At 38.6% G+C, this 562,010-nt stretch overlaps 5 protein-coding genes, 1 non-coding gene and 2 pseudogenes across 11 annotated transcripts; 3 read left to right on the top strand and 5 right to left on the bottom strand.

Moving 5' to 3' along the window:
• Positions 1-6,821: 6,821 nt before the first annotated feature.
• On the top strand, positions 6,822-60,712 carry CAPZA2 (capping actin protein of muscle Z-line subunit alpha 2). Its single transcript, XM_036863833.1, has 10 exons — positions 6,822-7,070; positions 32,131-32,194; positions 35,819-35,870; positions 44,181-44,244; positions 48,237-48,443; positions 49,916-49,995; positions 53,093-53,171; positions 55,254-55,325; positions 58,501-58,563; positions 59,285-60,712. The coding sequence occupies exons 1-10, from the start codon at positions 7,032-7,034 to the stop codon at positions 59,423-59,425; spliced, it is 861 nt and encodes a 286-aa protein (XP_036719728.1). The 5' UTR covers positions 6,822-7,031; the 3' UTR covers positions 59,426-60,712.
• On the bottom strand, positions 7,231-20,769 carry LOC118901116 (annotated as a pseudogene).
• A 27,513-nt stretch (positions 60,713-88,225) lies between the features above and the next one.
• ST7 (suppression of tumorigenicity 7) lies at positions 88,226-351,086 on the top strand. 6 transcript variants are annotated; one of them, XM_036863754.1, is made up of 16 exons: positions 88,229-89,444; positions 229,442-229,524; positions 239,220-239,379; positions 254,920-254,974; positions 255,600-255,715; positions 257,041-257,116; positions 259,240-259,308; positions 261,209-261,363; positions 263,572-263,669; positions 295,018-295,132; positions 313,198-313,270; positions 314,735-314,837; positions 330,450-330,600; positions 340,393-340,485; positions 342,977-343,116; positions 343,933-346,105. In XM_036863754.1, the coding sequence occupies exons 1-16, from the start codon at positions 89,294-89,296 to the stop codon at positions 344,050-344,052; spliced, it is 1,758 nt and encodes a 585-aa protein (XP_036719649.1). In that variant the 5' UTR covers positions 88,229-89,293; the 3' UTR covers positions 344,053-346,105. The 6 variants fall into 6 exon arrangements, with proteins under 6 accessions (XP_036719655.1, XP_036719649.1, XP_036719652.1 ...); XM_036863755.1 differs by lacking the exon at positions 343,933-346,105 and adding an exon at positions 350,738-351,086 and having other exon boundaries at positions 88,232-89,444; XM_036863759.1 differs by lacking the exon at positions 88,229-89,444 and adding an exon at positions 149,916-150,268 and having other exon boundaries at positions 343,933-346,108.
• On the top strand, positions 327,674-327,780 carry LOC118901404. The gene has a single exon (XR_005021377.1). It is a non-coding gene; the product is annotated as a U6 spliceosomal RNA (small nuclear RNA).
• A 44,539-nt stretch (positions 351,087-395,625) lies between the features above and the next one.
• WNT2 (Wnt family member 2) lies at positions 395,626-439,330 on the bottom strand. The gene is made up of 5 exons (XM_036862795.1): positions 438,948-439,330; positions 436,623-436,849; positions 431,056-431,333; positions 413,831-414,095; positions 395,626-397,620 (listed from the first exon to the last, which is right to left on the bottom strand). Exons 1-5 carry the CDS (start codon positions 439,028-439,030, stop codon positions 397,391-397,393), a joined length of 1,083 nt encoding a protein of 360 aa, XP_036718690.1. The 5' UTR covers positions 439,031-439,330; the 3' UTR covers positions 395,626-397,390.
• Positions 439,331-452,009: 12,679 nt separating this feature from the next.
• Positions 452,010-453,929, bottom strand: LOC118901326 (annotated as a pseudogene).
• A 73-nt stretch (positions 453,930-454,002) lies between these two features.
• LOC118900511 (ASNSD1 upstream open reading frame protein-like) lies at positions 454,003-454,238 on the bottom strand. The gene is made up of 2 exons (XM_036862916.1): positions 454,093-454,238; positions 454,003-454,048 (listed from the first exon to the last, which is right to left on the bottom strand). Exons 1-2 carry the CDS (start codon positions 454,236-454,238, stop codon positions 454,003-454,005), a joined length of 192 nt encoding a protein of 63 aa, XP_036718811.1.
• A 21,081-nt stretch (positions 454,239-475,319) lies between these two features.
• Positions 475,320-554,898, bottom strand: ASZ1 (ankyrin repeat, SAM and basic leucine zipper domain containing 1). The gene is made up of 13 exons (XM_036863690.1): positions 554,789-554,898; positions 554,310-554,409; positions 550,567-550,689; positions 548,433-548,544; positions 493,441-493,552; positions 492,764-492,898; positions 491,320-491,444; positions 489,814-489,889; positions 488,793-488,849; positions 486,532-486,641; positions 480,408-480,513; positions 479,465-479,578; positions 475,320-475,752 (listed from the first exon to the last, which is right to left on the bottom strand). The coding sequence occupies exons 1-13, from the start codon at positions 554,891-554,893 to the stop codon at positions 475,600-475,602; spliced, it is 1,428 nt and encodes a 475-aa protein (XP_036719585.1). The 5' UTR covers positions 554,894-554,898; the 3' UTR covers positions 475,320-475,599.
• Between the last annotated feature and the right edge of the window lie 7,112 nt (positions 554,899-562,010).

Raw genomic sequence — 562,010 nt, 5'->3', positions numbered from 1 at the left:
AAACATTTCTCATCCATGCCAATTATTTTGAACTCATCACATTGCATTGTAGACTATATTTTTATATACTGAAGTCTAGCATTTCACAACCAGAACGTAAGTTACTTTAGGACATGGATTATGTCCTGCAGTAGAAAATTCTCTCTTCTCCACCTCTCTGTTATGCACAGTGTCAGACCCAAGTCAGGTTAGTTCCTGGCTTTCTCTCCACATTTAAAGTCACCTGCAAAATTAGTTCTACTATATTCCCAGGGCTAATCTTACTGAGGCAAGAATCGATTAAAGTCTTTCCAAATCAATATTTTGGGGGTTCATATTCAAGGGTATCCCAAACCTAATGAGGTGCTCTAAGTTTGATAATTGGCCTCGCATCCCCAATCTGGAGCCCCAAAGTGCCCTCGTGTGTAACACCTTACTTCTATTCTGTTGCTGTTCTCCTGTTCCTAATCGGAAAGCTTTCCGTAATACCTCAGTCACTCCCAGGAAAGGGGGAAGAGGCAAGTAGAGATTGGCCTTCTCCCTCAGGGAGAATCTGGAATGTAAATTATACCTCAGAGTTGTTCTGACCTGAGGCTAGGGAGCTGGGTTTCTTACTCCATCATCTGACAGTCGTTGGTTAAGAACTGCTTCACGGCAGCCACAGTAGCACAAGAGCAGTCCTTCAAAGAATAATTGAAAGTTCTGTGAAGTGGAGGCAAAAAAGCACTAAAGCACAGAAATAGTCAGAGTGATCCGAGGGAATCTGGTCAGAGCACTTGCAGTGTCTGCTACAGCTCTATCCATCAGAAGCAGCTCACCGGAGAAAACTGCAGAAAATTGAATGCCCCAGCACACAGCCTTGGACAGTGGCTGGGGATCATCCAACACCTACCTGCAATGGACGCAGCTAAAGTCATAGGAAGAGGAAAATCAGGTGACATGAGCACTGAGCCGTACGTCCTGTGGGGGAGCATCAGAAAAGATGCCAGAGCTACAACACTGGGAGAGTCCTGATGAGATAGAGAGCAGCAGAGGTGGTAAAGGCCAATGTCAAAAGACAGAGGAACTCGGCAGTGTAAACATTTCTGAATGCACGTGAACCACTGTGGTACCCCCAAAGAACCAAGAGGAAGTAATTTGGGCAAATACTCCTACAGTTCTTTGGATTAGACCTGAGTCAGCATACAGTTTTATTGTAGGTTGGTGTGGCTTGGGGAAACACAAATGACAAGCTTCTTTTTCTGCTATACTGTTATTCTACTATTACTGAGTCCAAAAAAGGGTTAAAAGTATTACCAGACATAAAGGGTGAAACTATCAAAGATGTTGGACCCATCCTTTTACTTGCTACTAGCAAATCTGTTCATTGTGTTGGTTCATCTTTCCAGGTCAGTGGTCTGCCTTAATTTTTACTCATGCCGCATAACTTACATTTGTCATATAGGGAGATTTTTTTAAAGTGAGAAATTAGTCTAATATTCTTTATCCATGTTGTTTTTAAGACCATGCAAGAAATCATACTTATTAATTTGTTCCATAAATACTGTTTGAATTAGGTACCACATTAAGTGGATTAAAAAGATGAAAAAGAAACAGTCCTGTGTTGAAAAAGAAACAACATGCATGGGAATGATGAACACTAGATTCAGGTTAGTGGTTACCCATGGGAAGAAGAAGAAAGGGAATGGGATCTACAAGGGGTAAAACATGCTTTTTTTTTTCTAGTATATCTGACATAATAATAATTAAGTAAATGTAAATAAATAGAAGCTTTAGTATTTCTTTGCCTCACCCTAAAGGATCACCTTGGTCAGTCACCATGCTCTATACTTCATTTGGGACATTGTGTGAAGAGACTCAAGGCTTGAACTTACAGTAACAGAGAAATTAAAGAGCAGAAAATTAACTAGATATTTAAGTGGCGACTAAATAATGGAGTAGGAGGTATGATTTGGGGGTTGCTGGGGAAAAAGTTTGTTTTCCTGTTCTGGAGTCCCAGAGCCACATTTTAGGGCAATCTCTAGACCCCATATGGGTGTCTAGCTCAATTTTTTAGCTCCCATTTAGGGTTGTGAAATGAAAGAGTCTTTCAATCAATATGCTTTCCAACAACAATTTTTTTAAGCACTTATGTGCCAGACTCTGTATTTGTCAGACAGCTAATTAAGACAGGCTATGTTCTTAAGGAGTGGATTAGTATTATAATATGATGATTATAGCTAACATTTGTTGAAACCTTTGCTAATGCCTGTGCTGGGTGCTAAGCACTTTGCCTGTATCATCTCATTAAATCCTCACAACAGTCCTATGAGGGAGGGACCATTGTTACTCCCAAGGTATAGATGAAGAAACCGAAGCTTCCAAAGTAAGTTGCCCAGTTAACTAGAGCTGGAACCAAGATCAGAACCCAGGATTTACTGATTATAAAATCTGTACATCTTACCACTAGAGTACATGGCAAAAATCCATAGAAAACTTTCCATTGGAATCTCGAAGAAGAAATTATTAGCTTTAGCCAGAGGATTCAATGTGGGATTCATGGAAAAAAGAGATAACTGAACTGAATTTTAAAGGATATCCAGTGGCAAAGAACATTCCAGAAAGAGTTTCTGCAGAGGCCTGAGAGAATGTGATGCATAAGTAAATAGCTTTGTGTGCTTCAGAGACATTTGCATTTGAGGCAGTGGAAGAGGAGGATTTAGTGAGGTTGGTAGGAACAAAATTATGAAGGACAACATATTCAGGAAGGAGGGGGAATTTTAAAATTAGCTTCTTCAAATGGACTTGCGGACACGGGGAGGGGGAAGGGTAAGCTGGGACGAAGTGAGAGAGTGGCATGGACATATATACACTACCAAATGTAAAATAGATAGCTAGTGGGAAGCAGCCACACAACACAGGGAGATCAGCTGCGTGCTTTGTGACCACCTAGAGGGGTGGGATAGGGAGGGTGGGAGGGAGACACCAGAGGGAGGAGATATGGGGATATATGTATATGTATAGCTTTGTTTTAAAGCAGAAACTAACACACCATTGTAAAGCAATTATACTCCAATAAAGATGTTAAAAAAAAAAAGTTGCAATCTCAAAAAAAAAAAATTCCTTGGTATTTCTGGAATGATCCATGTCAGGCTTCTCCAAGGGTTCCACTTGTATAGACCTTTTCAAATCCAGCTGAGGAAATGGACTACAGGTAGGACACACCCAGCTACAAGTAACAAATAGTTCAGGCAATTATTTGACTTAGAAAGCAATTACTTTGAAAATATACATGTTTTTTAACACTTTTCTACTGCCATAAAGGACATTATTGAGACCAGTTGTGTTCATTGATCATGAAAGACTAACAACCAAATAACACTGTCTAACACTGGCAGTTTTTCTCAGAAGTGAGGTAAGCCATACTTTTAAACTATGGATATTAGTTTTAATATGGTGTTACACAAATCTATATCTGGTGCAACTATTTAGTAGTTCATCATTGATACTTAAAGGATGTTTATTCTATTATACATTATATGATTGTGATATATATTTAGATTATACATATTTATACATGAGTGTGTGTGTGTATATATATATATATATATATATTATATATATATATATTAAGTTAAGAACATGAGTTTAACCATCAGGAGACTTGGGTTCTAAAATAATATCAGGGACTTCCCTGACAGTCCAGTGGTTAAGACTTCGCCTTCCAATGCAGGGAGTGCGGGTTTGATTTCTGGTCGGGGGGCTAAGATCCCACATTCCTCTTGGCCAAAAAATCAAAACATAAAACAGAAGCAATATTGTAACAAATTCAATGAAGACTTTAAAAATGGTCCACATCAAAAACATCTTTAAAATAAAAAAAAATATATCAGCTAGATTGCAACTTTTATCAATTCATTTAATTTATCCAAAGCTCAACTTACCTGTAAAATGAGAGATTTGCACTAGATGGATTCTAGGATTGTGATCCTATGAAATTAGGTAAACTCTGACCTCGACAAGCTTAAAATTAGCTGAGGACATAGATCTCATCCACAGGAAAATAGATTAAGAAGCATACGAGTAATTTAAAAACAAACACTAAAAAGGGAAGAATTTTTTTTTTAATCAGTTTCTGGTGCAGTTAGTTGGGAAGGTCAAGATGACACCACTAACAAGTAGAAGACAGGTGAGTTTAAAAATTAAATGAGAGAAGGGTAGAAATTCTTAGTAGATAGAATTGTATAAGGGGAAAATATGTTTTTTTTTCCTTTTCTCTTCATCATAAAATAACTGATTATCAAGAATACCAGAGCATTTCTACCTGCAGCCATTATAATGGTCATTCCATATATGTACCTATTTTGTGTGATGGCTTGAAATCTTCCCAGAATTCCTAGATTATGTGAATTCTATAATTCCTTTTAATTGTATCAAGAGGTTGATATTGGGAGGTTTTTGAAAAGATTATCAGAAATTATACATAATTGCTGGTTGTGTCACTATGGGGAACCACATGTAAAGTATCACCAAGGTTACAATTATAAACATAGTCTGACTCAAATTATTACCAGACATTACCAGATTTGGGTGAGGTTTCTAAAGGAAGAGAGTAGCAATTAGTCAAGCAACGCATTTACTGAGTACCCACTGTGTACAAATTATTGATATTAAGTGTTGCTGAGTAAACAGAAACCAAAAAAAAAAAAAACAACAGAAGTACTGTTGATGAAGTAGGTGGTGGTGAATAAAATTGATGGGATGGGAGAGTAATCACCTTCATTAAGTTTTATTTGGTGGAGAGTGCCTAGGCTTCAGAGCGGATGAAAGAAAGATCTCAAAGTGGAAAGAACATGGGATACGGAATATGATGCTTGGGGTCGAATCCCAGTTTAGTCACTTAGGTACAATCTTGGACAAATATTTTGTCTCAGTTTTTTCTCCTCTAAAATGGGTATAATAATGCTGACACATACCTTCCTTCAGGAGGATGCAGTGAGAAATCAATGAAGAAATTGTTTTTAAACTGTAAAAAGTAAACATGTTATTTATTTACATCCAGTGAGGTCCTTGACCAAACTGTGTGGTTCATTCTTTGTCATGTCTTCTCTGCATGGTTTACCCTCAACAGGACACCTGCTTTTGCCTGCGTGTGTCAGCAAGCTTCCCCTTCCTTTCTCTCCCCAAATGGACTATGAGCTTTTTAGTAGCATGGCTTCTGTTTGCTTTCCATCCACAAGAAACAATGATTTGCACACCATGACCATTCAATAGATTACTCAATAACAAAGTTTTACATAGGAACAGTTATTTGAGCTCTTTAAGGTAGTCTCACATGTGTCATTTACATGCAGCTGTCAGATTCATCTTGCTAGACATATTTCTGATGATGTCATGTCGCTGTTCAAAACTTGCCAAGAGTGTCTCATTTTCTACTGAATAATGCCTTTTTTAAATATACTTTTTAAAATTGAAGTATAGTTGATTTATAATGTTGTGTTAGTTTCTGGTATACAGCAAAGTGATTCAGTTATACATATATATTCTTTTCCATTATGGTTTATTACAGGATATTGAATATAGTTTCCTGTGCTATACAGTAGGCCTCTCTTGTTGCGGAGCACAGGCTCCAGACGCGCAGGCTCAGTGGTTGTGGTTCACGGGCCTAGTCGCTCCGCGGCATGTGGGATCTTCCCAGACCAGGGCTCGAACCCGTGTCCCCTGCATTGCCAGGCAGATTCTCAACCACTGCGCCACCAGGGAAGCCCTGCACATTTTTTGATTGTTTTTTTTTTTGTTGTTGTTATTGAGTTGTTTGCGCTGTTTGTATATTTTGGAAATTAATCCCTTGTTGGTCACATCATTTGCAAATATTTTCTTCCAGTCTGTATTTAATATACTTTTTTACTGAGATATAATTGACATGTAACATTGTATTAGTTTTAGGTGTACAACAAAATGATTAAAATCTTAACTCCTATCTGAGCTCTAAGGTCTTGCTACTCAACCTGTGGTCTCCAGATGGGTAGCACTGGCACCACCTGGGAGCTTGTTAGAAATGTAGATTCTTCAGCCCCATCCCAGACCTGCTGAATCAGCAACTGCACTTAACAAGACTCCTAGCCAATTCATATATACAGCTTTGACTACATCTTCACTCTCTTGCTAAACTTGAAGATTCAGAAGTAGGGTTAGATTTAGCAAATAAAATTAGCAGACATCCAATAAAATTTGAAAACAATGAATAATTGGCATATCTCAAATGCCTCATGGGACATACTTATACTTAAAATATATGTTCATTGTTTATCTGAAATTCAACTTTTACTGGGCTTTTCTGTATTTAATCTGGCAACCCTATTCAGAAGGGTACGATCTATGTTTAACATAACTCTTTATTCCCCTGCAATAGTGCAGAGCCTTCCCCAACTTTTTAATATGTTCGTTTAAGGAACAATGAGTTTCTTCAGAACTGAGGTTTCTCTGGCTTTTGCTTAACATTGTATATCTCCAGAAGCGAACACAGTATCCCACACACAATAAAGGACCAGCAGTTATTTCTTTAATGAATATATCCAGAACATCTTCCAATTATGTACTGGGTTGTATGTGCATATTTTAATGAAAGCCGAATATTTTTCTCGTATTTTTTTTTTTTAAACCAGAATGTTTAAAAGCTATTTGTGCACTTTCTCATATTTTAGCTGGCGGAGTTCAGGATTTGATGGGAGTATAATCAAGGGCTCAGAATGTACTCGTCGCAGACTGGGTCCATACGGTCACTGGTGGGGAAAGAATCCTAGACCCAGGATACTGACAAGCCTGCCTCAGGCGGCAGTAGGCAACTCCTCCCCGTTCCCGGGCCTCCAAGGCACCCGCGCACGCGCACAGCCGCGCTCCGGCCCCGTGAGGTGAGCGGAGGGAGGCGGGGCTCCCGGGGCGCGTGCGCGGCGGCCGGGGCTGTGGGCCCCTCCCTTGTCGGGGTCGCGCGGCGCGGAGGACCGCACCGAAAGGGGGAAGTCAGGTGGCCGCTGCTGCCGCCGCCGCCGCCGCGGTTTGTCGCCAGAAGGAAAATGGCGGATCTGGAGGAGCAGTTGTCTGATGAGGAGAAGGTAAGGGCCGCGGGCGCGGCAGAGCCCATCGGTCCGGGAAGCCAGTAGAGCCCCACCGTATCAGCCCGGAGTCTGGCCGCCGGGGAAGGGCATTGGTCGGTGCCCCCGGCTGCCCTTCCTTCCCCTCTCCTCGCTGCGCCCGAGTGCCTGCCCCTGTCAGTCACCCGAGGCCCCGCGCGGGGGCAGGTCTCCGCCAGGCCTGCTCGCTCCGCTCCTTGTAGGGTGTGTGCTCCGAAAATAGGTAGCGGGAGCTGGGCGGCGGCGGCGGGCGGGGGCTGGGGGCGCGGAGGGCGGCGGCCGCAGGGGACCCTCTCCCCGCGCATGGGCCGCGGGGGCCCTGCGCCCGGGTCGGGGACTGCAGAGGGTTCTGGGTCCCGGCCTGGGAGCGGCCCAAGGACAGTACCCAGCCCGATGGCCTGGCCGGAGAGGGTGGCCGGGGTGAGGGCTAAGAGAGAAAAATTGCTTAGGAAGCAGACCTTCACTTCTCTCTTCTACTCTCTCCTCCCACAAGCAAACTGTTTTCTTTCCTGGGTCCTACTTTTTTTTCTTTAGCCGTGTAAGTCTCTCTCTTTTTTTTTTTTTTTTTTTTTTTTTCGGTTTTAGCTGTAGGCTTTGCAGTTCCCATGTTCCCCTGGAGGCAAAGAGTTGCTCATAAAAAGACACCCCCCTCCCCACGGTTGTTTGCTACTCTTGTTGGCAGTAGCCGCCCTGGGGGCCGACTTGGTAGCGCCCCATGGTCCTGCTAGGACTTCTTCCGAAGAGGGGAGATTGTGGAACTCCTTTTACTGTATCTTAGATGCTGTGACAGCATTGAAACCAGATGAACAACTTAAGTTCTCAGGCATTTGAAGTAAGAAATCTGATCATTGAACTGGATCTCTCTTATTCGCGGTTTCCTTTGGCTTCTGTGAGGCCCCATTCCCCAGAGTGTGTGTTGGGACACGGGGGTACCCTCCTGATTTTGAGTATTTCCTGCACAGGTCCTTGATGTTTCTCAAATTCAGAAGTAACTGACATAACTATGAATAAGATAGTTACAGTTTTCGAAGACTCCACTCTTAATTTAACAAGGCTCATTTTTTAGGTTCCAAAACAGTACAGCCATGTATGAAACACAAACGCATAACTGGTGTTTAAGAAATCCTCATGTAAGCCTACGGATATTTTCGGTTGGAACGCTCTGCTCCAAGTGTTTTTATATCCTGTGTTCTTGTACTGAAATGTCATGTTCTGTCTTCTTCCCGATGTGAATGTGCAGCAGTCAGCCTTATCTTCAGTTTCGGAAATCTTTTTTACCACTGTGCTCTTTGGTGAAAGTGATAATAAAACGACAAAATGGGGGGAGCAACAAGATTCTCCATAATCCACAGGCCTGGTAGGCAGATCCCTGTATACACAAAAGTTGCTGTGCAGTATTCACACGTGTAATATTGGTAAATAACCATAAATGGGTAACTGAAAATGTATGCAGGTGCTCACACACATTGACAATTAAGTAGTACTAAAAAGTTTTTTTAAAGGGATTGTCATGTTTTTTATTCTGCTGTTGGTAAGTGGTGATTAGTAGCTCAAGTGGCTAGAAATCTAGCTGAGGAGAGAGTACTCAGTGTGGGAGTTAATATAGGCCTGCCATGTGTTGTAAAGACCTAAAATAGCAAAGTTTTTTCAAAATGAGATGACAGGATTTCTTGTCATCCGGCACTCTGAGGGCACTAAGCTCCATAAAGGTGTGGGACTGGGTGGGAAGGGGTCTTATTCTCTGCTCGCCCAACACCATGTTTTAACAGTAAATCATGAAAACTCCAATTTGAAGGAATTTTGTGGTTTTGTTTTTATTTCGAGTTTTGTAAGACTATTCTGTGGATATTTTGCATATAAATTTCTGATTACATTTTTTAGTAATTTAAGAAAAATATTAACCAAACTGTGGCGTTAAATTCAAGTAACTGATAAAGTGAAATTCTAACAGTCTTGTTACTTTATTTAAATGTTCTTTTTAATCTCTTGGGAGGAGGACCTTGCATATAGAATCAGAAATAGGATTTAAAGGTGGTATTTTTTAAACTAATATTTAAATCATTTTACTTTTTCTGCCACCTTGTTTGTAATTTTCAAAAACAAGTTTTTAATACTTAATTTAAAGTTCTTGGAATTTCCATTACTGATTGTGGAAATAAGGAAGGGAAGCTGCTGTTAAGACTTATGTAGTACCATACTTTGTATATGCCTGGTTCAGTTAGACAATACATTTGTTAATTTGTTGTAAGTTTGAGCTAGGTTTGATTATTACCATTTCACAAATAAGTAAATTAAATTTTGAAAAGCTTTAAGTAATTCACAGAAGGACATCTGAGTAGGAAGTACAAAGGTGGTATTTAAGCCTGAGTTTGTCTGAATCCAAAGTTGATGCTCTTGTGACATTACACTTCCTTAACAGTTGATGGTAGAATCCTTTTCTGGATTTATCTCTTTGTTTTAAATTTGACAGCTTAATTTGGAAAAGGGAGAAACAATAGTTCTCTTTGTTTTTAATAGAAATTGTAAATGCCAAACACTAAATAGTGTTGGGTTTTAAATTTAATTTGTGTTTTGATCGTTTTAGAACAAAGTTTATTACTGTTTGACACATTTAAAAGTTTTATGCTGCTGGTGTAGTTTCATATATGTCCTGTGGTAGGAAGCATTTTAGAAATTAATCTAGAATAATATCTTTGCTTTTTTCAGTCTTATACAGTTGATTTTTGAGGATACTGGTATGAAATGTAATAACCTTTTCACCTTTGGCCACTGGGTTAGTAGGAAATAAAATTATCTGAAGAAGCACAATGAAGTTGTTTAAAGTTATTCATTTGTTGTGGTGTGTCCTACAGACCTTTTTACATAGTTATAGAAACTCTAGGCCAGAACAGTTCATGTTTTCCGCTCCTGGGTCAGCTGCACTGTACAGTAAAGCATTTTTTGTGATTGAAATAATATGAAATTGTGGTATAAGGCTCAAATAAGAACTATTCCCAAACTGCTCTCTAAGTGAGAAATCCTGGAAGTCACTCGAAGCTTTGGAAGACACCTTACCACCACCCCCCACCAACCTCTTCTACCTTCCCCCAGTGAGTAGAGTGATCCGCTCACATAGCTTCAGCTTTTGTATCTTTGCAGATGTCTCAAGTACCTAGCTCAGCCCTGCTTCTCCCCTTAGCACTGGTCACACATTTTTATCTGCTGGTCCTGTTCACAGAAGACAGTTAAGGAGATATGCTCAGAGGGAACCTGCCTGAAAGTAAATTCATAAACTCCCCTCCTCTCTGTCCCTACACAAAGCAGGGCAGATCCCCATCTCTTTCTGCTCATTTTTCTCTTTATGACCCTGTTCCCATTATTCGAGTCATCCAGGTTTTTAACTTCAGCTTTAACTTTTTTCCTCCTTGTGCTCTCTGTACCTTACAGTCAGTCTCCAAACCTTGTCACTTCCATCAAAATATGTCTTACAGAAATTATTTCTTACTTGAAAAGTTCATTTATATTAATATTTGATTTATAACCTCTCAATTGACCAGACCATTAACAATTTATGTTATGAACTACTGTTGTTTAGTAACAAACTTGTATTATATGAACAGAATGCAAATTGATTGTACCTGTTCTGTGGCTACACAGTTGAGGAAGAAATAAAGCTAAGGGAGGAGAAGTAGGGTTAGAAGAATGTCTCATATCTGTTTTATTTGCCACTGCTGGACTTTTATTATAAACTTTCTAGACAAATCACTCCATCTTCCTATCATTTTTCTACTCCCAAACTTTTAGTTGCTGGATCTTCCATTGCCTTTACAGGGAAGCCCAACTCTTGAAAATGGTGTTCATGTCCCTGTATTCCATTCTAACCTAAATAGTTCTGACATTTCCAATATATACTGTTATTTAATCATGCTGTGAATTCAGAGAGGCCTGCATGCTAGTCCATGCCTAGCACATGGAGTAAATTATTTAATCTCTCAGCAGCCTCAGTTTCCTCTAAAATGTGGGGATATAACAGAAATTATATTCCCCATTAAACTTCTATAAGTGCAAATGTTGCCTGGCATGTGGTAAACATAATAAATTTTAGTTATTTTTCTCTGCTCACGACTTACCTGCTTTGAGCATTGGTACTGCTCCCCGATCTGTCCCCTTTTTTGAAAGATGAAAAATTACTCTTCCTTCAAGATTTAGCTCAGATCACATGGCTAGTTTTCTCTCTCCTGAACAACTGTTTTCTCTCTCTCCTGAACACTGTAACACATCATTAGTATTAAATACAGTTTTGCATAGTAGTTATGTTTACCTGTCTTTTTTCCTGTATTCTGTTGGAATTCGTTAGTGCAGAAATGCCATCTTCAGCATCTGTCAGTGCAATGTATGTGATGAGTACAATGGTTCAGTGAGTGAATGAACAAAAGGAGTAATGAATTTACAAAATTAAGAAAAAAATAACAGTTTTATGAAAAGAAGTAGCACATAAAGGCAAGTTTTGGAGGGAAAATCTAGTATGCCTACATTTTTCACTTCTAAATAGTGTTATAGATTTTAAAGATTTAGGTAGTTAAATGACATTCCTGGTGCTCCTTGAGGTGCAGGTGTTGATACTGGCTACGGTTCAAGTCACTTACACATGCTAAATATTTATAAGCAGTTTGTATACTTCTCCCCCACACACAATCATAATGTGGCTTCAGAAGTTTTGTTTGTATGTATTGATAAAAACAATGTAAGCTGCCATTATATTCCATCATAATTAATGTAAAATCAGTAGTGTTCTTATTAACTACAAAATAAACTCAACCAGTAAGCGATTAATGTAGAAATTATTCATTCCTAATTTCATTCTGTAGGTGAATGAATTCTGTCATTGCACCAATAAAATGTAAAAATTCCTACAGCAAGCAGAAACTTGATAGCTGCTGTAGCATTAGTGGAGTTTTTTAGACTTTGCACACTAAAGCAAATTTGTAGTACATTTTCAGTGCATTGGGGAGTCATTTCTACATAAAATAAAGGTAGTTATATACATAGAAGAACATGGTATATATTGGGTTGGCCAAAAAGTTCGTTTGGGTCTTTATGTAAGATTTTACAGAAAAATCCGAGCGAACTTTTTGGCCAACCCAATAAAAACACTTAGAGAGTACAAAGTAGTTTTTAAGGTTGAAAGCATGATGGGAAAACTTGACCTGTGGTCCTGACCTAAAAAAGCTTAATTGCCTGAAACAGTAATTTATTGCAAGCGATTGATGCATATCAAAGAAAATAGGGGTTCCATAGAACCACTTATAGTTGTCAAAAAAGGAGAATTTCATAAATTTTATTCTGAAGGGTAGAACTACAGTCTTCATATTCTTTCTGAAGACATTTATTTACATGCTCTACTGTGAACCTATGGCTGAGAACTTTTCTTGCACATTTCAGGTCATAATGTTTCTACTGAAAATGAATAGAAATAATTTTTGAAAACTACCTCCACATTTATTCATTTACCAAATATATTTCATTGATTTCACTACTCATCATTTCCCATATTTTAAGATCTCTGAAATCAGGCTGCATTGTACAATCATGGCTGTGATACCGGTAGCATTTTTCCTTTTTTAGTGACCCATGAAATTATGCATCTTTCATTGATTGTGAATCAGGGTAAGCAAGGATATAATGCAATAACAAACAAACTAAAATCTCAACATGAGGGCATTGGTGGTGGGGGCTTTGCGTGGCATCTCCTCACTCGTTTTGTGTGTGTCTCGTGTGGGTCAGCAGCAGAAGGGCCCTGCTCCGCAAAGTCACATAGTTGTAGGCTCTTGGAGGATTTCAGTCTAAACGTAGGCTTTTTGGTATGATACATATGCACAATGGAGTATTATTGAGCCGTGAGAAAGGAGGATATCCTACCATTTGCAACAACATGGACCTTCAGCACCTTGTGCTGAGTGAGATAAGTTAGAGAAAGACAAGTACTGTACAATATCACTTATATGTGGAATCTAAAAAAGTCAAAGCTGTTTAAAAAAACAGTAAAATGGTGGTTACCAGGGAATGGAGGGTGGGAGGGATAAGATTAATGGTGTTTAAGGGTACAGACTTGTAATGAGTAGTAAATAAACCATAGCAATCTGATGCACAGTATAATGAATATAGACAGTACCATTGTACTACAATGATGTGATAAATATTGCTTTAGTCACGATCATACTACATTATATAAATGTATGAAAGTAACAGGCTGTACACCTTAAATTTACAAAATGTCGCATGTGAAATTTACCTCTCCCCGCCCCCCCCGAAAAAAAAAAGTCTTAGGCTTTTTATCACCGTCCCCACAGCAGTGGGAAAGAAATGCAATGAATACCATACTGGGTTTTAAAGCTCCCCCCTACCCACACACACACTAAGAGACTCACTGCACTTCTGCTCAGATTTCAATTAGCTTAAGCAAGTTATATCTATAAACCTCATTTCAGAGGGGGCAGGGAAGAAGAAGAGAAATGCAGTATTTGTGAATAGCAGTAATGATTCTATAGATTAAGTTTTAGACTCACTGAAGATTGGTGATTTGATTACCTGTTTGGTAGACACAGTGCAAGACTACAGATTCAAGGATGAATCAGACCTATATAACATATATACTATACAGTGTCAAAAAACAATAAGTTCATGGACATTCAGAAGATGGAAAAGTTACTTCTGCCTAGGAGGATGGTAGGTATCAGTTGAGGTAGAAACTCGTGTCAGAGAGCACAGCATAGGAAGAAAAAACAGAAAAGTGGGAATGAGCAGGAAGTATGAATTATATCTCAAGTACCTTGCGAGTAAGAGATGCAAAGATGAATTGTGCTGTTAAACAGCACAGGTTTTCTCAACCTCAGCACTATTGACATTTGGGCCAGATAACTCTTTGTTGTAGGGGTGTCCTGTGCATTTTAGGATGTTTGGGCATCCTTGGCCCACATGATGCCAGTAGCACTACAGTCACGACAGTCACAAATGTCTCCTGTAGTACAAAATCGCCCCTGGTTGAGAACCACGGGTCTAGACAGACTGGAGCTAGTGAGACCAGTTGGGAAACTGAGTTAAGTGTTAGGACCTGATTTAAAGTAGTTTCACAAGACATGGAGGAAAAAAATGATTGCTAACGTTTCAGAGTTGGAATCAACAAGACATGGTGAGTGAATGTAGAGAAAGGGAAGAATTAGAGGTAACTGAACATTAAAATCTGGTTGACTGGGAAGTGGAACCACCACTAACAGCTAAAAAACACAGGAGAGAAGATGCACAGCTCGGGGGAATAATGGTGAATTTTGTTTGGGTTCTACTAAGTTTGAGATGCTAGCAGAATGTCTATGTGAACATGCGTAGCAGATATGGAAATGTAGAAATGGAGCTTGGAAAGAGATCAGGCCCAGAGATTATATAGATTTGGAAATCCTCTCTTTGTGGGTTAAAGCCACGAGATTGGAATAGCATTTAGGAGAACAAGTTCAGACATAGGAGAGGAGAGGGCAGAGAGCATATACTTTTGGATACTTTCATTTAAGGCATAAGAGAAGGAGAGAAACTAGAAGGTGAGGAGTGACCTTTGAAGTAGAAGTGTATACCTAGCACAGAGTAGGTGCTCATCTCACAGAACCTGAAGAGAATTTCCAGAAGCAGCAGTGCAGTATTGCAGAGAGATTAAAAAGGAATATAGAATTGAGAAGAGCCTTTGGCTTTAAGAGAAAGGGATGAGAAACAAATTATATCTCCTATATGCCAATATTGACTGTATTAATTTCTCAGTTGTCAGAGCAACCTTGTTATTATCTCTATCTTGCATATGGTAAAACTGGTGTAGATGAGGATGACTATTTTAAGTGGTAGACTATAGAGATCATTGCTGGCCTTTAAGAGAGCAGTTTAATGGCCTCTCAGTCTTGTGTACATGGTAGTTCAGTAACCATACTCAAAGACCTCCCTCACCTCTTTTGTGTCCTTGCCTATCTCTGTTCCCTTAGCAGTTTGTACATACCTTTGTTATAACATTTACCAATTTTAATAGGTTTCCTGATGTTCTTATTTCCTGCGTTTTTCAGGGACAGGCCCTGTGTCTTATTCATCTTTGTAATTGCGGTAGAGTGTGTGGCATATATTATATCAGTGACTTCAACTCTGGCTGCACATTAGAATCAACTGGAGAGTTTATAAACAAACGTGGATGCACAGGCTTCGCTCATGGGTGAGGCCTGGAGCGTCTGTACTCTTTTCAAAAAAAGCTTCCCAGATGGTTTGAATGTGCCACCAGGATTGAGTTTCACTGTATTAGGTGCTCAATAAATGTTGACTAAAGGATAAGAAGTGGAGACAGTAAGTATAAATTACTCTTTTTTCCCCTGTATTAGTCTTTTAATTAATTTTTAAAGCTTTTTAAAATTGAAGTATAATTTACAATATTGTATTAGTTTTGGGTGTACTTTTTGGGTGTACCATGAAGTGATTTGATATTTTTATACATTACAAAATGGTCACCACGATAAGTCTAGTTACCATTTGTCACCACGCAAAGTTATTACAATATTATTGACTATATTCCCTGTGCTACACATTATATCCCCGTGACTCATTTATTTTACAGCTGGAAGTTTGTACATCTTAATCGCCTTCCCCTATTAAAGTATAAATCATTCTTGAAAAAAATTCGGCAGTGAAACACAAGAGAAAGAGTAGATACTACTTCATTTTTTCCTACTGTTTCATTTTAGGGATACTTTTTTTTTAGATAGAAAAACTTTAGGAGTGTTTGTGGGCTGAGGGGAATGATTCAGAGGACAGAAAAAAATTGAAAATATAAATAATAGTTTGTATAACTTTTTCAGTTAATGATAATGAATGCCTACTTTGGATTCATAGATTTCTTAATATTTTAAATAAATGGTAAAAACATATTTAAAGAAATAGATGTTGAATTCAGTGGATGACCTAGCTGTAGGTTAAGTGATACGGGCCCTGTTTTTAATTACTATTCAAAATGATAATTATAAAGGAAAAAAATTCTTAAGGAAAACATCAAAACAAATTACCTCTCTTACATATACTCAAATTAAAATAAATTAGTCTTTAACACAGACATGCAATTAATGATCACTTGATCATAAACTATTTAAATAACGATCAAGTTTTAAAAAGTATTTTTTCTATTTTTATTTTACTTTTAACTCTCAAAAAGGCATCGGCAATTTTTAGAGAGTTATGGGAAACAATGTCAAATAATTCTTGTAGTTGAAGTAGAAAAATTCGTAATAGCTCTTTTTTTTTTTTAAAGCAGAGATTGTTTTTTTTTTTTTTAATTAATTAATTAATTTATTTTTGTCTGTGTTGGGTCTTCGTTTCTGAGCGAGGGCTTTCTCTAGTTGTGGCAAGCGGGGGCCACTCTTCATCGCGGTGCGCGGGCCTCTCACTATCGTGGCCTCTCTTGTTGCGGCCTCTCTTGTTGCGGAGCACAGGCTCCAGACACGCAGGCTCAGTAGTTGTGGCTCACGGGCCTAGTTGCTCCGCGGCATGTGGGATCTTCCCAGACCAGGGCTCGAACCCGTGTCCCCTGCATTAGCAGGCAGATTCTCAACCACTGCGCCACCAGGGAAGCCCCGTAATAGCTCTTTTTAACTTGACTGCTGGTCTCTAAGACAGTGACCCTTTTTGGGATCACATTCCTTGAGAGTCAGGTGAAACCTATGATTCTTTTCTTCAGAGGACCAAATGCCTCAAATTTTGCATATACAATCCCTTACAGGGCAGTGGGTACAATATCTGGCAACCCATCAGAATCAGGTGGGGAGATTTTCAAAAATACAGATTTCTAGGTGTCAGTCCTCTGGAGATTGATTCAGTAGGTCTGGAATGGAACATGGGAATCTGTATTTTTTCAAAAGCTTTCCCAGCAAATCAACCAGGCATCCAGATTTGAGAAATCTCTACCCTAGTGTCTCCTGTCTTGATCATGGAGGAGATAACTGTGGGAAAATGTCCAACGTATGGAAATTAGAGGGGTTGTAGGCAGTGTTCTCAGATAAAATATAGGATGCCTGGTTAAATTGAATTTAAGATAAACAACAAATAATTTTTAGTATAAGTATTTCCAGTGCAGTATACTTTGGGGCTAATGTAGAGTGCAGGGCTGTTCGCCTCTAAATTTAATGGTTCCAGATAGCTATTTTTTGTGGTGTGCATGTGCTTTTGTGCACATGCACTGTCTGCTTTTTATACTTTTATCTCCTTTTTTTCAGTTGCTCAGAGCTTTTTAAAATTTTTGTCAGCTTGATATATTTATATCTGCTTTGGTGAAGACTCCATTTTTTGCTAAAGAATTAATGTTTTCTACAGACAGTCAAAATCTCCTGGATTTTACCTTAGTGTTTGTAAAAATTTTGCCAATTTACGGTGCCCAGCAAAAGCATCAGAAAAATCTGGAGAATTCATAGACACAGGTAGTTGAAGTAACATTAATTTTGCCAACAGCTTCTATAAATTGTGCCAATTGACTGACAACCTGTGGTAAATTCCCCCACCTTGTTGTACTTTCCTGTTCTAGCTGGTAATCATAAAGTTGAAGTAGCACTGCCAGATGCTCACATCTTCCAGTAACAGACATATCTTAAAGAGGCAATGTAGGCCAAGGGAATCTAGTCACTTCTATCTTTGGCATTTCACCCTGAAGCTTGAGTTTACTTGAGAGAGATGCTTTCTATACAGTAATGCAAAGACTGACAGAATGAAGGACTGCAAGGCAGAAAGCTACATATGGAGTTTATTTGCATTCAGCCCACCTTCCCTTTGTTCTCCTCCCCTGAGAAGTTTTTCAGTCTTACTCAGCAGTGTAGGTATAAGATAAGATTGTAAATTTTAAGAGTGTAGTCCTAAAATTATAGTCCAGGTAGCATAGGGTGATAAAAACACTTGATGTGTTCTATTCTTTCTGAGGGATCTATTCTTTCTGAGGAATCTATTTTTTCTGAGGGATCACCCAAGACCAAAAGCAGCAGTTCAGTATTCTGTTGATATTTGTCTGGATCATCAGTCTTTGCCATAATGTTACCAAGGATTTTGATCACAGCTTCTTATACCAAATGTGCTTATCTTCTATTTACATCTGTTGCAGCACTTAAAGAACCAAGGAATTGGGAACTTCTTTAGAAAAGTAAGGCATCATTGCTCCACGGGATTTAGCCACAGGTAGTCCTCCTTCTGGGTATTGTGACTAATCTCTTTCCATCACTGTGGTAGTTTGGCTTCTACACATGTTGTTCCAACATCATGTGCAAATGCCACATAATTCATCAGTATTACTTGGCTTTGCTCATCACCTGGTCTCTCAATCAAATTGAAAATTGTGTAGAGAAACTGATTTCTCTGTTGGCTCAGGCTGTAGGATGCGCTACACAATATGAGGGGCCTGCAGCACATGAGGAACAATTTGTGCAGGCAGCTTTCCAGCGTTAACACAGTACTTTTTTCACTGCAATTTGAGACACTTCTGATCCTAGGTGACTATCTGCTGACATTCACAAAAAGAAAGTAATGTGTGGTGGAAAGCAGGAGACAATTTCCTATACGATTATCAAAGTGAACTGTATTTTTACTCAGTGGAGAAGATAGCATTCCTGTCTTTCTTAGGGAAAGGATTTGGTAAATTCTCTCAAAGAATAGTGGAATCAACTTTATCTGATATTGAAAGGTGACTATCCTTACCTTTCCTTTGTCTGAACGATTTAATGATTTACAACTCAGTTCTGCCCATTTTCTACAGATGTTTGTGAGGATTCTGATCCAAAGAAGTCTGAGCAGTCACAAACTGCCATGATGGCACAGTGTTCATTTTAGAGGAGGTCCATTTCACTTTCAGGCCTTCTAATTTGCTCCATCAAAGACCCTTTCTAACTACTTAATAAACCAACTTTATCTTCTTATTTCTGAACTAGCAAGGAGTTCTCTGTAGGCCAAGGAATAGAGAAGAGTGGAGGAAGATTGCCTAAAATTGTGGAAGAGCCTGTAATTCATCTTCCACTCCACCGGCCACGTACACAAGATTTTTCCCAGTTAGTCACTTAGTAGACTTGCAGTAAGTCTGGAGGTTTTGAAATGTTTAATCTACATCATCCAGTAATGGAAAATCTTGATCTTTATTTTCATCTGAAAAGTTTATTGATGTAAGCTTGTAGTTGTTCTTAAATAAAAATTGATTTCCTAGGAATTTTAGAGCTTTTTTTCAAGAGATTTGATTTGTAATTTTTTTTGTTCCTATAAAAGAACTTTGTTTTCTGCAGCCTTTGTCAGATTGACTCAGCTCCTTCCCTTTTTTTAATGTTGTAAATATAACTGTCAAACTTTACCCTCCTCCCTTCAAATACATGGAGGATCGGAAACTAGATAAGCACACTTGTGAATTTATGTCTGAAATAAAAATAGGGAAGATATACGAAGAATCTCTCTCATGCCCTTCTAATGTTAGGACTATATATCAGCTTATTTGCTTGCTTAAAATATATTTTAAATAACTGAGTTCCTTGCTTCTTGGTCCCCAATTATATCTTAAATTTGAGCTTCACAGATAAGTGAGATCCTGTTTATTTGCCTCCTCTGCACTCTGTTGGTGAGGGAGGGGTTCCTGCTGTAGGGTTATGGGGATGGCTGAACACACAGCACCTGACATTGGAAAGATGAGGTGAATAGCAGTCTATTAATACAAATACTCAGCCCAGGAGATAGGGACACAGTGGAGGGAACAGAGTGAACAAGCCGAGGCCAAGGGAGGCAAGCTTTGTAGTATCAAGAAGGTAGAGTGAGCCCTGGTTCCAGCAGGAGGATGTGATTGGCTAGTTTGAATAATTCTGCAGCCTGGCAGGGAACTGAAGCCCCATACTCAGCGGTGAGCAGGAACTGTGCCTGTTCCCTGTAATAATGAGGGTTTTCTGGCTAGGGACCTTACCTGCAGGAGGAGTTTGAGGATGGGAACTTGCAGTTAGGCCATTCAAGGTCCTTCCGTTTTTCCCCAGATGTCAAGGCACACATAATACTGGGCTTTAATTTTAGGCCTTATACTACAGTTCTCAGTAGTAGTACTAATCTTTTATCAGAAGTGTATGCTAATGATTGCTGTATTGAATAATACATCAAGAAGTTTTTAATAGCATAATTTGACCTTTGAGTTTTCCTTTCTGTGTGACCTTTTCTTTGATAATTTGCAAAGTTTAAGATATTCTGCTGCTGTGTACAATTTAGTCACAGTAGATGAAAGGTGGCCAAAACATACATGCAGTGATATGGAGGCATGAAAGACAAGAGTTCTTGTCTGAAAGACTGAATGGAGTGGTGAGGCTCTAGTATTGTATAGTTGGGGTGAGAAAAAGAATGGGTTGGTTGTAGGAGCTATCAAGTAGCAGAAAGAGTAAAAAGGTAATAGCTGTTAATTGAGTGCTTACTCTGTGCCAAGCACTTTTCTAAATGTATTATCTCATTTACTGCAGGTGAGGAAACTGAATTTAATTTGCTTTTGGTCATATAAGTAGAAGTCAGTGGAACTGTAGTCTAAGTACATACAGTCTTATTTAGGGTTTATGCTGTTATGTTTTACAGCCTTTGAATACAGAAAGGCCTTATATGTCATGCTAAGGACTTTGGACTTACCTTGTTGGCAGTGGGCCACCATTAGATGATTTTAAGCAGGAAAAAAAATGATCAGAATTTTCATTGAAAAATATCAATCTGGTGGCAGAGTGGAAAATGACTTTCGGAGAAAGAAGAGATTAGAGGCAGGGCAGTTATTGTAACAATCCAGAAAGGGACTGGGTCCGAATGAAATGGAATCAAAGAAAAGGAGATTGGATTTGAGCAAGACAGACAGACACTTGATAATGTGGCTGACTGTGGGAGAAAGGGAGAAATGTGGAATGGTGTGTAGGTGGTGCCGATAATTGTATGAAGAACAGAGGGGGTAGGTTTGGGTGAGACAGTCAGGTATCTTTGAGGCATTTAATGGAGATTTCTAATAAATGAGTTACATTTAGAAAAATGGATCTTGATCTTGAGAGAGGTTGTGATAGGTATATAGATTTGAGAGCTATTGTTATGTGGTGATAATAGAAGCAGTGGAAGTAAATGAGATTACCCAGATATTTTGGTTGTTTCTTCTGAACCATCGTAGAAAGATTATGCTGTATTGGGAGGCGGCTCCGAAAAGCCTTGGACTTCTTCTGAAGAATTCATTCAAATCCCAATTCTGGATCTCTATTTTCTCTTTTCATGAATTAAAGGTAATGACAGCCATCTTGGAAAGTAACTGTAGATAATATTTTATTTTATCTAACAGACCACAGGGGTTTTAAAAGGTTAAGAAATGATGATATGTTTCATCTCCCTTAATTTACCTATGAGGAATGGAGATTTACAGAAGTTAAATCAAAACCTGGGTACAGATGGTTTGTCTTAGCTTAGATGAAAACCCAGATCTTAACTGCACATTGCCACCACAGAACTAGGAACTGGCTTTTTCTCCTGTTTTGCTACCACTGGTTTTTGAGGTAAGCAGAGTACAGAGGGAAGGGATGATTTCCAAGGGAGGAGAAAGGATGTTGGCACGTGGGAAGTGAATGCACTGCAGAAAACACAGAAATGCATGGGCGTAAGCCACCGCTGTACCACTGTAGGGCACAAAGAAGCATTTCACGTGTAATGTGAAAATGCCTGTATTCTAGAGCTAATCTTAGGAATACTGAACTATACTAATGCAGATATATTTATTCTCTACTATTGTTACTGCTCATAGTAATATTATATTCACCCAAGTTTACGTAGCTAATGAGCAGTAGAAATGAAAATCCAGCTCATTCAATCTGACTCCAGAGATCATACACTCTACTGCTTCCTTATATTAGCATAAGTTTTTATGGTTTTGAATGTACGTTATTTTAAAATTAACTGTCTACATACAGAATTACATTAGTGATAACTCTTAGAATGCTCATTTCATTAAAATACTATATTCCCTGACCATCCTAAACAAATGAGAGTTTATTCTTGCTTATAGATTGATTCAACAAAAACTACCTACCAAGTTTAGAGTATAGGGCTACCTACTGATATTATTGAGTATTCAGAAGTTCCTTGAGGAAGTTACATTTTTGCAGTTACTATCTGAATGCTGACTACTAAACTCATTAGACACTTTTCAGAATTATCTTTGGAATTTATTAAAAATTATGATGTGTTTTTCATGTCCCAGACTGAAAAAAAGTAATTCACATTTTAAAAATAGTACTGAAAATAGTTACTTTCCTTTTATTCTTTCTTTTATTTGTTTATTTATTTGGTTCAGTGGGACAAAGAAGTTCATTTTAACAAATAGCATTAGGATGGTTTATTTATCCTTATGATGATGTAATAAAAAATGGATCTCCATCCCACATCATATACAGAAATCAGTCCCAAGTGGATTAATGGCCTAAATGCAAAGAGCAAAACTTTGAGAAACTTTAGAAAAAAATATAAGAGAAAATCCCACAATTTAAGAGTAGAGAAGGAATTTTTTTTCCCCACTCTCTAAATACTTCACTGTGTTTAGGGCTGTCTCTTACATACCACAGTACAATTATCAAAATCAAGAAAATTTCACATTGATACAACATTATTGTCTCATCTACAGACCCTATTCAAATTTCACCAATTGCTGGTCCAGGATCTAATCCAGGATCGCATTGAATTTTGTTTGTAGTGTCTCTTTGGGTCTTTAATCTGGAACAGTTTCTCAGCATTGTTTGTCCTTCATGACCTTACCACTTTGGAAGAGTGCAAAATGGTTATTTTGTAGGCTGTACCTCAATTTCAGTTTATTTGATGTTTCCTCATGATTAGATCAGCCTATGAAGTTTTGTCAGGAGCATAACAAGTGATGTTGTGTCCTCAGTACATCCTACTAGGAGGCACAGTTTTTACTATTATGATAACTTAGGTCATTTGGTAAAGGTGGTGTGTGGCAGGTTTCCTCAATATAAAGTTACTGTTTATCCCTTCTTAATTATCATGTAGAAGGATTCATTCACATTGTGTAAATATGCTCTTAAGACTTTTACCCACTAATTTTAGCATCTCTTGATGATTTTTGCCTGCAACAATTACCATTGTTGGTCACCCCAGGTGATTTTCTAATTCAATCATTCCTTCTACATCTATTAATTGAAATTCTACTATAATGAAGAGCTTCCCCCCATTTGTTCATTCATTTCTTTATGTCAATATGGACTCATGGATTCTTACTTTACTCTGTGGGTTGCTATCATTATTTGTTGCTTGAATTGTAGCCCATAAGAAAAAGTACCAAAAAAAAGTTTAATAGTATTTTGTGTTATCTCAGAAAGTTGACGGGCCAGAAAGAAAGTCCTTTTTCTCAGAGGGTAGTGTTATACTAACATTTTGGATATTGTTTTGAATATACTGCTTGTCTCTGCATAAGTAACTTTACAGTATCTGCTTTTTTCCAAGAAGCACAACAGAGTGGAACATACTTTTTATGTTATGTTTATCTTTTTGTATATTTTATACCAAGTAATGTTTGGATCCTAGAAAAAGCAAAGAAAAAATATAGCTCTTTTAGCTTTTAGGTCTATATTAGTAGGTTAACTTTTTTTTAAAAATAAATTTATTTATTTTATTTATTTATTTTTGGCTGTGTTGGGTCTTCATTGCTGCTCACGGGCTTTCTCTAGTTGCAGTGAACGGGGGCTACTCTTCGTTGCGGCAGGCAGGTTTCTCATTGCAGTGGCTTCTCTTGTTGCAGAGCACGGGCTCTAGGCTCGCGGTCTTCAGTAGTTGTGGCACGTGGGCTCAGTAGTTGTGGCTCGCAGGCTCTAGAGCGTGGGCTCAGTAGTTGTGGCGCACAGGCTTAGTTGCTCCGCGGCATGTGGGATCTTCCCAGACCAGGGCTTGAACCTGTGTCCCCTGCATTGGCAGGCAGATTCTTAGCCACTGCGCCACCAGGGAAGTCCCAGTAGGTTAACTTTTTAAAACTGTTCTTCTTGATGTGATTGTTATGAGGTATGCCTGTAAACTGCCAGTCACTAACATAGGTAAGAGTTAATCTCCCATCTAGCCAAACCTTCCCAACAAAACCAAGGCATCCTCCCTCTCGCAATCTAGAATTACAGTTTAGAAATACAATAAAGGTAATAACTCTTTCCTGAATCCTGCTCCAATTTAGAAGGACTTGACTTCGAATAATATCATGTGGAGGAAGATGGTGGTTAATGCAGGAGATTTTGCTGTGGGCCTTAGGGATGTATCTAATAATTCACTGGGCTTATCCAGAAAAACGATAATATTCCCAGGGGCAAATTGAGTATAGCTCCATGTGTGTTAGAGAGACTTTGGAGGAAATTATGTTTTTGATTATTTTCAGAAATTCATTCTACTCTTGGGACCTCTTGTTAACTTGTGTGACCTTTTTTCTTTCTTGGATTTGGAAGTGGCTAGAATAAATAATTTTTTAAATTAGAAAAAAGTCTGCTAGGAAGGATGGATGTAGGTGAATGTTCAGTCTATAGCAGTGTTTAGAAAATACCCTGATGATTGAACAGTTTCTCAGGAAGACAATTAAGCCTTTACTGTGGTGGACACACTTTCATTTCTTCAGCACCTGAGAAATCCAAAAAACAGGTTCTTCTTATCTTGTGAAATTCACAAAGACCAGATTAAGATACTTCAGACATAGCTGGTGAAGTCCAAGTTGTGTTTTGGGTTCTCAGCCAGACAACTCCCATGACTTCTCAACCCTCTGTGGCACTTCTTTTGACCCACCATTCATTTTGGATATTGTGAGCAGTCTTAACTCTTTTTGGTTACTGTATGCGTTTTGTGCAATAGCAAGGGCAAACAAGTCTGTAAGATAAAACTATAGAGCATTTTTGCTTTCTAGGTGAAAACCCAAAATAGAACTGACTGAAAGTCTAAATGATATGTACCTTTTTTTGAAACAACTAAAAAATTTAAAGCTCAATAGTTAATCATATCACTAAGTATGCTATACTGTATATATATATGTATATGTGTATATATATATATATCATATCACTAAGTATGCTATACTGTATATATATATATATATATCATATCACTAAGTGCTATACTGTGTGTGTGTGTGTGTGTATATATATATATATATATATATATACTACTTGCTATCAGTACTTTAATTTTGTCAGTTTTATTGGTAGGGTGTAAGTCATTAGAAGTGTTAAAAACAATTTCCTCAAAATTCTACAAGTTTCCAGAAGAAATATTTGATAAATTCATCAGCAGGTTACCACAATTTTTATTTGTTGCCTGTGGTAGTGATTAAGACTTTGTTTTAAATGCTTTCTAACATTTACCCCAATAGAAGAGAGAGAGGAATAAGGGAACAAAGGAAATTAAGACATTTTATGGAAACATAATAGATGCCAATGTATGTTTAGCATGCACTGTCTTCCATTCCCAACTCCACCCTTGCCTTTTTAAAATCACTTATTTTTTATATTTTCATTTTTGATTTTAATAACACTTTTAAACAGTTTAGAAGAAAATAATTTTTTTTATAAATTTATTTATTTATTTTTTGGCTGTATTGGGTCTTTGTTGCTGCACGCGGGTTTCTCTAGTTGCGACGAGTGGGGGCTGCTCTTAGTTGCAGTGCGCAGGCTTCTCATTGCGGTGGCTTCTCATTGTGGAACATGGGCTCTAGGTACGCGGGCTTCAGTAGTTGTGGCACTCAGGCTCAGTAGTTGTGGCTTGTGGGCTCTAGAGCGCAGGCTCAGTAGTTGTGGCTCACGGGCTTAGTTGCTCCGTAGCATGTGGGATCTTCCCGGACCAGGGATTGAACCCATGTCCCCTGCATTGGCAGGCGGATTCTTAACCACTGCACCACCAGGGAAGCCCAGAAGAAAATAATTTTGAAAACACATGAAATATATATTTTTAATTAACATATTGTAAAATACCCCCTTCTCTTTTTTTTATGACTTTCAACACATGTATAGATGCATATAACCATTACCAAAATCAATATATAGAGTAATTCCATCACCCCCAAAAACTCTCTTATTTTCTTCCTTTCCCTCATTTCTCCCATTGTGTTCACACCCATCCCCACTCCTCCTCCCAGCCCCTGGCAGCCATTGTTCTGTTCTCCATTGCTATAAAATATTGTTTATTGGAGAATGTCATGTAAATGGAATCTTATATCATTGCCATGTAACCATCTGAGAATGGTTTCTTTCATTCAGCATAAACCTTTTGAGATTCATCCAAGTTGTTGCATGTATTCATAATTTGTCCCTTTTCATTGCTGAGTAGTATTCCATCGCATAAACACATTATTGTTTATCCATTCACCCATAGGTGGACATTTAGGTTGTGGATTGTTTCTAGTTTTGAGCAATTTTGAATAGATTTTTGTGGGAACATAGGGTAGATACCTGGAAGTGGGATTGTTGTGTCGTATGGTGTGTGTTTATAAGAAATTGCTAAACTGTTTTTGGTACCAATTGTACCATTTTGCATTGCCACATCAATGTATTAGAGCTTCAGTTGTTTCGCATTGGTATTACCAATCTTCTTTATTTTAGCCATTCTATTAGGTATATAGTGGTATTTTATGATTTTAGTATTGATTTCCTAAATGATTAATGATATTGCACATCCTTTTGTGCATGTATATATCTTCTGTATATCCTTTTTGCTGAAGTGTGTTCAAGTCTTTTGTTCACTGTTTTCTTACTGTTGAGTTTTGATAGTATATGTTCTAGATACAGATTCTTTATTGGGTATGTGATTTGCTGATATTTTCTCCAGTTTGTAGCTGTCTTTTCATTCTTTTAACAATGTCTGTAACAGAGCATAAGTTTTTAATTTCAATGAAGTCCAGTTTATCAGTTTTTTTAATGGGTCATGGTTTTAGTATCATGTCTGATAACTTTTGGCCTAACCCCAGGTCATGAAGGTTTTCTTCTGTTTCCTTTTAATTTTTTGTTAAGTTCTATATTTTACATTTAGAGCTATAATCCATTTTGAGGTAATTTTTTTGGTAAGGGGTAAGGTTTAGATTGCAGTTTATTTTTTGCTCATGGATATCTAATTGTTTGGATATCATTTGTTGAAAAGATATTCTTTGAACATTGCATTGCCTTTGTACCTTTGTCAAAAATCATTTGGCCATATGTATGCAGGGTATATTTTTTGACTCTCAGTTCTGTCCCATTCATTATCTATCCCTCTATCTTAATGACTGTAGCTTTTTTTGTTTTTTACTTTTTGTTTTATTATTTTCTTTTTCATTATGGTTTATTACAGGATATTGAATATAGTTCCCTGTGCTATACAGTAGGACCTTGTTGTTTATCTATTCTGTATGTAATAGTTTGCATCTGCTAATCCCAAACTCCCAATCCATCCCTTCCCCTCTCCGCCTCCTCCTTGGCAACCACAAGTCTGTTCTCTATGTCTGTGAGTCTGTTTCTGTTTCGTAGGTAAGTTCATTTGTGTGTCATAGTTTGGATTCCACTTTTAAGATCTATGGTTCACTTTTAATTTCACTTAGATATAAGTGATATCATATGGTATTTGTCTTTCTCTTTCTGACTTCCTTCACTGAGTATGATAATCTCTAGGTCCATCCGTGTTGCTGCAAATGGCATTATTTCATTCTTTTTTATGGTTGGGTAGTATTCCGTGTGTATGTGCACACGCACGTGTGTGTGTATATGTATATGTATATATGTAAACACACACACCACATCTTCTTTATCCATTCATCTGTTGATGGACATTTAGGTTTCTTCCATGTCTTGGCTATTGTAAATAGTGCTGCTGTGAACACTGGGGTGCATGTATCTTTTCAAATTATAGTTTTGTCCAGATATATGCCCAGGAGTGGGATTGCTGGATCATATGGCAACTTTATTTTTAGTTTTTTTGAGGAACTTCCATCCTGTTTTCCATAGTGGCTGCATCAATTTACAGTCTCACCGACAGTGTAGGAGGGTTCCCTTTTCTCCACACCTGCTCCAGCCTGTATTATTTGTAGATTTTTTTTTTTTAAGACTCTACTGAGTCAGTTTATTTATTTTTTTATTTTTTAATTTTTTTAAATTTATTTATGGCTGTGTTGGGTCTTCGTTTCTGTGCGAGGGCTTTCTCTAGTTGCGGCAAGCGGGGGCCACTCTTCATTGCGGTGCGCGGGCCTCTCATTATCGCGGCCTCCCTTGTTGTGGAGCACAGGCTCCAGACGCGCAGGCTCAGTAATTGTGGCTCACGGGCCTAGTTGCTCCGTGGCATGTGGGATCTTCCCAGACCAGGGCTTGAACCTGTGTCCCCTGCATTGGCAGGCAGATTCTCAACCACTGCGCCACCAGGGAAGCCCCTGTAGATTTTTCTAACGATGGCCATTCTGACTGATGTGAGGTGGTAACTCATTGTAATTTTGATTTGCATTTCTCTAATAATTAGCGATGTTGAGTATCTTTTCATGTGCGTATTCGCCATCTGTATGTCTTTTTTGGAGAAATGTCTATTTAGGTTTTCTGCCCATTTTTTGATTGGGTTGTTTGTATTTTTGTCATTGAGTTGTCTGAGCTGTTTGTATTATTTTGGAAATGAAGCCCTTACTGGTCACATCATTTGCAAATATTTTCTCCGAGTTCGTAGGTTGTCTTCTCATTTTGTTTATGGTTTCCTTTGCGTGCAAAAGCTTAAAAGTTTGATTAGGTCCCATTTGTTTATTTTTGCTTTTATTTCTTTTGTCTTGGGAGACTGACCTAAGAAAACATTGGTATGATTTATGTCAGAGAATGTTTTGCCTGTGTTCTCTTCCAGGAGTTTTATGGTGTCATGTCTTATATTTAAATCTTTAGGCCATTTTGAGTTTATATTTGTGTTTGATGTGAGAGAGTGTTGTAACTTCACTGATTTACATGTGGCTGTCCTGCTTTCCCAACACCACTTGCTGAAGAGACTGCCTTTTCTCCATTGTATATTCTTATCTCCTTTGTCAAAGATTGATTGACCATAGGTGTGTGGGTTTATTTCTGGGCTCTCTCTTCTATTCTATTATGATCCATATATGACTGTAGCTTTATATTAAGCCTTAAGGTTAGGTAGTGTGAATTCTCCAACTTTGTTCTTTTTCAAAATTATTTTGGCTATTCTAGTTCATTTGCCATTGCTACTTTGCATTTACTGCTAAGGGTGTGAAATAATATTCATTCTCTCTCATTTCCTAACCAAAATCTTTTTTTTAATACCATGGTGTATGTTCATGTGTGTGTTTATGGTTGTTCTGGGCATCAGAGTGATTTCTTGATCTTGCTTCCATTTGTGGGGAGGGAGTGTTAATCTTGATACATGGCCAAAATAGCCTGCATTCATTGCATTCTTCAAACATAGAAAAATAATAATATAGGAAACATCAATGTTAGAATCAGCTTGTTGATGTGTATCAAAAAAATCCTGCTTGGATTTTGATTGGGCCTTCATTGAATCTGTAGAATAGTTTGGGAAAAATTGTTATCTTTACAATAAGGAGCCTTCCAATCCATGAACATACATGTCTCTCCATTTATTTAGATTTTCTTTGATTTCTTTCATCAGTTTGTGTAGTTTCAGGATATTAGTCCTGTACATATTTTGTTAGATTTGTACCTAAGTTTTATAGGTTATTGGGTAGTTTTGTTTGTTTGTTTAAGATTCCTTGGGATTTTTCATTGTAAACAATCATGTTGTCCGCAAGTAGAAAGTTTTATTTTATTTATGAAACGACTTTCATTTGTTTTTCTTACCTTATTGCACTAAGATCTCAGTATGATGTTTAATAGGAGGGATGAGAACAGACATCGTTACCTGATGTTAGGGGGAGGCTTTCAGTCTTTGACCATTAAGGATGATGTTAGCTATAGGCTTTTTTGTAAATACCTTTTATCAAATTAAAGACATTGTCTTTTTAGTTTGCTAAGAGTTTTTTTTTATCATGATTGGTTGTTGAATGTTATTAAGTAATTTTTCTGCTTCTATTGAGGTGATTGTGGTTTTTCATCTTTAATCAGTTTATATTGTAAATTGCTTTTCAAATAGTGAAACAGCCCTACATTTCTAGGAAAAACTCCACTTGGTCATGATGTGTTATCCTTTCTATATATAGTTGGGTTCAATTTGCTAATATTTTATTGAAGGTTTTTGCTTCTGTGTTTATGAGAGGTTTTGGTCTGTGAGTTGTGTTTCTTGCAGTATTTTAGTCTTTGGTATAGGATAATTCTATTCCCTTAAAATAAGTTGGAAGTTGTTGTCTTCAATTCTGTTTTCTGGAATAATTTGTGCTTAGAATTGATAATATTTCTTCCTTAAATGCCTGTTATAAGAAACCTGAAGTTTTATTTGTTGGAATGCTTTTTAACAACAAACTCAATTTCTTTAGTAGATCTAGGACTATTCAGGTTACATATTTCTTTTTGAGTGAACTCTGGTTTTTTCTGTCTTGGGAAGAAGTTTATTTCCCTTAAGTTGCTGCTATTGACATTTTAAATACCAAAAAAGTTTATACTTTGGCTGTTTTGTTGGTGGCCACCCTGTCACATTCTGCCCTGTTAATCTTTTTGGTGGGAGCATTTACCCATTCTGCCAAAACTGTTTTAAATCTGAGGAGCAGCATAATATAGTAAATAAAGTGTATATTCAGTAATCAGACTGAAGAGTAAATGACATAATCCGTGTAAAGTGCTTGGTAAACACTAATTTAAATAATCCCATTTTTGTTATCATCTTCATCATTGTAATCTCTCCGTGGTATCCAACAACAGTCGTAGGTTTTGCTTCAGACTTTTTGGTGTTCCAGACTACAAAAGCTTTTCTTTTTGTTTTAAATTAACAGTTTTCTAACTGGCCTTGTCACATATGTGGCCTCTAGCTAGGAACATCTTCTTTTTAACTGTAAATACCTTTTTCATCTGTGTCTCTCCTCTGAAAACCATATGTGTACTTAGATGCATGCACACACACATATAACATATATGCACAAACATATATAATTATTTCCTTTTCCATTATTTTTAGTTTCATCATCAGAGCAGCGACAGTGCTAGTAAAGTGGACAATATGAAATAAAGCTTTTGTTTTTGCCATGTGTGGTCCCTTAATTCAGTGAATACTTGGATGTGTATTTCAAAAATCAACTGGAAAACTTGTTTATAGTGTTTTCTGGGCCTCATTTCCAGAATCCAATTCATTTGGTTGGATAGGGCTCATGAATGTGCATTTCTGACAAGATCACTGATCAGCTGAGTTGGAGGCTATTGTATAGTGGTTGGAAAACTATTATAAATACTCAGAACTTCTTCACTAAATTATAATATTGGGCATGTCATCTAACCTCTCATGTATATTCATTAGTGATTAATCTCTTTAATATAGCCTTTATTGTCTTAAAATATACCTGTCAGTATACCTGTTGATATTTTTGTCTCTCACTTATTTTTGAACTAAAATTTCCTAAGATACAGTCAGATCTCATGTTCAAAACATTTTGAATTTAGACCTTTCTTCCCCTCTTCCTTTCTACATTTTTTTAAACTAATTTGTGACTTTATAGACATGCACATTTGTGACTGTATAGACACACAAATATATTTTCTTCATAGTACCTAAATGCATCTTATTTCCTCACACATAGAAATTTTCTTGATGGATCATTTTTTTCCATTTTAGTTTAACAGAAAAATTTGCTTATAAGAAAATATTTATATGTAGGCAGCTTTGAATCCTTAAATGCATTAGTTATATGTATATTTTATCTACATTCAGTCTATGCATTGTGATTATATTAAATGATTAAAACAGTAATAAACTTAGGGTGTTTGAGTGAAAAAATGTCACTGTCTTTAAAATCTTCTTAAGCCATTTTCAGTAGAACTTTGAAATAGTATAATTTTGCATGGTTTTTGGTTGTTTTAGCAGAGGCCTATGCCGTGGAACATTTATATCTTTGTTTCTGTTTTAGGTGCGTATAGCAGCAAAATTCATCATTCATGCCCCTCCTGGAGAATTTAATGAGGTGTTTAATGGTGAGTGTTTAATTCATAACACTTAAGGCTTGATATATCAAGCACTCCTTTTTTAAAGAATAAATTACGTAACCAAAGTAACTAATTTAAGGGGAGTGGGTAGAAAAATCTGTACTTTGTGAATTACAGTGAAAATTTTTGTCAATATGGATTTTGTAAGGTCTAGAATATAATGTGTTTATGACATATGATAATTATGTTTGCAAATTTTAACCCTCTTAAAGAATAACATTAAATCATTTTAAAAGACAAGAAAATTTTAATTTTAATTATTTTTTGGAGTTGTGAAATGCATTTTTTATGTTTCTTTTAAAGAAAAGCCTACTCAATTAATAGGAACAGCCAAAAAAGAAGGGAGGAACATTGTTTCACTGTGCTTGTTTCCTGGGCTTAGAAGATGACATCACGTGTAAAAACAATTTGTTATTTAAATTATATCTCATAAATCAGTTCACAGTATACCTTTCTTTAAACCTCACACCTCACTGGCAAACAGTTTTATAATTATTCACCCATAGATGAGAAATTTAAATACAACATAGTCTCCTGGTTGCTGTAAAAACTGTAACAATAGCTCCTCTTTAACAGAATGAAGTGGTTGAAATAGTTGTGCAGAAAATGGCCTGTAGTGATTTTTATACAAAACTTTTTTAAAGCAGTTTTAAGAATAATCTACCACAAGTACTTTAAATGCGTAATTTCTACTTCATATATACTTGGCCTTCACCATGTCTTAAATTAAAACTAATTTATAAAGTGCTCTTCAGTTTCATTTTTTAAACATTCTACTCCAGAGTAAGCTATTTAAACCTGTTTTTTAAGAAGTTTAATCTCTCATTTTCATTCATAGTATAAGATATAATGGAATCTCACCTCAGAAAAGATTAGGTTTGAAAGTCAAAAAATGAGGCAAAAATTGTATAAAGTTAAAATACCCTAGAAAATCCCTTAAATCATCCACAAACAACATTAATATATGATTTAGTACATACAGTTACATATGGTAATTTTTATACATTTAAAAATTTAACCACTGAGCTACACTTAGAGGAAGAATGGCAGTGTATATTGTGAAAAATCTGGAAGTTAAAATATTCTTCCTTTCAAGATAACCATAAAATCTGAAGCAATGAATTGGGAAGTTGGGGAGAATTCAAAAGTATTTCTTCTTCTAATAGGGTTTAACTTCTGTTTTAATATTCAGCCTTTATAACCTAAATACAGGTTAATACGTTTGATGGTTGGGGCATTAAAGAAGATAGTCTTTTCTCCATAGGGTCAAAAGTTGGCTTTTAACTTAAATTGATAATGGGGAAACTATGCTACTGTCAGTAGCCCCCAAACTCCCGTACAATTTATAGAGCCAGGATAAATTATAATTCTAAGAAAAGATTTTCACTTACTATTCTTACCCTGAATTAAATGCCCTACAAATTTGTTAATCAGAAAGACCCTGAAAGAATGTATGAGTCCCAGAAATTGCTTTTCTAAGTCTCATTGGAAATTGATGTTGAGTTGATATTTTCTGTGTTGACGTACAGTAGGCATTTTGGATGAGGACTAGGGCATTTAGGATGAGCCGTTCAGTAGACCTGGGCTGGGACTGTGGAATGGAAATGGGAATATAAGATATTTATGTAAGTTTTAAATGAGGGAGTATTTTAGAGTGAGAAAGGAGTTAAGTATTTGAGGGGGAAATCTCATATGCATTTGGTTATTTTCATGCTATTTCTGTTGATAATATTAACATCAGAATGATTCCATGGAAGCCACAAATTTTAGAATTTCAGAGTCATAAAATCTTGTTAGATCAGTGGTTCCCAAATGCTATTTCCCAGATTGGCTATGTAAGAATCATTAAAACATAGATTTCTGGTCTTCATTCTCAGGAACTGATGTGTTATCTGGGCTGGAGCTCTGAAATGTATACCTTTTTTTTTTTTTTTTTTTTTTAAAGACTCCCACCCACCCATTGTTCTGATGTGTGGTCTGACTTGAAACCACATCCCTTCTTAAGAGTAGTTTTTATTTTATTCAAATTCTTCTCTATTTCCTTCACTGTATTCTTCATATGATAGTAGTTTGGACTTTTTTTCCAGAGTAAAGATAGCTGGATCATATGGATGTTGCTTTTAAATTATTTTCCCATTTAGGTATAACTGAAAAAAGATAACACTACCTAGCATGCAATACTGCTGTTAATGATTATGCTTTAAATATTGAAGGTACAGTAATCATATTTATCAAATCGAATTCCCAGTTTACTTTGTGAGATAAGAATACCTATAATTGTAAATGTCTGTGTTTTAATTTTTTAGGCAGAAGCTTCCATTGTTTAAAATCAGTTAATTTAGAAATCAAATTAGTATTATTTTAGTGGTTAGCCGGATACTGTTTTTTAAGTTGGGACTTACTGCTAAAAAGAGGTATGTGAATAGGCAATATTTTTTCTTTTGGAATGTCTTTATTATTTTTGTAAAAATGATACATAGTCATTCTAAAATTTCCAAAGAGCAAAAAAGAATCTAAGAATTACACAAAATTCTACCCTCTCTTCTCCACTGTTTGAATGAAATACTTCCAACATTTCTCAATTTAGACACATATATATAACATTGCATAAATATAATACTATACATGCTGGGTTTTCCCCTTCCTGTTTATTATATCGTGTATATATTTCCAAGTTGATAAATGCGTATCTACATTATTTCTATTGGATGCCCAATTTTACACTATTTATAAGAACAATTGTCTGTTTATGTTACATTTAACCAGTTTCTTAATAGAAGGTACTTAAGTTATTTTTGTTATTTTCATTTAATGAAAAAATTAGGATACTTTGTTATATGTACTTTATGATAGCAATTATGTAAAACAGCCAAGTGTATAGGGAAAATAATGAAAGAAAATACATCAAGACTAGAGTAGAATTTTGTTTGTTTGTTGGTGAAATTATGTGATTTTTTTTTCTAATTAAAATTGTAGTTTTAAAGTTGTGTTTTAATGATTAAAAGGCATGTGTCTACATAGTTGAGTCTGTGGTTAGGACAGAGTTAAGGATCAACAACCAAAGTGAGATTACTAAATCAAATAAAGTAGTTATCTGTATCTAACTCAACACATTCATCTGTTGTTGAACATGAGCTGTCTGAGAAACAAAATGCCTACATCTGTACTGCGTTCACAAGCTGTTTCTTGTTTAATCACTTTTTCCATAGAGCAAATTCATTTGAAACTCATGATAGTATTGTCAGACTAAGAGGCATAGTGCTCAGTCTTCGGCAGATCTTATCACACCATCTTTTTGGTGTAGCTTATCTCCACTTTAGTTCTTTGGAGACATGTTATAGTCTGCCTGCATTGACTATTAAGAGTATGAAATAACATATATTTTCATTTCATTCCATCTGCTATTTCCTTACCAAAATCTTTTCTTTTTTATTAATACCATGATATGTTTTTGTGGTTATTTTGGTCATCACAGTGACGTTTTGATCTCCCATACATGTTTTGGGGGGTGGGTAGGATACTAACACATGACTAAAATAACCTAAATTCATTCCATAGAAATTTCAAATATAGGAAAATAGTAATATAGAAAAAATAATGTTTGTTTTGCAGATGTTCGGTTACTGCTTAATAATGATAATCTTCTCAGGGAAGGAGCAGCCCAGTAAGTATTATGCATTATATTAACATAATTAAAGTGACATGGGAAAAAATATTTTAAAAGTGGTTTTTAGGTACTAATCCATGAAATAGATATTTGCACATCAAGTTCAAATATATATAATAATATGTATATACTAGGTTAGAAGAGAAATATTTTTGATCACAGAAGGATATAGAGACACAATTATAACATGAAATTCTCTATTCATTGTGTGTTTGGCAGTGGCTTATATACTCAATACTGTATTTTGACATTTGCAAAGTTGGATAAAATTATTTTAGAAACTTTGATTTGTGAAATTGTGATACTTTAAATTTTATGCAGTAGTTACATTTTACTTTCTGTTAAATGCTTGATCCTAATAGATTTTTGAGAAGGACCTACTGTATAGCACAAGGAACTATATTCAGTATCTTGTAATAAGCTATAATGGAAAAGAATCTGAAAAAGAATATATATATGTATATATAACTGAATCACTTTGCTGTACACTTGCAATATTGTAAATGCACTGTACTTCAGTAAAAAGAAATAGATTTTTGAGGGTTAGGAGCTTATTTTATTCATCCATAAATACCTAACATAGTATCTGACACATATTTACTTAATAAGTATTTACTAGATTTGTGAGTGATTCAAAGAACTAAGCAGTTCTAAATCCTAGTACATCATCTTTGGACCAGTGACCACAATCATGAGTTGCCACAGCTATCTTAAGATTTCAGAGAAATAATTGGTTCTCTTTCCCTCTCCCACCTCCCTAAATAAGGCCTGTGGACCCATATTTTAGGCTAATGGACTTCATTACTCATTTGAAAATGAGGAGATTAAACGTTCAGGTGCCTTACAAAGAGTGTTCAGTATCATCCAGTCACCTACTTTCATCTTAGTGTACTACCCAAAATGTGAAATCCTGACTAATGGGGGAAATTTGCTCTAATTCTATTTTTGTAATGTTTGTAAGGCTTTATCGAATAAATTTGTTCTTTAGAGTTAATCCTAATGAAGGTAGAGGTGCAACAGACTTCTAGACATACCTGATTTTGCTTCTGATTTAAATTCCTGTTATTTTTTTCCCATTTTTAAATTGAAGTATAGTTGATGTACAATATTATATATGTTATAGGTATACAACATAGTGATTCACAATTTTTTAAAGTTATATTCCATTAATAGTTACTGCAAAATACTGGCTATATTCCCTGTGTTGTACAATACATACTTGTAGCTTATTTATCTTATATTGTATATAATAGTTTGTGTTTCTTAATCCCATACCCTTATATTGCCCCTCCCCCCTTCCCTCTCCCCACTGGTAACCACTAGTTCTCTATATCTGTGAGTCTGTTTCTGTTTTATTATATTCACTAGTTTGTTGTATTCTTAGATTTCACGTATAAGTGATATCATACAGTATTTGTCTTTCTCTGACTTATTTCACTTAGCATAATGCCCTCCAAGTCCACCCATGTTGTTGTAAATGGCAAAATTTCATTCTTTTTTATGGCTGAGTAGTATTCCATTGTATATATTTACCACTTCTTCCTTATCCATTCGTCTGTTGATGGACACTTAGGTTGCTTCCATATTTTGGCAATTGTAAATAATGCTGCTACGAACATTGGGGTGCAAGTATCTTTTTGAAGTAGTGTTTTTATTTTCTTCCAATATATACCTAGGAGTGGAATTGCTGGATCATGTGCTAGTTTTATTTTTAGTTTTTTGAGAAACCTCCATACTATTTCCCACAGTGGCTGCACCAATGTACATTCCCACCAACAGTGTAGGAGGGTTCCCTTTTCTCCACGTCCTCTCCAGCATTTGTTATTTGTGTTCTTTTTTGATGATAGCCTTTCTGACAGGCGTGTGGTGATACCTCACTGTGGTTTTGATTTGCATTTCCCTAACGATTAGCAACGTTGAGCATTTTTTCATGTGCCTGTTGGCCATCTGTATGTCCTCTTTGGAAAAATGTCTATTCAGGTCTTCTGCCTGTTTTTCAATCAGGTGGTTTGTCTTTTTGCTGTTGAACTGTATGAACTATTTATTCTGGATATTAATTCCTTATCAGTCGTATCATTTGCAAATATTTTCTCCTGTTCATTTTGTCTTTTTGTTTTGTTGATGGTTTCCTGTTCTGTGCAAAAGCACTTAAGTTTAATTAGGTCCCTTTTATCTCCTTTGCTTTAGGAGATGGATCCAAAAAAATATTGCTGCGATTTATATCAAAGAGTGTTGTCTGTGTTTTCCTCTAGGAGTTTTATGGTTTCCAGTCTTACATTTAGGTCTTTTTTTTTTTTTTTTGAATTTTTGAATTTTATTTAATTTATTTTTTTATACAGCAGGTTCTTATTAGTCATCAGTTTTATACACATCAGTGTATACATGTCAATCCCAATCGCCTAATTCATCACACCACCACCCCCACCTCCCAGCTGCTTTCCCCCCTTGGTATCCATACGTTTGTTCTCTACATTTGTGTCTCAATTTCTGCCCTGTAAACCGGTTCATCTGTACCATTTTTCTAGGTTCCACATATATGCGTTAATATACGATATTTGTTTTTCTCTTTCTGACTTACTTCACTCTGTATGACAGTCTCTGGATCCATCCACGTCTCAACAAATGACCCAATTTTGTTCCTTTTTATGGCTGAGTAATATTCCATTGTATATATGTATCACATCTTCTTTATCCATTCGTCTGTCAATGGGCATTTAGGTTGCTTCCATGACCTAGCTATTGTAAATAGTGCTGCAGTGAACATTGGGGTGCATGTGTCTTTTTGAATTATGTTTTTCTCTGGGTATATGCCCAGTAGTGGGATTGCTGGGTCGTATGGTAGTTCTATTTTTAGTTTTTTAAGGAACCTCCATACTGTTCTCCATAGTGGCTGTATCAATTTACATTCCCACCAACAGTGCAAGAGGGTTCCCTTTTCTCCACACCCTCTCCAGCATTTGTTGTTTGTAGATTTTCTGATGATGCCCATTCTAACTGGTGTGAGGTGATACCTCATTGTAGTTTTGATTTGCATTTCTCTAATAATTAGTGATGTTGAGCAGCTTTTCATGTGCTTCTTGGCCATCTGTATGTCTTCTTTGGAGAAATGTCTATTTAGGTCTTCTGCCCATTTTTGGATTGTGTTGTTTGTTTTTTTTAATATTGAGCTGCATGAGCTGTTTATATATTTTGGAGATTAATCCTTTGTCCGTTGATTAGTTTGCAACTATTTTCTCCCATTGTGAGGGTTGTCTTTTCGTCTTGTTTATGGTTTCCTTTGCTGTGCAAAAGCTTTGAAGTTTCATTAGGTCCCATTTGTTTATTTTTGTTTTTATTTCCATTACTGTGGGTGGTGGATCAAAAAAGATCTTGCTGTGATTTATGTCGAAGAGTGTTCTTTCTGTGTTTTCCTCTAAGAGTTTTATAGTGTCCGGTCTTACATTTAGGTCTCTAATCCATTTTGAGTTTATTTTTGTGTGTGGTGTTTGGGAATGTTCTAATTTCATTCTTTTACATGTAGCTGTCCAGTTTTCCCAGCACCACTTATTGAAGAGACTGTCTTTTTTCCATTTTATATTCTTGCCTTCTTGGTCATAGATTAATTGACCATAAGTGTGTGGGTTTATTTCTGGAGTCTCTATTCTGTTCCATTGATCTATGTATCTGTTTTTGTGTCAGCACCATACTGTTTTGGTTACTGTAGCTTCGTAGTATAAGTCTGAAGTCTGGGAACATGATTGCTCTAGCTCCGTTCTTCTTTCTCAAGATTGTTTTGGCTATTACGGGTCTTTTATGACCTTTTATCTTTCAATAGAAATTTTTATTTATTATTTTTTATTGTGGGGGAAATATGCTTAATATGAAGTTTAACGTTTTAACCATTTTTAGGCACACAGTTCTTTGGCATTAAGTACATACACATTTTTGTGTAACCATCACCACCATCCATCTCCAGAACTTTTTATTTTCCCAGACTGAAACTCCATACCCTTTAAGCAATAATTTTCCATTCTCCCCTCCTCTTAGCCCCTGGGAACCATCATTCTATTTAATGTATGAAGTGGAGTCATACAATATTTGTCCTTTTGTGACTGGTTTATTCTACTTAGCAGAATGTCTTCAAAGTTCATTTATGTTGGAGCGTGTGTTAGAATTTCCTTCCTTTTTAACACTGAATGTGTGTGTGTTTACATACATATATATATATATACACCACATTTTGTTTATCCATTCACATGTCAGTGGACAGTCGGGTTGCTTCCACCCATTAAATTATTATATTAAAGTGCATAATAGAAATCAGTTTACTTGATATCTTTGACTTTAGTTATTAGTTTCTGGGTGAATGGCCTCTTATTCCTAAGTTCTTTAAACCTTTTAAAATTATTTACATACCCAAGTAAAATTAGTTTTCTTTATAATAGCATATAGCATGTTGACAAAAGTCTTACGGAAGTAAAGAAAACATACAACATTTATGAACTTGTAACAACAGTACTTTCAAAGTAACCTTTTCCTCTGAGTTCTCTGTGGTAAATAAATTTGTGCGTTGTTTCGTGTAGGTGCAAAAATTAGTGAATTTTTTTGAGTTAAGGAAATGAGAAACTTCCTTTGTTTTTTTTTTTTTTTTTTTTAACATCTTTATTGGAGTATAATTGCTTTACAATGGTGTGTTAGTTTCTGCTTTATAACAAAGTTCGTTTGTTTAAAGAAGAGTTTTTCCCCTGCAGAGTAAAGTTTAATGAAGGTCAGAAAAATAGTCATAATTATATAAATGGTATGAAACAGTTACACATTTGAATAAAAAATGATGAAAGCATTGAAATTTTATTTGTCCAAAGGAGTATTTATCTGATGATTGTTACATTTAAATAAATTGGAGTTCTTTTAAAAAAACTGGAATATGAGCTATATTTCTCTTTTATTATGAACCAAATTTCAGGGACAGTCTTGGTCCATGTTTCAAGAGGTATGTACATTAAATGCCTGATATTCTGATCTTTTAAGGAGATTAGTCTTTGAGGAAATCAGTACCTAATGATAAAACAAGATGTTTATAGTATGACCTCAAAAAACATCAAAACCTTCAGTAGAAACTTCAGGTTTTCTTGCATGTGGTTATAGTCTCAGTAAATGATTGCTAACTAGATAAACAAGAAGAGAAAGAAGTGATTCTTTTTGTTGACTTCAGTAGTAGTCTTTGTACAGAAGAGTTTCTCAAAACTCTTTGTTCAAATTCATTTTGCAATCTGAAGTTATCTGTGAAGTACAGAAATACACCTTAAATCATTGATTGACTTCAGAATTATATTACTCTGGTTCACAGTGTCCTGTCTGTGAAATAATTTTCAAACAAACATGCTGTTACCCCCATTGTTCACTTGACTTGGTTCTGAATTACTTTTGAAATACCTCCAAACCTGGTTTCATCCTCAAAAGATAATGTATCACCTGTCATTGAGCCTGTCCAGACCTATATAACATAAGCTTGGAAAGCATTGTAAAAACATTTAAAATGTGTCCTAGTGGCAGTTTCACCAAAGTAAGTGCATAGCCATAGTCCTACTGCTTCTTAGGTTGCATTTTTTGATACTAAATTTCTTTTATACAAGTACAGCTCCTTCTGTGTACTTCTTTTCCTCCTTTCTTCCACCTTTTTCCTGTTGCTTTAACTCTTTTAATTTTAAATTTATTTTTGAGAAATTCCTCTTCCTATCTTTTTGTAAGGGTGGGGGAAACATGGCTATTCTTAAAAGTGGTTCTAATGGGACATCTTTACTGAAGGGCATAAATTCAGTGTATTTCATAGTAAAATTAGGCATACTGAAGACTTGGTACTTCCAAGTCTAGAAAACTTTGAAATATCCAGAAATAGCCTTTTATTCAACAGACATGACGAATGCCAGACTTCACTGTGATGATGAGACAAATAAACCTCTTAGGGATTATCCAGTGGGGAGTCAGACATGTTGAATTTCTGGCCAACTGAAATAAAATATAGAGGCATATCAAAGACCTTTGGAGCCCAAAGGAAGAAATTTTAAATTTCTATTTAGAGATGGTTTTTGAGCTGAGTTTAAATGATGAGCGCAATTCGAATAGTAAATAAGAGAGATGATGTGGAAACACATGGTAAAAAGTATAAGGTGTGAATGACTAATGGTAAAGGGTATAAAAAAAAATCTAAATACAGGAACAGGTGACTTAGAAATGGGTGATTGGGCTACAGAACTCTACAAGGGCAGAGAAATTATTGTTTTCACTGTGTCTAATAGAGTGCTTAACACCTAAATATTTGCATGGGTGGAGGGGTAGGTAAATGGATGATGAGTGGGTAAATGGAGTAAGTTTTCTGAACTAGAAGGGACTTTGGAAGTCATCTAGTTCAAACCCCCCTTTTTTGTGGATATGGTAAGTCAGGCCCATACTAGCTAATATCAGGGTTCGAACAAAACCTAGATATTCTGTAGTCTGACTCCTAGGTTAGTGAGTACCTTTCCTGCCATACTGCATAATTGTCACCTGTTTAACTTGCTTTGAGCATTTAAGATACAGTTTTACCTATTTCATATTCATTGTCTCCTTTTCAGATTTCCTGTTCTTACCCCACTCCCAGATTATAGATGAATGGGGTTTGATATAAGCAGTAAAGGACCCAAGACCAAATTACTATCTAAATTTATTATTTAAATATGTCTTTTACTGGAAAGTGAACCCTCAATTCTAAGTGATTTAGAATACTTTTTAATCTCAAACATACTTTTGAGGTAAATTCATTTAAGGGATAGTAACTGCCTGGCTATGTTGGGGCTATTCCTATGAAAATTACAGTTTTAATGAATAAAGAAAATCTCCCTTTCCCTCCATACATTTCTATATTTACTCCCATCTTTTTTTGACATGCAGTGTCAGGAATTTGACAGCTAGGAATTTAATCCTACTTTGCTGTTTTTACATTTACTAGTCTCCTGTTAACTCATCAATAATGCTTTGCTCAACCTCCTCTCTTGAGGAGATTCAGTAGCTAACACCTAAAAATTCAGTGGACATTTTACCATCCAGAGTAATCTGAAAAGCTTCCAAGTAGATTAGATTTAGAGATGTACTCCTAAATTTTAAAATTCTCACTGTCTTTCCTAGTAAGTGGAAGAGATTTCCTAGGTTATAGACTTAATAAAATACAGTGTGATCTTTATTTTTTAGGTAATTTTTTTGTGCTATGAGAGTTTTTCCTACAAATGTATTATGTAATACATTATTCTTTACTCATATGAAAGAAAGTAGAGAGAGGCTTTATTCTTGAATCTATCTCATCACCATTTCCTAGTTCAGACTCTCAGCTGTTCTAACATGGACGTTTGCCTAATGATAGCCCAACTGCTTTTCCTGGCTCTAGTTGCTCCACCACCCAATTGTCATACACACTGCTGCCAAATTAATCTTCTTCAGAAGTAGTTCTTGGTTGTCTTTTCTCAAAAAGCTTCTGTAATTCTGCTTTGCCTCCCAAATGAAGTAATTTTTCCATCATGCAGGACCTTTCAGTTGAAGGCAGTAAATATAACTGAACACCTGCTATGTGCCAGGCATTGAGCTTGGTGCTTTCTGTGATGTTGGACTTAACCTATCTTCTCCTCTTGTATTTTGCTCATCTTGGTCCCTCTAATTGAATTACTCTTCTCATCCCTCCAATTTCTGCAAGACCAGAGAACCTACCCATTATTTCAAGGCCATTTCTCAGTATCACTTCCATTATGATATCACCCCTGATTCTCTTTTCTTCTTACCCTTGCCTCAACAGAATGTAATTTTTAAAAATATATATTCTCTGTGATGTTTATTGGTCATTCTCTTATGGTACTTTCTGCTTTGTGTTATGATTATGTTTATCATAGCTCCTATTCAACTGTAAGCCCTTTGATCTGTCTAATTACTCTTTGCATCTCTCACAGCACCTACTCTGTTTCCCGGTATGTTGTATACTAAATGTTAGTATATACTTGAATAGTTGGGTATGTGTCTTATAAGTGGCTAACCTTTACTTTCAGGGTTTTGAAGGAAAGGACTGATTATATTTACTGATTTAATTTTTTTGCTAAGCATTGAAAGCTGGGTGTCATTCACCGGGTTTTAAAAAGCCATACCTATATAATATTTATACCTAATATAAGATCAGTAGTAGAGAATTAACAGTTTTATTTAACTTGCCATGTGCAGTGCAGGAGACTTTTATTTGACAGTGAATTGTTTGTGATTTTTTTAAGAACATTAAATACATAATTTAAAATAATTGACCCTTTTCTTTTTTAGTGCATTTGCACAGTATAACTTGGACCAGTTTACTCCAGTAAAAATTGAAGGTTATGAAGATCAGGTATGTTTCACATAAACACAGGATCTGATATTCTTTATTTCATTTGTAATGGTTAGTGTATCCTGCAAGAATTGTGAAGTGGTATGTTTAAAGGTTAAAAAAAAAGCGTTCATTTTAATCATAGCCACTTAGGAGCAAAGTAATTGAAAATGTAGTTTCTTTTGTTGAGACCAATAATGCTATTAGCAGAAAGTCCCTTTTAGAAATATTCAAATGTAATTATTTTAAGATTTTAGAAGATAATTGCTTTAAATCTACTTTCTTGTTTTTTATAGGAAAAAAAATCAATCCTATATTAATCCAAAATCTAGAGTTTATATTAGTAAGATTTATGTCATAATTTAGTTGCTCTGGAATTCTACAGTTCTTCATGTGAGTAACTTAGCATTTAGTAATTATTAAATCTTTTCTTTCCAAAGTGCAAGTTGGAATTGCTAAGCAAAGAAAAGCCCCAAAAGTCACTAGCATTCTTATTTTTTATTTTTTGGTTTAAAGTTACTAGTAATTGAACAGTGATTGTGTTTCTATCATGCTTACATGAAGCACAATTTATATAAAACAATATGAAGAAGGAACTGGAGATAAAACATAAGAGAGAGTAGTAACAATTAGTTCTCAGTGGCAAACTATATTAAAGCTTGTGTTTGGCATTATTCATTATGTAATATGTAGTCTCGTAGTTATAGGGGAAAAAGAGAGACCAGACAGAAGATGACTTATAACTGAAGGGAAAAAGTAAACGTGGGTAGGTAGGTATATAGATAGATTTATGCATGTGTGTATACACACACATATATATAAAGGCATGTAGTGTTTCATTTCATGAAGCTCTTAAATTTATTTTTTTCCTTGGGAGATTTTGTGTTTTTGATTTTTTTTTTTAACTGTTATAAACAGTGCTGTACTGAACATCATTGTACCTCTGGGCACATGGACCATTGTTTTGTTAAGGTAAATCCCTAAAAGATTTGCTGGATCCAGGGATGCATCCTTTTAAAATGTTGGATAGCTCTCAAACTCATTTTATGAACCTACTGTAATTTTAATACTTAAACCTAATAAATATAAAAAAAAAAGCAAACTATACTAATCTCACATATGACTATAGATTTTAAAACTTTAAACAGATATTAACAAACAGAATCCAGAAATATATCAAAAGAATAATATGCCAAGACTAAATAGAATTTATTACAGGAATGCAAGAGTGGTACCATGTAAGGCAATATATTGCTCTTATTGCTTAATCAACAAATAAAGAGAAAAACCTTATGATACATCAATAGACAGTGAAAAGGGATTTGAAAAATCCAGCAGCTAATCCTCATTACAAAAACCCTAAGTAAAATAGGGATAGAAGAAAACCTCTTAAATATAATATACTGTTTAACAAAAACCAGTAGTAAATATCAAACTGTAAACACTAATATAATTTTAGTTAACATAGAAAATTAGCCAGGTATGTCAACTTATCACCATTATTATTTATCATAAATGGAAGTATAGCAAATAAGACAAGAGAATGAGAACTCTTAAAGCTTTGGAAAAGAACGGAAAACTCTTAGGTGACATGAGTTATATATTTAGAAATAGTGAGAAACTCCCATAAATTAACCTCCCAACCAAAAAAACCTATTAGACTTAACAGAATTTTGTGAGGTGGCTGAATTTAAGGTAAGTGTACAAAATGCATTAACTTTCCTCTATTGTGGCAAGTAGGGACTTTACCCTAGTAGTGGTTGGAGGGGGAGGAGTTTCATTTTAAATAGTGGTAATACTGAACATAAACCTTAACAAGAAATGCATAGGAATGTGAAGAAAATGGTGGTTATCTTGAAACACATAAAACAGGTTCTGAGCAAATGGAAAAGCACACTGAATTCCATTTTGAGGTAGAAAGTTAAATTATTTAAAAACTAAAATATGAATTTAATGCAGTTTGATTAGAATCCTGATAGTTTTTTAATTGGTCAAAATTTTCATAAACTTTATATGAAAAACATGCTTGAAGAAACACAAGAAAAATGTAAGAGTGGTGAGAGACAGTTGCATTGCTAGATAGCAGAAGGTGCTTTACAACCAATGTAAAGTCAAATCAGCATGGTATCGTGTAGACAAATAGATCAGTAGAGCAGCATATCAAGCCAGAATTTAGTCCCAAAATATATGAATATTTTTATACATGATAAGGTTATAATTTAAACAGACATATAATAAAGGGTATTGGTACCACTGGTTTCTATCAACTACATATGCCATATAGTTAAACCAGTCCTCTGTCTTACACAATATATAGAAATAAATTTCAGGTGGATTAAAAATTTGTAAAATGACTAGAATTTTAGTAGAAAAGAGTCTAAATGTATAATTAAGGGCAGGGGAAACCATCTTAAATAAGACTGGAAGCCCAGAAACTATAAAAGAAAAGATGGCCATTTTGCTGCATATCAATTATTTTAACTGTAGAATAAAACAGATACCTTAAATAAAGGACTCTTATAAATTAATAAGAAAAAAACCCACCCAGATGAAAAATATTAAAAAATATTTGCTCATAGAAGAGAAAATGGCCCACAAACTTGGAGATATTTAGACCTGTGAGCCAGAGAAATATAATTAAAGTAATGAGATATATTTTATACTCATCAGACTGAAAAAAGAACTGTATACCTATTGATGGTGATAATGTGAAGGGAAGCATCTCATATATTGTTTGCAGAAATGTAGATTGTCACAGCCATTTTTGGAAAGCAATCATTATGTATTAAAAATTAAAAATATACAAACCCTGTACCTACTGTCCTCACTGCTGAGAATCTGTCTAAGCGAAATAGAAGCATCCAGTGGAAATAGAAACATGAGTATGTTAGAATATGTGTACAATAATACTTTAACATTTTTCATGTGCCTATCCCTCCTCCCAAAAAGAGAACAGCCTGGAAATAAAGAGATGGTCCAACTGTAGTGGAATGGCAGAATAAATTGTTATACCCACATCGTGGGATAGTATGCAACCATTAAAAAGAATGATGAGAGGTTTACCAGTTGACTCTGAAGGATTCCTGTAAAGTGTTGATGTTGAAAAAAACCAGATGCAGAAAAATATGTGTGCATTTTCATTCCATTATTTTAGAACAGTGACCAAAAAAAAACCCTGGTTGTGTGTGTATGTATATAGAGATGTGTATGTATTTATCTGTGTAGGATAATATGACTGAAAAAAATTCAGAAGGGTACATCCTGTGTTTGTATAATTTACATCAAAGGGATGGGGGAGTCCTGACATAGGTATAGAGTCAAAGATTGGGAGAGTCGCATGGGAAGGAAAAAGAGCGAAATTTTTTTAAAAGAAAGCACAAAATGTCAAATTTTTGCGTGTATAATTTAAATGCACATAAATGAAGAAATTATATTTTTTAAAATTTGGAAGTCAGTTGAAAACAACTGTCAATGATTATCTTAATAAAAACAAGCAGCAGGCACTTAACAGTAGATGAGATTGTGGGCCCAGGAGTAATGTAGGACACACTGAAGAGGATTCTAAGTGGATTAAAAACATTCCCTTGTAACCGTTCTCAGTGAAGGTTATTACCAGTTCCTTAGTTTTGAGGAACTGGAGACTGTTAACAGAAATAGTAAACTGTCCATAGTTCTCAAAAAGAAAACAAAACATAACTCCTAAAAAAAAAAAAAAAAAAAAACCTAACTCCAGCAGGGTATTAGACGATGGATTTTTTTCCCCCACCGGGTAGCTGGATGTTATATTGGGAGAAAATCAGATCCACTGATCTGAGCTGAATGAGAGCAGCCTCATTGTCTTTATAGTCTACTCATTTGAAGTATTATACTTGTGCCATATAGTTAAACCAGTTGCTTGGAATAGAATTATTTTATAGTTTTAAGGAAAAAGTTCAAGTGAATGTATAATAATATATCAGTATTTAAATGCTATTTTAAATATTTTTTTTCCAAAATTCATTGCATCATTGAAGGTATTGATTACAGAACATGGTGACCTGGGAAATGGAAAGTTTTTGGATCCTAAAAACAGAATCTGTTTCAAATTTGATCACTTAAGAAAGGAAGCAACTGATCCAAGACCATATGAAGCAGAAAATGCAATTGAATCTTGGAGGACTTCAGTAGAAGCTGCTCTGCGAGCTTATGTAAAAGAACATTATCCGAATGGGGTCTGCACTGTAAGTCATCCAGCGTGCACTTCTTTCTTTTGTATTATGTAAATATGACGGTGGTTTTGTGATATCTTGAAATTTATAGTAACTTACAGAATGGACATTTTATAACTTAATATTCCTTTTTTTGAAGTAAATATTTCTAAGAATGTTTACTATTTTTTTCAAGAAACTTTAAATAGTAAATGTATTATGATAGTCAAAAATGGAAAAATGGTTGTACCTTGAATTAAATCCAAGTGGTAATTCTCATACATTGATTTGAGGAACATGATATGATGAGATTCTTTAATCTCATGTTCATGACTCATCTCCCTAAGTTTACATCAAACTTCTTTTCATTAAATTACAAGATCTTAGAACAAATAAAATTATTTGGAGGTGAGCTCTTGTCCTCCTGTGTTTTATAATCAAATTTCTTAAGGTTTTAAATGTGGTTCTTTCATAGGTTTAACCTATTTTTTATTTTCAGGATAAAATATGATAGAAAGTAGGAGTACTTTTTTTTCTTTCATAGATTGTACCTAGGTATGCTTTTTAGTCCCCCACATTTGTGTTTCTGTGATCTTCTCCATAGCCAGTGATCTTTTGAAATGCAAATCAGATCATGAAATCTCCTGCTTGAAATTCTTCAAAGATTTCCTGTTGCACTTAGGATAGAGCCCAGGCTTCTGAACATGGCTTTCAAGGCCCTGTGAACCTGGCCTCTGCCTACCTCTCCAGCCTAAGATGACCATACATCCTGGTTCATACCTGCTGTCCCAACATAATTATTAGTATTACCAATAGCCACCTCATTTCACTTTCAGAAGATTCCTGGTTAGGACAGAAATTCATATGGTCGCTTTAAGTATCTAGCTCTCAATAATTATTTGAGAAGTATAGCAACATAACCTAAAATACCTTACAGGTTCTTTGAATTATAACCGTGTTGATTAAGATTATTTTGGAAGAATACCTCAAGAATAAGGTGGTGAGGTTGAGTTAGAGAGTCCTTACTTGTTCCCAGGGGATCGAAAGACAAATTATTCATTGCTTTTTTAAAGCAGTTGGCAAGAGGTGAAATAATATCATCATACCATTGCAGGCATTCTCTTAGTGAACTTTCTTAGTTATAAGTAAATTAACTTTCTCACTTCTATCTCAATACTTTTTTATTTTAAATGTCTAGAGAAATGGCAACCCCTGAGATTGTGGGATGTTTATGAATATTTGAAGAGTACAGTTAGTTTTTTTTTCCAATAAATTGTACTTCATTAATGGTGAGCTATTTTATGATTCACTAAGAATCTGTGATTAGGTGTACATATTTAAGTATTTGTTTTTCTAGCTACTGTATTGGAATGATGACCTAACTTTGTATTCTTTTATATGTTCTTGCCAAAATGCTGTACAATTTTCAGTATTTTATAGATGTTTAAAGTTGGACATTCTGTGGCCCTAAATTCACTCTTGTGTTTATTTTCTTTATCAACAAGGTATATGGTAAAAAAATAGATGGACAGCAGACCATTATTGCATGCATAGAAAGCCATCAGTTTCAAGCAAAAAACTTTTGGTAAGTTAAAATTTTGTGTATTGGGGAATTTTGACACTGCTTATAGACTCTTTGTAGTTCTTGCTTTATTGCTTGGGCCTATACCTTGTTTGTGTATGATTGACTAAGAACAGTATAATATAAAACTTAAGCCTTTTTATATAAGAAAAATATCTGTTCCATAATCAACCTTATCTTTTAAAGGTAGCAGTAAATCTATTGACACTCAGTGAAAAGAAGGTGGCAGAGCGTGGGGTGTTTTTAGACTAGCAAGCAGCATTCTGAGGGAACGTGTGCCTGTGAGCAGACCAGTTGGCAGGCCCATATGCTCATTCTGAGAAGGGGTTGTTCCTGAATGAGACTTGCATGGGGGAGGAGGGCAGAGGTACTTATAAAGTGAAGAATGATCGTGTTTTGGTACGTGAACTTTGGTGACTCTGAAGTAGATGTTTTCATGTGGATTGCTTTGTGCTTGGTTGGCCAGTGTGAGGAAGTAATGACATTTTTGTCCAGTGAGGCAAATTACAGTCATGTCTTATAATTTTTGTACAAATCATTTGATTATCCCTTATAAAAGTCCAGCTCCCCGAAGCACTGATTTGCACTCGTAATCTTGGACTTTTAACAAGTTGTTGGGCCTTTTTATTCTTAGACAAGACTGTTTCTGAGATATCTCCTGTTATAAAATTCTGTGGCTCTCCAAGACTTTATAAGTTCAGAATTGAATGAAATCTTTACTTTTATCCTCCCTTTTTGATAATACATTCTGAGGCTGTCAGAGTAAGTATGGTCATAATATTTACCTTTTAAGTATATTAGTCTTTGACTTGTTAGCCGAGTTGGTTGGTGGTGCTGTTAAGGGTAGGGTAGCAGGTATCAGTAACCCCTGTGGACCAGTTTGGTCTATGGCCCAAGGTTGCTCCACTACTTAACCATCACAGAAATAAATGCAAGGTTACAGGAACTTTTGGAGGAGAGAGATCCATTATCACTGAAGGAAAGTAAATACTATTTGTAAACATAGGCCTTAATGACAAGCTGCAGTTTCCTAAAAATTCTGTTGTATTAACTTACTTGTATGGCCTTGATATAAATATAGTTTCTCTATTTTAGGCCTAAAAACTTGTAGCATTAATTTACCAGTATCCTAAGAAATCAGTCTTCACAAAATTGCTATTAATTTATGCTGTTTTTGCCAGGATATATATATAATAAAATCAGTTTTGTTGGGATTGAACTCGTTACTAAGTTTTAGTTTAAAATATATTGAGAGATGTTACAGTAAATTTACTAGTTTTCAGAAATACAGTTTGAGTGTTAGCATATATAAAATGAAAATGATGTCCTTGAATTTTCTAGTCTGTTTCACTTCACATAGCTGAATTTTTTTTTCTAAACTACCACTATGAACATTACATCATTGAAGCTAAAAATCACTTCCACTTTTTGGAAAAGATAATTTTTTATGACATTCCAAAGTGCTAGACATCACATATCACAATAACCTCAGTAAAATCTAAATATTTTGGTACAAAGAAATTACTTCAGTTCACCTCAAATGCAGATAGCATAAAAATCAGAAGATTCTGGTCTTGGTCATTTCTTAGATTTCACTAGGGACATTCTTTTCTTGGTCTCTACTGTTTCCCTAACATCTAGCAGTATTGAGGGCTTAATAAATGTTTGTTGAATAAATACACATTTGTAATTAAAGCATTAATAGAAGAGAAGGGAAGAATATAATTAAAAGCTAGGACATCTTGACTGTTTACTCCATTGATGAAAGAAAGGGTACTGTCTATGCAGTGCAGTTTACTATTACTATATAGTAATGCCTTTGGAAGGATCTTTTGAAATAGTTCTCAAATTGGTACGATTACTTGATTTGGAATTCCTTTTTTCTTTTAATTTTCACAATCAGTGGTGATATATGCATGTTGTCATTATAAATCAGAAATGTGTATGCTTAGAACTCACTAGTGCTTGATACTAATACCTAAATAAAAGGAATAACTTCTTTTGGAATCATGAAATAAAAATGAATAGATCTAAGTTCTTTTTCGAACCAAGCTTCAATGGATAATTTTGGCTAAGTCACTCAAAATCAAACCATGTTATAAAATTATGTTTTATTTTGTAGAACATACACATTGTTCTAATAATAGTACTTTTCAAATGGTAAGTGTTAACTTTAGGTATGAGAGTGCTATCATTCTGCAGGTTTTTGTGATTGGGCAGACTGCAATATTGAATATTGAAGGGAACACAGAAATAATTCTGTAGCAAAGCCAGTATAGTGATCCATTCGCTCTGTGACTGTTTTAGAAATATATACTGTTTAAAAAAAAACTGCCAGGTATAAGTTTACGTATCAGAATATGTCTTTAGTATGCAAAAGAGCAAATAGAGGTCAGAAGAAAAGAAGTTGCTATGAAAAGGCTGTCAGGAAAAAATTAGGATAAAATTCATTATCTAGGAGACAAAAATGAATAACATGCCTGTTGCTTGTTTGTAATGTCACAGTTTCTTACAATTAATCTGTATCAATTTTATACCAAAAATCATTTTGGGGTCTAGGAGGAGGATGTATGTGCCTTTTATGTGGAAACTTTGAACCTAAAATTGGAAAAGGGAAAAAAATCTGATGCTTATAACCCTTTAAAGCCCTTCTCTTTCCAGATATCAAAATCTCCTTAAGAATGTTGTATTACTATCCATTCTTTTAAAACTACGGGATTTTGTATCATTCACTGGATGGTAAACTTGTGAAAGCCCCTGGTAATCTGAACATTTATTCAGTTTTTTCTTAATTAAAGCATAAGTCAGAAAACTGATGTAGTTTTGAACTGTATTTTAAGCCTTAGCTTTAGAATTCTGAGGTTGCATCCATTATATAGGTCCTTTCTTATCAGCAGGATGAAGATTAAGTTAAATGTAGCTCATAACTGAACATATAACCTCTTGACTCTTCTGAATATTTCAGGGATTAAAAAAAAGAATGTCCAGCGTCCATCCCCCACACTCTCTTATACTGTAGAGTGAAATTTAAATCTGGAACTTAAAATTTATTCAAATTATTTTCCCTACCTTATTTACAGCTGCTGTTTTTATTTTTAAGGAATGGTCGTTGGAGGTCAGAGTGGAAGTTTACAATCACTCCTTCAACCACTCAGGTGGTTGGCATCTTGAAAATTCAGGTATGAAGTAAAAAGAATTTGCTGATCTCTAGATGATTCTGAGCAGAGAAGCAACTAATTCATATGTTTACATTTTCATAGTACTCAATAACTTTCTTTTCCAGGTCTTTGTTTTGAGGTAATGGGAAAAACAAGTAGTGCTGATTTCATCTTTTAAATAACCTTGCAGTTCATTCCCTAGTCATCAAAAATCTGCAAGGATAGCTGACAGATTCTAAAAACACAGCTAAAATTAGATGCTACCATTTGGTCTGCTCGTCATACAATTTATTCATCCAACCATCTTCTGAGTTTGAGTTGTGCTGTTCTGTCTTTTGAATTGGAGTGGAGTTGAGTGAGGTATAATATTAATATATGTGTGTGTATAGATGTATAAGTATATATATATGTTAACACATGTACATACTACATATATCCTAAGTATCTTCTGTACTCATATTTGGCTTCTTATGTGAAACCCACTAGAATTGACTCAGTGTAAGCTCAAATGTTTATATAGAAGAAATTTGATAACTAAGAGGATGTAAATATGAATATTACTAAATAAGTTAAAGAAAAATACTGACTAATTTCTTTCTATCTTGGTTCACTTATTTATTCAATACATTTGTTGCTTAACTATCATGAAAAGTATTATGCTAAGAGCCATAAAGGAATAAAGATGAATCAGATGCACTGCTCTATCATTTGACTCCAGTATACATTATTTCTAGTCTTTTATCCTATTACTTGTTATGTCTTGGTGTGACTGTCATTTAGGGGCTAGAAAATAGAGGTTGTGAGCATGGATTCTGAAACCAGACTGCCTGAGTTTGAATCCCAGCTCTGCCAGTTATTAGTTGTATGACATCAGGAAGTCATTTAAGCTCTTTCTGTTTCCTCATCAGCTAAAAAAAAGAAAACAGCAACAATGAAATAGCTCATACAGTTTTTTGAAGATGAGTTAATATGGGCAAAATGATTAGAACAGAGCCAGACATAAAGTGCTTGTTGAATGGTAGCCATTATTGTTGACATTATTTTTTCCTTCAGTTAGGCCTCTAGCTCTCACCTGGGTAATTTCTGAGATGTGCCCCTGTTGAGCCAGAGCTTGTTGAGAGCCAGGATTGTCTGGTTCTATCTTCAGCACTTGGCATGATGCCTGGTTTATAATGGTTACTTTATTTTGTTGATTTGTTGGACCCTTTGCCATCTCCTAATCCACTTTTTTACATTGCCATCAAGAAAGGTGATTTTTAAAAATTTAAATCTGGATATGTTACTTGCCACTTGAGACCATCTTAGTGGTACACTCACCTACTAGATAGTCCAAACATATTTGCATGGCATAGAAGGCCCAGGGTTGACTTGTCACCTACCTGTATATTCCGCCAGCCACAGCTCCTACTCCCCAAATGCACACACATTCCAGTCCTAAGTACCTGCAGGCCTTTCCTGAAGTATGCTCTTCTCTACTAAGCTCAGTTTCCTCATCTTCCCTAGTTTGTTATACTCATTTTACTAAACCCAAGTACAGTGTTACCTCTTTTCTGAAGTCCTTTGTTATGTCTCAGAGAGAGTCTGGAGTATTGCTAATGTACTTTGTACGTACCTCTTACTATGTTGTGTTGAAATATGAGGTCAGGGGCTGTATTTTTAAAAGGTTTATGTCTCTAGAACCTCCTGTAGTAGCAGTCTTATATAGTAATCACTCAGTTAATGTTTATTGAATAAATTCATGTCTTTGAATTTGAGGAATTAAATGGTTGGTGGAAATACACAAAACGAGTGGTGTTGGGAGAGAAGATTGTGAGTTTGATTTTGGAAATCTTGAGTTTAGATACCAGTAGAACATCTATGAGGTACAAATGTGCAGCAGTCCAGTCAATGGAGGGCTTGCCTGAGTAACTACAGGAACTGCTACCTAGTTCCTCGCTAGCCTGAGGGCAGGAAGAGGCTTGCTGGAGTTTAAGGTCAGGAGCTCAGCAGAGAAGACTAGGTTAGAGCTGAAATCGGCAGTCATCTGCATTGATGTGATTGTTGAAGCCATGAGGATCTTGATAACTCCTGTAATGTGGTTTCTGTAATTTCTTTTTCTAATAGGTTCATTATTACGAAGATGGTAATGTTCAGCTAGTGAGTCATAAAGATATACAAGATTCCCTAACAGTGTCTGTAAGTAATTAATTCCAAAATAAAATTTAAACAACCTAATACTTCTATACAACTAGAGCGGTTTTGGAATTAACATTTTAAGTAGTATTTCTGCTTCAGATTAAAGTGTTTCAGATAGATTAAAGATGGTAAGTAATTGGAAATTGGTACCTAACTTTTTTTTTAGCAGCTTTATTTAAAGAGATACAATTCACATACCATTCAGTTCACCCATTTAAAGTATAAATTACTTTTTTTTTTTAAGTATTATATTAATAGGGTTGTACAACAGTCACCACGATCTAATTTAGAACATCTTCATCCTCCATCCTTCATCCTGTATCCATTAGCAGTCATTCCCCATTCCCTCCCACCAGCCCTTCCCCCAAACCCCTCTCAGCCCTAGGCAACCATGAATCTACTTTCTGACTCTGGATTTTCCTCTTCTGGACATTTTATATAAATGGAATCCTACGATATGTGATTTTTTGCGACAGGCTTTTTTCACCTAGCATAATATTTTCAAGGTTCATCCATGTTAGAACATGTGTCGTACTTCATTCCTTTTTATAGCCAAATAATAATCCATATACCACATTATATATTTATCAGTTGATGGACATTTGTGTTGTTTTCTACTTTTTGCTGCTATGAACCTTTGTGTGTACTGTTTTTTGTGTAGACATTGTTTTAATTTCTCTTTGATGTATACATAATAGTGGCATTGCTGGGTTGTATGGTAGTTCTTAGTTTAACCTTTTGAAGAACTGCCGGACTGCTTCCAAAGTTGCTGCGCTATTTTTACATTCCCATCAGTTGTATATAAGGTTTCCAGTTTTTCCACATCCTCACCAAAACTTATGTCTGCCTTTTTATTATAGCCATCCTAGTTGGTATTAATTGTATCTTTTATTTATTTATTTATTTATTTATTTTTGGCTGCTTTTTTGGTTCTTCGTTGCTGTGCGTGGCTTTCTCTAGTTGCAGTGAGCGGGGGCTACTCTTCGTTGCAGTGTGCAGGCTTCTCATTGCGGTGGCTTCTCATTTCGGAGCTTGGGCTCTAGGCACGTGGGCTTCAGTAGTTGTGGCACGCAGGCTCAGTAGTTGTGGCTCGTGGGCTCTAGAGAGCAGGCTCAGTAGTTATGGTGTAAGGGCTTAGTTGCTCCACAGCATGTGGGATCTTCCTGGACCAGGGCTTGAACCCATGTCCCCTGCATTGGCAGGCGGATTCTTAACCACTGCGCCACCAGGGAAGCCCCTGTTAATTGCATCTTACTGTGATTTTTATTTATATTTTCCTGATGGATAATAATATTGAGCATCTTTTTGTGTATTTGTTGGCCATTTGAATAGCTTCTTTGGAAAAATGTCTTTTCAGATTCTTTGTGTATTTCTTAATTGGTTATTTATGTTTTTATTGTTGTTGTAATTGTTGCTTATGTATTCTGATACAAGTCCTATATCAGATATATGATTTACAAATATTTTCTCCCATTCTGTGTGTCTTTTCACTTTCTTGGTAGTATCATTTGCAAAACAGAAGATACCAGTTTTGATGTGGCCCAGTTTAGTTTTTCTTTTGCAACTTATGCTTTTGGAATATTAATAGAAACCATTGCCTAACCCAAGATCGTGAAGATTTACTCCAGTGTTTTCTTCTACGAATTTTATAGTTTTAGCTTTTAAATTTACATCTGTGCTCCTGTACTTAACTTTTAAACCCTATGGTATTTTTTTTCTCTATTTGGAGTATGATTTAATGAAGTTTTTCTGAAGTTCAGCTTTCAAATTCTGGAAATTTTGAACTTGGTTTTTTTTCCCTGCAGAGGTCTTTCACACATTCTCTTCATTGAACATGCAACTATTTCTTTGCAGAATTTTTTTGTCCCAAAGGTATTATAATATGTTAACAGTGACATTTCTGATAAACATTTATCAAATGTGTTGTATACCTAAAAGCATTAGTATATTATAAACATCAACTGCTAATATTCAAAATTAGCTAACTTACAAATATTTTTTAAAGTTTATTTTTAATTTAAGAAAACATTTGATTTAATATTAAGAAACATGTGTGAGTGTGTTAGGCCAGATGCTACCTGAAAAGAAATGAAAGCTATGGGATTTTTGGATTTTCTTTTTTTTAATTTTCTTTTTCTATTGGTTTTTTTCAAATTTTCATTAGCACTTAGGTGATTTCTGCTTTCTTGCTAAGTAGTATTCTTCTTGCAAAATTGCCAGGAAAGATAATTACTAATGTCTGGTTTTCCATGAGACATTGTACTCAATATAGTTTTATATCATGAGTATATATGTAATATTATTTGTGTAACAAGGTACTTAGTATTCTTTGAGGAGTTTGACATTGAGTAAAGAGTCTTCCTAAGAGAGATTTGTCTACAAAATTATAGACTGTGGAGTTGTGAGATCTCGTTGTAGTAATTAAACTTGACTAATATGCCAATTTGTGCTGAGTGTTTTAGGAATTACCTTTTCACTTTATCTTAGAGGATTTTCATTGTTGCTTTACTGTTTTTGGATAGAAAAAATGTACCCATTATATAAATACATGTGTAAATATATATAAATAATATATGTAAAGTAAGGTGTTCGATAATTTTACATCAACACTTGTTAACTTTTAGTGTTAGGAAAGAAGCAAAGAAATGCATTATATCGGAATAAAATTCCAATATAAAAAAATTTTTTTAAAATTTTTTCCAGAAAATATTTAAACACTAAAAAATGCACCTTAAACTTTAAAATATGCTTTTTCTAATTGGTAATATTTTTTAAATGTATCATTATGGTGGTAAATATTGTTCAGTAAATATTTAGCAATATAGTCATTAATTAGAAATCTGTGACTAACATCTTACCCGTAAAGATTTTTGAAATGCTTGTTAAGTGTTATAATTGAATTTTTCATCAGCATGTACTATTAAGATTTTGCTTTCCTTAACCAGTGAAACACTAAAGCCATGCTCATTCTGTAGACTTTTAAAACATTTTTGCCTAGTTCCCCTTGAATTTAGAATAATTCATCTTACAATATTTTCCCTTTGTCATAATTTCCATCTGTGTTATTTATTAACAAATCATTAAACATACATCTATTGACATACCTATTTAAAAGTAATAATGGTGTAGTTTTAAATTACTATTTTATTTACTTTTGATTTTGTTTTTCATTCAGAATGAGGTACAAACAGCAAAAGAATTTATAAAGATTGTAGAGGCTGCAGAAAATGAATACCAGGTATGATTTTCAAAAATATTGTATAATCTATATTTGCTTGTAAATAATGGCACTGAAGTTTTAATTTCAGTCATAAGCCTGAATTTTTTCATTGTTTCACTATAATAAGATAGTCTTTTTTGTGTGTTTTTTGTTTGTTTTAGTTCAAGGGCAAACTTGTCAAAATGTAGCTAAAACTCAGTTTTAGCCAACTGTAATTTCTGAGTATTGGTCAAAATAGGCCAAGATTTTAAATGGTTATTTTGTTTCTGATTGGAAATTCTACTTTAGGAGGTACTTCCCAAAGCATTTGGATTATATGTGATCTCCTTAGATCATATTTCATTTTGTACTCTTTTACATTCTTTACCTGCTTCTAAATTGCACTCTTGAATTTAAACATTTAATTTGTGTATTGGACAAGTTTCCACTCCTTGCAAACAGTAATTTGTGAAATTGTTCTGAGAGAAATAGTAAAATAGATCCAAAATGAGGACACACAGATAGTAAATCTAATTTATAATTTCATTTTATTAAATTTAATTATTCAAAATGATTATAAGCTTTTTCTTTTAGCTGCTTTTATAAATAGCTTTTAAAACCATATTGGGGTTTTTATTTGGCTTTTTAAAAACAGTGAAACAGGCTGCTTAAATAAAGATTTTTCCTAAAACATCTGTGTGTTTTATACATTGTTCCGTTCCTTTTATTTCTTTAAACTTTTAACTACTGTTTTTCATAGACTGCCATCAGTGAGAATTATCAGACAATGTCGGACACTACTTTCAAAGCCTTACGTCGACAGTTGCCAGTCACACGCACTAAGATTGATTGGAACAAGATCCTTAGCTACAAGATTGGCAAAGAGATGCAGAATGCATAAGATGAACATTGCATGACCGGATCATTTTAGTGTCTTTGCGTTTTAAAAAAAATCATTGCAAAAGTATTCAAAACTGTCAAGCTACCCAGTCAGATGGGCTGTTGCCATTTAAAATCACTGTAATTAATTAGTTTGGTTAGAGCACAGAGCTTAGCTAATCAACCATTATTTTTTATTTCTTTTGTTCAAAGAAGATTGAAAATCAGTTTAGTTTAAATGTCTTTTACTTTCTTTTATGCCTTTCTTTCTTACAATGAAGACATGATTCCTCTAGTTTAACGTCAAAAGTTTTTTGAAGTGTTTCAAAAATATTTTACTTACTGTAACCCTAAAATTATTGTCTTTTGGTTTATGAAGTGGGTAACTTTTGATATATGCCCAGTTCTTTTTAATGGGGTCAATAATGGACATTCTAGTTTAAGGTGGTTGATGGATTTAGCCATATATGCTGCTAAAGAAATTGTCTACCTTTTCCCCCTTACCTCTTTCATTTATGTAAGATTGAGATTAGAGGGAAAGCATTTTCTATATCAATTGTGTTTAAACCTTTCAAGAAGGTTATTTAGCTAGCTTAGTGTTTAACTAAACTTTTTTTAAACAAGGCCAAGGTCTAATGCTGTTTTGAGATTCTGAATTAAATGAAAATACTTATTTCAGAAATGCATTTAATGCTTTTTTCTTGTGACAGTTATGCAAATTAGCTTGGATTCCATATGTCCCTGAGTTATTTTTATCATAAAGCCACAAATGTATTATAACAAGGCAAATTGTAATATATATAATCCTGAACTCATGACCATGTCTCAGTTTATTTTTTTCTTGGATTGAAAAGTACTAAAATTCAATGTGACATTAAAATGAAATGAGAATATTTCATTTTATACTATTTATTTGAGTATAAAAATCACTTACCAGTGAATCATATATACTATTTTAAAATACTTTCTTTGGATATTTGTGATTCTTAACTGGTTGTAAATTAGAAAAGCTGGGAGTACATGTGGTGTGCAGTTAAGTCTAAATTTTTCCATCTTCCTATGCATCATAAGCATGTTTGTAATATTTTTAAAAATACATTTACTGATGCTACAGGAATTTCAAGCCTGTGGCGAATGTTAGTATTTACTATAGGGAGGGTGGATTTGTGGTTTCATTCAGTTGAGTATTGCTTATTATACTCCAGTGGAATCCTTTCCTCACATACTCCTGCGGATGTCTGGGCCTGGAAATGTTTTTTTTAAAAACACCACTTTTATTTTGTACAATAAAATATTTCATTAGCTTGAATTGTATAGATTTTAACAATTCTCTCAATGAAAGCATGTTGTTTAATTTCTTAATGGTTGGGCTTTGAAAGCATTGAGAATATAATATGAAATTATGACATTTTTGGTTAAATCGTTTTTTCTAGTTTTAAAATACAAGTTTTGTCATATTGAGATTCTGGAAGAAAATGAATTAGCAGTGTTAATTATTCTCTTTTTTAAAACACATTTTCAAAAGTCTGATAATGATTCTGAACTAAACACGAGGTGAATCTTTAATTGATTAGCTTAATCGTGTCAACTGGGCTATCATGGGATTATATCCCCTGAAGGTCAATTACTTTGGCTCTGTTTTATGACCTAGAATGCTGTCGTAAAAATATATGTAATTGTTTTTATTTTATTTTTTATTTTTTAATTTAATTTTTTTTTATACAGCAGGTTCTTATTAGTTATCTATTTTATACATATTAGTGTATATATGTCAGTCACAATCTCCCTATTCATCCCACCCCCCAACTTGGTGTCCATACGTTTGTTCTCTTATGTAATTGTTTTTAAGGTGATGTGCATTGAAAAGGTCATATTTATCAAAATAATTTAGAGTACAGTCTGAAATAATGGTTGTGCTATAGACTTAGTCTTTTATAGTCTAAGAATAGCATTTTATTAAAGTGGAAGAAGGTTAGAAACACAAAGTATCCTAAAACTCAGGGATGTCTTTTTAATAGGAGTCATAATGTCTACTGTGTTGAATAGGCCGAAGTATGGAGATAAAGGCAAAATTAGAACAAAATTAGGAGGCTGCTGCAGGAATCTGGTGGAGAGAGAAAGCTGGCTTGGCCTGAGGTGGCAGCTGTAGGCTGTAGAGGTAGTGATATCTGGATATATGTTAAAGATAAAAGCAAGTGTATTTGCCAGGATTGGTTGTGGAATGTGAGAGATGTCAAGGACATTTGGGGATTGAGAAATTGGGGAAGATTCAGGGTTGGTGAGGCCTGGGAACTTGGTTTTCAAGGGGGAAATATCATGTAGCAGTTAGATACTGGAGATAGGAGGTAGAGGAGTGCTCTGGACCAGAAGAATGGGAGAGCGAACAGACCTGGGAAACATACTTCTGATAACCAGGCAAAATGAAGGACTACTCAAAGTTAGTGATAATGAATCTAATGAGACCACTAAGTATGACTGAATGTTTTTCTTCGGCCATGTAACACTGCATGAGTGCGGGCACAGAGTAGGTGAATTGGATTTAACCAAGGTTGTGGTTTTACCAAGGGAGTCTGACTGCCCCCATGAAGAGGGGCAGGGTTGTAATGATAACCTGGAAACTTCAGCTAGGTAAGCGGGGAAGTGCGGACATGAAAGGAGAGGAGGGATAGTGAAAATGTGGCACCATCAATGGATTATAGGTATGTTTAGAAGGAATGGCCTGGAAATGTAGGAGGTAAGGGTTAGAGTGATATGCTTAAAATTGAGAATTTGAGGAGTTAACACTTATCTGTCACGACAAGTATGATCAAGGGGATGACTGGCTGAGTAAGAGAGGAGAGGAGTTCAGGAACCATGAAGCCCGGGCTTGCTGTGGATATTGCAGTCAAGAATTACGATAGAAGTAAATGTTCTGATGTAATACATTTGACAGATATTTATGAGGTTTTTCCTCATTTGGGATTTTTGGAAACTAAAATGGGGACAGAAGCATTAAAATGGTATCCTGGAAGTTCTGGTTCATTACAAATGTTCTGGGATGGACTTCCCTGGTGGTGCAGTGGTTAAGACTCCAAGCTTCCACTGCAGTGGGCATGGGTTCGATCCCTGGTCAGGGAATTAAGATCCTGCATGCTGCGCAGCACGGCCAAAAAAAAAAAAAAAGCACTTCCTTTAGGAAAAAAAAATGTTCTTGGAAAGTGATATTCTTAGGAAAATAATTCTCTAGCATTGGGGTGGCCCTTTTTGTGATTAAAATCATTTTTGACTTTTAATCACACCAGAAGCTTCGGGATAATGCAAGATCCTTTGAAAACATCTTCCATACTGATCATCCGTTTATGATTTGCCAACTAGTGGTTATAAAATATAAAGACATATTTTTCCAAACACGGGAGTTTGGTAATGCATGTGTGTTATTAAATTTCCTAAGAAGAGGGTGTATTTCTGTTCATTTCTCTGCGGAAGATTATTTAAAAGCAGAATCACAATGTACGTGCTATTCCTAAGTTGTAGTGTTTTGGGCCTGAAACTGAAAACTTTTTAACAGGGCTCTTTGTATAGGCATCTTCAAATTTGACTTTCTGCATATCATGCAAAAGCTTTATTGCAGGATTGGCTAGTAATGCTAGCTATTAGAGAATATGCAAAATATTCACCAATTAAAACAACCAGTTAAACTTTTAAGGCCTAATTGGTATTAGAAATTAATGTCAGGTCATTCAAGATTAATCACACTGTGTTCAGAGGACTGTTCTAGGCATTGTAGAGTCAGGAGAATATAAAACTGTTTCTTAAAGGAGTCTACAAGGTAGACATGGTACTATAGCAGTGTTTTCTAATTTTTTCACATCATTACCTGTATGGAAAAATGGTGGTAATTTTAAGACAATCTGGGAGAAACGGATGAGGCTCCTTGCCAGCTGTCCTAAGGGTTGAGGGATCAGAATCTTCACACACCTTGAGCCTATTTAGGAAGGTGTGTAAAATACTTTAAGGTTGTTTACAAGATGCACTTCAAGCCTAACTTACCAAAGGTAAGTTAAAGGTAAGACATCCTTTTAAAGGGATGTCAGGCCAAGGAAGTTTTCCTGGAAAGGACGAGTTTAAACTGTACTTCACACTATTTTTTTGTAAGTATGCATGTAACTCTGGTAGGCAGGAAATCCTCTTGTATTTCATCAAAGCATCAAAATACAGATAACAGCATATATCTGGTATGTCATAGGTCAAATAGTGTTATCCAGTTGAAAACGAAATCTGACTTTGTTTCTTTCTTTATACATTTCACAGTACAAAATGAAGTCAACACAAAGGGTAAAATTTTAAATGTGTTCTTATAAAACTGGAGTATGACTAATAAGATACTAAAGCATTTTTATCTCTAGTTTTGGTATAATCTAAGAAAATTGTACTAGTTAGTTTAATGTTAGTTGAAACATGTAGTGTTAAAAACTCGATTTTCATTTTTTTTTTTGTAGTGTGACTATCGGAGGACTAACATTTTTTGTCACAAACTGACTAGAGAGCAAACGTGTCACAGATGTCAAACCAGCCTTTCATTCTAATATCTTCACTACATGAACTTAAAACTATCTGATTAATAGAAGACTGTTAAGGAAACAAAGTTGGTTGGTATGTCTTAGAAGATGATGTCTTCGGGAAATTTGTAAAATGCCCAGCTCTTAAACCAAATAAATATCCAAGGAGTTCTCTTACTAAAAGATACCCCTTAAAGTCTTCTTGACTAAACAACAAAAATCACTGCCTTCCTCCTTGACTTCAAGTTTTGTGCTGCTAACTTGCTAACTTAGTAGAATCTGAACACTGATGCAGATCTCTTCCAGATTTCTACCTGAAATTGAGGCCTTGCCCCTTGTTTCCCAAAAGAATGCTAAAGAGATATACCAAGGAGCTACAGGTCTCTTAAGTATAGTAAACACCAAGACTTTAGTTCTTTTAGACTGCACAAGAAAATACAGATCAGTGTTCAGGACACTGAAAGTATCTCAAATGAGGAAAAGGCAAAATTTAAAGAAAAAATCCTGCTTACATGCACCGCTTTCCCCTTTGGGGCCCCTTTACAAAAGAGAAAGAGAAAGAAAAAGGAAATGACAGAGACTTGCATTGGCAAAATCTTACACCAGTCTAAATATCCAGTAACAAAGAATGAATACAGATACTATGGATTGTTAATGATATAGCATACAGCTTTTAAAAACTTATTAGCCAGAGCTTCATATACAACAGATTATAAATATTGAGAGAAAAAAAAGTTGCAAAAAGGTAAGTACAGTTTTGAGTGTAAGTTGAAAACCTCTGAAACTGCATATGTGTGTTTGTATTGTTTTATGTACAGCAAATGTATACAGTAAAAAGCTAAAGCAGGATAGTATATGTGTTGGGAGGAACATAGGGGAGTGGGGCTGGGGAACAGTATAGAGGGATTCAGTTGTGTCTGTAAGATTTGTTTCCTAAACTGGGTGGTAGGTATACAGGCGTTCATTATGGCATAATCTTTTTTTTTGTAATTTAAAATATTATACAACTTACATTGACACATTTGGGACTTTATGAAAGGACTCAGTTTGAAGGTAATAAAATGGCAAAGGTCATAACCATAGAATAAGTTGAATAAGAAGTTTACTAATACCTCTTTTAAAAGTCATTGGATCAGTATTGTTGTATAGTGAATTTTATCAAACTTTCCATATTCAGATTATTTCAATATTATAGAAATAGATGGACATCTATTTTATGAGCCTGGCATAACCTTAAATAAAAAAGAACCAAAAAAGAAAACTGTTGATGAAATTTCCCTGTTTCCCTGTAAAGTTAAAGGCAAAATTCCTTAATACAATAATAAAGCATACTACATTGTGACCAAGTAGGATTTGTCACTGGAATGCAATGTGTGTTCCTTGTTAGCAAATTTAGTAATGTAGCTCACTACAGTAACATATTAAAGGAGAGAACACACATAATCCTTTCAGTAAAACATTTTATAAAATTTTATACCCAGTCCTGATTTTGAAGGCAGCATCTCAAATCAGGGGGGTAAAGATGAATTAACTCTGTAAGTGGTGTTGGGACAGCAGGGTGGCTAGCTGGAAAAAGAGAGTTAAATTGGATCCATCCCCCCACAAGTTAACACCAAGTTAAAATTGGATCAAAGTTTTATTGGTGTAAACTGTCATGAAAGTTCTTGAATAAATCATGGTAACAATTTCTAAATAATTTCAGAATAATAGAGTATTAGAAGACTTTTCTAAGACAAAACCTTCAGAATCCATAAAATAAAAATGTATTGGACTTCATAAAAATTAAGATTTTTCTGTAAGCTTAAAATGCTCTAAGCAAAGTCAAAAGACAAACTACCCACAGGAAAAAACATATTTGCAACATATTTGGCAAATGGTTACTTTTCCTAATGTCTAATGAGTACCTACAACACAGTAATTAAGAGTCCAATAGAGTGTTGAAAAGCAGATGCTCTGAGTCTGAGTCCCTGACGTGGAGAGAGCCTTACCCGTCTTGGTCTGCCTAATTGGAATTTCGTTGAGAAAGGAACTTGTTTAAGCCACTGCTGTTTTCTGTTTGAGGTATTTTTTGTAATCACTTCTGCTTCTCATCCTACACAGAATTTGGTACCAGAAGTGGCAACCCAGCACATGGCATTGGCTAGAGGCAGAGTATATCAACAGGGCGTCTCCTGACATTTGAATACAGTACAATGTTCGTACTACACTCTGTGGTGCAGTTATCACCTCTGCTTACCGGCACCAAATGCCACTGACATCTCCCAATCCTGTGACAATCAAAAATAACTCCCTAGAGGAAGGGAGTATTGATCCACTGGCTAGGGGGACTCCATAGGGCACAGATATTGCAGGCTGGAAAGCTGGTGACCCTTGCTGGGCCATGACAAAACATAGAAATGCTTGTCTCTGAATACCTCGGGAAGTAGAATGGCATGGCTTTAATAACAGGCAAGATGACAAGGAAGATTCTGAATGGTGGCCTGTGCCCTGTGGCTGAAGATAGCTCCTCTACAAGCTGGGATGGAAGGCAGAAGGAAGATTAATACGACAGCTGTACTTAATCCCTCCTTCCACTTCTGAGATGCGTGTAGAGCCAAGCCCAGTTAAATTTCTTACAATATCAAATCTTGCAAGGATTGCCATCCACTAATTACCGATCCAAAAATGTTCCCAAGTCCACCGAACCTGATTGTCAGGATCATTCATTCTCTCACTGGTAATTTATGGATTGCAGGTCCAAAGTGATGACATCAACCAGACAAGGTTGAAGGCAGATAAAAGTAAGGGTATTGCCTTCCCACCCAAGCCCATTGTTTGAGAAGGTGTATTAGTTTTCTACTGCTGTATAATTGATTATCACAAAGTTAGCATCTAAAAATAGTGCAAGTTCATTATCTCGGTTTCCATGGGTCAGGAGTCCAGGTACATATTAGCTGGGTCCTCTGTTCAGGGTCCCACCTGGCTAAACTCAAGGTGATGTCCGGGGCAGCAATCTCATCTGAAACTTGGGGTCCTCTTCCAAGCTCATGTGGTTGGCACAATTCAGTTCCTTGTCAACTGAGTTCAGGAATGAAGTGATTATTATCCAAAGTGGAGTCCTTTTTAGAGAGACAGGGAAGCTTTAATAATTACATTGATAACAGGTGTAAATAGGTACCCTTCTAGCCAAGCTGCTGTGTGTGAGCTTTGGAAGCTATGCTGTGCAGCTCCAGTTGTAGTCAGGAAGGATGATGGAAAATGAAGAACTTCCCTGGGAAGAATGGACAAGGGGTTCTTCCCAAAGAGCAGAATCAGGGGCTGCCCCATGGACTAACCAAAGAACAAATTCTACGGCCAGCGTAGGGAGACCTTGAAATTCCCGCAGAGTGGTACTTGATGCGCAATGACAATATGTAATTTCCATTTTGTTACATTTTTAAATTGTGATTATTCTGTTCCTGCACCTCCATTTTGCAATGGGTGTATTGGAGCAGATAACATCTTTTATTGTTTGCTGGACAGTGAAAAAATAATATTTGTTCTTGGGAAGGAGAACTGTAGACCCAGATGTCTTGGACTTAGCTCACTGCAGTAACGGGATGGGTATTTGGGGTGTCTCCCTTGGGGAGGGGTGAATATACTACTCTGTGGTAAGCGTGTGTTTGCATAGGTCGAAGGGATAATATGTGGCAGAAATAGCTAGTTGCCCCCTAATAACCATTTTTAGTGGCTCAGCTGCTCTTGCAGGATAAAGACTACATTTCCCAGCTTTCCTAAGAGCTATGTGACTAAATTCTGGCTAAGTGGGTAAGCAAAAGTGTTACTTTTTGTAGGGTAACTTCAGGGAACTTCCTTAGGGGTCCGAACCTATGTGCTCCCTTCTTGTTTCCCTCTTTCTGTTGCCTGAAACTTTACTGCCGCCATTTTGGGCCATCAGGTCCAGGCACACATGGTGTATAAACCCTGTTCTGCTTGAAAGGGGAAAAAGCTTTGTGTTTTCTGAGCATATGTTTGGGACGTTTCTGAAATTTTCACGAGTGGTTAAGGTGGCAGTTCCCGAGGGAAACCAGCAGGTGTCACTGTTCTCATTTCAGACAAATGGCAGTTCCGAAGGATATTGAAAAAGGGAAATTATATCACCATGTGCTTTGTCTGACCACGTGGAGCACCGGGACTTGTCATGACTTGGCTGTTACTCAGTGGAAGGAAACTGCTTATTCTAGGAAAGAAACGTTTCAGTTTGCATCTGAGGAAAGGGCCCTTAGGATGTGGAAATGTTTAGCAATAAATTAGAATATTGCCCACTAATGCTTCAAGCCAGAGTACAGCCTTTCCTGTTTTTGAAGTCCAGGACTCCTTTGAAAATCTGAAGAAAACTATGATCCCTCTCTCAGAAAAGTGCATGTGTGTCTGCACACGCATACCTCTTTCTCTGTCTTTTGGCTCTCTCTCAACGTACACATACTTCATACCATACAGTTTAAGGGAGTTCATGGCCCCTATAATCTAGTGTTTCCTGATCTGAGTACTGTTCCAACATATTTTATAGAAAAAAAAAATGTGCAAAACTCCACTATTGGAGTTAAATTATTATTTTGGGGTGGGGAGGTTAAATTATTATTTTTTAATCATAATTCATTCCTTTAACAAAATTCCCTCCAACTCCTTCTAGTGCCAGACACTGTTTAGGTATTTGGCAATGCAGTAGTCAATTAAACAGTAAGTCCTTACTTGCTAGGGGAGAGACAGGCCCTAAGTAAGTAAATAAGAAAATGCCAGGTACTGATAAGTGTACAAAGAAAAAACGTATCTTTGTAAGTCCACTTCTTCTCCCAATGTCATCACCCTAACACAAACCACCTAGACTGTGGAAACAATCTTTCAGGTTTTTTGCTTCTACCCTTATTTCTCTTCAATCCATTTCCTATATGGCCACAGCGGAGTGGTCTTTTTATAATGCATATCTTGTCATTTCCCTTCCTCACTGAAACGTCTTCAGTCCCCCTGGTTAACAGGGCTCTTGCCTGCCTCGTCAGTTTCACATTGTCCCACTCTCTTCTTCCCCTCCTAGTCCCTCCCCACTGGCCTCCTTTCTGTTCCTGGAATGCATTCAGTGCTCTCTACCTCCGGGCCACTGTACATGCTATTCCCTCTCCCCTGGTTCTCCCCTCACCCCCACCTCCCCTGCTTCATCCTTCACGTGGCTTGCATTTTCTTTTCTTCAAGTCTCAGATCAAGTATCACCTCCTCAGAGAGGTCCTTCCCACATGACCTATCTAAAGTAGTCCTCCCTGCCCCCCCCAACTTATTTCCTAACCAAGGAGCTTATTCCATTCATATCACTTATAACAGTCTCTCATTATCTTGTTCATTTCTGTGATGGGATGATATTTGAAGTATTGATTACTTCACATTCCTTCACCCTTCCTTCCCCAAATCCCCCAAAGACACAAAGCTATAATTGCCTAAGGGAAAAGAGAGAGGAAACTGAAAATGAGGACAAATAAAGTCTTGAATTTTACATTCAAAGACTGATCTGAAGATTGTAAGACAATAGCAAATGTGTTGAATAAATATTAGCTGAGTCAGGTTTTCTTCCTGCTGTCAATGCCAAATAAGACCTGTAAACTGTGTGTGTAGGTAATGAGGGCACACCATAGGGGTAGAGACAGCTATAAATAAAACAAGAAAATTAAATGCTATGTGGAGGGTCCTGCACTCTGCGCCTTACTCTTTACAGTCAGTCGTGCTTTCAGCAGCAAGTCGCCTGACAGTGCTCAAAGCAGGGGTCCACACACATTTGGGCCTGTGGCCCAAATCCAGTCCATTGCTTGTTCTTATACAGCTGGAAAGCTAAGAGGAGTTTTTGCATTATTAAATGGTTGGGAAAAGTCAAAAGATAAATAACACATATATCAGATGCTTTAAAGTATGTCTTTCACTGCTCTAAATCTTTGCACTTGTAAGCTCATTTAATTGTTACAGCAGTCCTATGAAGCAGATATTATTAGTCATTTTGTAGGTGAGCAAACTGAAGCTTCTGAATGGGGTAAGTAAGTAAGATCATACAGCTAATGGTAGTTCAGCTGGGATTTAAACCAGGGAGTCTTAACCTAGAGCCTAACTTGCTTCTCCACATGAAAAAGTTTCCAACAAGATGAAGATAGTATATAGGTGGCAAAAGAGAAATGTGGACAACACATTCTGGTGAGTTCCAGGGAAGGAAGATCACAGAGTTTCAGAGAAGTAACGGAAGACTTTGTAGGCCAATGAGACTATGTTTCTATTAGGATGATAGGGAAGTGACTTTAACCCCAGTTAAGTGAATGTTATCTACCTCTTCTCAAAAGAATTCCATTCATCTCAGTAGTAGGCCTGTATTGTACTCAGTTATTATATATATTAATATATATTTTTTAATATTATATAAATTTTGTCAGTAAAAAAAATTGGAAATTTGTTTTCTTTATGTATAAGTACCTACAAAATGCCTTCTATTTTGCCTCTTGGCCCACAAATCTAAAATATTTACTATCTGATCCTTTACTGAAAAAGTTTGTATAACCCTGGCTTATACCTAAAAAACATTTATTGTTTATTTAAGAAGTCCAGATGTAGGTGATTCCAGGGGTAGTTCAGCCACTCAATGATGGCAACACGGAGTCAATCTTTTCTATTTTTTCTTTTTTTGCTCCACTGTTCATAGCATATAGCATTTTTGTTGTTATTGTCGTTGTTATTATTAGTTTGTTTGGTCTTCTCTTGGTCACAAAATGGCTGCTACAGCTCCAAGCTTTGCAGCTGTTAATGAGAAAGAGGCTTGGACTGTGCATTTAGAAATTAGAGTCACCTCAGCCAGTGTGGAGTAGATGCTGACAACAGAAGACAAGGATTAGACAGTTGCACAATACTGCCAAGGCCAGCACAGACCAAATAGAAGCTTGGAAATAGATACTATCTTCCCATTTAATGGTGAAGCCCATAATCCCAGGGCTTAGTTTTTTGGTTTTTTTTTTCACAGCTGTTTTTACAGTGCCTAATGCCCTGGATTTTCTGGAGTTGTCCCTATTTCTTTATTCAGTTAATATTTTTTGTTTTTGTTTTTAACATCTTTATTGAAGTATAATTGCTTCACAATGGTGTGTTAGTTTCTGCTTTATAACAAAGTGAATCAGCACACATATACACACGTTCCCATATCTCCTCCCTCCCGCATCTCCCTCCCGGGCTTAGATTCCCGCCCCCCCCCCCCACGCCCAGGGCTTAGATTTAACAGTAGTGAGAAATAAGGGAAAAAATCCTGAATGTGATCAAGTTAATCTGGATGTGACTAGAAATTAATCTGGATGTGATAGAAGTTAAGTTGCTAAAGATAATAAAGAAAATTTGTCATCTGTCTCCCCTAATAGAGTGTCAGCTGCCTGAAGGCAGATATCTCATCTTACCCATCTTCTTCACTACTGTGGCAGATACTCCTGGCTACCTACTCAAATGCTTCTTCCTTCCCCTTTCTTCCTTCTCCTGTCCCTCTCTACCCTCTTTTCTCTTCTTCCTTCCTTCTTTTCTTCTTTCCTTCCTACCTTCCTTCCTTCTTTTTTTCCCTCCCTTCCTTCTTTTTTTATTAACAGACCTCAAAGTATGTTGGGGGTGGCAATATGCCTTGTTAAAGTACACATTTGCCCAGCTTCCTTTGCAGTCAGGGGTGGCCAAGTGATGAGAGGTAAGCAGAAGAAGCTGGGTGGGCCTTCAGGAAATGTTCTTTAAAGGAAACGACTCTTCTGATTCTCTCTCTCTGACCTTTTGCCCTCTGCCCCTCTTCATCCCTAGAATGTGGACCTGTTTCCTGGAAATGCTGCTTCCATCTTGCAGTCATGGGAATAAAAGCTGCACCCTGTACTGGAAACACAGCAGACCTGCAGAAGGAACCTGGACTTTGATGACTTCCTGGAGCAACTTCATGAGCCCTAGACTCTGAACTTCATGTTATGTGAGAAACAGAACCCCCCCCTATTTGGTTAAACCTCTATTTTTAGATTATCTGTTACATCAACTGACGACAGTCTTAACGAGAACAAGCCTGAATCCCCAGCTCCTAAAATGGAGCCCACCATAGAGGGTTCTCAGTAATCATTTGTAGAATGAATGAATCAAATGCAGATGCAGCACTAAAACCTCATGCAGTCGATGGCTTTAAGGTAGCAACAGGATGCAGAAGCAGAGAACAACAGTGCTCTGGAGGCCCTTCACATCACTGTCTTTGTGAACAGCTCTCCTGAAGCCCAAATCAGCACAGTGTGGACGCTGCCCCAGGAATTATCCAACAGGGGGCACTGTCCACATCACCCCAAATGCACACACATCAGCTTTTCATGATTATCACGTAAATGAAAAACTTCATTTAAAAGTTCTTGCCAAAGTTCTTTAAAAACTCATAGATCTTGGACTGCCCTGGTGGCACAGTGGTTAAGAATCTGCCTGCCAATGCAGGGGACACGGGTTCGATCCTGGTCTGGGAAGATCCCACATGCCACGGATCAACTAAGCCCGTGCACCACAACTACTGAACCTGCGCTCTAGAACCCGTGAGCCACAACTACTGAGCCCACGTGCCACAACTACTGAAGCCCATGCGCCTAGAGCCCGTGCTCCGCAACAAAGAGAAACCACCGCAATGAGAAGCCCGTGCACAGCAACGAAGACCCAACACAGCCAAAAATTAAATTAATTAATTAAAAAAAAAACCCCTCATAGATCTCCAAGAATATCCCAGTCTGAGAGATAATGTCCAGAAGGGCATTGTGGCCCTGAGATTTTCAGTCACAAAGAGGAGGCCGCATAACCCATAAAAGGCCTCCTTTTAGCATATTTTATTGGTAGCCATAGGCATGATTTGCTGTCTTCTTTTTTTTTAACTGGATTTTTTTTTAATAAATTTATTATTTTTTTTTTTTGGCTGCATTGGGTCTTCATTGCTGCGCACGGGCTTTCTCTAGTTGCGGCGAGCAGGGGCTACTCTTGGTTGCGGTGCCCGGGCTTCTCATTGTGATGGCTTCTCTTGGTGTGGAGCACGGGCTCTAGGCGCGTGGGCTTCAGTAGTTGTGGCACACGGGCTTCAGTAGTTGTGGCATGCGGGCTCTAGAGCGCAGGCTCAGTAGTTGTGGTGCACGGGCTTAGTTGCTCCACAGCATGTGGGATCTTCCCAGACCAGGGCTCGAAACTGTGTCCCCTGCATTGGCAGGCGGATTCTTAACCACTGTGTCACCAGGGAAGCCCTTAACTGGATTTTTAAAAAATATTTGTTTTATTTATTTATTTGGTTGCGCTGGGTCTTAGTTGCAGCAGGAGGGCTCCTTAGTTGCGGCATGTGGGCTCCTTAGTTGCGGCTCGCCAGCTCCTTAGTTGTGGCATGCAAACTCTTAGTTGCGTCATGCATGTGGGATCTAGTTCCCTGACCAGGGATGGAACCCCGGTCCCCTGCACTGGGAGCGTGTAGTCTTAACCACTGGGCCACCAGGGAAGTCCCTGATTTGCTGTCTTCTAGTTGTGTAACTTCAAGAGACAGAAAAATAAGCATGCCCCTGTGTGCCTGCCCTTACTAAATGTTTAGCAACTTTCAAGTTAGAAGCCAGCACAGTTTATTTTATTTATTTTTTATTTTTTATTTTTTTTAGCTTTTCATTCTTAGTTTATTATGAAAGATAAAAAGCTGCAAGTATGTTAAACAATATTTGACGGGCTGGGACTTGAAGATTTTCCTCCAATGGATCACCAAATATTGATTTTCACATCATTTCACTTAGCAACATAAAGAGAACAAGGCATGTCTTCTAATTATCTCCACACATTCTGGTCCTAAAACCATGCATCCCATTCTTCTATTCAAGACATCTTGGGATAACACATGATTTCTTTCCAACAGAAATAACTGTTCAAAGAAATGTGTTTAAACTGATGTGTTCACTTAAATTAAAAAGTGGTTTCCAGCTGATAAAGGTGATTGTTCTAGCTGATTTGAGTGATTGTTCTCATGTAGGCAATTACAAGACCACAAAGAGAAGCCCATAAAGTCTGACTTCTAATCACAACCTGACTGAGGGCATGCTCAAATGTGACAGTCGTTGATGGAGGCAACCTAGAGAGAGAGCCTGCAAAAATAAACCTCAAAAGAAAATAACAATAGTGGTATTTAGAAACTCTCTCTCTCTCTCTCTCTCTCTCTCTCTCTCTCACACACACACACACACACACACATACACACACAAAGGCAAGGAGCAAGGGACACTGACCAGAACACGGAACATGGACTAGATCATGCATAGACCCCTAGCCTCTTAGTCTTATTTCTACATGTAGAGTTCCATGTTCTCTCTCTTTTTTTTTTTTTTAACATCTTTATTGGAGTATAACTGCTTTACAATGGTGTGTTAGTTTCTGCTTTATAACAAAGTGAATCAGCTATACATATACATACATCCCCATCTCTCTTCCCTCTTGCTTTTCCCTCCCACCCTCCCTATCCCACCCCTCTTGGTGGTCACAAAGCACTGAGCTGATCTCCCTGTGCTATGCGGCTGCTTCCCACTAGCTATCTATTTTACATTTGGTAGTGTATATATGTCCATGCCACTCTCTTACTTCGTCCCAGCTTACCCTTCCCACTCCCCGTGTCAAGTCCATTCTCTACATCTGTGTCTTTATTCCTGTCCTGCCCCTAGGTTCTTAAGAACCTTTTTTTTAGATTCCATATATATGTGTTAGCATATGGTATTTGTTTTTCTCTTTCTGACTTACTTCACTCTGTATGACAGACTCTATGTCCATCCACCTCACCAGAAATAACTCAGTTTCATTTCTTTTTATGGCTGAGTAATACTCCATTGTATATATGTGCCACATCTTTATCCATTCATCTGTTCATGGACACTTAGGTTGCTTCCATGTCATCTGTCGATGGACATTTAGGTTGCTTTCATGTCCTGGCTATTGTAAATAGAACTGCAATGAACATTGGGGTACATGACTCTTTTTGAATTATGGTTTTCTCAGGGTATATGCCCAGTAGTGGGATTGCTTGGTCATATGGTAGTTTTATTTTTAGTTTTTTAAGGAACCTCCATACTGTTCTCCATAGTGGCTGTATCAATTTACATTCCCACCAACAGTGCAAGAGCGTTCCCTTTTCTCCACACCCTCTCCAGCATTTACTGTTGGTAGATTTTTTGATGATGGCCATTCTGACTGGTGTGAGCTGATACCTCATTGTAGTTTTGATTTGCATTTCTCTAATGATTAGTGATGTTGGGCATCCTTTCATGTGTTTGTTGGTAATCTGTATATCTTCTTTGGAGAAATGTCTCTTTAGGTCTTCTACCCATTTTTAGATTGGGTTGTTTGTTTGTTTTTTTGGTATTGAGCTTCATGAGCTGCTTGTAAATTTTGGAGATTAATCCTTTGTCAGTTGCATCATTTGCAAATATTTTCTCCCATTCTGAGGGATGTCTTTTCGTCTTGTTTATGTTTTCCTTTGCCAGCACAGTTTAGTGTACAGGATAGAATTACACTCTTCTTTCAGTCATAGCTACCTGCCAATTAGCACAGCCTATTTATTCACTCATAAAGCCCTATTCATCTGCAGTAAAACATAAAGCTATTTTTGAGTTCTAAATATAGGCCTACGAGTGTGCAGTTTATTTTTATTAGGTACTCTTTAAAAGCAATTCTTTCCACCCCCTCAGGGCACCTATGAATATTTGTAAGAAACAGGCTGTACCAAAGTCACTCAGCAAGTTAAATCATTTACCTTATGGAGTTAAGTGAAAGAAAGTGATTAAGGTGTGTGGAAAGAGTCTATAATCGGATTATTGTTTACTGTCTCTCTTTCCTCCTACTCTCCTGCCCTAGGATGTAAGCTCCACAAGGGCAGAGATCTTTGTTTTGTTCACTAGTGTAGCCCATGCACCTAGAACACTGACTGACCAGCACTCAATGAATCCTTCATGATGAATGAACGAACAAACGGAACAGAAGGCAGCGTAATTTCATAGTGCTGAGACAGCAGTCTGTAAAGGATTGTTGTTTGAAATGTAAGAATAGAGTGTTTCATCCATAGAACTGAATACTTCCTATGATAAGTTATGAAATATATAGAATTATTCCTGGAAACATTTTCACAAAACTGTCCATTCTGTAGGGCTCACTTTCACCCATACTTATCCCTTTACTGAATTGCGTCTGTGTTTCTACCTGTATGCCCTTTCTACAAGTCCACATTCCACCCACACCTTAAGGCCTGATCCAAGGGCTATTCCCTCCAAAAAAGCCTGCAAACTCATCTCTCTCTTTTTTTTGAATCCTTATAATATTTGATTTGTACTTCTCTTAAAAGAGTCATCCTATGATAAATCCTATTATCGTTATTTTGGGAACATGTTAATGGACTGTGAGTGTATTTACCATCACACCTGAAACAACAACAACAAAAGGGACAAAACATAGGAAACAACAGTTTTCAAGATATAAGAACACAAGGCAGTAAAGGACAATGATACCCAAGGGTTGAAAAACAAGTGAAATGAACCCTGCAATGATCCCAGTCTACTTCAGAGAGTTTCCAGGCCGCAGCACATGGAGGGGAGACTGATGCAGAGCCTGACAGATACCCTGAACTGAGGTGACATTGCTGAGAGTCTGGGGAGACCGGGACAGCTAGAGCTCACAGGAAAGAGGGCTGGAGTGGAGGGAGCTACACAAAAAGAAAATTCTGGAGATCTGCAGAGGGGCCTCTGCAAATATTCAGCAGAGTACTGATCAGTGCATGTGTGACGAAACTACCCTGTGCTGGGGAGAGAAGCACCCTAAACTAAGCATTAGAGAAGCTAGTACCCAGTGCTGACATGGGGCTAGGAGACTGCCTGTTCCCCTCAGCCGAACTGGAAGACCTCATGATTCACAGAGCATTGGCTAGACTACTTACAAGAGTCTTTCCTCAGTACTGGGATACAATTAGCCCTCAATTAAGCACAGCTCTGGTTGCATGTAACGAATCTTAAAAGCAAGACCCAAAAGGGTAAGTTGTTTTCCAGTAGCTTAACTATATCCCAGAACAAACCTTAAGAACACAATAAAAGTAATTCAAAATGTCTGGCATCCAGTTTGAAAATTTACCAGGCATGCAAAGAAGCAGGAAATTGTGACCTATAATGAGGATTAAGATCAATCAGTATAACAGACCTGAAACTGACTCATATGTTAGAAGAGCAGACAAGGACTTCAAAACAATTGTTTTAACTGTACTCCATATGCTGAAAAGATTAATTAAAGACATGGAAGATTTGATAAAGAGCCAAATCAAATTTCTAGAGATGAAAACAATATTGTCTAGAATGAAAAACACACTGGAATATGGGCTCAGTGGACTTGAAGGCATAGCAAAAGAAAATATACAAAATGGGACTCAAGTGAAAAAGAAGTAACAGAGCCTCAGTGAGCTAAGGGATAACTTCAAGTGACCAAAGGAGAGAAAAGAGAGAGGACAATAGAAATAATATTTGAGGAAATAATGGCCAAACATATTCCAAATTTGATGAAAACTATAAACCTATAGATACAAAAATCTCAATGAACCACAAACCCAAGAAACATGAAGAAAATGACACCAAAGCACATCATAACCAAATTACTTAAAACCGGTGATAAAGAGAATATTTTAAAAGCAGCCAAAGACAATGTTAAGTATGGTAAAACAAAGATAAGAATGACATTAGATTTCTCATTAAAAACAATGCAGTGAGAAGTCAGTGGAGAAACATCTTTAAAATACAGAAAGAAAAATCTATCAACCTATAATTCTATACCCAGTACACACATCTTTCGAAAATGAAGGTGAAATAAGAATTTTTTCAGATATAAAAGTCAAAGGAATTCATCACAATTCAGCCTGCATTACAAGAAATGTTAAAGGGCTTTCTTCCGGCAGAAAGAAAATGATACCAGTTGAAAGTATAGATCTTTACAAAGGAATGAAGAGCACTGGAAGTAGAGGCTACATGGATCAATACACAAGGGTTCTGGGGTTTTGTGTTATTATTTAAATCTCTTTAAAAGATAATTGACTATTTAAACAAAAATAATAGCAATGTAGTGCGGGAGGTTTATAACAGATTTATAACATATATAAAGTAAAATATATGACGTCAGTAGCATGAATACAATGAATACTGAGAGAAGAAAAATATAACTATACTATTTTAAGATTCCTGTATTTTATAGCTATCTTTGTACCTGTAGTATCTTTCCTGTTAGACTTAGAGTATGATCCCTTTATGTTAGGATCCTAGTTATTTGTCTTCTAAGATTATGTGGTATAAAATAACCTAACATACAATGAATTGACCTTTGCAGGCAAGATTCCTTAATTCCTATTTGTCTTCTAGGCGAGTGATTGGGGGGGAGAAGAGCTGACTACATGAAAGATGGTGGCTTTTCATGTCTGAGGAGAATTGCTGAGAAAGCTGTTTTCAACAAGCATCTGCTCTGAGCCAGTGAATACACCTATTTGCTTGTCTGGGTCTGCTACTTGCTCTTAGCCTAAACTGCATTACCAATGGGCCTGGCAAACACAAAATCTAAAACTGTGGAAATAGGATAAACAGCAGAAAGAAGCCATTAAAGAAAAGAATTATCTAACTCATAAGGACCCATATATCCAGCTCCTCAAGAAGGAAAAAGAAACTAACACTTATCCACATTGAGAAGCTTCACATAGAGGAACTCACTTCATCCTGTGAGTGATGCATTGTTCCAATTTGACAGATGAAATAGTGGAGATTCAGAAAAGTAAAGTACCTTGTCCAAGATTACATAGAGGATAACCTTAGAGTTCTACCCCCTTAAACAATCCTTACACTTTTTAGATAAGATAAAAACCAAAGGCAATATTTTAAAGTGGGGTTTTCTAGGGATTTCCCTGGTGGTCCAGTGGCTAAGACTCCATGCTCCCAATGCAAGGGCCCTGGTTCGATCCCTGGTCAGGGAACTAGATCCCACATGCCACAACTAAGAGTTCACATGCTGCAACTAAAAGATCATGTGTGCCAAAACTAAGACCCAGCGCAGCCAAATAAATAAACAAATATTTTTTAAAAATAAAATAAAGTGGGGTTTTCTAAATTTCATTTAAAAGTCTATCGTGCATAATTACTTCAAATGGTTTATTTTTTCATTTATAAAGTAAAAATGAAAATAATTATAAGATGTTTAGAAATTCTCAAATTTTATACACACACACTCATTTTTTAAGCAACTTAAGTAAATAATATCACAAGGAGAGTTATCATATTCAAGAAAAGCAAAACATTTTTTTGTGTGTGTGTGTGTGTGGGAGGAGGGTGGCTTAGCCAGATAGAAGCCACTCTCCACGTTCATTTTTTTTTTCACACACACACACACACACACACACACTGTATTTTATTTTTACAAGAGATAAACTGACACCAAGCATTGTAAATGGATGACCACAACAAAAGCAACAATGATTGCAATTACCAAACACAAAACACACTCATACTATGTCATAATATTGACATTCAGTCCAGTAATCCTCCACTGTAACAGCTCCTTTACTTTGCAGTGAAAATTGATTTGTATATTTTTTGCCTCTGAGTCCTTGTGGGATTTTTTTTTTTATTCAAACAGAAAGTCACAAAAATTATAATCATCCTCATCAGTTCACTCAGTCCCATGTAATTTATTTTTCATCTTGATCTTTTGTTAGCACTTTTATGAACTCATCAGTTTTCCATTAGAGTTCTGAAAATGCTTATTCATTCAGCTCAGCAGTATAGTCAGTTACCAGAAACCTGTACTTGTCAGAGTCTTTTCTATGAATTCCTTGAAGATGAACCCCTTTTATAGGAACATATTTGCAAAAGCATCAGAGTACACCCAGAACAGTCTGTAAATGACAAAAGACTTAAAAATGACCACAGTTAAAGATTTGATGAAAGTTCATAATAATGCAATTGACAAGGAAATTTAGTTATGAGGTATACATTTTAAAGTAATAACTAGAATTATGACTTATAACATTATACCAGAACATATAAGATTTTTAGAAATTTCATGTAATGTCTGAAACATTTATATTAACGTATTTCCATACAAATAACCCAAAGAAAGTTTAGTTGTTTTTTTTTGTTTGTTTGTTTTTTATACTTCAGGTTCTTATTAGTCATCAATTTTATACACATCAGTGTATACATGTCAATCCCAATCGTGCAACTCAGCACACCACCATCCCCACCCCACCACGGTTTTCCCCCCTTGGTGTCCATACGTTTGTTCTCTACATCTGTGTCTCAACTTCTGCCCTGCAAACTGGTTCATCTGTACCATTTTTCTAGGTTCCACATACATGCGTTAATATACGATATTTGGCAAAACATTTTTTGAAGTCACAAGTTCTCTTAAAAGGAAAACTCAAAGGAAATATCAGGATTAACGGAATGAAAATAATTAAACAGTAAATAACATTGTATCATATTTCTCTCTTAATTTGATATGCTCTATCTATGATTGCTAAAGAGTTGAAGAGCTTTTTAAAGGACCAAAGTGAAAAAATCTAAATTGGCTTTTGGTTAGAATAACCTAATTTCTTTAGCAGCCATAAGGTTAAACCAAGGATAATAGCTCTTTTTTTCATATATTTTTTTATTGAAGTATAGTTGTTTTACAGTGTTGTGTTAATTTCTGCTGTACAGCGAAGTGATTCAGTTATACATATATATATATATTCTTTTTTAATATTCTTTTCCATTATGGCCTATCATAGGATATTGAATATAGTTCCCTGTGCTATTTGCTGTTTAAATAACTCTTTATTATAAACAGATTCCACATCTTCAGACTGTTGTTCACCATTCAAAAGGAGAGAACAGAAGTCTGCAGGGTGAATGTGATTTCTTTCATTAAATGGAGGTTGGATAGTATAGTGGGTTGAATGGTAGCTGCCCCCCCAAAAGATATGTAAACACTAAATCCTCAGAACCTGTGGGTATTAATTTATTTGGAAAAATAGTCTTTGCAGATGTAATTAAGGTAAGGATCTTGAAATGAGGAGATCATCGTGGATTAACTGAGTATGTCCTAAATCCAATGACACATATCCTTATAAGACAAAGGCAGAGGGGGATTTAACACAGACAAAGGAGAAGAAGGCCATGTGAAAATGGAGACAGAGATGGACTTATGCTGACACAAACCAAGGAGAGACACCAGAAGCCAGCAGAGGCAAGAAAGGATTCTCCCCTAGAGCCTTTGGAAGGAGCACAGCCCTACTGACGTCTTGATTTCAAGCTTCTGGTCACTAGAACTGTGAGAGGATAAATCCGTGTTGTTTTAACCCACAAAGTTTGTGGTCATTTGTTACAGCAGCCTTAGAAAATTAACGCAGATAGGGCACAGTTTAACCAGTAAAAACTTGTTTGTGTGGAAGGTTGCTCCTCAGAAGGAATTTTTATTGACTCTTTCCTAGCCAATGAATAGATGAAAACTCTTGAGATTAAAATGTGATTTCTAAGGGATGATGTGTCATTTTGATGATGCAGAGTTAAGTATTGCCTGCAGTGTACAGTGACTTAGGTTTGCAAATTTTGTAATTTTTCTAATCGACTGATAGAAAGTGACTCTTGTTCTCTGAGCATTTAATTATTTTCTATTACAGTTTATGAGAAATTTAGGATGGAAACTTGTTCCTCTTATCAAGTCCACAGTCAGATTTCCCCAGTTTTTCCCCACAATGTCTATTACATAACTTTGAGTAAATAAATGGAAAAGAAAATTTAGTTATGACAAAATTTAGGCAACTATCTATCTGACCAGTAGGACTCTTTATGCCACAGATATGATTTACCTGAATGACAGGGCAAAGCTCATTATGTGTGTTGCACAATCATTTTAAACCATGCTATAACTTAAAGTTATGGTTATTTAGGATTTTATACAGTCAGGCTGAGTGGAGTTTTTAAGAATTGCTTTTGAAGAGCAAGTGGGCAGCATGTGTCAAGGAACTTTAAATGTTCTTAACTTTGACCACCGAATCCACCTCTGCATATCTATCCCAATAAAATAACCCTAAATTTAAAAATAGAAAGTTATAAATGCAGTGATATTCATTATGGAATGACTTAAAATAGCAAAATATTAGTAAGATTAGTCATGGAATGGTTTAAAAATTCTATGTTGTATGGAATATCATGCAATCATTAAATAAAATATGATGCTTTTGAAGACTATATAATAATATGGAGAAATCTTTTAATAATAATATGTAAGAGTAGTCTGCAACAATAAAATTAGGGGATGATTAGAACAATGTAAAAAGTAGGCATGGAAAAACTGATTGAGGGAAATATACCAAAATGTTAACTAACAGAAGGTGTATAGGGTCATGGTTCTTCATTATTTTTGTCTAATTTTCTTTATTTTCTAAACGTTATTGTGATTGTTTTGGCTCAAGTTGTGAACTGACCATAGCCAATTTGGGCATGTGCACTGGGTTTTTTTTTTTTTTTTTTTTTTGGTTGATGTCAATTGCTATGAATAGTCATATGTAGCTATAGGTCTTCCCCCTCTCCTTTCCTTACAGCCTCAACATCATAGCTACCAGGTAGTATCTTAGGATGAAAGCTAGTCTCAGACCAAATTCTGACATACGCCCAAGCATTTATTAGAAACAAATATTAAAAGAATTTATATAACTTGTTCTGTAAGCTGGATAAAGTCCCCACTTTCTGAAATTTTAGGTGCTCTGCCACCCTTACATGAAAAAACTGCATGAAAGAAACAGGATTCAGTTAACCATATAGTTGGTATGAGGTAACCAGAAACCTTCCAGTTATCAACTAGTCCCAGAAGTGTTTAGGAATCATGCTCTTTGCACCACCCTCCCCCTATTGTTTCTTTTTGGAACCCTGGACAGTGTATCTTTAAAATATTTTAACCAATTTCATATCTTGACTGCCACTAATTTCATAAATAAAAACTCACTTTTAACACCCCTGCTCTGCCTAGCAGAGGAAAAGGTAAACCCTCTCTAGTAGATGATAACATCATCTGGAACAGCTTCTATAATTATTTTTATACACAGTGTTAAACATCATTAAAAAATTCTTAGACATATCAAAATAAAGCCAAGAGAGGAAGAAAAAAAAAACCAAATACACAATAACAATAGAGCCACAGGTGATCTAGATACTGAAGTTAATAGATGTGGACTTTAGAATAACTATGATTAATATATTCAAGAGAATAGAGAAAAAGATATGGATAAAAAGAATTTCTTACTCATTTAAAGAATTGGAATCTAAACAAAGAATAAAATAAAAATTCTAAAATCAAAGTGATTGCCATTATCTAACAGCATTACATTAAAAAAAAAAAATCCCTGCTGGATGTGAGCTGAGAGAGAAAAGATAAAACTTTGTGGAGTTAGGTAACAATCTCCCCCACTCCTGGTCTATATTTGCATCCAATGATTTATACATAAACTAAGGAGACTTCTGGAAACATATAGCCCCCATAGAGGTTCAGACATAAGCAGTATATACTGATGAACTGAAGCAATTGCGATGGGCGATAGGATGAGGCTTCAATAAGAGTGGAACTGCTGAGGGTGCTCAGATGAGGTAGCAGAATGAGATCTCTGTCCCAAATTATTTTAGTATTATCCGCAATAGGCAGCAATGTTGTTATGTGATTTAAGGCAACTTGGCAATAATGAAATAACAGTCAATATATAAGTTCTCTAAACCACTGATCCTTAGTGGGGTGTAGGCAGTCCAGGAGTACATATATAGTCTGTTGAGTTTTAGGGAGGGAATGCTAAAACTTATATTTATGTTCAACTCATCTTTGAAAAGGTTATATATTTATTTTCATTGTGTATGTACATAGTATGTTGATATGTGGAGCATACTAACTTGTAAATAGATATACATAGTTTGAGAGTGAGTTAAATATATATATTTTTCACTGTTGGCCAAAGTTTGGCCATTTCTCTAAACCTACATATTCATTTACTAACTTTCATGTTGCTTCTACTATATCATGATTCAAATCCCACTATAGCTGGTTAATATCTGAATTTGGAGTTTCATTTGCTAACCTCAGTTTTCTCCATCTATAATTTCTTGGAATTCAGGTGTTTTGTGCACTGGACTAAAATGACAACCGTATTTTGTAAAAAAGAGAATAGACAGTTTTCTCAAATTTAAATGTCTTTCCAGTACATTTTAATTAAATCTTTGCCTATTGCTGTTATTTATTTTCCAGTCCTAGTAAACAATAAAACAGATGAATAAAAAATTAGCAAAAAGAAACAGTTAAGGTATAGATTTTTTTTCAGCTTGTCTGCTAACTTTGTTTAATGGATACATGCTCTTAGCTATGACTTTTTTTATTGCAGATGTATAATATAGTCATATATTTATTTATTCTTACTTTGTATGCTGGAATTAAGCTTATCAGCATATTGTAAGGTTCCTTAAGGGCGCTAGACTCCCAAGATATGCTGATGCCTGAAAACATTGAGAAGCATCATTTTCTTTTATGGCTTTGATATCTGGTATCTTTTAATAGCACTTGGAAGAGTAACTTTTTCAGTTGACATAAATTTTGTTTACGTGTAAATAACTCGATAGGAGAGCATATTTTGAGAGTAGACAAGGGAAGGAAATAAAGGCGCTAGGCAGCTAAGGAAGAGAGAAGGCCTGCTAGGAGGTGTGGAAAATAAACGTCCTTCTACCTCTCAGTTTGCCTGGGGTAGGCCCTGCATCTTAGAATCTTATGACTTGAAAGAAAACTCAGAGGTCATTTAGCCCAGCTGTGACTGAGGGGGTTCCCAGGACACAGGACTTTCAGTTTTAAAACTAGGAAAGTCCCAGCAAACCTCATGCAACCTCCCACATTGTGCAAGGATCCCTTCTTACATGACAAACAAAAGCTGTTATTGTTCCCATTTTACAGATGAGGCTGGTGTCAGCCAAACATCTTTTAGAATACTCCCAGTGATCTCAGTGATGGGAAGCCAGCTAATGAGTCTGTTAGAGGCTTCCTCCTCAAATAGAAGTATTTCCCCATCATTTACATTCATTGGTTCCTTCTTACATGAAAATCACAAAGCGCTTACATTTTTTAAGTCTAGAAAACCAACTTGTCTGAGAGGTCAAAATTCAAATAACCCTAGCCCCTCACTCTTCAGCTCAATATACATAGTCATTTCAAATCAATTCAGCATTCAAGGCCTGTGTAAGTCTCCGGAGGGTATCTGATAAAAGAACAGGGGTCAATGAACAAATCTATAAAGAATACTTGATAAATGTGTCTAAACATGGTAGCCCAAGATAAGAGCCTCTGTTGGAATAAAAGTGTAATATGAAATGCATATGAGAAATAGAAGTGCAGATAATTAAATCTAGGCTATAGCAAGTTATTTCCTACAGTGTGTCCAATCAGTCAAACTTGACAAGTTAATTCAAATTGGTTTGATTATGTGGACATCTTCAGCTCAAAGGCTGAATGACAAACTCTGATCAAAGAGAAATAATTATACTGTAAAAATAGTATTATAAAGATAATTTTGAGGGGGAGGAAAAACTCAAGGGAAGCCACAGTTTCAATTATAATCCATATTCACTAACTGTCATTATTAACAAGGCGATAAATCCCATTACAGTTAAATGTGCATAAGGTGCTAAATTTAGCAGCCATGCAATAGCATTGCAACTCAGAATAAAAGGAAAACCTGGAATAATTTTTGCAAGACAAAGTAAAGAAGAGAGGTTAGAAGATGGAGTGGGCAAGTGCATTACTTCAGACTAGCCTGAAATGTGCTTTAAGATAAAAAAAATCTGATTTTTCTTTTTTCCTCTTTTTTAGATTAGGTTTCCACACAGGCCAAATACACCAGATGATTGTGAAATTTTCACTTTAATTTGCATGCCTCAGTATAGCTCCACATTAGAAATGAGAACAAGATGAAATGTAACTGATAAAGTGTAAGGGAATACCTCTTGGTTAAAGAATGGAATTAATTATCAGAAATTAAAGAATAAATGGTCTGTGTCAATAAAAACAAATTTAAGCTTATATCATGACTATCCGATTTTTCTTAATTCTACCAATAATTCTATAACATCAGTTTAACCCAATTTCTGGATTTTTTTCAATGCAACAGATTGTTTAACTGAGGAGTCTAAATTTGTCAGGTGCTTTGGAGGTCTGTGTGCATGAACTTGAAATTTGAAGCCAAAACCACAAAATAACATGACATGACATAGCCAGTAAATAGCATATTATTTTTGTATTTCTCTTGGAATTATTTTATATGATGGTTATTACTGGTTCTGGGTATTTTTGAAATCCTGTAATTTTTAGCAAAGAAATGTCTAGATGTGACTCTGGTTCCTGAAACTCTAGCCAGTCATGGACCAAAAACATGCAGTTTTAAAATAAAATAATAAAGTTGGGATAACTGATGCTATTTTACATATATAGAAAATTTCAGACAATGAATTTTTATTTTGATTAAAAGTGCTGTATTAAAAAAAACCCTCTTGGGTTTGAGTATCAAGAATAAAAAGAAAAGTATACTATTATCATTTCTACACTATTTAAAGTGCAACTGAAAAACCAGCCCATCTTACAGTATCTTCCCAAGAGTAAAGATACTGAGTAGCTTAGTGAAGAATAGAGTAATAAGTTTTTTTTAAATTGATTTATTTTATTTTTATTTATTTTTGGCTGTGTTGGGTCTTTGTTGCTGTGTGCGGGCTTTCTCTAGTTGCGGTGAGCAGGGGCTACTCTTCGTTGCAGTACACGGGCTTCTCATTGAGGTGGTTTCTCTTGTTGTGGAGCACGGGCTCTAGGCGCACGGGCTTCAGTAGTTGTGGCACGGCGGGCTCAGCAGTGTGGCTCACAGGCTCTAGAGCGCAGGCTCAGTAGTTGTGGCACATGGGCTCAGTAGTTGTGGCTTGCAGGCTCTAGAGAGCAGGCTCAGTAGTTGTGCTGCATGCGCTTAGTTCCTCTGAGGCATGTGGGATCTTCGACCAGGACCAGGGCTCGAACTGTTTCCCCTGCATTGGCAGGTGGATTGTTAACCACTGCGCCACCAGGGAAGTCCCACCTTGAAGTATTGATGCCCAGTTGAATGTGAGGAGGAAAGGAGGTGAGGGAGAGGGAGGAATCTGGGTGGCATGATCCTCAGATTCCTGAATTAGGGAGCTGGAAGGGTGATGATGCCCATTCCCTGATGGAACTCTAGAAGGAAGAGCAGTTGGGGGTGAGGAAGTAATGAGTTCACTTTTGGATATGATGACCTTGGGGTGACTGTGCACCAGCCCACTGAGAGATGGTCAAGTGGTGGTGGGACATATCTGGGATGTCACTATTTCATGAATGGTCCCACTCAACAGCCACCCTTCACTCTTTATCTTTACCCTGCCTATACTACCAGTCACAAAGGCCTGTCAGTTCTACTTCCTTAATATGTAATTTCCACCTACATAAATCTTGGTCATTTGGATTAGTGTGTGCAATGCCAAATAACTGTGAACACCTTAGCATTTCTACAAGGCCCTTCAAGATCAGACACTCTTCAGCTTTATCCCTCTCAACACTACTCCATGTAGAGCCTGCACTCCAGCCATATTGAAGCAGCTGAGGCTCTCACGAGATCTTGTTCTCACTCAATTCTGTATCCGAGCACAAAGACATGTCTCCAACCCCAACCCCCATCTCTGGCTGCACATCAGGGAGAGGCAATGATGAGTAAGACAGGGCTGACCCTACAGGATCTCCTAGTAGATAATCAAAAAACTGTGGCTCAACTGAGTCAGATTTATGTCCCTTCTTTGAGGTTCACTGACAGCAAAAAGTCAGGCCTCAGGCTATTCATTTAAATTAAGTAGGCAAACCTATTGTAGAGAATCTGGTGGGTTACTTACTCATCACATAAAATAGATGTTTCATGTACTCATGTTGTTTTATTCTACTGAGAATCCAGGCATCATTGTTACATAAAAAATTGTTTGGTAGTATGCTGCAATAAATATCTATAAAAAAGTATGTGTGTGTCAATTTCTCTTATCCTTGCCTGTCTCACCGCTCTAGTAGATCAAATATATGGAGAAACCAGTAGCTGAGAGTGAGATCGGAATTAGTGAAAATGTAAGAGTAGTTCTATTATGTATGCCATAATACATAAAATACATGTAAAAAGTTAAAGGAGCTTGTTTTATTATGCGGAAACGACAAGTAAGCAAAACAAAATTTATAATAAAATATTCTCTTTAATGCTCAGAATTCTAAAAATGTCTTGGCTGTAGATTGGGTTACCTGCCATTGCTTTATTACTATCCAATACATAGAAAGTGAAATTATTTATGGACAGAAACAGAGTTTAAATTTTCATTTGGTAAAGGCAATGTTTCATTCAGTACAGACAAAAAACGTTTATAATTTACTTCTTGTTTAAAGTAGCCAGTTCAGAGTAAGCCAAAATTATCCCGGAGAATTGTTTATATTAAAAACAGGCTGAGAGTTGTTTGAACTGTCATCACCTCCCAGATTGGAAGATAAACATTCTTCTTGTCAAGATGTCTTTGGAAACCCCCTGTGCGGCTTCAAGGAAGACAAAACAAAGGTAAATAGTGTGCAACCCAAATCTTGCTTAACAGAATGATTTATCTTCAGGCCTACTAACCAGTGACAGGAGCACATGTAATTTTTTTCTAGTTGCTCCGGGTTTATTCATCCCTCTGAACCTAAATTCTGAGAGAAAGGAGTAGAGCGTTGCGTTTAAGACCTCATACGCTGGCATCCATCGCACTGCAAATGAATTTTGGCTCGAGCTGAAGGTAAACTGCTCAGTCACTTTGTGCCTCAGTTTCCCTTATCTATATAATGGAGACAGTGGAAGGAATTAGGTGAGATTATACAGACCTTGGAACAGTGCCTGACATACAGGAAACCCTCAACATATGTCAAGAGTTTCCCTCAGCGCGCCACTTGGCTTGTCTTTCTAAATATTAGCATAATATAAATGGCATCAGAACGTGAGGGGCAAGGGCCACGTGATCCTTCCACGAAAGCCACTTGTGGGGGCCTTCAAAGAGTTAGCATTAAGGCTGGGAAAAAAAGGCAAGCGCGTCCGCGGCTCGCGCGCGATTTCCCGCCGCGCCCGCGTCCCGGGCGACGGGCGAGCTCCGGGGGCGCCGGGGCCGCGGCGGCGGCAGCGGCGGCGCGAGCGGCGCCTCCGGGCCGGTGAATCATCCCTGCAGACACCGAGAGCCGCGGCAGCAGAGAGCAGCGCCGGAAAAATGGCTGAAGCGGGCACGGGCTTTCTGGAGCAGCTCAAGTCCTGCATAGTTTGGTCTTGGACTTATCTCTGGACCGTATGGTTCTTCATCGTCCTCTTCCTGGTCTACATCCTGCGGGTGCCCTTGAAAATCAACGACAATTTGAGCACAGGTAAGGCCCGGGCAGCCGGGCCCGCGGCGCTCGCCCCTCCCCCGCCCCGGAAAGTTAGTGCAACTCGCCCGGGGCCGCGACCAGCGGGGGCGGCCGGGCGCGCGCTCGAGGACGTGCCGGGTCCCGCGCACCGGATGCCCGCGGCCACCCGCCAAGGACGCGGCGCCTCGGCTGGCGGGGTAGACGGGGCGTGCGAGGGCGGCTGGCGGCCTTCGCGGCTCCGCGGCCCGCCGACCCCGCGGAGGAGGAGCTGCGCCGGCAGGCGGGCCCGGCCAGCGGCTGCCGCTCCTGCGCCCGAGGTGCTCGTCGGGCGGCGACCGAGGAGACGGAGGTCGGGAGGGAGGGAGTCCCCGCGGACGCCCCCTTGGCTGTCTGCGCGTGAATCCCGAGGGCTCCTCAGATTTGTACCGTGTCCTTCCTCACACGCTGTCGGCTGCGGGTGCAGAGCGTCCGAAGTGTAGTCGGACGAGGCGTGCCTCCCGCTCCCGGCGCGACTCGGCCGGTCGCGGGCGCCCCCGTGAGGGTGCTGCTCAGGGGTGCTCAGCGGCGAAGCCCCCAGAAGGAGTCGACCCCGCACCTGGGGCCAGGACTGCCCGCCTGTGAGCCCCCTGAGTTGCGGGCGAAGAGGCGTCTCTGTCTTTTAGACGGGGAGAGGGTTTCTCGAAGGTACTATCAGGGCTATGGATGACGTGTCAGATTACCAGACGGAATGTCAAAGGGACAAAAGGAGGGACAGGAAATCTGGAATTTATGATGGTTTTAAATGGTCTTAGCCCTTCTCTCTCCCTTCTCCCCGTCTGCATAAGGCGTTGGTAACTAGTCATGTTCAGGATCTTAGATAAAGCTCCACATGCTAAGAAGTGAGCCCCGCCATGTCTCCTCTCCACGGTCGTAAGTGCAGAAGGTAATTAAACAGGATCTTAAACTTGCAGCCAGCCAACTGAATCATTAAAAAACAACCACAGAGAAAACTCACACCAACAGTGACACTCCGGAGACAAATCAAAAACGCAAAGTATATTTTGCAGGAAGGGTTACAGTTCTTGAAGTCTGGAAATAGTTGTGGGACTCGTTAGAAAGGTCTTTTCTTTTTTAAAATTTCACAGTAATTTGAGTAATCCTTACAGTCTTGAATGAATACATATGTATTCTACCTAATGTGTGATTTACATACTCCGGGAGTCAGGGGTCTGGAAATGCATTTTCCTCTGTGTTGTTAACTGCACTAAAACAATTTTTAGAATGTTTGAGATAATGTAGTCATTTTGTTAGGTACTTGTGCTTTTATTTATTTATTTATTTTTAATTTTTAAATTTATTTATTTTTGGCTGCATTGGGTCTTTGTTGCTGCGCATGGGCTTTCTCTAGTTGCTGCGAGCGGGGGCTACTCTTCTTTGTGGTGTGCGGACTTCTCATTGCGGTGGCTTCTCTTGTTGCAGAGCACGGGCTCTAGGTGCGCGGGCATCAGTAGTTGTGGCACGCAGGCTCAGTAGTTGTGGTGCGCAGGCTCAGTAGTTGTGGTGCGTGGGCTTAGTTACTCCGCGGCATGTGGGATCTTCCCGGATTAGGGCTCGAACCCATGTCCCCTGCATTGGCAGGCGGATTCTTAACCACTGCGCCACCAGGGGAGTCCCTACTTGTGCTTTTAAATACTAAACCTCATATACCTTGATTTCTTTAACTTGAACTCATGTTCATATTCACATTTGTTTCATAGTATCCCTTGGGATGGTACTCCTGGGGTACAGATAGGATTCTGCATCATCTTGCCATTTTTATAGGAGTTGCTCAGCCCTTGGATTCAGTCATCCTAGTGATGATAGCTTTCTGGCTTTTCCATCTGTTAGAGTGGTTGCTTATCAGAGTATTCTTCCTTGCTTTTGATTTCCTTGCCTTTGGCAAATATATCTCTAAGATACCTTCACCTTGCAGCATGTGGGGCCTTAGTTCCATGTGGGATCTTAGTTCCCCAACCAGGGATGGAAACCGGGCGCCCTGCATTGGAAGGCAGGGTCTTAACCACTGGACCACTGGCGAAGTCCCCAAAGTTTTGTTATTTTAAGAAGTTGCTTGAATATATGAGGCCATGGAGTCTTATATTTATTGGTAAGTGGGTTTGATTTTTTTCTCCCAAAAAATTCATTGTAAGGTTTAAAAAATGTGAACGTTTCTCATTTAATACACATTTAAAATTTTTATTTCAGAACACACATTTGTAATACTACATTTTCTTAAAGCAGGTTAAATAATCATCTACGTGTATATATGTGTGCATGTGCCCATAAGAGCCACATACCAATGCTTTATACAGAACAGGCAAGAAGCAAAATACCTATTGGGAATATGTGTAATTTTTAAAAATATTTATTTATTTATTTATTTGGCCTCCCCGGGTCTTAGTTGCAGGTCTTGGGATCTTCTTTGCCACATGCGGGATCTTTAGTTGTGGCATGCAGAATCTTTAGTTGCGGTGTGAGGGAATCTTTTAGTTGCAACTTTTGGGATTTGGTCCCTGACCAGGGATCGAACCCGGTCCCCCTGCATTGGGAGTGCGAAGTCTTGACCACTGCACCACCAGGGAAGTCCCAATATGTGTAATTTTTAAGGAAGAAACTTGTTAGGTCCTCTCCCAGCAACTTTAAATCTAGTATTTCTCACAAACACCTTTGTTAATTAGCATTAGGATCATTTCTCATTTGGGCTTCTAAGAGACAGAGAAAATATGAAGACGAGATACGAGATTCAGGCCGTCTGGGCTGAATCTCATCAGACACATGATAGAGGGAACCGGAGACTATTTATACCAGTGATGCTGGACTTCTGTTTTCAGTGTGGTTTTACGTACATTTTAGTCATAAAAGAAGGTAAAGGAGAAGCACACAGAGAGTACCTCTCTCTTTGCCACTTATGTGAGAAGGTAAGGGGAGAAGGGGACATTGGATCCTCCTGTCGTGGAACTTGTCCTTTCAGGGAGATCTAAATGGGTTCTAATGGGACTAATTTTGCTGTTCCTAAGCGCTATGGTGCTTGCCTCTTCCTGTGATGATGAAAGCACATGTCCCTGGAGAGGCTGCTGAATCTAGAGCTGCTTTTAGGAAGCCGTGGGTGGCTCAGGCCTCCTTCCTTAGGGAAGCTGACACTATTGACTGATTTGCAGATATTGAAAAATCCTTGCATCCCTGGGATAAATTCCACCTGATCATGGTGTATGATCCTTTTAATGTATTGTTGGATTTGGTTTGCTAGCATTTTTTTGAGGATTTTTGCGTCTATGTTCATCAGTGATATTGGCCTGTAATTTCCTTTTTTTGTGATATCTTTGTATGGTTTTTTTTTTTAAATTTTTGAACATTATTCTATTTATTTTTTTATACAGCAGGTTCTTATTAGTCATCCATTTTATACACCTCAGTGTATACATGTCAATCCCAATCTCCCAATTCATCACACCACCACCCCCACACCCCACTGCTTTCCCCCCTTGGTGTCCATATATCTGTTCTCTACATGTGTCTCCATTTCTGCCCTGCAAACCGGTTCATCTGCACCATTTTTCTACATTCTACATATATGCGTTAATATACGATATTTGTTTTTCTCTTTCTGACTTACTTCATTCTGTGTGACAGTCTCTAGATGCATCCACGTCTCTACAAATGACCCAATTTCGTTGCTTTTTATGGATAAGTAATATTCCATTGTATATATATATATACCACATCTTCTTTATCCATTCGTCTGTCGATGGGCACTTAGGTTGCTTCCATGACCTGGCTATTGTAAATAGTGCTGCAATGAACATTGGGGTGCATGTGTCTTTTTGAATTATGCTTTTCTCTGAGTATATGCCCAGTAGTGGGATTGCTGGGTCATATGGTAGTTCTATTTTTAGTTTTTTTAAGGAACCTCCATACTGTTCTCCATAGTGGCTGTATCAATTTACATTCCCACCAACAGTGCAAGAGGGTTCCCTTTTCTCCACACCCTCTCCAGCATTTGTTGTTTGTAGATTTTCTGATGATGCCCATTCTAACTGGTGTGAGCTGATACCTCATTGTAGTTTTGATTTGCATTTCTCTAATAATTAGTGATGTTGAACAGGTTTTCATGTGCTTCTTGGCCATCTGTATGTCTTCTTTGGAGAAATGTCTATTTAGGTCTTCTGCCCATTTTTGGATTGGGTTGTTTGTTTTTTTAACATTGAGCTGCATGAGCTGTTTATATATTTTGGAGATTAATCCTTTGTTCATTGATTTGTTTGCAACTATTTTCTCCCATTGTGAGGGTTGTCTTTTCGTCTTGTTTATGGTTTCCTTTGCTGTGCAAAAGCTTTGAAGTTTCATTAGGTCCCATTTGTTTATTTTTGTTTTTATTTCCATTACTCTAGGTGGTGGATCAAAAAAGATCTTGCTGTGATTTATGTCAAAGAGTGTTCTTCCTATGTGTTCCTCTAAGAGTTTTATAGTGTCTGGTCTTACATTTAGGTCTCTAATCCATTTTGAGTTTATTTTTGTGTATGGTGTTCGGGAGTCTTCTGATTTCATTCTTTTACATGTAGCTGTCTAGTTTTCCCAGCACCACTTACTGAAGAGATTGTCTTTTCTCCGTTATATATACTTGCCTCCTCTGTCATAGATTAGTTGACCATAGGTGCGTGGGTTTATCTCTGGGCTTTCTGTCTTGTTCCATTGATCTATATTTCTGTTTTTGGGCCACTACCATATTGTCTTGATTACTGTAGCTTTGTAGTATAGTCTAAAGTCAGGGAGTCTGATTCCTCCAGCTCCGTTTTTTCCCCTCAAGACTGCTTTGGCTATTTGGGGTCTTTTGTGTCTCCATACAAATTTTAAGATTTTTTGTTCTAGTTCTGTAAAAAATGCCATTGGTAATTTGATAGGGATTGCATTGAATCTGTAGATTGCTTTGGGTAGTATAGTCATTTTCACAATATTGATTCTTCCAATCCAAGAACATGGTATATTTCTCCATCTGTTCATATCATCTTTAATTTCTTTCATCAGTGTCTTATAGTTTTCTGCATACAGGTCTTTTGTCCCCCTAGGTAGGTTTATTCCTAGGTATTTTATTCTTTTTGTTGCAATGGTAAATGGGAGTGTTTCCTTAATTTCTTTTTCAGATTTTTCATCATTAGGAATGATGAGATAGGAATGCAAGAGATTTCTGTGCAGTAATTTTGTATCCTGCAACTTTACCAAATTCATTGATTAGCTCTTGTAGTTTTCTGGTGGCATCTTTAGGATTCTCTATATATAGTATCATGTCATCTGCAAACAGTGACAGTTTTACTTCTTCTTTTCCAATTTGTATTCCTTTTATTTCTTTTTCTTCTATGATTGCCGTGACAAGGACGTCCAAAACTATGTTGAATAATAGTGGTGAGAGTGGACATCCTTGTCTTGTTCCTGATCTTAGAGGAAATGCTTTCAGTTTTTCACCTTTGAGAATGATGTTTGCTGTGGGTTTGTCATATGTGGCCTTTAATATGTTGAGGTAGGTTCCCTCTATGCCCACTTTCTGGAGAGTTTTTATCATAAATGGGTGTTGAATTTTGTCGAAAGCTTTTTCTGCATCTATTAAGATGATCATACGGTGTTTATTCTTCAATTTGTTAATATGGTTTATCACATTGATTGATTTGCGTATATTGAAGAATCCTTGAATCCCTGGGATAAATCCTGCTTGATCATGTTGTATGATCCTTTTAATGTGTTGGTGGATTCTGTTTGCTAGTATTTTGTTGAGGATTTTTGCATCTATATTCATCACTGATATTGTTCTGTAATTTTCTTTTTTTTGTAGTATCTTTGTCTGGTTTTGGTATCAGGGTGATGGTGGCCTCATAGAATGAGTTTAGGAGTGTTCCTTCCTCTGCAGTTTTTTGGAAGAGTTTGAGAAGGATGGATGTTAGCTCTTCTCTAAATGTTTGATAGAATTCACCTGTGAAGCCATCTGGTCCTGGACTTTTGTTTGTTGGAAGATTTTTAATCACAGTTTCAATTTCCTTACTTGTGATTGGTCTGTTCATATTTTCTATTTCTTCCTGGTTCAGTCTTGGAAGGTTATACCTTTCTAAGAATTTGTCCATTTCTTCCAGGTTGTCCATTTTATTGGCATAGAGTTGCTTGTAGTAGTCTCTTAGGATGCTTTGTATTTCTGCAGTGTCTGTTGTAACTTCTCCTTTTTCATTTCTAATTGTATTGATTTGAGTCCTCTCCCTCTTTTTCTTGATGATTCTGGCTAATGGGTTATCAATTTTGTTTATCTTCTCAAAGAACCAGCTTTTAGTTTTATTGATCTTTGCTATTGTTTTCTTTGTTTCTATTTCATTTATTTCTGCTCTGATCTTTATGATTTCCTTCCTTCTGCTAACTTTGAGTTTTGTTTGTTCTTCTTTCTCTGGTTCCTTTAGGTTTAAGGTTAGATTGTTTATTTGAGATTTTTCTTGTTTCTTGAGGTAGGCTTGTATAGCTATAAACTTCCCTCTTAGAACTGCTTTTGGCGCATCCCATAGGTTTTGGATGGTCGTGTTTTCATTGTCATTTTTCTCTAGGTATTTTTTGATTTCCTCTTTGATTTCTTCAGTGATCTCTTGGTTATTTAGTAAAGTGTTGTTTAGCCTCCCTGTGTTTGTGATTTTTACATTTTTTTCCCTGTAATTGATTTCTAATCTCACAGCTTTGTGGTCAGAAAAGATGCTTGATATGATTTCAGTTTTCTTAAATTTACTAAGGCTTGATTTGTGACCCAAGATGTGATCTATCCTGGAGAATGTTCCATGTGCACTTGAGAAGAAAGTGTAATCTGCTGTTTTTGGATGGAATGTCCTATAAATATCAATTAAATCTGTCTGGTCTGTTGTGTCATTTAAAGCTTGTGTTTCCTTATTAATTTTGTGTTTGTATGATCTATCCATCGGTGTAAGTGAGATGTTAAAGTCCACCACTATTATTGTGTTACTGTCGATTTCCTCTTTTATAGCTGTTAGCAGTTACCTTATGTATTGAGGTGCTCCTATGTTGGGTGCATATATATTTATAATTGTTATATCTTTTTCTTGGATTGATCCCTTGATCATTATGTAGTGTCCTTCCTTGTCTTTTGTAACATTCTTTCTTTTAAAGTCTATTTTATCTGATATGAGTATTGCTACTCCAGCTTTCTTTTGATTTCCATTTGCATGGAATATCTTTTTCCATCCCCTCACTTTCAGTCTGTATGTGTCCCTAGGTCTAAAGTGGGTCTCTTGTAGACAGCATATATATGGGTCATGTTTTTGTATTCATTCAGTGAGCCTGTGTCTTTTGGTTGGAGCAGTTAATCCATTCACATTTAATTATTGAAATGTATGTACCTATGACCATTTTCTTAATTGTCTTGGGTTTGTTTTTGTAGGTCCTCTTCTTCTCTTGCGTCTCCCACTTAGAGAAGTTCCTTTAGCATTTGTTGTAGAGCTGGTTTGGTGGTGCTGATTTCTCTTAGCTTTTGCTTGTCTGTAAAGCTTTTGATTTCTCCATCAAATCTGAATGAGATCCTTGCTGGGTAGAGTAATCTTGGTTGTAGGTTCTTCCCTTTCATTACTTTAAGTATATCATGCCGCTCCCTTCTGGCTTGTAAAGTTTCTGCTGAGAAATCAGCTGTTAACCTTATGGGGGTTCCCTTGTATATTATTTCACTTTTCCCTTGCTGCTCTCAATAATTTTTCTTTGTCTTTAATTTTTGCAATTTGATTACTATGTGTCTCGGCGTGTTTCTCCTTGGGTTTATCCTATATGGGACTCTGCACTTCCTGGACTTGGGTGACTATTTCCTTTCCCATGTTAGGGAAGTTTTTGACTATAATCTCTTCAAATATTTTCTCTGGTCCTTTCTCTCTCTCGTCTTCTTCTGGGACCCCTATAATGCGAATGTTGTTGTGTTTAATGTTTTCGCAGAGGTCTAATAGGCTGTCTTCATTTCTTTTCATTCTTTTTTCTTTATTCTGTTCTGCAGCAGTGAATTCCACCATTCTTCCAGGTCACTTATCCGTTCTTCTGCCTCAGTTATTCTGCTATTGATTCCTTCTAGTGTACTTTTCATTTCAGTTATTGTATTGGTCATCTCTGTTTGTTTGTTCTTTAATTCTTCTAGATCTTTGTTAAACATTTCTTGCATCTTCTTGATCTTTGCCTCCATTCTTTTCTGAGGTCCTGGATCATCTTCACTATCATTATTCTGAATTCTTTTTCTGGAAGGTTGCCTATCTCCACTTCATTTAGTCGTTTTTCTGGGGTTTTATCTTGTTCTTTCATCTGGTACATAGCCCTCTGCCTTTTCATCTTGTCTGTCTTTCTGTGAATGTGGTTTTTGTTCCACAGGCTGCAGGATTGTAGTTCTTCTTGCTTCTGCTGTCTGCCCTCTGTTGGATGAGGCTATCTAAGAGGCTTGTGTAAGTTTCCTGATAGGAGGGACTGGTGGTGGGTAGAGCTGGCTGTTGCTATGGTGAACAGAGCTCAGTAAAACTTTAATCCGCTTGTCTGCTAATGGGTGGGGCTGGGTCCCCTCCCTGCTGGTTTTTTGGCCTGAGGCGACCCAACAGTGGAGCCTACCCAGGCTCTTTGGTGTGGCTAATGGCGGACTTTGGGAGGGCTCACACCAAGCAGTACTTCCCAGAACTTCTGCTGCCAGTGTCCTTGTCCTCACGGTGAGACGGAGCCACCCTCTGCCTCTGCAGGAGACCTTCCAACACTGGCAGGTAGGTCTGGTTCAGTCTCTTTGGGGTCACTGCTTCTTCCCCTGGGTCCCGATGCGCACACTACTTTGTGTGTGCCCTCCAAGAGTGGAGTCTCTGTTTCCCCCAGTCCTGTCTAAGTCCTGCAATCAAATCCCGCTAGCCTTCGAAGTCTGATTCTCTAGGAATTCCTCCTCCCGTTGCCGGACCCCCAGGTTCAGAAGCCTGACGTGGGGCTCAGAACCTTCACTCCAGTGCGTGGACTTCTGTGGTATAAGTGTTCTCCAGTTTGTGAGTCACCCAAGCAGCAGTTATGGGATTTGATTTTATTGTGATTGCACCCCTCCTACCATCTCATTGTGGCTTCTCCTTTGTCTTTGGATGTGGGTTATCTTTTTTGGTGAGTACCAGTGTCTTCCTGTCAATGATTGTTCAGTAGTTTGTTGTGATTCCCGTGTTCTCGCAGGAGGGAGTGAGAGCATGTCCTTCTACTCCGCCATCTTGAACCAATCTCCTTTGTATGGTTTTGGTGTCAGGGTGATGTTGGCTTCAAAGAATGAGTTTGGAAGTGTTTCTTCCTCTGCAATTTTTTGGAATAGTTTGAGGAGGGTAGGTGTTAACTGTTCTCTGAATGTTTGGTAGAATTCACCTGTGAAACCATCTTCTGTTTTGTTGGGAGCTTTTAAATTTAAATCTTATAATGAAAAATGAATTTAGGAAAGACGTAGGAGAAAACAAACATATTAGGAATAGCACACAGTGGTTAGTTTGATAATTGATTTTTGATGTTCTGCCCTTGAGTCAGATAGGAGAATGTTAAAATAGTTCTATGATTTACTGAAAATATAATGAACTTTTAAGAAGATTTTTAAAAACCCCAAATTATATTGTTACTTGTTAGTTTTCAAGTGAATTAATTATCCTAAAACAATGCTTTTCCAAAAGGGCAGAAAATTAATTGTAGATAGGAGCAGTCATGCATGATATTATTCAAGAAAAACAGTAGCGTAGATTAATCTTTAAAAAATAGCACCATTACTTGCTTTATATTGTGGTGTTGACAGCGCTTTCTCATCTACCCTGTGTTCTGAGGTTTTAGATGCTGAATTTAAAACACTTTGCACCTTTTCTTAAATATATACCTTTGCCATTTTTGCACCAAGCAGCGTAAGTGATTTTCCAGCTCTGTGTCTGTTTCCTGAAAAGCAAGTTTTCAAAGATCTTTAAATCCTATTTCATTCCTTTTGGAAAGCAAATATAATAGTCTGACCTAAGTTTAAGATTCTTTATGTTATAAAACTTTTTTTGGTGTTAATTAAGATGATAAATACAGATGCAAAACTTATATTACTGAATGGAGATATACATAACTTCAGGTGCAGCTCAGATTTGAGTATTTTCGTATTGGAAATAGTTGCTCTAAACTTAATGCTCTGGATTTCTTGTCCTGAGGGCCTTGTTGCAGTTTACTTATGTTTTTGACCCTGATGTGCCTGTTGTCTACAATCTTTTCCCCACCTGTAAATCCCACCTATCCTTCAAGGACCACCTTGCATGCTGCCTTCTGATTCTTTCAACCCAATGTGATATTTCCTCCAGTTTTCAGTGTATATTTTCTGAGAGGCATGTTGGCACTTTTTACCTTGCATGAATTATGGTTGTGTATGTTTAATATATGCTTCAGTGTTTGTGTATATGTGTCTCTCTTTCTGTATACATGTTTTACAGCTTCTACTAGACTCTAGTTCTTCATTTTCCACTGTACTTCCTTGAACATAATGGTTCCTTACCATTCATTGGATGAATCAATCTCCAAGTTGTGGTGTACCCAGTGAGGTGGGATTAGAATAATGGAATTGGTCAAACACATTACTGGGTATGGGCCTCATTTAAGTTTTCAGCTTTAGATCGAGGTCAGAAACTGTCACAAAAACTTAAGGAATTCCATGGTGAGTCATATGTATCTAATCCGTGGTGGTCCAGTTTATGAACACATAAAAAGACAATTTTATGATGGTCAGCTTTGAGATGAGGATCTATCCCAGCCATCTTACTTGCCCTTACTTATTTTTGGAGACATTTCTCTCAACCATAATGAAGCAATCTGAATGATACTTTTTTCCTTAGGCCCTCAGTTTCCGTACACGTTTAATGATAGCTTTATATTCCTTAAAATCCTTTCTAGCTCCAGAATTCTGCTTCAGTGCCTTGGGATAATTTTCATTGAGTGCAGAGTCTATAACCAAGCAAATACATGGACTTAATGAACATATATGTTTTTCCCAGGTTGGATTCTAATTCTTAGTAAATACAACTCCAAATTTTATGTGGCTTCCTTCAGTGGCTTTCCATTTCACTGAAAATAAAATCAAAATATGTTATCCTGGCTTACAAAGTCTGGTGACATGACCCCTACCTACCTCTCCTATCTGAACTTTGCCACATTCTTGAGGTGATTGTCCTTCAGACAATTGTGATTCTTTCTTATTCTTAAACATGCCTTGCTTGTTCTTACCTTGTGACCTTTGCACTAGCTGTGTCCTCCACCCGGAACATTTTCCTACTTGATTTTTATGCGATAGTGTTTTTACTATTCACATCTCTGCTTAAATTCACTTCTTTTGAGAGGCTTTCCCTGATGATCCAATCTACAGTGACCATTCAGTCATATAATACCACCAGATTTGAATTCTGTGTATATCACTTAGCACTGTTTGTAATAGTTCTTGTTTGTTTATTTATTTGCTGCATTCTCATGGTTTCCCCCCATGTGGTTGTAAACTCCATGAGAGTAGGGACCTCATTTGTTATGTTTTATCTGTCTTGTGGTTCCTCAGGATCTTGAACAGTGAGTGTTTGGGCCTAACATATGCTTAGCATGTATTTGTTGAATGGATGAAAAACCATGTCAGTTGGTTGTGGTGACTCAGAAGTAACACAGTCCTGTAGGAAATGATTTTGGAATATATCATGTAGTAATTTCTTATAAGATTTAGAACTGTGTTTACTGACTCTAAGTTATAAAGATTACCTTGAAATGTTTACTAAAGTTCCAAAATATTAATACATTTTGATCCATTTTTAGGGGTAGAATTTTAAAGAAGGCTATCCTTCTGGTCCGTACTGTGCAGCAAATTTAATACAAAAGGTGTTAAAAGTCAAAAATTGATTGCATTGGGAGCCAATTTGTGTAACATAACCTGGAACTTCAAACAAGGGAATTTGCAGAGTTAAGTGCCTCATATTATCTGTAAGGATGGAACTTGGGGTTCTACCAACACGGAAAAAGTTCTTGTCTGTCTGGAAGGATAGAGTAATAGAAGAAATACTTTGCTGGGACATTTTTAAGAACAATATTGTCAGGCATTATGAAACTTAACAGAAACATAATTTCAAGTGATTAGAAATACTTAAGCACAATTAATTTAGTTCATGTATTTGTATATTCCCTTCTATAACTATAGAAACCATTTCTAAGTTTATATGAGAAGCCAGAGTGAACATAGTGTTAGTGTTATAGAAATTTGCTTTATGGCCAATTTTACTGAAGTACTTCTTTCTCCATAAAGTACTGTATATATATTGAAAGAAAAAAATACCAGCTGTGATGAGATGAAAGGAGCATTGGATTTAGAAGATTTGAGTTCGAATTCCAGGTTGCCAATTGTTGGATAACTTGGACAAATTACTTTGTAAGACTCTTTCCTCATTTATATTATGAGGAGAGTAATCTCTATTTCATAGTTTTATTTTGAACTGTAAATGAGATAACCTTTAGCACTGAGCCTTGAGCACAGCACAAAAATATTAGCGATCGTATATCGTGTACCTGGTTATTCTAGTCCATTTCACTGACTCTGAACTGTGTTCATTCATTGGTGAATTCATTCATCCACTGGTTTGTTTATTCATTCATTTGGAGTGGCAGATGCCAGTAAAATTGAAGTTACATTATTCCTGTTAATTATTATTTGGACACACAGTCTCACGTCAGTTATATTTCTCCCAGTTTCTGCACTTGCTTTCTGTGCTGAACAATGAACATCCTCTAATTTACTGCCTTGTTCACTAGTGCTTCTAGGTATATTTTGTTCCCTATGATTAAGGATCATGCATGGTAGAAGTCACATCTTAAAAATAAGATCGAGTGAAAATCTGTTGGTTGGAACTAGGAAGGGATGCGGAACTAACGTTTACTGAGTTCTTAAATGAGCCAGGCTCTGTGCTGCCTGCTTTATCATTGGTTGTTAGGCTCCCTGGGCTTGTCTACGAGTCTGGTTATATCCCATATAAACAGCTATATAACTGATATTCTCTTTGTACATGTGGAATGAAAATTGTTCAAAGCAGAACAAGTATTGTTATAATACTAGTTGTCCTGTTAAAGAAAGCAACACAAATGAACTCATTAAAACATGTATTTTGATGGGAAAGCAACTTTATGAATGAGGATGAGAACTTGGTGGGAACTCTTGGAAGGGACTGTTTCTTGAGTATACTTGGAAGAGCTTGAGAGCAGGAATTATGACTTTTTCATCTTTGTATTTCCATCATATGGTCATTGCTGGTGATGATACATGAAAAGATGAATGCATGAATAACCTTGGGTGTTTTTAAGGCTTTCCAAGATCGATGGCACTGGTGGTCCTTTTCTTAGTTCACTTTACCACCTAAGGTTTTCTTTACCTCAGTTCAGAGGTGTATTGCTAATGCTCAGCACTCAAGGCTGGGCTTGTTATTTGGCTCACAAATGAAACTCAGAGAGATAGAAGGAATGTAAATTGGCGCAGCCACTGTGGGAAACAGTATGGATGTTTCTCAAAAAGTAAAAATAGAACTAACATATGACCCAGCAATTCCACTCCTGGGTATATATCAGAAAAGAACAAAAACACTAACTCAGAAAGATACATGTACCCCAATGTTCATAGCAGCATTATTTACAATTGCCAAGATATGGAAGCAATCTAAATGTCCATCATCAGATGAATGGATAAAGCAGTGGTATATATATATATACAATGGAATACTATTCAGCCATAAAAAAAAAGAAATTTTGCCATTTGCAGCAGCATGGGTGGACTTGGAGGGCATGATGCTAAGTAAAATAAGTCAGAGAAAGACAAATACTGTATGATATCACTTATATGTGGAATCTAAAAAATACAGCAAACTAGTGAATATAACAAAAAAGAAGCAGACTCATAGATATAGAGAACAAACTAGTGGTTACCAGTGGGAAGAGGGGAGGGGGAAGAGGGAAGGGGCAATATAAGGGTGGGAGAGTGGGAGGCACAAACTATTGAGTGTAAGGCTCAAGGATGTATTGTACAACAGGGGGGATATAGCCAATATGTTGTAATAACTGTAAATGGAAATTACCTTTAAAAATTGTATTAAAAATAAATAAATTAATTAAAAATATAAATTAAAAGAAAGAATATCTAAGAATTGCACTAAGCAGGATAATGAACTATTGGATTGTTTGTAGCCACACTACTGAATGTCTGTTTGTTGTAATCATGAAATAATATCTGCCAACATCCTTATTGTATTTGAGATGTCATTGTAAAGATATCTATAAAGCATTTTGAGTTTCCTGGTAGGGAGGGCATATGTAATGAAATTCGTTTTTTATGTTACAGTGGATCAGGGCAGCTTCTCATGTGTTATAGTTAGCAGTCATTCAAATATGGCGGGCTTTCCTGCACTACCTGCTGTGCTAAAATAAGAAACTGACAGGGCCATTCAGCTCTAGCAGTATGTCATACTAGCTGTGGCTGAGGCCAAAAGGGTCACTGTTTTAACTGTAGTTACTAAACCTCTCAGCAAAATAAGGCAACATTTATCTGTGGGAATATTTGTTTTCCCTCTGAATTTTAAGAAATTGAAGGTGTACTAGTAACAAGTATACTCTGTGGAGAACCCTAACTTTGTTCCATAAGTTGACTTCCAAATCTAATAAAGGATCTTGGTTAAGTGTCACTCTTTCTGAAATTTTGAGCAAGCCTGTAGAGAACTTTAAAGGAATCTCTTAGGTCAGTGAGCAAGGACTCTTTTTTTTTTTTTTTTTTTTTTTTTTTTTTAGTTAAGACGCTTAACAATTTAAAATAGCATGTGGGCTTCCCTGGTGGCACAGTGGTTGGGAATCCGCCTGCCAATGCAGGGGACACGGGTTCAAGCCCCGGTCTGGGAAGATCCCACATGCCGTGGAGCAACTAAGCCTGCGAACCACAACTACTGAGCCCGCGTGCCACAACTACTGAGGCCCACGCGCCTAGAGCCCAAGCTCCTCAACAAGAGAAGCCACTGCAATGAGAAGCCCGCGCACCACAACGAAGAGTAGGTCCTGCTCGCCACAACCAGAGAAAAGCGTGCACGCAGCCACGAAGACCCAATGCAGCCAAAACCAATAAATAAATAAAAATAAATAAATTTATAAAAAAAATTAAAAATTGTAAAAAATAAAATAGCACGAACAGTTGACATGCTCTGAGGCATAAAAGTCTTAAAAAAAGGAAGTGGCTTTTAAAAATAAGCAGTTTGAATCTGAATCTACATGTAATCTAGAATTAGAGGGGGTTTTGCTTTGTTTTATTTTGAAGTCAGTTGTAATACCATTCTAAAATGTTATTTTATTAGCAGTAGGTAATAGTAGAATGCTTACATTTCTTCCCTCTGTTAAGCTTTTCCAGTTTCTAGTCTCCTTCTCTTGGAAATGAGAGAATGAAATTTACTTCCCCACAAAATTGATCTTTTTCATTTATTTGATAGGTGCTGTTTATTGGGCATTACTAATAGAACTAACAAAATAATGCTCTTGGGGTGTTTTGCAATTTATTACACCCACTTGACTCAATTGGTGCCCTTTCCGTGACATATATGTAGATTCTGGTAGTGTCACGTAGTAAGAACTGGTGTGATCTGCTTTGTACTTTTCGCCTGGGCATTGCTGGAAGGGGAGGGAAATTGCTATCCTCTATCATTGACATCTTTTATTTAAAATAAAACAAATTTTGCTTATCTCAGTTCAGGCTCAGAGTACTTGACATTATGGTTTAGAGAGAAACATTTTTCTTAGCTTATTTGGCTCTTTTAGCAAGGACAGTGTTTTTAATTGTACCCTTACATTTGAGAGATAAGTCTGAGAGGCTAAATTACAGTTCTTAAATATTAGAAACTTGCTTCTCAATTGTTTTTTCTCCAAACTGGAAGTTGTATATGCATTATCATTCAGTAAAAGCCTGAATATAGCAAATCTAATCAATTGGAGAAGGTTATTAACTTAAGAATAAGTTTTTTTCTTTTACATTATTTGAATAATCAGTTTCTTCAAGGGAAAGTACAGAAATGATGACAACATAACATAAATTAAGTTTGAGCAAAGATATGCAGACATAAATTAGTTTTAGCTGTAAAAGTATTCCTAAAAATGTTTGGTTTTTACACAAACAGGGTTTTTTTTTTTTATTGCCTTGCCTCAGAAAATAATGTAACAGTTAATTTCTGGTAGATTTTAAAAACAGTTAAAAGAATTTTAATTCCTAAAAATGATCATTTTTAGTTCTAACCATGACAATATATGTGATGGAGAAGAGTAATTTAAATATTTAAAAAATATAAGACAAATAACGTGTTACTCTTCAGGGTGGTGAGGAACTAAATTCAAAGCTTGCATGAAAACTGACCAGCTGCTAAGAGAAAACAAAGATTTATTATTGCTCAATCCAAAGGGAAAACTTAAATGATATTAGTAAGTACAGTGATTGCAGGCTGGGAATAGCCGGGGAAATGGAGTTGTGTAACAGTTGTCACAGGCAAGGGCTTTTCTCTACCACCTCTTGAACATTATAACCATCTGTTGTCTCATGTCTAGCTCACTTTCTAGGAACAAACATGAGCTAGTAGTGAAATATAAAATCCTTTTTAATGTATATTATTCTGTTTGTAACACCTGCAAAAACAAAAGAAGATATGAAAATATTTAGATATTAAGACAGTATTTTATTAATGCATTATATGCCGTTGTTAGTCATTTATTATTTTGATAAAATGTGTTATATTTCATTAAAAATATGCTATTGATACATGAATGCTATTGATACTTGGCTTTACAGAAATCTCCTTTTAGCATTGACTGGTGGCAGCTAGACAATGTCAATCCTTTCAAATTGCTTTTCTTTTAAATAGTTTAGGCAAGGCAAAGTTCACATGTACTCCTAGGCAGGAAGCCCAACTGTATTTGTGAAATGACATTACGTTATTTCCACTTTGTATTTAGATGGAAACTGCTCTCTCCCAATCTTGGCACATTGCTTTCACCTCTTTTCTTAGAGGCACCAGAGAACAAGTAACTTGCTTGCAGCACAAGGTTGTGTGCCCATGTTTAACCTGTCCTAATTTTCTTACCTCAGGGTGCAGCAAATTATCCCAAATGGGGTGGTAAAATTCTCAAATCAATGAAAAATTAATGTATCATGTGTTACTGTTAGAGATAAGATGAGTGTTAGTAAATCAAACCACCCATGATGTGATAAAGTGTTGCAAATTATCAAGGGATTCACTTTGCTGCTTATGAGTTTGCATCATTCCTATTGCCTTTTTTTTGCCACTGTTACAAAGTAACTCAAATAAACCTGGATGTCTCAGGCTATACTGGCCTGGAAGTGTAAGACAGAGGATATATTAGAATGAATAAACAGTAACAATTCTGAGCCCACAGGGTGCAGCGGGGCTACTGTGCCCCTAATGACAGCTGTTAATGCCCACTCCTGTCCATGAGTGCTCCAGGGGGCGCTATTGTTACTTCTGGCTCCTGGTGCTCAGGACCGCTGTCCCTTCTTCCCCTCTCACTGGTACCCATTGTTGAGGACATTAAAGAGTGGCTTTGGTCAGGCAGACTGTGCATATCGTCATCCTGGGGGCAGGTCCCAGCTGGTCCAGTCAGTGTTATAGGAGGCCCATCAGTCTCAGCTAATTGTGTAAATTGTATCCAGCCTTGCCACTCCTGAATTACTGACCGCCCTAATGTATAATCATGCCCTTACCACATTTTAGCACAAGGTCAGTATGGGTTCAAGTCATGTACCAGTTCTGTGATCATAACACTATTTACCTTATTTATAACTGAAGATAATAGGATTGTTATGTGGATATAATGAAATAATGAGTAAAACCTTAGCATAGTGCCTCGCACAATCTAATGCTTAATATATTTTAGATGTTTAGTTGTAGCTGTTTTTGCTGCTACCACTGTAATATTGGCCTTGTTCTATAATTCTCAGTGCCTGACTCAATCAGCTTTTTCTCTTGAGTCAGTTTTTAGACTGGTAGTTTATTTTCCCTCCCCTCCCTCCCCCCCTTCCTTCCTTCCTCCCTCTCTCCCTCCCTTCCTTCCTTCCTCTCTCTCTTCCTCCCTCCCTCCCTCCCTCCCTCTCTTTCTTTCTTTCTTTCTTTCTTTCTTTCTTTCTTTCTTTCTTTCTTTCTTTCTCTCTCTCTCTCTCTGTCTCTCTTCCCTTCCTTCCTTCTTCTGTTCTCCTTCTTCATTGTTATTTACACATTTGTTTTCTATATATTTTCTGTTTCCCTTCAAATTTTAGGAGAAATTTATGACAGTAGTTATAGGAACTCTGTTCCTGGTCAGGATGAACAAGCTTTTTATGATGATTAAAAAAATTTTTTTGGGCTTCCCTGGTGGTGCAGTGGTTGAGAGTCTGCCTGCCAATGCAGGGCACACGGGTTCGAGCCCTGCTCTGGGAGGATCCCGCATGCTGCAGAGCAACTGGGCCCGTGAGCCACAACTAAAAAAAAAAAAAAAAAAAAAAATTTTTTTTTATACAGCAGGTTCTTATTAGTTACCTATTTTATACATATCAGTGTATACATGTCAATCCCAATCTCCCAATTCATCCCACCACCACCCCCACTTTCGCGCCTTGGTGTCCATACGTTTGTTCTCTACATCTGTGTCTCTATTTCTGCCCTGCAAACCGGTTATGATGATTTCTTACTTTTTTTCCTTAACTCTTTGTACTCTGTTGACCATTTTCATAATTTTCCTGGAACTGCTTAAACCTCATGGGTAATTTCAAAGCCAAATTCACTAATCTCTTTCCAGATCTTGTTCTTATTGATTTGTTGTAGAAAAGGACTTTTTATGTTGAACCTCTAGTCTCTTACCATCAAATAATAAATCCATTGAGTCATACTGTTAGCAAGTTCCACTACGTGGTGTGGGTGTGGAGGAAAAGAAAGATGACAAAGATGTGGTCCCTATCCTCAAGGTACTTAGTGCAGAGAGGGAAAGAGAAACAGGCACATTACCAGCTCTAATCCAAAGTGAAATGTGTGGAATACAAAGGAGCAAATGAATACAAAACAAGGGGATGAAAGAAAGCTTTAAATTCACGGTGGTAGTTTTTGAGTTTTCAGTTGCTCTCAGAACCCCTAGGCTAATGGAACTGTATTAACAAAGGAGTGTCATATTGCTTGGTGCCTTCAGAAAACTGCGTATGTGGCTGAAGAGAGAGTGAAAAAGGGAGCAAAGTGAGAATATGTTGGGGTTAAACTGGAGTTCATTGTGAAGGATTTTAAAAATTTGAAAAACATTCTAATTATGGCATATTTTACCCATAAAGAAAAGGACAAGAAATAATATAATGGGGTGACCCCCTACCTGTATTTAAACATTATTTATGTTAACATTTTACCATAAGTATTAATATTGTTTTTTATTTCTCTATTTTTAACATAAATATATAAACTATATTTTGTAGAATACTTTTAGATTTACAGAAGATTACTAAAATAGTACAGAGAGTTCCCATATACCTAACATCCAGTTTCCCCTATTACTAATATCTTACATTATTATGGTACATTTGTTTCAATTAAGGAACCAATATTGACACATCATTTTTTAAAAATTATTTTATTGAAGTATAGTTGATTTACAATGTTGTGTTAGTTTCTGGTTTACAGCCAATGATTCAGATATATATATATCTGAATATATATATGTAATAGTTTGCATTTGCTAATCCCAAACTCCCATTCCATCCCTCCCGCACCTCCCCTTCCCCATGGCAACCACAAATCTGTTCTCTATGGCTGTGAGTCTGTTTCTGTTTCATAGATAAATTCATTTGTGACACATCATTTTTAATTGAAGTCTATACTTCATTCAGATTTCCTTAGTTTTTGCCAAATGTCCTTTTACTATGTTCCAGGATTCCATCCAGTATACCACACTACATTGTTGTCATGTTTCCTTAGACTTCTTTTGGCTGTGACAGTGTTTCATATTTTTCTTGTTTTTGATGACCTTGATAGTTTTGAGGAGTATTGGTTAGGTGTTTTGTAGACTTTCCCTGAACTGGGATATGTCAGGAGTTTTTCTCATGATTTTTCTGGGATTATGGATTTGGGGAGGGAGGACCACAGAGGTAAAATACCATTTTCATTACATATCATGGGTACATACCATCAATTTGATTTGTCACTGTTGATGTTGACCTTGATCACCTGACTGAGGTGGTTTAGTGTTTGTCAAGTTCTACACTGTAAAGCTACTCCCCTCTCCCCTTCAAATACCGTACTCTTAAAATGGAAGTCACTTTGCGCAGCCCATGCTTCTGGAGTGAAGTTTTGCTTCCCTTTGTAAAAATAAACAGAGACCACCCAAAAAGAATAAGTAAAGGCTATTTATTCAGAGCTTGCTATAGCAAGGAAGAACTTCACCAAGAATTGTTCACCATTTTGGAAACTCAGGACTCCAATAGCAATACCATTTGTAGTATCTGAGTCACTAATATGACATACTTGTATCGGCCTGCATTGGTAGTTGTTGCATTCATGGTGATGCTATGTAAGGGTACAAGTGTCTGTCTACTTCATTAAATGTTTTACCAAAGTCATGAAAACATGTGCATTCTGAATACAATTGTATTATTTTAAACGGGGCCAGGACTAGGGTGAGGCATGTGAGGTGCCTGGGTGCAGAATTTAAGGAGCTGCTCGCTCTCAGTCCTGCAGGTGCAGCTTCAGCATTTGCATGACTTTGCCTTAAATTTTATACCCTAGGTGCCTTGCTCGCCTTAGCCCAGTCCTGCCCTTGATTACAAATTGTGTTCTGTTTACTTCTTCTTTATATTAGAGTTAGGATATTATATTAGTTATTTTTGAAATTTATGTGTGAGAGTAGGTAGATTATTAAGTTTGTTACAGGATAGAAAGAGGGTGTTTAAAATTAGTTTTTATAAAAGGTGTTAGATCTGATTGGACTGAGAACCACTGCTGCAGGGCACATATTTGGAAGTGTCCCTTCCTTAGCTATGTCAGCATCTTCAATTTTACTGGATATTGCCAGATTAATTTACATGTGATTGTATTAGTCAGAGATTGCTGCAGTAATGCTACATAAAACAAAACAAAACAAAACAAAACAAAACAAAACAAAACAAAACAAGAAAACACTTTAAAACTTAGTGGCTTAAAACAATAAGTGTTTATTTTTCCCTGTTGCAACTCAAATGTGCTTGGCTAGATTCCTGACTCCAGACACCGGGCTCCAGGCTCCAGGCTGCAGATTAGGTTAAGGTCGGATTCAGGTCTGCTCCATGTCTCTCATTCTCTTGGACAAATAGCTACCCAATCTTCTCATGCAACATGGCAAGAGCAAAAAGAAGGCAAGTGGAAATATGTAAAACCTCATGTGGGTCATATCTAGAACTGGCCTACTGTCTACTTCTCTGTCACTTCTGCCTACTTTCCATTGGTGAGAGCAAGTCATAAGCCCAACATCTGTGGGGTAGGGAAGTATACTCTGCTTATTCTGCAGAGCCATCTGGAAAAGTCTGGATCATAATTCCAATACAAGGAGGGTATGAAGAGTTATGACCAATGATTCAGTTTACTACAATGGTTGTACCATTATATACTCTACCAGTCATGTAAGCAAGCTTCTATTTCTCAGCATCTTCAAGATCTTGCTGTTACCAGACTTCAACATTTTTGCTAGTTTGATGCGTGCCAAATGACATATTGTTATTTTAATTTGCATTTCCAATTGTATATGTCTATTCAAAATATTTACTATATACTTGTTTTTAAAGATTAGTTTTTCTTCCACTATAAAGTCAGTTGATAAGAATAATAAAATCTTTTTGTGATGAAAACATAAGTTTGGAATATGAGATGATGGTTGTAATTAGTTACAAACTCTAGCAACCAATTTCTATTCTTTTGCTTACATGATGTCAAATATTCTGAAGAATATTAAAAATGTCTATAGTCTTTTTAAAATAAATTTATTTATTTATTTATTTATTTTTGGCTGTGTTGGGTCTTTGTTGCTGCACGCGGGTTTTCTCTAGTTGCTGTGAGCGGGGGCTACTCTTCATTGCCGTGCGTGGGCTTCTCATTGCAGTGGCTTCTCTTGTTGTGGAGCACAGGCTCTAGGCGCGCGGGCTTCAGTAGTTGTGGCTCGTGGGCTCTAGAGCACAGGCTCAGTAGTTGTGGCGCACGGACTTAGTTGCACCTCAGCATGTGTGATCTTCCCGGACCAGGGCTTGAACCCGTGTCCCCTGCACTGACAGGCGGATTCTTAACCACTGCACCACCAGGGAAGCCCTATACTCTGTTTTTGAAAGACCCTTTTAGTTCTGACATTATGATTCTGTGGACCTGGTGCATTTACAGTTTTCTTTCTACTTAGTAATCTAATTCTGTTGAATCCATTTAGTAAGTCAGGTATACGTTATGTATTCCAAACTACTCTTTTGAAAATGTGACTGGTTATTACAGAATATGCTGATGTTGTGAGTTTCAGTAAATGGATTTCTGGGGTGTTTCTCTGGGAAGAGTGCTTCCTCTTTACTGGCACTGCTCCATCTGGAGGCAGCGCTTACCGGTGGACTCCATCCAGGTGAGAGAGGCGTGGGGAGGAAGAAAGGCACCCACAGAGTTTCTGCCTTGTATTGGGTGGGCCAAAAAGTTCCTTTGGCTTTGCAGTAAAAAAAAAAGACACATTTTTCATTTTCACCAAGAAGTTTATTGGACAATGTATTCACCGTTTTGTTCCACTACTTTCTGCCATTTTTCAGGCAACTTCGTAATTCCATCTTCCCAAAACTATTTATCTTTTTGAGCAAAGAACTGGTCCAGGTGCCTTTTACAGTCTTTCAGGGAATTGAAATTTTCTCCATTAAGAGAATATTGTAAAGACCGAAATAAATGGATATCTGAAGGTGCAATGTCTGATGAATATGGTGGATGAATCAGAACTTCCCAACCAAGCTGTAACAGTTTTTGCCTGGTCATCAAAGAAACACGCAGTCTTGCACTATCCTGATGGAAGAGTGTGCGTTTTCTGTTGACTAATTCCGGATGCTTTTCGTCAAGTGCTGCTTTCAGTTGGTCTAATTGAGAGCAGTACTTGTTGGAATTAATCATTTGGTTTTCCGGAAGGAGCTCTGTATAATAGAGGACTCCCTTGCAGTCCCACCATATACACAACATCACCTTCTTTGGATGAAGACTGGCCTTTGGTGTGGTTGGTGGTGGTTCATTTCACTTGCCCCACGATCTCTTCCTTTCCACATTATTGTACAGTATCCACTTTTCATCGCCCGTCACAATTTGTTTTAAAAATGGAACATTTTCATTATGTTTAAGTAGAGAATTGCATGTGGAAATACGGTCAAGAAGGTTTTTTTCACTTAACTTATGTGGAACCCAAGCATCAAAGCGATTAACATAACCAAGCTGGTGCAACTGATTTTCAGCGCTTGATTTGGATACTTTGAGTATGTCAGCTATCTCCCACACGGTATAATGTTGATTGTTCTCAATTAATGTCTCGATTTGATCGCTGTCAACTTCAACTGGTCTACCCGACTATGGAGCACTGTCCAGTGAGAAATCTCCAACACGAAACTTCACAAACCACTTTTGACATGTTTGATCAGTCACAGCACCTTCTCCAAACGCTGCACAAAACTATTTTTGTGTTTCAGTTGAGTTTTTACCTTTCTTGAAATATTAAAGCATAATATGCCGAAAATGTTGCTTTTTTTTCTTCCATCTTCAATATTAAAATGACTACACAAAAATTCACCAATTTTGATGTCTTTTTTAAAAATGCACACTGATATGACAGCTGTCACTTACAATCTAACGAAATTGTTTCGAATGAAGTTAAAGACAACTAAGCGCTTCTAGAGCCATCTTACGGAAAAAAACAAATGAAACTTTTGGCCAACCCAATACATATAATCCCATTTATACCGGATCAGACAGGTTAGTCCTAGAATGGTGGTGTTTTTAGAGAAGCACAGGCCATTACTGACAACAATAACAAAAATGAGTGGAAAGGAATTTCATTCTATACTGTTATTTCTTAATGGAGATAGAATTCATAACCCCAGTGCATTTCTAGTGTCCGCTTTGTCTGCTGTTCCTCAGATATCACCCTGCCCTTTGTTCTCTCTCCTGTTCCCAGTCAGCCAGGACTTTTACTCTCCTTACTCTCTTCAGCCTCAGTGTATTATTGCAGAGATTGACTCTTCAATGGCCCTTTTCTCTCTTTCTACTGTCTCAGGTCCCCTCTTGTCTCTTAGGTCTAGTGCTTCTCTGCCCATTTTTTATTCTGCATCACAAAAAGTCTGGGGACAGTGGACTAGGAGAGTCTCTTTCTTGGATTGTGAGGCTGGTGGAGTGAAGGTCTGGGGAGAGTATTGATTTGGATTTTCTTTGGCAGGCTGTGGACAGAGTGAGGACATCTATGCACAGGCCACCATTAATGCCTTTTGTGCTGTCACACAAGGAAGGGAAGGCTGGTTTGGGGCTCTAGAGGTGTGCCCAGTTCTTCCTGTTGCCCCAGCAGCCCCATGGCCAGGAGCCATCCTTTAGAAAAAATATGGAAAGGAGGCAGGGCCTTCAAAGAGACAGCCATTGAGGCACTCCTGGTTTCTGTGGGACTGATAAGGCTTGGTATTGCCAAGGCAGGTCTGTTCTACAATAGTATGTGGAATATGATTCTTTTACAGGTGGGAGAAAAGCCGCCTCCTCATCAGGGATTGGTATATCCTTTCCTGCTGGAATAGCACTTTTTTTTTTGCAGCACTGCACAGCATGCAGGATCTTAGTTCCCCAACCAGGGACTGAACCCGCGCCCCCTGCAGTGGAAGCATGGAGTCCTAACCACTGGACTGCCAGGGAGCTCCCCAGAATAGCACATTCTTACATGACCTGATACTCAGATGTTCAGGTCTTTTCTGTGTGATTCTTTCACTTTTAAGTGTGATTTTTAGAACTCCCACGGCTTAGTTTTGGTGAATCCCTCCCCCGCATCCCCCACCCCTTAAATACCTTTGCACAGTTGTCTTCACTGCAGCTACATCAGGGCCAACATGCCTGCTTGGCTTGGTCCTAGAGTGGTGATTTTAATCTGGAGTGTAGCTGACTGGGGCACCAAATCCTGAATGGTAATGAGGTTTTAATCTTGAGGCTGCGGTTTCAGTAGATGGGCTGGCAATGCCAGGATTCTCTTTGACAGGCTAGTGGTTGGTGACTTGCTATATTCTTCAGCATCAACAAATTTTATTCTGTTAGGTAAGCAGGGAAAGGTTAGTTTTTGGTGCCAAGAGCTTAGCTGAGTCATTCCTTCACCCCTTCTGGCCATCCTCACATCTTTTGCTAAGACAGGTACACTTACTGGCTGTTGGCAGTCTTCAAAGAGAGAAACAGTAGGTCAGGAAGGCTGGGTCAGTGTACATGGAACAGCATGTCTCTTGCCAGTGAAGGGAAGGGCTGCTTCCTGATCTGTAGGTGTGAGGTTTTCTGATGCCTTCAGATCTGCTTTTTCTTGGAGGCCCAGCTATCACAAGGGTTAGTGAGGATGAATCCCAGTTCTGACGTCTTAGAATCCAGCATCTTGGAAAGCAACAGAGGAGACCAAAAAGAGAATGGACCTATTTACCGCCCAGAAAAGACTAGACTAGATTCTAGACTAGAACATTGTGTAAGGATTTTGAGTGGGGGAAATTAAATGCTTTGATGTATATTATGAATATAATTATTGCTGGCAGAGATAAGGGCACTATGTTAATGAAGGTCCCAGCAGGAAACATATCATATACTCAGATTGTTAATTGAGAAGAATTTAATAAACAAAGATGTGGGCAGGAAAATAAAAAAGGATATTTTATTGATAATAAAGGGTAGTGCACTACTTTGGAGCTAGCAGCAGCAGGGAGCCATTACCATCTGCAGGCCTGAAGAGACAAGGGGAAGCAGCAGTTACTGGAACCTGGAGAGAGAGCTCTGCAGAAGGCTGTGGCCTTCCGTAGAGAGCCAGGCCCAATTTGTGACTCTGAGGTGAAGCTGTACATTGGGAGCCGGGGAAGAATGTCCTTCCCCTATTCCCCGCCCACGCTCTGAATCCCTTGTTGGGGTCTCCCATTGGATGAACCAACCAGAGCCAGAGGGTAGAGTGAGGAAGGTGGGAAGTAAGCTGGAGGGGCAAATGGAAAATGCCTAGCATAAGGCACTTTTCTCTGCCTCCTTGAACCATTTTTTTAAAAGAGTTTCTTTTTCCTAACAAGAGGCATTTCTCAAGGTTCTGTTTTTCAATAATCTTCTTTCCTCATGCTGTACCTTTCAGTAATCTCATGTAGCTGAAACTCAAGTCTCTATTTCTTTTCTGCCCCCATCTCAGCTTCCAGGTTTGCATTTTCAGTGGCCTATTGGATATTTTCATTGAGATACAGATCGCTAGCTCTCTTCCTGCTCTTCCTCCCAGCAGAGCTCGATTTCTCTGAAGGATCTCACCACTTGCAAGGCTTGTGATAATCTTCATCTATTCTTTCCTTTACGTGTATTTAGTTGACAAATCCTGTGAAATTTTAGTGCCTCATGAATCGCTCTTCAATTCCTACTTCTATCTTTATTTCAGCCTTTATAATCTTATTACAATAATCTCCCAACTGATCTTCCTGCCTCTAATCTCTCCTAATCTATCCTCCGTACTGGGATTTTGCTTTCAAATCCTTTAATGTCTTCCTGTTGCCTAGTAAATAAAATGGAGACATCTAAATCTAATATTCTAGGCCTTCTTCCATTAGCCCCGGTGAACCTTTCTAGCTTTTTTTTTTTTTTTAAATTTATTTATTTATTTAATTTTTGGCTGTGTTGGGTCTTCGTTTCTGTGCGAGGGCTTTCTCTAGTTGCGGCGAGCGGGGGCCCCTCTTCATCGCGGTGCGCGGGCCTCTCACTATCGCGGCCTCTCTTGTTGCGGAGCACAGGCTCCAGACGCGCAGGCTCAGTAGTTGTGGTTCACGGGCCCAGTTGCTCCGCGGCATGTGGGATCTTCCCAGACCAGGGCTCGAACCCGTGTCCCCTGCATTGGCAGGCAGACTCTCAACCACTGCGCCACCAGGGAAGCCCCACCTTTCTAGCTTGATACTCAGTATTAACCTTCATATTATGCGCGCCACTCAAAATATACTTTACTTCATGTATTGCCATCATTTCCATTATGCTCATTTCTTAATCACTTTAAAAATTCCTCACTTTTTTTTTTATCATGGAGACCGTATGACACCTATAGTTTACTGATTCCAAATGGTTCCCCAAACCCCCAATTCTAAGTGCCCCACATTACCTATATATCCCATTGGCTCCTTAACCTCCTTGTCATGTGTTTCCTGAGGACCTTGACCTTTCCTTCCAGAGTCTTACTCCTACTTATGGTACATCCAGGCCTGTCAGCCCCTGAACTCTGGGGGCCCTCAGTCTTCTCCCCAACAGTGTATGTTCCTCTGGAAGCTGAGCCCTTTTATTTGATGCTGGTCACAAGGAACAACTGACAGTCAATACGGAGGCCCCTCTAGCACTTCTGATTCACTTTTTGTTGACTAAAATTTTTATTTTAAAATAATCTTAAATTTACAGAGAAGTCGAAAGTCAGTACAGTTTTTTTTTTCTTCCAGAACCACTAGAGAGGACATTGCTGATGTGATTTCCTACACTTTCCTTAGTATTTCCTACAAACAAGGGTGTTCTCCTACATAACCTCAGTAAAATCATCAAAATAAATGGATTCTGCTAATTAATCAGTTTAATTAATCAGAAATTCATACAGTACTACCATCTAGTTCTCAGGCACTACTCAAGTCTCACCAGTGGTTCCAATAATGTGCTTCATAGCAAAAGAATCATTTGCAGTCATGCATTACATTTAGTTGCTGTGTCTCTTTAGTCCTCTTTAGTCTGGAACAGTTCCTCAGTTTTTCCTTGACTTTCATGACCTGGATATTTTTGATGAATACATGCCAGTTGTTTGGTAGAATGCCCTTCAATTTGGGTTCGCCCAATGGTTCTTCATGATTAAGTGCAGGTTATGTATGTACCTTGGCCAGAATATCACAGTAGCAATGCCGTGTTTTCCTCATTGCATCCTGTCAGGTAGCTCATGATTTTTATTTGTCCCGTTAGTGGTGATGCTCATTTTGATCTTTGAATCCTTGCGTCTGCAAGGATTTGCTGCTGTAAAGTTATTTTTACTCCTTTTGTAGTTAGTATGTATTTTGTGGAGAAGAGCTTTGAAATTACATAAATTCTTCATCAGACTTCCAGTGTATTCATTTATTTCTTTATATCAGTGTGGACTCCTGGTTTCCTGTTTTATTCAGTGAGCTATAATTTGTTACTATCACGATTATTATTTTGATACTCAAACTGTCCCAGATTTGGCCTGTGTGAACCCCTTCAAGCTGGCTTCTGTATCCTTTTGACCTGTCCCTGTCATTCTTGGAGAACTTGATTACTTTCTAAGATGTTCCAGTCTCAGCTTGTGCTTTACCTGCTCCAGCCTTAGAATCAGCAGTTTCTCTAAGACTCCCTTTTTCCTTTTAGTGGAGACAAATATTTAGAAGCCAAGATCTGGGCACAAGGTGTGCTTATTGCTTATTGGCGTTTTGCTGCTCCCAGTCATCTCAGACGACAGAGCAAGGGAATATATGGATGGATAGATAGATAGATAGATAGATAGATAGATAGATACAGATAGACATAGGCACATTTACATGTGTATTTCTTTATATCTATTTATTCCCTATCTAGCTCTCTTGAAATCATGAATTCACATTGATACCTCAGATTCCATTCTAGTCCCTCCAGGGTTCATTCCAGTTTTCTTTCCATATCTGTTTCTTCACTGACAGTGAGAAACCTGGGTCCCACTATCCTTAATATACTTTCTGTTTGCTCAATATATCTGTATGTACCAGTATCTCTTAACGTTCCTTCTCACCTTACTCTGACTCTGACATACTTGGGTTATGAAACCACATGCTGAGCAGTCCTCAAAGGCCCTGCTCATCCTGTTTGGATTCTAACACCCAATACCTCTGCGTTCCTCCCCACTCCCCCCAGGGGGATGGCTTCCTCTCACCATTCAGCTCTGACATCACATTTGGGGCCATTCCCTATTCTTATGCCCTCCTGACTCTGCTTGGGCTCTGACACCCCAAGCAGAGGTGTTCCCATGCATGGATGAGCTCCTCACCCTGCTCTGGGCCTCTATGCTGCTGCCACCCCCACCACTGTGTTTGCCACCCCAGCATAGAGGCCCACTTTGCTTGGCCCTCCCTATGAGTTTAGCATGGAATTATTTAGGAGGAGAAAGAGAAGAGATGGACCAAACTCTATGATTGTTTACCCCCCTTCTTCTTACCTTTTAAAAAAAAAGATCCAAATAATCTGTTAATCAGTTACGACAGACCGAGAATTTCAATAGACCTGGCCTGTCCTCTTCCATTAAGCTATGCCATCATCTATTTGTTATATCCTTCAATTCTTAAAATGGAATTTATCTAAATCTGCAAAGATGTAAGGCCCTGGAGAATTGAACTGTGTTCCAAAGGGAATGTCTCCTGAAAAGAAGAAGTTTGAATTCAAGCCCCAGTTTGCACATATTCATGTATGTGAGAGAGAAAGAGGAGAGGAGAGGAGAAGGGAGGAAAGAGAGAGAGAAGAAAAATTTGAAAGTTGTGATCCATCATGTGTAAAGGTCTCTCTTGTGAAGGGGCCAATCTTTGTGCAATTAAAAAAAAAATTCTAAGAAGCCCCTCCTTTTTCCTCCAAACTAGGTTATGGATTAAGTAGCCTCTCCCAATGTGCGAGAAGGACCCACTTGTCTGTCATCTTCTCTTCTAGACTAGAAGTTTTTCAAGGGCAGGACTGTAGGCTCTGTGAGAGCAGGTCATGTCTGCTGGGACACCTTTGTGTCTCCAGCCCCAGCTCTGAGCTCTGCTGCATGGGAGACCCTCCGTTAATATTAGTTTGTAACACTGGTTTGTACTTAGGCCCGACACCAAAGCCCATGAACTTTCTACTACACTTCACTGTGTTCAGGACTAAGATGGGCTTTGTCCCTTTGCCGTCTGATTAGTCTCAAAGTCTGAGGGATTATCTGTCATCCAACAGCACATCTCTCTTTTCTATGTTGGAGTCAGTTTTATGTGGCCTAAACTAAGTGTTGAGTGGGTTTGTATACACTTCATCTGTTGTATTACTTTTTTTTTTCCCCCAAGAACCCAGTTATAGTTAGATGAGCAGTGGATGGGGAGGTGACTTCATCACTTCTGTTTATATGACTCAAGTTCCTTAATATCTGAGATTCGGCTTCCTCATTTGCACAGCGGAGACTTTAATAACTTCCTTACTGGGCTGCTGTGGGGATTAAATGAGATGTAGCATATGTAAATGTGCCCAACACATTGCAGTGTGGGTGCGCGATGCAGTTGCAGTGTGGGTGCCCGATGCAGCCGTCAGTTAACTTCCTTCCACTTCACGTTTGAGTGTTAAAACAGCTGAACCTGGACTGTCCTAATGACCATTTAGTCTTTTTAAAAAAAAATAATTAATTTATTTTTGGCTGCGTTGCTGCACGCGGGCTTTCTCTAGTTGCGGTGAGCGGGGGCTACTCTTCGTCGCGGTGCGCGGGCTTCTCATTGCGGTGGCTTCTCTTGTTGTGGAGCACAGGCTCAAGGCATGCAAGCTTCAGTAGTTGTGGCGCATGGGCTTAGTTGCTCCGCGGCATGTGGGATCTTTCCTCGACCAAGCATCGAACCCGTGTCCCCTGCATTGGCGGGCGGATTCTTAACCACTGCGCCACCAGGGAAGCCCTGACCATTTAGTCTTAATCATTACCTTAAAACTGGTATTACCCTTGATTTTTTAGCCACATGGTTATTAAACATTTTAACAGAATTGGGTCCTGAACGACAAATGTCCATGATTTAGATTTTGGTAGTAATTTCATTTAGATCTGCTGTCCATGATCTCTTTATCTGGAGTAATTCTTTTTGCCACTAGATGGTGCTTGTCCATGCATTTGTGAGGCTTTCCTATATAAAGTTACATTATTTGGGGGAAAACACATCTCGATACCTTGGAGAGTTGTATATGTGGTATTGATACTCATGTTCATCCTGTTGATTAGATATTTTTAGGTTAAACTAGAGGTTAGGGGCAGAAATTTTTGGGACTTAAAAGTTCTTTTAGATCATTCTGTTTATCCATATAATTCCCAAATTTAAACATAAGACATTTATTAAAAAAATAATGAGATGGGAGGAATTAGGTGAGTAAATATGGTATTCTTATTTTTGAGATGTACATAAAATTTGACCTAGGCTAATTCATGAACTAGTTAGAAATATCAAAATAATAAGCACTTTGTAAGCCCGTGTATAATTGTCTCTTGATTTTTCAATATGATCAGAAAGACTTAGCAGACAGTTCATCCTCAGATATGTTAGTAGCAGATAATTTAACATCATATTCAGCTCAGAGTGCATATCATTTGAAGTACGGTGATTGCTTTAAAACTGTGAAGCATTTTCTATATTGCTTTCTGATAAAATTCAACCAATACTTATCAAGGCTGCCTTACACGGGGATACAGAAATGAGGAGACCCATGGTCCTTTCCTTTCATGAAGTCATGAATAATTAATTGTGTTTGGCTGAGGTTAGCTGCTATAATAGAGATTGTGTGGGATCAGAGGAAGGGATTATCAGAATTTGTGGTACAGGACTTATTTAGATGAGCTGTAGGGGGAATCCTGTTAGGGATTTCCTACTCATTGTGTTTTCCATGAATAGCTGGACATAACCAGTTTGGGAACAAATACTTTGGTGAAAGATAATTTTAATTTTTAGAATTTCTCAGATAACATAGAGAACGGTTCTGGGCATGTGTGATTAGAGTCTGTTATAATTGAAAGTGGGATAACTTTACTTTTTCATCTTCACTATAAGTAGAAAGGAGTAGTGAGGACAGAGTTTGGTGGCAAATGGGGAGTTGTCGGTAGTAAAGCAGAGTCAGTGAGCTGAGAGCTGGTGGTTATACCCAGTATGGGGTTTTAGTTGCAGCAGAAACTGAGCCTGACCAATGTAAGGGAAAGTGAAAATGTTCAGAATCTAATGAAATGCTGAAGAACTAGATTTCAGAAAGGACAAAATACAGCACATCTCCAGGGATCTAGGTAGCAGGAACTAATGGATAGTTATCTCATATGCCACTGTCAGAATGAATGAATGTCAACTACATCAGTTTTTTAAAAAAACATTGCTAAATATCAGATTTCTTGGAGAGGGCATCCTTGTAACCCATCCCAGTAGGCATCAAATGAAATGGGGAAGGCTAGTTTGAGGGGAAGGAGGAGGAGGTTTGGGGAAAGACTAGTTTTGGATGTGTTAAGTTGGAGATATTCAGACATTCAAATGGAGATGTCAGGTAGGTAGGTGGATATTTGATTCTGGAGATAGGGAGAGAGAGATTTCGGACATAATTTATAGGTAGTATTTAAAGCCATGAGATTAGATAAGATTACCGAGAGAGTGAGTATAGAGAAGAGAAAAGTTCTAGACTGAGTTCTGTGGCTTTCCAATTTTAAGAGGTTGGGAAAAAGAGGAGGAACCGGCAAAGGTGATGGAGAAGGATGTTTAAGATCTTCTCTTGCAGATGGGCCCTTTACTGAGAATTCGTGTGCATATCTTCATCCTTCGAGCCCTTTCAAATAGTCCACATTCCCTAAGCTCCAACCTCCTAGCCCCCAATCCTTTATTATTACTCCTTTCAAGTCCTTGCTTATTCAGCAGGACATTAGCCACTGTGTCCAGAAATTTATATAGATTCTGAGCCTTGGCCTTCCCTCTTACAGAGTGAATAGATGTATTATTTGACATTCTGTCCACCTGAAGAATCTCTTTTCTTCCTTATCCTCAGAGGCACTCCAAAGAAGGGTTAGAAACTGTGACTGAGTGTGAGTGTGTCATATAGAGCCATCTAAATGGCTTGGTATTTTTCATCCGTAGGCCTCTTACTGGGTTCTGAGGAAGTCCCCATGAAGCCAGGATGTGGCTGAGGGATAGGAGGCCATGGGCAGGAGTGCCTCACTGGGAATGTGCATCCCCCTCAGCCCTTTGGGCTTGCTGTAGTGCCACTGGCCTGGCTGCTCAAGTCTGCAGCAAGAAAACTGCTCCGACTTGGATTTTCTATGCCTAGTCCCATAGTCTTGTTACTGAAAACTGGCCCTTGCTTTGGTTCTTGACTCTGCACCACCCCTTGAACTTCATACTTATTTTTCCTATAAGATTGCTCTTGGGGCTTCCCTGGTGGCGCAGTGGTTGAGAATCTGCCTGCTAATGCAGGGGACACGGGTTTGAGCCCTGGTCTGGGAAGATCCCACATGCTGCAGAGCAACTAGGCCCGTGAGCCACAACTATTGAGCCTGCGCGTCTGGAGCCTGTGCTTCGCAACAAGAGAGGCCGCGATAGTGAGAGGCCCGCGCACCACGATGAAGAGTGGCCCCCGCTTGCCACAACTAGAGAAAGCCCTCGCACGGAAGCGAAGACCCAACACAGCCAAAAATAAAAAAAAAAAAAAAAAAAAAAAAAAAGCCCCTGTGGCACCCCGTGCTTTGTGTATCCTGCACAATGCTGCGCAAATCTGACCACTAGTCGTTTCAAGAAAAAAAAAAAAAGATTGCTCTTGGAACTCAGTTCTGCACATTCATTACTGACCTTACTACTTGCTCAGACCTCACAGGAAGCCTATCACCTAGGAGCTGCTGTTGTTCCCACATCCGGAGTCGGTTTCTATCTGGTACTGGGAATCACCCACCATGACCACACTCCTCTTTTCTTATTTTCCAAAAATTCCATAGCTAGTCCTGATACCAAACATTTGTTTTCTCCTTTGCTGGTTTAGGGGTACTGGCTATTTAGCCCCTGTTCTGACCTTAAAAGTTCAAAGTGCTTGAGACATTTTTATAATTCTGTAGAAGGACTCATAAGTATTTTCCTGCATCAGTTCATATCCCAACTTGATTAGTTGCTTTGATAAATCTAATAGAGTGTTTATTTGGGTATATTTGGGGTGATATTGGTGGGAGATTAGGTTGCAAGTTCACCCACTTTAATAAAATCGAATATTTATTGATATTTTAAAAAATGATACTGAAGGATATTTTTGTCTTCAACTTTCATTAAACTGGTTCATTTGAGGCCAATATTTTAGCTATTCACAACAATTAATTTTTTCCTATGTTTTTCTCAGTCTTTTAACATATTTCTATGTACAGATTTCATGGTTAAATTTTTTAAAATTTTATTGTAAAGCAAGTTGATCCTTCTGGATAAATGTATTTATTCTAATAATATTATGAGTGCTAGAGGGGAGGCTTTAAAAGATGAGAATTGTCTATTCTTGTCTTTTGTTGATTATTTTAAAGTATTTTTAGTATACTTTATAGATTACGATTTATTCCTCCCATACACTATTAGAATCCAACGATCTTTTTTTTTTTTTTAAATAAATTTATTTTATTTATTTTATTTTTGGCTGCATTGGGTCTTCGTTACTGTGTGCGGGCTTTCTCTAGTTGCGGTGAGCGGGGGCTACTCTTCGTTGCGGTGCGCAGGCTTCTCACTGTGGTGGCTTCTCTTGTTGTGGAGCATGGGCTCCAGACACGCAGGCTCAGTAATTGTGGCTCACGGGCCCAGTTGCTCCGTGGCATGTGGGATCTTCCCGGACCAGGGCTCGAACCCGTGTCCCCTGCATTGGCAGGCAGACTCCCAAACACTGCACCACCAGGGAAGCCCCCAACAATCATTTTAATTACTAGTCTCAATTATTTCAATAGCTATGATCACAGAGATTTCCAAAACCAAGAAATGAAGAAATCTATTTTTCTTGTCTCTGTTTCTTCCATATGCCTTTTTAAAAGGAGTGTGTTTTTGTCACTGTCTATTCTGTTAGAAATTTTCTTCATATATCTGGTGATCCTTGACTGATAGAAAACTGTGTGTGTGTGTTTGTGTGTGTGTGTGTGTGTATGGTGTTTTCAGGGGTGGGGAGATTGGTGATTGTTTAACCTTTGACTTCACTGTAGAGTGAGTGAGTAAATGAAAAAGAGTAATTTCTCCTTCTACTTTCTTTTTTTGTCCAGTTTGGACAAGTTTCTTTCTAGTCTGGGTGAAGCCATCCCTTTGACTTTTGTTCAGCATGCTAGCTGTGTTTGTGCTTAAGAATCCCATTTTTCTAAGGATTTAGTCTTGTTTCGTTTTGTTCTGTTGTATGCACACATTGGGAAACAACCTTTTAAAAAATTATTGTACAGTGATCTAGGTTGTTATAATTGCACTAAAATAAGAAAGGAAGGTAGAAAATAAGTGGACAGTTTTCTCTATGTTATATAAATTGCAGTTTATAAGCATAGGTTGAACTGTCTGTTCTATGCACTGTCCCCTAGAAAGCTGCATGGCTCACGCCCTCACTTTTTGAGGTTCCTAGTCAAATATCACCTTCTCAGTTCAGCCTTCCTTGACCCTTGAAAATAGTAAATCTCTTACCTTACCTGTCTACATACCCATTCTGCTTTTTGCCTCTATGAATTTGACTACTTGAGGAACCTAATATAAAAGGAATCATTCAATATTTGTCCCTTTGTGACTGGTTTATTTCACTTAGCATAATGTCTTCAAGGTTCCAAATTTTCTTTTGAAGCAAGTAGATATAAGGATGTTCAGCAGTCCCACTCCTGGGCATATATATCCAGAAAGGATGAAAACTCTAACTTGAAAAGATACATGCACCCCAATTTCATAGCAGCACTATTTACAATAGCCAAGACATGGAAGCAACTCAAGTGTCTATCAACAGATGAGTAGATAAAGAAGATGTGGTTTATACATACAATGGACTGTTACTCAGCCATAAAAAAGAATGAAATATTGCCATTTGCAGCAACATGGATGGACCTAGAGAATATCATACTAAGTGAATTTAGTCACACAGAGAAAGACAAATATTATATCACTTATATATGTAATCTAAAAAAATAATACAAATGAACTTATTTACAAAACAGAAACAGACTCACAGACATAGAAAACAAACTTATGGTTACCAGAGGGGAAGAGGGGGAGGGATAAATTAGGAGTATGGGATTAACAGATATACACTACTATATATAAAATAGATAAACAATAAGGATTAACTGTAAAGCACAGGGAACTGTATTCAATCTTATAATAAACTATAATGGAAAAGAATGTGAAAAATAATATATATCTGAATCATTTTGCTGTACACCTGAAACTAACACAATATTGTAAATCAACTATACTTCAATTGAAAAAAAAAAGGAGAATGTTTTGGACTTGATTAGTGAATATACTTAACATTCTGGGATTTAAAAACATCTTTCCTAAAGTATCAAAGAAACTTAAAGACATAATTATTTGCCAAAAAATATGTCTAATTGACCAGTGATTTTTGTACATAATAAATAATAGAATCATTGACTAAAGGAAGCAACTATAAGTCTTTGGGGAAAGATAACCTGATTTTTATAGTAGAATTTCCTAAATGAGAAGGTATATTTACCTCCAAACAAGGAGAAACCAATGGACACAATGATTTTAGATTAAGAGAAAACCTTTGGTGATATTTTTATACCAAAGACTATTAAAGAAGAATTCATTAAGGCACTAGAAGAAGTACTTTGACATGAAGGAGATCTGTCTTAGAGACCACAATAAAGAACAGAAATAAATATATAGTTCTTGAACATGAAGTGCTAATAGTGGTTCTTCTGTAGAGAAATTGATGCTCTGAATATATGTGATATCTTCTTTTCTCCTTCTAGATAAATGATTGGAGATAGCATAATGACCCAGTCATCTTCTGTTTTCTCCTTCAGATTCACTTTTAGCCTTTTATACCCTTACATTCTACCCTAGGAGATGACTAATATAGACTTTTCCAGGCAGTTGTCTTGTCTTCTGTTTTCTGGTTGGGTTTAGCCAGTGGGAAGAAGCCTGGTAGGGGACTGTAGGACCTAGGGAGAGTGAGTTACCTGGCTGTACCCCTCCGTGAAAGCCACAGTATCTCTATATGAATTTCACTCTCTCTATGGTTTTCACTTTCCTGGTTCTGGTAATTTCTTCTTGGCTCTTTCCATCTTGTGGATGGTAATGGTCCTAGGGAACTGCACTATTTGTTATGATTACTCTATGCCCTTTCCACACCATTGTAAATAGTTCTTTTATTAAACTCTGCTCAAAGTATTCTGATTTGGGTGTGGTATCTGCTTCCTGCTAGGACCCTGACTAGTATACATAACAGAATCTAGTGGGTAGTTGGAAGAGAGGAAAGAACCACCAGCGCAGGAGATCTGGACAGTAGCCTTGGCTCTGCCCTTACTTGTGAGAGACTGTAATCTCTTTACCTTTTGACAAGTGAGGAATAGTAATATTAACCCTCCCCACTTTGAGGTGGTTTTGTGGTTATGTACATATATACATATATAAGTTGCCCTGAATGCTTTTTGAAAAACAAGTTATCACAAACAAAAGGAGTTATTATCATTGTGCTCATGACCAGTTTGGAATGCCAGTGAGGGGAGTAAAACCTTCTCGGTTGAGGTGATATGAGTGGACAGGAAGTGACTGACCTTTAAGCCTTAAATGACAAGGGTTGGCACTTGATTGGGAGCCCATGGAAAGCAGCCCCAAGTAAGAAGGAAGCTATTTTACAAATTGAGATGGACCGCACTGCAGACTGTAATCTCCTAGTCTTCCTTAGTTTGACTGTGCTTTGCTTCTTTCTCATTCTTGGTATTCAGCCCCTGAAATGGATCGTAACTTTGAGTACATCCAAGGGTTGCAACTCAAATGCCTTATCATCCATTTTACAAGATAAGAACCTTGGTTTACCAAGCAATCTGCCGCCTAAAGTCTTAGAGCCTGTCGGTTTGCGGTGGAACAGGGATGGAAATCAGGCATGCCTGTGCTGTACTGCTTTCCAAATTACTTGAGATTGAAATGTCCCCCCTTCTGCCTTTTAATAGTAGACCTATTAATAAAACTTCAGTACACCAGAAGTTTTGGAAAACTCTGGTTTAAAAGGAATTACAACAGAATTACTGCCTTAATCTTAGAGTTTCAAATAGTAGAGAGGTAGAAAAATACTTTTACAGTCTTATCACATGCTTTTTCAGGAATTTACATACTAAACATTTTAGATAGTTGGAGTGTAGCCTTCCAGGCCCCTCCGTGGGCACAATTCCAAGTGTGGTAAGTATGTGAACTACAAACCCTGTGAGGAAGAGAACCCAGTGACAGATAAAAGAGAAGATGGACCAGCTCTGAATTTGGGAGGGGCAAATAGGAGCAAATCTATACCTCTGTGGTTCCAAAGGGCTACATAGAGCCTCGTGAAGGGCATACTAGCCACCAGATAGTTGTTTTGTTAATAAAACAGAGTTTGGCCCTTAGTAGATGATATTCTGGAAAAGAAAGAAAGGTTAGGTGCCTTCTTAGTGTTATTTCACTTATCAATGTTATCTCGTAGAACAATTTGTTTATGGATATTATAAGAGAGCTGAAACATTCTGTAGCTACTAATCAAACTTGGTCTAATATTGAAGTTTCTGTTTTTAATGTTGCTCATGTCTAGACTTTTGTTCCAAAGCCAAATGTTAAAAAGAGTTTGGAGTTGAACTGTGATTGCATAAGTGCTTTTTGTTACTACCACTGAAGAATTCTATGTCTTTGCTGTAAACATCCCGCAGAATGGCAGTGAGGTGCCTTGTCATATTCTTAGGAAGCCTTAGAGTGGTGCTGTCCAATAGAACTTTCTGTGATAATGGAGATGTTCTATAATAAAGCATCTGTTGAGCATATGTACTGGTGCTACCGAGGAACTGAATTTTTAATTTAAATTTAAATAGCCCTACTTAGCTAGTGGCTACCATGTTGGGCAGCAAAGCTTAGAGGTAACTTTAATATTTTTACAAGTGACCAAAAAAGCAAAGTGACCTTTGGGACTTTTTCAAGCTGCATGTTAAACACTGCTTTAGGGCTTAGTCCTATATCCTATATCATCTCCATTTGTATCTCCAGTTACTTTTGTAGTCTATCAAAATAGTAAAGTTATTAGGAAAAGGTTATTCTGAGCTTTGTGTGACTTAAAATTTAAGATGGCAGGGAAATACAGTATTCAGGTTGGGAGGGCAGTGCTATCCTACTAGGGGCCAGGTGGAAATGTGTGTGTAGGCTTTGTGTTGTCACAGTGACTGGTCAGTGCCACTGGCCTTTAATACCTGGGGGCCCAGGGATGTTAACTGTAGTGTTATCCTGCTTAAAATACCCATAGCGCCCTCATTGAGAAGTACTGTTGGATCTTTTTGATGGTAAGAGTTATATTACAATTGAGAAATCCTAGTATCCAAAGGGTTATCTCTTCTCTGAAAAACTCAGATATTTTAAAGACATTCTCTAAAGTTTCTGGCTATGAGGTTTTTTTCTATTCTGCAGCCTATGGTGTTGTGAATCTAGAGTCCTTTTCAGCAGCAACCAATTAATAGAACATTTAAATGTTGATGTTGGAAAACACTGAAGAGGCTATTTGTCATTTGCTTAGTGCAGAAGCAGTGAAACTGGAACCTTATCTAGTGTGCATAAAAATCCAAAGGGATGATTAAAAAACTGTTCTGCTGCAAATGAATGGAAGCAACAGGAGGTCTAATCATTGTCAGCTGAGTCCTCACCCAAACAATATGCACCTCACTCTGCTTTAAAAGACAAATCAGTCAAACTATTTGTAGTTTTATGTGGGAAAATGCATGGGTTTATAGAATGTATTCCAAATTTAAAGGCCACCTTCTTCTTGAAAGAACAAAGTAGAAAAGAAAACTACCAATGCTAAGTCAGTTGAATGGTTTTACTGCTGTTTTCTGTTATGGTCCCTGGAGCTCAGGTGTCTGTTTTCCTGGAAAGGAACCTTTCACTTGATAAATGAGCTGGAAAGAGAGGCTTTTATATCTATGTGAGTTACAGATAGGACTAGTGGTTAGTAAAGGTGATAAAATTGCAGGGATCAGGTAATGATGCTTTCAGAAGCCATCCATGTAGGCTGTTAACAGAGCCTACACGGCTCTGTTAACAGCCTACATGTTTCTGGGCCAAGCTTGGGAAAAGGTAGCCTTATGTAACTGTCATAGTAACCACAGACCGTTTCTGATACAGTCTAGTGTTACAATGTTTCTTTTTTCTTTTTTTGTAACTGTGGGTGGTAGACTGATAATTGCATTAATGTCAATATAGGGGGTATATTGACCACTTTTCCTTATTTTTCCCCTCAATGCCATAGTAATGGCAGGACCTTTATCTTGTTGTAGCAAAATATAATCTGATGTCTCTACTTTGCTTAAAGGCAAAATATAATAAAAACATATGGAAACCTGAAAAGACATCATGTTTTATAAATATACTTTCTTACTCATTGAAGTTTTCCTAAGTAATTTTTGCTGGAGATCAAGCAAGAAAGAATATCTGTTTTTGGGAGGAGATTTCAAGTGTCTAATGCAATATTGTTGTTTTTATACAGTATTTGGTTATGCTTACAAGCTTGTTAATTACCTTCAGTTGCTAGCATAATTTATTTTTAATGCAGCCTATTTCAAATTGATTAGGTACATAGAATTTCTGCTAGTTCCCTAAGGGCTGCAGTGTGTGTGTGTGTGTTAAAGGTAGAATCCCTTCAATGAAAAAATTGTGCAAATCAATAATAACAAAATCTTATTCTTTTTCTACAGTGCCAGATGAATTAGTTTTTTAGAATGTGATTTTTTAAAAAAAATTTATTTATTTATTTATTTATTTTTGGCTGTGTTGCGTCTTCGTTTCAGTGCAAGGGCTTTCTCCAGTTGCGGCAAGTGGGGGCCACTCTTCATCGCGGTGCGCAGGCCTCTCACTATCGCGGCCTCTCTTGTTGCGGGGCACAGGCTGCAGACGCGCAGGCTCAGTAGTTGTGGCTCACGGGCCTAGTTGCTCCGCGGCATGTGGGATCTTCCCAGACCAGGGCTCGAACCCGTGTCCCCTGCATTGGCAGGCAAACTCCCAACCTCTGCGTCACCAGGGAAGCCCTTTTTTTTTTTTTCAATGTTTCTTAGGAAGGGGTTCGAAATGGGTTGTCTGTAGGTCATAAATTGCTACTGTTTTGACTCATGTCACATGGAGGGCGTCTTTGCAGGGTGACTACAATCTTTAGAGACCTCACTTCCATTTTCAGTGGTTTCTACAAATTTAAGGTGGGGATCTCTCAAAATGATACCGCCATTATCTATTGTCTACTTTTTAAATTGAGAAAACCTGACTTTTATGGTATCCTATTTTAAATTCTGTTTAGGTTCCTTGTTTGTTTCTTTTTTTCAAAGTTTCTTTATATTCATGTGGATGAATGTTGAATAGTATGGATAATATGTTTTCGACAGAATAACTTGATCCAGATGGAAAATGATTGCCTTTTGGATATATAACAATAAAATTGTTAAATTAAGGAGGAAAAAAGCCCAGTGTTCTGAAAATAATTTCTTGGACAGCGATAATCAGAGGTCTAGGGAGATAGCTAAAGGATTCTTTGACCTTGTTTTTGTATATCCATTTGGCTCAGAATTTTACCATTTTGTCATGTTGCCCATGGTCTCTGGAGAGAAAGGATGAAATATTCAGCTTGTTGAATCTCTTAATTCAGAAATATGTTGTGTATGTTGAAAAGAAATGAACAGTCTATAGAAATTTTTTAAAACTCTGGTAAGATAGCCATTTTAATAATTTAGAGCTCTTGATGGACTCTTTTTTATGCCTTTTAACATAGAGTCCATTATGATTTTATAGCAAAGATGGAGAAAATGATTGTGATAATGTAATATATGACAGTTTCTATCATAGTGTTTCAGTGTCTCTAACACATACTAAAGAACTCAATAAATGTTAGTTCTTGTCTTTTTTTTCTTTGAAAACCTTTTCTTTTGTTGAAAATGTAAAACAAGCATTCCTAGGATAATATTACATAATTTCTACAGTTATATTTTTTGTCACAATTCATACAAATACATTTGCATTTTACCAAAAAAGGAAAAAAAGCCTCAGTCTTCAGGCATTAACTCCAAATTCAAAAGCTTCATGCCTCCCACATACTTTTCCCCTAATTCTTTGAGTGCATCTAGAGGACTTATGTAACCAAGTTCTTGTTCTCAGGGAGAAAAATGTAGACGTTATCATTGCACTATCCCCCAAATGACCTAAATAATCTATTCACCTTTAAGAAATCTGTCTTTGAATAGGCATTGATTGTAGTTGATGAGTATCTGAAAATAGACTTTTGATTATAGAAATAAAACATTTTTTCTTTTTTATACTTATATTTTACATTTAGTGTACTTAATGTTTTATGTCTGGTGTTAAGAACTCTCTATGAGCCTTTATTTTTATCTTGTAATGCTTTAGAATAACTTAAAGAGAGTACTTAATTTTAAAAAATGTGTAAGTTACAGTAAACAATTAAAAAGACGTTTTTCATGGGCTATTTTGGATAGAAGAAAACATTTATAATACATTTCTATGAAGACTTGATTCAAGTATAATTAGGAGTATTTTAGGTAAATAGTATGTGGGAACCTAATATATTTTTAATTTCTTTAGATATTTTTAAAACATGGCTATGTTTGAGTGTTTTGCTACTGTATAATGTCTGGAATTCACTGGCCTCTGTATTTTGTTCATTGTTACATCATCTATCCTCAGTGTATACATATTTTTTAAAGAAACATACACACATTCCTAGAATGTACATTCTCAATGAAATGCCAAGACATAGGTCTGTTGAATCTAATTTCACTGAAGCAGAAGGTATTTGTTACTATACTATAATATTGACAAAATAACTTAAAAAAAGTCTCCTATTTGATCATTATTTACTTATGATTCATTATGAGGGCAGATTTTTGATGTTAGTAATTCATATTATATAAATATAAAATGTAATATTATTTTAACATTGTACAGAGTGGAAAATCTAAAAGCTGTTGATCCTAAGTCTAGCCCCAGTTTCAATCTACTTCACCCTCATTATGTTCTGTGGTAATGAGTCATAAATGGTCCCTGTTTTTCCTCTTTGTCTTTACATTGGTTGTTACCATTAACATAAAATTACATTTCCAGTTTTCACGATATATGTATCAGATTTTTATGAAACGCTAAAGGACATTACTGATAGACTCCATGAGATTCAGTTCCTTCTTTGCATATTACACTTCCTGCCTAAGTGCTGGTGGGCTGTGGAAATAATGACTAACGTGAAGCACTGTTTTAAGATACAGTATGCTGAATTCCCAGACATAAATTTAAAAATAAATTATGCTCATGAAAAGTATGTAGGGCATGTTTCTGCTAAAAAAAAGTCCTGGGAAAAAAATCTGAATTGAATCGAGAAGATGGAGTACCATATAAAGAATGACTCAGTCAAAGGACAGATATTTGTTATTTTTTTATCTTTAAGCATTTAACATATTAGAAAGCTGATGTATGAACAAATAACATGGATCATAAATATAAATGTTTCAGAGATGTTTTATTATTTAAGAAAAAGTCACTAATAATAATTTAATTAATAATAATAAATAATATTAACTCCTGACATTTTGCCATTTAGATGCTCTCACACATGAAATATGGGTAATAGGTTTCTGAGAGGTTCACATATTTCATATCTGAGAAAACTTGAGGTACATTGTTGCCTAAAGTAGAATTCAAAATTCAATCTTACTCTAATTCCAAGTAATTTTTCCACCTCGTATCTTTTTCATAGTTGATTGATAGCAGAGTCTATGCTATTTATGCTGTTTATAGCAGAGTCCAATAAAATAAGGACACTGCCTTTTTAAAGGACAGTGTCCATATTTTATTGGAAATAGTAAAGTTTTCAAAGGAGAAAAGTTGTTACAAGTCTGTCACCCTCTTATATCTTTTAAAGTTTCAGAATGAACTCGTTCCTTTCCTAGTTATTGTTCTTGTGTTTTAGGGATGCTGTCACCAGTTGGTAGCAGTGTAATATAATTATCTATTCTGAATGGTTTGTACGTTTACTGAGATTCAAGGAGTTGGTTTCTATTCAAGTGTGTCCACTTATTCATTCAACAAGCATTGCTAGGCACTAGAGTTAAGAATGAAATTTTTATTCTTTATATGCTGTTTTATTCAAATTAAAAATTTAAACAGACTTGCATAAATGCCATTTAAAGTTAGTATTTCCCTACAAATTTAAGAATAGAAATATACTTCCTTTTTACCAATCCTTTATCATTCTTTTAGCCATTCTGACCCTAGTTATATGTATAGTTCCTGGTGACAGTATGTAATTGTAATGTATTTCAGGACTAATTGAATATAGTTCCCTGTGCCATATAGTAGGTCCTTGTTGTTTATCCATTTTATGTATAGTCGTGTGTATCTGTTAATCCTAAACTCCTAGTTTATCCCTCCCCCCCTTTCCCCTTTGGTAACCATAAGTTTGTTTTCTATGTCTGTGAGTCTTTTTCTGTTTTGTAAATAAGTTCATTTGTATCATTTTTTTTTAGATTCCACATATAAGTGATATCATATAATATTTGTCTTTCTCTGTCTGACTTACTTCACTTGTCTGATAATCCCTAGGTCCACCCATGTTGCTGCAAGTGGCATTATTTCATCCTTTTTTATGGCTGAGTAATATTCCATTATATCTATATATCTATATATATCTATAGATCTAGGAATATCTATATATATCTATCTAGATCTAGATCTATATATCTCTATGTATCTATCTATATCTATATCTCTGTATCACATCTTCTTTATCCATTCATCTGTTGATGGACATTTAGGTCTTTTGCCTCCTTAAGTAGATTTATTCCTAGGTATTTTATTCTTTTTGTTGCAATGGTAAATGGAATTGTTTCCTTAATTTCTCTTTCTGACCTTTTGTTGTTTGTGTGTAGGAATGCAAGAGATCTCTGTGTATTAATTTTGTATCCTGCAACTTTACCAAATTCATTGATGAGCTCTAGTAGTTTTCTGATGGCATCTTTAGGGTTTTCTATGTATAGTATCATGTCATCTGCAAACACTGACAGTTTTACTTCTTCCTTTTCCAATTTGGATTCCTTTTATTTCTTTTTCTGATTGTGGTAGTTAGGACTTCCAATACTATGTTGAATAAAGTGGTGAGAATGGTCATCCTTGTCTTGTTCCTGATCTTAGAGGAAATGCTTTCAGCTTTTCACCATTGAGTTTCCTCTGTGCTTACTTTCTGGAGAGTTTTTTTTTTTTTCCATCATAAATAAATGTTTAATTTTATCAAAAGCTTTTTCTGCATCTATTGAGATGATCATATGGTTTTTATTCTTCAGTTTGTTAATGTGGTGTATCACATTGATTAATTTGTGGATATTGAAAAATCCTTGCATCCCTTGGATAAATCCCACTTCATCATGGTGTATGATCCTTTTAATGTATTGTTGGATTCGGCTTGCTAGTATTTTGTTGAGGATTTTTGCATCTATGTTCATCAGTGATATTGGCCTGTAATTTTCTTTTATCTTGTAATAACTATAATGGAAAAGAATCTGAAAAAGAATATATATATATACATATATATATATATGTACATATATATATATATATAAAACTGAATCACTTTGCTGTACACCTGAAACTAACACAGCATTGTAAATCAACTATACTTCATTCTTAAAAAAAGGCTAACTGGACCCTTAGCTGGTAGATTTTTACGGCTTTCAGGCTTTTAGGCTTATTTACATATAAAGTGAAAATACCTTTTTTCTTTTTTTTTCGGGTTGAATGTTTTCCATAGTGAACTCATTCTACTTTTGCAACAGTGACAAATCATATAAAGTAGAAAGTGAAAATCATCAGTAGTTTTACTGCCAGAGTATCCACTGTATGCTTTTTTAAAGTGTCTTAAATTTTATTTTATTTAAAAATTTATTGAAAATTTTAAATTGTGGTAAAATGTACATAATGTAAAATTTACCATCTTAACTAGTTTTTAAGTGTACAGTTCAGTAGTGTTAAGTACATTCACACTGTTGTGCAACCATTCTTCAGAACTTTTTTCATCTTGCTGAAGTGCTATGCCCATTACAATTCCCCTTTCCCTTCCTCCCAGCCTCGGGCAACCACCCTTCTACTTTCTTTCTCTATGACTTACCGTAGATACTGCATATAAGTGGAATGATACAGTATTTGTCTTTCCATGACTGGCTTATTTCACTTAGGTAATGTCCTCAAGATTCATCCATATTGTAGCATGTGTCAGAATTTCCTTCCTTTTTCCCCCTGTATGCTTTTCAAAACAAAAAACAAAAAACCTCTGAAGTGTTATCATATTATTCCTGTTGCTTTGCAAGTTATTTTTTAAACCTAACAGTGTATTGGAGATGTCTTCCAGAAGACATCAATATTTATACACAATTATATCATTTACATTGCTACCAAGAACGGCATTCCTATTCCACAGATGGGGAAAATGAGAATTGGAGGTGAGTACCTTTTACAAGTTGCAATGGCAGGGACAAAATGCAGGTCTGCTTGATTCTGGAGGCAAACTGCAGTGTGGTTTGTATAGAGTAAGGATGTGATCACTGTAGAAAAAGGAAGCAATTTTAAAGACAAATTTCTGTGGTAGCTAAAGGATGATGGTGTGCTTTTGTTATGAGGAGGCTCCACAATTTGTATTTTATAGTTGCAGCAGACAGAAATATCTGTCTCTAGAAGCATCTTCCAAGTATCATACTACATTACATTTTCTCTTGAATCACTTACATCTGTGTTAAGACTGGGTATTTCTAAGGAGGCAGCAATTGTCCTAATCAGAAATATATTTTCATTGGCCTTTCAAAAAGCCAGAGAGATAAAAGAGCAGAGAAGAAATTATCTGCTTCTTATCTGAAGGATAATGAAAAGTGAAAATTGCTGAAACTCTCAGTGAGCTACATCAGATATCATAATTAGTGTAGCTCGTTGCAAGCATTTTAGAGCTAGAAAAGACCACAGAAATAATCTAAACCTACTTCTTAATTTCATAAAAATGAGGTACTGTTGTGAAATGGCTACCTGAAGTAGTTGACTATGCATTTAGGCTTGAAATCTAAGTTTCTTGTTTCTCAAGAGTTCTCCTTCAGCTACTGTTGGTGAATGGGGTTAGATTTTCTCATACTAAACTAGCTGTTACTTGTGTTTTATACTCTGAGTGTACTTTGCATAAAGTTTCCTGGCTTATAGTATAATTGAGGAGATTTGGAGGTCTTAATGATTTCCATTTTTATAGAATTTTTGAGGGCTATAGATGTATGTGGGTTGGAAATGTTTTTGTTACACTGTTAAAGTAGTTGATTTCTCACAAGTTGATTCAGCATTTACTACTAACTCTAACATGATAGGGAGTGAACAGGTAGTGTGGGCTGTCAAGACTAGGTGTTGCTCATAATACCATTAAAAAAGAAGGGCATTGGGGTACAAGTTTTCTTAAATTTCCAGCGCTGATCTGTCAAGCAGTTGTTGATGGAATCCATTATCTTTGTGAGTTTTTTTAATGGCAGAGACCTAATTGAAAATCAGAGTTCTTTCAGAGAAAGGTCAAATCAGCTAAAGATGATAGAACAGGCCTGGCAGACTATAGTCTGAGGGCCACCTGTTTCTGCAAGCTAACAGTGTTTTTTAAAAAAATATTTTAAGTGGTTTAAAAAAATCAAAAGAAGAAAAATATTTCATGATACATGAAAATGATAAATCCAGTTTCACAGTCTAAAAATAAAGTTTTATTGGAACACAGCTACATATACTCATTTGTTTATGTGTTGTTTATGGTTACTTTTGCACTATAATGGCAGAATTGAGTAGTTGTGAGAGAGACTGGATGGTCCCACAGAATCTAAAATATTTACTGTTTGGTCCTTTGTAGAAATAGTGCTGACCCCTGTTAAAACATCAGTATTATTTTATGTTTTGGAGTACCATGGAAATTTGTGGCTTTCTTTGCTTACCAAAAACTCTAGCTGAATGCTACTACATTTCTTAAAGGATTCTCCACTGTTTTTTTGCCTCAGGGACAACCACAGTAGTCCATTCATGACTGTTTTTCATGACTTCCTTTGCTTATTTTCCCGCGGTTCCTTTTGCCAGCCAGGTGAACAGACCAAAACCACACAGGAAGGTCTGTGGTTTTTCTAAAGAAGCTTTCTACAGAAGGATATGTTTGGCTTGGGTACCTCTCTGTTTGTTGTAGAAACCTGGATTTTGCTTGTGATCTTTCCACTAGAACTTTGATTCAAATATATATAAAATGACCCGCACTTTCAAAGTGTAAAATTAACAAACATTTATTGTTAGATTCATATTTGTGGGCAGAAAATCTTAATCTTTCATGTTTTTACCAGACATTTTAATAATGTTAGTTATGTTTTTCATGGCTCTTAATTTTACATCAAGGTTAGTTGATGGTTATTCTTTTTCATTGGTTAGCCTTAAACATTTAAGCCAATGTCTCGTTTTACAGTAATCTTTTTTTTTTTTAAATTTATTTATTTTATTTATTTATTTTTGGCTGTGTTGGGTCTTCGTTGCTGTGCGCGGGTTTCTCTAGTTGCAGCGAGCAGGGGCTACTCTTTGTTGCAGTGCGCGGGCTTCTCATTGCGGTGGCTTCTCTTGTTGTGGAGCTCGGGATCTAGGCTCGCGGGCTTCAGTAGTTGCAGCACGTGGGCTCAGTAGTTGTGGCTCCCGGGCTCTAGAGCACAGGCTCAGTAGTTGTGGTGCATGGGCTTAGTTGCTCCGCAGTATGTGGGATCTTCCTGGACCAGGGATCGAACACGTGTGCCCTGCATTGGCAGGCAGATTCTTAACCACCGTGCCACCAGGGAAGCCCTACAGTAATCTTTTGATAGAATAAAAACATCAATGGTATTCCACCTCTTATAAAAGTTATTTCCCCCCTCTCTCCGTCTGTGTTTACTTGATGTCAGTTCTCTTGGGGCTCGTGTAAGAAAGGAGTGGCCCTGCTACTTTATAAGAGGTCTGAGTTTTACAGCTACTGAGAGCTTTGGATCCTGCCACCATTCTTTTCAAGCATAGCAAACAGGTGTTGTCTATCTAGAAATAAACCTTATCTGAAGGTTTGGAGTTGGGTAAAGCAGATCTTCTCTCAGGTTTCAGCTTGCCTTTGGTCATAATTGTGCTTTTGTGCTTGGTGAGGATGGTTCTTAATTTTGTCTTGGAGAATGTATAGCACTGGTCTGGGCCATGGTATTGAGTTGAACAGTCCCCGTCTTACTTCATAGGGCTGTTTTGTTATCTGGTTGGTGCTTGATGCTTCTCTGTCTTAGCTTACTTAAACGTTTTGAGGTATGGAGAGCTCACTCATGGGAGGAGATGGGCTCATGCTGTTAGAATCTTCTTCAGTCAGAGAACCCTGTTTGCAGTGGAGTCTTCTCACATTATGGAATAGGCCATGTGGTAATCGTGCAGCTCAGTAAGCAAAACCAGTGAAGGATGACAGAACGTGAAAAGGAAATACTGAGGTGGATGCAGGCTGGAGTGGGTGGTAAGAAGCATGGGTGAGCATCAACTTCTTAGGTAACCTTTGTTCTGACTTAGAGTAAAGGGAAGTTGGGATGAAGCATACCATTAAGGCATTTTGACTTCACTGACTTGTCGGCGAGGAGGGTGAGAATAGAGACTGGAGGGAAAACCCCATATTATCATTTCTGGAGTAACAGGGTAAGCATTTTTAATCCAATCCTGGGCTTGGGGTTTTAAAATGTGCAATAAAGTGAGTTATTGTGTGGGTTGGAAATACAATGTAAGATACTATGGTAAAATTATGGTAAATGGTTTTATGTTACATTCTCCTTTTCTGAGGAGGGTAAAGGGCTATGGACTCCCACACCAAGAACTACTCCAGATAGGAAAGCCATGGCGGAGAAAGAGAGGAGATGTGTGTCTCAGTCTGAGCTGTCATCTACAGAAAACTTGGCACTCCCTGTCCAGGCTGTCTCAATCATGTTTTGAAAGGAGGGGTCACCTTCAGAAGCTTTACTGCTGGCACCCAGGCCTTGTTGTCCTAAGAGGTATGACCCACCAGGGCATGAACTCTCCAGTAGGCTTGGCCTCCAACAGTTATTTCTGTTGCGTTTCATGAATGTTTGTATTTGTCTGGTCACCCCTAGGCTGAGTTACTGGGGCCTGTCTAGGGAGGAACAGTGCCTGAACAGTTGGAGGAGTCAGCCATTCAGCGTGAATGCACTGGATTTGGACAATACCTGCTGGCTCCCTGGCTTCCCACCCTTGAGGTGGGGCTGTTCCCAAAGCCCTGTCAGGATGGAGGAGGGGATGGTGTGGGCTGGAGGAGGAGGAAGAGCTCCCTGCCGGGAGTTACTTGAGTTTTCTCATCCAGCTGTAATTGGTTTAAAGTAGAATCCTGTATCATTGGATTTGAACTGGATTTTAGGGGTCATCCAGTTCAACCTCCTCATTTTGCCTGTTGGGAATAGACACCTGTGAGGGTTCCAGGACTTATCCCAGACCAGAGAGGTAATGAGTGGCAGTGTTGAGGCTAGACCCCAGGTCTGTTGATTCAGTAACGATGCTTCTTCCAGCTTGGACTGTGAAGGGGTAAATTGTAGCATGAATCTGGGATGCGGTTTGGGGGTGCAGCATGGGCTGCTCCTGAGTCAGTAAGATACACTTAGGACACTGGTCCCTGGGCTGTAGGCCGGAACAGGTGACCTGCAAAGGACCTCTGACTCCCATGACTCGTAAGCACGTTTTGGAGAGGGCTGTGATGTGACTGTTTCCGTGTCCGAGGGGTGCATCTAGGCATACCGGCGAGTCTCCTCTGCCAAGGGTGAGATGAGGCAAGAGAAGATTCTTGGGGAGGAAGGCAGGGGCGTCTAGTTCAAGGCGCTCTCCTCCTGAGTGAGCTTTGAAGTTGCAGTCAGAGGAACCTGCTCAGACTCTTTAGAGGCCAGACAAGTAGTATCTACTGTGACATTTGGAAACTGAAAAGTAGAGAGGGAGGGACACAGTGGTTGCTAGGAGTGTGCGGGTAGTTCATAGTACAGGTCCTTTTATGGTTATAGCTTTCTGCACTTGAGTACTTATTTCTGCCTAACTGGCTAGTGCAACTCTCATTTTAAGCTATCACAATGACTGTAAGCCTTATCCCTTTCATTCTGGTTATCTGTTTAATTTTTCTGCATGTTTGAATTGAAGATGGACTATAAAAAGAGAATTTTTATAAACTCTGAATTTTTATTAATACATGGCTTATTAGAATATCTGGCAAACTGCAGGGTTGGAAAGAATGAACCTAGTTTTTGGAAACAGTTTTTCTTGTTCTGCTTCCATTTATTGATCACCTACTCTATGGAGGCAGTGTGTGTAGTCGTTAAGCACAAGGGCTCTGAACGACACTACTTGGGTTAAATCCTGGCTCTGTTATGTATAGTGTGTGACCTCAGTTAAGTTACATACCCTCCATGCCTCAGTTTCCTCACTTATAAAATGAGGATAATACCTCACAGGGTTGTTGTGAGGGTTAAGTAAGTTATTAATATATGAGTTAGAACAGTGCCTGGTTCACATTAAGTGCTGTTTACATATTAGCTGTTATCACAACCCAGGCATTGATCTAGGCCCTTTGTCACTTAACTTATGAGGCAATTGAAGTCAAGAGAGATTTAAAAACTTGCTTAAGATCAACCAGATAAGAAGTGGCTAAGTTGTGGCTTAAACCTTCTCTGTCTGACACAAGGCCTGGCTCTCAACCACTCTGCTGGCTTTCTGAGGTGTGGCAAATCACTTAACTGTATTGTAGGTTTTATAGCTATCTACCCATCTATCCATCTATCTTCTACTTTCTAATTTGGATTTTTCATTATGTTCTCATTTTGTTAATAAAATGCATTTCCTTAAAATATCTGTGACTTAAGAGTTATAAATAAAATATAAAAGATAAAAATAAAACAATTGCTCTTACAATAATGCTGCTCAAATAATTAAAGAACTTTAAAAATCCATGCTAACAGTACTAAATTATGAAAGGCTTAAAACGTCATTTCATGTGACATCTGATAATGGCTATCAGTGTTGCCACACACATGTAAGTTGCGTGGAAATTAAGACAGTTATTATTAGGCATTTTAAGCATACCATTTTAAAACAATCATGGCATTAATGCTTTAACCATTTGCACATTTTAATTACCAGGAGGAAAGTATATCAAATTTTCATAGCTCATGGAAGGCTCCCCAGCTAACACCCTAGATTGAGACAAAGAGAATTAAAGCCCGAGAAGTGAGACAAGGCTGCTTAGCAACAATGACAGGTGAGGTTGATGGGAATTAACAGCTTTTGACTGTTAGCAGAATGGCAGTGTAATGGGATCTGCTTATGGTGATGAAGCATTGACTAGATGGCTGAATGTAATGATGCTTTCTCATTTATTTCATAAAATTATAGATGATATTGAGCCCAGAATGTTTAGATTTCTGTACTATTTATACTTTTGATATTGTATTGAAAATTAGAATCATATTGTATAGTACTGTCAACTTTGTAATTATCTTATGGAGAGACTTATTCAATGGAAAGGAAAGTAGCAAAATAAAAGCAAAACAAAACATCCCACTACTCCAGTAAAACCACTCAAAACGCCAATACCTTATCTTTCTCAAAGTAGCTGCAGTTTAAGGGAACATTAATACGTCTCTAAATTGGAAATTGTCCAACTGTTCAGGTTGCTGAAAAAAAAAGAAAGCCGATAAAAAATTTAAAAATTTATTTATATCTTGTCTCTGGGCAAGGTCTAAAGAATTGTTGTATCAAGATGAAGTAACCATTCTTAAGGTTTCTTTAGCCAGGACACACTCAAGATCAAAACAATTGACAATGAAGGAAAAGATGGCTCAATGCATGTGGCAATGTGACATTAAAGATTACATCAGATACAGTCTGTCTCAGGAATGACCATATGTCCTTTCCATCTGATGTCTGTTTCAGGACTCAGACAAATGAGTTAAAGGTTTTAGATATGCTTTAAAGGATAGTTCTTTCATCACCTGTATTAGGTTTGTTTACAAATCAAATGTTTCAAATTGATCACATGTGCATACTATCAAAGGAATGAACATAATGACAATATTTTTCCTAAAAATTTGGATGCTGATTCATTTCAGATTATGTGGGTTTGTAACATTGAGTACTAGGATGAAGTATAGATATCTTGTGTTCTTTTCACTTAGAGAAAGAAGAGAATTTATTTTTTCCCTAGTTTTAAACTAATACTACAGGAATGAAATGGGAAGAAATAATAGTTCTTTTCTAAGAAAGACTTTTCTAAGGATGGCTTTAAAAGAACAGGCAAAGGAGAGCAGAGCCATGACCGTTGCAGCTTGAATCGAGATAAGCAGAAGTGTGTGTGCTCAATGTCACATGGCAGGAGGCTTTCCCCAGAGTGGTTTGCCTGTCCAGGGAGCTGTTTCATTTTGTGTCTGATAGAGTTTTACTTTGGAAAATACCCGGTTCCCTGCCTGTTGCTTCGTTATGGATTATACAGGTAAAATTAAATTTAAAATATTTTCCAGCCATGTAGAATTACTTAAAATATACTATTTTGAATTAGTATTTTAAAAATTACATTGGTTATGTTTGTAAATAAATGTATTTTAAAAATTATTATGCATGAATTTATTCCTGAGTATGTATGAATTTGTTGTATACAAATTGTGATTAATTTAGGATAAGTACTTAAGGGAATTTCTCAGACATACCCTTGTTGTTTCTTCTGTTTCAGTTTGGGTCATACTCGAACAGACTTAAAATAAACTGCAACCCATATTTAATCCGCATTTCTACCCTCTGGACCAGAAGGTTTAGAATACAAATATTTGAGTTCAGATTATGCCACAGAGAGAATAAAATATATACACAGTCTACAGAGATTGTAAAACGTTTTTGCCATTGTGTTGGTTTTCTTGTGCATGTGTGTGGCCTGATCTTTTAGATGCGGTTGACGTAGTGAAGTGAATTGGAGAATTTCAGTTTTTATCCTAAATTTTCTGAGTGTAACTGACCTCTTCCTTTTTTAAACTGCTTAGCCTTGTTCTCACTTTCTAGTTTCACTGAGTGGTAAGTTGGTACAAGAATAAAGTTAAGGTGAAGTTAACCAAGGGTGGTGTTTCTTGATGATTAAGTGGGGGCTTCCTTTAGATTGGATGGGGTGAAGGTGGGGTTGGGAGGTGAGGTGATGGTAAGGAGATATGGACATGGATCTTTGCCCAAAACTTGTGCAGGTAATTCAAAATTATATTACCGTAAATTCGAACTTTTGGGTAACGGTGACACTGTTTTCTGACAGATTCCTCTTAAACTAAACAACTAAGACTTTGGAAGATTTTTCCACCAGGGCAGGGACCTACTTTCCATACCCCGAATAATGACAAAATCCCAGTGTGTGTTTAAATTAAACATTATTTACATGTTCTTTATAAATGATCCCTTTTGATCTATGGATGGATCTTTGGCAAGATAGCTAATTATGGTGAGAAAATCAAATTTTTTGTGAAATTGTTAATAAAGTGCCATTTTTAGGCACTTGCTATGTAAAGGACTTCTGTGGTAAATATATTTTGAAGCTAAAACATTTAAAAGTAATTAATTATCCCAAATACCCAAATATGTTTTTTCTATAAATCCATATTTCCTATTTTAGAGTTCCTTTATAGCAAATACTATAGTAGTATCTCTTTCTCTCCTTCTCTCTCGCTCTCTCTGGATTTTGAATTGCTTTTCCTTATAACATTAGTGTACCAGAATTTCATTCCAGGGCTCTGAAATAGAATATAATTACCTGTTAGAAGGCTCACTGTATGTGTGATACTATGTTGAAGCAGAAAGGACTACATTTTATAGACATATACAGAGAAATCAAATTTCTATAATCCTACCAGGGAGCTTTACTATGAGTTTGTTTTTAATTATAAATTTGTACCTTTTTTCCAAAGAACAGAATCATTGATTTTTTTTTCATTTTTCTATAGTTTATGTATTGCCATTAAAACACTTCTTTGTTGTTTTTAAGTAATACTTTATAAAGGCATAGGTGGTATTTTAAAAGACACACAACTTTAACATGCTAAATACACATCAAGAGGAATAGTAAGAAAATAAAGCTTTAATGTGAACAAAGGATACAGCTCCAGAGAAATTCCAGATATGACACTTTTAAAATTAGGTCTTGTATGTACTCTGAAGAGAATATGTGGTTTAAGTTCTTACCACACTAATAGAGATAACATTTATTAAACTAGTTGTCTGATGTGGTAGGAAGCTATTTTGAGTATTGTCTTCTATGGTGATTTTTATAAACATTTACATATTTGCAAATATAGGTATATTTAGTCTATTAAACTTTGAAGAAAAGAACACACATGTTTTCAGTTCATGGAAGAGTGAATTCTTTTGCATTAGAAAAGAGAATTTATTTACTTATTTCAGTTCAGCACAACCACTTTTGTACTAATGACAGCATCATAGCACTAAAGGGGATACCTTCCAGTAGAAAACTGAGTCTTGAATATTCAAGAATAGATGTATTTTATTTTGTTTTTCTGGAAAGCTCTTTCCCCCATGTGGTTTCCATGTTACCCATGTGGTTTCCTCTCAGTTTTTTCAGGTCTTTGTTGAAATGTCATCTTTTTAGGGTGACATTATCTGATGGTTTTACCTAAAATAACCCTCCCGTTCAATCACTCCTCATTAATTCCTCTTATCTTTCTTTATAACATGTACTACCCCTTGATATATTACATATTTGTTTGTCCGTCTCACCCTCTAGAATATAAGCTCCAAAGAGGAGAGAGTTTGTTAACGACTGTATCCCTAGAGTGCAGAACAGTAGGCTTTCAAGAAATAGTTGAGTCAATTTATGAATGGGGTTTCTTCTAAAAATTACTATTGATTTACTTTAAGATTTTCACTATTATCTTTCTTTATCAGCAACATTCTAATTTAACAATAATTATTTTAACCACTAAATTATTTTGAATATTGATCTCTTCTTTCATTGCTAATTTTATCCTGAAATTAACAGTACTCGCTTTACTAATGGAAGGGCAGGGCCACAGGCAGGCAGGGTCGCAGGCATGCATAATTAGACATAATTGATAACCCAAAGATCATTTTGGTTTGGGAATGTATTATGTGATTTTTTTGAAGGGGCGTGGAGGACATCAGTCAGTTTTATTCTTCCTTCATTTTCTTTCATGATGTTTTCCTTAGGCAGGCCATTAATATTTGTCTTCATTCTCTGAGCTCATGCCAGCTGCCCAGAGGAGAGAATGGGAGCAAACTTAAAATTTTGGCATCTGTTTTGTCAAAGATGGGTCTTTAGCCATATGGATTCCAACCTTCTGAAGTGTTTAGAAATACCTCAGGCATCCAGAGGTTATAGAAACCTTAATAGGAGTCAGAGGTTGTCATATGTGTCCAGATTGCTGGCAAGTGAGACCTAATTTTTTTTTTTTATATATATACATTTATTTATTTAATTTATTTATTTTTGGCTGCATCGGGTCTTCATTGCTGGGAGCGGGCTTTCTCTAGTGCGGCGAGCAGGGGCTGCTTTCGTTGCAGTGCATGGGCCTCTCATTGCGGTGGCTTCTCTTGTTGCGGGGCATGGGCTCTAGGCATGCAGGCTTCAGTAGTTGTGGCGTGTAGGCTCAGTAGTTGTGGCGCACGGGCTTAGTTGCTCCGCGGCATGTGGGATCTTCCCGGACCAGGGCTCGAACCCGTGTCCCCTGCATTGGCAGGTGGATTCTTAACCACTGCGCCACCAGGGAAGCCCAGAGACCTAACGTTTTTAACATACTGATCCTGCTATAGTTATCTAAAAAGTAGACATCTTGAAAAATATTGCAGCCTTTAACTTACTCTTAGAAATCTGTGCCAAGAAATAAATATAGGCACTCAGAAAAATGTATTTATATATGCATATATACACCCTCACATATAAGCTGAAGAAAGAGCTACATCAGTGAGTCAGCAAGAAGTTGTCACATATAGACTATGGCTTCTGGTGGGAAGTACCAATTGTCACTCGGTATCTGTGGCGGATTGTTTTCAGGACTGCCCTCACCCCCAAATCCACGGATGCTCAAATCCCTTATATAAAATCGTGTAGTATTTACATATAACCTACATGCATCCCCTCTGCATATTTTAAGTCATCTCGAGATTACTTATAATACCTAATATGTTATAAATGCTATGTAAGTTGTTGTAAATACAGTGTAAGTGCTATGTCAATAGTGTGCATCAAATTCAAGTTTTGCTTCTGGAACTTTCTGGAATTTCTATTTACGGAATATTTTGATCCGCAGTTGGTTGAATCCATGGATGTGGAACCAGTGGATACGGAGGACTAACTGTATCTCTACCCAGGGATCATTTTCTCATTCTACTTTTCCTTTTGCCTTTCTGATGGCCACATCCACCCCCATTTGTGTGACTATTCATGTGCAACATCTGGGATGCAATTTGAAATAGATCTTATGTTAAGATACTGTTCTGGTTTCAACCCTTTTGAAGTGTATTGCCCTTTCCCACTTCCTGCAGTTGTGTCTCAACACTATTATTGATACAGGCATACCTCGTTTTATTGAGCATTCTTTTATTGCTCTTTGCAGAAATTGCATCTTTTTACAAATTGAAAGTTTGTGGCAACCCTGCTTCAAGCAAGTCTATCAGCACCATTTTTCCAACAGATTTGCTCACTCTGTGTCCCTGTCTCACATTTTGGTAATTCTCAACATATTTCAAACTTTTTCATTATTGTTACATTTGTTATGATGGTGACCTGCGATCAGTGATCTTTGGTGTTACTACTACAACTCGCTGAAGGCTCAGATGATGGTTAGCATTTTTTAGCAGTAAAGTATTTTAAAATTAACATTTTTTTTTTAGACATAGTGCTACAGCACTTAATAGACTACAGTGCAGTGTAAACATAAGTTGTATATGCACTGGGAAACCAAAAAAGTTGTGTGACTTGCTTTATTGTGATGGTGTGGATCCGATCTCACAGTATCTCTGAGGTATGCCTGTGTTCTCCATTGGTTGTTGACCTGGACCACTTACTTTGGGAGGGATGCATTTTTCTTAATTTTTGCAATTTTCAGTATAGTCCTTTCTGTCATTTTTAGTTTTTTTGGTGACCCTTCTCTTTTAAGAATTTTCTTCTCCATATTTTCAGTTGATTTCTATTTTCCTTTCATTTTAGTTGAATTCTTTTTTTTTTTTTAAATTTTATTATTTATTTATTTATTTATTTTTGGCTGTGTTGAGTCTTCGTTTCTGTGCGAGGGCTTTCTTTAGTTGTGGCGAGTGGGGGCCACTCTTCATCGCGGTGCGCGGGCCTCTCACTATCTCGGCCTCTCTTGTTGCAGAGCACAGGCTCCAGATGCACAGGCTCAGTAATTGTGGCTCACGGACCTAGTTGCTCCGCGGCATGTGGGATCCTCCCAGACCAGGGCTCGAACCTGTGTCCCCTGCATTGGCAGGCAGATTCTCAACCACTGCGCCACCAGGGAAGCCCTAGTTGAATTCTTAAAATATAATTTTGGTAATTATTTTTTTATTTTTCAAGAGGCATTATAGAAGAGTAGTTAAGAGCCTATGTATTGGAACCAGACTGCCTGGGTTTGAGTCCCAGCTTATCACTTAGTAACCAGTGGGACCACTGTCTATCAAATGTGCATAACCCTACCTTGTAGGGTTGTTATGAAGATTACATAAGCTGATACATGTGAAGTTCCCAAAATAATACCTGGCACATAGTAAACATTTAGTAAATATTAGTTATTATTATCTTAGCTACAACAAAATATTTGTTCTTATGTAGCATCATTGCAATTTCTTCATAATGGTTCAGCATTTTCAGTAAGATAAAGGTCAAATTACCTTCAATAAATTATGCACATCCATACAATGGAATATTATGTAACCATTTAAAGATGAGATGGATCTACATATACTGACCAGAGAGTTACTAATGATATTTTTTAGATGATAATTTGCAGTTCCACAATCATATAAGAATTTAATGTTTAAAAACTGTGTTATATAAAGACATGTCTTTGTAAACTTTAGAAAATATTGGAAAAAGTATATACCTTAGATGAATGGATGGAAAAGAAACTTGAGCTTTTGAACTTCCATTTTATATGATTTTAAAAGTGGGATTATTGAAAAAAACACACTTTTTATGCATTTCAGTATTTTCAAAATATTAGAACAAAACTTTCTTTGCTTGTGTTGGATAGACATTCTAATTAAAGTCTGTGCACTTATAGCTTTTAGGAAAAAACAGATTTCTAAGAGTAAAGGTAATGCACGTAATGAGTCAAGAGACAAAATAATAATACCTTCTTTGTGTTGATGGATGAAAAAGAATTATGCCCACTTGCACACAGGGGTACACTGGTGTGTGCACACAGCGTTAACATGACTGCGTTACTCGGGAGAAATGACAGGAATTCTCACAAGGTAAAATGAAGAAAAATAAGGCAAAAGAGACGGGATAGGAGAAATATGTGTACATACATATATTCCTAGAGTGGTGGTTTTCACGTGTGAATAATAGTTGCAAAATAAATAATAATGTATTCACTAACATTTGAGTGCTCACTGGGTGTTAAGCAGTGTTCTAAGTGCTTATAGTATTATTTTACTGTTACATTTGCTTGTGAATTTATATGCCCAGAAAGTGTGTGGAATAGTGTACATATTTTCACATATTTGTGGTTGAGTGTACAACCCCTGATCTGTCAGTCTACCACAAGCCTACTGAAAAAACAATGAGCTCTGGAGTTCTTTTAAAAGGTAGGTTATTTTTCTCATTTCTGATACTCTTAATTCCCTTGAGAAGTTCTACTTGCTGCATAAAACCAAGAACCCTGATTTGCATATCTTTGTGGTTGGTTGCTATAAAGCCAATATTTAAATTTCTCTGAGGTCTCTTTTAGTGCCTGGTATCACAGGATGAGGATCTTGTCAGGAGGGTGAATATATATGTGGCTCTTGGTCTGGTGCATTTTGTGACAAAGGAATTCCCCTTTGAATTGCCTGCTCCCCTGAAGCCCCTGGAGCCTCTGGCTCAAGCAGCGCAGTCGGTCTGTGCAGTGTCTCTGACGTCACCAGTGTATGCATAAGCCCTGCTATTGTCTTACTGCTATAACAGGGCTGGGGATTGCAGTATCCGCTGTTGCTGCTGCTCGCAGTCTTGCCCCTGCTGCTACCTAGTCCTGCCTCCCTGCATCCCAGAAGAGCCACGTCGGCCTGCCTTTCCGTATTGGATTTTCCAAAACAGCTCTTCGGTTTTTGGTGCTGTAGGAGACCTTGCTTTTCAATCACACGGGAGAACACTGGAGCTTGTAAGAGGAGAATCTGGCAGCTGGACACAGCTTGGACTGCATTGTCTGTCTTCACGACCTCTGCTGTGTAGCAGCTCATCTCTCCACTCTCACACGTACACTCTCCTCGATTTTTCTTCCTTCCTTTTTTTCCTTTCTTCTAATCTTTTAAAAGCAGCCTCTGGAGCCAGCCATGTTTGGCACTGAATCTTCATGTAAGTAAATGGATCTCACTTTGCTGTTTAGAAATCTGTTTGCTGTCATGGTTTCATTGGCTTGGAGTTCATATCACTTTGCCTTAGGTCATTAACAGCTTTTGTATTTTGGCTCTAATTACAAAGAAATTGGTCTCAGGGAAGGGACTCCCCCTTATCTGGGTTATTCATCCTTAAGGCCAGGGATGTCAGTGTGGTCAAAACCAGGCCTCCAAGAGGGAGGGGAGGAAGACAGGAATTGGGGCAGCCTCCCCAGAACGTGTTAATTGATGGGATCAAGTCTGTCACTGATCTATTGTTGTGGGTTCTATAATGGTCCTAAACCCTAAAATAGATACTGGAGGATCTGAGATGATAGTGTTTATTAAAAAGGAAAAAAGGGCTTACATTTTTTATCTAAAAGGAGAATGGGGGTATCATTATATCCTCTTCTTCCATATTTTTACAGAAACATAGGAGTAGATATTATATGTAGATTTAAAGAATAAGAAATAAGCTTTATTTTTAAAGATGGATTTTTTTTTTTTTTTTTTTTTTTTACACAATGGCTTCAATTTTGATATGCTGGCTAGTGCCACAGTCCAGCAGCATTGTATCTGTCTTAAAACTTATACAATGAAATTGCTTTGGTGCAGAGCAGGCCCTGCACAAGGGGCTGGGCTGGATGGCACTTGTAGACAGCTAAAACGGGTATTTGAAAAATGATGACCAGCCTAAGTAATGAGGATTATTTAATGCTGGATGTAGAATAGTATAACTTGTCGATGCAGTTATACAGGCTCTGCAGAATATTTTGTCATTATCCATAAGCAAAGGTGACAGTTAAGAATTTCTAAAGAGACTCAACCTGCTGACCTAGAACATTAAACATTGGCAAGACACTATCTTTGTGGGGAGAGGGGTTTAGGGTAGGAATTTAGGAAACACATTTCTGATGAATATATAATCCAACCTTTTCTTTCTGATCTCAGGTGATCAGTGTGACTATTTGTGCATAGCTGATGATTATTCCAGAATAGTAGTATTTCAAGAGAGCTAATAATCCTCAGTTCTTTTGTTTCTTGATTGGCTTTTTTAAAGGGTGGATTATTTTTGTTGTTTTACCTAGAAGCTTCCCATTTCTGAAATTACCACACTGCATTATCAAGGTCAAGATAGAATAACAATGAGATGTAATGTCCCATTCAGCACGTGGCAATTTTATTTTCTAATAATTTAAAAATGTTTTTTGAATTCACTTAATGATACATTTGGAATTATTGTCACCCAAGAAATAGAAACAGATTATTTAGTGGCAAAGACCTTCCAGTTTCATTTCAGTCATGGAATTTTGTTTATGTAGGAACCTAGGTATAGATAGAAATATTTATCTACTAAAGGAAAATTAGTCTTATTACTTTGTTTAGCTGAAAATGGAAGTTGAAACTCAGTGTGGGACTCTTTGGGTTCTTGGCATAGGGACTCTAGCATTGTGTGGCCAGGTTTACCAAGCAGACATGTTGACTTTCTTGATCATTAAACCTGATCTTTTGATAATATCACACATGTGCTATGTGCTCTGTTTGAAAACTGCTGGTTGCTTTTGGTCTCCATAGCTACCAAATTACTGTACAGGTAGAATACCATTCAGAAGACAGAACATCATCATGTAGGTTTTGGGCATTTTTTGACTTTACTGAGTATTAAATTTTGTTTCCTGCTTATCCCTAGAAGACCATAGATAGATTTGTACTGTCAGTGGTTGTAAAGTGTTGAGAATGGACTGCTTTCTTTAGATAAGGAGATTCCTTAAATCTGTACTCAGAGTTAAGACAATTGTATTTTCTTTGTGTTTTGAGGCATAGCTTTTCTAGACCTATAATGTCCATCTTTTGGAGGCTATTTTATAGGCTGAGACTATCTGTATTTGGAATATTCTGAAAAATAGTCACATTAAAAGTTCTAATTAGTTCAGAAGGGATCTTCCAAACCACCTAGGATATTCTTACTAAACTTTTACAATAAATACTTGTTTAGCCATCTACTCGATGTACAGTGCTGTGCTAGATCCTGGAAAGGTCTGGTTTTTTTTTCTAACATATTCTGATTTCATGATTCTTATCCTTGATTTCTGGTTGCAGTACCTTACTTGTATTGGATGCTTTTACTTTTTAAATTGAGGTATAGTTTACATACAATAAAATGCGTAAGTCAAAGTGTGTAGCTCATTGAATTTTTGCCTATGTTTACACCTATGGAACCACTACCCAGTTTGAGATACAGAACATTTCTATTACTCCAGAAAGTTTCCTTGTGATGACCCTTCCCAGTCAATTTTACTTCTCCTCCTCACCAAAAGGTAATCACTATTCTGAATTCTTTTGACATAGTCACTTGTACATGGCTCTTTAAAATTTTCTTTCTCTCCTCCTTGCTCTTTGCTTATAAGAGAAGGAAATGTCAGTAGAAATGTCCACGTCTTCATTTTCAAGTACTGGATTGATTAAGTTGACTTTTTGTTTCAGACCTTTGAGGTCAGGAATTTGAGGTAACCTGGGTATCACATTATAACATGTTTTGTCTCACTGAAAATAGTATTGCTTAATTTAAATGCCAAAAAAGCACCCGCCTCTTCCATACACACACACACACACACACACATACACACACACATACATACACAAAAGAGCCTTAAAAATGACAAAAAATTTACCTTGTTTATCAAAGTTAAAAAAAATTTACCCTTGTTTATCAAAGTTAAAACTTACATAGTTATGGCAACAAAATTAATAACTGCTTTGTCTGACCTCGTTTCAGTGAATACCTTCTTTTTCAAAAAATTTTATTTATTTATTTATTTATTTAGGCTGTGTTGGGTCTTTGTTGCTGCACGCGGGCTTTCTTTAGTTGTGGCGAGTGGGGTCTACTCTTCATTGCAGTGCATGGGTTTCTCACTGTGGTGGCTTCTCTTGTTGCAGAGCATGGGCTCTAGGCGTGTGGGCTGCAGTAGTTGTGGCACTTGGGCTCAGTAGTTGTGGCTCGTGAGCTCTAGAGCGCAGGCTCAGTAGTTGTGGCGCACGGGCTTAGTTGCTCCACGGCATGTGGGATCTTCCTGGACCAGGGCTTGAACCTGTGTCCCCTGCATTGGCAGGCGGATTCTTAACCACTGCGCCACCAGGGAAGGCCCAGTGAATATCTGCTTAATTCACTTTAGAATAACTCCAACAGTGCCAGTCACATTTTTTTCTCAGTGTATCTGAATCTCCCATAGTTGTGTAAATTGGGCACAATCTATTTTCAGCCCACTTTTAAATGGAAGTGTTCTATGTTATGTGTAGATTAATCATTAGTACAAAGCAGGAAGTATAGCTTCTGTAACTCTGTTACCATCTTGATGTATTTCACCGAGCTTTTCCTTTACTGAAATTTCCCATGTCTAAAAATGGGAGAAGTAAGTCTGCTGTTTATCTGCTTTGAGGAAATGCAATTTTAGTCTGTGATCAAAATAATTTAGGTTTAAGAAGAAAGTACTAAAAATAAAGTTTTGTGAGGGGAGTGGTCTTTAAAATGCATATTTTAGGTACTTAATGATAGTTCATATTTTAAAATTGATAAATTGAATTCTATAAAAATTAAAAAATTTTCATTTCCTCTTAAAATTTTATAAATGGAGAAAAATTTCATCTTTTCTTTTTGTGGAGTAAGGAACACTGGTTTTGTACTGCATCCTTCCTCATAAAGCCAGTTATTCTCCAAAGAGTAAATACTTCAAGTACTTGGGCGTTTATTCAATTAGCGTTTATCTTGCTCGGTCCTCCTCCTGTTTCCCCTCCTATGTTTAACTTTTTCAGGCCTCAAGGGTACCATTTAAGATGTGCTGTGGTGGGAATTGTGCCCTGGTCTAACAAATTGTGTCTTCCAAAGCACCTACCAGTGAAGAGAGCAACATCTTACCTTTTCAGAAAGTGTGCCCTTGGGGCAAATAGTGTCATTTAATCCCTCCTCTCAACATTTTGTTATAGTCGTGATATATTAGAAAGAACATCTAGTGTTATCTCGAAAGGGAAAAAGAAATCACCGAAGTCCGAACAGAGCAGTAGTATTTTGTGAGCTTAGTGGTGATGGGGAAATGGTGGACCTGTGTGTCAGAGTGTCAGTTCTCTTTAGCTCTGGTGTGGCTGGCCCACAAGTCTTCCCTGCCATTCTCTGCATGCCCACATCACCTTCAGTAGGCAGCTAGATGCTGGAAAGGATTTGGGGCATGGGTGATGCCCCATGCAGTTTTCTTTGATGGGCACCAAAAGTGCAGCTGTTGCTTTCTTTTTTTTTAAAATAAATTTATTTATTTGGCTGTGTTGGGTCTTCATTGCTGCACGCGGACTTTAGTTGCAGTGAGCGGGGGCTACTCTTCGTTGTGGTGCCTGGGCTTCTTATTGCAGTGGCTTCTCTTGTTGCAGAGCACGGGCTCTAGGCACGTGGGCTTCAGCAGTTGTGGCACGTGGGCTCAGTAGTTGTGGTGCACGGGCTTAGTTGCTCTGTGGCATGTGGGATCTTCCCAGACTAGGGCTGGAACCTGTGTCCCCTGCTTTGGCAGGCAGATTCTTTTTTTTTTTTTTTTTTAAGAGTCTGTGCTATCTTTTTTTTTTTTTTTTGCTGCGTTGGGTCTTCGTTGCTGTGCGCGAGCTTTCTCTAGCTGCGGGCAAGCGGGGGCTACTCTTCGTTGCGGTGCGCGGGCTTCTCATTGCAGTGGCTTCTCGTTGCGGAGCACAGGTTCTAGGCGCGTGGGCTTCATTAGTTGCAGCACGCGGGCTCAGTAGTTGTGGCTCACAGGCTCTAGAGCACAGGCTCAGTAGTTGTGGCTCACGGGCTTAGTTGCTCCGCGACATGTGGGATCTTCCCGGACCAGGGCTCGAACCTGTGTCCTCTGCGTTGGCAGGCAGATTTTTACTGTGCCACCAGGGACGCTCCGGCAGGCAGATTCTTAACCACTGTGCTACCAGGGACGTCCCAACAGCTGTTGCTTTTTATTTTCATTACTGATGAATGCATTAATTTGGAACTGACAGCTTCTCAGTTTTAATAGTGAGTATGGTACCATGTTTCTAAGAACAATGTAATTATCTCAAATTTTGAGCCATTATGTGGGAGATAGTAAAATGAATATACCCTAGCAATATTAGGTCACCAAGAAACTGTATAATTAAATGGGCATCTCTTTGATAGAGAAATAAATGAGTCACACTCCCTTTGTATGTGCATTTCAGGGCCATTCTTGACAACCAATCATACGTGAGATTAAACTTAGGTCTATTGTTTTGGTGTAATTTTTGTGAGTTGGTTGAGATGTTAACAGCAACTGTGGTCATTCAAAAATGGCTATTCACAACTGGAGTATTTTGCAATATAAACCCTAGTTCTTGTTAAATAATTGTATGAGACTGCTGTTTTTGCTGTCAAATGTATGTTTGACATTTTAGTACTATATCTCCCCCGCTTTATTAGTTTTTGTCATATGAAACTAGGTAATTTAGAAACAGCCATTTTCCTTTCCTACGTCTTTAATCTGGCTGTTAGTATTTAGCTGTATTGAATTTTAGATGCTTTCATCTTACTTAAAATACAAATACTTAAATATACACCCAAAAACTTACCTCTAATTCTGCACTCAGAACATTGAATGAAAGAAAAAATATTATTGCATGACTTTAGATAAATAGAAACCACAGACTGCTAAAGTCACAAATAAGGAAAAATAATTATAGATCACTGGGATTTACACTGGGACATGGTCATACAGGAGGCTGGGAAGTTAAAGCTCATATAACACTTTTGACTTATCTTACTATATTATTGTCTTTTCTTTCCTTCTGACAATGTGAGTTCTGATGTGAAATTTCCTTTTGGGTTTCTTGCCTGTTAACAGTTGACATCATAATTTTTAGTATCAAGGGAATATTTTAAACTAAATAAAGATAGGACTTTTTTTTCCTTCTGGGTATTTATATACTAATTCTACTAGTGCAGAAATGGGGTAAAAATACCCAGTGGTTATTTTAAAATTCTCAGATTATTTATTTTCACTTGAGTATTGGTTTCCCTAATTGTTAGTTTGGTTTGTTCAGCAGAAATTACATATGAGTTTTCAGTGATCTGTTGTTTTCATTGTCACAATGGACCAGATTTATATCCTGTATAAACCGTGTGGAGTCTATGGGGAAAAATTACCATATATGGAAACTTTCCTTATAGAATCCCCATGGAGTTAGTTACACAGGATGTGAATAGAATTGTTATGGATTCTGAGTTGCAAAAGTCACTGATAATGTGTATTTTGAACATTAATCGTAGTCATCACATTAAATTATGTTCAAATACTGTTAAATTTTCAGTACAAGACCATATGGGACACAAGAATATGAATTGTATGGTCATTTTTAAATTGTTTTTTGAAGCGTATTTATATCCCACCATTTTTTTCCTAATAAGTGTAAAACATTCATTAACAGCACATTTGCTGTGCTGGAGTAGTAAATTGTAATATTTTCTCTATAGAGATTTTGCTTTTATTAATAATGGATTCAGTTAACTGTGAACTGAAGGACCAAGATATAGTTTAATACGTGTTGTAGAAATGGCAGCAACCACGTGCCAGATACAGTGACTAAGTGCAGAGACTCTGGTGCTTGATTGCCTGGATGCAAATCACGGCTTTACCACGTTCTACCAGGGTTTGGCCGTCTACCATCTAAGCTCTTGGGGCCCAAAATGTGGCTTATCCGATGACCTCTTGATGTTAGGGAAATCTGCCTTTTTGGGCCAGGACATCTGCACCAGGGTAAGGCTTATCAAGGGTCACTGTGGAGATTAGACTCTGGCAGTGGGAAAGACTGGCTGAAGAAAGGGAAATCTCACTTCCTAAGACTGGGGGGAAGTTCCATCACGGGGATGTTTGAAGGGACCCAGTAGGAGATCTGAAGGGAGGAGACTGCATGAAACTGATGAAATAGGTCAGGGTTGGCAAATGCCCAGCATATTTCTCACTACTGGTCATCCCTGTGGCAGACATCACTAACTGGTCACAGCACTTTTATAGAATTGCCTTAAGCCATAAAGGGTTGAAATGTTTTCCTCTTAAAACACTTATCTGTGCAAGTGTTTTCCACATTAGTGTGAACAATAGTCACATGAATAAATATTTAAATAAACTTGAAAACAATTATTGAATTAAGAAAAAAAATTAGGAATCTTAAGTGTTCCAGTAATATCCCTTTTTATATAAAATAAACATACCATTCTCTGTTACATTGTGATTCTCAGTAATATCAAAATAATTCAGAGCTGCTACTCTCGTTTTTTTTTTTTTTTTGAATTTTTTTTTTCTTTATTTTTTTGGCCGTATCGGGTCTTAGTTGTGGCATGCGGGATCTTTCATTGCATCGCGCAGGCTTCTCTCTAGTTGTGGTGCTCGGGCTACTCTCTCTAGTTGTGGCGTGCGGGTTTTCTCTCCCTAGTTGTGTCAGGCGGGCTTAGTTGCTCCGTGGCATGTGGGATCTTAGTTCCCCGACCAGGGATTGAACCGGCATCCCCTGCATTGAAAGACGGATTCTTTACCATTGGACCACCAGGGAAGTCCCCGCTACTCTCTTTTGAATGAAATTTACACCAATTGAAGACATATCCCCAGAGTGTAGCAGCATACCTAACATATACACTAAGCACTCATTCTTTGAAATTTGAATCTGCTGTGGCTTAAGGTAATATTGAAAATATGATGTATGGGCTTTATAGGGGATTGATACTCAGTTTAATTAAATTTTCCGGGCTAAGGAGTTTATCACACATAACTGGCACATATCAGAAATATGTCAGTGGACAACTCTTACCTGTCACCGTTCAGGCAGGAGTAGGTGACAATATGGACTTTTATTATTAACCCCAAATTTGTTAGAGGTAAACTGCCATTTACTGATACTTTGCTATGTACTGTTAACTTGACTACATCTCATCTAAGTTCACTTATCACTTTTTAAAGATATTTAAGTAAAAATAACGAGGAATTATAATCATCAGTTCATTTACAGCATGAAAACCGAGAATTGTTTCTTTGCCCATCCTGATGTAATTTTAGGAATGAGAAAAATTATGTTCCATTTCTTTGTGAGAATTTCAGACTAAGACTCAGGCTTATTGGCATGCTTTGGGGAACAGTGAGTCTGTTTGGGATGCATACAGATTAGGAAACTGCAGTGACTCCATTAGAGTATTGTTTACTACTTCCTTTATCCACGGCTACTTCTAGAACACCTAGGCTTAGCGGGAGGCTTTGGTAGGGTTTGGCCTGGTGATACGCGTGGATAGTCCACGCATGGGCTTGACTCAGAAGTCTGGAATTTCTTACCTGAAACTTTCCTAGATTTGTTTTAGTATAATGGTGTTTCAGTTGTCTTTTGCTATATAACAAACTACCCCAAAATATAGTAACTTAAAATAAGCATTTATTATTATATTTCACAGTTCTGCAGATTGACTGATTGACTGGAGCCACTGGTGGTTCTTATGTAGAGTCTCTAATGTGGTTGCAGTCAGATGTCTCCTGGGCTGCAGTCATCTGAAGGCTCATCTGAGCTGGAGGGCCAGGATAGCTCTCCCACATGGATATCAGTTGAGGCTGGCTGTTGACTTGAGGCTCAGCTGAGGTTGTAGGCAGGAATGCCTATTCTTGGTTTCTCTGTGAGGTTCAAGCTTCTCACATCATGGTGCTAGGTTCTCAGAGGAAGCATCCTGTGACATAGCATCCAAGAGACCTAGGAGGAAGCTGCAAGGTTTCTTATGACCTGGTCTTGGAAGTCTTAGAAGTCACTTCCACCATATTATATTGGCCATGCAAGTCACTAAGATGAGCCCAGATTCAAAGGGAAGGGAATTGGACTCCTCCTCTTGGTGAGGGAGTGGCAAGAGTGTATTGTAGAAGAGCAAGTAGAATGGAAAATATCTTAGTGGCCATCGTTGGAAAATACACTTTGTCACAAGTAGTTTCCAAACTCTACTCCATGAAGTTGGTGCTTCAGGGATGTGTAAATCAGGGGTCTGCAAACTTTTTCTGTAAAGAGCCAGATAGTGAATATTTTAAACTTGTGGCCCATTCAGTCTCTTTTGCAGCTACTCAACTCTGCCATTGTAGCACAAAAGAAGCCATAGACAAATGAGTGTGGCTGTGTTCCAATAAACCTTTATTTATGGATGTGGAAATTTGAATTTTATATAATTTTCACATGTCAAAAAATATTCTTCTTCTTTCGTTGTTGTTTTTTTTTTCAACTCTTTTAAAATGCAAAAAAACATTCTTAGATCAAGGGCCATACAAAACCAGGTGGTAGGCAGGCTTTAGTCCATGCACCTTAGTTTGCTGACCCCTGCTCTTAATATTTGATTTGAATTTCATTTTTAATTGCTAAAAAACCTAAAAGAACAACAGATACATTCACATATTAAAAATAACTAATTTTGATATGTGGGGAACTACTGATAGATGAACTTAGGTTCTCATTGGTTGACTTTATTATTAAATATTATAAATTTGAACTTATAAATGTATGTCAGTTTTACATATTGGGCTCTGGCATAATATTCTGTTTGAAAAAAGGTTGTGTTAAAAATGACTGAAAAAAATAGAACAAAGAAACAAAATCACAGGACATTTGAAGGCTTAATTTCTAGTCTGTTCTCAGAATAACACTAGGTAAGACAGACTATGGAGAACTTCTGTTTGATTCAATTTCACAAACATTTATGGGATGCAGAGGAATAGCATGTGATAAGAGATAAGAGGGCAAAAAGCTTTCAAAAAATTTAAAGTTCAACTGGATATGGGGGGTGAGGCAGTGAGAGGAGAACAGAGAGGGTTATGATATTAAAACGATATGTTTCTCTTTCAGTTAAGGCAGTGTAAATGAGATTATTTTTGACACAGGTACCCATGAATCAAAGAAAAAATTGGATGTCATTGGAATTGGCATTATATAATGGGCAGAATATGACAAGGGAAACCAACTTTTTCTTTAAATTTTATTGGAGAGCAATATACATATGATAAAATTATCCATTTTTAAAAGTATATCCATTTAAAATGTACAGTTTGATGAATTTTGGCAAATGTGTACCTATGTGTAACCATCATTATCAGTACAATCAAGATATAGAACATATCCGTCACCCACAAAATTACCTTGTGCCACTTTGCAGTGTATCTCCATGTTTCTAGAATTTCATATAAATGGGATCATACAATGTATACTTGTTTCATTCAGCATAATGTTTTCAGTCATGTTGTTGTGGCTAGTGGTAGTTCATTTCTTTTTATTACTAAGTAGTAGAAAAAATACATAGTTGGCTCAGCCATTTGCCTGTTGATACTGACTTGTTTCCTGTTTTTGGTTCTTATGAACAAAGCTGATGTAATTACTCATGTTTAATTCTCTGTGTGGACATATGTTTTCATTTTTCTTGGGTAAGGACCTAGAAATGCAATTATTGAGAAATTGCCAAGCTGTATTCCGAAATGGTTATACTTTTTTGCATTCCCATCAGCAATGTGTGGGAGTTCAGTTGCTTTATATCTTGTCAACACTTGATATTGTCAGTCTCTTTAATTTTAGCTAGTCTAATGAGTGTGTAGTGGTATACTGTGATTTTAACTTACACTTCCCTCATCAGTAAAGATGTTGAACATCTTTTCACGCACTTATTGACCATTGGTATATCTTCACTGATGAAGTGTCTGTTCAAATACTTTGACTTATAATTGAATTTTAAGAGTTCTTCATATATTTTGATACGATCTTTTTAAAGACATATGTCTTGATAATATTTCTTATAGACTATAGCTTTTTGTTTTCTTAATGATGTTAAGTTTTTAATTTTCATAAAATACAGTTTTTCAGTGTCTTGTGTCCTATATAAATTTTTTTCCTAACCTAAGGTCGTAAAGGTTTTTCTCCCAAACGTTTTATATGTTTTGTTTCTATGTGTACTATGATCCATTTTCAGTAAATTTTTGTGTATAGTGTGAGGTAATGATGGACATTTATTTTTTTTCCACCAAAATTCAGTTGTTCCAGCACCATTTCTTGAAAAGACAATCCTTTCCCCATTGAATTGGCAACTTTATCAAAAATCAATTGTCTCTCTATTTTATTCCAGAGATCTCTGTGTTTATCCTTAGGCCATGGTATTATAGTCTTGATTGCTACAGATTTATGATTCCTTTTGAAATCAAGTAGTGTAAGCACTCCAGTTCTGTTCTTTTTCAAAATTGTTTTGGCTATACTTGATTCTTTCATACCCATAGAAATTTTAAAATTTGCTTGTCAATTTCTACAAAAAGTCCTACTGGTATTTTGATTGAGAGTGTTTAATCTATAAAGCAGTTTGGGAGGAGTTGACGGTTTAACAATTTTGAGTCTTCCAGTTCATGAACATGGTATATCCGTCCTTTCATTTAAGTCTTCTTTAGTTTCTCCCAGCAATGGTAAAATGAGTTATGAAATTAAAAGAATAGTTGGGGTTTCTTTTTTTCACTGCTAAAAGAATACTTATCTGGAGTAGAGTAACTTACCTCACGCACTGAATATTTGTTTCTAGGGAAAGTATAGTAAAATGTAAAAGTTGGTGGTATTAGTAAAATCTCATTAATTCAAATTTGGAGGACTTGCTTGAACTTGTGAAAAGTCTTAAATAGCCTGAAGAATGAGACTTTACTAAACAAATGTTGTCATGTAGAAGTCTTTGGGGGGAGATATTTTAGCAAATAGATAAGCAGAGTTTGTATGTTTATGTAAAATGCTATTTTTACAGCTATTTTAAAACATTTGCTCTCTCAACATGATAAACTACTTCTTTCTTCCTCTTGTTTGTTATCTTAGGAAATCACTTTCTTATATTTTAGAAGTAAATTTACTCCAGTTTTTGCCTAAATATTCACATTTCTTTAATTAGAAGGATCTGAACTTACAAATTTTTATATTTAGAAACAGGATCCCTCTTCTTATGAAACTGGTCCTATAGTCCTACTGGGTTACCAGTCTTTTTAAGAGTTTATTAAATCTATTGATCCTTATGATTTCAAGAGATTTGAAGCCAACCTCTCTCTAAAAATACATTCAGGATGGCATTTGTCACCTTTAAAAATTAAATTGAATTTGAATTGACTTTATTTTTTTAAGAATGTTTTCTAATTATTTGACACTAGTTGTGATAATTTCCAAAGTCTTCAAACTTCATGAAGCCAGATTTGATAGAGATTGAATTGACCTGACATAGCATATTATGTATATGCATTATAAATATGAATCAGTAAACATTTATCTAATGCCTAAAGCAAGTAACATCAAATCCCCCCACCCTTGTTTTAAGCAGCTTATAAAACAGCAGTTCTGTAATAACCCCCAGTTAACTAATGTAGTCTTTTGAAAACTATGGGGATGAATATACTTAATGGATTATGAGTTCATCTGTACTGACTTTCTCACCCTTTTTCTGAGTTGGTTCCAGGTAGCCCTACTATATTAGTTATTTTTGGTGTAAGTATATAGCACAATGCTTCAGAACCTGGGAGTTGAGACAGACAGACAAGGGGGCCTACTTTTACTCTGTAGCTGTGAGCATCTTATCTCAGCCTTAGTTTGTTCATCTGTAAAATGGGTATAATAGGTAACCTCATGAGAGTCTTACAATTCTTAAGTGAAATAGGTAGGTAGGGGGACAAGCCCTTAATGGCACATAAGCAATCAATAGTTTAATTATTTTTAAAGTTTTCCATACCAGAAATACTACATAGTATGTGTATATTGGTTATGAGATGGAGTATAATTGAGGGTAGAAATGGCAGCATCAGATGTATACAAGTTGGAAAGAATGAGAAAAAATAATTTTAAATGAAAAAGTTATTATTTGGTCCTTGCCATCTGGCAGCCTACATTCTCAGGGGACAGGATGAATGAAATATATATAAAATTCATGCATGTATACTTTATTTTAATATTGATTTGTAGAAACGTTTTCACACATATATAGTTACCTAAGATAAGTGTTCTTGCTTTTGTTTATATCCACAGTCTCCTCGCTTCTGGTATCATTCTCATGGGTTTCTGTAATAGTCACCTTAACTTGTCTTCTTAGCTCCCCTTCCACCATGCCTAGGTGATTTTTTTGCCTCTTTAAAAAAATTGAGATATAATTAACATACTATAAAATGCACAGATATTGTCTTCTATTCTATTAGTTTTGACAATTTTACATGCACCTATAAGCACCACCCAAGTAAGATATAGAGCATTTCTCATCACTTCAGAAAGTTCTCTTGTGCCTTTTCCAAATGGTTTCCCTCATCACTAGGCAGTCATTTTCTGATTTTTATGATTTAAGATTAGTTTTGCCTTGGAGTTAATGTATGTGGAATTACGCAATTTGTATTCTTTTATGTCAGCTAGCTTGCTGATCATGTTTTCCAATGGCCAACACCTGTTCAAAAACTCGATGACTCTGCTTTTTGAACTAAATATAAACTTCTTGCCCAGGTGTTCAAAGCTAGCCACCATACGGTTGCCACTTTCCTCTCCTGGCTTAACTCCCACTACTACTCTGTATTTATTATTTGCTTTTTCCTGAGTGCCTTTTCTCATGCAAAGCCTTCTATTTGGATCTTACCTCTATTTCCAGCTATTCAAATCTTAACCATTCTCTAACTCTTTGAAGTTCATCTCAGGTACCAGTTACTCTGTGAATTTTCCTGGTTCTCCTAATGTGATGGTTCTCAAGCACTTTTTTTTTTTTTTTTGAATCATCATCCCATGGTCATCATCATAGAAACTTCTTTTGCACACAGAACAATTATTCTCAACTTTTCCAACATCATCCTTCTCCTGTCCCCTGTCCCTCTAATCACTGCTCCCTACCAAAACTCATCCCACATTTTTGAATACCCTGTTGCACTTTTTAACGAAGGGTGCATGGTTCCTGGTTTACATGCTCTGGAATCTGACTTTTGAGGCTGAAATTCTCATTCTGTGCACTGTATGACCTTGGGTAGATTAACTACTCTGCACCTCAGTTTCTTCCTCTGTAAAATGGGGATATGTATCGCATACTATATCATGGGCTGTTGTGAGTTTTTAAATGCAATTAAATGCTTATTACTTAGTAAAGACTCAATAAATGTTACCTATTATTATTAGGTATTATCATATTGGAGTCTTTTATGTTATTGCTTTATACTTCCAATTGCATTGCATTTTCCCTGTGACTTGGGTGTATTCATCTTAGTGGCTATCTAACTAAACAATAATAGTAATTTGTCCATTTAATAGTTTTCTGTATGAAAGCTATGATGTGTTGGGAGATTTATTTAAAGACAGAATATTAGTGGTTCTGGGTTTTGTGCTTAATTCACCTAACACCTGTATTTATTTAATCTCATGTTTCAGAGTATCTTGCTTATTAAAGTAAACACAATAATGTCAGTATCCTTCTCTTTATTAAGGAAAATGTGAATGGAATTCATACCTTCGTAGTGGTACCATATTTTATCTTATCTCAAGCTTGATATTTAAGGAGAATCTTTTAAATACAAATAATCATTCCCTAATTTTTCTGATTTATATGTTTGTAGTTTTGTTTGTTAGATTTTCTTAAAGTCATGCATATCTATAGTTCTTTTTTTTTTTTAAAGCTTCATGATACTTTGATATAGATGCTGCAGCATGCTTTGCATTGATTAACCTCCATTTAAATGGATTAGTGACATTTGATAAAGTTTTCTCTTTTCTTTTTTTTTTTTTTTGGTCTGCATTGAGTCTTCATTGCTGCACGCAGGCTTTCTCTAGTTGCAGCGAGCGGGGACTACTCTTTGTTGCGGTGTGTGGGCTTCTCATTGCGGTGGCTTCTCTTGTTGCAGAACACGGGCTATAGGCGCACGGGCTTCAGTAGTTGTGGCATGTAGGCTCAGTAGTTGTGGCTCGCAGGCTCTAGAGTGCAGGCTCAGTAGTTGTGGCGCACGGGCTTAGTTGCTCCACGGCATGTAGGATCTTCCTGGACCAGGGCTCGAACCCGTGTCCCCTACATTGGCAGGCGGATTCTTAACCACTGCGCCACCAAGGAAGTCCCTTGGTAAACTTCTTGATGCTTAATTGGAATGCACAGAATTATCACTATTTAAGGAAGAATAGTAGGGAAATAAAAGACCTATGAGTTTACTTTTGGGTTTATTTCTTTTAGGTTTTATACTAGCATGTATCAGAGATGTTTTTGTTTGTGTAAGGGGGAACAGATAGCAGCATTACTACTCTCTGCAGTATTTGTGCATATCATGGAAGACTTTTACTGTGGTGTTGCAACATGCCTTGCTTCCCTTCAGGCTTTCACTAAGCAAATACAATCTGTGCGTACATTTGATTTCATGCAGAGGATTGGAGAGTTGGGTTTTTTAGGTATAAAATACCCAGGTCCCTGAGTCTTTGGGTCTTCATCGGCTGGGTACTCATCAGCTGCACACCTGACTATCATCCATTTGTTTTTAGTATTCAATTGACCTTTTCCAGGCTCTCTTGTTGAGGAAGTTGGAGTCTGCATAACACCAGCTGTGTGTGGTGTCAGAATGGAACAATAATTCAGGGATACAGAGTATGCGTCGCCTTTGTTTCCTGAAATTGTGCATTGATTCCTTTTGTCAGTAGAATATTTCAAATGAATGAAAGCAACATTTTCTATTTTTAGTTATTGGGGGAGGGGTATTTGCTTTAAAAAGCAAATAATTTGTCTGAAAATTCAAATTTTATTCAGTACATCTAATTTGCTTAAAGTAAAACACACATATATAGGAGAAATTTTAACTGTCTTCAATGTCATGGTTGTCAGACCCTTTCTCTTCACAGCCTTGATTATTTAAAGTTATTTTTTAGGCTTTTTCATTTTTAATAAAGGAACTATCTCCATTCTAACTACTTCTGCCAGCACGAGAACAGTTTTTTTTCATGAATATTTTCAGGAATTTTTCTATCTGACATTTTAAAGTGGATTAAAGTGGATTATGTTTATAGAGTTAATATTTCCTTTCCTTTGGCATTGAATGTACTATAATTTGTAGCTTCCAAAAATTAGGGTTAGTCTAGTTTTTTCTTCTTCCCCTGAGTACATTCTTTGTAGAATTTGTTAGTTCAGGATCTAATATGAATCAATAAATATTTTCTGCTAACTATTATGGATAACCAGATGATTGGGAATTCTTGAGCAGCATACAAAGAAATATATAGCTTTATGTGTACTTTATAAATCATTCTGGAGATTTCTTAGGATATTGGCATTAAAAGCCTGAGGTACTGATTTTTCTTTTTCTGACCTGGACTGCATTTGTGAAGGACCCAGGCTAACAAGTAAAATAGTTCCTTGCTGTTTAATAAACCTTTCTGGGAGTTGTTTATTATGGTTTGGGAAGCTCATTCCATGCATTAAGACTTGACTTTCCTGTGTTTTCTTAAAACTCCTCGCTCCTGAGATACTAAAATTTCTGCTTTGCCTTCCGTGCAGCTGAGCCACGTCCCTATTAGTGACCCATCCTCTTTGGCAATCAACTCACGTTATCAATGATTGGATGTCAGGCCAAATGATGCAGCATGGTCATCATTATCATTTCTGTTGTGTAGGACCCCCGAAAACATCGTGTCTGGAATAAGGAACAATATGACATGTAGAGTGAATCAGTAGAACTGGATAGGAAATTCCTCAGTATTTTACTCATTGAGCTGACTGGACTTCTATTTAATTTTTTGCTTTTGAAAATTAGTAGTAGAAATAAGTAGAAATAAGGCGAAGTAACAGCTGTGCTAGGCTTTATACTCTTAGTTTCCTTCCCAGTCACTATGAAAATGAGGCATGATCATTTAAGTTGCCTTTTCAGAGAACCCATTTTGTATTTTGAAAAAGTAGTTGCATAATAATAATAATAATAATAATAATAAAATGCCCCACATGGGGTGGAAAAACCACAACTGCTCGAATCTCCCAATCCAATCTTCAGTTTAAAATCCTGTCCTAGGGGTGGAAGTAGGTGTGGTAACAATGTCAGACTTTTTTTTTTTCCGTGCCATTTTTCAGCAGTTCAGCCTAAAGGTCCATTATACTCTTACAGAATTCAGGAGGTCACTTCATAATAACCAAATTTAAAAGCTGTTGGTTGGAGCCGGCATTCTGTCTCTAGGATCGCTGGCAATATAAGTAGAGAGAGCAGCTCTGCCCTGAACAGCCGCCGTGGAAGCCACACGGGCAGCCAGAGCAATTGCCTGTGCCATGTTTGGTGAGGCAGCCTTCCCCTTAAACGTTGGTATTTTATGCTGGTGATTAGAAGAATTTGGCATTTGGGAGCAAGGTCCTGTGACCTTGTATCTTTTATGAAAATGCACAGCATTGAAGTTTTACGTTATGCCCTTAATATACAGTCCTACCACAAAAGCTTCCTGAGGAGCGCCAGTTTCAGGCTGAAGAGGAAAAGATTTTATGATGCTGTTTAAACTGAGCAAGGCTCTCAAATGTAGTGGATTAGAATGAGGTGGAAAACAGACAAGCCTGTGGTAAGACGGGTCCAAAAAGGTTGATCCTAGCCTCTGACCATCACCTCTTGCATTGACTGGACCCAAGTTACCAATAGAGAGTTTCTTTTGGTCAAGATAATTGAAGTGCTTTGATCTTTTCAAATTCTCCTGTTGGAGATGGAGGGAATATTTTATTCAGTTGTCATGAAACTATTAAAATTATCTGTTACATGTTCAGCACACTGTGCTGCACTTAAAGTTTTTAAAAAAAATTTTTTTTTTATTGTTCTTATGTTCCCTGAGGGCTTTTACGACTAGCCTATGCTTCTGAAATGTCTAAGGGAGAGATCAAATGAGACTTCTTTTAATTAATTATATAGCAAATAGCATAATTGTGAATTTCATGAAATTATTTCTAGATAGAGTTGAATCTAATATCTGACATTATAGTTTATCTAATCACTTCCCAACATTTAAACTGTCTAGCCAGTGGTAAATGGATGCTTTGAGAAATAATTTTCTGTAGTAGGCTTCTGGGGAATGTTAGTGTTAGTCTGTATAGGAGCAAGAGTGACCCCAGACTGCATTGAAATAGTTGTTTCAGATACTTGTGCTCAGCATGTGCAGATGTTGAGGGTAGTTTGTTTTTTTGTTTTTTGTTATTTTTATATTTTATTTATTTATTTATTTCTGGCTGTGTTGGGTCTTCGTTTCTGTGCGAGGGCTTTCTCCAGTTGTGGCAAGTGGGGGCCACTCTTCATTGCGGGGCGCAGGCCTTTCACTATTGGCCTCTCTTGTTGCGGAGCACAGGCTCCAGACGCGCAGGCTCAGCAATTGTGGCTCACGGGCCTAGTCGCTCCGCGGCATGTGGGATCTTCCCAGACCAGGGCTCGAACCCGTGTCCCCTGCATTGGCAGGCAGACTCTCAACCACTGCGCCACCAGGGAAGCCCGAGGGTAGTTTTTAAAGTAAAAACTCTTAGTGCCTTTTGTTCTTTAAGGGGGATGATGGGGGAAGGAGGAAGCTAGACTTTTTATCACTACAGCCTTAAGTGAAAAATACCTTATAGATGTTGGATGCTAAAAAGGTAGTCTAATGTGACAGCTTTTTAAAGGGATAGTTGTAGGTAGATATAATGTGATAACTGTTCTGTAACTTGCCTGGAGTCCTCTTCATTGCTAATGATCATTCCTAAGCCAGTTGGAAAAGAGTCCCAGTTTACTAAGGAGACCACAGTGAATGGCCAGAATTGGGCAGTTCCCACTGCTAAGAAGCTTTTGTTCGCTTCGGTTCCTGCAGTAACCAGTGCTGGTCAGTTTTAGTCCTCCTTATAATTAAGAGTTTCCTCCAGTGAGTATTGATTGATACCTAATGACATTTTTATTCCTCAAGGCTAGAGTGAGAGCTACTTTTAAAACATGAAACCACTTTAATCTTTTTAGTGGACATCTAAAATAACATATTGTTTCTTTAGCACACCAAAGTTCATTTTCATTGTAGACATCTTAAATAATACAAATCATGAGAAAAGGGAGAGAGAAGAAAAAGAAGACCCTGAGCTTTGGAGCCAGATGGACTTGGGATTGAATCCTGGTTCTGCCCTTTACTGGGCAAGTGATCTTTGGTCATCTTATAATCTTTCCATAGAGAACAACACCCAGCCCATGCTGAAAGGGTTAATGAGATAGTATATATAAATACCTTAAAACAGTGCTCCACATATAGTAAGTGTTGAATATGTACTTATACAAGTATAAATACGAATAAACATGTATTGAATACTTGTAGGTTGGTGTACTGAGGGGTTTACAACATAGATAGATCTATATAAAGGTGTGTATGTGTGTAAATTCTAGTGAACGTCTTCAGCTGTGTCTTTAAAGCAGAGTGCCCTGCTCAATAAGTGGGAGGTTTTATGATTATTCATAACATCCCAAATCCTCTCCCTTGGTGATAACTTCCCTTTATTTGTTTTAACATAAAATAGTCTTTGAGTGATATATGTATAAAAGGATATCACTTTCTATATACTACTTTGCAATCTACTTTTTTTTTTTAATTTTTATTTATTTATTTATTTATTTTTGGCTGTGTTGGGTCTTCGTTTCTGCGCGAGGGCTTTCTCTAGTTGCGGCAAGCGGGGGCCACTCTTCATCGCGGTGCGCGGGCCTCTCACTATCGCGGCCTCTCTTGTTGCGGAGCACAGGCTCCAGACACGCAGGCTCAGTAATTGTGGCTCACGGGCCTAGTTGCTCCGCGGCATGTGGGATCTTCCCAGACCAGGGCTTGAACCTGTGTCCCCTGCACTGGCAGGCAGATTCTCAACCACTGCGCCAGCAGGGAAGCCCGCAATCTACTTTTTTTCATTTAACACTATTTTATAAATATTTTGCACAATGCCAAATTTAACAGCCATCGATTTTTTTTACATTTATTTATTTATTTAAAAAATTTTTATTGGAGTATGTAATGTTGTATTAGTTTCAGGTGTATAGCAAAGTGAATGTTATACATATACATATATCTACTCTTTGTTAGATTCTAGCCATAGATTATTTTGCTGTAGGTTGAAACATTTTTAAACTAATCCTTTACTAATGTTAAGTTTTTCTTTGTTTTTGTTTTCATTTTATCTCCTATAAACATGTGTAGTAAACATTCTTGTGGTTAAATCTTTGCACATAGTGATGCTCTTTTCCTTAGGATAAATTCCTAGAAGGTAGAATTAAAGGACAAAAAGCATGCAAGAATTTAAAATACTTGGTTCCTATTACTAGATTACCCGGGGAATTTTATATATTTTACAAATGTATTTGTGTAAACTCAGAAGTTATAAGGTTATGGAAGAATGCAATAATATCATTTACTTTCTCCCTTTTGTATAAGAAAAAGCTTTTAATTTTATTTTTTTTAATTTATAATTTTTGTGTAAAAGAAAGGTGGCTGCAGTGAACCCCTTCTCCCTATTCTGCACCTGTGCAGGTCCCAGCAGGGTGGCTGGGGCCCTCGGTTAGGCTGTGATCTTGGTGTGTCTGGTTTGAGCTCAGTTTGCTACAGTTGGCCCACCTCTTTATAGTCATAGACCATACTGTCTATCCTAGCCAGTCATCCTGCAAAACTTGGACAGCAGTCCCAAGGGAAAGAATCTGCTGTGGGAGCTAGAGGAGCCCAAGAAGCTTCATTAGTAACATGCTTGCTCATGAAAAGAGTTCTTTTTAAGAAATTCAGATACTATCAATTGGTAAGAATGTATTTATACTATGAACAATAAATGACACACTTAAATTGAGCAAGTTGCATCATAATAAGTCTCTAGGGAGTGGTCATTGGTAAACTTTATTTTAAAGATTGGAGTGTTAATCTGCCGATTCAGTTCATTTCTTTGCCAATGGATCCAGATGTACCTGTTTGTCACTATGGAGTATTGACAGGTGCCAGTTTTTTTTTTGGAAACCATCACTGGTAGGGAGAGTTCCTGATATATTTAGACTTCCATATTTGCATTTAATATAGCCTATGCAATAATATCATTGCCAAAACATCTATAATTAACTCTGAATTAATCTAGTGTCTTGAACAATATTTTTCTCGTTTTATTCTATAAAACCTAGTTCATGGAATTACACACACACACACACACACACACACACACACCATCAAACCTTACTATTCACTGGTTTGGGTTTTATTTTTTTTCCTTCACTTCTTCCCTCCTGTCTCCCCTATGTACTCCACCCCTTTTCTTTGGATTGAGTTAGAGTTACCTTCAGTAGAAGATACTTCCTGAAAATTCAAGGATTTCTCTAGGGAAGTCTTTAAGGACTGTATCTGCTTTGTGGTGTGAAGCCTCTGAACATGAGCAAGAAAGCCTGGGTGATGTGTGTGCAAATGTATTAGCTACTTTCTATTTAAAGGGCTTAGAAATGTGTCATTCTGAAATACAGGATTGGATTTTTACTGCATATTCATTTTTTCTTCACTGAGGATAAATGTAATTTTGGTAGGTAAGCAAGCAGATTGGTTATTCGTTGCAAATTCTGCTGTTGCTGGAGTGTTCTGCTTTTCTCCTCCAGTGAAGCCTAGAGACGTTTATGTGCCAAGGAATCATGTTACAGTAACTAAATTAGCAAGAGCTATGAGACAGTGGTATGGATACTTTTAGAGAATTGATATTAGCAAAGGATGAAGGTCTGAAAAGCAGTTGCTACTTTAATTGCAATTTTAATTCATTAATCAAGAATTAATGCTTGATTAATGCTTGGTGCTAACTGGAATGTTTCCCTCTTTTCCATACATTTTCTCCTATGTTATTTCTCTTGCATTATTACTGTGTATCCATATATATTGTCTTTTAATAAGATCAGTTTTCTCACATATAAATTCCCCTTCTGTCTGCATACCTATGTTCCTCTTTTCCTAAAATAGCTGTATAGGTTATTTCAGCACAGCGTATTTTGCTTTAAAGAAAAATAAGAAAGTCCTTTTCCCTAAACTGCATGCGCATACTTGTGGTAAGCAGAATAATGACCTCCAAAGATGTCCACGTCCTAATCCCTGGAACCTGCATATATATAATATTAAATGGCAATGGAAAATTAAGGTATCAGTTGGAACTAAGGTTTTTAATGAGCTGACTATAAAATACAGAGATTATCCTGAATTATCTAGGTGGTCCCAGTGTACTCACAAAAGGTCCTTTAATGTGGAAGGGGGAGGTAGAAGAAGAGGCCAGAGTAATGCGATGTGAGAAGAACTCAACCTGCTGTTGCTGGCTTTGAAGTTGGAGGAAGAGGGCCATGAGCCAAGGAATGTGGGTGGCCATATGTAACCTTCCAGAAATATTTTTGTGTAGTAAATGCCTGCATATATTTCTCATCCTTTTATTTATTTAATCTGTACTTTCATATTCCTTGAGTTATTGCTTTTTAGATCAGGTGTTGAAAAGATATTGTAGAGACTATCATTTAGATCGATTTTATATTTTTAATATAGTAGGTTTTTTTGTTTTTCATCAATAGAGCCCTTTAATTTTTATTTATTTATTTATTTATTTTTGGCTGTGTTGGGTCTTCGCTTCTGTGCGAGGGCTCTCTCCAGTTGTGGCAAGCGGGGGCCACTCTTCATCGCGGCGCGCGGGCCCCTCACTATCGCGGCCTCTCTTGTTGCGGAGCACAGGCTCCAGACGCTCAGGCTCAGTAATTGTGGCTCACGGGCCCAGCTGCTCCGCGGCATGTGGGATCTTCCCAGACCAGGGCTCGAGCCCGTGTCCCCTGCATTAGCAGGCAGATTCTCAACCACTGCGCCACCAGGGAAGCCCCGATTATATATTTTTAAAAAAACAGCTTCCTAGTATTCCTTTATATGGTTTTACAACAGTTTATTTAAATAGTCCTCTATTGATGGACTATTAGGTTGTTTTCAGTTTTGGCTGTTACACGTTGTCTTAAACCTTTGAGGCTGCTGTAACAAAATATCATAGTGTGGGTGGCTTATGGACAGCAGAAATTTATTTCTCACAGTTCTGAAGGCTGGGAAGTCCAAGATCAAGGCACTAGCATGGTTGGATTCTGGTCAGGGCCTGCTTCCTGGTTCTTGCTGTGTCCTCACATGGCAGAGGGACAGGGGAGCTCTTTGGGGTCTCCTTGGGGTTAGGATTCAACATGTGAATTTTGGGGGTACATAGACACTCAGCTACAGCACAAGTCTTTGTGAACATGCATAAGTATATTTTCAACATAAATTCCTAAAAATGGAATGTATGGAGAAGTTTATGATTTTAAAATTTTGATGGTTATTGCCAATTTACTTTCCAAAGAGGCTATCCAAGGTCTACTCTGTTTTATAGCCTCTGTCTGGGCTAGAGTGTATCTTGATTTTTAGTCACAGTGAAATGGAAAGAGCAAAACACTAAAAGACGGAGATCAGACAGACTGTCACTCTCTTTATTCCCAATTAAACACAATGTCAAACACTGTTTCCTGGTTTCCAGGCTTCAGTTATGCAGATGATCTGGGTCTTAGAGCCAGTGTGGTTCCTTTGGCAGTGATGAGAATAAACAGCAGTTGGGGTGCCCATGTCCTGCAGCCTAGTTCCTGTGGGATGACTGTGTAACTCTAGCAGGGGAAGGAAGGTGATCTGATGTCCAACCTTGTCTTTTCCCTTACTTGGGATACTGATGCACTCAGAAACACAGTATTTAGCTAGTGTGCATGATGCCTGAGTATAGTTCTGTTTTGGAAATACGCAGCCTATTTCTAGAAGGGGCACAAGACTTTGGCATATTAATTTTTCAGTGACAGGTAAGATGTTTGCCTCATGAGCTGGAAAAATCATGTAGCATTTGAAGGGGCCCTGAACGTGGGGTACAGGACATTTTCTTCCAAGAGTCTTCCATAAGCCATCATCAGCAATAATGTATGAAAATACCTGCTCACTTCACTTTCATCAAGTTAGTCTGAACAAACTTTAAAAAATGACAATTCTACCACTTCCTAGCTCTGTGATGTTAGGTTGATTACATAGTTTTCTTACCTACAAAATGAGGATAATAGTACATAGGAAGCATGATCATTTTTTACAGCTACTATTACTCTTTGTCAACCTGATGAGTGAAAATAATATCTCATTTAACTGTTTCTTTAATTATTAATGAGGTTGAACATTGTTAAATATGTATAAAAATTTTTATTGATGTATAATTGCTTATTTTATATTAAGAAGGTTAATTGTTTTTCTGCCATCTATTTTTCAAATAAACTTTTCCAGTTTGTCATTTATCTTTTGTCTTTATTCATGGCATTCTTCTCTCATGCAGATATTTCAAATATTTATGTAGTCAGATTTTTTTGTGTTGTTTTGTTTATAGCTTTTTCTTTGTGTCTTGCCTACAAAGGCCTTCCCTTCTACAAGATTTTTTAAAAATTATTAAAACCTCCCATATTTCCTTCTAGAACTTTTACACTTTTCTTTTTTTTTTTACTTTTCAATCTTTGATCCACCAATAGATTGTTTTCTCTTTTCAAGGAAAAATTTATGCAATTAAATAGTAGAATGAGATTTGGCATAATCTTTAGGGTCTTTATGTTAAATATATAATATGTTTTAACAGAGTGGTACTGCTCAGTATATATTCTTCATTAACGATGATAATAAATAATTGTTTTTTTACTTTTGAAGTTTCGGTATAACTATTTAGGGGTGGGATAAGTAGTGTTTTGGACCATAATGGCAATGCAAAACAAATCACCTTTTTGTTTTTAAATTATCATAGTAATCGATAAAGAATTAGACATTCAGGAATGAGTTATCATTGAAGCATCACAAAACATGCTACTAATAATCAATCTTTGGAATACCTTGCTATTATCTAAGTCTACTCTCTGATGTCTGATAATAGCAGTTTGGGGGAGGAAAATGTATTCAGTCTTAGTAATTTTTTGTTTTGACTTAAGCTTCTCAGTGGGGGAATAAAGATGAATTACTTATGCCTTATAGTCTTAGAGTTGTTGTTTGAAATTGGTGTTGATAAACACAGTGACTAATGAAGCAAGCATTGGTATGCATTGCTGGGGTGTTTCAGACTATTCTTTTTCAGTTTTTCCATTGTGGCCTTACAAAATTCTGTTCTCCTTAAAGAAGTCATGAGTTTGAGACAAATTAACTTTTTAGGTCCAGAAATATTTTCTTGATTAAATATGTATTACTTCTGTGAATAACTGCCTTGTATTCCCAGGTCAACAGGACTCAGGAGGCCAGAGAGTTTCCTGTGTTTAATTGCCTTTAGCCAACGAAGGCTTGTCATGAGTGGGGTCTAAAGGGAGCCTGACCTCACCTCCCAAGATGAGGAAGTGATTGTCTACACCATCATAATACATAAACATTGTTATTTATTGAAGTCCCTCAGAATATAGCATAAATGTTATTTCAGTTTTCCGATTTTAATATCAGTGCTATTAAGTCCAAACTTGTAAAACAACACCAACACATCCCTGCGAAACAGCAAATATTATTCCCGTTCACAGCTGTAGAGATTCCAGTTGAATATTAGCGCCTGCTGTGCCTGAGCATGGAGATGCCAGTCTCTGTTTCTTAACTTTCTAGCCAGTTTTCCTTAATTTCATTTACATTTCTCATGGTCTGCATTTCTCAGGGTCAAAGAAATTTTGAGAGAATAATAGAAAACTACATTCTTAGCAACTCTGAGGAAAGCACTTTATAATATTCTGCCTCTGGACCACCCTGCCTGTTGTCATTATTTATTCTTTCTTAGTGCATTGTTCTTTCATAGTGCACAACCCTTGCATGGGTGCTTAAATGCCTCCCTTTTCCCTTTCCTTCTCTCTCCAACATCTTTTCATCTTGGCTTCATAAAGAAAGAAAAGGGGATTGTTACAGTTTTGATTTACATATCTGATAGAATGTTTCATTTTAGGGGAAAGGATAAGGCATGTGGGAGGTGGAAGAAGGAGAAAGAGGGAAAGAAGAATCTTATCTTTCTAACAAAACAAATTGGATAACACCACTCTGGTTAAAAATCTGATAACCCAGTACCATTTGAGGGCTTGATATATACCAGGCACCATTCAGGAACTTTGTGTTCTTAATTCATTTAATCCCTAGGGTAGGTTTTGTTATACCATTTCACACAAGATGAAGTGAATTCAGAGAAGTTTTAAAGAAACTTGTCTATGGTCACACAGTATGAGAGCCAAGAATCAAATCCAGAGCTCTGTGACTCTAAAGTTAGTGTTTTTCTCTATGACATAAATCACAGCAAGATCCTTTTTGACCCAGCTCCTAGAGAAATGGAAATAAAAACACAAATAAACAAATGGGACCTAATGAAACTTAAAAGCTTTTGCACAGCAAAGGAAACCATAAACAAGACCAAAAGACAACCCTCAGAATGGGAGAAAATATTTGCAAATGAAGCAACTGACAAAGGATTAATCTCCAAGATTTACAAGCAGCTCATGCAGCTCAATAACAAAAAAACAAACAACCCAATCCAAAAATGGGCAGAAGACCTAAATAGACATTTCTCCAAAGAAGATATACAGATTGCCAACAGACACATGAAAGAATGCTCAACATCATTAATCATTAGAGAAATGCAAATCAAAACTACAATGAGATATCACCTCACACCGGTCAGAATGGCCATCATCAAAAAATCTACAAACAATAAATGCTGGAGAGGGTGTGGAGAAAAGGGAACCCTCTTGCACTGTTGGTGGGAATGTAAATTGATACAGCCACTATGGAGAACAGTATGGAGGTTCCTTAAAAAACTAAAAATGGAACTACCATACGACCCAGCAATCCCACTACTGGGCATATACCCTGAGAAAACCATAATTCAGAAAGAGTCATGTACCAAAATGTTCAATGAAGCTCTATTTACAATAGCCAGGACATGGAAGCAACCTAAGTGTCCATCATCGGATGAATGGATAAAGAAGATGTGGCACATATATACAATGGAATATTACTCAGCCATAAAAAGAAATGAAATGGAGGTATTTGTAATGAGGTGGATGGAGTTAGAGTCTGTCATACAGAGTGAAGTAAGTCAGAAAGAGAAAAACAAATACAGTATGCTAACACATATATATGGACTCTAAGGAAAAAAAAAAAAGGTCATGAAGAACCTAGTGGCAAGACGGGAATGAAGACACAGACCTACTAGAGAATGGACTTGAGGATATGGGGAGGGGGAGGGGTGAGATGTGACAGGGTGAGAGAGTGTCATGGACATATATACACTACGAAATGTAAAATAGATAGCTAGTGGGAAGCAGCCACATAGCACAGGGAGATCAGCTCGGTGCTTTGTGACCACCTAGAAGGGTGGGATAGGGAGGGTGGGAGGGAGGGAGATGCAAGAGGGAAGAGATTTGGGAACATATGTATATGTATAACTGATCCACTTTGTTATAAAGCAGAAACTAACACACCATTGTAAAGCAATTATACTTCAATAAAGATGTTTAAAAAAAAAAAAAAAACCAACGGAATGAACAACATAGAGAGTTAACCCCAATGTAAACTACACACTTTAGTTAATACTAATGAACTGATGTTAGTTCATCAATTATAACAAATTACTTCACTAATTAATGCAAGATGCTAAAAATAGGGGAAATTGGGGAGTACAGTGCAGGATATGTGATAATTCTGTACTTTTTGCTCAATTTCTTCTTTAAATCTAAAACCACTCAAAAGAATAAAGTTTATTAATTAAAAAATAAATAAATAAAGTTAGTGTTTTTTTATTCATCTATTTCTTACATTCTAAATACCATTCATATTCAGACATCTCTCAAATTTTTATCTGTAGACCTCTAGACCTAGTCTGGACTGCTCTAGTCTAGACGTTTAGCCTTGACCTCTCCTCTGAACTCCAGACCTATTCATCCAGTGGCCTGCTCAGCATCTCCACTTGAGTGGCCCATAAATACATCAAACTCATCCTGATTTCAAGCGCCTCTTCCACCTACTACTCATGCATTTATTTCCTTCTCAGATCTTGACTGCTCCATCCTTTTAGTTGCTCAGGGCAAAAATTCCTGGAAGTCATCCATGACCCCTTTATTTCTTATGCTCCACATGTACTCTGTCAAGAAGTCTGGTTGACTTTATCTTCAAAATTTCAGACACCGTTTCTGCCTGGATTACTGCAGAGGTCTCCTGACTGGTGACCATTCTTTCACCCTTGATTCCCAAGTCTATTCTAAACACATTAGTAGAGAGAGCCTTTCCAATCAGACTTCTCTTCTGCTCAAACCCTCCAGAAGCTTTCCTTCACCCTCAGAGTTAAAGCCCTATGCAGGGGTCCCCAACCCCCGAGCCGGGGACCACCACCGGTCCAGGGCCCGTTAGGAACAGGGCCGCACGGCAGGAGGTGAGCGGCGGGCCAGTGAGCAAAGCTTCATCTGCCGCTCCCCATCGCTGGCATCACTGCCTGAACCGCCCCCTGCCCCCAACCCCATCTGTGGAAGAACTGTCTTCCACGAAACCGGTCCCTGCTGCCAAAAAGAGGGGGACTGCTGCCCTACAGGATCTGGCCCCATTAACTCCCTGATCTTATCTCCTCTTATGTTCCGTCCTGACCTGCTCTAGCCACACAGGCCTTTTCCCTATCCCTTGAACCACCAGGCACACAGCTGCCGTAGGGTTTCTGCACTTCACGTTCCTTTTTCCTGTAATGACCTCCCCCAGACATCTGCAGGGCTCACTCCCTCATTTCATCCGGTCTCTGAGCAGATGGTTCCTTCTCAATGAGGCTGATGAAGTAAAATTTATATTGGGGCTTCCCTGGTGGCGCAGTGGTTGAGAATCTGCCTGCCAATGCAGGGGACACGGGTTCGAGCCCTGGTCTGGGAAGATCCCACATGCCGTGGAGCAGCTGGGCCCGTGAGCCACAACTACTGAGCCTGCACGTCTGGAGCCTGTGCTCCGCAACAAGAGAGGCCGCGACAGTGAGAGGCCCGTGCACCACGATGAAGAGTGGCCCCCGCTCGCCGCAACTAGAGAGAGCCCTCACACAGAAACGAACACCCAGCACAGCCAAAAAAAATAAATAAATAAAATAAATTAAAAAGAAAAATTTTATATTGTAAGGCAGGACAAGAAAAACTGAACATAAAATTCTCTCTCTGTGTTTGGGCCTCCTTAGGTGCGGTGTGCATCTGTATTACACATTAACCAGAGCTCCTCAAAGATGGGAATGCCTACTTAACTGTAAACATCTCTGAGAGTTCTGAGAATTGTTCTGCCTGTTAGAAGTCAAAGGCACACTCATATACATGTTTGAGACAAAAGATTGTATATCAAAATGACACACTGATATTTTACATAAAGTTCACCAAGGATACATAGTACAGGTAAACACGTACAAAGCAAGCAGCAAGTCACCATGACCCCCTACAGAGTTGGGAAAGAAAGCTATTCTTGTAAGAAGTTACACTGTAGCATCAGAAGAAAGGGAAAAAAAGTGAAGTATACACTTATCACCTTCTAATAGATCATATAATTTATTTATTAATGTGTATTGTCTATCTCCCCTGCCTTGTGCTCTCCCACCCCCAATTGAAAGTTCCATAAACAACAAGGATTTTTTTTTTTTGTGGTCTGCTTGGTTCATTTTGTATGCCTAGCAGTTATCTCAAGGCCTGGCACGTTGTTGGTGATCAATAAAATGTGTGGAGCGAATAAATTTATTCACAAATGTGTCCAACTCAGTGCTAAGAGTGAGAAATACAGAGACCTTCCCTGGCTCTCAAACTTTTAATGATTCCATTCTTTTAGGATTTCTACCTTTCGGTTAAAGGGAAATCAATTTCTAGAGAGGTTATAACTCCCAGTGGTGAAAGGAGCCAGCATGTGTTTAGCAGTTGCTTTGTAGGAGATGCTTCATATAGATAGACAGAATGCATTCTTTTTTTTTTTTTTTATTAATTTATTTTATTTATTTATTTTTGGCTGTGTTGAGTCTTCATTGCTGTGCATGGACTTGCCCTAGTTGCGGCGAGCGGGGGCCACTCCTCATTGCAATGTGCGGGCTTCTCATTGCGGTGGCCTCTCTTGTTGCGGAGCACGGGCTCTAGGCACGCAGGCTCAGTAGCTGTGGCTCATGGGCCCTAGAGTGCAGGCTCCGTAGTTGTGGCTCACGGGCTTAGTTGCTCTGCGGCATGTGGGATCTTCCCGGACCAGGGCTCGAACCCGTGTCCCCTGCATTGGCAGGCGGATTCTTAACCACTGCGCCACCAGGGAAGCCCCAGAATGCGTTGTTTTATACCTTACAACAACCCATGAGAAATATGTTGTGTGTGTTTTGCAGGAAACTGTGTCTCAGGGATATTATGTACTCTACAAAATCCAGCTCTGCCATAAATATCACAAGGAAGAGTCAAACCCATGGCTGTCTGTCTCTGCTTTTCCTACTTTGCCCACTGCCTCTCAGACAGCTTCCCATCACCTCTGGGGTGAGCCCCATTTCCCAAGCATGGCATATAAGACCCTTTCAGGCTGCATTCAGCCTGTGTGGTGAGCCTTAGTTTTTCTTTCTCTTCTGGGGCACTGTCAACTCCAGCTTCTGTTTAAAATCTTGCTCTTTACCTAACAGGCCGTATGCTTGTAGTTTCACACCTCTGCAAAGTGTTTTTCACTAATTCAAATGCTTTTTTCTTCCCTTTTCTGCCTGGAGAACCTCTGCTTGTTTGGAATCCCAGCTCATGTGTTACCTCTGTGAAGCCTTTTTTAACTTCACTTGGGGAGGTAGTTGGTCACTGCACATTGCTTCCCAGAATGCCACCTATCATGTGGTAATTATTTATACTTTCCACTATATTCTATTTAGTCCCCCAGGAATGGGGCTTTCTTCTGTTCTTCTTTGCTTTACCAATACATAGTACAGGGCCTAGAATATACAATATACTAAGAAAATGTTTCTTTACTCACTTGATGGTATGAGCCATAATGGGTAAAGGAAGCATCTAGGGCTTTTGAATTTAAAAACAGAGGAATGGCAGTTGTAATCTGAGAAAAGTCTAGAAGACACCTCATAAATGCTCTGTGGATAAAGCATTCATTCATATATTCATTGCCATAGAATAGTTATTAAGTGCATGGACTTAATAGGTTCAACACCAGCCCTGCCACTTATGTCAGGCTTAACCTCGCCAAATTACTTATCTCTCTAAACCTCCACCTGATCTATGAAATGGGGAACAATATTGGTGCCTACCTAATAGTGTTGCTGGGAGGATTTAATGACAATGCATATAAAGGGACTGCCATATATAAGCACTAAATACATAAATACATAAAATTGCAACAAAGCTTTCTGAGGGAGTTAATATTTTATGGCATTATCTTAGATTTAAATTGCATTGAATAGATTGAGCAAAATGCTAAATTAAGGACATCGGTCATTAAAAAAAGCCACTTTTTTGTCACCTTGTGTGTTCATCCTTCAGAATTATTTCTGACACTCATCTTTTTTTCTATATAGAGCCCTCATTTGAAGTGATAAATTGAACATTTTAAACATTTAAATGAAGAGGGTTTAGAAATGGTTATTGTTGCAGGGGAAACATTGTAATCTGAGAGTTGTATGTTTCATCAGAACTTTGATTACAGGCATGTAACAATCTTAGTGTTGTTTATGAGATGGGTTAGGGAGAGGTTTTACCAAGTGGAGCATTTGATTGCAAGAACTGAAGCTCACCCAGAATCTGTGTGGTAGGCCCTGTGATATGGTGTCCATATGATAGAATTTTGTTTAGAGAGTCTTCTATTAAAAATTTAAAACCATGCAAATGTGCATGTCCAGCTGCAATATGTTTTTACATTGACTTAGTGTCTGGCACTTTATACTCTGTGTGCATTGTCAGAAAACTTCCTAGGCTGGCAATAATTAAAGTATTTGGATTAAATAGATGTAATGTGAAGTCTGTGACATCTGAGGGTAGGTTAGCCAGTTTAATACCAGGTGTTTGGAGGCTGGGGATGTTTTTCATGGTTATAAGTCTCCATGCCAAATTTTTATTCCAGAAATTGGTGTGAGAGGATATGCTGAGAAAATAAATGAAAACATAAACAATGATTTAAGAAATCAGCTTGGAAGTCAGGGATTTATTTTCCCTGTCCCACTCTAATATACTTGTAGAAATACTACCAATTACAGATGAAACAAAGTATTCTTCAGTTCAGTAAACCATATTGTGTTCAGCTGCTAGAGATACAACTGTGAACAAGATGGAAATAGTCCTTCCCTCCTGAAGCTTATAGTTTGATGAGTAAAGCAGACATCAAATAAATACATAGCACATCCATATTTACCAAAGAGGGTGCAGAGATAATCGGGCTCTTGCTATAGATAAGGTGGTCAGAGAAAGCTTTTCTGTGGACTTGAGAGTTAAGGTGCAGGATTCCAGGAAGTCAGCCTTGTGAAGAATTGCCTTTCAGGCAGAGGGGCTTTCAGCACGTACAAAGGTTCTGACAGGGGAAAGAGCTCGAGTCTTGTTGGTGCAGGAAAGAGGCCAGTGGAAGACCAATTAGGAGGCTGTTGTGTAAGATGAGAAGTGATGTTGTCCTGGATTGGGGTGGTCATGGTGGAGAGAGAGAAGATGGTGTGTTCAGAATGTATCTGAAGGGTAGAACTAGTGGGGCTTGTTGGATTGGGTGTGGGGAGTGACATTAGATGGAGAAATCAAGGATGACTCTCAAGTTCCTGGTTAGAGGAATTGAATGGATGGGAGTGTCATTAACTGACATAGGAAATTATGTGAAGGAAATAGAGAAGGACACGCAACGAAGGCCAAAGGAAATATGAAGGTTGGCAACCCTTAGTAGAGTCTAGCCACCCACATGTTTCTATTCCCATTCTCTTGCTCTTTACCAAAATAAAAGCTTTTCATCTGCTGCAGACTCTTTGAACACACTGCAGCCTCTGTGTCATCAATAATTTATGCAGTGTTCTCAAGTAAAAGCGCTAGTGTCCAAGGCCTTGTCATTCAGATCTGGTTTCCCAGAATATTTCACAGGGCAGATATGAAAGGGAAGATTTAAAAACAAAACATGCCGTCATTGATTAGTGTGGTACGATTTAAAGGGCCCTAATTAAATTTTACCTAGGGTCACTCTCCTTTTCATAGGTGTATATAAAATTTACTGTTCTTCCAGGACCTGTTGTACTAACACCTATACCCTATTTATAGGAAACTAAACAGTTTGATTGGTATGTTTTGCTTTCAGTTGATTTTTTTCCCATGTAAACCACCAGAAAGACTTTTGGAGGTATAACTTTGTAACCTTCCATCTGACATTGTAGTTACTTTTCCAGGAAAGTAATTATTCATGTCTGTTCTTATTCTTTTAATAATAAATAACTTTTCTTGTTATAAATAAAATATTTTCAGTGAAGATAATTTGGAAAGTACAGAAAGTTATACAATCATTTGTAGTTTCAATTACCAAGAAGTAATATTTTTTCCAGTCTTTAAAAAAAAATCTAATCAGTGTAATGCTTCATACTCTGTGCAGTTTTGTATCATCTACTTTTTTTCTTCACCTAACATTCTGTTATGACTGTTTTTAGTATCTTATAAACTATTATTGAAAGACAACATTTTAAATAGCTATGTGCCATTCCACGGCATGGAGCATTTAATCATTTACCTGTTGTTGAGCATTTAGGTTATTCGCTGTTCTTTGTAGAGAACTTTTAAATGAAGGGAAAAAGTCAGACAATTTTTACAGAACACAGAGTTTTAACGAAAAAAACAATCTTCTACTCAAATCAAAATAATTTGTAAAAACCACTGTCTTCTCCAGGCAGTTTTAGAAGAATGATTGGAGCATCTGAACAATAGCAGTAAAAGCCCTAGTCTCCTGGGCTCTCTGCTGTGTGTCCTGCTCTTTCTGTGTCCTGGAGGTACCAAAGATAAACGTGGACTCCCTTTGCCAAGCTCCTAAACACCACTGCTCACCGGGATCTTCTCCCTGGTCCTTTGGAGTCTCTCTGTATTTCCATTTGTAGCTGGCACCTCTGCATCATGCCTTGCAGCACCAGCTGGAACTAGGGAGATAGAGGCACAGCCCTCTTACCACAGTGTTGGGCTGCCAGATTTGCGAGGCTTCATCCTCAGCCCAGCCTTTCTCTGTGGCAGCCCCTCAAGTCTTAGCAGGGCACCTCCTTCTAGTCATCCAGCTACCCAACAACTGTTTATCGAGCACCTACCAAGTTCCAGGACCTGGGCTAAATATTGGGGAGCAATGGTAAGACAAATGCAGCTGCCCTCATAGTTCATGCTTGGTGGGAAACAACTACACTGAGGGAGGATAGATTGTTAGGTACGGCTTGGGAGAGTGATGTACTAAACAGTGTTCTAGTTCATAGTTCTGACCTTAGCTAGTACAGGTAGTAAAGATTACTATAGCTAGTGTAGATTACTATATATTACATTTTAAGACCTGTGCACATACCCATTCAGGTATGAGCTACATCTGTTAAAACTATAAAATGAGACAGAAGAACCCAGTCAGTGAAACAGAGGCATTGCTTGGTAATGCTGTGTCTCTCTGCTGGCCTTTTCCATTATTGGAGTTGTCAGGCTAGATCCTTAGGTGCCATAGTGCAAGTCTGTCACTCCTTCAGGGATCAAAAACTACTCTTCCCCACTGTGCCTGTGACACATGTCACATGTAACATGTGCACATGCCCCATGTTAAAGGTGGTAGTGGGTAGAGCTGGACCTGAAGTCTGCCTAGAAGGTGACAATTACTATTTTTGCATTTCCCTCTTCTTCTTAAAAGGACACCATGAACTAGAATATAAGTGAGTTCTGCCTTTGTCTGGTCATTTCCTTTATCACACTTGGTCTGTACTATAAATGTGCTGTGCTTGAGGGCAGGGTAACGTGTTGTGCTTTCTTTTTGTTTGGTTTATTTGGTAATTTGGCAAATAAATCTTCATGGGTGAAGAACAAGACGGTTTCATTTGCTAAGCTCTGTGTGAGCATTTTCCCAACATTGATTATTTTTTAAAAACAACTAGTATTCCTGATGGATGCAATTGCTATGGGATTCTCTGCTGGACATATCAGGAAAGGGCAGCAGAGAAATAAATTTGGATTTTAGCAGTACATCCAATTCATGTTCCTTTGCAGAGTTGAAGAAATATGGGCTAGTTAAAAGGAAAAGCAGATGAATTAGGAAAGTCTTATATTTAGTGATAATGTGGTATAAGGAACCCTAGACACGCATTCATTGGTCCTGAGTTACCACCTCTTATTAGTTGTGTGGATCTGATATTTACAATCAGATCATTATGACATGCACCAACCACTACACTGTACCTAATCTACCTGACTCCCAGTTTGCTCAGTGAGGTAGTGGGGATTTATTTATTTGATAAAATATTTATGTATCTGATAATTGATGTTCATATTTTAGTAAATTCCAAGTACCTTCCTGGTACTCTTCCTTCTTTCTGTTCAAATTGTCAGTAGGACTTTTTGTTCCAGCTTAATGATCCAGGTGAGTTGGGAATATTGATTTGTGCCAGGTGAAAAAAGAATTTTAGTGCATTACTGAAGAGTGTATTTCTTGCTCAGAGTTGTGAGAGTTATGTGAGATTAAATGAGATAAAATAGAAGAAAGTGTAAATTGGAAATAGCTTTGCACATATAAGGGAGTCTTCTACATCAGAGTCACTCTGGGGGAGGATTCTGGTGGTGTACTGCAGGGTTCTAACTTTGAACCTGCGCATTTTAACTCTGTATCAGTATCTGGTGAAGATACTAGAATATATGAAGAAAATAGAGAGATGCTGCTTATCATCAACTTGTGGATGATCTACAGCTGTAGGTTTAGTTTTCATTGATTCCTTATGTTTTATTTTTTCTAATGATTTGAAAGGTAAACCTTTTAAAATGTAGTGATTTTATTTATTTATTTTTTTAAATATAGGTGTAGGAGTAGTTTTTTTTTGCTTTTTAAAAAAAAATTTATTTATTTAATTTATTAATTTTTGGCTGTGTTGTGTCTTCGTTGCTGTGCATGGGCTTTCTCTAGTTGCAGTGAGTGGGGGCTACTCTTTGTTGCAGTGCATGGGCTTCTCATTGCGGTGGCTTCTCTTGTTGCAGAGCATGGGCCCTAGGCATGTGGGCTTCAGTAGTTGTGGCACGTGGGCTCAATAGTTGTGGCTTATGGGCTCTAGAGCACAGGTTTAGTAGTTGTGGCTCATGGGCTTAGCTGCTCCGTGACATGTGGGATCTTTCCCGGACCGGGGCTCGAACCCCCGTCCCCTGCATTGGCAGGTGGATTCTTAACCACTGCGCCACCAGGGAAGCCCAAAATGTAGTGATTTTAAATCGTGGCCAATTTAAAGCTTTTATGCTTAGAGCTGTATTTCACTATTTAATTTATCTTGTTATGTATTCATTATTTTTTTAATTGAGGTATAATTGACATATAACATTGTATATTTGTTTTAGATGTACAACATAATGATTTGGTATGTGTCCAAATTCATTCATTCTTAGTATGTCTGAAAGTGCCTTTCTTTTGCCATATGTGTGAATGAAAACTGGCCCAGGACAAAACTAAAACTAGAGTTTTAAATTCATTAGGTCAGGGACTGTTTCTTCTACTTCTTTGCTTTTCATACAGTTCTCGACATTATATTTTGGATATAATTGATATTCTTTCTATAGTGTTGATTTGATGTGAAATTTTAAAAAAGAACTAAGCCTTAGGGAGTTGTAAGATACTGTTTACATGCTTTGAATTAGGGCTCCTCCTAATAGGAGATTGTTTGACTGAGTTCTGTACTAATATGTCTGTGCTTGATTATTTGGCATCAAATGCCTAAACATAGCAAATAATAGCCCAGTTGAAGACCTCTGACATCAACTAATTATTATGTTATTTCAGACCCATACTAAATCATCAATTTGAATATAGTATAAGGTACTCCTTTATTGGGACTTATTTTTCCTTTTAACAGAATGCCTTTGAAAAAAAGTGGGGAAATAGAAAGAGTCAAGAGACCTGAACTTTGTCACTATGTAATATGTGAACGTGGCCTGTCACTTGTTGGGATCAAGTTATTTGTGCTGTCAAGTAAGAGGGTTAAAAATCAAGATCCCTTCCGATTTTTTTCAAGTCCTGTTACCATCTGTGGCGTCTGGCAGCTACAGTAATCCTATCAAAGTGGGATGTTTTGCAGAACCCCAGTTGGTTTGAGGCAGTGCCTCTGACTCCTCTGACTTAGAATAACAGCTGTTTCTTGTGTGTGGGCCACAGATTCCAGGATTTATGTGAGCTGTCATTGTAAAGCATGCTCATTTTTCATGAGTTTTTATTTTTAAATTCTTTATAAATCGTATTTGTGAGTGTCAAGAGTATCAGGAATATTGCCTAACTGGTATGAGTGAGTGATTGGAAACACATCTGCTTTTGCTTTTTGAGAATAGATTATTCTTTAGCTAGTCAGGTTATCTATCTAAATAAGACAGGGAAATCAATAACACATTTTCTTTTTGCAGAAGAGCAGTTTTTTCCCATACAGTTTGCATGATGGAATTTTTTTGTTTTTATTTCCCAGTAAAACATAAACTTCCTTTAGCTTTATCTGTTCAGAAGTTAATGATAAATTTGCATAAAAAAGTTAATGTGGAAAACTTAAAATGTGTTCTATTTAATACCCTTTGTTATCTTTTTTTTTTGGTTGTTAATGCAGACCTCTTTTTCATGAAGGAACATTGTGCTTCTTTACTTGAAGGCTAAATTTGCTTTGATTTTTTGGTTCAATGTGGCGAAATTGAGTATCATAATTCTGGGGAGGAAACCAAGTATCAAAAAAGAGAAATGCTGTAGAATTATAAATCCTATTTTCATAGCTATCCCGTGTCTTATGAGAAATTACAATCTGGAAAAATTTTACCTCGGCATTTACAATTGTTGGCTATATTTATACAAACGCTATATGACGGTATCAAAGAAATAGCAAATACGATTTTTGTTCTTGAATAGAAATTATTATTTAAAGGGAAAAGAGAAGGAATGTTTCTAGTTAAGAATTGTTTCTTTACCTGTCTAACACATGCTAGAATGAACACAAATAATGGCAAATGTGTGTGTGTGTGTGTGTGTGTGTGGTATTTCTAGCACATATATGTATATATATGAAATTCCTGCTAATTTGAGACATATAGATCTATATTTATTCTGAAATTGAGAATAATGTCATCCCTCAGATACTTCATTTCATGAAAGTAGTGCCTCTGGTTAAAAGACCTGTGAAGTACAGAAGAACTCTTGATATTAGATCAAATTCTTATATACCAAATAGTTATTAGTTATATTTTAATTTATTTCTGACCTTGGGCCTTAGGCTTCCACCAGTTTACAGGATTTGTTTACTTAAATATTAACATTTAGTTTTGAAATTTCACATCCATTTGATCAGTATAACTAGTTGAGGCATATGTGGTGGCATCCTTTGGTGTGAAGGTCTGGGGGTACCCAAGCAACCTGCATAGGAGAGGAAGGGTCCACTAGAGACAGACTGTGGGTGGGGCTAGACACTGGCTGCTCAACGAAGAAGAGCCTGTGCATAACAGAGGTCAAAATGGGTCTGAAAGCTATGGAATCAGTTGAAGCAGGAAATGCAGACAAGGCAAGCAGAATATCGGGTAATTCATGACTGCAACACCATGTATAAGGGAAAGGTTTCTAATTAAAGTGCTGAACTAATTTTCCTCTGCCTCTGTCACAATTCCAGCTGAGTGGAAAACCTTGTCTCTTTCCAGGTGTTTTGTAGCTAGAACAGGTGGTGGGCCTTCAAGTATGTTTTGAACTAAGTAAAGGCTGAGACATAGAAATAGAATCCCAGAGATCTTGTTATATACAACAACAATCTCAAGAAATAGGCATGAAGCTTCTTCGCTCTGAGAGAAGCAGAAAACAAGTGTTAGAAAGCCAAAGCATTCCTTCTATGTGTATGGAGCATTTTAATTTATAAATCCAGTCCCTGACCTTTCAAAGTTAATTTATGCATATACTGCAATTTCAGTCAAAATCATTCTGGGATTTTTGGGGAGAACTGGAAAGAATGATCTAATGGAAAAATAAACAAGGGAGCTTTCCAAGGAACTTTCCAAATGGAAGAGCAATGAGTAATAATGATGCAAAAGTATAAACACAGGTCTATGGAACAATACTTAAGTCTAGAAATAGATTCAGCAATATGTAAACAATATAATAAGTTTTCTCCAAAAAAAGGATTACAGTGTTGTTGGGGAGCTGAGTAGCAGTTTTTAAACAAGTATTTGCAGGGCTTCCCTGGTGGTGCAGTGGTTAAGGATCCGCCTGCCAACGCAGGGGACACAGGTTCGATCCCTGGTCTGGGAAAATCCCACATGCCACGGAGCAACTAAGTGCATGTGCCACAACTAGTGCGCCTAGAGCCCGAGCTTCGCAACAAGAGAAGCCACCGCAATGAGAAGCCCGTGCACCGCAACAAAGAGTAGCCCTCGCTCACCGCAACTAGAGAAAGCCCGCGTGCAGAAACGAAGACCCAATGCAGCCAAAAAAAAAAAAGTATTTACATCAACATCTTTTACTATATACTAATATAAAATTGAAATAAATTAGTGAACTTAATGAATTAATGAAATTAATGAAAAAATCATGTTCTAGAAAGACTAAAAAAAATAGAATATATAATAGAAATGTGAAGGGATATCTTTTGGGGGTTTAAAGAAATAGAAAAACAAAGAAAAAGATAGATTTGAAAAATATTTAAGATGTATGTTCAGTAACAGTTTTTAGAAGAACAGTAGCAGAGTGGGAAAATAGATCTGTACCAATATGACTGCTAAAGAATATAAAGTACAGTCATCCCTTGGTATCTATAGGGTATTGGTTCTTGGACCCCTGCAGATACCTAAATCTGTGGATGCTCAAGTGCCGTATATAAAATGGTGTAGTATTTGCATTTAACCTGTGCAATCTTCCCATATACTTGAAATAATCTGTAGATTACTTATAATACCTAATACAATGTTATAAATACAACATAAATACTATGTAAATAGTTGCCAGCACTCAGCAAATTCAAGTTTTGCTTTTTGGAACTTTCTGGAGTCTTTCTATTAAATATGTTTAATTGTGGCTGGTTGAATCCACAGATGGGGAACCCGAGAATATGGAGGGCTGTTTGTATAAAGTGCTTGTTTGTTTTTATCCCTCAAACATTGAGACTTTAATAGATGAATGGACAAAACAGATAATTCACACAAAGGGAAATATAGTTAGTAAAGTGAACATGAAAAAATGTTTATCATAATTCACTATCAAAGGTCTTGTTCAAATCTATAGCACATAGGTATCATTTTATAATTATATTGAGGTAATCCCCCCCGGCCGTCACAAAAGTGAACATCTCATATTGGCAAATTTGCAGCAAAATTTGTACGTTTTTATTTTAAAAAGAAACCAGGAACTTATTCATTGCTGGCGAAGACATTGGCACAGTTCCTCTTGGGGGGAAAAGAAAAGGTAAACCACAGGAAAAGTAGAAAAATTGCTAAAACCCTTTAGTCATCTTGAGCTGCCATAACAAAATACAATAGACAGAGTGGCTTAAACAACAGAAATTTACTTCTCAGAGTCTGGAGGCTGAGAATTCCAAGATCAAAGTGCTAATGACTCACATCTCTGGTGAGAGCACTCTCTTCCTGGCTTGCAGACAACCACTTTCTTGCTGTACCCTTGCATGGCGCGTGCACGCGTGCACGCACACACAGAGAGAAAGCTGTCTGATGTCTCTTCTTTTTAGGACACTGATGTCATCATTAAGGCTCCACTCTCATGACTTCATCTAAAACTAATTACATCCCTAAGGCCCCACCTCCAAATACTATCACATTGAGGGTTAGGGCTTCAACATATAAATTTTAGGGGGACACAGCTCAGTCTATAGCAAATGGTAAGTAATCTTTCCAACAGGGACCCCATTTTATACTTTTTTAACCTCTAAGCAGAGAGCTCATTGCACATGTGCTGCCATGGAGATCAGAATCAGTATTGGTTAAGGAAAGTTGATAGCTTGTTAATCTTTTGCTCATTGTGATATGAAATTCAATCACACTTTCATAGTAATCTATGGAATTTATTTAAAGAGTTAGCCTCCGGTTAGAATGCTAAGCAACAATAGCAGTTCAGTTCACGTGTTTATTTTCTTTTCCTTTTCTAGCATGTTTTAAATATGCTAAATTTTCTAGGATACAATAAATCTGTGAGATCTCCTCAAAAGATGTAATTCCACTAGTTTATCATAGGTAAATGAAATCAAATTTACATACTTTGGGGCTTCACTGGTGGCGCAGTGGTTGAGAGTCTGCCTGCCAATGCCGGGGACACGGGTTCGAGCCCTGGTCTGGGAGGATCCCACGTGCCGCGGAGCAACTGGGCCCGTGAGCCACAACTACTGAGCCTGAGTGTCTGGAGCCTCTGCTCCGCAACAAGAGAGGCCGCGATAGTGAGAGGCCCGCGCACCGCGATGAGGAGTGGCCCCCACTCGCTGCAACTGGAGAAAGCCCTCACGCAGAAACGAAGACCCAACACAGCCAAAAATAAAAATAATAAATAAATAATAAATAAAAAAATTAAAAAAAAAAATTTACATACTTTGTAGGAAAAAAGTGAATGCTTATGTACTCTATACATCAAACATGGGATAGACTTCAGGACGAGAGATGAAGGGAGAAATGGTACATCCTGAGCTTGGCCAGCACACCGTGTGACCAACCTAGTGTACCTATTCTGTGCCAAAATAATGGGTTAGTTCTGTCACTTCAGTTAGAATTATTGGTGCCTTAATCCACCACTTAAATGATCAGATAGAGTGGAGCAAAAATGCTGAATTTTTAGTTTTTTCATCTTTCAAGAGGAAGAAAGTTAAGAAGTCTCTTGTTTTTGACTTTTGCTGAGACTCTCTCATTAATCTATATCTAATGATATTTTAAAACACTGACTTTTTTAGCATACTGTGATAGAGACATTGTCCTGTACATGGAAAAATATCTCAATCAGGATTAAAAATAACTGGAAATAGAATCTTAAGTGTTTGCTTTTTTTGTTTGTTTGCTTTTGTTTTTGTTTTTTATTTCACTCAGTTCTCTTTTGAGGCTCTAGGCAGAATTAAATTAGAAGGAAAATCTGAGTGGTAAGGTTCTTTTTATAATATGACTGTTGATTTTATGTAAATGATAAAATACAGTTCTAGTTCTTTTTTTTTTTTTTTTTTTGCCTTAAGCCAGGAGAAAGATGAAAGGTTTTCAAAATGATAAAGCTTTTGTTTCCATTCATTGTGTTTCCTTCAGTTGAGAGGTAGTAGAGAAAGATTTTTATGTTTCCATTTGTATGAAATAATTCCATCTACTACTTTCGTGGTTTCTTCTCTTTTTCTATAGAAGCATAGTTTATTTGCTTCTTGGAAGGAAGCTGGATTTTAAAAAACAAACACACACAAACTCAGAAAATACCTGTGGTACTGTTATCCTCCAGTGTCCCCTTCACCCAGCAGACATAACTTTATGCCAACATGTGCCATTTATAGCAATTTCCACAGGCATTATTTGTATTAATCTGTATCAGTGTCTGTGTAGAGGATTTGAAGTACAATAATTTTCAGAACATTAAATCTCTATTCAGAGAAATCATTAGATTTCCTCCTATTTATTCAATAATTAATACAGCTATGACAACATAATATGGCACTTATTTAAAGGTGCTTTTTGTTTTGCTACCTTTGGCTTTTTAATATGGTATTTTATTAAATCATAAAACAAAAATCTGTTTTTTTCTGTTTAAGATAAAAATGTATGGGACAATATACAGGAGAAAGGTTTTTGTTTGTTTGTTTCTCTTTTTCATTATCTGATTCAACATACTGGTAAATAAACACATAACCCTTTGCTTTTCCTTTAGTTAATGCTTTCTTGGAAGAATTGTAGGAAGCAATGTGATATAATTATAAGTCAGCAAAAACATTAATGAACTATCAAGGTAATTAAAAAACTACTTCCCTTATATACTTCTATCAGGGGCTTCCAGAAAAGCCTCAGAAGAATTTGCCTTTTTTATAACCATTTAATTAACTTGAGATAAATCCCTTACTACAAATATACTTCAGAAAAATTGGGGACTCTAATGTGTACAGGGGTGTCTTCACCAGCAGCAAGACCAAAGTGGTGTGTTTTTCGGCTAGAATTTGGGTATAATTTATTAATTTCAGCAGAAGTTTAAACATATAAACAGGATAATTTTGTCATGAACTTTGCTACATTTCTCTTAAAATCAATCCTTATATTGGTTGCTTCATAAACCAATTTTATAGCAAAATGTTCACTGCTTTTCTCTAGGTTCATACATTCCCTGGCCTGGGCTTCTTTAGGGAAGAGTTTTCTTTACATAATATTTGCTCCCCAGAGATGTGTCTTTGGGAAAAGACTTTTATCTGCAACAACTGTATGGGTTTCCCAGCAAGTAAACGCCATGGAACAAGTAGATGGATCCCTGCTGTTTTCTCATCAGGCCCAAGTATATTGAAGAAGCTTAGCACATACTCACTGAAACAAAACAAAGCAAAACCCAAACCAAACCAAACAAAAAACAACTTTACCTTAAAGAGAAACAAACAACTAATCACAATCTGTACTTTGTTTTTGTTTTGGGTGTATCTCTTAAGTTGACTACCACTTAGAGGGCATATTGCCTGATACTCTGCAGGCACTTTCACATATAAGTCAGTTAAGTCTTAGAGTAACCCGGTGAGGTAGAGCTGTTATTCTAATTATACCGGTAAGGAACTGAGGCTCAAGGAGGAAGTCTTTGCCGAGATTGCATAGCTGGTTGGCAGTAGAACTAGGAATTTGAGGGCTTCTGGGTTCAAGTCTCGTATGGTACAGTTTCTTCTACACCATGTTCACTCTTCCTTTGGTGTTCTATCCAGTGCAAGCTGCATATGTAGAACAGAGTGGAAGGGATTCTGCTGCAAATCCTTGTTTTCACTTCTATGTGTCTCAGCCTGGACAAGGTCATTAGGATCTCTACAACAGTCGCTGTTATCTCTCCCCTGGAGCACAGCAGTAGCCTTCTGATTGCATGCTCTTCCCCTCATAGCAGCCAGGGATCTTTCGGAAATGTAATTTGGATCATGCCATACTTCTCCCTTAAAAGCCTTCAGTGATTTTTCCATTGTACTTAGAATAAAAAACAAAATACTTATTTTGGTCTACAAGACCCAGCACAGCCTGGCCCCTGCTTACCTCTCCCTCACTTAGTGTCTGCTGAGCACATATAGCTCCTGGAATGCCTCAAGCTCTTCCTTGCCTCAAGACCTTTGTACTTGTATTTTCCTTTGTCTGTAATTCTTTAAGTCTTTCTACCTTTAGCTGATCCTTCAAGTTTTAGCCCAAATATCATTTCCTGAAGAGATACCTTCTCCAACTTCCCAACCTCATTCCTCTTGTTTTATTAGTATTCCTTCTCTCTCTGGTGTTTATAATTTGCTTTTATAGTCACTTAATAATAACTGACATTTAGGGAGCCCTCCCAATGTGCCAGCCGCTGAGTACTGCCTTTCATCCTGTTTATAGATGAGGAAGTAAGATACTTTCCCAGATTACAGCAGATTGTGAGCCAGGGTTTAAACCCAGCCTTCCTCCACAAGACTATAAGCTCTGGGAGGGCAGGAACCATGTCTGTGTATTATTATTTTCCCAGTGCCTGGAATATAGTAGGCCCTCAACAAATACCTATTGAACAAATAAACCTGTGAAAGTGACTTGTTTCTTTTTTTAAATTAATAAATTTATTTATTTATTTTTGGCTGTGTTGGGTCTTCGTTTCTGTGCGAGGGCTTTCTCTAGTTGCGGCAAGTGGGGGCCACTCTTCATCGCGGTGCGCGGGCCTCTCACTATCGCGGCCTCTCTTGTTGCGGAGCACAGGCTCCAGATGCGCAGGCTCAGTAGTTGTGGCTCACGGGCCTAGTTGCTCCACAGCATGTGGGATCTTCCCAGACCAGGGCTCGAACCCGTGTCCCCTGCATTGGCAGGCGGATTCTCAACCACTGCACCACCAGGGAAGCCCAGTGACTTGTTTTTTATAATGCTTTACTGAAGTATAATTCATATACAGTAATATCTACCCTTTTAAAGTATGCAATTCAGTGGTTTTTAGTATATCTAGAGTTGTGTAACCATCATCACTGTCTGATTTTAGAATGTTTGCATCACCCCAGAAAAATACTGTGTACCCATTAGCTGTCACTTCTCATTTCCCTCTCCCCTCATCCCCTGGAAACCACTAATCTACTTTATGTCTCTATGGATTTTCTTATTCTGGAAATTTCATATAAATGGAATCATAAAACATATGGTCTTTTGTGACTGGCTTCTTTCATTTTGTGCAGTGTTTTCAAGGTCCCTCCATGTGGTGGCATGTTTCAGTGCTCCATTCCTTTCTATTGCTGAATATTATTCTTGTGTATGGATATACCACATTTTATTGATATTTATCCATTCATCATTTGATGGGGATTTGGGTTTCTAGTTTCTGGCTGTATGAATAACACTGCTGTGGACATTTACGTACAAATTTTTGCAAGGACATATCTTTTCATTTCTCATGGGTATATGCCTAGGAGTGGAACTGCTGAGTTTTATGGTAACTCTATGTTTAACATTTTGAAGAATTGCCAACCTGTTTTCCAGAGAGGCACAATGACTAAGACCTCTCAAAGAAAATCAGAGCTGGACAATAGTTAAAGCAGTAAAAACAGGGACTATTGCAGTAGTGAGAAAGAGACCTCAGTATAGAACTGAGCTCAGTTCTGATCACAACAGGGAAGATTGGGGTTTATAGTCAAGGAACAGGCTGGGGGTAGTGGGGGAGGTGGCTAGAAAATCACTAAGAGGGTAGGACAATTCTTTGCTTAACTGATCTAAAAGGATTCTTGCTGAAGACTGGCCAGAGTGATCAGCTATCATCTGGGGGATGGTGGAGGATGAGGAATTTGGTTAGATATTTAGGGTGATCAGATATCAAGGGTGGAGATTCTGGCTAAACCTACTTAATAGGATCCTTGCTAAAGTTGGTGACGTAAAGGCAGACATGCCAGTCCAGAAGTCGAGGCCTAGTTGGGAGGAAGATTCAGAGGAGCCTGATTAAAGGTTGGTCAAAGGGAGACTCTTTGTCAGACCCGTAACAGATGATTCAGGTATTACCTTTCCAGTTGCTTTTCTTCAACTGTATTAGCAAGGAGGCTTCTAATGAATTCTCTTGAATTCCCTTAAATTCTACACGGTGACATTTCATTTAGCATCCAACAGATATTTATTGACATGGAGTTAGCTGAGCTGGGATTCAGTGTAGTATTTTCTTAAAGCTGGTAAAGCTGCTTTATTTTCTACTTCGTTCTTACAAATTAGTATTTTTGTTTTGTTTTTAGAAACATTTAGCAGGTCTGATAGCTTAGGCCTCTTTGGAAATCTCATTTATGCTATAAAGAGGAAAGGCAACATCATATATTACTGTGGGTTTCACAGTTTATAAGACATCGGCCCCATTTAAGTAAATTACTATTCCTACCATAAATACTCATTTTAAGTGTGAATATCTTTTTTTCTTCTTTTTCCTTTTTATTAATTCTTTCCTTTTATAAAAAGCATTTTCTTTCTCTGCCTCAGGGTGGTTGGTGTCTCCAATCTAGTACTAAATTGTTTTTATTAGTACTATTATTTTATCCCACTTACTGAAACATTGTTAGAGTAGGTTGTTTTATAAATTAACCAGCCACTGCCAAGAATGATTTTAACTTTCTCACAAACTGTTTCATCCTGTGTTTTTTCTGCTTTACCACCACCCATCTGTAGTATGTCATGTATCTTCAATTAATGCAAATTCAAATTTATTTTGAGAACTTAGCAATGCTCCTGAAAATAATTGGCTGTCTTGGGAGCTGAGAATCCAGAATTGTTACTCACTCAATTGGAAAAATGAAGGCTTCCTCTGAGTGACTAAAGCAGAGCTTCCTAACCTTCACCAAGGTTAACTGCAGCCTCTTCTGTGCAGTTAGTAACTAACGTGTGCCAGCTCCCATTGTAATGATTACAATTGCTTGGGTTACATTAATATTCATGGCACATGCCACTCACCTTACTTGGCACTCATTCTCTGTGTCTTTGACTAATGTACCAGTTTGCATTTCATTTTAGCGTGGGGAACCATGATTTTAGAGGATGTGAAGCAGAGAGCAGCTGGGGGAAGAATGAATACCCAGCACCCAGTGCCAGGATTAACATACTAATGCAGATATTCTGAGAAGGGATCTTTTGAGACAGGTTAAAAGGAAACGCCAAGTGGAACCGAAGCCGACCTTGCCCTGGCACGTGACGCTAGTCAAGGAGGAGCTTGGCTTCGTTCTGTTTTATTTCCCTCTTGGGTTGCCAGCTGCTTCAAGCCAGCTGCTTAGGCACAGCTAAAATAAAGGCAAGAAAATTATCACTATGTATTTTATATTTGAAAACCTGCCAGTAATTTCTAAAGCTTAGAAAGTTGGCAGTAGCATATGGATGAAAGCTAAAAACTTAGAGATCTAAAAGGAAAAGAGCTTATCCTTCCCGTCTCTGCCGAATTATTTTTAAAAGGTTGTACCTTCTCTCTTTGGATAATTTTCAGAAGAAAGGCATAAAACATTTTTCATTTTCACTCTTAGAGTGTGATTTGATATAATTGAATTTTAATAAGTACATTGTGAAAATGAATGGGCATACAGTATAACTATTTTAAGTTTTATGGATTTAGAATCTGCAGAGAGAGGGAGTAGCTGCTGGAATTTAAATGCCATCCCACAATAGACCTTCTGACTAAGAGCTTGATATGTAATTCAACCCTTCTCTTCTGCTACCAGCTCCCCCATTTCATCCTAAACTTGATGTCTAGCAACAGACAATATCACTCCTTTTTGTGCTCTTTTGATTATTATTACTGGAAGACCCTCCTAACTTGTCCCTTCTCTGGAGCCTTAGGATGCTTGTTGAGAGACACAGGTACTAAAGAGCATCAGAATTGGTATGAACTGTCCAGGTGCCTGTGGAAGTACGGTTTGGTTCATGGGTTACCAGGGTGTCCTCCTTAGCTGTATCCCAGGGTGTCTTCCTGAGCTGTATCCCAGGATGTCCTCCTGAGCTGTATCCCAGGCTGTTCCTCCTGAGCTGTATCCCAGGGTGTCCTCCTGAGCTGTATCCCAGGCTGTTCCTCCTGAGCTGTATCCCAGGGTGTCCTCCTGAGCTGTATCCCAGGGTGTCCTCCTGAGCTGTATCCCAGGGTGTCCTCCTGAGCTGTATCCCAGGGTGTTCCTCCTGTGCTGTATCCCAGGGTGTTCCTCCTGAGCTGTATCCCAGGCTGTTCCTCCTGAGCTGTATCCCAGGGTGTCCTCCTGAGCTGTATCCCAGGGTGTCCTCCTGAGCTGTATCCCAGGCTGTTCCTCCTGAGCTGTATCCCAGGCTGTTCCTCCTGAGCTGTATCCCAGGGTGTTCTTCCTGAGCTGTATCCCAGGGTGTCCTCCTGAGCTGTATCCCAGGCTGTTCCTCCTGAGCTGTATCCCAGGGTGTTCCTCCTGAGCTGTATCCCAGGGTGTTTCTCCTGAGCTGTATCCCAGGGTGTCCTCCTGAGCTGTATCCCAGGGTGTCCTCCTGAGCTGTATCCCAGGGTGTCCTCCTGAGCTGTATCCCAGGGTGTTCCTCCTGAGCTGTATCCCAGGGTGTCCTCCTGAGCTGTATCCCAGGTCTTACTACAGGTTTTAGGCTTTTCGCCTCCACACAGTTCTTCTCCTGCTTCCCTGTCAGAAGCCCTAGATTCAAGTGGGAAAGGATAGGCAGCTGGGGCCACAGGCCAATGTGTAGCTCACTGCTGAAACAGGAGTCCCCTGAAGTCCTTTTAAAATAGGTCAGTTTTATATCCTGCCTTGCAATAGATCCATGATTATTTTAATATCAAAATATTTATTTATCATTTAATCATCAAGTACAATCGATGCTCCAGGAAGATATGGCATGTTTAAATTGAGACTTCCTGATGTCATGTGTACCCCAGTTTGGAATACTGTGGATTTAGTGTGACTTTTGGGAGAATTCTTTATTTGGAATGGATCTGGTGGATACTAGGTATTTTCAGAGCAGATGTTGGTAGAATTTGGATAATCATTAGCTTATTTCAGCAGTCTACTCTTTCTGTGGTGAAAAGAGGTCAGACTGAAAGTCCAGCAGCCTACGTTCTAGGCCTGGCTCACTATTAACTTGTGATGTTGTATAAATTCCTTAACATCTTCAGGCCCGTTTTCTCATCTATAGAAAGAGGGGGTGAGCTAAAAGAGAGAAAGTAGCATTTTCCAAAGTATGTTTTGTGAATTATTACCTGCTAAAGATATTCTAAGAGTGGTTGCCAGGGACTGGGAGGAGAGGGAAATGGGGAGTTGCGGTTTAATGGGTGCAGAGTTTCAGTTTTGCAAGATGACAGGTTCTGGAGATTGGTTGCACAACAATGTGTATATACTTAGCACTGTTGAACGTACACTTAAAAATGATTAAGACGATAAATTTTTGTTACGTGTATTTTACCACAATTGAAAAAAAAAGATATTCTTAGGGCTCCGCTCTTAAGTGAACATAAATTGTGTGTTACACTCCCCTTCTGGAGAGTCACAGTGTATTCAGCATATGGAAGCTTCTGAGACATCCTGCACTAAAAAAAATCTACTTAACTTTAACCCAGTGTTTCTCAAATTGCCCCTCCCCCAATTAAACTAACATCTCTTAATATCCTATGGAATTTACATTTGGAGAATCCCCATGTGGGAAGAGGTAATTTGAGGTCTTTTCCAGCTCGAACATGTTATCATTCTTCAAAGACACCATATGATAATATGGGCTGTGCCAAAATAAGCCCTAGACGACAAAGATTAATTCAGGGCTTCCCAACCTTTTCCATATCATGGCGGGCATAGAAAGTAATAATATATTTGAATGCTACATGTGGGTAAACAGACAAGGTGGCTCTGGGCTAGGAGCTCAGTAATCCAATTAGCACACCAGTTGAGTTCAGAGCTGGTAGTAAGATCTTTAAAAAGCTATCATTGAGCAAGCTGCATGAAATGTCATGCTCTTCATGTTCAGCCTGCGAAAGAGGCATTAGAGGCAGAACATACTATACTATGTGTTCCATTTTCTTTTTGTTGGCAACAGTTTTCCACTTTAGGTAAATCAGAAACTCTCCTGACCGTCTGTATGGCTGTGGTTATTACTGGTCATTAGACCTAACTGGAAATCTCCAGTGGTTGTGTGAGAGTGAGGAGTGAGAGTTTCCAGCAGGATAATACTCTTCCACAGTTTGTTCAATACGCTTAAGTGATTAATTCAACAGCCTCTTATTTTTAAAGTGAGAGCATATGTACTAATGTCATTAACAGAGTAGTTCTCATTTAATGGGAGACATTTTTTTTCAACCTCACATTTCCTAGAGGAATAATTGTTTGGGGCAGTGATACGGATTGGATGTGGGGGAGAAAAGCATATTCATATTAATGCATTCTTAGAAGAAATATGGTATAGATCAGTGAGTGAAAGCAACACTTTTCCCACTTAAGGCCACTGAAGTTGTCCTCGGCCCTTACGCTTCACCCTATTCCCCTCAGTTGGTGTCATCCTGTAATATTATATCTTCTAAGTGGCTTGCTTAAAGATTCTAGACTGAAGGAAAAAACAAGAGAATAGATTATATTTGAAGGTGACCTACATCACTTTTCAGTTAGTGTTTCTATTCAGCTTACCTAGAAACAAAGATTAGTCATGATCTACTCAGCAGTAGACATTCTGATTTTGGAAATGCCAAGTCCTCCCTTATTGCCCTTTTTCCCATAAAACAACTCTTACTATTGCCTTTATTCACTCTTTATTGTTTTCTCTAAGAATCCTGTTGGAGAAAGTTCAAGTTTTAAAACTAAATATAAAATTGCATCCTTGCTTAGCAGCAGGGATCCACTGAGAAATCCCATTGACAACCTCTGCTGGGCTTTTGAGGCAGAAATTTAATTACCACCTATTGATTGAGCTTGATTTGTCACTTCTTGGCATCTGGCCAGGCAGAGCTAATTCCCTCTAGCTGAGCAAGGTAGGTGGGCAGGAGCCAGAATTGGGAAAAAGATGCAGCCACTGCAGCTGGTCCAGCTTCAGGTGTGGATGAAGGAAGTGAAGTGTGTCAGATCAAGACCAGAGACCGAAGAGGTGCTCAGGCAGTAAGGGCACATGGTAGGCCATTGCGAAAGGGAATTTGAGACAAAGCAAAGGGGAGCATAGTGACTCAAAATTTCAGGCTTACAGTTCTCAGAAGTCCAAGCAGACTATGCTGGAACCCACCAGGGAGCATTAAGGCTAAGCTTCAGTCTTTGAAGAACAGAACTGAAATGGGGTGGGGTTTTAAGCAGGTTACTGGAATGAGACCCGGAAAAAAAAGCAAAAGAAACTCAGTAAAAAAAACTCAGAGAAATCAACAGGCTATTTAACCACATCCCTGGGCCTCCACACAATCTAGTGCTGTTGCAACATTTAATTTAATTTAATTTAACTTATTTATTTTTAATTGAAGTATAGTTTATTTACTATATTGTGTTAATTTCAGGTGTACAACAAAGTGATTCAGTTATACATATATATGTATATAGATTCTTTTCCATTATAGGTTATTACAAGATATTGAATATAGTTCCCTGTGCTATACACTAATCCTTGTGGCTTATCTATTTTATATATAGTAGTGTGTATCTCCTAATTTATACCTCCTCCCCTCTTCCCCTCTGGTAACCATAAGTTCGTTTTCTATGCCTCTATGTCTGTGAGTCTATTTCTGTTTTGTAAATAAATTCATTTGTATTATTTTTTTGATGCCACATATAAGTGATATCATGTAATATTTGTGTTTCTCTGACTTCACTTAGTATGATAATCTCTAGGTCCATCCATGTTGCTGCAAATGGCAATATTTCTTTTTTATGGCTGAGTAATGTTCCATTGTGTGTGTGTGTGTGTGTGTGTGTGTGTGTGTGTGTGTGTTTGTGTGTGTGTGTGTGTATCTCACATCTTCTTTATCCATTCATCTGTCGATGGACACTTAGGTTACTTCCATGTCTTGGGTATTGTAAATAGTGCTGCTATGAACATGGGGGTGCATGTGTCTTTTCAAGTTAGAGTTTTCATCTTTTCTGAATCTATGCCCAGGAGTGGGATTACTGGGTCATATGGTAGTTCTATTTTTAGTTTTCCTGAGGACCCTCCATACTGTTCTCCACAGTGGCTGCACCAATTTACATTCCCACCAACAGTGTAAGAGGGTTCCCTTTTCTCCACACCCTCTCCAGCAATTATTGTTTGTAGATTTTTTGATGATGGCCATTCTGACTGGTATGAGGTGATATCTCATTGTGGTTTTAATTTGCACTTCCCTGATGATTAGCACCTTTTCATGTGTCTACTGGCCATCTGCGTTTTCTCTTTGGAAAAATGTCTATTCAGTTCTTCTGCCCATTTTCCCCAATTAGATGTATTAATTAATCCAGCCATCTTGGGACACAAATTAATTGTACTTATTGGGTTATAATATAAGCATTGTGAATCCAAGTTGTCTTGCTGCTTTCATTCTTTCTAATGGAGTTATTATGCAATTATCAGCTTATTACCATGCAGTAACTTACATTATTTAAACAACACTGCTTAAAGCCTAGGGTGAAGCATAGAAATTCATGCCCAGCTGGAGAAAGCTGAATGCCCGCTACATGGTAGCAAGATAGATGCTCTGCATCAGGGTCTTTCCTACTATTATAAAGCCTGAAAAAGAATAGAACAAAAAAAAGTCGTGGTTGTATGGATGCCTTTATGGGTGATAAAGTTTAAATTAGCATATGCAGGACATTCTAAGACAATTAATGTCTACTCTTTTAGTTAATTGCTTGGGGGTGAATTCTCTCTTATTGTTTCATTTGCCTTATAATTAGCTTTAGCTCAGCAATTAAGTCATGTCACCAGCCCACTGTGACACTGAAGGATGGCGACAGTGCTTGGGTGGGTGGCACTGCTTGGTGCAGACTGTGCATGTTAAATGACTTGCTGGCTTCCTAAATGGCTCTCCTTCTCTGGCTTAGGAACAGTCTTTCATGTTCTTGAATAAATCTGTGTGTTATCCATATGCAATTATAAATGTACTGAAATAAATAATTTCATACAAGATTTTGTGACTGTAGCATTGTAATCATTAAAAATTGCTCAGTGTTCATCTTTATAAAACTGGAATTCAGATACATGTAAACATATATAACTTTTCCTATGTAGTTCTCCTTGAAAACTTCTTAATAAAAGTAGGAGTGTTTTATTGTTGTTGCTATTAATCTGTCAACTTATCCTTAAATATCTTATTTTAAACTAAAATAGATATGTTCTTTTAAAAATTCCATTGAATAACGAAATATCTTATTTGTTGAAATTAAAGAATAGCATATATTGCTTATGTTAAAAACTATATATACTTTTATTGATTACCAGAATAATACATGCATATGTAACAACTTTAAGACTATGGATAGTGTAAAAAGTATAAAATTAAGGTTTCACATAATCTCACCCTCCAAAGATAACTATTGCACTGTATAGTTTTTAGTTTTATGTCATGCTTTGAAAATCTCTTTTTCCCCTGATTAAAAGAAACAACACATATAGTAGAAAATTTCAAGTCTATAGTGAAGGAAAAAAACTTCACACATTCTACCACTCAGAGCTGAGCAGTACTAGAAAGCTGCTTTGTATCCTTCAACTTTTCTTTTTTTTTTTAATACATCTTTATTGGAGTATAATTGCTTCACAATACTGGGTTAGTTTCTGTTGTACCACAAAGTGAATCAGCCATATGCATATATATGTCCCCATATCCCCTCCCTCTTGAGCCTCCCTCCCACCCTCCCTATCCCATCCTTCTAGGTCATCGCAAAGCACTGAGCTGATCTCCCTGTGCTATGCGGCTGCTTCCCACTAGCTATCTATTTTACATTTGGTAGTGTATATATGTCGATGCTACTCTCACTTTGCCCCAGCTTCCCCCTCCCCGGCCCCCCCCTCACCCCCGTGTCCTCAAGTCCATTCTCTATGTCTACGTTTTTATTCCTGCCCTGCCACTAGGTTCATCAGTACCATTTTTTTTTTTAGATTCCATATACAGGCATTAGCATACAGTATTTGTTTTTCTCTTTCAACTTTTCTTTGTGTGCCCAGAAACTATACTTATGCCTATGTACCTACACAGATAGTAAATGTATAATCTATGAACTTTTTACAAAAGGTGTCAAACTATAAAAAGTTATATAATATGCTTTTTAAACTAAAATGTGGTGATCATTTTTTCATAAGTAATTTTATAACATGATTTTTAATGGCTTCATACTATTCTATCATAATGATGTATAATATTTAACCATTTCTTCTGTTGGATATTTAGGTTTTTTTATTTTGCTTTTATAAATAATATATTTATAAATATATTTTCCTGAATATCCTTGAAGATAAATATATGCAGAAATCCATGATTATTTCCTTAAGGGTAAATTCCTAGGTGTATAGTGATTTAAAAAACAATAAAAATGTGCTCAATTCACATGTATGAACTTCAGGATTGACAAGTGGATGAGCAAGATCTCTTCATATTTTTAGAATGATTTTAGCAAGTAAATCTGCAAATTCCAAATTTCAGGCTTTTAATTTATATAGATAATCTTCTAGGTTCAAACATCCTGGGTTTAGGTATTCAAATCCTGTGTTTGAATATATAACCACCCCATTTGCTCAAGGGAAGGCTATTGTATGGGTTTTAGTATTTATACTCTTGTTTTTGTCACTGAGTTTCACATTTATTCAATGTTTGGAATTGTGCATATCACATCAAATCCAAATCCAAAGTGAAAAACAAGCACATGTTTTATGGCTCAGTAACAAGTATAACAAGATTTCCTGGAGAGAAAGGATATGTGATTTTCCAGGATGCTCTAAACTTCTTTTCTTGTATTAGCAGCTTTTACTCTAGGAGCAGAAAATAAATTATGTTAGTTGTTTTGTTTGTTTCTTTGTTTCAAAATAAAAATAAAAATAATTATCATAACTTGAAAAATGTAAAAGGGTACTTCCTCAAGTGTTGACTAAATCAATAACTATATGATTAGAATAAAACTACAATTTTGTGCATGTAGTAACTGTAATAGCTACTGTGTAGAGAGCTCGTATTAGGCGCCCAACTCAGCCCTAGGAGCTTCTTGCCACTCTTATTAATCTTCACTAAGGCCAGGATAATAATGTGTGCATGGCAGGCTTGAGTGCTTTGGTTTGAAATGCTCCTCAAATTATTCATCTTTTTGATGTTTTGGATCCAGGAAATGTTTGGGCATCTCTCTACAGTTTGTTAGACTTTTTCAGTGAATTAAAGTTTCTTTTAGACCATGGCATTTTCACAGAAACTGTTTCAAATGTGACTGGGCGTAACCTGTAGCAGAAGTTTTAATCATTTTATCCATCTTCTTACTTCTTACTGCCATAGTTTATCTAAGACTTTTACACTTTACATGAAAATTCAGTTCTTTATGCTCTTAAGTAGTTTTTGTTTAGCTTAATTTTACTCTTTCAGAATTTGTGGTTTGCCAGAGGGAAGTGAGGAATTTAGATGTAATAGGAGTGATGATACAATAATGTGACTATAAAGTAATGAGTTTCATTTCTAGGTGGCTATATTTATCCAAGGGATTGGTGTTGTCTAAAATGGTAACTATAAAGAGATAACTTAAATTATTTTTGAAATGTTTTCAGACTTGATATATCAGGGTTCTACTAGTAAAACAGAACCAGTGGGAGTTTTTGTGTATATATACATATACATGCAGGGGTCAGGTTGGGGAGAGAGAGAGAGAGGGGGAGAAGTAAGGAGTTGGCTTACAGGGTTGCAGCCTGGCTAGGCAAGTCTGAAATCCCTAGGGCAGGCTGGAACTCTTAGGCACAAGCTGAAGGTGCTATCCACAGGCAGAATTTCTTCTCTGTCAGGGAGACCTCAGTTCCGTCAACTGATTGAATCAAGTCCATCTAGATTATCTAGGATAATCTTAAAGTTAACTGTGTACTTCAATCACGTCTACAAAATACCTTTATAGCAATACTTAGATTGGTGTTTGATTAACTAACTGGAGACTGTAGCCTAGACAAATTGACACACACAAAATGATATTTGATATCTGAATCAGTGTACAGGTTATATAAAAGAACCAGCTTCATTAATATATAATCATAGTTTATCTGTGATGAAAACCAGAAATACCCGATTTGACTACCTAATTCAGGTACTAGTTTGAGCCATACAAAATTTTGTATGTTACCAAAGATAAAATCTACCTTCAAAGTACTAATATTTACCAGAGTTGAGATTGTTGAAAAGAAAGTACATCAGGCTACAATTACAATTTAAAAAAATTTTTTGAGGAGTGGCAACATCATTGGAACACTGATGGCTCCCCAGCAGGATTTGAAGGGGCAAATGATCATTTAAATCTATGCTTCTCAAGCTGGGGTTCATGACTCCACTTAATTTTCTTCTGCCATTAGGGATACATCAGTAGAAAATACCAGAGAAACACTTTTTTTTTTTTTTTTTTGAGATGATCATGTGATTTCCCCCCCCCCTTAATTCTGTTAAGGTGGACAACTTTTTTTTTTTTTTTAACACTTTATTTATTTATTTATTTATATTTGGGTGTGTTGGGTCTTCGTTTCTGCGCGCGGACTCTCTCTAGTTGCGGCGAGTGGGGGCCACTCTTCATCGCAGTGCGCGGGCCTCTCGCTGTCGCGGCCTCTCTTGTTGTGGAGCAAAGGCTCCAAAACATGCAGGCTCAGTATTTGTGGCTCACGGGCCCAGTTGCTCTGCGGCATGCAGGATCTTCCCAGACCAGGGCTCAAACCCTTGTCCCCTGCATTGGCAGGCAGATTCTCAACCACTGCGCCTCCAGGGAAGCCCCAGAGAAACACTTTTTATTTAATGTAGACCAGGGGTGAGCAAACCGTTCTGCACAGGGACAAATAGTGCATATTTTCAGCTTTGCAGGTCATAGAGTCTCTGTCACAGCTGTTCAACTCCGCTGTTGTAGCATGAAAGCAGCCAGAGGCCATAAGTAAACTAATGAGCACAGATGGAAAGAAATGATCTGACCAGAGACTTTGGATGAGAGCTGCTGTGGGGTCCCTCCAGTGGAAGATGCCCTTAGAACAGTGGTTAGGAACTCAGCCTTCAGAGCCAGTTGCGCCTGAATTTATGTCTTGGGTATGTCACCTTCTAGCTGTGTGACTTTGGATAAGCGACTTGAGTAATTTAATCTTCACGATTCTTATCTGTAAAAATGGGCAGAATAATAACACCCCATGAAGTTGTGAAAATCAACAGAGGAGGAATGTAAAACATTTAACCCATTGCTGGGAGTCTTATGAAGATCTCATAACTATTTTCTGCTATTATTATTAGTAGTAGTAGTCAGATGTCAAGTTTCAGCACCAGTGCAAAATTTCAGCCATTTAAACATTATGATTATAAAAGTCTTTATAATTTTCCAGAACTAGGACCTGCTCTATTTTTTTTTTAATTTGGTGGGAATAAAGATAAATTTTATGTTTTTACTTTGACCAAAAGTATTAGGAGTAAATTAATTTTAGATTGTCATTTTTTTCTGTTTCCTCGTTTTAGAACATAAATACCTGTTCTCTATCACTTGGGTGTGTCCATTTTTATAATGTTTAAGTCGGTAATGGTGGTTATTCCTAAGAAAGAGGAAATAAGAGACAAGTACGTAGCAATTCTGTACAAGAAAAAGAAGAAAAGAAGGGGAAAAACGCCAAAAGGAAAAACAAAGGTGTCCATCAAGTCACTAGTGCTCCGTGGCAAGAAGAGAAAGAGCTTCTGTTTCATACTAAACTGAGGTAGACAGTTTAGAGTATTTTCAACCCTAGTACTCTGCAAGTGGGATTTTTTTTCCTGAGTATTTCCTTTCAGCAGCTAGATCCCTCGCCTCCCTGTTTTGAGAAATTATTTGATTTTCTCTGCAGCTGTTTGTCTCATGTTATACTCCCATCATTTCTAAATCTGGTTTTGTCTGTGATGAAGTCTGAGAAGTAGTTCATTTTAATGGTTTCTATGTTTTGTGTATATTTGTTTTTCATTCTTCAGCAGTCACTTAAGAGAATAGTCATGCCTTCCCATGTGATTACATGCCTCTCCTCAAGCCTCCCTTCTGTTCGTGAGCAGTATTTATGGTTTGTGTATGTGAAGGTCTGCTATATCTGTTTACTATGCACTTGCCTAGAGCACTGAGAAGTTCAGTGCAGTCACTGGAGTGGTTTCTTTTTGTTTTGTTTTTCCGCATGTCATCAAATACTGCTGGAGTGCCCTTTCTACATTCTGCCTCAAAGACAACTGGAAGATAGAAAGGAGTACTCCAGTCAGTTTTACTTTCTAATAAGCTGTATGTAGTTGTTTTCCCCCCAGTAACGTTTTTATCCCAAGTCCTCAAATTTTTTAATAGAAAGGTTCTGTTAAAATTCTGGAAATAAAATAAAACTCATAAACAATATTAAAAAACAACCTAGGGAAAAATTTCATCAACTATCACAATAAAAGTTTAACATACTCAACTAAAGAAGGAGCTCCTGTAAATCTGTGACCTTCCAATAGAAAAATAAGCAAACAACATGAATCAATAGTTCCCCAAAGAATAAAAACTAGAGAAAATAAACATGAAAAAAATTGAGCTTAGCTAGTAATCAAAAAAATAACTCCCTCCCTTCCTTCCTTCCTTCCTCTCTTTCTCTCTCCCTTTCTTTCTCTCTTTATCTTTTTTCTTTCTCTCTGTCTCCCCTCCCTCGATTCCTCCCTCCTTCTTACCTCCCTACTAATTTGGGAACACATAATACTTAATTTGATGAGGTGGTACTCTCAAACACTGCTGGAGTGGAAAGTGGCACAACCATTTTGGAAAGTAATTTGACAGTATGAACTGAGACTTTAAAATGCCTGTCCCCTTTAGGTCATCAATATTACTTCTAGGAATCCATTCTAAGGAAATCATTAGAGATGCCTATCAGAGCATTGTACACAAGGATAGTCACTTTCATTTGTAATAACATCAGAAACATCAAAAATTTTAGAAACAACCTAAATGTCCAATGACAAAAGTGGTTACATAAATTATAAAAAAAAAAAAACTTCAGGAAGAAATATTATTATACAGCCATTAAAATCATGTTTTCAAAGAATGTTTAATGAGATTGGAAAATATTCACACTGTATTTTTATTTATTTATTTTATTAATTTTTATTGGAGTATGGTTGCTTTACAGTGTTGTGTTAGCCTCCACTGTGCAACAAAATGAATCAGCCAGATCAAAAAAGACCTTGCTGTGATTTATGTCAAAGCGTGTTCTTCCTTCGTTTTCCTCTAAGAGTTTTATAGTGTCCAGTCTTACATTTAGGTCTTTAATCCATTTTGAGTTTATTTTTGTGTATGGTGTTAGGGAGTGTTCTGATTTCATTCTTTTACATGTAGTTGTCCAGTTTTCCCAGCACCACTTATTGAAGAGACTGTCTTTTCTCCATTGTATATCCTTGCCTCCTTTGTCATAGATTAGTTGACCACAGGTGCGTGGGTTTATCTCTGGGCTTTCTATCCTGTTCCATTGATCTATATTTCTGTTTTTGGGCCAGTACCATATTTTCTTGATTACTGTAGCCTGTAGTATAGCCTGAAGTCAGGGAGTCTGATTCCTCCAGCTCTGTTTTTTTCCCTCAAGACTGCTTTGGCTATTCGGGGTCTTTTGTGTCTCCATACAAAGTGTGCAATTTTTTGTTTTGTTCTGTAAAACATGCCATTCGTAATTTGATAGGGATGGCATTGAATCTGTAGATTGCTTTGGGTAATATAGTCATTTTCACAATATTGATTCTTCCAATCCAAGAACATGGTATATCTCTCCATGGGTTTGTATCATCTTTAATTTCTTTGTTTGTCATATATGACCTTTAATATGTTGAGGTAGGTTCCCTCTATGCCCACTTTCTGGAGAGTTTTTATCATAAATAGGTGTTGAATGTTGTCAAAAGCTTTTTCTGCATCTATTGAGATGATCATATGGTTTTTATTCTTCAATTTGTTAATATGGTGTATCACATTGATTGATTTGCGTATATTGAAGAATGCTTGCATCCCTGAGATAAATCCCACTTGATCATGGTGTATGATCCTTTTAATGTGTTGTTGGATTCTGTTTGCTAGTATTTTGTTGAGGATTTTTGCATCTATATTTATCAGTGATATTGGTCTGTAATTTTCTTTTTTTGTAGTATCTTTGTCTGGTTTTGGTATCCGGGTGATGGTGGCCTCATAGAATGAGTTTGGGAGTGTTTCTTCCTCTGCAATTTTTTGGAAGAGTTTGAGAAGGATGGGTGGTAGCTCTTCTCTAAAGGTCTGGTAGAATTCACCTGTCGAGCCATGTGGTCCTGGACTTTTGTTTGTTGGAAGATTTTTTATCACAGTTTCAATTTCATTATTTGTGATTGGTCTGTTCATATTTTCTATTTCTTCCTGATTCAGTCTTGGAAGGTTATACCTATCTAAGAATTTGTCCATTTCTTCCAGGTTGTCCATTTTATTGGCATAGAGTTCCTTGTAGTAGTCTCTTTTTATTCTTTTTTTTATTCTTTTTGTGGCAATGGTGAATGGGATTGTTTCCTTGATTTCTCCTTCTGCCCTTTTGTTGTTACTGTATAGGAATGCAAGAGATTTCTGTGCATTAATTTTGTATTCTGCAGCTTTACCAAATTCATTGATTAGCTCTAATAGTTTTCTGGTGGCATCTTTAGGATTTCCTATGTATAGTATCGTGTCATCCGCAGTGACAGCACACTGCAATTTTAAATGAAGAAGAATGAATGGTGCCTAACAAAGAATCAGAGAAAGGAGCCAGATCTACTAATGTCCATGTTTATGCCCTGAGCATTAGATGGTGCTGCCTCTTTCTTTGTGAAAAATCTGGTTCTGGAATTTTATCTTGACTCGTAGTAGTTTAAATGGACAAGATACAAAATAAAATAGAATATAGAATAGAATGCATCAGAATGTGCAGACGTCATCCTTCATTGCTAATGATAGTCTTGAGAAAGAGTCAGAGTCATTTAACATGAGGTTTGTGTGGTAATGAATGGCTCAGTAATCAGCCACCTTCCCCCTCACCCTCAACTCAGGAGGAAGTCATCTCAGGGCCTACGTGCCCCTGACTGAGGCTGTGGTTTGGGGCAGTCCTTTGCTCTCAGGTCCCAGAGGGCTCCCTGAGCCCAGCCACAGGGTCTGGAGCAAGTGCCACATTGTCATTTCAAAAGAGGCAGTAACATTGGAAACCTCAAACAGCAGATTTGAAACTTGGGCATTTCTGTTTTATCTCCGCAAATACGGTATCATTTACCCCAAAGAAAGGTATGTTCCCAAGGGGAAAGAGCACAGGCTTTGGGGTCTGGTAGAGTCATGTTGGAATCAACCTTCAGCTCATAGCTGCATGTCCTTGGGTGAGAATGGGGGTAATAATGTACTCTGCAGGGCTGTGGTGGGGATCAAATGATTAAAGATATATGTTAAACACCTAAAACAGTGCCTGACACATAATAGCTTTCAGTACATCTTCTGAGTAAATATTAGTCAGCCCTTCTCCCTATACTTTGTTTAACTGAAATAAGCATTTAAAAGTATGGCCTGATAAGACACTTTTTTTGTCCCCATAATGACGATGTTAGATATCTTGCTGATAACGATCTGATTTATATTGAAAATGACACTTTTGCAAATCACTTATGTACTTGCTTACTGAGTAGTTATATTAAATATTTCTTTGTGCATGTCAGTTTGCATGATTTTATCTTAGCAATTATTCCTAAAAAAAACTTAGCCTGTGCAGGTTGTCATTAGCAGTGCTGTGTGCGCTGGTTTTTCTTTTCTTTCTTTTTTCTTTCTTTGGCAGGGTATGGAGGGAGATTTTTAAAACGTTTTTTGTTTTTAAAAAAGTTTTAGAAAAATAACCTTGAAAATTAATCCATTTTTTCCCTTTTAAAATGTGGCTATTTTATAGTAATGTGATGGTTGGCCTCCCACTGGTAGTACCCATTTATAATACAGCTGGCCAAAGTGCCCTCTGAGTTTGTGGCACAGTATTTCTTGGTATGAGGTTCACAGACTCATTCAGACCCAGGACTGTGGCCTCATTAACCCTGGGTTTTAACCACTACCAATCCACCTGTAGGTAAACTGCTGGGTCCTAAGGAACTAGGCATTAAACAATTGCTAATTCAAACATGCAGATTTCTTTCTTTCTGCCTTTTTACATTATAGATGAATGGGTCATTCACAGTGAGGGCTGACAATGTCTGAAAACTATTTGAGACAGTAAGAATAGATTTGGAAGGGAAAAAAAGGCCATCCACAGGCATTGGGAGCATTTGTATTAGGGACAACATAGGGCATCTGGAATTTAGATGCATCTTTTAATAGATTTTTTTTAAAAAACTGGCTTACCAGTATTTGAAAATACCAGTGTTCCAGTTTCCATTGACTGCCACCTGTAGACATTACTTAAAGCTGGGTTCATTTGTGATTTACTACTTATAATTTGCTGCCAGCCCTGAACCTGGGGAGATAATTTTAAGTGCCCTCTGAAATAATAACCAGTCATTTGATGCAAATGCAAAGCCAAATCTAGTTACTGGAATTGAAAATAATGAACCCAAGGGCTTATTTTGGATACCTAGGCAGTTGGAGCAGCTGAATACTAAACATTGGTCTGTCTAGTGGTTTCCCCTGTGGCTTCTTAACTCTGTGGGTTATGCATCCTCACCCAAAAGGAAATAGCCTAACATAACTTCCAGCAGACCTTCTGTTGTGGGGCACCTTTTCACTCAAAAGAGAAGTAGATTAATCATTGAACTAATGTAATGGAATATAATAGAAAGAAACACGTAACTTAAAAGTCAGATTTGAATTTTACTACCCCGTGGCCTATAGTTTCTTCTCTGGCCCAAACTATGGTCTTCGTTTGAGCAAACTCGTCAACTATAAGTTAGCAGAGGGTTTCAAAACAGAGCAAGGAAATTATTAGAAAGTGCAAAAATCAGAATAAATAGAAGATAATTTATTTTTGTTTTGTTGTTTAATCCCAAGTGATAAAACAGGAATGTACTAAGTGTAATTGTTAGGTTCAGAATCATTTCAATTAAAGTGCTTCACTCTGTTTTAATTATTCTTTAAGACATATAAAAAGAAAAATCTGAGAAAAAGTAGACACATTTCTAACGATTAACCATATATCTTTAGAAGTTTGGTATAAGAATGAACCAGTATTGGATTTCCTGGGCGAGCTAATCTTATTGCAGTAGAATAAAGGTTTGAGTTTTATTCCTAGTTCACTTACTAACTCATAAGGTGCTATTTGTATTTTCTTTTAACTTAAGTCACACTTAATGATAAACTCTCTTCTTTTCTTTCCTGCCAGACTTCCTGTAGAGGTGGCCTGTGCTTGCTGCTATAATTCCCTTACCACTCACTGTCTTTAATCACTTGCCATTTGACTTTGGCCCCACTTTGCCAACATTCTCTAAAATCTTACTCTTTATGTCACATTGTTGAGAGCCAAATCCCGTTGAATTTATGTCTGCAGCATCTGATACACGCAACTGCCCACCCTAGTGGTATTACAGGAGCTCCCCTCTAGCGTAACTCCTAAAGCTATATATTTTACATACTGTTTCATTACTACCAGACACATCTGTCTTGCTCACATCTCTGTTCATGAATGGTGACTATGTTCTCACTGTCTGCGGTGTAAAGTCTGATTTTCTCGGCCTGGCATTTGGGCCAACATTCTCTCCCACTGCTTCTCATCTGCCTTGTACTGCAACCCAATTCCTTTGTGTGTGTTGTAATATCTGTCTGGAGTCCATACACTCTCTTTTCTCCTCTCCAAACTCATGCTCAAAGCTTATCCTTCTTTCAAAGCCCAGACGGAAGGACACCTCATTCATTAAGCTGCTCTGATCCCTCTAAATGGAAGCAATATTTTATTCCTTTAGATTTTATCTGTACCTCTCTTCTGATATGTTTCATATTCTGTCCTGTGTTATTTGTGTGGGCATCCTATTTTCCTTTCTCAAGGTCAGTCTCTTTTTTTTTTTTGAATTTTCGAATTTTATTTTATTTATTTTTTTATACAGCAGTTTCTTATTAGTTATCCATTTTATACATAGTAGTGTATATATGTCAATCCCAATCTCCCAATTCATCCCACCCCCCCACCCCACCCCCCGCCACTTGCCCCCCTTGGTGTCTATATGTTTGTTCTCTACATCTGTGTCTCAATTTCTGCCCTGCAGACAGGTTCATCTGTACCATTTTTCTAGGTTCCACATATATGTGTTAATATACGATATTTGTTTTTCTCTTTCTGACTTACTTCACTCTGTATGACAGTCTCTAGATTCATCCACGTCTCTACAAATGTCCCAATTTCGTTCCTTTTTTATGGCTGAGTAATATTCCATTGTATATATGTACCATATCTTTATCTATTCATCTGTCGATGGGCATTTAGGTTGCTTCCATGACCTGACTATTGTAAATAGTGCTGCAATGAACATTGGGGTGCATGTGTCTTTTGGAATTATGCTTTTCTCTGGGTATATGCCCAGTAGTGGGATTGCTGGGTCATATGCTAATTCTATTTTTAGTTTTTTAAGGAACCTCCATACTGTTCTCCATAGTGGCTGTATCAATTTACATTCCCACCAACAGTGCAAGAGGGTACCCTTTTCTCCACACCCTCTCCAGCATTTGTTGTTTGTAGATTTTCTGATGATGCCCATTCTAACTGGTGTGAAGTGATACCTCATTGTAGTTTTAATTTACATTTCTCTAATAATTAGTGATGTTGAGCAGCTTTTCATGTTCTTCTTGGCCGTCTGTATGTCTTCTTTGGAGAAATGTCTATTTACGTCTTCTGCCCATTTTTAGATTGGGTTGTTTGTTTTCTTAATATTGAGCAGCATGAGCTGTTTATATATTTTGGAGATTAATCCTTTGTCCGTTGATTCGTTTGCAGATATTTTCTCCCATTCTGAGGATTGTCTTTTCGTCTTGTTTGTAGTTTCCTCTGCTGTGCAAAAGCTTTGAAGTTTCATTAGGTCCCATTTGTTTATTTTTGTTTTTATTTCCATTACTCTAGGAGGTGGATCAAAAAAGATCTTGCTGTGATTTATGTCAAATAGTGTTTTTCCTATGTTTTCCTCTAAGAGTATTACAGTGTCCGGTCTTACATTTAGGTCTCTAATCCATTTTGAGTTTATTTCGGTGTATGGTGTTAGGGAGTGTTCTAATTTCATTCTTTTACATGTAGCTGTCCAGTTTTCCCAGCACCACTTTTTGAAGAGACTGTCTTTTCTCCATTGTATATCCTTGCTTCCTTTGTCATAGATTAGTTGACCATAGGTGCGTGGGTTTATCTCTGGGCTTTCTATCCTGTTCCATTGATCTATATTTCTGTTTTTGGGCCAGTACCATATTGCCTTGATTACTGTAGCTTTGTAGTATAGTCTGAAGTCAGGGAGTCTGATTCCTCCAGCTCCTTTTTTTTCCCTCAAGACTGCTTTGGCTTTTCGGGGTCTTTTGTGTCTTCATACAAATTGTAAAATTTTTTGCTCTAGTTCTGTAAAAGAATGCCATTGGTAATTTGATAAGGTTTGCATTGAATCTGTAGATTGCTTTGGGTAGTACAGTCATTTTCACAATATTGATTCTTACAATCCAAGAACATGGTATATCTCTCCATCTGTTGGTATCATCTTTAATTTCTTTCATCAGTGTCTAATAGTTTTCTGCACACAGGTCTTTTGTCTCCCTAGGTAGGTTTATTCCTAGGTATTTTATTCTTTTTGTTGCAAGGGTAAATGGGAGTGTTTCCTTAATTTCTCTTTCAGATTTTTCATCATTAGTGTATAGGAATGCAAGAGATTTCTGTGCATTAATTTTGTATTCTGCTGCTTTACCAAATTCATTGATTAGCTCTAGCAGTTTTCTGGTGGCATCTTTAGGATTCTCTATATATAGTATCATGTCATCTGCAAACAGTGACAGTTTTACTTCTTCTTTTCCAATTTGTATTCCTTTTATTTCTTTTTCTTCTCTGATTGCCATGGCTAGGACTTCCAAAACTATGTTGAATAATAGTGGTGAGAGTGGACATCCTTGTCTTGTTCCTGATCTTAGAGGAAATGCTTTCAATTTTTCCCCATTGAGAATGATGTTTGCTGTGGGTTTGTCATATATGGCCTTTATTATGTTGAAGTAGGTTCCCTCTATGCCCACTTTCTGGAGAGACTTATCATAAATGGGTGTCGAATTTTGTCAAAACCTTTTTCTGCATCTATTGAGATGATCAAATGGTTTTTATTCTTGAATTTGTCAATATGGTTTATCACATTGATTGATTTGCGTATATTGAAGAATGCTTGCATCCCTGGGATAAATCCCATTTGATCATGGTGTATGATCCTTTTAATGTTTTGTTGGATTCTGTTTGCTAGTATTTTGTTGAGGATTTTTGCATCTATATTCATCAGTGATATTGGTCTGTAATTTTCTTTTTTTGTAGTATCTTTGTCTGGTTTTGGTATCCGGGTGATGGTGGCCTCATAGAATGAGTTTGGGAGTGTTCCTTCCTCTGCAGTTTTTTGGAAGAGTTTGAGAAGGATGGATGTTAGCTCTTCTCAAAACGTTTGATAGAATTCGCCTGTGAAGCCGTGTGGTCCTGAACTTTTTTTTTTTTTTTTTTTTTTAAAGTATATTTTTCAAACTAGGCTTTTAATTTTTATTTTTTTTTTATTTTTTTTTTATTATTTATTTATTTATTTTATGGCTGTGTTGGGTCTTCGCTTCTGTGTGAGGGCTTTCTCCAGTTGCGGCAAGCGGGGGCCACTCTTCATCGCGGTGCGCGGGCCTCTCACTATCGTGGCCTCTCTTGTTGCGGAGCACAGGCTCCAGACGCGCAGGCTCAGTAATTGTGGCTCACGGGCCCAGTTGCTCCGCGGCATGTGGGATCTTCCCAGACCAGGGCTCGAACCCGTGTCCCCTGCATTGGCAGGCAGATTCTCAACCACTGCGCCACCAGGGAAGCCCCTGAACTTTTTTTTGTTGGAAGATTTTTAATCACAGTTTCAATTTCATTACTTGTGATTGGTCTGTTCATATTTTCTGTATCTTCCTGTTTCAGTCTTGGAAGGTTATACCTTTCTAAGAATTTGTCCATTTCTTCCAGGTTGTCCATTTTATTGGCATAGAGTTGCTTGTAGTAGTCTCTTAGGATGCTTTGTATTTCTGTGGTGTCTGTCGTAACTTCTCCTTTTTCATTTCTAATATCCTTGATTTGAGTCCTCTCCCTCTTTTTCTTGATGAGTTTGGCTAATGGTTTACCAATTTTGTTTATCTTCTCAAAGAACCAGCTTTTAGTTTTATTGATCTTTGCTATTGTTTTCTTTGTTTCTTTTTCATTTATTTCTGCTCTGATCTTTATGATTTCTTTCCTCTGCTAACTTTGGGTTTTGTTTTTTCTTCTTTCTCTAGTTCCTTTAGGTGTAAGTTTAGATTGTTTATTTGAGATTTTTCTTGTTTCTGGAGGTAGGCTTGTATTGCTATAAACTTCCCTCTTAGAACTGCTTTTGCTGCATCCAGGAGGTTTTCGATCGTTGTGTTTTTGTTGTAATTTGTCTCTAGGTATTTTTTGGTTTCCTCTTTGATTTCTTCAGTGATATCTTGGTTATTTAGTAACGTATTGTTTAGCCTCCATGTGTTTTTTTTTTTTTACGTTTTTTCCCTGTAATGGATTTCTAATCTCATAGCGTTGTGGTCAGAAAAGGTGCTTGATATGATTTCAATTTTCTTAAATTTACTGAGGCTGGATTTGTGACCCAAGATGTGATCTCTCCTGGAGAATGTTCTGTGTGCACTTGAGAAAAAAGTGTGTTCTGTTGTTTTTGGATGGAATGTCCTATAAATATCAATTAAATCTGTCTGGTCTATTGTGTCATTTAAAGCTTGTGTTTCCTTATTGATTTTCTGTTTGGATGATCTGTCCGTTGGTGTAAGTGAGGTGTTCAAGTCCCCCACTATGATTGTGTTACTGTCGATTTCCTCTTTTATAGCTGTTAGCAGTTGCCTTATGTATTGAGGTGCTCCTATGTTGGGTGCATATATATTTATAATTGTTATATCTTTTTCTTGGATTGATCCCTTGATCATCATGTAGTGTCCTTCCTTGTCTCTTGTAACATTCTTTCTTTTAAAGTCTATTTTATCTGATATGAGTATTGCTACTCCAGCTTTCTTTTGATTTCCATTTGCATGGAATATCTTTTTCTATCCCCTCACTTTCAGTCTGTCTGTGTCCCTAGGTCTGAAGTGGGTCTCTTGTAGACAGCATATATATGGGTCATGTTTTTGTATTCATTCAGTGAGCCTGTGTCTTTTGGTTGGAGCATTTAATCCATTCACGTTTAAGGTAATTATTGATATGTATGTTCCTATGACCATTTTCTTAATTGTTTTGGGTTTGTTTTTGTAGGTCCTTTTCTTCTCTTGTGTTTCCCACTTAGAGAAGTTCCTTTAGCATTTGTTGTAGAGCTGGTTTGGTGGTGCTGAATTCTCTTAGCTTTTGCTTGTCTGTAAAGCTTTTGATTTCTCCATCGAATCTGAATGAGATCCTTGCTGGGTAGAGTAATCTCGGTTGTAGGTTCTTCCCTTTCATCACTTTAAATATGTCATGCCACTCCCTTCTGGCTTGTAGAGTTTCTGCTGAGAAATCAGCTGTTAACCTTATGGGAGTTCCCTTGTATGTTATTTGTCATTTTTCCCTTGCTGCTTTCAATTATTTTTCTTTGTCTTTAATTTTTGCCACTTTGATTACTATGTGTCTCAGCATATTTCTCCTTGGGTTTATCCAGTATGGGACTCTCTGCACTTCCTGGACTTCGGTAGCTATTTCTTTTCCCATGTTAGGGAAGTTTTCAACTATAATCTCTTCAAATATTTTCTCTGGTCCTTTCTCTCTCTCTTCTCCTTCTGGGACCCCTATAATGCGAATGTTGTTGCGTTTAATGTTGTCCCAGAGGTCTCATAGGCTGTCTTCATTTCTTTTCATTCTTTTTTCTTTATAGTTTTCCGCAGCAGTGAATTCCACCATTCTGTCTTCCAGGTCACTTCTCCGTTCTTCTGCCTCAGTTATTCTGCTATTGATTCCTTCTAGTGTAGTTTTCATTTCAGTTATTGTATTGTTCATCTCTGTTTGTTTGTTCTTTAATTCTTCTAGGTGTTTGTTAAACACTTCTTGCATCTTCTCCATCTTTGCCTCCATTCTTTTTCCGAGGTCCTGGATCATCTTCACTATCATTATTCTGAATTCTTTTTCTGGAAGGTTGCCTATCTCCACTTCATTTAGTTATTTTTCTGGGGTTTTATCTTGTTCCTGCATCTGGTACATAGCTCTCTGCCTTTTCATCTTGTCTATCTTTCTGTGAATGTGGTTTTTGTTCCACAGGCTGCAGGATTGTAGTTCTTCTTGCTTCTGCTGTCTCCCCTCTGGTGCATTAGGCTATATAAGAGGCTTGTGCAAGTTTCCCGATGGGAGGGACTGGTGATGGGTGGAGCTGGCTGTTGCTATGGTGAACAGAGCTCAGTAAAACTTTAATCTGCATGTCTGCTGATGGGTGGGGCTGGGTTCCCTCCCTGTTGGTTGTTTGGCCTGAGGCGACCCAACACTGGAGCCTACCCAGGCTCTTTTGTGGGGCTAATGGTGGACTCTGGGAAGGCTCACGCCAAGGAGTACTTCCCAGAACTTCTGCTGCCAGTGTCCTTGTCCCCACGGTGAGCCACAGCCACCCCCCACCTCTGTAGGAGACCCTCCAACACTAGCAGGTAGGTCTGGTTCAGTCTCCTATGGGGTCACTGCTCCTTCCTCTGGGTCTTGATGTGCACACTACTTTGTGTATGCCTTCCAAGAGTGGAGTCTGTTTCCCCCAGTCCTGTCGAAGTCGTACAATCAAATGTCACTAGCCTTCAAAGTCTAATTCTCTAGGAATTCTTCCTCCCGTTGTTGGACCCTCCGGTTTGGAAGCCTGACGTGGGGCTTAGAACCTTCACTCCCGTGCATGGGCTTCTGTGGTATAAGTGTTCTCCAGTTTGTGAGTCACCCACCCAGCAGTTATGGGATTTGATTTTATTGTGATTGCGCCCCTCCTACCATCTCATTGTGTCTTCTCCTTTGTCTTTGGATGTGAGGTATCTTTTTTGGTGTGTTCCAGTGTCTTCCTGTCAATGATTGTTCAGCAGTTAGTTGTGATTCCGGTGCTCTTGCAACAGGGAGTGAGAGCACGTCCTTCTACTCCACCATCTTGAACCAATCTCAATGTCCCATTTGTTAAAATCAGGCCTCACTGCACACCTTAGCCTTCAGTTAGGACCACAGAATGGCTACACCTTGGAAAAGCACCACTCTCTAAAGAAGAGTCATGCCCTAGCACTAAGAACAAAACCTAAAATAGAGCAATCCTAACAATAAAACCAAGTCTAAGTCTCGTTCTTTTTTAATTTCACAGTCCCAGTGTGTAGTTCAGTGTCTTGTACCTTTTATAAGCCACATACATTTTGGATAAATGAATGAACTAGCTAATATTAATAAATGTAGAACATTTCCTGAAAGATGTTTTAGACTATAGATTCATTACTCTTGTTTATATTCTTCTTACCTTTCTTAGTTATTTCCATGCATCTTAGATTTAACAATGATCTGTTCAGACACCTGATTGCCACAAGTATTTTGAACGCTTTTAGGTAGTTACATCTATTCTAACCCTTTAAGTAATGAACTTTGCCGCATGTAATCTTCGTAAATCAAACCATTAAGGCTTCTTTTTAAAAAAATAACTTCCAGTAAAGGAGGGGTAAATGAGAAGCTGATGACCATATTCTTTTCAAGATGGTAGAAAAGTCCAAGCACACTTTGCATGGCAGATTCTGTAAGGAGCCCTCCAGTGTGAACACAATAACCACCAAGAGTGTTCTTATACAACACTGGTTACAGCCACCCTACCGAAGTGTGTATTATACCTCACTACAGTGATACTGGACCTTTCTGGAACTCAGCCATCCAGTCATCTTAACTCATCAAACCACCGAGCTCTAAGAACAAAAGGCCAGTGTATATAGCACATACAGATGAGCATCAAAGAGTTACCAATGTGAGATGACAGGTCTTATTTTACATGGATCCAATGAACGTCCTTTGGCTCTGCTTAGCCGTCTTCTCAAAGGAACATTCCTTGATGAACATTCTGTCCCCCACCCTAGCCCAAGGCTGAGTTAGGAGTACCAACTTTCTATTTCCAGAGTAACGCTCAGAATAATTGCCTGTTAGTTCGGTTCTGTGTCTGCCTCTTCCACAAAGTCCAGAGCTCCTTGAGGACAAGAACTATGTATTAAATATCTTTGTATCCCCAGCATTTTACAGTGTTTGACATACGTTAAACATCAATATTTATTTTTTTTATTTTTATTTTTTTTTTTAAACATCAATATTTATTGAATGACCAAAGTTGTTTTTTGCCTTTGAAGGAACAGTAGATTTTTAAGTAGCATATTAAAAAGGAGAGAAAGCGGTTTGAAACAGGCACACAACAACAACAAATAATAGTATGCCAGGTGACAAAAATGGTATGAGAAAGACTGAAAACAGTCTGGGATAACTTCATTTTGGAGGGAAAAAACATAGAGTACTTGAACAGTTTCTAAAAACATTGCTGAATGCTAACACAGTACTATAGTTTATGTTACTTTTGTTGACTTAGGGCCATCAAATAAAGATTGAAATATTTTCTGAATATTTTGTATAAAGATGCAGTCAGGTATGTAATGCATTTTGTAAAGATTTCCTTGTTAAGTTGTTTTAAAAAGAAAACGTCTGGTTTTTAATAGGATAGGTCCTTAGCTATCTCAAATAATTCAGTTCTGAGGGTTCTACATAGCCAAGGTCTTGCTGTGTGAGGATAGAATAAGTATGTCTGGACCTTGATTTATTGGTGAGTAGTGGTCATTCAATCTACCTAATAAGCATCTCACACTGTATAGGTACTCTGGGGATAGAAACACACACACACACACACACACACACACACACGATCAGAAGACAAGGTTAGAGCCATCAAAGACTCAATTTTTCCAGATACAGGAAGTTTTTTTAATCAGAAGTCCTGGGATAATGTTATTACAACTTCATCACCTAGTCCTCTACCCTTATGCAAGCATGCAGTGTTCATCAAACATTGAGTACCCCTGTGGACCAGGCTCGATGCTGGGTGCTGGATGCTGGATGATGGAGGCACAGTGAGTGCTTGTAGGCTAGAGGAGGCCAGACCCTGGAGGACCATGTCTCCACAAGGCTTCTGTCTCTTTGCAGAATAAGGATGGGGAAGATTTTCTCCCATTAGAGGCAAATATGTCTTTTTTCTTCCTAATGTTAAACAGTTTACGAGAAACAAAAAGATTCATAAATCTTCAACCCTAAATTAAAGCATGTTTTAAATAGCTAAAAATGTAAGACTTATACAAGCCTCTCTCCTGTTCTTGACTAGAGTTCCCCATCATCAGCTTGCTTGTAAATAAACGGGAACAGATAATCTGAGATCTTGCTTCACTTGTCCTTTTGGGTTACCGAGGTTTGCATGTGACTGGGCTTTGGACAGTCCTTCATGGCTTGACAGACGGCCTCCCTCCAGCAAAGGACAGGGAACCATGAAGATTGAATACTGCTTCGTTATAGTTTCCCAGATCACAGCTGAGAAAAGAAAGAATGTGCTCAGCTCCACTCCTCAGTAGAGCCAGATGCCCAGTAAAGCAGAAACAGTATACCTGTAAAGTTGCCAAGGCAACGTCAAGGGTAGAGGGAAGAGTAGACAGAATGATTTATGAAGGTTTCTTGCCATAAGAACGGGTCTAAAAATATACTTCCATGTCTTTTTCCTCTCAAGGATAAATGCCACAGGATTTATCCAGGGAATTGTGATGCATAAAGCTTGAGACCTTATCAGAGCTCAAGGAGACCAGGGGTAAAGGGCAAGGAGAAGGGAAACAGAAGCAACAAATGAGAAAATGTGCTCCTGGTGTGCTTTTAATCTTCTGTTGAACTGATGCAGTTTTGCAGATGTAAAACTGACTTTTTTTGGAAACATGCAAATGTTGTATATTTAAAATGTGCCTATTTTTTTTTAAAAGACCATTTACTGGGGTAAAATGAAGATACTTAGTTTCCGTATTTAAAAAAAATTTCCTCTGAGCTTCTACTTTAATATTAGTGGATTTGCAAAGGCAATCACAGATCAGCATGTGGAATAACGTGCTGTCATGGCAGCAGAGTTTGAAGTTGCATTTTATTTATGAACAGTTTAGAAAGATGCTCTTGGAGCAGATAGAGTTGGCTTATCTTAACACCCTTTCTGGGCTCACTGCAGTTAGCTGGAGTTACTGGATGTCCACATGGATTTTCACTTTGATGAATTATACATGATTCTATCAGTTTCATATTGCTGCGTAACAAATGATCATGGATACAGCAGCTTAAAACAGCACACATTTATTAGCTCACAGCTTCTGTGGGTCAGGAGTAGAGGCACAGTTTAGCTGGGTCTCACTAGGTTGTAATCAAGGTGTCTATCAGGCTGTGATCTTATCTTCAGGCTCAACTGAGGGAGAGTCTACTTCCAAGTTCACTTAGGCTGGAGACTCAGGTTGGGACCATTGACCTAAATAATCATCAGCTAAATGAAATGAAGAAAAAGTAAAATTAAACAAGATAAACATTTCCTTTCCCTGGGATGCTTATTATCTACTTCTCTGGTAGAAGTTGTCAACTCCTTGGGAAAATAAATTGCACCTCACTGTGAGGGTTGAGGGAATGCCTGTTTCATGTGAGCCTCAGAACCGCTCTGGGAAGGTGTGGGACTTTGCTGCAGTTGGTTTCACATTTAGAGACGGTCTCCTAACCCTGCTGTCTTTCCCAGGCATAATGCTTTTACACAAAATCTCTTTATTATTATTATTTTTTCATCCAGCTTAAATAAACATAGTTTCTTTAACCTTTCTTCCTAGGGACTTTAGTCCTAATCTTTTCAGTGATTGCTGATTGTTATAACTTTCTAATTTTTTCTACTTCACGTGCCCTACTTTAGCAAGGTGTTAAATGGAACACAGGACAAAGCAGACCCATATTTTTGGGTGTTGTAGACTTTATCACACTGCATATTCAGCTCTATCTAGTCAGTACCTACAAGTCTTTGATGCTGCCTTAACCTCTTTCTTTTTTTTTTTAATTTTTTTTTCTATTTTTTATTGTATTTATTTATTTATTTTTGGCTGTGTTGGGTCTTTGTTGCTGCGCACGGGCTTTTTCTAGTTGCAGCGAGCAGGGGTTACTCTTTGTTGCGGTGCACGGGCTTCTCATTGCGGTGGCTTCTCTCGTTGCGGAGCACCGGATCTAGGTGCACGGGTTTCAATGGTTGTGGCGCATGGGATCAGTAGTTGTGGCTCGTGGGCTCTAGAGAACAGGCTCAGTAGTTGTGGTGCACGGGCTTAGTTGTTCTGCGGCATGTGGGATCTTCCCGGACCAGGGCATGAACCTGTGTCCCCTGCACTGGCAGGTGAATTCTTAACCACTGCGCCACCAGGGAAGCCCAACCTCTTCTTTCAAGGGCTTGAATAAGGCAGAATATATCTTAAGGAGTCAAACCCTTCTTAAGCGTTATGTGCTCACTGTTTTACAGCACATCTTTTCCAGGAGTCTAATTTGGGAATTGTTTGTGCTCTGAAGGATACAGGAGAAGGCTCTTACTGTCACGAGGGCCAGAAACAGGGCTGGCTCCTCACAGACAGGGCCTCACAGGGCCATTCCGAGTGACTCCTCATTAAGCCCTCTGGTATTCTAGTTCCCTGCTCACAGGAGTGATTCTTCACTTTCCACAGTTGACCTGTTGTACTATATTCTTCCCTCCTCTCTTCTGTGATCCAGAGGGGTCATTGAGTTTTCAATCTATTAACCCACCCCTCCTACCTAGTTTCTTCTCAGACCTGTACTTAATTTCTTCCTGTTTACTCATTAATTAATGAGAAGACTGTACCAAGTTAAAGTTCAGCATCTTCAGAACACCTGATGACACAGTCCCTAAGGCTGCCCTTGAATAACTGATGCAGTATTCTTTGAGCAGTGACCTGTTAGAGTGCCCATCTGGATCGGATGAAAAGCCTTCTGACTTATTAATTTTTGTTTCCAGGTTGATATAGGACATTGTATAATTTATTTTTACCAAAGCTAGATTAGTCTTTACTGTTTGTTTTTGAATTTGTTTTTCCTTAGCCCCAGCACCTGTGGAGATAGTATTGATATGTCTATAGATGTCAGGAATATCCACTTTATGTTTCAAACCACACACCCCACAGTTTTCTGATCTAATTTTTAGGTACTTCATCAGGCCCTCATATATTTTCAAAAATAATTGCTAGTGACCCTGATGAAACTAGGCCAGGTATTCCTAGGTTTAAGGCAGTCCGGTTTGCAATGTGCAGCCCTCCTAATTTAAGGGGGGAATCTTTAACTAGATGCTCCCCTTCGGGGTGGCTTCTTGCCCTTCCACCCTGGGGCTACACACACTGATGATAAGATCCCAGTGGACTTATCTTTAACAGTCAATGATAAAAATAAGTACAGTGTTAAAAACATCCATCTTTCAGTATCACTTATTTAGAGCTTCCTCTCCTTTTCTAATGAAAGACTACTGTTTTCCTATTGCTATTTTGTTCCTTAATGCTTTTCAGCAGCGTTCTCATGTTGCACCCTTGATGCCATGAGCCTGAGCTCTGGAGGCTGGATGACCGGTGTTCAGCTCTTTGCCCAGCCTCCACCTGTGAAATAAGATGAATAATAATATTGACCTCACAGAGTTGAAGTGAGCATTAAGTGCTCTAATTTGTAAAATTGCTTTGTTATAAACTTTAAACACATAGATAGATAGATTCAAATGGCAAGTACTGATTGTTGATATTTGTGCTCAGAATTGCTAAATGCCATGTCTTAACGATGTTAGCCAGAATGCCCAGTAAGACTGTAAAATTAATAGGTTATTAAATGAACAACTCCCACTCTCTAAATGTTTTTCTATTTCTACTTTTCTCATTCTCTATTTGTGTCTCTATTTCTTTTAATGCTCACCATTCTCTTTCCCAACTCTGGTCGCTTTCTATAACTGGATATAGTAGAGAAGCATGTTTTAATTTTTGTATTACCTATGGTAGCTATATAATCTTAAGTAAAACTAAAGGTGTAGAATGTTTATTTTTATCTCTTTAAAAAACTCACATAGTTTCTTTTTTTTCACTTGTCAATTCATTCTATAATCTTTTGTCCCCAGTGGATCAGCAGTTTTCAGTAGAAAATCTTTTTTCCTCTATTGCTTTATGCTTTTGTTGCTGGGGAGTTAGCAGGGCTACCAAAGCACTTCAAATTCAGGCAAGTCTTTTCCTCTTTCTTTTAGAAATGGATTTTGTTGAATTCTATGTTCAGTTTGTCCCCAGAAACTTACTGAAAAGTATACGGTACAGATATGAATGTTCATAAATACAGAATAACAAAGTGAATACTCTATTTTGGTGACTTTTTTAAAATAATGGAAAATGTGGGATCATTCATAGCATGAGGAGGGGAATTTTGAGAATTTTAGGCACCTCAGAATCAGACTGTCAATTACAAGCTTTAGGTTTGTTTTTTTAATGGCCAAGCGTAACCACCTCAGCTCAACTGTACCTCCTCTTGCCTCACAGCCCTAGGCTGACTGCTTCTCCTGTGCTTTTCTCTACCTCCCTAAAGAGTCCACTTAGTCAAGTTGTGACTATTGACTGAGCACTTTGTGTTAGTCCAGATTCGTGATTGCAAATGACAGACCATGAGTCACGGCAAACCAATCCATTTAAAGTGGGTGTTGGGGGGAGAAGGTTTACTGAAAGCATGCCCAGTAACCAGGAAGGATGGAGTTAGTGCATCCTTCCACATTTGTGCCTTTACGAAGGGTCCACAGCCCAAGCTCCTTCCCTCTTCAACCCGTGCAACCAGCTGGAAAGGCTGTGTGCTGTTTCCTCAGGGCCTCAAAGCAGGCCCCATCCTTCGCTCACATTGCCCTCCTTTCCTCCTCCTGCCCACTTTGGTCTGGTTAACTCCTGCTTACTCTCCCAGACATCTTCCTGACTCCCAGCCTGAGATGCATACCTTTTATGTGTTTTCATAAAATTCTGTGCACAGGACCCTTCTACGCACTTATCAAAACTGTCTGGTGATTGCTTGTTTACTTGTCTGTTTCCCAGCTAGACTTCGGCCTTCTAGAGGGTAGGAGCTGTGTCTGAATCATGCTTCCATTCTTTGTCCACAGTCTCATTCATAAACAGAGAGAAGCATTTGTTGAATGAGTGAGCATAGGATCTTTGTTCATGTTGGTGACTTTGCTTTCTGGGCTGATCTCTGTTCATGCTGGTGGCTTTGCTTTGACAAATACCAAAGCCTTTTCCCCTAATGACATAAAAGTGCTACTTCTGATGTTCTTCATTTTGAAACGGGACTGGATATGATCCCCTTCCACAAACATATTCAGTAAAGAAATGTGAATACGCATGCAAAAAACCCTTTAGGTCAGTTGTTGTTTTGGTAGTAGTCAAAGTTTTGTGCAATTTCTAGATATAAATAATGACTTAAAATATACTTATAAAATGTATAAGTGACCTTACTTAATGGGCAACCAGATCAACTGTGTAGTTGATATGAACAGAGTGTCAGGAGCAGGTCAGGAAGGTGTCTGACAATACACATTCATTTTTTTTTTTTTATAGCTACTTTATTTATTTATTTTATTTTATTTTTGGCTGTGTTGGGTCTTCGGTTCATGCGAGGGCTTTCTCTAGTTGAGGCAAGTGGGGGGGCCACTCTTCATCGCGGTGCGGGGACCGCTCTTCATCGCGGTGCGCGGGCCTTTCACTATCGCGGCCCCTCCCGTTGCGGGGCACAGGCTCCAGACGCGCAGGCTCAGTAGTTGTGGCTCACGGGCCCAGCTGCTCCGTGGCATGTGGGATCTTCCCAGACCAGGGCTCGAACCCGTGTCCCCTGCATTAGCAGGCAGATTCTCAACCACTGCGCCACCAGGGAAGCCCCACATTCATTTTTAGTGGCTTATTTTTCATCTTTTCTGCATTGAATACAATTATTTTGATGAGCAGTCTGACAACCTTGTAAGTTAGCTGAAAAAATTGTACTGATATATGCTACCTTATATGCTAACTCGTCCTTTCTTTTTCAGGGGTAAACATAGTGTTAGAATCTTTAATAACTGTTTAATATAGTTATTTTTCATTTGCTCTAAGGTTGAAATATGCTTGTTGGCTCATCAAAGACTCTGATGTGAGGGTTTCACAAAACATATTAGGGTACCTTCCGTTCCTCTCTAACAGTTTAATAACCAGCTTTGATTTGACTCCTCAGTGGCTGTAAATCCATGAAAATCATTCACAACAATAGTTTTGGGAGGCAGAAACAAAAAGCTGCTCTCTCTTCTTGTATGTAGTTGTTTTCTTTTAGGATATATAACTTGAATCTAATATTCCGAGCCTGTGTAATGCTGAACCATTTTAGTGGCACTTGGCTATGATTCTAATAATTCTTGTCATCAGAAACAAATGATTTCACCAGAAAGGAAAATGAGAGCTGGTTTTACGGATGACATACTCATGCGTTCTCTGTTCTTCTCCCTCTCTCTTGTTTTTCAGTGAGCATGTTTTTGAACACATTAACGCCGAAGTTCTATGTGGCCCTGACAGGCACTTCCTCACTAATATCAGGGCTTATTTTGGTAAGTGGTGGAATCCCTCCCATTTAAAAACATGCTGATTACTAATATATATGTTACATATGTACAGGAAAAAATTCTGGAAGAGTATACACCAGCAGCTTACAGTGACTGCGTGTGTGTATATGTTGGATAGGGGACTGATAGAGGCCTTTCACTCTCCAGGTTATATGTTTTTAAAATATTGGAAAAAAGACTTTTTTAAACAATTATATACTGCTTTTGTTGAAGGAAAAAACAAAATGGAAAATAAAAGGAAGACATAATTCTGTGTCAAATTCTAATGTCTAAGATACTATAAAGTAAGTGTGACTCAGTTAAACTAAAATGTTTTTCATTACCCTTTTCAAAATGGATTATTGGACATAACCAAGATCAGTAGAAATATAGCTCAGTTTCTTTAAATATATTGACATGGATGTGGCAGTTCTAAGCTTTTTCCCCCTTCATCTCCTTTTCTTTTAAAATTTACATATATTTCCCTATTGCTTCCTTGAAAAAAAATCCCCAGTAGGCAAAAAGCAATATGATAATCACCCCTATGGCTCCATTGCCTTATGTGCTAAAATAGTTATAGATGTAATAAGTTATAACACCTGCAGTAGTTTTCTTTAATTTAAGTGACCTTAGAGGGGGCCATCTGAACTAATAGAATCACTCTAATATAATTAAATTTATATTAAGGACCTTTAACGAGAAAGAGGTTTTAGAAAGCTTTTTTTTCCTCTATACATAATGCTGTGATTACTAATTATTATAGAGACATGGACAAGAAACAGTGCAATGAGGTAACTGCTAGCGCTGTTTCCATTTTACTAATACATAAGCTGGATAGGAAGTAACCTGTCTTAGGTCACAGAGCTGGCAAGTGGCAGAGCAGGATTTCAACCCAGGCTGGCTTGCACCAGAGCCTGTGCTTTTATCACTCACTTCACTGCCTCTCTGGTTAAGTTCTCAGCTGTTTTTCCAGCTTGCTGAACAAATGGCAAGTCTGGATTTTATTCTAGTAGTATCTTGGTGTGGGTTCACTAGGCTATAAATTAATTACCAGAATGCAGGGTGAGCTAAGCCTAACAGTCGTTTTCCCTTCTCACTTAGAGATGGTGATGCCCCATCTCCTTGCTTCTCTTCTCCTCCAAATAAAGGGGTTTCTTTAGACCATGACCACCTTTGCAGATCCAGGCTTGTGAGGCTTTCTCCCTGTGTGTGTGGAGTGCAGCTGCTGAAGCCTGATGATCGCTGCCGTGTTGTTTTATGATATATTTGCCTTGCTGCATTCCTAGGAAGCAGAGGATACTCCTGACTAATGTAAAACTTTGAGCACAGGAAAACCTCTGATGTGTGAAGATTTTGAAAGGCCTTCTCAAAAATGCTTGGTCTGTCATATATACACTACCAAATATAAAATGGATGGCTAGTGGGAAGCTGCTGCATAGCACAGGGAGATCAGCTCGATGCTTTGTGACGACCTGGAGGGGTGAGAGGGAGGCTCAAGAGGGAGGGAGTATGGGGCTATACGTATACATATAGCTGATTCACTTTGTTGTACAGCAGAAACTAACACAACATTGTAAAGCAATTATACTCCAATAAAGATGTAAAAAAATAAAAATATAGTGTAAAGAACACTAAATCACCTCTAAAAAAATTAAAAAATAGAAAAGTAAAAATAAAAGAGTGGATATATGTATATGTATAACTGATTCACTTTGCTCTACAGCAGAAACTAACACAACACTTTAAATCAACTAAACTCCAATAAAAATTTTAAAAATAATAATATATTAAAAAAATTTTTTGGTCTGTACTGAAGGCAAAGTCACTACCATGTGGGAATAGCTCTTGATAGCTTTAGGCTCCTGCTTTAGAGATTGTTGACACTGGTGGTATCCAGCCCTTGGGGACTCAGCTTTGCTAGCCCTTGAAATGCACCCAGGGCTGAGCTTTCTCTTCAGCCACTGTTCTTTTCTGCCAAGTGCATTTCATGGAGAGGCAGCATTGAGGTCAAGGGTCAGGTGCTTTGCAGAATAGCTGTGTGCATAGAACTGCTTAGTGGTTTGTTTCCTGGCACCAGAGAGATAATTACCTAACTACTCTCCCCTGAGCAATGTCAAGGGAGCCAGGCGGTGAATACTGAAAGTGCAGGGCTGGCCCTGAGGAATTTGTTTGGGGACCTCAGGATTCCTATGCTGGAGACTGAAATGATCATGCAATGTGATGTCTTAGGCGAAGAGAGGTAACCACAAACAAACAAAAAACCCCCCTGCTATTTCCCCTATGAAGGAAAAATCAGTTAACTGAACAAACATACATAGAAATAAAATGTGTTTGGCAAATGCTGCTTTTACAGTAACGTGTTTAAAAATAAGTGAGGACTCAGCAGTGTGTATTGTACTAGATATCACTGCTAGTTCTTAATTTCACAAGTTGAAAGCCAGCAATGAGTTTGTTATGCCACCTACTTGTCATTCTTCCCTTACGGTTCCTGGGCCCATATCCCCTCGAGGCACCTCCTTCCCTTGCTTAACTTCAGGCTGCCCCCTCTGGCCACTTGGCATAAGCTTTCTCATCTCAGCCCAGTTCCAGCCACAGGAACTGCACCTGTTGTCACAGTCCAAACCCACCAATTTAGTCTTTTATCTGCTGTAGGAAGGACATGCCCAGTCTGCTTGATGTAACCTCTGTGGGCAATGTTTATTTCTGTGGAAAAAATTTCTGAGTTTTGTTTTTGCTCTTGAGAATGATAAGGTGGATATGTGGAGAAAATGCTCCCCTTAATTTTCTCAAAATGTTGGCAGAATGGAGAAAATGCTGCTGTATTGACATTTATACATAGATCCCTGTGTCCCCATTAACATGTGTATAGACATGCTCCTACACCTACGTGTTACACATGCATGTTAAATACAGAGATACGGGAAAAGGCAGCCAAAGCAATATTTTTAAAAATGAGAATCAAGAATAAAAATAGAAAATTAGGGCTTCCCTGGTGGCGCAGTGGTTAAGAATCCGCCTGCCAATGCAGGGAACATGGGTTCGAGCCCTGGTCCGGGAAGATCCCACATACCGTAGAGCAACTAAGCCCATACACCACAACTACTGAGCCTGCACTCTAGAAGCTGCGAGCCACAACTACTGAAGCCCGTACGCCTAGAGCCCGTGCTCCACAACAAGAGGAGCCACCACAATGAGAAGCCCGCGCACCACAAGGAAGAGTAGCCCCCCTCTCGCCACAACTAGAGGAAGCCCGAACGCAGCAACAAAGACCCAATGCAGCCAAAAATAAAATAAATAAATTTTTTAAAAAAAGAAAAAAGAAAATTAAAATAGTAAATAAAAGCATTAATTCAGGGATTAGGCGTAAAAGAATTGTTTTCAGAAAAGCAGTAGAAGAGATGACAATTAGATAGGAATCAGTTGTAATGAAAGGCCCTTTTATTGTGTTTTCCATTCTATGCCAGGTACTGTTTTGAGCACTTTGAATGTATTATTTCTTATTTCTAAGTGAATTCTAATTCTGATTTCATTGAAATTCTAAGTGGTTGATATAACCAATGCCTTTGTGCTCTGAGTATAAACAGACACAAAATTTAAATAAATTGCCCAAGGATATATAGCAGACAGATGGTGAGATTTGAATTCGGGTCTGTCTGACCATGCCCTCTATCCCCTCCTGTTCAAAAGTAAGGGAGTGGGACTAGAAGATTGTTATGGCTCCTTTCAACTCTTTTTCATTCATCTAAAGAACTTGACCTCCACTTGACCTGAAAATCATGCAGTTGCAGGGCTGGAGGAAGGAACCCTCAGAAGCCATCCAGTTTAAGCCAGCAAAGACCTAAGGAACAGGCACCCAGAAAGCTTATGACTTGCCTAGGTCACCTTGCTAGGTAAGGTATAGGGAAGGCTCGAATTTAAATTTCCACTGCTTTGTCCCAGCATCATTCTGCCTCTCATAAACATGTTGACTAGGAAGATGGGTAGCAGCATTGTCTAGTGGTTGATGTATTCCTTTGAACAGACCCATAGAAATGGGTCAGGTAGACAAGAATGCAGAGAGGAGAGAAGGAAAGGAAAAAGAAAAATAGAGAAAGGAAAGGGGGAGGGAGGGAGACTACAAATGTCTCTGGAGGGAACATTTTTCTTTTTCCAATCAGCCATGGATTAGGTCAGATTTGGTCAGTCTAGAACATGGACCATCACTTAACACAATTTATAATTTCATTTGTGACATTTATGGTCTTATCCTCTCTATGATGGAAGCTTCACAAAGGCTGGGAACATATCTGTGTTTTTGTGTTCAACTGTATAATGTTTGGGTAGACTCTTAAGAAATATTTGCTCTTCAGTATTCCTAAACAAAACAGGCAGGAGCCAGGAGGAAAGAAAGGGGCGGGAGGGGGAGAGAGAGAGGGGTGGGGGAGAGAAAGAAAGGAAAAGAAAGGAAAGAAGGAAGGAAGGAAAGAAAGAAAGAGAAAAAGAAAGAAAGAAAGAAAGAGAAAGAAAGAAAAAGAAAAAGAAGAAAGAGAGGAAAAAAAAGGAAGGAAGGAAGGGGGAGGGAGGGAGGGAGGGAGGAAGTTAGTTCTGTCATGAGGAATTGGGAGGGACTTTGAAAGGGTCAGTGGTATGGAGGAAAGGGTATACTTGCAAATTCTAACAGGAAACTAAAAATGTTATGGATATTACTATAACCCATGCCAATTGCCTTGGTTTATCTTCAAGCCTAGAAGATCCCCTCTTGTCAAAAAACTGTTTACCACTAGATATATTTCAAGGCTTAGAGCAGGTGTCAATTTGGCAGTCTATTTGGGAGTAGACTGCCAGAGTTTCATATTTCCTCTTCAATCTCCACCATTGCTGTATCTATCCTGTGATATCATCATCTACTTTAATCCTTGGGAAACACATAGCCAGTTTCAGGCTGTGACATCTTTGTGTTTCCCATGGGTTTAATGGAATTACATTGTGGAATTACAATGGTGCTGCTATGTGGAAATTACAAGGGTGCTGCTATGTGGAAATCTTGAAGCATTTTTGAGTATGTTATAGGATACAGGGGAGAGAAGTGTTTTATATATAGAACATGCAATTCAAGAAGGGGAGGTCTTGTTGGATAGGAAGAATCTAGGCATCTTTAGGAAAGATTCAGCTTTTAGGTCTGCAAGACAGATGGAAGCGCCTTGTTTGTTAACCCTTTGCCAGATTTTTGTTCCTTCCCTGCAGGTGAAGATGAGATAAATTTACACCCTTAGGCCAGCTGCAAACCTGGATCTCTACTCCCAGCCCACAGCCCCATTGCTCCTTGATCATCCCCTCTGCTTCTGTCATATAGTAATGGAGAGGTTACGAGGCCTAGGTAACTGGGTTCTTGACAAATGAGTCTTTGTTTTAAATATGATCTGGGTCCTGAGTATAGCATATGGCCCTTCTGTCCTGCAAGGTATAGATCCAAACCATTTCTTTGACCCTCACATTCCCAATTCCATCCCTGCTTCCCTTATTCTCAGACAATAACCCTTACCTGCATCTCCACTGAGATCAGTGTCACCTACATTTTACCCATTTGTTGCCTTCTTACCTGTGAAACAGCTCATCTCACACCCTATTTTCCAAAATAGAATGTATTCTTCTGTTCATTCCTGCTTCCCTTTCATCCTTAGAGCAAGAAATGGTGAGGTACCTTTTTAAGGCAGGGTAAATGTTCTTCCTGGGCTCTTGGTGTCATGCCTCTTGGTCATTTGTACGCTTTTGCACTTCGGTTTCTCTCTTTCTACTAGATTCTTTCCTCTTCCACAAATATGTATAGGTCTCTCTTTTTTATAACAAACAAAATGTACACAAAACCTTTCATTGGTCCTGCTGTTTATTTAACAATATCCCATTAAATCACCAGGCCAGCCCTTATTATCCATCCATTCAACCTTTTAACCATCTATCCATTCAGTCTTCAAACCATCGATCCTTCCATCCATCCATCCATCCATCCAACATTAACTGAGTGACCTTATTTTACACATTAGGTAACTGAGCCCCAGAGAATCAAGAGTACCAACCAAGACATACAACTCAGCTATTATGAAATATTTTAGGGCCTTTACCTTTCAGCTAGATGGTAGGGTCATTATTGACTTCCTGAATGACAAACCTAATTGATGCTTTTTAGTTCTCATCTTACTTGATCTGTATAATTCTTGGGGTAGAGAGATTACACTTTTAAAGACTATGAAATGTGTAAATTTATGTTTTAATTTTATGGTTATTTGTTAGATTAAAAACAGTTTTGTTCCACTGTGGCAACTCCATTAAGCTACTAACATGTCTAAGGGCTAGTTTTAAAATCTAAATTTGTTTATGAGAGCTTTGCTGTTTACACTGTAGGTTATGCACCAGGGAAAATAATTCAAAGTGACACCAAATATGTGCGTGTTAAATAACACCATCTGCCCATTTGGATCTGTGCAGCTCTTTAAAAATACTGTGAGGTTCTGGCCCAAATCCTGTCATGTTTCAGGATATGGGACAGATTATTATGCTAAGACCCCAGATTAGAAGATTTGGTTTGAAGTTTAAGAAGGCTTCAAGTCCTTTCCTACTTATTTTTAGTAGTTGTTCGTTTAATTCATATTAGAGTATCAGCCCCAGGGCATTGTGGACACTAGTATAAAGGACTGTGTTAGGAAAGAAGCCATTTACTGCTCTGATAGGACAGGCTTGAGAAGACCCTCCTTTGCCTCCCAAGCAGCTGCATGAATAACCCAGTCTTTACTGAGGTCTGTTATTTTTGCATTAGAAATACTGGGTGGAAGGTCTGTCTCCTGTTATAATGCAAATACCCCATTAATATGAATCATTTATACCTTAGGATGTATTATCCAGTCCCATTTGATAGACTACTTCTGGATTAGTTTTTTTTTTTTAATATTTATTTATTTATTTATTTATTTATTTATGGCCGTGTTGGGTCTTCGTTTCCGTGCGAGGGCCTTCTCCAGTTTGCGGCAAGTGGGGGCCACTCTTCATCGCGGTGCGCAGGCCTGTCACTATCGCGGCCTCACTTGTTGTGGAGTGCAGGCTCAGTAATTGTGGCTCACGGGCCTAGTTGCTCTGCGGCATGTGGGATCCTCCCAGACCAGGGCTCGAACCCGTGTCCCCTGCATTGGCAGGCAGATTCCCAACCACTGCACCACCAGGGAAGCCCCTGGATTAGTTTTGATAGCTAAGAAAGCAAAAAGAGACAGTGGAGTTGGAGGGCATCTGAAAGTGAAGATTTTAAAAGGGAAGCGATAGGCTACATCTGTCTGTTTAAATGAGCAAGAGAGTTATAAAAAGATGTCTTGTTTTAGGGCCCTAGTAAGATTAGTGGCTCAAGAGCTGGGGCTTCAGGCTAAATAGCTACTTTATTAGCTATGTGACTCTGGTCAGGTCACCACACCTTGACATGTAGCCCTCATTCCTCATCTCTAAATGAAACTGTTCATGGTCCTTTAGGGTCCCTTTTAGTGCTGACGTTCTCCGATTCTGCTAGAGAAACTGAGAAATCTGAAAGAGTCCCAAAGTGGTTTTTTTTTTGTGGGGGGGGGATGGTGAATGGGAGCAGCTTGTGAGTGGCATTGTGGGTCTGTGGCATGCACTGGTAGTAGCAGGGGCTACATCTGTGTTCTGTGGCCCTGGAGCACAGCCCATGCCTGGAATGGAGCATTTAGTGCTGTGTAAATGAATGAATGAACGCCTGGCAGATGCCTTAACAGCATAAAATAGAAAGCAGAGTAAAGACTTGGGACAAAGAAAACTCTACCCCACAAGTGGTTGAGAGCCATTGCCAGTTCTGTGACCATTGTTCTGGGTCCTTTGGAGCCTTCCATCTCTTCTAATAAAGGCAAAGCCATGAATCTTTTTTGGGTGGTCAGGACCAAATGGTGAGCAGTCTCCTTTTTCACAATGATTACCACGGCTCTCAGCCAACCATTTAGTAACAAGATGCTGTACTAGCCTGAATTGTAGACCGGCAAGAAGAGAGGTGCACCACAGCAGTATGTGAGGTGTGCTGACTGTGTACAGCATCGATGTAATAAATGATAGCTTTGCTATTGCTTTTGGGAACCAACTATGCAGAAGGCACTGAACTAGGTCTTTTACATGGGGTTTGAATCTAGATGTTTTACATGAGTGTGAAATTGAGAACCCTTAAGGGTAAATAACAAATATGATTTCCACTTTACAGTTGAAAAAACTGATGTTAAAATAGATTAAATAACTCACTTGAGGTTACAAATTCCCTTCTAGATCCATGGTTAGTAAATTTGCCATTCTTGAACTTTCTACTTTCTTCAAGCAAGATCTTTTATTCCTAGCATTCCAGACGTTACAGACTGGTCCTATCCCTTCTTAGCTTTCATATTGTATTCTCCCTGTCTTCTCAGTCAAATTATTTAAATGTTTTAACATGTGAAAATTCATATAGTCAAAAGGAATAACCCCTTGGAATTAAATCAAGTTTTCCTGTTATAGGATTGCAAACATTTGGTTTGATTAAGAGTTCCTTCTGGTCATTTGTAGATGTTCTTTCTGTCCTGTTAAAGAAATTTTTGGTAGAGCAAGATACCAATTTTTAAATGATAGCCCAAAGTCCATTCCACAGAAGATAACAAAATCTTGTTTTTATGAAATAAGTAAGGATAAAGGTAATTAAGTCTATGTTATTTCCACATTCTATATTATATTACAAAAATATAGTATAGTTATCCTAGGAGACTCTGGGATATAGTTGATTCTTAAATTTCTTCTGTTTAGTGATTTGTGACTGCTTAAGGAACGAATCGCAAATCAGGGAAGCCAAGGAAAGGATGTGGGGAGAGCAGCTTCAAACAGTGGTGGGAAAGTGTTCAGAGGGGGTTTGGGGGTAGGGGCAGGTTAAAAGATTGGGGGAGGTGGCTTGCTTTCCCCATGCTCAGGAGCCCTGATTTCAGTCTAGTCATGTGAGCATTGATGCTTCTTTCCTTTTATTAATGAAAATTATTTCTTTTCTCCCTTGCAAACAGCACATAACAACAACTGGTAAGCTTGTGAGCTAGGAAACATTAATGGTGTACAACAGATGCTAGCATTTACAAAGCACACTCAGCAGGTGGGACGTTACTGAATCTCTCAGCAGTTGGGTGCCATCGATACATGAAATAGGATGACTTTTATTCTTTCTGTAAAGCCGGATTTCTCTAGGGAGGTGCTTTTTTTAAAACGGAATTTTGCTATCTTAAAAATGTATGCAGTTATGACTTTATCAGAATATAAAATGCCAAGAATTGGAATATTTCATAAGCCATACTCCTAAAACTGGCTTGTTGGTATTCATTTCTATAATTGATTTTTAGCTATGGTGATTTTATTATCAGAATATTAACGTAAATTTGGAGGAAAATAATGAGCAGCTCTTAACAATGTTCTTTCACCAGGATTGTAGCTATAAATTTTCCTTAAAAACCAGTATTAAGTGGACAAGACAGCATTGAGAAGTTAAAATGTAACTGGTATTTACTTTTATCAAACTTCTTAATTTTTAGAATTAAACAATTTTTTTGGAATAAAAATGTTTAAACCAGTGTTTAAGGTGGGTATAATTAGTAAATGCAACACAATTATGGGCATGTACAAAATTATAGCTGGTAACAAGGACCCTAATCATGCTTATTATCTTTCTGTTCTAGATATTTGAATGGTGGTATTTTCGCAAGTATGGAACATCATTCATTGAACAAGTCTCAGTAAGCCACTTGCGCCCCCTTCTGGGAGGGGTTGACAACAACTCCTCCAACAATTCTAACTCCAGTAATGGGGACTCAGATTCCAACAGGCAAAGCGTCTCAGGTATGGAAAGTCCTTCAGTCTGCAACATTATTTACTTACTCTTACTAAATTATTATGACTATAAGACAATAAGAATGTTGTTATTTAAAGATTAGACTTCAAAGAAAAGTAGGATTTATTTTCCTAAGAATTTGACAACTTCTACAAGAGAAGTAGAGTATAAGCATCCCAGGGAAAGGAAATGTTTATCTTGTTTAATTTTACTTTTTCTTCCATTTGATTTAGCTAATGATCATTTAGGTCAGTGGTTCCCACCTGAGTCTCCACCTCCTTGTCCTTAGTGTCTCAAACCTCATTAAATGTATCCATTCTCTTCCATGCTAATTGTAGAACCTGATGTCTAACTAGATCTGATCACATCACTCCTCTGCTTAAAAGTCTTCGTTGGTTCCCATTCCACTAAAGATAAAGCCCAGATTCCAGATTACTTAGCACAGCATAAGCTGCTTCTATCTTGCCAACCTTGGTTTCTGTCACAATCTCGTTCCCCTCCTTTGCATTTCTTGAACGTGCCATGTTTTCTCATGACCCTCTGCCCAGAAGTCTGTCTTCCCTCCTCCGTGCTTGCTCATCTTTCACAACCCAACTCAAATGTGACCTCCTGGGAAACTGTACAATATTTCTGATAGACTGTACAATATTTCTCCACCTTTGTTGACTCATATATTTTTACCTTTAGCAACATTTATTAAATTGTACTGAAATTTTTAAGCTTACTGCTTTACTGTAATATCTCTAGCATTTTGCGTAGTGTCTACTATATCACTGAGACTCAGTGAATGAATGAATGAGGACATACATGGCCTGTAATTTCTCTACTCATGAAAGAAGAGGCATGAGTATAATTTCCTAGCTTGGTCTCTTCATCATCTCAGTAAACATTTCTTAACTCTCTAATATGAACCTGGCCTTATACAGGTTCTTATGAATATTATGATTTTAGAAAATGTCAAAGTCCTTGTCCCCATCTAACTCTTGTGTCTACTGAAGGGAGACAGAGTGTTAAGTGCTCTGATTATATGAGGGAAACATGCAATACTTTGGAGTACAATGGAGGGCTTCCTGATCCAAACTGGGGGAAGAAGTTTGCTTCTTGAAGGAGAGGGTACCACTTCTGAGACTTGAAAGATGAAGAGGGAGAGATTAAAGAACTAAGTTAGATCTTTTTACTTTCCTCCCTAGAATAACTCAGTTCGTATTTCATAACTGTCTAGCCAGGTGATAGGCATCAAGGAGCGTTGTATATATATTTTATTCCTGATGTTGATTCAGTGCTCTTTTAATATAATAGAACCTTTGCCAGCCAGCCATGTGTGGTAATGGGCACCTCTGAGTACACATTTATTTCATTCTAAAGGGTACATGTGTGAGAGATGGCACCATTCAGGTAACAAAATTGTCTGGGACTTTATAAACTCATCCACTTTGTGAAAGAAACAGAAAGAGATCTGAGCAAAGTGAAATATTACTTCAACCAGGTACTCTAACACACGTGACATATTATTCTAATGAGGAATCTTGATCATTCGGTCATTGTCACTGTGGATAATTGCCTCACTTTGCATCTGTTGGAAGACCCTACAGATTAAATGTACTCTTGTCTGATCTGACTTACTATAGTCTTTGTATGTCACAGAACATTGTAGAAAATTAACAGATTGAAAACAGAAAGCAACCTCATTTAAGGACATTTTTTATTGTGAGTACATTTTAATTTTCATTAAAATTCTCTCTCTGCCCAATTTAACATCATTCCTTAATGCGACGAAGAGTTCATATTCTCCTTATTGTTGCTGTTACTTTGCTGACTCTCTTTGTGGATGCCTTGAATAAGCCTTATGCATTATATAAATCTTGATGCTATTCTTAGTGCCTGTACAGCAGTTTTTAAAGGGAGAATCTCAGTCCTTTATAAAAATACATTCGACAATGACGATCATGGAACTTCCCAATTTTATTTGTACTGAGTTTTTACCCTGCTAAGACTAAGCTTTTGAATATTATTATTAATTCAATTTCACTAGTATTTGCTGAATGTCTACTACTATGCATGCAATATTTCTATTCATTGCCTATAACAGATACAGCATTTATGACCTGATCTCATAACAGTGTTCAAATAATTAGATTTAGGAAAATGGAAATTATCTTGTCCAAGTATATTTAGGGCTCAATCTGCCTACTTCTCCTTGACATCTGGGTTTCTAATATTTGGCTAACTCAGCTCAACAAACATGTATGGAAGTGCCAGGTACCATGGGACTAATACTATTTCCCACTTCTCTTTTCTTGTGGTGATTTTTATTTTTGAATAAGAAAAATACTATAAAAGTACATTGTCTCTGTTTATCTCTACCCTTAATCACTTTCTATTTCATAGTCTAGTTTCAGCTAAGTATAAAGGAAAAAGAAGGTCCAAAGCTGAGGGTAATCAATACATTTTCTTAACATAGAGGAATTTGTTTTAAAATTTATATTGCCTTAATAATGATAAAATGACTATTGCCTTAATAAAAGAAGCATCATAAGACAGCTCTTTGCTGAATCTTACGTGAAATAAAACATGGCTAACCAAGTCCCATGGACATTTGCAAAGGCAGTTAAATGGCATTGCTTATTTGAAAAAAATCATTGAAAAAGTTAAAAACAAACAGAAAGTACTAGTTATAAACATTGGACTATATGAAAACTCTTAGTGTAGCTCTTTCTTTAAAGAATCATTTGTTTTGATTAAAAGCTGAAAGACCTGGCCTACCTAAGAATAATTTTGGGTGGAGAAATGGGAAGGGAGAAAGTTGTAATTGTTACAGGAGACTATTCATATATTGTTTAACATTTTGGATTTGTGCAAATTGGCCTGAGTGCAAATTGGCCTCTCAAAACTTGCATTGATCTTTATCTGTGGGCCAGAGGAGAAATGTAGTTAATTATACAGCTTCCTTTTGTTTTTTTTTAATATTTATTTACTTACTGGCTATGCCAGATCTTAGTTGCGGCACGTGGGGTTTTTTGTTGCGGTGCACGGGCTCCTCTCTAGTTGTGTCGCGCGGGCTCCAGAGCTCTTGGCCTCTGTAGCTGCAGCTTGCAGGCTCTCTAGTTGTGGCGCGCAGGCTTAGTTGTCCCGCAGCATGTGGGATCTTAGTTCCCCGACCAGGGATGGAACCAGCATCCCCTGCATTGCAAGACGGATTCTCAACCACTGGAACACCAGGGAAGTCCCACAGCTTCTTAATCTAGCCAAATTTCAGATTGTCTGGTTTAGGTTAACATTTATGAACATTTCACTTATCTTGATTTATTTGGGAGCTAAACTGCTATTTTTCTCACAAATATACAGTTTCTGATAAACCCTGCTGATATATTTTCCATGTCACCATGTTTCTTGCTGCCATTTCTTAATTCAACTTAACTTATGAACTGATGACAGGGATTTAAAATGTGTCCAACTTCTCCCTGTCTTAAGGGAAGGGATTCTCAGGGTCCAGTAACATTCTGAATTTGGGTTCATGGGAACATCTGTTTGATAATTTGCCCTGTTTCAAATAAGATGTCATAAAGACAAAGGTTTGCAGTGTTCACCTTCTTCAAGATATTTAGAAAAGTGCAGGGTGCTCCATCACATTAGAAGTATCCTTGTCAAAGTCAAGTTTAAATTCTCTGAGACACTTTAATAGCCTCTTGCATAGAACTGGATCTTTAGACAAACTCTGGTTATAGTCACTTGGCTTCCTGTTGCAAATCATCTCATTTTAATCTCTATGTAAGATAAATATATATCATATACATTTTTAACATCTTTATAGGAATATAATTGCTTTACAATGTTGTGTTAGTTGCTGCTGTATAACAAAGTGAATCAGCTATATGTATACATATATCTCCTCCCTCTTGTGCCTCTCTCCCACCGTCCCTATCCCACCCCTCTAGGTGGACACAAAGCACCGAGCTGATCTCCCTGTGCTATGTGGCTGCTTCCCACTAGCTAGCTATTTTACATCTGGTAGTGTATATATGTCCATGCCACTCTCTCACTTCGTCCCAGCTTACCCTTCCCACTCCCCGTGTCCTCAAGTCCATTCTCTATGTCTGCGTCTTTATTCCTGTCCTGCCACTAGGTTCTTCAGAACCTTTTTTTTTTTTTTTTTTAGATACCATATATATGTGTTAGCATACAGTATTTGTTTTTCTCTTTCTGACTTACTTCACTCTGTATGAGAGACTCTAGGTCCATCCACCTCACTACAAATAACTCAATTTCATTTCTCTTTATGGCTGAATAATATTCCATTGTATATGTGTGCCACATCTTCTTTATCCATTCATCTGTCGATGGACACTTAGGTTGCTTCCATGTCCCGGCTATTGTAAATAGAGCTTCAATGAACATTGTGGTACATGACTCTTTTTGAATTATGGTTTTCTCAGGGTATCTGCTCAGTAGTGAGATTGCTGGGTCATATGGTAGTTCTATTTTTAGTTTTTTAGCGAACCTCCATACTGTTCTCCATAGTGGCTGTATCAATTTACATTCCCACCAACAGTGCAAGAGGGTTCCCTTTTCTCCACACCCTCTCCGGCATTTATTGTTTGTAGATTTTTTGATGATGGCCATTTTGACCAGTGTGAGGTGATACCAATTGTAGTTTTGGTTTGTATTTCTCTAATGATTAGTGATGTTGAGCATTCTTTCATGTGTTTGTTGGCAATCTGTATATCTTCTTTGGAGAAATGTCTATTTAGGTCTTCTGCCCATTTTTGGATTGGGTTGCTTGTTTTTTTGATATTGAGCTGCATGAGCTGCTTGTATATTTTGCAGATTAAACCTTTGTCAGTTGCTTCGTTTGCAAATATTTTCTCCCATTCTGAGGGTTGTCTTTTTGTCTTGTTTATGGCTTCCTTTACCGTGCAAAAGCTTTTAAGTTTCATTAGGTCCCATTTGTTTATTTTTGTTTTTATTTCCATTTCTCTAGGAGGTGGGTCCAAAAGGATCTTGCTGTGATTTACGTCACAGAGTGTTCTGCCTATGTTTTCCTCTAAGAGTTTTTATAGTGTCTGGCCTTACATTTAGGTCTTTAATCCATTTTGAGTTTATTTTTGTGTATGGTGTTAGGGAGTGTTCTAATTTCATTCTCTTACATGTAGCTGTCCAGTTTTCCCAGCGCCACTTAATTGAAGGGCCGTCTTTTCTCCATTGTATATGCTTGCCTCCTTTATCAAAAATAAGGTGACCGGACTTCCCTGGTGGCGCAGTGGTTGAGAATCTGCCTGCCAATGCAGGGGACACGGGTTCAAGCCCTGGTCTGGGAAGATCCAACATGCTGCGGAGCAACTGGGCCCGTGAGCCACAACTACTGAGCCTGCGCGTCTGGAGCCTGTGCTCCGCAACAAGAGAGGCCACGATAGTGAGAGACCTGCGCACCGCGATGAAGAGTGGCCCCCGCTTGCTGCAACTAGAGGAAGCCCTCGCACAGAAACGAAGACCCAACACAACCAAAAATAAATAAATTAATTAATTAAAAAAGAAAATTTACCACTGTTTATTGAAAAGATCAGGCTGAAATCATCTTTAAAAAAAAAAAATAAGGTGACCATATGTGCGTGGGTTTATCTCTGGGCTTTCCATCCTATTCCTTTGATCTATATTTCTGTTTCTGTGCCAGTACCATACTGTCTTGACTAAGGTAGCTTTTTAGTATAGTCTGAAGTCAGGGAGCCTGATTCCTCCAGCTCCATTTTTCTTTCTCACGATTGCTTTGGCTATTCAGGGTCTTTTGTGTTTCCATACAAATTGTGAAATTTTTTGTTCTAATTCTGTGAAAAATGCCATTGGTAGTTTGATAGGGATTGCGCTGAATCTGTAGATTGCTTTGGGTAGTAGAGTCATTTTCACAGTGTTGATTCTTCCAATCCAAGATCATGGTATATCTCTCCATCTGTTTGTATCATCTTTAATTTTTTCCATCAGTGTCTTATAGTTTTCTGCATACAGATCTTTTGTCTCCTAAGGTAGGTTTATTCCTAGGTATTTTACTCTTTTTGTTGCAATGGTAAATGGGAGTGTTTCCTTAATTTCTCTTTCAGATTTTTCATTATTAGTGTATAGGAATGCAAGAGATTTCAGAAGTGCATTAATTTTGTATCCTGCAACTTTACCAGATTTGTTGATTAGCTCTAGTAGTTTTCTGGTAGCATCTTTAGGATTCTCTATGTATAGTATCATGTCATCTGCAAACAGTGACAGTTTTACTTCTTCTTTTCTGATTTGGATTCCTTTTATTTCTTTTTCTTTTCTGATTGCTGTGGCTAAAACTTCCAAAACTATGTTGAATAATAGTGGTGAGAGTGGGCAACCTTGTCTTGTTCCTGATCTTAGTGGAAATGGTTTCAGTTTTTCTCCATTGAGAATGATGTTGGCTGTGGGTTTGTCATATATGGCCTTTATTATGTTTAGGTATGTTCCCTCTATGCCCACTTTCTGGAGAGTTTTTATCATAAATGGGTGTTGAATTTTGTCAAAAGCTTTTTCTGCATCTATTGAGATGATCATATGGTTTTTCTCCTTCTATTTGTTGATATGGTGTATTACATTGATTGATTTGCATATATTGAAGAATCCCTGCATTCCTGACATAAACCCCACTTGATCATGGTGTATGATCCTTTTAATGTGCTGTTGGATTCTGTTTCCTAGTATTTTGTTGAGGATTTTTGCATCTATGTTCATCAGTGATATTGGCCTGTAGTTTTCTTTTTTTGTGACATCTTTGTCTGGTTTTGGTATCAGGGTGATGGTGGCCTCGTAGAATGAGTTTGGGAGTGTTCCTCCCTCTGCTATATTTTGGAAGAGTTTCAGAAGGATAGGTGTTGGCTCTTCTCTAAATGTTTGACAGAATTACCTGTGAAGCCATCTGGTCCTGGGCTTTTGTTTGTTGGAAGGTTTTTAATCACAGTTTCAATTTCAGTGCTTGTGATTGGTCTGTTCATATTTTCTATTTCTTCCTGGTTCAGTCTCGGAAGGTTGTGCTTTTCTAAGAATTTGTCCATTTCTTCCAGGTTGTCCATTTTATTGGCATAGAGTTGCTTGTAGTAATCTCTCATGATCCTTTGTATTTCTGCAGTGTCAGTTGTTACTTCTCCTTTTTCATTTCTAATTCTATCGATTTGAGTTTTCTCCCTTTTTTTCTTGATGAGTCTGGAAAATGGTTTATCAATTTTGTTTATCTTCTCAAAGAACCAGCTTTTAGTTTTATTGATCTTTGCTATTGTTTCCTTCATTTCTTTTTCATTTATTTCTGATCTGATCTTTATGATTTCTTTCCTTCTGCTAACTTTGGGGGTTTTTTGTTCTTCTTTCTCTAATTGCTTTAAGTGTAAGGTTAGGTTGTTTATATGAGATGTTTCTTGTTTCTTGAGATAGGATTGTATTGATAGAAACTTCCCTCTTAGAACTGCTTTTGCTGCATCCCATAGGTTTTGGGTTGTCGTGTTTTCATTGTCATCTCTCTCTAGGTGTTTTTTGATTTCCTCTTTGATTTCTTCAGTGATCTCTTGGTTACTTAGTAGTGTATTGTTTAGCCTCCATGTGTTTGGATTTTTTACAGATTTTTTTCCTGTAATTGATATCTAGTCTCATAGCGTTGTGGTCAGAAAAGATACTTGATACGATTTCAGTTTTCTTAAATTTAGCAAGGCTTGATTTGTGAACCAAGATATGGTCTATACTGGAGAATGTTCCATGAGCACTTGAGAAGAATGTGTATTCTGTTGTTTTTGGATGGAATGTCCTAGAAATATCAATTAAGTCTATCTTGTTTAATGTATCATTTAAAGGTTGTGTTTCCTTATTGTTTTCATTTTGGATGATCTGTCCATTGGTGAAAGTGGGGTGTTAAAGTCCCCTACTATGATTGTGTTACTGTCGATTTCCCCTTTTATGGCTGTTAACATTTGTCTTATGTATTGAGGTGCTCTTGTTGGCTGCATAAACATTTACAATTGCTATATCTTCTTCTTGGATTGATCCCTTGATCATTATGTAGTGTCCTTCTTTGTCTCTTGTAATAGTCTTTATTTTAAAGTCTATTTTGTCTGATATGAGAATTGCTACTCCAGCTTTCGTTTGATTTCCATTTGCATGGAATATCTTTTTCCATCCTCTCACTTTCAGTCTGTATGTGTCCCTAGGTCTGAAGTGGGTCTCCTGTAGACAGCATATATAAGTGTCTTGTTTTTGTATCCGTTCAGCCAGTCTCTGTCTTTTGGTTGGAGCATTTAATCCATTTACATTAAGGTAGTTATTGTTATGTATGTTCCTATTACCATTTTCTTAATTGTTTTGGGTTTGTTATTGTAGGTCTTTTCCTTCTCTGTGTTTCCTGCCTAGAAAAGTTCCTTTAGCATTTGTTGTAAAGCTGGTTTGGTGGTGCTGAATTTTCTTAGCTTTTGCTTGTTTGTAAAGGTTTTAATTTCTCCATCGAATCTGAATGAGATCCTTGCTGGGTAGAGTAATCTTGGTTGTAGGTTTTTCCCTTTCAACACTTTAAATATGTCCTGCCACTCCCTTCTGGCTTGCAGAGTTTCTGCTGAAAGATCAGCTGTCAACCTTATGGCTATTCCCTTGTATTTTATTTGTTGCTTTTCCCTTGCTGCTTTTAATACATTTTCTTTGTATTTAATTTTTGATAGTTTGATTAATATGTGTCTTGGCATGTTTCTCCTTGGATTTATCCTGTTTGGGATGCTGCACTTCCTGGACTTGATTGACTGTTTACTTTCCCATGTTAGGGAAGTTTTCAACTATAATCTCTTCAAATATTTTCTCAGTCCCTTTCTTTTTCTCTTCTTCTTCTGGGACCCCTATTATTCGAATGTCGGTGCATTTAGTATTGTCCCAGAGGTCTCTGAGACTGTCCTCAATTCTTTTCATTCTTTTTCCTTTAATCTGCTCTACGGTAGTTATTTCCACTATTTTATCTTCCAGGTCACTTACCCATTCTTCTGCCTCAGTTATTCTGCTACTGATTACTTCCAGAGAATTTCTAATTTCATTTATTGTGTTGTTCATGATTGTTTGTTTGCTCTTTAGTTCTTCTAAGTCCTTGTTAAACGTTTCTTGAATTTTCTCCATTCTATTTCCAAGATTTTGGATCATCTTTATTATCATTACTCTGAATTCTTTTTCAGGTAGACTGTGTATTTCCTCTTTCATTTGTTTGGTCTGGTCGGTTTTTTATCTTGCTCCTTCATCTGCTGTGTATTTCTCTGTCTTCTCATTTTTCCTAACTTACTGTGTTTGGGGTCTCCTTTTTGCAGGCTGCAGGTTCGTAGTTCCTGTTGTTTTTGGTGTCTGCCCCCAGTGGGTAAAGTTGGTTCAGTGGATTGTGTAGGCTTCCTGGTGGAGAGGACTGGTGCCTGTATTCAGGTGGATGAGGCTGGATCTTGTCTTTCTGGTGGGCAGGACCACGTCTGATGGTGTGTTTTGGGGTGTTTCTGTACTTACGGTTTTAGGCAGCTCTCAGCTAATGGGTGGGGTTTTGTTCCTGTCTTGCTAGTTGTTTGGCATAGTGTGTCTAGCACTGTAGCTTGCTGGTCATTGAGTGGAGCTGGGTCTTAGCGTTGAGATGGAGATCTCTGGGAGAGCGTTTGCCATTTGATATTACATGGGGCTGGGAGGTCTCTGGTGGACCAATGTCCTGAACTCGTCTCTCCCACCTCAGAGGCTCAGGCCTGACACCAGCCAGAGCGCCAAGACCCTGTCAGCCACACAGCAGCTGTGTGATTGCAGGTGAAGGATTCCACCGCTGTGCCTCAGTCTTCTTCTGTCAGCACTCTTTACTGGCTTTTCCTGAAGTCCTCTTCTTTCTTTGATCGTCTTTCTTATCTTCATTTCCACCGTAGATGACAAAAATCTCTCTATCTTTGATGTCGATCGATGGATGTGGTGACGTCTGGCTCGCCGGGGCCGGGCCCAAGCCATGCCAGACAATGGATGGACATTCATGGCAAACTGGGCCACCCTTCTCATTCTGCCCGGGGTCTCTCGCCTCTCCTCCCCGCCTGTCGGTGGTGTTGGAAGGCAGGGGTGCTGCGTCCGGTCTGAACCCCGGTCTCCCAACCCCAGTATCAGAGCCTCGGTGGGCCGGCGTCCTCTGACACTCTTGCTTCGCCTCCTCAGCGTGTCTCCTGAGCTCATATACATTATTATGTAAAACTTTTAATAAGAATTTCTCCTGGGATTCTAAATTACGGTTCATTACATTACTAGAGGCAGTTCAAGCACTAATTAAATACAGGTAATAAATTAAAGAAAAGCAGTGGAGGTTGAAGAAACTCAGGTAGGTTGTAAAGATATATCCTAAGACCAGGCCTTTCAGAGCTTGCATTTCAAATATATCTGTCAGCAAATTGCAAGTTGCTTTATGTCCAGGACCTTTAGAGTTGCTCTCTAATAGTCTCAGTCAGGGGAAACTCAGTTTATACTTGCCATAATCTATTTATGTGTTGAAAATGATTCTCTTAGCCAATGCTTATTACGTCTTTTAAAATCTTTTGCCACTAAAATTTGTGTTCTAGGATAGATTAGCTCTCCAATTGAATGGTGAAAATGCCTCAAAAACACTTTTGGCCCCTGGTGAACATTTATTTAATAAAGTTATTTCACAGTTTTCACGTTATTTGGTAGAGTTGATTGACTTAGGTCAGAAATGACCAATGAGAAATGTATGAGAGACACAGAGATTTAGCCATTTTAGCAATATTCTTGAAGAGATTTGTACACTATCTTGAATAAAGCAGATCAATAAAAATGGTCTTAAAACTCATAATTATTTATACCTTTTCTCATTCCAGAAAGGAATTTGAGAGAGTAATATATTTGTTGAATTGAAAGCTACCTACATATTACTTTGTGCCTTTACTTCTAGTAATCTTTTCAAAATAATTATTTCAAAAAGTTATGAAAACAGTTAAAGCTTAGTTATTTAAGAAAATGGGGGACTTCCCTGGCTGTCCAGCAGTTAAGACTTAGCCTTCTAATACAGGGGGTGCAGGTTCGATCCCTGGTCGGGGAGCTAAGAACCCACATGCCTCGTGGCCAAAAAACCAAAACATAAAACAGAAGTAATACTGTAACAAATTCAATAAAGACTTTACAAAAGAAAATGGATATTTTTTTACTCTTAATGATTGCTTAAGATCGACCTGTATGATGTAGAGAATTGGGTATTCATTTCTGAGATAGCAAAGCTAATAAATATATGCAGAATCACATGTCAGAAATTGACTGGCTTGGGGTTAATCTTGATTGTCATAATATATCCGAGAAAACATTAGTTAGGGCCCTTCTCTGTTGTACTTTGGAACTAAAATGTTTAAAAGTATTATTTCAAAGTGCCTAACATTTCCCCAGAGGAGTTTTCAAAACTATTCCTCTAGTAGAAGATTTAATTGATGAGGTCACAGGATTTTTAAAATATGATGTTGCAGGGTAACAGGTCTGTTGTATATTGTGGGTAATTGTTAGGCAATCTGGATACCAGACTTTAATCTCATTTACTTTTACCTTGGGGAAATTATGTAGCTTTTCTATGCTTTTACTCTTTACTTCTATAAAAAGGGCCTACTCTGTGACCCTCACTAACTTATGTTAGGAATTTAGATGACTAGAGCTTTAAGCCTTTTTATAGAAAGGCTCAATGAAAATCAAGCTCATAGCTATGACACAAGTTGCTGTTGCTGCTATTTGTAATAGTATTATTGTCATTATTACATTTCAGATCCTGGAGGTGGTAACTTTTTGGTATAATACATCTTCCTAGGCTATAAATTAGTTATTTATATATTTGAAGGTCCTAGGAGTGGAGATTCTCTCTATGTATATATTTTTAATTTTAGGGAAAAAAGGTTTTCAGAGTTAAATAAGTTGGATGTAGAAAAATATTTTCTTCCATGTGATTAAAAGCCCTGTGACTTTAGAGCCTTTTGGTTTTTCTGAGAATTAAGTTCTCTTTTTCCTTGAGGACTGTGACAAGGGGAAAGTCTTTTGTTCTCTCGGTACATTTATTCCTTCTAAGGAGCTTCTTCATCTGGATGCCATACAGTGGTTCAGTGCCCTTTTCCTTTTTCTACCAATGTGTTGGCTTGGCCAAAAAGTTCGTTCGGGTTTTTCGTAAGATGTTATGGAAAAACCCTGAATGAACTTTTTGGCCAACCCAGTATAAGCTCCCCTAGGTCATAAACTGTATCTTTTTTTTGTAACCCAGGACCTCGTACAAGGACTAATGCATAATAGCCATTCTATACATGTTTAAACCACTCAGTCCTATGAGGTGGGCATTCTGGAGGAATTAACTGAGTATGAAAAGGCAAGAAATAAGTATCACTGAGATGGAAAGTTTTGGTAGGGAATGGTGAGAGGGAAGACTGAAAAAAAGATTGGAGCATAATTTTATAAGTCCTTGATGGTGGTAAGTATTATTTTTTATGTTCTTTATCTCCCACACAGAAATTTATTGTCATCCTATGGGTGAATGGAATCTGTTCTCCATTTAGTTCCTTCGGGAACTAAACAAGCACTATTCCAATGTTTACTGCTTCTCTTTCTCTTGAATTGCATTCTTGTGTGCATGGTGAGGTCTGAACATTCCTATCAGCAGTTATGGGTAGAGACTCCTCTGTGGGCTACTACAGATGGAATCAGAGAGAACATGTTAATTGTATCAAGGGCATATTTTTAACTGAACTATTAATGATGTTAGCAAGCCCTTGATGAGTCCCAGTCAACCTTTAGTGCTTCTGAAGAGCACTAAAATTGTTGATATTGATGGATAATGGAAAATACCTTTTGGAGGTAAAATTTTAATTCAGACTTGAATAAGAAATTTATTTCTCAAAGATACAAGTAAGATAAGAAACTGGACCTCATGTAGAAAAACTTTTACCCTCTGGAGACCTGAGTTTAATTTATTGACTTAAATCTTCATATTATGATACTTTTGGCATTTACAACCTTTGTCCATATCATGAAACCATCTGGTAGTCTGATATTTATGGGGTATGTTCCCTAGAGTGATTCCAGACCAAGAGGGTTTTCGTTGTAAAGATAAAATTATGAAACAAAGCAGCAAAGAGGAAATTAATGTAGCTAAGACCTAATTTGAAGTGAAATTTTTTACATGTGTTCTTATTCGACCTCTAGGTTGCTTATTTCTTAAAAGAAAATTGTACCTGCTCTGCACCCTCAACTTGAAGGATATAGCTCATGAAGACGTTTCTTAAATATTTCTTCATCACATGTTTTTTCTCATTCAGAACATTTTACATCTGTTACATTTACTTAGGTACTCATTTCTAAGTTTCAGGAATAGCTGAAGAAACTGAATACAGACCACATGTATGACACTGATATTAACAATGTTTTTTTTTAAAGTTCAGTTCTCTAGTAGAAGTCATAAAAACAATATTTCAAAATGTTTGCAGCACCCCCTGCTGGCTATATCATGGCAGTTCCTAAATAAAGATGGCATTTTTAGATACTGCTCAGTAATACTTTAGGTATACACACCATTTCTATTTGGAGTTATTTTTATTTAGAAATAATTTCATTTGCATCTAATGTATAATAGAGTTAAAATTTTAATTGAAGACAATTTTCTTTATAATTTGTCAATTGTTATTTGAATGGCACTTATCCTTCCAGGCAATATATTTGTTGGAGACAAAGTATTCGCCATAAACTTTTTACTGATATTTCAGATGAAATTTGGTGGGGAAGAGGCTTCTCCCCAAATGTCCTATTTTATTGTAAATAATGCTAAAATGACCATGATTGCACACAAATTTGTGTGCATGTTTATTACGTGTTAAATACAAACCTAGCAATATTCATGAAGCTTTAAGAAGAGCACTTGGAATCTTGAAAGACATCCTCTTAGGAGGGGTTGGGAGTGGTGAGGACCTAAGAGCTATAAAAGCCATGAGGACTGAGATCATGGTTGTTTGGCTCACCAGTTGTTTCAAGCCATGATCTGGAGTACTTTAGTGATCCCACTAAGGAGCTTTATGTCTGGAAAAAAGGGAAGCATAATTTTCTAATTAGCGTCATATGAAATGACAGCCTTCGAATCTCAGTTTCTCAAGAGCAAAATTCAAAAATGCTGAACTAACTGAGCAAACATCATTTCCTAAATGGCAAGTTAAGCTAAGTGACAAAAAATTTAGGAACATTGTTTCCAAACATTAAGTAAATTTCAGGTGGGATCCTGCCCTAATTTAAAGATAAATTTATTTTCTTTAAATAAAAACATGATTTCCTGTTATGTGTACACCCTTCCTTCACTATTTTAACAAAAATTTATTGAGATTACACAGTGTTCCCATAGTGCTTTATGTTTTCCTCCATTTTCACACTGTATTGTAATTGATGGTTTACTTGTTTGTTTCACCCACTGGGTGCTCAGTTAATGCATACTGGACGGATGGATGGATGGATGGGTGGGTGGACGGATGGATGTTGAATGTAACAGGCTTGAGGGTAGAATCTTACTGAATCATCCATGGCCTTTAATGTTCTTTCAATTCTGTAATAATTGCTCACTTTTGTGTATCTATGTCTTTGGGTGTGTTTTTTGGCTGACAGCACACATAGATTTTTAAATACTGTTAACTGATCTTATTTTCTAATAAAGAATTTTTCATCCAAAGAAATGTAGCATTCTGAATCATTAGAAGCTCTTAATCATAGACTGTTTTAAAAGAACTGTAGATTATTAGTCACACATTTACTATAACACAGTCTTAAAAGCTAATGGTTGACTTTTCTAAATTAAAGTCCTATGGTTCTGTCTGTGGTCCTTGTATAACAAGATGTATAATCTATTAGTACATGCTAACATTATGATATTAGTATGATGATTAATTACCTGTGTCTGCATAAGTAAACAATGTTAAAGTACTTGAAAACAATTTATTTTCATAGCATTTCTCTCTACCATAATGGTAACTTTAGTAATTATTTTCTTACCACTCCTTTACAGCAATGTAAAAGCAACCTGGTGAATTATCACAAAATCAATATTAGCATAGGCCCTAATTAAGAGTCTAAGGTTCTTTGCATATTGTACTCTGGAGGTTAAATTTAGCTTGTTATATAGGTAGTCGTTGTAAGATATATTTTAGAGTAACAGAAAGTAGTTTTACCTCTACCTATACCTTCTACCTATAATTTAGAAATAAATTTATACAACCTATTTGGACCTCTTGAAGTGACTATAGGGGTTATGAACTAGCTGCTCTTGGCATGTGCCTTGATTTAGCAAATGAGGAAACTTGGGTCTGGAGAGATTAGACGAAACTTTCCAAAGTCCTGGTGCCTGAGCTACATTTCCTGATTAACTACCCAGAGTTTTTCCACATTGCTTCCCGTGTAAGGATAGAGAATAAAATTATCTTATCAAATGGCCAGGAAGGGTGTTTTGCTGAATTAATTAGCTTGTAGTGTCTCTGAACTTATGTGTAACATTTTCGCATTTCTCTTTGTTGCAGAATGCAAAGTATGGCGAAATCCACTAAATTTATTTAGGGGTGCTGAATATAATCGGTAAGCATTTTGACAGCTTGGGAAACAAATGGGTCTAGTTCAGAGAGCAAAGACAGCACTAAATGTTTTTGCAGGTTCATTTAGGGGTCATTTAACAGTCTGTATAGTGCTTCCATTTTTTGATGCTATCCTCAAATGTTTTGATTTTTCCGTTTTATAAATATTTTAGCATTGGAATTAGGATAACATACAAAAATGTGTGGCTTTTAGAGATTTTCTATTACAGTTATTCTTTTCACTATATATTACGTAGTCAAAATATTTTGAAGCTTACCTGGAACATGGTTATAAAGATGCCACAGAAGTAATGTTAGAATTTTATTTTGCAGAGTAATTAGGCAGATAAGAATTTTCATAGCTTTGGGGAAATCTCTATTCATAATACTAATTAGAGAAGGTTTTCATTAGCTAGTGCTACTAAAATTTTAAGACAAAAATATAGCAGAATTTTTTTAAACTTTTTTTCTGCTGATATACTTCCTAAAGGGAGACTAGGAAGATTATTTTTTTATTTATTGGCAGTAGTACTCAGTGTGTTATGGTTCAACACCTATGCAGCTTAATATTTTGTAGGTCTTGCTTTCCTCCCTCAAAAGTGTCTGACCATCTTATTTCTCCTTTACAGGTACACTTGGGTGACTGGACGAGAGCCTCTGACTTACTATGACATGAATCTCTCTGCCCAGGACCACCAGACATTCTTTACTTGTGACTCGGACCATCTGCGTCCTGCAGATGCAAGTATGGAAAATCCTTTAGATAGTTACTGAGTGGGAGGGCTTTTTGGTTTGTTTTAAAGATCAAGGTTACTACTTGTGGAATATCTGCTCTACAAAAGCCCTGATGAATAAAATATTAAATTGAAGATTGACCAGTAAAACCCAGATTGTTGATACTTAAATAAAGGCTTTATCGCAATGAAGTATTAATATAGAAATGGGTCCCCTCTTTATAATTTAAAATGTTATTTTAAAAAAATATACCATGAAGCTAACAAAATCCTTGGTTGAGCTAGAGTGAAAGGTCATGTCTCCTTGATGATATTCTAGTTAGAAATTCAGTGAACCCAAATAATTAATGAATATATTGTAGTGATTTATATGCCTATTTGCAGGTTCACTAGCATTGAATGGGGGCATGGACTTGGTTATTGGAATCCAGATTTGTTTTCCACCCTAGAAAAGACTTTGTTTAGCATGCATTTCATACAGCTTGAGTTCCATATAATCCTACTGATATTTTTTATATTACCAAACTTAAAGTAAATAGGTGAAAAAAAAAAACCTTTAAAAAAAAGGAATATGTACATGCACCTAAGAAACTAACTTAGAAGATACAAATTTATAAAACAAATTAGATAAGGAGATCGTTACCCTTTTTAAAAAGGTACCCTTGCCATGGTGGATACATAGTACAATGAAAATTCCAAACATTAAGCTTCCCACAATATATTCACAAACTGCTCTGCTATATAAAAACTGGGTTTGCAGCAAACTTTGGGAACAGGTACGCATGTTAAGCAAAAGCCTAAAGCACTTTTTTCTGATCCAACTCATAATTCTTCCAGTGGTTTTAGAATGTTCTAGTATCCAGATCCTGTAGCAAGTGTTTGGGAAAATGACCAATAAAAATTGTGTTGTATCTAAACAGAAGTAAGAGATTAGTAGCAATCTCATCCCAAAATGTGTAAAATAATATATGTTCTCTAACAACAAATGATATTAATGAGCAAAAGAAATATTAAATATCTGTTAGAACGCCTTTTCTTTCTTGATTAAGAAATCTTAATCAAGATTAAGTCTCTATGATTATAGACTATGGGTTAGTCTATAAGATATTAGATCTCTAGTTTTGTGAGCATAAGAAAGATTTGATATCAGCAATTGAAGGACAATGGAATAGCAAATTAGAATGTATTTGTGTGACTTTGGAGTTTTGGGCTAACCCACTTGGTAAGTGAACTGTTCTCTTGTAATTCAAGCTGAAAGCTATTAATTTAGCTATTGCCCTGTACTGAGTATTTTAAAGTATTTATTGACGCGCTTTTCTCTCTTTTTCTAAAATAGTAATGCAGAAAGCCTGGAGAGAGAGAAACCCCCAAGCTAGGATTTCTGCAGCCCATGAAGCCTTAGAGATAAATGAGTAAGTGGGGGGAAATCTTGCTTGCTGAATGTATTCAGTTGCCATTCATGGGATACTTAAACTATGCATTTGAACTTGAGGATTATTCTGGGGGTGGTATTAATTTATTAAAAAAAATTTTTTTATAAAGGACATCCATGTGAAGGTAGTTTTAGTCATTTTAGAGAACAATTTAGTGGCTTTGCTATGACCCTAAATTAAATCCTTCAAGGGCTAGCCATGGAGTAATGTGTGGACATAAAATAAATACAGTGCTTTACATATCTAAAACATTGTGACAGGGACATTCTTCCAGATGTAGAATGCTCATCTCTGCCATCACATTTTCTAGGTAGAACTTCTGCTAGTAGGGAAAACATAGTAAAAACATAAAGTGAAGAAATTATACTTTAAAAGTATTTCAAGATGAAGACAAAGATAAGAGGAAATGCTATCTTTAGTGCTGTTAAACATTCTGTGGGTCACCAAGGAAGGCTGGGAAGTCTCGTCTGTAGATGTCAGGAAATGAGAAAGATTCTTAAAGTTGGAGTCATAAAAGCTCAGGGTTGGCAGAGACCTTGAAGGTCTTGTAGCTCAAACACCCATCTGGTGCTTGAATCACCTCGACACTCTCCCTGCCAAGTGGTCATTGTTAAACTATTTTATGAGTTTTCTGAAGAAGGTTACAGAATCTTCAGAGGTCTTAGTGAAAAGATTCACTTGAGAGTTGGAAATCCTGCCAGTGTAACCTGTTGATCTGTTTGGTTTCTGATTCTGTCATGCAACCATATTTATTTTCCAGTTTCTTGTCATCTACAAATTTGATATGCCTGCCTTCTATGTGTCATCCGTGTTTCTAATAAAAGTATCAGGACCAGGGATAGAACCCTGTGACATGACATAATAGAAACCACCCTCCAGGTTCATGTCTTCATGGATCATCACCCTTTGGTATTTATTGTACAACCAATTACTAAGCAACCCAGTTACACTGTGATTCAACCCATACTTCTGCATTTTGATCTTAAAAATGCCAGTTGTAGCTCTGGATCTTTAATGTACAGTAAATCCCTTAGAGTACATTAAGCTAGCACAACCTGATTTATTTATTCTTAGTGAATTTAAGCTAGCTTCCAGCATTCATTACTTTCTTTTAAAAATGCTTAGAAACTATCCCTTTAATAATCCATTAGAATATCTTTCCAAATCACTGTTCTGTAGTTTGGGAAGTCTGCCTTCTTCCCCTTTTTGAACATTTTTACTACATTAGTCATCTCATCTTCTAGAACCTCTCCATTCTTTGTGATTCCTTAACAATACACAGAGAGCAATTCCGTGGGCTGCCTACAAGATCTGTTGGCTTCCTGGGATTTGCCTATCCCAGTACAATAATTCATTTACAATAGATCAGTTACTTGCTATCTTACATCTTTTTATTCATTTTAGGGTTTAATTTCTTCTCCCTTTGTCAGTCTGACAATCATTCTCCCTGACGGAGAAACCAGGAACAAAATAGGAGTTAGAGAGTTTTGTTTTCTCTTTATTATCTGCTGCTACTAACTATAAACTTAACTTGTTTTGATGTTGTTGTTGTGTTGTTTGTCTTTTTTGCTTATTTATATTTGTCATGGTTTTGGAGAAGTGGGGGTGGTGATAGGGCCTTAAACATAATTTAAAAACAGGGACTAGATGGTTGTCTTTAGCATTTTTTGTTTTGCCTTTATTTTGTTTTGCAAGCTTCAGCTAACGTGGAGTTGTAGCTCTCCTGACATTATTCTGAAAAGCTCATTTCTCTTGTAGCCCTTCATTACATGCCCTCTTTCCATCTTTTTTTACATGTCCTTTAGAAATATGACCTTGTGAGAGATCTCTGTGCAGCCATAGTGGTTACTTGTTACCCCTCTTTTCTTCCTGAGAGGATCATTTGTGATTGCAGTTTCGATTAGACATTTGGAAGCTGCTTAATCCTCTTAAACCATTTTTCCTTCTGCGTCTCATGCCATTGAATCACGCCTCTTTCCTTTGAATTTTTTGAAGTCCACCTTACCTTCTCTGATTATCCTAAGTCCGAAATGACATAGTAACTCTCTCTGAATGTTCCTATCAATTTTCATTTCACCAACTATTTTTTTCTTCTTGGTCAGAATTAGGTCCAGAGTTGAAGTTCCCCTAATTGCTTCCTCTACCATCTGGGAGATAAAATTATTACCAAAGTAAGTCAAGAACCTGTTGAGTGCCCTACTTCTAACCAAATGAGACTTCTTCTAGCAGATATCTGGATGGTTGACACCCCCATCACCATACTTTCTTGCTTCTGTATGTGTATTGTGTTGTGACAGGATGCATCATCTCTATCTTCCATTGAGCTGGGCAGTCTGTTCTGTACTCCCCAACCATTAGCACTTCTACTGCTCTTTCCTTTCTCCTTCACTCATAAGCTCTTAGCATGTTTCTACCCCAGACTCATGAGTTTCTACATAGATGTATGTTTTCTTGGCCAGTAGTGCTACTCTGCCTCTCCTCCTAAGAGTGCTATTTGCAATATAAACAAACAAAGCAAGCAAGCTAGCCCCAACGTGTCTTGAGTTCCCAGCCCACCAACTATAATCTTATAGCTAATTCCTCTGATACTGTGTCCACCACTCAGTATTATAATCTCAGTTTTCACTTCATTGCCCTAAACCTATATTTATGTGTCGGCATCTGAAGCCTGAAGTGTTGCTTCCCAATGCCCAACCCATTTATTTCTCCAATGAATCACTGGGCAGTTTTAGCATCATAATTGTTCTCTCCAAGTCATATCTGCTGCCCTCCACAGTAATTGGTTTTACAGCTTTTTTTCTGGGCATTTTTTTCTCCCTACCGCCCCACATTCAGTTTAAAGCCCTATTGATCAGTCCTGCCTGAAATTAGAGGGACTGGCTAAAGAAGTTACAAGACCCCTCCTCAAGGCTAAGATTAACTAGTAACCCCAAATCTCACATAAGCCATAAATTCAGCCTCCTTTTCCTACCTGGCTGTTGTAGTTTATGAATAGTAGAAGTAACATTTGGTTTCACTTTCTGTTTATTTTCTCTCTTGTGGTCTGATGGAGGTTCTGATAAGTAGGGAAATGACCACAAGAGAGGCAGTGGAGAAAGCCAAGGGATATGTGCAGATCAGGACCTGTGTGGTCTGCTCTGGCCTCCCCATTTCTTTATTACATTCCCTTTCTTTGGCATTTGGGTTGTTGTTCTATGATTTGGAAGGTTTAAATTTTCAAGAGTTCCCGTTGTTCGTTAGTTGAGTGTTTATCCTTTCTGACTTCCTATGTTAGAGGTTGTTGAAAGGATTAAATGAGACGATATATGTTAAGTGCCTGGTACAGTGCTTAGTATAAATTAAGCAACAGGTGGTAGCTATTATTGTTAAAGGTGTGAGATTTAACCCTTGTTTGCTACTGAGGCTGAATCTAATTTTGAGCTCTTCTGAAATAACTCTACCTGTAGGTTCTTCTGGTACTCTTCTCTGACATAGAAAACCAGTGCTAACTGTAATGAAATGTTGCAGCACTGCTTGTTAAATGAATAACTTACTTGATTTAATGAATTTCTCATTCTGAATAAATCCTTAGACTAAAGAGAATCTGTGTTTAGTAAATAAAAGTAAACTTTATGGTATCTCTAACTTTGAGTGTCAGAAGGAGATGTTTAATAACAGCTATTATCACTGCCATCGTTAGTTGACATTGTTGAGCATGTACCACATGCTGGCTACTACTGTACTGAGCACTTCTCATGCATCACCTTACTTAACCTTCACAACAACGCTGTGAACACGTGGATTCCATGTTGTTCTCCATCAGGGAGGCAGAGTAATAACTTGCCCAAAGTGACACACTAATAAGGGGCAGCGTCCGTATGCTCCTAACACTACTCATCCTACCTCTCAAGCTAAAACACAGACATTTCTTTTGTACCATTATTTTGTGTCAACAACTACAAACAGGGGTGCATGAACCAGTTGGCCACTCTGCATGTTTTGGCATAACTCCTGCCCTTCTGCATGCACTCCTACAGCTATTACAATGTCCTTGGATTTGTAATTGATGGCGGCTGTTATCTGAATGGACAGGTGTGCAACTGCTTATATTCTCTTGGCTGAAGAAGAAGCAACAACCATTGCTGAAGCAGAAAAGCTGTTTAAGCAGGCCCTGAAAGCTGGAGACGGCTGTTACCGGCGTTCTCAGCAGCTACAGCATCATGGATCCCAGTATGAAGCCCAACATAGTAAGGTTTCCTCCAGGTTGACGTGTTGGGGGATCAGAATTGTAACATGATTAATCAGAGCAAATTTTCAGTCCAGTTCAAAAGACACCTCTCCTAGATTAGAATAAATATTGTTTTTTGCCTTTCTTTGTTTTTATTAATTGTTCTTCCCCACAAGAGCACAGCACATAATTAACTTACAGCTTCATTACTGTTCATGTTTTCATGCCGGCCCATAGATCTTTAACTCTGGAAATAAAGATAATAACCTTTAATGGTGACCCTTTTTCTCCTCAGAATTCTTACATATTTCTGTTTATCAGTTGCTTCTCTGCCCCATAATTTTAAATCCTAATTGGGAAACAGGACTTAAATTAGCGTTAATGCTATCAGAGGTTTTGTCTTATGGGTCTTCTACAGCATGGGTTGCAATAGGACAGCTAAGAATATAATAGCTATTGGTGATTGTCTCAGTATTTAGCTCTTATTTAGGAAGCACTGCTGTTGGCTCCTAGGGAGAAAGAGCCATGAATTCCTAATTATGTATCTTTTTTATATTTAAATTATTTAAAATAATGGTTTCTTTTATTTAACATAACTTTAAAATGAGACCTTTCATTTTAGTACACTAAACTGAGAGTCAGTGTTATTTTGCGGGAATGGTATAAAAACAAGACAACAAAATCATTTCTGGAATTTCTTGAGCTCCTCAACTTGTCAATATGTTGGTTGTTTAAGCAGAAATTTAGTGATCCTTGTGAGAGGCAGTGTTTTCATTGTCTAACCAAACTTTGGGTTGTTTCTTTAAAATGGAATTTCTCTCATTTCTCTCTCCTGCGTCTTGGAGAGCAGGAGTGTATCTCCTTCATATTTGAGATTATAAAATTAAGTTTTAGTGTTAAGCCTGGATTTGGTGCAGAAACTGAATGTATTAGTCCCTATGACAAAGGTACAGTGAGATCTTTGCATTGTGGCCTGTGTATATAAGTCTGTCCACATAACCCCTCAATACACAGGTTTTAATTTTTATTCTTAGTAGTATATATGTTAATCAAGTCTCTAATCACCATCTATATCTTGCTTTTTTAAAAAAATTATGTATAACACAGTGAATTTTGAAGACATATATAGTAAATGTCTGTTTTGTGAATTAAATGAGGATTAATACATAAAATTACATAATCTGTATTATAACTTGAGAAATTTTCTTTATTTCTTTTCTTCTGTAAATTAATCCCTTCAACCTGTTGCCTAAATCTATCCAAAAAAACATAATCACATCTTTAAAGTAATTTGTAGGCACTTGGCAGATTTTCAGCACACATCTTGTTCTCATTGTTTAAAACTTGAAATGTTAGGACTTTGGTCTTAACATCTTTTAATAGCTGCATATTATACATATACTTAATCTATAACAGGTGTGTCATATTTTTCTAAAACATGGTAATTTTATTGTGGATTAAGTACATACATGTTCTCACTGGTCTGGAAACATATCCAGAAATACACATAATTAAATAAGAGATTAAGATGAGAAGTTGTTAATGTACTTTTTAAGAGCCATTTTAGTGACTATTATTACAACTATTTAGCTTGTCAATACTTTCTCTAACACTAGGGTAGTTTTTCATTTTGTTGCATGGTCTATTGTCATATCTGGAATGTGTTATGTTGCCATTTAAAATTGACTGCTTTGGGGACCTGGAGATGATTATGATGTCACTAGTGTTAGGGAAAGAATAATGTAAAACAGAACTTCAAGATGAGGCTTCTCCAGACTTAATGTCAAGAAGGAAAAAAAAATAGTTCATCAGGATGCAACCTGAGATTCACCTCTTTGCATCTTCACCAAAAGCATGCACGCTAGAAGAATGTGGAATTCTTGCTTGTAAACCTCATGCAATGTGGGTATGTTCATTTTCCCAGCACTTTGTGGCAGATGATTTTATTTATCGAATATTCAACATCCTAACTCAAAAGCATGACTTAATAGTCACATGATTTGACCTTTGGAAGTCTAAGTACTTTGACTTTACTCTGTTTGCGTTCTGCTATTAGCAAAGTTGTCAGTGCTCCTAGCAGTAAGGAAAAGTCAAAGGAGCAGACTCTTCTCTCTGAGGTTTTCTTTTAAGGGCATGAAAAATATGCCTCTGTATTTTTTCTTGCTGCTGAGCTGAAAGCTCTTTTTTTTTTTTTTTAAGTTTTGGTGTTTTATGTCTCCCTCTTCAGGACGAGACACCAATGTCTTGGTCTACATCAAAAGAAGGCTAGCAATGTGTGCCAGAAGACTCGGGAGGACCAGAGAAGCAGTGAAAATGATGAGAGATGTGAGTTTGAATTCATGTTTGGGAACAGTGACAATGCACCTGACTTACAGAAGGAGGAACCCACTGAATGGGGCCACAGCAGATAGTACCACTGATGGTGTGGTGGTCCCATAAGGGCTGGGGTTCTGTTCTAGCTCCAAACTTAGTAGATGAGTAATCTTGGACAAGTTACTCAACTTGTTTGTGCCCTGTTTCCTCATCTGTAAAATGGGGATAACAGTAACTTTAGCAATAACAATACACTAATAATAATGATTACTACTTAGGAGTGTTGTGAAGATTAAATGAGATAATACATGCAAAGCTTTTAATAGAGTGACTGGCCTATTAAAGAAATCTCAGTAGATATCCTTATTATTAGACCTTTGGGACTGTAGCCAGAAGCCAAGAATGAGATCACCCATTTTAGCTAACTGACATTTTTGTGTTTAGTTGTTAGGAAGATTTGAATAAACTATGGCTCAAATTGCTACTCTCAAATTTAATAACATTATGATCTAATCTTATTATAGTCACTTCAAGCATTTTCCTAGGTTCTTGAATCAGGATATTTTATTAGTGGTAGTCAACATAATAAGAGAGAAAATAGGTGAGAGTTTTAAAACAAAAGAGAACCAAAGGAGGTTATTATTATGTAACTTTAAATAAAAACGGTGGTTTTAAGGGAAACCAGTTGAGGAACTTTTACTTCTACATTTTTTTTTTATAGTAAGAAATACTTTTCATAAAGAAGCTGACACCAGTGGGAATTGTATTTATAAACCATTTTCTTTTTAAAAACAATCTCAGAAAGCCTTTGTCAACGTTTTGTTCTACTGTCTTCCTGAATTAGGAGACAGGTAACTGCCCATTATAAAAATAAAAGAAACGAGGGGTAAGATAAAAGTGGCATCCTGCCCAATTCTCAGCTTTTGGGTTTGAGAACAGGACTGTGTAAACCCAGTGAGCCTTTCCTCAGTTTGTCTCTGGAAGGGCAGTAATTCATGTAAATTCCCAGTTACTCTTTGGTGGTGGGGACCTGCACTCCAGGCTCACCCCTGGTTATTTCTGCAAGTTACAGTATAATGTGAAGGCCCAAGTGAGGCCCATACTTCTGGCTCGGGTTCTGGCTACTCCATTAAACAGCCACCAGACGTGAGGAGAGGAACAGAGGAGGGAGACTCCAAGATAATTCTAACTTGACTGAAGGTGATAGATGCTTCTTAGGCAAAGCCACTGCAAGGGGGATCTCCCAGGATTAAATTCTTTTGGTCGAAGGAAGAATTTAAAGAATGTTATATAGTATGAGTGCTAAATTTTAGAAAAGGAGATTTCTGTAGAAACATGACTTGCTCGCAAAGCTTTTTAACTTGCAGAAATTCCAGCTTTTGATATAGTGCAGAAACTCTACCAGTCCCTGAAAGAGCTGAGAATTTTATGAAGGATGGGGTATTTCTCTATCTTAAAGTGGCCCAGCCACATTCAACCTTTAACAAGGTATTTTATATTTATTGCCTTTTCTTAACCTTAATTAGCCTGGGACAGGCATGCATGGAGGAACAGATTTTGGTGATTTTCTTTATTATATGCTTAAGCAATTTCATAGGAAAAACAAACTCAGATGATTTTAATTCCAGGTTTTTTCAATCAGTCTCATGCTGATTGTCATCATTTTTAGTATGTACATATAAAATTTCACATGATTAAAACCAATATGTCTATACTATGGTTTGATTTTTGTTTAACCTTATTTTATATTTACAATCCCATTTATTGACTTAGTCTACAAATAGATCTTGGGGGAAAATTTGGGATCCAGTGTAATAAATGCTGGGCAGGGAGTAAGAAAACCTGCAAGTAACTCTCAGCTTTGCTCTTCACTGGCTTTGTGACTCAGGGAAACTTCCTTCCCTTTCATGGGCTTTTCATTTGTCTTCTGTAAATTGAGGATAATGATTCTTACCTAAAAGCGTAACTGAGGGAGTCATGGGGACAATGAAATGAGATAATGTGAAAACACCTGGCATATAGTAGACGTGCTTACCTTTTTTCCCTACTTTTTACCCATTACATAATTATGTCTTAATTTGCTGAACTATTCTACCCTGATGGGCATTTTGGGATATTTATGATTTCTTTTTCTTGAATGAATCAATTAGTCTCTCTCCTTCTCTTTTCATATGTGTATACACACACATCCTTATACATGTATATATCTATAATCCCATGTATATATTTCTTGGGTTACTTTCCTAAAAAAAAATCTGTCGTATTATTAGACTACCAATACATGTTGCCTTTTGACTGGGTTTACGGAGCATCCAGTGGATATGGGCCCTAGTGTTGTAACCATCCAGTGAAGGACACTGTCAGACATGGTGGAGATTTGTTTTGAAGAGAAATATCCAAAGTGCTCTTTCCTTCCGAAACTGCTGGAACCCTAAACGGAGGAGGGGAGGTTGAGGCCCCTCTCTCTGTTAAAGCCGAAGCTGGTCCCCGCCCTGCAGCAGACAGTTGGGCCAGCCTGGCTCCTCTCAGGTCACGGGTCATGCGTAGACAGGGACTTCCCTCAGGGGCCACTCCTTCAACAGCGTGCCCACGAACCATCCTGCTGGGAAGCTTCCTCTGATAAAACAGCACGCTGCGTTCCAGGCAGCCTGCTGATAAGGCATTAGGGCAGGAGGATCTAAGTTTTCATTAAGACACAGCTATCCTACCCCGTATGCATTAGTCGAAACTTTCCTAGAGCAGATTTTAAAGTGGACATAGAAATGGCAGCGTCAGAATGCCTTCCCTGTAGAAAGTAGACTCTTTAAAACATTTCTCTGGCAATCCCTTAAGAAAGGGAAAACTGTTAAAAACTGTTCATTGGTGATTTATCCTGAAAGAGAATGAGTGGGAATTCTGGGAAGGCCAGCTGTCGATGGTTATGGATCAAAATATTGATCCTGTAAGTGAAATATTGATGAGGTAAGAAAACATAGGCTCCTTAATGTCAAGATTCATGGTTTCTCGTTTTGAAAGCAACACATTAATTATTTTGAATTCCCAGGATGTTTTCTCAAAAACTCACTTTAATTAGCTTCCTTTTGCAGTCAAGAATACAAAAGCACCTTCCTTACTGAAGGAGTATTTGGCAGTGAATAGAGCTAATAAGAGAGCATGGTGGCTTTTGAACTTCACTATAAGGTGTTAACTTATTATTCAAAATGAAAAGAGTTACATTTAAAGAAAGTCTTTCTTTTTCAAATTTAAAGAAAGTCTATTTGCTTGTTCTCATTTGGGGGAATTTCGCCTCTTTTATTTTTTTAATTTTTTTTTTTTAATAGTTTATTTATTTATTTACGGCTGTGTTAGGTCTTCGTTTCTGTGCGAGGGCTTTCCCTAGTTGTGGCAAGCGGGGGCCACTCTTCATTGCAGTGCACGGGCCTCTCACCATCGCGGCCTCTCTTGTTGCGGAGCACAGGCTCCAGACGTGCAGGCTCAGCAATTGTGGCTCACTGGCCTAGTCGCTCCACGGCATGTGGGATCCTCCCAGACCAGGGCTTGAACCCGTGTCCCCTGCATTGGCAGGCAGATTTTCAACCACTGCGCCACCAGGGAGGCCCCTATTTTTTTAATTTTTAAAATTTAATTTAATTTTATTTTTGTTGTTGTTTTTGTTCTTCCCCGCCTCTTTTATTAACATTTGATATATGACACAATTTTTCTCTTTTTAAATTTTACCATTTAGCTAACCTCAAATTTTCCTCTGTCTTTCCCTGGCCCTATTTGAGTAGATTGGAAATAGAATTCATAAGGCTGACTGGTCTGGCCCCTTAGCCATACTCAGTCAGAATTGCTGTAAACTGGTATGGGTGGGATTGTGTGCCCAGATAAGAGGACCCTCTTAAAGCTCCTCTTGCCCCAGGTCATTTGGTCTAGGGTATGATTTCCCAGTCTTGGCACTGTTGACATTTTGGGCCACATGTCTTTGTTGTGGGTGTCCTGTATTGTAGGCTGTTCAGCAGTATTGCTGGCCTCTACCCACTAGGTGCAGTAGCAGCCCACCCCCTTGTTGTTCCCCAGTGTGACAACCAAAAATGTCTCTAGACACCGCTAGTCTTTAGACATTTGTCCCCTAGGGGAGGGGCTGTGCAAAATCATTACCCATTAAGAACCACTGATCTGGAGAATCCTACAGCGAGTAGATATGTTTTAGGGCAGACATCAGATTTTTATTCACTCTGCTTGTTGGTAGTCTGAGTTTCCCCTATGGTGGGTGCAAACCTCTAAAGCGTCCCTAGAATTGATTAGCTCCTACTAGAACCCTTGACCTGGGACCAGGCTGGTTTGAGGAGCTATTTTGTCTCATATGGGATTCCCTGAATAGGTATCCTGGGGTATGAAGAGTAAATGAACTTAAAGATTTTGGCGGTGTCCTAGTTGGAGGGATAAGAAAGAAACAGAGGCAAATATAAAGGCCTGATATGGGGTAGCAGTCTTCCTTGGTCCTTGTCCATGCTTCCAGATCATCGTCTGCCTCTCTTCCCTAACATCTAAAGCTCCTTTGAAAGTTGACCGTAAGCTCTCAGACTTTACCACCTGTTTTGCCTCCTTTTGGTAGTTTTCTGCAGACCTCTGAGTCATTCTCCCTGATTCCTGTTTCACCCGCTCTCTCTGCAACACTACCTCTTTCACTATCCTGGCCTCTCACTTGACACAGGTCATCACAACCTTCTTAAAACATTTTATTTATTTTAGGAAACCATGCTCTCTAAGTTCTCCTGAAATCGCAGTCTTCCTGGCTAGATTCTCCTCATCTTCCTAACTTCCCAAATTTGAAGTGTCCCCTGGCCTGTCCTAAGCCTTCCTTTCTATTTCCATCTACAACTCTGGATGACGACATTTAGACTCAGAGTTTTAAATACCATCTAAATGCTGATGAACATTTCTGTAGTGTTTATTATGTTCTAGGTGTTATTTTAAGTGCTTTACAAATATAAATTACTTAATTCTCATAACAGCCCTTGACATAGGTGCTTGTTCAAGGTTACATAGCTAATGAGTATTTCTGAGAATGTGATCTTCCAATCCAATCACCTGCACCAGAAATATCCAGGGTGCTAGTTGAGTACCTGCTTCACGGGATTAGTGTAGGCATTAAATGGAATAATCCATACAAGGCACTCGGCACAGGACTTCACGAATAAGTACTCAATTAGTGGCTATTCTTACCATTACTGTCTAAGATATATTGTTAAGTGATAAGGAAAGGTGTAAATATTAGGTATAATTTGATTCCATTTTTTTTCAATAAAAAATAGATGCTAATATCAACCAGTGGTTCTCAAACTTTTTGGTCTCAGAACCCCTTTAAAATTACTAAGGACCCCAAAATGTTTGTTTGTGTGGGTTTATCTATTGATATTTACCATTTTTGAAACTAAAACTAAAACTAAATTACATCCACAAAGACCCTGTCTCCAAATAAGGTCACTTTCATAGGTACCAAGGGTTAGGATTTCAATATATTTTTTGGAGGACACAATTCAACCCACAACACCAGGTTATATATAAAAGCAAAATATAGACTCTTTGTCAATACTTTTATTCTTTCTAAATTTCACTACCTATATCAGATTAGCTGAAGGCATGTTTTATATTCTTTAGGCCATGTTAAACCCTTTCTCAGTCTAGCCGGTAAAGGTTACAACTGCTAAACACCCTTCTTTTCTTCTTAGTCGGGGCTCTTTATAAAAAATAGTGAGAGGAAACTGCAGTTACCTCAGCCCTGGGCTTGTATCCTTCCTGCATTTTCAGCATCATTTCCGTGATTCCCAGTTGAGAACTGGAGCGCTTTCAGTTTTTGTCATGTAAGTTACATATTGAGTATTACTATGTACCAGACATTTTGCTAAGAAGTTTACATATACCATCTCATTTAACTCACACACCATAGGTGTCCTATTAAATTGGAAGAATAATTTGTACTCACTGTAACAAGTCAAAGAATAAGGAAGTTATGATCTCTCCTCCACTCCTGCTGTGCCATCTCACTGAGGTCACCAACACTCGTGATTCAGTGTACATCTTTCCACCCCCTTTTCTTTGCTCCTATAAATACGTATCTGATCATGTAAGGGTTTTGAGCAGAGTTGACTTGTATCTTAACCAAGTTTCCATATGAGAATTAAGCCTTCATGGGGATGCTCACTTTCCGAGCTTCTTCCATGGGGACTCCCTCTTAAAGAAGACATACAGGCTTTGAGATAATATAGTGCCATTTCTCCTGATCTCTTTTTTCACAATTATATTATCCCTGTTTTTCACTGTTCTCAATTTTTATCTCAAATCACTTATTCAGGTGATCCCTTCATTAAGGAGAGATTAGGACCAATGAACAGAGAGAGACAGGGTTTTTGAGCCAAATTTTAAAAGCATACGAAAAGATAAGTGAAGCTCATTAGATTTTGAGCGTCTTGAGTGCTGGTGTGGTATTTAGTTTTCTTGTGTGTCCCTCTCAGCACACTGCACAGTATCTTGTAGATAGACAGTCAAGAAAATATTTGAGTTGGTGAATCCTCAGAGCTGTGGCATACAAATTCCCAGTTAGCACTTTGCACCTGTGACTTTTGTTTCCCAGCCTTTGTTAAGACACCTCTTTGTTACTGGTTTAATTCTACTGATTTTCTACCTTCCTTAGAAGTGGTAACATTTATTTTTAAACTAAAGTAAATTAAAGCAAGTTCTATTTAGAATATTATTGTAGATGTTCATTCTATATCATCCCTTTTAGGTCATTAGAAGTATCCTAGGGTGTAAGCAATTGACCTTTGGGAATTAATTTAATAGTATTGGTATTAATAGCAAGAGGATGCGCTTTAAATGATTTGCGAAGTGGAGCACTTCTAATGAAAGCACACTTTAGAAAATATAAACCTCTGGGACTAATCAAACTCTTTGGAACATTAAGGACTATTAATTTGCGTTTTTGTCTGCTTATGTTCATGAAGAAAAATCTTCATGAAATTAATGATTTATAAAAAGAACTGGTATGCCCTTCCCAAATTGTTAAAAAAAATTTGGAGAATATTCTGTAACGGAAATTCTGTTTTTATTGCGTAGGTAGGAAGATCTTTTTAGGAGGAAAATTCTAGCTGGATATATTGGAGGTTAATTTCTATTCCCTTTTATCTCTTTTTCCTTATTCTTAAATCCTCTAGTTTCATTCCTTTCTTCCCTCCACCTTTCCATTCCACAGGTCACATTTCCCTTTTCTCAATATTTCTTTTTTTTCCTTAAAATTGTCTTGGATTATTATGAATAACTTGGTTGATGGATTGTTTTAGAAGTTGTTAAGTAGATTGTTGAAAGAAGTCAAGTACCATTATGTAGGCGTGAGGCACGGGAAGAGTAGCATTTTAATATGTTCAGGCGACCAAGTATCACTTGAACATAGTTACTTTCAAGCTTTTAAGACAACCAGGTATATCATTAAACTAAAGACAAAGTGTGCAGCGAAATATGTTAATTCCTAGTAAGTGTTCCTGAAGTGTTTGTTAGCATGTTTTCTAGATTCTATCTTTGCTATACTCACAAATAAAGAAAAAGTGAATCTTGAAAGCAAATGCTATCAATAGTAACTCACTGATCTTCAAAGGCTATGACTTTGAAAACTTTATAGACCTTTGCCTTTTTTTTAATCATGATTTGCTTTTCTGGATTTGCCTGATAGATTAAGTTGACTTATTCAATAAATTATTGGCAATTAGTAATTTATATAGAAAGGAAAGGAAAATTATTTAACTAATAAGAGCAAATAATAGATTTATTGATTATTGACTTACCTTGTTGCATCAGTAATGATGAAGCAGTTTCATCAGCATTGTACTCTGTATTCACTATTCAGAGCGAAGGGCGGGTGGCAAATAATCCCTGAGACAGATGAGAGTATTATTTTATTTACCTTAGGTGTTGTCATTTACATGAAAGTCTTATTTGTGGCATAATAAATTCATGGCTGTTAAGCTAGCTGTCACTATCAGGGTTTTTCATATTCTGGGCCCCCATTTTTCCATGTGGTGAGTAGTGTCCACTACTGAGTAGAGCTTTCAATGTATATGGCTGGCCTATGAGCAATTCTAGATAGATACCTGTCATCTGGGAGTTTGATTTAGCTTCCCTCCTCCAATCAACTGTTTTTGACCTCCCTTTCCACGTGTTCATCTTTGGCTTCTGCTTCTCCACTATGTCTACAACCAGTTCTTCTCTTGGATTCCTGCTGTTCTGTAGTTCACCTTCCCAGGACTCAATCCTGGTTTCATTCAGTGGCTCCAGTCATGCCCACTGTTTATCTAGTTCCACATCATCTCTCTCCCTTTCTACACTGCAGCCCTGATTCTGGTCTTCCTCTACCCATGTTGCACTGAACTATCCAGTTATTCATCTATTCATTTATTCAGCGAAAAAGGATTGAACCTCCATTTCATGCCAGTCCCTGTTCTAGGTGATAGGTGTAATCAATAAACAAAACAAAGACCACTGACCTTACACACTTTACATTCTAGCAGAGAAAAGAGACAAAAATAAACATAATAAGCATGTATTTTCATTGCATATCAGAAATTGATAAATGCTGTGGAAAAACAATGAAATAGAGCAGGATAAGGAAAATAAGGAAAGGCAGTGAGCAGAGAGTGGAGGCCGTGGAAACCACAGTTTTAATAAAATGATCGGGTATGTGTGATGTAGAAGGTGACATTTCACCAAAGGCCCTGCAGCAGGAGTATACTGGTGCACTCAAGTAATAGCAAAAGAGTTCTGGGTGGAACAGAGTAATCCCAGGGGAGGGGTGGAGACTACAGATGATGTAGGGTTTTTGGACCATAGTAAGGGCTTCAGCTTTTGCCCTGGGTGAAATGGGGGCCATGAAAGGTTTTGAGCAGAGGAGTGACATGACCACTCTTAATTTTTACAGCCTGCTGTGTGGCAAGGGGGAAGCAAAGAGGTCAATCGGAAGGCTCTTATATTAATCTTGGCGAAAGACAGTGGTGGCTCAGGCCTGAGTGGTAGCAGAGGAGGTGGTGAGAAGTGATCAGATTCTACATATATTTCAAAAATAGAACCAGCAGGATTTGCTAATCTATCAGTGTGCCATGTGAATAAAAGAGAGAAGTCAAGGATATTTCCAAGGACTTTGCAATGGAAGGAGAGGAGTTCCTATCAGCTAAGATGTGGAAATCTGCAGGTTTTTTGGGAAAGGTTGAGTTCAGTTTTGAACATGCTATATTTGAGAGAGCACATTACTCATTTTTATCATAAATAATGGCTTCTTAATCTTTTTGTGAATCAAAACAAATTTTCGCTTTGTTGAGGTGAGGAAACCATTAAATAGAGGAAAGATAATGGGACCTCCGGGTTTGATGGAATCTCTTCTAAAATATAGATGATGAGGAACTCCCATTATAGTACCATTCATTTAAGAAATCCCAGGAAGGCAAAACCTAATTGATTTTAGAGAGACCAGGACTGTCACAATCTTGCAAAATATGTAATGCAGTATGTGTTTAACTTAATATCTATAGATTTTCTTTTTCTTACCGTTTTCACTCAACACTTATTTTTCAGGTCTGTCCATGTTTACTTCTCGTACCTCTGGTATATGTTTGCAATTTCTAACTTCTGTGTCCTATTCCGTATTATGCTCTTACTCTGTTTTACTTAACCTTTCCTCTAGTGAGGGCCCCCATATTGCCTCCAGCTTCCCATTATCAACACCCTGATAGACATGCGAGAAGCCTTCCCCAGGGTGTATGCCCAGGAGTGGATTGCTGGATATTAGGCATATGAATGTGGATTTCAGCATGTCCTGCCAGTACACTTCCCAGAATGGCTGCCTGTGATTGTTTAAATTCTCATCAGCAGTACATGACTACGCCTATTTATCTCAGTACTAGGCCTGTTTTAAACACTATATATATGTTATATATATTTCAAATTCATTGCATATTGCTTTTTATCATGTTATTTCATAATTTAAAAAATATTATGTCTGGTAGTGTATATATGTCCATGCCACTCTCTCACTTTGTCACAGCTTACCCTTCCCCCTCCCCATATCCTCAAGTCCATTCTCTAGTAGGTCTGTGTCTTTATTCCCGTCTTACCACTAGGTTCTTCATGACCTTTTTTTTTTTTTCCCTTAGATTCCATGTATATGTGTTAGCATACTGTATTTGTTTTTCTCTTTCTGACTTACTTCACTCTGTATGACAGACACTGATAAGCTTCATAGCTGATCAAGAAACATAATGGACATATATACACTACCAAACGTAAAATAGATAGCTACTGGGAAGCAGCGACATAGCACAGGGAGATCAGCTCGGGGCTTTGTGATCACCTAGAGGGGTAGGATAGGGAGGGTGGGAGGGAGGGAGATGCAAGAGGGAAGAGATATAGGAACATATGTATATGTATAACTGATTCACTTTGTTATAAAGCAGAAACTAACTAAAAAAAAAAAAATTATGTCTGTAGTTTTTCCCCCCTTTTCATTTTGTATTCTCTTTATTTGCCTCTTTTTACTTTTATTTTTGCTGATTAGTCTTGACAGGGGTGTGTCTTTTTTTTTTTAACATCTTTATTTAACTATAATTGCTTTACATTGTTGTGTTAGTTTCTGCTGTATAACAAAGTGAATCAGCTATATGTATACATATATCCTCATATCCCCTCCCTCTTGCGTCTCCCTCCCACCCTCCCTATCCCACCCCTCTAGGGGGACACAAAGCACCGAGCTGATCTCTCCGTGCTATGCGGCTGCTTCCCACTAGCTATCTATTTTACATTTGGTAGTGTATATATGTCCATGCCACTCTCTCACTTCATCCCAGCTTACCCTTCCCCCTCCCCGTGTCCTCAAGTCCATTCTCTATGTCTGCGTCTTTATTCCTGTCCTGCCCCTAGTTTCATCAGAACCATTTTTTTTTTAGATTCCATACATATGTGTTAGCATACGGTATTTGTTTTTCTCTTTCTGACTTACTTCACTCTGTATGACAGACTCTAGGTCCATCCACCTCACTACAAATAACTCAATTTCGTTTCTTTTTATGGCTGAGCAATACTCCATTGTATATGTGTGCCACATCTTCTTTATCCATTCATCTGTTGATGGACACTTAGGTTGCTTCCATGTCCTGGCTATTGTAAATAGAGCTGCAGTGAACATTGTGGTACATGTCTCTATTTGAATTATGGTTTTCTTAGGGTATATGCCCAGTAGTTGGATTGCTGGGTCATATGGTAGTTCTATTTTTAGTTTTTTAAGGAACCTCCATACTGTTCTCCATAGTGGCTGTATCAATTTACATTCCCACCAACAGTGCAAGACGGTTCCCTTTTCTCCACACCCTTGCCAGCATTTACTGTTTCTAGATTTTTTGATGGTGGCCATTCTGACCGGTGTGAGGTGATACCCCATTGTGGTTGTGATTTGCATTTCTCTAATGATTAGTGATGTTGAGCATCCTTTCATGTGTTTGTTGGCAATCTGTATATCTTCTTTGGAGAAATGTCTATTTAGGTCTTCTGCCCATTTTTGGATTGGGTTCTATGTTTTTTTGATATTGAGCTGCATGAGCTGTTTGTATATTTTGGAGATTAATCCTTTGTCAGTTTCTTCATGTCTTTTTTATTAAACTTTTCAAAAGAATTAGGATTTGGTTCTATTTATTTACTCAACTTTTTTGTCTTTATTCCAGTTTTACTGTCCATATTTGTACTATTCCTTTCTCCTTCTCTTCTTTCTCCCCTCCCCCATTCTGTTTGTTGCCTTTTTATCAGTTTCTTAAGTTAAACACATAGCTCCATTTGATTCTAAGTATCTCTTTATTTCCTTATAATTTCGTCTTGTTCCACATAGTGTGTTTTTAGCCCCTTATCATTGATTTATAATTTTTTTTTACGCTATATTTGTTGAACATAGATCATATGATATTGATTTGGGGAAAATTTAATGGAGGCCTCCTCTGAGGCCTAGGTATACATGGTCAGTTTTCATAAATTTTATATCTGTTTGAAAGGAGTATGCTTCTGTTGGTTATAAAAGTCTATATGTATTTACTAGTTTGAGCTTATTAATAACCACGTTATTCAAATCTTCTGTCTTAGCAAAAACGTCTGTTTGCTGTATCAGTTTCTGAGAGGGATATGATAAGAGTATTCATTTCTAATTGTTTACTTACCTGCTGTTTTCCATGTTCAGTTAGTTGTTGCTTTATATATATTGAGGCTATATTGTTAAATGCATTTAAGTTGATAATTATTTTGTCTTACTGATTATTGAGTATATAATGCCCCTCCTTTGTCCCTTAGTCTTTTCTGCCTTGATTTTCTTTTTAACTTGTATTAAGATGGGCTGCTCTAGCTTATTTGGATTTGGATTTGCCTGGTATATTTATTTCCATATTTTATAATCAAGTTTTCTGTAACTTTTTGATGGACCATTTGTATCTGTAAAATTTTTGCTGAATATTGTCTTTATTTTTGTCTTTATTCAAAATCTGACAGTTTTGTATTTTGGTTGGTATGTTTTCCCATTTGTGTTTATCGTCATTATTATTCTGTTTAGAGTCATTTTTTCTTTCATGTTTTGTATCTGTCATACTTTCCGTCTTCCTTTCTTCTCTTCCATTGAATTGATCTGCCAGTTCAATATTTTAAAATTCTGTTTTATTATTCTTGTGGTCCCTACTAACTAGGATCCATACTTATATTTATGTTTCTTTTTTTTTTAGCATTTTTATTGGAGTATAATTGCTTTACAATAGTGTGTTAGTTTCTGCTTCATAACAAAGTGAATCAGCTATACATATACATATAGCCCCATATCTCCTCCCTCTTGCATCTCCCTCCCAGCCTGCCTATCCCACCCCTCTAGGTGGTCACAGAGCACCAAGCGGATCTCCCTGTGCTATGTGGCTGGTTCCCACTAGCTATCTATTTTACATTTGGTACTGTATATATGTCCATTATGTTTCTTGATCAGCTATTAAGCTTATCAATGTCTATATCTTTTTCCCAAATGGTACAGTTAACTTAGCCTGTGCCTGTACCCTCTCTAGCTCATGCAGCAACCAGGGAAATTTGTAAGCAGCTTTTCCTTCTGTGAGATGTGCAGGGAGCACTGATGTCTGAGTCTCTACTGGTTGGCTGGGCTGCTTCTGTGACCAGGAGCCAGTGAAGCTGTTGACTTCTAGGGTGAACAGAGACGTGATTATTGAAAACAGACGTTTTGGCTGACCTGGGCCGGAAGGAACAGAAACCATAAAGCAGGCAAAGCCAGCAGTGCATGTGATAACCAGGGAGGCCAATGAGTTGGGTCTCTTGGGTTTCCTTTTTAAATAGTCAATACAAAAGCATTGAATATATTTCCTTCCTAGATAGTTGTCTGTCCTACTTGTTAAGAGCAGATACCCCCATTGCCTTCTCCCTCTCCATGGGCTTAGAGATATTGCCTTTGTGACTCAAGAGTCCACTGGTGCACAAGGCTACTTTCTGAGACCTGAGTCTCATTGAGCCCTCTGAATGCAAGCATAGTCTCTAGTAGAGCATATTGCTATACTCTCCCATTAGGAAAATTTTTACTGCTTAGGTAGAGTAAAGGTAGTTACCACCTCTTTTTCTACTCCCAAACACCTTGGACTCCTCTCTTTGCTTCACCTTCCACTTTCAGTTAATGTGCATAAGTCCTGTTAGCTCTACTGCCATATTCACCTCTTTTCAACTGCACTGCTGTGATCCTCATTCAGGTCACCATTATCTTTCATCTGTACTATGCAGGTGGTCTCCAGGCTAATGCTGCTCTCCTTCTAGAGTCCCTTCCACAGAACGTAATCAAGTAACTTTTATTTTTATTTATTTATTTTATTTATTTTGGGGGGCTGCGTTGGGTCTTTGTTGCTGCGTGTGGGCTTCTCTAGTTGCGGCGAGTGGGGGCTACTCTTGGTTGTGGTGCGTGGGCTTCTCATTGCGGTGACTTCTCTTGTTGCGGAGCATGGGTTCTAGGCACGCAGGCTTCAGTAGTTGTGGCACGCAGGCTTAGTAGTTGTGCTTGTGGGCTCTAGAGCACAGGCTCAGTAGTGTGGTGCACAGGCTTAGTTGCTCTGAGGCATGTGAGATCTTTCCAGACCAGGGCTCAAACCCGTGTCCCCTGCATTGGCAGGTGCATTCTTAACCACTGAGCCACCACGGAAGTCCCCCAAGTAACTTTTAAAAACTCAGATCAGAACTTGTTACTTTCCTGCTTAACAGCCTTCAATGATTTGCCATTACATTTAGAATAAAATACAAATGCTTTCCATGGCCTGCAAGGCCCTACATGATCTGCTCCCTGCTTACTCTTCCAAACTCAGCTTATGCTACTGTTTTCCTCACTTGCTAGACTAAAGCCACATTGGGCTTCTTTTTGAGTATGCCAAGCTTGCTTGTTCCTTCCTTAGGGGCTTTGTGCACATATTTCTTTTTGCATGGAATACTCTGTTCCAGATCCTCACTTGGCTGGTCATTTAAGTCCAACCGAAACGTTACATTTAAAAGGCTTTCCATGATACCCAGCTGAAGGAGCACTATACACGCATACTCACAAACACACACATACACACTCACACACCCTATCATTCTGTCATATTACTGTCTTATTTTTTATTGCCCTTTCACTTTTGAAATTATCTCATTTATTTATTTATTTACTTACTTACTTACTACTTACTTATTTGTTGTCTGTGTCCCGCATCTCCACTAGAAGGTCACGCCACAAGGGCAGGAACTTCATCTTGTTCCCTGGCACATGATGGCTACTCAGTTAATTTTTGTTGAATGGATGGATAGGTGAATGGATACCTGGGTGGGGAGTAGACAGGATCACTTCCTAACCACATCCCACCAAGTGCACAAACAAGAGGACTTGACTGAGATCTTACGACCACACTGCAAGCTCTTTTCCACCCTGAACAGATCTTCAGTTTCTTTAGTGAGCACTCATCTGATGAGAGATTAGGCAGTCATTTCATTTCCATTAAACTCAGGGGGATGAGAAGGGCTGTTTAGCCCAGCTGTTCTGTGGTCAGGTGTTTAGTCATGTATGGTTACTGCCCGACAACCCACTCCTGCTCTCTGTCTCTACCAGCTCCAAATTTGGAGCTTCTCTGTGTCTTTTCTCAGAAGAACAGCTGAGGCTTCCTCTGCTTCCTCTGCTGTAGTTTAATCAATGCCCATTTGTAATTTGTCTTGGAGAAGTTTGGTAAAGTCTCTTGTTCAGTGACTGCCAGCCATTCCTCCCACCCCCTTCGCTGTTTTCATCACAGGTATTGGTTTGTCTCCTTTTGTACCACTTTCCCATCATTTCAGTAGGTTTGTGGGAAGGAGAGTAGGTAGACATGCTTGTTCAGTCTTCCGTCTCAATCTGTAAGTCCTTTGCCTGAGTTTTTTTACTGTAGTGATGTGAGATACGTAACGGTTTCTGGAGTAGACTTGGAGTTTATTTATTAATAAATAAGTCTGCCTAGTGCTCTCATACATCCCTGATTTCAGACAGGGAAATTTATTTAGACCTTTCTCTAAAAAGTAAGAGTTCATTTTACACTGCTGCATCTGAGCATATGTTCCTTTCAGAAGGAGAGAAATGTCACTCCTGTCTTATATAGTTTCTTTTTTAAACTTTGCCTTCTATCCTATAGGGATGGGGAGACACATCTGAATGCTCTGGCTTTAATTTAACATGTCCTGGTAGAACAACCCCAACTCCTTGGCCCAGTTTGAGAGATTTCAGAGGTAGAGTTGAGAGAAGTTGAAGACTGGTTAGATAAGGGTTTTTTTGGTCTTTTTTTTTTTTTTAACTTTCAGGACATTGAGTGGTGTATGAGGGAGAGAACAAGAAGAGGTCATGGATGATTTCTTGATTTCTTTTTTGGGAAGCTGGGGAGACAACGGTGCCATCATGGAGATTGAGATTGTAGTATTAGTAGCTGGTTTTGGGAGTGGGTGGGGAGGATAGATAGAATTATTTCAATTATAGATATGCTGTTTTGCAGTACCTGTGGGTCATCCAAATGGAAATGTCTAGTACACTTTGGGACATACAGACCTTGAGCTCAGGAGAGAGACCTGGGTTGGCGGAAGTTCTGGCAATGATCAGCATGGAAGATGATTAAAACCATGAGCAATGATGGGATCATATATGGAAGAGTGAATATTTAAAAAGAGGTTTGGAGGAGACTGCAGAATAGTTTGATCAAAGAAGACTTGAGAAGAAGTGACCGGTGAAATAGGAAGAAAATCTAGGAGCATGTTGTGCTGTGAAAACCATAGCAAGAAAGGAACATGAATATGAGATCTAGACAGTTCTTAGTGCAGTACTTGTCACACATTAAGTATCTGATAAATATTTATTATGGAGACAATATTTGTCACATTTTACTCCAAAGAGGTGGTTGGTAATTTGGCAAAAGCAAGATCAGTGGGATGTAGAGGGTATAAAATAGATAGCATTGCATTGTCTGCTGAATGTGAGGTAATGTGTCTTCTGGTGACAACCCTTTCAATAAGCTTGTATATAAAAGGGAAAGAGAGGTGATGATACCTAGAAGGGAAAACATAAGTAGTAGAAGACTTGAGCATGTTCAAATGATGGTGGAAAAAGACTGAGAAGAAAGGCAAAAGTTGAACATATATTTGAAAGAGAGGGGATCGTTGCTAGAATAAGGTCCTGAGGAGTGCATAGTGATGAATTCCAGAGCGCAGAAGGGAAGGATTGACTAAAGGAGGGACCCCATGTGTGGCTGATAGAAATACGCAGGTGTATCTGGATGCAGATGGGATTTGTAGTGGAGGGGTAGGGCTGAAGAATTGAAGGGGGTCCTGCCTGTTGACTTGTTTTCTTGACTAATAGTTGACAAGATCTTCTGCTAAGAGTTCACTGGGAGGAGCTGGGTTAGAAGTATGAAGAGAGTGGTGGAGTGGGGGAGGGAAGTCACCAGGGAAATACTGAGGGTTACTGGGCAGCATCGGCCCAGCAGAGGTTGGAGATCATTATATTTTAGTTGTTCCTCCAAACCTTACACTTGTGGCCTTTAGCCTGAATGTTGGGGCAGAATTGATAGACATCTGGGTGGATCAGAGATCAGGTGTTGTTGGGTGAGTGCGATAGAAAGACAAGTCGGGAACTTGAGGGATTGTCAAGGAAGTGGTAAGGAGATGAACTATGGGCTCTAGGTCGGGGAGGGGAGGGAGGGAGGGAAGGAAGAAGGGATGATGGACTCAGTCTTTTCTAGAGACAGGTGTCTTTTGAGTGCCTACAAGGTGCCAGCCCCAGTTCTAGGCACGAAGTACAGAGTGGACAACAAGACAGACAACAGTTACAGCTCTATTGGAGCAGTTATGATGAGGAGAGGAGGCATGATGATAAAGGCAGTTACAGATTGTGGTGAATGCTATGAAGGAAGTAGAAACGCTGCTGTGATAATGGGTACCTGGAGAGGGGCTAATTCAGATAATTGCTCAAGGAAGGTGTCCACAGGAGGTAACTTCATTTCTGAGGCCTGAAAGGTGAGAGAGAGCCAGCCATGTAAAGATCTGGGGAAGGACGTTACAGAGGAAGAGCTAAAGCAGAAACCTTGAGGCTGGAAAGAGTTTGGCAAGAATGAAAAGGAGGCCAGGTGAGTGAAAGAAAGGTTGGAACCAGGTGAATGTGAAAAGGCAGGCAGGAGCTGTGTCATCCAGGGCTGTGCAGGAAATAGTAAGGTGTTTAGTTTTCACTGTAAATATACAGTATGTAAAACGTAAACGTGTGTAAAACAAAGGAGGGATGTGATCTTACTGATGATTTTATAAGATTGCTGGGTACATTGTTGAGAATGGAGGCAGGGAGTCCAGGTGAGCAGTTACAGTAGTAGTGCAGACGAGAGCTGATGAAGGTTTGGAATTGGGGGTGGCAATGGAGGAGTGGATGGATTTGAGATATATTTGGACATAGAATCAGTATGATTTGACTATTGGCAAATCCTATTGGCTCTACCTTTAAAATAGATTTAGAACCCAACACCTTACTATATCTACAGCCACCCCCTTGATCTCAACCATCATTATCCTACATTGGATTATAAGAGCCTTCCAACTGGTCTTTCTGCCTGCACTCTTGTACCCTTGCATCTACTCTCCACACAGCAGCTAGGATGAACCATTTGAAACATGTTAGACCATGTCATTCTTCGGCTTAAAACCTTCATTCTGAATTTAAACCCTACAAGTGGCCTAGAAGACTCTACACAGTCCAACCCTCATTTCTGCTCTGTGTTCACTGTGGTCTAGCCACACTGGCCTTCTTCCTGTTTGTTGAACACGCCAGACTCACTGCCACCTCAGGATCTTTACTTGTGGAACCCTTCCCTGGAATTCTCCTCTTCCAGTCTCATGACTAGCTCCTTCACCCGCTTTAGTTTCTGCTTAAATGCTACCTTCGCAATCCCACCTTCCCACCTTCGCAATCCCACCTTCCCTGTGCTGCCTTCACCGACTGCTCTATTTAAAACGGCATCTGCCTGCCATGCCAGCATTCCCTAACTTTATTCATTTCCGGCTTTATTCATTCTCTTTAGAATGTGTCACCACTTGAGAGTCTCTCTTTATATTTATCTGCATATTTTCTATCTCCCTTCACTAAAATGTCACTTTCAGGAAGGCAGGGATTTTTTTTTTTTTTTTAGTCTGTTTACTACTGTTTCCCAGTAGAGCAGTGCCTGGCACTTAGTAGCCTCTCAATAACCAGTTGAAAAAATTAACCACTGAATGGATTGAATGTAGAAAGAAAGAAATTATATTGTCAAGGAAAACCTAGGAGTCCACAGGTTTTTTGTCTGAGCAGCTTCGTGATGGTCACAGCATTTGTGGAGAGGAGGACAAATAGGAGAGGAACAGATTTTCAGGGTAAAGCAGGGATTCTGCTTTGGCCGTGTTAAGTTTGAAATGGCCTATTTTACCTCCAGGTAGAGGTATCAGGAAGACAATTGGGTATGTGTCTGGAATTCAGGGGTGAGGAATTTGGGAGTTATCAACATATGTGGGAGTGAAAGCCATGGTACTGAGTGAGATCATGTGTGTAGAGATGTAGATAGAGAAGAAAGAAGGTTAAGAAGTGAGCCCTGTGGTCTCCAACATTGACAGGTTGGATAGGGGAGAAGCATCCAGTGGCTTCTGAGAAGGAGCACCTGGAAATATAGGAGGAAAACCAGGAAAGTGTGATACCATGGAAGCTAGGAGAAGAAAAAAACTAAGAGTAATGGGAATGGCCTGAGAGAGTTAAGGACCAAAAAAAAGTGGACAGGATAAGGCACCGATGGTCTTAGTGAAATTAGAGAGGAAGTTTAGTGTGAGTAATTGTGTAAGATAACTAGAGATTGGTACATTCTGGTCAGAGAGTTGCATAGATGGGACACACTAGATGTCAAGGTCTGGAGTTTGGCTATGACCTTGGGTTACTTAATTGCAGTAGAGGGACAGTCTTTTCCTTAGAGACAGTAAAACAGTTGAGAATCTTGGATACTAGGTGGGATGTTTACATGGACTGTAATCATCTACACTGAGGGTAGGACTTGAGGTTCAGAGTGAGAATATGGAGACAGGTGCCAAAATCTTTAGTGTATGAGGATCTGTTATCTGGTAGAACACACGATCAAAGGATGGTGGCCGGTGCTGGAGCATTATGGCGTGAGCTTCAGAGGACCAGAAACTGCTGCCCCAGGGCTGAGCAGTAATGGTCTAGATGTGCTTTGGGGAACTAGGAGAAGCCAGCCCTACATCCTGCTGGTACACATAAGTTTTGTGGGGGGAATTAACAGAAGCAGTGAACTCAGGCTCATGTTCTGTAAATAGCTTATGGATGTGTTGGGGAATTTGTATATCATGGACTCAGGTTTCAGGAGGATAGAGTGGAAAGACTTGGGGAGGAAAGAGAACCCTGGAAGTCAAACTGATTACAGAGCAGTGTGGGGATGAATGTCAGAGGTTGAAGTACTGACCTTCTGCCTGTTGCTATAAAAGAATCTTTCATAACTGTAAACTTTCAGCATGACCCTGTTGTGAGATGCCTGCCAGGGAGAGTATTTGTTAATAACTGTGCCCTAGATAACCAAATGAGTTAATCTTCTGACTAGAGTTATTTACCATTACCCATGTGAATGTGGAAGGGTGTCTGCCAAACACAGTTATTGTGGTTTTGGCATAAAAAGTCCTTTCTGACAGTAATTGTTGGCCAGTATATTTAGCTGCTCCTTGAGGCCACTCCTGGAACAGGAGAGCAATGCCATGTCATCACAGAGGGAAGGATGCTTATCGTCCTGTTTTCCGTTACCGGGCCTTCTTCCAAGCCATTTCAAATATGCATCAAATTGTTCAGATTTGTTCATGATTTCAGGGCTAGGGCACAGCCCTGTTTGAAGCAGTTGAAGATGATAAAGAAAATGTTTTACTCAACGTGTTACCTGTCAGTTTTGAGGAACGTTATAAATCATTCTTTTCCCCAAGACAGGATGAGGCTGACTTCTTCCCTGCCCTCTTCTCCAGCTTCACCCTCAGGGTTCTTGAAACTGCAGTTTACCCTAGAGTTTAGAGTAAGGAAGTTTTACAAATGTACAATAACATAGATCAGACAGTGGTGCTATCAGATCCTTGCTTTTGGAAAGAAATGTTCTTAGATGTCTTAAAGCGAGGTAAAAAAAAAAAAAAGTGTCACTGAGAAAGGTAGAGGTTGAAGAAGAGAATCTTTGAAGATTCCTAAGGTATGACCAGGGCTGTCCTTGTTTTATCTTTAACGGATTGAGTAACAAATGGAAGAGGAAGTTTTATACTGAAAATATTTTTGTTAGGATCTGTATAAATGCAAAGCTCGTCTCGTTCACTAGAAATTTTTAAGGAAAATTTCCTTCTCTGTAATGAACTGAGCATACTTTTGACAAGAAAAGTAGATAACTATTTAGGTAACCTTCCAGCCCTTTGAGTTTTGGGGTCATACCGAGCTGTCATTGGATGATTCACTGTCATGCTGACAACTGTTACTTTCCTCTCCAGTTCTCAGTGATGAATGTATTTACATCATGTGCTCAGTTCAGTGAAGAACTAGTTAACTGGTGATTTAACTAACTGTCCATGCATATCATGTATTGGTCATGTTACTTTGCAATAGATGCAGCTTAATATTTTCCTTTAGATTAGATCTGAAAATGATGTTTTCTTATTAATGTATGTTTAAGCTTCTCAGGACTGCATTTTATAGTGGTCTGTGTAGCTGGAACTCTCATGGGCCTCTGAGGACACTGGTAAACAATTCATTTTTCCCTTTCATGGCCCTTAGTGTCAGTAAAAATCAATGACAAAATAATAAGCATGCAATACAGAGTGTCTTTTCTATTTTCTGTTTATGCCTTTATTTGAAACTGTAATTAAATGATGTCAAACTTGCAACTATAAGAAAATAGTATCTGCTGTTTGAATATAATACAGGCCAAATTCTATAAACTTTAATTAGGCCAAGCTTGCATTGAGCTCAGTAGGAATCTGGCTGAGGATCTCTTTTAATTACCTCTGCCTTAAAATATGTAAGAATTTTCACATTGCTTTTCTCACTCAAAGAACAATGCATGGATAGCTAAACTAATAAAATGTTTAAATAGATACAAATCAAACTTGAAAAGTTTAAACTGTTGTTTTCATCCTGTAAGTCAGCTGAGAAAAAGCATACAGATTGTAGTTCTAAATTATGTCCATAGAGTATTTCAAATCCAGTAAATTAACTCTCCTTTTTTTTCCTATTTGAGCTCATAAATGTTAACCTCAGAAGTGCCTCAAATTCTTCCATTGAAATAAAGTTGAACTGACAATAGCCAGATGATGTAAAATTGAAACTGAAATTCTATCCTTGGCCCATCCCATGTTCTTCCCCCTAGGTATTAGAGGAATCATAGGAGAGTTAGTGTTTTCATTGTATGTGAACTGTAATATTTGGGCAAAACAGGGCATATAAATTTCTTACTGCCAGGAGAAAGCAATTACCAGCGCAGAGAAGATAGCTGGCAATAAATAAACAGAACTATGCTAGATAGGACCTTAAAGATTTATTTAGAATGACTTAGCTTATAGAAAACAGGCCTTTATGTTTATCATATGCCTTCATTCGAGTTTCTTAGTAGAAGGGCTAATTATGTCACCAAACTATTTTTTGTACATTATTTCAAAATAAATAAATGAATTGGGATATGTTATACCGCGCAGTTAAACCCCTGAAGGAAACTTAGTCGCACACAGCGAAACAAACAAATAGCGCTTTGAAAATGCAGTGTATCTGGTGTTAACATGCAAGGATAATGACTGACATTTATCAAGCCCCGGATTGTGTCTGGGTGCACTGTGAGCTAGGTATTATCCTCATCTTGCAGATGAGAAAAATCAGCTCACCTGGTGCCAAGAAACTCCACTGTCCCTGAATGGGAACCCGATCTATCTGATTCCAAAGGCAGTGGTGCTCTAGACTTTTGTATACCACCTCCCCCATGTTGAACCCTTTCCAGCAGCCCCACTGATAGGTGCGGTGCCTTCTCTTTTATTTTGAAAACAATATGTCATGGGAATCTTTGTGGTTCTGGAGAGGAAGCAAGAAGGAATTTTATGACAGAAGAGTTTTCCTGTTAGGTGGTCTCAGCTAAGCCTAACCCTTAACCCTAGCTCCAACGTCAACCCCAATCCCAGCTATAAGGGTTAGAGAGGGAGGGACTTAGAGGCAATTTAACTCTGAAGCATCCTTCAAGGTAAGATAATAATTCTTACAGCTCTTCACACCACGTCTGTCAGCGGCCCTACTCTCTGGAACTCAAATGGAGGAAAATTGGGACTCTAAGATGTGGTTCATCTGGGATTAGCTATTATTATCTTGTCATCATTATCAAATTCAAGTGCAGTATATTAAAATCTATTAACTCACATTAATTTTGGAGGAAATTCTCTAAATGTTGTCTAATCAGACATTGCTAGCAATATTTTAAGGAGCTACAGAGTCAAACCCCCAACAGGAAGAAGTAATTTTGCTTCAAAGGGCAATTAGAAAATAGGAAAACAAATTAAAGTCTAAATGATAAAAATCGAAGTCTTCATGACTTGAGGAATTACAAATGAAAAGTACATCTAATGAGCTTCCTATGTTTGAGGAAGCAACTTTAAAAATGTATAAAAATTAAATATATGAAAAAACAGCCTCACTACCCAGAATTAATTATAAATAATAATAAATAGTAGTAAATTAATAATTAATGGTTTTTATCATAAAACAATATAAAGCTATAGACCCCATGTGACTACCACTCACACCATTCACCTCCCCTTAGGTACCAGCAACTTTGTTTTTTCAGTTTGCTTTCATATATTTCCATAAAATATACCCATAAACAATATGTAGAATTGTTTTGTGCACCTTAAAAAATTTAATTAAATGTTATATTCTCCAGTCTGTTTCTGTAGAGTATTTCTAGAGAACTCAAAACTGCTTGATATTTGTCTACATTAAGATATATTAAGCTTAACTCATTCCTTTTGCCTGCTGAATAGCATTTTGTCATGAGTAAACCTCATTTGATCTATCCATTCTACTATTTATGACAGTGCTCCTCATCCTGTGTGAATATCCCAGTATGCGAATCCTCAGAAATATGTATGAACGGGCTCTAGGAAACAGAGCTGGAAGAGGAAGTATTGGGTTGTAGAGTAGGCCTTTTTCCATTTTACTACAGTCTGCCGAACCAGCTGTGTGTGTGATATGCTATGTTTTTCAAATGTAATACCACTATAAAACTCATTTTATGAAGACCTTTTGTTTTTTGAAACTTATTCCAGTTAACCAGGGATTGGCAATTTAAGGCCTGCAGCCGAATCTGGTCTCCTGCCTGTTTTTGTAAGTTAAGTTTTGTTGGAACCTAGCCTCACTCATTCATTTATGTACTGTCCATGGCCGCTTTCATGCTGTAATGTCAAAATTGAGTAGTCACAACAGAGACCATATGGCTCGCAAAGCCCAAAGTATTTGCTCTCTGGCTCTATACAGAAAAAATTTGCTGACCTGTGAAATTATAGTATTACCTACTGTCACTCCGTTTACTGTTTTGCTTTTTAAATTATCTAATATTCAGCTACATAAGTAAATAAATAAGACGATTTCAGAATGTGATAGAAGCAATGGAAAATGGTGATGTGAGTGCAGTGATGACATCAGATAGGTGGTAGAGAGAGTCTGGGAAGATGCCATATGGGCTGAGACCCAGGAGATACAAAAACCAAGGCTCAGAGAGGTTATGTAATGTGTACAAAGTCACACAGGTAGTAAGTGGTAGAAGTGAGATTTAAACTCATGAATAACTCCAAATATAGAGGGCCCTTTGCTCTGTAATATAGCTGTCTTCATGTATTCATGCAAACACAATACCAAGCAGATAGGTAAGTGTTATAGCAGAGAAGCATAAGCAAAATGGTTTAGTTCTCCTAGACTTGGCAGGCCAGAGACAGTGTTCTGATGTGTTGAAATTTGGAATCAGTACTGATTTGAATCATAATCCCGGCACTAACTTGGCTGAATGACTTAAATTTGCAGCCTTCATTGTTGTTTGGTGGGGCGGGGGTGGGAGGGAGCTGTCTGTAAACTTGAGGAGGTTGTTTGGATGATCTCCACGAGCTCTTCTGGCTCTCACTTTCTATGATGCTGTGACTTTAGGAGGTGGCATTTGATCTGGGCTTTGGAGGGTGGGGTGATTTTGACAGGCTGCCTTGTAAATGAAGCGAAAAGGTATTCCAGGTGGTAAGAACAGTTTGAGCAAAAACACAGTGTCTAGGAACTGTAGAAGGAATTCCGGGGATGGTGTATAATAGTCTGATCCGACTAGGCTAGAGTTTAATCTGTAGAAGATGGGGAGGAGGCAAGAGGCATCTGGCACTGAGCTGAGGGAGGGCCTGAAAGTTATGCTTAGGAGCTGGGATACTTTTCCTTGGAATTAGAGGACTTAAAAGGTCCTCTGTCTTTTCTTGAGCATCCCTGTCCAGTGACCATCCTCTCTCTCTATGAAGTTCCATTGATGGAGACTTTGTAGACCATCTATTCATTTTCAGACAGCTCTAAGTATAAGAAAATTCTTCCTTACATTGAGTCAAAGCTTATGGGTTCTAGCTATACCTTTTCTAAGGTACAGATACTGAAAGTCATTGGAAGATTTTAAATGGTAGAGGAACATGTTCAGGGATATGTGACCCCAGGGCCTGAAGCAGGCCAGTGAGAGCACACATATGACATGTACCCCAAAGGAAGAGTACTGTTAAAAGCCTTTAAAAAGCCTTCCATTCATCAAATATGTGTTGAGCACCGACAATGGGTCAGTCAGTGACCAAGAACCTAGTGATAAGACAGAGTTCCTGCTCTCACACTCTTCCCAGGCTCATGGGGAAGAGGGACCAGCAGACCATTGTGACAAGGACTCTGGGAGTTTGGGGCAGGAGTACCTAACCTGGCAGATGGAGGATAAGAGGTCAGGAGTCAGGGGCGGGCAGGTAAGGGTTCCTGGAAGTTGAGGACCTGGCCAGATTGACCCAGGAGGCTGAAGGAAGAGCACCCAGGGAGAGGGAGCACACAGGTAGAAATATGAGTGAATGTGGCTTGTTTAAAGAACTGAAAGCCATTCTATGGCGAGATGTGGTGTGTGTCTAGTAAATGGCTAGAAGTGAGGCTGGCCGGTAGACAGGGACTGGTCACAAGGGGCTGTGTTTGCCATGCTAAGGACTTTATATCCTAAATTTGATGAGAAGTCAGTATTCTTTTTTGTTCTTTTTTCTCCCTTTTTATTGAAGTATAGTTGATTTATAATATTGTGTTAGTTTCAGGTGTACAGCAAAGTGATTTAGTTAATACAGATACATATATATATATATATATATATATATATATATATATACACACATATATATATTCTTTTTCAGATTCTTTTCCATTATAGGTTATTACAAGATATTGAATATAGTACCCTGTGCTATACAGTAGGTCCTTGTTGTTTATCTGTTTCATATATAGTAGTGTGTATCTGTTAGTCCCAAACTCCTAATTTATCTCTACTCCCCCTTTTCCCCTTTGGTAACCATAAGTTTGTTTTCTATGAGTCTGTTTTGTAAATAAGTTCATTTCTATCATTTTTTTAGGTTCCACATATAAGTGATATCATATGATATTTGTCTTTCTCTGTTTGACTTACTTCACTTAGTATGATAATCTCTAGGTCTGTCCATGTTGCTGCAAATGATATTATTTCATTCTTTTTTATGGCTGAGTAATATTCCATTGCATATATACCACATAGTCTTTATCCACTCATTTGCCAATGGACACTTAAGTTGCTTGCATGTCTTGGCCATTGTAAATAGTGCTGCTGTGAACATTGGGGTGCATGTATTTTTTTTAAATTCGAGTTTTCATCTTTTCCAGATGTATGCCCAGGAGTGGGATTGCTGGATCATATCAGTAACCCTATTTTTAGTTTTTGAAGGAACCTCCATACTGTTCTCCACAGTGGCTGCACCAATTTACATTCTCACCAACAGTGTAGGAGGGTTCCCTTTTCTCCACACCCTCTCCAGCATTTATTATTTGTAGACTTTTTGATGATGGCCATTCTGAGTGGTGTGAGGTGATACCTTATTGTAGTTTTGATTTGCATTTCTCTCATAATTAGCAGTGTTGAGCACTTTTTCATGTGCCTGTTGGCCATCTGTATGTCTTCTTTGGAGAAATGTCTGTTTAGGCCTTCGGCCCATTTTTTGATTGGGTTGTTTGGGTTTTTTTGATATTGAGCTGGATGAGCTGTTTGTATATTTTGGAAATTAAGCCCTTGTCAGTTGCACCATTTGCAAATATTTTCTCCCATTCCATAGGTTGTCTTTTTGTTTTCTTGATGGTTTCCTTTGCTGTGCAAAAGCTTTTAAGTTTAATTAGGTCCCATTTTAAAATTTTTGCTTTTATTTCTATTCCCTTGGGAGACTGACCTAAGAAAACATTACTACAATTTATGTCAGAGAAGGTTTTGCCTATGCTCTCTTTTAGGAGTTTTATGGTATCATGTCTTATATTCAAGTCTTTAAGCCATTTTGAGTTCATTTTTGTGTATGGTGTGAGGGTGTGTTCTAACTTCATTGATTTACATGTGGCTGTCCAGCTTTCCCAACACCACTTGCTGAAGAGACTGTCTTTTCCCCATTGTATATTCTTGCCTCCTTTGTCAAAGATTAATTGATCATAGGTGTGTGGGTTTATTTCTGGGCTCTCTGTTCTGTTCCATTGATCAATATGTCTGTTTTTGTGCCAGTACCATGCTATTTTGATTACTGTAGCTCTGTAGTATTGTCTGAAGTCTGGGAAGGTTATGCCTCCAGCTTTGTTCTTTTTCCTCAGGATTGCTTTGGCAATTCTGGGTCTTTTGTGGTTCCATATAAATTTTAGGATTATTTGTTCTAGTTCTGTGAAGAATGTCATGGGTAATTTGATAAGGATCACGTTAAAACTGTAGATTGCTTTGGGTAGTATGCCCATTTTAACAGTATGAATTCTTTCAATCCAAGAGCATGCGATAGCTTTCCATTTCTTTGAATCATCTTCAATTTCCTTTATCAATGTTTCGTAGTTCTCAGAGAAGTCAATATTCTCAAAAACAGTTTTTCCACCCCCATTTATAGAATGTACACATACTCCTTTTAAAAATATTACAACGTATGGTAAATATGAAGGAAGAAATAAAAATCACCTTTAATCTCACTAACCAGAAATAACTACTAGTAAACATTTTGTTGTTTCTAACCAAGTATGTTTCTATGCATAGATACAAAAGAAAAGCTTGATCTTATTGTGTTATTTGGTTTGTATCTTACTTTTTCTAAGTAATGTCATGTGTCTGCATTTCCAAGGCCATGCCATTAATAATTATTTGAGAATTTAGCTACTAATGACTGTATATCATAGCCCAATAGATGACTATATCTTATTTTACATAAATGTCTCATAATAGATAAAGTTTTAAGTTGCTTGCATTTTTCACTACTATAAATAATGTCGTGAAAGACAATCTTGTTTTTAAATTTATAGTCACATCTGCCTATTTCCTTAGGATACGTCCAGCCACGTCAGTGGTTGCCTTTTAAGCAGGCTTGAGATGGACTCAAGTGTGTTTATTTGAAAAGCCGTTATGACAGTAATGTGAAGGGTGGATTGGAAAAAGGTGATCTAGAAGCAAGCAGAGGAAAGATGCTATTTGAGCAATTTAGGCCAAGTGTAAGGGCATAAACTAAGTTATTGGCAGCAAGGTCAGAGAAAAGAGGAAATGATAGTGATTCTTAAAGTGTTTGCTTGTTTTATGTTTATGTATTTGTTTGCATGACAGAGCTTTCTTCGAACCTGATGAAAACTACCAGCATTTTTTACATATGAATTCAGGGGTTTAGGGACCTCTAAGGTGGCTATTGTGGGTAGGGCGAAGAGGTTAGTGGGGCTTAATGGTTCTTTTCCGAAATAGGAAGTACTACGGGGGAAAAACAAGTTTGAAGGGTTGGCGTGGGGAGGAGAAATTTATGAGCCCAGTATTAGATGGATCGGGTAAAACTGTCAGGGGGATAGTTTATAAGTTGATGTAATGGCTTAGGAGAGAGGTCAGAGCAGGATGTGAGGATGTGAGGATGTGGGAGCCATCCCCACAAAGGTGGTGGTATTGAGACCCTGGACACAAAAGTACCCTAGAGATGAGGGTGTTTATGTGAAGGGTACTTGGGGCATAACCAGGGAGACAACCTACTCCTAAGTAGCAGACAAGGGGGAAACTAGAGAAGGAGCTAGAAGATAAGTACGAAGAAAACCAGAAGAGAATGGTGTTGAGGAAGCCAAGAGAGACAAGAGTTTCAAGGAAAAAGTCATCAAACTGTCAAATGTTGTAGAGGTCAAGCAAGAAAAGGACTGGAGGGCGTCCACAGGAGCAATTTAAGTCACCTGGAAATGTGGAATGAACAGATTCAGAGGAATTGTGGGGCTGGAAGCCAGATTGTAGCTTGCAGTGAGGACTGAAGGGAGCTGTGGGGGTAGAACATTCATGGCTTTTTTCTAAGAGAGCTTGTTGTGAAGGGCTGGAGAGGGCCAGGTGAGAGCTGGAGTGAGATGGGGCAGCAGAAGGTTCACTTTTTCTTCTTGTTTATATTCAAGAAGCAAAGCTAGATTTCCAAATTGTCATATGACTTTGATTACCTCTCCAACATTTGCCATTTGCCATGTTTAAAATCCTTTTATTGGTGATTATTTTTTTGGACATGGTATACTCTGTCCAAGCTTCCAGCAAAAGCATTGCTGCCCAAACTCCTAGCATCTTACTTCAAGTTCTGTTTAAACAAGCCAAGACCTCCATGTTTGCTCATAGTCTCATTGGATTTTAATTAGACTTCCCTCTCAGTTTTTAAGCTTCAGCATACTAATATTTGGAGTTGCAGTTTTTAAATTACAGAATATGACTTGTGTCCTTGAAGTCTGACCTTTACCTGAAGAATTGGTTGAAAATGGTAAATGTTTAAATGTTGCAGGTTAGAGAATGTCTTTATTGTGTTGCCAAATGCTGAATGACAGAGAGATTTAATTCTAACAAGCACTAATTATAAAGGGAAAAAAAATCAAAAGATGATGTCAGCCAGAATCAAAGTGAACCAGAACAAGAAATACTTTTATTGGTTACAGAACATCAACAATGTGTGATACAGCCTTATTCACTTACTTTACTAGCAATGAAAATACTGCAGGCTGTCTCTAGGGGGTTCAGACAGGCTTATTGAAGACATAATCATTTTGATAGGTGTTATTCGTTGGTAATATGATGCTTTGTAGCTGCAGAAAGTTACTTATTTTTAGAGATATGCTAAATGTTCTTGGCTTTAAAAAAACAAAACAATATGGCAAAGATTTTATAACTTGGAAGAAGTGGATAGTCAATGCAATGTATCCACTGGTTTCTTGCTTAACAGTAAATTAGCCTATTTTTGAGTATTATTTCTCTCAGCACAATTGCTTTAAATATGTTGACATCAAAAAAAGAGGTATCACTATTTTAGAGGTCATTGTGTTATAATAGAAAACAGTTATCCATTTAGGAGATTAAATAGAGGATATATACGTATACATCAATACATACACACACACATATATATAAATAGGCGTGTGTGTGTGTGTCTTTGCTTTATAAAGAACCTGGTTTTCTTTTTCTTAAGGTGAGATTTATTTTTCTTGAAGATAAGATTTTACTCTGAAATTCTTGGTCCTGTCTTCTTTCTCTTTGTTTTCCAGTGAAATTCATTATTATATCTTTTAACTCTCTTTGGACCTCTCTTCCTCCCCATGCTGTCCAGAACCTGAGGCCATTCCTTTAATCATTCTTTCACCATTCTAGCCAGTTCTCTTCTTGACTTTTCATTGAATCTAATTCAGTCTTCCCAGGCTCAACCTCATCATTTGACATCTTTGCCACCGTACCTGGGCTGCTGAGCACTGTTAGCTGAAACCTGACAACAGTGCCAATTATAGCCTCTGTAAACTCATGGTCTCCAGTCTGTTAGGGCCCCAAGACGGCCTCTGCAATCCTTGATTGTTCTACACTTTCACCACTGTCTTCCTATTTCCTCCCTGCCACCTGTTCCCTCAGTCTCAGAAAATAATCTTGACTTCTGTTTTATTGAGACCGCCAGGCAGGAACTCCTGAACATCCTCTTCTTTTACCACCATTCCCTGTCACTACCTACAAATTTTCTTAACACATATCACCTTCTAGTTATTTTCCTACTTTTTCTCCTTAACTTGGTCACCAGGCTGCTCAAAAGAGTAGCGCCTTTTGTTTCTCCTTCTGCCCTCTGGCTTCCATCCAAAACTGCTAGCTGTTAACACCTATGAGATAGTTTTCAGCCTTCACTTTATTTGGCCTTTAAGGCATTTTAACATTATTCAGTACTACCTCTCAGTATGTTTCTCAGTGTTCATAAAAACTCCCCACTTTTGGAATTTCTCCCACCTTACTTTCTCACAAATTCAAAGTTGCCATTTTTCCAAAATAGCAGGAAAAAACTTAAGCATTTAATGCTTTACAACATAATAATTGATATGAATGCTTATCATTCAGTATTAATTATACTTCTAAAAATTACATTATACTTTTGTATATAATGTATAAATATAACAGTATTAGTTATACTTTAAAAAGATAAGAAACATATATTAATTATTGCTTGGTTTCTTCTTTCCTAGTTAATGAAGGAGTTCCCTCTCCTGAGCATGTTCAACATCCATGAAAACCTTTTAGAAGCCCTTCTGGAACTACAAGCATATGCTGATGTTCAGGCAGTCTTAGCAAAGTATGATGGTAAGTCCTTGGGTACTTTTATCTACTTGAGTATTTCCTCTCTTCTTGATGTATTTTAATGATTAGATCAGAAGGATCATTTTTATAGCACAGCACTTTGATAACTATCCTCTTAGAGAATTTCCACCTGATTTCTGTGGTCAGGAATCACTCAGAACCTCTGCAGGCGGCATGTACCTTGTTGGAACAGCACTGACTGTTTGAGCTCCTGCTGTGACCCCTCATCGGCTGACTGTGACCACTACCTGTTGGTTTTGTTGATCCTTCGAAGCAATAGAACAGCTGGTAGCTCTTGCTACAAACCTTGTGACAGTTCAGTAATATTTGAAGATAAGATTGTGGCCCTTTCATCCCAGGTCTTCTCCTCATTAGCAGAATAACCCCCATTTCTTCATATGAGAGGCGTTGCGGTCCCTTTGCCATTCTGGTTACTCACCCATGAGCACAGGATAACATTTTACCTCTCCTTAATAAACCAGAAAAATAAGCTGACATCTCCTAGATATTTGAAAAATCTTCTGCTCATATTGCCATTGTCTGTGAATTTACTATTTGATTAATTGTACAAAAAATTTCTGCATAATTACCTGCCATGACTTAGCTTCTGGAATCTCTGCAGAATTTCATACTATTCTGCCATATTTCATTAACTCTCTCCCGAAAATAAATATATTTGCTTATAAAATGGATATTAGGGAGTGATTACTTATGATCATTGTTTACTCTATAAAATATTCTTTCTTAAGTAAGCATCTTTAGTGCATTTAAAGAATTATTCAGGGGGACTTCCCTGGTGGCGCAGTGGTTAAGAATCCGCCTGCCAATGCAGGGGACACGGGTTTGAGCCCTGGTCCGGGAAGATCCCACATGCCGCGGAGTCACTAAGCCCGTGCGCCACAACTACTGAGCCTGTGCTCTAGAGACCGCGAGCCACAACTACTGAAGCCCGCACGCCTAGAGCCCGTGCTCCGCAACAAGAGAAGCCACGGCAATGAGAAGTCTGCGCACCGCAACAAAGAGTAGCCCCTGCTCGCCTCAAGCAGAGAAAGCACGCGCGCAGCAACGAAGACCCAACACAGCCAAAAATAAATAAATAAATAACATTAATTTATAAAAATAAAAAAAGAATTATTCAGGTCAAAATATTCATCAAACATATAGGGCAAACTATACTATTTGAGTCTTATTTTTGACATACATTTCTTCATAAGGAATCTCTGAAATAAGTTAGAGTTGTTACCCCCTGCAGTTGGAGGAACTGAGGCATCGTGAGACCGTTTTGGTTTTGTTTTATTGTTAATTCTTGCTCAAACTGATGGAAACTAAAAACCGTCAGCCAGTGATGGCATCACTTGGCCTGTGCAAACATGAGCACCCTGTGTAACAAGATATATGCTACCTAGTATGGAACTGATTTTAGCAAGAGAGAAAAGTATTTGTGGCGCACTTTATAGTAAACAAAATAAAGACTGTTTGGCCTTCATGTCAGCTCACTTTTGTTCTCTGTTTATATGTGGAATCTCTGTTGGGATGACCTTGGGAGTCTAAGCCAGGAAACTACCTTAGAGGCAAAATGCTCATACACTACAGGCCTTTTAGTACCAGCAGAACCCAGCACATGGGTTCAACTGGCCATGCACTTTTCCACATGCCACCCCGTAGCCATCAGTGTCATAGCAAGGTTCCAGTGTTCTCATCCCCAGCGCCGACCTGCCCTCAGCCTGATACATCAGGCTTAAGAAAAGATTTAACCAATAGAGCCTTTGGGATCTCAAATCTCCTAAGGCTCCTTTCATGAAGATTTTGGCTCATTACAGAAATCATCAGCTTTGTGTTACGAGACTGAGTGTAAAATAAAGAAATGAACTCATTTGGAGCTTTCTGTTGTCTCTCTCTATTCCATTGCACAGCCTCGGTTCCACAACAACCAAAAGCTGATTTATTAGATTCTGATAACATATGTTCACATTGTTCGTTACAAGAGCTTGTCCCACCCTCCACTAAAACTTGGCTCTCACTTTGCAAAATTCCTTTGTTGCAAATGGACAAACTCACCATACCAAGGCCCTTGTGTTGAGCTTTGTTTATGTTTGTACCTGGCAACAGAGATGATGTTCTTATTCATTATTCATGGAAAAAGAGCCTCATTAGTGGCAGGACACATACTGTTGCTGAGATGCCTCGTTAGGGGTTTTGAGTTCAGCAGTTGTCAATAGACTGCAGATGACCTAACCCCAGCTGAATTCTGGAGGGTGTTTTGGTACAGACTTGGCTTAGGCCAGTGTCATTTACAGTAGAAATAGAATGAAGTGGCTGCTGGTTACTGTTGCTTGAGGAGTGAGCTGCAACCACACAAGACTATTAAAAACATGCCTCTTCTTCCTCACCCCGTACCATAAAATGGGCTCTTTCCAGTTCATCCCTGCTGCTTTTTCTGGAGACCCAAAGGACCTTGACCCAGTTCTTGTCCCATTTTCTGCCCCTGTGTTAGGAAGTGGGTGCTTCAGAGGGCTTGGAGTACAGACAGCAATGGGGGTGCCCTGTTCTTCACCCTGGTTCAGATGTCATCATCCTAATCCATGAGATGCTGGAGACAGCACTTTGAATCCCAGCCTCACCATCCCTCGCCATCAAGCCACACCCAAAGCAGCAGGATTATATGTTATCTTTGCAAATCGGAATGCTCTGGTTTGGTAGCTGTTTCTTGGATGTTTTATGGGTACAGCAATCCTTCTTTATTACATTTGCTAGGTAGCTGAATTTTTTTAAGTAGTATGTTGGAAAGTGACACAATGGGATTAGTGCTGCTTTTCTGACCTTTGCAAAAAGGATTTAGAAATATGGTAGAGCATGGGGGAAAAAAACACAACATGTTCTGAGGAAAGGAGGAAGGCAACCTGTATTCCCTTTGCCTCATTCTTATTCTCCTCCACTTTTTTATTTGCTTTGACTTTTAAAAGTGACATTTACAAAGTCCTTTTACAGTGAAGCCCTTTGGCAACCCTGGATTCTTAGCAGGATTACCAGTTAACTGACCACACCTCCTTGTAAACTGCAGTCTAATTTTGATTTTTTCCCTGATCTTATATTATTCCAGCCATTAGTCTGAAATGCTGTCTTGCCAGCCTCAGGAGTTTTCATGCTCTTCTAGTTTCAATTTGTTAACCAACATTATGGGTGGGCAGTTTTTATCCAGGTGGTTGGTGTTGGTTTTGGAGTGTCCTTCACACAATAACTAAAAAAACAGCAGCAGCAACAGCTAGCATTGAGTTCTTATAATGTGTCAGGGTCAGACGTGATTCTAAGCTCTATGTGGATGGACTCATTTATTCTCACCACAAGCATATGAGGTAGATACTATTATTAGCCCCATTTTACAGCTGTGGTAACTGGTACAGAGAAGAGTTAAGTAATTTGCTGAAGTGAAGAGCCTAAGATATCAAGTAAAGCTATGGAGATGTTATGGTATGAGAGCAAAGAGATAAACTGAGAACAAACAGTCTTTGTTCAATAAGATGTGAATTCTACAAGGAAAGGAAAGCCAGGATAAAAGCTGAGGTGGTCTGACCCCTGGCCCATGCGCTTAACCATCATCATACTTCCACTGGTCTCTGCTGTTGGCAGTATTTTTTATTGTTTTTATTAACACTGTTCTCGTTGTTATTATCAGCTACAGTTTGCTGAGAACCTACCATGTGCCAAGCACATTGCACACATTACCTATAACCCTTACAGTGTCTTTGCAAGGAGGTAGTTATTCCATTTTAGCAGATGCAGAAACTGAGGCTTGTGAATTTAAGTAACTTTCAAGACCACATTCCTTGAAAACTGTAGAACTGAGACGCAAATTCAGGTTTAGCTAGCTTTAAAAGCCCATGTGTTTTTCATAAACCTAAGCCTTGCTGAAGTGACTTTCTCTCCCTCTCTCACTCCTCTTACAAAGGCATGAATTAGGCGGGCTGGAGCCGTGGTGCAGAATTTCAGTAATGCCAAATTATCTTTTAAGATTCTTTTAAAATTATTCCTTAAGAACTGGGCATATCTATATTTGCTTATCTTTCTGAAACCATCTTCAAAATATGGCTTTCCATCTTCAACGTGTACCTGATTTCTTTAGTCACAAAGGGGATTTGATGTATGGTGGTCATTTAATTTGAGATTTATCTTCTTTTTTTTTTCAGTCATACATTACCTATAAAGACAGAAATGTTTTTTAAGATCATTAAGTCATCAGAACCTTCTTTTCAAAGCCATTGAGAAAGTTGTTACAAGCTTTGGATTGCCTTTCAAAGAAGTTTATAGGCCACCTAGGTTGAAAGCTTAAGTCTCAAAGATTAGCGTGGGAATGGGGAAAAGAATTCATGCGTTTCTTATTCATTATCATTTGCCCATTTCAATTTTAGAAGAACCTCACAGAGCAAGTGAATAGGAACGTGAGTGCTAATTTTGTGAGCATTTCCTTTGGGAGTGTCTAGTTCTGTCTCTAGTTAGTGATCCCTGAGGATGCCAAAGGCAGTCCTGTTGGTGGGGAAGAGGACTAGCCCTGGTGCCAGCCTGCTGAGATCAAGTCTCAGCTCTGCCTTCCACTGGCTGAGTGAACTTCAGCAAATCACTCAACCTTCGAAGCTTCCATTTCTTTCTCTGGAAATGGAATCTAGGCTTAGAAAGCCTAAGTAACTTGCCCAGGATCACACAGCTGGGAATTTGTTGTGAGGATTAAAGCAGTTGATCCATGGTAAATGTTTAGAACAGTGTGGGCCGCACAGTAAGAATTCAGTAACTATTAACCATTATAAAGAGCTAAGGTGACCACTCCTGAACTTCACCTCTGTTCTTAATCCATTTTGTTCAAATGGAAAACCATATATAAAATGTCAGTTAAAATGAGAGCATAGGGCTTCCCTGGTGGCGCAGTGGTTGAGAATCTGCCTGCCAATGCAGGGGACACGGGTTCGAGCCCTGGTCTGGGAGGATCCCACATGCCGCGGAGCAACTAGGCCCGTGAGCCACAATTGCTGAGCCTGCGCGTCTGGAGCCTGTGCTCCACAACAAGAGAGGCCGCGACAGTGAGAGGCCCGCGCACCGCAATGAAGAGTGGCCCCCGCTTGCCACAACTAGAGAAAGCCCTCACACAGAAACGAAGACCCAACACAGCCATAAATAAATAAATAAATTAATTAATTAATTAAAAAAAAAATGAGAGCATAAAAGCCCAGTCTTTTGCCCCCCCAAAAGTGTTATGGCCTGTTATTAAAATTAATTTTAGATCTCATAGGACATATGTGTAGATATTTGATAAGAATGGAAATGCTTAGTTTTATCTATAAACAACTCTAACATTTGGAAAGCTGAAAAATAAAAAATGCCCAACATTTTCACTCTTGATCAAAAGACAAATTGTTTCAGCCTTGGGGCAATTTGTCCCAATAGAAATACAAATCCAAGCTCTTTTCGATATTTACTCCATTAGGTCATTTAGTGATTGCCCTAAATTTGGGGGCAGGAACTTCCCTGTGAGGGACAGCTGGTCTTTTTTTTTTTTTTTTTTTTAATATTCGTAACTGAGCACCTTAACACACCAACTTTTTTTTTTTTTTTTAAACTTTGGGTTTATTTATTTATTTATTTATTTATGGCTGTGTTGGGTCTTCGTTTCTGTGCGAGGGCTTTCTCTAGTTGCGGCAAGCGGGGGCCACTCCTCATCGCGGCGCGCGGGCCTCTCATTATCGCGGCCTCTCTTGTTGTGGAGCACAGGCTCCAGGTGCGCAGGCTCAGTAATTGTGGCTCACGGGCCTAGTTGCTCTGCGGCATGTGGGATCTTCCCAGACCAGGACTCGAACCCATGTCCCCTGCATTGGCAGGCAGATTCTCAACCACTGCACCACCAGGGAAGCCCTGGTCTTTTTTATAATCACGAATACTATATAAATGCAACAACTATATCAAGACCATTTTTACTGGTGCCATCAAGCCCATCCTAAATTAGCATTATTATCTACCATCTGGCAATGTGCAAAGGGTATACTTTCAAGAACAAGACATGTTTGTAACATTGGGGGAAATACTTTCATCTCAGTAGATTGAAAACAGAAATTCTAAAGAAAGCATGAGGGAATCAGTCTATGTTGAGACTATTCAGAGAATAAGCTTTTTGCTAATCATTGGTTTGCAGAGTCAGCATGTAGTTATAAGTAAAAATTTTGTACACTTTGTTCATTGCCCAGGGCCTTATAACTAGTACAAGTTACTCAACTATCATCTCCATTCCTCTGAAATGGTCACTGGATACCCTGTCTTTTGGTTAGGCTGTTTTCCATTTATGTTTGTGGAATAAGAGGGATTTGAGATGCCAGAAGGACCAGTGAATAAAATCTCTATTGACGGGACTTCCCTGGTAGCACAGTGGTTAAGACTCCACACTCCCAGTGCAGGGGGCCCGGGTTCGATCCCTGGTCAGGGAACTAGATCCCACATGCATGCCACAACTAAGAGTTCACATGCCACAACTAAGGAGCCCTCGAGCCGCAACTAAGACCTGGCACAACCAAATAAAATACATAAATATTAAAAAAATAAAAATCTGTATTGAAGCAGTCAGCGTCGTGCTGTCCAGACCTCCAAAATGGTGCTTTTCGGTCAAGTGTATGTATAGATGTGAGTTCTGATGCCATAGGCACAGGCAGCTTCTGAGACATATCCACTACAAAAAGAGGCTGCATTCAAGAAAGAGGGTTTGAAGTGCCATCAGTCCCTAGTGACAGACTCGAAGCCTCGTCCAGCTCCCTTCCCTGGCCTGGCTCTTACGGAAAAGATCAAGGATACCCGGCAAATGCTGAAGAGAATCCTTGTGTAAAAGATAGGCAAATAATCCCATTGCTGCTTCAAAGAAGAAAATAATTATCAGCACTGACACCATGGGCTATGGCTTCAGGCTGGTAAGCACGAGTGACTGAGAAGTGATGGCCCTGTGATAGCTTTGCAGTGGGTGCCCTGCTGACTTGGAAACTAAGAGGTATATCTGTCAAGAGGACTAGGCCTTTGAGGTTACAAAGTGATTGGCTGTCATACTATACATGCAATGAGCGGGAGTTCTGATAACAGATGCTATTTCAGTGAAGACTGTATGCGTGAAAAACTTCTACAATCTCTGATGATGGAAGACATTTTATGAATGCATACATCTGTAATTCACAGAGTTGGCACATGAACAAACCCTCTAAATTTATGCTGGCTTTAGTAATCCTTTCTGCCCAGTTATCGTAATTTACCAAGGTAACATCCCTCCTTAGCTGGCCATCACCATCACATAAACTGCCATATTTGGCTCCAGGGCACCAGCCACAGAAGGGCCTCCTGACACAGACCTTTTGGGGTAATCCAATTCAAAAGTTGCAAATAAGATCTGTTGTTTGGCTTTGTAGCATGATAGTTGAATCCGTGTTGCTTGCCTCTCCCCCTGCTCCAGATTACCAAGATCATGTAGTATTTCCCCATCCCAGGTGGCACATCATTTTGAGGTTCTAGTATATCAGTCCTTTTTATTTCTTCAGTGAAATTTTCACCTTTGGTTGAAAGGGGACCTTAGATTGGCTTTTTGAAGGTGGGACAAAAAGACTTCATACTGTCTGGAACCAAAAAAAAAAAAAAAATCTAAGAGAATTTTACATATCTATTGTTTTCATTGCATCATATCATGAACAGGAGTAAACTGAGAAATTTTATTGAAGACAGTCACATGGAGGACAGCATCACATAATGGTACAGTAATAAGACATTACAGTCCTCAAACAGAAAGGAGAAGTGGGCTGCATTTTCATTAGTTTGTTTTTCAATTTTGTTTGTTTGGTTAGTCAGTTCGTGGCTCCAAAAGCATCTGTCAAGGCTACACAAACTTCAAGTATATCAATTTGCTGGGCAACCAAGAAAAGTGATGCTTGATACTATGTAATCTTAAATGATTACAGAGAGTAATTAGGTTAATTTTTTCAAATTAATTCAGCAAGGATCTATCAAACCTTTATGTTGAAGATACTAACTTTTAGGTGCTTCCACATTCAGAGATGAATATGATTTACTCTGTGTCGCCAAGAAGCTTTCCGTCTATTGAAGAAAGATGTTAAAAACAAAAAACAACCCATGGTGAGTCGAGGTGGGATGAATCCGTGCTCAGTGAATCAGTTTGAAACATGCTGTGGGAAGTACAGAGAAAGAAACTCTTTGAGAGCAAGCCCTGTGTCCTCTTCTTCTTGGACACTTATGTACTACAGTAGATGTTCAGAGCATCTACGGTGAACGAACAACTTGTTAGATGGAGATGCACTATGACATAGCGTCCTTACTTGTGAGGTGCTTTGGGACTTACTTATCTGCTGGTTTGCTACTCACTTATCTGCTGAATATTGCTATTGAAAACATTCTTTTAGAAGTATAGATGTAAAATTGACCCTCAATTGACTAATCTCATGCACAGGGAAAGTAATGATCCTTTTAAAATTACATCTTGATTGTTATTATTATTGCAGATGAACAAAAGGAAATTAGGTGAAAAGATTATCACTGGAAAAATTCTGTCCTATCTAAAGTTTTGCCCCATGAGTTTTCTGAGATACATCAAATTGACAGTTTTACTCATAATTACATAAATTTGTCCTAAGATTATTTCATTGAATTTCAGGTTTGATCTTATGAGCCATTTATGGCTTTTGAAAACTTAAGAGTCATCCTCCCTGAGATGACTTTTTTTGTTTTTTTCAGCAACATCATTCTCATAAAGGGTCCTTGGGAGCCAGAAGATGTGTGGTTTGCCTTCCTTGTTTCTGGACAAAAATTCTACTTTTCTTCAACCTTGTTTCAGCTTTTACTCTTGCTTTCTTCCTGCCCCACTTTTTCATTCCACTGCTTTTTCAAATAGACATCTAGATTTAGAGCACAGCCCAATGTCATGCCTTCTGCCGGAATGCTGTAAGCAAAGATAAGGAAGTATACGTGTTGAGAAATAACAAGTTTATGACTCCCTCTTAAAGCACCCATCAACATTGATCACTTTTGGCTCCCAGAAGCTAAATTAGAAGTAAATGTTTGCATGTTGAAGGAAGGTCATATCAAGTGATTTGATATGTTAGTACATTAACTTAGGATTTTATTCAGCAAACACTGACCACCAACTATGTTTCAAACATTGCTTTGTGTTGTGGGTACAAAGTGATGAAGAAACACCGCTTTTACCCCTAAAGCACACCACGTAAGTAGGAGAGGGAAGTAAGAGAATGGACAATCGCTGTAAAGTGTAAAGACTGATAGAGTTTAACCCAGCATGGAAGGGACACCTCATCCAGGGTAATGAGGGAAGCCACCCCAGTGGAGGTGGGATCTGTGCTGAGCCAGACAGCACAGGTGCTGGAGGCAAAGAGAATATGTCCAGAGGTTCAGGGCAGGATTGACACAGCTTGTGAGGAGAACTCTGTTTCCCACAGAGCAGAGGGAAGACAGAGGCTGTAGCAAAGGGCTGAACTTGCACTGGGTGAGTTAAGCAGGGGCCAGGCCTCAAAGAGCTTTGGGTCTAGTTTGGATTTTGTTCTGGAGACCATGGAGAGACTTGGAGGCAGTGTCAGCAGAGGAAGGGCTTCAACCTGCCCCCAGAGGGAAGGGAGTGGCACAGTGGATTCACACTCTGCCCTTTTTTGACTTGAGGTGGTTGAGAGATGAACACTGGGAAAGCCCTAAGATGTGAAGGAGTAGAATGCCGCTGGAGAGGACTGGGGAGGTGATTTCAGACTCTGCGAAGAAGCAGAATTCTATCCTTCAGGGAGACATATGCAGGGTTTTTCAACCAATAAGTATAAAAGAGTTTTTAGAGTTTGGTTTTTCTTCTTTATACAACAAATGGGAATCCCAGTGCAGAAACTTTTTTAATTTCCTGGGTGATCAAAACTTTCTATTTTAAACTATAACTACTTCATTTCATTTGCTCTCTGGGGATCTCTTTCTTAACTATGTAGACCCAGTATAACCCTTAGATAATCTGTCTTTCGGGGGCATGTAACTAAGATGTTATCAAGAGCCTGCCAGGATTCATGTAGCCCACCAACACCTGCCTACTTCTGCTGAGTCATAACAACGACATGAGGCGGGAAAAAAAAGTGGAATGTGGGGAACAGGTGGAATGTCCCCCTAGTCTTTAGAGGTTGTGAATTTGGAGCAGGCGATGTGAAGGCCTGCACCTGTCAATCTACAAGTCTCATTTGCTAAAAGCAAAGCATCTGACAAGGTCTTGTCTTACTGACACTTTAATTACGACCAAAGTAGACAATGCCTGAGAGTAGTTAATACCTTGGATTTAATTCTTTTTTTTTTTTTTTTTTTAATTTTTATTTATTTATTTATTTTTGGCTGTGTTGGGTCTTCGTTTCTGTGTGAGGGCTTTCTCCAGTTGCGGCAAGTGGGGGCCACTCTTCATCGCGGTGCGCGGGCCTCTCACTGTTGCGGCCTCTCTTGTTGCGGAGCACAGGCTCCAGACGCGCAGGCTCAGTAGTTGTGGCTCACGGGCCTAGTTGCTCCGCGGCATGTGGGATCTTCCCAGACCAGGACTCGAACCCGTGTCCCCTGCATCGGCAGGCAGATTCTCAACCACTGCGCCACCAAGGAAGCCCCTGGATTTAATTCTTACGAAAAAGGAAGCACCTTAAAGGAGAGCATGTTATCGTATAGCTTATAATAACAACAACGAGAAGTCACACCCTTTTTTAATTCAAAGGAAAGATAAATATAAACCCATAAATGGAGATTCAATAAATACTTTGTGCGGACACTATGTGGCATAGGAGATACAGAGATTTTTAAAGTGGAAATTGGTTCAAGAAGGATGAGAGATTCTAAAAGATGAGATTATAGTTATTCCCACTGGGAAAAAAATGTAAAATTAAACACAAATGATTAAAGTTTATGAAAATATCAGAATGACAAATAGCTAAATAAGTATATACAAGTGAGGTAGAAACCTGTCAGCAGGTGTTCTGGGTGGCTAAAGTTCAGAGGAGGCAAAAGTCTCAAGACTTTAATTGTGAAGCCATTTTCCAAGGAAAATGATAAAGTGTAAGAGAATGATGATAAGGAAAATAAAAGCAAGTACCACATTGGCAGTATGGGATGGTGACAAAGACATGCTATTGCAAGACCATCTCTGTCACTAATTAGTTAGGCAGCTCTTAAGTTATCATTTAGCTTCCCTGGGCCTGTATTTTTTATCTGTAAAATGAAAGATTTTTGAGGGCTGACCTTCACAGTCGTGTGCTGTTGTCCAATTCTTTGATTTATCTTGTAGTACTACTATCTGGATAAGAAAGTAATGTGTTAATAAGTTAATAAAAATATACAACTATTCACTCCTATTTTCTATTTCCCCTCAATACTTTTGATTCCTTTTTTTTTTTTAAGAATTTCAACAAATAAATCAATCCCAGCAAAATTCTAGAGGAGAGAAATATGTGGTTTATGAACACTTAGGAAAGAGGTGATTGAAGATCTAGCATGGATTTACTGAGGAAGTTGTGTGACATAAAAACAGATGAGATAGTACATGTGAAAATATTTGTAGTCTATACAATAATATTTAAATGTTTCTTATTAAAGCCATTTTTCTTTATATTTCTGAATTAGAGAAATGCCATGGAAATATTTGTATCTTTATTTAAATAAAATATTTGATAATTTTTTTAACATCTTTATTGGAGTATAATTGCTTTACAATGGTGTGTTAGTTTCTGCTCTATAACAAAGTGAATTTTGATAATGTTTTTAATGCTGTCTTTTTAGGTAACATGGAGCAATGTCGTCATGATACCTATTATACCATTAATAAATGGTATAATTTAATGGTATAATATAATACCTATCATAACTATTAATAAATGGTTGCATGTAGATCATTGCAGACCGTTGCAAATTTAGGGTGATCTCTAGAATACCATTTTTGGATTCTCTCCTTGGTATTGCCATGGTCAGTATGTTTTTAAATCAGACCTTGTCAACAGCATAGCACAGTTAAAAAGCGTGTGTTCTGGGGGAAGCTCATATTTGTTCTAAGTGTGTGATGTTGGCATATTTCTTAACTGTTCTATGCCTCACTTTCCCCATCTATAAAACAGGGCTAGCAGTAGGTCCTATCTCATAGGGTTGCTCTGAGGATTAATGTGTGTAAGTGATTAACACCAGTGCCTGGCACTTAATAAGCCCTTGATAAATGTTGGCAATAATTTTGATGATGATAATAATCATATGGGGAGGAAGGTGTACTTACAAGGTATATGGAACAAAGCTGTGAGTGGTAGGTTGAGTTACAACAATGACTGATAGCCTGGACTAACATGCTGAAACCATTAATATTTAATGGTTTAGATTTTATTTTTTTATAAATTTATTTATTTTATTTTTGGCTGCATTGGGTCTTTGTTGCTGCATGCGGCGTGGGCTTTCTGTAGTTGCAGCGTGCGGTGGCTTCTCTTGTTGCGGAGCACGGGCTCTAGGCACATGGGCTTCAGTAGTTGTGGCACGTGGGCTCAGTAGTTGTGGCTTGCAGGCTCTAGAGCACAGGCTCAGTAGTTGCGGTGCACGGGCTTAGCTGCTCTGAGGCATGTGGGATCTTCCCGGACCAGGGATCGTGTCCCCTGCATTGGCAGGCGGATTCTTAACCACTGTGCCACCAGGGAAGTCCTAGATTTTATTTTAAGATTTAAAATTTAATGGAGTCAAATGTGAAATCCTGCTCATAGGTTCAAAAATTCTCATGGCTGAAGTAAAAGAGAAAAGACCTGGCTTTGGCTGAAATTGGTTTGAATGGAATCAGCGGGGTTTTGTTGACCACACGACCATAGGAACAAACTGCTCCAGCTGCTCAGCGTCAGGGCCATCCCAGCTAGTAACTCAGAGAATGGTAGTGGCCATGGCTCCTCAGGCTGCACGCTTCCCCTGAGCTCTGTACCGTCAGGTTTCAGGGATTCAGATGATTGTTTCCACTTCTAATTCTCATACTTTGAAATCACCCATGGCTCCGTAACAAAAATAAGTGAGAAGTTCTGAAGACTGTGTCAGTTGAGGGGCTAGAAATATTTATTCTGGAAAAGATCAGGTTTAGAGGAGATAATTTAACCATCTTAGTATTTGAAAGGCCAACCTGAAAAATAATCGGATTCTGTTTATTAAACTAGGAAGTAATTTTTACATAAGGATGCATAGAGAGAATGGAGGGGCCAGAATGACGAAAGGCAAGTAAGAGAAGGCAGCTTCAGGTGACACAGGATTGTAGGTTTGGCTTTTTTTTTTTTCATCTTTTTTATTGTGGTATAAATTACATATTGTAACATGCACAAATCTTAAATGTAGAGCTGGATGACTTTTCACCTATGTATATACCTCTGTGATCACCTCCCAGAATCATAGAACTTTCCATCATCTCAGAAAATTGCCCCTCTAACCCAGAAGTAAACCTTTTTCTGACCTCTCTCGCCATATATTAGCTTTGCAGACTTCATACAACCACTTTGGAGCACTGTCTACTTACCAGTTTAAACATTCATCTACCTTCTGACTCAATTCCATTTCCAGTTACATATCCAAGAAGAAATGAGGGGTTTTTTTAACCAAAAAGTACACAAGAATAGTCACAACAGTTTTCTTCATAGTAGTCCAAAACTGGAGAACAATCCAAATAGCCATTAGCAAGAGAATGAACATATTGTATATCCACACAATGAAATACTACTTGGCAATAAAAAGGAACGAAGTACTGATACATGCTACAACATGGATGAACCTCAGAAGCATTATTTGGAGAGAGAGAAGCCAGACACAAAAGTACACGTGCTATGATTCCAGTTGTATGAAATTCAAGATTGTAGATTTTAAGGAAAGACTTTCACGACAATTTGATTTTGTACGCCTAAGATGCTTGGAGAAAGTTCTTCTTTCATAAAAGGATCTGTATGAAACACAAGATGGCAAAGAAATGGAAGGAAAATTAAACTAACACCAACGGTTCAGCTTTGCCGAAGTGAGAAACATTTATTCAGCATTCCTTGTTTCTACAATGAGTATGTGATGTCTCATTTACTTTCATTTCCTCCTTGGATTCTAATTCTTAAGGGGACTTTCTGGCAATAATGGTAGCTACACACCACTTACAAAAGACAGAAAAGCACTGCACAGAGTCTGCTCATACAAAATTGGACTTAGAATGATTTTGAGTTTCTTCCTCAAAATAAAATTTCTGAATAAATTACAAGCAATATTGGAAAGCAGCTTATTTGTTGTTATTTCCTGCTTAAAACTTCTGATACTACCATTTTCATCAGTACGGTTAGTCACCCTGTTCCCCTTACCATTTTATCCATTTCCCTGGTGGCAAAAGCATAAAATCACAGTAGGCAGACAAGTCTATGGAAATAGAGAACAGATTAGTGGTCACTGGGGGACAGGTATGGGTGGGGAGGGTACAAATAAAGGGGTAGCGTGAGAGAGTTCCTTTGGAAAAGTTGTGTATTTTGATGGTAGTGGTGGTTACATGAATCTAGCCTTGGGATAAAATTGCATAGAACCACACACACAGGAATGCATGTAAAAAATGGTGAAAACTGAATAAGGTCTGTAATTGACTTAATAGTACTGTACCAATGTCAATTTCTTGGTTTTTTTATGTTATAATGCAGTTATGCGAGTTGTCACCATTTGAGGGAAGCTGAAGGAAGCTTCACAGAACTCTGTGTACTATATTCACAACTTCCTATGACCCCATAATTATTTCAAAATAATAAGTTTCATAATTATAATAGGCAACAACAACCAAGTCTCAGCCTTTTTTTTTTTTCCCTAAAGAAATGAAAAAACCTCATGAGGCAAGCAGCCCATAATAATTAGCTTTCTCCTAAAGGTAGTGTATATGGTTTTTTCTTAAAAGCGAGCCAAAACATGCAGGTCCTGCCTCTGATTTAGATATTAGGCATTTATTAGATTAAAATACGGTTAACAATTGCACACCATGAAAGGAATACACTAACTTTCATGAAGGTGTATAAATAATTTTCTACATCTGCAGGCTAACAGCACTTCGTATAAGTTCTGCCTTTGTCTGTTTATGCTGTCTGTGTCTGGCTCCACCAGTGTGTCATATTTGCCCATGAACTTGCTTCAGACAATTTGTAGAAAGAATTCTTCCACTTAGCATCATTGTTATCTTTTAAAAATTCACTTATTACGTGTACATCGCAGGAAGCTTTGGAAATGCAGGTAAACATAGAAAAAAATTGTCTATAATCCCAGCACCCAGAAATAAAAACTGTTGATATTTGGTATATATAGTTCCAGCCTTTTTACCTCTGTGCATAAAAATGCTTTTTTAGAAATATGTGAAATCATAATTTTTGTAAACTTGTTTTACTTATTGATGTGTACACAACAATGCAACATTTCCCCAGGTCATTAAATACTTTCCAACACATGATTTAACGACTGCATCGAATTGCACCCTGTGGATGCGCAGCACCTTAGCCATTCTCCTATGATTGACATTTGGGCTGTTTCCAGTTTTCTACCATTAGAAACAATGTCGTGATCAACATCCTTAAAGCTAAATCTTCATGCACAGTTGTGATGATTTCCCTTAGGATAAAGTCTCAGAAGTAGAATTGCTGGGTAGGCAAAATGTTAAAGCATTTAATTTATATTGCCACATTTAAAAAAAAAGTGTTGTACACAAAAACCTTATTTGAACAAGATGCTTTACCTGAAGGGAAATTTAGGATCAGTTTCTTTTTAATGATTCATCCCTCCTTAGAGACAAATTGCCATTACCAAATAGATGTATTGCTTTGACAGAATTAAAAGAAAAATATTGAAAATATATAAATAAGTTATGCAAGAATTGTTTGCTGTTTTTAATTTTTGTTTAATAGTGAGAGCAAAATAATATACTAAAGAGATAACAAATGGAATGAACTTGCCACTAGTGGGGAATGGGATATTTATATTTCTTCCTTTCCCCATTTGATATTGATTAAAATATTTTTTTCTTTATTTTTTTAAGCATTATGACTGTGCACATATACCAGTATCTTTACATACAATGAAGGAGTAAGGGTAAAATTTTTTTAAATGGGGAAAATGTACCATAGTAGTTGTAACGTTGCAGAGTTGTGAATGTCCTGTCTATGGGTGTGAGGGGGTTAAAGATCACCTTTGATTAGGCATCTCTAATATTCTGCTGGAACACATCAATCATATCTCTTTCTGCATTTCCAAGTGGGTGAATGTGTTCATTTGCTTGATTAGGTAACCTTCAGAACAACATGATCGTTCTCATTGAGAAGCTAAATCCTTAACAACAGGTTTTCTTTAGTTTATCAAGTGAGGTTCCATCTGTGCTGCCACCTTCGAATAATTTTGACCATTATTTTCAGTTTCAACTCCTTTCTAGGACTAATCCTTTGTTCCCACTTCATAGAAAGGTGCTAGATTGTCGCAGAAGGAACACAGATCACACCAGGAAGGGTGGAAGCAGGGCTTGGATAATTTTTAAATGAAAGGTCTGAAGTTTAAAAAAAAAAAAAAAAGGTCTGAACTTTTAAGTAGAATGTGTATTATCTGCAATTTTTTTTATTATCTTCCACTAACAATCAATAAGTGGACCCTAGCAAACAAGATAATTGATTCCTGGATTGATTTCACATACTGGGAAGTGGTTAAATGTTTAGATGTTGGAGAAGCAACAAGACAAATCCATGACTGTCTGACATTTTTTTTTCCTTCTTAGTCATAAGCACACCATTTTACAGTATGCATATGGTGCTGAAATTTTCTTTGAATATAATTTATGAGATCAGGGTCACAAAGACCTCTCTCTCTTTCAATTCTGTGTTGGTATTTTCTCTGATTATTTGTATTTTATCAATGTCATTGAAATTTCCCTCAAAGAGAAATTCCTCATGCTGGAATTGGTGGTAAATACTCATTATTGAATGAAAGATTGTTTTTCTTTTATGAAATTATTTTCTTCTGCTGTTGTCTTTTGTCTAGTTATGGACTTTCCTTTTCATCCCTACCATAATGTAATTCTTCTAAAGTTGAAAACAGCCCGAAAGAAACTTGGAGGGCGTTCCAGGTGTTAAGAGTTCTTCTAACCTAGGGTGAATTTTGTAGCACCTGGGAATGGCATATTTTTACCTAGTCTGAGTGTTAAAGAAAGACAGTTCTGGTGCGAAATAGGATCATAATTTAAAAATAAGTCCCACCCCCTGCCCCCAGAGGGACTACCCTCTTTGCATTTATCTCCTCTTAGTTGTACTCTGTGCTTTTATTTGCCTGTAAACTCTATCTGAATCTGGTACCCGTTGCCACCCCTCCATCTGAAATTTTCTATACAAACTGAAAGGAACTGTTTTTCTGGGCAACAAATTAGGCTTCATATGAAAGGGGCTTTGTCATGGGTTTGAATGAACAAAAATTGTATAGTTTTATAAAGATTTCATATATAGCCTCATAAAGATTTCTCTTTCCAATTTTAACAAAAAAACTGAATATAAATTTCATGAAATCTGGTTTAAATCTGACCACTAAAGAATAATTTTTGAATAAATTTATTTATCACTAAAAAACCTTAATATTTAAAAAAAATCCAGGTAATATTTTTTTCACTTTAATATTTCATATGCCTCTTGAGAAATTTTATAAGTTAACAGAGAAGTCCTATTTGCCTTTCTTGATATCAAGGCTATTCATGTAATATTTAAATTTATATATTTATAGCTATTCTCTGCTTAAATAAACTCAACATATGAAAAATCCATATTTTAAATAAAAGATGATTGCTGAACAGTGTGGTGGATTTGAAATTTGAATTATTCACAAAAATACGAATTACCCTTAGTTTCACTTACCACTTGGATACATAAGGAACAGTTAAAATATTCTTAATTTATGCTCCTTAGGCTTACATGATTAAAATGCTAGTGTATTAAAAAAATCATTGCTCTTTGTTTGTACAGACTTATAACAGTTCCTACTTTTTTTCTCTCTAACAGATATAAGCTTACCAAAGTCGGCAACAATATGCTACACAGCGGCCTTGCTCAAAGCAAGGGCTGTCTCTGACAAGTAAGTGGATAGTAGCCTGTGCAGTACAGATGCCGGTCTGGACCGAAGGAGATGTGTTGTCTCTGAGGGCTTTCTCTGCAAGGTTTTCTTAGTCCATGAGACCCCTGCTTATGAGCATGCATTTTCCAAAACCTGCATTTTCTTTTCTTTCACTACTAGAAGGAGGGAATGTATATCGCCAGGTATTGTAATGGTGTGTGGGTTCCTAAAGAGGGATTTGTATGAAACTCCATGCCTCTGAGGTGACTTTTTTTTTTTTTTTTTGCCGGACAGTAGATACCAAAAGGCCTGCTTGGGACTTACACAAAATGCCTTCTTTGATTCATTTTTTTTGCATATTCCTCTTCCTCCAGCAGTCCAGGATGGGGTAGTAGTCATAACAAACATATTAATATGGCAAAAGGGGATGGTCATCTCCCTTTCCTTACCTTATCAATTCCAAACTAACTCCCCACCCAGGATCCGTTTACCTTGAGTCACCATCACAGTGGGACATTTGCCCGTTTTGTTCAGGCAGGTGACTATGGTATAGAGAATTTCCATAAACACTCAAGATGACTGGCAGGTGAAAGAGAATAGATGGCTTAACTGGTTTTGAGTTCATAAACGCTTACACTTCCCGATACACTCCCTCGGTAGCACTGAAAAGCAGATAACAGGAAAAGAAAACAGCCTCTGCTGTGTCAGACAGGTTTGCTGTTAAGTGTGTGTGCACTTCAAGACCGAAGTAATTTTCTTTCATTCTTTTTTATCCTGTAGATCGCCAGTACCTACTGCAACATCTTTTCTCCCTACACAGCGACTCCAGCTTGGGAGGGCAGGGCCAGGGTTGTCACAGCTTCCCCTGTGGTGTCTGCCTGCCAAGCACAGCTCTGGAGTTAGCCCTGGGTGTGAGGTGAGAAAGAGATTGCATGGTCTGGTTTTTTTCATTCACTTGGGCAGGTGTCTCGCCCGCAGTTTGGGCATGCACACTCCCCCTGCCGGAACAGCCCCAAGCAGGCTTGCCTGCTGCTGAAGCTGCAAGACTTAACCCTCCATCGCAGCACTGACATTGGGTTGGGAGCCTCCTTTAAAATTCTCCCCAGTTCTGTTTTTAACCAAGTGCGCTCTTCTGTAACCTAGTTTTCTCTTTTTCCTACACTGTCTGCCCTTGTCAGTCCTACCCCCTCCCCTGACCTAAGCAGGTACCTCCTAGAAAACTTAGATTAGCTATTTAGACAGAGAGACTTGACAGCTGAATTTAATTCCTGCCGCGATTAGATGCAAGCACGCTTTCTGCTTCTGCTGGGGTTTTTGTTGGCCTCTGTCTGAGGGGTCACTCAGAGGTTCCGTGTAGTGGAGGTTTGGAGAGCTCATGCCTTTGGCTCGCTGTGGTTTTCTGGGCCCTTGATGTGTAGATGCCTTTCCAGGTTAATGCCCAAGCAGTGGTCCCAACTGGATGGTGTTTGTCTTTCTGCTTTTCAGATTCTCTCCCGAGGCTGCATCTCGGCGGGGGCTGAGCACAGCAGAGATGAATGCAGTAGAGGCCATTCATAGAGCCGTGGAATTCAATCCTCATGTGCCAAAAGTGAGTCTGTGGAATCCCCATAGGAACTCGTTATGATAGCAGAGAGTGTTCAGTGACCACAATGTCATGTCTCGAATGCACCAGTTATAAAAAAATGAATTGCAACCAATGAATGTTGAGGCCCTGTAGAGCCTATGCTTATTAGCCTTGTTTTTAAGTAAAAGCTACGTTCAAGAGGCTTTGGGGCCCATTTTCGGGCTTCATACAGTAAGGGTAAATTGATAGACCTAGCTTAGGCAGGCCAGGTCAGGAAGCCTGAAAGTGGCAAAATATGAAGATCCCAAGGGTGTTGATGCATTTGATAGGAATTGCACGCCAGTTATTGTCTTACTTAGAACCAACTCGAGAAATGAACCTTGTTGTGAATAAAAGTGGTAAAAAATACTAATCTGCCATTCTGTATCTCCATAAGTAAATGATAGTTAATCAGTATTGGCCAGCAAATAATGAGGAAAACCTCAAAGTATGAAGAAGTAGTTTTCTTTTGACTTGTGAATGCCATTTTAATAGGTATATATATAGTAGGAAATATTTGTCTTGTTAAGCACATGACTGACCTATTTATAAATATGCAATATTTCCCATATATTTTTTTAAGAATTTGATTTTAAGGGAGTCAAATCATGGCAGAGGATATTTCTGTAATCTTTTATTCAGAAGAGGGGTGTGTGTTCATGACTTACCTGTATTTGAGTACCTGCTACGTGATAGGCACGTTGCTGAGGGCCATTTTCAGTTTCTTGATATTATAAAGCACATTTTGACCTCTAGGAAACCTCCTGCAGTTCACATCAGGTACTACAAGACAGTTTTCTTGGCAAAATGTCTGATGAAGACTTTCACTGGTGAAAAATGACAAAGGAAGGCTGTTTTCTTGTTCTGTTGCAGTACTGTAGCAAAAGGGTGGGGTTGGGTGCGTGTCTGTGTGCCTGTGTGATGATTTATGGAGTTGCCTACTTTAATTTGTTGATATCCAGAGTGACAAAGATAAGTGATCTAATATCATTCCTGAGGTTTTACTCAGGTCACGGTCATCTTTTCACAAAACAGGAAATTGAAGAGTGGTGCACAGTGCCATATTTGCAAAAGGATGTATTTATCCACTCTAGTTTCAGTGGATAATGACCAACAGAGTATTTGTAGACTTAGGTATTGTATATAGGGTGGTATAAAATATATCTGTTTAATATTTTTTCAGCTAAGTTAAAAAATGTTTATTCAAATTTGATTAAAATGTAAAACTAATCATGAAAATATTGTCCTGAATTACAGTAAACTTAGGTCATCAATTAATATTTATTGAATACCATTCTCTAACTACAGAGCTATTTTATGAGCTCTGTAGCTCATAAAATAGCCTTAAAATAAATAAGGCTCTTTTAAAAGTAGTATTGGGCAATAGAGTCCTAGATTCTGAGACAAAAACTTGGGTTCCAAATCTGGCTCTGTCATTTATTAGCCATGGGATCTTGGGTTTAGCATCTCTGAACTCAAAGTTTTCCCTCATCTTCCAAATGAAGATAAAAATATAAGCCTCACCTATCTTCTGTGATAAAGATCAAGTGAGATAATATGTTCAAAGTTCTTTGAAAAAACTATATGTTTGTAAATTATTAAAATTATTAATATTTGGCTTGTTGGCAGGTCCTCAAGTATGGGACCTGAATCTTAATTTTTCCAGTTATACCAACCTGAGCCTTGTAATCCTGGGACACAAGATAGAAAACTGGAACAATACTTGTTGGTTAGATATTTTAATTGAAGCTGTCGTTTAATTCTAGATAATGGTCTTAAATGGTTGAGCCTCCAGAAGAGTAGTAAAAGCCCTAAGAAATAGTTTAAAGCTGCCATGGAAGAATTTAACCTCAGTCAGCTGCATTCCACTTGCAAAACAGAAGTCTTCTAAAAGTGGAAATAGTTTGAAAAAGTTGAAGTAATTTGATTTCACTTTACCTTCTAATCATTAAGCTGAGAGAAGGTAGGGCATGTCAGTAAACTGATTCTCCATCACTTTGCTTTGTTGGTGACTGTGCTGAGGGGGAAACTTGTTTCCAAATCCTCCTCATTATTGACATTTCTGTGGGGAAAAGGCCCTGTGAGCCACTGACCTCATATGTTCAGAATTAATCACAAACCTCTGGTACTCGTGTACCATATGCAGGCTGCTATAAACATCTTTTATACGTGTTCTGTTTTTTGGACTGCTTGCTAATACTTTAGTAGACATGCACACACACGTGCATACGTGCACACATCTGCGCGACCATGAATGCACATACACGTGCACACGCATGTATGTGTGTGTATATATACGTATATGACTTTTCAGGCAGAGAATAGCCTTAATTCTAATGAAACATCAGTGAAGGATATAAACACGTAGTTTCTTGTTGTAAGAAGGGATCTTAAATGTCATGTAGGACACCTTCCCATTTTAAGCTTAAATCTCTCCTCATAATGATACTATGATAATTATGTTTATTTTTGGTTTCTATTAATGTTTACTATGTGGCAAACACAGTGCTAACTGAACTACATATGCCATCTCATTTATTTTTCATAACAACATTGTGAGGTGTATCATATTATTATCCCTGCTACGTAGATGAGGGCACTGCAGGTTTGGAGAGGTTAAGTAATCCGCTCTTGGTCACACAGTAAGTAAATGACAGAGCCTGAACTGATTCTGGGTTATCCAGCTCTTAAACATCTCCCTCCACTGACCCCCACATCCCACCAGGTGGCAGACCAGCCTAGGCTTGAACCTTCAAATGATGGCGGCCACATCCCTTCCCAAGGCACTCAATTCCCTGTAGACAATTCAGATTTCTTCAGGATATTATCATGTCTTGAACACTGCCATAGCTTCTTTTCCTCTTTCACAGGAAGTTGTCAGTGGCCCACCACAGGAATTTTCAGTATATACACGCTGTTTTACCCAATTATAGTCTGCTTGGAAGGAGAAAGAAATACCAAATATGATAACTGTGAACTGCCTTCCATAAATTTTCATCTTAGTTCCAACTGGTATCCCAGTAAGCACAGTTAATATTTCAACATCCAATGATAAATATTAGTTATATACCCCAGGAGGGTTATTCTTAGGAGCTCTCTTTCCCTGCAAACATGAGGAGTAGGGAGTATTGCTCCTAACCACATCACAGGACTGGGAAATAAATAACAGTAGTAAAAAGCCATGGATCTGTGTTCTGAAGGAGAGCCTCTGAAGCCGTTAGATTCTAAACATGAGGACTTCTGAAGCTTTAGATTGCAGCAGATTATAAGGAGGAAGCAGCCCACAGGCTCATACTACAAATCGAATTGTGTTACTCCCCTCCCAAGGAAGTGCAGCAGTGTCCCCAGCCCTATGGAAGATACCAACTCCTTGGATAGTTCTTCAGGACCCCTCATGATCTAACCCAACTTGTTTTTCATTTTTTTCTAGATCCTTCCAACAGTCCACTAACTGTTCCAGAAACATTCTTCTCCTCTTCCCTCTTTGCTTCTTCGGAGGCAGTCCTCCTCATCCTTCACCCCCACCATTACAAGTCACCACCAGGAAGCCTGTACTCTCCTTGTCCCACAATCAGTCTTCCCCCTCTGGTCTCTCACTATGGTGCATTGATTATGTGCTTGCTGTTCACCTCTTTTTGAGAATGACTAGGGGTATTAGGATCTTAATCATGCTGGTGATTTTCAAGAACTGGGTACACAGTTGAAGAAGACAAATCTTTAAACCATTAGAGGACTTTCCCATTTAATGTGATTAAAATAGGAGTTTTGAGTTTAAAGAGAGTTTCTCCATTTTTTTAAAGAAAATTTCACTCATGTAATGCTGGACAAATGAAGGGTAAGTTCAGCTCTGTTCTATATCTTTATCTATGTATTGTTATGTTGTATTGCTATATACAGTTTAATGGATTTTTAGCTTCAGTTTTTTTCTTCCACTTTCCCGGAAAATGTGCTTCCTCACCTGCCCTGCTCTTGCTCAGCTGGACAAGGTTTACGTGGGAGGGGGCACATTTCTATCAGTGATCCGTTACTTTACACAGATCTAAGTTAATTAGTGCTTATGTGCTCTTAGTATGCTCCACCTCCATCGCAAGGCTCTCCCTGTGAACAGACACATTTTTGGTTTGCAGGATGTTACATTCACTCCTTCAGGGTGCTAAAGATAAATTTCATTTTGACAAATTTCCAAAAAAAGACTAAATTATTGGTTTGTTACAAGCAGTATTAGATATGGTTTTTCCCTCTGTAGTGGTATTATAATAATAATTTTTTTTATATTTGAGAAAAGAATTCATAATCCCATCATATCTAGTCATATTTAAGACTATTTTTTCTAGCCTTTTTTCTATGCATTTTTAATACTTAGGAATCATAATCACATAGCATATTCATATTTTTAAAAAGTAACATGGGATACTTCAGTTGGACTTTATGGTTGGGAATTGGGGGTAAATTTATTCCTTCTGGGTGAGGATCATCAGATTTTCAGAGTTCTTTGACCTTAAAATGGTTATCCTCTAACTTAACAGTAAAGTGCAAGTCTTTTAGCCATGTGCCTTCAAACATTTTAAAATATTCTCTGGATGATTTACTTCTTTTTTTTGTTATAAAAAGCACATAACATAAAATCTACCCTATTAACAAATTTTTAAGTATACAGCACAGCGTTGTTAACTGTAAGCCCGTTGTTGTACAGCAGATCTCTAGAACATTTTCATCTTCGTGACGGACACTTTATACCAGTCGAACAGCAACTCTGCATTTCTCCCTCCTCCCAGGCCCTGGTAGCCACCATTCTACTTTCTGCTTCTATGCATTTTACTACCTTCGCTCCCTCATATAGGTGGAATCGTGCAGTATTTGTCCTTCTGTTACTGGCTTATTTCACTTAGCATGATGTCCTCCAAATTCATCCACATTGTAGCATAAGGCAGGATTTCTTTCTTTTTTAAGACTAAATATTATTCCATTGTGTGTGTGTGTGTGTGTGTGTGTATATATATATATATCACATTTTCTTTATTCGTGCATTCATTGATGGAAATTTAGGTTGTTTCCACTTCTCGGCTATTGTGAATAATGCTGCGGTGAACATGGAAGTGTAAATATCTCTTCAGGATTCTGTTTTCAGTTCTTTTAGATGAATCCCCAAAAGTGTGATTGCTGGATCATGTTTTTAATTTTTTGAGGGGTCTTCATATCGGCTGCACCATTTTACATTCCCCCAACAGTGCACAGGAGTTCTAGTTTCTCCACTTCCTTGCTAACACTTGTCATATTCTATTTTTTTGATAGTGGCCATCCTAACATGTGTGAGGTGATATCTTATTGTGGTTTTGATTTACATTTCCCTGATGATCTGTGATGTTACCTTTTCATGTACCTGTTGATCATTGTATGTCTTCTTTGGAGAAATGACATTTCAAGTCCTTTGCTCACTCTTAAATCAGGTTATTTTTAAACATTGAGTTGTAAGAGTTCCTTATTTATTTGGATATTAACTCCTTTTCAGCTACAGTTTACAGATATTTTCTCCCATTTCATAGGTTGCCTTTTCACTCTGTTGATTGTTTCCTTCACTGTGCAGAAGCTTTTTATTTCGATGTAGTCCCACTTGTCTACTTTTGCTTTTGTTGCCAGTGCTTTTGGTATCATATCCAAGCAATCATTGCCAAGACCAGTGTTAGGAATTTTTTTTCACTATGTTTAACTCAATGCATTTTGAGTTGATTTTTGCCTGTGGGGTAGGATATGGGTCCAGTTTTATTCTTTTGCATGTGGATACCCAGTTTTTCAAGCAACATTTGTTGAAGAGAATGATTTGGTTCTTGCATCCTCTAATTGTAGACATCAAGTTGTGGTCAACTCCAATAGTGAACCTCTTTGGGCATGAAGATTTTTTGGTCTTTAAGATTATTTTCTTAGGGTAAATTTACAGAATGAGAGTGACTGAGTAACATGTAGAAGCACTTCAGGGTTCTTGATATTTATTGCCAAGTTGCTTACCAAAAAAATTGTAGCAGTTTACACTCCCATCAGCTGGTGACTCCTACTTTTCCATTTCATCACACCTTCGCCAGCATTTAGCAGTTTGTCTAAAAACAAAAACAAAACAGAGAGAGAGTGAGAAAAGGAAAAAAAAAAGTGATGATTTTATTAAGTACAGATGGAATTCTGTTCTTTTAGTTTGCATTCCTTTGCCACTACTAGTAACGTGGAACATTTTCAGCCATGTGCGTGTCTGAATTGTCAGGCCAAGTATGTAGAGTTCCTATTATTACTGAGAAAACATTAATTACAATGATGGTGCAAAGGGTACCAACATAAAGGTAGGCAGACCTATCAAGTATTATTGAAAGAGTTCAAAAGTGTTCAAAACAAGGATACCCACTTCCTGTCCATGGGACCAGAGGGAAGTATGGGAAGGAGGAGTTAATGAGCTCCCTGCCTGTTTCCATTTTGATAAAATGGGGATAAGAGTGAAGTCTTCATAAGGTTGTTGAAAAGTAAGTGGAATTACACTGTGTAACTCGTTCAGTGCATAGTAGGTGCGCGATACGTGCTGGCCCTTTCATCGCCGCTTCCCTTGTACCTTCAGCTCTATTTCTGCACTTGCATGCTGGGTGGAAGAAACATGCATTAATGGTACTTCTTGGACCCCCCTAGTCTGAAGAAGGATAACCAGAGAGTGTAACAGTGGCGCTCCCGACCTGGAGTACCCACAGGTTCTCCTCAGGCCTCCAGATTTGAGAGGAGGCGCTAGCACGTTCTGGCTGCAGCTGTTGTCTTCAGGGATTTCCAGTTTGTAACTGCTGGCTAAGTCCTCTGCTGATTAAGAGGTACCCACTTCTGACCGCTGCCTTGTATTCTTGTTCTAGCATAGCCATTCCTGCTTCCGCCACCAAAAAAACCCCCAAACAAAACAGGAACGACAAACTAATTAATAACGATTTATTATTTTTAAAGCAATAAACAGTTTTTCCCTCCTAACGCAATCTTATGTGAAACCTCAGTGAACAAAGTAATTAAAAGTAGAACCGCTGTGATGAAACTGGAATGAGAAGTCTGGTAGCCCTGCAACCCCAAGGCACCTCTGCATACAGTTTAAAAAGTAACAGAAGCCTGTGAGCCCTCACCACCACCACCCCAGGAAAACCCCCAGCTTGCGAGGTCCCACGCATAGAACAGGAGGCCCTACACCCATGCTGGGCCCCAGCTGCTTGGGATGCTTGGGTGTTGTGGGTGGAGCTATCGAGGGAGAAAAATCACCAGCACCGATGGGGGAAAGCTTGCTTCTTCATCTTGCCTAAAATCCCGGCACTATTAAACCTCGGGCTCGTCTTACTGGGCCCACCCAGGGACCGACAGGGGGTGCAGTTGGCACCCTAAGGGTGCTGGCGGAAGGGAGCTCACCATGCTCCTAAAGCTTATTTACCAACACAGCAGCCTAGGCTTGACAGAATATTGAGGTGAAGATCTAGTTTTTAAGTTATATCGGAGTATTGGAAAGAAATTCGTGAGAAAAATGGAGAGCAAAGAATGAAGAATGTTATGACAGAAATGCATTCCCATTAAAAATTTGCATTTTTTTTTTAAAAAAGCTCATATCATGTTAATCTAAAATTTCATGGGGATTTCGAAAGGCTCATGGGGGAAAACATCCTGGTAAATGTATATGCCAATGGAGTATCCACAGGACCTTGTTATAATGATGGAAATTCTATTTCTTGCAAACGCTAATGCAGGCCTCCCTTTATATCTTGGTAAAGCTGATTGACAGAGTATAAAATTGCTTTTTAATCCAATTTAGGAAACAAAATGTGTAGTGGGTTTTAACATTTAAAAATGCTTGAAGCGTGGAAGCAGAAACTCAGAATACCCTGGCAGATTGTCTGTGATATTGTATATCAATGGTATATTTCAGAAATATTATTTCAATATAAGTTTTTTTGAATTGAGTCATGTTTTGTTCCAAAGCTTTTTTGCATTAGAGTAAGGAGAATGTATTGTGGAAATATGACCCAGAGAAAAATGAGCAGAAACCAGTTTTTAGCAATGTATGTCAGGAATAGAAAGTTTCTAAGAGGTCTCCTTCTTTAACGAAAACCACTGTAGCTGCTCCCACCAAGGTCACTCCCGCCACGGCCTCCCCAGCTCATCCTCTCTCATGTCTCCTGGGCATTTGGTCCCACTGACCACTTTTTCTGTCTGAGGTCATCTAGGCTCCTCGCCACCTTCTCCTGTGCCACTCCCGCCTTTCTGAGCACTCTTTGCCTGCAGCGCTTCCTCCCTGCTCACCCTCAGGTTGGTTCTCCTTTCCTGCTTGCAGCCCTCCTGGGAGACCTCATGTGCTCCCACTGCCTCAGCCTCTCCCCACACACCCAGACCCCTGTCTCCAGCTGCTCTCCCAGGCTCCAGACCTGCACATCTTCACTCCTCACTGCAGGCAGAGAAGTTTGGCAGGCACGACAGCTGCTTCTGTTACCTTCCCACTGCTAAGCCTTTTCCTCCTCTGGTGTCTTCATCTTAGTTAATGATCTCACATTATTCTAGTTTCCTAAACTAGAAATGTCACAGTGACCTTTGATTCCTTCTCTTGCCCTCAGATTCAGCCAGGCACCACGTCCAGGGGAAGTCCCCCTCCTCGGTTTCATCACCCCTCACTCAGACCATGACAGGAACTTTTTGACTTTGCTAACTTTAATCTCTTCCCTGTCGGGTGCTCCTACACGTGACTTGCCCATTTCTTTCAGAACCACAAACTGTACCAACTGACTTCTCAGTTGCCTACTGCAGAGGTTTTCAAACTGTCTCCCTAGGAGCCGTAAGGGTCTTCAGTCTTCTTGTGGGTCCCTCCCCCAAGATCCCCACAGTTTTGTTTTACGTCACTTGCACATTCTGTTTGATATTTCTTTTTTTTCCTTTGAACAAATTTTTCGGTGTCTCAAAGTTTGAAAACCACGGAATAACTCAGGGTGAAGGTCACACTCTGGAGCGTATCATGCAAGGCCTTTTACAACCACTTTTCCTGCTTCACTCCCTTGGAGAGTAGCATAACACCTGAGTTTCGGCGCAGGTTCCATCACATACAACTTGTGCAACCCAGGATGAGCTATTTAACTTCCCAAAGCGTCCATTTTTCCATCCGTAAAATAGGGATAATACTATCAGCTCCCTCACAGAGTTGTAAGGAGTTCCTGAGATAAGAAGCTTGACGCACGTTAGTGCTTCATCAGTGTTGGCAATTCCTGTCATGTTAGTACTCAAGCACCTCAAGGTTGCAAGCCCAGTGTGTCCTCTGATGCTTTGGTGCCCAGCCTTGCAGTGGCTTCTGCCTCCCCTCATCTTTACAGGTAAACCTTTGTTTATTTAGTGAGACTGACTCATATTTTCCTTTTTCTGTGAAGCTGTCCCGAGACAATGCTCCCCATTTGCTTCCTGGGTACTAAGTATAGACCTCTTACTAAGGCAGTCATCATGTTGAATTTTATTGTTTCTTTGTACACGTGTGCGTGCGCACACACACACTCCTACAAAGATTAGGGATTAGCAAGGGTAGTGACCTGACCTGATCATGTCCATGCCCTTGAGGTGAATTGTGGATGCGCCATATCTGTGCCCTTGGGGTAGACTGTGGGTGCTCCCACAGATGATCGTTAGAGAGCACTGTGGCCACTGCTGTATCTGTGCCCTTGGGGGACACTATGGCACTCCCATATCTTTCTTTGGGATATACTGTGAACACACCCATATTTTTTGAATGAAGCAAAGTAACTGATGAATAGATAAGTGAACCAGCAAGAAGCAGTTACCTTGAGAAGAGGACCCCTGAGTGGTACTACAGATCACCAGGTTGAATTTGGCATTTCAGCTTTGCTTTGTGTTTGTCTCCATACTGGTCAGTTGGTGACCCCTGGCAGCCAGTTCTCTTCAGCCGAACTGCTACTACTATAAAATTGCTGAAGTATTTTACCTAGAAACAGACTCAATCATCTGTGGGACACACATACACAAGAAATATAACCTCCACGGTAATTTAAATACTTCATTTTCTTGTTTGTTAACAAAAATAGCTACTATTTAGTGAATACTTATGTGCCAGGAACTGTGTGAATGCTTTACAAATATTATCCTATGTAATATTCAAAAGTTAAAACAGCAAGATGGATATTTTTATTATTCTGTTTTAACAGGTGGACAACCTGAGATTGAAACAAATTAAAGAACTTGTCCAAGGTCTCTTAGCGGAATAGTAGAAACAGGATTCAAACAGTGATGCAAAGGGGCAGAGGGCAGATGAGGGGAGGGGGCCGGGGCCGGGGAACTGCGCACCTCAGACTTCATCGCAGCGTGGCCTGAGCGAGCCGAGGTTCCTGCGTCATTTTTGTCCTATTCCAGCGTGCATGTTACTGAGTCCAGGGTGTGGACAGCATTGAAACTCAGAATATGTAGCATGTCTTCCAAGTAGCACTAGCTGTGTTCTCTGAACCCTTTACTGATGTTTTAAAAACATTTTTTTCTGGGCTCACAGCCTCTTTCAGAGCCAGTTGCACCAAAGCACTGTACACATACGAAAAATTGCTCTCTCTGGTTATCTTGTTTGTTTGTGTGGTTTGCTGTTTGTGTTCTTGATGCAAGTCTAGAAAATAGTTTTGTATTATATATATATATATATATATATACACACACACACACACATGCACGTATATATAGAGACAGAAAAAATATTAAAATGCTTATTATAGAAAACTTGGAAAGCATAGAAAAAGCACAAAAGAAATTAATCTTCCATAAAATCAAATATTTTGCCACCATTAACATTCAATCTGTGACCTTCCAATGCTTTTAATGCCTACAGGTACATTTGTATTACCAAAATCATAATCTGTATGATACACTTGGTCTTTTCCTTCATGATATGTCATGAACATTTCCTCCTGCTAGTAAATATTCTTCTACTACCTGACTTTGGGGAGCAATTTGATAGCCATCATCTAAATGTACTGTTGTTTAATTAATCTGTTCTTTCTCGTTTTGTTTACTCCTGTATTTTTGCCAGTGATTTTCATATGACATCTGCTGTTGTCAGTATTGAAATCCTAAAAGGGGGTATGGATTTTTTGGCATTAATATCTGTGTGAAGGGTAATCATGGGATCATGTTCACTCTAATTATTATAGACTTTTAAGAGCTTAACAAAAGAGACCTGAGCAGTCACGTGTGGTAGTCTGTGACAGGGCACATCTCTCCTGACAGGAGAGACGGCCTCTGCTCACAGACCTCCAGTAGGCACTACTCAGCTCCTCTTTGCCTGTTCTAACGTTGTATGTTCCTATCTTGGGCATAGGAACTAGATTCTGACACAAATAGATTTTGAAAAGTTCCTTCCGAAACCTTTAGAAGCCTTGCTTCAAGATCAATGTGATTTGAGAATCTGGGAAGGAAGTTAGAGGCAGGATGGCAAGCAAGATAGCGCAGGATGCTGGCTTAGCTAATAGAAGCCAAGTAACTATTGCAGCCAGGCAGGGAGTGTTCTCTGATTTGCAAGCTACAGTTATTCTAATTGATTTCTGCATACTTGTGGATAGGGATCTGCCCTCTTCCATTTATTTTTCTCTCAACAAGTAAGATGTGAAATGTTGCTCCATGCCTTTCTAATTTAAATGTTGCACATGTTGAGAACCGATCTTGCCAGCCATTTTAAGCCTGGCCAGAAACATAACACATTGTTGTTATTAGCCTTCATTATTTGGTTAGAGCCAACATTTTGTTTGGAACTATGCTGCAGTATAAATCTCCTTTATAGACATAACCTATTTCTGCCATAAAGTAGATGCGATGAGAAGGCAGCTGAGTTTCCTTGGTGAGTTGCTCTAGTTAGTCTCACGAGGCTGTTGAGGCCAGGGATGCTCATTTTGAGAGACTTCTTGGGAAATGAGATTCATGTTCTTGAGGACTTATAATTGAGCTGAGGAGAAGGACACACGGATAACTAATCTAAGGTGGTTTGTGAAAAGTGCACATATACAAAGATCAGAGGGAGCGTAGGGGAGAAAGAGAGCATTACCTCACGGCTCACACTGGGTGGCTATGGACGACGTCCTTGAAGCCATATGCACCACGTTCAGTCTGCAGGCTGAGTAAACCATCTGTCTCACACACACGTGCACTATTGCTTTCCAAATGTTATGTAGATGCCCTGGTGGCCAACAGTAGTTTTAAATGAATTCTTGTATCATTACTATTTATTGTAACTATTTGCCATACTGTGTATTTTTGATCAATAGATTCCACACTTACAGTTTCTATCATGGGCATCTGTGAAATTTTTTCATGTTAAAAATTGTTTCCGTTACTTCAGGATTAGAAACTTCCATTGTCTGAAGCAGTGCTGTCCACTAGGACTTTCTGTGATCACGGAAATGTCTCTACATTGTCCAGTAGGGTAGTCATTAACTCCATATAGCACTCGAGGACTTGAAATATGACTAGTGGGACTGAGGAACTGAATTTTTAATTTTATTTGATTTTAATTGATTTAAATTTAAATAGACACACATTAAATAGAGGCTACCATATTGGACAACACAGATCTAACATATCCCTTTGTAGATAATTTTCTAAAAATCCTCCCTCTTTCCCCAAGTTTCCTCTGCCACGCCCCTTCCTAGTTTGTTTAGACTTCTACCCACATGTGGGTGGCTGCCAGGCCTACTTCTTCTCAGGTGCTCCTATTCCTGAAGGTTCCTTAGCCCAAGAGAAGAGTTCTCTCACAGATGTGACTTTGAAAGCCTTTCCTAATCATAGAAATGAAAAGGAATGGTGTGCTCGCTTCGGCAGCACATATACTAAAATTGGAATGATACAGAGAAGATTAGCATGGGCCCTGCACAAGGATGAAATGCAAATTCGTGGACCGTTCCATATTTTTGAGGGCGTGAAGAAAAGGGAACCCTCCTGTGCCGTTGGTGGGAATGTAAATTGATACAGCCACTATGGAGAACAGTATGGAAGTTCCTTAAAAAGCTAAAAATAGAACTACCATAAGACCCAGCAATCCCACTATGGGGCATAAACCCTGAGAAAACCATAATTCAAAAAGAGTCATGTACCACAGTGTTCACTGCAGCTCTATTTACAATAGCCAGGACATGGAAGCAACCTAAGTGTCCATCAACAGATGAATGGATAAAGAAGATGTGGCACATATATACGATGGAATATTACTCAGCCATGAAAAGAAATGAAATGGAGGTATTTGTAATGAGGTGGATGGAGTTAGAGTCTGTCATACAGAGTGAAGTAAGTCAGAAAGAGAAAAACAAATACTGTATGCTAATGCACATATATGGAATCTAAGAAAAACGGTACTGATGAACCTAGTGGCAGGGCAGGAATGAAGACACAGGTGAAGAGAACGGACTTGAGGACACAGCGGGGGGAAGGGGAAGCTGGGACGAAGTGAGAGAGTGGCATTGACATATATACACCACCAAATGTAAAATGGATGGCTAGTGGGAAGCAGCCCCATAGCACAGGAAGATCAGCTCGGTGCTTTGTGACGGCCTAGAAGGGTGGGATAGGGAAGGTAGGAGGGAGCCGCAAGAGGGCGGGGATATGGGGATATATGTATACATATAGCTGATTCACTTTGTTGTATAGCAGAAACTAACACAACATTGTAAAGCAATTATACTCCAATAAAGATGTATAAAAAAAAAGTTGACTATTTGGTAGGCTATAAATAATTATTAGAAACTCAGAAGTCAAAATCTTATTCTAGGGCACTCATTAAGCAAGAAATTTTCCCTTTCCTTTGTTCTCCTGATGATTATTTAAAAAAATTAATAGAGTTCATAGCATTTTACAAGTTATGACTCTTGGGGCCTTCTAAAATCATCATGGGCAGTAGCAGCCTATGACATAATGGCTTCTATTAAGGTAAAATCACGAGACGATATATCTCTGAACACAAAATTCTCCTTTATATTTATATATTTATTATATCAATAGATACAGTGCTAGTTGGATTACTAGGTAATTCAAAATCGTTATTTTTCCCAAAAGATTTTTGTCGTTCACTGTTTTAAAACAAGATGAAGGAAGAAGGCGGTAACATGTAGAATTCAAAAAAGCGCATGAACTCATGCTTGAGGACCTCGCATCAAAATAATGAACACCTTTCATGGACCAGCCTGGGAAGACGTCTTCCTGTCGAGGAGGGCCTTCAAGCCCACGTGCTCCGCAAGTGTGAGGGCTGCTCTCCGCTGCTCTCGGGGTGGGCTCTCCCTTCCCGCTCTTCCTGCTTTGAGGCCTAAGGCTTGGAGCTTTCTTCAGATACCAGACCCAGCGCAAGGAAAGTTTCATTTGCTGAACCAAGAGGCCAGAATGTGTCCACCCGGCTCCTGCTGGGCGGTGCACCCCGACGCCAAGCATGCCAACAGGAGAGGAAGCTTAAAGGCCACTGCACCCCACGTGCCCAGTGTGTGAACCCACAGCGAGATGAGAGCGAAACATTGATGGGTGTCTTGTAACATCCATTCTGTGGATCCGGATTCTTCCACTCTTCACGCTCTTTCATAAATTTCCTCCGACAGATGAATCCACAGTTGTTTCTGACATTAAAATTGTTGGACATCTCTTCTCGTAACACCTCCTTTTGCTGTATTTGTGCTGTTTTCATGAAACACATACCTCTGTGGTCTGCTAATCTCCATTTTATAGGAGATGACTGGGTTGTTGTGACGGTGGTTGGTGGTGTGTGTGTGTGTGTGTGTTGGGGACGAATACAGAGGGGAGTTGGTGAGGAGTGGAGCACGGGGAACGCCAGCTGGCAAAGACAAGTGAGCATCTGCGAATATAAAATACCGGCCTGAATCTGCTTCCCTTTCTATTCTATAGTAAACGCAAAAGAATACAAACGGAAACTTAGTCTTCTGTGAGCCCCCAGAAAGAATATCCATTCTTGCCCTGCGCTCCTGAGACCCCTGAAGTGTTTTGGAAAGGAGCCGAAAGAACAATGTGGTTTGGGGTCTGTACTGCTCCCCTCTCTTGGGTCTTCCTGCGCCCAGGCTGCCACCCTTCCTCCTCCAGCACCTGAGCAGCTATGGGTGACCCTTTCCGCAGGACTAGAGCCTTCTCCTTGACAGATCTGTGAGGAGAAACTAATGGGCAGTGCTGGTCATCCTCAAGTCTCTCCAGTGTGGTTGGTTCAGTCATATGACTTCTTAACCTTCATGTGTTTGTTTTATGTATTTTCATTCTGGTTACAAAATTATACCAAATTATTGTGTCTTCTAAATTTTCCTTTTTGCTGTTTGAGTCTGTATATGTATATATATATATTTCTTTGATTAGAATATCTTAGCCTGAAAGCCTCTGATCTTCACTGTAGGAAACTAGTACAAGGCTAATTATCTGTCAGCAAACTTTGGATTGCTGGATGTTTCAGTAATTGCCTTCAAATGTAGTAATGAAGTTGCAGGTTTGATTAAATGCTTACGAGCGGCGGCTTTAGGGAAATCAACCTCTCCATTTTCAATATTGAATTCCAAATTACTGTGTATTAACACATCTGTCTCCTGCCTTTTTTTATTTCAGTACCTACTAGAAATGAAAAGCTTAATCCTGCCCCCAGAACATATCCTGAAGAGAGGGGACAGTGAAGCAATAGCATATGCGTTCTTTCATCTGGCACACTGGAAGAGGGTAGAAGGGGCTTTGAATCTTCTGCATTGTACGTGGGAAGGCAGTAAGTAATTTTCTTTCTTTCAAATGTTTTTAAAGCATGAAAAGATGCTAAAACTGTTTTTACCCTGAGTGTTCACGATGAATGATGAAGATTTGCGTATCTATAGCTCTCCTTCTCTGTGATATTCCATCACCCAGAGATGGTTAATTACTCAGGCTCTCTAGTTTCCCAGTGCTGGCAGGTGTTACTGTGGTGATCCCATCTCTGCAGCTCAAAAAGGCAAGTTTATACAGTGGATGGGGTGAGTCTGGGCTGTCCTGGCAGAGGAGCATTTTACAGCTGGAAAACCCTCTTTGGAGACCTGGACAGCCCCTCGGCACCATGGGAACCTTTGGCGTGGGGTCAGGCCTCGTGCTGGGCTCTGATGACCACTTCTGGATGGCCTTTCTGGGAGGGTTGGCTGAAGAGCCACAGTTACCCTCCAGGAGAGCTGGGTTAGCCAAACACAAACGAGCAGCGGTTATGCTTCAGAACACGAGCGGTGGCCGCTGGCCTCCAGTACGGTGGCAGGTGTAGCATTGTGCGTTAAGGGATAAATGCCTGTTAGATGGATGTGGGGATAAACTGATCTGAGCACGAGCTGGGCACCGTCATTCCGTGTAAGGAGAAACGGCTCTAACGGTGGGTGAGACGTGCTCCCTGCCCTGGAGAAGCATTTCATCCAGTTGGGAGGGGTAATCAGCAGCATGGAGCAGCTGCCCAGTGACTTTTCAGAAAGGAGAGGCCTGTGGAGGGGAGCAGTCATGGTTAACCTTATGGGTCATATGAGATTTGAACCAAGCCTTGAAGAACTGGGACGGTATTATAAGCAAGGACACTGTGAACAAATGCTAAGTGGTGGGGCTGTTGGGGAGAATGAAAATTAAGGAAAAAGGCTCAAGATTGTGGATTATTGGACCACATAGATATTAACACTCTGTTATCATTAATTTAAGCAAAACAAACACAACATGTAGCATGGGGTTTTTTTTCCCCCCCTCTCATGGGGAAAAGAAATATTAGAGTCTTCTGATAATTTTTCCTTAGTTCACTCCTACTCTGATCAGCCTCACAAATGAATGTCTTTTTAATCCCTTTCACTGTTTATCTTTGCTCCTTCCATTTTCATTTTGCTAATCTTCTGCTCTTCCCTTTTCCTGCCCTTCCCTAACCCAGCAGGAATCTAAACTGGTGCAGGAAGGGAGGGGGGCAGCCAAATGAGATGGAGTAAAAGTAACTTGACAGAGACTCAGGTTGATTGAAAGTTTTTTGTGTAGTTGTTTTGAAAATATTTCTTTAGAGAATTGATAGCGGGTCAAGTTAAATCATTTACTATTTATAACTTGAGGGCCATCGACTTGACCGATGTTTCTACCCCTGCTCTGTAAGTGTGGTAACGTACTCCCGGTGTCCTGGCCCTGCTATTTGGATATGTTAAGGCAGCACACTCTGCTCAGGGTGTGTGTGGACATGTATGCAGTCCCCTCTGGCCTGGGCTTCTTGTTGCATTTAAAGTGTTCTATCCAGATGAGACAAAAGGAATTTTTATTTAAACATGAGAAAGAGACAGAAAAAGCCCAGCAAGATTGAACATCAGAGGCCTCACCTAGTGTTAGTGGTGGTAAAATTAAATGGACAAACCGACTTAACCAAATAAGAACGTATTTATAGATCACGGTACCTTGGAAACATAGTAATAGAAGCTTATTGATTGGATCTAATTGATAAGAAAGTTACCACTCCTATAGAAAAGGTCAAAAGCGGGTGGGCAGAAGTGATGAAGACACAGTGTTAGGAATGGCATAACTATTAAAAAAAAAACCATGAGGAAATTCTGTTTGGAAATTAGTTACCCATATAATCATATAACAATAGGGAGATGCTCTGGAGCAACTGGGAAGGACAGTGAGATCCTGAGAAATGTGAAGTCACATAGTGAACCCCACATCAAGCAGTGTAGTACCTCTGGGGGGATGTAGTTACCTCAAATTAGATGGGTGGAACACTTTATTAGAATAAAAAGAAGGGGTGAGTTTTTTGTTTTGGTTTTTTTGTTTCTTTGTTTAACATCTTTATTAGAGTATAATTGCTTTACAATGGTGTGTCGTTTCTGCTTTATAACAAAGTGAATCAGCTATACGTATACATATGTCCCATCTCTTCCCTCTTGCATCTCCCTCCCTCCCACCCTCCCTATCTAGGTGGTCACAAAGCACCGAGCTGATCTCCCTGTGCTATGCGGCTGCTTCCCACTAGCTACCTATTTTACATTTGGTAGCGTATATATGTCCATGCCACTCTCTCACTTTGTCCCAGCTTACCCTTCCCCCTCCCCGTATCCTCACGTCCGTTCTCTAGTAGGTAGGGGTGAGTTTTTAGACATGAAACAGTGTGGCAAGGTAGTCAGGGGCCTATAGGAAAGACAAATTCAGCATCTGATCCTTATAGATAATTAAGAACCAGGAAGTTACGCTGCTGTCCAGTTTTCATAAAGAGAGCCATACCATTCAGTTTTAGAAAGAAAAGAGAACCATGAGAGTGCTTACCAGGTGCTGATTGCCTTGGAGGATCCCAAGAACCTTGAAGAGTGTTTGTGTACCAGTGTAACTCACAGAGGGTTTGTATTTCCATCATTTCATGGACTCCTGATAAATTTCTGAGTTAGGCAGGACAGAGATGGCCATCTTAGTTGATCAAGAGAGGCACAGGTTCATTGAGGCGAGTAACGTGCTGAACGTCCTGCCAGCACTGTTGGTAGAGCCAGGTTCGCTTTTTCTTCACTGCTCTTTTCTATAATACCAGCTATTTAAGCCTTTCCTGAATAGATTAAGGTTAAGAGGATCAGGCATCTCTGAAACATTTGTTTAGAAGCCCTCAGTTTACACCACTGCTTACAGACTGGGGTATACCTATGCCCTTTCTAGTGTTATGAAAGTTAATCATTCTATATAAAATTATATTTTCGTTGTTAAATATTGACATAAACATTTTCACTATAGAATGAGCCCAATTCTATAAAAAAATACATCCTATATATAAACAAAGGTGTAAGAGACTGGAAATAAATACATCTGTAAGTAGATTTTAAGTGATTTTTTTTTCCTATTTGTATTTTTCAAACTTTCTACAACAAGCATATATATTTTCTACAAGCATAAATATGCATGTGTATATATGTGTGTGTGTATATATGTATATGCATGTATTTAGAAAAATAATCTTTCATTACAAACAGTTTTGGTCTTTTTTCAAAAACTATAAAAAAGCTATAAATCTGTCTTGCAATTTAGAAGAAAGAATTACCACTCCAACTTTAGATAATTGTGTGTAATTGGTTGACAGACCTTCTAGATCTGTGTCCATTCTAAGTTAAATGGAGGCATCAGGGCTCTGGATTTTAAATCAAAAGGACTTGGATTAGAATTCTGACTTAGCTACCTATTAACTGGTATTAACGTACCCATTTTTTGAAAACTGTGAAGCGCTGAAGATACTGAATGCCATCACCCCATCCCAGATTAGTGGGCTTCAGGGCAGTTGCCCTCAGGGCGGCTACAGTACCAGAACCGCTCCCTCTCCCTCTCTGAGGTCAGTGGGGCTCCCCTAGACGGCCTGTGCCTGAGCGCAGGAGGCTGCACTTCCTCCAGTTCACCACTGGGTGCCGCATTTTGACATCTCCAGCCTCAGGGTCTAGGTTTTTGCCTTTAAATCATTTTTTTCTTCATTCTGAAATTTAAGGCCATTCCCCAACTCCCTTCCAGTTTCCCCTTTTCATTAGAAAGATGATTCAGGGAGGAAGGTAACAGTGCCTCATTTCACCAGGTTCCATGTTAAAAGTGAGTATTCTTTTAAAAAGTCAGTTTATCTTTTAGAAAAAATTTTAAAAGCCTGACTTATGTCAAAAGTGTTAGTTAGGGGTAGGGATGAGGTATATTTTTCTTTGCTTTTTAATGAGTTTATTATGTTGGAGCATTAGTCATCTTGTGGAATTAAGTGAGTTTCCTACCAATCAGGCTGAAATAACTCACATTTTTGTTAAAACCCCAAAGTCCAGCTGATGCATGGCAGAGATTGTTTGGGTTTGAAACATATGGTGGTTTAAAAAGAAAAAAACACAAAGAAAATGGAGTCCTCAACCACAAATACATCAGCATTTCAAAGGTTTGTAAAATATTTGATTCATCACTGTCCCAGCCCCTGAAATTACACAATATGTTCCTCAAAGTCAAGATAATGAAGAAATGGGGAAAGTTTTAATTTATAAGATTTAAAAATATGTTTCTTAGTTCATTACACAGCTGCCACATTATCTGAATTATATTTATTTTAAACACTGTAGGTTCTGGTTACGCTCACACACGTGCACACACACGACTGCAAATATGTGTTGAATGTAAAAAACATATATGAGGGCTTCCCTGGTGGCGCAGTGGTTGAGAATCCGCCTGCCAGTGCAGGGGACACGGGTTCGAGCCCTGGTCTGGGAAGATCCCACATGCCGCGGAGCGACTAGGCCCGTGAGCCACAGTTGCTGAGCCTGCGCATCTGGAGCCTGTGCTCCGCAACAAGAGAGGCCGAGATAGTGAAAGGCCCGCGCACCGCGATGAAGAGTGGCCCCCGCTTGCCGCAACTAGAGAAAGCCCTCGCACAGAAACTTAGACCCAACACAGCCAAAAATAAAATAAATAAAATTAAAAAAAAAAAAACCAAACTGCTAAAAAAAAAAATATATATATATATATATAAATGAGGGATCTCATTTGAATTGTGTCTTATTTACAATGGTATTGCGCCTTATGGGGCCCTATTTTAAAGGGCACATCTTCTATTTACCTGTATTAAATACTGATGTGGCCTTATCTCCCTTCTACCTTGATCTTTTCAGGGCTCTGTTTTGGCTGTATTTATTTTATAAAGCAGAATAGTCTGCTGACCACAACTATGAACTTTAAGATTTAATTTTCAGGTCCTATATATCAGAAGGCTAGAATGCCATGGGGTAAATCACTTAGCTTTTCTTTGTTTCCATTTTTTCCACTTGATCAAGTAAGACTCTTTATTTTCTTTTTGGAGATTTTTTTTCCAAAGAATTCACTAAATAATGTATAAGATTTGAAGGTGGTGTTTTTTAGGGGGACTAGGCAAAGTATTTCCTTTGAGAGGAGAAAATGGTCCATTGTTGAAGCAAAGGATGAGATTCTGATTCTAATTTATTCTCTTTGAACCTGATGGTAAATGCTACTTGCTGTAAGATGTGGTCCTTAGGGCATTTCCTCTAACCAAACCTTTCCTCCAAAAGCCTGGCACCTTTGGGACTGCTAAAGAGAAATTCTTCCACCCCTCACCCCATAGATCTAAGGCTAAATTTTATAATTTAGGAGAAAACAATGGCCAGCTAAAGTCCCTGGCCATAGCCAACTTAACACTAGTAGCTGGACTCCAAATATTATTCAACGCTTCCCCACCTACTGCCCAGTAGAACCAGCTTGCTCCTTTCAGTTATTCAGTTTTGAGCAGCTGACCGTAATTTGGATCCACTGGGGTTTTTAAAGGGAAAAATTCTGTCTCTGCCCTATTGTGCATTAACTTATTCATTCCTTTATTCAGTTAACATTTATTGAGTCCCTCCTTTGTGCCAGGCATTCTTTTGGGGATACCAAGATGAGTCAGACTCTGAAACGCTTCGAGAGAAACATTAATGTGTGTGTGTGTGTCTGTGTGTGTGTGTGTATACACATATTCTCACATATACATACACACACATATATAATATATAGTGTGGATACAAGCAGTGCTATCGTGGAAGCAGGAACAGAGTGTTATAGAGTGTTGCAGGTCACTAACAAATTAGTGAATCTGCTATAAAACTCTAGAAGTTTTCTTCAGAATTGGAATGGAACATCATGTAATCTAACCAAAGGAAAGTGGTTTTCCCAAGGCCATATAAGTAGATAGTGAAAAAACGTGGATCAGAACCCAGGCTTCTGACTTTTGAATTTTCCTTATTGTGCCCAAAGCCTCACAAAAGACAAAGAGCCTTTATGGCCAGTTGCCTGCATTACAGTCAAAAGTGAGAACATAAAATGTGTATTTTGATGAAAGTTTTCTGTTCTATCATTTGCACTTCTAATTGTTCACAAACAAGCAGCATTTTTACTTATAAGCTAGAGTACGACCTGTTAGAGAAAGTAGGAACGTGGGGTTCGTGGAAAGGCACGGTAAAGAGAAAACTAACTTTCATTGAGCAGTCAGGCACTATGTGTTGACCTCCGCTGTCACACTTAGTCCCTTGAACAGCCTCTCGAGGTCCTTGGTGTTCTCATTTTTACGGCCGAAGAGATTGGACACAGATTAATGACCCACCCAAAGTCATACAGTTGTCAGCCTGGTCAAGTTTGACTCATCCTGAGCTGTCACCTCCACCACTCTGCTATTAGGTATGCGCTATCACAGGGGGACTTTCACGCTTGTTTTCATGATTATTGGCTCATCTGTTTCCCACCCTGAGTGGTCAGCTCCATCAGGGCAGGGACAGTGCGTACTTGGCTACCTTTCTATCGCTGCTGCACGAGGAAGGCACTCAACATTTTGACCATGTAGAGCTGGGATTCGAACTCAGTTCTTGCTATTGCAAGGGGTCTGTTCTCTGAGATCCTCTTTGAAAAGGCAACATAGACAAAGTATCAGACATCACCTTCTATCCTTGTCTACGTTGTGGACAGGATGAGAGCTCATTAGAAGTCACTGGGAAAATCAGGAATTAATTTGTTCATGTATCCATCCTTCTGTTCATTCTTTGGTTCTGTTGATTCTTTCTCCAGTATTGGTCGAGTCTCTGATCGGCACAGCACTGATAGGCTTGGTGCCTAGAAAACGTGTCTGGGCAGGGGTGGAAGGCAGCTGTGTAATGCCTCACATGTCATTGTGGAGAGCCTGCTGTGTTCATCAAGTAGTTCCCAGTTTCATTTTGCCTCTCCCACAAAGGCACAATAGAAACCAAGGTAGGGGAGGGGATGGCACAAAAGGAAAATGCAACAATGCCACTTGTGTCCCATGTATTAACTCTGAGTGGTCCAGGTTTTTTGTTTTGTTTCATTTTTAACCAAATACATGTACATTTTTAATTCCTCTGAAGTGTATGTTTTTTCAGACGAAGATTTTTCAGGAGGTTTTTAGTCACTCATGAAGTAGATCAAATTCATAAAATAGTTCAAATGACCTTTTTTCCATTCTTACTTGCCCTGCTAAATCAGTGTGTTACTACTTGCACTTGCAAAAGTTCTGGACATTCGGCTAAAGCCACGAGGTTCTTGTGGAGCAGTTATGTGTCTTTGCAGTGAAAGGGACCAGGAGGTGGGAGGTGCAGCTGGCCCGGCTCATGCAGTGCCTCCTCCCGTTCTTTGCAGACCTCCACTGCTTATCGCACACTTTGCTGGGCCCCGCACAGCAGGGTGGACCAAGGATAGAATTGCAAACAGAAATTGTGCTTGCTTTTGTTTAGTGAAGCCAAAAGTCTTAATATTATTTTATGAACTTGATGTAAATGACAACTGACATGAGAATGAGCAATTTTAAGAGCACATAAGCATCTTTACAATCCCAGGGGTTGGGGGCAGAGGACAGTACAAAAAGTGTGTCTGTGTGTTTGTGTGTGTATTCTTTTTTGAGTCATATATAATCAGTGCCTTCACCCTCTCCAAAAACACCAGGACTGATTAGAAGAAGGAAAAGACTAACTTGATGCACAAAATTTGTATGCATGCCAAATACTGGAGTAAAAAATATTTGGCATCTGACTGAAGAGACACCAAGCAACCATTTGATGTCTATGGTTGAACACTCTCAAGATCTTGCACTCCTATATTTCATTTAAAAAATTGCTCCCCGAAGTGCAAACTGACTTCAGTTTTGAACAAAATTTAGCATTCAAATTTATAGCCACTTTGAAAACGGAGGGTTTATTTATATCATATGAACCTGAACAGATTCTTAATTACAGCAGCCCTAGTGCACATGGAGAATCTGGATTTCAAAAAAAAAAAAACTTCCACATAGGTTTTTCTACATTTTTGGGATGCTTTCATAGCAGCCATCATTCATGGGAAATAGTATTAAAATCCTGCCATATTGCAGTTTAAATTTAAACGCACTGCTTCCCAGTAGAGAGTTTAGTGTATCCTATAAAGGCACTAAATGGATTTTTTTGGTTTTGTAATTTTTTCCCTTCTCTTGCAAGCCTAATTCTACTGAGAGAGCTGCTGGTGCCTTTGAGTAATCTTTGTGTGTTAACAACCTGTACAGGGAACGCCTCTCTTGCTCGTTGTAATGGGCAAAAGTCATCTTGGTTTGCATGAAAGAAAAGGTCTGATTGAACTAGGGTGAGCCTTTCATTTTAAGAAGAGTTAAAGTCTGGGGTGTTTTTAATGTTTTAATCTCTGTTTAAGAGGTTTCTGTTATGAGAGGAAAATTGATAACATTTTTACCTCAGCCAACTGCCAGCAAACTGGCTCTGCTCTAATCCCACGTTTATAGTGATTTATATTCTCCGTGGCAATGTGCTGTAACCTCAGAGTGATACCACTGTGGTGTAGATTGACTGCATTCCAAATGCTGGAATCACATACATAATGTTTTTACTTTTAAATAATATTCAGACACCAGAATAAATACCATATGTGCACTGATGCTGGTTACAATGGAACCTTGTCATTTCTTGTGAGGGAGAACATTCTTTGTTTCTGATTTCTGTTTGAAATAAGTATGCAAAAGATAAATATGTACATTGACAGCATTTTGAGAAGGCTCAGGTAATTACACAGCTGAGGATGTAGCTAGGAGTCCTTGAAATGTAGCATTTAAGACTGAAAGGCTGCTGTGTTGCCACCATCCCTTTCTGACACACATGAAGGCAAGGACTGTAATCTGACATTCCCAGTGTAGGGTTTAGTTTTTATATTTTATAGCTACAGCATGCTGTAGTTACCGGACATCTGTTGAAGAAAAATTACCTGAAGTACTGTTCACAGAAACAGTGAGACTAACGTGCTGATGACCTCGTAACAGGGAGAGTAACACACGTGATAACGGGAAGAGATGGATTGATTGGAAAGTCATAATTCAGCGTGAGACCTAATGTTATCTGATGCCACAAAACCAGAACTTACGCGGCCTGATATCATCAAAATACAGATAATCAATCTCTCCAGATCCATTTTTTTCCCCACATGATGTTGAAGATTTAAAAGTTTCATAAAGTTTAGAAATACCTCCCAAGTCATGCATTTTTAGGTTCTTGTTTTCATCCATCTTGGTTGGAATTCTAATCCACCTAGACATATTTTTAAAATAGACATGCTAGAATGCCTTTCATATTTGTGCATCTGTGACACGATCCAACAAGTCAGTCCACGTTTGCTTCTTGGGGAAGCATTTCAGTACAGGTTTGCGTTATTACCATCAGGTGAGCTATATTGAATTAGTGCTTATGACGTTTTCATAATATTTTGTAGATGAGGAAACCCCGGGCATTGGAATTGATGGCTTTCCGTACTCCTCTGCACCCCCATTCCCCACCCAGTTTTGTGAGGTTCGCCCAGAATATATAGTGTGAGGTTAATGTGTGAGGCATACATCATAATGCATCTCTGACAGCTTATCTGTCACATGACTCAGAGTTTGGGTAAGTCTTGCCTCCTTTCTGGGAGCTATTTGTAGAAGTGTTCACCATTATAAAAATGCTCAAAAGTCTCTTTTTGAAGTTGAGAAGTTATGAGACAAATATTGTACCTCTAACGTATTGTCTCTCCTTTGCAGCTTTTCGGATGATCCCTTATCCCTTGGAAAAGGGGCATCTATTTTATCCTTACCCCATCTGTACAGAAACAGCAGATCGTGAGCTGCTTCCATGTGAGTCTCCCCTCCATATTCCTCTCTTTGGCTGGTGAGGGTGGTGTGCCAAAGACTGGGATGGGAAGAGGTGGAAATGATAAATGTTTATGATGTTCCTTGTCTTTTATTACTCTTCTCCCAAACCCCGTCCTCATGTGATAGCATAAGCATTAAAGTGAGTTATGTGTGTAGATTTGGCTTCCTGCTCCTCCACGTCTCTCCAGATTCATCAAAGGGAAAGACCCCCCCCCAGGACTGAAATGTAGATGAAGAGCCATCATGTACTGGTTGGTCTGAGCCCAGAGACCCCTAGTTTGGGGCAGATGCCCCTTGCTGGGCTCGGCCTGGGCTCTCCCTCTGGTCAGAGGCAGTCTGCACAGACCGGAGTCTGGAGGGGAAGCACCGGCTTCAGAGGGAGCTGCAGATGAGCCACGGGTGGGAGGGCGGCACCGGGACGCTGGCATTGTGGCCAGAGGCGGAGTCGTGGGCAGGGTGGGCCTGCCCTCTGCGGTGATGCGGTGCTCTTGGCCAGCGGGATTTCCCGTGAGCGTCTCACGGATGGCACGCAGTGAGCTGGTGTAACGTGTGCAGGGCACACGTGCGGCCTCAACACTGTCTACAGCAGGCGGCGGGCAAACCCTGCCCTCGAGGGCCTTACAAGCTAGCAGTCGGAGGGCCCATACCGCACGTGGAAAGTATGATTTGGTTTACTGTAATGCAACATTGTTTTGAAAATTCCGGCTAAATAGTTATTATCAAATTATACTGTGTATGAAGAGCGTGTCCAGGCTGTTCATGAGGCCCTGACTTAGGACGTACTTCCCTCCCTCAGATAATACGCTCCAAATCTTGGCTGCTCTCTCTTCCCCGTCCTCTCTTCTGCCACACCCACCCTGCACCAGCCCCAGCTACGTCACATCTCATAGCTGGAACATATTTAAATGCTTTGCCAGGAGGGCCAGGATAACTGTGGAGCCCTGGGTGCTGGCAGATTGTCTAATGCCCACGTTTTTGAGCTGGTTGTAAATCTCCAACGTAGTGGGTGCAAAACAAGGCTGCCGTCTCAGGTTGAAAGAGCAGGAGGCAGCTCTCTCATTTCTTTGCAGGACAGACCCACTGGGAGACGTGTTACCTCGGGAGCTGGGAGACCTCAGCGGGGTGTGGTTCCTCACCATCTGAGTTTATTGTGGAAAAGGGTCGGGTGCCTCACTCTGCATTAGATTTGATTTCAGAAATCCCTGTGGTGGGCCCATACTTTACCTTTTGACTCCCCCTTCAGGGAGATCCTTGTTAACATTTACAGTTTCTGGTAAGAAAGGCAGTTTTCTGAAAAGTACACTCTTTTAAAATGTTTTAATTGAGTCCAATCATGTTTCCATGGGGTTAGATCCACTATTAGAACAAGATTACAGTTCTTAAAAGAAACTGTCTAGGAATAATCTTTACAGTCCTGGAATAGAAAATTATGGCTCACGTTTATTTAATTGAATGCAGTGGTTCAAGTCTGCTCTCCCCTCAAAATCGTTGGGTGCTGAGGGTGAGGATGGGATGCGGGTGGGTGGTTTTACACGTTACCTGCGTGCTGCATGTGAGTGGTGTAGTGTCCACGGTGGTCCTGAGCACACGTCCACCCGGGAAGGATCCTAGCAGGTTGACATCCCTGGATTCAGGTGCATGTGCTCGTTTGTGCTTTGTCCCTCCTTGGCCCTCTACACCCTCAGTTTCAGCAGAGTGGATTACTGCTTAGAGCTGGAAGGTCGAGGAAAGGCTTGAGACCTTGGATTTCCTGAGGAAGATGGAGCCCCTCGAATGTTTTGGTTTGAGTGGCAGTATTGCTCACACGCAGCCTCACGGCTCCCCGCCACTGGGCCAGCCTTAGTTGCTTTTCTCCCTGTGCGGGCCACTCGAAATTTAAAAGTTATGAAAGGCCCTAAAATCTCCCATTATTGATAGATGGATGGTCCTCGCTGAATGTCTCTCTATCAGGGTGGCACCCTCCACTGACATAGTTAGATTGTACCAGGAAAAAATACAAGATACACTAATATCACCCTATCACAGTGATTTAAAAATTACAGGAAAGTGAAAACCTAGAGAGAGGATTTTTTTTTTCAGTATACTTGACTTTGGATTTTCCAGGTTTTGTTCAATGAACATGTGTTTTATAATTTGAATAAAGTTTTGTTTTATTTGTGTTTGCTTTTGCGAAAGAAATACTGTATATTAGGCATAGGTGGTGTTACTGTCCCTGCCCATGAGTGTGTGACATCCCCAAATTAACCCTATCATGCCCTAGATAGAGTTCTGAAGGTTGAACATGGACTTGGGAGAAGCAGATAGGCCACCAAAGGCTGGCTGAAATGTTGGCTCTTGTTCGTTCCAGGGCCCTACCTTCTTCATTTCCAGCAGGCTTCAGCCAAAGCCCTGAAGAGTCAGTCCCACCTATAGAAATTCCCTGAGAATGCATTTTACTGCAGCCCTAACACTTCCCTTTTGATCTTCTCCACAGCTTTCCATGAAGTCTCAGTTTACCCAAAAAAGGAGCTTCCCTTCTTTATTCTCTTTACTGCTGGATTGTGTTCCTTCACAGCCATGCTGGCCCTCCTGACACATCAGTTCCCGGAACTCATGGGGGTCTTTGCAAAAGCTGTGAGTATTTGCCGAGGGGGAGGCCGCAGGCAAGGGGCAGGGAAAGTCAAGAGAAGCGGCATAAGAGAAACAGCGGAGTGTTGTGTAGAAGTGGATGTGCTTGTATTGATCCTTTGCATACTGTTTAATTTTCATTATCATCAGTGAGATCAAGGGTTGAGGGTCAGCATGAGAAAGTGTAGCTTGTTTGTTACTGCATGCCTTGCCTATTTCACAGACACAAAAATTCTCAGCAGTTCCCCTAAAAAAATGCATGAGGTCTAAAAGAATTAAAGAATTAAGGGAATCCTAGCAAATGAAAAATACTTGGGAGATTATTCAGTTTTGTATAAATTGAATGATGTCATTTCTAATCTTTAGATACTGTAGGTCTTTCCTTCAAGAAGGATAGAATTTACATTTTCAAAGATGATTTAAATTTTAAAAGTTTTAATGTCTACAAATTAAATGGCTTGTTTGGGAAATGAACTGAGAGGGTGTGAAGGGTGTGTAGTATTAACAAGTATACAGATACGATATTTAGAAGTATGGAAATCCATTAAGGGTCTTTAAAGAGGGTTATGGAGAAGAGCTTTAATAAGAAAAGCCATCTGCATTGACAACCAAGAACCATTGTTTCCTTGATGAAAACTGACCATTTCAGCCAGCACATGCAGTGAGGATAAGTTTACTGATTTTGCCACAAAGGAGTTTCACACAGAAGGAATAAGGAAAAGAATATCAATTGTTTCCCTGGAACTCCAGTCTGATTTCAAGGCGAGTGGAGTCAGAAAGGATGATTTCTAACTTGGCTGGGTTGATTTAATCCCTTTCCAGATGATTGACATTTTCTGCTCGACAGAGTTCAGGGACTGGAATTGCAAGAGTATTTTCATGCGTGTTGAAGATGAACTGGAAATCCCACCGGCACCTCAATCTCATCATTTTCAAAACTGAACTCATCACCCTTCTTCCCCCACCACCAAAACTGCTCCTCCTCCTGTATTCCTGATCTCCGCCAGTGGCACTGACATCCACCCAGTTGCTCAAGCCAGAAACTCGGCAGCCCTCCCAAACTCTTCCCTCTCTCACTCCTTGTATCCTGTCTGTCTTGGCTTTCACAGTCTGTCGGCTCTAACCTCCTGAGCCACTAGGCATTCGGTAAATGTAATTCACCTCTTCTTCCCTTCCTTCTTCTCCCATGGCTGTCTCTTAGTTTGGATCTTTGTGGTTTCTTGCCTGGACACCTGCAGGAGTCTTAACTGGTCTCCTTGCTTCCAGTCTTATCCTCTGCCAGTATTTCTTTCATACTGACACAAGAATGATCTTTCTAAATTGCAAGTCTGAGCATGTCACTTCCCTGCTTGAATTTCTCCAGTAGTTTCCCACCAGCATCAGGATAAAGTCCCAGATCTTTAGCATGGCATACAAGGTCCTTTATGATCTGGCTCTTGCTTGCCTCTTCAGCCTCATCTCTCTCCCAACTCTTGCACAGACACTGCTCTTGGGCCACAGTGAATTACTCACCATTCCCAGATGCTTTTGTGTGCCTCGGTGCCTTTGCACGTACTGTTTGCTCTGCATGGAATGCCCTTCCCCATTACCATCAGCACTTGTCCAGTCTACTAACGCCTCTTCATTCTCTTATACTCAGCTTCCTTTCTAAGTTTCTCCTAAGCTGAGTTAGATGTTTCTCCTCTCAGCTCCCACAGTATTCTATGAATACCTATATTACGTTTATTGTACTGTATTATAATTGTTAAAAACTTGTCTGACCCCCTTGTAGAATGTGAGCTCTTTGCGAGCAGGACTGTGTCTTCCTCATCTCTGTATCCCCAAAGCTTTGCACAGTGCGTTGCACATAGTAGGTTTTCAATAAATGATTATTAAATAAATAAATGGTAGTGGTTTCTGCAGAAAGAATCACTGTAAAAAATTAGATACAGCTTAGCATTTCTTCTCTTCTTTTATAATTATGATCACAGACAGAGTTGAAAGGGACCTTAAATTGCCTTCAGCAGTAACTTGATGAAGGTCATTTAGACTCATCTGGAATACTTTTAGCGATGGAGTGTTCACCTGTTTAACATGGAAGCCCATTTCAGTACTGGATCACTCAGAACTCTTCTTGATACTGATAAAATCTGCCTTCCTTTAATTTCCACTTATTTCCTATTCTACTCTCCAAAACTATAGTGAACAACTCTACTTCCTCTTGCAATTTCTTGAGGCAACTAATATATTCATGGCCACCTCTCACCTCTAACTTACTACCTTCTCTTTTCTTCAGGCAGAATGTCTTCAATTTCCTTAAGTCTTCTGTACATGATATGATTCCTGAGCCCAGTATTACCCAATCTGCCTCCTTGGATGCTCGCTAGTTTATGGGCCTATGCTATTCATTATTTGCTTCTATTCCCAAGCCAACCTCTGAGTTAAAGCAGTTACCAAAAGTCCGAGTAGATTAGAGTGTCATGTAGTAAAATTTAAAATAAGAATACATTTACAACATTAGACAATGTCATTCTTCATTGAACTAACAAGCAGCTCTTGGTGGGAATTTAGGATCAGGACAGTGATTCTCAGCCCCTAGTGTGCACGAAATTCACCTGCCCTACCACCGGAAGTTCAGAGCCTTGAGTGTTAGCACCCGGGAATCTGCGTTTTTAAACAAGCCCCGCCCCCCACCGATTCTAAGGATGGGGGTTGAAGACCATTTCCTTCAAAGAACACCGGTCTCAAAAAAGCCAGCCTTTGAGCAGCCGTTGGCAGGTGCCTGGTGCGACATCAGAGCTGTTGAGGTGACAGGTTTCTAGGAACCAGCAGTTTCACCCCGGCTGCTCCTTGAAATCATCTAGGGAGCTTAAAAATGACAGGTGCCTGATCTCCCAATCCTGGGGACTCTGACTTAGTTGGTCTGGGATGCAGCCTGGGCATCTGAGTTTTCAGATGCCCCCCTAGTGATTTGGGTGTGCAGCCAGGGCTGAGAGCCCCTGTACTGAATAAAGTAACTGCCTGAAACTGCGTCACCCGGGGAGAGGGCTGGGAGGAATGGAGGGTAGTACATAGAATACGACTGGGTGTTCTCTGGGTAAGGCTGTGTGGCCTCCAGAATATCACAGAGATGTGCTCGTTATGGATATTAGACCAAGGGCCACTCTCCTCATTTAATGTTTCCAAAGCTTTGCTTTTGAGTCAAGGACCAAATGATTAAATAAAATATAAATTTGCCTTTATGGTCCTCATATTTTATACTCTACCAAGGTGTGGTAGTTTGGTCAGCTACTCATAGTTTTCAAAAGTAGTTTAGATAAATTTGCTTTTAAACCTCTGTCTGGAGGATCACATTCATCTTGCCCTTCATTAAGGTTTAGCAGTACTAAAACGTCTGGAGAGATTTCATGGGGAAGGAAGATGGATGGCCTGAAGGAGACAAGCCCCATCTCCCTCCTCCATCCCCCCCCAACTGCTCCGGAGTCTTCTCTACATTTTCACTCTTGTCACTTCATCAGGCCCCTCGTGAAGCCCCCCACAGGTTATCACAGCCGCCCTATAGGCTGCCTGCAACCATTTGCAGCTTGTGAAAATGATTTTCTCAGACCTCGCCTGAGATAATGTCCCTGGGATAATGACTCAGTAGATGGAGAGAGATTGCACTGCCACCCGCCAGGCTGCGTGCAGCTTGGGAACTCTCCAGTGTGTTTACATGTTGATGTGCAGCCAGTAAGGAAGCCCGCAGCCAAGTGTGAGCCACTGGAAAATAGTAAAATGAGAGGCTTCAACTCTCTCCGCCTAATCTAATCTACCTCAATGACTTAGGACTAACTCTTCCTAGAATGTTTGGTTACCAAGATAAGGTTGCTCATATAAATAAGTGATCATTCCAAACCCAGCCCCTCACAGAATGTGGGAAGGTCAGCATTCTGACCTCTTCTGTTTGAAGGGCCCTGTCTTTCCTCCTCTGGTCTCTCTCCTTCCCTGAGATCCAGCCCCCTGACTTCTGACTCTTGTCTTCAACTTATAGACCCTGACCTCTTTGAAGTCTGATATTGATTACAGTGAAATGTCAATTGTCTGATTGCAGTAGGGCACCTGGAACTTATTCAGATAAGCAGAGGCGTTTCAAATGTTAACGAAGCACGTTGCGAGCCATGACCTTCTTCTAAATAATGGTGTTTCGGGAAAAGGAGGATCAGGCCATTGAAGTGTCGCTCTCTCTTTTTTATTAGTTCAGTTGCTTTTTCTCACCATAAGACACTGATTGAATTATGGTGCATTTTGGACCGTGTATGTCTGCCCCCAGGACAGAAGTTTTGGACATTGAGATAGATGAGCTTTTCCAGGGTTGCCTGGTGTTGCTCATTCAGACTTAACTTTTCAGGCAATAAAATTTCCCAGGTCCCTAAGTGAAACTGTTGTTTCTCTATGTGCATTGGTTGAGTCTTTGGCCAAAAAGTGTTGACTGATTTTCAAACGTGCAAAGAAGTACCAGTGAGCATCCTAAGTAAGCAAAGCATGTTCCACCAAACTTTTTTTGTTTAATACCTCCTGATGAAAGCCACTGACCTTTGTCTGGTTACTAAATGAAAAGGCTTAACGGTTTCAGGCACCCCATTACATTGCTGCTTCTTCCTTGTGGGTGAGCGATGGGGAGGGGGACTCGGAGAGGGCTGCTAAGGAGGAAGGTAACCTAGTAACAAAGGGTGCACATCGCAACTGGGGTGCTGCGAGAGAATTAGGCTCTCTAGGAAAGGGTTCAAGGCATTCTTTTCTCGATTGTCCCAAGGATAGAACATTCTAGATATGAGGGAGAGCAGTAAATGATCACATACATGGGAGGTATTAGGATTTAATTCTCTTGTGGAACCTGGTCGAGAAGCACAGGTGTGTCCAGGGGGGCAGGGCTCACTGCATCTTGCTGCGCAGGGTGGAAAGAGGGGCATTTACAGACCACAAACTGGGCGAGGCCTGCCACTTACTTTCCAGAGGACTCCCTTTTATGCTTTTTATCCAAGTCAGGTCAGTGACCAAAACTAAGCAAACAGACAGGCCTTTATTTTGAACCAGGTTTGTAACAACATCTCCATTCATTCTGCTACCTAAGCTGAGGTTCCCTGGTGTCCCCCTGTTTAGTGTATGAAGTCGCCCAGGGCGTAGACTTCGAGCGATTCCTATCATCTAACCACACTGGCTCACGCTAATGCATCAGTTGTCCCCACCTCAGTCACAACTTTGGTGGTTATAAATCTGTTTTGGATTAGGTTTGCAGGATATGATAACTTCACCAGCAAAATCACCTTGTTCACTGGGCCTCATCTTCCAGCCACTGTCAGGATGTCAGGATCCTTGGTTCATCCAGACTACTTTTTATGGAGCTGAGTATTATAGGCAAATGCTGTGTGTTAGGGAGCCTTGACAATCTCTGATTACAAACAAATGAATAAATGTTATGTATAAATATTTTTAATTCTACAGTGTTATCATGTCGGTCTGATACAATCAGTAGACTTGTTCCGTGTCATCCTCTTAGAACTAGGATTTTACAAACTCTTGCAGAGGCAGCTCGGGCAGTAATTACTCATTCCTGGGCCTAGTATCTCCCACAATGCCTTCCAGCTGCATCCAGCTCTAGACTGAAAAGGACAGGCCGTTCATTAAGTAGGGTGAGCATCCCATGTGGTACTGTGCACCCAACAAAGGATGATTTCAGAAGGTTGCCAGGCGTTGCCCTACGTCTAACACCCACTTGCGGGAAGAGCCATCCTACCTTCACTCAAGTACTAACGTGGCTGCCTTTTTCTTAACTGCAAGTTCCTTAACAGCCTGGCACTCAAGGCCCTCCCCAGAGTTATTCTACTTGCTTTTGAACTCTACCTCCATCTCTTCTAGTCATACCAGCTGCTTTCCCCTTTCTGTTCCAGCTGTTTATTGAGCCTGGAAGGCCCATCTGCTCACATTTCTTTCCTTACCATTCTTACCCCATCTCTGTCTTTTCATACCCCAGCCATCCACTGGGGACTATTTCAGTCACCTCATTTTCAGTTTTTCCTGTTCCTTTCGACAAAATGGATTCTCTCCCTTGCCCGAACCTTCCTGGTGCTTTGTTTGTGCGTCTATCTTCTACTCTATCGTGGTCTACCTGGCATTGTTACTTTGCTGGGTACAGGTCTTAGTGGCTCCCTTCCCCCACCGCCTAGGCTTTGAGCTTCCTGACAGTGGGACTTTTGTCCTAGACGCTTTTATATCTCACCCAGTACCTAAGTGCCTTACTGAGTAAATATATTCAATTGATGTAAAAGATGCAGTACAGAGAAGGGTTCCGAACCTTATACTCTCTCGAGTTTTCGTTACACAAATCTCGCACTTGATGGTCCTGCCATAATGTGGTACAGGCCTTCCCAGTTTGCATTCTACTGGTTCTTTAAAAAAAAAAAAAGAAGAAGAAGAAGGAAAGATTCTCAGGTCAAGTAAATTTGGGAAACTTGCCTACCACACCCCTTCTTGAGGACCCACAATCCATAGAACATATGACAGTAGAGGAGACTGTCTTAACTTCACTACGTGCGGGTCTACTAACTTGTCTGGCCTCAGACCATGTTCCCCCTCTGCGTATGTACTCACGTCCTACAGCACGCTTCTGTGGGAAATTCTTGGTGGTGTAGACTGTGCTGTGCTATGGGCAAGGGATTGGGACAAAGGACTCCACAGTACAAGAACCAGACATTGAACCCTAGTGAGACAATACCTTGGTTCTGAACAGAGAGCAAGGAAACCCATCCAAACACCCCTCTTGTGCCTGGTTGGGTTAGGGCACCTCTTCTGCCAGATGCTGGATGGCTTGTGGAGGGAGGCTGATCCTTCACGAGAACATAATCAGAACAGATTTGAAATTACATTAAATGAGTCTCAGGCAAGGCGCCTGACTTTCTTAAAAAGCACAGATAATAAGCATTATTCTCTACATGAAAAACAGAAAGGAATTCAGTAACCAAATGAAAGAGATCCCAAAGCTGTCCTCAGAGCAGCACCTTTTCCACAAGGACGTGTCGTCCATGGACTGGCCAGCTTGCTGCCCTCCCCAAGGCTCCCATGATGCTCACCACTAAGCAGGTAGTTGAGAAAAGAACATGGGCTGCAGGTGTTAGGGAGACAATAGGATCCCAAAGCAATTCACAACCATACAACACACTGGACTTTTTTTGTTGTTGTTGCCTTTTCCACTTAAAGTTCTATAACTAGGCAAGCAGGTGGAGAAGTTGTCACCATTTTTTTAACTCTTCTGCTCACTTGCCACCCATCTGTCAGTCCCTTTTGATGGCACTGGTCATCTCCATGGGCAGCCCTCAGATCCTGAAGGCTGGTTGGAAGGCCTCAGAACTGTGGGCAGCTGTCAGAGGAGTGAAGGGCCTGTCAGCCAGCACTTCTCCCCCTCATCCATCAGAGCCAGGGGGGCGGGTGCAGAAGCTGGAAAGTAGGTTTGTTCGTCAACCAATGTTTCCTACAAACATAAATATGAAATCGTAGCCTTTGGAAACTTTTTATAATGCAGAGACTTAAGATGCAAGCATGAGTTGGAGAGGTTCATTTTGTAGTCTTGAACAAGATTTCTCCTGACTTCTGTGCTTTTCTGGTTTGTTTGCAGTTCCTCAGCACTTTGTTTGCCCCCTTAAACTTTGTCATGGAGAAAGTGGAAAGCATCCTCCCATCCAGTCTATGGCACCAGCTGACTCGGATCTAGGGAAGCCCACCCGTTCTTCCACTCACCTCACCCAGCGGGCTGCCACCATCTCTTCGTGCCAACTCCTCGTGGACTGCAAGAAAGCATGACTTTGAAAAAGGGAAGCCGTTCCGAGATTTTAAAACCTTCATGGACTGTCTGTTCCATATTAAAAGCTGTTTTTGTTGTACAAAATTCATTGATGTTCGGTTCTATTATATTTTGCTTTCAGAAAAGAAAAAAGTCAAAAATAAACTTTTGTGTATTGCAGCAACCAGTTGTGTCTTCCAACCCTAAAATTGTTGGTGTCCAAATAAACCTACAGGTTACATTTAATTTACTAAGGCCCCGAATCTGCTCAGTGCCACACGGTGGTTTTCTATGCTAGTGGAACTCCTTTCACCAGGCCCTCGGCACCCCTACGGTTGGTGGCTTAGAAAACAGACTCTCTTTGGCTAAAAAGTGCCATCTTTCCAGCCCCAAACTGTATGTCCTCATAGGCTAAATGCACAAAAGAAATTTCCAGCATGAATGACAGGAAGCATGAATGAAACGAAATGTATGTGCCATCCCAGGTGGTTCCAATTCAGAGACTCTACTCATGGAATAGAACTCAGCACTGTGGTTCTAGGAATCATTTTACTTCTGCTTTCTGAAAACTTGTCGTGAGAAGAAAAGTTCTGATGAGAGCTACAGAGCCAATAGTCTATTGTAGGACCTGACCACTTTCAACATTGCCTTTTTTTAAATGTTTTCTCATAAGGGTCATTTTTTTTAATCATGTTTGCATTCTTGATGCTTGCATGTGAGCGTTCTTTGAGTGTTTTCATGATCTGAGCCAAAGTGGTCGTTTGTCTTCACCATCTTCGAAAGCCTTCTACATGAGTCACACCTGCCAAGCATCTCTTTTTTTTTTTTCTTTAACATCTTTATTGGAGTATAATTGCTTTACAATGGTGTGTTAGTTTCTGCTTTATAACAAAGTGAATCAGCTATACATATACATATAGCCCCATATCTCCTCTCTCCTGCGTCTCCCTCCCACCCTCCCTATCCCACCCCTCTAGGTGGTCACAAAGCACCAAGCTGATCGCCCTGTGCTATGTGGCTGCTTCCCACTAGCTATCTAATTTACATTTCGTAGTGCATATATGTCCATGCCACTCTCTCACTTCGTCCCAACTTACCCTTCCTCCCACCCTGTGGCCTCAAGTCCATTCTCTACATCTGCGTCTTTATTCCTGTCCTGTCCCTAGGTTCTTTCATAACCATTTTGTTTTGTTTTGTTTTGGTTTTAGATTCCATATATTATGTGTTAGCATACGGTATTTGTTTTTGTCTTTCTGACGTACTTCACTCTGTATGACAGACTGTAGGTCCATCCATCTCACTACAAATAACCCAATTTCATTTCTTTTTATGGTTGAGTAATATTCCACTGTATATATGTGCCACATCTTCTTTATCCATTCATCTGTCGATGGACACTTAGGTTGCTTCCATGTCCTGGCTATTGTAAATAGAGCTGCAATGAACATTGTGGTACATGACTCTTTTTGAATTATGGTTTTCTCAGGGTCTATGCCCAGTAATGGGATTCTTGGGTCGTATGGTAGTTCTATTTTTAGTTTTTTAAGGAACCTCCATACTGTTGTCCATAGTGGCTGTATCAATTTACATTCCCACCAACAGTGCAAGAGTGTTCCCTTTTCTCCACACCCTCTCCAGCATTTATTGTGAGTAGATTTTTTGATGATGGCCATTCTGACTGGTGTGAGGTGATACCTCATTGTAGTTTTGATTTGCATTTCTCTAATGATTAGTGATGTTGAGCATTCTTTCATGTGTTTGTTGGCAATCTGTATATCTTCTTTGGAGAAGTGTCTGTTTAGGTCTTCTGCCCATTTTTGGATTGGGTTGTTTGTTTTTTGATATTGAGCTGCATGAGCTGCTTGTAAATTTTGGAGATTAATTCTTTGTCAGTTGCTTCATTTGCAAATATTTTCTCCCATTCTGAGGGTTGTCTTTTGTCTAGTTATGGTTTCCTTTACTGTGCAAAAGCTTTTAAGTTTCATTAGGTCCCATTTGTTTATTTTTGTTTTTATTTCCATTTAGGAGGTGGGTCCAAAAGGATCTTGCTGTGATTTATGTCATAGAGTGTTCTGCCTATGTTTTCCTCTAAGAGTTTGATAGTGTCTGGCCTTACATTTAGGTCTTTAATCCATTTTGCGTTTATTTTTGTGTATGGTGTTAGGGAGTGTTCTAATTTCCTTCTTTTACATGTAGCTGTCCAGTTTTCCCAGCACCACTTATTGAAGAGGCTGTCTTTTCTCCATTGTATAATCTTGCCTCCTTTATAAAAAATAAGGTGACCATATGTGCGTGGGTTTATCTCTGGGCTTTCTATCCTGTTCCATTGATCTATATTTCTGTTTTTGTGCCAGTACCATGCTGTCTTGATTACTGTAGCTTTGTAGTATAGTCTGAAGTCCGGGAGCCTGATTCCTCCAGCTCTGTTTTTCTTTCTCAAGATTGCTTTGGCTATTCGGGGTCTTTTGTGTTTCCATACAAATTGTGAAATTTTTTGTTCTAATTCTGTGAAAAATGCCATTGGTAGTTTGATAAGGATTGCACTGAATCTGTAGATTGCTTTGTGTAGTAGAGTCATTTTCACAATGTTGATTCTTCCAATCCAAGAACATGGTATATCTCTCCATCTGTTTGTATCATCTTTAATTTTGTTCATCAGTGTCTTATAGTTTTCTGCATACAGGTCTTTTGTCTCCTTAGGTAGGTTTATTCCTAGGTATTTCATTCTTTATGTTGCAATGGTAAATGGGAGTGTTTCCTTAATTTCTCTTTCAGATTTTTCATCATTAGTGTAGAGGAATGCAAGAGATTTCTGTGCATTAATTTTGTATCCTGCTGCTTTACCAAATTCATTGATTAGCTCTAGTAGTTTTCTGGTAGCATCTTTAGGATTCTCTATGTATAGTATCATGTCATCTGCAAACAGTGACAGCTTCTTCTTTTCCGATTTGGATTCCTTTTATTTCTTTTTCTTCTCTAATTGCTGTGGCTAAAACTTCCAAAACTATGTTGAATAATAGTGGTGAAAGTGGGCAACCTTGTGTTGTTCCTGATCTTAATGGAAATGGTTTCAGTTTTTCACCATTGAGAACCATGTTGGCTGTGGGTTTGTCATATATGGCCTTTATTATGTTGAGGTAAGTTCCGTCTGTGCCTACTTTCTGGAAGGTTTTTAGCATAAATGGGTGTTGAATTTTGTCGAAAGCTTTTTCTGCATCTGTTGAGATGATCATATGGTTTTTATCCTTTTTGTTAATATGGTGTATCACATTGATTGATTTGCGTATATTGAAGAATCCTTGCATTCCTGGGATAAACCCCACTTGATCATGGTGCATGATCAAGCATCTCTTTTTACTTAAGCAAAAGCGAAAGATAAATCACCTTGACTCCTCTATCTGAAGTGAAAAGTACCTCTATTCAAAATCTCAATCTAGTGCTTTAAAAAAAAAGGACTGTCCTTTACATGGTTTATTTTCCCTTTTGTTTAGAATCCTGAATCTTTCCCCATGAGTGTTGCAATAGGCAGTGTTCGGGAAAGCACCACACCACGTCCCCTTCGCAGCTGGACTTCCTGCCACCTCCTGGTCTTCATCCAAGAGCAGAGTCAAGCAGGCAGGTAAGGTTTAGGTGCACAAGGGCTTTTCGTGCTTTGGGCAAACTTTTCTCTCTACCTCCCTCGTGCAAAGCCATGGGGGACATATGCAGTTGGCTGCTGCTCTTAGTAAACTATCTCAGAAGAGGTTGAACCCCTATATCCACATCTAGTGGTGCTGCTCTTGGGAGCAGGGGCTGTGTCTGCTTTGCTTGCCTCTTTACCTCTTCGTCCCCCAACACAACTCTTGACCTGGAGTGGATGCTCAAATGATCTGTTGAGCAAATCGATGCAGTATGTGATAGGTACAAATAAACTTTTATTCATGTTCAGAGTAGAGAGATTGGTTCCAGCAGAAAAGGACCAGGGAAGCCTTAGAATTGTAATTTGGAGATGGAAGAAAAAGTAGTAATTATTTAATACAATTATTTGATTTAACAGATGGGGAAACCAAAGTCAAAAAAGATTTTGACCTGAGTTTGGACTAGATTACGATAAGTCTTAAATGAAAGGTTCGAGAGCCCATAGGCAATGCTAAGTGGAATTGGCCCAGCATGAGTTGTTGTTGGAAACCCCACTTGCAGGAAATGCAGCAAAGAAATGTAACACAAGGATTTAAAAGCACCTTGTGAATTTAACAATGAGGACTAGAGCATTTCTGTGGAGAGGGGAGGCAGAAGTTAGGCTTTGATGGGTACAGGGAGTGAATGGGAGCCGCAAAGGTGGAGAAAAGGTGGTGACAGAATGAAGACACAAGGGGGGATAAGGGGCTGTTGGAGGGAATGAGTCCACGGTCCAGGAGAGGAGCTAATCATGTGAGCTAATCCCTTTCTTCCGCCTCTCCCTTCAGCTGCTGTGCTCAACTCTGAGAGCAACCATGACTCACTCTTGCCATTCCGACCTCCCTGGGCCGGGATGCCAGGGAGGGTGCTGTCTTCCCAGCACCTGCCTTGCTTTGCTGCCCCTGAGGACAAGCATTCAGGTCTTTTTAAGGGTTTTATGCAAATCTGTGGAGAGGCAGAACGAGAGCAACTAGTACATAAGAGCAATTTTTAAGGTGATCGATTTTACACAGTTCTTACATTTCTTGCCTGAGGTCCACAGTTCCTGACTTAATAAGATGGCAACTGGAATCCAAGTTGCATTTCTGCCTTCTGCTTTTCTTTCTATATAAGGGGACATCGAAATCCATTCTGATGGGCTTTCCTCTATAAAGACACTTCCTCCCAGCCAGACCATAAATGTCGCATAGCCTCACCTTGCATGTGTTTGTTGGAATACAAATGTAAACATTCTAAATTAAATGCTAGCAGATTGGATCTAGCAGTGTATACAAGAAAACACAATGTGACCAAATGGGAAGGTTGATTTTTTTTTTTAAACTTCTTTTGTCAGTACTTCAGTAGCAAAGTCATTCTGTTTATAAAAGAATTGGGGAGCTTTCCATATTTTTATATGGCCCAGAATAATTAAACACTGACATTACCTGCTCTTCAAGGATTAGATAAAACTCAGACATGAAACATCTGATTTTAGTGCTTTGTTAATGGTAGGTGTTTGATCCCCTTTTTACTATCTGCAATGGTGACTGGTCTCTGCAGACACTCTACTTCTTATGTTTAGCTGATTGCACGTTTTCTAGGAAATTACTGCTTTCTCTAGGCATCAAATGTGTTACCACAAAGTTACCTGGGTATATCATTTATATTATATATTCAACCTCTCCTGTATTTGTGGTAATTTCTCTTTTCTCATTCCTAATTTTGTATATTTTTGCTATCTTTCTCTGTTTTTTCCTTCTTTAATCAGCTTCACAAGGTTTACCTTAAAGTTTTGGATTTACTGATGCATTCTTTTTGTTTTGTATTTTATTATTTCTTCCTGGTTTCTCTTGTTTATAAGAACTATAATTTTCCTAATTCCCTTAGGTGAGTACTTGGTACATTTTTATATTATTTTAAGAAGGGTATTTAAGGCTATAAATTTTCCTCTACAAGTAGCTTTCTTGTTCCATAGATTTTGCTATTAAGCGTTCTCCACTCTTTTCTAGAAATTTATGTTTTAGTTTCTTTTTATCCAGGAGGGATCACTTTGGGGACATTTTCTAATAATTGGTTCTCCATTGCTGCCTTCAAGGGATTTATTTTTAATGTTACTCTGCAATATCTAATGAAAACATCAAGGATGTTCAACCACCTACCCCCAAATATAGTAAACCCTGACACCTCACACCCATGTACTACTTCTAAGTAAACTTTTTTTTTTTTAGACTTGAATAAACAGAGGGAACCACTATTTTTATTGTTTATTTTTTTAAATTTTTATTTACTTATTTATTATTTATGGCTGTGTTGGGTCTTCGTCTCTGTGCGAGGGCCCTCTCCAGTCGTGGCAAGTGGGGGCCACTCCTCATCGCGGTGCGCAGGCCTCCCACTACCGCGGCCTCTCCCGTCGTGGAGCACAGGCTCCAGAGGCGCAGGCTCAGCAATTGTGGCTCACGGGCCCAGCCACTCCGCGGCATGTGGGATCTTCCCAGACCAGGGCTCGAACCCGCGTCCCCCGCATCGGCAGGCAGACTCCCAACCACTGCGCCACCAGGGAAGCCCTAAGTAAACTTTTGATTCCTGTTTCCAACATTTTTTCAAAAAATTACATCTTTCTTCAGTGTGAACCTTCAGGGTGATGTTAAAATGTCTAAACCATGTTTATGTCGCTTCCACTGTTCCTATTGTTCTTATTCTCCCCTCCCCATGGCCATGCTCTTCACCAAGCAAAGACAAGTTCACATCACATATTTGGCTTCTGCTCTGCTATGGTGACAGCTCGGGCTGTATCAGGAATTGAAATGTAAAAGGAGGTGACAGGGGCTAGACAGGGGCTTGAAGGAGCTAGTCTTGAAGTTCTGGCTTTTGAGGGTCAAGAATGGCTGAGGGGGCTTCCCTGGTGGCGCAGTGGTTGAGAATCTGCCTGCCAATGCAGGGGACACGGGTTCGAGCCTTGGTCTGGGAAGATCCCACATGCCACGGAGCAACTAGGCCCGTGAGCCACAACTACTGAGCCTGTGCGTCTGGAGCCTGTGCTCCGCAACAAGAGAGGCCGTGATAGTGAGAGGCCCACGCATCGCGATGAAGAGTGGCCCCCGCTTGCCACAACTAGAGAAAGCCTTCGCACAGAAACGAAGACCCAACACAGCCAAAAATAAATAAATTAATTAATTAAAAAAAAAAAACCAACAGCATGACAACATGATATATGGGAAAGGGCATGATAGAATGGGGTTAGGAGCTCTGAATTCTACTGTATATTGATTAACTACCTCTTAAAAAAAAAGAATGGCTGAGGCCAAACAGGCATCGACTGAAATGGGAATGTCCAAGCAGAGGTGGGCTGGCCCTCTATCAGGCGTGCTCTGGAGAGCACATGGGACGGAAGACCTGCAGCTGATAAATGTGTCTCCTTCGGAGTAATAGCTATGATTCTCCAGCAGGAGCAGAGAGCAGAAGGGAAGCAGGTTCTCTTCCCCTCTTTCTCCAGCTTGTCTCCTATTACATCCAGCTCCAGTCCATTTCATAGTCCCTTGGATCCTCAGCCTTGAAGCTGAGGAAGAAACACTTGGAAGAAAAACTTAGGAAGAAAAACTCTGGAGTCGAACACCTCAATTGACCATCATCAAAAGGCAAGCAAACTTCAAAGTGGGTCTGTGTTTGTCCAGGGAGGGGGCAGTAGGTTACAATTTTAGAGGGAATGCAAGTATGTCCCTGAAGTCTGGGGGCTCTCGGTTCCGTGCACACGGGCTGTAGGACCTGACGCCCCTCCCCACTTCAGGCTCCCCACACAAGCCTCACTGCCCCCTTTCTGAGGTCTGGGTGCTGCGTGCAGGCCCACAGGCCACCCCTTGGTGCCTCTCAGCTTCTCCACTGTCCCTCAGGTCACCCAGAACAGTCTCTGCAGGGGCAGCATGTCCTGCCAAACACAGGGCAGTTTCAGCTGATTTCCTGATAGTTTTCTGGGGCAAAGAACTACAAAATCTGGACTCCTGCTTGAAATGACAGAAGGGAGAATGCAGGGAGAAAATATGAATTAACATCTGAAAGATAGTCTGCCCCTCAAATCAAAGACAACCTTCACATCCAGTATAAATTAGATTCATTTGTTGTCTCAGTCCTTTAAGTAGTTAAAAATGTATTGAGGACCTACTGTTGCCGGGGACAGAATCACGCTCTCCCCACTGCACCTTGAACTGCAGCATTTATCACACGGCATTATTTGTACATTTACTTGCCTGTCTCACCCACTGGACCACAGGGAACTCAAGTTCTACATTATGGCGTTTGTCTTCACACCCTCAGGATCTGGAAATGGCTCTTCTATATTCTAGAATATAAAAGCTCAATAAATGTTGGCAGGAAGGTAGGACAGACAGGGTAGAGGAGAGAGTGATGCTAAATAAGACGTGAGCCTCCTTTTATAGAACTCCAGGAAAAAATGAAATGAAATAAAATGTATTTATTCCATTCTTAGAACAGCAGCGTAATGAGGAGCTTTTGCAAAAACTTTGCCCACTTATCGTTTTCTTTGGGATGTGTTCTCTCTTCTCACCCCATGTTCCCTGAATGATCATTGTTTGAGTTTATGGTATGTCAGATACCACGCCGGGTCCTTGATGTGCAGGGCCTCTTTGGGTTCTCCAAGCCACTGTGTGAGGTGGGTGCCAGTGTCCTCCCACGGAGCAGCTGCTGAATCGAGGAGCTGGGTTTGAGCCTGAGCACTGGGCCGCTGGCCTTGGTGCTGTGTGGCCACAGGGTGCTTGCTCACCTGCCTCTGACTGCCTGCCACCTGGTATCTCCAGCTCGAGACAGAGTACTCGTCAGCTGACCTTTAGGCCCAGGGAGAAGTGCACCGGGGAACACTGCCTCTCAAACACGCCAGAAAGAAGCAGACGCTGAGCAGATCTCCAAAGACAAGGTGGACTTCATGTTTTTTTCACATTCCAGCCATGTGTGGTGTGATGGGAGTCAGGGAACAAATGTTCCCAGAGTGGATGATATGAGCCTAAAAACAAGCAGAATACTGTGTGTGGACTTGAAACAGGAAGAGGAACCCTGTAGCGAGCACAGACCACTGTTTCCCACAGTGGGTTTTGAGAAGCCTTAAGTCTGGTGAAATGCTTTTTTGGAACACATCACGACAGTTACCGTTCTCTTGGAAACTCACAATGTCATAAGCCCTGAGAAGTCCCATGAAAAAGAAATCTGTTTAACCTCATGAGATCATAGGTCACCATCCTCTTTCATGAAGAATACTTCTACACATCTCACCATATTCATTGTGGAAAACACTGGACAAGATCAGTCCTGAATCAGAAGGAGGATCCCACAAACAAGGCATGTGGTCCTCTGGGCATTCCATCCATACTGACCAGGTTGGGACCCACTGGACAGAATTCGGGGGGAATGCAGGCTGGTGCAGCTGCGAACCCCTGCCATGCTCCCTAACTGGCATCAGGTGCTCCGTGTCCCCTCCTGAGTCCCCTTGGTGCTGGCCATGAATGTTGGCCATGGACCCCCGGGAGGGTCCTGGGGCCTTTTAACTGTCTATCGATATCGACACAGCTAAACAGAGGGGAGAGATTAAGGATTGGGGCAGCTGTCGTAATTCATGTGCTCTGTTTTCTCTCCAGTTATCCAAGAAAAACCCTGAGAGAGCCTGTTAAGAACTGGTTTTTTGGCCGTGGTGGCCAGTCAGTAACTGTCACTCTCCTGGGGTTCCCACCAAGTGGGGTATTCACCAACCCCAAGGCCTATAGGTCTTATATCTAACAAATTATGTTTTACATTATTTGTTTCAAAAGTTGGTTAGTGACAACTAAGATCATCCCTCCGCAATTAGAATCTGATGTCAGAGCGAGAAAATCCCCCATTCACTGGGAACTCCCAGGTCACTCATTCTGAATTAATGGTATTTATTCTCCCTCGTTGTTTTATTCCTAAAAAATGGCTCCCCTGGTTGCAGTGTTATGTTAAGCATATTACATGTGACTCCAAAATCAGTTCATATATTACAGCTCGTTACACTCCTGGGTATACATTTCTGAGTAGCTCTCACTCCGCAGTTACAGGTCTACATTAAATATGGGCTGTCCTGAGTGGAGCCTGAGGGCGTTGTCTGTTTATTCCTGGCTCCTTATTTTTCCTGGAAGTTTTCTTCTCCACTTTTATACTCCTCAGGGAAGATGTGCCTTCCAGTAAGAAAAGTCTACCTGGGGAAGGTGGAAAGTATTTTTCTCTAGAGCTTTCCGGAGAGGAGGTTAGACAGTGACAGCTGTTTGGGAGCTTGTGGCCTTCTGTGGATGGTTTGCTGCACTGATCAGGGACGCAGGAGGTGGTTGTACCAGAATCCATCAAGACCACTGGCAAAAAGCCACAGTATCTTTCCTTCTGCAGCATTAACGTCAATGAGTTTTTGTTCTCTACAGCCACCAAGGTTTTGTTTTCTGTGGCTAGCATGCTCTTAAGCATTGTGTTGTAGCATCGTTAATAGACAGTGTTTTTGGGATTTCACAGCATGTAATCTTTAATCACGTCAATAAATCCACAATGACAGCATATTTTTATCCAAGCACAAAGTTCTAATGAGCTGCCGGCTTCTTTCTTTGCTCCATTCATCCATTTCTTCAACCTGTATTATGCCTTGAGTTCCATCGATGAACAAGAAAAAATCCATTGTGCTCACGCTTGTGAGCTTGTGACTGTGGTGAGGGCCACAGTCCTCTGGGGAAAAAGTCCTCACGTGCAGTCTCTGGGTTGGAGTTCTCACGTGGCACCTGATGCCAGGCAACATCAGTAACCCTCCTCTTGGGTGTGGCTCTTCTGAGGAGTAAACAAACACAGTTGGACAGCCAGCATGTCGTACCCAAGGGGGCTTATGAGACTATTCTCAGTGGGCCCCAAAGGCTCTCAAAAGGTGAACAAGTCAAGAGCCACTTTTCTCCTGTGAAACTTTGCCAGTTCTGATTTCCCCACATGCCTTCTTTCAAACTATCTTAGCCGCTGCCCAACACAGTGTGATGAGCGCCAGGCAGCTCTCTTCTTCAAGATAAGGGCAACCTTCAGAGGAAAAGTGACTGCCACGGGGCCAAGGCACGAGAGCCTCTGGAGGCCACTGCCGTCTCCCTCAGCTGCAAAGGCGAAGGCCTGAGACCCTTGAGAAATGAGAATCCAGTTGTGTCCAAAATACATCTCAACCTCTTGGGGCTGTCTGTAGCCATATAAGGAGCTGGTCAAGAGCTATTTATCAGAAAGGTTCTTGACGGCAAAGAGAACCTACAGGGCACTTCAATTAGCTGAGCAGACCCTGGCTCAGCTCTGATGTGCCTGCAGCTGTCACCAGGAGGGGAATCAGTGGCATTGCTCCTAAAGTTTCATACCTAAGGACTATGAAGGGCCCCTTCCTTTCTCCTCAACTCCCTTGAGCATCTTTGCCCATATTTGCACAGGGCCTTGGACTCCAGAAAATGTTAAGAGTCTAAAAATAGCCAAGCTGTAGGTAAGTAGGTGTTTTAATCGCCTACTTTAATCAAAATGTCAAGTGAGATTGCCCAACGATGACTGGCTACCACAGCCACAGACATGCCTTGAAGGGTCATTCAGTTAATCCACCTGCTTTTCCAACATGATCCAAATAAAAACAGAGAATATGAGTCATGACAGCTGCCCCAGGCCCTCATTTCTCTGTCTTGCTCCACTGCGATTATATCCATGGACGCAGCCTCACACCCGAGGGGCCCCATGGCATCCACGGCAGCACGAACAAGCTCCTTTTGGGTCTCAGTAAGAAACGTTTTCATACGTGTGAATTTTCAGCACTTGTGTATATTTGCCTTCAAAAATATCTCTACATGTGTTTTAGTTCAGAAAGGTCTCACCAGACACTTGAAAAGCACATTTGGATTTTCAAAAATTAGGAGCGCTCACATCCCACAGCCAGTTTTCTGCCACAGAAAGGCCTGAACCAAGCTTTGAGATGTTAGTTTCAATTTTGTCTCTCCAGAATGCTTTCTTCATCTCTCCTATGAAATATCTGAATCCTGATTTGATTTGCCTGTCATGTATAGGTAGCTTTTTCAAAAAATTTCCCTCTATTGACACCATTATGACTACACTCAGAACTTCATATTTTAATGTCTCTCTCTATCCTCCTGTCAGATTATTAACTTATTCATCTTTGTATTCCCAGTGTTTATCAGAGTGTTTGCATTGGTACTGGTCAATAAATGCTGAGCAGAAGGAAGGAGGCAGGAAAGGGGGTGGTGGTTAGAATCCTAGAAGTGTTTTCTTCCCAAGCTGTACCATGTGAGAACTTAAGATCCCAGGGTTCATGGCTTGGGCACTGGCACCCATTATACAATGGTAGTTGGAATAGAGATATTTTGTCGGGTGTGTTCAGAACCAATTTACAGTAGTCACCTGTAGAGTAGTCACTCTCTTCATGTGTGAGTAGTAAAGTGCAAGACCAGCCTAAAGAAAGGTGTGAGGTTGGGACTCCTGAGAAATCCCAGATCCTCTGCTTGCTCCCCACATCTCACCCATAGCCCATATCCTACTATAAACCACCGACTTCTGGAACTGGAAGACATACAAGGAGTCTGGAAGGCTAAACTGAACTATCCAAAAAAGAAATTAAGAAAGCAATCCCATTTACCATAATAAAATATTTAGGAATAAACTTAACCAGGGAGATTAAAGACGTGACTGCAAACTACAAAAAAATTTAAAGGAGACACAAATAAATAGAAAGACATCCCATATTCATGAATTGGAAGATTTAATATTGTTAAAGTGTGCATACTACCCAAAGTGATCTGCAGATTCAGTGCATCCCTATCAAAATCCCAATGGCATTTTTACAGAAAGAGAAAAAACAATCCTAAAATTCATATGTAACTATGAAGGACCCTAAATAGCCAAAACATTCTTGAGGAAGAAGAACAAAGCTGGAGGCATCACACATCCTGATATCAAAATATACCACAAAGCTATAGTAATTAGAATAGTATCATACTGGCACAAAGAAAGACATATAGACCAAATGAACTGAATAAAAAGCCCAGAAATCAACCCATGCATATACAGTCCACTGATTATCTACAGGTTTGCCAAGAATACACAATGGGGAAAAGATAGTCTCTTCAACAAATGGTGTCGCAAAAACTGGATATCCAATGCAAAAGAATTAAATCGGACACTTGTCTCACACCATACACAATAATCAACTCAAGATGGATTAAAGACTTAAAAGTAAAACTTCAAACAGCAAAACTCCTAGCAGAAAACACAGGGTAAAACTTCATGACGTTGGTCTTGGCAATGATTTCTTGGATATGACACCAAAACCATAAGCAACAAAAGCAAAAATAGACAAGTGCGACTATACAAACTGAAAGGTTTCTGCTCTGCAAAGGAAACAATCAACAAAGTGAAAAGGCAACCCTATGAAATGGGAGAAAATATTTGCAAACTATATAACCAATAATGGGGTTAATATCCAAAATATATAAGGAACTCATACAACTCAATAGCAAAAAAACTAATAACTTGACTTAAAAATAGGCAAAGGACTTGAATAGACATTTCTTTAAAGAAGACATACAAATGGCCAACAAGTGTATGGAAAGATGTTCAGCATCAGGTAAATGCACTTCAAAACCAATGGAATAAAAAACAAAATAAAAACCCCACAACAAGATATCATCTTACACCTGTTAGGATGGCCATTATCAAAAACAAACAAACAAACAAACAAAAGATAACGATTGTAGGAGAGGATACAGAGAAATTGAAACCCTTGTACACTCTCGGTGGAAATGTAAAATGGTACAGCTGCTATAGAAAACAGTACAGAAGTTCCTCAAAAACTCAAAAATAGTACTACCATATGATCCAGCAATCCCACCTCTGAATATTTATCCCAAAGAATTGAAAGCAGGATTTTGAGGAGATATCTGCACTGTCATGTTCATTGTAACATTATAACCAAGAGGTAGAAATAACCTAAATTGTCCATCAGTGAATAAATGGATAAAGAAAATGTGGTATAGATATACAATGGCATAATATTCAGCCATAAACAAGAAAGAATCCTGTCCTATGTGACAATGTGAATGAACCTTGAGGCCCTTATGCTAAGTGAAATAAGCTGGTCATAGCATGATTCTATTATATGAAGAATCTAAAGTACTCAAACTCATAGAAGCAGAAAGTAGAATGGTGGTTGTCAGGGGATGGGGGAGGTGGAATGGGGAGTTGCTGTTCCATGGGTATAGAGTTTAGTCATGCAAGATAGATATAGTCTAGAGAGCTGCTGTACAACGCTGTGCTTGCAGTTAACCATACTGTACTGTACGCCAAAAACTTTGTCAAGAGGGGAGATTTCATGTTATCTGTTCTTACCACAATGAAAAAAATCAGTCCAGAAGCGTGTGTAGAACGCCTCCTCCTTCCTTCTCCTGTTCCTACCCTGACAGAGAAGTGTGGGTATTGCTTGTAGAACAAAAAAGGAAGGGCTTCTCAACCTCATTGCTACCGAAATTTTAGGCCAGATAGTTCTTTGTGGTGAGGGATTGTCCTGTACATTATAAAACATTTAGCAGCATCCCCAGCCTCTACCCACTAGATGCCAGTAGCAACCTGCATCTCACAGTTACGACAACCAAAAATGTGTCCAGAAATTGTTAAATGTCCCCTGGGGGCCAAAATCACTCCTGGATGAGAACCACCGCCTTAGGAAGAATCCCAGCAAGCCTAGAGCTTTGCACCCAAGGTGTCAATGGTGAAGGTCGGATGCAGTATTTGGTGGGGTTGTGTCCTAGAAAAGTCATTTTTCTCAGGACTGCAGTGTGCCCCACTGAGAGGGTGAGTGTCCCCCTACTGGCTTATACAGCCTAAATTGGTGAAGACATCCAAAGCACATCTTGCTTTCAGTCTTTACCTAGTTTTCTGTCTCCAACAAAATGAAAGAAGAAAAGTACTCTGTATTAGTTTCCTAGGGCTGCCGTAACAAATGACCACAAACTGGGTGGCTTAAAACAACAAAAATTTATTCTCTCTCAATCCTGGAGGCCAGAAGTTCTAAATCAAGGTGTTGGCAGGGCCGTGCTCTCTCCAGAGGTTCCAGGGGAGAATCCTTTCTTGTCTTTTCCTGTTTCTGGTGGCTCCAGGCATTCCTTGGCTTGTAGCTGCATCACTCCAACCTGTGCCTCCATCTTCTCGTGGCCTTCCCCTCTGTGTGTCTCTCCCCTATGTGTCTCTTGTAAGGACGCTTGTCGTTGGATTTAGGACCCACCAGGATAATTCAGGACACTCCCATCTCAAGACCCTTAGCTAAATCACATCTACAAAGACCCTTTTTCTAAATAAGGTCACATTAACAGGTTCTGGGATATGGGTATCCTTTGTTGGGGGCCCCCTATCAACCCATTACATACTCTAAAACAAAGCTAAATTTTTTTTAAACACAGAGACTGACTTTTTTGTACTTTATTTTTTTAGACATTTGAAACAAACAAAAATTTACAGAGAAGTTGGAAGTGTAGTACATAAACCTTCTTTTGAGATTTAGTTGCTGACATGATGCCCCATCACCCCCAAATACTTCAGTGTGCATTTCCTATAAACAAGGACGTTCCTCTGTGTAACCACAGTGCGACTGTCAAAACCAGGAAACTGACGCTGACACAGAACAACTTCACTCCTCCCTGTCAACGATCCCATCCAAGTTCCTCCAATTGTCCTAATACTGATTTTGTAGCCAAAGGATCTGCTTCAGAATCACACATAGCATTTAGTTATCCTGTCCCTTCAGTTTTCTTCACTCTGAAACAGATCCTTAGTCTTTTTTTTTTTTGAGTTTCAAATCCTTAACACTGTTGAAGATTGAAGGTCAGTTATTTTGTAAAATGTCCATCAGTTTGGACTGATATGTCCTCATGATTAGATTCAGGATACATATCTTTCTCAGGACTACTCCAAAATTAATGCTGTGTTCTCATTGCATCCTACTGAATAACATATGTTTTCAATTCGTACGATTACTGGCAATGAAGATTTTGATCGTTTGATTAAGGTGTATCTGCCTGGCAACTCTTCCCATCTCCCCTTATAATTAAAAGTATTTTGTGGGGAAGACTTTGGCACTAAGTAAATAACCTATTCCCAACTTTCAATTTATTAGTGTATTAATTTGTATCTGAAAGGACTTGTAATTCCTATTTTATTCAACAGGTTTTAATCTGTTACGATTATTGTTTATTTTGATGCTCAGATTGTGCCACATTTGGCTAGAAGGAGCCACTTAGTCTGGCTCTGTGTATTTTTGACATGTCCCCATCATTCTGTGATCACTTCCTTGCTTTCTGGCACAAGATAAGATATTCTAAGCTTATTTTGTAATTTCTTTGCCCCTAAAAGGAGCTCTGGTTCCTTTCAGTGGAAAATGAACAGTGTTTCGAGAAACATGTTTGCTCTTGTGCGTTTTCCAGACTGTTGTTGTGACAGTTTCTCTCTGCTGCTTCTCTCTTCATTCCTTCCACATGCCGTGTTTTTACCACCAGCATGCCGTCCCCTCCCTTCCTCCCCAGCTCTGCCCCCACATAGGCCATTCTGTCTCTATGTTGATACTTGGAAGCCCTAACTCTGTGAAGCCAGCAGCCGTACAATAGCAACCCCGTGCCTGGGAAAGGCTGGCCTATTGCCGGCAGGCGTGCTGGGCAACTGACTGGCCCCGCTTAGCGAAACTCGGCTGGAGGACTTCTAGGCAGGTAGCTCCACGAGCTTCAGCATCTGAGTGTGTGTGAGGCGTTCCCAAGCACAAGCGAGGATCGGACCAGTGGCTGATTTGCCATTTCACGCTGTGAGAACAACTGATTTCTTATCTTAGTTCAGCTTTTCCTGGGATTGATTCTCCAGACTCTTTGAATTTTGAGTGTTGTTGCCTGGTCTTCCCTACCTGGCATCCTTTCCCCTTTAAGAAGGAAAAATTGAAATGTCTAACTAACCCAGCCATCCTTGCTTCTGCTCAGCTCGAGAACTTTCACCCAGACTATGGCATGCGGTAGGGCCAGCTGGTTTCCTCAGGACTGTGAATGGAGTCCCGGGGCTCCCATGGGCTAGCGGTGCCCACACGGTGCTCACGCACGGTTTCCCTAGTGCTTCCAGCCTGTATCCCAACTCCCACCTCCTGGCTCAGCCACAACAACCCAAGATGTAGCCCCCAACATCCAGATACTTTTATTCTCCTCCTTGGCCTCTCTGTCCTCTGCCAACCTTCCCTTAGTCTTCTGCACTGAAGCCCTCTCCAGCATGTCTTCCCATACCCCCTCCATCCCTGGAGTTAATGAAGTCTTGACTTTCCCCTGTAGCTGCACGTGCCCAACATTTCCATCCTCCACTCCAGCGTCTCCTGAGTGGATTTGGACCCTGTGAGGCTGCCCAGGTGGGGAGACACTGACCTCTGGGCAACCAATCCAAGGCCAGCAAGAGGCCCTTGACATGCCTGCTGAGAGGGCTTAGTTTCTTTCTTTCACTGAACTAGGGAAGAGAGAAGGAGAGACAGGGTGTGGGAAGCATGAGGTGGAATGAAGAGCTGGAGCCAGCTGTCATGCTGGATGGTGTGAAATTTAAACAAGTGAAGGAAGAGACTAAGAAAGAGGAAGAGGAAGCTGAGCCACAGAGAGAAGCAGAGGGGCCGTTAGCTTGAATGAAAAGTGCAGAGTAGTTACCTTGGTCTCCAACATCTCTCTAGAAACAAATGTCAGTTCATTCAAAGCCCAACTGCACTTTGCTTCCCATTCAAGGATTCTGTCAGATCTTTATAATCTTACAATAAGCTGCCCCTTTTTGTGTGTGTTATTTTGAGTGGATTTTTATTTCTTGCCACCAAAAGAGCCTTTCTTGAACATTCTTGGTGACGGCATTGCCTTCAAGATCTATCCAGTGGAGCTAGATCTATCAAGTCAAGATCTATTAATATCTGTAATATCAACCCTGTGAGAAGGGTTCTATTCCTCTTACCCCACAGTGCCATTTCGCAGATGTTTCTACAACACCTTGTTAAACAGACCATCCTTCCTTTTAGGTCCATGTCCAGACAAGGATGTACCATCCTCTTTCCTATCATTCATTGATATCTGGACACTTTTCCATGTTCCCTAATAAATGTAGATAGGAAGTTCCCCTCTCCTTCCTTTTCCTTGACATCAGCCTGGGCAACCTGAGTATCCACACGGACAATTCATGCACCAGGTCAGCTCTGCAGTTCCTCACCCTATCCACTGCAAGAATAATGAAAACAATAGATAAAAAGTGACTCGTATTTTATAGGTTAGGAAATATTTTCCCAGTCATAATCTCACTTTGTTTTGATTTTTGAACTCCACTCGCAAAGCCAAATCATAAACTCATCCTCTTATAACTGGCTCATTTCCAAAACCTGGATGTCTTAATTTTCCTTCCATGAAGAAAATTTCTTAGGCTCTTATTTTTTTTTCCCCTTGGTTTCTCCCAGTAAGCCTGCCCTTAGGATGCATCAAGACCCTTTGTCTTTACCCTTACTAATCTCATAGGCTCCCAGCTCCCTTCAGGTTTCCTCCCCAGTTCAGCCGGCATCCCACCCCATGCTTGGCCACGGAAACCTGCACGGGCAGCATCACAGCTTGCCTCATCCCTCCATCTCCACTGCGCTCACCTTGTCCATCCTGCTTATCACAACACCTGCTCTTGTGGCTCAAGCTCTCATCATGCAGGCGTATCATTCACTCTTTTTCTCTCTCTCTCTGTCTCTCTCTCCCTCTGTCTCTTTCATTTTCTCTCTCTCTCATCCCAGGTGGGCCCTCAATACCATTTAATAATATTTTATTAATTCTTCATTAACTCCTGACCTCTGTTTTCTTCTCCCCAGTCTAAGTTCTCCTTCTCACCTGCCCTCTGACTCACCCCCAGAATATTACCACATCAATTTTCCTCTCTTTCTCTACTGTCTCTGTTTCAGGTCTCCTTTTCATTGACCTAAATGAATGGTCAAATATCTTTATAGAAACCAATGCCTCTTCGATCTTGCTCCTCCCTGAAGCTGCCATTCAGTATCTTCCCATCCCTTCTTTAGAGTTTATACTCAGCACTCTGTCCCTGGTTTCCCTTCACACATTTCTTCTTCAACCCTCCAAACCCTGTTCTTACAGAATCTGCTCTTTCAAAGGGGAACAATGACGGCCCAATTCCTAATTCCGATGTGACCACAGAGCCCTGGGAACTCTCCTCCTTGGGCCTTCAAGACGCTCTTTTCTCCAGGTTCTTCGTGAAGCTCTCTGATCTGTTTTCCCTTTCCACTATGTAAATGCAGGCCTCTCCCAAAGTTCTCATCTTGTCCTGGAGGGCCTTCTTGCTTTGCTTCTCTCCCAGGGCCATCTCATTCTCTTGCACAGTTTCACCCACGTGCTGGCCACTCTCCCCACCCACCACGACTCCACCCCATCTCTTCTGAGCTCCTGACCTACACTTCTAACTGCCAATGGGACATCTCACTTCAAACTTGGCATATCTCAAACTGAACTCAGCGTCTTTACCCTTAAAATCCCCCATCTTGTATAAATGACACCACCAACGAGCCACGCACATGGAAACCCTGGCGGATGAATTCCCACAGTTAATCAGTAGCTCATACTGCCAGGTGGCCGTACGGTTTTGTGTCCGTTCTGCAATTCCGGGCCTAAGCCTCCCCCCTCAATCAATTGCAATTACCTTCTGCCTGGTTTGTTTGCCTCCAAAGTTCTCTCTTCTCAACACAGGTTTAATCAGACCATTTCCACCTCAGAGAGAGCACTGATTCCTCCTTGTGTTCAGAGAAAGGCTCAGACTCCCTGGCATGCCTCCTACCACACTCTCTGTGCCCCTTGCTCCTGCCATGTATCTCCTTGATGATCCCTGAACCTGCTGTTCTTTACCTCATGCCTCCACTTGCTATTCCTTTGTTTAAGAAGATATTTACCTTCATTCTGCCAACGCAAATGGTCCCATAAGTCAAAACTCAGATCAACGGCCATCTTTTCTGTGAAGCCTCTGGACAGACTGGCATTTGCTCCTGTTGTCTCCCTTCGTGCATTACTTTTAGCACTTAGTTGACTCTGTCTTGAATTATGACTGGTTATTTTTATTTCTGCTACAAGTACTTTCCTAACAGTTCTTTACTGAGTAACATGTGCTCTTTGTTCTTATCACCTCATTTGATATTTACCTCAGCTCATCAAAGTGGTATGGGAATCTCCCTTTGCCAAGGAGGAAAACTGAGGCTCAGAGAGGTTACCTTTCTTCTCAAGGTCACACAGCTGGTGAGGGGAAGAACCAGAATGTGAATGTGGGTCTGGTTTACTCCAAAGCTCAGTCTCTTTCCCCCAGACCAGTTGTTCCCAGTCTTCACTGCACATGGAAATCACCTTGGGGAATCTTTAAAAGTTATTGATGTCCACCCGGACATTCTGATTGAGCTGATGTGGTGTGTAACCCAGGCCTTGGGTTGTGTTGATTTATCTGTTAAGTTGCCCAGGGGATTCTTTTTTTTTTTTTAATATTTATTTATTTATTTAGCTGTGTTGGGTCTTAGTTGCGGCTTGTGGGATCTTTGTTGTGGCGTGCAGGATCTTTAGTTGCGGCATGTGGGATCTAGTTCTCTGACCAGGGATCGAACTCGGGCCCCCTGCATTGGGAGCTCAGAGTCTTAGCCACTGGACCACCAGGGAATTCCCTGCCCAGGTGATTCTAATGTACAGCATCGTTTGGGAACAACTGCTGTAGGCTATTCGGTGCTCCCCCCAGCATCTAGCACATAGTGTGTTTAATATATGTTTGCACTGAATCTTGTCTCCAAATGCTTTTCTGGTCCACTGGATACTTTATCTCTAAATTCTAAGGTTGGCAAATATTCAAAAGCAAAAACAAGCAGAGAAAGAAATTAATTATCTGGTCAATATGAACCCCAAATTCATTTCCAATGAAATTTCCCAAATCAATATAAAGAGGTTAGGAAGCACAGGCCAAAGTTTCACAAGTTGATCCTCAGTTGCCTTTTCTGACGAGAGATGCCTACCTCCTTGGCATCCTCTAGCGCCTCCTCTTTTTCATCACTCCAACAGCTAGCCGCATGTTGACATGACTTGTTTCTACAGACTGATCCCAAGGCAGAGCCTACCTTTGTGGGAAGAGAAGTTGAGGCTCTGCAGGGGAAGCATGCATAGTAGGTGAGGACCATGGCAACAATCAGGTCACACTCCCTGAGTCCTTGACGGTGTTCCCATGGCAGGCTGTCATGGCCATGCACTGTACCAGAAATTGCCAGAAAGAAATCTCACTGGGTCACTCACTCCTCATGCTGCATTTACTTTCCCCTTTTGATAATTTGAGGTTATTTTATTACAGCCAAATTTATGGAAGGAAGTTTGAAAACTAGACTACCTCTTTAAAATATTTGTCCCATTTAAGACTTTATTTATAACTTTTAGTATTAAATTCCATCAGTGAGGAAACATCACCTGATAAAACTGTGCTGTGAATTTGCATGAACTTTCTAATGAGTAGGATATGCATTCTTATAAAATTCTATTAAAGCTTCTGTTTTGCCACATCTAAGGAGCAGACAACTCAGAAGACCTTTCAGCATCTGTGAAGGCCATAAAACTACGCTTCTCAGATGTTATTGGGTTCAGATGTTTGTCATTGCTAGCTATAATCTAGAACATATGAGAGGTATGGCCGTCCTTTCTATATGCTCAAAGTTCTGGATTAATTACATGATTCATTCACCAAACTTTATTTGGAGTTCTCCCTAGGTGTCCACACATACACGGTGTCTGTAATACAGAGCCAAGTACTATTTGGTGCCTGGTGACTCACACAGGAGTGTTCTTTTATAAGGACGCCTAAAGCTAAGTTAAACGGTCTCAGTTAAATGACGTACTAAGGCGGTAATGAAGGAGATGCTGCAGGACCTCCTGTGACTGAGTGCGAAGTGAACGGTCCAGGGGGGCGGCTTTTTGTGGAAGGCACGCGAGAGAGCCAGGTAGAGGTCCTGCCTTTAACTTTTGAACCTGAGCTTCTTCGATTGCAAGACAAGAAAGTCATATCAGAAATTTATCTCCAAGGTCATCCCAGCTCTTCATCTATGGTGAGTCTCAGGGTCTGTAAGAGTTCATAGGATGGGCTGGCCATGGAGGCTTCTGGCAGTGAGGTGTGTATGCAACTTGGAAGAGGGGAAATGGGAAGGATATCAGCCACACCAGTCAGGAAACACACACCACACCAGTTGTATTAACAGGCAATTTAATATAGAGAGTTCCTAAGTGGGTTCTGGAGAACATAAGGGAAATTCTGAGGTATTACAGAGACAGGAAGTGCAGGAAGTAGCTACCAGCCATAGGGGTAGAGGAACGAAGGGAAAAGGTGGGATTATTAGAAACTTGGAGAAGAGGTCCTGGAGCTGAAGCAGGGGTCCTGCCCAGATGGGGCTGGTGTCTCTTAGAGTCACAACGAGGCTGGTTCCAGTGTGTGGGAAAACCTGCAAACTGGAAATAGCTGCTGCTACAGGAAGAACTTTGGCTGGAATCACACCCACAGGGACCATGCAACAGACAGGAGCAGTCTCCCTGTAGCGCCTCCTTCTGAAAGAGCTTACCAAAGAGCAGCTGGCAAAGCAGAAATGTACTTTGCAGCCTCAGCCATGCACCCCAGCCAGGAGGGTGGGTTTGGAGCAGAGAAATAACAGTCTAATAACCAGCCCTGGAGGGACAGCTCAAGTAAGGGATATAGTTGATGCAAAATAGTAATAATATCTACCATGTCCAAGCATCCACTCTGTATCATTTTACCCATTCAGTAATTAATCCTCTCAACAACCTTATGACGTCAGTATTGTTCTTCACCTATGGCACAGGAAGAGCTGCAGTCAGGTTAAATAACCTCCCCACGCTTACCCTGTGCCTGAGGGGCAGAATGGGGACCTGGACACAGGACTGTCTGATTGCAAGGCTCTTCCCTTCACTGGATGCAAAGTTTGCTGAAAAACTGCATGGTGGATACATTTGGAAAGGTGAGTTTTACCTCATTTGTGGAGGGGTAAGGGATTTGGGCCTTTTAGGCAATGGAACCGATGAAAATTTTGGAAAATGTCAGTGAAATGGTGGAAACATGCTTTAGAGAGATTTCTTTGGAAAGAGTGAGTAAGATTGGTGGAAGAGAGAAGAGTCTGGTGCCAGGGAGCCTCATTATGAATTAATTACGATAATTTTGGTTTGGGTGGCAGCAGCGAGAAAGAAAAGGGAGAGGAGAGATTTTTTGGAAGAATGAACAGGAATGGCTGTACATAGATATTGTTTGAAAAGTAGGACTCAAAATCCTTAAGTTTTGGCGTCTAGAAAACTAGCAGAAGAGAAACACTGCTTTCAGAAATAGAAATGCTGTGAGTTCTGGAATGTTTTTCTTTCTAGAATATGGCCTCTGCCCCCCCCTGCACTCCTCCCACTCCTCCAACACACCGTGATAGGACGGAGAGCAGGGGATTCCCAGTGCTCTGCTGTCTCACCCTGTTTATCATCAGTGAAGGTGATAATTTAGATTAGCGGTAACTACACACTGTGTAGTCAGGGAACAGACTAGAGATGAGGAACTGGATTAACTCTCAATCTGCCGCTATTTGCTATGCATTTTACTTTAGCGGAGTTATCTCACTGTGGCTGGGAGGATTTATTGGGATAATGGATAGCAGTGGTTCTCTGACTTCAGTATTCACATCATAATCACTTGGGGAGCTTTTAAAAATACCAGCACCTGGACCCATTTTAAGCTGTCTGATTTAATTAATCTGAGAAAGGACCTGATATTATTTTTTTTTGCCAAGGGTGGCAACTGTATGGGGTGGGGCCCGTAAGAGGTGGAGGTCCGGGCGGTGAGGTGGGGTGAGGTGGAGGGTGTGGCCAGGACCTGGTACTTTTTTTAAAGTCAGCATCTGTGGTTATCTCCTATTTGAATGCTCTCTCACGTGCATTCTCTATTGACCCCAGAGTGTTTCACTAATTCAAACCTCAGGCTCAAGTGTTGTCAGCACAAGAAAACTCACCTGGAACTGGTTTGCCCCATTAAGGCAGGTGGTGTGTACCTTGCAAGATAAAGAGTCAGAAAGGAAAAGATCTCTGCTTGACAGTAGAGACACAGCTCAGTAGGCATTTTGGATTTTCATAGCCTCAACCAATGAAAACATATTTAAAATTTCCATTGGACTTAGATCAGAAGAGCAAGAACCTGCCACTCTATCTTGCTAATTTTATGTGGGTACCATGGGGCTCTCTGAGAGGGATAGGTTCTATGTATGACGGCTATTCTTAGAAGGGCAGCATATTCCATTTAAGTGGTCCAAGCCCAGTAGAGCCCCAGTTCACCCAGAGGGTAGGTACCGCCGTATAATCAAAACTACCCTTGAAATACACTTATAATGTACGAAGATGGTGGAGCTCTGCTCACACAGTTCAACACAGCTTCTCCTCTAGTGTTGAAACAGATTGCTGCCTCTTCCCTGAGCCCTTGAAGGGATGGTTGCCATTTGTACCTAAAAACTGTAACTTTAATAAAAGATTCCCACTTAGAGGGCTGAGGAGTTCAAGTTGAGAGAGGCTGTGGCCTGGAGGCAAGGAGGCTAGTGAAGGAAGTTTTCAGAGTTGTCACAGTAGGAGGTGTGGCCTGCTCCAGCCTTACCTGAAAGCTTACCTGAAAGCAGAGGGCACGGATTAACTTTTTGTTGTTGTTTCATTGTGTTATTTTTTTTAAATTTTTACTTTATATTGAAGTATAGTGGATTTACAACATTGTGTTTCAGGCGTACAGCAAAGTGATTTAGTTATACATATACATATATCTATTCTTTTTCAGGTTTTTTTCCCATATAGGTTATTACAGAGTATTGAGTAGAGGTCCCTGTGCTATACAGTAGGCCCTGTTGATTATCTCTTTTATATATAGTAGTTCGGGATTAGCAGATTAGCTTTTTAAGCTCGTGTATCTGGGTACTGTAACTACTAGGTATAGAAATGAAGACACAAATCAGTTTGGAGAAGAATTTCATTATGGGAAGAATCATTTGTGTACCCAGTCTTAGTTAAGCTAACGTGAAGGCACTAGACTCTTCTCTCCCTAGAGGGAGGATGTAACAATCTTTTAAAAATTCCTGTGGCTTATCAGTTTGCAAAAAGAGCCCTAGAGGCTTGTGGTAGGGAAGGAATGCCAGACCCCATGCTCTTCGTTCTGAGAGGTGAAATTAGAGAAATCTGTTTTTAAGAGTGTGGCATCTGCTGGCATGAGAAGACTCCAAGAGCCCCAAGGGGAATTCCTTATGAGGTGATGCAGGCTCAAAGCAGGGTTCCAGCAAAACATGTAGGTGAGGCTGAAGAACCTCTGGACCTAGACACCAAGATGTGTTGTCACTCTTTGAGGACAGTGGATGAATATGTGAGTGAAAATGAAAAGAGCTATACCCTTGAAAGCCAAGTGTGAGCTTTCGGTTGTACAGGGATCTGGCCCAGCAAGGGTGTCTCCTGATCCTTGAGCTAGAGTCCTTGCAGCTCCACAGGATTAGTGTTCAGTGATGGCACCTTACCTAAAAAAGTCACAGAAACAATGATGCCTAGACTGGAGAGACTTCCAGTTATGCTGTTTTAGAAGTACTGACCAATATGGGCTTAGTGAGTCCCTGGGATTCTTGGACAATTTGAAGTTGGAACCCCGAGAGAGATCCTGAATTTCTGCTAATTAGGATACATAGATGAATAAGCAGTAAATTGGGGAACAGTGTGTAAAGCTGGTAAAGAGGGTTATATGAGTAATACTAGCTTTCAAGCTCCAGTTATTCATTCGTAATGAGAGTAGGGATAAAGAGTATAGGGGAATACAATTCTTAGTAATATGTTAATATTTTTGTGTTTCAAGACAACGAGCTCTCAGGGACTATTATGCATTTGGGATCTTTTTGATCATCTTCAGGAAATTAATCAGAGTGTGAATTTCTGATGCTTTCATGAGTAGGTCACTATATTTATACACCTAAAGATTTACTTGAAGACACCTCCTGAGCTACAAAATAAATAGGAAGCTATAGAGATTACTATATGAAATCAGAGCTTTGTTGACTTTAAGAAGCATTTAGAAAGTATTTAATGATTTTCTGTTCTTATAATTAGTGTGGGTTATTTTTCATCAGATTAATACTAAGAAGTCAATATTGTCATCTATCCGTGTCTCGCAGGAAGACGTCTTCAGTAATTTTCCAATTGTAATCAACCCACAAAATGTCCTGCTCAAGAGGTTGCTGTGCATACCTATGCAGAGATTCAAAGTTGGGTATTATCTTTTTTTTTAAAATAAATAAATTTATTTATTTATTTATTTATGGCTGCGTTGGGTCTTTGTTGCTGAGCGCGGGCTTTCTCTAGTTGCGGGGGGCGGGGGCTACTCTTCCTTGTGGTGCGCGGGCTTCTCATTGCAGTGGCTTCTCTTGTTGCGGAGCACGGGCTGTAGGGCACGCGGGCTTCAGTAGTTGTGGCACGTGGGCTCAGTAGTTGTGGCTCGTGGGCTCTAGAGCGCAGCCTCAGTAGTTGTGGTGTACGGGCTTAGTTGCTCCAAGGCCATGTGGGATCTTCCCAGACCAGAGCTCGAACCCGTGTCCCCTGCATTGACAGGCAGGTTCTTAACCACTGCGCCACCAGGGAAGCCTGGGTATTATCTTGATACGTATTGTGTACCATGCTTGATGGAAATTTTTGAGAATATAAATCAGAAATTGCTTGCAGAACAGTTAAATCATTCATTTGTTCATTCCTTTATTTTAAAAGAATACTTATTTGTTGCATATCTGCTGAATGCCTGGTGTTCTATAGTGGAATCATGAGTGAGAAGTGAGAACGGAAACTTGTACAAGGAAAGCAAAGGAGGGAGAAAACCTGCCTAAAGGAAACAATCATAATCATCCTTGGCTGGCCTTGTATTAGAGTTGTACCTTTGTAGATGAATTTTAGTAAACAGTTGACATTTTACAATATTACGTCTTTCTATGGTAATCTCTCCATGCATTCAAAGTGTCTCTTATTTCCATTACTAAAGATTTGTAGATTTTTTCCTTATAGTTCTGTACAGTCATTATTTTTATACCTAGGTATTTTTATTGCTTATTATGAGCAATAGAATCCTAACCAGCTTCCCTGCTTTCAGTCTAAGTCCTCTCCACATCAACACCTACAAATCTATTCTTCTTTTAGATTGACTAAACAGTTTTAAAAATTATTTTTATCTCTTTACTAGATAGGAAATTATGCACTTTTTGTTTTAATGGTTATCTTTAAAATTTTAACATGCTTACTTAACAGTGTCTAAAGTTTATTAATATTTCTAACTCATCAATATTAAAAAAACTTAAAATGCTTATATTTAATCACTCCCCTTCCATCTTGATATTGTTACCAATATTTTATTTCACTTTGTTTTGTTACCAGAAATTAGTAATTACTCATTTTTTAAAATATATATCCAAAAAAGAAACGAAATTGAGTTATTTGTAGTGAGGTGGGTGGACCTAGAGACTGTCATACAGAATGAAGTAAGTCAGAAAGAGAAAAACAAATACCGTATGCTAACACATATATATGGAATCTAAAACAAACAAACAAAAATGGTTCTGATGAACCTAGGGGTAGGACAGGAATAAAGATGCAGAGGTAGAGAATGGACTTGAGGACACGGGGAGGGGGAAGGGTAAGCTGGGACGAAGTGAGAGAGTGGCATGGACATATATACACTACCAAATGTAAAATAGATAGCTAGTGGGAAGCAGCTGCATGGCACAGGGAGATCAGCTCAGTGCTTTGTGACCACCTAGAGGGGTGGGATAGGGAGGGTGGGAGGGAGGTGCAAGAAGGAGGGGATATGGGGATATTTGTATACATATAACTGATTCACTTTGTTATACAGTAGAAACTAACACAACATTGTAAAGCAATTATACTCCAATAAAGATGTTTTTAAAAATTAAAAAAAACAACTAAAATACTTGTTATACAGTTAGTCACAAATACGGTCCTTTTTTTTTTTTTTTTTTTTTTTTCTTGTAACAGTTAGGGTCTGCCACTGTAATTGGCTGAGTTTACACACCTGTTGTAACCTATAGCTTTTTGTCCCTTCTCTGGCTTTCCTTTTCTGCTAAGGTTTTTTTTTTTTTTTTCCTTGACTGTAATTAAAATCTTCTACACTTCCATAACTACCTGTGTTGCTGGAAGACCCATCACCATCTTAGTTTTGTGGTTTGGCAAAGTATTGGCCTTCACCACCATAAGGACCAGAACTTCTGCCTCCAAAGTTTCCTTCCTTTATGGGTCCAGAATTTGAAGATTAATTGTTGTAACTGTCAAAGTCATTGTAGCTTCCATCATTTCCAAAACTACTTGCATTATTACCAAATCCACTATTGCCGTCAAATTCATCACCAGCATGGCTGCCAGCAAAGCTATCACAACACTGAAGTTTCCTCCATGACCAAAGTTGCCATTCCCTCTAAAACAACCTCCTGCCAAAATTTTTAGAACCATTCTGAATTGGATGAGGCACTATCCATCTCTTGCTTATCCAGGGCTCTCCTTACTTCACAGTAATGGCTATTCACAAGATGGCATTTCTGAATGACAGTCTTATCCATGGAGTTATGGTCATCTAAAGTTTTAAAAGCAAAGGCTCTCTTCTTGTCACTTCCCTAGTCTGTAATGATTTCAGTCATTTCATTCTTCATATACTGCTCAGATTAATCTCCTACATGATGTTCTTCGATGTTGTCTTCATTGCTACTGACAAAGGTCTTTTTCATAGATAACTGGGCACCTAGTCTTTGAAAATCTTCTCTTGAGACAGACTTCTTTGGTTCACAGCTCTTCCATCCACCTGTGTGGCCTTGCATTCATGATGCATCTGCTTGACACCACAGTGGCACATGTCAAAACCCAAAGCTTGTGAAGTGCTTAGTGTTTGGATCTTCCATTACCACACAACCTGTGGGTGTTCCCCATGGCTCCTCAGTCTCTCACTGTTTTTTTTTTTTTTAAGTTCAAACCTTTAACAAAGGGCTTATGGAGCTCTCTGGGCTCTTTGGGAGACTGAGTTAGACATGATGGCAGTAGGAGGAAGCCTTTAACAATACTCCCTCAGCTGTGGCCACAGGTAGAAAATCACTTAGTTTGTACTATCAGTGATTATATTTTTAATTTCTAGATGTTCTTTTTAATTCTTTTCAATTATCTTTTAACTTAATCTTTTTCTTTAAGTATTATTATTATTTTATTATTATTCATTTTGAATTTTCTTTCATCATTCTTAAACAGATTTGTTTTATAGTCTGTGTATAATAATTTTATTATCTATTATTCTTGAGTAAGTCTGTGGTTTGTTTTTTCTGTTACTCTCAATCTTGTAGTCTTATTCTGTGGCATGTTTTGTAATTTTAGATTATAAATTCAGGTTTGGTGAAGTTTTACCTAGGAGAATCCTCTACAAGCCTGGTTGAAAGTGTGACCCGCTGAAAGGTTTTGTTCTTGAATCTGCTGGGCACCTCAATCTAGAATTTTTTTTAGGTTAATTTCTTGGGTAGGCAATCCCTGGAACAAGTTATGTAAATTCTAACTTCAAACCAAGATGAGGAGAGACTGGTAGTTGTAAATGGTCAGAGCTATAAATTTAATTAATTCATTAACTAATTTATATTTCCCTACCCTAATCTCATTTCATAGCAAACAAAGTTCCCAGTTGATTCCCTGTGCCTAGTGGTCAGATTTTTCCTTTACTGATTGTATAGCCCTTTGAAGGTTCTGACTTTACGTGGGAAAGGATTGGATGTTGTGTCCTAATTCCAATTCCTCACTTCAGGAAGGCCCCAAACCTTGTTTCCTGCACTGACATGGCCAATCTTCTAGAGATGGAGATTAGTAAACTTCCACTCGGGCACCAAAACTTGAGTTTTCAGTTTGCTCTTTATTTTTGGCCTTTGGAGCTTTCCTGTATTTGAGTGTCTGGGTGGGAAGAATTCACTTACACATTTCAAAGGATGCTTATTTTACCTTCTGTTGAATATCTAGACATTTTGCAGCAAAAGGCTTCTTTGGGGGATATTTCGACTGCTATATTACGAGAAAGAGAATTCTGATTTATATCATCTACCTTTTCAATGCTGTTTCCCAAACACTGGGGAAAATACCATTTGGTAGATGGTAAATTGTGCCAGATTTTGTTGAATAAGTAATTGTTGACTTAAGGAATAAAGCTCAATAACATTCACACATTTTATTTGTTATTTACTTATTTTTTAACATCTTTTTTGGACTATAATTGCTTTACAATGTTGTGTTAGTTTCTGCTGTATAACAAAGTGAATCACTTATATGTATACATATATCCCCATATCCCCTCCCTCTTGCATCTCCCTCCCACCCTCCCTATCCCACCCCTCTAGGTGGTCACAAAGCACTGAGCTCATCTCCCTGTGCCCTGCAGCTGCTTTCCACTAGCTATCTATTTTACATTTGGTAGTGTATATACGTCAATGCTACTCTTTCACTTCGCCCGAGCTTACACTTCGCCTTCCCTGTGTCCTCAAGTCCATTCTCTACCTCTGCGTCTTTATACCTGTCCTGCTTCTAGGTTCATCAGAACCATTTTCTTTTTCTTTTTTTAGATTCCATATATATATTAGCATATGGTATTTGTTTTTCTCTTTCTGACTTACTTCACTCTGTATGACAGATTCTATGTTCATCCACCTCACTACAAATAACTCAATTTCGTTTCTTTTTATGGCTGAGTAATATTCCATTGTATATATGTGCCACATCTTCTTTATTCATTCATCTGTTGATGGACACTTAGGTTGCTTCCATGTCCTGGCTATTGTAAATAGAGCTACAGTGAACATTGTGGTACCTGTCTCTTTTTGAATTATGGTTTTCTCAGGGTATATGCCCAGAGGTGGGATTGCTGGGTCGTATGGTAGTTCTATTTTTAGTTTTTTAAGGAACCTCCATACTGTTCTCCATAGTGGTTGTATCAATTTACATTCCCACCAACAGTGCAAGAGGGTTCCCTTTTCTCCACACCCTCTCCGGCATTTATTGTTTGTAGATTTTTTGATGATGGCCATTTTGACCAGTGTGAGGTGATACCAATTGTAGTTTTGGTTTGTATTTCTCTAATGATTAGTGATGTTGAGCATTCTTTCATGTGTTTGTTGGCAATCTGTATATCTTCTTTGGAGAAATGTCTATTTAGGTCTTCTGCCCATTTTTGGATTGGGTTGTTTGGTTTTTTGATATTGAGCTGCATGAGCTGCTTGTATTATTTTGGAGATTAATTCTTTGTCAGTTGCTTCATTTGCAAATATTTTCTCCCATTCTGAGGGTTGTCTTTTTGTCTTGTTTATGGCTTCCTTTGCTGTGCAAAAACTTTTAAGTTTCATTAGGTCCCATTTGTTTATTTTTGTTTTTATTTCCATTTCTCTAGGAGGTGGGTCCAAAAGGATCTTGCTGTGATGTATGGCATAGAGTGTTCTGCCTATGTTTTCTTCTAAGAGTTTTATAGTGTCTGGCCTTACATTTAGGTCTTTAATCCATTTTGAGTTTATTTTTGTGTATGGTGTTAGGGAGTGTTCTAATTTCATTCTTTTACATGTAGCTGTCCAGTTGTCCCAGCACCACTTATTGAAGAGGCTTTCTCTTCTCCATTGTATATTCTTGACACCTTTAGTGCAGATAAGGTGACCATATGTGCATGGGTTTATCTCTGGGCTTTCTATCCTGTTCCATTGATCTGTATTTCTGTTTTTTTGCCAGTACCATACTGTCTTGATTACTGTAGCTTTGTAGTATAGTGTGAAGTCAGGAAGCCTGATTCCTCCAGCTCCATTTTTCTTTCTCAAGATTGCATTGACTATTCGGAGTCTTTTGTGTTTCCATACAAACTGTGAAATTTTTTGTTCTAGTTCTCTGAAAAATGCCATTAGTAGTTTGATAGGGCTTGCATTGAATCTGTAAATTGCTTTGGGTAGTATAGTCATTTTCACAATGTTGATTCTTCCAATCCAAGAACATAGTATATCTCTCCATCTGTTTGTATTGTCTTTAAATGCACTCATCAGTGTCTTATAGTTTTCTGCATACAGATCTTTTGTCTCCTTATGTAGGTTTATTCCTAGGTATTTTATTCTTTTTGTTGCAGTGGTAAATGGGAGTGTTTCCTTAATTTGTCTTTCAGATTTTTCTTTGTCAGTGTATAGGAATGCAAGAGATTTCTATGCATTAATTTTGTATCCTGAAACTGTAACAGATTCACTGATTAGTAGTTTCCTGGTAACATCTTTAGGATTCTCTACGTATAGTATCATGTCATCTGCAAACAGTGACAGTTTTACTTCCTCTTTTCTGATTTAGATTCCTTTTATTTCTTTTTCTTCTCTGATTGCTGTGGCTAAAACTTCCAAAACAATGTTGAATAATAGCCATGAGAGTGGGCAACCTTGTCTTGTTCCTGATCGTAGAGGAAATGGTTTCAGTTTTTCACCATTGAGAATGATGTTGGCTGTGGGTTTGTCATATATGGCCTTTATTATGTTGAGGTAGGTTCCTTCTCTGCCTACTTTCTGGAGATTTTTTATCATAAATGGTGTTGAATTTTGTTGAGAACTTTTTCTGCACCTATTGAGATTATCATATGGTTTTTATCCTTCAGTTTGTTAATATGGTATATCACATTGATTGATTTTCATATATTGAAGAATCCTTGCATTCCTGAGATAAACCCCACTTGATCATGGTGTATGATCCTTTTAATGTGCTGTTGGATTCTGTTTCCTAGTATTTTGTTGAGGATATTTGCATCTATGTTCATCAATGATATTGGCCTGTAGCTTTCTTTTTTGTGACATCTTTGTCTGGTTTTGGTGATGATGGCCTCATAGAATGGGTTTGGGAGTGTTCCTGCCTCTGCTATATTTTGGAAGAGTTTGAGAAGGGTAGGTGTTAGCTCTTCTCTAAATGTTTGATAGAATTCACTTGTGAAGTCATCTGCTCCTGGGCTTTTGTTTGTTGGAAGATTTTTAATCACAGTTTCAATTTCAGTGCTTGTGATTGGTCTGTTCATATTTTCTGTTTGTTCCTGGTTCAGTCTTGGAAGGTTGTGCTTTTCTAAGAATTTGTCCATTTCTTCCAGGTTGTCCATTTTATTGGCATATAATTGCTAGTAGTAATCTCTCATGAACCTTTGTATTTCTGCAGTGTCAGTTGTTACTTCTCCTTTTTCATTTCTAAATCTGTTGATTTGAGTCTTCTCCCTTTCTTTCTTGGTGAGTCTGGCCAATGGTTTATCAATTTTGTTTATCTTCTCAAAGAACCAGCTTTTAGTTTTATTGAACTTTGCTATTGTTTCCTTCATTTCTTTTTCATTTATTTCTGTCTGAGCTTTATGATTTCTTTCCTTCTGCTGACTTTGGGTGTTTTTTTGTTCTTTCTCTAATTGCTTTAGGTGTAAGGTTAGGTTGTTTATTTGAGATTTTTCTTGTTTCTTGAGGTAGGATTGTATTGCTGTAAACTTCCCTCTTAGAACTGCTTTTGATAGGTTTTGGGTCATTGTGTTTTCATTGTCATTTGTTTCTAGGTGTTTTTTGATTTCCTCTTTGATTTCTTCAGTGATCTCTTGGTTATTTTGTAGTGTATTGTTTAGCCTCCATGTGTTTGTATTTTTTACAGATTTTTTTCCTGTAGTTCATTTCTAGTCTCATAGTGTTGTGGTTGGAAAGGATACTCAATACGATTTCAATTTTCTTAAATTTACTGAGGCTTGATTTGTGACCCAAGATATGATCTATCTTGGAGAATGCTCCATGAGCACTTGAGAAGAAAGTGTATTCTGTTGTTTTTGGATGGAATGTCCTATAAATATCAGTTAAGTCCATCTTGTCTAACGTGTCATTTTAAACTTGTGTTTCCTTATTTATTTTCATTTTGGATGATCTGTCCATTGGTGAAAGTGGGGTGTTAAAGCCCCCTGCTATGATTGTGTTACTGTCGATTTCCCCTTTTATGGCTGTTAGCATTTGCCTTATGTATTGTGGTGCTCCTATGTTGGGTGCATAAATATTTATAATTGTTATATCTTCTTGGATTGATCCCTTATCATTATGTAGTGTCCTTCTTTGTCTCTTATAATAGTCTTTATTTTAAAGTCTATTTTGTCTGCTATGAGAATTGCTACTCCAGCTTTCGTTTGATTTCCATTTGCATGGAATATCTTTTTCCATCCCCTCACTTTCAGTCTGTATGTGTCCCTAGGTCTGAAGTGGGTCTCTTGTAGACAGCATATATATGGGTCTTGTTTTTGTATCCATTCAGCCAGTCTATATCTTTTGGTTGGAGCATTTAATCCATTTATATTTAAGGTAATTATTGATATGTATGTTCCTATTACCATTTTCTTAATTGTTTTGGGTTTGTTATTGTAGGTCTTTTCCTTCTCTTGTATTTCCTGCCTAGAGAAGTTTCTTTAGCATTTGCTGTAGAGCTGATTTGGTGGTGCTGAATTCTCTTAGCTCTTGCTTGTCTGTAGAGGTTTTAGTTTCTCTGTTGATGAGTGAGATCCTTGCTAGGTAGAGTAACATTGGTTGTACGTCTTTCCCTTTCATCACCTTAAATATGTCCTGCCACTCCTTTCTGGCTTGCAGAGTTTCTGCTGAAAGATGTGCTGTTAACCTTATGGGGATTCCCTTGTATGTTATTTGTTCCTTTTCCCTTGCTGCTTTTAATATTTTTTCTTTGTATTTAATTTTTGATAGTTTGATTAATATGTGTCTTGGCATGTTTCTCCTTGGATTTATCCTGTATGGGACTCTCTGTGCTTCCTGGACTTGATTGACTATTTCCTTTCCCATGTTAGGGAAGTTTTCAACCATAATCTCTTCAAATATTTTCTCAGACCCTTTCTTTTTCTCTTCTTCTTCTGGGACCCCCTATTATTCAAATGTTGGTGTGTTTAATGTTGTCCCAGAGGTCTCTGAGACTGTCCTCAATTCTTTTCATTCTTTTTTCTTTACTCTGCTCTGTGGTAGTTATTTCCACTATTTTATCTTCCAGGTCACTTATCCATTCTTCTGCCTCAGTTATTCTGCTAGTGATTCCTTCTAGAGAATTTTTAATTTCATTTATTGTGTTGTTCATTTATTGTGTTTGTTTGCTCTTTAGTTTTTCTAGGTCCTTGTTAAACGTTTCTTGTATTTTCTCCCTTCTGTTTCCAAGATTTTGGATCATATTTACTATCATTATTCTGAATTGTTTTTCAGGTAGAGTGCCTATTTCCTCTTCATTTGTTTGGTCTTGTGGATTTTTACCTTGCTGCTTCATCTGCTGCATATTTCTCTGTCTTCTCATTTTGTTTAACTTACTGTGTTTGGATTCTCCTTTTCATGGGCTGCTGGTTCGTAGTTCCCGTTGTTTTTGGTGTCTGCCCCCAGTGGGTGAGGTTGGTTCAGTGGCTTGTGTAGGGTCTTGGTGGAAGGAACTGGTGCCTGTGTTCTTGTGGGCAGGCCTGTGTCCAGTGGTGTGTTTTGGGGTTTCTTTGTCTTAGTATGATTTCAGGCAGCTTCTCTGCTAATGGGTGGGGTTGTATTCCTGTCTTGCTAGTTGTTTGGCATGGGGCATCCAGCATTGGAGCTTGCTGGCCATTTGGTGGAGCTGCATCTCAGCCTTGAGATGGAGATCTCTGGGAGAGCTCTCGCTGATTGTTATTACGAACGGCCAGGAAGTCTCTGGTGGTCCAATGTCCTGGACATGGCTCTCCCACCTTGGAGGCTCAGGCCTGACACCCGGCCGGAGCACCAAGACTCTGTCAGCCACATGGCTCAGAAGAAAAGGAAGAGAAAAAAAGAAAAGATAAAATAAAATAAAATAATAATAAATAATAATAAAATTTAAAAATAAAAAAAAGAAAAAGAGCAACCAAACCAATAAACAAATCCACCAATTATAACAAGCACTAAAACTAAACTAAGATAAACATAGAAATCAGAAACCAATCAATCACAGACAGCAAAGCCCAAGTCTGTAGTTGCTCCCAAAGTCCACTGCCTCAATTTTGGGAGCATTTGTTGTCTATTCAGGTATTCCACAGATGCAGGGTACCTCAAGTTGATTGTGGGGATTTAATCTGCTGCTCCTGAGGCTGCATGGATAAATTTCCCTTTCTCTTCTTTGCTTGCACAGCTCCTGGGGTTCTTTTGGCCCCACCTCTGCATGTAGGTTGCCCTCAGGCATCTTTTCCCTGCCCAGACAGGAGGGGGTTAAAGCAGAGGCTGATTAGGGCTATTTTGCTCTCTCAGGCCAGGAAGAGGGAGGGGTACGGTAGTCATAACTGGAATGCGGGGTGAGCCTGTGGCGGCAGAAGCCAGCATGACGTTGCAACAGCCTGAGGCGTGCTGTGTATTCTCCCAGGGAAGTTGTCCCTGGATCTCACGACCCTGGCAGTGACGTGCTGCACAGGCTCCTGAGAGGTGAGGTGTGGGTAGTGACCAGTGCTTGCACACAGGCTTCTTGGTGGCAGCGGCAGCAGCCTTAGCGTTTCATGCTCGTCTCTGGGGTCCAAGCTGATAGCTATGGCTCGTGCCTCTCTCTGGAGCTCACTTAGGTGGTGCTCTGCCTTCTGTGGGCACACGGGGAAGGAATCCCCTCTCCTCACGCACCCCGAAACAATGGTCTCTTGCCTCTTAGGCAGTTCCAGAATTTTTCCCGGACTCCCTCCTGGCTAGCTGTGGCACACTTGCCCCCTTCAGGCTGTGTTCACGCAGCCAACCCCAGTCCTCTCCCTGGGATCTGACCTCCAAAGCCTGAGCCTCAGCTCCCAGCCCCCGCCCGCCCTGGCGGGTGAGCAGACAAGCCTCTCGGGCTGGTGAGTGCTGGTCGGCACTGATCCTCTGTGCGGGAATCTCTCCGCTTTGCCCTCCACACCCCTGTGGCTGCGCTCTCCTCCTTGGCTCTGAAGCTTTCCCCCCGCTCACCCCCTGTCTCCACCAGTGCAGGGGCTTCCTAGTGTGTGGAAACTTTTCCTCCTTCACAGCTCCTCCCACAGATGCAGGTCCCGTCCCTGTTCTTTTGTCTCTGTTTTTTCTTTTTTCTTTTGCCCTACCCAGGTACGTGGGGATTTTCTTGCCTTTTGGGAAGTCTGAGGTCTTCTGGCAGCGTTCATTAGGTGTTCTGTAGGAGTTGTTCCACATGTAGATGTATTTTTGATGTATTTGTGGGGAGGAAGGTGATCTCCATGTCTTACTCCTCCGCCATCTTGAAGGTCCCCCCAGTTCATGCATTTTAAAAGAAAAGTTCCTAACATAGTTTCTTCATCCCCAGGCAGCATTGGTAAGGGTGAGACTTTTAAGCCCCATTCTGGAACAATGAAAGAAAAATGACATTTCGGGGTGAGTTGTTCCCCTCATGGTTGTCTATATAATCTACCTAGGGATCTGATTCTGCTATAGTTGTACAAGGAAAAATGCTTACATGTCCAAGAAATATGAAAATTGCTTTTGGACATCATTTCACTTATTGCTCCAAAAGAATGAATCACATTCTAGGCAGGATTACATTCCCTAGATTTTATTTACTTATTTATTTTAAGGACCACCTTCTCCATGATCTCACATTGCTTAGCAGTTTTCTCACAAATTAAAATGCATATCTGGGGGCAGGTTTTTTTTTCATCATGAATAAACATGAGTGTAAATCTATTCCATACGCTTTTAGAATAATTGTAATAAAAATTCTCCACCCTCTCCCCTAGCCCATTGTTTAACATTCTATCTAGACCAAGATTCTCTCTTGCTCTCCTACACTCCTCAGATATTCATGTAAGGACTTATCCTTGGTTCCTTTACATTCTAAAGAGAATTTCCTTTTGCTGATTTGACCACCATCAGAAGCAATCCCAACCACAAGGCTGGACTAAATGAGTTGTAGATTAGAAATCAATTGGAGGTCAGTGTCAACAATATGTACTACTCCAGCCCTGCTGGACTGTTTCTAGACCGGAAGGTAGAGCAGAGAGCACCTGTTGTTCCTAGAAACATTATCTAGTAATCTAGGATTATACAAATCTTCCCAGTTTGCTTTATGGAGAGAAAGACCATCCATACTTCATGTTAAACAAGGTAAAATATTATTATTGCTAATAGATGCTAATATCATATTTATAAGCACTTTGTGCCTTCAAAATATTTTGAAATACATTCTTACATTTGAATACAATTCTGAAATTTTTTTTCTTGGGCATTGTTGCTAAGAAACTTTTAACTGTCTCCCTTCTTTAGGGTAAAAGGGCAAGACTATTATGAAAAATACTTTTAAAAATTATTGACATGTTACTCAACCTGAGTAATCAGTTATTAGATAGGAATTTGGCAAATACTCTTTTTTTATATATAAATTTATTTATTTATTTATTTGTTTATGTATTTTTGGCTGCATTGGGTCTTCGTTGCTGCACGCAGGCTTTCTCTAGTTGTAGAGAGTGGAGGCTACTCTTCGTTGCGGTGCGTGGCTTCTTATGGTGGTGGCTTCTCTTGTTGCAGAGTGCGGGCTTTAGGCACACAGGCTTCAGTAGTTGTGGCATGCAGGCTCAGTAGTTGTGGCTCGTGGGCTCTAGAGTGCAGGCTCAGTTGCTGTGGCGCACAGGCTTAGTTGCTCACGGCATGTGGGATCTTCCTGGACGAGGGCTTGAACCCATGTCCCCTGCATTGGCAGGCAGATTCTTAACCACTGCGCCACCAAGGAAGCCCGGAAAATACTCTTGAATAAATCATAATTCATACCATGTTTGAATTGATACATAATATTTTTGAACTCTCTTCAGTTGTGGAGTCAATCTCCACATGACAGAGTAAATAGACTTCTTATGACCAGAAATCTTAGATTTTCTAGAAGAATCTCAAAACTACTTTATTTTAAACATAAGTGCCCTGTTAAATGTATAAGTACAAGTCATTTTCTGGTAGAGCTTTTTTACATGTGACTCTACATATGATTTGCTGTCTGGATTGCACATAAATGAAGTCAGAAGTCCTTTGGCAGTCCACACGTCTGCTAGAAAATATGGTCATGGAACCAACTAAGCAGTTTTCACTAGTCCATTGGACAGAATACTTCTCCTTGAGTTTTAATCAGAGAGAGCTCTGGTGTACTGGAGAGATCACTGGAGTGAGACTTAGAAAACAAATATTTGAGTCCAGGCTCTCCCTCCTATAAGCCTTTTTATGATCTTGGGCAAATTACTAAATCTCTCTGAAACTTACCTCATCTAAAAACAGAGGATAATCATATCTATATCTAAGGGTGGTCCTAAGGACTAGATCCAACCCTGCATGTGAAAGTGCTTGTAAAGTAAAAAGTAAAATACACACATCCTGTGTAGCCCCCCAGAAGGGTCTGGGAAAGGGCATGTCTGTCTTAGTTACTGCTGCATTTCCAGTATGTAGCACAGCAGTTGACTCACAGGAGATGCTCAGTACACATTGATGGAATGAAAAATAACTGTTCTTGCCTGAGGATGATTCAGAGTGTCTTGCTTACATCACAGTCCAAGCCATGACATTTCTTTTGTTTTCCCATGAATAAAATGCAGAGGTGGGAATAAATTATGTGCGTTGTTCCTTCCAAATGTGACATTCTGTGATTCCATGAATCCTGGAGGGATTCTCACTGCTCTCTTGAAGTCCCATATCCATATGACAGAACAACATAATTTTCAGAAACTGTTTAATTATATGTCTATAATATACAAACTAGAGGGATCCTCTTGAGCCAGTCAGTCAGTTCAGAAAAAATAAAGGAAAATCACCAATGAATGAATGGTTAATAGCCAGAGACATACAGTGTTACTAAACACTGTAGAGGAGGACAGTTTCTCATCTGTGAATCATGATTCTAATAAAATCTCCAAGGACTGGTGTAAATACTTTAAAAAACACAAGTGCTTATTATTTCACGAGAGTTGTTGAGAAGATAAGGCATTGTTTATAGTTATAACAATATATAAGAAAATTAAACCCTTACTCCTTTCTTCTTCTAGTCATACTCTTAGGCTGGGAATATTTGTCTTGATTAAGCACAATTCCACAATGACAACTCAGAATTCAAGGCCTTTCATGAAGTCTTCATTGCTATTGGAGAATAATGATCAAGGGGCAGATGCCAATTTATGTGGGCGGGTAGACATTTGGAGACTCCAGTTCAGATTTCATTTTCTGTATTTCCTGCTGTTTGTTCGGCTGGTGTGCAATCTCCACCTGTAACATGAAGCCCCTAAATATTTACAGATGGGTTTGCCAAACTCCCTAGCCTCTGCCCAAGTAACCAGTGTGAGCAAGCCGGCTGAGTGGATACTGGATGCATCTTCATCATTGAAGTATTTGAATTGGGTGTACAGGCAGTAATGTGATTCCTCTCATGTGTGGAACTTAGGAAAGCCGGCGATGCTATTAAGATAGGATTGTGTGCACTACCTGGGGAAATCCAGAGCCTGTGATTCAATTACAGGGGCTTTCACAGGGTTAGTCAGTACTCGGAAATTACAAAATCAACTTGAGTCCAAAAATAGTCTAAATGGTAAATTGATCTTGTTGGTCAGATTTTACTCATGCTGTATTATCTAGAACTGGATCCTAGCATGAAGGAACAGATGAAGAGTTCTTTTGTTCATCCAAGTGGTTCTCATCTGCTCTTTACTTCTTTGGGTAGCCTAAATAGAAATCCAGTTTGGCCCATGAAAAATTGTCAAGTAAAAGAAGACAGGCTTTCTGTTTCCTTCCTTTAGCCAGTTGTCATCTGCCCCAAGTTCTCCAGCCCGCTGAGGTGACCCTTCATTTTGTCTATCACCCAGCGTCTTTCTTCCTCCACTCTACCCCACCTTGCATCCAGCGCACGCTGGCCCTTTCCCACCTTCGCTGGCACATGTTGGACAACTCTCTGAATTCCTTCACTCCCCTAAAATACCACCCACACGAGTCTAGGCAGTGTGTGTGTGTGTGTGTGTGTGTGTGCAGTGAACAACCTGTAGCTGATAACCCACCCAGGCTCTCCACTGGAAAGTCTCACTATATCTGCTTGAAACTCAGACTTTCTCCATTTTGCAGTGACCCCTCTTGACTATTACCCCTCTTCTGTCCTGAAAAACTCAAAATCACTCAACTATTTTAGGCAGAGCTAGAACGTTCTCACTCCTCCCGCTCCAGGCCATATCTTGGGCTTTTTGTCCCTGAGTGTTGTGAAACTGAGGAGTTCCTAAGAAGAATTCAGCTTCCAACTTCTGAAAACACACTGCATTTTACTAAGAGGACTTGAAGTGTTAGATCTTCGGTTCTCAGCCGGGAACGGTTTCACTATCACCCGTCGCTCCCCCCACCCCACCTGGGACATCTGGCAATGTCTGGAGACACTTCTGGTTGTCACACTGGGGAGCAGGGGTCCTGGCATCCAGTGATTAGAGACCAGGGTTGCTTCTAAAGATCCTACAATGTGCAGGACAGCCCTCTCACACAAAGGCTTAGATAAAAAGGGAATTTCATTGACAGTGTCTGGGCAAAAAATATTTCGGGGAAATGCCCTTTGAAAAACATACACAGATACATGTGTTGTGTCACCACCTCTTCTTCAAATCATGCAAGTGTGGGAGTTTCTAGGAATGAATCCTAGAGGGACCAGGAGCCGCCTGACTAGGGGGCTGGTCACCTTGGGGTGCTTGACGTACAGTCAGCACCTTGTTTAGTCAGGTCACCCCAAAATATAGCTCATCAAGGAAGAGAAAATGGGGGGGAGGAGTGGATTTCCCTTGCTGGGGGAGAGTTTATTTCCATTTTCTGAGCTTTTGCTGCTTGTATGTAAGTGGCACACGCAGGATGCACAGATCTCAATAAAGGGGTGAGGGATCTTGTATGTTTTTAATCAAGCTGACAAAAGAAACATTCAGCTGAGAGCAAGCACTTACATGGAAAACAATAATATGGAGAAGCTGATGGGGATGGGTCTAGCTGCTGTGGAGAGACACTGAATTTATAAACGCTGCCAAAGCATGCTGGTGCCAAGACGGGGCAAGCACTTAGGTGGCAACCACAGGAGAACACAGGTGAAAACCTGGAATAATTGTTCAATCTAGAATATGTCTTACCTGTGAATTGTAGTTATCAGTGAGGTAAGTAAATTGCCTTCCCTGAAAATCTTTACAAACTTGAAAGACACCTCTTAATCAAGTTGTGTTAAGTGTGGTCCTGAGAAAAGACGGTTTCCATAACCTGCAGGGATTTCTTTTCACCAGAGGGTTTGGCAAGACTATCGCGAGTTTAGAATAACAAAGTCAACACCGAAAATTCGCTTTATTATATTTTGATTTCACAGAAAATGTAGACTTGTAAATAACAATAGGTCTTTGTAACAATCTGTGTGACACTTTTATTAGCTTGTGGAAGTGGGAGGTTTGGTTAAACGAGAAATCCATGTGAATATCAGGAAAAAAAAAACTAGAGCTGGAACAACTACAATTTAGAAAAATAACGATCATGTTGGGCTTTGCAAACCACCTGTCACCTTGCTGATCCCCAGAAAAATGTAAAGAACATTCTCATGGATGAGTGAAAGTTTTCTCTGCCTAGGTAAGGAGAAGGTCAAAATCAGCACACCTTAGCTGTCAGCTTACACCAGAGGACTGCTTTGCAGGTCAGCACAGACCTGACAAAAGCAATTTACCAGCTTTGGAACTGGGAGGTCTATTTGTTGAGAGTACAACTCTTGCTCTTAAGATAAGGAACTCAGGTTGAAGTACAGTAAATAGACAAAAGAATGGTTCTGGTCCACTGGACACCTCTCTGAGCCTTTATTTTGAGAGTGGGCAAGAGGGGAGATAAATGTTCTTCAGCTGAGCGAGACAACACCGGCCCCAGGCCAGCCTTTAATAAATGAGAAGTAATAACAATATCCTGGCCTGAAAATACTGTCAAGCCCAAGCGCATGCACGGTCATGTTGGCTGCCTCTGAGAGAGAGGCCTGCTGTAGGTCTCAGAGAGTCAATGTAAGATTCTTTAATAAGTTAATAAGGCCGAGAAGTGCCAATGTGAAGTTGCATTTTCTGACTTTAAAGCTACCTTTCTTTGAAAAAGAAACGTGATACCTGATGTTCTCAAACTTCGTAATAACTCCGATAAAAAGGCAAATTGTTGTGACAATTGAAAACATCTCTTGAAATTAACCTTGGCAGCCTGGAGCACAGCTAGACAACAGGTATGGACAGCTGAGCAATGGCCTGAGGCCCTAAGGCTCAGGGGCCTCCAGATGCCTTGGAAGTAGGTGCTGGGAGGGGACAGGGAAGCAACAACAGAAGGAAGGGTGGAGGTTACCCACTAGAGCTGAAAAAGCCACTCTCCACCATCACCAGACTCAGCTGGTCTCTTGGCAACAGCTACCTGGCTCGTTCCCTCTCACTCCCCCTCCCATGATCAGGCCACGTGCAGATTAAATTGCCATTTGGTGGATCCTTCTGGGATGCTCATTTCAATCTAGTGACACCCATAAAAGGCAGAGCGGATAGGCGGTGTTCTATGCCTGGGGTTGCCCTATGCCTCTCCCACTCCCATCCTGAAGTAACTGTGGTCCATTAACAGGCCAGGGCCCCCATCCTTGAGGGGCACAGAGCCAGAGCCAAGTGTGGTCATGGCACTGGGGGCGTTTGTGCTTGAGTTTAAACCATTTGAGGGGATAAACTGGTCTCTTAAGGCAGGGTGTTAATGCTTTCAGAGCATGAGGGACTGTCCAGGACGCTGTAACTAGAATACACATTGAAAAGCGTGTTCACCGAATACCAAGATCAGTTGGCACCACAGACCAATTGAGAGAGGCAAATCTATTGAAGAAAAAAACCCATTTGCTAAGTCTGAGAATCATGTGCAAGTATATCTTTATTTAAGAAAACTCCAGTGAACTAGTGAAGATCTCCTACTGTGTGGAACGTTTTCAGAAATGGCAGAAAAATCAATAGGCATCATCTTGAGCTTAGAAAACTTCCACTTATAATAAGATATTTACTGGGAGGGAATTCGTAAGGGGATTTGACCTGAATGGATTCCCTCATTATTTTATTTTGGGTAATTCATGCCATACATTCCCTTAAAAGCCTGGATAATCAAGAGTTTAGTATCTTTTAGAGTCATGAAATATTGATCCTGTACCAAGCCCTAAAGAAAGTAAGTTTGAAATTATCTTCACCTTTTTAAAAATTTGGAGATTTTCTCTTTCAGAAGTAAAAGCAGAGAAAAATATTTCACTCTCTTATTTTACTCTCCACAGTGGCTTCATCTACTGCCACTGGAGATGGCTGCCATAGTCTCTCTTACAAAATAGGACAATTTATGCAGCAAGAGGCAGTTTATGAACAAGGGGACATGGACGTGCCTTGTCCCCTTGCTCCTTATCAGGAAGGATGCATTTCAACATAAGAAGAAAGTCAGATCTAAGCATGCCAGGGATAAACAAACAAACAAACAATGAACATCCCCTCAAGATGCTAAAATTGCTTAGAATCCACCAAGTTAATTCTGAGATAAACTAGTTTCATTTAATAGATAAAGTGCTTAACTTTCTTGAAGACTCTTAGAGTGTGGTCCTGTTTGTGGGAGTGTCGGGGTAACGGCTGGTATTTGTACAGATCCCTTCACTTCTCTTGGTCTCAGTTTCCCCAGATACAGGCTGAGGGGAGCTAAGATGTCCTCTAAGATCCTTTCCATGTCTAAATATATCCATGGATTTATGACTTCACAGTTCATCCAGCAGGAAGGGGGGCTGATGGCTTTGAGACCCCCAAGAAAGTCCCTCCATCCTCCCACAGCAAGCTTCAGTGTAACTAAGACTGAGCTCACCTGTTCGGCCTCCCACTCACCCCCCCTCCCCGCCCCCAGACCCACACTGGGCTCAGAGCAGCTACCACCACGCTCCATTCCTCCCACCCTCTGAATCCATGGAATAAAAAGAAGGAAGAGCCACTTTGGAAAAATTAGACAATTAATTTTAGGGTTTGGGAGTGAGTGAAAAGAGATGAATTCTGTCATTTTTAAGAAAACTAGGAGGCAAATATCATTATGACAAAGCACTCCAGAGGGTTGATTTCCAAGAGGCTTGGTGTAAATGTCCTGCTCTAAATCAAGGATAGAGAACCTGAAGGCCAAAGTATCAAAGGGTAAGCAAGCATCAGTAATTTGACACCAGATGCCTGTAATGAATCATCCTGTTAGTTAATGTAGCTCTGTGAAGAGATCACAGTTAGAACTAGAACCTAACTGGAGGGGGGTGATGAGGAGTACCTTCGTGTATTTCACCCTTCTTTCATCTGATACATCTTTCATCTGATAAAATGGGGCAGGCAGCCTGTCCATTTTCCTTGGATGTCATCTTTCGGTTTAGGGCAGAAGCCGGCCACAATTTGCATATTGATGTTCCCATAATTACAGCTGAGTCCCTTAAATATAGTCTCCAAGTTACGATTTGTTTGCAATATAATACACTAGGGTTACCAACTTTATAAGCAAGGCTATGTGTTATTTGCTTGAGGCTATGGTATCTTGTCATCTTGTAAGCGTCAGATGAGCACAATTAAAAATGACAGGTCTTTACAATGTGCTTGAAGGGTGACAGGAACTAGTTGATGCCCCTTTGCGCACACGGCCGAGTTCTTTTAGTCGTCCACTTATGGTAGGGGCTGTCCAGGCGTGACCTCGCTCTGGAAACCTCTCTGTCAGCACTTTGGTTCCCTGGTCTTGTCATCCCCAAAGTTTTCATTCTTAAAGCCATTTCAGTTACAGAATTCCATGGGCCACAAGCATCACACCAGGTAGGAATTTCATTCCCCCCCTTCCCCCTTATCTGTACAGACGTGTTTTCTGACATTCCACTCACTAGGTTACTTTCCTCCATCTTCACTCAACAGTTACAGAATACTGCCAGATCATCAGTTTTCTTTTAAATTCCCTTCAGATTCTAAGTGATCTCATTCCCTAAAAAGTTCTTTATATTGAGTGGACAGTAATACAAAGCAATCACTTTCTGAGGCTTTTGCTATTGCACAGACTCCAAACTGTACCAAAGGACAACAGACCCACCTTGTCACGTCAGATTTTAACATGACAACAAATGCCTTGAAATGCGAGCATTTGAAACCTAAAGTTTATTGAAAGCCATTTTTCTCCAGCCAATTACCAATCACCCCAGAGGTGGTGGCTGTGAAAATCACTTGATCAGGCAATAGCCTTGCTTGGTCTTTTCAAGAATTAAAGTTACTTCAGTAGGGGTTTATCCTGGTTTCTACACTTTACCCTCTGGACAGAAGTATGGAATTTCTTAACTGTGAACATTTGTTGGAAAACACAGAGGAAGCTCCTTTGAGACACTCTTTTTCCCTCTGGCCAACTGTTCTAGAAGAGGAAATGTCTAGGTGGGTAGAGACAGTGGTCTGGGCCCACCACCCCTCTCCCCCCAACAGCCTGTCACGACCAGGAAGAGACGTGCCTCAGGGTGCCGGAAGTCGGAGAAAATAGGGCATGCTTAATGTGCAGCGTGTGGGCCCCGTCCTGGGCCCCCAGGGAGCAGGAAGAGGCTTCTGTAGAGACAAAGGCCACGTGCCTAAGGAAACATCTCCCAGAAGGAACCCAAGAGCCCAGCATCCTTGCAGATCCAATGGAGTCCTTGTGGGAGGGAAGGTGGATGGTGACCTCCGCTGGGGTCATGTGGGAGCCGCCCAGTCGGGGCTCTTCGGGGCCTTGCACGTGTGCACATCCAGGGCTTCCAGGCAGTCCTGGCAGCGCACAGCACAGCACCAGTGGAACTTACACTCGCACTTGGTCATCCGGGTGACGTGGGAGGTGTCATAGCCTCTCCCACAGCACATGACTTCGCAGCTGTCCATGCCTCGGGAAGTCAGGTTGCACACACGGCCTGCTGTACCCGGGGAGCCTGGAAGACAAGCCAGGGGGTGTCACTGAAATGGTGTGGGTGGAACACAGTATGCTTCGAGAGGAAGAGGTACGGGGTCATCCTCCAGGACGGGACCCTGATGCCACCTCACCACATCCTGGGGCTGTGCCACCAATTCTGTGGACCCACGGAGCATGTGTCAACCCTGGGTGCAACAGCAGTGAGCGCCACGTCCAGGAAGAATGGATGTGAAGCTTTGGAGCTGCCTTGGACATCCTGACTCCAGCATTCCCACTTCTAAGTTGGATAAGCTTTTCAGATTATCCTTACCCAGCCTTAGATTGATGGGTCACTGAATGGGCAAGGTCAGATCAGGATGAAAGAAGGAGCCGTACTAGTCCTCTCTCTCCCAGCCTTAAATCACATTAAGGAAGCAGTGGCCAAAGTTAGCTCTGCTGGAATTTGTTGGGGTATGGAACCCTCCAATGGTGGGGATTTTGTCTCCCTGGATCTGATTACACTGGCTTATTAGAAAGACAAGAGAACTCTGGTTGCTGAAGGGCAGGTGTGGGCATCATTTGTGTAAGGCCTTGAGGAGGGAGCAATGCCCAGCCGGGTTTATCTTCCGTGCTTTGGTCTAGTGGGTCATCTAGATGTACGTGAGACACCTGGCTGAAGCCAGGATTCTAGGTCTTTGATAAACAAAACTGGTATTAAAAGCCTGTTAGAAATGACTAGTGGACATTGTCTTAGTTAATTAGGATGATGCTTGCTGTTTGGCAATTCATATTTATGTATTTGTTTCTCAAAGAATCTCAAAGCTAGGAAGCCTCTTAATTGTTCTTTTCTTGGGGAGGCACCCAGAGTTCTTTTACAAGAGCCTTATCTGGTAACAGAACCAAGTGTAATGGACACTTTTAGAGAGTCTGCTCAGCTTACAATGATCCTTTCTGCACAGAGCAGGGCACCTGGCAGCCATGGTGAACAACGTGACCCTGCTCTGTTGGCAGCAGGTGACTGGGCCAGGGGTGAGCACTGGACTCGAGCTGGGCCAGTGAGGTAGATTTCCCTGAGGATTTGTGGTTCTGATGGGGACAGTACAAATTCCAAGTATAAACACAGCAGCCATTGGCAGCCATGTACCATGATGAGGTCTGTGGACGAGAAGACATCACAGAGAGACGAGAACGAAGCAGATGTACAGAGACAGTGAGGATAAGACATGGAAAGAGAATGCTGCCCAGACCCTGGACAGTTTTCTGGACATTTCTCTCTGAGGTCTGGCTGCATTCCAACCTTTGGATACCTCGAGAGACTGTTTCCTTATAATAAATTTCACCTTTCAGCTTAAAGCACTCAAGTTTCTATTACTTGCAATTGACAATCCTAAATAACCAACAAACCTAAAGAAGCTAAACTCTTTATTAAAAACAAAACAAAACCAAAAAAAACCCACCTTTTATCGGGATGAAGACAGTGGCTTCATTTTCCATTCCTCCTTCAGTTAACTAGGAATTTTTCCCTCTTCATAACTCCTGCAGTGCCTCGTGACTCTGTGCTTATCACATTCCGCCCTGTGTTCCAATTATCTATATAAATGTCATGTTGCCCTGCCTGTCAAGAATGACCAAGGAAGCAGCCAGGTTCAAGCAGGGCATGGGGTCAAGAAGAGGAGTAGGAGGGGCAGGACTTGCTCTGCGTGATCAGACCACTGACATCAGGAAGACAGGCAGGGCAATTTCATAAGGGCAGGAAGGACGGCGAAGGGCCGGAGTCAGGGTGGCGGGTGGGTCAGCCAGGGATGGCCCTGAGCCTCCATCGTGCTGAAGAAGCAAAGCGTTGGAAGAGACAGCAGCTGGGCCTGGATTCGGGGCAACCATCGGGACAGTACTCAGAATTCCTGACTGTGCAAAAAGGACTGGCTGCTACACGCTGCCTTTCTTAACAGCAGACCCCTTTACTCAATTCAGCAAACGTTTAGCGAACGCAAACATGTGTCAGACACTGTGCGGCTACCTGGGGTTCCTGGCGGTGGCCATGAGGAAATAAAAGAATTAGGATTCACTTCCTATTCTCGGGGAACTCACGATATAATGAAGAGATAAATATGTAAAGAGTTATTTCCACTACTTCAAGATAACTGCTCCATTTGCCAAAGACCTACTGTAGCCAACGGTAGAGTTTTGTGAAAACACCACTGCAAAGCTCAAGACAGTAGAGAGAGGTTATTTAGGGCTTGGACAAATCAGGGTTCAAATCCTAGCTTTACCATATATCAACTGTGTGACCTTGGGCCCACTACTTAATCTCATTAAGATTCAGTTTCCTCCTATGCAAAACTGGGATAAAAATAGTTCCTTCCTCATAGGGCTGTGGTGGGGATTGAATGAGATTCTGCCTGGAAGCACCTGGCATAATAAGTGCTCAATAAATGTTAACCATTCATTCACTTAACAAGTGTTTAACAAGAGTGCCTACTATGTGCTAGGCACAGTTCTGGGAGCTTGGGCTGCTGTATCAGTGAACAAAGCAAAGATCCTGCCTGCCTCGAGGAGTTTATGTTCTAGGGGGGGTAAGCCAAGCATATTATAATAATGATAGTTATTAGTAATAATAGTAGAAAACAGGATCAGAAAAGGAGCTGTTAGTGGTTTTGTAGAGGAGGTGGCATTACAGATATGACGTGAAGGATGGATAGAAGATTTGAAGGGGAGAATGGGGTGACAGGCATTTCTGGCAAGAGAGAACCTCCCAGCAGAAATTCAGAGGTCAAGGACACAAGAGACTGTGCAGATTCAACGTGGCCGAGGCAGAGGGTGTGTGTTAGGCAAAAAGCACGGAAAGAGAGGTTGGAGCAACAGGTCAAAGAGTCTTCCTGCCTTGCTGCAATTTGGATTTTATTCCATGGTGGGTGGTGAGCCAGTCCAGATTTCTATTCAGGGAAAAATATGTTGAAATGATAAATCTGGAAGAGTGGCTTGGGGCAGGGAGGTATCTTGAGGCTGTTGGATTAGTCCAGGCAAGAGATAATGAGTAGAGACAGAAGTAGGACAAATACAGGATGGGTTGAAGAGGAAGAATCATTAGGTCTTGGTGACTCACTGAATTAAAGGGTGAGTTGGATGGTGGGGAGTGTCAAGTAGGAAAAGACTGAAAACTGTTCATCTGGTTCAACAATAAGGAGGTAACTCGTGCCTTTTGATGAGGGCAGCTTCAGTGGAACAATACGGATGGGTGCAGTGGATTGAAGAGTGAACAGGAGGAGAGGCCAGGTGATGATAGAGTGTGGGCAGTTTGCAAGAAGCTTGGTGATGAAGTGGACAGAAGAGCAGAGCTGCAAGGAGTGATGAAGCTGAAGGTGGAACTTTAAGGTGATTTCAGGCCATTACGTTGATTGGTGGTTTGCTATGCAGCAGGAGTTACCTGATACATTGTGTAGGTTTTCATTTATATAAAGTACAAAAGTGGGGAAAACTAGTCTGTGCTATTAGAAGTCAGGGTAGTGATATCTCTTGGGGAGGTAGTGAAAAGGGGCCTGAAGGAGGCTTCTGGAATACTGTTCTCTTCAGGTTCCTGATCTGGGCACATGTTACCTGGGGGTGCTCATTTGAGACAGTTCACTTAGCTGTACACATGTGGTACATGCACTTTGCTGGATGCATTTTATATTTCAATAACAAGAAGAGAAGGGGGAGGGGAAGGAGGGAGAAGAGCAGGAGGCAGCAGCTAAGGCCACAAAGACTTGGAAGAGTGTTGGCTGCAGCTGGAGGGCAGTGCTCAAAGGGGACAGTGGCAGGAGATGAGCCAGTGACGTGTGCAGAAGCTGCCTGTGAAAGGCCGTGTGTCACAGGTCAAGGGGTTTACGTTTTAACCAAGGGCAGAGGAATGCTATTGAGAGTTATTACACAAAAGGGAGACGTGATTTGACTTGTATTTCAGAAGAATCACTATGGGTGACTGGATTGAAGGGGGCCAGGGTGAAGGCCAGGAGACAAGTTAGAAACCAATAAAGCACTCTGGGCAGGACACGATGTGGCCTAGATGGAGACAGTGGTAGTGGGAATGGGAGAGGTTAACGGGCTCGAGGGAAGCTGAGGCGGCTGCACCTCAGGACGTGGTGATTGACCAGACAAGTGGCTGAGAGGATGAGGGGAGTGGAGAGGCGCCCCCAGGCTTCCGGCGGGAGTGCCGGGGTTTACGCGGGGGACATTCCCTGAGGTGGGGGACACCTGGGCGGGGCAGGCTCTGGGGAAAGATAACGAGCTTAGTTTTCAGCATGTTGAGTTGGCTGTGACTGTGTGCCACACAGGTAGGAATGGTCACTGAAAATCCTCTCTGGGACTCAGGAGAGAGGTCAGGATGGAGACGCCGATTAGGAAATCTTTGGCAGAGGTGGCAACTGAAGCCTTGGGTGTGAATGAGACCCCTAGGGGGTGTGAAAAGTGCTCTCACCTGCCATCTCAGAGGTAACTGAGTTTTGACCTTTTATGTGTTTTGTTCATAAGCCCTGCGCATCAATAAGTATTCCTCACTTCCACTGATATACATTTATCAGAATATAAATACATTACCATGCAATTAGAATTCTTTATCCCCTTTGGGGCTATGGGGCCCAGGGCCCAGGACAGGGAGGTCAAATGTCTCATTCCTGGATCAGGCTGGGGGCCTTTTACTGACATCGAACTCCGTGGTCTTTCCCCGGCGGCTTGCAAGCCTAAGGACGTCGAATCTTGTGGTCTAACTCAGCCTGGACTAATGGTCCTGGTGGGTTTTGTCCCCCAAATGCAGCAAACTGAACTAGACTCCAACTGAACAGAAGGTTGTCCAGTGAAGTGGCCTCAACACCATCCAAACTCTGAGGGGAGCAAAGCGATGGCCGCTGGCAAGAGCTTAACTAGGAAGTGGTTTCAGAAAAGGAGACAAAGACTCTGGCACTGAGCTCTCTCCGCAGTTCAGTGTTCAGCTACACAATGCTGGAATTCACGATGAATCTGAACCTACCACTCTCCACTGGCTGCCCAGACAGGGCATAATGAAGGCCCAGAAGAAAATGTGAGGCGGGTTTTTGAAGGTTGAGAGCCACTGATGTGAGAAGGCTGTGGGGTGGCAGCCTGGAGCAGCAATGGCCCCCCCGAGGGGTCAGCGGCACCAGGATGGGAGGACGAGGCTGCCTAGTGAAGGACTACAAACTGGCCCTGCTTTGGGGTTTGGATCTCATTAGATCTGATGACAGACTGCAGGGAGGAAGGGCAGTTTTGACACTTGCTGCCATTTGAGCAGAATATAGAGCCATTTCATCAAAACCCTGAAAAGAGAGTTTGCCAGAGTGCAGAAGCTACACAAAACTTGTTGGTTTTGCTTCCTGTATTGAAATTATAATAAGGACTCATTATTATTGATAGCAATAGGGCTCTACTGTCTTAGGGACTTCCCATTAGTGTTTGCAAGACAGAAAACATCACCATCACTATTATTCTTGAAATAAAAAGAATCAAGACTATACATATATATATATATATATACACACACACATATATATATATATATATACAAGATTATACACATATATGTGTATGTGAGAGACAGAAAGAGAGAGAGAGCGCTCACATGTGCTTTATGAAAAGGAGCCACTGAGTTTTATGACCTGGCTCCTTGTTTAGTTCTGAATATTTGCGACATATACTTTTAGATCTCTTTTTCTAAATAATATACCAGCTAATTAAGTAATGAGTCACTCATTAGATGATCTGATGATCCCACCTAGGCCATAACAAGAGCCCTGGGGAAATAAAGCCAGCTACACCTACCAGAAGAGCCAGTTTTCACATTTTCAAAGCCAGATAGAGCTGAAGTTCTTCTATCCTTTCTTTTCTTCTCTTTTTTCCCCTCTTCTTTCTTTTTTCCCCCTCTACCTTCTTTTTTATCCCCTTTCTCTCCTTTTTGTTCATAACCGGGGCCAATATTTGTGGAGCACTTACACAGGCCAGGCCCTGTGAGAAGCCTTTGCCTGCATCATCTCATTTAATTCTCATAAGTGCTTATGAAGTAGGTACTATTATCATCACTGTTTTGGAAATGAGGAAACAGAAGGTCAGAGGGGTTAAGTGACTTGCCCGAGATCACACAGCAAGCAGGTGGCAGGGTCAGGATTTGGAGAAGCCTTGTCTGACTCCAGAGATGGAGCTCTTGACCTTGTGATTTGGCCTCGTGTCCCGCCAGGCCCCAGAAAGCAGGCTCACGTGTAACAGTATGTGATCAGTGCTTTAGCAGATTTCCTGTTCTCTCCCTTCATTATTTTATTAACTGAAGAACTCACAAAGGTCCTGACATATAACTCTTTTGGAGGGGACCTTTTCCTCCAATGCATGATATGCCGTAGACAATTAGGACACCCGAAGTTTTGTGAGAAAGTGAACAAGGCTTGTTAACATGGTATTTGTAGCTTACACTGCATTTTTCCTGTACTGATATTCCTGTTGGATTCCTGTCACCTTTTTGAGGAATGAGACAGACTAAATACTTTGCAATACCAGAATGCACATCTCCAAAACACACGTGCTCCCAAGTTGGTTCTAATATATGTTGCTGATGTGGCAGCGACTGAAGACTCTGGGAGGAACCGTCCCTAAACAGAACTCTCTGGTTCAGGAAAGCCTATAGCACCAATGTGCATCTCACCAAAAATGAAATGGCATAGCTCGATCGCTTACCTAACTCTTCTCAGACTTCATTCTAAGATTCTCTGCGCCATTTCCAAATGCCTAATTGATCGTTATGGGTCAAATATTTGCATCATACAATATCTACAAAGCCTGTGTGGCTGGCTTTAAAAATACTTCAAAGGAGAAATTTTAAAAATATTTTTGAGTAATGGCCCTAATATTAGTCTCCCCAATTGATAGGTTAAATGGATAAACAGATATTTAGATGCTTCAGATTTAACATGTTTATTTAAAAGATCATTTATATTGCTTTATAATGTTATTTCTTACTACACTTTGATTTACTCAGTTCACTTAAGAGAAGTGACAAGTTGGAAGCTCTTCTCCCTGACTTCCCTTTGCTTTAGGTTTGTGAAGTGTGCCCAGATGTGTGACCTGCCTGGGTACAGATCCCAGTCCCCAGACACAGTGGTGCAGACTCAGGCTCAGTGGACCCAAACCTTCATCTATCATCTTCATACCGCGCTGTCATCAGATCATCGGCCTAGAGTCAGTGCCCGTAAAATCCGGGCAGTCTGTAACCATGGGAAGGTACGGGTTCCAGCCAGATGAACCTCTCTCCTCCCACAGGTGTTTTCCTCACCCTGATTCACACAAGAGCTCACATATGCATGGGAAAAAGATGAAGAATCAGAGTTTCTAAATCACGTAAGTTTGGGACCGACCACATAATGCCCCTTTGGTGAAGCAGTGCTGAGGGAACTTTACAGAATCAAGCATCCCATCCCCACAGCTATAAAATTAATGGTGGAGTCAGGGTTCCCAGCGCAAAAACACTTCTGTCTCCCCTGACATGCATCTTCTTGACAGCAGAGGAGGATGGAGGGCTTTTGCTAATAGTTCCCAGACCCACACCTCAGGGACCTGGGGAAAGGGCACTCCCTCTTGCGCTCGCTTGCTCTCTCTCTCTCTCTCTCTCTTGCTCGCGCTCTCTCTCTCTCTCTCTCTCTGGATGGGCCTGTATCTTTGGAAATTCCTGCCACTCCAGGCTGACGGAAGCCCATATGTTGACCGTTAGGGCATAAGGCAAGATTCACTTAAGCCCGTCATCCAATAGGCTGTTTCTCCTCTGGCTGACTTACACGTTGTCATTCACAACACAGATTTATTGAGGGAAGAAAAGAATGTTAAAGAGCAAATGTTAGAGACCGCACATTCATCTACTTGGAAGGCTTCCCCCTTCCTCGCATCAGTGATTGCAAAGCTAAAGCGGGGAAGGACAAAGTCTCTCCACTTATCTCAGAGGGTTTTACTCAACATTTTCATAATAACTAGGACAGGTTTGACTGGCACAGGAAAGCATGTCCCATTAAATTAGCAAATCCTATCGTGGAATTAAAGTTGTTGAGGTTAGACGTGTCAAGGTTTTCCATATCTGGCACTAGCTAGCCTACCCAAGTTCATTTCCCACTGCCCTCCACCCGTGTCCTCTAATCAGGCCGTCTCCTGAAGAGACTTTCTGATGTCACAGCCGTGTAGACTGTTTGCTCATAAGAGTTACTCTCATCTGCTGCACTGGACTTTCCTCGAACTCCTTTAGATTGAAAGTCTTCCCATCCTTCAAGATTCAGGCCTGCTTCAGCACCTTTCATAGAGCGCTCCGTGGCTGCTCCAAGCCCGCCTGGACCACCTTCCTGAGTCCTATAACGTCAGCACGTCAGCCAGTAGAGCTCATACACTGTTTTGAAATGTTTGATGATTTCTCATGCATCTTGCTTCCCAAGGACAGCATTAGGCCTTATATTTCTTCTATATACTGCATAGTGCTCAGGTGGTCAACATATACTTCCTGATTTATTAAATATTAAAATCAGTTCCTTAAAAATTAAGATCAGCCTTCCCTTGCCAAAGGAAGGCACACTTCTCCAGGGAGGGGTTACCCAGTCCCCAGGCACTATGGGAGAATAGACTAGCTAAAAGCCAGGTTTTTACTCAAATTATCTCACTTGATACACAGAGAATATATACAAGAAATGTGGCACATTTTTAAATGACAGAAATTCAAAATGACAACTTAAGAGAGTCTGTGGCATCAAGTTCAGGTTGTGTTATTGCAAACTTAGAGTAAGATTAATGAACAATTCATTCATTCATAATTGAATCATGGGAACCTTAGGAATTTCTAGGTGAAATACATATCTTAAGAGACCCTGAGAAGTTAATTTGCCCAAGACTACCCAATTAGTAATCAGTAGAAATAATAATAGGTAGCACCAAAATCTCCTAGTCTATAATACAGGGCTCTTTCCCTAGGAATATGAAATTTGCATATTTTAAAAAGGAGATTTACCACACTAGCACAAAATAGGTTTCAGGGGGAAAGCTTAAAGGAAGTAAGCAAATACATTATTTTAAAGTACTTAAACATTCTTTTGCTTGCAACACATTAATATGGTAATTAGAGATAATTTTTTTCTATTTCCAAAAAAAGTAAAGGATGTCTATTTGGTAAATCCTTTGTTGTTAGTAGTTAAATTATGTCAAAGATTTCAAAATAAAATTTTTTTTTTCTGCAATTTTCTTTCTTTTGAAAGAAAAAAATTCCCTTTTTAAAAAAATTTTCACAAATTCCATCTGATTGTTACTTTCAACTAATTCAAATTAGGGTACTTTTTAGTGTATCCTAAAAGTATAGTAATTCTAGCAAATCTATATTCCAAAAGGTAATGCAGATTTATAGATCATGCCTATAACATAAAATAGCACTGGAGGTAAAAAGTATTTTGCTATGTTAACGATGAAATCAGATGAACTACCCAGTAATCCCACTGATAACAGTAAATGAAAAAGGCCCCCCCAATGAGTAAAAGAACTGAGTATGTGGTGGCAGCTAAAAGCAACAGAGTCTGCTGCTGCATTTATTTGAGACCTTTTATCTCATCCAAGGAAATGGGCAGCCAGCAGCATCTTAAGCTCTGTAAATGCCCCACTAATGCAGCTGAATATGAGGAAAAATTCCATTTAACACTTAAGCTTAAATGGGAATTTTCACAGGCTGTGTATTATAAAGTAATCAGTGATGAGTGAAGACGTGCTTAGTAATTACCTGTCAAAGGAAAGTAAAGTTATCTTTAAGCTATGACACTGCACCAATATAAGAATCCACCTAATATGATGAACATATTTTATGTTGTTTATAGCTTGCCATTTAATTCAATTCAACACATGTTTATGTACTAGATGCCAGGGATTCAGTGGTGAACAGACATATAGTTCCTGCCATCATGGAATCAGAATCCAGTGGGACAGACAGGAAAAATGGTGACTTAGAAGCTTCACCAGTACATTTTTCATATCATTCTCTCCTGTTCTAGCACTTTTGAGGTATCAGTTCATGAAATTTCTACAATAAAGCTCAACACAGAAAGGAATGAATAACTGATTCTTTACTTTTCAAAGTGACAAATGTAAGGTAAGACCTTGTAATAGTGCAATGGAGTGAGGACTGAAACCTAAGAAAATCACATTCCTGTCTAGGCAGGGTTCCCCAGCACCTAGCCTGAGTCTCCTTGCCTGCCACCCACCTGGCTCGTCCACAAGGACAAGGAGGCCTATGAAACCACGAGGGCAAGGACCAAGTGTGTCTACCTCATTTTCGCATTCCTGGGGCTTATCGTAGTTTCTGGCATATAGAAGAGGCTTAATAAATATTTGTTCCATGACGAGATGAGGGAGCTCAGGTGTCCTGGTGGGAATTGTACATTTAGTATCAAAACAAGGTCCACCCACTGCTATTGGCTGACATGGTGTTCCCTTGTTTTTCATCAGGTCACAAGCACAGCAGTCAGAGGTTCTGCAAACCAGACCACACCACAGGGCAGGTCTAGAACACCAAACTCTGTAAGCCGTGGTTGGAGTTGTGTGTTCCCATGGGTACTGAGCTGTTTGCTAAAGATGATTAATGTGGAAAAAACTGTGATACCCGAGGGAGGTCTTACATCGTTCACAGCCTGCAGCTCTCAGCCAGGTACAGGTAACCCCCGACGGTGAGAAAGTTCACTTCGAGCATTTCACTTTTACGAAAGACCTACACTGGTACCTGTTTTTTTGTTGTTGTTGTTAACTGGAAGAAATCCCAAGAGAATTTTCGCTTTTACAAAAAAAGGCGAAAAGTGAAAAGAGCGCTCAGCGTTTGTTTTTGCAGCAAGCTGTTAGAGAGGCAGCGCACACCTGAGCAGCAGGGGTGACCCCCCCCCCCCATCAAGCTCCCCAGGACCCACACAGCATCTCAGCATCAAGGCGCCATAACTTTGAAAGGAGTCTGTGAGGATTTGTGCTTTATCTCAATTTATCTTGTGCGTCTATTAGCAAGATGTGTCCTAAGGTAATTGCTTATTCGCTTTACGCCATTTCGGCTTACGAAAGGTTCCATGGGAAGGCTCTACTTCCGGACAGTGAGGGAAACCTGTATCGGGTTTTCAGCAACAAGTTAAACAACTGTTGAACTCCATTTGCTTTTTGTACTTGACTGGACAAGAGGCGGAGGGTTGCTTGTTTTCTACAGTGGGAGAAGAGACCTCAGGGTGACCTCTGGCCCAGGTCAGGGTTTTTACAAAATAACCAGTGAAAGTGGCCTGTGATTAGGTGCAGACGCTGCCCCGGAGAGGACAGCAGCATTCCTTAGTTAGCGATGCACCTATCTCTAACTTAAGGGTTTCTTTGATTTACAGATGCCTGGGGCAATAACCAGAGGAGATAACCACAGAACCACCCTTCCCAGAAAGCCCAGTTCCTAGATCTGCCCTCTCGTTTGGCCTGCAAAATGTCACATGCACAGCCTCACATGGCTGTACCTACTCTCCGAATCTCTGGGGAGTATTTATAGTTGAACATCAGAGCACTCACCTTCTTCAGTTGAAGACTGGGGGAAAATGTCTTTTGTTATTATTGTTGCCATAAGAAAATCTTCCTTAATCAGGTTTTGAGCTTATCATTTCTTAGGAGCAACTGAAGACATTAACACTCTGGAAGGGCTTGTCATTGAAAGGGGCTTCCAGGCAACCTGAGCTGGACATGGGTCAAGTCTCTCCACCTCCCACCTCCCTGCTTTGTGGGCACCTCATCCAATTATGTTCTGTGTCCTCGTGCTGCCTCTTTATTACACAGCCCCCCAGTCACTACCATCAAATTTCAGGAAGTAAGGTGAGAAAAGTATAGATTTGGGTTTTGACTTTATTTATTTTGTTTTGTTTATCACTTACAGGCCATGAAATCTTGGGCAAGTTAACTTTTCAGAGGCTCAGTTTCCTTCTCTGTAAATGGAGGTAACAGCTGTGAAGATTCAGAGAAAATACACATAAAGCTTGTAGCCCATGGCCTGATTCTCAGTAGGAATTCACCCAAAGTTCCCATCACCTTTCCTCACCTGAGGTCTGGGTCTGTTGTCACCCAGGAATACCCTAGGGTCTTGACTCACCCTTCTGTAATTCTCACCAAAATTCACTAGTCCTGGTATCACTATTTCAGGACTTCACTAAAGGGCTGACTTGCTGATCTCTGTCAAACTAATTCCAATGGAAGCTTTGATGGCCGAGATCATTTCAGTGTGCTATTCCCAGTAAAAGAGGGTTCCAGAAAATGCAGGGCCTTAATGTGAAAGGACACCCTCTTATACTGGGTAAGTCAGGGCAGGGATATTTTTGAAGGACATTTATTTAGAGCTCCTCAAATAAAAAGCTTTCTTTCCTTTGTAAGAGATCAGCTATTTAAAAAAAAAATCTCTCTGGATTTCTTCTTACCTAATACTTATGGGAAAATCAGGAACCATGGACTACCTAAATCATGGATTTTTCAAATTTTGATGTGCTTGAGTTTGAAAAGCATACAGAATCTCAGGGGTTTTCCTGAGATTCTGATTCAGTAGGTCTCTGAAGAGGCCCTCACTTTGGAAAATAGTGGACTAGACCTGCAGACTTTATCCACTCCACAAACCGAAATGACAAACAAGCCGGCTTACTTCAGTCAGATTATGAGCGAATTTGAACAGGCAGCAGGTGCTGACCAGCAAGACTAAAGTCTGCCAGTTCCAAATATCTATTACTTGACAATATTCAACCTGCTTACCACCACTGCTTTTCCAAGTGCTGACAAGGAGAAGGTGCCCAATCAGTTGAATATTAAATGTGCATGATATTTTTTTATAAAAAAAGCAAGATAAGACAAAATAACCGCAACACAGCAGAGTGGGTAGTTTGAGGTGTAATCTAGGGAAAAGTTAATATCGATTTTAATAGAGCAAGTGAATATATATATATGTTATTTGATTTAAATTTTACTGCAAACTTCTGACTTATCTTAGAGCCTGGGATACCTCTGATGGTAACCCACCTTGAACATGTTCCATTTACCAGAAAACAGGTCCTTCCTGATGTCGTGTGATCCTAGTGAGGGGAGAGACTCCCTCAGTGATGTCCTGACTCGTTAACTGTGAGTGCTTCTTTAACATACACCATAGGATGTTAACACTGACCCAAACAAGGGCGCAGAGCCCGGAGAAGGAATGCCACTGAGTTGGGCTCAGGAATCTCCCCTTCTCACAGGTCCCAGACTCTGTCACATCTCCCTGCCTCTACAATCAGAAGTTATGAGCTACTCCAGGAAGATTCCGAACCACACACTCTGACTGACTTGCTAGACTGCATTCTACAGAAATTTCCAGTAGAAAGTGGCCAGGAGAAAGCCTTGTCTTTACACAGACCAGCACAAGGCCCTTGGCAGCTATGCAAGCTGAAGGAGGCTGTCTCAGGGAAAATCTGCATCTCATACGTGTGCTATTTGTATGTGTTATTTGTCCAAATATGAACAATGAAAAAAATACTGTCAGCAATCCAAACTTTTCTCTACATGATATCAAATGCCCTGAATCATATTTTCACTAAAATAATCATCCAATGGTCAAGAGAATTCAAAAGAAATATTGCAAGTTTTCATGGATGACTCTGGCATTTTTCTAGGCAGAAAAAAAAAAGGCATTAAGTGTAGTTCAGACAATTTATGACTAACCTAGGCATCTTAGTGGAAATCTGATCTAAAACAATGGAACTGGCTACTTAAAAAATAATAAGGTGGCTCCTGGTTAATCAACACCAACCCAGAACCCAATTCACATCTTTTTAAATCAGAGAAGCTAAAATAAGCCTAAAATAGAGCAGAAATAAATTAGGAGAGGGGGTAAATTATATAGCCTCCCTCAGAAAGCCTGCACCTGCAGCAGTGTGCCCAGTGGCTGGTGCATTGGGAGGCAGAGTAAAATGGTTACAAGCGTGCGGAGACTCGGGCTCAAGTCCCTGCTCTGCCTCGTGCCCATCAAGAGACCTTGGGCAAAATCCATAGCCTGCCTGTCAGAGCCTCAGTTGCCCCTCCCAGGAAGTGGGATAATAACATACCCACCTTACTCAGTGAGAGAATGTAGATCAAGCCCTAACACGTGGCAGGTGCTGCAGATATGTCTGCTATTTTAGGATCGAGAAACAGAATTGTGTTCTAATACAGGCAGTAGAAAAAGCAAAGTGTGCAGGAATAACTTAGTATCCTGAAGAGGCAGCAGGGGTTTGATTCCAAATCTCCTTTGTGGGGAAGAGAAAGTAAGGTCTTTATTTCAATGACCATCTATGAAGCAGTTAAATGTTCATCAAGCATAACCATTTGCTTCACTGTGCAAACTGCTTCAATCCAAAAAACCAGACAAGGTGTCCCGAGGAAGCAGGTCCTCTTATGTTTAAAATGAGGTTTCTGCTTCACCAGGCCTTTCACATAATACATGCCCTGGGAGAAAGGTAAGGACAATTTGCAGTGTTAAGGTTAGGAGCACAGGCTGTGGGGTCAGACAGCTGGACACCCGTCCCCTCCAAGACCAATGAGATCTTGAGCTGGTCATTCACTTTTCTCATCTGTACAATAGGGATGATGATATCCAGGGTGCTTATCTGATCTCAAAAAATAAGATGTGAATTTGGTTCTTGGTTGGTGTTGATCAACCAGGAGCCACCCTCTTCTTAGTCTTTTTTTTTTTTTTCAGTAATCAGTTCCAATGCACTGATGTCATAGGGAGGCGCTAAGGATTAAATAAGACCATATGTGCAATGGTCTCAGCCCAGTACCTGGCACACAGGAGTCAGTGCATAGTTCCTAAAATGATCCTGATGTCATCAGCCCCATGCCCGTCTGAGTAGCCTGAGGTTAAGCAGCTAGTTAATGGCAGAGAGGGACCCAGACCTCTGGGACCCTCCTGTACCAACGCACAGGTTTCTTGGGGATTCAGCGAAACTTTGGCCTGACAGGTAGGATGACTTGTTAGAGGTCGCAAAGCATGTGAGGAATGCAGCAGGGCACAGCATCTGGCCCTTTCGCTCAGCAGTTATTAATCCAGAGGCTGCATGTACAAACTTGCTCCAGTGCTGCAAAGAATCAGCTCATCAAACCATGAAGGAAATTCAACCACTCGGGGACAAAGAAGAGGCTTTGGACTTCTTGTGACATTCCCTGGTAATCATGCCTCTTGGTCAGACCTGTGATAGGAGCTGCTGACGTCTGCACTGTTTTACTGTTTCCTTTGCAATTACTTTGGAATGAAAAACAAACTCAGAACTTGAATTCGAGGATGTTTTTCCTGGTAATGAATTCCCTTGCTTTCTACTAAGTCTGAAAAGTTGGCTTCAGCCAAGTTGGCTGTGGGCTCTCCATCACCTCCTCTCCACTGAGACTTGTACTCATTCTTATTTTGTACCAGAGTCTTTGCATGGACGGTACTAAGCAAGGAGTTCAGTGCTGACCGGGAGGGGCAAGAGGTGGAGGAAAGCACGTGTATAAAACCCACAGGTGGCAACAGCTGTGCTAAGGCTGACGGAGCTGCTCTTTGAGTGAGTTCAGGACAGAGAAGGTGCCGTCGTCAAGGGAAGGGTGTGGCTTTAATAAATGAACTGCCTCTTACGCAGCCCTCTTCCACTGCTCACCGACAGCTGAGCCAGTGGGGATGAATTCTTGCTTTCAAGTATTTGGCAACTTCTGAGCATTGTGGAAGGAGCAAGGGAGTGTGAAGTATGGAGGATTTCAGAACAGGCTAACTGTAAATCCCTGGGACCCTCTCCACAGTCACAGAGGTGGGATTTAAAGGGGCAGCAGATAGACCGCAAAGCTGTCCTCCTCTCAGCCTCAGGAGCACAGGAAAGATGCTGTGTTTCTCTACATATGGACATTAACCCACGAATTAGAGTTCTGTCCAGGCTGAAGAATTTTGCTAATCTGCATACGTTGACTTTTTGCCATGTGCATTCTTGTTGGGTTCCCATTTCTCCAGAATCTGCACATTATCAACTGGTTTCTCCAGGTGCTTAGGAGAGCTCTCTGTGCACTTTAAATATGAATTATAAAGAACCTGAGCATTGAACCTGAAGGCAGCAGACTGCGCTTATAGGATTGGCAGGCGGAAAATACAGAACTTTGCATTTAAATTTTAACTCTGCATTTAAATTGCAGAGTGCTGATTGTTGGAAGAATTAGGTGCTGTGAATAAAGTGTTTTGAACTTACCTGCATCTCGGTCCCGGATACAGTAGTCTGGAGAATTCTCAAAATACACGAGGTCATTTTTCGTCGGCTTTTTAAACCTCTTGTTAGCCACAGTGAAACCAGTGCCATCCTGGTTCATGACAACTTGGATGGCTCCGTTGTACTTCCTCCAGAGATAATCGCCCGTTTTTCTGAAGTCGGCCATGGCCAGCCAGCAGGTCCTCAAGGTACATGAGCCGCTCACGCCATGACACTTGCACTCCTGTTTCAAGAACCGCTTTACAGCCTGTGGGAGAAGACGGGCAAGTTCAGTGGAGGCAGACTCCAGCACGTACATGTGAAGGATGTGAAAAAAATGTATATATATGTATAACTGAATCACTTTGCTGCACAGTAGAAATTAACACAACATTGCAAATCAACTATACTTCAATCAAATAAGTTTTTTTAAAAAGGGAAAAAAAAGAAGTGACCAAAGACCCAGGAGCCTGGGGCTCAGGACTGGGAGATGTTGGGGTCATTTGCTGGTCTCTTCAGCCATACCACACTGCAGCAGGTGGCGGGGGGCAGCGCCTGACTGCGAACGAGCTTCCCTAGGGGGATAACAAAAGCCCCACTAATTTGAATTTACTGGGGTATGAGACCAGCTTGAAGAATGAGGGAATGAATTAGAGTATTTTCTAAAAAAATATAGCTTTACTATCAATATATTGGAAATGTATACTATTACTCAAATTAACAAAGTAATCGCTAAGCCCGTTTTCTTTCAATAAAACAATAATAGTGATTGTCCCTATTTCTGAGGTGCTTTCCATGTTCTGGGCATTGTGATAATGCTTTCTGGACTCTATCTTGATGACCCTGATCTTCACAACAATCCTGTGCTACAGTACTTATTTTGCAGTGATTGAGGAACAAGACTTACAGAGGTTAAAGCACTCGTCCAAGGTTACACAGCTGGTATAGGACAGAGTCAGGGTACACTGGCAAGTCAGTTGGTGACCCTCAGGGTGACATTAAATTTGGGAGATTATCACTCAACTTTGGCCAAGTTATTCAGCTTAGCAGACAGGGCTGGGCTCGCTCTGTTCTTTCGTAGAGAGGAAGCAGAGGCAAGGGGGATGATTAGGGGCTCCCTCATCAGATACCAAAAGCACAGTGACACTCAGAAAGGCAGTGGGAGAGACGGGCCTTGGAGATCTCAAGTCTGAGCCTTTGGTCCTCCGCTCAGTCATGGAGCAGAGGAGGAGAAACCTGCCTTTTGAGGGTCCCCATCCTCTCTATTTGCATGTCCAAGACAGAGGGTATCTAGGGTGGGGGGCACAGGCAGAAGGGGAATGAAACCCCTTGATGACATTATTCAAGGTGGTACTAGGAACAAAATTCTTAGGGTAACGCATTGAGAGACCTATTTCTAAGAACTTGGAGGTGGTAGTTTGAACCTTGCTCAGCCCACTCCCTAAGGTTCTGGCATAATTGGTCTAGCTATGGGGTACGGATGGGTGGCTCCAGAACGCAGCCCAGGTGGCGCTCCCTGCAGCGCCCTAGCTCACCCTCCACCCCACTCCACAGAAACCAATGTTCCAGGCTGCCTCTCCCTCCGCGGGGCCTCACCCCAGGTAACTCTGCCCTGGTTTTTCCTCTTCCACAGACTCAGTCTCTGAACAAGGCTGTAGTATCAATAGGACTACGTGTGCAGAAACGTTCATCACTCCAGAAGGTCAGACCCACAAAAGCATTCTAAAAGGAGCCAAGACAGCATGGCGGCTCCACAGTTGTGCCTTCACTCATCCCCTTCCCAGCTCAGGCCTTGGCACCACACGTTTCCCGCTTTGCCCCTCGTGGAGGACTGTGCCCTGTTACATTTGAAGTCTGTCCTCTTCAGGATGAGCCAGCTTTGGAGGGAAGGACAGAGAAGGAAGCAGGAGAAATGGCATTAGTTTGGTCTCCCAGGTCCCAGGGATCTTTAAAGGATTTCTTAGAATGAACTCCTTTTCTGGAACTACACTCCCCATAGGGCCCCCACCCTGCCTCCCTATCTTTATATTCCAGGTGTTTGGTATGAGGCTCACCGGGTGACTTGGACAGCAGGCCTCTGCCAGAGAAACACCCCTAGGAGGGCCGTCTTGGCTCCCCCAGTCTGCCCCATTTGGGTCACCTGTCCGGGAGCCCTCTGTCCTAAGATCTCGATGGTGCCACGCAGAACTCACTCCATGCCAAGCGCTTGGGAATTGACTATGAATGCTCATTCTTCAAAGCTTATTCCTTTAAAACCTGGGTTATTTACTCATAAGTAATACCCCTAGATATAAAAATAACAGGAAATATTACTTCCCTTTCTTTGTAATACTAAGTTTCCAGGTTGCAAAGTTCGAACTTGGTAACTGAAGGGTTTGCATATTAATTTAAAATATGCAAATGGCAGGGTTTGCATATTAATTATTTGATTAACTGAAGGGTTTGCATATTAATTTAAAATACACCTTGTGAGTCCTTATAAATACACACGGCAGTGGCCGTGGTACACCCTGTCGATCATCATCATCATTCACTGTTGAGTGGCAGCAGCCGCTTCCCTCTTCTTTGCTAACTTCTGTTCAGGTGTTGGGCAGCCATGTGCTTCAGAAGTGGCCCGGCTTCTCTCTGACCCGGAGCAGCTCAAATCAATAATACTAATTGCCACTGATTTTTTTTGGCAGAGGGCATGTGGTGATTCAATTTGGGCCAATATGATGTTAGGAATAATCTGTTGGGAGGCTTGTAAGAAAGGTTTCTTCACTCTTTAAAAGGGGAGAAAGTCCTTTTCCCTGTCTCTGGATGCAGCTTTCTGCAGCAGCCCACTTGGGACACGAGGCAGCCAATGCAGGACAAGCAACAAGCTGCAGACGGCAGTCTGGAAGGACAGAAGAACTGGGTTCTGGAGGGTGTTGCTGAACTGCTTGAATGAACCCACTGTGGCCCTGCCCTGCCTCCAGACTTCTCGTCATCCAAGATATTAAGTTTTCCTCATTATTTAGTGTCCCTGGGGTCTGTTACTTATAACCAAAAGTATTTCCACTGGAACCATGGTCAGTTCTTTTTTTGTTTTTTTTTTAAACATCTTTATTGGAGTATAATTGCTTTACAATGGTGTGTTAGTTTCTGCTTTATAACAAAGTGGATCAGTTATACATATACATATGTTCCCAAATCTCTTCCCTCTTGCATCTCCCCCACTCCCACCCTCCCTATCCCACCCCTCTAGGTGGTCACAAAGCACTGAGCTGATCTCCCTGTGCTGTGCGGCTGCTTCCCACTAGCTATCTATTTTACATTTGGTAGTGTATATATTAGTCCATGCCACTCTCTCACTTTGTCCCAGCTTACCCTTCCCCCTCCCCGTGTCCTCAAGTCCATTCTCTACGTCTGCATCTTTATTCCTGTCCTGCCCCTAGGTTCTTCAGAACCATTTTTTTGTTTGTTTTAGATTCCATATGTATGTGTTAGCATACAGTATTTGTTTTTCTCTTTCTGACTTACTTCACTCTGTACAACAGACTCTAGGTCAGTTCTTGATTGTGGATTAATCATGGGCTTGACAATTAACCAAGGGGGAAAGTGAGACACCTTCTCTGGTACTGGGTTTGCTTGCATCTCCAGGCCCCATTCCTAACACACAGTCCGGGAAGTGCTCAATCACACCTGGGTGCTACCTCCACCTCTTCTATGTCACAGGTTTGCAGACTTGAAATTCAAACCCTTAACCTTGAAGAGGGCAATACCCCACTGCATCAGCGAAGCAGAGGGAAGGGACCTAAGCCTAGGCGGCCTGACTTAGACAGTAGTTGAGGTAAGAGTAAGAAATGGGATGGAGAAGCTCACAAGGTTGCCTAGTCTGGAAGAATTCCAATATTCAAATGTTGTAATAACATTATCATAATACGTACCACATATTGAGTACTGCACTATGTGCCAGGCTCCGCCCATTATCTTACCTAATTACCATGATTAGGCACAGCGGGTTATTTTTCCCACGAAACCCGGGATCAGTGAGGAAAGTAAAATTCCCCAGAGTCACCCAGCTAGACAGAGGCAGACTAGGATGTGAATCAGATATGTCTCACTCCCAGATCCATGCTCTTTCTAAAAACACATTTAAAATCTTCATATAAATTGCACTGTTTTTCTCAACTTTTGAATTGTGCATACTCTGCTTCCCTCTATCCTTTTGAATAAATCAAGAATTAAATGAATAATATTAGAGACCTATTACAATGGGACAGAAAAGAAGTAGAGAGAGATATGGGGAGGAATTACATTGCATCTTCCAAACTAATTGTCATCAAAAATCTATGAAACAGGCCATTCACAGGAGAAATACAAAGTACTAACAAAGAGACAAAAAGATGTTCAACTTCACTAGTAGTCAGAGAAATGCAAACTGAAGCAATGTAACACCTTTTTTTTTCTTTGCCTAGCAGGTTAGCAAATAGTAAAAAGATTGATAATTTGATAATACTTGGTGTTGGTAAGAGTATGGAAAGGAGATGCTATAACAAACTGTTGGTGAGAATGTACGGTATCCTCTGACCTTGCGATTACACTCTGGAAATATCTGCGCAAGTTTTGAAGGATGCACACCCACATGGATGTTCGCTACAGCATAATTAGCAATAGCAAAATATTAGGGAAAAACCAAATGACATCAACAGGACAAGGGTTAAGCAAATTATGGTATGTGCTTAATAAAGGAATATGACGTGGTCTTTGATTAATGATGTAGATCATTCTTACAATATAAAAGGATGTCAGATGAAAAGCAAAATGCAGAACAGTATATGTGGTATGATCCACTTTTTAAAGGCCTGCGTATGTGTGCATACACAGAGAAGAAGGAAGGGAAAGAATGTTCATTTACAATCTGGCTGCCGTTTGAGGGGCTGCTTGACCTGGAAAGAGTTAAAAAAACAAAAACAAAAAAAACACAGGAATTTGGGGATTGTTCTCTGGCACCTAGAGAGAGAAGAGCAGGGGTTCTCCTTCTGGATACACATTAAAATCACCTGGGGACCCTTTCCGTCACAGAGACCCTGGCCTCTCCCGGAGCTGAATATACCAGAACCTGCCCTGGGGGTGGGGCCCAGCCTTGATGGTACTTCCGGTCTCAGGTGCTTCTAATACGCAGCCAGGTTGAGAATCAAGTCCACACCCGGGAAAGCAGCGGAGGAAGGAAGGAGCCTGCGCACCACGGCCAGAGTCCGGGGCCCACGGAGGGCCGGAGCAGGTGAGAAATTCTCGTGGAGGGGTCGGTCTTAGGACTTAGGTCCTAGGAACTGGGATATCTGATGACTGAATTAGAAGTTGTGTCCTACCCTATGTCTCCAAAATGTTCTTACCTCCAGGGAAAATTTCCCACAAGCAGCAGTTTGCGCTAGTGCTGCTTTGGAGGGCACGAAAGATGGCGACCAGTGGAGTAAAAGCCAAGCGCTCTCAGAGAGACAGGTTGTAGTGGAGGGTCCTGCCCGGAGGGCCGCTCCCCCGGGGTCTCGGGAGGCGCTGGCTGAGGGGCTGGTGGGCTTCCGCCGCAGGCCGCAGACCTTTTATTTGCACCTTAAAGGAAATGAGCGAACGAAGCGGTCGGGGGTGGGGGGGGGGGGGACCTGGAGACATACATCCCAGGCGCTGCCAGTCTGGGGCTTTTTTGTGTTTGTTTGTTTTTAATTATTACTTTCAAATTTTAAAATTAAAGAACTGTGTGCGCATGATTTGAAAAAATCAAATAGTCCGGAAAAGAGAGTGAAAAGCAATAGCCCTGTGCTGTACCCTCTCCTCTTATCTCCCCTCCCGGTCTGCACGGCACAGCCCCAGAGCGGTCACTTTTAATGCCTTCTGCCCTTGTGGTGGTTCCCCAAATGTCTATACGACCAGTTCTGTGCTAGCTGACCGCCAGCTTTGTGAGAAACAGAGGAAGACATCCCATCCTCCAGATACTATACGGACATCCACCAGAAAATTCTCTTCATAACTAAACAAATCTACAGTGACAGTGCAGTGAATGGAGCCCTCTGGAGAGGGGCGCCACGCACGGTCGGCACAGCCGAGTCCGGCAGCTCTGCCAGTCACTCTGTTTACGTATCGGTCAACATTAGATAGTTCCTGATAGACTTCTTCTTATGGGGGGGTGATAACGTAATTCACACCTCATTTCCCTCACCCCAGCTCCCAGCATGGTTCTGTGACGGTTGGTTCTGACGATCTCTCCAACTTCGAGGAGCACCCTTACACCTTTTCTAGTTCCAAAAGTTACTGGTGCTCTTTCTTATGAGACAAGGATATTTGCAGCCCCTCCTTCCTCCTCCCCTTCTTCTTCCCAGTCTCCGTCAGCAGGGCCTGTCCTTTTCTTTCTTTCTTTTTTTTTTTTAGGATTACTAATAGATTTTGCTGTTTTTACTTTTTGTTTTGAAATGATTTCAAACTTACAGAAATGTTGCAAGAATAGTACAATGAACTCTTCACTCAGATTTGCCAATTACTAAATATTTTGCCCTATTTGGTTTGTCATTTTCCACACACACACACATACACATGCACAGAGAGAAAATAGTCTAGATACATAAACGTCTTATCTTATGTGTGAGAGTAAATTGTAGACATGGCATCTCTTAACCCTGAAATACCACAATACTATTATCAAAGTCAGGAAATTTAACATCTTTGGTACAATACTATAATCTACATACCTTCTTCAAATTTTGCCAGTTGTCCCAATAATGTCTGCTCCTGCGCCCCACCCCCCCACCCCCCCGCAAGCTCGCTCCTCCTCCTCCCCCCTCGTTCTCATCCTTCCTCTCCTCCTCCTCCTTCTTCTAAGAGCTATTGTTTTCTCTGGTCCAGGATCCAGCCCAGGATCACATGTTGCACTTAGTTGTCATGTCTCTCATAGTCTGGAACAGCTCCTCAGCCTTTCTTTGTCTTTCATGACATTGATTTTATTCATTCATTCATTCATGTATTAAGTACAGGGCCTGTCCTTTTGTGGTGACAAACACGAGAGCATTACAATTCTGTAACAATAGTTAAGTCTCTCATGGTATGTCTAGATGTTGAATCTAAAAACTCAAAACAGTAAATATGGATGTCAAACAGTTAACTGCATAACCAAGGACTGCATTTTATAATCTCTGATCCAATAGCATAGCCTCTGTGCTGAAGAAGAATGTTGCTGGAGTGAAGGTTGGCTTTTTCTCACTTTACTTGCTACCAAGTGCGTTTACTGTAACCTAACGTCTTCCACTCTCAGGCTCATTCCAACTGTTCCATTACTTCCCCTCGTTTCCTGGGGGTTCCATGGTCCTGCATCTTCTTAGTCCTGTCTGGACACAGCTGGGATCATGCCCTCCTAGGTGGACACTCTGCTCTGCCAGATGCCATGTTTTCTCTTTTTTTGGTTCATTCCTTCTCTTCGCTGCAGCCCCTTCTTGAGTAACTCCTTCAAGGCGCATGGGGGATGCATTTTCTGAATCTTGCGTGTTAAGATGTCTTTATTGAGCCTTCACACTTGGCTAATAGTTTGGCTGGTTATAAAATTCTGGGTTGAAAATAATTTTCCCTCAAAACTGAAGTTATTGCTTCACAGGCTTTGGCCTCTAGTGTTACAGAGGGGAAATCTGATGTCTGGCTGATTCTCTGGCAACTGATTATTGTTTTCATTTCACTTTCCCACCCCCACCCCCTACATGAAAGGTTCTAGAAACCTTCCCTTATCCTTGGTGTTCTGAAATATCACAATGATATATTTAGGATTTTTTAAAAATTAGTCCTGCTCAGCCCTCAGTGGGCCCTTTTGATCTAGAAACTTCAGCACTGAGAGTTTTCTCTTAATATTCAACCCCCCCCCCCCCACACACACACTTTTTCAGTCTCTTTATGGCATTCTAATTAGTCAAGTTGCTGAACCTCCTGACTCAATCCTCCATGTCTCATATTTTCTCTTTTATAGTTTTAATACTTTCTTCCTGGCTTCTTGAGGAATAAATTCCATTAGACTAACACTCCTGGCTCTCTCCATCCCCTTACTCATTTCTCCCCAGGGTAGGACAACTGACTTATCCAACTGGTGAGTTTAGAAGAAGGAGCAGGGCTTATGTGCCTGGGTTCCTTCTCTTTGGCTTTCTCTTCCAAGTTCTCTCTTGTTCTCTAATTGTCACTTTTTCAAAGCATCCATTCTTGTTGTTCATGGATATTAATATCTTCTTGGATCTTCTTGGCTTTTAAAAAATTTTCTTCTCATCCCTGCCTGACTTACTGCTTTTTTGTTTGTTTGCTTTCTTTTACGCTTCTGAATTTAATCAAATATATGTTAATTCTTGGACAGTCTCTTCATATTTAAGAGTGAAGTCATAAAAAAGTATTTAGGAACTCTGGTTATATGATGGGGCTTGTGGACCAGAGGTTTGCTTTCTAATGAGTAGGTAGGACACTGGCTGTTCTGGAGACTCTAACTACAGAAAGCCTAGAAGGTTTGACACTAGACTTCCAGGAGTTATGCTTCAGGGTGAAGGGGAGGGGGTGGGGTTCTTTATGCCACCAATCGGTTTTTCAGTTAATCCCAATTTTCAGCCCTGTGCTTCTCTCCAGTGCTCATTTGTATCTGAAATTTTCTCAGGGTATCTTGGTTTCCACATTCCTCATCTGCTTTTGTCCCCCCGCCCCCCGCCATCTGCTTTTATTCTTCTAGGCTGAGGCTTCTCCATCCTGCTTTATGTTACGATTTCTTCATTCCCTTTCCACTTTCCAGAAATGTGTTGAGTTCTCTCATTTCTTTGACTATTCTCTTTATTGTTGATTTAAGCCATTTATATTCCATTACTATAATTTTAATGAGGTCTGAGGGAGGAAGGAAGAGGTGAAATAGTATATGTTCTGTCCACAGCCTTGAGTCCGATTGCACTTTGAAATGTTCTGGAAGGAGACAAGGATTGTGAGGGGAGGAAATGTTCTCATTTTATGAGACACGCTTCTGCACTGCTCAGTTTGTTACTTTTGTTTGTGTGAGTATTGTTTTTATAACAAAAAGAACTCAAAAAAGAATCGATTACAGTGACTTGCTGTCTCTCTCCAATGTGTGATGCTGAAAGCTTCTTCCAGAAACAGGCCTCAGCCCATGACACATTTAGGTCCCGTTTCCCACTTGGTCTCGAATCTTTTCTAAAGGCTCTCTGGTACCACTTCCTTCTTTGATTCTTGATGCGGACTGCTGTCAAGGTTCCATTTTCAACCTACTTCTTAGGCCCCTCTTTGTAAATTCTCACAGCCCTCATGGCTTTTTATATCCCCCAGGCGCCCAGCGCAATTCCTCATCAACCACCTCCCCTCACTATTTGCTTAATCCCACCAGTGTTTACTCTGTGGCATCTCATCACTAAACCTTTGCTCACTTGACATGACTACTTTTATTTTTTTATTTTTTAAATTATTTATTTAATTTATTTTTGGCGGTGTTGGGTCTTCGTTGCTGCGCACGGGCTTTCTCTAGTTGCGGCGAGCGAGAGCTACTCTTTGTTGCAGTATATGCAGGCTTCTCATTGCAGTGGCTTCTCTTGTTGTGGAGCACGGGCTCTAGAGCACAGGCTCAGTAGTTGTGGTGCACGGGCTTAGTTGCTCCGCGGCATGTGGGATCTTCCTGGACCAGGGTTTGAACCCAGGTTCCCTGCATTGGCAGACGGATTCTTAACCACTGTGCCACCAGGGAAGTTCACTACTTTTAAAAAGATGAATAAATGTGACTGCTAAGGACAGGAGTATTCTTTTGGCATTTAGCCTCATAGAAACCATTTTTAGCTTAATATAAAACTTTTCTCAATAAAAAATCTTCAGTAAGCTCATTGTTCTGTCAGTGCTAAAATCTTAGTAGATTTTTGATGGCCCTTAAATTTTTGATTTTGAGCACTTTAAGCCTTCAGATCTGCAGAGGCTATTTTCTACTCTTATAATTTAAGAAACTTATAAATATTAATATTCTATACCACAGAAACAAAAGTCTGACTGTTTTAAAAAATAAAAGGGGGGGGGCATGGAAGAAGGAAATACATGCATTGTGTAAGCTAGAACAATTCTATTTTATATTTATCCCAACTAAAGGTCAGAGCATAATAACAAGGCATAGCATTCATTAGGATCTTACCATATGTTAAGCCATGCTGAGCACTTGATTTAAGCACTTTTATTTAATCCACACAAGCATATAAGGCATATACTATTTTCATCCCCATTTTACAGATGAGGATATTGAGATACTTAGACCCTGAGGACCTTGCCCTAGGTCTCACAGGCAATGTAGCTGAGGCAGGATGTACCCCAAACCTGTCTGACACCAGGTTGACACCTTAAATCACTCTGCCAGCCTTTCTCATGAACTTCTGGGGGGTTCATGGTCTCTGGTTTCAGTGGATGGGTTCTACAAAAGTTTTTACATTTAGTGTTTGCACATCAAATTAGTCCACAAAGAATTATTTTGACAGTTTTAATAAGATGAACTTCTCCCAAGGAGAGTGAAATTTTAGTCTCTTAACTCAGGCTTTTTGGAGACTGAGCCCAAGCAACGCCAGGGTGTCTTTATAAGACTTCTTTGCAGATCATGAGAATTTTTTTTGTAAGTACCTGCATTTTGCTAAGTTTATGACCCCTGTGTCCTGCTATACTGATTCTCTCCCTATCAGAAAAAGGGCAGGGCTTCCCTGGTGGCACAGTGGTTGAGAATCTGCCTGCCAATGCAGGGGACACGGGTTCGAGCCCTGGTCTGGGAAGATCCCACATGCCGCGGAGCAACTAGGCCCGTGAGCCACAACTACTGAGCCTGCGCGTCTGGAGCCTGTGCTCCGCAACAAGAGAGGCTGCGATAGTGAGAGGCCCGCGCTCCACGATGAAGAGTGGCCCCCACTTGCCGCAATTGGAGAAAGCCCTCGCACAGAAACGAAGACCCAACACAGCCATAAATAAATAAATAAATAAAATTTAAAAAAAAAGAAAAAGGGCAATCCACCTTATACCATATGAAATCTATGCAAACTTAACTATTGACCTTGCCTTAGAAATCCTGCTTAGAATTTATTTTAGGTCTTTATATGCTATGTTTCAACTAAAGTATTTAGTTTAACTTGAGCATTTGAAGAAGTGTTAGTATTTCACTTTTTAGTTGGGTGTATGCCACAAAGCAACTACCATATTTCTGGTCCTATATCAGTTTTCCTGAGGGAAACACACATTAAAAACATATTATTTAATTTTCAGATGCTGGCTTAAAGCCAAGTATATTTATTAACAATTAAATCCCTTTGACAGGTCCACATCTCTAAGAGTTACTGAAAACCAGACCAACAAATCTTTCAAACATACATGCTCTGGAACTAGGAAAACAAGGAATACTTATTAGCAAACTGTGCAGTTGATTTGCTTATGCAATCGTTTATTAACTTAAATAAGACATTGTGATTTCTTGAGCACTGTTATTGTCTAAAAACAGTGACTGTGGGTGGGCTTAGCTAGGAAATATAAGGTGTGGAACTTATTTGTGGAATTCAAGAACATTACCGTTGACTAACCATATATATAATAATTCTTATTGACTAATGAGGCCAGCCTAAAAAACATTTTCTATGAATAATAGAACTTTACCTGGAACTGTAACAATTTTGTTAACAGTTTTCTCTGCTTTGGGACTTTAATTCTGGTTAGTTTTTGATTCATACATGGTAAAAGATTGACAGTATCAAAAACATTCTATCTTTGGGTCCAACAAGAGAGAGGTGAGGCTGGCAGAACTGATCTAATTTTTCAGAATGCGTTTCATTTTATGAACAGAGATGGCCAGTCAGAACATAAATCTGTACTAAGTGAAAGTTGTGCTTCAGAAAGATGCTCAACGTTGATGAGGATATACAGGAGGTTAAAGCAGTCTGGCTCTGTAATTCAGTTCAGTTTTATCACTTTCTTTTCTGTTGATATTTCTTACTTTTCGAGAGTGATTTCTTTTTCATCACACCCAGTTCTCTTGGTTCAGACCCATTATGTATTATTTATCTTAAGTGGCATCATAGGATCTATTCTTGGAAGTCTTTATTAGGCCCAAGATTTACTTGCCTGTAAGGCTATGCTTACATCTTGTACAATGTCCATTTGTGTTGACTTTGGAGATATTTCCTGTAGTCAGAACTTGGAAGTATCTGCTTTGTGCTGGTGCCCCAGTGGGCCGAGCTCAGGGGCAGGCCCGGCGCTCCACAGCACTGACCTTGAGGGGTGCTGGATTGGGCAGAGCACAGAACTAGAAACTCTGGATCCTTTGCCCTCCAAACTTCTCACATATAAAATACAGGATATCTAAATATATATAAATGTAAAATACAGGAGGCTAAGTTTGAATTTCAGCTAGGAAATAAATTCAACTTGTTTCCTAACTCCGGCCACCCTATTATATAGACTTTAGTCTCTTCATATGGAAAATATGGATAGTAATGGTACCTACCTCCTAGGCTTGCTTAAAACCTGGTGCATATGTGTATATATTTTATTTTCTGTAGCAATCCTTGTTAGGTAACTTGTCCAAGGTCATGCTCAAGTATTAGAACCAGTGTCCAGAGCCCCAGCCTCCATGTTGCCTCAGTCAACATGATGTCAATAGCTAAGAACCCCTAATGAGCCAATAACAATGTAAACACTATGTTAAAAATATAAATAGCAGCACAGTTGCCATATGCTAATTTTTTATTACTATCCATCAGGAAGCTTACTGTCTGTATCAGTCCTTATGTGTACAGGTAAAGCTGAAAATAAAATTCAGGGAGGTAGAAATTTCTCATAAGTTTCCTAGTGAGTCTATTTTTTAAAGTCATTCATTCAAACCTATTGCAGAAGATTTGAACTTTGAAATCTATCATTCTTTTAAAGTGGACTCTAGAGAAATTAACAGTACATAAAACTGGAACTTAAGTATTTAACATCTCCTGCATTGTTCAATACCTTCCCATTGCTTCACAGCAGCACCCAAATATCTCAGCATGGCATTTGAGGCTCTCCAGATCTGGCCGAGACTCAAATTTGCAGCCTCAGCTCCTATTAATTCTCAGTCATGAGCTCTACCCTAGTACCCTTGTCATTCTTCAACTTTGATGTTCTTTCTACTCTTATATCTTTCTTTGTCTGGAGTCCCTTCATCCTGGAAAGCATTTTCCCTATCTCAGCCATAGGAAACCTTTATCTCCAGCTTCAACACCCAGCTCTTTTATGACACAACCTTTCTCTCCTCAACTAACTGGCCCTTTGGGTGATTTTTCTATTATACCATCTAGCATAGAGCTTGCCTCGCGACTGTATTTCACTTGTCTTCCTGATTAAAATTTAGTTTCTTGTGGTCAGGATTTTGTCTTATTCTTTTCTACATACCAGAAACAGTGCTTTTCCCAAATTTAGTCCAACAGCACATAGGAACAGTGCTCTAGAACTTGCAGTGCCTTGAGTTGAAATTTTGGAAATCCACCAAATAAGCTTTGGGCATGCTCATGGTGACTAGAAGTTATGTTTTTGGTATTTAAACAAGGTTTTCCCTTTTATTAAGAAATAATACATATTCAGTTTCGAAAACTTGTAAAATTAAAGACACACACAAAGGGGAAAAAAATATCACCAGTAAACTACCTTCCAAGGACTGCTGCTGCTGCTGTTTTTTGTTTTGTTTTGTTTTTTTTCAGTACAGAAATGCTGTGTGTTTATCTTTCTCAGAAATTCTCAACAGAGACAACATGGAAAGGTAGATAAGGACAAAAAGATGAAAGCAATGGGTTTGAGCCCCCAAGCCCAGCACTTCACGATTGTATGACCCTATGTGTTAGTCACTTGATCCCTCTGAGGCCCAGTTTCGTCATCTGAAAAATAGAAATACTAATACTGCTCTTTATTCCAATAGAGGTTTTTTAGAAGATCAAATTACAAAGGATTTTGAAGGTCTTTTGTACATTAGCTAATGCCGTATGCCTATTTTTCATTAGTATGTTAGACTGTACCGAAGATGAGTCTATGGGTACGTGGAGAGATCAGATTGAATCCTAAGTACTAGTTCAAACTGGATTTGTGCCTGACTCTACCCTGAGTTACAGATAACCTTCACGTCACTAAAGGGGGGAGGGGGGGACTAGCTTTTACTGAGCACCTACTACTTGCCAGGTTCTGTGCTATTCACTTTACCCTTGTCTTTCCATAGCACTACGTAATCCCCTTTACATCTGAAAGAGCCTGAATTCAGTGATCTAAGCCACCGGTATTGCAGGGTTAAAATGAAGGTAGGTCTCGCTTCACATCCCTTGTTCCATCTTCAGTATGGTAAGAAATACTTTTGGGGAAAAGTATTTTTATGGAATTCCTCTTATTCTTATTATGGAAATGTCCAGTGATTGAAGGGCAGTATTTGATTGGGTACATGGAATATTTTGAGATGGATTCTCTTAGGAAAGGTAAAAGAAGTTGTGATCATTTCATGTAGAAAGAGTGGACTAATTTAAACCTGTTTTCAAGATCCTGAAAGGAAACAAATGGTGGCTATCAACCAAGTAACTTTCACCTGAAATTTACCTTAACCTATCTTAAAATATAATTTAGAAGTTTTCATAGCATGGCTTCTTTAGATCTAAAAAGAACTGCTAAGAGAAGTTATGGACTGTCTTTTTCGATAAAGTGTTTGTTTTGAACAAGGTAGATTTATCTTTTCAAGACTTATTAATAGTCCTATTTGGAGGCAGAAAACGAGGCTCAAGATGAGTTTCAAGAAAACATGAAGGAAAGAAGCATCATTACAAATTCTGTTGAAGCTGTGATTAAAATAAAGTGATATAACAGCATAGAAGATCTAAAATGATATTACAGTACAGAGACACATGAGGGTGCTCTAACCAGCTGCTATAATAAAGGAATTAAACTGCTCAAATGTTAGGGGAAAGTTAAGGCCTGTTGTGAATGGCAGTGTTGAATTCTGATTTGTAGCGTTGGCTAAGCAGAACAATCTTGGAATAGATGGCTTTTCTTTTAAAATGTATTGGCCCTGCCCCTTGCTCCCCACCCCACCCCACCCCATCCCCCCATTTTAAAAAGTAGATGTTCGTAGTGGACAATTTGGGAAACACTGAAAAGCACAAAGAAGAAAAAAAAACTGAACGGATGTGGCTATCAGCCTTGGAGGCTGGGGTTTTCTAGAGCTAGGCCAGTCGGAGGCTTAGCTCAGGAGGCCTGCCTTCAAACTCAAGCCCAGCCTGTTCTCATTTTGATTCCACAGACCTTCTGCTGGTACGAAGGGGGAGTAGAGACTGGGAGTCTAATGACCGCAAGAAGAGAATTAGAGACGCATGTTTGTCTCAATACATTTACTCTCATTAAAGTTCATATTCACTGACATCATGCATCTCCTTGAAACAGTCTGCCCACCCACCATTAATTAAAGCCACATTTAAAAAAGTCAGTGTGTGCACTTTTATTCCAATCAAAAGTAGCCTCCTAAGTTTTGCAGAGTAGGCAGGAGAATATCTGAGGCTTGACAGCTGTTCACCTCTACACAGTGAGGAATCATGTAATTTACATGAAAAGTCATGTTTATTCAGAGCCTACAATATAATAGCTAAGATCTATTGTCTTGAAGAGTAGAAACATTCAATATCTAATGACCTATTCAGCAAAATTAACATTTGTTTTGATGAGTCAACGTTATTTTGGATGCAGTGTATGACCATATGCTCTTATCTGTACAAATAATCTGAGAGATCCAACTATATACTGTGCTTGAATAATTAAGCAGCATTCTCCTATCAAAGACACCACACTTTATAACCTATACATATGGTATCAATGTCAAAACAAAGGTCAATGTAAATTTTTCCTTATCTAAACCATTGCACAAACAGTAATTACCACAGTTGTAGGATTGCACAACCGTAGTCTATACTCTTGGCAGTAGTCACTATAAGTTCATAAATTTGTGAAAATTAGGAATGTTGATTTTCCAAGTTCAAGAAAGGTACTATTTGTAAACTGCTCAGGTCACACTCATCTTATTCCGTGTGCTAAGCAAGACTCCTTTCCTTCCAAATTCCTTTAAACGAGATCTGTTCCCTCTGTGAGCCTAGTAAAAGGGTTTTCATCCAAACAGATCTACATTCTTTTCTATTCTTTTTTCCTATTAAAGCCCCCCTGGGGACTTTTCAATTTTATGCTGATCTTTCTTTATATATTAATGTCAAGCACATATTTATTTTGTGTTGATAAAAGACAAATTATAGTTATCTCTTCTCATTGGCAGTTAGATTATTTTAGAATGGTTCTGACTGAATGTTTGATTAGCCAACCAGTTTATGCTTCTTACACAAAGGCCTAATGTGCAGCATTCCGATTCTCTAGTTCTTCTGGTCAAGCCACCATGCCCAAAGACATGGCTCATCAGTGGATCTGAACACTGGCATTGAAATGGTTTAATCCTAGGCCAAACCACCTCGGGGCTGGGAGTTGAAACCTGAATTCTAGTCCTGGCTTTTCTTCTGATTCTCCATGTGACCTGGAGCACTGGAGGGTCTATTTCCTCATCTAATAAATGGGAGTTAGGGAACGAATATTGACCAGGTACCCACAGCCCAAGAGGTTAGTCAGGTCTAGAGGTTGAAGGGCCAGTGTGCCTCTTTGGGGCATGTCTTCCCCTAGTCCACTTACTCATCCAGTACCAGAAACCCCTTAAAAGCCCAAGGTGGGGCTTTTAAGAGTGAAAGCAGCTTCTGGTTCTGAAAAGAGCTTCCCTGAATCTAGAAGAAGCCAACAAGCCATGCCTGGTGAGTTGCTTTCATGATAAGTTTGAGAGAAGATGTTCTGGGACTTGATACCCCTTAGATACAAGCATTCAGCGTCCCACTGGTATGTGGGATGCAGCCCTATCCTCAACCACAGATGCTATCTTCTGACTAGATGATACAGTATCCAGAGAGACCATAGGCACTTGACTGTACCCAATGCCAAAAGCAGTGGTTGGACTCCTTCAGCTTAGCTGTGGGAGGGAAGGTAGAGTGCAGGTGGGGATATTTCAACCCAGTTGGTGGTATTCTTTAGAACAAACAGCTCTGGGCTGGGGGACAGTGGGAAGTTGTGATGATAGCATTTTAGCACTCTAGGAAGGCTTAAGATAAGCTTGCCTTAAGTGATTTATAAGGCCATGCAGTCTACAAAACGAGCACCGCTGCAGTCCATACCTTCCTGCCGGCTCTGTTGTTGTGAAGATTCATCAGGGCTCTGGCATCCTTTCCTTTCCTTTCCTTGGCATCCACAAAGGCTCGGGCAAACTTGATCCCATAGTCAATGTTATCACTGCAGCCACCCCAGTCGAAAGTGCCCTTGCTGTCCTTGGCGGTTCCCTTCTTCTTTGGGTCACAGGAACAGGATTTTAATTCTCCTTGGCTACAGGCCCTGGTGATGGCAAATACAACTCCAGCTGAAGAGATGGCGTAAACAAAGGCAGATTCCCGGCTACCTGTAACAAAAATGCTTTTCTTAAAAGCAGTCTGGCATTGCTCGTTCTGAATAACTTTCACACGATGGCTGTTTAATACTTGTTCTGCCTCTGACATACTTTGCCACTAGACAAAGTATCCTTGAAGAATTCTTTCCTAGAGCCAAGGCTCGCTCTTGAATATGAATCATCACGCTTAATACAAGCTTTTATCAATTTGGATAACTGTAGGACAACTATCCTTAAAGTAAAGAAAGTATAAAAGAAAATGCAGCAAAAGCCTGCCCTGCCCAGTTCCTGGCTTCATATTAGTCTCATACATGTTCTTGCTTTAACCTAGAATCCCACATGTCCCAGAAGAGAGGAGCAGGGCATCTCTAGACCTTGGTTTCCTCCTCTGCAGCATACAGTCTGAATTCTGCAATTCTATCATTCCATAACAGATTTTGGTATTCGTGCTACTACAGCTCTCCCTGAAAAAACCTTCCAGACCTCCAGGCATTATTGCGGACACTCGTATGTGTGTAAATGATTGCTACTGAAATACTGAATTCAAAGTAATCTAGGGGCTGAGGTGGGAAGACAGTTCACAGCAGTAACCAGCACCTCTGGTTAACCCTGGAGAGCTTTGGCTTGGCATCAGCTTTCACAAGTAACGGAGAGATTATTGAAGGCAATATGCAATATCCTTGAGTTACATACTACGTCTAACTATTAAGGTGAATTTACTTTCTTCTGGGACACCTGCACGAATCACTGGTATTGGGTAAAAGACAGTGAAAAGCTTTTCTTTGTTTTTTTCTGGAAGGAAGCAAATTTACCGCCTATAATTAGACCTGGGCAAGAACCCTTTGGGGTGCTTTCTTAGAATTGTTCTTTATTAGAGCACAGGCTACGTTCACTTCCAGGCTGAAGGGTACATATTTCAGTGCGATAACTACATTAAATTATTTTAATAATCTGTAGTAACTCATAACACGGTGTTGTGGCATAGTGAGAGATATAAGGCTCTTTCGGGTCTGTGTGCACCTCATTTTTCAAGTGGAGCTGTATTTCACTGTTATTAGCATGCCTTTTTACTAATGGCTGCTGCAGCAAATATATTCACCATCGCAATAGAAGCCGAACAAGCTAATGCCAACGCAAGGCAGCAAATGGAGAGCCATTTGGTGATTCACTATGTCAAGAGGAGTGTGACTTTTTGAACCACACAGCTGGGAGAACAAGCCACCTTTTCGCGTCGAAGCCCTGCTTGTTTCCGTTTGTCATTCAGTGCTAAAATTTATTATACATCCCTTGCAATATTTGCTCTGCTAGTCTCGTTGTTAAAAATCAGGAAAACGTATCTACACCATATTAAATGGCATTTGCCTCAGCCTTCAAAAAATATCTCCCCCGAAACCTGTAACCATCCAGAAAAAAGGAATCAATCATGCCTTGAAGTTAGGTAAAATCAGTTATATGAATATTTGCCATAGGTAGCAGGTAGTGCTCTCCAGAGAGAAATGTGATGGTTGTGGGAGCTGTTTTAGAATTCCAGATTATGTTATAAGGATCACAGATGATTTTCTAAGAGGAATTGACATGTTTTGTAAAAGATGGTGACTAATAGATGCAAATGTGGCTTAATCTCTGCTAGTGGCTTTCAGATAAATAAAATTTTTATTTTACCCATTTTACCACGTAGGAAAATACCTTGTCCATAGTCATCCCATTGATCTGCTAAAGCCTGGTTTTGGATTTGGAGTTCAGTGCCCACATTTAGAGATATCATATGGGGGAAAATTCCTGAATGCATAATATATTTTGCACTAGTCTTATTTCTTAAGGAGAAAGGAGAGAAACTTTATGAGGTGGTCTTTTAGGGGAAAGCTATGGAAGATGCAGATGATAGAATGTCAGTGACCAGACAGTATTTTGAAGGTTAGTAGAGGAATAAATTGTCTAGGCACAGAATGCATCCTGGCCTAACTTGCAAACAACTACATTGACTTGTTGGCTGAAAGAAAAAAAAAAAATCACTTAAAAAATCTGCTACATTTCAGAAATAATTTCCAAAGCAACACCATCACCTTTCTAAATATTTGTCATTTATTATTCAAATGCATTACTAAATAGCTAGATATTTGTTTATTTAAATAAAAAATTAGCACATGGAATATCTTTTCATTTTACCTCCAGATGTTTTGGTATATCATGTAGATACGGCCTTAAGATGTTTTCAGTTAAGTGTCTTAGATGAATCACTAAAATGCTATGTGCAAAATAGTAGCACATTTCAAGAGTTGGCTTTGTAACAAAACAAATTTTGATCTCGGGCCTCTTCTTAGAAAAACTGATTCTTTTTAAAGCCATTGCAATATGAAACAAGATCCAAATCTAAATGGTGATATTTAGACTTCCTGATGTGTTACTATTGAAGTTTCTCTAATTTTTGGCTTGAGATAAGTCAAGCAATGTTTACTAAGTGTATAGGCTGGGACAGGCAGCTGGGAAGGCAAAACACTAGAAGCTAGGCTTTCTGGAAGGTTATGGGCTGTTCAACTCTTTTTTTAAAAATGCTTGCCCTTTTTTTTTTTTAACAAGGATGAAACCTAATCACCTTTTTGTTTAAGGCTTATTCTAGAATTCTGGAAGTATATGCAAATTCTTGCAGGATTATTTTTGAGTTTACTAGTTCTGTCTTTACATTTCTCTGCCCGTGTCTGGTGATAGTCGGTTGAATGAGCAAATTACGAAAGTTCCTAAAAATCGTTCTGCCTTACTCTTGCTCTCTGAAGCAAAAGAGGCAGATGTTCTCCATTTCTCTATGACCACAGGATATGTTAGTAACTTTTATGTTCTCCTTATATGTGGTACTGCCCTTTGGCTTTCCTATTTATCTATGAGGACATTTAGGTTTCCGAAGGAGGAGTTCTTTACAACTCTAAGATGTGAATTTCCCTCCAAGCAATTAATTGTAAAACTCTTTGGATAGCTTCATTGGAATTTCATGATTATTTCCAGGATAAGCTACCTTAGGCCAAATTCAGCCTCCCCATAACCGACACAAAATCATCGCTGACAGTCACAAGAGTTTACGTAAATGTCCAGGAAGAAATCTGGCCTTCTGTGAAGATTGGAAAGAAACTGTGTAGCATGAGTGTTTTAAGTTTTGAGTACTTTGGCAAAGCATTCAGCTTCATCTGAAAGAAATCTGAAGGGAGTACAGTTATAATCTCTAATTTACCTGAAGCCTTAGACTAAGTCAAACTTGTTCTGCTTTCTCTATTTATAACCTTTTCCCTCTCAGCCATTCTACAGCTCTGAAGAAACAAACATTGCCAAGATTAAGTTGAATGAATCTCCAGCTTTGGCAGATACACTCTCTAGAATCAGTGGTCAAACTTGCCTCCTTTGATTTGTTATCAGAAGGGGTTTTTTTTTTCAATATGGAGACATCTTAATGGATTTTCATAGACAGACTCTATAGGTGATCATTTTATAAATGAGAAGTACACTTAATTTGTAATCATTGGAAAATGGTTGTGAGACCTTTGAAAAGGAAAAATCCTGATACATCTTTAACACCAAGAGCCTGTACCTAATATATGCAAAGATTTATTGTGCCAGATATTTGCAAACTCTCTTTGATAAGGTCCAGCACTTTAATTGATTCACTGGTGAGTTAATCTAGGTGAAGTCTTAAAATTCCATGTAGCTGAAATTTATTATTATCCATTCAAAAATTTTGTGATGTCATATCAAAACTCCAAAAGGAATGCGGAAGAATATAGTTCTTAAACCAGAGAATAAAATTGCAGAATATAGCAGTAAATTAACTTTAGGGATACGCTAAGAGTGAGAGTACTACGCCCTTGGGGGAGACATTCAGCTATGCATTTGGACTCATGAAACCCTAGGGCTGTGATGATTACCTGATAGAAACACCCTCTGTTAAGCATTACCAAGTGCACAGCCCAAATGATTTTCTTAGGATTGGGAGGGGGAGGTGGGCAAAAACAAGTGGAAAGTTTCCTGTTTCTGGGGTTCGCACATAAACTGTTGTGTTTTCAGTAAGATTTCCCAGTAGCAAATGGGATGTGCTACTTCTTGGAGAATGCTGCTAGGACCAGGTTAAGGGATGGGGATGTTTTGAAAATAAGATCTGATTTTCAGTTAATTTTCTCTGATTGTGTACAAGTTAGTAAGCTACTTTCCACATTCAGAACTTTTAAGAAGTTTATTATGTAATTAGATAATGTTCAATGTGCTTTCTAAAAAAAAAGAAAAGGAAGAAACCACAGGCATACCCCATTTTATTGCACTTTATTGCGCTTCACAGATATTGTTTTTTACAAACTGAAGCTTTGTGGCAACCTGCATTGTCAAATGATGGTTACCATTTTTTAGCAATAAAGTATTTTTAAATTAAGGTATGTACATTGTTTTTTCAACAGTTAATAGACTACAGCATAGTATAAACATAACTTTTATATGCATTGGGAAACCAAAAAAATTCGTGTGACTTGCTTTATTGTGGTGATCTGGAACCAAACCTGCAATATCTCCAAGGTCTACCTCTGTGTATTCATGGTTCCCACCCCTACCCTCCATAAATATCCTTCTGCTTAAAATGTACCTGGAGAACAGGCACTCACTACAAGTTCATCCATCCATTCATTCAACCATTCAATGAATGAGTGATGCCTATAACACACAAGGTACCAAGTAAGGTGCAGGGAAAGCAGATGAGTTCCTGCCTTACAGAATTTACAGTTTACTGAAAAAAATGTTTAATTTAGAAACAGAGTGACCCGAAGCTGAGCAGCCGAATGGGAGGTCAAAGGTGGTGAGCAGAGATTTGTCTCTGCTTCTTAATAACACTGACTTGTTATTGTAATAATGACCATCTATGGCCAATAAAAGATTTGGGCATTCTATCCCAATCTTCTGCTCTTTTTCTTCTGGAAGTTTCAAGTCCCAGAAAGAAGAGTTAAAAAGTCAAAAGCGCTCTGTGGCTGCTGCGTCCTTTCTTCTAGAGACAAAATCTGAACCTGGAGGGACAGGCAGGGTTGTGACATGACATGGATGGACAGAGCCAAGAATAAAAAGACACCAGCCTGGGGCACTACATCCTCCTCCAAAACTTTAGACAAGTTTCTTGATTTCTCGAGTCCTTGTCTGTAAAACGGGACAAATGCCACCCAACAGAACAAGCTCCTGACTGAATACCATGCAAGACAAGATGAGCAGGGACTTTGAAGACCAAATAAGGGTGTGTGTATGTGAGGGTAGAGCCCATGAGCTGCGAGAAGGCGGGAGACTTACTTCGAAGCAGGACCCTGCCGAAGAGGCCGTGATCCCTGTCCAGGGTGTTGCAGTTCCAGCGGTGCTGGCGGAACTGGTGCTGGCACTCTGCTGTCCACTCGGCCACGCCCAGGCCGATGGCACGCATCACGTCCGGGTGTCGGTGGCACAGCTGCCGCTGGCGGCTCACCAAGCCTGGCACATTGTCACACATCACCCTGGAGGAGCCACCTGTAGCTCTCATGTACCTGGGAAGGACCAACACGGGGGAGAGCACAGAACAGCGAGGCCTCACACGGTGTTTCCCAGGAGAGGGAAGAGCTCAAAGCAGCATTTCAAATACGAATTCCTATCCTTTGGGGGATATTAGAAGGCAAAGGTTATTTAACTTTAGTTCACTGGAGAAGCGGCACAGCAGGCATGGTGAGTGATCCGGTAGAAGCCACCCCAAAACGGAGTGCTGACTGTTTCTTGGACATGAAGCCGAGGCCACCAGATGATGCTCTGGGCAGGGTGGGAGAGGCAAGGTCTGCAGCTGGGGAATGGGATGAGGGGGGAAGGGGCAACATGTTTTTGGAAGATGTCTTCCAAGAAGACTCTGATTTCAACACACAACGTGTCTGGACTTGGCTTTGGAGGAAGCTGACCTTTAGAAGCTCCTCACTCCCATTTATTTGATCTAATGTTTAAGTGTCTTAAACTGTCTGTATCTGTCTAATCAACACCTGCCGGTATCTGATGTTATACTCTCTGCACAGGCATGCCATTCTTTTCCTACTAAAGAATCCGTTAAATATTTCCATTTTCCAGCTCTTTTTGGCTTTTATAGAGAACCTTTGGGAAAAAATCTTTCTATTGTTATTAAGGACACTAAATGTTTGGAAGAATCAAACAGTGTTATAGCTCCATAAAGTACTTTTGAGAAGAAACTTTAACAAAAAATTACATCATCATCTCTACCCAGATGTTCTCTATTAGTTGTGAAATGTTTAGAAAGGTACCTTTTATATAACCCAAGCTGCCATAGGTGTCTTTTGAAGCGACCAAACAAGGAGAATGTCTTTTTCTTGTATTTTCATTATTTTATATGATCATAAAATCATTACAGCTGTGACTCCCCAAAAATATATTTAAGTGACAGCTGAGAGACAATGTGACAAAAAGCCTGGGCAATAAATAATGTTTATACACCCATGGAAACAGAAATAGTCATTTTATTGAAAAACGGTCACTCTGATAAATCAATCTTTGATCTATGTCAGCAATGTCAAGGCTAAACGCCTTTCTGTTCAAAGTGGCTTAGGAAGGAATTGAACCCCTTTTCCCATCAATGCTTTCTTTGCCTTGCTCCTTTGAAGGGCTCGTGTCTTCCTAAAGTTCCCTGCTCCAGTGTCTCATTTGGCTGAGACGCCTTACTTTTGCCAGATTCTTTTAAAAAAACAGCACATCATAACAGATAACAGGTCTTTCTGAATCAGTGTTTTAAGTATCAGTTCGGAAGTTTTTAGGTGCGAGAACGTTAAAGAGCTCTCAACTCTATCTCTTCTCAAGATGAAGGAGATGGAGATGAGTTTCTGGGTGGGGAGAGCCTCTCCCTTTGGAACTTTTAAGGATGCTAAGACCTGTTAACGCTTCAACGTTCCTTCACTATGCAGAATAAATCGAAGATCCACGTATAAAGGACAGCAGCAAAGTTACTCTTTGGGGTGACTGTGGTTTCGAACTGACATCTTAGAGCCCCCGGCCTCTGGAGCTTCGTATTAAGGCGGTAGTCTCTACCTGGAGGCAGCAAAATGTTCTTCCGCCCCACTGGGGTGAAGCACTAGGAATGTGGAAGGACGGGAAAGAAGGCAAAATCACACGCTTTGGGTTCTACCGCTCCTGCCCGCCGGAATTGGCCCGTCGGTTTTTATCTTGAGGGTTTTTGGGGGGGAGGGGGAGCATGGGGGGACGATAGTGGTTTTGGAGGTAAGTTCACCCCCCCCATACACACGCGCGCGCGCGCGCGCACACACGTCTGTGCTAGTAGAGCGAGAGACCCGGCTAGCGCTTGTCTCAAAGATCCCGATTTTGCTGTCGCTCAGCCGTATCCAAATACACCGACCATCAGAGCTCTGTTGAGGGGGAATGGAGGGGGGGGAGGGGGGGGGTGTTGAAGTTGTCGAAGCTGGAATGGGCTTCCAAGGAAAATCGAAGGGGCGATAGGAGAGGGCAGCAGCTGGGGTTCGGGTCGGAAGCCGTGACTGCCGCGGCCGCGGGGAAGCGCCGCCGGGAAGGGTCTATGTGGCCACTGCGGTCTCCACTCCCATCCCCAAAATACCCCGGCGCCCGTGCGCGTGCACTTACCACCATGAAGAGCTGACCTCAGGGCTGAGCCAGGTCAAGAGCAGAGGGAGCCAGAGCCAGATTCCACCGAGACAGGCGTTCATATTAACCCCCTTGCGTCCGCATCAGGTCAGACTCCGTGTGCGGGCGCCATGCGTGCCCGGAGCAGAAGCGCTCAGCGCCGGGAGCGCCTCGTCACGGCCGCCGGCGCCTTGCCGCGCCCCCGCCCCCCGCTCGCGTCTGCGGCGAGCGGCGAGACTCGCTGATAAAGTTTCAAGCGACCAGCGGGGCGAGCGATAAAGGCCAGCCGGGGCCGCCTCGCCCACAGCCAATTCCCCAGGCGCGGCGAGCGCGGGCTGCCGGAGAGCTCTGCGCGCCTCCCGCGCGCCCCGGTCCCTTCAGCTCCCCGCCCGCCCGCCCAGGCGCAGCCAAGGGAGGGGGCGCTGCGCCGGGTAGGATGGCGGGGGTTGGGGGGGGTGGGTCGCGCGGTTTTATATAAGGGTGGATGAAATGATGGCAAGAGAGGTCTGTGGGTGAGGTGATGCGGGGAGGGAGAAGCACCTCTGCGTGGCCTCGAGCACCCGCGGAGGCAGGCACCTTTCGGGAAGCTCCGGGCCAAAGAGCATCAGTGGGTGCCCCGCCACAGGACCGAGCGCTCCGGATAGGCGAGGCTACCCTCCGGCAAACATAAGTCCCCGAGCGGGCAATGTGGGGAAAGGAGGGAGAGGATAGGGATACAGCTGTGTACAGGAGGCAAGAATCCAAGGATGATTTTCAACTCATCTCTCCGCTTCTCTTCCTAATACCGAAAGGAAGAGCAAGCCCTCGTAAATCTGGAGCTAAGCAGGGCAAGGTTGGGGAGGGAGGGTTCAGGCCTCAGGCAAGTGAAGACCTGTGGCCTTGATTCCTCGGTGCTGGGCTTATATACAGAGCTCCAAGGGAGGGGAAACGGGAAGGTCCCTGACCCTCCGGACCTCACCCAGGCGTCCTCGGCCAAAACGTCTGGGGAAGATGCGGTGTTTACGCACACCCAGCTCCTCCACGGCGCTGTAGAGCGCAAAAGATCATGCAGGGAGGAACTGAGGCAGCAGGAGCCCGCCGAGGGTCTGCGCCCCAGCACCGGTAGCGCCTCTTGCCGTCCTGGCGCTCAGCCTTTGCGCCTTGCGGAGGTCAAGGGACTATCGGTCCTGATCTGGGCCCCCGCAGGGCCAAGAGAGACAGGCTTGAGCCCGCGGGTGGAGCATCTTGAGCAGCAACTGGCTTGTAGCCCCGCCGTTTATCACCGGAAAGGAAGGAAGACCAGGAACTCGCGGCGGCCGTGAACTGTTCCATTGCTCTTTTCCTGGGGCGGAGGAACCCGCCGCCCGCCCGCGGAGCGTGCCTTGGGGAATGGGGAATGTGTGTGCGTGTTGGGGGTGGGGTGGGCGCTGCATTGTTCGCAGGGCGTGAAGGGGTGGCCGTCCAGATAGGAAAGACCGGCTCTCACCCCACCCCCTCCTAGAGCCGAGACTGGCCGGAGCATCTGCCCTCGCTAGGCGCGAGCGCGGTGAGAAGCTGGACGGGGCGAATTTCAGAAACGCCAAAAACCTGAAAAATGCTGTCATCGCCACCCCCTTTCCTCCCCCCCCCCCTCCGCCGCCGCTGGTCCCTGGCAGGTCCGGCCCCTCCCAGGCTGACCCAGATACATCCCCGTTTGGGTCCGGAAAGGGAGGGGAGGGAAACAAGTACCGCGCCACCCACGACTCGGGAAGAGCAGGGCTCCGCGCCAGGGCCGCTCCATATCGCTGGGCCGCGACCCAGGGGAAGTTCTGATCAGTCTGTGCCGGGAGGGAGGGAGGGGCAGGGGAGGTGGGGGTTGTGTTTCTGCTCACAGTGCGTGCACAGGCTCGTGTGTGTGTGTGTGTGTGTGTGTGTGTGTGTGTGTGTGTTGGGGGATAGGAGGTTAGGAGGAGACGGGGCGAGTGATGTGATGGGCATCAAAGAGCAAGAAATATCTCATTAACCTCTGTGCTTACGCTCATAAACTTCCTCCCTGGGTGAAGCAGAAGAGTAAGTTAAAATTCATTTCCATCCCCCTTCGTCCACAGTCTCTCCACTTCTACCAGTGAATAAAGTAGGGATGTGGACGTGTATGTTGGGAAAGGTAGGCAGCTATATGCTTCTCTCATGGACAATGAGACCTGAAACTACCTAAAAAGCTCCTCAACTCCAAGCTCCACCCACTTCAGCACATCATGTTCTCCCAGCTGAGGGGAGTTAGAAATACATGGAGTATGACTATCAGCTTAGAGGCCTTTCCTCTCCGCCCAGGGGATTATTGAGTGGCCAGAAGATCTGCCCTTCAGTTGTTGATGAGGCCAATGGAATGACCTAAACCTGAAACAGACCTCCTGGAATAAGAACAGGACCATCCCCAAAACTAATTAAATCCACTCCAAAGTACTTTATCCTGGGGCAGGAGAAGTACCTCATGACTTGCAGACAAGAAATCAGCCTTGGTGAATGGCAACTGCTGAAAAAGTTCAAGAGAAACTAAATCCAGATGTGAAAAAGGTCCACCCAAACACTCCTTCCCGACCTGTCTAGAGGCAGTCTGGAACACGTGACTTGTCCCGTCCAGATCTGTGATTCCATTTCTCTCACATTCTCCACCCCTATTCACTTATGACCCACTATTAGCCCTGTACAGCTTCGCCTCCTGCCCAACAGGTCTGACTTTCCTCCCTCCTCATCTGTACCTGTGCACTTTGAAGATAGAGTGTTCACTACTAGAAGAAGTTGGGAAATGCTCAAGAAAATTAAGTGGAAAGAAAGTTATTACAAACCTCACTTCTCTTCCAATAAAAACTACCATCCTAAGGAAGAGTTGATTAATATTTAAGTAAATTGCACATGACTATAGCCTTGCTATAGCAGATGATGAATTAGGAAAGACAGGGTTCAGAGTGCCTTTAGATCTACGAATTTAATATCTGATTTTTGGTTTCTTCAATGAGAATTCTCATTGAATTGACTGTAAAATTCATTTACAGCATACGGAACCCAATTCTCTTTCTGGATATTAATGTTAGTTTGCTTGTAACTTTAGTATAGCATTGTAGCCAAATGAGTCAGTCTATTTTCTTAGTTAGATCCATTGTTTGTCTAATCTCCCAGGGCAGAGAGAGAACTAATTTACTACCAAACCATCTCCACCCTTTACAAATGGACAGTTACTTCTTCAACCAAATAGTCATTTGTGTTTCAGTCTGAGCTGGCTTCTTCCTAACGCAGTGACTCCTAATTTAGCTACTCACTAACCAGTGATTCAAAGGTCTAGTATTTCCAACTTAGAATCAATGACCTTAAGAAAGAACATTGTGTATTAACAAAAGGTCAACGATGGGAAAGAAAAAAAATATATATATAACTTTCTAAATCTAGTAGTATCATATATATAACATAGGTAATATATCAAATAAAAACAATATATATCATTAAAACTTTTTTACTTGCTAAGTCTATCCAACTAAGAGTATCATATACATAACAATATAGATTGTTTGAAATTTGAAGTGTGTTTTCAATGCCCTTAAAGGCATTGCCCCCTTTCCCCTTTAGTCACTCCTACAATTTTTATTAAGCACATTCTTAGCTAATCTTTGTCAAAAATTGATTTTATAAAAAGTTCTAATATCAATGATTTAAATCTCAGTGTGCATTTAAATTAATGTGCACCAAAGACTTGCTTCCAGCCATGAGAAAGTAATAGGTACGTGACTTGTTCTCCTACTGAAAAAAAAATATAAGACTGGACAAAATGATAAGGCAAATCTTTTCAGGCATTGGGTAATAGGCAGCACACAGCTATGATCTTTGACAGATGGAAAACACCTGAGGTGTGCTCCACAACTATCCCATAACTGTCCTGATTTTTCTGCTGAAGGGCACTTTTTTGGGGGTGCAAGAAAGTGGAAACAGAGCAGTAGTCTTAGTTAAGGATAGAGGGATTAGAGGGCTGGGCTGCTGAAGCAGCTGAAATTGGCAGGGTAGAATATCTGAAAATAGATAGCTGTGAAAGAGAGGGTCCCAAAAGTCTACATGGTGATTCACCATGTGTCCTTGGTCAAGAGCTGGGCTGAATATAGCCATGAGAAGACTCTGTAACGCCTAGCAGAAATTGCTTTCTGCATGTCATGCAGTGTTGAGAGACGTTGGAGTTACAGCTCAGTGGGGTAGAGAGACCTCATTAAACACTTCAGGCATTCACTTGAGATGCCAGAAAGGCATCCTTTAAGGGTCATACCTTAGTATAAAAAGCGTGTCTTAGAACAAAATTTAAAATTCAAAATTTTGTTTCCTCATATCACATGCAGTAACAAAGAATAAAAACAAATCAGACAGGCCAAGGGGAATTTACAAGGGTAAAACCAACACCCATTGAAGGAAGATAATGTTGTATCATTTACAATGTCAAGCATACAATAAAAAATTAATAGGCAAGTGAAAAACCAGAAAAAATGTGATCCATACTTAAGAGAAAGCAGTCAAAAGAAAATGACTTTGAGATGGCTCATTTGGAGGAACTACCAGGAAATAAATTTTAGCATAACTCTTATAACTATGTTCAAGTAGTTAAAGGTCACAATGAACAACTAAATGGAGAATCTCAGTGGAGAAATGAAAGCCATTAGAAACAAATGAAAATCTAGAACCAAAAGTACAATATCTGAAATGAAAAATTCCCTGAATGGGCATAACAATGGAATGGAATTGGCAGGAGAAAGGGACAATATACTTAAAGATAGAAGTTATATAATCTGAAAAACAGAAAGAAAAGGTATTGACAATTAAAGAAATGTAACATTAGGTATCTGCAGGACAAGACCAAGCAGTTTAAATACATGTGCAAGTGAAGTTCCAGAAAGAAAGGACAGAAAAAGTGACAAAAATATTTGAAGATATACTGCACCAAATTTGTCCAATATGATAGAACACATCAATTTACAGACCCAAGATGGTCAAAAAACGCCAAGCAAAATAAATACAAAGCATATCACACCTATATACATCATGATCAAACAGTTTAAAATCAAAAAGGGGGAGAAAAATCTCTAAAGCAGCCAGAGGGAAAAGATACATTAAATATAGAGGAACAAGAATATGCATTACAACTGACTTTTCACTAGCAATAATGGAAGCCAGAAGACAGTGAAGCAGCATCTTTAAAATGCTGAAAAGGAAAAATGGTTCACACTGAAATCTACAATCAGTGAAAATATCCTTCACAATTGAAAGAGGAGCTCTTCTTTTGTTCTTCTTCCCCTTACCTTGGGAATAAGGACTACACTCCATGAGCAAGGGCAAAACTGAAACAGGGCAGCCCCAGTAGTCTAAAACCAACTCTTGACAGGATCAAAGTGAGTCATAGGTACTCTATTTGCAAGCCAAAAGAAAACTCGACCCTCCTTGGAGGAACATAATTTCATTCAGGGTCTCTACAAATTTTCATCTATTATATCTAGCATCAAATCTAAAAGCTACAAAACAAACAAACAAACAAAAACCCAGTAAGCAAATCAACAGGAAATAGAAATAGACCCACAAGTAATTTAGAGTTTTGATTTATCTGAGGACTGCAAAATAACTGAAATTTAAAAGTTCAGGGCTTCCCTGGTGGCACAGTGGTTAAGAATCCGCCTGCCATTGCAGGGGACATGGGTTCGAGCCCTGGTCCGGGAAGATCCCACTTGTCACGGAGCAACTAAGCCCGTGTGCCACAACTACTGAGCCTGCATTCTAGAGCCCGCGAGCCACAACCACTGAGCCCGTGTGCCACAACTACTGAAGCCCGCATGCCTAGAGCCCGTGCTCCACAACAAGAGAAGCCACCACAGTGAGAAGCCCATGCACTGCAACGAAGAGTAGCCCCCACTCACCACAACCAGAGAAAAGCCCTCACGCAGGGGGCTTAAAAAATTAATTAATTAATAAAATAAAATAAATTAATTTAAAAAAATAAAATAAAAGTTCAAAAAATAACAAGTAATTTTAACAGAGAGCTGGAACCCACGCAGAAGACTTCAATAAAAATCCTAGAACTGAGGGGAGGAGGGAAGTTAAGACTGAAATTGAGAATTAGATAGATGGATTGAGGAACTATCTAGAATCAGCAGAACAGTGGACTAGTAAACCAGAAGAGGTGAATAAAAAGTATCCAGATTAATGCACAGAGAGAATTAAAAGGGTATAAAATATAGAACATAAAATAAGATATAGCATAAGAATGTCTAACAGACCATTAGACATTAGACATAGAAAGGCAGTCAGAATTTTTGGCCTGAACCCAACTGGGTTGATTGTGTGCTAAAACAAGAATATCAACATTTTTCATAGGATTTAAACAAGACCTAGAGTCTCTTAACATTCTATTCAAAATGGCCAGGATGCAATCAAAATTACTTGGCATACAAAAACCTGTAACGTTCCAATTCAAATAGAAAAGACAATCTACAGACACTAATTCCGAGATGACGGAGATGTTGAAATTATCAGACAAAGACTTCTAAAGCAGCTATGATGAAAATGCTCCAAGAAGTAAGGATGAATACTTTGGAAACAAATGGACAATAGAAAATATCAGCAAAGAAACAAAATGGAAAAAGGAACCACACAGAAGTTTTAGAACGGAAAAATATATGTACTATCTTCCACAGTGAGAGGGTGAAATATTTCACTGAATAAGGTCAGTAGCAATATTGAGATGGCAGAAAAATGTGTGAGTGAACTTGAAGATATATCAGTAGAAATTATCTAGTCCTGACAAAAGAAGGAAAAAACAAAAAAGAGTGAAAAGAAATGAACAAAGCTTCAGGAATCTCTGAAACAATTCCAAAAGGTGTAATGTGTCATGACTCCGAGAAGGAGATGATAAACAGTCTATTGCAACAAAAAATATTTGCAAAACTAATGGCTAAAAATTTCCTAAATTTTGTCAAAGGCATACAGATTTGAAAAGCTCAGTGATTTGAAAACCCCCAAACAGGATAAACCCAAAGAAATCCATGCCAGATGCTGGGAAAACTGGACAGCTAGCTACATGTAAAAAAAAAAAAAAAAGAAATTAGAACATTCTTTAACACCATACACAAAAATAACCTCAAAATGGTTTAAAGACCTAAATGTGAGACCTGACACTATGAAACTCTTAGAGGAAAACAGGCAGAACACTCTCTGACATAAACTGCAGCAATATCTTTTTCAATCTGTCTCCTAGGGTAATGGAAATTAAAAACAAAATAAAAATAAACAAATGGGACCTAACTCAACTCAAAAGCTTTTGCACAGCAAAGGAAACCATAAACAAAATGGAAAGACAACACACAGAATGGGAGAAAATATTTGCAAAATCATGTGACTGACAAGGGATTAGTCTCCAAAATTTACAAATAGCTCATGCAGCTTAATATCATCAAAACAACGAACCCAATCAAAAAAATGGTCAGAAGACCTAAATAGACATTTCTCCAAAGAAGACATACAGATGTCCAAGAGGCACATGAAAAGATATTCAACATCGCTAATTATTAGAGGAATGCAAATCAAAATTACATTGAGATATCACCTTACACCAGTCAGAATAGCTATCATCAAAAAATCCACAAACAATAAATGTTGGAGTGGGTGTGGAGAGAAGGGAACTCTCCTACACTGTGGATGAGAATGTAAATTGGTACAGCCACTACGGAGAACAGTATGGAGGTTCCTTAGAAACCTAAAAATAGAGGTACCATATGATACAGCAATCCCACTCCTGGGCATATATCCAGGGAAAAACATGGTCTGAAAGGATACATGCACCCCAATGTTCATTGCAGCACTGTTTACAGTAGTCAAGACATAGAAGCAACCTAAATGTCCATCAACAGAGGAATGGATAAAGAAGTTGTGGTACATATATACAATGGAATATTACTCAGCCATTAAAAAGAATGAAATAATGCCATTTGCAGCAACATGGATGGACCTATAGATTGTCATACTGAGTGAAGTAAGTCAGACAGAGAAAGTGAAATATTGTATAATATCACTTATATGCAGAATCTAAAAAAAAATTATACAAATGAACTTATTTACAAAACAGAAACAGACTCACAGACTTAGAGAACAAACTTATGGTTACCAGGGGGGAAGGGTGGGGGGAAGGGATAGTTAGGGAGTTTGGGATTGACATGTACACACTGCTGTATTTAAAATGGATAACCAACAAGGGCCTACTTATAGCACAGGGAACTCTGCTCAATATTATGTGACAACCTAGATGGGAAAAGAATTTGAAAAAGAATAGATACATGTATATGTATAACTGAATCACTTTGCTGTACACGTGAAACTAACACAACATTGTTAATCAACTGTATAAAATTAAAAGTTAAAAAAAAAAGAAATCCATGCCAAGACACTTAATAATAAAACTGCTGAAACCTAAAGACAAAGACAAAATCTTATATGATGACAAAGACAGATGATGCATTACTTATGGGGAACAAAGGAAAATGATGATTTGAATGACTGTAGATTTCTCATGAGGAATTGTGAAAGAAGAAGGGAATGAAACAGTATTTTTTAAAGCTCTGAAGGAAAAGAACCCTCAGCCCAGAATTCTATATCCAGTGAAAATACCTTCATGAATGAAAGTGAAATAAAGACACTCTCAAATGAAAACAAAGAGAATTCATTGTCAGGAGACCTGTTTTAAAAGAAATGCTAAAGGTAGTTTTTAAGACAAAAGGGAAATGATCCAAGAAGGAAACTTGGAAAATGTGGAATGAAAAAAATTCAAGAGACATGGTAGATAGCTGGGTATATATTATAAACTTCTACTTCTCTCCAGTTCTTTAAAATATGTTTGATGGTTGAGGGCAAAAATAGCAACAGTGTGTGATAGTGGTTTCACTGTATGTAGAGGTAATACCTTATATTAAAAAACTACAATATCAACTAGGGAGGGTAAATTGACTCTATGGTGCTAACTTTGAAAGTTGTAAAATGTTGATTCTGTATACTGCACAAAGTGATGTATAACATTATCTTGATAGCAACCACTAAAAAAACTATACAGAGAAATGTAGAAAAAAACATAATAAATTAAAAATTTAAATAATTCAAAAAAAAGGCAAGAAAGGGTAACCAGAGGAATGAAAAACAGAATAAACAAGAAACAAATAGTAGACATACATTTAAAAAAATCAACTATTATATAAGATATATGTGTTCCCAAAACAAAAATTTAAAAACAAAGATTGTCTGAATGAATAAAAACACAAGTATCTCATTTCAAATATAATACAGGTAGGTTCAAAAGGAGAAGGATAGAAAAAGATAAATCATGCAAACACTAATTAAAATAAAACTGGAGTAGATATATCAATATCAAAGTAGGTATCTGAGCAAAAACATTTACTTGGGATGAGGGATATAACATAATGACAAAAGGGTCAATTCACCAAGAGGAAATACGGTCCTAAATGTGTATGCACCAAACAATAGATTTTCAAAATATATAAAGCAAAAATTGACAGAACTGAAAAAAAAAACCAGACAAATATACAATTAGAGATGTCAGCACTCCACTCTCAGTAGTTCATAGAACAAATAGAAAATCAGCAAGACCTAAAAAAAGAAAAAGATAAAGAAAACCAGCAAGATATAGAACTCAACAACACCATCAACCAACTGGATTTAGTCCACATTTATAGAATGTCACTCTACAACAGCAGAATATACATTCTTTTCAAATGAACATGAAACATTTGCTAAGACAGACCATATTCTGGGTAATAAAACAAACCTTAAAATTTTTTAAAAATTGAAATTATACAAAATGTGTTCCCTGATCATAATGGAATTAAGTGGAAAATCAGTAAGAGAAAGAAGTCAAGAAAATCTCCAAACTCTTGGAAGTTGAACAGCATGTGTATAAATAATCTCTGGGTCAAGTAAAAAGTTTCAAGGAAAATACAGTTGATGCTTGAACAACACGGGAGTTAGGGGTACCAATCCCTGCACAGTCAAAAAATCCATGTATAACTTTACGTTGACCCTCTGGATCCAGGAATCCATGGATTCAACCAACCGCGGATTGTGTAGTATTGCAGTATATATTTACTGGAAAAAATTTGCACATAACTGGACCCATGCAGTTCAAATTTGTGTTGTTCAAGGGTCAACTGTATTTTGAACTAAATAAAAATGCATTATTATGAAACCATATTTAATATGTACTCTAAGTCAAGAATACATATTGTGATCTCTCTGTTAACCACTAAAGAAATAATACAATAAATAATTTTCCAGTTATCTATTGCTGCATAAAAAACTACCCTCAAATTACTGCTTTTTAAAAATTGAGATATAATTGACATACAAATGGTTCTAGGTGTATAATATAATGATTTGATATATGTATGTATTGTGAAGTGATTACCACAATAAGTTTAGTTTACCACAATAAGTTTAGTTAACATTCATCACCACATATAGTTACAATTTTTTTGTTTCTTGTGATGAGGACTTTTAAGATTTACTGTATTAGCAACTTTCAAATATATAATACAGTATGGTTAGCTAAAGTCACTATGCTGTATATTACATCCCTAGGACTTATTTATAAGTGAAAGTTTGTACCTTTTAAAACACCGTTACCCATTTCAACCACTCCCCACTCCCCACTCCTGGCAACCACCAATCTGTTCTCTGCATCTATGAGTTTGGTGTTTTTAGTTTTTTGTTTTTAAGATTCTAAATAGAAGTGATCATACAGTATTTGTCTTTCTCTGTCTGACTTATTTCACTTAGCATGATGCCCTCAAGGTCCATACATGTTGCTACAAAAAATAGAATTTCCTTTTTTATGGCTGAATAGTATTTCATTGCATACACACACACACACACACACACACACACACACACCACATTTTTTTTACCCATTCATGTGTTAATGAACACTTAGGGTGTCTCCATGTCTTGGCTATTGTGAATAGTGCTTTAATAAACACAGGGGTGCAGATATCTTTTTGAGTTAGTGATTTCATTTCCTTCAGATAAATGTCCAGAAGTGGAATTGCTGGATCATATGGTAGTTCTGTTTTTAAGTTTTGAGGAACCTCCATATTGTTTTCCATAGTGGCTGCACCAGTTAACATTCCCACCAACAGTGCACAAGGGTTCCCTTTTCTCCACATCCTCACCAATACTTGTTATTTCTTGTCTTTTTGATAATAGCTATTCTAACAGGTGTGAGGGGACATCTTATTGTGGTTTTGATTTGCATTTCACTGATTAGTGATGTTGAACACCTTTCCCTGTACCTGTTGGCCCTTTGTGTGTCTTCTTTGTGAGGATGTCTATTCAGATACTTTTCCCATTTATTAATTAATTTGTTTTTTCTATTGAGTTGTAGTAGTTCTTTATGTATTATGGATATTAACCCTTTATCAGATAAATGACTTGTAAATATTTTCTCGTATTCCATAAGTTGTCTTTTCACTTTGTTAATTGTTTCTTTTGATATAGACAATCTTTTTAGTTTGATGTAGTCCCACTTTTTTATTTTTGCTTTTGTTGCTTTTCCTTTTGGTGTCAAATCCAAAAAATCATTGCCATGACTGATGTCCAGGAGCTCACCACCTGTGTTTTCTTCTAGGAGTTTTATGGTTTCAGGTCATACATTCATGTCTTTAATCCATTTTGAATTGATTTTGTGAATGGAGTAAGATAGTGGTTCAGTTTCATTCTTTTGCATGTGGCTGTCTAGTTTTCCCAACACCATTATTGAAGAGACTATCCTTTCCCCATTTTATATTCTTGGCTCCTTTGTGGCAAAGTAATTGACCATATGTGCATGGGCTTATTTCTGGGCTCTCTATTCTGTTCCATTGGTCTATGTGTCTGTTTTTATGACAGTACTATACTGTTTTGATTAGTATATCTTTGTAGTATAGTTTGAAATCAGGAAGTGTGACGCCTCCAGATTTTTCTTTCTTTCTCAAGATTGCCTTGGCTATTCAGTGCCTTTGTGGTTCCATACAAATTTTAGGATTGTATGTTCTATTTTTGTGAAAAATGCCATTGAAATTACGATAGGGGTTACATTGAATCTATCAATTGCTTTGGGTAGTAGAGACATTTTAACAATGTTAATTCTTCCAATTAATGAGCATGGAATATCTTTCCATTTATTTGTGTCTTCAAATTCTTTCATCAATGTCTTACAGTTTTCAGTGTGTATGTATTTCACCTCCTTGGTTAAATTTATTTCTAGGTATTTTATTCTTTTGCAATTGTAAGTGTGACTGTTTTCTTAATTTCTCTTTCTGATAGTTCATTATTAGTGTATAGAAATGCAACTAACTTTTGTATATTGATTTTATATCCTTCAAGTTTACTGAACTCATTTATTAGTTCTAACAGTTTTTTTTTTTTTGGTGGAGTTTTTAGGGTTTTCTATATATAATATCATGTCACCTGCAAATAGATGCAAATGTCATGTTCCTTTTCAATTTGGATGCCTTTTTTTTTTCCTTGACTATTACTCTGGCTAGCACTTTCACTGTTGAGTAAAAGTGGCAAGAGTTGGCATCTTTGTCTTGTTCCTGATCTTAGAAGCAAAGCTTTCTTTCTTTCTTTCTTTCTTTTTTTAAACCATTCAGTACAGTGTTTGCTGTGGGCTTGTAATATATGGCCTTTATTGTGTTGAGGTACATTCCCTTTATACTCAGTTTGTTGAGCATTTTTATCAGGGATAGATGTTAAATTTTGTCAAGTGCTTTTTCTGCATCTATTGAGACGATCATATGATTTTATCCTTCATTTTGTTAATGTGGTGTATCACACATTGATTTGAAGGCATTGAACTATCATTACATGCCTGGAATAAATCATACTTGATCATGGTATAAGTTTATGATAACAGTATACTTAATCATGTATTGTTGAATTTGGTTAGCTAATATTTGTTGAGGAGTTTTTGTTTGTTTTTAAAGCAGCAGAGTATTTTATTTTTTTTAAATCATCATTCAGTAAATGTTGTTACACTATGAAATATTACATTTTAATCTCTTTTTCAATAGAAAGGTTTTCTAAAGAAATGACTTGGAGCCTTCCACATTTATCAGATGTCTTTTCATTATTCTTTTCCATTTTTGCAATTCTGGATCCAAATTGCATGCCCCATTTTGGCAGAAGAGCAGAGGTTGTAAGACTGAGTTCCACTGCTGCAAGATGCAAAATTAGTTTTTCACCAATTCTATGGGATAAAGCCAAATTTGCCCTTTCCCAAACTGGTAGGAAATTTAGAAAGGAGACATTTTCATGCGGGAAAGGAAATCTTCCTTCTTTTCCATGATCACCAATAACTGTCATCACAACCAAGATTTCTAGAAGAAATTCAACCCAGTTCCATCTCAATTTCCTTATTCATTCCTCTGGCCCGTGTGTCTTGAAGCAGGCACGATGACGAGAATAACCTGCAAGCTGCTCATCTGCACCGATTCCAGTAAGAACTACCTTTGCACTGCTCTAATATGGTTTTGCTTCATCCTGGGTCACTAACCAACCAACTCCTCCAGAAGCAAACCAGACTGCACAGCCAATGCTATCATCCAACACTGTATCCAAAGGCTGAATGAAGTGGGATATTCAAGTTCTTCTTAATCTTTGCAGTTCTTCTAGAGAAACATTAATTTCAACAAAATTCCACATCCGAAAAGAGTTGGCAGCTTGTAGTTCCTTTAGTCCTGTTCTTCCTGTGATTCGATCTGGTATGTTGAATTGTTCACCAGGAGTAGCAGCAGCAACGACATTTTTAGAGGATTCTTCAGAGGGTATTTCACAATGATTTTCTGTTTTCTCCCTTTTTTTTGTTAAAACTAGCTGGTATGGTCTTTTCTTTAGTCATGAAAGCCACATTAAAAAGATCAATTGGTTCATCTAAGGGAATGTGATGGTCAGCAAGGGCTGCAATAACCATGGACTCAATCCCCCCAGAAAATAGGATTGCAACATTTGCTTTTCTATTACTAGTTTTCAAAACTTTGTTTGATGTCAGGTTTTCATCCCTAGGTAAACACAAGACACGTCTGTTGACTGCAACACTCAGGACATCGATGAACTGCTGAACTACTTCCTTCATGTGTCCATCAATAAGAAAGACCTGAAGGGTCTCTCTTGTCAGTGGGACGCTGGAAATTCTACTGCAATGGATCTCAAATGCAGCTTGTGGCAACGTCATATTTAAAGGGACAACAGGTTCTTTAAGATACAGTTTGGCTTCTTTTGCTACCACTGATACAAATGTTGACAGGTCTGCTGAAATTTGAGTCAGGCTATTAACACATTCTTTGATAGCATCCTCCCTAGAGTTATTTCCAAGGATACAAATTTAAAACAACAGATTTGGAAATGGAAGTATTCTTGAGATCAATTCTGAAAATTCCAGATACTGGAACTTCTTGCCACTGATTGGCCACTCCAGATGATTGGGTGCCAACTGAAGAGAGACAGGAATTCTTGCCCAAATTACTAAAATGCCAAAGGAAGCTAGAACGACCAAAAAAAATCCCTATCAAACCATAAAGAATGACTAGATGCTTGATAATATATAAAAGACCAAGGACCTTGGACTTCTGAGAAGAGTGACAAAATATCAGATTCATTCTTACAAGAGGAAAGATAATTAAACATTATTTGAGTATCATTCTCTTCAGCTTCAACCTTTATTCCACTAAAGACTTCTCCATTCCACAGGAATACATTGCCTCTTTCATCTTTCACAGGCTGGGTGGTCAACACACCTCTTAAGTGAAGGACATGACCAGAAAATAAACACTGGTAATTAACATTAGACTTTAACAACTGTTTACTACTATTGGGTCCCCACCGTTTAAGATTACACAGTAAATCCACTTTCAAATCGTTGCTGAAATGCTCAACAGAAAAGCTTACTGCACAACAAATGCCACACATTTCTATGCAAAATTAAGTTTACTATTTCTTGATTTGGTCTTCTCTGAGTTTACTATTTCTTGGTATTCTTTCCTCAGCTCATCCAATATATTTTTGCTTTCAGAAAGCATTTCTGTTCAATATGCAAGAAAATATGTTGCTGTTCTGTTGCTGCCTATATACTTTCCTGTTCTTCTGCAGGTTAGAAAGTTCATCCACAACAATTTTTTGTTCTGTAATCTTGCTGCTGAGGTCTTCCTTGTGCACAGCCGAGTTGTTGGTAAGGACCAGCCCCTCACCGTCCTTGGGTTGTACACCCTGGCTGGGCATCTCCACAGAGCATCAAATATGCAGTGTTGAGGATTTTTGCCTCTATGTTTATCAAGAATATTGGCCTGTAATTTCTTTTCTTGTTGTGTTCCTGTCTAGTTTTGATATCAGAGTAATGCTGGCCTTGTAAAATGAGTTTGGAAGTGTTCCCTCCTCATCTATATTTTTTGGAAGAGTTTGAGATGGATTGTTATTAATTCTTCTTTAAATGTTTGGTAGAATTCACCAGTGAAGCCATCTGTTCCTGACTTTTGTTTGTTGGGAGATTTTTTTATTACTAATTCCACCTCCTTCCTAGTACTATATCTACTCAGATTTTCTATTTCTTCATGATTCAGTCTTGGTAGGTTGTATGTTTCTAAAAATGTATACATTTCTTCTAAGTTGTCCAATTTTTTGGTGTATAATTGTTCATAGTAGTCTCTTATGATCCTTTGTATTTCTTTTTTTTTTTATTTAAAGATTTACTTATTAATTTATTTTTGGCTGTGTCAGATCTTAGTTGCGGCACACGGGATCTTTGTTGAGGCATGCGGGATCTTTCATTGTGGCATGCTGGCTCTTTGTTGTGGTGCACAGGCTTCTCTCTAGTTGTGGCATGTGGGTTTTCTCTTCTCTAGTTGTGGTGTGCAGGCTCCAGGGCGCATAGGCTCTGTAGTTGTGGCGCGTGAGTTCCAGAGCACGTGGGCTCTGTAGTTTGCAGCATGTGGGCTCTAGTTGAGGCACGCAAGCTCAGTAGTTGTGGCATGTGGGCTTAGTTGCCCCGCAGCATCTCAGTTCCCTGACCAGGGATGGAACCCATGTCCCCTGCACTGTAAGGCGGATTCTTTACCACTGGACAACAAGGGAAGCCCAGATCCTTTGTATTTCTGCTGTATAAGTTACCATGTCTCCTCTTTCATTTCTGATTTTGTTTGAGTCCTCTCTCTTTTATTCTTGGTGAGTCCAGCTAAAGGTTTGTCAATTTCATTTATCTTTTCAAAGAACCAACTCTTAGTTTCATTGATTTTTTTCTATTGTCTTTTTAGTCTCCAATCATTTATTTCCATTGTAATCTTTGTTATTTCTTTCTTTCTACGAACTTTGGATTTTATTTGTTCTTTTTCTGGTTTCTTGAGGTATAAAGTTATGTTGTTTATTTGAGGTTTTTCTTGTTTCTTAATGTAGGCATTTATCACCATGAACTTGTCTCAGAACTGTTTTTGCTGCATCCCATAAGTTTTGATATATTGTATTTCCATTTTCATTTATCTCAAGATATTTACTTTGCTTTTAATTTCTTCTTTGACCCATCAGTTTTTCAGTAGGATGATGTTTAATATCCATATATTTGTGTATTTTCAAGTTTTCTTATTGTAATTAATCTCTACTTTTATACCATTGTGGCTGGAAAAGATGCTTGATATGATTTCATATTTCAAACTTCTTATATTTATCAAGACTTGTTTTGTGGCTAACATATGATCTATCCTGGAGAATGTTCCATGTGTGTTGGAGAAGAATGTGTATTATACTGCTTTTGGATGGAATGTTCTGGAAATGTCTATTAAGTCCATCTGGTCTAACATGTTATTTAAATCCAGTGTTTTCTCATCAATTTTCTGTCTGAATGCTCTATCTACTGATGAAAGTGTGGTATTGAAATCTCCTACTATTATTGTTTTGCTGTCTATTTCTCCCTTTAAGTTTGTTAATATCTACTTTATATATTTAAGTGCTCATATTGGGGGTGAATAAATATTTACAGATGTTATACCCTGTTGGATTGACCCTTTTGTCATTATACAGTGACCTTCTTTGTCTCTTATTGCAGTCTTGTCTTAAAGTCTATTTTGTCTGATGTAACTATAGGTACCCCAGCATTTTTTTTTGGTTTGCATTGCATCCATTCCTTCATTTGCAGTCTTTGTGTGTCCTTAAGCATGAAGTGAATTTTTTCTAAGCAGCATATAGTTGGGTCCTTTTCTTTTTCTTTTCTTTTTTAAATTAATTTTTATTGGTGTATAGTTGCTTTACAATGTTGTGTTAGTTTCTGCTGTACAGCAGAGTGAATCAGCTATACATATACATATATCCCCTCTTTTTGGGATTTCCTTCCCAATTAGGTCACCACAAAGCACTGAGTAGAGTTCCCTGTGCTATACAGTATGTTCTCATTAGGTATCTATTTTATACATAGCATCAGTAGTGTATATATGTCAATCCCAATCTCCTAATTCATCCCACTCCCCCTTTCCCCCTGGGTATCCATACTTTTGTTCTCTACGTCTGTGTCTGTATTTCTCCTTTGCAAGTAAGATCATCTATACCATTTTTCTAGGTTCCACATATATGTGTTAATATACAATATTTGTTTTTCTCTTTCTGACTTACTTCACTCTGTATGACAGACTCTAGGTCCATCCACCTCACTACAAATAACTCAATTTCGTTTCTTTTTATTGCTGAGTAACATTCCATTGTATATATGTGCCACATCTTCTTTATTCATTCATCTGTCGATGAGCGCTTAGGTTGCTTCTATGTCCGGTCTATTGTAAATAGTGCTGCAGTGAACATCGTGGTACATGTCTCTATTTGAATTATGGTTTTCTCAGGGTATATGCCCAGTAGTGGGATTGCTGGTTGTATGGTAGTTCTATTTTTAGTTTTTTAAGGAACCTCCATACTGTTCTCCATAGTGTTCTCCATGTATCAATTTACATCCCCACCAACAGTGAAAGAGGGTTCCCTTTTCTCCACACCCTCTCCAGCATTTATTGTTTGTAGATTTTTTGATGATGGCCATTCTGACTGGTGTGAGCTGATACCTCATTGTAGTTTTGATTTGCATTTCTCTAATAATTAGTGATGTTGAGCATCTTTTCATGTATTTGTTGGCCATCTGTATGTCTTCTTTGGAGAAATGTCTATTTAGGTCTTCTGCCCATTCTTTGATTAGGTTGTTTGGGGTTTTTTTTTTTTTGATATTGAGCTGCATGAGCTGTTTGTATATTTTGGAGATTAATCCTTTGTCAGTTGCTTCGTTTGCAAATATTTTCTCCCACTTTGGGGGTTGTCTTTTTGTCTTGTTTATGGTTTCCTTTTCTGTGCAAAAGCTTTGAAGTTTCATTAGGTCCCATTTGTTTATTTTTGTTTTAATTTTCATTACTCTAGGAGGTGGGTCAAAAAAGATGTTGCTGTGCTTTATGTCATAGAGTGTTCTGCCTGTGTTCTCCTCTAAGAGTTTTATAGTATCTGGCCTTACATTTAGGTCTTTAAGCCATTTTGAGTTTATTTTTGTGTATGGTGTTAGGGAGTGTTCTAATTTCATTCTTTTACATGTAGCTGTCCAGTTCTCCCAGCACCACTTATTGAAGAGACTGTCTTTTCTCCATTGTATATTATTGCCTCCTTTGTCATTGATTAGGTGACCATAGGTGCATGGGTTTATCTCTGGGCTTTCTATCCTGGTTCATTGATCTATATTTCTGTTTTTGTACCAGTACCTTACTGTCTTGATTACTGTAGCTTTGTAGTATAGTGTGAAGCCAGGGAGCCTCATTCTTCCAGCTCCATTTTTCTTTCTCAAAATTGCTTTGGCTATTCGAGGTCTTTTGTGTTTCTGTACAAATTGTAAAATTTTTTGTTCTAATTCTTTGAAAAATGCCATTGGTAATTTGATAGGGATTGCATTGAATCTGTAGATTGCTTTGGGTAGTATAGTCATTTTCACAATATTGATTCTTGCAATCCAAGAACATGGATTGGAACATCTCTCTATCTGTTTGTGTCATCTTTTATTTCTTTCATCAGTATCTTACAGTTTTCTGCATACAGGTCTTTTGCCTCCTTAGGTAGATTTATTCCTAGGTATTTTATTCTTTTTATTGCAATGGTAAATGGGATTTTTTCCCCTTAACTTCTGTTTCTGTTCTTTTGTTGTTTGTGTATAGGAATGCAAGAAATTTCTGTGTATAAATTTTGTATCCTGCAACTTTACTAAATTCATTGATTAGCTTTAGTAGTTTTCTGGTGGCATCTTTAGGATTTTCTATGTATAGTATCATGTCATCTGCAGACAGTGACAGCTTTACTTCTTATTTTCTGATTTGGATTCCTTTTATTTCTTTTTCTTCTCTGATTGCCATGGCTAGGACTTCCAAAACTATGTTGAATAATAGTGATGAGAGTGGACACTTTTATCTTGTTCTTAATCTTAGAAGAAATGCTTTCAGTTTTTCACCATTGAGAATGATGTTTGCTGTGGGTTTGTCGTATATATGGTCTTTATTATCTTGAGGTAGGTTCCCTCTATACCCATTTTCTGGAGAGTTTTTTTTATCATAAATGGGTGTAGTTGGGTCTTTTTCTTTAAATCCATTCAGCCACTCTGTTTCTTTTGATTGGAGAATTTAGCCCATTTACATTAAAAGTAATTATTGATAGATATATATTTATTGCCATTTTGTTCATTGTTTTCTGGCCGTTTTTAAATTTTTTTGTTTTTTCTTCTCTTGCTCTCTTCCTTTGTGACTTAATGATTTTCTGAAGTTACATGCTTAGATTCCTTTCTCTTTCTTTTTTGTGTATCTACTATAGGTTTTTGCTTTGTGGTTACCATGAAGTGTACATAATTCCTCTTATATTTTTAAAAGTCTATTTTTAGTTGATACCAACTTAAGTACAAATGCATTCTAAAGCTCTACATTTTTACTCTCCCCTCCCCGTTTTATGTTTCTGATATCATGATTTATATCTTTTTATCTTCTGTACTCATTAAAAAATTATTGTAGGTGTAGTTTTTTTTACTACTTTGCTTTAACCTTCATACTAGATTTATAACTAATTAACCCACCAATATTACATTATTCTAAATTTAACTGTATACAAACCTTTACCTGTGATATTTATACTTTCATGTTTTCCTGTTACTAATTAGCACCCTTTCATTTCAGCTTCAAGAAGTCCCTTTAACATTTCTGGTAAGGCCAGTCTAGTGGTACAGAACTCCTTCAGATTTGCTTGTCTGGGAAACCTTCTCTCCTCCAATTGTGAAGGACAACTTTGCTGGGGAGATCATTTTGGTTGGCCATGTTTATCTTTCAGCATTTTGAATATATTGTACTCCCTTCTGGCCTGCAAAGTGTCTGCTGAAAAATCTGCTGATAGTCCTCTAAGGGCTACCTTGTATGTAATGCATTATTTCTTTCTTGCTGCTATTTATTTATTTATTATTAGTTATAAAAAATATTTATTTATTATTAGTTTGATAAATATACTTTTTATTCATGTATAGTTGATTTACAATATTATATTAGTTTTAGGTGTAAAACATGATTCAAAAGTTTTATAGGTTATAGACCATTTATGGTTATTATAAAATATTGGCTATATTGCCTGTGGTATACAATATACCCCTGTAGCTTATTTATTTTATACGTAGTAGTCTGTACCTCTTAATCCCCTTCTCCTATCTTTCTACACACTCCTCCCCTCTCCCCATTGGTAACCACTAGTTTGTGCTCTATATCTGTAAGTCTGTTTCTTTTTGTTGTATTCACTAGTTTTATTGTTTAGATTCCACATGTAAGTGATAATATACAGTTCTTGTATTTTTCTGTCTGACTTATTTCACTAAGCATAATACCCTCCAGGTCCACCCATGTTGCTGCAAAATGGCAAAATTTCATTCATTTTTATGGCTGAGTAGTATTCCATTGTGTGTGGATATATATGTGTGTGTGTGTGTGTGTGTGGGTGTGTATGCCACATCTTATTTATCCATTCAACTGTTGATGGACACCTAGGTTGCTTCCGCATCTTGGCTATTGTAAATAATGCTGCTATGAACATTGGGGTTCATGAATCTTTTCAGCTTAGTGTTTTCGTTTTCTTCAGATGTATGGACTGGAATTGCTGGATCATACGGTAATTCTATTTTTAGTTTTTTGAGAAACACCCATACCGTCTTCCAGAGTGGCTACACCAACTTACCTTTCCACCAATAGGGACCTAGGGTTCCCTTATCTCCACATACTCACCAACATTTATTATTTGTTGTCTTTCTGATGATACCCATTCTGACAGGTGTGTGGTGATACCTCATTGTGGTTTTATTTGTATTTCCTGGATGTAGTGATGTGGAGCATCTTTTCATGTGCCTGTTGGCCATCTGTATATCTTCTTTGGAAAAATATCTATTCATGTATCCTGCCCATTTTTTAATTGGATTTTTTCACATTGAGTTGTATGAACTGTTTATATTTTTTGGATATTAACTCCTTGGTCATATCATTTGCAAATATTTTCTCCCATTCAGCAGGTTGCCTTTTCATTTTGTTGATGGTTTCCTGTGCTGTTCAAAAGCTTTAAGGTTAGTTAGGTCCCATTTGTTTATTTTTGCTTTTGTTTCCTTTGCCTTAGGAGACAGATCCAAAAAAATATTGCTACAATTTATGTCAAAGAGTGTTCCACCTATGTATTCTTCTAGGAGTTTTATGGTTTCCAGTCTTACATTTAGGTCTTTAATCTATTTTGAGTTTATTGTTGTATGTAAGAAAATGTTCTACTATCGTTCTTTTACATGTAACTGTACAGTTTTCCCAGCACCACTTATTGAAGAGACTGTCTTTTCTCCATTGTATATTCTTGCCTCCTTTGTCATAGATTAATTGACCATAAATGTGTGGGTTTATTTCTGGGCTCTCTATTCTGTTCCATTAATATATGTGTCTGTTTTTGTGCCAGTATGATACTGTTTTGATAACTGTAGCTTTGTAGTATCATCTGAAGTTGGGGAGCATGATACCTCCAGCTATGTTTTTCATTCTCAAGATTATTTTTGCTTTTCAGGGTCTTTTATGTTTCCATACAAATTTTAAAATTATTTGTTCTAGTTCTGTGAAAAATGCCATTGGTCATTTTAACAATATGAATTCCTCCAATTCATGAACACAATGTATCCTTCCATCTGTTGATGTTATCTTTAGTTTCTTTCATCAGCATCCTATAGTTGTCCTAGTACAGGTCTTTTACCTCCTTAGGCAGGTTAATTTTTAGGTATTTTATTCTTTTTGATGCAATTGTGAATGGAATTGTTTCCTTAATTTCTCTTTCTGAGAGTTCTTCCTTAGAATATAGAAATGCAACAGACTGTTTATTAATTTTGTATCCTGCAACTTTACTGAATTCATTGATGAACTCTAGTATATATTTATTGGCATCTTTAGGATTTTCTATGTATAGTAATCATGTCATCTGCAAATAGTAACAGTTTTACTTTTTCCTTTCCAATTTGAATTACTTTTAATTCTTTTCTTGTCTGATTGCTATGGATAGGACTTCCAATACTATGTTCAGTAAAAGTGGTGAGAGTAGGCATCCTTGTCTTGTTCCTGGTCTTAGAGGAAATGCTTTCAGCTTTTCACCATTGAGTATGATGTTAGCTCTGGACTTAACATGTATGGCCTTTATTGTGTTGAGGTATATTCCCTCTATACCCACTTTCTGGAGAGTTTTTATCATAAATGGTTGTTAAATTTTGTCTGAAGTTTTTTTTTTTTTTTTTTTTTGCAGCTATTGAAATGATCATTTGATTTTTATTCTTCAGTTTGGTGTATGACATTGATTGATTCGTGGATATTGAACCATCCTTGTATCCCTGGGATAAATCCCACTTGATTACGGTGTATGATCCTTTTAATGTATGGTTGGATTTAGTTTGCTAATATTTTGTCGAGGATTTTTGCATCTTTGTTCATTAGTGATATTGTGATATTGGCCTGTAATTTTCTTCTTCTGTGATATCTTTGTCTGGTTTTGGTAGAAGGGTGATGCTGGCCTCATAGAATCAGTTTGGAAGTATTCCTTCTGCAATTTTTTGGAATAGTTTGAGAAGGATAGGTGTTAACTCTTCTCTAAATGCTTCATAGAATTCACCTGTGAAGCCATCTGGTCCTGAACTTTTGTTTGTTGGGAGTTTTTATTACTGATTCAATTTCATCACTGGTACTTGGTCTGTTCATATTTTTTATTTCTTCCTGCTTCAGTCTTGAGAAATTGTACCTTTCTAAGAATTTGTCCATTTCTTCTAGGTTGTCCATTTTATTGGTATATAATTATTCATAGAAATCATTGTGTTTCTGTGGTGCTGGTTGTAATTCTCCTTTTTCACTTCTGATTTTATTGTGCTGTCAATTTCTTTCTTTATGCATGTTAATATTTGCTTTATGTATTTAGGTAGTACTATGTTGGGTGCATATATATTTATAATTGTTATATCTTTTTCTTGGATTTATCCCTTGATCATTATGTAATATCCTTCTTTGTTTCTCGTAACAGTCTTTGTTTTAAAGTCTATTTTTGTCTGATATAAGTATTGCTACCCCAGCTTTCTTTTGATTTCTATTTGCATGGAATACCTTTTTCTATCCTCTCATTTTTAGTCTGTGTGTCTTTAGGTCTTAAATGAGTCTCTTGTATATAGCATATATACAGTTCTTTTTCTTTTTTTTATTCATTTAGCCACTCTCTGTCTTTTGATTGGAACATTTATTAGTTCATTTACATTTAGGGTATTTATTGATATGTATTTTGTTAATTGCTTGTTGGGTTGTTTTTATAGTTCTGTTTTGTTCATTTCTTCTTTTGTTCTCTTCCTTGGTGACTTGATTGGTATCTTTAGTGGTATGTTTGGATTCCTTTTTCTTTTTCGTATGTGTATCTATTAGAGATTTTTAATTTGTGGTTACCATGAGGTGTGTGTGTGTGTGTGTGTGACCAGAGTTATATGCTCTAGGGGTGCCCCCTGTGTGGGCTTTGTGGGTCCTTCTGTTGTGGTGAGCTGAGTACTGTGGGCAGTGTGGTAGGCATGGCTGGCCCCCAGTCTGGTTGTTGTCAGGCCATGCCTTGTGTAGAGGCTACTGGCCACTGGTGGCAGGGCCAGGTCACGAGGTGGCTGGCTACAGAACCACTGGTGCCTGGTTCACTGGTGGGTGGAGTCAGGGTCCAGGATATCATGGGGCTGGTTCCCGCCCACCAGTAGGTGAAGCTAGGTCCTGGGGCTAGTGCCACCTCACTGGCAGGCAGAGCTGGGTCCTGGGGTCTGGCTGCATGGTCCTGGGGGTCTTGGGTCTAGTGTGTGTGCATTGGTGAGTGGGGCCAGGGCCATGTCCAGGGGCAGCTGTGGGCTCAGGTGATCTTAAGGCAGCCTATCTGCTGATGGATGGGGCTGTGTCCCCCCTAGTTAATTGTGTGGCCTGAGGTATCCCAGCACTGGTGCCTACAGGCTGGTGGTCTGTGGCAGGACTTGGTCCTGAGGCTAATAAACTAGAGGAAGGATTCAAAAATGGTGTGTGCCAGCACCACTGTCCACGTAGTACAATGAACTCCCCAAAATGGCTGCTGCCAGTGTCTATGTCCCCAGCGTGAGCTGCAGTTTCCTCCTGCCTCTTTGGAAGACTCTCTAAGATCGGCAGGTAGGTCTCACCTAGGCTCCTTTCAAATTAGTGCTTCTGCCCTGGGTCCCAGAGCATGTGAAATTTTGTGTGCACTGTTTAAGAGTGGAGTCTCTATTTCCCACAGCCCTCTGGGTCTCCTGGGAGTAAACCCCACTGGCCCTCAAAGCCAAACATTCTGGGGGCTTGTCTTCCTGGCATGGTACTTCCAAGCTGAGGATCCCAATGTGGGGCTCAGACCCCTCATTCCTTGGGGAGAACCTCTGCAATTGTAATTAATCTCTCAATTGTGTGTCACCCACCTGGGGGTGTAGGTCTTAACTATACTGTGATTCTGAACCTCCAACCCATCTCTTTTTGTAGTTCCTTCTTTATATCTTTAGTTGTACAAAGTCTTTTCTGGAAGCTCTGGTCTTTTTCATTGATAGCAGTTCTGTAAATACTTGTAATTTTGGTGTGCCCATGAGAGGAGGTGAGCTCAGGGTCTTTCTACTCTGTTGTATTGGCAGTGTCCCTCTCTTGCTGCATTTTAGAATCTCTCCTTGTCTTTAACTTTTGACAATTTAGTTATAATATGTCTTGGTGTGGGTCTTTTGGGATTCCTCTTATTTGAAACACTCTAGTCTTCCTCGATCTGGATGTCTGTCTCCTTCCCCAGGTTAGGCAAGTTTTCAGTAAATATTTCTTCAAAAAGTGTTCTGCCCCTTTCTCTTTCATTTCTCCTTCTCAGATTCCTATAATGTGAACATTGGTCCTCTTGATGTTGTCCCACAGGTCCTTTGAGCTATCTCCACTCTTTTTGTTTTTTTCTTTATGTTCCTCTAACTGGATGAATTAGAAGCCTATCCCTCAGGCTGAAGGTTTTAAAATAAGCAAATAAGCCTCTTTTAGTGAAAGAATGGGTGTTTCAGTCTACTGCCTCTGCTCTGTGCTCTGAGGGGTAGCCACAGTGAGTCTGAGTGAGCCCTTTAAGAATCGTCTCTTCATTCACTATAGTCTTGTAGATCTCATGGATGCAAGCCCTGTTGGCTTTCAAAGCTAGATGTTTTGGGGGCTCATCTTGAGGGTAACAAGGTAATGCAGAAAAACATGTAACATAGGAGATATAGTTGTGGCCATCTCTGGAAAATATAATCTTCCACAGTCTTCCCTCTGGACACAACAACTCACATTCCTTCTGCATGCACAAAACCTTCACTCTCTCCCACACTTGTCTTATTCCAATATGGTATTGGCTTGAAGTCTAGGACCTTGTTATCTAAATTAGTTCTAGTATAGATAAGTCTCCTCAGGTAATGATTCTAAAATGTATATGAAAATGCAGCAGGCTTAGAACAGTCATGATTATTTTGAAGAAGAGCCAAGTTGAAAGATTTATACTATGGGCTATCAAGCTTACTTAATATAAAGCTATAATAATTAGGGCAAGGTGATATAGTGCAAGAATAATCAAGTAGACAAATTAAAAATAATAGAGCCCCAAAATAGGGCCCTACATATAGAACCAACTTGTTTTTCAGCAAAGGTGCAAAGCAATTTAATGCGGAAGAAAGCTTCTTTAAATATTTGGTAATAGAGGAAATGGATTGCTGAATGACAAAATTAATCTTTAGCCCTACCTCCTATAATACAAAAAAATATTGATATGGACCATAAATCTCAATCTGAAAGCTAAAAACAATCAAGCTTCAAGAATAAAACACAGGACACCTTAATGACTTTTGTATAAGCACAGATTTCTTAAACAGAACATAAAAAGCAGTGTGAGGGAAAAGAGAAAGATGTTGAACTTAATTAAAATTAAGAACTTCTGTTCATCAAAATATGCCATTTAGAAAGATTGAAAAGCAAACCCCAGACTGAGAGAAGATATTTGCAATACATATATCTAATAAAGGACTTTTCTTCTGAATATTAAAAGAATTCCTACCAGTCAAAAAGAAAAAGGTAGACAATTCAATTATAAAATGGGCTAAAAACTTGAATAGTCATTTCACAAAGAAGATATCCAAACGTCTAACAAGTATATGAACAAGGCCAAGTAAAACAAAAGGAGAATGATCAGAGTTAAAGTTTTCTGGTTTATAATTTTAAGGGGAAGGGAGAGTTACTGGTTCTCCTTAGACTTTCCATCTGCTGTTAAGTTAAAAATTTAAGGATAATTGCTAAAAGGAATAAAAAAGAATATATAATTTACAGTATGGTTGGAAAAAGAGGGGGGTTAAAAAAACTTCATAAATCAGTGTGAAGTAGGAAGGAGAAAAGCTTAATAAAAGCCAAAGGGACAGTGGAAATAAATACAAATACAAGTACACCAATAATCACAATAGATGTAAATTAGCTAAACTTTCCATCTCTTTTTAAGGACAGGATTGGCAGATTTATTTCCTTTTAGGACACAGAAAGAATGAAAGCATAAGAATGGTAAAGGGCATACCAGGAAAATAATCTTTTTTTAAAAAGTATACCTCTATTAGTATCAGACAAGTTATATTTTAAGGCAGAAACATTAGTTAGGGATAAAAAAGGTTAATCGCATAATGATAAAAGATACAATCCACCTGTAAAACAACAATAATTTTAAGGTTAAATTCATCTAACATTATAGTCTCAAATCTTCATAGCAAAAATTAACAGAAATACTAGGTTAAACTGAAAATCTTAGCAAGAGATTTTAACCCATCTCTCTCAATTGACTATATCAATTTGCTTTTGCCACATAACACATAGCTTAAAACCACCACCAAAATTTCGACACTTAAAATAACAGCCATGTATTAGCTATTTTGTGGATCAGAAATTTAAACAGTGTTCAGCTGGACAATTTTTCTGCTGGTCTCAACTGGGGTCACACATGTTTGATGGCCTCACTCACATGTCTATGAGTTTGCTAGAGTGAAGGATAACTGGGCCGTGATTATCTCATTATATTAAGTTATCCTGAACTTGTTAATGTAATGGAAGATCAGAAAAGCAGCGAGAGTGAAAACCCTAATGCACAAGCACCATTCAAGCCTTTCCTTCCATCCCTTTTGCTAATGTCCCATTGGCCGAAAAAAGTCAAATGGCCAATATGGATACTGGGGGTTAGGAAAGAGACTCCACATATTGCAAGGGCATGGATGCAAGGAATAAATATTAGAAATAGTCCCCAAAGTAACAAGAAAATCCATTATCACCACTATTATTAACTATGGGACTGAGGTCCTAAAATGTTCTGGTAAGATAAATAAGAAGTACAAGAAATAGAAAGAAAGAGGTAAAACTTTCATTATTTGCAGATCTACATAGAAAACCTAAAACAATCAATGAACAAAACTATTAGGATGAATAAGACAGTTCAGATTCTTGTTCTGGATTCAAGATCAAATACAGAAGTAACTTACATTTCTCAGCTAGCAATAAACAAATCAAAATGTAGTAGTAAATTACTGTTGTGCTACTAGATGTTAAGACATATTATAAAAGCCTTAGTATCAATTCTTATAACAGTGTGGTATTGGCAGCAAATAGATGAATGGAATAAAACATAAAATTCAGACCCGTAAGTCATTAAAAATTAGGCATGGAAGTAGGCACCATTTCAAATCAAGGAGGAAAAGACAGATTATTTAATAATGGTGGTGTGAAAACTGGCTCACTATGAGGAAAGAAATGTTATTAGATTTCTATTTCACACTGTGCACAAAAATAATTTTCAGCTATGTTAAAGTCCGAAACATGAAAAGTAAAACTTTAAGACAGAAGAAAATACAGGTAGATTTTTAAAATGTTTGGGCAACAAGGAACATCATAAGCAAGAGATAAACAGTAGATAGAAGAAAGTCCAGCACATGTTACAGATAAAGGATTAATATTTCAAATATTTAAAGGATTAAAAGCCAACAAGAAACAGTCCAGTAGACAAATAGGCAAATGATAGTAGAAAGTAATTTATAGGGAGAAAAATGGCCTATAAACCTAAAGAGATGCTCAATTTCACTAGTAATCAGAGAAGCACAAAATAAAACAAAAACAATCAACTTTATTGAATCTATAAGATAGGAGAAAACGTAAGTCAGTTAATATTAAGTGTCGGTGTGGCTGTGGGGTAACGAACACTCTCCTGCACTGCTGGTAGGTCTTTAAATTAACACGGGCTCCTTGAAGAGCAGTACAGGAGGGATGCAGTCATGTTCTCACCTGGAAACAGATGGCAGAATGATTTGAGATTTGCTTTACAAAGAGACTATTTTTGAAGGTGTGGGCAGAGGAGCTGTTACCAGCCCCCAGACCAGAAGGGATGTGGGAGGGAGTCAAGGTTCCAGGAACCCAGAAGGAGTGAATCTTGTAGAGGTTGTCTTGAGAGGAAGCCTTCAGTTGAGGGGCAAAGGTAGCAATCTCACAGGGAGTACAGCCAGGTGGATGAACATCTAGATTTACCCTCCCTCAGATATTCTGCCATTGGAAAAGCCCCATCAGGAGTTGAAAGGTCCTTTGATGTATTTTGTATTGATAGACTCAGCTTCCCAGGGTAGGGTGGAGTAGAGGGAGGATTGTGAGGGGCAAACAGAAATACCTGGCAACATCAATAGTTAATGAAATAGAAATTGAAAATATTTGTGCCCTACAACTAGCTATTCCACTGCTAAATGTAGTTAAAGAAACTTTGTCGTATTTACACAGGGACACATGTACAAGTACGTACAGTACAGTACTGTTGAGAAGAATAAGTTAGATATAACTCAAAATTTTATCAGTAGGGGAACAAGTAGAAAATGTGGGATGGACATATGATGGAATACTATAGAGCAGTTTAAAGGAATTAATTACATCTTTACTTTTTAACATGGATGCATCTGAAATGAAATGTTGATGGAAAAAGCAAATTGCAGAATGAGGCAACACAGGCATAACCCTGTATTATTTGGGAATGCCTTTGGCACCATTAACAGAAAACCCACACAGTGGTTTAATAAAAGATGGGTTTCTTTTTCTCACATCCAGAGCTGGTGCACCTGCTCCAGGATCTATACAAGGAGAGTTCTTGCACCGTTCTTAGTGTGGGGCTCCATCTTATGCCTTTCAGGTATTTGGTAATAGCCCCACATCTGTGCTTAAAATGGAATCATTTAACGTTATTTATCAATGCAGTTAGCCCAGATTTTACCATGTCTTTAGTATTCGTTTTCAAGTAGACATAAAGTGGGTAAATATTTTAAAAATCAAGCGAAGTTAATAAAAAGCTGAGAAAATGTGTACCTCTCAGGTGGATAAACTGGTGCCCTCATGGTGTACAAAACACTTCAGGGAGAAGAGGTCCTCTCTGTGGCTTGAGGAGGTGAAAGTGTATTAGGGTGTCATTATCAAGCTGACAGTCTGAGCGGGATTGAATTACACACCTTCTCACACCACCACCAGTCCTCATCTATGGAACGATAAGAATGCAGATTCTAGCTCTCGCCATCATCACAAGAGGGTTTAATAAACTTGGTTTTATAGACAAATGGTCTCTGCTTTTGAATACAGTACCACCTGTTAAAAACGGAGAGGGGAAATAGAGGGAGTCTTCTCTGATAATTTATTATCTGCTTGGCCTATTAACTGTTGTCTTGTGGATTGTGAATATATCTGTGTTAGCTTAGACGATTTAAGTATTTTTAATTCTATGTCACTACATGATAGAAAATATTTCTCTCAAACAAAAATATGGTCCTGGCAATTATAAAAATCTGATTTTTGGTACAAGTCACTGTAATAAATGCTTTATGATGAATTATAACAGTAGAAATTATACTGGCTACCATTTATTTATGTATGCTATAAACGCACGCATTGGAGAAAACTCTCTATTGCCTTAGTTCACTTAATCCTTACAACAACCTTATAGGTTTAATTAAATACATTTATTAAAATATAGGTTTTTAAAAATTAGCTGAATGACTGGCATATAGTAAATGCTGAATTAAAGCAATGATTTTAAGTCTGACTATTACTGTTATTCTCATGTTATAGATGAGAATAAATGCTGAATTAATGCAATATTTTAAGTCTGATTATTACTGTTACATGCATGTTATAGCCAGAGACTTGGAGACCTTTGGTAGTGTTCTAAAAGTTGCATGGCTAGTAAGAGGCAGAGCTGAAATTGGAACTCATGTCTGTTTGGCCACAAGTCTGTAGAGTTATAAAACTCTACAACCACTTGTATGTTACTCCATTTAACACTCCAACAACAACCCTAGTTCAGGATGATCTTTATTTTTCAGATTAGGAAACTAAGTTCTGGAGAAGATAATTATTAATAATGACCATATATTTCATGACTTATGCAAGACTCTGCTGGTCAGTGACAAAATTGGGTTCCCTGGAAAGTGAACACTGAGGTCAAGATTAGCATACAGGACATTTATTAGGAAGGGCTCTGGAGAGCAACACCTGTGCAAGGGAAGGGAAAGAAGCAGCACGGGACAGAGGGAGAAGATGGGCTGTGATACACTCTTAATGAAAGCCTCGGCCAGCCCCACCAGGAGCTCTGAAAGTGGGATGGTCCTTCAGAGTTATCTTGATTTGGGATGAGGGCCCTTGAAATTGGGGCCTTTAAATCCCTATGTTGATTAGTCATTCCTGGGACTAGGACATGCTTTTGGGAATGCATCTTTCTTTAGCAGAGAAAACTCCTAAAGAGGCCTTTCTGCTAGCTACATTCCCAGCAGCTGTGGGAATAAGTTCTTTATTCCTAAAGGGAGATCTGGGAGCCACATAACAGCATATACTTCAGGAAACCAAACCTTATTAAGAACAAAATCCACAATTTTTCTTTCATTCTATGATGCTATTCCTACTTTATCTAGAAACTGAAGAACTTTGCATAATAACTCTAATCTTTCGTTTCTACATTTTAAGTTCAATTTTCATTCGCCACAGGTAACCACAGTGTTAATGTAATATTGCCACTATTTTAGTTCTACCACTAACTACAGTTAATTGTTATATTACCACGAACTGGATAGTTAATAGTATTACTACGGAAGATTCTAGGTGTCTTATTTTAATACCTTACACTGAGGGCAGGGGAAATTGTACATATGCAACTCCAAAAATTGGTTTAGCACTAAGGTACCTTGAATCCACAATGAATAGAAACTTACTTTAAATCTAGTCTAAATCTCTTCTAAAAGATTTCACACGCTGGGACTTCACCGATTTTCCCTCTGTAGCTGTTTTTTTGTAGGAAGGCATTGATTGAGGTTGAGCCCTTCTCCCATAAGGAAAGATAAGTCTATCACACCACATTCTCAACTGTGGAAATTTAAAACAAAACAAAACGCTCAACCACACCCTTTCCTATGAAACAGTTTTACAAAGTGGGTTTGTAAAACATCCATAAAACAGCAGTAACGGGGCTTCCCTAGTGGCGCAGTTGTTGAGAATCTGCCTGCTAATGCAGGGGACACGGGTTTGAGCCCTGGTCTGGGAAGATCCCACATGCCGCGGAGCAACTAGGCCCGTGAGCCACAACTACTGAGCCTGCGCGTCTGGAGCCTGTGCTCCGCAACAAGAGAGGCCGCGATAGTGAGAGGCCCGCGCACCGCGATGAGGAGTGGCCCCCGCTTGCCGCAACTAGAGAAAGCCCTTGCACAGAAACGAAGACCCAACACAGCCAAAAATAAAATAAATTGATGTAAAAAAAAAACCAAAAAAACCCCAAAACATTGGTCAGCAGATCATTTAACTGAGTTGCACAATCATAATATTCATTTAAAAAAAACAAAAAAACAGTAACCTCAATGTCTCTCTTAATAATAGCAAACATATTTAGGTTTTCTGATCTCATATAAAATATGTAATGTATGGGTGTATTGTTTTACACATACTAAGCACTCAGTAATTATATAATGAATTGAAATGTAATTACTAGTAATTTTCCCCAAAATATTATAAAATATTGGCAACAACCAAATGTTAAGATCAATTCTCATATCAGATCCCTGGATGTGAGCTCAGAAAGCAAAACCACTTATGAGGGGTTCACTTAGTCTAGGAAGCATTGATTCTCTTACATAAAGCCCCTAAGATTTAGTTCTAATTTCAGAACTCCAAATTGGACCTATTAACAAGGAGGCATTGTTCTGATTCATTTAGTCTTTAGAATCTATTTTACAGATGAGGAAACCAAGACTCGGAGAATGTACTAGATAAAGTGACAGGGCTAGGAACCTGGGCTACCTTCTGCTTTATCTGTCAACAGAAAAGTGAAGGTTAGGGGTTGAGAGGGAAGAGGGAGCATGTCACAGTAGACATGGACTTCAAAAGGAAAGAAAATACAGAAGATTAAAGTGTTAGAAAGATTCCAGGAAGGAAGAAAATTCATGGAAACAGTTATGAAAGATCAGTTGGGAAGAGAAACGTGAATAATACTGCCTTACAGAGATAAGTCCAGAGATGGTGACACTTCTGAAAATGTCATTTTATTTACTCTCTCTCCAAGATTGTTATGCAGTATAAAAATTTATTCATTTTGTTTAGAATATTGATAAGATAATCTGAATTTACAGATAGAGGAATATAATAGAACGTCGCTCAAATAGTTTTGAATTAGTTCCTCTAATAACGAACAAATGTGTCACGTACGTCCAGTATACCGTTTTTATTGGCACTTGAAATAAACGTATTACTCACTAGTTGAAGTACCAGAAAGAACCCCACCCTATGTCCACCCCCCCAGAGCTACAAACGATTATTTACGAAGCAGTGACAGAGTGACCTGGAGTACAAAACAGAAGTCATTGTGGTAACCTGTGTTCTTAAAGATTAACTTCTGCATAATGTTAAGATCAAAAAAGGCTGGCAGTGTAAAAAGTCCCATTAAAAAATCAACTCAGTTTCAATTCTGGGGCTTGCAATTGTAGCTGGTTTCTTTATACTTTTACATATCCTGTTTCCCATATTTAATACATATAATTACTTTAGATTAGGTATTAGCTTAAATACCTTCCGCAGGATTTTTAATTTTTTTTTTTTTTAAGATTGATTGATTGATTGATTGATTGATTGAGTGATTGCTATGTTGGGTCTTCGTTTCTGTGCTAGGGCTTTCTCTAGTTGCGGCGAGCGGGGGCCACTCCTCAACGCAGTGCGCGGGCCTCTCATTATCGCGGCCTCTCTTGTTGCAGAGCACAGGCTCCAGACGTGCAGGCTCAGTAATTGTGGCTCACGGGCCTAGTTGCTCCGCGGCATGTGGGATCTTCCCAGACCAGGGCTCGAACCCGTGTCCTGTGCATTGGCAGGCAGACTCTCAACCACTGCGCCACCAGGGAAGCCCCAGGATTTTTAATTTTTAATTTCAATTTTTAATTTCAAAATTGAGAGTGTAGTCTTGCTCTGCCCATCATTTATCTAGTCCTAATGTATCCTGGTCAAACCAAGGTGGTCTTTCCCTTTTGCTTCAAACAGAAGTGCTCTTTAGGTGCCCTTAGAATTTTCAGCATCCTATGATATTACCCTAGGGCTAGGTAAAGCTTACGTGAGAAGTATTTAGCTAATGTTTCTGGCTTAAAAAAAAATTCTTTCACACTGTTCTGGGCCATATTTCTAGGGTATCTGCTATATTAAAGGACTTGGCAGATACCCTAGAAATACCGGTTTAGGAGTTTCACTGCCAGGATGGAAGTGTGAAGAGCAGCATGGACATACACCCCAAAGAAACAAGCAAAGTTAGACTAGAAAGCTATAAACATACAACCTTTATTTAAAGTCTTTGCAGAGTCCTAAGAGCTCAGAACAAGTGAAAAAACATTTATTCAAGAAAACCTACTAAAACTCAGTAAGAACACTGAGCCACTGATCCAATCTCTCCCTTACCACCTGCCTCCCGGCAACCCCAAGTCATCTCAGCTTAGCAAAAGCTCCACTCTGGGTGGATGTGGCCAAGAAGATGGGGTTCCCTCTCCCCTCAGCTCCCAAATAAGAGTTATTATATCTCATCTGAAGGGCAATCCTCCAGCTTTTCTAATGCCCTCCAACTCCAGGCTTGAGCAGCTAAATTCTGATGAGTGTAGCTGAGAGGTAGAGGGCTCTCTCCTTTCGTCGAGCCTCACAGGATGAGAACTCTACCCCAGGAATGGCAGGCCAGAACACTAAGGCTGCCATCTTCCTTTTGCCAGCTCACTTATATGGCAGAAGTGTAAGAAGCAAACGCAGAAGACCAGAGGCTACTGCCCCACCCAGCACTCAGAGGAGTGGCTCAGAGATTTTGTCCAGGGGGGAGAAGCAGTCCATAAGAAAGAGAGTTTCAAAGTTCTCCCCAAAGGAACTGACTTCATTTGAAAGAGAATGTGGAGAAAATCAAGCCTAAGGGCACTCCTGAAGACAACAGCTCCTCTTAATTAGGAGCAAGAAGCTAAACTGTAGGCCAGCTAGTTCACCAGAGAGAACCAGGGCAAGAGACAGCTGAGAAGGACCCTTCCCTGATCAGAATAAGCCTCAAAAGCTGGCCTCAAAAATTACCCCTGTCCAAATTTAATTCTATCAGACTGCTGAGCAATTCATGCCCCAGGGCAGGTCAAAACAGTAGAGCAATCAACCAGTAATTAGTGGCGCCTAAGGGTTGGGTGTAATACCAAATGAGGCAGACAGCCTATGGGAGAGATTAGAGAGAGACAGTCAAAAAGAGCACTGCTAAAACCACTGTTATCCCAGTTTTAGATCAACTGCATCTGTTCTAAGTATGGTACTAAGTCAAGCAAGATTTAACTACTATATTGCCTGCTAAATTAGGCCTGCCTTTTTACTACCCTCACTTTTAAAATCTGAATATCATTATTTTGATTTTGAAAAAAAAAACCCACAAAGAAATCGTGCATTACTTCTTTAGATTGGTGTAAGAAATTACACGCCAAATGCCATTCACTTTCATACCATCCTCAAGAATGTTACACATACTACATGTCATATGTTCCCAAAAGTATATTACATAAAAAATTCTAATGTGCTTTAGGCTTTCCACACTACTCTCTGAATTTTCTGCTTTTAAAAATTTACATTTAAAATATTTTTCCTAGGTTTTAATCCATAATTCAAAAATTTTACTTTTTTAAAAAATTATTAGCACCTTTAATTAATTAATTAATTAATTATTTATTTATTTATTTGGCTGTGTTGGGTCTTCGTTTCTGTGCGAGGGCTTCCGCTAGTTGTGGCAAGCAGGGGCCACTCTTCATTGTGGTGCGCGGGCCTCTCACTATCGCGGCCTCTCTTGTTGCGGAGCACAGGCTCCAGACGCGCAGGCTCAGTAGTTGTGGCCCACGGGCCCAGTTGCTCCACGGCATGTGGGATCTTCCCAGACCAGGGCTCGAACCCGTGTCCCCTGCATTAGCAGGCAGATTCTCAACCACTGCGCCACCAGGGAAGCCCCAAAATTTTACATTTTATCTTTATACTTTGCATTCTCTAAACTACTCTCATGTTAATAATTTCCTTATAATGATATATAACTATAAAAACTAAATAACAAATTCCTTATTACATAATAATGGAAGGGAAAAATAAGAACTAAAAGAAAGCTACTGATTTATGAACACTTTACAGATAGTGTAAGATTCACTGTGACAAATGAACACACTTTTATAAATGTCAGAGAATATTAGATAAAACTTTTATTTATTTTACATGTGATTTATTAGAGTCATAGGATAGGATGAAACTTAAGAATCACTTATAATTTACTGCTTGATCAAAGTTAACATAAAAATATAACAAATTATATTGTCAACTCAAACTGACAAAACACTTTCTAAAGAAAAACATTCTGCAGTAAGCTATCATAATTTTTCCTATGGAGTGTTGGCAAAGAATGTAGTTATACTGTGCCACAAACAGTTAAAAGCAACATTTTTAGGTAATTTGAGTAAGATATACATAATTACTCAAAACAAACATTAGGGTTATTTCCTCTGAAAAGTTAGCTTGCAAATGAAAAGAAGAAACCCAAATCCGCATACTGTAATAGCCGTCCTCTTCAAAATTCTACTATTCCATGTAGATACTTCTTCCATTAACGGTATACGAGTTGGATCATTTTCTCGTTCATTTTGCAACTAATGTTTAGTATGGGAAAAAGGAAAAAGTTAATGTGCAGTACAGTGAAAATAAAAATATCTTTGATTTTAAAGAATATCAAAATATCCATGTTAATCACTTGATTTAGATGTAGCCTAAATGCAAGATTCCCATGGAAGATTTAAAGTAAAGATTCAAAATCTTAAAAGACAGTCTTTCTTTCAACCAGGATCCCACTGTAGTAGATTATTAGTTTTACATTAAAAATAAATGCTTCTATAGATTATTACATTTTAAAAACATGTTTTTATGTCAGGAGATAAAGTTCCTTTAATGTTAAAGTTTCTATTTCTACCTATAAGGAACGAGAGTCATTGTTTCCTTTGTATTAAATATCAACTGATTTCTTACAAAAAAAGTGAACCTTATAAAAAAAAGTATTGTTATGGCATACCTACAGTACATGAAATTCAACAAAAACTAGAAGATTCAATGCTAACACTAGAAGTATAATCCTTTATTTAAATATATTTGCAGGAACAAATGTTAACAAAAATTTCAGTGGTTCTTTTTGCACTTCTCAACAATGAAAGTACATGACCCAGTCAGTTTCTAAATTCCTATACATAGAACTTTCTTGCTAAAGAAGGCCTCCCAACTCGTGTGTGTGTGTACATAGAACTTTCTTGCTAAAGAAGGCCTCTCAACTCGTGTGTGTGTGTGTGTGTGTGTGTGTGTGTGTGTGTGAGAGAGAGAGAGAGAGGGAGAGGGGGAGGGGGAGGAGGGAGGGAGAGGGAGGAGATAGTTGCTGGGGAGAGGCAGAAGAGGGAGAACCAGCAGAAACCAAAAGATCCTTGAAAGATAAAAAGAATCAGGCACATTTACAGAGTGATATTTACTAGAAACATCCTGTGCTGGAGTGGTGACATACTTTCAACATTAGCAAAAATAACTACTTCTCAAATCTACAGTGTAAATATTTAATTAAAAAACCCTGCAAAATTAATTTCAAATTTATAGTAGAAGATAGACTTCAATGCCAATCTCATTAATCCTGTATTCTTGGTCTAACTTCCAAATGGCTTCATTCAGCAACAGATTCCTTTTTGACACTGATGCTCCATTTACTGAATCCTGAGACAGTCATTCCTTTTATTAACCAATTACTTAGAATGACCCTTTCTGACAGGAGCCTGTCAGTGTGTTGGTTTGAAAGAGAATGATGTGGTGTTAGAGTCTGGCCTTGACCTCTCCCACCCTCTCTCTTTGTTACCTCCATATACTTATCTATGATAGCTCATATGTTTCTTTTAAAAAATCCCTTCTGTTATTATTGGTAAACTCTAAAATATCATAAGCTTAAGAGGCATGATACCATACTCCCAAATCTGGAAGCCTCATAGTTCTCTAAATAAAATCTTATTTGGTGATTATTACTTGTTTAAGACTAATCCAAAGAAAACCCAATGCACAGGCTTGCTGCAAAATTAAGACGTTCCTGCCCAAAAAACTATATCTGCTGTTATTATGAACCAATAAATATGTTTTCAAGGCCAGTCTTTACATAGAAATATATAGATTCAAGGTAGAAAAGACCAAAGAAAAACAACCTTCCATTTAGCTAAAGAAAGCTGAAATTTTTCTCTATAGGTATACTTTACTAAAATAAATATTATGGTACCTGATTGAATTGTTCATGTTTTCGAGTCAAAGTTACACTCTGAAAGCAGTGTTTCTTAATTTCATCTCTTTAAGAAAAATCTGGGTGTTCTCTCTAATTTCATCTTAATCCTCCACCCCACCTCCCCAAATGTTTTTAGTTCATCTTGGAGAAAACAAATAATTACCAATCCTGAGACAAAGATGTCTTAGGGAATTTCTTACACTAAACATTAAAGGTTGATGCTTTGCAGGAAGTATCTTTACACAAATCCTTCCAAATTTCTCTTGCATCCCCATGAAAAACACCATGCTAATAAGTAAAATCAATACCATTTCCCTTCAATTCTTCTAGATGATGGATATAGTGAAGATGAATGGTGCTATAATTTTCATGTTGTCAGCAAGTTCAGAAAGTATAAAATCATATTTTTGCATGAGAAAGTTCATTTGGGGAGTGGTGTGTATTAAAGGAACACAAAGTGGAAGTAGAGAGAATAGTTAGGAAACTAATGTGTAGCACAGTTGCCTGACATACAGGAGGCACTCTTAGGTTTGTTGAATGAATAAATGTCAGAGATAATACAACTTCTAAGATGCCTTTCTCTGGAAAGGAGTTATCGTCTACAAAAAATGTGAAATATATTGCTCATTTGCCCTATTTTAAATGTCTTTATCCCCCTATAATTTTGTAGAATTTGCTTCACAATTTTCTGCTCATTTTTAAAAAAGACTCCTTTTGACTGAACATATGTTAATAGCTAGAATGACAAATTACCTGGAACATGTATAAAGTTTATTTTGAAGAAAATAACTTTTTTGATAAAATACTAATGAAAATATTAAATGACATGTGGGTTGATGCTATAAAAATTTAACGCCTAATCTAATGTTCACATCAGATATTTCACAAAAACTTTATTGATATCAAATATATTTATTAGACGTGGAGACTCATAAATGAGTTCTTTAGTCAAGTGAAAGTGTTGCCCTTTATTATCTACCTTGAACAGAGTTCTCTATTTTAGCAGCTTAGATTTTGTTATAGCCAGTTTTCTTGAAGGGGGAAAAAATCACCTGTCCTTAAACCAAATACATACTTCTATATGAGTATAGGAACAAGAACCAAAAAAGCCCATACTCTTTTAAAAAGTTAAATTATAAAAGATACTATAAAAAGTCTAGAAGGGGCTTCCTTGGTGGCGCATTGGTTAAGAATCCACCTGCCAATGCAGGGGACACAGGTTCGAGCCCTGGTCTGGGAAGATCCCACATGACGCAGAGCAACTAAATCCGTGTGCCACAACTATTGAAGCCCACGCACCTAGAGCCCGTGCTCTGCAACAAGAGAAGCCACCACAATGAGAAGCCCGCGCACCACAATGAAGAGTAGCCCCCGCTCGTCGCAACTAAAGAAAGCCCGTGTGCCCCAACGAAGACCCAATGCAGCCAAAAAAAAAAAAAAAAAAGTCTAGAAAATAGAAGGAATATTTTATCCACAACCCTACCTCATTAACAGAGCTAATCACATTTCATTTTTGGTAGCTTTTTATATTCACATTTATATATGTAAATAAAAATTAGAAATAGAACTTCTTATCTTTAACAAGTTGATATATACTTTTCATTATATTTTTCAACTGGCTGCATATCATTATACGAAATGGTTATACCATAATTTATTAAATCATTCTCGTATAGGACATTTATGTACATATAATTTTGGAATCATTAAACTAGTACTATTAAAGATACAAATATTTTTATGGTCCTTGCCAAACTGTTTTTGAAAGTGGTTTAGACATCACTCTCACATGAAAATACTAGTTTGGTGAATATAACCAGTGATGGGTAGGCTAATACACTCCCTGCTAATTTATAGGATGAAAATGATACATCACTGTTCTTTCAGTATGCATTTCATTAATGACCAACAAAGTTTGTTTCCAATGTATATTTCTTCCTTTGGAAACTGTCCTTTCTCCACCTGTCTAGTGGGAGCTTAAGTTGCTCTTGTCAGAACTGCTTCATTGTCTAACATATTATGCTGTAAATAATCTTCCCCCTTTTTAATTTTAAATATTTAAATACCTTCTGAATTAAGTCTTTTAGTTTGCAGACCTCTTCATTCAAGTCTTCAACATTACTAACCAGTTCTTCACAAACTGAAGTAAAATTCCGGGGAGAAGCCCATTCTAGTACTATCTGTTAATATTTTCAAAAGTTACATTTTAAAGAATGGAAAGCAACTTTTCACAACTTTATATCCACAAAAAGTATACAACATTATCAAACATTAAATTAAATTATATAACTGAAAAGCATTTTTTTATTCAGGATAAATCCTGACACCAAAAGAACTCAGTATTTTTATATAAATAGTCAAATCAGTTTCCTGAATGCATTTATTAAATATACATATATATCACTATGGAGACTAATATTAGTAATAAAAATATTTATGGTGAATAAAGTCATGAAGGTTTTAAGAATGACATGATTCCCATATTAGTGTTATATAAAAATCATAGGAAAACAAGTGCATTAAATATTTTTCACTGTATACAAATAGCTAAAACCAAATCACATGAAAAACTTTACAAAACAAGTTTGCTTTTACAGGTCACTTACACTTTCTCTATTTAAAATTTCCTTCATTAAAAAATCCTTATATTGATATGGTTTTTAATAACACTCAACACACTGTTTTGTTTCAGCTTTCACTTGGTTCTCCTGTCACTTTATATTTTAAACAATTAAATTCCCTTTAAGAACAAATGGTAAGTTCAATACACAGATCAGTTTAGCTTTTGGTCTGACTCATTTTCCTTTTCTTGAGGGCTAGAACACAAAGTTTTTCAATTAATTAGTATAAAAAAGTAATATTAAATAAGTTGACTTATTTAGATCTTAGGTGATTTTACAGAAGATATAGTTTTACTGGATCATTACAGTTTATTGAGTTATCATTAACTTATCTGGAATGTTCTCCAGCATTCATACTTTTCTTCATTTAATAACTTTTGTAGAATACCTTCTGAGAATTTACAGGCAACTCAGTAATAATGTTCTGTACAGCTGTTATTAAATGGCCACACTGTTTGTTTAATTTCAGAAGAAAGCTGAGGAACTCATCACCACTAAAGAGAGGAAATAAAAAGGAATCACTAATATGAACAATTTACTCCATTTTACTTGGCTAGTTATTCAATGTCTAGTCATAACATTTATTAGATTCTTTAAAAAAATATTTGTAGAATAGTTAATTTGTATTAGCAAGTGAAATAGACTTTGAGCATACAAAGAAAACGAAGCGTCCAATCTTGAGGATCTCCAAGTTCAGGATGAGAAGCAGACATAGAATTATAACATTGTTATTCACAGAGACATATGAAGAAGGAACATAAAAGTGCCAATATTTGAACGTCTATTATGCGAAGGCACTGCACTAGTTATTTTACATTTATTATTTTTTAAATTCTTCCCAACAACTCCTGTAAGGTAGATGTTATTAACAGTAGTTTATAGTTGAGACATCTAAAACTCAGACATAATGAACCTAGTATAATGGGAATAGGGATATAGTTATGCTTCAGAGTTCATACTTGAACTGAGTCTGGAGCTTAAAAATAAGTTTGTCAAGTAGGTAAGGAAGAAAAGAGATTCTGGACGGAGAGAATAGCAGGTGCGAAAGAACAGGGGTAGGAGGTCTCCAAGGTATAACTAAAGCACAATTATGGGAAAGTCGTAAGAAAAGAGGCTGTACGGGATCACTTGTTTAAGGAACTTTTGTGACATGCTAAGGAATGGAATATTATCTTTTGGATAATGTACAGTTACTAAAGAATTTTAAACAGGAAAGTAGAAAATCAGATTTTCGTATGAGAAAGTTTATTTGGGGAGTGGTGTGGATTAAAGGAAAACAAAAAGTGGAAATAGAATAATTAGGAGACTAGTTTAAGAAATGTTTAGGAGAATAAACTGAAAAAGTTGGTGATGGATTGTACGGAAAAGAAAAGGAAAGGTCTAGGGTTATTCTAAGTTCTTTGGTTTCAGTGGAAGATGGCACTACCAAGCAGGGAAGTGAATTTGGGGGTGGGTGGTGGAGAAAGAAGTGGGGTGAAGGGAAAGCAATATAGCATAATAATTAAGAACACAGACTCTAGTGTCAGGAAGACCTGAGTCTGAATTCAGCTTCCACAGCTTTATGATCTTGGGCAAACCTAATCTTCAGCCAAATATTTCCGTATCTCTAGAACTGAGGTAACAGGAGTGTCAGGAGGACTGAAGGAGATAACATATGAAAAGCACCTAGCATTTTGTCTAGTACATATATGGCATTTAAACAAACTTAATAATGATGATGATGGCAATGATATGAGACATGGAGGTGGCAATGACCAGTAAGTAGTAGAAAATGTCAGTCTTGTAGGTACTTATCCTGGTGTCCACAGCCTCATGAGGCTACACAGAATTCGGGGAGTTGGTGAACTGACATGGGGAAAAATTACACTAACCTCTAACAGAATTTCAGTCTTTCCTTCAATTGTGAATATAGGCACAAACCACAGAAGTATTAGAAATGTTTATAATTTTGGTCACCAGTAGAAATCAAAACAATGGTCATGGAGAGGACCACAAAGAAAAAAGATACATATTGTGAAGAGGGGAGAGTTGATAGGGGTAGAAGAAAAAAGCTATCAAAGGAAAAGTAGCCTGAGAAAAAGAAAAGCAGGAGTTAAGGTCTGTTATGAAAGGTAATGAAGGGAATAGATTCAAGAAGGAGGAAAAAAGTCAAGCATGTTAAATAATTAGGATTAGTCCAGTGATTCCGACAATGAAGAGATACTGCTGACTAGATTAGTTTCAAAGACAGAAGCCAATTTACTGTGAAAGCTACATAGAAACTAACACAGCCAAATAGAAAAGGGGACCAAGGATAAGAATAGGTAACTCAGAGGAAAAGAAAAAAGAAAATTTTAAATGGATAATAAACATGGGATTAAAATAAGACATTATATTCTAGTGGAATGACAAAAATTAGGTAGATCATTAGTATCAAGAATTGACAAATTTGTGAGATGACCTTTCTGGAGAGTTATTTAGCAGTATCTATTATAATAAAAATTCACACAAAAACTAATACAATGGGACCAAAAGCTACTTCTGAGTCCAAATGAAATTCTTATAGGTAGAAGTTTTGACTATACACTGTACAAAGTTTCTTTCATGCTGTTTCTAGGAGGAAAGGTTATAAAAAGCAAGCAAGGACAACCTCTAATGAAACTTAATAGCAAACTTTTCTCTAAGACATGACTTTTATATAGTATTTTAATTTAAAAGAAATCTTTTTTCTTAGCTATTAGATTGAAAAATAAAGTTTATATAAAATAAAGACTTTAAACTTTACAAATCAAGTCACCAACTATGAAAAGTATCTGATGACTGCTTTATAAAAGCAAATTGAAATAAAAAAATTTAGATAAGCTCTTGTTCTATCTAGCAAAAGCAGTATTTATAAAAACATTTCCAAATAAATATAATTCTTCTTTATTACATTTTCTTTCTGCTCTTTGCTCGAGAAAGAACAGAACTTGAACATATTTTTCTGTCGAAACAACAGCAGTCATTACTTGTATTAATTTTTCTGTTTCCATGTAGTGTTTATATAAGGTATACTTAAAACTTATATTTTAGTGCTCTTTACTCAAATTTTATTTATTATCAATGAAAGAATAAGTACTTGAATGAGTAATTCATTAATGCCCTATATATTTTTTATGTAATGATTCTTAAGGAAATTAAGATCCATTGAGAACTGTCATTCAAAATGACGGCAGGTATATTATTCTGGATAGTCAAAGCACACATATATATGTGGAATATAAACTTATAAGCTCTTATTCTCAAGGAAGACTAAGTTAACAACTCAGTTCGATTAAGCAAATACTATTATTAACAAAATTAACTAGTCTTAATGGATGAAAGGAAAATATATACCTTTCTTGTGATGTATAATTTTCAGGGCCACTGAATATGGATAGGCAAGTTATAAAAAACACAACTCAAAAGTGTGCCTTTCATCATACACTGTGTGACTGGCTGCCCAGCCCCCACCCCAGAGCTGTACAACCTACATACCTTTACATGGCAGCCCTGATAATTTTGTACTTATTTAAGGATTTCAAAATAAGCAAATATGGCATAGGTATGGTAGACTATATTATTTGATCAAATTGTCATGTCTTTTCTACTGAGCCAAATACTACCAGGCCTCTCTCTGCCAGAGGATTACACTTCATGCCCCAAAGACAAGAGGCTTGGCCATATGACTTGCTTTGGCAAATAAAATATGACTGGAAGTGACTATGTAACTTTTGAACAGTCCGAGGTGGGGCTATTTCTCCAGCCTGTTTTCAGAATAATAAGGAGGAGAGTCACTGCAGCTGATCCATGATATAGGCGATCAAGAAATAAACTTTGTTTCTGTAAGTCATTTAGATTTAGAAGTTATTTGTTACTGCAGCACAACATAGTGTAAGTTGACTGAAACAACAGGCCATATTTTAAAAATGTGAAGTTAAGTATTAGGATAAAATTTATACTTTAAATAAAGGTACTCCAAACAGAAGTACTATGTGCTCACTGTACACTATCTGGAAAAACTAAAATGACCAATACTTTTATCACCCAAAGATAATGACTGGTACTATTTTCTTACAGAATATTTTCTTATAGTACACATTTTCTTCTAGTATTTTTCATATGCATATATACAACTGGCATTATACCTCACACTCCGTTTTATATTTGCCTTTTATATTATTATGAGTATTTTTCCATGACATTAAGTCTCAAAATAATTTAAACGACAGAATAAAATAATTATACTGATGTAATATAATCCAACCATTCACCTTAAGTTAAATATTCAGAGTTTCCAAGTTTAGAATATTTATAAATAGTAGATGTGAACAATGTATTTTTTATGTGAAAATTTGCATCTATACAGATTTCTTTTGGAGGAGAAATCATTTCCTAAGTAGACATAATTTTGAGATGCTTTTGATACATTTAAGTAGATATCAGAGAGGCTCAGAGAAAAGGTCTGGGCAGATACTGCTGAAAATGTCAAGACATGGGTGAAACTTAATATTTGTGTTCAAAATATCTCAAAGTAGTAATGAAATGGTTATTAGTATTTTTAGATTGCATTCTCTAATTCTGAAAACATACTAAGGCTAACTGTAGAAAAAAGTAAATGTACTGTACATGTGTGTTCTTGTAACAGACTACTTTATAAAACTGAACACATAGAAGAAAAGTATCTTAAAATAAATCAGTAGCGAAATTTTTGAAGTCACATTACCAGAAGATTATAATCAATCAGTTCAACTTTTCCTGCTGTTAGTTTTCTTATGACTTAATGACTAATTTCTTCTTTAAAGAATGACTTTGAACAAATGGGAAGTAAAACCTTTTCCATAACAGCATGTAAACAAAGTCTGTGATTTAATAATAAGGTCAAATTCCTGAAATATATGTCTGCCAGTTTTATTTTTTAAAAAATTCAGCAGTTTTAATAAGTGAACCATTGAGGATTCTGTACATTCTTTAAGCCTATTAAATCTCAACAATGAAAATTCATAGAGGCAACTCTGACATCATACAAATAAGTTATATTAAAAAATTTAATTTGCAATTCAGTCATGTAGAACTCAGAATATTCTTTCATAGAAGCAATAAATTAGAAAAGTAAAGAAAATGAACAAAGAGACTCAAAGTTTGCTGATTTAAGTCCTCACAACTGAAATCCTTTACAATGTACTTAAATATTTAAGAGATGCAATGTTATTTTGAAACAATGATGAGGCATTACTTTGAATATAGATCATCTTGTTAAAAGGAGATAGAGAAAGGGAAATAATTTTGCAATAACATTTTTAAAGAAATCTGGATCATCTAAATTATCCCCTAGAAGACTTATCTAAATTTTAAAATGGTGTGGAAACTTATTATTCCTATGTTTAATTAATGTTTCTCATAGTTGCAATGTTAGTGTTAGGCAGGCTACACTATACTACTGCACTTGTAAGTATTATATTTTATAGACTATAACTTGGATGAACTTCAAGGAAATTAGGCTGACTGAAAAAAGCCAATCAAAAATGGATACATACTGTACGACTGCATTTATGTAACATTCATGAAATAACATTATAAAGATGGATAACAAATTATCGATTGCTAGTTTTAGAGATGGGGGAGGGGTGGTGGGAGCTATGAAGGGGTAGTATGTGGTAGCATTGTGGTGATGGTATGTTAAGTATATTGATTGTGGCAGTGGTTATGAGAAGCTACACACATGACAAAATTGCATAGAGCTATACACACACAGACAAATGAGCACATGTATAACTGATGAAATACAAATACAAACCAGAAAAATGTCAGTTTTCTGGTTTTGATATTGTACTATAGTTATGCAAGATAACTGGGTACACTGGGTGACACTGGGTGAAGGGTACATAGAACCTTTCTGTACGTCTCTGCAATTTCTTGTGAATCTAAAATTATTTCAAATAAAAAGTTAAAAAAATCATTTACTGTTCCACAATATGTTTAAAAAATCAAATACCATTATTTTCAAAATAAATTTTAGATTACTAATATTGCTACTAATCAGTGTTTGACAAGTTTATAATATTGAAAATGAACTTTATATATTGATAACATAATTTCATAAAGAATAAGGCTGAAAATAGAGCTGAGCTACATGAGAAATGCTTTCTTATTGCCCTAAGCAAAAATATTACCCTTTGAATCTTCAATCTGACATTTATATGATTTAAAGAGAGTAAGAGCTACACTATGAAAAGCATAGGATCTTTTAATTAACTCATTTAACAAAATGCAATGAAAAAATAAAACAAAAATATTTCTATGTGAGTTAAGAAGATGCATTGTTTTGCTTCTTGGTAAAAACTGACTTTATAAAGTACTTTCTATTTCAGAACACAGTATATTGCAAAATGAACTATCTATATCCCTGGCAAAATGATGGTATTAAGTAAAATAACTTGGACATTATCAAAATTCAACTAAAAAAGAAAGTTGGTTCTAAACAGTATTAATGTAAACCAGTAAGTTAATTTTACCTGATTTCCAACTTTGCCACTTCAGGTAATTCTCCAAATTTTATCTCTTCTACCTCTAGTTCTTTAAGAGCAGCCATAATTTTCTGCTGATCTCTACTGGTAATTCCATTCTAAGTAGAAATGATTTTAAAGTACAATAAGGTAGTCATACTTGAATAATATTCAAAATTACTGAAGAAGTTTTCTACTTGATTAATTCACATCTTGAAAAAAATAGATACATATTAGAAAAAAACCATACTGAAAAATATACAAGTTTGCTTGTAACTGGACTGACAAGGTTACATCACTAAAATATTTAGATATATAGTGACTATAGTCAATTTTCATTATATAACAATTGTGATGGATTCTAAAAACAAATTACTAGATTTTAATATATAATCTTTCCAGAAAACCAGAGTAAAACAATTTTTCCTTCAAAATATTATTTAAAATGTTATCACTGATTAAGTGAGAATTAAGTCTTCTTTTTGTCTATGTTCTACCTTTAGTATTAACTAAATTTTCTATCCTGGATTTAGCTAAGTAGTAGTATGGTTTGATTTTCAGTGATGCTAAAGATTTCAAGTTTCCAATGTGCTCATACAGGAAGATCATTCCTTTTTATGTATCCTACTTATTAAAGTATCTCTGATATTTCCCACAGCTATTTTCAAATTGTTACTTAATAATACTCATTAGCAAAATAATAAGTTTTGGTCATTTTGAGAACCTAGTAAAAGGCAATATTTGAAGAACACGTTTATACCCACATGTACAAAAAACCACCACTTATTTCTAAGTAACCTGTTTTATACTGTTTTACAAATCTATTTCATATTTAGAAATAAACCACCAGTTTTAGTTGAGATGTCATAACTAATCTGAAGGAACAAAAACCAACTCTAAGTCTTTAAGTATTCTTTTTTTTTTTTAACATCTTTACTGGAGTATAGTTGCTTTACAATGGTGTGTTAGTTTCTGCTTTATAACAAAGTGAATCAGCTATACATATACATATATCCCCATATCTCTTCCCTCTTGGGTCTCCCTCCCTCCCACACTCCTTATCCCACCCTTCTAGAGGGTCACAAAGCACTGAGCTGATCTCCCTGTGCTATGTGGCTGCTTCCCACTAGCTATCTATTTTACATTTGGTAGTGTATCTATGTCCATGCCACTCTCTCACTTTGTCCCAGCTTACCCTTCCCCCTCCCCGTGTCCTCAAGTCCATTCTCTAGTAGGTCTGTGTCTTTATTCCCATCCTGCCCCTAGGTTCTTCATAACCATTTTTTTTTTTTAGATTCCATATATATGTGTTAGCATACGGTATTTGTTTTTCTCTTTCTGAATTACTTCACTCTGAATGACAGACTCTAGGTCCATCCACCTCACTACAAGTAACTCAATTTCGTTTCTTTTTATGGCTGAGTAATATTCCATTGTATATATGTGCCACATCTTCTTTATCCATTCATCTGTCGATGGACACTTAGGTTGCTTCCATGTCCTGGCTATTGTAAATAGAGCTGCAGTGAACATTGTGGTACATGACTCTTTTTGAATTATGGTTTTCTCAGGGTATATGCCCTGTAGTGGGATTGCTGGGTCATATGGTAGTTCTATTTTTAGTTTTTTAAGGAACCTCCACACTGTTGTCCATAGTGGCTGTATAAATTTACATTCCCACCACCAGTGCAAGAGGGTTCCCTTTTCTCCACACCCTCTCCAGCATTTATTGTCTGTAGATTTTTTGATGATGGCCATTCTGAATGGTGTGAGCTGGTATGTCATTGTAGTTTTGATTTGCATTTCTCTAATGATTAATGATGTTGAGCATTCTTTCATGTGTTTGTTGGCAATCTGTATATCTTCTTTGGAGAAATGTCTATTTAGGTCTTCTGCCCATTTTTGGATTGGTTTGTTTGTTTTTTTGATATTGAGCTGTATGAGCTGCTTGTAAATTTTGGAGATTAATCCTTGGTCAGTTGCTTCATTTGCAAATATTTTCTCCCATTCTGAGGGGTGTCTTTTCGTCTTGTTTATGGTTTCCTTTGCTGTGCAAAAGCTTTTAAGTAAGTCTTTAAATATTCTTAAGGCAACTGAATATTGTAATGGAAGATTTCAGATATGGTTATCCATAATCATATCTAATGAGGAACCTAGCAAAAGATCACTCACAGTCTATAGCTGTAGGATTTTTAAAATAGAAAATAAAAGCATTCAAAATATTAAAAATATGAAAGATAATGTCTGGAGTTTTTGAAACTGATACTAACCTTTGTAAACTCATCTTTCCTCATGGTCAAAAGATGTCTTAAAGTTATATCCCTTTCCTGTAGAAAAGAAAAAAATGCCACCTTTCAATATAAATGAAATAGTAGAAGCGGAAGGAGGCAACTGTACATATATAGTCAGTTATATGCTACCCTCCTAAAAACTTTCAACTACTGGGTAGATAGTAATGAGTATAATAATATGTATAATTACCTAAAAAAATATACACATAGCTAGTTTCCCAGATTCAAAGAAAAGTATTACAACTTATATTTGCTTACATAAAAAGAAAACAGCTCTATAAAATTTGACAGAAATTGTTTTATGAATTTTTAAAATTTATAATTGTATAATATTAATAACATTTGGTTTTACTGAATATTTCTCAAATAGGAAGTTTCACGATTGTACAATGAAACCCAATTCTAAACTGCCTAAACGAATGTGCATGTTCCTAAGGAGAGCCTGTCTTAAATAGTGCTTTACTGCTGCAGTATCAGCTAAATGGCTGATAACTGTCATCTGCTCAAATCCCATAATGCATGCCTAAAATACCTACAACAGTGCTTCACATATGATCTAATTTAATATTTATGACAATCCTACACTAGGTATTACCATCCTTATGAGAAAAAAGGAGATTTAAGTGACATATTTCAGTTAATAATTATTAGAGCAAGAATCTGATACCTGGTTTGTTTGGTTTAAAATCATGCTTCTCCTAATATTCTATACAGGAAGATCAGCAACTGCAAAAACACACTAAGGGCTTAGATGTACAAGGAGTTCTGTGATGTTTTGGGCAGTGGGTAAAAGCCAGATTCTAATTTATGTAAATTTCTATAATAATAAATTTTCAAAATGCTTATAATTTTAAAATGGGATGTATCAATACTACAAATTATGGAGAAAAGTGCATCTGTCACCCCTTCATAAGCATGCTTATGAGTTAATATTTAATGTTATGTTAACCAACAAATAAACATGCATACATAACTTACCATAGCTTAAACAAAAGCTTACCTTCAGTAAATCTGTCATATGTTCAAGTCCAAGACCATGTAAAAATATTTCCAGATCTCCAAATGCTGTATATGAACTATACATATTTATAGCAATGTCAATTTCAGAACAGACTATCAGTGCACAAATAATAAATATATATTTATGATGCAGAGAGAGAATGAGAATAAGAATGAGTAAGAATGAGTCTATGTAGAATATACAGGCATACATCATTTTACTGTGCTTTGCTTTACTGCTTTATCTGAAGACATTGTTTTTTACAAATTGAAGGTTTGTGACAACCCTATGTCAACCAAGTCTATTGGTGTCATTTCTCCAACGGTATCTGCTCACTTCGTGTCTCTGTGTCACACTTTGGTAATTCTTGAAATATTTCAAACTTTCTCATTATTATATTTGTTATGGTGATTCTTGATGTTGCTATTACAACTTGCTGAAGGCTCAGATGATGGTTACCATTTTTTAGCAATAAGGTATTTTTTAGTTAATATATGTACATTGTTTTTGCAGACAGAATGCTATTGCACACTTAATAGACTACAGTATGGTGTAAACATAACTTTTAAATTTGCATAACTCACTTTATTGTGATATTTGCTTTATTGTGGTGGTCTGGAACTGAACACCAATATCTCTGAGGTATGCCTGTATTTGCAAATTTACCCACTAGACCTATGTTATACAAAGGAATAAGAAAGGTTTCCTGAGTGAAGATTTAAGTAAACAGAGAAAATGGTGATAGTAAAATGAAGCTCATTTTTCCTAAGAAGGAAAATATTTGCCAATATTTATACAACTGACCCCTGAACAACACAGTTTGAACTGTGCAGGTCCACTTACATATGGATTTTTTTCAATAGTAAATACTATAGTACTACACAATCGTGGTTAGTTGAATCCACAGATGTGGAACAGCAGAGATGGAGGAACCTTGGACAGAGATTTTCCAAGGGCAGGGTCAGCGCCCCTGACCCCCGGAATTGTTCAAGGGTCAACTGTATTCCTTGTGAGAGGTCTGTACGTGAACATCTCTTTAATTGCAGGAAGTAAAAATTTACTAACTATTTTAAATGTAGGTAAGTAGAGGATAATGTTGTGGTCATGTACTGAACAACTGTGTTCAGGGGAAGAAATGTATTTTTATTTTTAGCTTATAACATCAGAAATCTGCTATAAAGAATTAGAGAGCAAGATGCAATCTAGTTTGAACACTAACAAAAATATAATCTTAGAACCTTTTAGAAATAAACTGTATTGTTGATATTTTATTTAAAGTAAAAAATTATTCTCATTACTGTTAGTACATGTATATCAAATTTTTCTAAAATTCTGGAGAACAAAGCACTTAAAATTCAGACATTTCTAAGTAATATTTTTAAATGCTCGTAAAAGTTTAAAATATATATTTTAAATAAGTCATCACATTTACTATAAGTAATAAAAAACATGCACAATTTTTACTCATTTATAGGTATTGTGTTGAACAGAAACATGCTATGTTACCTAAATATGTGATCTTTTTCTTGATCAGAATCTGTTCTCAGTAGTTTACAAATAGTCTCTTCTTTAGTTAGCTGTTGAAGCTTTCCTCCCCAAGGATTTAAAGTCAAGGAAAGAAAGTTGAAGATCTGAAAAAAGTTACAGTAAAAATTAAAGCAAGATAGTAATTAATAATATTTTCAACAAGATATAAAACAAAACTAAAAATTCCATTTTGGTAAGTGAATCAGAAAAACTAAGTTAGTATTTTAAATACATTTTTAAATAGAGAAAGAGTAAGAAGCATGACTAAGGTATACAAATCTCAACTGTACACCTTAAAGAGATGTGAAATTTCTTAGTTTTCAAACTTCTTAGTTCTAACTTTTTAGCAAGCCAAGTTTAAGTCATATAATCAGCTAAGATACAAAATCAAATCTCACTTCAAGAAACAATTTATGACTCAAAATAATCTTTGATGTTCATAAATTTCTTAGTATGTCAAATTCACTGTCATCTACCCTAAATTTAATGATGCAGTATATTAATTAAACGTTTTCAAATTTCCAAAGCTTAGGAGAAAAACTGTTAATTTCTTTTTAAAGTTTCACAGGGCTTCAGGGATTAGCATTTACACTAGAATAATTTTGGAAATGTAGATCTGAGTTATAAAATGATAGGCATGTTTATAGGCTGCTTAAAAATAGAGGAAGTTATTTTACATGCAACAGAAATGGCATGGTCTGAGTATTATATGATGGAACCTTCGGAATGTTACAAGTTTTCAAATTCAGAAACTCAGTTTTAGAAGATCTTGAACTATATAACTTAGATTTACAGTTGTACTATATTTGATCCTTGCTTAGAAATTACACACCTTTGGCTGAAAGCTTTAATATTCAGACCAAAAGTTTATTTCAATAAAATAATTTAATGTATGGCAAATATTTATTATTGACCTTAACATCTGAATGATAGTAAATCATATACCCAAGCATGTTATCAATTTATTACATACCTTGTCAAATGTACAGAGGTAAATGTAGCTTAAAGGATTTAATTTTTAAATTGTTTAATATGTATTAATTAAAATTTAAAAACAATAGTTTAATTACATGTGCAAATTTTGAAATTTTACTAGCTATGTCAATACACTAATTAATTTTTGAAAATCTGAACCAGTTGGAAATGTTTAAACAGTCTATTACAATTTTATTTCTAGGGCTAGATAAGACTTTATTATCCCTTTATATAGTTTTTAAATTACCATATTATAAATGCCTCTTATTTAGTGAAAGATAAATACTCTAGTAAAATAAAGTTTTCATTACCTGGCTGGAAGAAAATTACACATTGAAACATTTAATAATAGCCAGATATACTATTATTTTAGTAGTGAGTTCTAACAAAACAAAAGTTTTACAAACAATAATGTAGACTAAGAAAAATTAGTTTAATAACAGGATACCTCTAGATGTTTATTTCTTTTTGCAATCTCACTTGGTGTCTTTCCATCTTTGGTTTGTATCATTTTATTAGCTCCAAGTGCAAGCAACTTCAAAACTACATTTTTATGACCCTGACATGCTGCCCATGTTAAAGCCTGTAAGTGGGGGAAAAAGAAGACTGTTTAAAGAGAGGGAGTGTATATGACACAGAGGGGAAAACTTTTCAACAGTATTTATGGCACAATAAAAAAGTGAACATGGTTAATTAATGGAATGATGCAATCTCATCATTTCACAGTATAATGTAAACCTATTTCCAAAGTTGTAATTGCAAAGCAGACTGCCATGTTCACTGATTTTGTAAGACCAAATAATGTTTTACACAGACAAGTGATGTTAAAGAATAAAACGATTTATCTGCCAATCACAGAACTGTTTTCTACAAAAAAAGAATTCTATTTGTATTCCAGAATCCAGGCTTTGTTGTGTGTTACAATTTCTTGTGTCAAGGGTGAGGACCAAGAGAAGCAGATAATTTCTTTTTTCCCATTTAAGCTGTTGCTTTTCTTCACTGAACAGCAATTACATCCCAGCCCTTCTATAATTTTACTTATTAAAAAACCTTCCTTGTGGACTACTGATAATAAGATATCAATGTCCTAGAGATAAAAAGGAACACTGTACAATCGGTTCTCACAGTATAGCCATTCTCATCCTGGGTATTAACTTCTGCTCCATGAGCAACAAGGAGAGCAACAACCTGAGGGTGACCATTCCGTGCAGCATACATGATGGGAGTCATAAGTCTCCTACAGAGGAGGAAGAAAAGAAACTGTGTCAATGCTGCCCTTAACAGTTCTTCAAAGCCATGAACTTTACCATACACAACACCATCAGTGTTGTTTTGAAAGTAAAGAAACATGAAATCTTTTCATAAATCAGGGGATCTGAAAATCCAATTTTCCAGCAAATAAATAAATATAAGGGAGATTACACTCTTAAAAGTATTGAATGCTTACACAGCACCCTCTAGTGAAGAAATGTGGGGTTTTTAAAAAATTCTTCAATTTTTATACAGCAGATTCTTATTAGTCATCAATTTTATACACATCAGCGTATACATGTCAATCCCAATCGCTCAATTCATACCACCACCACCACCACCTCACCGCCGCTTTCCCCACTTGGTGTCCATACGTTTGTTCTCTACATCTGTGTCTCAATTTCTGCTCTGCAAACTGGTTCATCTGTACCATTTTTCTAGGTTCCACATATATGCGTTAATATATGATATTTCTTTTTCTCCTTCTGACTTACTTCACTCTGTATGACAGTCTCTAGATCCATCCACGTCTCAACAAATGACCCAATTTCGTTCCTTTTTATGGCTGAGTAATATTCCATTGTATATATGTACCACAACTTCTTTATCCATTCGTCTGTCGATGGCCATTTAGGTTGCTTCCATGACCTGGCTATTGTAAATAGTGCTGCAATGAACATTGGGGTGCATGTGTCTTTTGGAATTATGGTTTTCTCTGGGTATATGCCCAGTAGTGGGATTACTGGGTCATATGGCAGTTCTATTTTTAGTTTTTTAAGGAACCTCCATATTGTTGTCCATAGTGGCTGCATCAATTTACATTCCCACCAACAGTGCAAGAGGGTTCCCTTTTCTCCACAGCCTCTCCAGCGTTTGTTGTTTGTAGATTTTCTGATGATGCCCATTCTTACTGGTGTGAGGTGATACCTCATTGTAGTTTTGATTTGCATTTCTCTAATGATTAGTGATGTTGAGCAGCTTTTCATGTGCTTCTTGGCCATCTGTATGTCTTCTTTGGAGAAATGTCTGTTTAGGTCTTGCCCATTTTTGGATTGGGTTGTTTGTTTTTTAATATTGAGCTGCATGAGCTGTTTATATAGTTTGGAGATTAATCCTTTGTCCATTGATTTGTTTGCAACTATTTTCTCCCATTCTGAGGGTTGTCTTTTCGTCTTGTTTATGGTTTCCTTTGCTGTGCAAAAGCTTTGAAGTTTCATTAGGTCCCATTTGTTTATTTTTGTTTTTCTTTCCATTACTCTAGGAGGTGGATCAAAAAAGATCTTGCTGTGATTTATGTCAAGGAGTGTTGTTCCTATGTTTTCCTCTAAGAGTTTTATAGTGCCTGGTCTTACATTTAGGTCTCTAATCCATTTTGACTTTATTTTTGTGTATGGTGTTAGGGAATGTTCTAATTTCATTCTTTTACATGTACCTGTCCAGTTTTCCCAGCACCACTTATTGAAGAGGCTGTCTTTTCTCCATTGTATATCCTTGCCTCCTTTGTCATAGATTAGTTGACCATAGGTGCGTGGGTTTATCTCTGGGCTTTCTATCTTGTTCCATTGATTTATGTTTCGGTTTTTGTGCCAGTACCATATTGTCTTGATTACTGTAGCTTTGTAGTATATTCTGAAGTTAGGGAGTCTGATTCCTCCAGCTCCGTTCTTTGTCCTCAAGACTGCTTTGGCTATTTGGGGTCTTTTGTGTCTCCATACAAATTTTAAGATTTTTTGTTCTAGTTCTGTAAAAAATGCCATTGGTAATTTGATAGGGATTGCATTGAATCTGTAGATTGCTTTGGGTAGTACAGGCATTTTCACAATGTTGATTCTTCCAATCCAAGAACATGGTATATCTCTCCATCTGTTGGTATCATCTTTAATTTCTTTCATCAGTGTCTTATAGTTTTCTGCATACAGGTCTTTTGTCTCCCTAGGTAGGTTTATTCCTAGGTATTTTATTCTTTTTGTTGCAGTGGTAAATGGGAGTGTTTCCTTAATTTCTCTTTCAGGTATTTCATCATTAGTGTATAGGAATGCAAGAGATTTCTGTGCATTAATTTTGTATCCTGCAACTTTACCAAATTCATTGTTTAGCTCTAGTAGTTTTCTGGTGGCATCTTTAGGATTCTCTATGTATAGTATCATGTCATCTGCAAACAAAGACAGTTTTACCTTTTCTTTTCCAATTTGTATTCCTTTTATTTTATTCTTCTCTGATTGCCGTGGCTAGGACTTCCAAAACTATGTTGAATAATAGTGGTGAGAGTGGACATCCTTGTCTTGTTCCTGATTTTAGAGGAAATGCTTTCAGTTATTCACCATTGAGAATGATGTTTGCTGTGGCTTTGTCATATATGGCATTTATTACGTTGAGGTAGGTTCCCTCTATGCCCACTTTCTGGAGAGTTTTTATCATAAATCGGTGTTGAATTTTGTCAAAAGCTTTTTCTGCATCTATTGAGATGATCATACAGTTTTTATTCTTCAGTTTGTTAACATGGTGTATCACATTGATTGATTTGCTATACTGAAGAATCCTTGCATCCCTGGGATAAATCCCACTTGATCATGGTGTATGATCCTTTTAATGTGTTGTTGGATTCTGTTTGCTAGTATTTTGTTGAGGATTTTTGCAACTATATTCATCAGTGATATTGGTCTGTAATTTTCTTTTTTTGTAGTATCTTTGTCTGGTTTTGGTATCAGGGTGATGGTGGCCTCATAGAATGAGTTTCAGAGTGTTCCTTCCTCCACAGTTTTTTGGAAGAGTTTGAGAAGGATGGGTGTTAGCTCTTCTCTAAATGTTTGATAGAATTCACCTGTGAAGCCATCTGGTCCTGGACTTTTGTTTGTTGGAAGATTTTTAATCACAATTTCAATTTCATTACTTGTGACTGGTCTGTTCATATTTTCTATATCTTCCTGGTTCAGTCTTGGAAGGTTATACCTTTCTAAGAATTTGTCCATTTCTTCCAGGTTGTCCATTTTATTGGCATAGAGTTGCTTGTAGTAGTCTCTTAGGATGCTTTGTGTTTCTGCAGTGTCTGTTGTAACTTCTCCTTTTTCATTTCTAATTTTATTGATTTGAGTCCTCTCCCTCTTTTTCTTGATGAGTCTGGCTAATGGTTTGTCAATTTTGTTTATCTTCTCAAAGAACCAGCTTTTAGTTTTATTGATCTTTGCTATTGTTTTCTTTGTTTCTGTTTCATTTATTTCTGCTCTGATCTTTATGATTTCCTTCCTTCTGCTAACTTTGGGTTTTGTTTGTTCTTCTTTCTCTAGTTTCTTTAGGTGTAAGGTTAGATTGTTTGAGATTTTTCTTGTTCCTTGAGGTAGGCTTGTATAGCTATAAACTTTCCTCTTAGAACTGCTTTTGCTGCATCCCATAGGTTTTGGATCATCGTGTTTTCATTGTCATTTGTCTCTATGTATTTTTTGATTTCCTCTTTGATTTCTTCAGCGATCTCTTGGTTATTTAGTAACATACTGTTTAGCCTCCATCTGTTTTCGTTTCTTACGTTTTTTTCCCTGTAATTCATTTCTAATCTCATAGCATTGTGGTCGGAAAAGATACTTCATACGATTTCAATTTTATTAAATTTACCAAGGCTTGATTTGTGACCCAAGATATGATCTATCCTGGAGAATGTTCCATGAGCACTTGAGAAAAATGTGTATTCTGTTGTTTTTGCGTGGAATGTCCTATAAATATCAATTAAGTCCATCTTGTTTAATGTATCATTTAAAGCTTGTGTTTCCTTATTTATTTTCATTTTGGATGATCTGTCCATTGGTGAAAGTGGGGTGTTAAAGTCCCCTACTATGATTGTGTTACTGTCGATTTCCCCTTTTATGGCTGTTAGTATTTGCCTTATGTACTGCGGTGCTCCTATGTTGGGTGAATAAATATTTACAATTGTTATACCTTCTTCTTGAATCGATCCCTTGATCATTATATAGTGTCCTTCTTTGTCTCTTGTAATAGTCTGTATTTTAAAGTCTATTTTGTCTGATATGAGAATTGCTACTCCAGCTTTCTTTTGATTTCCATTTTCATGGAATATCTTTTTCCATCCCCTCACTTTCAGTCTGTATGTGTTCCTAGGTCTGAAGTGGGTCTCTTGTAGACAGCATATACACAGGTCTTGTTTTTGTATCCATTCAGTCACTCTGTGTCTTTTGGTGGGAGCATTTAATCCATTTACATTTAAGGTAATTATCGATATGTATGTTCCTATTCCCATTTTCTTAAATGTTTTGAGTTTGTTATTGTAGGTGTATTCCTTCTCTTGTGTTTCTTGCCTAGAGAAGTTCCTTTAGCATTTGTTGTAAAGCTGGTTTGGTGGTGCTGAACTCTCTCAGCCTTTGCTTGTCTGTAAATGTTTTAATTTCTCCATCAAATCTGAATGACATCCTTGCTGGGTAGAGTAATCTTGGTTGTAGGTTTTTCTTTTTCATCACTTTAAATATGTCCTGCCACTCCCTTCTGGCTTGCAGAGTTTGTGCTGAAAGATCAGCTGTTAACCTTATGGGGATTCCCTTGTGTGTTATTTGTTGTTTTTCCCTTGCTGCTTTTAAAATGTTTTCTTTATATTTAATTTTTGATAGTTTGATTAATATGTGTCTTGGCGTGTTTCTCCTTGGATTTATCCTGTATGGGACTCTCTGCGCTTCCTGGACCTGACTGACTATTTCCTTTCCCATATTAGGGAAGTTTTCAACTATAATCTCTTCAAATATTTTCTCAGTCCCTTTCTTTTTCTCTTCGTCTTCTGGGACCCCTATAATTCGAATGTTGTTGCGTTTAATGTTGTCCCAGAGGTCTCTGAGATTGTCCTCAGTTCTTTTCATTCTTTTTTCTTTATTCTGCTCTGCAGTAGTTATTTCCACTATTTTATCTTCCAGGTCACTTATCCGTTCTTCTGCCTCAGTTATTCTGCTATTGATCCCTTCTAGAGTATTTTTAATTTCATTTATTGTGTTGTTCATCGTTGCTTGGTTCCTCTTTAGTTCTTCTAGGTCCTTGTTAAATGTTTCTTGCATTTTGTCTATTCTATTTCCAAGATTTTGGATCATCTTTACTATTATTATTCTGAATTCTTTTTCAGGTAGACTGCCTATTTCCTCTTCATTTGTTAGGTCTGGTGTGTTTTTACCTTGCTCCTTCATCTGCTGTGTGTTTTTCTGTCTTCTCATTTTGCTTATCTTACTGTGTTTGGGGTCTCCTTTTCGCAGGCTGCAGGTTCGTAGTTCCTGTTGTTTTTGGTATCTGTCCCCAGTGGCTAAGGTTGGTTCCGTGGGTTGTGTAGGCTTCCTGGTGGAGGGGACTAGTGCCTGTGTTCTGGTGGATGAGGCTGGATCTTGTCTTTCTGGTGGGCAGGTCCACGTCTGGTGGTGGGTTTTGGGGTGTCTGTGGCCTTATTATGATTTTAGGTAGCCTCCTTGCTAATGGATGGGGCTGTGTTCCTGTCTTGGTAGTTGTTTGGCATAGGGTGTCCAGCACTATAGCTTGCTGGTCGTTGAGTGAAGCTGGGTCTTGGTGTTGAGATGGAGATCTCTGGGAGATTTTCATCATTTGGTATTACGTGGAGCTGGGAGGTCTCTTGTGGACCAGTGTCCTGAAGTTGGCTCTCCCACCTCAGAGGCACAGCCCTGATGCCTGGCTGGAGCACCAAGAGCCTTCCATCCACACGGCTGCTAGTGTTGGAAGGTCTCCTGCAGAGGCAGGGGGTGGCTCTGTTTCACCATGGGGACAAGGACACTGGCAGCAGAAGTTTTGGGAAGTACTCCTTGGCGTGAGCCCTCCCAGAGTCTGTCATTAGCCACACCAAAGAGCCCAGGTAGGCTCCAGTGTTGGGTTGCCTCAGGCAAAACAACCTGGCTCTATTTTCATCGTAGTTTTTTAAAGATTTTTTTTTTTGATGTGGGCCATTTTTAAAGTCTTTATTGAATTTGTTATATATTGCTTCTGTTTTATGCCTTTGTTTTTTGGCCACGAGGCATGTGGGATCCTAGCTCCCTGATCAGGGATCGAACCCACACCCCCTGCGTTGGAAGGTGAGATCTCAACCACTGGACCTCCAGGGAAGTCCCTCATATTTTGAATCTAACCACTTCTCACAACCTTGTTAGCCACTGTAAGCAGTTCAAACCATCATTATATTTCTCTGATTTATATTTTTGCAGTAGCCTCATAACTGCTCTCCATGCTTCTACTCTGGCCACTTACAGTTTATTCTTTTTGGAAATGCCAAGTTCTTCCCCTTGCCGAGACTGTGCAAGTGCTATTCCCTCCACCTTTCCCTAGACCTTCATATTGTGCACTCCTTCATCTTAATCAGAAAAGGTAACATGAAAGTGTGAGTGTCCCATTTGCTAGAAACTTATTACTGAAAATCATAAGTGAAATTTTCTGAATCTGTACTGAAATCTGTTCTCAAATTGTACTGAAAATTGAGGTTCTTCTAAGTATCAGTTTCTCTTAGAATCTCAGAAACCAGCAGTGATATAATTTTCAGTATGTAAATTTACATGGACATAAAATGTCTTCTTAGAGATGCTTATTTCATGCTAGATAATAAAACTACTAGACTAATATAGTTTGCTGACTAAGAAGCTTCAGATCACTACTGGAAAATGTGTTATTAAAAATGTTGCATTGGCTTCTAACTTCTAAGAAAAGTGGAACAGCAAACTCCTATAAAAGTGTCTAGATTACCTAGACGGTATATTACTCAGCTTCTAAAAGTTATTAAAGTTACTGATACCATGAATAGTGTTGCATGACAATTCTGAGAGCGGAGAGAACAATTCTTCCAGTGGTTTTATATCTACAGAAACTTGTAATATCTGTTGTTTCCTGCCTGTTATAGATTAATGAAATCTAACTCTTCAATCTTATAAACTCTTATAAACAATTTTATAAACTTTTCAGGGAAGTTATAAAACTTTAAAATAACTGGTTTACTCAAGTGACATGGTAACTCTGTGCTACTGATAACTTTACTTTCAATATTAATTTCCATCTTATTTATTTCCTGAGATTTAATATAAAGAATTACTTCCCATTCTCTCTTTAAATCACTGCAATTTTGTTCTGCCTGCTCCTTCTAACACACAACTGCTTTGGCAAAGGTCAGGAGTTACTTGGACTCCTTTTATTTTTCTGGCACTTAAAGGTATGTATTTCAGAGGCTTCTGTCCTCAATATTCTTCCCTTTTCACTACATAAACACCATACCTGTATGATCTCACCTACTCTCATGACTATTGTTAACACACTGATGGCTGCTGAGTCTCTATCTCTAGCCCAGGCCTTGCTCCTGAGCTCCGGATCGTAACTGTCACTTCTACCTGGGTACCCCAACAAAACTCAAAATCAACACATACCCAAATCTTAAGTCACCATCTTCCCGCCAGCACACAATACTCTCTGTTATTACCCATCTCTGTGAACAGCATCAGAGTCCAAGCATGGCCCAACCCAGAAACCTGGAATTTATCCATGACTCCTTGTGCCTTCATGTCTAAGCCAGCACTCCTGCCAGTGTTACCTCCTTCCCATCATTTGCATCCGTACTTTACACTCTCCTCCTTCTTGTGTTCAAGTCCTCGTCACTTCTTACATGGACTACTGCATGCAACAGCATAACTAGCCTCCTTGTCTCCACTCTTTCCTCCACATCTGTAAATCTCATCAAATCAATTCACTGTTTAACGTTTTCAAGGTTACACCTATGAGAATCTTCATGATAAGTCCTCTGTCTACCTCTCTACCATTTTAGCACCTGCAATCCTACTCCATCCTATTAAGAAACTTCAGTCATATCTGCAGGTATGAATTCGCCTCTCTCCTCTGGATGTCCTCTTTTCAGAGTACTTTCTGGTTGAAATGTCTTTTCACTTTTCTCTTCAACACATGTATTCATAATCTACCTCTGGGGTTTTATCTTAGAAGCCAACATGTCCCCCAATTTTTTGATGCCCTATCTCATCTTAGGTAGCAATCCCCCTCTCCTGTATGTTCTCATAGCACTCTGTACTTATTTTTATCAGTTCACCTTTCAGGCCAAAACGTATTTGTTCAATTCATCTAGGTTCTCAGCCAGATTATCAGTTCTTTGAGGATAATGATCCTGACCTGCCTCTATATCCACCCCCAACAACCCATGCGGTGACTAGTATAATGCTCTACTTCTGTGTTTTGTGTCATGCGTATATTTAACACAGGCAGGGTTTTCTCCTTATCTATTACATCATCACATGTCTATTGATTGTGTTAGTCAATGCATCTATACCCTTACTCTATATCCTTAGATTTGCCTAATGAGGGATACATGTTGAAATTTCCTGCTATAATTGTATTTTGATCTACTTCTCCCAGAATTTTAATAGGTTTCGATTTACGGATTTATTAGCCATGTAGTTTAGTGTGTACAGGTTTGTGCTTGTTATATTTTCATTGATTTTGCCTTTTTTCATAGTATAAAGTTCTTTATTCTGTGTATTGCATTTAATAGTAGTAATATCTGATATTGATAATCCTAATTTCTATGGGTTTACCTTTACCTGTAAAGGGATTTAAAAAAAAATTTTATTTATTTATTTTTGGCTGCATTGGGTCTTCATTGCTATGCGCAGGCTTTCTCTAGTTGCGGCGAGTGGGGGCTACTCTTCCTTTCAGTGCGCGGGCTTCTCATTGTGGTGGCCTCTCTTGTTGCGGAGCACGGGCTCTAGGGCGCGCGGGCTTCAGCAGTTGTGGCTGACGGGCTCTAGAGTGCAGGCTCAGTAGTTGTGGTGCACAGGCTTAGCTGTTCTGCGGCATGTGGGATCTTCCCAGACCAGGGCTCGAATCTGTGTTCCCTGCCTTGGCAGGCGGATTCTTAACCACTGCGCCACCAGGGAAGTCCCTGTAAAGGGATTTTTCATACCCCTTTTTCTCCAAATTTTCTTGTAATAGCGTTTAGCTGTCTTTTGTTTTTTAAGTCAGTATCTCAGTTGAAAAATTCAGTCCATTCTCATTTAGCATAATGACTGATATAATTGACAATATTTCTTCTCTTTTGTTTTTGTTGGTGCAACAAAACTGCCATTCACTACATTTTTCCCCTTGAAAATCTGATGATTCTGATTTGCCTTTTTTTAAAAACAATGCCATTAAACATTACCCTGTTTCTCTGCTCTTAGTAAAACACATATGACTCTCCTATAGGTAAGCAAGGTAAGACCTATTTCTCCTAATGAGACTATGGTTTCTGCCTCCACCATGCCACCTTCTCCCTGTTTACACTCAAATAGGATAAGACCTTTTGAATACCCTTAGTCCCCTTTCTTCTCTTAGGTGTCCCCCAACTCTCTGCAAACTATAGCTCTTAGATTTTGTTGGCATCATTTAGTATTTATTAGACTTTTACTTGCATTTTGTCTTGTCTGTTTCCAGAATCCTTATTTAGCACTCATATTTCACATTCCCAGTCTAATATAATCCATTAAATACACGTTTATCTAAGTTCATCCCTCTTCACTGCTTTCTCTTCACCCTCCTCCTTCATGAGGTCTCTGGTTCTTTTTGGTTTGGTTAGTCTTTCCTCAGCTGGGGTGCTTGGGTAATGTATTTTCTGAGTTCCTGCATATCCTTGACCATCTTTCTTTCACCCTGACAGGCTTAGCTTGGTTGAGAATAAGATCTTTAGGTTGCAGGCCTTTGTCTAAATGAAAATATAATTTCATTCTTTTCTAGTTTCAGCTGTGCACATGGGAAAACTGATGTCACTCTAATCTTTTTACTTTCCTTTGTTAAACACTTAATTCTTTCTGCCTGGAAACTTGTAAAAATTTCCTCTTTGTTTTTAGAGTTTACACATTTTAACCAGAATTTATGCCTAGGAGTGTCTTTTTTTTTTTTTTTCCCCCTCATCAGTCCAAACTAAAGTTCAGGAACTTTTCCAAAATGCAGTCTTTTTTTTTTTTTTGACATTCAGTCTTGATAGAGTTTTTCAGCTTAGGAACCATTTCTTTTTTCTAGAATGTGTTTATTATTACCAATCTTCCATGTTCCTTTTTCTTCCCTGAATTTTGGATTCAAACACCACATTTTTTTAAGTTCCAAGAGATCTTTCTTCATGCTGCATTTAGATCTCATGTGCTCTTAATTTTTAGTCCAGGTTTTTGCCTTTCTCTGTCAGCAATTTTATTGTACTAGGCAAATATTTTAGTTGTCAATCTTTTCTCTACCTGATGGGAAGTTTTTTATTTCCTATTGCCTCTTTAGGGCTCAGGTCCCGTACTTGTAATATTCTTAATGGCAGAAATCCTTACAGATTTTGAAAATCAAAGAAGTTGCTTATGCAGTGGGTCTATAGTTTAAGGGCAGGCTGTTAGCTCCCTCCAGAAGTACCTTGAGAATTCTCTCAGCTTTCCTATCTTCCTGAATTTGCCCGACCTCATGGACAGAGACAACTCAGCCCATTTGTTTAGCTCCAAGTCTTTAAGAGTCTGGAAACCTAAGGCATTCATGCCGGATCAGCTTTACCCCAGGTCCACAGATCTCCTAATGTCAAACTTTTGCGGGATCAGCTGCTCTCCATCTAGGCTTACGCCTGATAATTTCCTTCCCTTGGGGAAAGGAGTTTGTCTGTTTTGCAGGAATAGGAACACAAGCCTGAATCCTTATCAACACCCAGCTCCCTTAAGGTCTCAGCAGCCCAAGGCTTGGGAAAGGCATAGCTTGGAGTTGAGAACACACAGGATGAGAATGATGTTCTGGTAGCCAAGTTCCCAGATATGCTGTGTCATGTTTATAAGGGCCATTGCCAATCCAACATATATTCATCCACATTTTTATCTTGTAATTTTTTATTAAGCATCTGTGTGACTTTTTTAATATTTAAATATTTTGAGGCATATGAAATAACTTTTGTGTGAGGTTGGAACTCAGCATTTTTTTTTATCCCTCTCCCACCCCCTCCCCCTTGGCAACCACCAATCCATTCTCTATGTTCGTGATTCTGTTTCTGTTTCACAGATAGGTTCATTTGTATCATATTTTAGATTCCACATATAAGTGATATCATACGGTATTTGTCTTTCTCTTTCTGACTTACTTCACTTAGTATGATAATCTCTAGGACCACCCATGTTGCTGCAAATGGCATTATTTCATTCTTTTTTTATGGCTGTGTGGTATTCCATTGTATATATGTTCCACATCTTCTTTATCCATTCATCTGTTGATGGACATCTAGGTTGTTTCCATGTCTTGGCTGTTATGAATAGTGCTGCTATGAACATAGGGGTACATGTATCTTTCTGGATTAGAGTTTTGTCTGGATATATGCCCAGGAGTGGGATTGCTGGATCTTATGGTAATTATATTTTTAGTTTTCTGAGGAACCTCCTTTCTGTTTTTCACAGTGGCTGCACCAACTTACATTCCCACCAACAGTGTAGGAGGGTTCCCTTTTCTCCACATCCTCTACAGCATTTGTTATTTGTAGACTTTTTAATGATGGCCATTCTGACCAGCGTGAGGTGGTACCTCATTGTAGTTTTGACAAATTTCTCTAATAATTAGCAATGTTGAGCATTTTTTCATGTGCCATTTGGAGAAATGTCTCTAAGTCTCCTGCCTGTTTTTCAATTGGGTTGTTTGGGTTTTTTTTGTTGTTGAGTTGTATGAGCTGTTTGTATATTTTGGAAATTAAGCCCTTGTCAGTTGCATCGTTTGCAAATATTTTCTCCCATTCTGTAGGTTGTCCTTTCGTTTTGTTTATGGTTTCCTTTGCTGTGCAAAAGCTTGTAAGTTTGATTAGGTCCCATTTGTTTATTTTTGTTTTTATTTCTATTGCCTTGGGAAACTGACCTAAGAAAACATTGATACAAGTTATGTCAGAGAATGTTATGCCTATGATCTCTTCTGGGAGTTTTATGGTGTTATGTCATATGTTTAAGTCTTTAAGCCATTTTGAGTTTATTTTTGTGTATGGTGTGAGGGTGTGTCCTAACTTCGTTGATTTACATGCAGGTGTCCAACTTTCCCAACACAACTTGCTGAAGAGACTGTCTTTTTCCCATTGTGTATTCTTGCCTTCTTTGTCGGAGATTAATTGACCATAGGTGTATGGGTTTATTTCTGTGCTCTCTGTTCTGTTCTACTGATCCATATGTCTGTTTTTGTGCCAATACCACGCTGTTTTGATTACTTTAGCTTTGTAGTACTGTCTGAAGTCTGGGCTGGTTATGCCTCCTGCTTTCTTCTTTTTCCTCAGGATTGCTTTGGCAATTCTGGATCTTTTATGGTTCCATATGAATTTTAGGATTGTTTGTTCTAGTACTGTGAAAAATGTCATAGGTAATTTGATAGAGATCACATTAAATCTGCAGATTGCTTTGGGTAGTATGGTCATTTTAACAGTATTAAGTCTTCCAATCCAAGAGTATGGCTATTTTTCCATTTCTTTGAATCATCTTCAGTTTCCTTCACTGTTTTATAGTTCTCAGCATATAAGTCTTTCACCTTCTTGATCAGGTTTATTCCTAAGTGTTTTATTTTGGGGGGTACAATTTTAAAAGGTTTTTTTTTTTTTTTACATTCCCTTTCTGATATTTCATTGTTGGTATAAAGAAATGCAAGCGATTTCTGTATGTTAATCTTGCATCCTGCTACCTTGCTGAATATGTTTACAGTTCTAGTAGTTTTTGTGTGGTCTTTAGGGTTTCCGATATAGAGTATCATAACATCTGCATATAATGACAATTTTACCTCTTCCCTTCCAATGTGGGTATCTTTTATTTCTTTTTCTTGTCCGATTGCTGTGACTAGGACTTCCAATACTATGTTGAATAGAAGAAGTGAGAGTGGGCATCCTTATCTTGTTCCAGATTTTAGTGGGAAGGCTTTCAGCTTTTCACCATTGAGTGTTATATTGGCTGTGGGGAACCCAGCATTTTTTACTCCTTCAAATAGCTATCCAAATCCCCAGCACCAAAATGATGATCCATTTTCTCCCTGCTAGTTTGAAATGCCACATTAATCATATATAATAATTTCATGTATTCTTGGATTTCATCCTAGATTTTCTCTTCTCTTTTACTTTTAGCAATCAGCAATTGAGAGCTTTCCACCAGTACCACACAGTTTAATTACTGTGATTTATTTATTTTTTAACATCTTTATTGAAGTATAATTGCTTTACAATGTTGTGTTAGTTTCTGCTGTATAACAAAGTGAATCAGCTATATGTATACATATATCCCCATATCCCCTCCCTCTTGTGTCTCCCTCCCACCCTCCCTATCCCACTCCTCTAGGTGGTCATAAAGCACTGAGCTGATCTCCCTGTGCTATGCGGCTGCTTCCCACTAGCTATCTATTTTACATTTGGTAGTGTACATATGTCCATGCCACTCTCTCACTTTGTCCCAGCTTACCCTTCCCCCTCCCCCTCCCCATGTCCTCAAGTCCATTCTCTAGTAGGTCTGCATCTTTATTCCTGTCTTGCCCCTAGGTTCTTCATAACCTTTTTTATTTTATTTTTTTAGATTCCATATCTCTGTGTTAGCATACGGTATTTGTTTTCCTCTCTCTGACTTACTTCACTCTGTATGACAGACTCTAGGTCCATCCACCTCACTACAAATAACTCAATTTCGTTTCTTTTTATGGCTGAGTAATATTCCATTGTATATATGTGCCACATCTTCTTTATCCATTCATCTGCCGATGGACACTTAGGGTGATTTACTTTTGACATAAGGCAAAAAATATATCGTTACTCTTCTTTTAAAAAAGACGTATTGATTTTTTTAAATTACTTAATTCACACATATGTATTAATACTTTTCCCTTAGAATACTACTGATAATCGCTGATAAGAGTTGGATATCGTTCCAGATCTTAGCAAACAAAACGAGCAAATTTTACATATATAAACATATGTGTGCAGAAAAAGAAGACATTTTAAAATATAAATAATATCATGCTATTTATGTAATGTCTTGCCAATAAATAAATTGAAAACTCTTTAAGTTCCCTTTGAATATTACTTTGTGTGAATCACACAGGTTTTGATACCACGGCTTTAATTGTTGTTCAATTCTAAGTTTTACCACTTTTCTTTTCAGCTCCTCTTTAATCCAGAAGTTACTAAAATGTATAATTTAAATACCCAATTTTATGCATTGAGGAGGCTTTTGGTTGTTAAATTCTAAATTCATTACATTGTAGTTAGTGAAAGTGTTCTACAAGACATCACTTTTTATTTATTTATTTATTTATTTATTTTTGGCTGTGTTGGGTCTTCGTTTCTGTGCAAGGGCTTTCTCTAGTTGTGGCGAGTGGGGGCCACTCTTCATCACTGTGCGCGGACCTCTCACTGCCACGGCCTCTCCCGCTGCGGAGCACAGGCTCCAGACGCGCAGGCTCAGCAGTTGTGGCCCACAGGCCCAGCCGCTCCGTGGCATGTGGGATCCTCCCGGACCGGGGCACGAACCCATGTCCCCTGCATTGGCAGGCGGACTCCCAACCACTGCGCCACCAGGGAAGCCCCCAAGACATCACTTTTTAAAAAGGAATTTATTAAAGCTTCCTTTATGGCCTAGAAGATAACTGTATTTTAAAAACAATCCATGTACAGTTGAAAAGAATTTATATATATAAATTATGTTAGCGTCAGAAGTCTAAATAAATATCAATTAGATACACTTTTTAAGTGTTATTTGAATCTCCTATACCTTTAATTTTTGTCTAATACATTTATACTAAAGTCTTCAAATATAATTATAGATTTTCCATTTCTATTTCAGTTCTATAATTTTCATTTTATATATTTTAAAGCCATTTATATTAAAATTATCTTAAATTTTTGCTTTTATCAAAATGAACACTTCCTCTTTGTTCCCTTAAATAATTTATTACCCCAGAAGGTTTTTTGTTTCGTTTTGTTTTGTCTTGGTATCTACCAGGTATAAGTACTTTCTAAATGAACAACATTTTCTTATCATTTTATTTTCAACCATTATTATTGTATTTTAGTTGTGATTTTATTGGATTTTGGCTTTAGCCATATGTGAGTTACTATACTTTAATCAGTGAGCTTTCCCAATTAGTTTTCTTTTTTATTAATATGGTTAGACTTATTTCTGACATTATATTTTTGCAGTTTTTATTTATCACGCTTACATGGTAAATATATGCATTTACATCTCCTTTTTAGTCTTGTTAGACTGATCAAGTTCTATTTGTTCTATCCACCCTCTACCTCCCCCAACCCCGCTCCTTTATCTAAAAGCTTGTAACGTCCTTCTTTTCTTCTAGGACAACAGTCCCTCCTTATCCACAGGGGATATGTTCCAAAACCCCCAGTGGATGCCTGAACCGTAGACAGTACCAAACCCTATATATACTATGTTTTTTCCTATACTAACAGAAAAAACGGGTAGCATAAACAGTGTGGATATGCAGGACAAAGGGATGATTCATGTCCTGGGTGAGACAGCAAGAGATTTAATAACATTACACAGAATGGCATGCAATTTAAAACTTATGAATTGTTTACTTCTGGAATTTTCCATTTAATATTTTCAGACTGCAGTTGACCGTGGGTAAGTGAAACCACAGAAAGCAAAACAGCAGATAAGGAGGGGAAACTACTGTGCTTACTTTTAAATCCTTTTCACCACCTTCCTAACACCCTTCACCTTACCATTCAACAAAAACTAAAGTTAATCAATAACTTTGATCTCATCTGAAGAGAGAAGTTTACTTTTATTTTGCTTCATTCTCTCCTCAGCCACCCAAATTCCAAACTTGGTATCATGGAAATTTAGTATAACATTGTCTTATAACCACATACTTTTTTTTTTTTTACAGCCAGTAATTATTTAGATTTACCAATATGCTTACTAATTTCTTTGTTCAACATTATATCTTGCATCCCATTGCCTCTGGGTTTATTTTTCTTTTTGTAGCAAACATTTTAGATGTTATTTTTAAGTCAGTTGAATAGCAGTTCTTGACTGGGAACACTTTTCTATGAAATATGTGGGAGGTATTTTAGTTTATCAAAATGACTGCACAGAGCTTGTGGCATTTAATGGGTGAGGGCGAGGGTTGCTAAATATCTTGCAATACACAGTACAATCTCACTCAAAACGTCAGTTGTACCTATGCTGAAGATGATAACTTTAAGTTCTTGTATATATGAAAATGTCTTTATTTTGCCTTCACTCTTGAATGACAGAATGGCTAAACAAAGAAGTACAGTTCCAAGTTTATTCCTCAGACCATTTGTCTTCTTCCATATACAGTTGTTATTAAGAAGTCTAACGTCAGAAGGTCATTTCTTGATAGGAATTGTCTTGATAAATTGTCTTTTCTATAGGTAACTTTTAGGAATTTTGCCTTTATTCTTGATATTTTGAAGGTTATTGTGATGTGTCTCTATATTTTAATTTTAAATTAAAATATATGTTATATATCTTTATCACTTTATATGTATAAATTTTATTTTGCACTTGGTAGATCTTTCAATCCTAAGGATTTGTGTGTTCAGTTTAGGAACATTCTTGGACATTACTGCTTCAAATACAGTCTATCTTCCATTTTCTCCTTCTGGAACTCTTATTAGACAAATGTTATAACTTCTGGCGAGGTTCTCCATGTCTCTTACCTTTTCCTTTGTAACTCTTTGTGTTGTACATTCCAGGAGATTTCCTCACATTTATCTTCCAGTCCACTCATTAGCTCTTCAGTTGAGTCCCATCTTCTATTCTTTACATGTACTTAGGTTTAATATTCAATAATAGTTTCTTTTTTCATAATGCACTCTACTTGTTTCATAATTCCTGTTTGTTATGCTGTGGAAGCAAATCCTTCTTTTATTGCTTAGAGGAATACAGTCCTTTTTAGATTCTTCTGTTTTTTCTACTTTATCTAATCTAAGACACCTTTTGTTGGATTTGTTGCCCTTGTTTTGTGATCCTTACGTTCTCTAGGTTTTGGTGATCTGTGGTTATGCACCCATTTTCTGGCCTATAAAGACCCCTCAAGCATGGAAAACTCAAGCCAGCAACCCTGGCCTGGACTATCAGTAATGCAGTTCTTAGGGATTGCCAGAGAGGGTTCCCATTTGTTTCTTTCTTTACTCCTTTTCCATTCCAGAAATAATTCCCTTTCCTGTTTCAAATAGAAGTTTATTAAAACTTTAAGGATGTCTAAAGTTTGCTGTGGAAGGGCAAAACTTTAGCATATGTTCAGTTTAACATCTTGAAGTCATAAACCTATTTTTCAGAAAATTCCTGGTCTTTTCTGGGTCATGTTTTTCTTTCAGAATTTTTAGAACCATCTCATCAAATTAAAACAATTCCCTTGGCACTCTAAATAAGATGTTTAATTTTAAAAACTAATTTAGATAAAAAACAAATGTCTTTTTTTAATGCTGAGTCATCCCAGCCAAGAACATGACATGTCTATTTATTCAATCTTTTGTTTTAGTCAGTATAGTTTTAAACTTCTCTTCATTTGGATCCTTCACATTTCTTTTACATTTACCTTGGATATTTATGGGTTTTTGCTCTTGAGACTGGGATCTATTACCTAATTGTATTCTCAAGCTGGCTATTATTTGTAAATTGGAAACCAACTGAATTTTGCATATTAGTTAAAAGAAAGCTATCTCACTTTATGATTACTATTTCTAACAGTTTCTCAGTTCATGCTTGGGATTACCAAGCATATATTCATATAATCTAAAATATAAATTTGTCCCCTCTTTCTTAATAAAAAAGGCCTAATAGTTTGATCAAAGGTAACATAGTTCAGTGGTTTAGAACAGTGATTGGCTGGTTTTTTTCTGTAAAGGGCAAGAAAATAAATATTTTAGGCTTAATGGGGCATACACGGCTGTGTCATAACCACTCAACTCTGCTACTGTAGCACACAGTAGCCACAGACAATACATAAAGGAATGAGCATGGCTCTGTTCCAATCACACTTTAAAGGTTTGCAAAAATCCTAGCTTAGAATATAAGAAGTATACTTATAAGTGTAAGTCAGTCAGTCTGCCTAAGTTAAAATCTAGTAGTCAGTATTTATTGGCCATGTAACCTTAGGTAAGTTTGTTAAACTCTCATTGCCTCAGTTTCCACAACTTTATAGGGGCATAATAATAGTTTCTGCATTTGTGGCACCTATTTGTGATATTATCATAATATGTGGTAAAGAAATAATAATGTTCAATAACTAGAATAGTACTAGGCATAAAATAAATGCTCTGTCATTATTAGCTATTTTTATTATTATTGTGTCTCTTGTTTTCTTCTCTTACATAACTAAATTGCCTTACAGTTCCCAAAACAATGTAAGACAAAAAAGAGCTTATAGTAAGCATCCTTATTTTGTTCTTGACATTAATGCAAATGCTGTTAGTGTTTCTCTGATAAGGATATGACTTGTTTTGGGTTCAGATATATGTGTATGAAATTAAGAACTATTCACCTAATCAAATTTTACTAAGGTTACAAAAATCAGAATAAGAGTTTAACTTCTATAGAAACACCCTTCTGGCATCTATTATAATGATAACCTCCTTTTAAAAAAGCTCTTGACATATTTATAAAATTTATTTCCCTAATATTGAACTATTTTCCTATGAAATAGAAATTCTGACATGAATCCCATTTGATTATTGTATATTACTCATTTATTTTGCAGATAACATTCACCCCGCTGATACTTCATTAAGGGATTTTTGTATTTATAGTCATAACTGAGATTGATTTATAAAGTTTGTTGGACTGGATAATTTTTTTTACTCACTTTCAAAATTAGAATTATGTTTGCTTTATAAAAAAGAACTGAAAGGCTTCTCTCTCTCCCTTTTTTTATACTCTGGAACTCCTCAAATTGTATTAGTGTAATCTATTCCTTGGAAGTTTAAAAGAAATGACCTTTAAACTCTCTGAGTCCAGGACTTTTTTTGGAAGTTGGCTTTATGATAATTTTTCTCAAAAGACAGATAAAAATCACAACATAAAAATTAAGAAAAACAACAACCAAAAACAGCATAAATTAAAAAAAACAAACTAGAAATAGCATCTTCAACACATGTAACAATAAAAATCTAAGAGATCCAATATACAAAAAGGTCTTATAAATCAGTAAGACACATGTAGACCACCAAATAGAAAACTGGTCAAAAAAGGTCAAACGCAATTAACAGAAATACATATAAGCCACTAACAAAAATGTGGAAGACTAATCAATTAAGTATTATTGAAGAGCATGAAAACTAAAATGAAGTATTATTTACAAATCAGATTAGAAAATTCAGAACACCAAATATCTGGTGATATCACTGTGTGGGTTCTTTCAAATACTGTGGGAGGTAATCTAGAGTGATTCCACTTTTTCAGAAAACAATTTGGCAGCATCTATCACAATTCTAAATATACATATATGAGTCAGAAACTCCACTTTACAAATGTATTCTATAGAAAACCTACCCAAGTTGCCAGAGATGTTCACTGTAGCACTTTTTGTAATATTAAAAAACTGAAAACAATCCAAACGTTCTTCAATAAAATATTAGGTTAATTAATGATACCATATCCATAGAGTGGAATATTATGCAGCCATTATAAACAGAGAACTATATCTATACATACTGGCAGATATAGTGTCCATGAAACACTGTCCAGTTAAATAAGCCAATTGCAATACAGCATATAGCACAAAATCCCATTTAAAAACAAAGGGGGGAGGGGACCTTCAAGATGGCAGAGGAGTAAGATGTGGAGATCACCCTCCTCCCCACAAATACATCAAAAATACATCTACATGTGGAACAACTCCTACAGAACACCTACCGAATGCTGGCAGAAGACCTCAGACTTCCCAAAAGGCAAGAAACTCCCCACGTACCTGGGTAGGACAAAAGAAAAAAGAAGAAAGAGAGACAAAAGAATAGGGATGGGACCTGCACCTCTGGAAAGGAACTGTGAAGGAGGAAAAGTTTCCACACACTAGGAAGCCCCTTCACTGGTGGAGACTGGGGGTGGCGGGGGGGAAACTTCGGAGCCACAGAGGAGAGTGCAGCAACAGGGGTGCAGAGGGCAAAGCAGAGAGATTCCCGCACAGAGGATCAGTGCCGACCAGCACTCACCAGCCTGAGAGGCTTATCTGCTCACCTGCCGGGGCAGGTGGGGGTTGAGAGCTGAGGCTCGGGGTTCGGAGGTCAGATCCCAGGGAGAGGACTGGGGTTGGCTGCGTGAACACAGCCTGAAGGGGGCTAGTGCCCCAGAGCTAGCTGGGAGGGAGTCCGGGAAAAGGTCTGGAGCTGCCGAAGAGGCAAGAGACTTTTTCTTGCCTCTCTGTTTCCTGGTGCACGAGGAGAGGGGATTAAGAGCGCCGCTTAAAGGAGCTCCAGAGACCGGCACGAGTCACGGCGATCAGCGCAGACCCCAGAGACGGCCATGAGATGCTAAGGCTGTTGCGGCAGCCACCAAGAGCCTGTGTGCAAGCACAGGTCACTATCCACACTGCCCCTCCCAGGAGCCTGTGCAGCCCGCCACTGCCAGGGTCCGGTGATCCAGGGACAACTTCCCCGGGAGAACACACGGCATGCCTCAAGCCAGTGCAACGTCGCCCTGGCCTCTGCTGCCACAGGCTCGCCCCGCATTCCGTACCCCTACCTCCCCCCAGCCTGAGTGAGCCAGAGCTCCCTAATCAGCTGCTACTTTAACCCCATCCTGTCTGGGCGAAGAACAGACGCCAGAGGGTGACCTACATGCAGAGGCGGGGCCAAATCCAAAGCTGAAACCTGGGAGCTGTGCAAACAAAGAAGACAAAGGGAAATTTCTCCTGGCAGCCTCAGGAGCAGCGGATTAAATCTCCACAATCAACTTGATGTACCCTGCATGTGCGGAATACCTGAATAGACAACTAATCATCCCAAAATTGAGGCGGTGGACTTTGGGAGCAACTGTAGACTTGGGGTTTCCATTCTGATCTAATTTGTTTCTGGTTTTATGTTTATCTCAGTTTAGTATTTAGATCCTATTATCACTGGTAGATTTGTTTATTGATTTGGTTGCTCTCTTCCTTTATATATATATATATATATATATATATATATATATATTTTTTTTTCTTTTTTCCCTTTTTGTGAATGTGTATATGCATGCTTCTTTGCATGACTTCTGTCTCTATAGGTTTGCTTTTACCATTTGTCCTAGGGTTCTGTCTGTCCGTTTTTTTTGTTTGTTTCTTTGTTTTTTAAGTATAGTTTTTAGCGCTTGCTATCACTGGTGGATTTGTTTATTGGCTTGGTTGCTCTCTTCTTTTCTTTTTATTATTACTTTTTTATTTATTTAATTTTAATAACTTTATTTCTTTTTCTTTTTCTTTCTCTTTTTTTTTTTTCTCCCTTTTCTTCTGAGCCGTGTGGCTGAGGGGATCTTGGTGCTCTGGCGGGTGTCAGGCCTGTGCCTCTGAGGTTAGAGAGCTGAGTTCAGGATACTGGACCACCAAAGACCTCCTGATCCCATGTAATATCAATCAGTGAGAGCTTTCCCAGAGATCTCCGTCTCAACGCTAAGACCCAGCTCCACTCAACGACCAGCAAGCTCCAGTGCTGGAAACCCCATGACAAACAACTAGCAAGACAGGAACACAACCCCACTGATTAGCAGAGAGGCTGCCTAAAATCATAATAAGGTCACAGACAACCCAAACCCACCACTGGACGTGGCCCTGCCCAACAGAAAGACAAGATTCAGCCTCATCCACCAGAACACAGGCACCAGTCCCCTCCACCAGGAAGCCTACACAACCCACGGAACCAACCTTACCCACTGGAGGCAGACACCAAAAACAATGGGAACTACGAACCTGCAGCCTGCAAAAAGGAGACCCCAAACACAGTAAGTTAAGCAAAATGAGAAGACAGAGAAATACACAGTAGAGGAAGGAGCAAGGTAAAAACCCACCAGACGAAACAAATGAAGAGGAAATAGACAGTGTATCTGAAAAAGAATTCAGAGTAATGACAGTAAAGATGATCCAAAATCTTGGAAATAGAATGGAGAAAATACAAGAAACAAACATTTACCCAGGACTTAGAAGAATTAAAGAGCAAACAATGATAAACAACACAATAAATGAAATTTAAAATTCTCTAGAAGGAATCAGTAACAGAATAACAGGCAGAAGAACAGATAAGTGACCTGGAAGATAAAATAGTGGAAATAACTACCACAGAGCAGAATAAAGAAAAAAGAATGAAAAGAATTGAGGACAGTCTCAGAGACCTCTGGGATAACATTAAACGCACCAACATTCAAATTACAGGGTTCGCAGAAGAAGAAGAGGAAAAGAAATGGACTGAGAAAATATTTGAAGACATTACAGATGAAAACTTCCCTAATATGGGAAAGGAAATAGTCAATCAAGTCCAGTAATCGCAGAGAGTCCCATACAGGATAAATCCAAGGACAAACACGCCAAGACACATATTAATCAAACTATCAAAAATTAAATACAAAGAAAAAATATTAAAACAAGCAAAGGAAAAACAACAAATAACATACAAGGGTTCCCCATAAGGTTAACAGCAGATCTTTCAGCAGAAACTCTGCAAGCCAGAAGGGAATGGCAGGACATATTTAAAGTGATGAAAAAGAAAAAACTACAACCAAGATTACTCTACCCAGCAAGGATCTCATTCATTTTTGACGGAGAAATTAAATCCTTTACAGAGAAGCAAATGCTAAGAGAATTCAGCACCACCAAACCAGCTTTACAACAAATGCTAAAGGAACTTCTCTAGGCAGGAAACACAAGACAAGGAAAAGACTGACAATAACAAACCCAAAACAATTAAGAAAATGGTAATAGGAACATACATATCAATAATTACCTTAAATGTAAATGGATTAAATGCTCCCACCAAAAGACACAGACTGGCTGAATGGATACAAAAACAAGACCCATATATATGCTGTCTACAAGATAGCCACTTCAGACCTAGGGACACATACAGACTGAAAGTGAGGGGATGGAAAAGGATATTCCATGCAAATGGAAATCAAAAGAAAGCTGGAGTGGCAATTCTCATATCAGAAAAAATAGACTTTAAAATAAAGACTATTACAAGAGACAAAGAAGGACACTACATAATGATCAAGGGATCAATCCAAGAAGAATATATAACAATTGTAAATATTTATACACCCAACATAGGCGCACCTCAATACATAAGGAAAATGCTAACAGCCATAAAAGGGGAAATCGACAGTAACACAATCATAGTAGGGGACTTTAACACCCCACTTTCACCAATGGACAGATCATCCAAAATGAAAATAAGGAAACATAAGCTTTAAATGATACATTAAACAAGATGGACTTAATTGATATTTATAGGGCATTCCATCCCAAAACAACAGAATACACTTTCTTCTCAAGTGCTCATGGAACATTCTCCAGGATAGATCATATCTTGGGTCACAAATCAAGCCTTGGTAAATTTAAGAAAATTGAAATCATATCAAGTATCTTTTCCAACCACAATGCTACGAGACTAGATTACCAATTACAGGAAAAACTCTGTAAAAAACACAAACACATGGAGGCTAAACAATACACTACTAAATAACCAAGAGATCACTGAAGAAATCAAACAGGAAATCAAAAATACCTAGAAACAAGTGACAATGAAAACACAACGACCCAAAACCTATGGGATGCAGCAAAAGCAGTTCTAAGAGGGAAGTTTATAGCAATACCATCCTACCTCAAGAAACAAGAAACATCTCAAATAAACAACCTAACCTTACACCTAAAGCAATCAGAGAAAGAGAACAAAAAAACCCCCCAAAGTCAGCAGGAGGAAAGACATCATAAAGATCAGATAAGAAATAAATGAAAGGGCTTCCTTGGTGGCACAGTGGTTGAGAATCTGCCTGCTAACGCAGGGGACACGGGTTCGAGCCCTGGTCTGGGAAGATCCCACATGCCGCAGAGCAACTAGGCCCGCTGAGCCACAGTTACTGAGCCTGCGCGTCTGGAGCTTGTGCTCTGCAACAAGAGAGGCCGCGATAGTGAGAGGCCCGCGCACCACGATGAAGAGTGGCCCCCGCTTGCCGCAACTAGCGGAAGCCCTCGCACAGGAACTAAGACCCAACAGAGCCATTAAAAAAAAAAAAAAGAAATAAATGAAAAAGAAATGAAGGAAACAATAGTAAATATCAATAAAACTAAAAGCTGGTTCTCTTTGAGAAGATAAACAAAATTGATAAACCTTTAGCCACGACTCATCAAGAAAAAAAGGGAGAAGATTCAAATCAATAGAATTGGAAATGAAAAAGGAGAAGTAACAGCTGACACTGCAGAAATACAAAGGATCATGAGAGATTACTACAAGCAACTCTATGCCAATAAATGGACAACCTGGAAGAAATGGACAGACTCGTAGAAAAGCACAACCTTCTGAAACTGAACCAGGAAGAAATAGAAAATAGAAACAGACCAATCACAAGCACTGAAATTGAGACTGTGATTAAAAATCTTCCAACAAACAAAAGCCTAGAACCAGATGGCTTCACAGGGGAATTTTATCAAACATTTAGAGAAGAGCTAACACCTATCCTTCTCAAACTGTTCCAAAATATAGCAGAGGGAGGAACACTCCCAAACTCATTCTATGAGGCCACCATCACCCTGATAGCAAAGTCAGACAAAGATGTCACAAAAATGAAAACTACAGGCCAATATCACTGATGAGCATAGATGCAAAAACCCTCAACAAAATACTAGCAAACAGAATCCAACAGCACATGAAAAGGATCATACACCATGATCAAGTGGGGTTTATCCCAGGAATGCAAGGATTCTTCAATATACACAAATCAAACAATATGGTACACCATATTAACAAATTGAAAGAGAAAAACCATATGATCATCTCAATAGATGCAGAAAAAGCTTTTGACAAAATTCAACACCCATTTATGATAAAAACCCTCCAGAAAGTAGGCACAGGGGGAACTTACCTCAACATAATAACGCCCATATATGACAAACCCACAGTCAACATCATTCTCAATGGTGAAAAACTGAAACCATTTCCACTAAGATCAGGAACAAGACAAGGACAAGGTTACCCACTCTCACCACTATTATTCAACATAGTTTTGGAAGTTTTAGTCACAGCAATCAGAGAAGAAAAAGAAATAAAAGGAATCCAAGTCGGAAAAGAAGAAGTAAAACTGTCACTGTTTGCAGATGACATGATACTATACATAGAGAATCCTAAATATGCTACCAGAAAACTACTAGAGCTAATCAATGAATTTGGTAAACTAGCAGGATACAAAATTAATGCACAGAAATCTCTTGCATTCCTATACACTAAAATGAAAAATCTGAAAGAAAAATTAAGGAAACACTCCCATTTACCATTGCAACAAAAAGAATAAAATACCTAGGAATAACCCTACCTAAGGAGACAAAAGACCTGTATGCAGAAAACCATAAGACACTGATGAACAAAATTAAAGATGATACAAACAGATGGAGAGATATACCATGTTCTTGGATTGGAAGAATCAACATTGTGAAAATGCCTGTACTACCCAAAGCAATCTACAGATTCAGTGCAATCCCTATCAAACTACCAATGGCATTTTTCACAGAAGTAGAACAAAAATTTCATAATTTGTATGGAAACACAAAAGACCCTGAATAGCCAAAGCAATCTTGAGAAAGAAAAATGGAGCTGGAGGAATCAGGCTCCCTGACTTCAGGCTATACTACAAAGCTACAGTAATCAAGACAGTATGGTACTGGCACAAAAACAGAAATATAGATCAATGGAACAGGATAGAAAGCCCAGAGATAAACCCACACACATATGATCACGTTATTTTTGATAAAGGAGGCAAGAATATACAATGGAGAAAAGACAGCCTCTTCAATAAGTAGTGTTGGGAAAACTAGACAGCTACATGTAAAAGAATGAAATTAGAACACTCCCTAACACCATACACAAAAATAAACACGAAATGGATTAAAGATCTCAATGTAACGCCAGACACTATCAAACTCTTAGAGGAAAACATAGGCAGAACACTCTATGAAATAATCCTTTTTGATCCACCTCCTAGAGAAATGGAAATAAAAACAAAAAGAAACAAATGGGACCTAATGAAACTTAAAAGCTTTTGCACAGAAAAGGAAACCATAAAAAAGACGAAAAGACAACCCTCAGAGTGGGAGAAAATATTTGCAAACAAAGCAACTGACAAAGGATTAATATCCAAAATATACAAGCAGCTCATGCAACTCAGTATCAAAAAAACAAACAACCCAATCCAAAAATGTGCAGAAGGGGCTTCCCTGGTGACGCAGTGGTTAAGAATCTGCCTGCCAATGCAGGGGACACGGGTTCGAGCCCTGGCCCAGGAAGATCCCACATGCCGCAGAGCTACTGAGCCTGCACTCTAGAGCTCACGTGCCACAACTACTGAGCCCACGTGCCACAACTACTGAAGCCCATGCACCTAGAGCCCTTGCTCCACAACAAGAGAAGCCACTGCAATGAGAAGCCCGTGCACTGCAAGGAAGACTAGCCCCCGCTCGTGGCAACTAGAGAAAAGCCCGCGCACAGTAATGGAGACCCAGTGCAGCCAAAAACGAAATAAATAAATACATTAATTAATTTAAAAAAAACGGGCAGAAGACCTAAATAGACATTTCTCCAAAGAAGATATACAGATTGCCAACAAACACATGAAAGGATGCTCAACATCACTAATCATTAGAGAAATGAAAATCAAAACTACAATGAGGTATCACCTCACACCATTCAGAATGGCCATCATCAAAAAATGCACAAACAATAAATGCTGGAGAGGGTGTGGAGAAAAGGGAACCCTCTTGCACTCTTGTTGGGAATGTAAATTGATACAGCCACTATGGACAACAGTATGGAGGTTCCTTAAAAAACTAAAAATAGGGCTTCCCTGGTGGCGCAGTGGTTGAGAATCTGCCTGCCAATGCAGGGGACACGGGTTCGAGCCCTGGTCCGGGAAGATCCCACATGCCACGCAGCAACTAAGCCCGTGAGCCACAACTACTGAGCCTGCGCGTCTGGAGCCTGTGCTCCGCAACAAGAGAGGCCGCGATAGTGAGAGGCCCGCGCACCGCGATGAAGAGTGGCCCCCACTTGCCGCAACTAGAGAAAGCCCTCGCACAGAAACGAAGACACAACATAGCCAAAAATAAATAAAAATAATAAAGAAAAAAAAAAAAAAACTAAAAATAGAACTACCATACGACCCAGCAATCCCACTACTGGACATATACCCTGAGAAAACTATAATTCAAAAAGAGTCATGTACCACAATGTTCATTGCAGCTCTATTTAGAACAGCCAGGACATGGAAGCAACCTAAATGTCCATCGACAGATGCATGGATAAAGAAGATGTGGTATGTATATACAATGGAATATTACTCAGCCATAAAAGAAACGAAATTGAGTTATTTGTAGTGAGGTGGATGAACCTAGAGACCGTCATACAGAGTGAAGTAAGTCAGAAAGAAAAACAAATACCATATGCTAATGCATATACATGGAATCTTTAAAAAAAAAAAAAAGGTTCTGAGCAACCTAGGGGTAGGACAGGGATAAAGATGCAGACGTAGAGAATGGACTTGAGGGCATGGGGAGGGGGAAGGGTAAACTGGGATGAAATGAGAGAGTGGCTTGGATATATATACACTACCAAACGTAAAATAGATAGCTAGTGGGAAGCAGCCACATAGCACAGGGAGATCAGCTCGGTGCTTTGTGTCCACCTAGAGGGGCGGGATAGGGAGGGAGGGAGGGAGATGCAAGAGGGAGGGGATATGGGGATATATGTATATGTATAGTTGATTCACTTTGTTATAAAGCAGAAACTAACACACCATTGTAAAGCAATTATACTCCAATAAAAATGTTAAAAAACAGAAAACAAAGGAAAACAAAAGAAAAATGCTAACACGTGTAAGAAGTTCTGCAAGAATACATAATAACCAACTATATTATAGGGAAAACAGAAGACTTCTCACTTCCTAAGTCAAATATTGTTTAAAAAATTTAATGGGAACTTTTTATGACCAAAATTTTAAATAAAAATAAAATTTGAAATCTATCTTTAGGTATACTGGAACTAGTGTTCTTCAAATTCAGGCAAAATTACTTGCTAATGTTAATTTTGAATACATAGTCCCTGGCTTTGGCAAGAGCAAGCCTTTTAGCTGGACATCTTGCCTCCAATTAATCCTCAACTGCTGACAGAATAACCTTTATAAAATACTAATATGTTCAGTCTTAACGTTGTTCAATAGCTTTCAGGATGAAATTCATATATTTTAGCATGGATTACATAGGTTATTATCTAGCCACTGCTGAATTCTGATTCATTTTCTACTCTAATATCATATGATCTGCTTACATAACTTATAATTGGCTGAATGAAATGTGCTTTCTCATCCTTCTCGGCCTACACATGTACCATCCTCTACACTGAATATTCTTTACTGCCATCTTCAGTTGGCTAAATCCGATTCATTCTTCAAACCTCAGTTCAAAAGATAAACCTCTGGGAAGCTTTCACTTGTCATCTTCATCTCAGTTAAATTCTAATTTATATTCCTAGAGACACGCTCTACTATCTCTAATCTTACAATCTTGTAAAATGCCTATAGTATTATAATCTCTTCTACCATACTATCAAATATAATAGAGGCAGGGACTGGGTCTTTTATCTTGTGTCTCCTAGTACTTAGCATATATTGTTAACAACACCCAGTTGAATTTACTAGTGATATTAAGTCGGCTTTTTAATTCATCTACCAAACCTTCTCAAAATTGTTAACGATCAAGAGTTGGTTAACAAGAATAAAGTTTATGTACAAGTTTTTTTCTCTGGATGATAGAGAGCCTTTTATTCATCTCACTTTCTAAATATTTCATTTCAATAAAACCTCCACTAGAGGGCATACAAGGAAAAGTATTGATAGAACCAAAACTCAGTCTGACCGGGAAAAGAATAAATGTACCTTCTTAGTGATTTATTACTTCTCTGTACCAAGGGGAAGATGGCTAGTTTGCCTTCCTGTCACATTTTTACTGTACAGGTCAGTATTATCTACTGTTTTTAGTGTGCTTTAAACAATTAGGTTTTAGCTAGGAGATTAATGAAATAACTATGATAAAGGAGATTTTGAAAATGATAAAAGGCTGTGAATTGAACATCCATTTCTAGTTATTACAGTAGTTTTATTAGATCAACCCTTCCACTAACAAAGGCTATAAAAGCTGATAAAATGCAAAATATGTTTGAAGGCATTGTAGTAGACCAAGGCAGCTAAAACATGAGAAGTCAAGATCCTGGGGAGAAAAGAAGCATCTGTTGAATTGAGTCCTACATTCTCTGACACGTTTTCCCTTGAGACGTTTGCCAATTCCTGGGTGGCACAAGTAGAAAGCAGCACCTCTAGGCCTTTTTTTTTTTTTTTTTGCTAGAGACACAAAAATTGAAGTTAAGGGCTACCAACCAAGAACTTCAAGGACTAATAGTCTGGAAAAAAGGGAATAGCAGAAAAGCAGCCCTGCAGAGAAGGGATCTTCTGCTGGGCTTTTCCCTTCAAGGCATTTGCATATTCCTAAAATACACAAAATATGCACGGGGAGGGAGTGAGGAAGTCTACAAATTAGCTGCTAAAAGACTGAAAAGCTAAGAGGGGCTTTTAGCATTCCTATAAAACTCAGGAGACAAAATTTGGCATTCATGACCCTCAAAGGAAGAGTGGCTCAAGTAAACACCCAAGTTTCAGTTGCGACCACTGAAGGGCTATAAGGGAAATAGACTAAACGCAACACCCAGACTTGAACCACTGTAATCCTTGATTAGATCAAGGTTCTAACTGCCAGTCAGAAGAAAATTAAATATTTCTGGAAGCAAACAGACCTATACAAATGTTCATACATAATATCCATTATTCAATCAAAAATTACTAGGCATTTTAGGAGACAGAACCAAGTGACCAAAAGAAAAGAGAAAGAAATAATAAAAACAGATCTATAGATGTTATCAGAAACACACTTTAAAAATAAGTGTGATTAATATGCTCCAGAAAATAGAAAGCAAGTGAAAATTTAATTAGAGACCTGAATTTTAAGGAAAAAACAGAAGCAAGCAGAAATTCTGGACGGAAAATTAGGATTACTGAAATTAAGAAGGTAATAGATGGGTTTAATAGCAGGTTAGCTATAGCAGAAGAGGATTAGTCACCTGGAAGCTAGGCCAGGAGAAGATACTCAGGAACTACTGTAATAAATGGAGAGGAAAAAGGATGGAAAATAAAGAAAAGAATGTTGACATATGTGATATGGGTGTAATGGCCTAAATCCCAGCAAAAGAGAAGACGGAGGATGAGGCAAAAGCAGTATCTGAAGAAATACTAGAAATATGATGAAATATATCAAACAACAGATTCAAGTTCTATGAACCCCAAGCTGAACATATTTAAAGAAAACCAAACCTAGGGTTATCATAGCAAAGTTGCCCAAAACAAGAGACAAATAGAAAATCTCAAAAAACTGTCACAGGATAAAATCAATACCTTCAAAAGATCAATAAGACTAACAGCTGGCTTTTCAATAGAAACAATGGAGGCCAGGAGATAACCATAATAGATTTAACATACCAAAAGGAAGTTAACTCCTAACCTAGAAATCTATGCTCAATGAAAATAACTTTCAAAATTAAAGTAAAATAAAAAGGTTTCAAACAAGAAGACTTGGTCACCAGCAAATACACTAAAGAAAGGTTTTCAGAAGAAAAGTGACTCCTGATTGAAACATGAAAATATAGGATGAAATGAAGAGCACCTGAAAGGATGAATATAGGAGTAAAACTAAATAAAAGTAGATAATAATAACAACATAATTGATGACAATAAAATGATGATAATAATGTATTGTCAGGTTTAAGATACATATAGGTTAGGAATATATGACAACAATAGCACAAAGGCAGGGGTGGCATGGGCAAATGGAGTTAAAATATTCTAAGATTCTTGCCGCTGTCCAGGAATTGGAAAAAGTACTAATTTATAATAGACTCTAGGAAGCAGACACTACATGTTATAATCTCTAGAGTAGCCATTCAAAGAATAATAGAAAAATGAGTAACTAGCAACATAGGAAACTGAATAATAAAAAGATTAATCTAAAAACAATATTGGAAAAGAGCACTAATTAAATGGAACAGATATATCAGTACATACCCTAAATGCAAATGGATTAAATATTCCAGTTAAAAGGAAACTATTATTAATCAATCTGGATCAAAAAAGAACTATATGTTGCTTACTTTACATAAAAATACATAGAAAAGTTGAAAGCAAAAGGATGGAAAAAGATATATAAACACTAACTAAAAGAAAGCTGATATAACCACATTAATATTAGACAGAGTATATTATAATAAAGAAGAATTACTAGACATACATAGCATATATGTATGGTGTTAGGGAGTGTTCTAATTTCATTCTTCTACGTGTAGCTGTCCAGTTTTCCCAGCACCACTTATTGAAAAGGCTGTCTTTTCTCCATTGTATATTCTTGCCTCCTTTAACAAAAATAACGTGACCATGTGTGTGGGTATATCTCTGGGCTTTCTATCCTGTTCCATTGATCTATATTTCTGTTTTTGTGCCAGTACCATACTGTCTTGATTACTGTAGCTTTGTAGTATAGCCTGAAGTCCAGGAGCCTGATTCCTCCAGCTCCATTTTTCTTTCTCAAGATTGCTTTGGCTATTCGGGGTCTTCTGTGTTTCCATACAAATTATGAAATTTTTTGTTCTACTTCTGTGAAAAATGGCATTGGTAGTTTGATAGGGATTGCACTGAATCTGTAGATTGCTTTGGGTAGTACAGGCATTTTCACAATGTTGATTCTTCCAATCCAAGAACATGGTATATCTCTCCATCTGTTTGTATCATCTTTAATTTTGTTCATCAGTGTCTTATGGTTTTCTGCATACAGGTCTTTTGTCTCCTTAGGTAGGTTTATTCCTAGGTATTTTATTCTATTTGTTGAAGTGATAAATGGGAGTGTTTCCTTAATTTCTCTTTCAGATTTTTCATCATTAGTGTACAGGAATGCAAGAGATTTCTGTGCATTAATTTTGTATCCTGCTACTTTACCAAATTCATTGATTAGCTCTAGTAGTTTTCTGGTAGCATATTTAGGATTCTCTATGCATAGTATCATGTCACCTGCAAACAGTGACAGTTTTACTTCTTTTCCGACTTGGATTCCTTTTATTTCTTTTTCTTCTCTGATTGCTGTGACTAAAACTTCCAACACTATGTTGAATAATAGTGGTGAGAGTGGGCAACCTTGTCTCGTTCCTGATCTTAGTGGAAATGGTTTCAGTTTTTCAACATTGAGAACGATGTTGACTGTGGGTTTGTCATATATGGCCTTTATTATGTTGAGGTAAGTTCCCCCTGTGCCTACTTTCTGGAGGATTTTTATCATAAATGGGTGTTGAATTTTGTCAAAAGCTTTTTCTGCATCTATTGAGATGATCATATGGTTTTTCTCTTTCAATGTGTTAATATGGTGTACCATATTGTTTGATTTGTGTATATTGAAGAATCCTTGCATTCCTGGGATAAACCCCACTTGATCATGGTGTATGATCCTTTTCATGTGCTGTTGGATTCTGTTTGATAGTATTTTGTTGAGGAGTTTTGCATCTATGTTCACCAGTGATATAGGCCTGTAGTCTTCTTTCTTTGTGACATCTTTGTCTGGTTTTGATGTCAGGGTGATGGTGGCCTCATAGAATGAGTTTGGGAGTGTTCCTCCCTCTGCTATATTTTGGAAGAGTTTGAGAAGGATAGGTGTTAGCTCTTCTCTAAATGTTTGATAGAATTCGCCTGTGAAGCCATCTGGTCCTGGGCTTTTGTTTGTTGGAAGATTTTTAATCACAGTCTCAATTTCAGTGCTTGTGATTGGTCTGTTTCTATTTTCTATTTCTTCCTGGTTCAGTTTCAGAAGGTTGTGCTTTTCTACGAGTCTGTCCATTTCTTCCAGGTTGTCCATTTTATTGGCATAGAGTTGCTTATAGTAATCTTTCATGATCCTTTGTATTTCTGCAGTGTCAGTTGTTACTTCTCCTTTTTCATTTCTAATTCTATTGATTTGAGTCTTCTCCCTTTTTCTCTTGGTGAGTCTGGTTAAAGGTTTATCAATTTTGTTTATCTTCTCAAAGAACCAGCTTTTAGTTTTGATATTTACTACTGTTTCCTTCATTTCTTTTTCCTTTATTTCTGATCTGATCTTTATGATTTCTTTCCTTCTGCTAACTTTGGGGGTTTTTTGTTCTTCTTTCTCTGATTACTTTAGGTGTTAGGTTAGGTTGTTTATTTGAGATGTTTGTTTTCTTGAGGTAGGATTGTATTGCTATAAACTTCCCTCTTAGAACTCCTTTTGCTGCATCCCATAGGTCTGGGGTCATCGTGTTTTCATTGTCATTTGTTTCTAGGTATTTTTTGAGTTCCTGTTTGATTTCTTCAGTGATCTCTTGGTTATTAAGTAGTGTATTGTTTAGCCTCCACGTGTTTGTATTTTTTACAGATTTTTTCCTGTAATTGATATCTAGTCTCACAGGGTTGTGGTTGGAAAAGATACTTGATACAATTTCAGTTTTCTTAAAATTACCAAGGCCTGATTTGTGACCTAAGGTATGATCTATCCTGAGAATGTTCCATGAGCACTTGAGAAGAAAGTGTATTCTGTTGTTTTTGGATGGAATGTCCTATAAATATCAATTAAGTCCATCTTGTTTAATGTATCATTTAAAGCTTATGTTTCCTTATTTTCACTTTGGATGATCTGTCCATTGGTGAAAGTGGGGTGTTAAAGTCCCCTACTATGATTGTGTTACTGTCGATTTCCCCTTTTATGCCTGTTAGCATTTGCGTTCTGCATTGAGGTGCTCCTATGTTGGGTGCATAAATATTTACAATTGTTATATCTTCTTCTTGGATTGATCCCCTGATCATTATGTAGTGTCCTTCTTTGTCTCTTGTAATAGTCTTCATTTTAAAGTCTATTTTTTCTGATATGAGAATTGCTTCTCCAGCTTTCTTTTGATTTCCATTTGCATGGAATATCTTTTTCCATCCCCTCACTTTCAGTCTGTATGTGTCCCTAGGTCTGAAGTGGGTATCTTGTAGACAGCATATATATGGGTCGTGTTTTTATATCCATTCAGCCAGTCTATGTCTTTTTTGGGGAGCATTTAATCCAGTTACATTTAAGGTAATTATTGATATGTATGTTCCTATTACCATTTTCTTAATTGTTTTGGGTTTGTTATTGTAGGTCTTTTCCTTGTCTTGTGTTTCCTGCCTAGAGAAGTTCCTTTAGCATTTGTTGTAAAGCTGGTTTGATGGTGCTGAATTCTCTTAGCTTTTGCTTGTCTGTAAAGGTTTTAATTTCTCCGTCGAAAATGAATGAGATCCTTGATGGATAGGATAATCTTGGTTGTAGGTTTTTCCCTTTCATCACTGTAAGTATGTCCTGCCACTCCCTTCTGGCTTGCAGAGTTTCTGCTGAAAGCTCAGCTGTTAACCTTATGGGGATTCCCTTGTATGTTATTTGTTGTTTTTCCCTTGCTGCTTTTAATATTTTTCTTTGTACTTAAATTTTGATAGTTTGATTAATATGTGTCCTAAAAATAGAACTACCATACGACCCAGCAATCCCACTACTGGGCATATACCCTGAGAAAACAATACTTCAAAGAGTCGTGTACCACAGTGTTCATTGCAGCTCTATTTACAGTAGCCAGGATTGGAAGCAACCTAAGTGGCCATCAACAAATGAATGGATAAATGGAATGCATATATATGGAATCTAAAAAAAAAAGAAAAAGGTTTGGAAGAACCTGGGGCAGGACAGGAGTAAAGACGCAGATGTAGAGAATGGACTTGAGGACATGGGGAGGGGGAAGGGTAAGCTGGGACGAAGTGAGAGAGTGGCATTGACATATATGCACTACCAAATGTAAAACAGATAGCTAGTGGGAAGCAGCCGCATAGCACAGGGAGATCAGCTCGGTGCTTTGTGACCACCTAGAGGGGTGTGATAGGGAGGGTGGGACGGAGACGCAAGAGGGAGGAGATATGGGGATATATGTGTATGTATAGCTGATTCACTTTGTTATAAAGCAGAAACTAACACATTATTGTAAAGCAATTATAGTCCAATAAAGATGTTAAAAAAAGAAAGAAACTGCAATAAATTAGATTGGTTGGAGCTAATGTCTGGGTGTGAGGGAGCAGTGAGAGATAAGGCGTGTACATCATGTTAAAAAATTTAAACTTACTCTGGAGATGATGGTAAGCTATTTAAGGATGTTTAAGGATTTTTTTGAGCAGGGGAATAACATGATTGGGCTGCATTTTGGATAGATCATTCTGTAGCAATATGGAAGCAAGAGTTCTCTTGCTTTATGTTAGGCAAAACTGGAAGCCAGAAGTAAAATGAGTAGCTCAGTGCAATGATCCTGACAAGAAACAATAAGGATCTGAATCAAGACAAGAGCACTAAGGATAAAAATATGATGTAGAATGAACTTGAGAAATGTTTAGTTAGAATAGACAGGATTTGGGTGGGTGGTTAGAGTAGAAAGTAAAGGATTAGAGGAGTCAAGGATGGCACTCAGGTGTCTGTTTTGTGCTAGATTGTGGCATCATTAGCTGATATAACAAGAGGAAAAGAAACATGCTTCAAGGTAGATGTAGTTTTAGAGTTAGATGCACTGTGATGCAGTTTTTGCACCAAGGGAAAAAGTGCGATAGAGCAGGCCAGGTTAAACATATAAGTTAAATACAGAGGAGAGAGACCTTAGCAAAATTAAAAACTTCTGCTCCAGCAAAGACTCTGTGAAGAGTATGAAAAGACAGGCCTTGTATCTAGAATATACAAAGAACTCTCATAATTTATTAGTCAACAAACAAACAATCCAAACAGAGACTGGGCAAGATACTTCACCAAAGACAGGAAAAGATACATCACCAAAGAGGATATATGGCAAATAAGCACATGAAAAGTTGTTCAGCATCATTAACCATGTTAACAAAAATTAAAGAGAAACGAAAATTAAGACCACAATAAGATATCACCACACACCTAATAAAATGGTTAAAATTAAAAATAGTAGTGGGACTTCCCTGGTGGCACAGTAGATAAGAATCTGCCTGCCAATGCAGGGGACATGAGTTCCATCCCTGGTCTGGGAAGATCCCACATGCCACGGAGCAACTAAGCCCGTGTGCCACAACTACTGAGCCTGCGCTCTAGAGCCCGTGAGCTACAACTACTCAGCCCACCTGCCACAACTACTGAAGCCCACGCACCTAGAGCCTGTGCTCTGGAACAAGAGAAGCCACCGCAGTGAGAAGCCCACGCACTGCAACGAGGAGTAGCCCCCACTCACCACAACTAGGGAAAGCCCGCGAGCATGAACGAAGACCCAATGCAGCCAAAAATAAATAAAATTTTTTAAAAAATAAAAATGTGTCTTGGTGTGTTTCTCCTTGGATTTATCCTGTATGGGACTCTCTGCGCTTCCTGGACCTGACTGACTATTTCCTTTCCCATATTAGGGAAGTTTTCAACTATAATCCCTTCAAATATTTTCTCAGTCCCTTTCTTTTTCTCTTCTTCTTCTGGGACCCCTATAATTCTAATGTTGGTGCATTTAATGTTGTCCCAGAGGTCTCTGAGATTGTCCTTAATTCTTTTCATTCTTTTTTCTTTATTTTGGTCTGTGGTAGTTATTTCCACTATTTTATCTTCCAGGTCACTTATCCGTTCTTTTGCCTCAGTTATTCTGCTATTGATTCCTTCTAGAGAATTTTAAATTTCATTTATTGTGTTGTTCATCATTGTTTGTTTGCTCTTACTAGGTCCTTGTTAAACATTTCCTGTATTTTCTCCATTCTATTTCCAAGATTTTGGATCATGTTTACTATCATTACTCTGAATTCTTTTTCAGGTAGACTGCCTATTTCCTAGATTTGTTTGGTCTGGTGGGTTTTTACCTTGTTCCTTCATCTGCTGTGTGTTCCTCTGTCTTCTCATTTTGCTTAACTTACTGTGTTTGGGGTCTCCTGCTCACAGGCTGCAGGTTCTTATTTCCCGTTGTTTTTGGTGTCTGCCCCCAGTGGGTAAGGTTGGTTCAGTGGGTTGTGTAGGCTTCCTGGTGGAGGGGACTAGTGCCTGTGTTCTGGTGGATGAGGCTGGATCTTGTCTTTGTGGTGGGCAGTACCACGTCTGGTGGTGTGTTTTGGGGTATCTGTGACCTTATTATGATTTTAGGCAGCCTCTCTGCTAATGGGTGGAGTTGTGTTCCTGTCTTGCTAGTTGTTTCACATAGGGTTTCCAGCACTGTAGCTTGCTGGTCGTTGTGTGGAGCTGGGTCTTAGCTTTGAGATGGAGATCTCTGGGAGAGCTTTCGCCGTTTGATATTACATGGAGCCGGGAGGTCTCTGGTGGACCAATATCCTGAACTCGGCCCTCCCACCTCAGAGGCACAGGCCTGACATCCGGCCAGTGCACCAAGACCCTGTCAGCCACACTTTTGGGAATTCTGAGGTCTTCTGCCAGCATTCAGTAGGTGTTCTGTAGGAGTTGTTCCACATGTAGATGTATTTCTGATGTATTTGTGGGAAGCAAGGTGATCTCCACATCTTACTCCTCTGCCATCTTAAAGATCTCTGGAGGCGGCCTGGGGCAGGTTTTCCCAGAGGGGTTGGACTCCTAAGAGGCAGCAACACAGGAGCTAATTGCTTCCCTCTAACGTTGCACCCGATCCACCTCAAGCTCTCCCTCTCCAAGTCTTCAGCCTGCTGGGATCTTCAGGAAAAGGGTTCCAAGATCCAGTAACTTTTTGACTAAATAAAGGTCCTTATAATTGCACAGTTCCACAGAGACATATTAAGAGGTGATATTAAGCTTTCCCAGCAAGAATGGATTCATTTCTATATATTCATGAAGTTACTGCTATAAAACTGGAATGTGGGAAAATTGTCCAAAAGGAAATATAATTGTAGTACTATGGTTCCTATTAATGAAAACATCATCTATATTTGTATACAAGGTGGTATAATGAAAAAATATATTAATTCTTTATATCTGATGCTTCACTTGCATCAGCAATCATCCTTCTCCTAAAATTCTTTAGCACAGACCATTAATACATAGAAAGTAACTTATTCTGGTGGGAAAATGCTGAAATAGAGTATATTTAAGTAAGAAAACAATTTTAATTTTTGAAAGCTATGAAATCATGAGAGAAAATGTTTAATGTTATTTTTACACTATTCACTTTTCCCAGGACTTCTAATATCACTGGACATTCCTGAATACAGAAAGTACAAACTAAGATAAAACTACTAAAATATGTAAGTAACAAATTACTATATTTCATTGGATCTAAGATATCAATTTTAGGAAGCATACTAATTTCAGAGATGCTAATATGTGAAAAAATATGTATCATAAAACATGAAATATGGTTGGGTTTTATTTCAAATTAATTATGTTGTGAAAATGTATCTGGTGGTCTAAACATAATCAATTCCAAAGTTCAAAGAGAGACTTCTGAAGAGGATGGATTATAATTTCTAATCACAAAGCATTTGAAATAGTTATATTCACTACCTGGGTAATCTTTTTGAGAAGTGTTAGGCAAACTCCAGATTAACTTTAAAAAATTCATTCTTTTAACAGAACACAGTTAAAAGACTAACTGTTAAAGTCAGTAATGTACTTGACATTCCCATTTAGACAGCATCCTATATCTCTTCTCTCTTTCTTGCTAAGTTACAAGAAAGGTAGTTTATATCTATTCTTTCCACATCCCCAACTCTCATTTATTCCTGACCCACCACAATAATAATCCAGATTTTTTTCCTATTGAAATACATAATCATTTTAATGTTCAGTCATAACAGATAAGAATTAATATACTCATGCATTTATGTGTATTTTATTAAAATGATAACAAATGTTTAAAGAAAAATAGTACCTATACTTATTTAGTTTTATAAAGCAATCAGAAACATTTTAGAAATTATGGCGCTCATAACACAGCACAGGAAGCATTCCCAATTTAAGTAAATGTAACATTTGGTAAGCACCAGAACTATCAAATGGCAGCATGTTAAGTACTTTCATATTCATTATCTTGTTTTAATTCTCATAGTCATCCTGCTAGTTAGCCAGATATCATATCTCTCAATGAGAGAAGAAACTGAGCCTCAAAGATTTCAAAAAGACTTAATAGTCATATTAGTTTGGATAAGTCATCGAGATAGTATTTGGACCCAGACTTTCAGGCTCTAAGTCATGCTTCATACTTTCTGTGGTATAAATGGATTAATATATTAATTACTTCACATAACATATCATGTGAAACATATCATTTGTTTCAGTTTCAGTTAAGTTTTATGTTTCAGTTAAGTTTTGTTTCAGTTAAGTTTTATAAATAGATAAATGATCATTCTATATCAAATATATTAAATTCAATAAAAAACTTGACATGATGAATTGGGCGATTGGGATTGACATGTATACACTGATGTGCATAAAATTGGTGACTAATAAGAACCTGCTGTATAAAAAAATAAATAAAATAAAATTCAAAAATTCAAAAAAAAAAAACTAATCCTAAAAAAACAAAAACAAACAAAAAAACTTGACAAATACCACATGAAAGAATTGTGAAGGAGCCGAAAAATACATATGGTGCCATGGTAATCAAGTGGCTTACAGTAAAATCAAGACTTTCATATATTAAACAATGAGAAAACAAAGAGAACAGCACACGACATGTATAAAAATGTGCTAAACAAGATAATCACCCACCCAAAATCATAGCTTATGAACAAAAAGCACTCTTGTGGGTTGTAATAACATAGGGAAATTTAACAGACTATTAATCTGGCCCTCGAAGGCATAATGTGAATGCACAATGAGGGGAGGAGAGGACATTCCAAACTGAAGAATAACAAAAGCAAAAACATAGAGGCAGGAATGATTACGTATCTGAGGAACATTGCTGAAATTGTATAAATAAAGTAAAGTTAGATATTAGGGAGTAGCAGAAATAGGTGGGATCAAACTATGGAGAGTTTTGGATTTCACCTAATAGACAACAGGAAGTGTGTTCTACAGGTAACAGCATATAGGACTGACTAAAGTACAGAAATAGTGCAGTTAGAAATATCAATTAGGAGGCTATTAAAGTTGCCCCTAATGTGGGATGATAAATATAAAAACTGCAATAACTCTAAGAGAGATTACAAAGAAAGATAAATTATACATAAAAGTGAATGGCAAAGTCTGAGATAAATATCAGTTTTTCTTGGTATAAATTTATGTCCAAAATTCAAAATTAACTATTGCTTTAAGCATACGGTAAAAAGGAAATACAATTATTATGGCCATGAAGAAAATACATTTAGGGTGACATGGTAAATCATGAGGGCCGTCCACCCAATATTGCTGATTCTCCTTCTGTGAACCACTTCCTTACTCCCTTGAAGTTAGATATGGCCATGTGACCATACTTAAATAGAAGAAATGGCATGGGTCTCTTCCAGGTGGAAGCTTTAGTAGCCAGCACACAATATACCATTGGTGCCAGACACAAGTAAGACAAAGTCAAGTCAGAATTTGAAAGGGTTTTGTTCCTGTTTTTTTTTGTCTTGGTTTCTGTGTATGTGTTTTGAGAGATGAGTGTCAAGTGCTTTCATTAGCTAGCTTTTCTCACCTCTATCCTCTCCATTCTGTGCTTTCAAAAGGACCAAGCAGATTTCCACGTATATGAATAGCAATATTAATCCTATGCCCTGTATATGCAAGGTAACACTAAGATATTTGTCACCTTTTGCATACATGGGAAACTGATGACAAAGATAAGATCAGCTCCTATATGCAGATAAAGAAAAGACAGGTAAATGAAAAGATGAGTATAGGATATGGACAGGCAATTTATAAAAAAAAAAAAGAAAGAAAATCACAAAATAACAATTTCTAGTAATATTTTCTAAATAAGTTATTTAAAAAATTTTTTTCTGAAAATATTCTTGTGACTTCGGCCTATGTTTTCAGAGCAAAGATATGGCATATCATTACTTACAACTAGAACACAAGTTAATATTTTAATTGAAAACTACACCTCAATCTACCAAACTGTTCCAGTGACATTTACAACTAAATTTATATTGTGATAAAGAAAGCAACATTTTTCCCAGAGTATTTTCTGTATAGGCAATAACACTGAACAAGTTAACAATCACACAATGATTACGTCAAAACCTTGGACATTAGTTAATGTGTGCTGTCTTATCAATGGTAATAAAACATCTATTGAAAATAAAATGTCACATCATTTTACAAAACCCTTATCTCATGACTAAGCGATGTGAATATAACAAACTCCCCTGCCAGAAAAATTGCCTACTAAATGTAAAGAAAATATATATTTTTTAATATAAGAAAATGTTTTAGCAAACTGGGGGAAAAACACACAAGTCCTAAAAACAGAAATGTTAATTATATGTACTTTTTAAAGGCTTATTATTACTCAAACAATAAAAATACCAACTGCAAATTTAAGGCTAGATTGAAGAGGGTTTCAAATTTTATCATGTATCCAATAGTCTAATATAGACCTTTTAGACTTTAATAATTTACAGTACCATCTGTTGCTGCATTATCAATATAAAAAAATAAAGAATGATAAAATCCATACTATGGCACAGCTGCCAAGTTCCAATCAGTTTAGTCACAGGCCACCTTGTTTTCAGAGCTACATACAATTATGCTGAATTAAGGTGATAATATTTTTCTGTTCACATACTTCCCTTTGCAATCTGTGGACTTTTCAAGTAAGAACATTCAAGTACCAACAATAATTTAGGGAAAGAGAGGAAAAACCCAAAGATACAAGGCAAATTTAAGACGTGTTTTGCAACAATTAGAAAAGACATGCTGTTTAAACTGGTTGTCTTGAAAAATCCTCAACCTAGACAAGACGGGGAATATAAATACATCCCCAATGGTGGATCCTATTCACATCAAACTTGTGAATTCCCTTACCAAACCTTTGCTACATTCAAAGGCTTAAACACTTGATTGCCAACTTTCTGTTCTGTAAAAATAACATACCATCTACCACTGAGCAGTAAGGATTATATTAGACAACATATTTAAGAGCAATTAACACAGTGCCTGGTACACAGGAAACATTGAATAAATGTTTCATTAAAAAACAAAATAAAAAACCTAACCCCAGGGCTTCCCTGGTGGCGCAGTGGTTGAGAATCTGCCTGCCAATGCAGGGGACACGGGTTCGAGCCCTGGTCTGGGAAGATCCCACATGCCACGGAGCAACTGGGCCCGTGAGCCACAGCTACTGAGCCTGCGCGTCTGGAGCCTGTGCTCCGCAACAAGAGAGGCCGCGACAGTGAGAGGCCCGTGCACCGCGATGAAGAGTGGCCCCCGCTCGCCGCAACTAGAGAAAGCCCTCGCACAGAAACGAAGACCCAACACAGCCAAAAATAAATAAATAAAATAAAATTTAAAAAAAAAAAAAAAAAAAAAAAAAACCTAACCCCAGAAACCCCAGAAATTCTAAAGCTAAAATAAATAAATCAGTATTAAATTGTTGTATTTGCTAGACACAGTACACTAAGTATTGTCAGTGGTAAGATCCAAGAGAAACATAAAACATGATTTGTGTTAATTTAAAAATGGCTTTCAAGTTGTCAGGTTTTTTCCCATTAGTCCTACAGGAAGGAAAATAAAAAGAATTTTTAAAATTAAGAAAAACTAATAAAAGAACAAGGTAGATCTATATGTACTCACACTTAACTGATCATTAAATAATAAATCAATGCTGTTTTCAACAAGATTTTTAAAAGTCTGCAAGGAATACAAAGAGTTAAAGAGATAACAGAAGACATATAAATAAAACAATTAAAAAATTTAGAAGATGCTGATTTCTACTTCCAGTAATGGCAAGCTAAATTTGGATCAAAATTGTGAAGGCTTTTAAAATAGCTAGATAAAATTTTTTTTTAAATTTCTTAGAGACTGAATAAGATATCAAAGAACTACTAACTGAAGTGGCAAAAACCCAAAGAGGTAAATAAACAGTTGCTTTTGCCTTGAGGGCATCTGGCAGTGCATAAGAACCCAATGAGAAATTGAGCTGTGGCTTTGGTGGCTTCAAACTTCAAGATAAACAAAATTCAAAGCACTGGGCTTATACAAAGTAGAGAGTTTACTAAACCATACTCAAGACACATTAATCTGGGACTCTAAGTACCTTTAGGGTAAGGATGAACCAGAAATAAACCAGCTGTTTAGGTTTAATTTACATCACCAAAATGGTCCAGGGAACTTCAACCCCTGAACTTAGATTACATGAGTCCTGGACTGATAGTGCCCTAGGCACCTGTAAGAAATATACAAAATCCTCTCTGATGGATCATCCGAGGCCTCATATTATTCCAACAAGTAAGTTTTAAAATCTAATGACTAGCACCTAGTCATGAGTGAGAAGCATAAGAAACTACTGCTAACAGAGACAAACCCACAAAGATCCCAAATACTGTAACTGTTACATCTAGACTATATGTTTACCATGTTAAAGAAGTTTTATTTAGAGCCTGAAAATATTTTCAGGGAACAAGAAGCTATAAACTTCTTTATAACACTTAATAATACTTTATAACTTCTTTATAACACTGCCAATTTTAAAAAGAATCAAATAGAATTTCTAGAAATAAAAAAAGTAACTGAAATTATGAACTCAACTGATGAGTTTAACAATAAATTAGAAGCAAGTGAAATGAGATTCAATGACCTACAAGGCAGATTAGAAGCTATTACCCAGAATGTGGCACAGTGAAAAAAAAGATGGAGAATAAAGAAGACAGACATTGAGGATACAGTGAGAAGGTCTAACAGATATACAATCAGAGACCCAGAAAGAGAGAAAAGAACAGGGCAGAGGTAATATTTAAAGAGATAATGGATGAGACTTCTCCAGAACTGAGGCACCAACCCCATATTTAGAAGCTTGTCATAATAATGCTTGAAGTGGCAGATGGAGATACCTTAATAATACCTACCACATTAAATTGGTGTTTTGTTCATTAGCCATTTTCAAGATGAAACAGAGAAATGTTAGAAGAAACTAGGAAAAATTTGCCAAAATACATGGACACCTAGGAATCAAATGTACTAGCAGATTTGAAAGTCTACTCTGTATACAAAATTTGGGAACAACATAAAACTTCAAAGTAGATGAGAGTTGCTCTTTTAAATAACCTGTATCTAATAAATTTGAATATTATTAAATGTTCACCATAACAATGAACTAGAATGGCTAAGGAAATAAAAGAAACGCTGAAAATGATATAAGAGCAATTAGTGATATTGACATTCAGCACATATACACAAATGGCTTGCTGAACCAAATCAAACAACGAACACCAATAAGCATTCAGCAGGTAAAACAAAGAAGCAGACAGTCACAGCTATCTGAAGAATTGACAAGATGCTCGTCTCTATTTAGTTTAACTCACAACTCAATCTAGAAAAGCGGGCATCGCTCAAAAAGACTGCAAAGCTTCAAATAACTGGGGCAACGTTTAGTCAAAAAATACACTAAACTGTACACTTAAAAATGGTTAAAATGGCAAATTTCATGTTATAAATATTTTACCACAATTTTAAAAATTAAAAAAAAAAGAAAAGGAGGCGATAGGTAGGACTCGATAGTTTAAACTTTAGAGGAAAAGACACAGGAATATGGGGAGAGTTGAAGAAAGGAGTGAGATCAAAAAACACTGTGGAAAGACAAGCTAAGGGACTGGCTACAGGTGCTTGGACCTAATACCAGGAGCTGCTAGGGATACAGAATCATGCACTATGTTGTCTGCACTCATGCTGCCTTAGCACAGAGCAAGCCATAATATGCTTTCAATTCTGCCTACTGAAGTATTTTAACAATTTCACAGTCTTTTTTTTTTTTTTTTTTTTTTTTCACAGTCTTTTAAATATACTATTCCGTCTTTTCTTTCAATTCCAAGCCAATCAATTTTCTGCCTGATTGAGTCAGCTATTTTTGTCAGGCCATAAAGACTTCATCACATCTCTTTAAACTAGTACAGAATTTCCATACAGTGGAAACTCAGCAATAAAAAGGAATGTTACAATGTTACAATAACAAAGTGAATCAACTATATGTATACATATATCCCCATATCCCCTCCCTCTTACATCTTCCTCCCACCCTCCTTATCCCACCCCTCTAGGTGGTCACAAAGCACCCACCTGATCTCCCTGATCTCCCAGCTGCTTCCCACTAGCTATCTATTTTACATTTGGTAGTGTATATATGTTAATGCTACTCTCTCACTTCATCCCAGACTACCCTTCCCCCTCCCTGTGTCCTCAAGTCCATTCTCTACATCTGTGTCTTTATTCCTGTCCTGCCCCTAGGTTCATCAGAACCTTTTTTTTTTTAGATTCCATATATATGTGTTAGCATACGGTATTTGTTTTTCTCTTCCTGACTTACTTCACTCTGTATGACAGACTCTAGGTCCATCCACCTCACTACAAATAACTCAATTTCGTTTCTTTTTATGGCTAATATTCCATTGTATATATGTGCCACATCTTCTTTATCCATTCATCTGTCAATGGACACTTAGGTTGCTTCCATGTCCTGGCTATTGTAAATAGTGCTACAATGAACATTGTGGTACATGCTTCTTTTTGAATTATGGTTTTTGCATGGTATATGCCCAGTAGTGGGATTGCTGGGTCGTATGGTAGTTCTATTTTTAGTTTTTAAAGGAACATCCATACTGTTCTCCATAGTGGCTGTATCAATTTACATTCCCACCAACAGTGCAAGAGGGTTCAAAAAGGAACAAATTTCTGATACACACAACATGGATGAATCTTTAAAACATTATCCTGAGTGAAAATATTCTGTATAATTATATTTATGTAACATTTTAGAATAGCAAAAAATAATTTATAGTGATAGACGTAAGTTCCAGGGACTTCCCTGGTGGTCCAGTGGTAAAGAATCCGCCTTCCAATGCAGGGGACGTGGGTTTAATCACTGGTCGGGCAACTAAGCCCACGTGCCACAACTGCTGAGCTCAGGCACCTCAGCAAGAGAGCCCACATGCAGCAAACTACAGATCCCATGCGCCCTGGAGCCTGAGCACCACAAGTAGAGAGAGAAAACCCACATGCCACAAGTAGAGAGAAGCTCGCTCTGCAACAAAGAGCCCGCATGCCTCAACGAAGAGACCAACTGCCGCAACTAAGACCCAACGCAGCAAAATATAAAAAAGAAGAAGTAAGGTCCAGAGCACTGTGAAGGGGCATGAAGGAACTTTCTGGGATGATAGAAATGTTCCATGTTGGGGTGTGAGTTACACAAATGTGTGTTTGTCAAAACTGATCCAACTGTGTACTGAAAATCTGAATATTTCACTGTATGTAAATTACATACAATAAAAAACTTTACTATAGAATTTCCTCAGTACCATTCAGCAAGACCTCTAATTAATTAAGTATAGGGAATTCAACAGTTTCTTCTTAAATTTTATTCTTCTATTCACTTTTAGTGCAAACAGAACCAAGTGGTATATTTGATTTAAGTGATTCACTTCCATTATAAGATCTAGAATTATTTTCCTGCTTCTAATACTGGTAAAACCCTCCTTTTCTTTCTTCCATATTCTATGCAAACTAAGACTGTCTTTTATGTTATATCCATAGAATACAGAAGGGCTTCCATGCTACTTTATATATCGAAAATGAGACTTCTGTCTTCTAGATTAGAGGCTGGTCTCTAAGACTTTTCTGTTGCTTTAACTTCATGAAACAAGACTACTGATCTCATTTTAGTTAAAAAAAAAAAGTAGTTACAGGTCAACTTCCTTTGCAACTGGCAAGTAAGTATATGACCGTCAAGCTTTCACAAAAACGATCCATTTATGTTTTATGGCTGACTCTTCCCCCTCTTTTTCTTGAGAGGTAATTTCTGTCAGTTCAACAAAACAGGCTATGTCAACAGCTTGAAAGTAAATTCACCTAAACATGTTTTAACTGAACAGGAGTTCCCTCACATATCCCTTATATTTTCTGGCATTTTGTACATGAGACTAAAACTCGCAATCTTCTAATAGGTTTCAATTTTTGCCACTGCTATGAATTACCTATAAAATTACCTATAAAATTCCCCCAAATCTCACTGCACTCTCCTGTGTCCTGAGATTTTTTTCTTTTACACTGCCAGCATGCTATCCCTGTAGGTCCACTAATGCTATCCATATAAAATCTGCAGCCTAACAGCACTATTTGCCATGACTTATTCTCTTTTTAGCTCTATGAAGATCCTTTTTCTGCAAGAAAACACAATTTAATCATTTTATTGCTTTATTTGAGCATTAAAATAAAAGCAGTTGAATAGTTTGTTTTTTCAGGTATTTCTCACAGTTGTTAATTAGATGCAGACTGCTCTTTTCTTCAGCCATGCTGTAGAATTCTCTATTTATTTTAGTTGAGCACATACCAATCTAAATCTTATACTCTTTCAAATTCAGCAAATTCTCTAGAGTTTGAGTTTTGAAATTGTGTGGTTGCCTTATAGTTTTACCTTCAGATTCTAACCTTGTGTTATTTTAATTCAAATAAAATATGTTTTTTCCAAATATTCCCTATGTATCTAGAAGACACCTTCTAGTTCTTAAGGAAATAGAATAGTCTGACACTGATTTGCTTGACTTCTCCTTTTATGTGTTTACAAGATGGTAAGTGACTGGGAGGGTTAAAGACTTCAATATCTATAGTATCTTGCAGAAGTAGGAACAAAAATTGAAGAGCAGCAACAAAAAACAATTTTCCAATGAATCCAGAGAGACAAGTCTTATCATAAGCCATTGCTAAAAGTACAAATCAAAATTACAGCACCTCAGAGGGCAGACAGCAAAAGCAAGAAGAACTACAATCCTGCAGCCTGTGGAACAAAAACCACATTCACAGAAAGATAGACAAGATGAAAAGTCAGAGAGCTATGTACCAGATGCAGGAACAAGATAAAACCCCAGAAAAACAACTAAATGAAGTGGAGATAGGCAACCTTCCAGAAAAAGAATTCAGAATAATGATAGTGAAGATGATCCAGGACTTCGGAAATAGAATGGAGGCAAAGATCGAGAAGATGCAAGAAATGTTTAACAAAGACCTAGATGAATTAAAGAACAAACAGAGATGAACAATACAATAACTGAAATGAAAACTACACTAGAAGGAATCAATATCAGAATAACTGAGGCAGAAGAACGGATAAGTGACCTGGAAGACAAAATGCTGGAATTCACTGCTGCGGAACACTCTAAAGAAAAAAGAATGAAAAGAAATGAAGACAGCCTAAGAGACCTCTGGGACAACATTAAACACAAAAACATTCGCATTATAGGGGTCCCAGAAGGAGAAGAGAGAGAGAAAGGACCAGAGAAAATATTTGAAGAGATTATAGTTGAAAACTTCCCTAACATGGGAAAGGAAATAGCCACCCAAGTCCAGGAAGCGCAGAGAGTCCCATACAGGATAAACCCAAGGAGAAACACGCCGAGACACATAGTAATCAAAGTGGCAAAAATTAAATACAAAGAAAAATTATTGAAAGCAGCAAGGGAAAAACGCCAAATAACATACAAGGGAATTCCCATAAGGTTAACAGCTGATTTCTCAGCAGCAACTCTACAAGCCAGAAGGGAGTGGCGTGATATACTTAAAGTAATGAAAGAGAAGAACCTACAACCAAGATTACTCTACCTGGCAAGGATCTCATTCAGATTCGATGGAGAAATCAAAAGCTTTACAGACAAGCAAAAGCTAAGAGAATTCAGCACCACCAAACCAGCTCTACAACAAATGCTAAAGGAACTTCTCTAAGTGGGAAACACAAGAGAAGAAAAGGACATACAAAAACAAACCCAAAACAATTAAGAAAATGGTCATAGGAACATACATATTGATAATTACCTTAAATGTGAATGGATTAAATGCTCCAACCAAAAGACACAGGCTTCCTGAATGGATACAAAAACAAGACCCATATATATGCTGTCTACAAGAGACCCACTTCAGACCTAGGGACACATACAGACTGAAAGTGAGGGGATGGAAAAGATATTCCACACAAGTGGAAATCAAAAGAAAGGTGGAGTAGCAGTACTCATATCAGATAAAATAGACTTTAAAATAAAGAATGTTACAAGAGACAAGGAAGGACACTACATAATGATCAAGGGATCAATCCGAGAAGAAGATACAACAATTATAAATATATATGCACCCAACACAGGAGCACCTCAATACTTAAGGCAACTGCTAACAGCTATAAAAGAGGAAATCGACAGTAACACAATAATAGTGGGGGACTTTAACACCTCACTTACACCAATGGACACATCATCCAAACAGAAAATAAATAAGGAAACAGAAGCTTTAAATGACACAATAGACCAGATAGATGTAATTGATATTTATAGGACATTCCATCCAAAACAGCAGATTCCACTTTCTTCTCAAGTGCGCACGGAACATTCTCCAGGATAGATCACATCTTGGGGTCACAAATCAAGCCTCAGTAAATCTAAGAAAATTGAAATCATATGAAGCATCTTTTCTGACCACAATGGTATGAGATTAGAAATGAATTACAGGGAAAAAAACGTAAAAACCACAAACACATGGAGGCTAAACAATACGTTACTAAATAACCAAGAGATCACTGAAGAAATCAAAGAGGAATTCAAAAAAAACCTAGAGACAAATGACAATGAAAACACAACCATCCAAAACCTATGGGATGCAGCAAAAGCAGTTCTAAGACGGAAGTTTATAGCTATACAAGCCTAACTCAAGAAACAAGAAAAATCTCAAATAAACAATCTAACCTTACACCTAAAGAAACTAGAGAAAGAAGAACAAACAAAACCCAAAGTTAGCAGAAGGAAAGAAATCATAAAGACCAGAGCAGAAATAAATGAAAAAGAAACAAAGAAAACCATAGCAAAGATCAATAAAACTAAAAGCTGGTTCTTTGAGAAGATAAACCATTAGCCAGACTCATCAAGAAAAAGAGGGAGAGGACTCAAATCAATAAAATTAGAAATGAAAAAGGAGAAGTTACAACAGACACTGCAGAAACACAAAGCATCCTAAGAGACTACTACAAGCAACTCTATGCCAATAAAATGGACAACCTGGAAGAAATGGACAAATTCTTAGAAAGGTATAACCTTCCAAGACTGAATCAGGAAGATATAGAAAATATGAACAGACCAATCACAACTAATGAAATTGAAACTGTGATTAAAAATCTTCCAACAAACAAAAGTCCAGGACCAGATGGCTTCACAGGTGAATTCTATCAAACATTTAGAGAAGACCTAACACCCATCCTTCTCAAACTCCTTCAAAAAATTGCAGAGGAAGGAACACTCCCAAACTCATTCCATGAGGCCACCATCACCCTGATACCAAAACCAGACAAAGATACTACAAAAAAAGGAAATTACAGACTAATATCACTGATGAATATAGATGCAAAAATCCTCAACAAAATACTAGCAAACAGAATCCAACAATATATTAAAAGGATCATACACCATAATCAAGTGGGATTTATCCCAGGGATGCAAGGATTCTTCAATATATGCAAATCAATCAATGTGATACACCATATTAACAAATTGAAGAATAAAAACCATATGATCATTTCAATAGATGCAGAAAAAGCTTTTGACAAAATTCAACACCCATTTATGATAAAAACTCTCCAGAAAGTGGGCATAGAGGGAACGTACCTCAACATAATAAAGGCCATATATGACAAACCCACAGCAAACATCATTCTCAATGGTGAAAAACTGAAAGCATTTCCTCTAAGATCAGGAATGAGACAAGGATATCCACTCTCACCACTATTATTCAACATAGTTTTGGAAGTCCTAGCCACAGCAATCAGAGAAGAAAAAGAGATAAAAGGAATACATATTGGAAAAGAAAGGTAAAACTGTCACTGTTTGCAGATGACATGATACTATACATAGAGAATCCTAAAGATGCCACCAGAAAACTACTAGAGCTAATCAATCAACTTGGTAAAGTTGCAGGATACAAACTTAATGCACAGAAATCTTTTGCATTCCTATACACTAATGATGAGAAACCTGAAAGAGAAATTAAGGAAACACTCCCATTTACCACTGCAACAAAAAGAATAAAATACCTAGGAATACACCTACCTAGGGAGACAAAAGACCTGTATGCAGAAAACTATAAGACACTGATGAAAGAAATTAAAGATGATACCAACAGATGGAGAGATATACCATGTTCTTGGATTGGAAGAATCAATATTGTGAAAATGACTATACTAACCAAAGCAATCTACAGATTCAATGCAATCCCTATCAAATTACCAATGGCATTTTTTACAGAACTAGAACAAAAAATCTTAAAATTTGTATGGAGACACAAAAGACCCCAAATAGCCAAAGCAGTCTTGAGGGAAAAAAACGGAGCTGGAGGAATCAGACTCCCTGACTTCAGAATATACTATAACGCTACAGTAATCAAGACAATATGGTACTGGCACAAAGACAGAAACATAGATCAATGGAACAAGATAGAAAGCCCAGAGATAAACCCACACACCTATGGTCAACTAATCTATGACAAAGGAAGCAAGGATATACAATGGAGAAAAGACAGCCTCTTCAATAAATGGTGCTGGGAAAACTGGACAGTTACATGGCAAAGAATGAAATCAGAACACTCCCTAACACCATACACAAAAATAAACTCAAAATGGAATCAAGACCTAAATGTAAGACCGGACACTATAAAACTCTGAGAGGAAAACATAGGAAGAACACTCTTTGACATAAATCACAGCAAGATCTTTTTTGATCCACCTCCTACAGTAATGGAAATAAAAACAAAAATAAACAAATGGGACCTAATGAAACTTCAAAGCTTTTGCACAGCAAAGGAAACCATAAACAAGACGAAAAGACAACCCTCAGAATGGGAGAAAATATTTGCAAATGAATCAACGGACAAAGGATTAATCTCCAAAATATATAAACAGCTCATGCAGCTCAATATTATAAAAACCAACAACCCAATCCAAAAATGGGCAGAAGACCTAGATAGACATTTCTCCAAAGAAGACATACAGATGGCCAAGAAGCACATGAAAAGCTGCTCAACATCACTAATCATTAGAGAAATGCAAATCAAAACCACAATGAGGTATCACCTCACACCAGTAAGAATGGGCATCATCAGAAAATCTACAAACAACAAATGCTGGAGAGGGTGTGGAGAAAAGGGAACCCTCTTGCACTGTTGGTGGGAATGTAAATTGATGCAGCCACTATGGGGAACAGTATGGAGGTTCCTTAAAAAACGAAAAATAGAATTACCATTACTATGACCCAGCAATCCCACTCCTGGGCATATACCCAGAGAAAACCGTAATTCCAAAAGACACATGCACCCCAATGTCCATTGCAGCACTATTTACAATAGCCAGGTCATGGAAGCAACCTAAATGCCCATCGACAGACGAATGGATAAAGAAGTTGTGGTACATATATACAATGGAATATTACTCAGCCATAAAAAGGAACGAAATTGAGTCATTTGTTAAGACGTGGATGGATCTAGAGACTGTCATACAGAGTGAAGTAAGTCAGAAAGAGAAAAACAAATATTGTATATTAACGCATGTATGTGGAACCTAGAAAAATGGTACAGATGAACCGGTTTGCAGGGCAGAAGTTGAGACACAGATGTAGAGAACAAACGTATGGACACCAAGGGGGGAAAGCCACGGGGGGGTGGGGATGGTGGTGTGCTGAATTGGGCCATTGGGACTGACATGTATACACTGATGTGTATAAAATCAATGACTAATAAGAACCTGCTGTATGAAAAAATAAATAAAATTCAAACAAAAAATTACAGCACCTGTTGAAGTTTACTTCAGTAAGGTATCCTGGAGTTCCTAATTTCAAGGACAATCAGATTCAAAAGGTATACCTAACTAGGGATTATACTGTAAATGACAGAATAAAAGTTCCTGTGAATTGATTTGCTAATAATTCGCAGGTAGTTTCTTTCCCAGTTCTTTTTAAATCTTTATTTGTTAAATACTGATTATCCACTCCATAAGCTTTGACTTTTCTCACACTAGATTTTTCAACCTTGGCACTTTTGACATTTTGGGATGGGCAATTCTTTGTTTTAAGGGGCTGTCCTACACACTGTAGGATGTTTAGTAGCATCCCTGGCCTCTATCCATTAGATGCCAGTAGCGTCTCCCAGATGTGACAATCAAAAATGTCTCCAGGGACTTCCCTCGTGGCACAGTGGTTAAGAATCCGCCTGCCAATGCAGGGGACACGGGTTTGAGCCCTGGTAAGGGAAGATCCCACATGCCAAGGAGCAGCTAAGCCCGTGTGCCACAGCTACTGAACCTGCACTCTAGAGCCCGCATGCTGGAACTACTGACCCTGCGTGCTGCAACTACTGAAGCCCGTGTGTGTAGAGCCCATGCTCTGCAACAAGAGAAGCCACCGCAATGAGAAGCCTGCGTCCCCACCACGATGAGTAGCCCCCATTTGCCACAACTACAGAAAGCCCGCGTGCAGCAACGAAGACCCAATGCAGACAAAAAAAAAAAAAGTCTGTAGGCTTTGCCAAAAATCCACTGGAAGACCAAATAGACCTTGCTTGAACCGCTCTACTAAATCAAAATCTCTGCCTCTCAGAAAAGATCTGGGAATTATCTACAGCTGTACAGTACTTTCCAAAGCTGCTATACAGGTCACAGAAACTAAGCTAAATTAGAAAAAAACTTCTAGAGTAAAGCCTAGTTACTTCTATATATCAGGCATTATAATTCTTTTCACACTAGACATTTTCTATGGGATGGGCTACTTCCCACTTGCTTCATTTTGAAGATTAAATAAAACAGAAAGAGCTTTAATAGGAAATTGGAGCCAGACAAGAAGGAAGTCAGTGATAGGAATTTGAAACAATCTGATTCATTTTTTTTTATTACTGACATTTTAACAGATGCAAGATACATTCACTGCATATCTTCTATGCATCTAGGCGCTATTACATATACAATATAGTTAACTGGAAAAGTCTTAGGAAAATGGAAACATTTTGATATATTATTTTGGAACTCATAGTATCTGTGTAAATTGTTTAGTGGGTCTGTGTTTTATAGAGAGAATACTAAGAGGCTTTACTATTATAGGTCAATTATCATATTCTTTTGAGTGTGTAATTCAAAGGAAAATGATACAGTTTATTGTCATACTTTCCCTCTCATTCAACTTCTTAGGACATTCCTCTAAATATTAAAAATAGAAAGACTACTTTGATGACATGCCCTTCCTTTGATACTCTTATACAATTGGAACCATGACCTTATGACTTATTTTCATTCATCAGCTTTATGGCCAAGTAAACACACACTGCTCATGATGTTTAAAAAATCATGCTGTCAAGTGTTTAACATAATCAAACAAAAGGCTGATAATCAAAGAAAAGTATCTTCATCATTTTTGAACAAATAGTAAGGTTCTTACCTACAAGCAACATTTGGATCAGCATTTCTTGAAAGTAGTAGCTCTACACACTTCAAGATCTGTTCCTCTGAGCCATGAGCAGAACATGCAGTTATCAAAATAGTTTGCTTATCTATAGTGAAAGGAAAGGTGAGGAAAACCCCATACACATCAGAAAGTGTATCTAATTAACTTCTTTTACCATTCAAAAGATTCTAAATATTTATTGCATTCTTAAAATTCTATAACCTATTTCCAAATCTCTTGTTCTTAGCAGGTAACTTTGTATTCCTTCACCAAAAAATGAGCTCAGGGATGAACTATCAATTTCCAAAGTATATCTACAATTCATTTACTAATTTCCTTTCCCTATTCTCATTTCTTCAAGAGAATAGGAAAGTGGTTCAGAGTATGGGCTCTGTGCAGATTTACTGCCTGGAGTTGAATAGTTTTTGATTGATTAAAGTATGCCTTGAACACATGGTTAAAAAACAATGATTGATATTCTCTGATTTCACTTCTTTAGCTCTCACTGATTTGACCACTCACTGAAATCTGGCTTATGCCCAAACTATCCTACTGAAGATGTCCTAACTGCTACATGTATTGGTTTCTTTTTAGTCCTTTTGTACTTGATCTCTCTTAGCGCATCCCATTTCCTAAAACTCTTCTTCCCTTGGCTCCTATGGCATCAGTGGAGATCAGGGTAAATTAAAAACCAAAACAAAACAAAAAACAATTCTCAGGTAAGAATTGGGGAATTAAAAATAGGTCATGCCAGCCACGGCTTACATTTGTGGTTCAATATTGACCAAATATAGAAATATAGATTCTGGTCCCAGTTCTGTCACTGATAAACTGTGATTCCAGTGATATCTTAGTAGACCTAACTTACATATAAGAAGCTAAAGTCTGCCCTCTACCTGAGGGGGCCCGTGGGATACATAAAATAATTTATGTGAACATGCTGGGCAAAATATAAAGTGTTTTATAACTGAAAGGTATTCCTCTTATTACAAGAAGCAGAGAAAGAAAACTATTAATCAGTTTTTTGAGCACAACATTTTATACACTTTCAAAAATCTCATTTCTAAGTATAGCTTTCATTGGGAGATTTTTTTTTTTTTTTCTTTTTAGGCCACGCCATGTGGCATGTGGGATCTTAGTTCCCCAACCAGGGATTGAACCTGTGCCCCCTGCATTGGGAGAGGAGTCTTAACCACTGGACCACCAGGGAAGTCCCTGGGTGATATTTTTCTTTTTTTCCCCTGGGTGATATTTTTAAATGACACAATAAGAAAAACCTACCACAGCAGCAGATTAAACATAAAGTTGTCAATAAGACAAGAATTTATATAAAATATATAAATGAGAAAAAAATAGAAATGATTTTACAAATATCTAATGTAGTACAAAATTAATATGAAAATTAATTCTAAAATGAAACCTATACCTGAATTATGAAATGAACTGTCTATTGGAAACATGTAAAAAATAATCAGTAATTCAATATAATAATTAAATAGCATTTACACATATACTCTTATTCTTCAAAAGCAATCAAAGCACTACTGACAAAGACAGAAACAAATGGATTTAATAAATTATCTTTGAAACAACTTTAAGTGATATAATTCAGAGTTGAGTTGTAAATTCCAAAGACTGATTTTCAAGCAATTTTCCACTAAATTATCAGCTTTTCAGTGTTTTCTTTCAATGCATTTTACCTTAAAAATAACCAAAACTCTCTAGCATAGAAGTTAAAGGTATATAGTAAGAACACAACCATTTATAACAATAATATAAATGGAATATATCTCTTTGGATAGAAGGTTTTTCAAAATATCTATGGTTTCTAATTTGGTTTTTTATGTTGTTTATAGAAGATTTTTTAAAAAAACTAATTTTTTTCACTTTGTATAATAGCTGCTTGGGAATCAAGAAAATCACAGTAAAGATAATCAGTTAAGTTACCTCAAATATCTTAACCTTATTTCGATTTTTTTCAAGAGCAAAGGTTTACTTTAAAGTGAATTTATGAAAACAGAGCCTGGAAAGTATATATCACCACCCCCAAACAGAATATAATTAGGCTTCTAAACAGAAAAATATACAAAGTACATTTTCACATATTTAAATATTTAAAACATCTTACCCTTATCAAAGCTTGCATTAGCACCTCTGTCCAAAAGGACCCGAAGCAGCGCTACGTTGGAAACACTGGCAGCATACATAAGGGGAGTCCACCCATAGCGAAAGCTGAACTCTACACTGATGCCTGTCAATATAAAGACAAGGTTTTAAAACCTCCCCCACCAAAAAAAAAAATCACTGTCACCTTAACGTGTTTAAAGTACTTCACATAGTGACATACACTGTGTACTTTATAATGGAAGGGAATTTCTTGGTAATAATGGGCTTCAGAAAAATAGAAAATTATATGAACTTTGATAAAAAAAGCTAACTTCAGTTTCACTATAGTTCACTTCAGGTTCACTATTTTCCAAGAGATTGAATCTGTCAAATGTTTTTTCATATAATATATATTTATATTAGAACAGGTTTTTACATGCTGCCTTTTTCTCTCTAGGGCAGTTGGAAAAAGTTTCACAGATATAAACTGTCTTTTTAGTTAGAATATTATCATACATCTCTATGGTGGCAAATACCAAATATATTCCTTATTAAAACTCTTTTACCTTCCTTCCCAACGCAAAATTTAACCATGGGTTACTGGCCAAACATAAGGTTAAAAAGGTAGGTTGGGGCTAAGAAATGTAGACTATAGTTTGTGATCCAGGGATTTACATAATTATATTCGTATTATAAAGAAAATGTAGGTACCACTGCTGAGAGTGGGATAGGAGGCAGGGAGAACCGGTTATGAGGCTGGAAGTCCATGCAAAAGTCAGAGCAAGGGCAGCAGAGAAAAAGAAGAAGAAATCCAAAAGGACATTTCAAAGGCAGGGTTATTGGAATTTAAAATTACTTTGAGGAAGAGGAGTGTTGGAAAAGAACAAATAGAAAATAACTTTCAAGTTCTGCTTTGGACAAATGAATGAAACAGTGAGCTAGAATAAGGAGAGGCACAGAAGAGATATCAGGCCTGAGGAGCAGGATAAAGTTTTAAATAGCCACTATCCAGAATCAGACAGGAAGGGATGGATAGTAACTGTTAAGAAACGATGAGAGCCAGCTGACCTTAAAATCCTCAAATCAATCATTAACGGTACAAATCCCTGAAGTCATCTGATTTCCAGCCCCCCCCCCCCGCCGCCACCAATAGCACTGATTGGTTTACTCACATAAAAAAGAAAAAAAAATGGTTGAACTAATCTAGATTTGGATCTAAGACTGGGGAGGAGCATAGAAGATATGATACAAGGACAAGATTATAAAAAGGCAGCGAACATAACCCATTAAATTTATGTAAAGCCTTTGCTATAAAGAGATCAAGATATAAGTGGCAAACTCTCTTCAACCTAAGAAATATCTGCTAATCTTAAGAAAAGAAAAAAAAAACAGAACGTTTTTCTGTTTCAAAGAAGGAAAACTTGTATGTGAAAAACACTGAATATAGGCTTCCTTTAATACCTTATAATTTACAGGTTGTAGTCTCTGGCTCTAAAGTGTTCCATCTGCAAAGATGAAGGTCATATCACTGAAGGAATGCAAACTTGTTAGGGAGAACTCACTTTTTTTCTGTAGGAACACTAAGTTATTGAAAGACTATATTTGTCAAATTCCCAATTGTCTAACTTTAATTGATATAAGGTGCATGATAATTCCTAGGAGAAAACAACAGAAAACTATCTTAGTACATATATATATATATTGCTGGCCCAACTTGTCTTCTCTAACAAATTTTCCTCTTTAAATTGCTGCAACTAAAAGCATATGAATGAGATCAGAGAAAAGATCATTTTGTTTTCTCATTATTCTTTCCTTATTGACATTACTGCTCAAACTGTGACAGCAAAAGTAAAAAGGAAAAGATGTGACGATAAAGCTAAGCAAATGTGGCATTTTAGTATAAAAATTCTTAATAATCATCACCTCTAAGCTCAAAAAAGTAAATTATTAAGCACATATTATGTTCTAAGCATAATGCAAAAAAGATGTTTAAAAGGATTGACACAATATATTTTTATAGCTCAAAAACATTCAAAATAACACTAAATTGTTTGGGGGTATATACATATAGTAAAAGTATAAAGACGTACATAGGAATAATAAATACCAGCTATAGGAGAGTGGTAATCTCCAGGGGGAAAAAGATAAGTCGCCATACATTTTTTGAATGTCTAAAATAATTAATAATTTAAAGAGAACTGAAAATGTTAGTGCATAGCAGAAGAACAAAAACCAAAGACTGCTAAAAATGGCTGACTCAAAAGGAGGTTTCATTTTTTTTATTAAACTTCCAACTGGTGCAGGAATATGTATGGCTTTAAAAGGCAAACAAGTAAAAATATTTTTTAAAGTGTTAAATAATGACATGTGGAAGGAAATCAGGAAGTACTAAAACAAGAGTTACGTGTGAAAATGAGACTTCAGGGGTAATACGGGTGAAAGTGGGGACAAAGGTGTTTCTCTACTTATACGTACTTGTTATTGTTTTTTTAAAAGGAAGTTAAAATTTTTTTGTAATTAAAGACAAATTTTAAAAGGCTGACGAAATACTTTACCAGTAGGCTCTTCTCAAGTCCTTTCAAGAGCCTCCGACACTTCATTGCACCTAGTACCACTACTCCGAAGGCAAACTCGCTTTTCTAAAACAAATTTCTGCTTATTCCATCCCATCCAACACTATGCACACTCCTGCATGTGTTCATATCCTAGTATTAGGCCTCTTTCAGTTATTCCAATTTGATTCAATTTAATTTTTTAATTATAAATTCAAGTTCCATTGTCCACAAAGTTACAGGATCCTTCTTACTTGTTAACAACAGCTAATATTTATATAATGCCTATATGTTCTAAGACCTGTATATAGTCTCTCATTTTAATCACCCCCCCCCAAAAAAAACCCTTTGATACAGTGCATCCCAGTTTTTAAAAGGGGGTAATTGAAGTTTAGGAAGTTTCCTAACTTGGTCAAGATTACAGGGCCATCAAGTGGCAGGGCTAATAATCAAACCCAGAACTGTACTGTTTCCAAAATGATTTACTTTCCAATAAACCATGCATCTCTAGCATAGAAGGAAAACATTTTGCTATATACAATTTTGTGTGTGAATGTTTTGTATTTACAGGTAGACAGTAGATGCTTGTTACTCCTTTGATAATTTCAGTCATTATCAACAACTCACATTTCCATGTCAAGGTAATTTAAAAAAATAATATTTAATTTAATACACAGAAAAATGTCATGGGACCCAAGACAGAATTATAATGTTTTTATAAAGAAATAGATGCTCTGGAAGTTCAAATGACTTTCCCAAGGAAGCACACTGAGTAGGCGATAGGCTGGAAGAGGTATCCAGATAGATTCCTACTTCATTCTCATTCACACACTGACACAACCAACACAGGCAAAGAACATTAACTAAAATGTACATAACTAGAAACAATTCTTGAGAAACACATAATAATAATTATAGACAAGTAAATGCTGAGCAAAGTAAGTAAGGATTATCAAAGTGGGGTAGGATTAGTCTGACTAGACCTTTTGAAGGAGGTGGAACAACTGATGGACGGTGTCAGTGTGGCATTCCAAATTTGTGTTAGAGGAAGAAAATAAGGCAGAGAGAACTGAGTCAAGTAAGACATGTAGGACACTTGAGATACTAACATTCACTGTGCTTCCATTAGAAAAACAACTCAAACGTTTTAAAATAAGGAATCCTTGTGAACTGAGACAACTGTGTTAGGTTGAAACTGTCCCTTAATTCTCACCAGAATCCAGGAGCTCCTCGACCAATGAAACATCTCCTGTGGTCAAAGCTTTCTTAAATGTTTCATGCTTTTCTTCAATGGGTAACGGTCCTTTTAATCTCTAAAAAAGCAGAAAGTTAAAAAATTTTCCTGTTACACATACTTTCATTTCCACTGCATCCGGAAACAATAATGATCGGGTTTTGGTACATTTTTTTGGGGGGGGTGGGGGGTGGGGGGTGGCGGGAGGTAACATCCAAAGTTTGTGACTAACTCATAACTAAAATTATCTTTGCGTTATGATGGGTCCAAACCTAAGTAAAGAGCTACATCGACAACCTAAAGAAGCGCATTTTAGGGAAACTGCGAATTGGTTTGCAGTCCAAAAGCCTGTATTTACACTGGAAAAAAAATTAGGGAAACACAGGCGAGGAAGTATGAGGTTTCATGGCCAGGGAAGGCCGATCCAGGTGCGGCCAAGACAAGTCCTCCTTTGCTACCTGAGCTGCCCGGTCGAGATACCCAATCTCCCAGCCGTCATCCTCGCTCTCGCTACTCTCGCCTCCACCGGCCACTGCCAGACCGCGGAAGGGGCCTGCAGCCATGCCCGCCGGCCAGGTCCCTACAGAATCGGCCGCACGCCCGCCCACACGCCCGCTCTCTCTGCGCCTGCGCACCGGGGAGCGCGTAAGGCTGCGCGGGAAGGCTGTGCGGGCAAGCGCGACGCGCTGGCGTTGGGGCCTTGGGCCCTCGGGCGCAGGCGCGTGAGCGCGCGCAGTGCCCCGGGTTCATTCCCGCCAGTCGTAAGCCTTTGGGAGAGGAAAAGTGGCCCGTGTGGCGGGGTGAGCGGAGCTGACCTCCTGGCCAGCGCTTCCAATTCCTTTCGGGGGTCTTACCCTACATTCTGTTTAGGGTATTTGCTTAATGAAATCCTTGCTCTTTAAGGAATGCCCCACTTGTGGCAGGAGCAGAATGGGGATTTAAATGACGCGTTAAGACTAGGCTTTCGCTTCCATTCCCTTTACCTGTCCCCCTGCCAAATCCACTGTCAAACATGCGTCCCCTGGCCAATGCTGTTGGCCAGAATATACCTCCCTGAGAAGCATCACCCATACGTTCAAGGAGCCGGCAGATAAATGGGAGCCGACAAAGGAACCAGGAGAATTCTTTAAATTTCATGTGATCTCGGATCTCATCGTAGACTTAGAAACTTCGGAACATCAAACACTCTCCCAGATGGGTAGTGTAGATGCCTTAAAAGAAATAATCGAGGAAGGGGAGGAGTGGGGAAGAGAGTGCATCAAAACAGCTGGGAAAAAGAAATGATTTAAACTTTTGGAAAGTAAACACAAACAACTCCAGGTGAAAGCGGCCCAAACTCACTTTTCTGCGTCTATTCCAGCTTCTAGATGAAATATTGGTAACACAGTGATTATCTTTGCCACCAGAGGAAAGTAGACCTATCAACGAGTAGGGCACATGTATGTACCTAAAGATAATTTTAAAAGAATGTAGCCATGCACCATTCTTAGAAAGTTTTACAATATTTTTTTCCCCTTAAGAGGTCTTTGGTGTAAGATTTTGAAATTATTTACTTCAGAGATTTTCACGGATAAGTATTTTTAAGTAGTGTGGTTATTTGGGGGCAAGGTCTGTCTTTCTAAATGCATTCATTCCATAAATGTTATGGATCACTGAGCACAGCCAGGCATAACTAAGTTAGGGGAGAAAACATCAAAGACAAACCAAGCTGCCTCATGGAACTAACATTTTTTTTTTTTTTTTTTTTTTGTTTATGGTTGTGTTGGGTCTTCGTTTCTGTGCGAGGGCTTTCTCTAGTTGTGGCAAGCGGGGGGCCACTCTTCATCGCGTTGCGCGGGCCTCTCATTATCGCGGCCTCTCTCGTTGCGGAGCACAGGCTCCAGACGCGCAGGCTCAGTAGTTGTGGCTCACGGGCCCAGTTGCTCCGCGGCATGTGGGATCTTCCCAGACCAGGGCTTGAACCCGTGTGCCCTGCATTGGCAGGCAGATTCTCAACCACTGCGCCACCAGGGAAGCCCGGAACTAACATTTTAACGAATAAAGGCAGTAAGCAAGTAAACAAACAGGATTATTGCAGATTGTAAGTGACCCAAGGAAATAAACAAGTGCTCAGTTTCTGGAATTGCATCACTTAGGGTGTTTCCCAGCCAAATCACTTACTATCAGGAGCTGTGTGCTGTTGGGCAATGTACTTAGCATCTTTCTTCATCAGTTCCCTTATCTGTAAAATGGAGATTATGATGGTACCCATCATATAGAGTTGTTTGGAAGATTAAATAAAGTAGTGGGCTTGGAATAGAGCCAGTCTCAGTGTAAGAGGTAAATAAATCTTAGCTAGTACTATTATTATTATTTTAAATAGGGTAGTTGACCTGAGCAGAGTCATGAATGACAAGAAGGAGCCGGCCATAAAAAGTGAGAGAGCAGAGCTTTCTTGGTGGAGGAGATGGCTAGTACCAAGGCCCTAAGGCAGGAAAAACCTTGGACCAAGGCCTGGGACTAGGGTGGGGCAAGTGAAGACCCTAGGGAGAAAAATTTAAGAGACACTCTTAAGAGCCTGTAAGTTCTTCTATTTTGCACTCTAGGTGTCTCATTTACTTTACCTTGTCCCTGCCCTGCTTGGACCAGAAAGGCCTGAGGCTGGAGCTTCGCTGAAGGAAGGGGTATGTGATGAGAGGACCTGTTGGCCTTAAGCAAGGATTTTTAGATTTTACTGTAAGAGCAATTGGACACTGAAATATTTTTAAACTGATAAAAGTCATGTTCTGGTGTGTGTGTATGTATATATGTGTCTATTTAAAGATACTCAAATTCTTTTGTAGAGAAGGTTTTTGGTTTGAGCATCTGGCTAAACAGTGGTGCCATTTACTAAGATGGGGGAAGATCATAGGATAAACGTGAAGATGGAATGAGCATCCCAAAATTAACATATTCAATATCAAACACTCAAATGTAGCTGTCAGGTGGGTAGTTGGGTGTTCAACTATGGAGCTCAGGAGAAAGGCTGATCTTGGAGATATAAATTATGGAGTTATCTACACATAATTGATTTTTAAAACTTTGGGAATTTATCCAGCAAGAGTTTTTGTAAATATAGATGCTATAGACTAAATGTTTGTGTTCCCCAGCCCCGCCTCCCCCCCCCCCCCCGGCCCCACAAAATTCATACTTTGAAACCTGATCCCCCAAATGATAGTATTTGGAGGTGGGACCTTTGGGAGGTGATTAGCTCATGAGGGTGGAGCCCTCACGAATGGGATTAGTGCCATGAAAGAGACCCCAGAGAACTCTCTTGTCCTACCATGTGAGGACACAAGAAGAAGGTGCCCTATGAATGAGGTAGTAAGCTCTCACCAGGCACTGAATCTGCCAGTGCCTTGGTCTTGGACTTCTCAGCCTCCAGAACTGTGAGAAATAAATTTCTGTTATTTTAAACCACCCAATCTATGGTATTCTGTTATAGCAGCCTGAACAGACTATAACAATAGATAAGATTAATCTAAAACTTATGTGGAAAGGCAAAGGAACTAGACAGCTTAAACATTCTGAGAAAGATGAATAAAGTAGGAGGAATTATCCTACTTGATTTTAAGACTTATCATGTAGCTAGCTACAGTAATCAGGACTATGCTGTACTGGAGAAGGAATAGAATGGAACAGAGAACCTGGAAATAGACCCATGTAAATAAGACCAAATGATTTTTGACAAAGGTGAAAGAGCAGTTCAGTGGAGGAAGGATGGTCTTCAACAGATGATGCTGGATCAACTGAATATCCATAGGTAAAAAAAGTGGACTTAATACTATATATATTAGTTTCCCAGGACTACCATAACAAATTACTACAAATTGAGTGGCTTATAACAACAGAAATTTATTCTCTGACCATTCTGGAGGTTAGTCTGAAATCAAAGTGTCAGCAGCACCATGTTCCCTCAGAAGGCTCTGGAGAGGGCTCCTTCCTTGCCTTCTCATAGCTTCTGGTGGTTGCTAGCAATCCTTGACATTCCTTGGCTTGTAGATGCATCACTTTAATCTCTGCCTCTTTATTTACAAGGTATTCTTTTCTGTGTGTCTGTGTCTCTGAGGGCCTGTGTATCTAAATTCCCCTCTCCTTGTAAGGATATCAGTCATATTGGATTTAGGACTCACCCTAATTCACTGTGACCTCATCTTAACTTGATTATATCTGCAAAGACCTTGTTTCCAAACATGGTCACATTCATAGGTTTTGGGTGGACATGAATTTTAGGGGGTCACAGTTCAACCCAATATACCATATATATCACTTAGCATAATGTTTTCAAGATCCACATTGTAACATATATCTGTACTTCATTCCCTTTTATGCTGAATAAGGTGTGGTACTGATTTCAAAAGGTGATTTCAGGAGGTGGCAGGACCCATTAAAAGACTGCTATAATTGTGAGCTGGAGAAGTGGCAGGAAACATGGAGAGAAGGGGATGCATTCAAAATTTATTGTGAATTAGAATCACAATGGTGATTATATGAAGGACAAGGGGACAGAGAAGTCAAAGCTAATGTGACAAGGACATTAGAAGAGGAAAATGAAAATGGAGATTAATTTTGTTTTGCACAGAGACAGTCTGAAATGTCTGAGGAACATCCATGTTCAGATAAGGTGTAGAGCTCCCAGAGAGGGCTGGGCTATCAATTCAGCTTTAGAAACCATCTTCCTAAGAGGTGATAATGAATACATTAAAGCAACGATATTGCTGAGGGAGAATGGATAGGATGAAGAGATCAGTGGGCCAGAAATACATCCTTGTGGAATGACTGTTCTTTTAGAAATAATGATCAAAGAAGCAGAAGACTTGGAAGAGATCATTGGGCCAGAAATACATCCTTGTGGAATGACTGTTCTTTTAGAAATAATGATCAAAGAAGCAGAAGACTTGGAAGAGATCAATGTCTCAAAAATCTTGCACTGAATTATAACCTCAGATAATAACAACAGCAATAATAATGATACTAAATTCATTTTATAGTACTTCCTATATTCCAGTCACAGTTCTCAGGACTTTACCTATATTAAGTCAATACTTACACAACCCTGTTGAGGTAAATATGATCTCAGTTTTACAGAAGGGGAAATGGAGACACAGAAAGGTAAAGTCACCTGCCCAAGGTCATCTACCTTGGCAGGGATGGAATTCAAATGCAGAAAACAGTCGGCTCTGAAATCCATGCTTTTAGTCATCACTTTTTAACACTTATGTAGAACTTTCCTGTGCCCTGACACTTCTCTAAGCACCTTACATCCATTAATTCATGTAATCCTCACTAGAACTTTTTGAGGTAAGTGCTATTATTATCTCCATTTTACAGGTGAAGAAACTGAAGTACAGAAAGGTTAGGTAAATAGCCCAAGATTATACAGCTGCTAGGTGGGATGGTCAGAATTCACAGCAGACTCTCTGGCTCCAGGATGGGGCTCAGGTTTAACTCAGGGAAGTGTGATGCCCACAAAAGCACTCAAAAGCACACAAAAGCACAAGAGGGATCCTTGTTTCTAACAAGTGTTTCACCGTCACACTGTAGCCCTGTCTCTAAAGCACTCTTTTCCAAAGCAGATTTCATCTTCTGACCAGTAAACCAGACTCAGAATAAACGTTGATTCATTTACAGGTTAATCACAAGCTTCATTCCTGGACAGATAAGAAATGGGTAATTTGGTTTTGTCGGGAAAGATTTGGAAATTCCCACAGGGTGACTTCCTGGAGTGGGTCAGAAAGCCACCTACCGTCTTTGTTAATGACTGCAGTGTTCTGCTTAGTTAACTGATGATAGGAGACTGGTAAAACAAAGAGGGCAAGAAAACAGCAGTATCTGGGAAATAAATATTACTCAAATTTAGACTTTCCTTAGTTCCTGGGTGTTTTTTTTGTTTTGTTTTGCTTTGTTTTAACTTTTAAGCTTTGACTCAGAGATTAGTAATGATTAGCTAATACAGTTTATTTTACCAGTACCTCTGATGATGCTGTATTTGTGGGGAACTTGTTTTAAAGTTAATGTTATCATGCAGTTATAATTCTTGTTTATTTTCTGAGTAACATATGTGGTCTCATTTTCATTCATTTAAAAAAATTCCATTGGGATCCTTAATACTTAATCCTGTCTGGGATCCAGTTGGGGTAACTGCTTCTTTTAGAGATAATTTTGGAAGCATAAAAATGGTAATTGAAAATGGTTTTTTTCAATTATTAAAATTTATATGCTCAAGACAGTCAAGGGGAGAGATAAGCATTAAAAAAAATAACATTAATTGATTCCACAATATGTTCTGTGCTCCTACTATACATAGGCATGGGGGATGAAGTTGTAAGAAAGGCAAGATTCTTGACCTCAGAGTGTTTATAGTCTAGTAAGAAAAAGAAACAAATATATAATCAAATATCAGGTAATAATAAGTTCTATAAAGAAAAATTAACTAGGTAAAGGGAATAGAGATTAGTGGAGGCAAATGGGAATTTGAAATAGGGATTTCAGAGAAGGCCTCTCTGAAGTGTTGTTCTTAGTGTTATAGGGAGTTCCTAGGGTTTGATTTCCCATTTTAAAAGGTCATTCTGGCTAAAGGGGGAAAACACTGTATGCAGGGGGAGCAAGAGTAGAAGCAGGAATGCCAATTAAGAATCTACTACAATAGTCTAGTTTCTCAACCCCACCTGCATATTAGTATCCTCCGGAGTTGATTCTAGCCAGCCCCAGTCTAAAGCAATTATATCAAAATCTCTGGGAGTAGGGCCCTGGAGTTGATATTTCTCAAGGCTCCTATGGTGATTTTAATGTGTAGCCAGGGTTGGATAAGGTTGTAGAAGAAAGATGTGGGGCTGGATCTAGGGCAGTTCTCTACATCCAGTGGGAGAATGTAAAAATCCAAAATGATGAGGTTAAATTATTAAAACAGGAGTGGATTCTTATGTGGATTTGTTTTCTTCCTTAAGGAGCATGGTTAGATCAGAGAACTAAACCAATCCAACCAATTAAACAAAGAGGAAAACAATCATCAGGAAATGATGAAAATGGGTGTTAAAAGAAGCATTAACCAATATAATACAAGGAAGTAATGGTTAATGAAAATGTTTGTTTGTGTCATGTTTATTTCTTCAAATATTCTAACATGTAGCCCAGGTTTGAAAATGATCATAGAAGGATAGGTCAAGAGCAGTTATCTTTGGAGGTGGCTAGATGCCAGAGTCAAGGTATATATGTTTTTTAGAGATAGCAGATAAAAACTGCTAATAGGTGGGAAGTGAGATGAGAAGGAAAGAGGGGGTCAGGGATGACATTCAAGTTTTAAGCCTGAAAAATTGGGTAAATGGTGGTTGAATTCACTCCAGTGAAAGAAAATGTGTGGAAAAGCAGGGATGTGTGTGTGGATGTGGATGTGTGTTTGGGGGCTGGGTATTGAAATCAAGAGTGTTGGTTTATTCTTCATAATATAGGGAGTGCTAATAAACTCTAAAACGGGCTGTTACATAGAGTTGGATACAGGTTCACAATTGAATGATTAGTTTCCTGGAAATGATTAGTTTCTTTGACTTGATATCTGTTTTTTGTTTGCATTAGCTAGGAAATTTACTCAATCATTTACTTAACTTGTAAAGTAAATTTTAGAACTTGTAGTTTTTTTATTGCCCTCTTAATTTAATTTAATTT

The sequence above is a fragment of the Balaenoptera musculus genome, chromosome 9, assembly GCF_009873245.2.
Source record: "Balaenoptera musculus isolate JJ_BM4_2016_0621 chromosome 9, mBalMus1.pri.v3, whole genome shotgun sequence".
Taxonomy (NCBI): domain Eukaryota; kingdom Metazoa; phylum Chordata; class Mammalia; order Artiodactyla; family Balaenopteridae; genus Balaenoptera; species Balaenoptera musculus.
This window is presented reverse-complemented; position numbering and strand designations above follow the sequence as displayed.

Excerpts from the sequence above, each read along its gene's own strand:
- CAPZA2 (XM_036863833.1), top strand. The coding sequence starts at position 7,032 with ATGGCGGATCTGGAGGAGCAGTTGTCTGATGAGGAGAAG. Across the intron at positions 7,071-32,130 it reads AGTTGTCTGATGAGGAGAAG|GTGCGTATAGCAGCAAAATT; the intron begins GTAAGGGCCGCG and ends TTTCTGTTTTAG. Across the intron at positions 58,564-59,284 it reads CTGCAGAAAATGAATACCAG|ACTGCCATCAGTGAGAATTA; the intron begins GTATGATTTTCA and ends TGTTTTTCATAG.
- ST7 (XM_036863754.1), top strand. The coding sequence starts at position 89,294 with ATGGCTGAAGCGGGCACGGGCTTTCTGGAGCAGCTCAAGTCCTGCATA. Across the intron at positions 229,525-239,219 it reads TAATATCAGGGCTTATTTTG|ATATTTGAATGGTGGTATTT; the intron begins GTAAGTGGTGGA and ends TTTCTGTTCTAG. Across the intron at positions 263,670-295,017 it reads CAGTGAAAATGATGAGAGAT|TTAATGAAGGAGTTCCCTCT; the intron begins GTGAGTTTGAAT and ends CTTCTTTCCTAG.
- LOC118900511 (XM_036862916.1), bottom strand. The coding sequence starts at position 454,238 with ATGCCCAGCCAGGGTGTACAACCCAAGGACGGTGAGGGGCTGGTCCTT. Across the intron at positions 454,049-454,092 it reads AACCTGCAGAAGAACAGGAA|TGAACAGAAATGCTTTCTGA; the intron begins AGTATATAGGCA and ends TTTCTTGCATAT.
- WNT2 (XM_036862795.1), bottom strand. The coding sequence starts at position 439,030 with ATGAACGCCTGTCTCGGTGGAATCTGGCTCTGGCTCCCTCTGCTCTTG. Across the intron at positions 431,334-436,622 it reads CGGCAGGGTCCTGCTTCGAA|GTAGCCGGGAATCTGCCTTT; the intron begins GTAAGTCTCCCG and ends TTTTTGTTACAG. Across the intron at positions 397,621-413,830 it reads TATCCGGGACCGAGATGCAG|GCTCCCCGGGTACAGCAGGC; the intron begins GTAAGTTCAAAA and ends CTTGTCTTCCAG.
- ASZ1 (XM_036863690.1), bottom strand. The coding sequence starts at position 554,893 with ATGGCTGCAGGCCCCTTCCGCGGTCTGGCAGTGGCCGGTGGAGGCGAG. Across the intron at positions 491,445-492,763 it reads AAAGAAATAAACATCTAGAG|ATCTTCAACTTTCTTTCCTT; the intron begins GTATCCTGTTAT and ends AACTTTTTTCAG. Across the intron at positions 489,890-491,319 it reads GAAAAAGATCACATATTTAG|TTCATATACAGCATTTGGAG; the intron begins GTAACATAGCAT and ends AAATATGTATAG.